The sequence below is a fragment of the Nymphalis io genome, chromosome 1 (genome assembly GCF_905147045.1).
Source record: "Nymphalis io chromosome 1, ilAglIoxx1.1, whole genome shotgun sequence".
In the NCBI taxonomy this organism is placed as follows: Eukaryota; Metazoa; Arthropoda; class Insecta; order Lepidoptera; family Nymphalidae; genus Nymphalis; species Nymphalis io.
In genome coordinates, this window is record NC_065888.1 from 9,331,215 (window position 1) to 9,856,492 (window position 525,278).

Sequence of the window (525,278 nt, forward strand, 5' to 3'; positions counted from 1 at the left end):
CACGCAACGTCTGCTCCGAGTGTGGTCGATGCACTGTTGCCAACAAATAAGGGTAAACTAATTTCAGAATAACCTACTACACTAATTTATTCGATTATAAGCACCACATTAAAGGCAAGCGATGAATAATCGTAACCTGAGCCACGCTGTCTTCGTGTTGTGCAAATGAGTGAACGCCTTATAACCTTACATCGTAAGCTTCAATTACTTATTCGATATTCAAGTGAATTAGACTGAACTACTTATTTTCATACACTTAAGTCTAAATTTATTTGACATTGAATATAATTAACTGTTCTAGCTTTTATTGCAGCGTTATTTACTCGAATTTGATATAAGTTATATCAAATTCTAGTTGTTGTGACAACAACTTTGTTCCCTCTAAATTTAACACTCTATACTAAATTATTTTCATAAATATACATCATGTAACCTAATGTTAGTTCAATGTCGAGTTTAAATTAATAGATAATTTATAAAAAAAAATTAAACTATTTTTTTATTTCGCCCTCAAAATCGAAAGACGATATTTTTTTATGTACAAACACAACAATTTTATTGTATTTATTCATTACTTACAAAAAAAATTGCAATGCAACTACGTTGCAATAGATATATTGTTGTGTTCCGGTTTAAAGGATGAGTGAGCCAGTGTAATTACAGGCACAAAGGACATAAAATCTTAGTTCCCAAGGTTGGTGGCGCATTAGCTATGTAAGCGATGGTTGACATCCAACATGCCAATGTCTAAGGGCGTTTGGTGACCACTTACCATCAGGTGGCCCATATGCTCGTCCGCCTTCCTATTCTATATATTTCAAAGAATTTTCGGAGTACAAGAAGTATTAGTTAAATTATTATTCTAATCAATACCTAACTCTTATATACTACCTTAATCTTTATTTGAAGTTCCTATAATGAAAAAGGAATATTAATAATATATATTTATTTAATCTCCTTATCCCTAGACATACGTACACTAACTGTGTTGAACATCAGGTACACGATTTGATTAAAGAATAAACCACAGAAAATATTTCATCTGTCTTCGATTTACGACCATTGGTGCGGAATAAAAAGCTGCATCACAAATGCACAAACGTGTTTAAGCAATAAAAGTAATTACTAAATAACAATTTATTTATATACGTGCAATGTAACGGAGCCAAATAAAAAAACATTACATAAAATAGTAAATAATTAAAAAAAATCAAGGATGCGATAGCCTGTGGTGAACACACATATATATTTAATTTTTTTTTAAGAAAGTTGTATTATTCAGAATTTATAATAGTACCAACTACGCATCCAAACGTTGCAATCGTAACAAGCAATAGTTTAAACATTGTCACCGAATCCCACCAAATTTTTATCTTCATCAAATACAATATGCAACCTATGTTGGTTAAAAATTGACTATAAGGAATTTTCAAACTAATTCATAACAAGCCAAGCGTAATCTATGTTATTTAGCACATCGATGCAAACTTTAAACGCGCACTTTATTTAATATTAATTGTTTTCATTGTTTCATGACTTATGTACCATTCAAGCTTATAATAAAAAACATTCCTACCATCCGTCAAATTGTATAAGCATACCTCAATTTTTTTATCAAAAAATCCCCCACGTTCTCGCACGTGTTTAAAAATTTATGTTATCATTAAAAAAAATGTTTACTTTTAACAGTTCCGAAATTTAAAGGTCAATGACATCAACAGTATTAGTCGGTTCTATAGCTGCTCGTTGCAAGTGACTTAATACCGTCTCTTATCAAGAACTTATCAAAAAGCAAGCACTCGGATGGAGCGAACACTTTCTAGTCGGCTGTTTCATAAAAGTAATTACCTGCGTATTTTCTGTAGCACAATGACACGGGCCAATGTAACAGGACTATTCGACTATTAGCGCAGATGACTAGACGTTTTATGGTTACCATCGTTATGTACATTATAATCCGATCACTTGAAATATAATTCCGAATAATGCTTAACAAATGCTTAACAAATTCAAATTCCGAATAATGTTTCATTGTAACACATAACTTACTGTTGTGATTATGAACAAACATAAAACACTTTGGACAGTTTTACTAAATGTAAAAATAATTTTGTGTAACACTATAATTATATCGAACCAGATGGTCGATTCAATAGAACATGTGAATCTTGCCAGATGATTTCTAGTTCAAACTCGGGCGAACACGACTGTTTTTTCACGTGTTTAATTCTTTTGTCACGTTTATATCCAACTACCCGCGGAAAAGCATGGAAGACACTCTTGCCTAGCACTGACATATATACAAATTGTGCCAATACAATTATGAAACTAAAAGATGTAACTAAAATTACACGGATGAGTAAGTCAATTTCCTCGAAAGATTAGCTTTATTTAAATGGTAATATAAACAAAAATATTCTATGGTAATAATGGCTTGTTAATGAGTCTTCATTTAAAGCGCGCTGGAGTCGATTTGTTCCAGGTAAGGAACAAAAGATCTCGCCACGCTCCTGTTAATTCCTCAACACTTTCCCACTCAATCAATGTTAAAAAGGAAGTCACGAATCGAGGTCGTTGTTCCTTGTAAAAAAACAATATTGTAAACATAAAATACATTAATTTAAAGTAGCTTTATATATTTAGACAATATTTTCGTGTAACTTTGAAACATGTAATTTTTATATCAATAAAAAGAAAACGCTACTGTATCTACAAAGCTCAAATTTGAAACATATGGTTTATTTTATATTGTAAGTAGTAATAGGAAAAATTGGTTTAAGGGGAAATAGAGTTACTTTGTACGATTTTTACCCTTAATAAGTCGGTACGAGCAGCTAGTACTATTATATAATACATACCAAGATATATAATAAATTATAAAAATACGTAATAATTTTAAAATGTTTATTAAAGAACGAACGTGAAGTCACAACATGCTAAAATATAATTAATCACGAAAAGCGACTTCGTTTACCTTCAGAACGAATCAATTAAGTACGGATATCAACAATCTACATATTCGCACGTCAGATTTCTACAACCCGCGATCACTACACAAATCTCCTGTAAAAGTATTTTATACAATTACATTGAATAACCGACTTTAAAAATGAACTTATATAAATATAGTTGAACATTACTTGCACACGTGTTTGTGTGTGTGTGTGTTGTGTGTGAATTCTAATGTCAAACAGAAATACTTAGTGTGTGTTTCCGTTTGAAGGGTGAAAGATCCAGTATAACTACAGACAATCTCAGTTTTCAAGGTCGATGTGTAAACATTGTCTATACTTGGTGGGGACAACTTACCATTATTTGGCCTATTTACCAGTCAAGCATTTTAAATAATAAATAAAAATAATAACGTAAAAATAAATGAATTAGTACAATTAATTATCTTTTTTTTCTCTTAAATAAATATCCACGAGCATGTTGTCCATGCCTTTGGCCCATCCATTTGTGCTGCATGTACTTATTTCCAGTCGGCATCATCAATCGAATTTATATGACTACTGATGACATTATTAATTAGATATTTATTTTGCAATTCTTAATGTTTCGACATTCTAGTTTTGAGCAAACTTTTTGAGCTTAGAGGACTATTGTACTTTTTTTAAAACATACGAATACACCCACGATTACAATTACATAGTTTTTTTGCGTTTCATTCTTGCGTTTTTTAACACTGTGTTTGATTAAAGTTTTAAAATAAAAGAATCATTTTTAGCTCATTGGGTCCTCTTGAATAAGAGACCTCATGCGGAGAGCTCCGCCGAGCCACGAGCGGAACATAGCACGGGAAAGGCCGCGGATGCGTTATATCAACACGATCCCGCAGCCTCTTTGATCCGTGCTGAGGACGGCCATCTCGGTGGTTTTAGTGGGTAAGAATCCCACTAACCCGTTTCCATCCCCATGGGACCCGGGTACCTTTCTGAAGGTTTCCACTGCGAGAAAAAAAGGGACCTCATGCGGCCGCATTGGTTGTAATAGCATTGCTACTCCACTTGTTTCTTTTTTCTAGTAATAAACCTTATTTATCAATGTTTGCATGCATGCGATTTAAATTTGTTATATTAATACTTGTGCCCCGCAGTTTGTGTATTTTGATTATAAATGTCTGTTTCAATCAGCTTGCAATATTTGTAAACGTTTATGGTTACTAAACCGCTCCTTCTGATTGAAGCGTGAAGTTATATAGCCTTCCTCAATAAACGGACTATTTAACACAGAAATAAATATTAAAATATGACTCAGGTTTCCTGGAGCTATTGCGTTCAGCCGTACATAATCACCAGTTTTGTAATATAAATATGATATACATAACATTCCCAAAAAAAAACAACTTCTACATCCATTTGTGGTCTTCTTTATTAGTTTCAATTAAAATTATATTTCTGCATGCAAATGCTCGATTTGTTAATAAAAATACTTCAAATTGCTATATGTATGCCTATAACATATGAGAAGCTCCCAAAAATTCTCATGGATCCCATAATCAAAACCGGATTTTGATAAAAATGTGATTAATCTAGAAGTATACATATGAAGTTGATAATATTGATAGTGGTTAATGACGGATTTCTGACAACAAGCAAAAATCAAATCAATCGTCATTCTCAATTAGGTTGTTCCTTTTTTTTAAGTGGTATAATATTTTTTTAAAGCAGAACGCCAACGTAAAGATATTCAATTAATAAATACCTTAATTTTACATTTAATCTGTTTTATTAACCAAAGATGACTTAAAAAACTTCTTTATGTAAATGCATTATTAAACAAATTCAATCTTTATTCATATAACAGTTTATGGAGTTCTAAAGTAACACGGACAGGTCTGTGGCCTAGTCCATAAAACTGAATAGCACCAATAAAACATCGTTTCGAGGAGCAATTAATATTTTATGTACATTTAAAGCTTCTATACAAATACATTGTATAAATGATGTAGTGCAAAACATTTGTCTTCTTTTTGAAATATATCAATGATAAAAAATGTATAGTGTCATCTTATGTTATTTGAGAGAGTAACTAACATCTACCCGTTTTTGGGGAATGTAATTTTTAATAAAGAACACTATATAGCGTGTTTTATATTATTTCAATCCATCTCTGTATACTTGATGTCATTTCTAAAATATAATAAGTTTGAAATGAAAACAATCGCAAAATTAATATTCATAAGTCTCGTTTACAATATACACAGCCAGAGCTCAGCAGGATGTCTCAATTTGTATATAATCACCTAATAATAAAGGATATGGAATTGTATATCTAATTTAATTCACTATTAATAATTATTCATAGCTACGTCAAAGTATATTATTTATGATGAAATTTATATTTCCAATCAATTTATTATTGAAATATAAATACATTTCAAGTTTATACTTAGAATACTATTTTTTTACCTATAAGCCAACCCATTGCCAATTTTTGCCAACCATTGAACCCCAGTTGTTATATTTATTGTGTCAGTAATACAACTAGCTCCAACAGCCTTATACCAGTAGTATGAATCATTGCGGTTTGGCAGTAGAATAACCATTGAAATTATACCTAAACAGACGAGCCGGAAGAAACTTACAAATTTTTTTAAAATTTATATTGACATATTAACGTAAACTATTTTTTATTAATTACTTATCTTCAATATTTCATAATGAGAAAGTAAATATTATGTGTGCAGTGTTTGATACGCAGCGATGATTATATATAAAAAGAAAGACAAACTTTATTTCATTTACGACTTTTGTTTATTGCTTAGTATTACTTTATGCATTTAAACGTGAATAAATAAAAACTGACAGTTACAACAATGCATTTTTGTAAGCGGCTTAAGTGCTCACGTCCTTCGGAAACCATTTTAACTCTTCATTCTACAACTTTTGCATACATTTTGCATATACACAATAATTTTAATAAAAACACATAAATTATGTATCTTTAAATTGTCAATGTATAACAAACATAAATGTACAATATATTTAATGACGTATAATAAACGTTTACTGCAATAGTAATTTCGCTTTCGATGTAAATCTCCAAGCAAAAGTAACTTTCACTTTTCACTTTTTTGTTATCTGCACGATTGCAAAATAGAATAAGTCATCAATAATATTATACGCTGTCATCGTTCTTAAAAAAAAACGAATTGTGTTAAATTATATAACTTTTTTTATTTAGTTATAGTCACAATTTAATATTTAATATTTATCTATTATCTGTGGTAATACACTTTTATACCATAGCACTATTCGCATACATATTTTGAGTACAGAGTAAAAAAAAACGATTGTATTCCATTATACTCAACTTCCAGTTTTCAATGTAAAAGCCTAGCCATTATCATAAAATGTTTAACTGCAAAAAACTCGCTACTTGAATAAACCGCAACAAAAGACATTACCAGTAGAATAAATTACATAGAAATAACTGTTTAAGAATCATCAATGTTTTTAAGTGAGGTTGCTATCCTGTCTTAGGACTATACGACAACTTAGGAGCTCCTGCCGGCTTTAAACCTGTACCCATTAGCGAGTGCCTAGCCGCAAAAACAACAGGGAACGAATCGGGAATGCGTCCCGGATCAGGTCCCGGGATCAGTGTTGCCACAATCATGTCACAAGGCTGTTGAAGAGATAAACTTTACACAGATTGCGCTATATATAATTTAACTATAAGTAAAAACGAAAAAAAATGAATGCAATGGTATTTACTGACATGATTAAGGTCGTTTTCCAAAAAATAATACAAAATCTGTGTAAGCACATAGATTTAGCAACATAATCATTTCTAAAAATATTGTTTAATTGATTCCTAAAATGTTCATAAATATCTATAAGATGTATTAGGTCACAAATTATCTAAAACTGAACAGTTTTCACAGTTTTGTATAGGTTTTTTTAGCGAAAAATAATTTTGCTTTTCTGATAAATAAAATTCAATGTTTGTAAAAAATTATCTGTTATTTATTACATTTACATGTAAGTGTTACTTAGTTCATATTTATTTTATAATTCAATTTGTAAATAATACTTCACTTTCCGAGTTTATTACAATTACAAGATAAACGATTTGTTCACGCTATTCAGCTAAAATATACACGTATCGTTTTACGATATTTGCATTATATCAAATGGCTGGTGGGAAATGTTACATTGCACTGGTATCACTGATAGCGATTTCATTAGACAGCGAACAGCACACGTATCAGCAAGGACCTCATTTACGATGAATAGCCATCCGATCATGAAGAAGCCGGTTCTTTGGTTTAATTACGCTATGATGGTACCAACACATTGTGTTAGCTTTATAAGTACACACAATTTTACGGTAATCTTAAGTATTGTACCATTAAAGGTACTTGTTACTTATAAAAACGACTTAGGTATTAGAAATAACATTGCTTTGTTGATGCTGCATACTGAAAAAAATCTATATATATATATATATATATAATTATAGATTTTTATATATATATTTATATAAATATATAAAAACCTATTTTATTTTTATATAGCTGACATATCAACGCTCAGTCTAAATAAACTACATCATGAAAATTTGCATACAGTAGACCGCTAAGGAAGAATTTTCGAAACTTTAACCCCGAAAGTGATAAAAGGGATAAAAGCTTGTATAAAAATCCTTCATTTTGTAAAAAGAGCTATGGAAAGCTATGGGTATTTAGTAAATCTGAATTATAACGTGAGCGAAGCCGCGGATAAAGTACTAGTCTTTATATATTTTATTCATTTGTTTCATGAAGGTCTATAATAATCTCGACGGGCACATTTTTCTTTACATAAACAACAAACATACTTATTTCATATCGGATTATCACTATTTCATTATATAAAATATTTGTAGCTGTTGCTGCGGTTTTAGTATATGAGATTCTTAGCATTTCAACGGCTCATTAGCATATTATTAGTGAATTTGAGATGTTATATTTAGTTTGGAATACCACAGATTAACAAAATGTCGACCAATGGTAACCCTTAAATACAATGTCAAAGTTATTTACTTATCTTTACTCCTCCTGTGATTAGAAAAGGCTCTACTATAATTTTAGTACCCGTCACTATATCATAATGTAATATTGAAACAATTTTTGTTTAAAGAAAAAAATATAATATGTTAAAGTGCAATAGAGTATATATTCGCATAGCAACTATTTTATTGTTTGTACTATACTTGAAGGAGTAGATTAATAAACTTTTGCATGATATGACACAAATTTAATCCTAGAATTAAGTACGATGTGGGGTCGTGTCAGTAATTCTCGTCGATGAGATTATAGTTAATAATAGTAAAAAGTTAAAATTATCGAACAATTCCGTAAACGTAAACTTATAATGTTCGCATACATTTTGTTCTGAATGTTTTCTCTATGTCAAGTATATGAGAAATTTATTTCGATACCTATACTTAATTTTATTACTCGTTACTTAAGTCCTACATTTGCAAACATACTTATTATAAATTTATACGACTGTTTGTTCTAACGTCGACATTTTTTTAAATCCTACTTACGCAGAAAATACTATCCGGTTATTACTAAGAACCGATTATCATAAGTCTTCCAAATTGTAATAGCTTATTGTGTATTGTGTAAAGTAGATTTATTATTGTATATTTTATTAGAGCTAGCTAATAACGAGAAAAATGCCTTGAGGTTGCAATGAGATTAATAGCCGGACTAGACACAGCAATATAAAATCACACAGCGATTGTCGATTTCGTTTAAAGAAAATAAGAAAATTTATCACGTGATCAACATTTGACGTATTTAATAATTCTGACGAATGCAAAGTTCGAAATCGCTTTGATAATTGTCGAATGCATTTAGTTACTCAGTGCATCCCTCAAATCTCTTAGTAGTGTGATTATATTAAATCATTTATTTAAGCATTATATATAGTATCTCTGTATAATATCGATATTGGCACACCTTAACCAAATTAATTTCGTCATCAATGTTTATCATTTTCATTAAAAAAAATCGTGTGCTCTTCGCTCCCGTGACACGCAATTCATGATAACTGACTGCATACAATACAGTTATTACGAAATAATTCGTGATTTATAACAATACGAAAATCGTGAAACGTGAAGATAACAATGTTCACATTTGGATCGACTATCGTAATGATTTATTTTCGCACAGCGTGTACTTTGTCTTGACACCTTGCTGGGGAATGCTCGCGTACACTGTAAATTAATAGGCATTTATGGTTTTAAAATAGGTATAAGAGCTTATTTTTCAAAACCTTAGCGACTGATTTTTACGATTCTTTGCTGATATATATACATGGAGACAAAAAAATATATGTATTTTAATTAATAAGGAAGTTCATTAAAAAATAATTGATATCATTTAATTATGTTATTATGCGTTACGTTTGAATAATATCTAAAATAAAATTATCGAGTGACTACCGTGTTTCACAGGGGACATTTTTTTTAATCAGTTTATATTTGCGTTTGCGGTTTTGTGGTCATATAACGTCCGCTGTTTATATATTTTTTTTAATTAGAACTGAGCGCTAAAACTTTTTAAAAAACAATAAAAATATATATGCTTAGGATTGATTTCATTTTAAATTTAAAGTTTATTGTTTATATTATAATATATATTTTAATACGATATATATTATTAGTAATTGAATTGAAAAATTTACATTTCAATTTATCTAAAACAATTAAAGGTATGGCAAAAGGTTATATAAAAAAAAATATTTTCAATAAAGAGTACAGTCTAAAAAGCTATGAAGTTATTTAACAGAGATTAGTCAAACACCATACACTCAAGATCAATTGGAAATTGTGGATTCCCATACACCGTGAGATCGTTCAAAATACAAGTGAATGACCAATTACATCTGATTGCGGATGTGCCCGTCGGTCCTAGTCGAAAAGTAATCTTAAGCCGCCATTACCTGCGTCTCTCAGTTGCATCATCGTCATCAGTACGTAATTCACATAATAAACGCAATCTGTCGTCGACCATCGCTGACAACGATTTCAAAGATTTATTTTGTCACAATTTATTATGACATTCATTATAAATCTCACCTCTTCTAATCAATAGCTAAATATATCTTTAGAAATATCCTGATTTTACTCATTACTTAGAATTTCTAACCAATCTTCAACTAAGCTCATTGTTTTTTTTTTATATAAATGTACTCTCTTGAATACATCTTGCATCCTTCCACTTTTAAGCATTAGTATTATTATTTTTTCATTAATAAACATCATTTGTGATAAATATTATATTACAGCTTTGTAATACAACTAGATATATAAAAGAAATATTTGTTGCTGTAAAAAAATAAACATATCGATAAACATATTTCCTTTATATCTACGTAAATAAAAAAGGCGCTGTATAGCTCGTAGTACACCGATCAACAGTTTCTTGTTGAGATTAAAAATATATTTACACGTACTAGAAGATTCTAGTGCGTATATATCTTCAGTTATAATAACCTACATATTATATTGTTAGTGATATAAATCACGTTTTAAAAGAATGTGAACGTTATTTGAAAAATGGACGATTTTCAGGGAAGAAATTATTTTTCGAAGTAGTTGTACTTAACTAATTTTGCCTTCCCATCAGGTTATGAGAGAGATAATAGAGAGTGCACTTGTGTTTTCGCATATATTGTTCACATAACTCCAGAAACTAATTATTATCATTAATATATTTAGTAGTAGTAACTGTGATGTTTCGCTTTATATATTAATGATAAATACATAAAACGAAACATCACAGTTACTCTATTAACTTTTGTTGACAACGTAAGAAATAGAACCAATGTGTCTATACCTAACTTTCTTGATAAACAGTGCCTGCTCATAATTCCTGGTACCCACTAGCAATAAGAAACTTAAGCCGTATAAGAGCACGTATACACGTTGCGAGTTTTATCACGCAAAAACTTGAACCTTCGTAGATCCACGCAAGGCATTCGTAAAGAAATTGTTGAATAATACTCATTCTTAGCCGTGCTATGTATTAATGCATTTGTGCACGTAAACACACGCTTAAACTATACGCCAAAATATGCAGCAAAAAAATACTGCCGTGTGGTCAAATCTATTCTGTTAAATAATATTAAAAGATATAATCTAAATGGCTTAAGAAGGCTATAAAGCAAAATTGCTAATAATTTATATGATTTTGCATTGGTAAATCAAGTTTAAGGTTTAAAATAAAATAATATCGTTATAACTAAATTATAACTTCATTTTCATTTATATGTCAGATCAGAAATATAAAGTTATATTCTTGAGATAAAATAAACTGGATAATCATATATATATATATTATATTCACAAATAATTTATCTGCCTCGTGGATGTTTTTTATAAAATCCTTTCGTTTTATTTTTACACCCTTGCCGCTGTCTACAATTTCTTTTCGCAAAAAACAACTTCTCTGCCGCAGATCACCCATACTTAGTACATATAAGATATATTTGTACCTTAAATCAGTCGCTACAACGCTCTTAAGCACTTTGGATCATTTAATACTTAACGAATAGCGATCTAGTGTCAAAATAACTCAGAACCTGTTTTCTAGCGTGTATGCAACGACAAATTAACATCAGAATTTATTTAGCACCTGTAGAGTAATTAAGCGTTAAAGATATATGTATATGGACGATTAAACTGGAATGGTTCAGTTTATGTATATTAGAGAAATATTTATATAATTGGGATGACGTTATAAATTATTATTATGTAGATATAGAAAATAATGACTACTAACTACTACTTTAATGGTTTAGTGACCACTATAAAAGGTCGTTGATCCCGAGGTCTTGGGTTCAAACACGGGGTGTTTATTGTGCCATTAATACGTTATTAGTTTGGCTGTTTAAGTTCCCAGTAGCACAAAGGCTAGAAATTGGCATTGTTTACATTCCCGTGCCTTGAAAAGCTCATAAAGCTGCTGGTCTTGCGCCTGAACTCCTTCCGGTTTGTCGGATTTGCCGTCGCATCGGGTTATGAGAGAGGCAATAGAGACTTCTTCTATTTATTTTATTCACAAAACTGGATAAAATAAATTAGGAAAAACATACATGAACACAATGAATAAGAACAAAATAATTAATTTTATCCTACCAAATGCAAAATTATAAAAATTTAAATAATAACATATGAAATTGATATTAACCAAACACAAATAATATATAACTTAAATTATGCAGATGTATTGACGTCAATATATAATCACAAAAAATATTGAATTTTATTAGTTAGTAGGAACAAACGTCAAATGTTTAAACGAGAAGCTATTATAATAGTTAACACTAAATTATAAAGAGGTACGTTATGTTGTTTTTTTCAGATAAAAATGACACATCCGATTGCTATGTAACACATTGTGTGTTTACATTTTTATAGTATTAGAATGGGCAAGGGCTTAAATGTATTTTTAATTGTATAAGATGTAACTGATAATGTCAACAACGTCGAAGAGATAACTGCCGATCCAAGTGCTTTGAAAGCGAATATAAAAAAAATTATAACAGATACAAGTAAACATTCAAGCACCTTATTTTAATTTTCAAAATGCCATTAGAAAAATCCGCATAAACAATCTAATAAAAATAGTAATCATTGAAAGGCGTTATCATTAAAAAGCGACCATAAAGGCTTAATATTTAATTATTTGACACAGAATTAATGTTTATCGAAATAAATAACATTTTTACCTTTAACGGTTTTTGTAAATTTATATTGTTATTTATATTTTGAAATATGTAGATATTAGATACAATATATTTCAATAAACGCATGAAAGACACGGGGCTTGTAGTGAGATGTACAATAGCGACGCTTCGCTTGTCTTGATGCTCGATCTTTTATTATTTTAATTTGAACAAATTTCTTGAGACAACCCCATATTTTACCTCAGCAAAATCGGAAGATTTATCTGATATATACTTCGAACTTAATTTTGCGTTAACGTATGCCATATGACATAGTCGTTGAACTGGTAATAATATTATATATTATATATATATTATTACCAGTTACTTAGAGTTACTCAGAATGGCAACCCTATGAACGGTTAAGCCCGAAATATCTGATATATATATACTCATATATATCATGGATGAGTATATATATAATCTGAGTTAGTTTATAAGCTATTTATTAACTCAGGTTATCCTCCGGACAGCGTTATTCTAATAATCTTTTGCTAAAATATTTATTTTAAAAACTAATTATCTATTACAATAAGCGGCCTGTTAATTGCAAGCGTTCGCCCGTACCCAAGGCACCTCCCCAGTTTAGTGCACAAATAAAATTTACTGCACATCCCACGTCCTTTGTTCATTTGGTTTCTTAGGGACATCTTTTAATGTTTCCGAATTGTAAAACAAACAAACAACAGTTACCTCGTTAAAATATTATATTCTTATAATACTTTATTTATGATTTTCGTTTCTGGAATTCTCAAAGAATCATTTAGTAATGAATTTCTGTCGGCCCGCATTGTGTTGTGCCTCATAAATGCTCATATTTAATCTTAATGTTATCCATTATATTTTCTTAACCAGTCGATTGTTTTGAAATTTAAGTAATTCTAGAAAAAATACCAAAATGTGATAAGCCTAGAATAATAATTTTTCCCGTAACAGCCTGTGAATATCCCACTGCTGGGCTAAAGGCCTCTTCTCCTCTTTTTGAGGAGAAGGTTTGGAGCTTATTCCACCACGCTGCTCCAATACGGGTTGGTGGAAAATAATTTTTCATAGGAATAAAAATGGTAATGAACTGCATGCCTTTGGACAATCTCTCATATGAGAAGGGTTGATTTGTTATCTTGTGTGTGATATTTATGGTCCAAAATTTATGTACTCATAAACTTGCCTGATTTAATATAATATTTTATAATAATGTGTTGTTTGAAGTTAGTCTTATACTCTTATGAGTTAAGCCGCTATGATACAGCGCGGTCGCCCTGCACTAACGACCTCGAAGGACGTGTAGTGTACGTTCTGGCGCGGTTGCGTATATCCGCATACCGTTTGACCGACCGCGCGGTTAATTATTGATTAGAACACGTACCAGTTTAAATGGAATTATTTACATTTAATAACTCTTGCTAACATCGCATAATGAAAATACGAAAACATTGCCATATCGAATACATTTGATTATTTTGTTAAGACGTAACTCACGGCTCATTACGCTTTAAAATTTTGAAACGAAAAAAAAATTAGTAAAATTACCCTACTTTACTTTATCAAAATAATTAAGGGTAATTTCCCTATTTTTTTTAAATGTCCATTCGTTCTAGTAGTAAATACAAAATCCGGCAGCATTCCCCTTTGTGATGAATGGGAGCAATTTTGGACTTTTCAACGTGACAGCATTTAAGTGTGTCATATTAAGAAGACACGCCACTTATATTAATTTCTGTCATTATATGAATTTATTAATAATAATGCACCATTATAACCGAAGATAATAACACTATGCTATACATAACATTTATGTCATTTATTTGTGTGTTATTTTTTATTAATAACATCACGTGGTAATAATATTTATGTTTGAATTATTTTACTTACTATTGTAGATATAACACAACAAGGTTGCCAAATAGCGTTCAGTGACCTGTTCAGGAAACTATAGCATTCCACGGCCCACTCGGCCGATGAGCGATAGACCGAGGGCTTCTAAATAAATAATACGGCCCACTGCCTTTAGATAATCAGCTATCTTCCATCAAAATAACCACCGACAAGATTTTAAGCGATATGAAGAGGAAATTAAATAAACGGTACACGAAGCACATTCAGCTGCAGTAAAATGAATATAAAAAAATACTTCATAATTTTTCGTAGTTCTGTATACGAGGAGAGTACTTAGCCATCTGCGGAAAAATTTATTGCGTACCGCAAAGCAGCACTCTGCGGAAGATCATCATTAAAACCACAAGTTATGTGATTTTCTAAAGAATTCCACTGCAAATAGGAAGTCAGTCAAACCACATTTGCGTATACATTAACTGCGCTATTTCTAATTACCGCTTAGCTCTATTAATTTGAAATCATACTCTAACCGACAATTGCATTACTGCACAAGACAAACAATATGAGCAATGTAAGACAAATATTTAATATATTTTCTATAATAACTAAGCTACATATCTATTACAATGAAGGGTTCAGTTTAATGTATATTGGAAGGGAATTTTATGACCATTGTGAGGGTACGAGGTTTGAATTCACAACAACTGTTTTGTAACAACATTTCTTTACATAGCAGTAATGCATATTATGCCTATTCACTTTCCAGATGTTTAGATTTGTTATTTATTTTAAGCTTTTCTATTTTTGAAACATGTTTCGTTTGTGAGGATTTTCGTCACTTTTTTATTTTATATTCTTAATTTTCTAGTAAAATTAAACCAGAATCGGTTAAGTGGTTAAAGGTTACTTTCATAATTATAACATTATTCATAAAATATATAATATAATTGATGTACTATATAAGTTTTTGTGTTAAAGATTTGTAGATTTCAATTTTCATTTATAGACTTTATAAAGCGAAACAGCCAGCCTTTTTTATGTTACTATTCTTATTTTATATATTATTATTTTTATGTCTTTTTTTATTGAATGAGTCAAAGAGCTTACTTTTAATTATAAAAAATAAACGCCAACTTTGGTTCTAGTATTATTAGTAAAGCTAGCTTAGTATATTCTATATTTAAATAATTTTATTGTCTAAACATAAACATATTTGGATGAATACCATAGACGTAAGCCCATTTTTCCAATTTCGTATTTGCTCCATGTGCCATACGTATCCTCCGAATGCAACATCATTGATATTATCTATGATCGAATGGGATTGGAATATATGTATTCACATAAATAACGTCTCATATGAACGAAAAAACTTATAACATTGTGTTTGTCATAATCGCCGCGAGATTTGCCCAATTTCTCATATATATTTAAGCTACGTATCCCCTATGTTAATAAATCTAACCTATGACGCTTTGAGCTTCTATAGTTGCTCCGATCGAATTAGCTTTAACTGAATATGGAATATTTTTTTCTTTCTTAAAAAGCAGACATAAAACAGTACATCATAAACAAATTTGGTTATTGAAGGCTATGGCCATGCTCATCCTATATTAAAACTCCCACATTAACTGTCACTCATGTAAAACTTTTAAGGCCACTATATAGACACACGTGCTTTAACGCCCATTATCCTAAAGAAGTTAATGTAACATTTTTTTAAGGTCGAGTTTTTTATATACATATAATATTAAAGAATAAATTTCTTAACACAAAATTTGTATAAAACAGCAAGAACACATACAAAATGCTTTAGATTTAACTGATTTCTATTCAATTTATTCAGTTATATATACATTTAACTATATATAGTTCAAAATAAAACTGGAGTTATTTACAAATAATTTTCGATTGTTTAAAAATTGTTACACGCGATATTATTCTATCTCATAAATGATTTTAAGTGATTATTTGTCCTCTTGATTTTGATATACAGCTCTGAAAAAAATTATAAAATTATTTTATTTTAAGTAACATTAAATTTACATATTAAAAAGTATGGACAAAGTAAATAATTGAAAATTAAATTTAACCTCAAACACATAAACTACACTACTTTTTATAATAGCTTATTCTATGAATGTACTCTGTTCCGACATTTCTATTCATAATTATCTCCGGTACTGCGCCAGTTTGTGGATTTTGCTTGATTCGTAACAAGAGCAAAAGCAAAGTGTGTTGCGTGCGCGTGTGCAGAAAGATGCTCGTCCGCCAATCATTCCGTTAATTGGAGAGAATCATCACTGTAGAAAGTCCAAGCGGAGCGCGAGGGCGCTAACAGTTCAGTGTCAACGATCACCAAAGAGTGCAACAAACTATGTGGAACATGGATGTAAAACATGCTTACGAATTTAGCACAACATCAAAATTATTGTATAATGCTAAATTCGTAACACACAAGTAGAACCCAAAGTCGAAATTTGGTTGTGATATTCAATCCACGCACAGTTCAGACGGTGTAACTATGAAATGTCGCCAAAGAAAAACGAGAGGAACATTATTCAAAGACAGCTGTAGTTTACTTTAATTGTGGCATATTAATTATTAATATTTATAAAAAAAACTACCGTCTTAATTTTAAACTTTTTATTTATAAAAATAATGCCTTTAAACTTTGCAACTCGAACCGGTAGTTTTAGAAATATTACAAGATAATTAAATAAACACATGAAAAAATACATGGGACTTGTTATACGATGCATTAGCACAGTAGGTACGGACGAATGAATCGGTTGGCGAATGTTTACATCTCATTAATTAAAAAATGCACAAGATAAAATCTTTATTTTAACGACAGCTTTTGTCAATATATAAAAGAACATTGTGTTTATTTTATAATTTTATTGTTTATATAAATTAAAGCGAAAGATCCCTATAATACTTTTATATTTATTTCCTCGGACCTAATTAGTGATAACTGTTATTAATTCACTCATAAAGGTTAGATCACAATCACAATTCGTAAATAGAATTTTCAATACGGAGTATAGCTATCAATTAATGTTAAGCTGTCGAAGAGACCTTTGACAAATCCGCACAAAGTACCTAGCTGAATATGAAATGAGATTACATTGAATTACATAATTAGGAAGCTATTAATTTCTCTTCCTTCATCGTGATTTTATTTACAATTACTTCTCCCATTAGAATGTCTCTCGCTGGGAAGTTTTTGTATATAATCATTTACGTCGTTAAGATAATGTAGTACTCGATTTCACTGCTGGACCTTTACTCAATTTTTTATTTCTTTGATGAGTGTACTTCGCAAACACAAAAGGATTTTAGTACAGTAGAAAGGAAAGTTTTTGTGTGATAGTACAAAGTGCTGACGATTACTACAGGTATTAACCGCACCGTATCGCTATCATAAGAACAATTGAGTTTGCGATTAAAATATCTCGATAGATGACCTACAGATACAATTCTAATGTTTCTTAGTGTTGTATGCACGACAACCATACCAATAGGCATTTTAATGACCGCATTGCAAGCGCACCTGCTTTACATGAAGATCTGAATATGGTATAGTATCGATGTATGCTAATCATAACACGTTGCGTCATAGAGAATATTCATTATCGTGAAAGGCGCGTGGTGGCTTTACATCGCAATCGTATGAGGTCGTTGAGTCAGTGGCCCTTCCTGCGCGCACGCATACCATTTTGGGAAGCGTTACGTGAGCGACAGGACGCGAGCAGCAATTCAATGTCACCTGTCTAGTTTGTGACGGCGGCGTTAGGCAGAATGATAGTTTGCTATTTTAGCTTTTAAAACTTGTTTACAACGTATACGGAGACCTATTTAATGCTATAGAATAGTAAACGACATTATTTACAATTTTTTTTAATAAAAATGGGCCGTGGACGTTTACACTTCGTGAACAGTTTTTTTTTCAGTTTTCTTAACTGCGGCGACGCATCTTATCTTAAGTTTCTCATTGCGGCGACGCATTTTCGATATTCGAAAAAAATTATAATTATAATTCTAAAATTTCGGTCAAACGAACACCTTTCAGAGTAGGAAATTCGCCGTATTATCAACTAAATTATGGAGAACCATTAAAACCTTCTAGGTTTTTTACATATTATGAGGACTTCAAGGCCTTAAATGGACCTGCCAATGACATTTGGCAAATAAGGCCATAGAGCCAGATAATATTGCAGAAAGCCATTAGTGTTCTTATAATTTGAACGAACATAAAAAAAAACTATTCGCCAAGTTTCATCTTATATTCAAAAAGGGATTGGGGACCGTGTTAAGTCTCTTTAATTTCTTTTCCAACATAGAATTCTAGAAATTCTGTAAACGATCATCTTACCACACAGATTGCTTTGCGGAATTAGGCATAGGTTATATTGTGCTTGTTATAGAACTGGTTCGTTCAACCTTATCACAAGTTTACAGTACAATGCAACAATGGATAGTTGTAGATTGTAACGTTTGAAACAAAGATATTTTATTTTCTAGATTCATTAATTGTCGACGTCACTTTATAAATAAATATTATCGATTTTTAGTCGAATAAAACTAGTCATCATTTTCTATATTATGTACATCATTACAGTAAAATTCAATTTTTTTTATTAATTGAAAAAATAAGCAAATACAACGATGTTTTCTTATTTACGGAAAAAATATTGAATTTTAATAAATAGTATTTTAATAAATTGGGATTTGAATTATTAGAATACATTATTATTTTTATAAAGCAGAGTTTTCAATAATTATTAAATCTGATTAATGTTTATTTGAAGCACCCGTGTACAAAGATTTTATTTGTCAAAAATAGCTATATTAGTATTTATTTAAAACACTAGCGAGAAAAGTCACAACCAAGAGAAAACGTAAATTGTCACAAATCGACCACATTTATAATGTTTCACACCGAGATCCTTGACTTATCAATAAATAAATAAATATTATTATGAAAGCAACAAGCTCGGTGTTTCCATCGGTTCGACCTACTAAACTATATCTCTGATCTTATCTGCGATTTCATTTTGTTATTCATTTTAGTATTAACGAAATAAATTCGCCTACAGATACATTCTCCTTTTATTCCGTCAGCATTTTATTTATTGACTTATATATACTTACTAATATTAAAAATGCGAAAGTGGGTTTGTTTGTTGTTCAACTAATCATCATGAAATATATACACGTTGTTAGAGGTACAGAAAATGACTAAGGTACCAAACATTCTTTCATCTTCATACGTGGGCTAAGCCGAAGGCGAAAAATAGGTAATAAATAAAAGTAATTTATAATATTTAAAAAAATAGAGTTGTATGACAAAATGATTTTATACGTCTGTTATTTCTACAGATAAAATAATCAACCGTATTTCAAATTTGGGATGGTTTAACTTATAATGTAAGAAGATATCATCACAGTAAAGTAGGTACTGCTTGTTTTAACTAGAAAGACTGGCAAGTGTTTCACGTACCCATTACTTAAAGTGTGAAAGCGTGCACAATTGTATTTTTAATGTCAAGAAAAAAATTATGAAAAATAAATCAAAACGAACAAAGCCGCGGATAAAAGCTAATATATAAATAATCGTAACGTACATTGACATATATTTATATGCTTACGATATAATATAGTATTGTTTATAATAAAACAATAAACACATTTATTTGCAAACATGAATGAAACGTTACGTCATCAAACATTGTTTCATTTGATTAAATGTAAGACTATTGAATCCTCGTCGTTACAAAGGCCGCGATAGGGCTTCATGTAATCTCAATGTACAGGTGCAACCACTCATCAGATATTTTTGCAGTTCTATTCTTACGTCTGGGGTGATAGACAGTGACACTTACCACCATGACGTCTGAATTCCTCCTTCAGAAATGAAACTGTTAGCTTAGTTTGTGCTCGTAAAAGTATTTCTTAAAATAATTAAAATATCATATCTGCGATTAATTTATTAATCGCCCTCTTAACTCCTACGTTAAACACAAAACTTTAAAATTAATAAATTACACGCCATTGGTGTTATTTATTAAATTCATTCGTTAGTTACTTGTATGGCATTGTACTTGATGGAAATACGGCTATTTAATGTATTATTATAATTATTTGCGATTAAAAAAAGACAAAAGTTTTAAATAGCAATGTTTTTTATTATTAAATAGTTAACGAATATAAGTAGGTATTTTACGATGATACAATTGGTGTGTTAATAATATAATCAATAGACTTTTTAATTCAAAATTCTAGAATACTTTCTAGTAAATACTTTCCAGTATTCTAGAATTTAAGGATACTTTACTAGGACAGAAACTTTAGTTTTCAACAGTTATGTTAATAATTATTTCAAATACTGAGAAAATGACACACCCAATAGCTTAAAACAAATTGTATGTTTTTAAGCTAGAGCAAAAACGCCCTTAATCCGTCTTTTTGTTAACATATTATCTGTAAATCTTTCTAAAATTAATATTGTATAATATTTTTCAATTTTATTTTCAATACTAACGAAAACTGTACATCTTAAATATTATACTATTTTTGTTAGCTTATTATAATAATTATTATCTTAAAATATAACAAACTGTTCGTTCCTTTAACAAAACGATAATTGCGTTTTGGAATATATATGTTTGTTCCAAGACTTGACGACTTTTGTGTCACATTACAATGGCGATCGACGAGATACCGTCGACTACAACCTCGCAGTCAATGAGACTGACATGGTCTTTATTATGAGGCTAGTACAAAATTGAAATGCCTCAAACGACGTCGTATTATATTCACTTTTCGATTTGTCAAAGTCAGACACCATCACCATCTTTGTCAACTCAATATATAAAATAAAATGTAAAAATTAAAAGACGGACTCGTGAGTACTTTGCTGCATTTCGATCTTGTCTGATGCATTTGATAAACTTTATTTAACATTTATAAATTCCAGTCATGAATACTTTTCTCTCTTTTATAACACGACAAAAACAATTTTTGTTCGCTGCTAATATATTGGACGCAATTAAATATTCTTAGTTATTTAAAAATGCAGTCTCGTCGTATTAGGCTCGATAGCTCTGAAGTTTGCAAGCGATATATTTTATTAATTATAATAAATTCATAACAAACATTCTTGTCTTAATATTAACATCGCTCAAATTTTATTTATTTTGTAATTATATTTATTTTTAGTTTGTTTATGCATTAAGATGGAGGTTGCAAAAAATTAGAAATACTTAAGCAGAGTTGTTGATCCCGTTGCTTGCTTAATAAGGGACGTAAGGGTTTTTTTTACAAATCCCTCTACAACTTCAGACAGGTGTCTAGGTCCGATAATTTCTGAGGATGTAGAGTGACATTTTTCAGCCGGTTAATTGTGGAGACGAGCGTTCCCGCATGTAAACTCTAGTTTTTTGACGGACGGGTGCAAGAATCCTGCTGACATTCGCACACCTGTCTTAGCCACATACCACTCACAAAATAATTGTATTTGTTTCTTGTATTCCTCCGCCCTCCTGTATTTGTTCTCACGGTAAGTAAATGTACTTCATAATAAGAAGATCTTCACTTTTTATAGACTCGAGTATTTCACGACCATTCATAATAATTAAACAATTATTATTTATATTTAAGTAAATTGCTTTTCTTATGAAGTTTTGAACTTCGAATTTATTAAAATTATTTATTTAATAAAATATTTTTAACTATTTTTTCATACTTTAAATAGATGTATATTCATTCTAAAATAAGATTTCAAAGATCGCGTACACTGGAGTGTCCGTCTGTGCCTATTAACATGACGGCATAGTTGTATAGAATATGCGCGAGGACTTTACAAAACGATGCATGCAACACATTAAGATCGATTCGCACTCACCGACACGTATCGTACCAGATAATTTTTAGAAACATTTTTATTTCTAAAACAGAATATTTTTTTCTCTGCAATGTTTGGCCACCCGTGTCGCCTTTGTTTACATAATTCACTAACTGTACAAAATAAAATCGTATACACAACATTTCAGTTATGGGTGTGATTCGACCTTCATTCGTTATTTGCCTTGTTTTCATTATCTTACTAAGTCATCTGACGTTTGATTCTACGTTTGTTCACGCGCCTTGCGTGCTAATAATATTGCAAAGTCATTAAGACATAATTCGTTATGTTAGCAAATTATATCTAAGTGGAAATCTTATGCAGCGTAACTCAATAGTTTTATAATCACACTTACGCAAGTTAATAGTAAAAAAATATATATTAAAATCTTGATATTTAAAGATCGGATCCATTTTTACGTAAGAACATCATTCTTGCCGTAACGGTGCAAAAGCAGATGGTGTTTTCTTCTGGTTTCATTTCCTATAACTTTACGTAATCAGTAATTGTGATCATAGTAAATGGACATAGTCATTGAAACTTATTTTATAATAAATTACACCGTACTATGCTAGAACTTTACAAACTATTTATAATAACTAATAATAAGCTAACTAATATAGCTAATAAACCTAGTGTTGGGACTTATTGTTAAACATTGAATTACTAATTTAATAACAATACAAATGTCATAATAAAATATTATAATATATATATATATTTACATTTATACATTACGTGTATAGCATATACAGTAAACATAGTTATATAGGTCATATAGTTCTATAGATGAACTGCGCTGAATTTTCATGCGCTTATTTTGTATTTATAATTCACCTCGAGCTCGGTGAAGAAAAAAATTGTATATGTAATATAACTTTAAAATCAGCCGGATTTGTATCCACCAAACAACATTGCATCAACGTGGTGGAATGAGCTCCAAACCTTCTCCTCAAATAAAGTCTTGCCAAGCAGTGAGATGTTTATAGTCTGTTAAGTTTTTTAAATAAATATTTCATTATAAAAGTCATTTATATTTCTTGATGAAAAAGAATAAATAGATTGTCTATTTTCTCGATATATTCCTTATCATGTAAATCAAATATTTATCAGCCTATAAATTAAGTCAATCGCTGCAACACATTTCATACTCATCCTGTTTATAAATTGATTAACCAAACTAAGTATCGTACTAATTACCCTCGCTGTCGGTCCACTTTCGTAATATCGGTGGCTCATTTAAGCTTGTAAACTGCTCTACTTAAGCCTATGAAAACAATAAACTATATTTAAATCTCAATACCTGTAATAAGACTCATTAGCTAAATATTTTCATTGAATATGTTCTGAAAAGAAAACTTGAGAAAAATTAGTAAAGTTTGATATATTCAATAAATGAGTTTGTTTACCTAATTTAATTGCTTAACCATTGTTAATCATGAAATATTCGGCATGTTTCCATCATCATGGATCCGATAGAAAGTGATATGCGACATTGAATATAATAATTATAACATTTAAATGACATACGCATCAAAATAGCGTATCACGGTGAGTCGGTTTTTATCACTTTACGTTATCACTTTACTTTACGAGTGAGATATAAAATGAGTTCGTACGGAATACCACTGCATTTGGTGACGTGATTGACGTAAATAACATACGTGAATAAATAAATTTACAATATGTAAAACAAATACAGGTTATATATTAATAATGATGAGGCTTTTCTTATTTGTAAATTCAAAGGTTCCAGTGTGTCACTGTGTCTCAGAAGACTCCACTCTTTTATAACTAGCAAAGTATTTATTCACAAACTAAAAAAGAAATATAATTGAGACAAAAGAAAATCAAATTTTAAAAAAGATGAATAAAAAACGGAACATTTAATAATAATATACTATTAAGTATCTTAAGCTATATAACAAAATTATTGCGCAAGTAAAACATTCTCTGTCTTGAATTTCTGTTTTCCGCCAATAACAGTTTTGTTTTAATAACAATTCTTACAATGTAAAGTTAAATCGGATCGAAAATTGGGGCTAGTTTGTTTGTATAAATGCGTAGTAACTGGCTTATTGGGACGATGAAGCAACCTGCGCCTGGTACTGCCAACAGAACTATAATAACACCTAACAAAACGATATAGCCCGCTACATTGAACGTATACACATACGGTTATCTTGAAACTGTACTTAAGTCAATAATATTTACCTATATTGAACAAAAAATACTACTAGCTACTCCGTGCAGTTTCCGCGTTAAACCTTACGGCTCCTCCCACGTGCGTCATAACATAATTATATTATAGTTTATAACCTTTCTCAATAAATGGGCTATCTAACACTAGAATATTTTTTTCAAATTGGACTGGTGGATTCTGGGATTATCGTTCGTATCGGATTGGCGTTCAAGCAAACAAATTCTTCACCTCTATAATCTTAGAATAGTCATTCAATATTATAATTGTTTATTGGCTTGTCCTTTTTCCACACACCAACAAAGAAATTGATGACGCTATTTTTGGCATTAAGATAGTGTATTGGCCGGAGCGTGACGTAAGCTTTTATTAAAAAAAAGGAATCCAAGCTGCAGATAAAACTGTTTCTATTCAATAAATACTACAATACTACACTACACTATTTCGTTTATTGAATTAGTTTATTATCGTTAAAGTAAATCTCAATAGGAGTCGAGGTGGTACACTGGATGAAACACGTTAATTGGTTAACCGGAGATCGTGGTTTCCAATCTAGAGAAGCACTAACATACAAACATCAGCTAGTTTTATGTGATTTATTTGTGTTTTTAATTCATCTGGTACTTAACGGAGCACGTGTCGCATTATATAGTACCTCATGTGTATCTGACACTGGAACAAAGTGGAAGAATATACTCGATATTTTCTCCATTCAAGGACCTTTTGCCCAGCATTTATTTACTTTCTTTAAAACGCGTTTAACAATACTTAATGAATCTTGAATATCGGCTTCTGTCTCCACAATCATATTAAAATGATTATGACGTAGGAAACCTTTCGTATTTTCAAGTATTATTACCATATGCGCCGACATACCGGAGCAAGGTTAATACGCTGTTGCACACTACTAAATATACATGTTTATAATGTAATTACTTGAATATTAAAAAGAAAAAAACTGCAAAATTTAACAACTTTTAATTTATCATCTTAACTAAATTTTTTTTTGTCATTTATTTAAACTTTATAGCGTGACGGTTTTTACGGTTGCATTTGGTGCATGAAGTTTCATAAAACATACACGTAACATATCTTCTATAAATAACTGCGACGTATAGATACCATAAATAATTTGTTAATTATTTTATAAATAAATACTAAAAAGCAAACACAATTATACATATATAAAATCAGTGTTACAATGCAAAGAACACGTGTCGATTAGAATAATATGCATTTAATTGTTCCTCAAGTGGAATGGTTAATACCACGTGAATTAATTACTAACTTAAAGGACAGTCCATTTACATTTAATCGAAACAAAGAAAAATAATATATACATTATAATAGTTTTTATATTGCAATTTAAAACAGCAAATATATTTCTTTATGTATTTCATTAACCAAATATATTATTATGTACCATTAAAGTTTGCCAGCTAGGCTAACGTTTAATTACTGCTACGTTCATTAGGGAAGTGAAGTTCGTAAAGTTAATAAATATAACCTTCCTTCAATAAACGGGCTAATCAATACAAATGGAATTATTTAAATCGGATAAACAGCAGAGATAAGCGCGTTTATAGAAACTCTCCAGCTATATGAAATAAGCAAGTGGTTATACCCACGTTAAAATTAATATATTTAAGAAAGAAGAATAGAAGAGTATATTTTCAAGCGTATCCCCTTAAATACATGCAAGTACAGTTTGTCATTTATAATTAATTGAATACTAAGAGTCGCGGTCTGATGTCATACGGCTATATGGCAATAACTTTTCTCAACAAACGGGCTATCTAACCCAAACAATAATTACTCAAATCTGACTACCAGTTCCTTAAATTAGCACGTTCATCCAAACATTACAGCTTTATAATATAAATAAAGAAACAGAGTATGTGTGTTAACATTTTAATTAAATAATTATAATTAGTGTAATATTTTAAAATAATTAAACAATTATATTCACATTTCTCTTAATGTGATAGTCCCTTCTAATAGTATATCAAGATATTACAAAACTTAATATTATGCTAACTAGCCACTTTTGTAATAAAAAACTCTTTGTACATTGTCCTAGTTTGCTTGAATATTAATAAATCGTAAAGATATAATTTGAATTATTGTTTCGCTGCTTTTAAAGCAGGAGTAACTATCCAACATGTTTAATCGCCGCCAAGGAAGCATGATGTATAGTATAATTATTTAAAGCTTATGTAAATATATCGCAGCTTAACACTATTTACCGTAAAAATGAAATTTTAATGTATTATACGTTATTATATATTTCAAATTAAATGTAAAACACATTTTTTTGTAAATTAAATCGAAGTCTTAATTAAATTGTAGTAAGCCATTCGTTTGTAAAATTCAGAATCTGTCTACTTCAAAATAAACCTTTGTAAAAATAGAATCAAATAGCAAAATATCCTTCAAACCTAAAAGGTTAAGCCTTTTTTAATCTTTTACTCAAATTACATAGCGACCTTTATCTCTTGAAAATTAAACGAGCTTAGCTAGCATCATGTGGCCCACTTTAAAGAATGGCTACATTGCCTTGGAAAATAAATAATTCAATAATGAGAAATATTTTTGACTATAGTGTAATTTCACCTAAACAATGATTGAAAAATATAAAAAAGATTTACTGGTAATAAAGCCCTACCGGCTTTGTGCAAGCTCGTCTGGGTAGGTACCACCCACTCATCAGATATTCTACCGCAAAACAGCAGTACTTGATATTGTTGTGTTCCGGTTTGAAGGGTGAGTGAGCCAGTGTAATTACAGGCACAAGGGACATAAAATCTTAGTTCCTAAGGTTGGTGGCGAATTGGAGATGTAAGCGATGGTTGACATTTCTTACAATGCCAATGTCTAAGGGCGTTGGTGACCATTTACCATCAGGTGGCCAATGTGCTCGTCCTACTTCGTATTCTGTAAAAAAAAAACAATAATATTAATAAAATTTATATTCAGTATTATTCATTTTATATCGTGTGTTTTATTATTTTATGTTATTGATAAGAAAACTGTTATTTAAAATCGATAATATTATTTTTTTAAAAAAATGTAGATGCGTCTTAGTATAGTTAGGAGTTCTGTATAAATTTATCTACATATTAAACCACACAAAATAGTTTTATGTACAACTAATAATAATACAATTAATTAAACAAAATTCCGAATTTTAACCGAATAAGAAAAGTTGTTTATCGACAGATATTCGCATAATGTCGTTTTATTTGTCTTTTTATTTTATTGTCTTTAAACTGTTTGAAATGCTTGAAATAAAAACAAAATGTTGATGAATGATTTTATAGTTTCATTTTGATGTGTGGTAAAATAGTTAAAGTTGAATCACGACACATTATTAAATTTGTTTTAACGCCCGAAAGAAAATTTTCTACTTATATTAATGTAGACAGTTGGTTATAAATAGTCATTAATCATCTATTCACGCCTATTAGAATTTAATTTGACAATTTTATGGAGCACTTTTACGCTTTCTAAGGTTTTTGACAATCGTTTTATCGTTAAACACCACGCTGATACAATTGTAGAGCCACATTTTTAAAACTATGACTACTAAAAGCAACTCAAAACCAAGAGACGTTTGTTACAAGTAGGCATCTAAAGTTCACCTATTAATAACCCTGTATTAAAATATCTGTCTTCAATACCACATGAGTGCAGTGATTCGTGGCTCACAGTATCTAAATCGAGCCAGCGAGCCGATGGAAAGGGAATGAATGGATGCACTTGTCGTATGCGGCTTCGCTTATCACCAATGTAGTATAACGTCGGTGCATAGTCGCGGTGTAATACCGTGGCCAAAAATTGTAACATAATTCCTTCGCTGCAGCATTTATTTATACAGCTACAGTGTTTACATGAGAAGGTAGCACAGCGCCATCGCGTCGCTTATAGGTGTCGAGGCGAGCGATGGTCGGGTCCGTCTGTCCGTCAGTCGCGCCGCGCGCACCGAGGTCTCCGCTCCTCTCTCGCCAAGCGCCATCCTTCGCGTCCGCACCGCCCTTATCAAAACATTCCCGCATTGGGATCGATCTGCACGTCTCTACGCTATCCGTGATAACGCGTACGACCCCCGGATGACGTTGCGGCTCCAGTGCCCCGTTCAAACAGTGTTGTGACTTATGGCTTGTGATTATCAGTTATCGGATTATTGTTTACGATTTTTGTTTTGATTCATCGCATTACAAGAACAACAGTGAGTACAATTTATGAACTAAATTATGAATCAAATAAATACTTAATTGAAGATAAGAAAACTATATTATTTAAGAAACTACGTTGTCATTTCAACACTATTATTATTAATTGTGTTTTATTTAAAAGAAAAAAAACATCTAGTTATAAATTTTTTTTCGAAATTAATAATTTACTCTAAATATAATCTTAGTTAAATTATTATTCATTTGATGAAAAAAAAAATATTAATTGATAATTATTTATTTCGTTATTCAATAAAATTAAGTATTGCCGCCTTTTTATTTTCTGACTAGCAATATATTTAGTAGTATCGTATTTCATAATCATAAACATACATAACAAAAACTCACTTGATAAAAAACGTGTTTTAAATGTCTACAAGTACTATAAGTAAAGCAAAAGCAATCAAGTGTCGCTGTGATAATTTCTTTAACCGACCATGAAACTTGAATTTCCGTGTTAAGATTACAATATATTTTCGTCCCCGTTGATGAAAATCAATAGAATTAATCTCACAAACATTATTAATGTTACAAATGAGAAAAATTATGTTTGTTGTTAGTCAATCATGCTCAAAATAATTGACTAATTTTAATGAAATTTAGTAAGAAATCAATAGTCATAGAACACAATTTAAGGTTTTTTTAAATATAAAAATATATATAATTTACGTCTAAGTGAGAAAAAATATTTTTAATTGTCACAAAAAAGAATCGAAAAACGATTGAAGAAATAATTTAAGTTCCAAGTCTAGTCGAGACAAAAGACATATCCGCTGGAAGCAGCCAGAGGATAAAAAAACGCGTGTATTTTTACACACAAACGCAAACATTAAAAGAGTTACCGAAAAGGAATGAGCAGATGTGGATAAAACAAGCTGATTTCAGTCAACACTATTTGCTTTGTTTACTGGTTTTAGTGCTAAAACAGGAATAGACCCAATGAGTTACGACAAGGAGCCATTATTAGGAAACCTTTCTTCAACCAAAGGAAATTAATGAACCTGATATTTATATTACTGAAATACTGCAAATGTAGAATAGCATATATAATTATGTTATGTATTTTGTTTAATACATTACATATATTAGGAATTGATTTTACTTTTTATAACTTTTTATTGTCCCGACCTGGGGAGTTGAACCCAGGACCTCGGATGCGTCCTGCTAGCCAATAGACCAACGAGGTAATCAATAATCAAATGCACACATACACGCCCACTTACTCCTTTAAAACAGTCGAATTTAGTCGAACTCAAAATGATAAGATTAATCATAATTTGCCTAAATTGCCCATGGAATTCCGTACCACTTTACTTAAGACGATCACAAGCTATTAGCACGTTTAAAATCCGACTCAAGTCGTATTATTTATCTTTACAAATATCAGTGGGGTTTTGTTTTATTAACTGTCGCACTTCATTGCTATTTATTATCTTAATTGTCATAATTACTTATTTTTATATATTATATATGTATGTTTATGTATATATTATTTATTTATATGTAGGTATAGTATTATACATATAATTTTTATTTATTTAAAAAATAAAATAAAAATGTAATTGATCTTTACACCTCCTTACCGCTTCATTTATTTCACGTCCTTTACCCACAGGTTGTCTGGAAGAGATCGCTCTTTTAGCGATAAGACCACATTTTGTACATTAATAGTTTTTTGTTTGTGCTTATAACTGTAGTTTTCTGAAACTCTTTTGGTGTACAATAAAGCATATTCACTTCTATTCTATACTTTATTATTACCAAAATAAAAATCAGGTAAAAAAACGAACAACGGAAAGGATAGCTTTACATATAACTTTTGTTCAAAATTTGATTAAAAAAAATACTATGCCTTTTTCTTTCGAATGTGAAATCATTGAAGACAGAAAGAGAAAAAACTGTGCTTAACTAAACACCCGCTAAACAATGCTTGTAAGTAAGTAAGGCCGCATGGCTTCTATTAATTGATTAATAACTGGTTAGTTATTAATAATTCTCTAAAATCAGAATAATTGTATAATGGGAATATAACGAAATTACGAAAATTAATCTTATATGTGATTATAAATATATAATTACACGTATAAAATTAAAGTCATCGTCGGAAATACAACGTGGTAACACCTTTATCGAAGAACTCCTAACGACTTCGTCTATACTTTATAATAAACTACTATGGCCGTGATTATCCTACCGAGAGTCTCAAGTTTCTGAACACGACGGGGTTTTTATATAATGTCAACTAAGTACGGAAGCCTAATGATATGAAATAATGATAAACCTAATGATTACTGTGGTCCCGTTATATGACTACTTGATGCTACAATAAATAGCCTTAAATCATTAATGATTCTGGATAGTTTTAAAAAACCAGCTGATTAAATGTTTGATATTTTTGTTTGATACAAACGTTGTAGAATTGTAAGAATCACTCGTTTTAACTAAGTGCGCATGTATAATTGACAAAAAGTGTTCTCAACGCAAAATAGAGCACATTAAGATGTGTCCGCGATAGCCAGCACTGCGCGGACGCATATGCGCATATGCGACCTGGATGCCACCCGACCATTGCACGAAATAATCCGGTCACTACATCAACGCGGCTGTTATTAAGCATAGCTGGTCAACATTCTAGGTACTTAATTCCATTACTCATTCAGATATTAAATATTTATGAATATCTGAAGACAGCAAACCTATTTAATACCAAAATCTTCTAGCTATAGATATTTCAATTAATTTTAATTGTTTATTGAATGAAATGTAAAAAAAAAAAACCTATGAACGATATCTCCTAATGTGTTAATTTAGAAGCGTTCGTGTCTGAAGAAAATTTGCATACGAAAACGTACAGACGTACATTAATTATTGATATCTTATCCTCTGTTTGTTTATAATTCATTTTAATTTGATTTATGAAAATTTCAAAATTACCATATATTTTAGGTATAAAACGTACATATGTATATACGTTCATGAATATTCAATATGATTTTATGAAAATAATGTTCTCCTGACCGATTTTCGGCCACAGCGGTCAGTCTCAATGACTAGCCGACTGCAAAAGCGATATCGTAGTGCAGACGTGTATATGCAAACACAGGTGTACTCTCTATTCCTTGCAACAGATAGATAAAGATATAAATAAAACATTAGGTATAGGCCAAACAGCTATACATGATTCTCAAAAAATTACAAAAAAACTTACAAACTTACAAGAATACCGATTCAAACCTACGACCTCATGGTCTGACATGTAAACTAGTTACCTTGTCGTTGGACAAGGTAATCAATAGAAACTGATACAAATTTTCTTGTTTAAATATTTTAAGTTTTTTTTTATGACCTATCCCATCGTACCTTCTTGTAATATTAAGTTTTCTTCCGAAATATATTTCCATATATTTTATAATAGCTATGTATATACATCGTCATATAGAGATTTCGTTCGTAGCTGTTATCCGTATAATCTAATTGTAAACTGTGAATGAAGGTTGCCTCCTACTACACCAATTACTCGTCATACCGTAATAAAATAGAAAATATGTTTTGCGGCGAAATAACCGGAGATAATACGCAGTGACACTATCAAAAATTTATTATAACTAGTACGGAGTATGTTCGGAATAAGGCCATTTTATTTACACCGCGGCATCTCCCGCGTGTTAAGAAGAGAGGGGCAGATATTAGGCAAAAAAAAGTAGCTTATGTCCTTCCTTGAGGTTCAAGCTTGCTTCATACCAAATTTTATCAAAATCGCTTTAGTATCTTAGCCTCCAAAGCATAACAGACATATAGAGTTACTTTCACATTTATAATGTACGAAAAAAAGTGTACGAAAGTATATGATTTTTTTATGCAATGAACTGGCCTTCAAATGTTTTCTCTATTTACAGCTATTACATGGAATAACTTAAAATAATCAAAACAATTTTCGATGTTCACATTTTAATACGTAACATATGTAATATGTACATACTATTTTAGAACTTCCTAGTTACTCGCATTTTATGTATGTAATTATTTCAAATATATGTGAAATTCTCATGCATAATCTACTTGCATGCTATATTTTTATGTTTAATTACAATTGTACATTTGAGAAGTGGTTCTTAACTTTTCAAATACATAAAATGCAATACCAGTAGCTGATACGTTACATAAGAATTTAAAAAAGAACTATTTGTAAGATTTTCTTATGTTGGATTTAATAGTTAAATAAGAAACGATCTTGGTAGATAAACAAGATAGCTTCTTATTTAACTATTTATTATATAATATAAAACATTATATTATTACCAAAGAGTAAAGGCACATGTTGTACGTTGGATTTTTGTCTATGGCTGTCGAAATATTCTTCTTAATCTCTAACATGAAATTAGTTGTTTCGCCGGCGCCGTATCAGTGACGACAAAAAATCTATTTTAATATTTCTTCTTTAAAAAACTACACTGTGAAACTATTATAAATAGGAATATTAAAACAAGCGACTATCGGTTAGGATAACGTTGCTTAAAAATATTGCTATTTATCCTGTTGTTTGTTGATTTATTAAAGATGATATGATCGGACACTTACTGTTGTCTAGTGACTACATGTAAAATTTAACCCATTACAGCAACAGCAAGTATTTATCTTCATTTGTCCAAAGTACAACTGGTACGGTTCAAGGTACATCAGGTCTTAGCTTGGAAATTTTTCCCTTTTTTTCCAGCGGCTTGTTTTGCCATTATTTTTTTGAAAACGAAATTTTAATTACTGGCATAGCTACAACAGGTTCTCCTGACCAATCATTTGCAAATACTAAAAAGAAACGTTCCTAAATTTATATTATCGATTCCTTGTATTTTAATCCTATTAAGATATAAACTTTAAATATAAAAGGTCATTTACCTCTAATAACCCTTTTATTAACGGCGGTAAATAAATTCACAATCTAAACTTTCATCGTACCTACTCGGTGTCTTTCCAACTCATTCAATATTTTTTACGTGATTTATGCAAACGCTGACTTTCAGCTTTCTTTTTTGGAATGGTAATATTATCTACGACACGGCAGACACGTCCCCTTATATTTTTATTTTATACAAATAACAATATCAACTGTGAAGGAAACAATTCGACGATGACAAGATATCATCATTTTCGTCATTCGTAAATCGAAATGCTAATAAATCTATGGTATCATTTATGTTCCACGTAATATTGCGCGTAAACGGTAAATCTGTTTCGGTATATACTTTGTATATTCAATACAAAGGTATATTATATAATTTTTTTAATGATAAATTACATTTACTGGTGTTAGAGCTTTGTGCAAGCTCGTCTGGCTAGGAACCACCCACTCATCAGATATTCTACCGCAAAACAGCAGTACTTGTTATTGTTGTGTTCCGGTTTGAAGGGTGAGTGAGCCAGTGTAATTACAGGCACAAAGGACATAAAATCTTAGTTCCCAAGGTTGGTAGCGCATTGGCTATGTAAGCGATGGTTGACATTTCTTACAATGCCAATGTCTAAGGGCGTTTGGTGACCACTTACCATCAGGTGGCCCATATGCTCGTCCGTCTTCCTATTCTATTAAAAAAAACCTTGAATAAATCTACTTTATCGTCCAACAGATTGGTCGAGTAAAAGCAAGAGTTCAATATAAAATTCATACAATATGTTACTACAACATAAACATATAAACTTGATAAGAAGAGTAGTCTACATATCACAAATAGATATTAAGTGGTTTTATCAGTTTATTCATTCCCACATCCAGTAACATACATTGTTGCGTATAATATCACATTATTTATTCAGTATTACTTATTCTGGAATTGTAGCGCATCTTTCAAGTTAAACTTTATGTATGAGAAAAACTCAAGCTACAAACAGTACAAAGGAGCTAAATAGAATAGAAAATAAAAGGACGATTAGTTTGTAAGCTTATTACCAAGAATATTAACAGTCGCTATCGCTCATATTGAAAGCGATGCAGCAATGCCATTCTGTAAGAACACTTCATTACTCACTCGTGAAATGTTGACAACCATGTTAGTATACTATTTTGATGCGTGTATTCTTGATATGTTTTAATTATTATGGTTAATGTTGTGCATCACTTTCTGTCATTTTACGACCGATTTCTGCGGTGAATTTCGAGTTCGTTCTTACAGCGAACAGTGTACAATTTTAAAACTACGTATTTATATTTATACGTACTCGGATTTATGTAAACGATGTTTATTTGTGTTCAATTGCTTAAAGCAAAAGCGATAAATAAACAACTACCTATAATAATATCAAATTTATAATTAAAGTTATATTAAGTTATTATAAGTTACGGTTACGGTATAATTAAAAATAAAAGTAAAGTTTAAATTATAACCAATAGTTACTTTGTAAAGCCATAAGTAATATGGGCCACGTAAGTTTCTTTTGCAATTACAATTCGTGTGAGTTAGCACCTTATTTACATTTAACAAGAATAATATTATTATCTTTACATTTTTACTTTTGACATTATAGGAGGCGGCTATATATTCCCATATTTATTACCAACATAATATCAATTAGCAGTTAAATACTTATCCAATTCAATATTTATAAGTCAATAAATTTGCATTAAAAGAATATTAATACTTATTCATTCTGCGGTCTTGAAAATTCATTTAATTACTTTGCATAATGAGGCTCTGTGGGCGAGATGTATGAACAAATCATATGATGTTTTCAAAACGAAACGAATTGTGAACATCGAACTGGTTCCGTGTAACTCCGGAAGCGAACTGGTTCCACAGATTCAAAACACATGAGAATTAATTGAAGATTCAATTTTAATAATGAAATATGATCTTATATATAAATATTATTCGTATTTGAATGTCGTCGACAGAGAATTTGTTATTTTTCGTATCTATTACGTATATCGAGTAACATAGCTTTCACTTAATAGGTACTAGTTGTAATTGTAGCATCACGCAACTTTTAGGTAACAGTAGAGTCGATAATTTCTTGACTTTATTATGAAGGTTCTTTTAAATAAAACGATTAACACTCCTTATTTAATTGACATTAATGAATAAAACTTTGCCATAAAAGCTATTAAGTGTTATTTATTTCGCAATTCATAATTTTAAATTATTACACAAAAAAAAATATTATTTATAAATCAGCGGATTTTAATTACAAAATAGGTTTGCCACTGAATTATTTTTTGCAAATAATCGACTTCACCATTTAAATAGAGAGGTTATTTAATTAGAAAAAATATTTTTAACAAAATTAACAATTATATTTATGATAAAAAAATAGTTGGAGTTTATATGTATTTTAACTTTACCATATACCAGATTCATATACTACAATTTAAGTATTAATATTTCTTAAACTTAATCTACGCTTATTATAGATGTATGAATGATAACACTACTTTTCAAATACATTAAGTTTAAAGTCAACATCTCATCGAGATTCTACTAAAAATAGCCAACAAGAAATTCAGTATATAAATTACATATTTATAATTTAATTATAATCTTAATACAAAGAAAGTATTTCTTAATAACACAATCTCTTAAGTATATTAAAGACAAAAACCACGAGCAAAAAAGTGAAAACGTGTCTATAATTAATAAGTAATTAAAAAGGGTTTTAAATGTTTTTTAAAAACTCAATTCATTCCGTGACCATGAAGCGTTACGAACGGCTTATGATAATTGCTATAATCGCTGGATTCTTCTCTTCACATGTGAAACTAATCACTGACGCGAGTTCCGGATGAGTATAATGTCTCGTGATCTGATCTACTAGCATTGTAAAAGTAAATTGCATTTTCATTTGCCGTCACTATCTGATCAATATGCGCTACAAAACATATAAGGCCTTATTTGAGATGAGGAGTATTTATAAAAAAAAAACTAATTTTCGCCCGCGGTTTTGCTCGCGGATTTATGACTTGAGGGCGTGATAGTCAGGTGTTAAGCTAAGCATAAGCCTATGTGTTAAGTCAAGTTATAAGCTAACATCCAATTTTGTTCGTGATGGAATAACCAACACGCACACAAACAACTTTCACATATATATTAGTTGGATTTATTGATGCAATTAAAAAAATCTAGTTTTAATTGTGTGTGATATTTGATACAGATAGAAAAAATATATAAATCACTTTAACCGGATCAAGCTTAAATACGTTTTCGTGACAGGAAATAGTCGGAGATACCACTAACGATGGTCGCATTGACTTTATTACTAGTAATTAAACTTCGAGCTCAATGCATTTGATTTACCTCCTTAGTATTGGGCGAGTCACTTAACTCTGATACTGGGTTTAAAAATATCTAATCAACTCAGAGGTACAATGACCTGTGTTCAAAGAGCCTCAGTTCCAAAGCCGGTACATTAGTGCCATTACAAAAATAATAAACAATTTTGATTGCGTTTATAAATGAAATTTCTTTGTTCGATTTTCAAAAGATGCTATTGTAGGCTATACTTTTATTAGTCATTTTTTTAGTAGATCGTAAAAGGCTTATCTATGAGTAGGTGGAAGCACTCGTGAAGGGCATTTCTTGTCAATGGCAGTGTCCGCCTACGATGCGCGTGCGCCGGCCGCCCGCCCACGCTCTTATAAATTGTTCGCTTAACAGTACCCACGACAAATTGCCTGTGTAATAACTATGATAGCCCTTTTATTATAATAAGTCTGCTTTCTTCTTACTTGCTATCTCCATTGCACCGCATGAGCGTTTGCATTACTTGTTTAGATAAAACCTACTTTATTCATGATCGAAATTATACTTTAATATTGCAAAAGCATAGTGTGACGAATATAATTCTACCATTATGCACCACCAACCGCATTGAAACAGCTTGGTGGAATTAGCATTTAACAGCTTCTTCAAGATCAGAGAAGGCCTTTTACCAGCAGAAGGCTATTAATAGTATGCATCTTTTTGGGTTCTCATGAGTGAGTCAAAAACTCGTAAATTGAATACTTTAAGAACCCTTGCAATTAATATACCAAATCGTTTTTTTAATATACCATAAGAATAATAATACTGTATAAAATTATAGCCCAATAAAAAACTGGCTATTACATTAGGCTATACACATTTGTTTTGTAACTACAAGTATCAACTATACCCGAAGTCTTAAAAAAATATTTCGTGACATTTAAAAACTGCAATTGAGCATGATATAAAATATCTCGTTGACTTGTGTAACTATTTCGTATTGATGATTAATATTCTATGATGACAGTAATTTTGGAACTTACATGTTCGTTCGCTAGCTGTAAGCTGTAAATTATACCGATTTCTCCGAGAACTTGTTAGGGTAAATCTTCTTGTTAAAAGCTAATAAGGTTTTCTGATCTTTGCAATAATCGAGAGGCTTTGCGTGTTGTCTGTATTACTTTGCTTCAACAATAGACCATTATAAATTTAGGCGAATTAAATGAAATTCTTGAAGCAGATTTTTTTTGAATTTTATTAGTAATAAAGGACATCTAAAAAATTTGCAAATGTTTGTCAAAAAATGCATTCTTTACATAAATGCCGCAGAACGGAGAGATAGCCGATATATTCTTAAATCGTTTATCGTTAAAACATTTAAAAAAGTAAGTAAAAAACCAACCGACATAACAAGTTTCAAATATAAATACGAGAAAAAATACCTCCAAATAAAATTTGCATGTTTTATTAAAAATAAACTAAAAAGTATAAGGTCACTTGATAGTAGTTTTTTGCCCTGACAAAACAAGAAAAATTTTCCCTTTATAGACTGAGTGTTCGAAGAAGATAACTAATTAAATTAATCCCGTATAATTTGCAACGCATTCTCACTCAAAGGCCGTCTGAGACATTTTTCTTCTAAGTAAATGCGCAAGGATAATAAGAGTTCATTTTTAGCGTGCCTGTCGTACTCAAGCGAGCGATCTTGCGCGAGATCGCTTGATACTGTCGGCCTAATGTTTATACTCCAGAAAATTTATCTTGTCGCTCTAAAAATAATACATAAATAAAATACGACCTCTACACCTATTTGACCAAATGATAAACTACATTTTCAAATGTATCCAATATTGAGAAACGTTAATGTATAAAACAGGCAGAAAAACGACCAAAAGTTAGTCGCGATCGCTGGAAAACACAAATGACGTTCTAGTGACGTCAATTGACTGAGCCTAGATTCTTTATAAATATTAAAATAATAATTAGCAGTATACGGGTCAACAACATTACTTACACTGCATAATTTATAATAAATACCTGTAACATATAATAAATAATTAATGTTCTTAAATATACTTGACTTGGTCAAAGTGAAATCATCTCATGTCGTATATACGCTTAAAGCCGAGATGGCCCTGTGGTAAGAACGCGTGAATCTTAACCGATGATCGTGGGTTCAAACCCGGGCAAGCACCACTGAATTTTCATGTGCTTAATTTGTGATTATGATTCATCTCGTGCTTTACGGTGAAGGAAAACATCGTGAGGAAACCTGCATGTGTCTAATTTCACTGAAATTCTGCCATATGTGAATTCTACCAACCCGCATTGGAGCAGCGTGGTGGAATAAGCTCCAAACCTTCTCCTTAAAAAGAGGAGAGGAGGCCTTTAACCCAGCAGTGGGACATTCACAGGCTGTTACGGAATATACTTATGTGTTGGTTGTTCTGGCATGTTGATATGTCGTATGAAATAGTGAAAAGAAAGTTGAGAAGAAGAAATTATATATATTTTTGCCAGTCTCAGAAGATGAGGGAGGAACCTAAGAGGACTAACCGAGGACTATCCATTCAATCTCTTTTTATAATGCAAAGTTAATACATTTTCGTCTTTGATTAAGTTTGGAATGAAATATTACGTTAGTGTTATTAAGAAGCGTCCCCTCGTTTTCAAGTCAGAGAGAATTCAGGCGCATGACCAACGACTTTACTTACTTTTCGAGGTATGAGAGTGTAACAGGAATTTTAACCTACGACCTCGATCTCGACCTAGATAACAAGACAAATGAAAAAAATAAAACATGAAACAAGTTTATTTTCAATATTTGCCAGTTCTCGTATAATGCCTTGTAGTTAAACCTACAATTTTGTATGTGGAGGAACGGGGAACTCGTAGCTAAGATTCACATATTGTAATTTATATATTTTATTTATTGTTATATTATTCAATTGGTCTTTTAATAACTATGACGCGTTTCTCTCGTTGACTGGAGTTATCGACGCCGTTTGTTTAAAAATTTAAAGTTAATTCTCTATTTAAAAAATGTTAGAAACTGCTTTTAAAAGCTGTCCTGTCCTTACTACCGCGTCTCAAATTTTATATAAAATTTATGAACGGGTTTTTATACCTGCGTTTTTGTGTATATATTTATATTATTTCTTAAATACGATTAAATACGACATTAAGCTCTTATATGTAATTTTATGTTCTCTTTTTATCTAAATTTCTTTTTCCAAGTTATTTTAATTATAATAGGCTTTATTTTTATCCAAGTACCGGAACAAGTATTGCAACGTCATGAACAAAAGTATTTAACAGTACTCGTTCGTCGAGCAACATATTTTAAAATGAATAACTATGTAATTACTCATGTAGTCCGTCTGTCATGCTTAGCGAATAGGATCCCGAGCTTCATTGGTTGCTATTAGAAAAGTCTTTGCAACCGCCCTATTGTCCTGCGTGGATGGCGATAAATTCTCTACGTGATGGAATTTTTATATATCCGATTTCTTCACGCTAACAGAATTATGATTATTTAAATAATCACATAGATTAATACAGTCTTTAAAAGCCGATAACATTTGATTTATCAATTTAAGTAGCTATGCTTTAATTATTTCCTATTTAATATATTAAAAAATATTGAATGAAAATTATCGTTCTGTTCAAAGTATCATAAGTATGTTCATTAACTTAGAGCAACTAATTTAATAAATAAACAGTACGTCATTGAAATATGTTTTTGTTTCATTTTTCAGTCAAGCGTCGCCTGCGCACGCCGTCCGTCTGCTCCATGAGCATTCCTGGTATGAGGTGAGTCATGCTACTATATTTATAAACTATGCACTCTCTATGTTTACACCATACTAAGATTTATCGTTCAATAAGTTAAAGCGAAAAAGTAATGCGCTATATGAAAAAAGCCAAAGGACCGTTTATTAGGAATATAATAGTAATATATAATACAATTACAATAATTTTATCAAAATACTTTTTACACTGGTGGTAGGGCTTTGTGCAAGCCCGTCTGGGTAGGTACCACCCACTCATCAGATATTCTACCGCAAAACAGCAATACTTGATATTGTTGTGTTCCGGTTTGAAGGGTGAGTGAGCCAGTGTAATTACAGGCACAAGGGACATAAAATCTTAGTTCCCAAGGTTGGTGGCGCATTGGCTATAAGCGATGGTTGACATTTCTTACAATGCCAATGTCTAAGGGCGTTTGGTGACCATTTACCATCAGGTGGCCCACATGCTCGTCCACCTTCCTATCCTATAAAAAAAAAAAAATACATAGAGGGCTTTCACTTAATTTATTTAACAAAAATATTAATATTTTAATTAAGTACATACAAAACTTTGTGAGTAATCCGAGTGCTTTGCACATATTAGCCCACTTGTGCGTGAGCTAACTATTAGCAAAGAATCCCCGAGTGTATGTGTTGTTTGTGCGGCGCGCACCTGCCTCGCAACTCGATGTCAATGCCCGTCAAACGCGGCACTAACTACTTCTACATTGCCACTCACATATAACAAACAAAAGCTGTGTGTGCAAACACTACGTAATTGCATAACACATCTCTCCGCACATACATATTTCCAGTGATAAACTTTTAACTATATTAATTATTCATTAATTCATGTTATTGGAAGGTTCGTATTAAATAAACAATTTAAAGCAACCATAGTCGTACGCTAGTTGATAAGAGAAAAATCAAGTGATTGTAGAATACTGTTTCCTATAATTATTATTATGAATATTTATGAAACAATAACTTGCTTATAATAATATATATTTTGTTACGGATTTATTTAATTACTTCACCATTATTTAACAAAATAAATATTTAAATTAAAGTATATTTGCACGAATGCCAATTTGTAAACTTTATTATTCAACTGAGTGTATCCTTATAGTCATTTTCACACATGATACATATGAAGACAAGGCTTCCGGTAGTGCGATATTTAACCCGCTATCAAATCTAGTAACGAAATAATAAGCAGGTGCCCATTGCCTACTTAGATGTTCTTAATACACGTTGCGTTGGCGCCATTAAGAAGAACGTAATTACTAAGCACGTAAACAAATCGACTCTAGGAATGATGGCGTGCACGGTATTTCCATTCGCACAAAGGAATCTTAAGTGTACAGTAATCTAGGAATCTTAAGCCGGTAGGATTCGTTGGGTCCGTCAGATGTTCGTGTAGCGCGAATGCCTCGAATTATGCAATTATCAGAGAACGGACAGTCGTTGTTGACGCATTTAGAATTTAGTTCAGTAATGTAAGCTCTATGTAATCTGTATTTGTTTGTTTTAACCGTTGTTATATTGTTATATTTATTTTCGTGTAGGTACACAGTTATGTGTGCGTATACAATTACTAGCAAAACCCGGTAGACGTGGTCTTGTCTTTAATTAATTTTAAATTTATGTTTTAGTCATATTTGGTCAATTTGTGGATTACCGGTCTCTTTAAGCTCTACAATTTTTGTGAAGAAAGCATTCATATATCTCTTGACAAACAATGCATTATTTCGACCGTTTTATTGTCTCATTATTTCGACTTACGTTTCCAAATTAGTATTCACCAAAGGTCCCTTCTTTAACGGGATAATTGATAGCCTATGTTCATACTGATGGTTCACTCTAAAATTGGTAAAATATTTTTTTTAAATTGAATTCGTATCTTCGTACATCTTACCTCAAAGCCTACGCACATTTACTGTTATAAAATATAGAAGATACTTTACTACTAAGATACTTTTAAAACATAGAACTTATGTTTAAATTGTTTTCAGCAGAAACAAAGATGTCCGTAATGTCTTAGGTTTTCACATCTGCTCCAGACAATGTAATAAATAATAAATTATCTATCACTTCAGTGATTCTACCGGCAACGTTTCGCTTCATAATTAGAAATAACATTTTCCAATTAAGAACAATTAATTGCTCGACTACGAACCAATTAATTTTTCTTAAATAAAAGTCGTTTTTAAAGTACAATGCGTATTATTTATAATAATCATTATATTAATAATGATAGAAATAATGACTTTATGTCTATGATGTATATACTTTTTTCCGTACTTAGTCTAAATGTTTTCGTCACATTTTATTAACAAATAAAAAAATATTTTTTGCTTTTAGCCGGCTTCAAAGAAGTGTTTTTGCGTGTACGCTTTGCGATAGCTAGGTTTGATGATCATAATATACTTTTTTAGAGTGGTCTCATTTAAAATCCATGAAAAAAATCACTCATAAGAATTGGAAATGAATACCGAATCGAATTAAACAATACGTATCGTTTGAGCAGGACATTTAAAAGGCTTTTAATAACAAGGCATAAAAGAAACATATATTCAATATATAAAATTATTTTTATTAAAAATATATACAATACCTAATCCCTTACTTTCGTAATCAGTGCCAGTTAAAACAAATATAACAAAACGTATCTATACAAATAAATAAAATTGAGGTGTCTGTCTTTGATTTCAAAACAAGTTCCATCTTTTAAGTTAATGACTGTTTGCAAATCACTAAAACCAAAACAATCTTAATTTTTATTTTTGTCTGTTCGTCTGTCTCCGGGGTTATCTTCGATAGAGCTAAAAACTAGAAATGCAAATAAAGAATGATTTACGTCAGAAGCTGAATTATACGCTGACGAAGCCGCGGATTTTGCAAGTTATAATAAAACTATAATGTATTTATGCCTAAATACATTATCTGATACACATAATGCAATATTTAAAAAAATATATTTGCTAGTAAATTAAAAATAACTATTATCATACTTCCTTATACATAGATATAAAAATATAATAACGCAATCGATTATAATAATAAGGTTGGATAATTAATAATACTGGCGCTTAGAAGCCGCACGGATTTCCGGCCAACCCGTCTAACCACTATTGATACCCACACTGATTCACACAACTATGAAGAATGTATCCAAATGTATATTTAAAACGTAACTACGAGTATCTCTTACTATTTAATTACAGCAGTTACGCGTGTCCGTCAAACAGAGGGACTTAATGATAGATTCAAATGAGTCGCATCTACGATGTTACCGTTGTTTGTCCTCCAGCCGACAGCTCCAACTATTAAATACTAGCTGCTGCTTACATCGAAGCTATTTACTTTGTATTAAGATTCTTAATAGAATTTATACATAATTGCATTTGAAAAATATAGTAGAATATATTAAGGCATATTTTAGGCGATTGAAAGATGATAAAAAAATATTATCTCTGTGTAAGATATAACGTACTTTTATTTCGACTGTGATTCGACTGAGTTCTAGTAAATAGTCTATAAAGCTGCAAATCTTATCATAAAGGTTTTTAAAGGATATGACATCGAATTATATAGCCAAAGAAAATAAAAGGGGGCATATATTCGCTATTATAATAAAATTCCTTAAATACTATTATATAAACTGTAAATATAATAATACTATATCTTTGTCAATTAGTAAATATAAATCACATGTAAATAAATACGTATTTAATAAGGCGTATTATTCAATAAACTATATAGATGACGCAAAAGTGTAAAATAAAGAATAATTCAATGACATTTCATTATCTATATACTTGATTCTCGAAAAAGATTAAATAGTGAGCTTCTCGGTAGAATCTACTTTCCGAACCGGTGGTAGCTTTGAATTGAATTTAATCTAGTGATAATCACGATCCAAAAGACTCGCCTATTTGAATAATATATTTTGATTTGGTTCGATACAAATGCAAGAAACCCGAATTCGAAATTTAGTTCCAATTCTCATTAGCTGGATTTGGTGAATACCACCGTAAATAATTATACTACCTATGTTGAATGTGTAACGGTGATCGGACGGTGAAACGAATTCAGATTCAATAATAAATATAAAGTTTTATAAGTGATACACGTTTTAAGGATAATTTGATAATTTAATACGTGAATATTTATAAAAATTGTTAGTTTTCCTTTGTTTGTGTGAGAACTACATTTAGAATCTAAACAGTCAAGGCCACTACATTTAGAATCAATTTAAAGAAGAATAAAAACAGTTGAGAAGTGACTACCAACAATGGTCTATTTTAATAACAAAAACCAGCTTAGATCCATGCTGTAATTGTTAGTTTTTATATAATACGCTTAAACAAATACACAGATGGACCGACAAAAGTATCAAACGATTTCTCTTTATTTATTTGTTTATTTTTTGTTACTTGTACTTTTCGAAATAATATTTTAATACATTGCATTTATATCGTTAACAATCGTAGGTTAAATTATTATAAGTGCGAAAGTACTGGACCGATCATCATGAAATTTTGCATACACGTCAAGTGCCCACTCCTCACACGCGGGCGAAGCCGCGGGAACTAGTATCATTATAGACATAAATTCTTCGAAACCGAATTAAAAATAATATAAGTACTGTTATGTGTATGTGTTATACATATGACGTGATGTTTTTCTCATTCCAAGAAAAAAACATCACTAAGTAGGTACTTGATTAGGTAATCAATCAACCAGCTAGTTAATGACTTTAGTATGAATGAATTATGTATACACAAATAAACAAACATCGCTATACTACCATACGTAGGAACCTTATTGTGCGATGATATTCGTATAAGAAACGCGTTATATTTGCATATGAAAACATCGCGTGTAAACAATAAACACGAATATACTGAACTGCTTTCTGCGTGTTTATCATTGCATAATTTATCGAGTCTAATCAGTATTACGCAAGTTACAAAATACTTTAACTCATAAATATTTGTATAATCGATTGATGTTATTTGAAAATGACGTTATTTTGAGAAACTAACACAATTTAGCTAATAAAGCAAATTAGCGAAAAGTATATTAAATAGGCATAACAGTATAGGTTCCACTTGTAAAATAATACTTGAAAAATTTTGACTAAAACTGTTGAAGTAAGTATGCTAAATAATTATAACGATATAAAAAATGGTGTTTGACTTCGAAATCCCAATATGATTTTACAATAACACTGTTAAAATACATTCTGTACAATTATGACATATTATATTATAAGGAGATATTCTTATCTTCTAATTATTATTATAAGGAGGAGCATATCGAGACTCTTACAAAACCACTATAAATAGTTTACTTAGTTTAAAATTTTGTTTTATTTTCATAAATTACGTAATACGAATGAATAATTGAATTTGTTCTCTAATAATAATTCTCCAAAACACTAAATAAGACTTGCCTGTTTTGTTCACAGATTGAAGTGTGTAGTGCACGCGCGATGGATGCGTGATCGGTCATCATGCGCCTCTTCCGCGGGCCGAAGCGCAGGGAAGTGACCGGGCCGCAGGCTGCGACGTCTCCGCGCGGAGACCTCGCCGCGCACACCCCGCACAACTATACGCTTGTCACCGCACTCCCCGCAATGGTCATGGAGGACGATGTCAATGATATGAAAAAAGGTAGATATTTAAGTTTATATACTATTTTAACAAATATTTACAAGTAAAAATCATAAAGTTTAAGTAACATATTTAGCCGTATGATTTTCTTATGAAGTTTTATCTTTCAGTATTTACAACATGGGGTCGCCGCATGGGTAAAAAACTAGACATGTTAAAAAAAGCTGATATAAAAGAGCCTTCGGAGGAACTAGAAAAAAATGGAAATGTAAACGATGATAATTCTGTGCTAAGTACTGGGCAGTATAAAAAAAAAGGAAATTGGAAAATGGGTAGAAGTAGCTCTGACAGTGCTTCTCTAAAAAAAGATAACGATACTGACTCTATAAGGAGTGGTTCAAGGGATAGATCACCTAGCCCCTTTAAGTCTTTTTTTCATAGAATGGGTTCAACTGGAATGTTAAATAGTTCCAAAACGCAATCTTTAAATACACCGAAAACGTCTGACAATTATTCACTTACAAATGGTCCTTCGCTGTATCGCAGTTGTTCTACGTCACACTTATCTACATATGTTAAAGCCGACGACCCTTCTGACGATATAGACCTTCAAAATACAAATCCTGATAAAACATCTCCTTCTAAACAAAAACATAACTTACCCGAAGAAAATTTAGTAGGCTCGTCGACTAAAGCCATAAGTTGTGATAATATCCCAATTAAATTAGATGCGTCTCAAAGTACAGGGTCAAGCAAAAAACCAAATTTTCCATACGCGTTTTTACGATCTAAGCTATCAGTTTTACCTGAAGAAAATAGTATGGCTTCACAACATAGATCTGTATCAATGAGACAGAGCTTTTCAGAAAGAATTGATCGCAAATCTCCGAAATTTCGTAGAGAAAGAATATATTTGCCAAATTCCAGATCAGAAGAGCGATATCAAAGCAGTGATAATATATCCGTCCATGAAGAAAGCATATTTATGAATACCGGACCAAGAAGCAATTGCGAATTCGCTAGAAGTTCAATGAGAAGCATCCATGACACGGATATAAACTCATATCAAGTACGACGTATCGAAGATATTACTCGGCGATCATCTTTGATATCTCAAAAGGGACCTTATGATTATGATCCAATGTTAATGCCGAGAAACCGAAATAGTTTGCCGGTATATGAATATAATGCAACGTTAGGATCTTCACAAGATTTGAAACCAGACCTTGCATCTTCTTCTCAAAGTATACACCAGGAAGTGCTTCAAACTCACCGCCTTAGCAACTATGTTAGCTCAAATGAATCAGGATACGACAGTGATGGAAGACCAACGGATGAGCACATAAATCATTCTCCTCCGGGTTATTCTTCTAATATGAAAAGTTCAAATATTGTAAATGGAGAATTAAATCACAGTACGTTTACACGACAGTTAAGTTTAAATCACAAGATAAACATGAACAGAGCTCAAGTCCCAACTAGAAGAAGTTCTACTCCATGCGCATTATTTCCAATTGAGAAAAACATATCATATGAAAATGAAAATACAAATAAATACAGAAACAATGATTTAAATCATCACATTATGGTTGATTATAATGATGCTAAACCACCGCCTCTACCAAAGAAAACCATCAATAAAAAGATACCTTACATTTACAAAACAATCACTTTAGACGAACGAGTGCAAACTAGAAAAATTAAATTATTGCAGTCACAAATGGTACCTTTTGATCATTCTTCAACGCCGAATCTTAGTGAAAATTTGTTAAACATGTCTGAAGACCTTATTGACGCACATCAAATTCATGAAACGGACATTTTAGGTCGAGGTCCTTGTACTAAAAGATTCAGAAAAATAAGATTATTAAAATCAAGACTCGATGAAAGCTTGGGAGTGTATTTAGCACAGCATAGAGTAGATTTTGATAGTGGCGGCTCTAATTATGAGATACGATATATTGTGGTAAAATTGGATTTTGATGGCATAGCTCACAGGGATGGAAGACTTCGCATAGGTGACGAAATAGTAAATGTGAATGGCAAAGTACTGCGGGGGCTCTCTTCTTTACGCGACGTACAACACATAGTGAATTCGTGTTCTACTGAAGCATCGATTGAGGATGGTGCACTATTTCAGAGGTATCAAGTTGACCTTGTCATGGCGCATGATGAAATTTCTCCAATTACCTTAAGCCGAATTATAAATAACCAAACTTCTGAACAAAATTCAATGCATTCAATATCTAGCGTTCCACCGGATATAATATCGCAAACGGTACATAAACCAACGTCTTCTAGCCAAATTGTAATAGAAACTCATTTTCCAACCGAAGATCATTACTCACAAAGCGGAAATTGTTCCAATGAGCAATCTAACGAAAAATCAGAGTCAAATCAAAGATGTGAAGTTGGAGTGCAAGTAAACAATAGTCTATTGTTATCAAATCAAAAAAGTGACGACGAAAAATTATTAGAGCGGAATTGTTATACGCAATCTCATCCGTCTCTACAAAATATCACAAATATAGAAATTTCAATGAGATCGTCGCCAACTCCAAGACATTCAAATAGCAATAACTACAGACCAATATCGCTTCACAGCTCACGACCCCAACCATTAATTGGTTTACCCATGTGTAACGATAATGCAACGAATGAAATAAAGGAAAATTCTTCGCATTATATTAAAAATGCACAGCGGTTATACCAAAATCGATCTTTTGAGAGCATACCGGAGCAATTAAGAAGTAGCAGCCGTAGTAGATTCTTCAACAGAGTTGGTTCGCAAAGATGTCCGCCTAATTATAGCTCACATGTATCCCGCCATCAAGAATATGCTAGACAGGAAAACATGCATTCATCTTATAATACTTTGCACAGAGCTGAATTTTGGAAAGGACCCGGTCACAAAAGTCTCGGGTTTAGTATTGTCGGTGGAACTGATTCTCCAAAAGGGCAAATGGGTATATTTGTTAAGACAGTTTTTCCAAACGGTCAAGCATCAGATAAGGGAACTATCTATGAAGGTAAAGTTATTTATAAAAGCGATAATTTTTCCATTCCACAATTAAGTTCCAGTCATAATATTTGTGCTAAACTTTTAGGTGACGAGATCTTGTCTGTGAACAACGTTCCAACGCGTGGACTTAGCCACGCTGGTGCAATTTCGTTGTTTAAGCAAGTAAAAGAAGGAAAAATAGAATTGACGCTTTCAAGAAGAAGGTAACTACTTAATTGCTTATCTCATTTATGTTTCGTTGTAATACAGTTATATAATATAAATAATAATTTATAAATTTTTGTTTCAGAGCTCCTAGGTCAAGATCTGTAGAACCTCTTGGTAATTTTCGCAGTGACGGCAAAAGAGATTAATGCTAGATAAGCCAAAAGCCCCAAAGACAAACGTGTTTCATTGAGTGCAATAACATTTTACTTTATTATTAGGCCAAAGGCGAACAACATTTATATTACTATTTACTCGTAAATTACATCTTAGTTATGTAAGAGTACGTGGTAATATACTATGCTAATAGTACATATGATCACGTGGTCATTGCCGCCACTTAGGTTCTTATTCGTGTTGATAACTAAAGTGGTTAAATAATAAGTTACAGATTTTAATTGTCAGCTTTATTAAAATATAATGTATATAACACGCAATTTTATATTCCTACTGTCTTAAATAATAATATATGTGTCGATATTTAATGTTAAATGTTGATAGGTATTTATAATGTGAATATCATAAGACTGTATGATTACTACAGTTCTAAACTTAATGTTAAGTATATAATATTATAATATCCCGTTAGGAATGCTAGATCTCGTTACTTGCTATAAAATGTACGTATTTCATTAGGTGCTAAATAATAGCGTACACCGTAACTTATATCTTGACTATGATAATAGAAAACTTAACAATTATAGACTGATATTACAATTTTCTATAACAATTATTTGTACCTATATTCACAACCAAAGCTTAGTAATTATGTGGATATTATTTAAATAATTTTAAACACTATTGCCGTGCACAAGCCGCTGGTCAAAACTGTCGGCGAATCTGCTCCGTCCATTGAAATTGAAGAGAGTCGACTACAATTTATTAATTTAAACATTGGCAACACAACCGGCGTAGGAGACAAATACTCGATATTTAAAACGATACACTTGAACCGATACCATCCAAAACGAACGAAATTAAACGTTAAGGTACTTCAACGACAGTATTGTTAAAATATTAGTTTTATATTTTGTAAATAATTTATTAAGGTACCACCCAATGCTTCCACATCTTTAGTTGAAAATAAAACATTTATGAATATGAATAGTCTTTTATTATATTAATTAAATATTCTAAAAGTTAAAAATAAAATAAAAAATATAGTATCTGATAAGCGGTAAGAAGATATAGGGCACAGCTGTAATTGTTTTCATTGTAATGGTTCAAAGTCACATTTTTTCTAATGAAATTTACTTAATATCACATAAAATAGCAACGCCTCTAAGGATCCAATGATCAGGGTTCTTGACAGTACACAGCCATAAAGGAGTAATGAAAGTAAGATCGGTACGACACGGCTTCTTGTAGACTGGACACTGAGAAGCGAAAATGGACATTTCCTTACAATTCTTAAGTAATTATTAATGAGTCCAAAGGTATATAATAAATTTAAAATGAGTTTAATGATGACGTCACTTAATCCGAAATTGGTATTATATTATATTTATGGTGTTGGCTGCACCACGCTATTGTATACTAAGAAGGATTGAATGAACGAAACATAAGATTTCATAAAATAGTTATTCCTGATTTTAGTGGTAAGATCTACGTATTATATCTACAGGGTCATATCGGCTCTGTACTATAATATACTTTGCTTAAATAACATGAAACTCGCGATCACTCTCAAATGAATTATTCTAACTCCACTTACAAATGTTAGCAAAACTTCATTTTTCATTCAGTGTCAATAATGCGTCAGCTGTCCTATGAAGCTATGATTGTAATCACTATGTGATACAATCATTTTTATGGAGATTTTTAGTATCACAGCAGCCCATATATAAATCAATTTATAAGACACCAGCAACTTCTGATACGCAAGATCTTGAAATTGATATACTGTCCATACCTGATAGAGCTTAGGGTCTTTGGGAGCGGTAGAGTTGATTGCGTAAATATGCACAACAGGTAATGCCGTGTACAGGACCTTTAGCGTAGATTCAATTAACCGCTGGTTGCGTCGATCCCAGCCCGCGCCGTCCAAAAACAAACCGTGCACGAACACACCCTCCTGAATAACGAAACAACTTTTTAACTTAAATCCAATATTTATTGTTACGCTATTTCAACAAACACAAAAAACAACTACAAGTACCAATAACTATTCAGATTATCAACGATATTCTATAGTTCTAATAATCCAGAAATAGATCAAATTATTGTTCAGTCAAATTAGATTTAAAATTGTTATAAAGATAGATAAGCAATTAAGGCTCTGGAAGTTATCGCCTGCGCCCATAGATCCTAATATTAAGGGAGTATACAAAGCACTTTTTACAATATGAATACGGCTTACAATAGGATATAAAGTGTTTTGTTTCATATTCCTGTATTCACATCACGATACAAAGTATTAGCTATAGACTTACTGGTAAGTGGGTGGTACCCACTCAGAAAGAATTGCATAAAAGCATATCATCGATAACTTATGCGTTTTATAAGGAACTCTCATAGCAAATTTATTATTATAATGTAATAGCTCAATATTATTATATATTATTTAAAGCTATTCACCACAGGTGGAGCCTTTACTTCATCATAGATCGCCTTAGTGACATCATTGTGTAAAGCTACCATGTCCAACGCCCAACCTTTATGGGCTCTGGTCACTTCTTGTCGCATAGCCGTTAAAAATCCTTTTCATACAATTCAATTAAGTATTTTGGCAATTTATACATATTTACACAATCATACATATAATATAAAGATTAACTTGAAATAAAAAAAAAACGACTAAAAATATAGAAAAATATTATTTTATTTATTTTTTAAATTACTATTAAATTTTTTATATAAGAACCTGTAAAATAGTGTGTTTTTATTCATACCCTGTGGATTAAAAAACCCAGTCATCCAAAATGAGTACGGCCTGGCCTGGAAGCACCAGTTCGAGAACTGAATGTTCCGCTCCAAAAATTCCGTGAACCAAAAACCGAGCGTGGACGATGACCATGAACCTCTCTGCCAGATGTTCGGCACTTTCGCATCGTATATGTTATCGAGTGAATCTCGTAATGCCTTTAATTTACATTTTAATTGATGACTCGAAGAAATATAAATAACATATCAAATACATTATATTGTATAAACAGACTTTTAGAACTTTTAGACTAATAATTCTTTATTTACATATGTACATATAATATAAATATATTTTAGAAGACTCATTATAAAAAAAACTCCTATTTTTATTCAAGAAGTAATGTCAATTTAGTTCACATAAATATAATAAGGGCAATGATCAATCTAATGAGTAATTATAGGTTCGAATTAATTAATCAATTTAATATGTTTATTGTTATTTTGTAAAAATACCTCATTCATAATAATTGTACCGTCAATAGCAAGTAATAAATCTCTGAGTGTTGTTCTTACTAAAGATATTACTTTCTGCATTCTATCAATTTCCTGTCGTAAAAATATAACCATCGAATTCAGTATTCCGTAATACCTTAGCCTAGACCGAAGGAAAAATATTTGTGACATTTAATTATAAGCATATCATAACATAAATGCAATTAAAATAACACTTCAATTGAGAAAAAAACAATATAAAGATAGCTCACCTTTCTTTAACTTCGTGAGGATCAAAGTTAGGGGGCACTTTATCCAACATTTCCTTACTTTGTCTGTAAACTGACGCTTCACGGGTCTCACCTCCACCCGAACTCGATTCTTTCGGTTGAATCGAAAGAATTGTATCCAAAAGCTCTTGCGTCAAATTTCTTTGATAACTGTATTAAAAACATGATAACCGTTTAGTATTTATTTAATTATTTAAGTGTATCAAATAATTTAAATCTTACGTGATATCTGCATTGGTATGTAAACCATAAGCCTGAGGAGGATCCACAGTTTTCATTTTCTCAATTTCTTCTATATATTCGGGAATATTTCTGAATTTCATGATACCGTAACTCTTGTAAAATTGAAAGTCCTCGGAGAATAACTGTTCAGTTAACCAAACCTTGCAAAATGTGCTGAGTAGGCGATTATCGTAATCATCAGTCACTCGACCACCGTATTGTACGGCCGAAACCATGTATCTAGAATGAAGAATTCAAACTAGCGATGAAACCTACTACAACTATTCCCTTCTATCCTCAAATACATATTTCTTTTACGCTTAAAATGTGTCTCAACTTTTAAATATATACCCGCACAATTTGTAATATAGACTTTTTAATATCCGTAACAGCCTGTGAATGTCCCACTGCTGGGCTAAAGGCCTCCTCTCCATTTTTTGAGGAGAATGTTTGGAGCTTATTCCACCATGCTGCTCCAGTGCGGGATGGTGGAAGAACACTTTATAATATATTAACAAGAAATTCGTGACCGTTAACAAAAAAATTGTAAACTAAACCTATGAATGTATACAAATTAACAAACACTTAAGGGGTCGCAGACATTAATTTTATTAACATTTACTATCTATGTCTATCAACAGAATAAGATAGTTTCGTATCTAAATGTAGAAAAAACCAAGTTAAACCGCAAACATGAAATATATAATTACAATATCTAGGAAACAAAAACACTGCACCAACCGCACTGTGGTCCAGCTAACGGTTTGTCCAGGCTCCAGCACGTCCAAATGATTCTGAACAAACATACACGACGCTAACCAGTCCGCTGAATTAAACTCATACGGGATATTCCAACCCAATGGACCAAACTTGCGTCTTTCTTGAACGACCGTGTGGAGGAAAGAAATCGTATATATGAGAGGAAGATAGAACGGACTGTCGCTATAATCAAGAAAATCTTGACTCATCGAATCATAAGTTCTCATTAATCCAGCTTTTATGCCTAAAAATTAAAATAGACTAATTTATTTCTTTTCAAAGACAATATTATAACGATAACTAATATTGAAACATATTAGAACAATTATTAAACAATCTTACAATAAACAAAAAAATATTATGATTTTTATTCAAACATTTTTTTTTTTCATCAATATAAAAAAATACAAATCAACATACCCGATGGAGGTTCACACGTGTATTTGATAGACATTTGCAGAAGAGTTATTGGGAACTTATCGTGAACTTCAGTTGTAATCCAGAGCCTAGTACACAAAAAATATATTTAATTTGAAATAATTAAGTATCGATTATTGAATCATCTGAAAATATAGACAGACTGTGTTTATATTCTCATATTAATCAAACTTGGAAAAGGTTTATAATATAATTTATTTATTTGCAAAATAGGCAGGCACTTCTCTGTATTGTATGGCGTGCAAGAATATTTCCAAAATATTTGTCATAATATATATTAATATAATATAAATATTACTTGTTTAAAATTGTTATTTATTATAAAAAAACTCTAGAGTTTGGAGGAATACTTATAACATGAGAATACAGTGGTTGCTCAATAATATATAACTGTGCTAAATAAAAGCTAATAATGCCATAAGACAATAATTTCGGTAAATATTTACTCACCTAAATGTTTCATGAACTTTCTCTGGTTCCTTCTCCAATTCTCCAAATTGTTCCATAATTTCTATCATATATTCTAAACCAAGATGACAGTTTTGAAGCAACACCCATAACCCCTACATTGAAAACAAAAGATGATTTCGAATTCACAAAAAAATAAACGCCTAATACGAAATTTAATAAATACAGCTGTGTTACTATTTACATGTCAAGTAGGGTTTACTATAATTTACACTCTGGCCATGATAAGTAGATCTCCACAGTCACTTGCCAAATTATTCTATAAGTGTTATACGAAAACAGTTTTCTTAAGATCACATTAACTCAGTATAAATCACATACACATATCAAATTTTACTTGAATTTAAATGAATGCAAAATACCTCTTTCAGAGCTCTATCGATAAGTTTTCTTGCATGGACCTCTTGACCTTGGCCCATAGATATAGAGGAACACAAGCACTCCAGTCGTTTTGCAGTTTGTTCGATAGATGGTGTCGGATCAGATCCCATGGCGAGGAACCCGATAAGTGGGACCAGTGGTCGTGATTCCAAGACCATTTGCTGTATTTTTTAATATGTATAAAAACAGATATATATGAATTTAAAAAGAAGACACAATAAATTTAAATTTACCTCATAGTTAACAATAACGGCTTCAGAAAACTTGGAACCCATTGAGTTAATCACATATTTCCTGGATAATATTAAAAATTACATACCAATTATTTAGTATCGCGTAAGTTAAGAAAATGAGAATTAAGATTAAATTAAGCTTTCTTACAAACTCTGCGCCAATGTTCGATCAGGACACCATGATCGGACCACTAAAAGCTTTCTGAAAACATCTAAACTGTTGTATCCATCTGGTAAAGGTTCATCTTCAGGAGCTTCCTTGTCAAACCTTTGCAAATATAAATATTTACGTATATGTAAAACTTTCGGTCGATATAATAATATGTATCACAGCTGTTGAAAATAACTTTATAATGAATGCCGTAATATGATGCATATAAGATTGTATGAACATGAAACAATAAATTTCTCAAATTTTGGCAAGAGACATAATTCCAAAATCGTTTACTGCAGAAATAGGAAACACAATTTAAGCACACGATAAACTCGTGTGAATTTACGACATTCTACAACTACGACTAAGGAATGTCCTGTATTCTACCATGTGCGCCATTTTTAACCATCAGTTGGACCCTCTACAGACTACAGACTACATAGTCGGTATTCTACTACAATGTTTTTATTTCATTAAGCTTACCAATTCTTCCAACCCTTTTCGTTATTCGTGACTTGGTCGAGTATGTTTGTAAATTGTCTTAAGCCGGAAAGTTGTACCAAATTAAGCCAAGACATATCAGTTACCCATTTGAATGGTTTTGGAGGGCATGCATTTAGATCTAACGCAGCACCCCCTACATATACATTAACATTTATTGTAATTTAAGTTTATTTCTTCAAACGTACAAACGCTTACACTAATATGAATTATTCGTACCTTTTATAAATGTCTGAAACTCATCGTAAGATAAATATTCTCTTTGAATATCGATCTTTAAGGTTAGTAGTAAAGTAAACAGGTACTTGTGCTTTTCATAGAAACCTCGACTTATGTACTTCCACACGTCGTATGTCTAAACGGAAAAATTCGAGCGATTTAAATTATTTAAAAAATAGTAAAAATAAAACCGTATTTTATGTCGATTCTAGAATTCGTTAATAAATTAAAAAACGCCACATACTAAATACTCAATGATGAACGCAATCCTTTTAAACGTAATAGGACTCTGTGGCGATCTTTCCATGGATATGTCGAATCTTTCAAGGAACTGCGCCAACGAAGTCTGATACATGTTGCACACGAGCGACATGTTGCAAATCAAGAAATATAAGACTGAACCGCGAGTGGCCACCGGACGAAACTCCTCACGTGCAATGTTTATTTTCTGTTCGGTTTCTTTCGCGCCATCTAGCTTCTCTCTGACCTATCATTAAATTTCAACTATTTTACGTATTGATTGATGACATAACACGGTATTAAATAACAAATACAAGGTTAAATCATTTCGACTATTATCGACCGACCTGAACTCGGCGTCGACTATTATAATTAATATTTTAAAATTTATCAAAAATTTGATAATTATATGTAATTAATTAATTACAAATATTGTTGTTTTTCTTGTTAACATTGATACGAATATTTCCGTTTAGCTTATAATAAGTAGTATTGCTATATTTTAATGCAAAATATCCTATATTTGTATGTTTGTAATAGTGCTTTTCCACTGAAATAGTTACCAAGTTACCAATTCCTAAGAGTGTCTTGTGATTATATTTATTTCTGTTCACAACTTAAGACAACAATGCTTGAAAACAAATTTGACTTTATTTCTTAAGCGGAGGCTGTTTAACTCAATCACACTTAAAAAACTGATAGGATTCTAATCTAATTCTAATTCTCCCAGCATTTATTGCCAGGAGACCCTTAGTACAGGGCAACCTGTCTCCCACATATAACTGTATTTATATATATAACTGTATATATATAAATGTAAACATTATTGTCTGTGGGAGGGAATAAATAAATTTATTATTATTATTATTATTTATCGTAAATAGTTTTCAAAGTACATACCTCCATCGCAGTAGCCTTAGTTATGTTCAGAACTTGAATTAGTGACACGTCTTCCACAAGAGACCCTTGTATCGTTGTCAGTTTGTGCAACAAATTCTCTTCTAGCTCCTGCATCTTACGACGGTTGGCGGTTACGTCCATAATCAACTGAGTGCGTTCCGCTTCCATCTCCGCTTTTTCCGTCAAGATGACACGTCCTAATAACTGATCTTCAAGACCTAAATAAGAAAATATCTCATAATAAGCGCGATATTGCCGAATTGATAGACAGAATCAGTTTTTGGGATAATAAGTAATAACTGTTAGCAATTTATTAATGTATAGAGATGCGATTACACATATTACGCGGTTACGGTAATTATAAATTGGCATTTTTTATTTTATATCACTTACACAATGCAATACACCCTGTATTACATTGATTGATGCGTTGATGCGATTTTTGCTTTATACAGTTACAATTATAATTGTGACCATACAATTCATAGACCATACAATTTCAAACATTACAAACTTTATGAAAAAAATAAACTCCGCTGCCAAGTCGTATTTATAAGTAAATAATGTAATTTGTTAGTACTTAATTTATTTTACGATATTAACGTAGAAAAAGATTATATTGTTAAGTTACTGTTGGAATATACAAAAATTCAAGCCTCCATAGATAATAGATTTCTCTTTCATTATATTATTCAATCTTTCACTCATTCACATTCGCTCATCACTCATTCAATCAACGAACATCTTTACTTTGATTATTTAATATTCATTATTAAAATCATTGTCAAACAGTGCAGACGTGTCTTATTATACCTACCCCATTTCCCTTCAGGTTATGGGCCCAGGTCAAGTTTAAAGTTGTTTAAATAATTAAAATTAATAGTAAAAGTGTTTCCCAAATGGATACGCGAAGTAAAAGAAATATACAACAATTTAACGGTGATCGCTATAGTACTTGGAAGTTTCGTATAAGGTCACTACTAGAAGAAATGCAGTTATTGTCTGTTATTGACGAAGAACCACCACCAATACCAGATAATGAGTGGATTAAGAAGAATATGCTAGCAAAAGGTACGATTGTAGATTATTTGAGTGACACATTTTTAAGCTTTGCAAGAGGTTCTTCTACTGCAAAATCCATAATGGCCGAGCTAGACAAAGTATATGAGCGGAGGAGCTTAGCGACTCAATTGGCTTTACGTAAACAGTTACTTAATATGAAACTACAGCCAGATGTGACACTATTCGAACATTTAACAATTTCGATAATATCATTACCGAATTAATATCGGCTGGTGCAAAATTGGATGAGATGTATAAAATATCACATTTACTTTTAACTCTACCCACATCATACGATGGTGTTATAACGGCGCTGGAAACACTTGGAGAGGAACAATTGCATCTATCTTTTGTAAAAACTCGTCTTCTAGATCACGAAGTCAAACTAAAGAATACCACGACGACAGAACTCAAAGTTTTACATACATCAACGAATAAATTCAAATCGCAGAACAAAATTGGATTCGATAAAAAGAAATCATATAATTATTATAAAAAGAAGTCATACACCGGAAATTCATAATATAAAATTTCAAAATTATATTGTGATCATTGTGGACGACGAAATCATATGAAGAAGGATTGTCGATTTTTCAAAAGGTTACAACAAAATGGAGGTAGTAGCGGCAGTAAAACAGCAGCTGCGAGCGCTTTGCAAATCAGAAACGATAACGAGGACAGTTTCGCATTTATGTTTTCAACGTGTAATTTGTCAAATTCTTATAAATATCATATTAATAATATTGTTTTCATTTTAGATTCGGGCGCAACTGACCACGTTGTAAATAGTAAGGAATTATTTTCTTCCTACTCAGAGTTCACAATACCGATTAAAATTGGTATAGCTAAGAACAATGAAAGCATTCAAGCGTTTGGTAAAGGTACAATAAATGTCACTACTAATTTAGGTTTTCAAGGAACGATTAATAATGTATTATATGCGCCGGACGTGCCATGTAATTTAATATCTGTATATCGTATTCAACAAGCAGGTATGGTTGTTATATTTAAAAATAACAGTGTTTATATTAACGATAGTATCAAGTGTTTAGTGTCGAGTGTTATCAGTAATAATTTATTTAAATTAGTTTTTCAAGTTCATACGCGATCTCAACATAATTTAAATTTGTCTCAAACTTCTACATCTTACGAACTATGGCATAAGCGTCTAGGTCACTTAAACAAAAATAAATTTAACATTCTAAAAAACTTAATTGATGATAGTTACCTAATTAATGATATTATGCCTAATGATACATTATGTGAGTCTTGCATACTTGGTAAACAGTCGCGGTTGCCCTTTGCAAAATCAAAAGATAAATCAGTTAGAAATAGGCCACTTTTTATAGTTCATTCCGATATTTGTGGTCCTATTACACCACCTACATTTGATGATAAAAATTATTTTATTACTTTTATTGACGATTTTACTCATTATACAGTAACGTATTTGATGCATTCTAAATCTGAAGCATATAAATATATGAAAGACTACGTAACAAAATGTGAAAATTTATTTAATTCTAAAGTTGTTAATTTATATTGCGATAATGGCCGAGAGTATATTTCAAACGAATTCAAAGAATTTTGTGTTGACAAAGGGATAATGTATCATTTAACGGTTCCTTACACCCCACAACAAAATGGTGTATCAGAAAGAATGAATCGTACATTAACCGAAATGGCTCGAACATTGGTTACAAGTGCGAAATTAAATAAAATATTTTGGGGTGAAGCTGTTTTAACAGCTATTTATTTAATTAACATACTACCCACTAAAACTCTGATAAATAAAACACCATACGAAATGTGGCATGGTAAAAGGCCGAAAATAAATCATTTAAAAATGTTTGGATCTACTGCATACGTTCATAACAAAGCTAGAAAAACTAAATTTGATGAGAAATCTTTCAAGTCAATATTGATCGGTTACGATGCAAACGGTTATAGATTATTCAATATCGAAAATAATCAAGTTTTTATAGCTCGCGATGTTATTTTTGACGAGTTAAACTTTGAAAAATCACGCATTACACGTTGCAGTAGTGACAACATTGAAACCCTTTCAAAATTTAGTAAGCCCGAAATTGATTCGGCAAAGCTAAAAATAGATCAACAACAAGATTCTTTGAATGACAATTCGTTGGACGGTCAATCGAATACCACTAATTTAAGACGTAGCGAAAGAATTCGAGAATTACCCCAAAGAATTATAAGCAAATGCACGATCCTGATTTATTTTTATCTCTTTTTAATGATACGCAATCTTTACCTACATCATATAAGAATATTTTCGATAGGCACGATTCTGATAAGTGGTTGAACGCTATACAGGATGAAATTGAGTCCCTTCGAAGCAACCAAACGTGGACATTAGTCATTAGACCGAAAAATGTTAATATTATAAGTTGCAAGTTATGCAAAAATTATGAATTTGGTGAACCTACACGTTATAAAGCTCGGTTGGTTGCTCGAGGTTTCACTCAAGAGTATTTACAAGACTATCACGAAACGTTCGCACCAGTGGCTCGGATAACTACTTTTAGATTTATATTAACACTGGCAAATCAGTTTGATTTACATTTACACCACATGGACGTTAAAACCGCGTTTCTAAATGGTATATTGAAAGAAAATATTTATATGGAAGTACCGGAAGGTATTTTAGCAAGTAATAACCAGGTTTGTAAATTGAATAAAACATTATATGGCCTAAAGCAGTCGTCCAGGTGTTGGTATGAACGGTTCAATCTCATTCTCAAGGAAATGGGTTTTAAGAACTCTGAATTAGATCCTTGTCTGTACATATTAGATAAAAATTGTATAGATAAAAACGTGTATATAGTTCTGTACGTTGATGATTTAATTATTACTACTAAAATTAGTAATTTATTGCAAGCGTTTAAAAACAGTTTAATGCAAAAAATTCAAATGACTGATTTGAAGGACTTAAAACTATTTTTTGGTATTAGAATTCAAAGAACAACTAATACAATTTCTTTAGATCAAACAACATATTTGCAAAATGTTCTAAATAAATTTTCTATGAAAGATTGTAATCCATCGAATTCACCTTTTCCTTCTAAAATCAATTTTGTAGCTTTAAATTCAGACACTCACTATGATGCACCTTGTAAAAATGTTATAGGATGCCTTATGTATGCAATGCTTTGCACAAGGCCAGATATTTGTGCTTGTATTAATATATTAAGTAGATATCAATCTAAAAATAACGAAGAGTTGTGGAAATATTTAAAACATCTCTTACGATACATTAAAGGTACAATTAATTTAAAATTGGTTTATAAAAAATGTGAATATAAAGAGATAATAAGTGGGTATGCAGATTCCGACTGGGGAGGTGACGAGAACGACAGAAAAAGTACAACTGGCTATTTGTTTAAGGCCTTTAATAATTGTACAATTTCGTGGACCACACGAAAACAAAATACTGTCGCCGTCTCTTCAACGGAAGCTGAATACATGGCTCTCTTTGAGGCTGTGAGAGAAGCAGTCTGGATAAGGTCATTGTTAAATAGTATTTCTATACAAATAACAGAGCCTATTGTAATATTTGAAGACAATAATAGTTGTATATGTATTGCCAATAACCCCACAAATCACAAAAAATCTAAGCACATAGATATAAAATATCATTTTATTAGGGAACAAATCGCTAATCAAATAATAAAGCTAGAACCTATTTCCACAGGAAATCAACTAGCTGACATGTTCACAAAAGCGATACCCTCCAAGAGATTTATAGAATTAAGAAAGAATTTAAATTTGTTTTGAAAAATAATTCATGTTTTGTGTTAATCAAGTAAATGAAGGAATGAGTTTATTTAATAAAAAAAACACTATGGTTTATGTAACTAAATAGTTAGTATTTTATTTGTAAGAATGAGTAATGAAAGAAATTATGTTATGGTATTGTAAACTTGTATTTTTGAGGGGGACTGTTGGAATATACAAAAATTCAAGCCTTCACTCATTCACATTCGCTCACCACTCATTCAATCAACGAACATCTTTACTTTGATTATTTAATATTCATTATTAAAATCATTGTCAAACAGTGCAGACGTGTCTTATTATACCTACCCCATTTCCCTTCAGTTACAAATTCGAAATTATCAATTAACTTTTAGGCTATAATTTTACCCTATATGATGGTGATTGCCATAACTTAAACCGAGAAAAATATTCAATCTATAGTTTACAAAAAACAATTCTGAATTATACCGGTACTTAAAGCTAAACCCTTTCTTTTTACTTGAACAGAACTTATTTCCAACCTTAAAAAGACGCTTATAAACTATATAATATAATTAAGCTTAAGGAACTTTATAAATTATTACATACAAATGGATTTTCCCTTACATGAAAACTTAAAATCATACATGGCTTGTGAGTAATGATATTCCCTCTATAAAAATATCATTGATTGATAAACATGAAACGCTTTAAATAATTTGTTGAATACTATACCTTGCATTGTGACCGTAAAATCTATAATGGAAGTCCTAGCAGATATTTCAGGAGTGTATGCAGGGTTAGGTAGCTTCGTCGTTATATAGATTTTATGACCCGCGGTAACATCTATTTCCTTATCCCCTAATTTAACCTACAAACATAATCAGATCTATTTAAAGAACTTATAAATATTCAAATCGTTTTAGTAAAAATATTCCTAATATTGGATATAATTGGCGAAAAATAAATATTAAAATAAATAAATTCTTACTTTATATGAGGAACCAATTTTGATGTAATTCTTTTCCAAAATATTATCTAAAGCTGGATCAAGTTCCTCAGCTACGTCTTCAATCAACATCGGTCTACCGAGAGATACACAATCTTCAACATGGTTTCTGAAAGTTGATCATATTTTGTCAATATTGAAACAGGCCTTCCAAAATTTAAATTAATTTTATTTATTACTTTAATGAGTACACATTATAAACACACCTAAAATATTTATGATTGAGAGTAGTAACTATAAGATCGTTAAATCTCTCCATGTTCTTTATCCAATTCTTTCCTTGCGTCTGAGGGTCAATAAGTAACGGGAAACGAGCCGCTTTAGTCACAATAATGCCATTTTGTACCGACAACTCGTCAGTTGGTAGCCCGCATAAGTTCCAATCACCAACCTGATTAAAATCACTTTATTAACTTTTCTCCTACTGATGAATCCTTATGATTTGTATCATAAAGTAATTTATGCTTGATATTTTTTTGAAGCTGGCTCATCTCTTTTGAAATTACCTAAAGCATCTAGCAATAAAATTAACATTGTTTGATCATACCGTAGCAGCATCCGTTAATTGATCAGTGATGCTCAAGTTTATAGAAACTGGAATTTTCCTTCGCAATAATTCGTGCAGCCAATTTTGGATTAACAGTATTCTGAATTCTTGATTAAATGGTCCCGTGTAGGATAAGAATCTGAAATATATTTTATTACATAATTCGCATACAAAAATGTTTTACTAGTTATATCAGGTTTTTGGACGGATATAAAATCGTAAGATTGTATAACACATACCCGGTAAGGAGCAGTATATCACCAACGAGTCGCTCTATTTCGGATTTGAATAGAGCAGACTGCTCCGTCCATCGTACTCGTTCACCGCTGAGACCGTTGATGAGAGCAGTGGCCGCGTCCATCTTTTGTTGGCACTTTGCCGCGTCGTCTAACACTGCTTGCTTCAACGACATTGCCTCTTCGAACTGACGTTGGACTTCACCCAGTTCTCGCTATGATTAATGATGATTTGAGAGTAGTTAAAAGGCTTAGAGTTTAATTGTACATTAAAATTATTAAGAAAATATTGAACTATATTATTATTTTTCTAATTTACGTTTAGGATCACTGTTACATAACGGCAACAAGTATTTTTTATTCAATTATTTTTTTAGTATCTAACCTCTTTTGCCTGTAATAATGCTTCAGCCGCTTCGAGTTCTTTCTTAGCAGCTTGATATTTGCCCTGCATCACAGCGAGATTAGCTTTTAATGGTAACACATCCTTATTTACTGCGTAAAATTGAGCCATTGCAATAGTCCATGAAATCAAGCCAGCGACATTACCGCAAGCTATCTTAGCTGCCTCGAATGTATATTGACTGAAAAGTATTATGTTCTATGTTCCAACACTCTTAATTTAGAAATATTTATTAGAATAACTTTGTTAAAATATATCTATTACCTGAAGTTAAAATAAGGCTGCAGTAAATCCACCATTTCGGCATTGATTTCATCTTTTGGATAAAACTTTAAATTGTTCAAAAATCTTGCATCCGCCATGACCTACGTATTTGGTAATAATTAAATTAATTTCATTGGAATTTTAAAAAGCGTATTATAATGTAAAACGATGTTTTTATCTTGACAACGTACTTTCAATGACTCGGCCCAAGATGCAGTCAGGAACTGTTTTTCTGGATCAGGTCTAATTGGGTCAATACGTTTTCTAAATAGAAGTATGACGGCGTCCATAATCAGAGTAATAAGATACGGTGGCTTGCCCAATTTTCGTACTGTTGCTATATCGGCTGCGTTTATAGTCTAAAATATGAAAATTAACAAATGTAACATAATAAACACATATTTCTAAAAACTAAATAAAAATAAACAATAATAAATGTTCGGCCCGATCTCCCTGCATGCCAATCACCAACATCAAATCGTCCATCTGTCGTTGCACTAGTCTCATATAGGGTTCGAATGTTTTTTTAAGCAGTAATGTAAATTAACTGAAACAGCTAATAAAACATTATGGCATATAAATAATTTTAGCTTTTTAATATTTTGCCTTTGCAATATTTTGTCTTTATATTTAATAAAGTTTATATTTAGAAGCCCATTCATTTTTGAGTATAGTGTAAATGCATCATACCTGTAACGCTGCCTCAGCAGCATCCAAGGCTGGTTTAGCAGCAGCAAGTTTTTCTTCAGCAACGGCGGTCTCGGCAGCAATCACGCTCACAAGTTTCACCGCACGGTCTTTAACAGCCAACACCTCCGCCTTTACTACTTCAGCTGCAGCTGCTGACTCCGCTACTGCAGCTAAAACCTAGTCAAATGTAAATTGAAATTAATTCAAGACTATCGCATATCAACCTTAACAGCCAAACATATCATTTATGTTTAAATATTTTGAACATTTAACCTATTAGTCAAACTGATATTTTGGAATGCTATTTGTTCCTGATTATTGTACTAAACATTAGGTATATTATTCAAACACTAGGATGAATTCGAGTCTTAATAATCAACTTCTATCTTTGTTATTTATTTATCGGTTATTATGTATTTTAGAAAAGTTTATTTTATAAATAAATTATATTTTACTTCTTCCGCTTTAGCTGTTGCTTCCTTTATTTCCAATTCTTTTACTTCAAGCTCTTTTTTAAGTACATCGACACTTGCCGCAGCTTCTACCAGTTTGTCTAATCCCGTTGTCATTCTATAAAAACATTTTTTATAAAATTCAGAACAATAAACAGAATATTTTATTTTTAACTTTTTATGTTTGTTGAAATCAAATAACAAACCTTCTAGCCAGTTCAGCTATTTGCATATGCTTCTCCTTATATAACACCTTATATCCTTCGAGAAATGATAGGTAGGACTTGGGGGTGACATGTGTCTGTCGCCTAAACCTCTCATAGTACATAGAACATGTATCGGCCACGTTATCTTGCACCATGCCCATTATCTCTATCAGCTGCTGTTTCGTTTCAGTTGAGCATACCACCTTGATTTAAAGACATATCAAAACCTTACTTTGTAATAATAAAAAAAGAACTTTTTTATAGATTGCGAAATAGATTTAAATTACTTACAAATAATGTACACACTACTTAATAGGTATGTTTATATGTATATATAATATCCATAATTTATGGACAGCAGATTGAAGTAAAGCATAAAAGAGAATGTAGGCAATAGACAATATAAGTTAAAAGAAAACAGAATCCAAAGTAGTACTTTACTTGTAAGTACTTATTAGTACAATTGCTTATAAAATCAATTCTACAGCAATAATCGCAAATTTTAGTTAATATATAGAAATGGCTGACATTAAAATCCCACAGGAAATGGTGAGCAACTTCAATTAACGCCACTCTTGGCCATTTTTGAAACCAATCCATCGTTGAACCAGAAATGAGCCCAGGGAATTTCATGGCCCTGCTCCGGAATTTTTCTCCGACCTATATAAAATATATTATGTGTTTATAATTTGCTTATTATATATAAAAAATCACAAACTATTTAAAAAATGTTTATATAACCGGCGAGAAACACAAGACAACGTGTAAATTTGCTCTCGACCGCATTATAAAGTACTCGTACAATACATCCGGTACTGGAATTCTTTTTGGAGCGTATTTCTTCATTATTGGCATCAACTCGTTAAGTATCTCATCTATAAATAATGTGTTATTATACTACGATTAGTTGACTAAGATTTGTTAAAATAAACGATTTTTTGTATATAGTTAGATTATGTAAATGTAAACTGTTAGACATTTCACCACAATTATAATACATAACATTTAGCGTGTGGTTTGACAATCATACGGCATATGCAGGTTTTCTTTTTATGATTTCTTTTACCGCAGAGCTCAAAAAATATATAAATTTTTAAACACAAAAAAGGAGAACAATATTCCAAGTTATAAATATCGATTAATCAATTATCCATACTTATATACTAATAAATATGATGGGGTTTTAGAATGAGATGATGCTATTTTTGATACAATTTATTAATATTTAATACCCATTTCATCCTTAGGGAAAAGGTTGGCTATTTCGCCGGAACTCAGGATATTGTTTAGAAATTCAAGAAATTGTTCGTCTTTAATATCGTTGTCCGTAAATATGAACGAGACACCTTGTCCCTGGAGACCGGCCATTCGGTACAAAATTTTTATATCATCCATAAAGTTATTTACATTGTATGCCCTTTAATAAAAACAATAAAATATGATAACTATATACATAATAAAGTATTAGAAATAGTATATTATAAGTATTATAATAATGTGAAGAAAATATATTTTTGGAGTATAAAAATGTATATTATGATGCAGCGTACCTTGTTAATGTTATTTGATAAAATGAAAAATTGGCAATAAATGTGGCTAATTTTGTCAAGCTTTGTTTGCCAGAACCACCTACTCCTACGAGTAAAGCGTTTCCACTGAAATAAAAAAAATATTTAAGCTTATGATATCTATTTAAGTATAACATAGATAATAAATATGAAATAAATGTACCGTGCAGTATTGATAATTCTCGATATAATAAACAAGTGCACCATCGCATCGAGGAAGAAAACCAAATCTAAATGGGCTCCTCTGATGGCGTCATTAAACTGTTCTTGAAATTGTCCTAGTTTCATTAACACGAAATCCCACCTGAAATAATATCCTATTTTGTTAAATGAAAAACCTTATTTTCTCTAATTTTTGTGATAATAATACAATCAGTCATCACATATATATAAATTACAATTTTAATCCTTTTTATTTTGATACATATTTATATTGAACTAACGAAGGCAGTTCTTCATATATTTTAGGAGCATCAGTACTAAAATCTTCTTCTTCATCACCCGTTGGTTCGACTGGTTCTCGTAAGAAGTTAACGAAGTATGTTTCTTCTTCAGGGAACTCGCTGACCAAATCCGGCAATTCTTGGGTGGCAGTCTTCCAAAAATTGGACACAAACCAATCTTTGTCGTCAAATGTCGTAAATCTATTTTTTTTTTTTCATTGAACAAAGATGAAAATTTATCAATCAATTTATATAATCCGTATAATTAGTACCTGGTTATAACAGATAAACATAAGCAAAAGGCGAATAAACAAAAAGCATTCCAATAAAATACTAATATTTCTTAAAATTTGTATAATTTCTACAAAAATTACAAATTTTATAATCTCAAATTACTTAAAATGTTATATTAATTAAATAATACCTATCTGATATTACTCTCATGCATTCATGGAACCATAATTTAAGTCCAGTTTTGATGGATTGCAACTCATCACGCTTAATAGTGAGTATACCTTCCCAAATTCTGGACAGATCACGAAGATTAAACACGTAGTGGAACTTCGCTGGGGTTGGTAGCATTTTTACCTATAAACACAATGTCGTACAATCATGGTTATAATATATTACCATTACATTACTTTACTATACATAATACGTTTTATTCATATATTATTCTTACCTTTGTCTGTTGCCACATTACACGTGTAACAGGAACTAGTCGCGGCATGAAATCGACTATCTTCTTATCAAATCGCGTCTTACAAAAGTAGCCAGCACTTATAGTTTCTATTAAAGGTTAAATATTCAATTAATAAATAAAGATTTTTTTCATAAAATCATTTCTTAAATGATAAAGGTACATGATGTACTTACCAAAGATTTTATCCATAGAAACATTGCTTGGTAGCGTGCAGTTAAATATATTAAACTGGCGTTTTAATCGAGGAGGGATATCGTTTCGTCCACCGCCTGTAACAAAGTTAAGTTAAGCTTTGGTTTTCAGGACAACCTTATATAAATCCAAGAAATATCTTATAATTGTATAATACACATAGGTCATATTAAATACCGAAATAAATTTCGAATTTCCTTTGATCAGTATTTTATAATGCTTGATTATTTTTGGTAAATGTAAATTTCAGCTCACCCGGATGAATCATTGCTCCAAACATTTGTATATCAGCAATTATTATAAAATCCCCAGGTTTATCCAATGAATAAAAACCTCCACATTCCATCATTTGGCGCACTATTTCATTTGTTACCTATAATGCATTCCATATAAATATATTTTTAAATAGGCTGGCAAAATATATGTAACAATAATGTCCTCCAGACAGATTTCAGTCACGGCGGCCAATCTCAAGAGAGATTAGCCAACTGCGCAGGAGATATTATAGTGCACAAGTGTGTGCGCAAACACAGGTGCAGTCTCTGTTGCCTCACTCTCATAATCCGTTAAGACGGCAATCTGACACGACCGGAAAGAGCTCAGGTGCAGGACCAACCTTACGTGCTTTTCGAGGCACGGGAGTGTACACACTTCTAACTTCCAGACGCCGGGATGCTGCTGAGAATTTTCTGACAGATAAATCCAATTACTTTTTATTGGCCCGACTTGGGAATTGAACCCTAGACCAACAAGGTAGTCGAAAAAATAGCCATGGCCAAAATAGGTCTGGAGGACCTTAAAAATATAAGTAGACGAAACACATATAAATACAATATTTTTGTTATAGCTTATCAAGAGACAAAACGGTCTCCTCTTAGGAGAAGGGCGTACAACAATGTTTTCATTTTATTGCATGCATAAAATTATTAATAAACATAAATTTAGAACAAGGATATTATGTGATGTTCGAACAGATATTAAAATCGACATTCAATCCACTGAGCAATATCAGCTCACTCGTGATAATATAAAGTGAATCATTAGAAGAAACCGTAATAATGCCGTTAAATTATTAAGATAATTTTCATTATAAGCTAAAATATAGATAAAAATTAAAAACAATATAAAAAAAGTTAAACTAAGAAAATGACTGCGCTGGTAGTACCTGGTCTCCCCATTCGTTGACAACAGGCATATTAATATCGTCTACAAAAACTGTCATCGATCTTCCGCTGGGTGGACCATAAGTCATGCCTACTCTTTTTTCAACATAGGATTCGATAATTCTCTAATTAACATAAATCAATGAATAAATAAACAACACAACAAAAGACGAAAGTATACTAGTCTTCATTAGTAGTATACTCTGGCTACTGGAGGCCAAAAATACACAACATACGCAGAAGAAATATATATAAATAGTTGTCAAAAGCGGGGATTGAATGTGAAAACAATGTCTCTATATAACAAGATCAGGTATTTATATAACAAAACTCAGAACTACTGGTGGTAGAGCTTTGTGTACTGGTGGTAGAGCTTTGTGCAAGCTCGTCTGGGTAGGTACCACCCACTCATCAGATATTCTACCGCAAAACAGCAGTACTTGTTATTGTTGTGTTACGGTTTGAAGGATGAGTGAGCCAGTGTAATTACAGGCACAAGGGACATAAAATCTTAGTTTCCAGGGTTGGTGGCGCATTGGCTATGTAAGCGATGGTTGACATTTCTTACAATGCCAATGTCTAAGGGCGTTTGGTGAACACTTAACATCAGGTGGCCCATACGCTCGTCCGCCTTCCTATTCTATAAAAAAAAAGAACATAAACTTAACAACAAAGGCAAAATCTAATGTCGTTCTATTTTAATGACTAAGTAAATATATTTTAACTTACCTGGAACATATTTGGAGTGGTGGCTGATGAGAAATTTATCATCTTAAATAATTTCACTTCATTATCATACTTAGCCATGTAACTCTTGAGCATTACTGTTTTAGCTGTTCCTTGTTCACCAATCAATAGAACTGCCTTATTTTGTTTAGCAATCGTATCAATTAGGAACGATATACAAACATTATCAACGTTAGGCACTAAAATAGACGCATATTCAGGTATATTGTCCGGTGGATAAATGAAATCTTCGACGCTCTCAGACCTGAAATATTTATTTATTTGTATATCTTAAACAAATAAATAACATAGACGACCATTACCATTATTTTTATTAGAGGATATCTCACCAGTGTTGCCAGACTCCGACTTCATTGACCATATATTCGAAGGGCATGACCCATTCTTTTGAGCGTGCTCCAGGCCAATCCATACGAACGGGTAGTTTCGTCATAAATTCTGCCATTCGATATCGAGCGTCCAGCTCTAGAACTGTCCCCAATGACCACATCATCGCGAATACGAACAATCGTTCTAAATGACGATCCGTGTGCAGTTCTAGTATACAATAATTAAACATGTTAGGACATCAAAAATTACTTAAAATAATTTATAATCCAACAAAAAAGACCAAGAATAGACTGAGACGTAAAGTAAAATAAAACATTTAGTCATATAATAACTTACTGCCGCCAGGAATTTCGATTTGTAATAAGCCCATCAGGACGTCAATACATTGTCTGAAAAGTAAATCACCTATACGATTAATATTTGAGCTCCACTGTATCCCCCATCTAACACGTTCATAATTTAACTAGATATTGGCAGATATACTCATGTTTTTCTTAATTGAAATAACTCTGGACAAACTGAAATAAAACTCGAGAATTTTGTGAAATAAAACTATCATATGCAAACCTGATGTAAATAGCTTCTAGTAACTTCATTTTAGCAGGCAGTTTCTGTTGTACAAAGGAGTGAACCTCATCGTATACCTTATTAAAAGCACCTCTAAAACAATCCGCCTCTTTTTGTGGTCTTGTTTTTAGCCATCCCTAAGAAAATATGCGTAAGTAACTGTTAATATTCGAATCATAATCTATTATTTATTATTTATTTATTCTCGTAATAAATAAAATACATATCTCCCAAATATTTGTTACTTTTCCAATTTGTATATATAAAAATAACTCTTCAGATAAGATTCTTGATTAAACAATTTATTTACAGTCTCTGTACTATCTATACTCACTTCCAAGATAGGTTGCCACTTAAGCACAGAAGAGGATAAGAAAACCATGCCCATACGACTGACGGTAGCAGGGGAAGCATTGTCTACATTGTCTGGCTCGAATACCAGCTTACTATTCTGTGCCATTGAAATACGATCACCATTTGCCAGTGTCAATGTTTTATTATCATCTAACACTGAATTCAAATTTTCAATCCATACAGCATCTACTGGTCCATCTGTTGAATTACGTATGTAATATGTATATGCTTATTGTTTATCGAGCAATCGTAATTGTTAGACTTATAATTTATTGCACAGACAAAATTTTGCTTTATAAATGTCACTCAAATATTTGGGAAATTTGCAAAACTTCCTCAATAAATAAATGCAAAAAGTAACTTAAATACTAAAGTAAAGTAAGTCTATGCGCCAACGTGTGCCCTCTCTATTTCTTCAATCTTGTAATTTGCAAGATCAAAGGAATTACGTGCTTTGCGAGTCACGGGAGTGTACTCGTGACATAGGCAATAATTTTATACCGACCGACCGAGGGTATGAAACAGGGACCTCGGAATTTACATCCTTATAAGTTAACCATCAAAACAATGAGGTAGTTAAATAATTATAATACCTTGAGTATTGCATTCACTGCGAGTGTCTTGATCGAAGATTTGATAAATAGTTACACTATATAAACATAATATCTTACCTAAAACGATCCAAGTAGTATCTGACTTCTTAACTTTCAATGCTCTTCGCCACAATGTAGAAAATATACCATCAGTCCAATCGTTAGTCGCTACATCTAAACGACCGAACATTTGTGGAGCTGTTATGGCCTAAATAAAACGAAAACATATTTTAGCTTAATATATAAAAATTAAATAAAAAAGGAAATAGAACTAACTTTAGGGTTCATTCTCATTTCTTTGTGAGGTCTTCCAACTTCTGTTAAAGCTGACATCAATGTGTGGATACATGTGGTCTTCCCAGACCCAGTTGGACCCATCGTCATAAGTCCGTGGCGTACTAGCGACGTTTCATACAATTGAATTATCTTTAAGTTCCATTCCGGATGATTGACTAAGCCCGTTCGATCTGCTACGATACCGATAGCACGTTGCATCTCCCTAAAAGTCACTTGAAGTAATTGATTTATTCTTAATTAAAGTTAAACTTTCCTATATATAAACTTACTTGTGTGATGTTTGACTTAACTTAATTCCCGGGAACAAATCTTCAATTAGAGATACGAATAGCGGCTCGTCTTCATCCACAAGTTTTGAAACATTCATTTCCCTATAAATATATACGTAGTTTTATTTATATAAAAGTTAGTTTCTATTTTATTAAGAATGAATAGTGGATATTACTTCAATACTCTCATCATAATGTTTTCTTCCGTACTTTCTGGATTTGCCCGTTTCTGTGAGCCCATTGTCCTTAAGACGGACAAAATATTACGAAGTCCAAAATCGTAATGTACTTGTTTTGACAATTGTTCTTCACAGAGCTTATACAATGTAAAGAACTTACGAGCTGTAATAAAGTATAATAAAATAAAATAGTAAGTATATACAAAAAAAATACTAATTGTTAAAATTGTATCAAATAAAAAGTTACCTAATAAAATATTTTCCTTAAAACCACAACTGGCCAATTTCACCCTGATAATAATTTGCCTATCTGGTACCATCATGGCCACGGATCGAAATTGAATCTTCAAGTTTTCAGGTAACTCTTGTCTGCCAGCATAACCAGGGTTCATTGTGATGATAAAGGCAAACTCTGGATTTAAGCTCACCGTATCGCCATCACTAAATATATAGAATTATATAGAGTAAACATTTTACATAACAATGAGTAATAGATTTAATTGTATTCCTTATATTAATACCTAAAAATAAAGAAATCTTTCTTTTGTCTTCGTGCTGTAAGGCAAATATAAATCTGCTGAGCTGCTACAGAGAGCACGGGTAATTCAATACGGTTAAACTCATCGAAACATCCCCATGTGCCAGATTGAGCTAGGCCTTTGTAGATTCGGCCCAATCCTGTAACAATATTTTAGTATAACATAATAACCAAGACACACATTATTATACTATACTAAGAGCCCAGAAAAGTACTTATTTCGTTCTTCTAAGGCTTGAGCCGAACTCATGCTATATGTTGGTAGGTTTTGGTTGAAATGTTAATTTAATCTGGCTCATACAGGCTTACATGCGAGTATTTCTGTCACCATTATGCCAGATTATTTCGTAAACTTCATTTAAGATAGTTATTTCAACCACTGTACTACTATCACAGAATTAAACATGAAATAAACATAATTTTATAATTCGCTATAAGCACAATATATAACTTTTTTGAACGCTTGTGTTCAATCAAAAATAAGCATATAATAGAAGCACGACGTACCTCTAAAGTCCATTTGATCGGAGCAGTTAAATACTATGACTAGTTTCCCCAATGTTCTAGCCATATCTTTGGTTGTTTCGGTCTTGCCGGTACCAGCTGGTCCAGCAGGAGCTCCTCCCATACTCATACCTATCGCTTGGGACAGTGTGATATAGCAGCGATCCGTCAGTGGAGTAATTACAAGACGTTCGGTTATACCCAAGTATTCGTTCTGAAAGTCATTCACTATATTGATGTGACAAGGTATATAAGAACCCATTTCAATCCAATGGTAATCATTTAAATATAAAAATAGAAAGTCAGTACGAAGTTTTTAAAAAATAAATACTCATAAATCATTTTACAAGCTACTTTGGGGTAAACGTCATATATCAATTATTTAATTTTGATGATAGTATAGCTGACTCTTTTATTCAACTGCCTAAGCCGTACTAAGTTTTTAACTAAATCGGATGAGCTACGCGTTTTTTGATTTTCATACATAAGATGATGACATATAACGTAAATAATCATTATGTATAACTTACAATTAAAAATAATATACATTATTTTTCTAAAGACTATACGTCAAATATTTACCTGATAAATGAAATCTACATCGGTAATGGATACAACGCAATCATCGCTGTCTTCGTAATAATAGAAACGAGCTTGTTTCTGCCATTCGAAATCGGTTGGAGATTTTATTCTCATCTTCACTAGATCGTCGAAGATATCTCTGAAATAAAAGACAAAAAAATACCGAATCCCAATCGAAACTAATATCAATTTCAGATGATCATGCCTGTATAACATTTGTTTTACTTTACCTCTGATGCACATGAATTGTTATCATAGTTTCTACTCTGGTTCGATCAAGAGGCGCCAAATCTTTCACTGTTTGATCGATTAACCCATTCAACAAATCCAAATTCTTCTGATTTGTTAGCCTCATTATAAATCGATCAACTCTCGCCTTTTTTAAGGCATATTCTGCATCACTCGTCCACAATATTTGCATTCCTAACAGACTTGCCTTAAACGATCAAAAAAAATATATTATTCAGCACATCAAATATACTCGTAACTTTTCAAATCATAAAATCAAACCTGTCCGGGGAAATTCCAAAATCCAACTAAAAATTCGAATTCTGGATCTCCTGCCATCGTTTGAGCAATACTAGCGATAATATTTCTTACAGTATCTTTCATCGTGTCCAATAAAGTGTTAAGCCATATCTATAAACATTATAAAGTACATTTGTATGACCATAAAAAATATAATGTGCAGTATTTATTTATAAGTTTTTTGTTTGTAATAAATGCTGGCATTTATATCTGATATAACGATGGTGTAGTTTTTCGTAATAGTATTCTATATTCGTCATCATGGATCGAAATTCACATTAACCTGTCAACCTCAACTATCTAGAAATATTCTAATAAAGCTGTAACGGTGTGTACTGTATGAAATATTTAGTAAGTTTGATCGTGAACATAATAATCAATAAAGACGATTTATACAACATTAATCTATCTGTGCGCGTTTTATACTCGAAGTAATATAATCGCATCATATAGAAAAAAAATAAACTATGTAAACAAATTTCTTGATTTGACATAATTGCCTAGTTTAATTAAAAGTTACATTAGTAGTAAAAATAATTTACTACGCGAAAATTCATTTCCTTTATTCGATATAACATAATGATCACTGCAAGTCTTTCAAGTAGCTCTAAGCTCATCACTGGTTTTTCGTCTATATTTCTCACTTTATATTTAATATTATTGGTAAATTTTACTTATATTACATACAAGGAACAATATGAGTAAGTACATAATTATTATTCATAATTATGGTAAAGAGGTACATATTTAAAGGACTAATTTAATATTTTTTTAGACTTCCCATATGCAAATAGATTTAAAAAAACGACATTTTTTTTATAGAATAGGAAGGCGGACGAGCATATGGGCCACCTGATAGTAAGTGGTCACCAAATGCCCTTAGACATTGGCATTGTAAGAAATGTCAACCATCGCTTACATAGCCAATGCGCCACCAACCTTGGGAACTAAGATTTTATGTCCCTTGTGCCTGTAATTACACTGGCTCACTCACCCTTCAAACCGGAACACAACAATATCAAGTATTGTAGTTTTGCGGTAGAATATCTGATGAGTGGGTGGTACCTACCCAGACGAGCTTGCATAAAGCCCTACCACCAGTACATGGACATGGCATAATCTCGAAGCAAAATTAATATTAGATATTTTCGATTATTTTAATGATTACTGCATAAGTAAAAAGTAAATGTAATAGTACGCAAATTATTCTGAAATTTCCTGAAGTCTAGACTCCTGTAAAACGATTATTGTGCCGTGGGAAATATTAAACATAAACTTTCGAGCTAATATTAAGAAATGATTCACTCTTAAAAGGCATCAACATCAGTTGATCATAAAAATATGCACCAAAAACCGTTGTATGTACTACCTACATAAGTAAGGATTATATTTATAATTATATATTATTTTATGAGTAATTTTAAGATAGTAACAATTTTATTTATAACAATTTTTAAATACATTGTCAAATATTAGTCAAAATATTTAACAGACCTCAACTCCTCCTACGCAACTAACGGGGCGATCCAAAGGAATACATTCTCCATTATCAGAATTCATATTTATTATACGATCTTTGTCATCAAAGTCAACCGAGTACATAGCATCGAAGATACTTGGTAAATGTGGCTGAAAAATTACTCAAAAAATTAGTATTATAACTTTAGCACAAGCCATTCAGTGACTCGTGATTCAGGTGACATTCACAAAAGTGCCAAAACATACTTGGATGGAATGAGGATTGGATGCTTGTCCAAGAATCTCTAGAAGCACAGGATCCGAGACGAAGAAAAATCTCGGAAAGATGAGCCGTTTCGTCTCCAAATATCCAGTAAGAGATTTTTGACAAGCTTCTAATTGCTCTATCAGATGAGGAAGCAGTTGTTTCAGAGTATCATCTGACACACACGTTTCCACGCAATTCACAATGTCACGTGCACGATACATGATCTTTACGTACGTCTTGTCTATCGTCTGATTAAGAAAAATTGTAATAATTAAAATTATTTCAATTAGAATCCATACATAAACAACCAAAATCTCAATTTAGCTTAATATCTTACCCCAAATCGCTTAGCCTCAGCCGGTAATTGCTTGGCAATATCCCCGCCTACGAACACAGCTTCCAAGTACATCCACAGATTCTGCACTTGAAGCCATTTCTCCAAGATGTCTGTGGTGCCAACAAGTTTATTTATCCATAGCAAAATATCTCTCTTGAAAGGAGCATTGTACCTTAAAAGATGGAAAAACAATACTTTAAATTTTAACCCTTAAGCGCCCTTGGCAAAATATATATATACCAAGTATCGTTAAAAAAATGGTGTTTCTATCTATGTTGATAAAAGAATGGAGTCACCTATTTGACGCTAATGAATTTAAAATCATCAACGAGTCTTCCAGCATAGTTATAATGTCGAGCGTCTCTTGAGGTTTAATTAGCAGCTCTCCTCGATTTTTAAATGGAGCAAATGTAAGGTCTACAATTGCCCAATCTGCTATAATTTGTTTCAATTTTGCTTCTATATCTTTTTCTTTTACTGCGCTGATACAGATATCCTATAAACACAAAAGTTGTATTTTTACAGCTTTGGATTAATTATTTAAAAATGGTTTAAATTATGATCGAAACTAATGATTTCAAATCTTATTTAATCTAACGATAGAAGTCTCTAGATAAAATAACGACCTGATCCTATATAAGTAGTTAATGATTTTGGATCATAAATTATAATGGTAATTTTTTGTGTATTCAATCTGTTATTGACATTAAACATCAATAAAAAAATCCTATTGTATAGTTTGAAGATAATATGATTTAATATATTAAATATTCAGGTCCAAATTACTGATTGGGATAGACCCAGTATTAAAGAAGAACATGAAAGATAGACAACCGATCGAAGAACACGATAATAATATATGGCGTTTCGTATATTTATTACATATAATAAGTGTAACTTGATTAGATTGATGAGAGTTTTGTAATTATGACGTGGCACTATATTTTCGTTATTGAGAGAATTTAGTTATGTATTGATTTGACGATTTGAAAATGGAGATGGACTCGGAATATAGAGATAACATTAATAATTTTGACTGTTAAACAAGAACATAAAAAGTGAAAATAGTATTTATGTATATTAGAATTACTTCAACTTCTTCTTTGTTCTTTAGTAAAGGAGCTTCCATGATATTAGCTAAAGTAAATGTTTCGGATTCCACGTCCAGGACACAGTCTGAAATAGCGGTTAAAATTGAACTGAGTGATTCTTTTCTTTTTCCAAAAGTAATTTAAAAAATATATTTTTACTAACTCATTAATTTCTCTAATCTCTTCCAATGTCGATCCTTCATGGACTTATCCGCCATCAATTCTAACAAAGGACAAGTTTGGTTGAAGTCATCGATTTTATTTTTCAAATCTATGAACGCTGGCCAATCTTTCATTCCTCGTGGCAACTTTCGACATCTAAATTTCAAGTTGTAAATTTAAAAAAAAATATATAATTATTCTAAAAATGATTACTAAATAAGTTACTGACTTACATATTAAAATGTATCTTATGTAATTGACTTTCATAACGCCTTAAAGTATTTTTTTATATAAGTAAAGCCTAGTTATGGTTATCTTACCTTAGATCGAATTCTGCTAATTGAGAAACTATTTGTTCAATATCAATAGCCACCCATGGAGTTTCGAAATAACCGTCAATAGAGTTCATCACAGCCAAATAAAGACTATATCTGTAATAATATATATAACAAATTATAATAAAGGCGTTTTATTTTAATATTATAAATGTATTCGATAGTGATCGAAGATGAGAAACGGCATTAGAATAAAATTACGAACAGTTTGCTGAGTAAATTAAATTCCTTCTTCTTCTGGTGAAGTATGGGATAATCTTTTACTTCCATACCAAATAACTTTTCACCGTTTGAATACATTTCGAATCGTCGCCACAACTCATCAAATCTTGATTGGAACATAATAACTCTGAAATTGAAGAATTCTAAATATTCATTATAATTGCGTGTCGCATTGAAAATTAACCAATTGAGTCAGTGTCCATTTTAAAATTATTTGAAAAGAGTTCACCGATAAAATGTACCTATCACTAGCCTCTCTCGCCGTAAGTCCAGGCGTCATTGGTCCAAACGCGTCGTAATCAGCGTCGAACTTGAGCACATCTGTATTAAAAACTGAAACGCCATCATTCAGTTCCTTTTGAAGAGGTCCTTGCATATCAACTATACGTTGTTGGACTTGTGCAGCCTGTATAAAATAAAACAATATATGAGAGTGATATTATTTCAACGGATTACGGAATTACTAATGGACATAGAATATTAATCATTATATCGTAACACTTGACGAGCCGGTTGGTGTGGTTGGTAGACACTTGCCTTTCACGCCGAAGCTTGTGGGTTCGATTCCCACCCAGGACAGACATTTGTGTGCATGAACATGTCTGTTTGTCTTGAGCCTGGGCCTAATTAACTATATAAGTATGTATTTCCAAAAAAAAAGTAGTATATGTAGTATATCAGTTGTCTGGTTTCCATAGCACAAGTTTTGTAAAAGCTTAATTTGGGATCAAATAGCCGTGTGTGAAAAATGTCCCGGGATATTATTATATTAATTATGACAAGATAATGGTCGATTCGTAAAACTTTATCAATCAAAATATTTTCCAATTTTCACTGAACAGTGATCTGTCCTATATAGATCCGTTGTTCCGTTGTATTTTTACAAACGCGTGCTATTATTTTTAACAATTATTTTAATAATTTCAAACTGACCGTCGTTAACATATTTTGGAAGGAATATCGCAATCCGTACACCATATCAGCATCTTCTTTCGGTATATCGACATTGAAGTAACTAAACGTACCGTAACTTTCTTCAATTAAATCTAATTCCACATCCATTCTGAAATTCATTGTACAAATACCCGCTTGTCAAATTGGCAATTTGACATTTATAAATAATTTATCATGACGATGATGATGATGATAAAATAATTTATGACGAATTATTTTATTTTAATATTTCATATCACAACAACACATGGCTTACAATATTTGAGCACTCATTAGCTAAAACTTTAAGATTAATATTTGATTGTTCAACGATAAACTAATATCATATAATTTAAAGCCAAATGAATAGAGTTCATCACAGCCAAACAAAGACTAATAATATGTATAACAAATTATAATAAAGGCGTTATATATTAATATTATAAATTTATCGACAGTAATTGAAGATGAGAAACGGCATTAGAATAAAATTACGAACAGTTTGCTGAGAAAATTAAATATATTTTATTTTTATATCAAATGAGTTCTGATATAAAAATATTAGAAATTAAAAAAAAAAACAGTAACAGCCTGTTAATGTCCCACTGCTGGGCTAAGGCCTCCTCTCCCTTTTAAGGAGAAAAAAAAATACAATTTAAAAAATTTACCCAATAAATTCCTCACGAATCATTTCCAAGCACATCATTGCTACTCTGACATCGTCCAGGTCTTTAATCTTCTTGCTCATAGTCTTCATACGGTCCTTTATAAATTGCATCAATTTAAGCACCCGCTCTTTGTAAGCATGACTCAGTAGCTTACCCAAAATTCTTTTCCACTCCACAGATTCAATATGCAAGGCTAATTTAATTTTATCTGAAAGAAAATTGACACTCAAATATCTGTTACTCAACTCCAAATATATATTTTCTTATTAAAGTTACGGTACCCATGTCTATCTGTATAGATCCTATAATGTGTCTCTCGGGCAAATTAAGTACTTCGTCTGTTTGATTTTCGTACTTCTTGAACATATCTCGTATGATGACATTTAAAGGATTCGTATCGACAAAATCTTGAACTATTTGCACCCTATTTTCATCCCATAAGTGAGAAAATCTTGTGTACCCCTAAATAAAAAAACGTTGAAAATAATTTGAATAGAATACTATATAAATAATTTATTTATTCATTATTTTGTTACACAAAAAGCAAAAGAAGAATGGCAGTACATACAGTTAACAATTTCTCGATATCTGGTTTAAACATATACATCATCCCCTGTAACGCCATGACCGCCCTAACAATGTCCTTGTGTTCAGAGACCATTCGAAAGTAATTCCTTATTCCGGTCAGGTTGGAACCAGACCTGGATCCAGCTAAAAACACGTCACTATATACTATGAGATATACAACATTTAATGCAAATATATGTATGAAGGGCAAATGTCAAATTAACATTATTGTAGTTGAGTCTATACCTGACTGGTGATAGAGAAATAAAGTGAGTTGTCAAAGAGGTGATGTCTATATTTTACAACATGGTGGCAGCGGTTTTGTTAAATATTAATATGTAAAATGTAAGAAGTGCGCTAAATTTATAATAGAAAGAATTACTTATTTTCTAGGAAATTTTATTGACTACTATAAGGCAAGATATATTTATTTGATTCAATAGTACTTAAGTTTTTGTTTTATCTTTAATTTTAATTAATTTAAAAAGGAGAAGATGTTGTAGTTGAGTCTTAGCCTGACTGGTGTTAAAGAAATAAAGTTAGTTGTCAAAGAGGTGATGTCTATAATTTACAACAAACATATATCCTGCTTCGAAACCATACGACAAATTTATAGTTATATACAAACATTTTTCTGCACATATATCAATTGATAAATTATTTTTACGAATCTAATAAAACGAATTAATCATTGATATAACAGACGGTAATTCCGATTTTGTATCACTGTATTGCATTCATATAAATTGTCATGTTTTATTATATGTACTAAACTATAATATAAATATATAATGTACAAAATACTAACGATTATTTATATTTGACAATATTTACATTGATATTACCGAAATAATGTGTACCCTGCTGGCACAAATAAAAGCCATAAAACTGAGAATTAAATTGGATTCATTAATCTTACCGCTAACGCTTCTAGTAGCCGTAAGCGAGTTCGTATTCATTCTCTCCTTCTTAATTTGATCTTGCTGACCCCACATGAACACATTGCGATGTATGTCCATTATACAATTTAGCACAACCTAAGAATTAATAAAACAAAAAATATAACATTTTTGTATGAATATAGTAAATATTATACAAACTAAATTATATATTTTATAAACGCAAGCTTAAAAAACATATCCTTACATGTTGTATTACACAAAATTCTCTTCAAGTATCCAAAAGCAAATAATAAGTATGTCAATAGTTCTTATAAGAAACCCATATTAAACATATAAATAAAATTTTAAAAGTACCTGTGAGAAAGCAGATTGGATTTCTTCCAAAGACGGCTTAATCAATATCTTTGGAATTTCCAAAAACATCATAGTCAACATGAGTGGATTTAATTTCTTTTGCTCTTCGGGATCAGTAGTCATTGTTAGAAAACTGTTATTTGACAAAATAAGGAAGTAAAACTTTAGGTGGATATATAATGTCTAAAGCATAAGCTGTGATGATAATCACGTAAATTATATTAAAAGCTAATATGACATAAAATTAATACTTCTAAGCAGATTTGCCTTGCCTTGCTTTAGCTAGCAGTGATTCCAAAATAGTTGATTTTGTTATAGTTTTTATATTTATATGACTACACTCTTAGCGGTGGATTTTTTTAATCTAAATTATATAGAACCATTCGCAGTGTTATCAATTCATAAAAATTAAGTAACAACTAGGTTAAATATTAAATAGTATACACAAAATAAATGACGAATCAAATCACGAAAAAATGTATATTTACCAAATGTAATAAATCCTAAAATATATACGACATGAAATCAAAATATATGAGACTATATAATGGAATATAAACGAAAAAAAAAAAGAAAGATTTTTTTAAAGGTGCGTGTCAGAAATTTGACGGGTATAGCTACTCGTTTATGTACTCAATTATGAAACTGCAGCTTAATCGAAATCGAGGATACTATCAGTATGCACATACATGCAACATAGACTGGCAGGTACTGGACTCATCAAGTTATTGGTCAAGTTGTTGATGTACACATAATATGCTATCAATTACCTCGACACTGATGCCCTTTTCCTCAATAAATCTAGACTCTGTCTTGTACATTTTATCAGAGCTTCTAAGCACTTGGTAGCGAAATACGCAAATAGTTCATTGCATTCGTTAATCGCAGGTGTAGTATCAAATCGATCCGGATTCTCAATTTCCATGAAAGCTATGTAAAAAATAAACTCGTATTACTAAACCTTAAGATTATAAAATTATAATACTTTCAATGCATTAAACTTTTCCGGGTAATATTTTACAATAATACAAAAATTGTGAAAACTATTGATATAGTATGAAGTGTTTATTTGCCAATAGAATAATACCAGCATCTTCAGGAAACACTCTTGTGGCTGAAGTGACTTGCTTCAAAGCTTTATCAATATCCAACCTGAAATAAACAATAAAAAAACAATTAACATTAAATCCAAGTAATATGTTATATTAGAAGAAAACATTATTTATTTCTTCTCGGCATTTCAGACATAAGTCGCTATTATCAAAGAAATGAAAAGTATAAAATCTATGAAAATCGAGTTCTTGTATTTAAATCTCTTAATACTTTATGTTCAAGGTAACAGTTAGGAAATCCTCACCAGTTATCTTTCAGATCACGAATCTGTTGCGAAGGAACACTGTTCAAAAATTTATTTATAAGTTCTATTACAGCGATTTCCGCATTCCAAGACTTTTGTTGCAAATCCAGCGCTGTAAGAATTACATGACATTATAACAAGTACGTAAGTACGTAGTAAGTAGTATAAGAGTCAGTTAATTAATTGTATTCAGCTCACCTATTTCATCTCGCCTTATGAGATTATCTTCATAAAACGAGTTCGGGTCAACAGCTTTATTTGGAAGATACACTAATAAAGTTTTAGATATCGATTGCAATATAGCATCGATTCGAGCTTCTTTAATATCCACTACCTGATAAAAGTTAATTAAATCACCAATTTCTTTCGTACAGTTTCCATCATGTCTAAATGACTTGTCATTTAAATAATTCCAAATTTCCTATATCTTTCTTTAAAGGAGAATGACCAATTATGTTTAAACCAACCCGCATTGGAGCAGCGTAGTGGAATAAGCTCAAACCTTCTCCTCAAAAGGGAGCGGAGGCCTTAGCCCAGCAGTGGGACATTCACAGGTTGTTACTATATAACCAGACCGCAACAAATAATATGCAGTCAGTAAAAAGTTATAACTGAATGAAAAGTCATGTTTTTTGACCTTTTTTATGCAAAACATATCGTTAATATAATTCTGTCCATCGCAAATTTCGAACTAAACTACGCATTTTATGTCAAGCCGCTGGTGTCCCATGTTAGGTTTACGCTGAAATAGATTTTGATCAAACGCCCGGAAACGGAAAAAAGAAAATACAACGCGTGTTTCAAGTAGTACCTATAAACCGATTGTGTTAATACTCTAGTGCATTATTTGCTAAGTGCGAAAGGGATAAAAATAGTGTTATCTTCAATTTGCGTGGGGTTATCGATGTATCATCATTAGCGCCGCGTAAAGAGTAGCTACCTAGCACACAATTAAAATGGATTTAAATATCCTGGGACATTTTTCACACACGGCCATCTGATCCCAAATTAAGCTTGTACAAAGCTGGTGCTATGGAAACCAGACTACTGGTATACTACATATACTACTTTTCTTTTGTAAATACATACTTATATAGATAATTACACCCAGACTCAAGACAAACATACATGTTCATGCACACAAATGTCTGTCCTGGGTGGGAATCGAACCCATAACCTTCGGCGTGAAAGGCAAGTGTCTACCAACCACGCCAACCGGCTCGCCATAAATAAATAGTGAAGCTATAAAAGCTTAAAAAATTTAAACTAATTTATATTTTTCATATAGTCATAAATTTTAACTGACAGCTTATTTTTATTGTCTCATAGTAAAAGTTACTTTCTGTTTAGTGGACTATAGTCCACAGTCCCAAAGTCTTAAAAGTCAAAATAGGTCTCGTTAGTGGTGGATATTTGGACCACTTTTGGTCATTCTCCTTTATACTATTATTATTTTTTAAGTTATGTGAATAATTCAGCTATTAATTATTTTATTTTATTTTTAATTTAAAAAAAAAGTAATTTTATATACTAAAATTGAACGAATATACCTCCTTAACAAAAAGATCCACTTCATCTAATATTCGTTCAATATTTTCACAATAAGAAACAATTTCTAAGGATGTCCAAGTAATGATAGACAGGCCTGGCTGAAACGCACTATCCAGCTTTAACAACTGGGCACGTAATAAAGGTAGATAAAGTTTCGGCATACTTCTGTAATTGTCGTTTTAAAAAGGTTAAAAGGTCTGAAAAAATATTCCTACGCTCACTTAACATAGGTATGGTACGAGCGGCTGCGTTCAAAATTACAAGATCATTTGATGCCGCCTTATTATCATTTCCAGTAATTCCTCTCGAATAATAAGTTAAAGATGTAAACGTCAGCTGCTACTTGCAGTACATCTAATCCAAAAAGTAAGTTAATTACGCCTCGAAACTACACAAAACATTTTTAAAGAAAAGTAAAAAATAGTCGGCTGCGTTAATGGCGGTGGAGCTGACTATTTTTATTTAAATGATTATTACTATAAGAATAAATGTGCAAAGTTTTGACCGATGAAATATGACTTAATGGAATTTTGTTTGTGTTGTACATTTTTTCACATCCAGACACACCCTTAGTCTGGCGAGACTTCGTTTGTGCATACCAACACACATCAGTTATATTTAAATTAGCAATTACTATAAACATTTAGCAAAATAATATCATCACAAAAAAATATATTATTTATGTATTTTGAACAAATTATACATATCATAAACAATATATACGAATACTGTGTCGTAGCTACTAACGCCATCCAATTCGACAGCACATTTTTTTATTATTTGTTCATTGCAAACATAAAAATAAAATAACGCAAACCTTTCGTGTTATTCATTTGTCAAAACAAATATCAATCTCGAAGATTTTATTAATACAAGAAAGGAAGACAAATCTTAGGTACGGTTGACAAATCTTAGGCCATGTCAGGTCATGTTACAATTTTCTTTAATAAATATTTACCTTCTAATCTGATCGTTACGATCCACCAAATATTTGATGCGTTCGTAATCTCCAAATATCTTCTCTTTGCAGAAAGCGACGATCTGAGCTGTGTCGGGTACACCTTAAAATTTTCAAGTTCACAGCTTGTCAAATAAAACTATACAAATAAAATGCAAACACTAATATTAAACGCATTCAATCCCTGCTATTTGTATACTCTGAAATTAATTATATGTTTCATAAAAAAAAATGTTTAGTTAATAACGAAAACATAAGTATTTTTTTTAATTATGTGATAGTAAATCCATTGCACTTACTGAGCCCCAACTGCCACATATACTCGACTTCTCGAATGCACTCCGGTATGTAAATATTAAAATTTACAATATACCTATTGGTTACTGGATGGCGAATCAGAAGTGGTGATACCAGACCCAATCGCACCTATATAACAAAACTTAGCATTTCTACAATTTGTCTTCACACAATTATTGGTAACATAGAAAATACCAATCGCCTTACCTGCCCTACATTTTCTGTCCATGCATAATGATATATATATTCGAATTCCGTGAAAACTATGCACATCACGTTAAACAGTTTTATGCACCTTTGCGTGTTCTAAATTTAAAAAAAAAACAATGTCATCATTCAAAACACAATAACTCAATCAATTTCTCTCTATCTCTAATGTTACCATATGCGTAATAACTTCGTGATGTTTCATAAACTCTTTCATAGGATATTTAATATTTTTATCATAAAACCGTATCCACATCACTCTACCGGAAACTGGAGGCATATTTCGTGGTAGATCAGGATTTTCTCGTTCTTCATTGTATCTAGAAAATGATTTAAGAAAATAAATAATAGTTTTTCATTCATTATACTTTTTCAAAATAAAATTGCTTACTGTAGAATAACCGGAGGTAAATAAGTTTCAAAATATTTTTGCTAAAATCATTTAAAATTTAAATTTACTGGTGGTAGAGCTTTGTGTAAGCTCGTCTGGGTAGGTACCACCCAACCCATCAGATATTTTACCGCAAAACAGCAGTACTTGGTATTGCTGTGTTCCGGTTTGAAGGGTGAGTGAGCCAGTGTAATTACAGACACAAGGGACATAACATCTTAGTTCCCAAGGTTGGTGGCGCTTTAGTGATGTAAGCGATGGTTAACATTGCTTACAATGCCAATGTCTATGGGCGTTGGTGACCACTTACCATCAGGTGGCCCATATGCTCATCCGCCTTCCTATTCTATAAAAAAAAAATCTGTTTAAAATTGGAATACGATAAAACTGCCTTCATTTATAAAGAAGGTATATGTAACCTACCTGTCACGTATAGACTCGATTTCCCCGGTATATTTGCTAATCAGATCATAGTACTGATCCTCTAAATACAAACAGTCAAGCTCGAGCTTTTTAAATCTTTCGAGCAAGTGTAAAGCGATCTCTGTTGTAGGACACTTGTTCACACTCTGAAATGCAAAAGCATCGTATAGTAATAAGAAATATTTTTTACCGTATGCTTTAGTAAGCAAAGACGTAATAAATAGTCTAATAATGGGATTTATATGCTGTTACTTTTTTTTACTTTTATTCTTAGAATCTATTATACTTATACTATATATATATATATATATATATATATATATATATATATATATATAAGATTAAGTATCTTTGCCATTTAGAAGATAAGAACATAATATCTACAAATAATCATATATATACTGGACAAAAAATAACCGTACAATGGAAATATTACAGGATAGTGTTAATTAAAAGAAAGTAGTTACCGTTATCATAAAATTCTCCAACAACAGTTCCTGTGTCGCAATACTGTCTTTGTACACTTTATAGTCTTTGTCGAAATCGGGTCGCCTTAAATGAAAATATGAAAATCGGTTCATCCGTTCCGGAGCTATGTTCTCATGAAGACAGACAAACAGAATACAGACACACACGTCAAACTTATAACACCCCTCGTTTTGCGTCAGAGGTTAAAAATCACTAGCGGAAAATGTATATTTTTAATTTACTTTACTTGGTCGCCTTTGTGCAAACCGGTCTAAGCAGATCGGAAGAGTGAGTGAGCCAGTGTAACAACAGGCCCAAGGGACATATTAGTTCCTTAGGTTGATGGACCATTGGTGTAGTTAGGAATGGTTAATATTTATAGCAGCGCTAATATCTAGGTGGTGACCACTTACCATCAGGTGACCCACCTCATCGTCCGCTTATCTATATTATATATATCATGCGCGAATATTATCTACGTATGTATATGTACTATAATTAAACCTATTTTATACCTGTGGTCTAAAGCATCGTAGGTTTTTGACGAAATCGTCTTAAAAAGTTTGTTAAAATTTACCGCAAACTCCTCAATACCTTCCAAAGTTGTCTTGTTAAGAACATAATACGTTATGTACGTTTGAAACAGGTCTACAATCTAAAAAGTAATATCGTTGTTATACTATAGAGGAATTCTTGTCTTTGAAATGTTTAATATAGCCGGCTCTACGCTCGTCCATAAATCGCAGCTGTGAACTCTACCCTCGCAGCGTTCATGGTTTCATTCAAAGTTAAACAGTTTATCCGTGGGTGAAACTTTGGTTGCGAGATTAAAAACCGACACCAACGCGAAATCGCGCTGCGAATGTAGAGCGAGCGTGTATTCGTATCAATATATTTTGTAACTATATACATTTTATAATAAAATATTTATAATTTGACGTAACTAAAATTATAACTGGTAAATGTGTTTTTATTGTATACTAATAAAAACGGAACTTGTTTTTTTTTTCAATAAAATATTTTTCATATTTTCAAATAAAATCGTCATTTCGTTGTAATAATAACTTGAATCACTACCTTCAATAATCTTTTCCGGAATGTTTCAAACTTTCCAAAAATGTACATATCGGAACAATCAAACGGTCTTTCATCGGCCGCCTCCATCATCTCTAATTGAGTTTCATTGTAACATTCCCGATAAAAGCTATACAGGTCCAAACATAGCTAAAATCACGAAAAAATATGCTTAATTTTGTATTTTCTCAAAATAATAAAATAATCAAATTAACAAAGATATTGTGGTTGATTCTCGTCAAGACTTTCAGGCAATTCTGTTTACGATTTCTGTTAAAAAAAAAATAACAACATAAAATAGAAAAGAATAAATCCTCTTTTGCTTATCAGCCACCATGCAGGCGTGATATGAATAAAAACTTCACTTTTTTGAACTGACGACCTACTTATGGGTATTTAGTTAAATACTTATTTATTTCTGTCATCATTCACTTTTGATGAAGCATTGCTTAATTAATAACCTTTAAGCAACACTTATAGATAAAGCTAATGTTTATTATAATATGTTGTTAACCATGTGTGGCATAGGCTTAGGTAACTTAATGTTTGTGCTATAGATAACGAGTACACATATTTACATATATAATTTTAACTGAATAAATAAATGCATCATTCATTGAACCCACGATCAGAGCCTAAGACAGGGGAACCCACGACATCACAGACACTGGCAACTGCGCCAACGAGCCAGTCGAATGTAACTAAATAATAAAATAGATACTTATCGTTAAAAACATTAACGCTAAAAAACAACAGATACCTTAGCCTTTTTAATAAATCTGAGTTTGTCCTGATTCCAGATTGTCTTTCTATCACCCTTAGTTAAGTAATCCATACACATGTTGAGGATCTGATTGGTGACCTTTACGAGCAGAGTGGATATCTGCTTGGTGGTATTGTAATATCTGGACGTGGCGTATACCATTCGAACCGTGTACAAGAGTCCAGGAATATATTGTTGCATTGTCAGTGGATCGCACCTTTAACCGGACGTTAAAGAAATTACACGTATATCTATATCAATGGTATACATATATAACGTGACTTAAGATTAAAAAGAAAAAAACAAATAATTCACCTGTAAAGAGGTTCGCAATACTTTTCTAGAGCATATAGATATTTTACATTATCGAATGCTTCGTTATAAAAATCCGTTACTTGATTGTCGATGAGCCTCCATTTCTAAAAATTACATGTAATAAATACACTTTAGTTTATGTGTAACTAATCAGTGGCGTAGCTATCGTAGGGCCAGGTGGTACAGTGCACCAGGGCCCGGAGCTCAGGGGGTCCTCTAACCTCAGCTTTGAAAAGTGAGGAGTATAAAAGAAAAAAAAAATCTTGTGTGGACGGGGAATTCTGTTAAAAATCGTTTTTTTCCCTTTATTGATCTCATCTGTATAATAAATATTCTGTATTGTCATGTGCGTCGTTGTTTATTTATTCTCATTTTCTTCTATTAAACACAGAGATTCTACCCCTCATTGAGACGACGTATGGATTTAGTCTACTAGGGATAAGTTGAACTCACTGTTTCCTAATCTTGTTCCTATCTAATTTTGAAGGCCAATATAAGTTCAAGCTACGCGGAAAGAGGGGATGAGGGCCCGATTCTTTCCTAATGCAACAGGGCCCTTGTCCATCTAGCTACGCCACTGCAACTAACATAACCTATTTTTTAGATTTTAATAAAAAACAACTTATAATTAAGTAGAATCTAAGAACCATTCCGCTACAAAGAAGAAATTTGTATATTAGAATATTGCTTCTTCATACAATACATATGAAAAATTTTGCTTCTTCATATAATACATATGAAAATAAAACATCGTTTTTTAAGCTAGGATTCGTGTCTCTACTGGAACCTAACCGCTTTTATGTATAACGAAGAAAAAAATAAAAATATTATAAGTATTCTAATACTAAAGACTAAAGTAACTGCAACCAAGTACATAATGAAATATTATTCTAGACAGTAACAACAACCCAGCTAAAAATAATCATCTAATTAAACTTTTATTTTCTTTCCAACTACATTGTTACCTTAATAAGCTTAGACTTTGCTCGTATCAACGTATGTATATACATCTGGCAAGGATCGCATTTGATGTGCTCTATGATCGAGGTAAACGAAGTGAGTTGCCGTCGCCAATGGTCTAGCTCAGCTAAAGGTCCAATGTTAGACGGCTCTCGGCGTAGTTGTTGACTTTGCACCAACACCTGAATATTTTAACTTATGTACCGTAACGTAACACAGCCTGTGAATGTCCCACTGCTGGGCTAAAGGCCTCCTCTCCTTTTTTTGAGGAGAAGGTTTGAAGCTTATTCTACCACGCTGCTCCAATGCGGGTTGGTGGAATACAATGTCATTTCAGTGAAATTAGACACATGCAGGTTTCCTCACGATGTTTTCCTTCACCGTAAAGCACGAGATGAATTATAATCACAAATTAAGCACATGAAAATTTAGTGGTGCTTGCCCGGGTTTGAACCCACGATTATCGGTTAAGATTCACGCGTTCTTACCACTGGGCCATCTCGGCTCATATACTGGTACAAAATGAACTATATAATAACTACTATACTAGATACAAACACTTGCCCTATGTGATAAAATAATATAGATTTCAAAGAATTTTAATTATTTATGAACTTTTGATTGATTTGATTTACTATTTTTTATATCAATAGGATATCAACTAAAGTTCAAATTAAGAGAAACGTTTTTTAATCTACATACTAATGTTCATATTATGAAGTTTTCGGTAGCCAACCACGTGAGCAAATTATATAAAAAACCCACATTAAATAATATCACAATATATTTAGTCAATCTCTCTTACAAAAGACCTTTCAACGTGTATTATCAAGAGCATACCATCATTATCTGTTTGACCCATTGTTTCACGAAAGAACAAATTTCTTCTAGCACATGCGTTTTTGTAACTGCTAATTTCATTTTTTCCTGATCAGCTAGTTCTTCCTCGTATAATGTTAAATTTATTTTAAACTTCGTACAACAATCCAAATCAATTTTCGTTTCTGGTAAAATAAAAATATTTAATAAATCGTTTATTGCTTTCTATGCAAAAACTACCTAAATAGATTGAAAAATAAATTAAATATATTACAAAATTACTTTTTATGTACGTTAATATTTTATCGTTTTTAATTAATATTAGTGTTAGAAGATTCTAGTTATTTATTCACTTACTTGCTAAATAATCAATAAACAACATGATCTTTGATATGTAAGTTTTTATGATATCTTCACTTTTAGGGTTTGGAGGGTTTAAGTCTCCCCACGCCTGACAAGCTTGTAAAGCTGGTACGTAAACACGTTGCATTGTTTTAAATATACCAGATACAACGTTTTCGGTCTCTTGATTCATATCAAATAACACCAAAAAAAAGTCCTAAAAAAATATAATCACAAAAATCAACGACTACATGCATTAAAATATATGGATTTTAATTGTAAATGAATGTTATCCAAATTTGTATCGAATATAATAGAAATTCGCCAATCAAAATTATATAAGAAAAAATAAGTCACTGTTCTAGGCACAGATGTGCGATGAGATCGTAACGTGAAATTTTTTCTATTTTTTGAAGTCTTTTTCTATTTTTTGAAGGTCCTTGAAAATTGTACGTAAAAGTTTTCTTACGTCCGCTACTGTTTTCATGTCAACAGCTTTCGTTTTAAGTCTGTACATTGCTACACACATCCCTTCTGTTCCAATTTTTGCAGCATCAGATATATATGTTCTTTCCATTTTGCCCTTTTGATTAGGAACGTATCTGCCAGATTCTTTAAAGCACAATTAAATGAGTCGTATTGATTTTACAATTTTACCAATATACATATATTTCGGTAAATTGTTCTTATAAAATACTAATATAACGCAATTTTTATCAAAATATCTTCGATTTGGTTATATTGATATAGCTTACCCATTTTCAAAGGTGGTAGAAAAGCATCACATAGAACGCAGCAGTTCCTACCGCCATCAACTAAAACACTATCTAAAATATCGATATGAATATCTGCATCAAACACACCATCCTGAAAAAGTATTTATAATTTTGTTACAATTACGTAACAAATTCATCTAGACCATAGAATACATGATTCGTGTAGAATTGTTATTACCAATATATAATCAACGGGTTTATTTAAAATCGCAGCTGCACTCTCCATTAAGAATCTACTTTGAGACTTCAATCCACCTATTCTATTATTTCGAGCCTCTTTCGCTTTGGCCTAAAATATATATATTTTTAATAACTAAATGATATAATATATGAAAATAATTATCTTGGATAATTAAATGAAACTCATTCAATTAATTGACAACTTTATTTACTTGTTTGTCCTTGTAAGATTCATGAGCTAAATTCAAAGTACTCATTGAAACTTTACTCTTCTTCTGAATGTCTTTGAGTCTTGATGAGACGTCCAGAATAGCGTCTAATGCTGTCCGATCTATATCAACCATCTGTGTTGATGTTCCAGGTGTAGCAGGGTATATAGACTGTTTCCTCGACATTCTTCTCGCAACTTCGTCTATTTTTACAGCAGTGTGCTCTACATCTTCCACATATCCTTCGGCAGGAGGAGCTGCCGCACCTGTTTCTTCAGCTACGCCGTCAGGTGGGGCTTCTGGCGGATTCTCCTCAGCTTCGTTGGACATTTTTTTAAATAATTATATAATATAATATGAAATTACTTCAATTATTTTATATTTATAAATGATCACTAAAAGACGGTCTGATCTTTTTGATAATTATAATTGACAGTTTATTCCCTTCTTATAATTCCAAATTTGAAATATATAATGATTCGAATATTTAAGACATATTTAAAAAAATATAATCGCGATAAAGACGAAGACATAATTTTCAAATTATTAAACAAATATTTATTGTTTGGCATATAGTAAATTGGTTACTGTTAAAATCATTAGTAGAAAGTATGTATATTATAAACAAAACAAAACTAATTTTAATACATTTATTAGAAAAATATATGAACTAATAGCTACTTACTTTTACCAAAATCTGGTTTATGAATACCATGATACGCCTGACCGTATTTCGCGCTACCTCCCGCCAAAAATGAATTAATTTTTAAAACCAGATTAGTTTTATCAAGTAGTAGATTTATCAAGTTGACAACTGGAATACAATGTACTAGAGAATGTATTTTTACCTTGCGAAATATACAGAATTCAGAAAATGCCTGCGTCTGTAAAACGTCAAATAATCAGTGAATAATACATATTTACTGATTATTATTTGAGGATGAGAGAACGTAATGCACGTAAGTACGTCTCTGATTTATAATTCTATAAAGCTGAATAGGTTTTATCGTTATTTGCATTTTTGACGAGACAGATTTACACTGATATAGAGTTCAAGTTATGCATGTATAAGAAAGGTGTTAATAAAATACTCAATTTATATAAGTTTGGTGTGCATTACTTTTAACAGATATTTTATTTACCTACCCGTGCACTCGGTGCCATGGATTCAGGTGAGCCCCTTATGTTGCTATAGACAATTTACTACTTTTTAATGATTTGACATAATATTCCTGACACATTAATACTTTAAAAATTGAAATTAGATGTTCAGAATTTCTCCATATACAGACATCCTCTGTAACTAATGTATTCCTGTAATATAACTAATTTTGTTATATTTTGTCAAAGAACACGAAAGACAAAACATTGACAAAATATTTCTACCAAAGAAAATGTTACTTTAACACATTCAAGTTACATCACATTAATAATTCTTATTATTAAATCCAAAAAGGGCTGGCTAGATCATCGGTGCTGGTTTTGAGCGAAATTAAAAATATTTTTTAAAGTCTGTTCAGCGATTCATGATGCGATTTTGTGACTTTTCTAATTTATTCTGCCAGTTCCTTTTCCTGAGACGATCGCTTGGAAAAAAAATTAGGTTGTTTGAAAATTATCGTAGATTTTTAACACAAAAATCAAGAGTATGGCTTTGATTTTGATTACCAATGTTTATGAGTCAAATTTTGTATAAGAATAAATAACGAAAGCTTTTGTAGTAATTAATAAATTACTATATAAGCAACGCAAAAAATGTCTTTTCATTTTGGATATTTAAGCTGTTTAAATATCTTTTTTCTTGTAATATTTGGTAAATATCATTTATTTGCCCTTCGATTTTATAGGAATTATTTTTAAAAAAGATGCCTTCTCACTACATACTAGTTGCATCACTATTGACCGAAACGTATGGACAAATGTCAAATTGATACGCGGGTAAAACTGTCAAATTAAAATATGGAAACAAGTTTTTTGTAGTTTCTTTGGAAATTTTGAAAATTTCTTAAAATGCGTCGTAATTGGAGAGGTCGTTATAAAAATAATTGGAACCGAAATAAGACAAATAATACTTCCGACAACCGCAGCCTTAACAATTCAACATCATCGTCTTTATTGTTATCAAGTGCATCTAGGTCTTCAAGAGCTCCAGCAAATCAATTACCTATTGTAATACCCATATACCCTGATAAAAATGCTTGGAAACTATATTTTCCATCTCAAGGTATATATCAAAATTTTGTTTATAATATAGCCCCAAAAAATAGACAGTGATGATTATAAAACATAATGTTTATTTTTCCAGAGCAATCTTCAAATCAAGAAATAGCTAAAAATATAGAAAGCTTCCACGCATACATAGAAAAAAATAGAAGTTTATTCGATTTAGAAAAAATTGACCAGACACGCAGTGTGTCTTTGGATGTTCAAAGTTTAATTAATGACATAGATTTTAAAAATGCTTGGTCTGCCTTTCAAAATGATTTATTTGAAAACCCAGAGACAACTCTAAGGATTTTGGAATATAGTTTACATGAGGTATTAAATTTTTTATCATTCTTCTTTTTATTTATAATTAAATATATTATAACTTGTTGTATTTACAGACACTCAAATGTGAATCTCGCATAAGAGTTAGAATATTGAACTATGAACCAATTATTCCAATTGCAAATTTAAAAGTTAATTATTTTGGTATGTATATCATATTCCAATACATTAAATAGAAGTAAAGTAACAGTCTAAAAATATCTACTCCTCTTAAGGAGAAAGTTTTAAGAGTGTGGTGGACACTACTCTGTTGAAGACTGGGGTTGATGAATCATTCCGTAACAGCCTGTAAATGTCCCACTGCTGGGCTAAGGCCTCCTCTCCTTTGTTTTTGAGGAGAAGGTTTGGAGCTTATCCCACCACGCTGCTCCAGTGCGGGTTGGTGGTAATGTTGATGAATCATAATAATGTTTATAATCTCTGTTAATCATGTGATTATATAAAAGCAAATGAGGCACATGAAAACTATGAGTTGCTTGCCTAGATTTTAACCTGTGATATTTACTTCAAGTTTTAGCAGTTTATAAGTTCAATTAATTTATTTTTATGTTAAGTTAATTTATTTCTCACTACATATAAAATTTTTAGGAAAACTAGTAACAATAAAAGGCACTGTTATAAGGGTAGGCAGTGTTGGCCTTATATGCACTTCAATGGCTTTTGAATGTTCTAGTTGTCATAGTACACAAGCTGTGATGCAACCTCAAGGTGTATTTACAGGTATATCATTACAGGTATTATATCAGTTTCCCAAAGACTCAGTTCAGTATTAGATCTAGGGCTCACTTTAGTTATCAGTATTAAAGCCAATGAGGTGCCATAATAGGGTGGCATATTGATTTAAAAAAAAAAAAAACAATTAAATTAATGCATACTTACTAAAATGTTTTCAAATAATTTTTAAAATATGATCTCAATGAGTGTAGCTGATATTAATTACTGATCTCACTCACCACCTTATAAAGTCTTATTTTTACATGAGATATATCTTTGCATCTGGAGTGTATTTTTTTCACAGTAGAAAATTAAGGCAGTTTTATTATGTTTTTGAAGTAAGATTATCTGGAAATATTATAATAATCAGTTTATTTGACTCTTGTTTTTTTTACAGCTCCAAATAACTGCCAAAGTTGTAAGACTGGCCATAAATTTGAACCATTGCAATCTTCACCATTCACTAATACCACTGATTGGCAAATAGCTAAAATACAAGAGATACAATCACAGGTAATAAAATATATGGTTATATTTTATTATACAGACCATGCTAAAAGTTTTTTATAAAGTAGATAGACGGACAAATTAGTATATGGTGCTTACCATTTGTTACCGCTTGGTCACCAATGCCTATTGACATTGGTACTGTAAGAAATATTAACCATCCCTTACACCCCAAACCTTGGAAACTAAGATGTTATGTCCCTTAAGCAGATAATTACACTGGCTCAATCACCCTTTAAATCGGAAAACAACAATTCAAAGTACTGCTGTTTCTTGGTAGAATATCTGATGAGTGAGTGGTACCTACCCAGACAGGCTTGCACAAAGCCCTACCTCCAAATAAAGGTATCCGAGTGCTAACTGCTGATATATTGTCACAATAGATATCTTTTAGCAAATTTTATTTGAACATTTATATAGAAATAAATTAACTAATTTGAGAGAAAACTTTCAGCAAATTCAATTTCGATTGTTTTTACTAATTACCCACCCACAACCAATTTCAGAGCTTGTCAGGAACTATACCAAGAACTGTAGAAATAGAACTTCAAGGTGATTTGGTTGGTAGTGCATGTCCTGGGGATGTCCTTTGTGTTACTGGTATAGTACAGGTATAGTTTTAATAATGTAATGAAACAAACTAACCAATAATGCCTTATTGATAAATAATCAAAGATGCTGCAATTTTTTTTTAAAATATGGTTACATTATATCTTTTTTTTTTTTTTTATAGAGTAGGAAGGCGGACGAGCATATGGGCCACCTGATGGTAAGTGGTCACCAACGCTCTTAGACATTAGCATTGTAAGAAATGTCAACCATCGCTTACATATCCAATGCGCCACCAACCTTGGGAACTAAGATTTTATGTCCCTTGTGCCTGTAATTACACTGGCTCACTCACCCTTCAAACCGGAACACAACAATATCAAGTATTGCTGTTTTGCGGTAGAATATCTGATGAGTGGGTGGTACCTACCCAGACGAGCTTGCACAAAGCCCTACCACCAGTAAATATCTTTAAATATCTTTTAAAGTAATCTATATCTTTTTTAAAATATATTTATCAGATTTTTTTATTTAATTTTTTTTTTAAATTGATTGTTAATAAAAAAATGTCTGTCAATCAACTAAGACAGTATTAGCGCATATTAGTTACCCTGCCAGTGTTGTGCATATCTGTAATTGGTACATATATCAGGTAGATGATATTAAAGGATGCTACTAAATTAAAAAGTATTTAATATATATACTGTAGATGTACCGTTTCAAATAAATAAATATAAAATTAACTAACACCTGTCCCAATATCACACAACTAAAAAAAAAAGGTTTTACTCTTTACAACTTATTATTACTAGAACACATCTTATTTGAATGTGTTTAATATCAATCTGTAAAACTTACCACTTTATATTATTAAAGTAATAAAATAATTTATGATAGGTGATAGCTAATTAACAAAACATGAAGATGTAATTGTAGTTTACAAATCAGTCCTGTAACAATTACAAAGTAAATTATAATTTTATATAGGTTATAACATTGTGTTAGGTTCGTGGCGAAAGCAAAGGTGGTGAAGACGGCCGGAGAGCTGCTAGACTACTACAGTTATATGTAGAGGCAGTTTCCATACATAGTCAGAGAAATCTCAGTAATCCAACATTATCTTTTACTTTAAAAGATTATTATGCAATTCAGGTATTTACATATGTGTATATTTTTCATTATCTTCCAATATATATTTATATAGCCTAAGAGTTTGTTTCGCACTAATATCACGTGTTAAGAATGTGTATGTCAAGAATCTGTTAATAAAACAACAAAGTAGTAAGTTGTTTATGGTAACATACTTTTAATTAGTTTTTTTTTTTACTTTTACAGGAGATTCATGCTTCGGACAATGTATTTAGACTTTTAGTTCATTCCCTATGCCCTACAATATTCGGCCAAGAGGCCGTTAAAGCTGGTCTTCTATTAGGCCTTTTCGGCGGAACCGAGTTTGAGAATGGCACGAGGTCAAACCCTCACGTGTTAATCGTCGGAGATCCTGGGCTAGGAAAGTCACAATTATTGCAAGCTGCTGCGCACGCTGCTCCTAGAGGTACATAATAGTTTCATGCTAATTTTAAGTATTCTTTGTATATTAATGTAATGGGTTAAAATTTGAAATATATTTTTTATTTATTCTTCCAAAAATATCATTATTAAATAAAAATATTTACGCATGCAAATTATTTTTAAAACTATCACATCTGAAGGCTCTAATAGAAAAAGATCGAGTTATACATTACTTTTGATTGAAAACTATTAAGATTATTAACTTTAAAAAATACTAGTATTCATAAGTTTGACTTTAGGCGTCTACGTGTGTGGGGCGTCCGCTTCAGCCGGAGGTCTAACGGTAGCTTTGGGCCGAGAACCCGGCGGTGACTTCGCCCTCGAGGCTGGTGCTCTGGTATTAGCCGATAAAGGTGTTTGCTGTGTCGACGAACTGGACAAGGTGGCCTTCAACATAAAATTCACTCTCCATTGTTCCTCATCCATCCCATCTAGACCGATGTCTCCGTTTTACCAATAAATGAGATACAATAGAGTACTGTTACGGCGAAATGGAAAATATATTTTCCCTATCCCACTCCTCTACAAGTGCCAAGCACCAGAGACCCTGACGTGTGGGCTGCCGGCAGATGTGCGCGCACCACAGCAGCCTGCTGGAGGCGATGGAGCAGCGGCGCGTGAGCGTGGCGAAGGGCGGCGTGGTGTGCAGCCTGGCCGCGCGCGCCACCGTGCTGGCCGCCGCCAACCCGCGCGCCGGCTCCTACTGCAGGTACACGACGCACGTCACACCCCCAGCCAGGTGTAAATATACTATATTTTCCAATACTAATCATTATAAAGAATGTTTCCTATCTTGGGACCTTTTAGAAAAATAGGAAAATATGCTCTGCGGTTGCTGCAATAGGAATTATATTTGCATGATATCTTTAACTTATTTCAGATCAAAAACAGTTGCTGAAAACCTAAAACTTAACTCGGCGCTATTGTCAAGATTCGATCTAGTTTTCATATTGCTAGATCAACCTGATGAGGTAAAAAACTTGTAAAAGTGAAATTGTATCTACATGTTCATTTATATTAATATAAAAATATATTTCAGAAAATTGATGCAATGTTATCGGAACATGTTTTGGCTCTACATTCGGGAGCAAAGAGAAAAAAAATGGCAGACGCTGGAACAAGTAATATTAATTTAAGTATAGACTCCAGTCAAAGTGATGGTGATGTTTCTCTAAGGTAAATTATTACCAAGGACTTAAATACATGATTTTATATTATAATATCAATGCAAATAAGCTTAATTTCCTTTTTTAAATTATATTTTTCCATATATAACGCTGCCAAGAAAGAAAACATTTATAAATTTACTTACTAAAATAAAATTTATTTAGTTTTTACTGGTGGTAGGGCTTTGTGCAAGCTCGTCTGGGTAGGTACCACCCTCTCATCAGATATTCTACCGCAAAACAGCAGTACTTGGTATTGTTGTGTTCCGGTTTGAAGGGTGAGTGAGCCAGTGTAATTACAGGCACAAGAGACATAAAATCTTAGTTCCCAAGGTTGGTGGCGCATTGGATATGTAAGCGATGGTTGACATTTCTTACAATGCCAATATCTAAGGGCGTTGGTGACCACTTGCCATCAGGTGGTCCATATGCTCGACCGCCTTCCTATTCTATAAAAAAAAAATGCCAAGGAGTAGCTGAATACTTTGTTAGTATAGACAGCAAAAAATATATGTATATTTTATTGAACTTACTATTACAGTTATTTTAAAGGAGACTAACGGGTTAACATGCGTCTGTTTGTGTTTGACGAGGTTCAGTTAGCTTTTAGTAATGAATAAAAGGAACTAATTATAATAAGTCTGCATACTTCTATACAAGTATTGTGCGAATGAATTGGTAGAAGACCGGCCACCATTTATATTTTTTCCCTTACTGGCACAAGTTATACAGTCGTTTCTACGAAAACAATATACTAAACTATATATATACAATATATATACTATAATGATAATTTTACAGTTACACGTGTTAAAACAAATTATTGTAATATTTAATTTCAGTAAAAAACTACGTCTCAAACCTGGCGAAGTAATCGACAGTTTACCATTAGTATTACTACGGAAGTATATTGCATACGCTAAAAGATACGTCCATCCTAAACTGAGCACGGACGCCGCGAATGTTCTACAAGATTTTTATTTAGAACTTCGTCACAAACAACAAAGCAATGACGGTGCACCTATAACAACGCGACAACTTGAAGCTTGTATTAGACTCACACAGGTAATATTAAAACAACAAACAATATGCTGAAACTTCATCTTGACTACCTACTAGATTCGAGTATTTATTCAGCACTGGCCCTGGGGTAGAGCGAGGACTCTAGGCGCCAAGCAGCAAGAGTTAAAAACAATTTCTAGGGAAGTATTTAAGCATTGTTTGATTTTTATAAATATATTTGTTACTGTTTATATAACATTAACTGAAATGCAACTTATGTGAAGTGTTAGCGTCGACAAAAGGGCGCTGAAAGGCTACCCTGATTAAGGGTCAGAGTGGACGCTATATTTAATAATTTATTAATGTTATTAACAAAGCCACCCCACAACTTTGGATGTTGTATATTGTATAGTATACAATATACAACATTACTCTCAATTTAATTGAACATACTGTAAATTAGTTAAGTATTACATTAAATAATAAAATAACAGTTCATTGCTAGAAAAAAACTCAATTTTCAGTTAATAGGAAGATTTGGGGCTTATGTGGCAGCTTAGTCGATATGAGGCAGAAATTTATCTAAAATTACCTTACATTGTACTTAGTTAAACAGCATTTATTAGATGTTTAATTTGTTTTACAGGCTAGAGCTAGAGTTGACTTAAGAGAAGAAGCAACTGTTCAAGATGCTAATGATGTAATTAGTTTAGTAAAACACAGCTTAATGGACACATTTAGTGATGAATTTGGTAATATAGAATTATCACGTTCAATCAATGGATCTGGAGTTAGTTCTCGGAATAAGGTATTTCTAATAAATTTGAATATCTACTATTAATCAGGAAATTAAACATATCAATATTTCAGTAGGAGTAGTGTTGTTGTTAGGAGACTATTAAATTATAATTGTAAAATATAAATATTATTGTAAAGTATATCTTTAAAAGTGAGAACATCCTTGTAAAGTGTATTTGAAATTAATTTATTGTCTTTTCAGGTTAAAAGATTTTTAGATGTGTTAAGACATCGATCACACAAATTGAGTAAAGATGTATTCAGTAGACAGGAGTTGATACAAATACATAAATCGGCTGCTATTGCTGGCGACCCAAATGATCTAATTGAAGCAATGCACATTCATTCCTACTTGCTCCTAAAAGGATCCAATACTTATCAATTAGTTGCCATTTAAAATGTTTATTGTTACCTACTTTAAAAAAATATATTTTTTCATTTTATATTTTTAATTGTTATTGTCTTTTAGTGATCCATGTAATTTCTAAACAATTTGATTGATAAACGACAATGACGGAGTAAACGTATTAGTTACGTCGAGACAGTGATACATCATAGCTTTAATAAAATCCAACAGTATATTACCATAATCTCGGTATAAATGTGTTGAAAATATGGTTAATGCCAAAAAATATAACAAAATCATTACATGATAGGTGGCACAGTGATTGAAAAAATAAACATTTTTGATATTTGTGTAAAACTACAAGATTAGCTATTATATTGTACTTAAGACACGCAGCAAAAAGTATTTATCTTGACTCATAAAAACAATCGATGGTGAAATGAAAATTGGTAATGCATGCATCACAATAATTGATTTGTCATATCTGTTACCTAATTTAAATACCAGCATTTGAAATTATACCTAAGTCATAAACAGAGATTCCATTTAAAAGATAATAAAATAAATTAAAATTAAATAAAATAAATTGATAAAAAAGTATTTTATTTGTTTTTTACACAAGTGCCTCTAGATTGAACATTTTCCAGTGCCATAGATACATGACAACAACAATATAAAGATAAAATTAATATAAAAGAATTTAAAAGTGATGGTTGAGAAAAACATTCAAAAAATAAATTCCCAACTTCGCTTCCAGCAAATAAATAAAAATTTGAAATGGCTGAAAGAGCTAGTAACGGTGAACATAAAAAAGCAATAAAACGTACCTCCATGGCTTTAGTTTTTAAAATGTTTACTCTAAATTTTTCGTATATATTATGTTTCGAAATAACTTGACCTATATATTCTAATGTGACTCCTAAATAATTCAATACAGACCAAATAAGTATGTGCCACACAGTTCCATGCCACAAAAAAATAAATAGGAATGTAGCAAGTGATGCTATCAGCTTGTAAATGATCTTTGGTAATATGTCAAATTTACATAACACCCCATAACCAGGCTTGTATATATATCTGAAAAATAATGTAACATTTAGATGTTGCTTTCTCCAAAAGAAAACTTTTTATATATTTAGAAGTTTTAAAATCATTTTTTAATGATATAATATTAAATAATTCCATGATCATACATTAGGCATATTTACACATACTTTAAATTCACAAATCAACATAAATTTATAATAATACTTAGTCAATGAGCAAAAGCTGTACAAGACAGTACATATTTCATAAATCATATACATCCTCTAAACACATTGTACTTACTTTACTAAAAATCTGTAGAGACCCACATCGAAATGTCTCCACATCTGAGAATAAACATGAATTCTTGCAATGCACCTAGGTGTCGGTGGTGGGTCCATATTATCAAGTCTAGAAAATGCTCCTGTACTGCCATATGATATTACATATTTCATGTGAAACTCTAATCCCATCCAGAGTCCACCACCGCAGAGAGCAATTGTTGGTAGCTTTCTTATCAACTAAAAAAAAAATATGTTTTACTGATAGAAGACTCAAAACTTTCATCTTTATTGTTTTGACAAAGAGCAATACTTTACGGTTACAAGCTTAAGTGTGCCGGTATTGTTAAAGCAAATAGAAAGCAACCATTCGAAAGCACATTTGTTTAGCAAGCCATTAAGCTACAAAAAATGGCTTTTACTCCATACTATGCAAACTTCTGTTAGCAAAAGTTGCAACAGAGTTTGCCTTATAATAAAAAAAGAAAAAATGTATACATAAATTCCATACTGACCTGCATATTATTTTGCATTGCAAAGAAATATATATAATGAAAACATAAATCCAAAATAAATGTGTAAAATTTAAAAATTGTTATATCAATAGCAAATTGCTTCAGTCTTGTTTTTAATTTTTCTCTTTTGCTTGTAAAACTTTTTTGAAATTCTTCATATAGAATAATTGGACCCATGTATAGCAGAGGTAAGTACAATATATAACTAAACATATTTACTGCTTCATTTAAAGTCAATACTGTTGTAGTTTTATCTTCAACATAATCTAAACAAAAACTTATGCAACGAAGTTCAATCCAGGCTACACTAAATAAAATTAGATATACCTCTTCATCTTGCATTTCTTCATGGTCCAAAAAATTCCAAAAATAATATTTGTATTTTAAAGAGTTGTAACTTAATAGTAAAAATATGCTTGTAATCCAAATACTTAATTTTCTTCCTCCACAAATCAATATCATAGCATATATAAAAGGTTGAGCAAAAATTATTACTAATTGTCTAAATCCCATATAACTTGTGATGAAAATTATACTAGATAATATATACCAATATTTGAGAATATAACTACATACTTCACGTATTAATTCAGAAATTACAAATTGGAATATCAAGTAGTGCCAGGAAGTGTGAAGAAAATATTTCCAGCTGCTCCATTCAATATCAGAGCCATCTTTAAGCCTCGATAGGGAACTCCAACCTTGTTGTAAATCACTTAAATTAAGAAGTAATTCTGTATCTTTCTCTAAAATATCTAAAGGAACAAATTCAAGATTTAAATTTATTTATATATAAGATGTTTACAATTATACTATGTAAATAATATAGACTTGAATTGTATACCTCTTTGAACTTCTATTAATTTATATAAAGAGAATAAATTCGCAAATATCCATAAGCAAAAATAAATGTATAATTCAGTAGATGGAAGAGTAAATTTCATCGTGAATGTAATGGAGTATTTCTTGTTATCATTTTCATTTCCCAAAAGCTGTAATGATGTAAATATAATTTTTACTTGTGTTTTTTTTTTTAATTTTGCCGGCTTTCTGTCTGTTACAAAATTTGACTTAAAAGTGGGAGGTTAATTTAAATGACAACTGACACTTGACATTGATAATTATTTCCCTTAATATTAATAGTGAGCAACGATCATAGAGCAGGCGTGCTTCAAAAGCGCTCAAGAAAATGTTAATTTTTGTATAAAATATACAATTACAAAAGTTTTATAAATCCAAAATATATAAAAACCTATAATAATATAACCTATACCTATAATTAAGGTATCTATAAGGTAGGACGAAAACATATCTATTAATGTAGCCCTGTACCTAATCGTGAAAAAACCGGTAACTAAGCATGTAAAAATCGTGAAATTTAATAATTATGTAAGTACTTTTTTAATCCATTTTCGAAATAGGTACCTCAAATGTATGTATAATACACGTAAATGAAATTAGCTGGATTGAAATTGAAGGCTCTCTGTGAAGTTAGCGCATATAAAGTACTACAATGGCAAAGGCTGAAATTGCGACAGAGATAACCACTTCATATTGACTCACATTTTAAGGAAATATAAAATAATCCGTTAAATATATTATCCATTTTTATAGCTGTTTTAATTAATAACGAAATAAGTATGTTCATAATAAAATACTTACAAATTAACATTATTTAAATGATAATAGACATGCGCGACACACTATTTTTTTTTATTTGGATACCCAACAGTTGTACATAGCACACATTCAAAACACTTTTTACATTAACTTAAAACTAACTATGCACAACCGATTACCGGAGAACACACCATTTACAAACGCAATTACAAAACATACAAATCAAAAATAAAAACAGAAAATAAAAATAGTTAAATAATGAACAAAAACAGAAACAAAAAGTAGCAACTAATTATATTTTTAACCAAATTAACTAAAAGAAATATCACATTTTTTCATAAACGATGAGAGTCCGTCACAACCAATATCCAGTGTTACTGTGTTTTTAAGACAATAATTATATTCTCGCGAATTTAGCAATATTGGAACATTCAGTCCAAGTTTCGTTCGAGTGCGGTCAATTTTAAAGAACGGACATGGGTTACGAGGGGGTCTTCTAGGAACATTAATATTAATTCTACTCAACAGTCTATCATCATCTATTTTTTCATTACGAAATATTATATGAACTTAACAATGGATTCCTTTTCCTGGAATGGAACACCGGAAGTGGCATTGAAAGGGTCTGAGCACTCCCCGTCAATAATGACTTTGGATTATCGATCGGAAATATATGATTAACACCATCTCAGAGATGTATCAGAAATGCCAAACATGAAAGTTTCCTAATCAGTATCTCATGGTCAACCTTATCAAATGCATTGGAAAAATCTGTTTCGCTACTTAAGTAGCGAAACAAATTTGACAGTTGGTGCGTTCATTGTGTTTTTTGTTCAATTTTCGCTTATTTTTATGTTGGAAAACGATTGTAATTTAGTGAAAAGGCCGAGAAACAATCCTTATATAATATCGGAGGTTATACAATGGTGCATTGTCGTATTATTTCATGTTAAAGCGATATCAAGAAGAAAATTGCGGGCGTGTGTATTCACGCGTAAGTATGACTATTTTGTCCCTAAATATAGTATTTCGGTGATGTTTATTTATGCCATAGCATGATGGACCCTTATATTGAATTAAAATCCTAAAGATAATAGGATTTTCCAGTTTTTATCATTCATAACCTATAATTATTTATCATGTAAGTGCTGCCAGCGTCAGCTTAAAAAATGTCCCGATTTTCGATTTAAAAGATCGAGTCGTCGACAATGTAAACAAATAAATACGGAGTCCAATAATAACCTTAAGTGCTTCATTATATGTAAATATGTTATTTTAATCTATTCGTTCTCCTATTTATAATTTCCTAACGACAATATTATTTAACATTCTGTATGAATTAATAATAATATTAGATACCGAGTCAAGAGAAATATATGTGGCAACCATTTTTTATTAATAATTTAATTGTGTTTTTTAGATTTCAACATCCGAGGGGAATGCTAATCCAGTACCATATAAATATGTTGAAGTACTATTAATAACGGAAACAAAAACAAACAATGCAACGGTTTTTGGGTGCAGTTGGAAGACAAAAAAATATTTTAATTATAAAAATGTATAATAACTTTTTTTTTTTTTATATTCGCCGGGAGGGCAAATGACTCTACTCCACCTGATGGTAGGTGGTAGTAGAGTCCAAACGCGACGACGGCCAGTACAGACGGGAAAAACGTTCTGCATTAGCCGCCTTCGCCTTGCCGGCCCGCAAGATGCCTCTTCACGCCTCGTTTGAAGGAACCCGGGTTGTAAGAGGAGGGGAACACGTGAGCTGGTAAGGAATTCCATTTTTTGGAAGTGCGACAAAGAAAGGAGTTGCCAAATTTCTTTGTTCGCGATGGAATTGATGTCACAGTTAGGCGGTGACATCGAGAACCAGCTCGCGTGGACTTAAGAAGGAAGGGGGAAGCAGGAATTAGAAAGAATAATTCCTCAGAGCACTCGCCGTGATACAGTCGATAGAAAGCGCTCAGTGCTGCTATCTCACGACGCAATTGTAAAGGTTCAAGGGTGTTTGTGACCTTTACGTTGCCAATAATGCGTACGGCACGTCGCTGCAACCGGTAAAAAGTAAAATTTAATAACCTTATTTTGTTTTAATTAAATCCTGAAAATTATTTATCTCCCGAAACAGGGAATGCAGTTACTATGGCAACATTACACGCACACATTGACAAACTATCTCTGTCTCAATCCCGGTTTCACGGCCCCTTGGTCTATATGTTTCTCTGTCTACGGTCTACGTAAAGTGATCTTCATAATTCATATCTTTATAGACAAGTTTCCTATATGACCTTAAACACTGACTGTTGTATATAGTTATGGTCTAGTGTGGTGACAGTTACAGCTGAGAGAAACGAATTGATGTAAGACATTGAAGTTGATTCACAAGCGCCAAAAGTTCCCAATTAATAGTTATATATCTTCTTGCTACGTAAACAAACTCCGTCTGCACTCTTATACTATTATTACTTCAAGTTCAAAGAGTGAATTTGATAAAAATTTTCCTCAATGTCTTAACTGTTGGTTTTTATAAAATAAAATCATGGAAATTCTAAGATTTATTTGTATTGCATTTGTGTTTATTTCTCAAACAAAAACATGTAAGTATTGTTTTATTTAGAATAACAGTTTATCAGTTCGTAAGATTAGAAATGTTAAAAAGTCAAGGATAATTAGCTGAATTGTAAATATTTGACTGTGAAAAATGTATTTTGTATTAATAACTGCGAATAAATTAGCTATTTAAAATTATAATATTTATACCATAAATTAAAAATAAATATTATAAAAAAAACAATCAAAAATAATAATAAAAATATTAATCAATTATTTGTATAAATGTACCACACTCTAAAATATGCATTATTAATGAAGAAAGCTGGCTTAGAAAGTTTACTTGCGTATAATTTATAATACTTGGTACATATTCACTATTTGCAGATTTTTTTTAAGTTCATTAACGTCTGTAATAAAACCTAACAGGATAGTCAATAGATGTCAAGGCCTATTTTACTGTCCAATGATGAATTAAGAATACATAAAATATTCGCGTATTTCTTGAATCATGGTTAATTATTTTAAGATATTTATTTATTTAATTATTCGAATCACTGACATTTTCGTTTCTGCAGAAATTTTATTGTATCCTCATCGAGGTCATCGTTCTCAACATTTTAGAGATCATGACAACTAAGACGGGCTCGGTTATGTATAAGAATATCGCAATATCTTTGCGTTATTGCAAATATCTGAAAATATGCTTCTCAAACTGTAATTTACTGTACTTATGTTGTAATTAGGAATGTTTTGTTTTTTATTTTACCTACTTCACGATAAAGCTGCTACATCGATTGATATAGAACTTATATTATTTTAATTTATAGTTTCAGAACGGATAAAGGCAACTTATATATTCCAATCCAAGAACGAGTAAAGATAAACAAACCTTAGATTTAATTCTTCGCAGTTTGCCCATAGGTTGCATCACAAACAATTATTACGCTGATATTAAAAACTCAATTGTTTTACAAATTCATAGATTATTAAAAATCTCGACTTATGATATCACGTCAATTCAAGCTTAATGTTATTGAAAGATTTTAAAATATTACTAGATATATATTCAAATAAACGTGAAAAAATATGCGTGGTTTGTTGTATCACAGTATCTACGAGCGATTACGGAGCGCGATCTGAAATTATTAAACACTAACAAATTATAAATAATCTAACACATAAACAAAAAAGCTAAATTTATTTGTGTTCACTAAAATAATCAAAATAATGATAAGAATATTTTAGTAGTAGCAAGTTTTTGTTTTTGCATTTTAAAAGATCACAGCACTTTACGGTTTGAGAAACGCCTTTATAGTCGGATTACTGAAAGAAAACATTAATAGCCTACGGTGAAGGAAAACATCGTGAGGAAACCTGCATGTGTCTAATTTCACTGAAATTCTGCCACATGTGATTCTACCAACCCGCATTAGAGCAGCGTGGTGGAATAAGCTACAAACCTTCTCCTCAAAAAGAGGAGAGGAGGCCTTTAGCCCAGCAGTGGGACATTCACAGGCTGTTACGGTTACGGAAACATTAATAGCCTAGTTAATTGTTATTAATTAATTATTTGCATTTTTTTCTATTTTCAGGCATATGTAGAGACCACCGCTATAATCCTAGCAACGATTTTTTACTTCACGAAGCAGGGACTATTCCATCAAATGATAAAAATAGTTATAATTTGAATTTTCCAAGCTTATCTCCGTCAAAACCTACTCAAACTACTCTGACCGCAAATATCAACAATGTTCCCGCTACCAAACCCCAAACTTCTGGAAAACGTGACTATGTTGCACCTCAACGTCCATCCACTCTGCCAACATCCACGTCTAAGCCTCCTATTAATACGTTTACCAACTCTGGATCTTCTTCGCATACTCCTAAAAGGGATTATGTAGCTGAATTCCCTACCTTAAAGCCTATAGGCACCACATCAAAACATTCAATCACGACCCCAATGCCTTCAACTCCACCAAAAAGAGACTATGTAGCGCCAAACCTACCATCTTCAAATAATAAAAACACTAATTCAATGACAGGAAAAGTAAAAGATCTCATTAACTTTTATGATAGTAAGCACCCAAGCGGACCGACACAAAAGCCAAGTTACAGTTCCGTTATAAATGGACCCAAAGGCAACCAAACACCAACTTTGTCTACAGTTAACACTCCAAAACCGATGAGCTTCAGTTCAGTTGTATCAGGTTCGAATAAGCCCACATCCACGTATAAAGTTACGACACCCGCTACTGCTGGTGGAAGACCTGGTGTTGCAAATAACAATGCACCCACAAAGCGACCAGGGAGTCCTGTTTTACCTAGTTCCATAATTAGTAATCAAGGTCAAGGCACAAATTCAAATAATCCAAGCGATGCGGAATTACAAACTATGAGTGAAGAATTGCTCCGAAAAGATATAAATAATGCAGCTAAATATGTAACGGTTAATTATCAAGAAAAAACAACATCACTTTCGAAAGAAGATAAGGCTCCTTTACCGTAAGTAATTAATACTGCCCTAGAAATTTAGGTATTATTACATTTATTCCTAAATTATAAAATATTAGAAATAGGAATATTTCCATCTTTATTCGTAAAACACAACATAAAAAGGAATGTAATTGAGTAAATGTGGTTAAAAATATCCACAAAAATTAGTATATCATGCCGATGCTGGAAAAATAGCGTTAATCAATCAAGTTAAGTCGTTAATTTTATCTTTGTTTGCAGATTACTCACTATTTCAGCCGAAGTATGGAATATGACGACAGTACAAAAATTCACACCTCTATTGGATAACTACGAAAGAGATACTTTAGTCAATGAATATGTAACATCACAGGTAACACACAGGTTCAATGACTGAAGCATTCTATAAAAAATCAAATCATCATACATTTGAATTACAGGAGAGAAATGAAGAGAACGCTTTCATGGACGTCATTATGGCTACAAGTGTATTTCGCCATTTGATGAATTTCTTAAAAGATAAAGGTAAAATCGAACTTTTTTTGAGAATAAGGTATTTTCTTATATATATATATAGGTATTCTCCGTTTTGCTTGCTATAGGTAGGTACCTATATTTTTCTCTATAAATAAGAGAACAAATACAATTCATATTCTTATTCATTTAAAATTTTATGTAAAAAAAGTAAGCAAATATTTAATGGGCACTTTCAACAAAACAAGAGATGGGAAGAGTTTTTATACTACTTTTATCTATTTTATCATGTTGGAATGTAAAAACAACAAAAATATATAAATAGTTTTTCAATGTTATGAAAGAAAATAAAATGCTAGAAGGGACATAACATTTTAGTTACCAAGGTTGGTGGCACATTGTGATGTAAGGAATCGTTAATATTTCTTACGGTGCCAATGTCTGTGGACTGTTGTGACCTCTTACCACCAAGCCATTGGCCCATCCGCCTACTGATATTATTACGAGATATGGTGAGATAATACATAAATGGAATTGAATTGAATGGTGTATGAGAATGAAACGGAACTTTGTCTGAGTATATTAAAAATGGCAGCTCTCGAACGAAGGATGCGTTGGCAAAAAAAAATCTGAGAAATGAAAATAAATATGTTGATATTTATGTAGTATTTTTTATGCGAACTTACTTAACTTATGTATGAGTAATGTGTACGTTCAATTGTAGGTATAATTGTAAAATATATATACTATATATTTTTATTTTAGGATATGTCACCCCAGATCCGAAACAACAAAGAGATTTTATAAAGCAAATGTGGTTTGGGTTATATTCCCGAGGTAAAGGAAAAATAAGTAGTTCAGGCTTCGAACACGTATTTGTGTCTGAGCTTAAAAATAATGAAGTTTCAGGTAACGTAATAATTATTTATCCCTATAATTAAGGTGTTAACTTTTATGTATTAAAAACTAAAAAAACTATATTTATTATAGGTTTACACAATTGGATTTATTTCTCAAAAGAAGAATTAGCAAACCGAATCAATTATTTAGGATACTTGAAATATGTAGAACTTAATGGCGTAAGTTTTTTTTAAATTACGATATTTTTAATGTTTCGCTGAATGTGTACAGATTCAATTGGATTCCTATTTCAGAAAGGTGCTGTTCTCAAAATGCACTTCAACCAGCAAGGTGTAGACAAACCAGTAGATAGTATGTTCATAGGGACATCGCCTGAATTGGAAATGGCACTTTATACTTTATGTTTTGTTACGCGAGCTGATAAAGACTGTAAACTAAAACTTGGAACAAAAGACGTTGAAATCGTTACACATAACTTTAGATACCGCAGTAAAAACTACATCGGCAGTGCATATCCACAGATATAATATTAATATTATAAAAATATATAAATACGAAGTCAATTTAAGTATATACTTATCTATTAAATTTTTATAATTTTATTATTAAAACGTCTTTCATTTATTAAAAAAGTCGGTAACAACCCAGGGCTCCTTGGATATGTTTTATTTTTAAATTAAATATCATTATAAATTTATTTAATTTTAGAGCGTAAAAAATCAACTAAAAAGTATATGAGCACAATTTTCGTACCGAGACGAAAAGCCGAGTTATCGATGAAATTTTAACATAACTCTTTTTATTTTTCAAGATTGCGACGAAAGCTCATGGAAAATCTTACTCGACAATTTGAATCTAAGCTTTTCTGAGCCCCTCTGCAACATATCCAAAAATTTCTCGGTTCACTTGTACTTATGTATATGCCTTTTTTCGACCTAATGACAGAACTTCAAAAAGAAATCGAAATGAAATATCGATTAGCAATTCGTATTTATTTGTCTCAAATGTCAATGTCAAAACAGGAACGTCAGTAACGTTACTTCTAACGCCCGTCGCCCAGTAACTTGAAATTGTGCTGTGTAAATGCACGTGTATAATAGGAATGATTTTTATAAAAAATCTACGAATTATGCAATGTTAACCGCTCGTTTTATTTTAGTTCTAATGTTGTGTTAATAAAATGGTGTATTTAATGTGTTATTTTAGCTTCACATAATTAATAATAGTAATTATTTTAAATTTTACAAAAATGAGTATGTGCAATACTTTGCTCAGCAGGATTTTAAAATTGAATCTTAGTTTATCACACAAAAATGTTGCGAATAATTCTCTGCTACAGATCAGTAATTTTTCGACACGTGAACTTTTAAAAGAAGCTTATTGTCGTACAAAATTAAAATGTAGATGTAAGTATAAGTATCATAAATAAGTAGTTGTTGATAATAAATACAAAAATATACAGCTCTCTATGGGTTTTAGCTAAAAAATTACCTCAAGATGTTAATCCTCAAGGAGTGTTTGCCTGTAATGAGTTGGATCTTTCGGAAGTCAAAGTGTATGGTTTCGATTATGATTACACTTTAGCGCATTATAAACCAAGTTTAGAACATTTGCTATATAATCTCGGGAGAGATATTCTATTAGATAAATATAAGGTAAGAGTAAATTTTATCTTTACACAATATTTATTTCTTCTTAGTTGCTTTTCCTTTTATACATACCCTCATAAATACTATATAAGTGGTTTTTTTACATACTTAAATATTTTCAGTATCCTTCAGAAATTTCAAAATTGGAATACAAGCCTGATTTTGCCGTAAGAGGTCTACACTATGATATTGAAAAAGGTTTGCTGTTAAAATTGGATTCATTTCTCCAAATTCAATTTGGTGCAGTCTATAGAGGCCTAACACCTGTGTCTTCAGAGGAAGTTCTTAAAATATATAGAAATAGAATAATACCAATAGCATATGTGGAGGGAGATACAAGAATGCATAAGGTAAGTCATTACATTGCTTATAACAAAAAGAATTGTATTCAATAATGCAGTGTTTCCCATTTAGTGGTATGCATACCCCTAGGGGTGCAAGTAGTTATATGAAGGGGTATGCGTTGCAATTTATTGACAGAGACAATATACTATTTTTAAGGTTGAAGGTTTAAAGAATTTATTCTCAAAAAGACAGATTCACTTACATGAGAACAGCATGATAAATGTAACAATAAAAATATTCGCTTTATATGTAGGTACTTAGTTAACGGAATATAATTAAATCATTGTATATATTTTAATCGGTATAAAAGTGGGTATTCTCTAAAATATATTTTGAGAGTTGACTTAAACCCGTTAACTGTGTTTACATTTTTTATATAAGATGGTAATTTGTTATAAAGTTGTGCTCCATCGAAAGTAATATTTTTTTTTGCAAATTTGGTTCTAATTTTTGGGAGAACTAATAAACTTGATCTACGAGTGCTACGTTTACTGCTTTGTTTTATGAACGTCAAATCTGAATGTATCAATTTATTAATAATTTTTCTAATAAGAATACAAGAATTATATCCATAAAATTGTCGTAGGTTTATAATGTTTGTTTCCTTGTAAAGTGTAGTTGTTGATGTCAAGGGTGGATATCGAAAAAGTATTTTGATTATTTTATTTTGTTTTCTTTGTAGTTCTTGCAGTTTTGTTTTTCCGGTATTATCCCCAATTTCTACTAAATACAATAAATGCGATTTTACTAGAGAATTGTAGATGTTAGACTTTATTATTTTAGGTATGCATTTTGAAATATTTGTTAATGACCCAATTAAAGAAGAAAGTTTTTTATTTATGTAGTCTACTTGATATTTAAAAGTTACGTAATTATCTATTCGTAAACCTAAATATTTTTCACAGGTTTTCTGCTTTTTCACAGGTGGAATCATTTTATTTTTAGTTTTAAATACAATGTAACAAGTTTTGGAAGCATTAATATTTAAGAGATAATCTCTTAAATATTAATGCTTTCAAAACTTGTATTTTGATTGAACCATTTATGCAAAACGTCTAGATCATGTTGAGCTTGAGAAACTATGTCATTTATGTTACTACCGAAATAAAATAAACAGGTGTCATCTGCGTACAAAATCAGATGACTATTTAGTTTCAAAGTTACAATATTGTTTACATAAATTAAAAATAGAAGTGGTCCCAAAATTGAGCCCTGTGGGACTCCACAGGCAAAGGCAAAGCACTACTTTGTATGTCACCAATTTCGACGATCTGCAATCTGTTTGTTAGGTACGATTTTAACATTTCAAGTACAGCATCTGTGATACCTATGTTTTGAAGTTTATGTAGTAAGAGTTTATGACTTACGGTGTCAAAGGCTTTTTTTTAAGTCGATAAATACGCCCAGAGCTATGTTCTTTTTATCTAGGTTCTGTCTTATTTTTACTAGATTTACAGTTGCAGCAGTGGTGTTACTTCTAGCTCTAAAACCGTATTGTCGTTCAGAGATGAAATCAAAAGAGTCCAAATACGTTATTAAGCGGGTGTGACTTTTCTAAAATTTTTGAGAGAACGGGTAGCACAGATATTGAACGATAGTTTTCTGGGTCTGTTAAAGATCTAGATTTGTGTTTGGGTGTTATTTTGCGATCTTTAATGAGTCTGGGAATATTCCTTCAGACTTAAGCTTGTTAAGACAGTGTGCCAGACATTTTGATATTAAATTACATAAACATTTTAATACTTTTGTGTTAATCTTATCTATACCACTACTTGCATTCGAATCAAGATCCCCTATCAGTCTTTCAATCTCACCGGAACTACACGGTTTGAATGTTGGAAGTTCATGGTTTTCATTAATTGTATTAATCAGGTGTAGGATGTTGGGGTATTATGTTGGTATTCTTTTTGCTAAGAGGGAACCTATTGTTGCGAAATGTTTGTTAAAAACGTTACAAATATTGTTTGTATCAGAAATTATTTTTGATTCTACTAAATAATAGTAGTTAGAGGGAGCACAATCTTGACTTATTTTATTACTACATAATTTGTTAACTAAGATCCAATTTTAATTCAATCCAAGATTAAATTTGTACTTACGTGGTCTGTAATTGATGTTTTTCTACTAGAGTCTCTTGTGCAATGTGATCTATTAATTTTGTTCAGCAGCTATGTCCTGATTCTTGTATTATTTGTTTATATTCAGTTATTCGTTTGTTATTCTCCAATAGGTTGATATTAAAATCACCAAATACTATCGATCTTCTTCGTCGTTGTAGTTGGCTGTCATAGTCTTTAAGAAGTTGTTCAAAGTTTGTATCACCAGGCTTGTAAACTAACCCAACATTAGGAAACAATAGGAATTTATTGGTAGATTTTTTTCTTTGGATTATAAATTAAATTAAAAAAAGACAAATCGGTCCAACTGTTCTTGAGTTATATATTTACCAATGAATAGCACTTCATATATAAAGATTTATATATAATTTTTGTTATGAGAAGTATGAACAGAGATGTGAGTGTGTGAGCAATTGTTTTGCAGTATGCGGCAAAAACTAATTTGGCACAACTGAATTAATACAAAATAAAAAAAATACATCCGGTCTGATAGATTTTAATGCTGGCCTTGTACATTTTTTCTTGTTAACAATCAATATATTTACATAAACCTCAAACAATTCCAAATTTATTTACTGTTTTATTTTTAATACTTTTAAGAGAAAAAAGGAAGAAATAATTAATAAAATAGTTAAGTATTGTCATTATTTCATGTTTTATAATAATATGTTAGAGGAAATAAAATGTCATATTAAAATAAACATATAATATAATATACTGAATATTATAATATATTATTTTAATTTGTACTAAAGATGTGCATATTTTAAAATAAATTATGTCTAAACCTAATAAATTTCCATAAAATAGTTATGTATATCGTGAATAAAATAAACGAGGCACTTGTAAGCAATCATTCATTTGTATGTTCCCCTAGCAATTGTCATTTGGTTCCTACAAGGTTGTGTGCTAGCTAGCGTTAGCAAATAATGCACAACACATGACAATTTATTGATGTAGAGTACAAACAATACTCTTGTGTAATGCAGATACATATATAATGATGTCACAAATTCATTCACAAATTTGAATAGGTTAATCGTGGAGAAGTATATATTTGAATATTTCTTTTTTTTTTCAAATATTTTGGCTTTTCTTGAACCAGTCTAGCTCTAATTTACTATGCCATAAAAGATGACAGTTTTTGAAAATATTTATCTTCTTTTTAAATGCCTTTGCAAATTAAGTGATGATAAACATACAGGTTAAAATATAATAACAAGTAACCAAAGAATGTAAGATAATTATGAGAAATGTGACTCAAAAATATTTGTAATATAATATTATATAAAGATTTATAATCTATTTTTATATTCCTATTATATCAATGTAAAATAGAAAAATGAAAGAAATTTTATGAATAAAATATTCAGATTGAGTTGACTTGATTTATAAATCATTTTTAAAAAAATAATTTACAATGAAATTTTTGATATCCCTCCATTATAATTACTCGAAAAGTTTTTTTTTTTAAGATAAGGTTGTTTCATGTTGCTTTTTTATTAAAATATTTTTATAACTAAATTAATGTATTTTTTATGTTTTACAGGCAAACCGATCAAAAATGGTACACTTAGCAGATTTATTTTCAGTGCCAGAGATGGGCTTAATGTGTAATGTTGCGGAATATTTTATAAGAAATCAAATAGATTATCATCCTGAAATATTGTTCTTGGATGTTAAGGTAAGTAAAAAATGAACTTTTACAAACTAAGTGAAAGTCTTTATTTTTATAAGCTTTTACTAGCATTGATAACAGAAAAATGTGCACTATAAATTTTATATTAATAGAAAATGATTATAGGATATTCTTTTTTAGTTAGTTGATTATTTAAGCGTCAATATTTCTCAATGTAGTCTTTTTGTAATTACCTAATTAATGCTTTAGGTGTAAATTACAATTTAAAAATGCCAATGAAGAAATTTGCGTACAAAGTTAATAGGATAACATATACAATACATGTATTATAGTGAGTTATGATGGAACAGTAGATAGAAGATGTAGAACTTTAAAATTGTGGATTCAAAATTTAGGAAGTGGCACTGAATTTTTATGAGCTTGATTTGGACCTTTATATGTTACGGCTACCAATAATAGACAAGGATGTGGTTAAATTTGCCCACATACGTTGACACTAAAAAAAAATTCTTACGCCGTCAATGCGCCTGGCACTAATTTTGTCGCCAAATAGCAGTACAAAGTTTAAAATAACTAATGAGTGGGTGGCATCTTTTCAGACGAGCTTGCACATAGAAAATAATTATAATAATAATTAAAATATTTCCGAAAACACATATTTTTATTAATTATCTTTAGTAATTACATTAAAAAATAATTTTTGTTGGTGAATTTTACAAAACTTAACTGATCTAAAATAATTTTTGATTAATGTATAAAATGTTTGGAATATGTCTAATTAGTTAATAGAAGCAGTAAGTATATATGAATAAGATCTAAGCGGGTTACCTTTACAAGAATTAATCCATAAATAGAGTATTTAGGCATAAACAAGACTAGAAATTTATTGTGGTTGTAATAATACATGAAGTTTAATTAAATGGACATAATTTATTACCAAGTTTAGTATTATAAACTAAAGATATTTTGTTTTGTTATTTTTGTAATAAATTGTTATATTTACAGAACTCAGTTCAGAGCTGTCATCCCATAATGCATAAGATTGTCGCTAAAAACGTGGAGGAATACATAAGACCCAACTGTGATTTGAGAAAGTACTTCCAATTATTACAGGAATGTGATAAAAAGTTGTTTTTAGTCACAAACAGTCCATTTCATTTTGTGTGAGTATACTTATAGGCAGCAGCTATAAAATAAACGTAGTAGTAATTATTCGGGTGTTTTAGTAAATTGTAATTTATTTTCTTAAATATTCAATAGTTCAAAAATTATAACATATTTATAATGCTACTGTAATACTACTACTACTACAATGTACTGGATGGACTCAGTTACAAAAAAAAAGTAAATTCTATTTTTTTTATTTTGACTGCTTTAATGTGTTAAAAATTTTAATTATTTTAATAACTGTAGTAAAACATGATTTGAATGTAGTAATTAACTTAGATATTTCTTTAAATAGTTATGTTTAAATTTAGTACCAAAAAGCTATGTCACGTGCAAATGACGTGTAAATAAATGCTACGCAAATGAGTTGACTTTCTTTGTTTTCAACTTTAATTAAAATTAAAATTTCTTAAATAAATATTGAAGTATTTGAACTTTATTATGGGTGGTCAAAGTCCTATCACCACCAAATTATTATAATTCTAATATTTTATTATAAAATAATGAGATTGGATTGAGTTATTAATAATGAATTATTATTGTTTCCACAGTAATGCAGGCATGGAAATGCTAGTCGGTCCAGACTGGCGAGAGTTCTTCGATGTGGTGATAGTAAATGCGAACAAACCAAAGTTCTTCACGGAGGTCTCACGTCCAATACGTGTATTTGATAAAAATGCCAACACGCATATATGGGAGAAAGTAACGTCCTTAGAAAAGGGCATTATTTATTATGAGGTAATTTTTCTAACAATCTAATACTTACTTACTATTACCAACATGAAAGTGATTCGATTTGTTTGTTACGTTTTCACGTCTTAAACGATTGTCGTGAAATGCATACACGCTGTCAGTTATACAGAAAAGGACATAGGGTACCCAACACATCCTTTCCCCTCACACGCGGGCAGAAACTTAAAAAATAATGATGAGCTTTTTTCCCGTTAAACACTTTTGTTTCAATTAAGCTGTAGAGTAATTTTTTTAATAGTTTTGCTTAAGACTAAACTTTTTTTTTTTTCAAATGTATTTTCATGTTTACCGAATAAATACTCCAATGTATATTTATTATTCTTTGAGTATAAATAAGCTTGGCGATGTCTAGCAAAACCTATCTGGTACCAAGGTGGCGGTTTAGGATATACCAGAGTAGGGTACGAGTGGTAGGTTACGTTTAGCGATTGCATATATTTTATTCACATTCGCCGATAATCCATATTGCGAGATGGTCGTAAAGGTAATAAGCTCTATAATATTGTATCCAGTTGATTTAATACTCAAAGTTAAAATTTAGTATATTTCAATAATAATTCCAACAGGGTACGGTGAAACAGTTGCAAGATCTAACAGGTTGGAGCGGACACCAGGTTCTGTACTTCGGAGATCATCCTTACAGCGACCTCGCAGACGTGACTCTGGAGCACGGCTGGCGGACTGGGGCTATCATCAATGAGCTCACGGTCAGTCGAACTTATGGCAAATTATTAAATACGTGTTTTATTCGCCCATTAAAATAGCATATATCGATTAAAAATCATTTATGATAAAAGTTAATTTATAAAAGGTTACAGTGTAACAAGGTGGAATGAATATAATGCATTTTATATTCGGTGGTGGCGCTTGACGATTCATAAGTACTTGTAAAAGTCTATTTGAATAAAAAAAAATTGATTTTGATGATTCATTTTGATTTTATATATACAGTATCTATGAAATTCATTTAATTTTTTTCTAAGTTTGTAAATAAAGTACATATATAATTTTAAACTATATAACAATATTTGTTACTAATTTTTAGATGAGATTAGTCCAAAAGTTAAATAATACAATATATAATTGTTTCAGCACGAGATTAATACTCTGAACACACAGACGTTTAAAGAGAATGCTAACTGGCTACAAATGCTAACACAGCTTATCGAGGACTACCAGGATTACAAGGAACCAGAGGCTTTAGCAGTGATTGGTGAATGGATGGCCGAACGAGACTATCTGCGGTATGTAAATCAACTATATCTTATTCAAAACATGAGAAAAAGGGACTTAAATAAATGATTTACGAAATAAAGATACTCTTTTTATACCTATGAGATATCTGTAAAATAATAAAATATTAATTAAAGGGGTATATAATATTAATAAGTGATATTAAATAATAATTTATGAGACGTTTGCATTTATAACATTTGAAGTAGGACATATGGCATTGATGGTGTGGAGCAGTTTTATACACTGAATGTTAATGTCTAAAATTACATTCATCATTTATAGCAAAATCATTTACTGCAACATCGGAGCGGAAAAGTTAAGGTATTTCACTATAAAAAAAACAAATAGTGCAATATTATTTAATCTCTAGAGATATAATATTTAGTATAAATACTATATGTTTGTTTTGTACATTTTTAAATGTATATTAATTCTTATTTTTCTACATAAATTGAATATAATTAAAAGAAATAAGCAATAGAAAAATAATGGCTAAAAATTATAATTAGGAGGATCGGACATATGATTTTAAAAGTTTTCTTTTTTTTTCAGCAATTCAACGAAGGCAGTATTTAATCCTCAGTTTGGTAGTGTGTTCCGAACATATCATAATCCAACATACTTTTCAAGGCGTTTGTTTAGATTTGCAGACATTTACACATCTAATATAAGGAACTTATTAAACTACTCATTAACTCACACCTTTTATCCTAGACGGGGTGTGATGCCACACGAGTATGGATCTTATTTTGTATAGAATAAGAGAAATGTTGCATGTTTAATGTTAAAAGTCAATAATGCCTCAATTTTTAAACAGTATATCTTTAGAAGTTCTTATTTTTAAGTTTTTTTTATATTATTTTTCATTTTATATATTAAATATCATCTCTTATACAACTTTTTTAAAGATAAGCAAAATCATAATATTATTATTTAAAGTTAAAAATAAACGTTTTATTCATACATTACTATTATATTAAACTTTTGAATGGAAAACGAAATATCAAAATTCATTAAGGACTTCAATAAATAATCTTTTAATATGAAATGTTTTCAAAAGTAAATTAAATATATCTAGTGTATTGAAATGAAAACATCGAATATTATATCGAATAAAAAATGATAAGTCAAAATAATATTTAATTTATATCTGTTATTGTTATGCGGACTCTACTTTCGCGCCTCGGCCGCTGTATATGCGCACAAAATCTGCGCGAATAACATTTCTTATCTACATAAAGTTTGGATCAGTTCCCTTAAGTTTAGAGTCGTCTAAATCTAAATAAACGTTGTAAACTACTATATTTAGTTACTTATCGCCAAATCCAAGTAATTTACTTACATTGGATTGGCCAGGTAGTTAAAAACGTATCCAAGCTGTGCTCCAAGCTTTGGCGGTATGTACTTAAATTTACTAGTAGTTAACGACAACTCAAAGTGGTAAATGAGTTTTTCATAAGTTCTTAAGAATTGTATAGTAAGAATTCTTTGATTCAATTTGGTTTTTGACGCTCTACAAAGCGTTCCTTATTAGAACTGACCTAAGAATTATGTGGAGAAGAAATATATATTACGCAATTAAAATCTCTCTCCTTATTAGTAGAAACTTATAAATATAATAAAATAATTATAATAAGTATAATAGAACGTTGTAAAAGATTTAACCGTTGACAGCTCAAATAAAGATAATGTTTTAATCAATTTAAATTCAATGATGTCATCACGTCAGTATGACGTCACGAGAAATGTATATAGCAGTAAAGTTTAATTATCATTTTAGAGTCTGTTATAGCCATGATGTTTTTACTTCTATTCTGTAATCGGAATTCTATTTATCATGTTATCTTGTTATATTTACATAGTGAATTTATCTTTGTAGTTAAATATTTATTAGTAAATAAGGTCAACTGTTTCTTGAATATAATTTGCTATTGTAAGTAATAACAGTTCTAAGATTCCTGGAGGTATTCATCTGTTATAGAGTCTAGTCAACTGTATCTATTATCTACAGATTTATTCTAGATGTTTTTTATACATGTAGAATCTAAAGGTCAATGAACTTTTTGGTATTTTGTTAGATTATTCTATTTACTCATAAAGTTAAACATTTTAAGAATAGTATTTGTATAGTAAGATGTTTTTATTTTATAAGGCATTTAATGTACATTGTTATAAGTTTTTTTTTTAAATTAAGATTAGGTCATTATTATCTTGCCATTGCAAAAACGCTAGATCCAAACTTTTAGTGACTATTGTTTTAGTTAAAAAATATATTAAAATGTTTTTAGATTCAAATAAAAGCTTCGTTTTTATAATATTTTGTGTGTTCAATTTTACTAAACATAAAATGATTGTAAGACCTCAGATAAAAGTATTTTATACCGCTGTAAAGTACTTTACGAATATTGTACTCAAAATGGCTTGACAATAAATAATTCAAATTCAATTTTAACCAAAAGTATTTTTATTTCACCCATTTCAATTCCAAGCTTATGATCATAATGCTGCCACGTAATAGACCACACCACAAACAATACTGTTAGCCTAGTATGGTTTATGGTATTATAGTTTGTTGTGAAATAAACTAGATTGTCTACTGTGGTGGTATAATAAAAACAATTTATATGTTTGTTAATTTTTATAGTTATACTATAAATACATATAAAAACTAGATAACGCGTTTCATTGTTTTACTTGCTAAGTATATACAATGGTACAAACTAAAAGGCACACACTTATACGTTTTATAATTCGGTCCGTTCTCGACCGGTGTCGCATTAATGCGAATACGAAAAGTACACTAACATGCATCTAACTTTAACTCAAACTAACTTTAAATGTTAAAATTGAAATATTTAGGCTTGCGAATGTACTTTTTCCTTTTTTTCAAATTTTCGCTACGTTTCAATTTAATCAATTCTATACAAAAAAATTAGCAAACGGTTGACTGTGCGCGTTCGATTATATCTTGTATTTTGATCCCATGAGTGATCGGATCGATATCGGAACAGATACAGAGACATTATAATTTTCTGATGGCTTGTACAAATACCACTACTGTATTAATTTTTTTGACATTCTTCTGAAATTTCATTAAGTTTTTCAAGTAATCTGTTGAGTTACTAAGTCTGTTGTTAAAAATAAAAAATAATAATAATATAATGCTTAGAGTGTAAAAGGTTATTATATAATTAGTGAGTTTATGGATGATAGCACTTCTTGGAAATAAAAAGATCGCGTTCGGGCTAATTCTTTGTGCTGAAAATTTGTAAACGATTACAAGAACTGACAAAAAACCCCGTATAGTTTCGCCGGTTCTTTTCAGGTCATGGTATTTTCTGTGGTAGTTTTTTATCTGATAATAATCAATAAGTAAGTGTAATGATTCTATATTTAATATAGGTATTTGAATTTTGATTGAATAAATAAGCAAATTACTTTACATTTATGTTTTATTGATTTGTTTAATACAGTGTTTCACATAAAGTTGAAAAATTATATTTTGATCGACTTAATTCGTTTGAGTGAACGTGTGAATTACTTACCTCATTTGACGAGAGATTACGTTTTATGAACTTTAACATAATTTTTTCTTTATATATGCGCCACCAACCTTGGGAACTAAGATGTTATATCCCTTGTCCCTGTAATTATACTGGCTCACTCACCCTTTAAACCGGAACACAAAAATACCAACTACTGCTGTTTTGCGGTAGAATATTGCATATAGAGTATATAATATAGAACACAGGTACGGTCTTGCGTGGAATATTGCTCGCACCTTTGGGATGGCTCCGCTAAGTACCTACTTGAGGCCTTGGACCGGTTGCAGCGACGTGCCGTACGCATTATTGGCGACGTAAAGGTCACAAACACCCTTGAACCTTTACAATTGCGTCGTGAGATAGCAGCACTGAGCGCTTTCTATCGACTGTATCACGGCGAGTGCTCTGAGGAATTATTCTCTCTAATTCCTGCTTCCCTCTTCCTTCTTAAGTCCACGCGAGCTGGTTCTCGATGTCACCGCCTAACTGTGACATCAATTCCATCGCGAACAAAGAAATTTGGCAACTCCTTTCTTTGTCGCACTTCCAAAAAATGGAATTCCTTACCAGCTCACGTATTCCCCTCCTCTTACAACCCGGGTTCCTTCAAACGAGGCGTGAAGAGGCATCTTGCGGGCCGGCAAGGCGAAGGCGGCTAGTGCAGAACGTTTTTCCCGTCTGTACTGGCCGTCGTCGCGTTTGGACTCTACTACCACTTACCATCAGGTGGAGTAGAGTCATTTGCCCTCCCGGCGATATAAAAAAAAAAAAAAAGAATATCCGTTGAGTGGGTGGTACCTACCCAGACGAGCTTGCATAAAGCTCTACCAAATACTAATATATTATAATCGTCCATTGGTCTGTACCATGTCACCTGTATGTATTTGTATCTGTTTGGAAGAAACGACCAACATGGTATATTGATTTCATTATTGAAATTGTATTTATTTAAATAAAAAATATATCTATTTTAGATATTACAATATATATACTTAATCTCTATTCTTAGAATAGAATTTAGATTAATTATTATTAAGGCTTCCAAACCCTGAATAAAACGGCAATAATAACATTAAATTTTATTATTTTGTACTACAAGTCATGGTAAAATTGTTACAAAATATTGTGTTCGGAGTCGCTTGGTTTTTATTTTCAAAAATGAATGACTATTTTCTTATCTTTAACATTAAAATTGCCGGTTCTGATTGCAAACCAGTTTTGGGCCTGGCGTCAATAAGTCTTCTCCATATACTACATCGGATATTTTCTTTCTAGCTTGAACAGTATTTTTACTTTTAAAGTTTAAGAGAGTGCCGACCTAAAACTACCTTCAGTGCAAGATCCATCGATTTTATTCACAATTATCTAAGCCTTGTTATATAAGTTATCAAAATATATAATGATTACGGCTTAAGTGTGAAGTTGGCGAAAAAAGCTTGTTGAAAAAATACAATTAAGTCATCTGTTGGGAAAAAACGAAATAACTTTCCGAACAACCTGTCAGCATTGAGTGATACTCATACTTTATTACAAATTAAATTAAACGCTATTATACAAAATTAAAAGCTTGGATAAGCGGTGTCAATCAGGAGGACGTTATCAGCTTTCAGCGTCTTGGTTTGAATGGTGAAGGGGACATTGTTATAACGTAACTTGCAAGGGCGGTCGGGGCGCGCCATGAAACAAAGTGTGTACAGAGCTGTTTCTAGCTCAGGAGAAGTGCCTACGAACATGGTGAGCTCTGGCGCGTCTTTGGTTTCACTCAGAATGGAATGCTGTTTGAGGATCAAGCCTTTCTGTAAGATAAATTGATATGTTAAAATATAACGTATTTAAAGTTGAGTTGTATGTAAAAATAGTTTTTGTCTAGAGACACGGTCAAAAAATGTACTTATAAACGTTGAGACTGTTGATAATTTGTACGTATGTATGAAATATATATAAACAACCATTTAACAACAAAGGGATCAAGTTTTATTTTTTAATATTGTTTTAATTCGCCTATTAGGTACATAGGCGAATTGGACAATGGATGCTTAGATGAATATCAGTATGCTTAGTTAGATTATGTATGATTTTTATGATAGTTGTCGTTGTTTTTCGAACGACTTACCCCAGAAAGGTCGAGTTTGTCGATGTAACCCAAGTAGTTAGCTTTGCGGTCCATTTCCCGTTTAGCGAAGAACAGCCAACTATGAAGTCCTGTTAAACAATTAATATGATAAAAATGGAAACTAAAGTGGCTTAATTACAAAAGCATATACATTTTTTATTAAACAGCCTTCCATCCACTCAAACGTACATTAATATGAATTATAAACATATGTTTACACTATAAAGGTCTAATTTATCTCATTGTAAAGGAGCACTTTGACTATTCTATCATTAAAATTCATTTATATCTACGATAATATGATTACATATTATGTAACAATCAAACTATACCTAGTACATCATTCGATTTAAGTTCGGCCATGAAAATGTTTTCAAAAGCGCAGCTGCACTTGCAAAGGCCGGTCCAGTGGCGTGCGTATTTAGTGAACCAGATCTTCTTTAACAAATCCACTTGTTCTTTGTACTCGTTCATTTGATTCAGACCTTAAATCGTGTAAAAAATGTATATTAGGGTATGATATTATAGAGCTTGGTTGATGAAATCTTCAATGTTCCTTTTAGATGAAATATAGTCGTTTTCTAAAAAGTTCTTATTTTCATAGTAGTTTAACGTTACTTACGTGTTTAAAAATATAGCCATAGATGAAACATTTATTAATTTGAAAAGGCACATCTACAGTAGGTATGAACCTACTAATAAACAGTCTTAAACTTAGTAGCGTCTTTTAGTAACAAAGTAATTATACCAGGTAGATCCTGATATATGTACCAATTAAAGATATGCAAAACACTGGCAGGGTAACTAATACGTGCTAATACTGTCTAGTTGCTTGACAAAAATTTTTTAAAGCATTACCTAGATATAAAAAAAACTATGTAGCAAAGAATTTCCGATTAAAAATGCAATAAAAATATGTCCAATGAAATATTCTAAAACAAAATGAGCGTTATTATAAGCAGTCTTTACTTCTCTTGATTGCGTTAGTTGATTGATTTAGTCATAATAATAGTCATCGCTCACCTTTACTGGTGAGAAATGTCATTAGACTTCTCATCGGACCAGTGGCCAGAATTGTGTTAATGTAAGTCACCTGTTCTGTTTCTTCCTGGAATAATAATATCAGGTTTATTGGCATCAGGTGGATTAGCATGATAAACAAATTGATTATGTTTCAATAACAGATTACAATATCTATATGTAAAAGTAACGTTATTGCATGCTGAAAGGCAGAACTCGTCTGATTCTACCTAATTTATACATTTAAGACCTTTGTTTGCAAATTCGTAATAAAGAATATTTAAATTTGAATTGTTTTTTTACGAAAATTAGGTTTAAAAATAGGTTTTATATCAAATGGCCAATAGGATAATATTTTGAGTTTCGTACCTCAAGATGACGTAATTCGATGTATATATCGATGTACGTGTTAAGTTTTTTAATTGAAATACAGTTACTAGTAAGTATTGGACATGTACAGTAGTGCGTAGGTAAAAATTAACGTAATATTGTAAACATACGTGTTATTATTTATATAAGGAAAACAATAATTTACAATGATAGCATATTTAATTTTTATATATTTTTAACAAAAGTAAAATATTTTTTCCATGCCATATATTTGATGTTATAGTAGTGTAAATGCTTTATTGTCTTAATTTATTTAAAAAAAAACTAATAGTCTGTTAATTTCCCATTCCTAACGAAAATTTCTTACTAATTATTTTTTAATGACTACTAAAAATATATAATTAATTATTATGAATGATATACACTGGGGTAAAGCTGCGTAAAAGCAGAGAAATCGTCACAAATCGTAAATACTTACATTAGGTGTTACGAATTCTGGTCTGATCACGTTTTTGTGATAATTGTCGAAGAGAGCTGTGAATGGTCTGATTGTCGGTCCATTCCATACGTTCTCGGGAATAGACAATAAGCTGTTGAAATGAAATTAAAATAATAATTGTTATTTATTTAAAATTAGGCTAAACATTAACAATAATTGGACTCGTGAATGATATGTTTATCTCAGCTAACCCTTTGTGACCTATTAAGATCAGAGTATTATTTACTGAGAATTGAATATTATTTAGATAATATAAAGCTACATATGCAAAATAAATAAAAATGAAACTGTAAGTATAATTTTAAGTCACTATAGCTCAATGGTATTTGGCGATGTGAAAGTCAGGGGTTCATTCTTATTTCCCGAGGCTATTGTAAGCTGTACTAATGGGTATTACCATTACGTCAGGTTTTACTTGGAATGAAAAATAAGTTTTTTTTATGTAAAAATTCTATTATGGCCAAAAATTGCTTTCAGTAATACTAGTAATAATAATATAAAATATTTAGTGTTTTTTTTTGTACATCAATAAAGTCTATTTTGGTTGTGATTGAAATATAATTCATCTATCATAAATAATTGACTAATTGGTTTTTATTTTGAGTGCGAAATAAACCAAAAAAAATTTTAAAACATTTGAATCTATAATATCGTGTTCGATATGTTGAGAACTCATAATTATAATTATTCAGGTCCTTACCGAGTCGCCTAGATAGAATCAACATTCCAAACCCGATGGTGGCGTCACCACAAAATGACATGACATACCGCTTATGCTATTACGGGATAATTATATTGTTATTATAAAATAATACTTCATACTATAAACATTAAGATAATAAATCATAAAGTAGTCAAATAATCTTACTGTTTACTGGTAGTTAAGGCGGCTAAAATCAAAATACTTAGCACTCAAAATTAATATTGTTATTACGGCTATTGTGTACATTCAAAATATAGAATAATAGTAATCTATTATGTTTAAGACCATTTGTGTTAAAAATGACGTATGCAGGTACGTGTATTAAAGGAACAATGAACATTATGTGATTGCCGCTATTTATAAAGACTTGATTATGCTATTTACATATTAATAGTGCTTACTTCGATTGCGCTTCGTCGTTCTTGGACATGGGACTGGTTTTGCCTTGCAAATTGACCTGAATGTAGTTGAACGCGTTGTTAACATCCGCGTTGAACATTTCTTCACTGATACGGAGCAGGTCATCGTCTGTCGTCGAGTCTTGTACTTGACGCAGCATGTCCTCATAACTCTTCTTGTGAGCATAGTCAACGACTCCTCCGACAACAGTTCCGATTTGTTGCAATGTATTCGAAGCGGTGTTTCCCTGTTGACCGGTTACCGAGTTGCTGATCAAATTCGGCAGTATGCTGTTGAATATCTGACCGGCTGCTGATGCGATGTCGTCAGCACGGCAAGCCGCTACACAAAGTAGGAGAGCTAGTGTCAGTTTCATCCTGGACAAATGTTACGTTTGGAGTAGTAGCGCGATCACGGCGCACTAGTGATCTCTGAGGCCAAGCCGAGTAAGCGATACAACACGACCTTTGCGTGACGTCATCTTACATATACGATATACGGCATGTTATTGAGATTCAAACTGCGGATTTCCAGTTTTAAAAGCGGTGACTGTCCTCAATGTTTGATGCTAAATGCTACCTTTCTGGCACGGTAAACAAATTTGACCTCCATGTTTAATTTGGTGGTAGTCTAGTGAATTATATTAAATATCACGTTCGTTGGTCGTATTGGATTTCTGCGCGTAGGTTCTTATTCACATCAGGAAACTAACAATGTACGATCTCTAGTTGCAAATTTAGCTAATTTATGTAAAGACATAAATATACAGATAATATGCATCTAGTATTTTATGTAATTAAATGTAATTGATTTTTAAAAAATATTTAGGCTTGATGAATGAGTCATAATAAACCGGTGCCCTATCATTACTTTCATTATATTTAAACCTTCTTTTTATTTGATTTAGATAGACACCTTAATAAATTGATACTACATATATTTGAGTTTTCATAGGAAAGTGATAGTTCTGGAGATACGTCGTAGTTGTTTACGTAATCACTGAGTCAACATTTTATATTTTACATGTTGTGTCGCATACAATGTAAAATTAAATTATTGTCATTGTGTTTTGATTTCTTTGTTTTTATTTTAAGTGGCGCGGCTCAAAGTTGCACAATTTCCAAAATGACTTTTTTGCTGATTCCAATTTAAAAAAATATCTTTAAATTAAAATACATAGATATCTCCTGGTGTTAAGAATTACTTTGCCTAGTAGATTGTTTTTAATGAAATAAATACAAATCAAAAATATACTTTCATTCTTATAAAAACTTTGAAATCGTCATATACGAAACAAATTTAATTTTTTAACAGAACCGGCACGAAACTCGGTAGTTATTCTTTTTCATTAATCGTATACTAATTAATGTATATATTCTACATGAAAATCAATCAAAATTGAATCTTGTAGATAATAATTATATACCTTATTTATTTATATGTTTTACAGGAACTTTAAATTTACAAATAAATATAGTACAAATTCATTAATTACTAGCTCTCAGATCATAGGTACCTAATGATAGCCATTTCTACATAATATGATAATAAAGTATATTGTATTCTGTTATGCGCATCAAAATCTAACTATAGAATTCTAAAAGAAAGTCAGAGAAGAATCATTAACATGTTCTGCAAACGGTTTCAGGCGAGTGCACATGTGCAATGCAACTGTTGCGTGCCCCGCAGATGCGTTGCGGGAAAATCGTATTTTACTTTATGTATTATGCATCACCCGAACATCGTGATGTCCGAGAGCTATACACAGTTACCGTTCCGTATGTGTTAATATTGATAATAGGTATAAAGGTGTATCATTTTTTTTATATTTGCCGATATAAGTGTGTTGAAAAGTTCTGCTGACCAATTTCGGTCACGATTCTTAAGCGAGACAAGCCAACTGCGCATGATACTAGTGTAAACAATTTTGTGCGCCAATGTTCAATCTCTATTCAATGTCATAAACCGATGGAGCGGCGAATTCTGTATTATACTGTATAGTCACAATATGTTTTTTTTTTGTTTATTTAACTATCCATTATTTAGGTGTTAATTATGACAGAGTTATCCGGCATAGACACACACGTAGCCTAGTAGCGTTCTGTTAATACTAACTAATCAAATATATTAGGATGAAACCCTAGACAATTTAGTACTTTTAAGAAAAATAATTTCTTACCAGAAAAGACTATTAACATTTTATTGGCCTGATCCGGGGTTTGAATCTAAGACATCGGAATCCGCGCCCTAATTCGTTATTTATCTAAGCATATACTTTACAGTAGATGTGAAAAAGCAAATTGAATATTAAATTTGTTTGATGTGTGACGAAATAGCTAAGAAATGAAATGAATAATGTAGTATCGGATTAAATGTGGTGAATTGTGTTCTAGTTTGTTATGATCATGTACTTGCATATGCGACGACAAACATGACTATGATTAACAGCTACCACTCGTGCTATTTATATCCACACTTGCAGCATCATAGAAACTTCCGATTTTAAAGCGTAGTCTTATCAAAGAGCGAATGAGATCATTGTTATCTATAATACATAATAAAACATACATACACACTTATATATTATAATAACACGTCTATAATAATGAGGACCAAATTTGGTCGAACCTCTTCTTTTGAGTTCCGTACATTCGTCAAAAAACAGAAATTAAAGGTATATATTACATATGTATAACGAAGGGTTCGTTATGAGAAACGCAATTGGTTTTTAATATTAAGAAGTATGCAGAAAGATTTAAAATTTTCTCCAGTCGATCTCTGATACTATTGCGTAAAATTTTAGTAAAACAATTTATTATATAGCCGAATTTCCAAAGGAAACCCTCCCCAATCCCTACACGAGTCTGACTCGATTTTCATCGATTTTTATAAATCTACGGCACACACATACGGCACACAAAAAATATAAATTTAATTCCCCTACTTTTAATTATGAGTATCTACTAACTAAAAAGTACGACAATTTACGTGGTTCACGTAATGTTAAGCCTATTTTATAGATTTACATTTCTCCCATTATTAATAAACTTTGTATAGTTACATAATACTTTGTCCACTTCTGTGGAATGTCAAATTGCTGATGTTAGACAGAGAGAAATCGGCGTATATCTGTTCACCATTCATGGTGAACAGATATGTATATTGCAGATAGTAATTATTTATGCGAGTTACCTTCAGAGTGTTTTTTAGCAAATATTAAAAAAACATTTAAGTTTTACTTACGAAAAATCTCATTCAAATTAAAATTCAACCTCTATAGTTTATATCAAGAAACATGCTATCGTGAGGTCACGTTAGCAAAGGTCAACGAAAAGGCAACAGGCAATTCAGCTTGAACAGTGTCTCGAGAACGCTAAGCCGACATCTACAAATATTCATTGCAATACGAAAATATTTCTTTGTTTTGTATTTTAGCATTTTGTACTTATTTAGTGTGAAGTGCCAGTTTTCATAGTGTTAAAAATGAGGATCTACGCATTCATTTTGTTATTTTGTTTTTATTCAGTCGAATGTAAGTTATTTTGATTTATTTGCTTTGCTTGTTACTATTTCAGCGAAACGTATTTTATATAAGAAACTGTTTTTACATTATTTATATATTCTTCTTATTCATTTCGGAATTGTCGTATAAATAAGTAGAGATAAAGCAATGTAGACAAAACACAGCTTACATTTTTTGCAATATTAATAAATAGAAAAATAACATATATTTTTTTACAGGTCGTAAAGCTATTGTGCCGATAAACAAAAATGCTAATATTGATTTTATTAATATGGAGGCAGGAGGTGTGAGACCTCCAAATAATATTCGTCCAGGAACGGCGCAAGCTCCAGCTCAGGCTCCGGTTCCAACAACAGTTAAGCCAGCCGCACCTGCACCCGCACCTGCTCCTCAACCTAAGAATCCTACACCGACTACAGTGGCTCCCGTTGCTTCACCCAAGCAATTACCGACTCAAGCTCCTACTCTAATTACTCCAAAACCAGTTAATCCTACCCCAGCCGCTAAGCCCATCACCACTCCCGGTCCTGGAAGTGTAAAGCAACTCATTACCTTTTACGATAGTCAGGGAAAGGCGAGCCCTATTCGTCCTTACACTTATAGCCAGGCTGTTAAACAGGGCTAAATAAATGCATAGAATAAATGTATTTTGTCATCTTACATCTAGTTTTATTGAATCTACTGCTCCAGTGCGCTGGTAATAATTCATATACGTTGTTACGGCTTGTCTTTTTAGAGTCAACGACCGCTATATCAGCCGGATACATCTCGTGACAGAAAAGGCACATTAAGGCGTAAACAATTGCCGCAAAGCCTATTGTAACAGAGAAAGTGGCGGCAAACACAGACCGTAGGGTGCGATTATACACTGATTTATTGACAATAATTTAAGGATATATTTATATACTATTGTAAAAATATATAAAATTGCGTAAAACAGTGAAAGTTAAATATTACATTTGGAAAATATAACTTTCGAAATTCCACATAGATTTATTCAGTCTAATTTTCGTATGAAAGTGAAATTCAATGTTAAATTATTAGCCCATGTTAGTCTGACTCGCAGATAACATATCATTCTATGCTATAAATTATAACAAAAAAGAAAAAAATGATAATTTCTTTAAATAATATGTTACAATAATATATTAATGATACTCTAACTGCATCTTGCGAATCTCCATGCTTTCTATATTCTATTGATTTGTTATATTTTGTATGAGTTATGTAAGAAATACAAAGCTATTTCAAGAAAATTACAAGCAATATTACGAAATCTCCATATCAAGATTCATGATCACCGCGTTTTGATGGAGTACGACCAATTTTATTATGTATATAGCATTCGGATATCATAAGTTTAATAAATCTCCTTTTATAATAAATACTAAAAATATACAGATAAACAAATTATCGATTGTCGATTTTAGATGTTCATTTATATAGGTGAATATTCTATAATATAAAAGTACGGTCGTTTCAAGAGATTAGGTCAAATAAACAATACATAAGAAAAGCCATAAAGACGACTTATAAATATTAACGTTGCTTAGCGGCTGTTTATTTAAACATTGATTTCGCTCTTTCTGTTATTACGATTTCACATTTAAATAAGAAGACACAACATTGTTTTACTAATCATGTTTAAATAATCAACAAAGCTTAAGATTAATTTTAACATCTTCTAATATTTTTAATAATCGACATTTAAAAAGTTGAAGATTCACAATTCAGCTGAATGTTGCTATTAGTAAAAATATTTTAAAAAATTTTAACATCTTGTAAGCAGAAACTGATATTATTATGAGTATGTCATCCTTGTACAACCTTGACAACTGGTATCCGGGTAAAAGAGGGCGGATGGCATGCCTAGTTAAGTAAAATGTGCCACTTTCACTCTCCGTTGTGAGTCACAGCTGTTGCGTCGTCAGGACCTACGTTCTCAATGCACAACATTAGTATTGTGCAACACGTCCGTATTTAAAATGAAATAATAACAATGATTCATTAAAACTGTTGTCTGTTTATTATATAATGAGAATTATTGACTTTAAATATATTTTTAGTGTAGGATGTTTTCTATTTCATAAATAAAAGAAGAAGCCAATGATTGAAACTGATAATGATTTATTAAAATTTAATTGTTGTGTTATTGTATGTTAGGGTAATTCTTAATTTCACTGATATGTATAATTATTTGACACGGGTTGTTATAATTGAGTCAATGTAACTCAATATTATCATTTTAATTAAATAAAATTTATTTAATAAAGGTAGACAAGCAAATGTATGTCGAACGGATCTGATGGTATTCTGTCTTGGTAATGCAAATAATGTTCACGACATAAAAATAGTCCTAAAGAACAGAGACATCGTGCCTCATGGTTTTCGGTTAATATGATTGAAATAGAGGGATGCGATTCTTAGTAAATTTACTTCTAGGCGTGGATGACTACATAACAAATAAACAAAACAAAAAAAAAACAGACAAACACTCGAAAACGTTTAAAGCCTTTTTTTGTAGAATAGGAAGGCGGATGAGCATATGGGCCACCTGATGGCAAGTGGTCACCAACGCCATTAGACATTGGCATTGTAAGAAATGTTAACCATCGCTTACATCACCAATGCGCCACCAACCTTGGGAACTAAGATATTATGTCCCTCATGACTGTTCAAACCGGAACACAACAATACCAAGTACTGCTGTTTTGCGGTAGAATATCTGATGAGTGGGTGGTACCCACCCAGACGAGCTTGCACAAAGCTCTACTCAGATATTAAATAAAGCTACTATCCACTGTTATAATTTCCTAAGCGTTATTGTGTAAATATTGTATTTAATTATGTAAATTGATGTCAATAAAATTATGGATATAATATGGTCTCGATGAACCTGAATGATGATGAAATGATTTTTTAGGCTCAGGAAGTATTAATTCGAAAATAAAAGTGACTTGATATTAGGATTTTAATGGTTTTCTTATTAACTTTCTTTTTTTATGTTTAATGTACAAACACACTACTGGTACTTACAGAGCCGGTATCCGGAAAACATTTAGAGATCTAAAGTCATCAACTCACTAACATTTAATAGCGACTTAGTTATCGACACGTCTGTTCCATGATGAAAGGTATAGATTTTCCAAAACTTCTCATGTATTCATAACATACCATAAGTGAACGAGATAGAAAACTTGTAATAAAAATGATAAAGGGAACAAAGATAAATACAACATGTTATAACTATGCAGTAGTAGATTAGGCTAGCAACTCGGTAAAAATAAAGAAAAAAAGACTATGAATTTCAGGTATGTAAAAAGTAATCAATTTTTACTTGAAACATATAATATAATTAAATTTCTCATTTTAAATGCGTTTTTTATATATTTAGTTTTACATGCTGCGTTATAATATGTTATATTTTGATTATATATATTTTTTGTTCTACTGATCGAAAATAAATCGAACGAAGACCTTATAAATGAAAATAAATATTTAAGGTGAAAATATCGGCTACAGATTTATCTATTTACTTATGCAAGTATCAAGACCGTATGAAAATATACGGTGAGAATAAAAAAAACACTATATATTTTAGATATATAATAAAAAAGCATGGGAATGAAAGCCTTAAAGAAGGACCATTGTGAAAGGAATGTTATAGTGGTAAACAAGCGTGTTTGCGACATCTAAACTTCTCTTTTCTGATTTCTTAACTCATAATCGAAATGATAAACACGTCCAGAGAGATATAACGTAAAATTTACTGGCGCTTTGTGGTACGGGATATTATATATATATGTGATATTACAAATTCCCGAACTCTAGGAACTTATTATCAATCTAAGTTTCAAGTCTCAATTATGTATTAATACTATTTAAACATATTTAATATTATAAAGGCGTCCGGCATAAACGCTTCTTAAAGGCCCTCCTTTCCTTTATACCCTCTGGCGTTTCTGGCGACACAGTCAAATAAATGTATTTTATCATGTCCTTATTAAGAGAATCTCTTAGAAAAATATTACGTTTATTAAACTAATTCGGTCTATTCCTAAAAGACAGAAAAACATAATTACGTTCGATTAAATCTGCGCTAAGCCAGTAAGACAGTTAAAAAGCTAAAGATAGAGGTTCGACTAATTAATATTAGACAAACAATTCCTTGGGAAATAAATAGCTTATCTTGAAACAATAGGCGTTCTGCCTTCCAACTAATCTGCACACAATAACAAGATATCGTTTTGTGACTGCATTCGTTCTTCACTTCACTTCAGTTGGGGAAAGTGGTTTTACATTTTTTAGTCATGTGAAAATTCATTTCAAAATCTTACCAAACGACCATAATATTAAAATGTGCATAAAAACTTTATAAAATAAATTAACATTTTCAATAATATCAGTAACTGGTTAGATTGTATGTATTTAGCATTTATATAAATATATATTGATGGTGTCTAGTTTCATATGAATTTAATGATTAATTATTTATGGTAAAATTTGTTGTAATTTTAGGTAGTTTTTAGTTATATTTGTATGTTACAATGCAATAAAACTTTCTGCTTTGAAGATTCAAATGCGAATGAAACTATGAAGGCAGATATGAAGCGTTTAAATAAAATTAGAAATCCGAGATTACATTTTAATGTTATTATTCATATAACAAAATATTAAGTGAGTTAATTTCGTTTAATTCAGATTAAAAACTTTAAAAATTTGTTGTTTTTCTCTTTACATCCGCTTAAGACTCTTACTTTCCTAATATCTCTACGGGTTTATTATTAAATATCTTAGATCCGCCATTCCATCTGCATGCGCGTCACACCGGCTATTAAGTACGTTGAATAACCGACGCCTGTTTTATTTTAATGGTCCCTTTTACGTATAAGACTTACACAATACATAATTTCGGACCATGGGTCAATGGCATGTCATTACGCCAGCCACGTACGTATGGCGTATTATCTACGCTCAAAAACAACTAGTCAGTACTCAATTTTTATTAAGTTTGTAATCATTTAAATAAATATATATCATAAATTATAATCTATAAAATTTTGTAAAAAAATATATAAAAATAACTTTTTTGATTTTGAAAGTTGTAAAATATATAATTCACAACGATTCAAAGATATTTTATGTCAATCTTTATAGTGCATTTTTAAATGCTCAAAATATTTTAATTTGTACAAAGCCCTAACATGTAAAACCTTCGAATAGATTATCAAAACTATTACTTCTTTAAAATGCTATTGTTCGTATTATTTTCTTATATTATTATATATTGTATTATAGTATTGTGTGCTAATTCTTAACCATAAGCTTCTTGTTCATGTTGTGACTATACTACAAGTTGAGTTTGGTGAGTAATTTGACCCAATTTTGTTGTGACATACAATTGTTATGCAAAGCGGATCTGAAGAACCGCGAAGCTCGTTGCGATAAAATAAGTTAAAAATATTTTGTTTTTGTGTGTTACTTTTGAAAGGTATTTGTTCAATTGTTTTAAAAGTAGTTAGTTGGTATCTGCATTTATACAGAAGTATCTACTTATCATAATTTTAAAATGTCTGACTGACATGTAACGTACGTCCTAAGCCAGTGGGTCTAAAAGACTAAAAATTTGTATAGGAATTCGTAATGGAACGTAGGTGGACAATAAGAAAGGATATTTCTAAATTGATCTCCTTCGGGATTAAATGGGGGATGAAATCTTGTATTGAATAGTTTTAATCTATGCTATTATATAATGCTGAAGAGTTTGTAAGTTTGTTTTTACACGCAAATTTCCGGACCTATGTATAAATATTTTTTTACATTACGCTATGATCCATGGGGCGGAGCAGAAAGGTTAAAGACGGGCGACACCGATCGTAGCTCTTTCTGCTATTATCGAGTTCACAACATTGTTTAACTAATCGCCTGCTAAATAACGTTTACATCGTAATTGATTTAAACACATTAATAATGAATAACTAAAAACCAGGGTTTACACCACTGAGGCAATTATAAAAAATTATATATATGTTTGATTTAATGTTGATACTTTTACTTCAAAGAATATGACTATTATATTATACCGCATTATATATATTATATTGTTTGTATTTATAACTAATCGACGTTGTTCAAAATTACAATTTCGTTTTTGATTTCACTTTTACTGTCACAGATTATGGTGCTTGTACTAAATTATAACTTGTGAATTGTGGTTCGACAAGTTTTCGTATTAGCTAAAGGGCAAGCTATTTAATTAATCGTAACGAAAAGGCAATATATAATGATAATTAATTAACAAAACATGATTTCATTTTAAACTTTTATCTTCTGTTAACTTTTTTTATCGAAAATATATCTATGCGTAAAAGTTTGCAATTTTATAATGTTATTTGTTGTTTACCTATGGTTAATTTAATTTAGATCCGTCTGGCCGTTTGGGCGATATGGCTTAACACACGTATAAAATTGTACAATAAATGCTTAGACTAAATCATCGGACTGGAATGTGTTTGTTGAAAAAAATACTTTTGAAAGTTGAAAAAAACATTTAGATAAATCGGATTACACTAAAAAAATAAGTGTAAAATTGACTGTAAAATAATTAACTGAGTAGGTAACGATGTTTCGAGAACCTAAATATCTTATCTAGTTATGTGAAGTAAATGCTGTATATATATATATATATATATATATATATATATATATATATATATATGATCTGCTCTTAGAAGAAAATTTGAAGCTTATTACATCAAGCTTCTCCACAATGGGTGGGCGGATACAGAGGTAACATTTCAATTGCCATATGCATGTTTCCTTATAATGCTCCAAGCAGGAGATGAATAATTATAAACATAAAACAAGCAAATTCAAGCTGTAGTGGTAGCCCGGAATTGAATCCGTGAAGTTTCGTTAAAATCGACTTTATCCCCGGGGCTAACTGCATCTTAAAATCGTATACTACATTTATTTTTTTCTATTTAAACCAATTACTTCATTTTAACATACGAATAATTATAACAATTACAATTAGAATAATTATAACAATTACAATGTGCTCTCTACTCTTCTACACGTGCTCTCGTAATCACCCGCTGCGCCCGCACAGAAATATGAAATTTACGGAAAGAGTGAAATCGAATAAATTGTCCATTGTAAGGTGCACGAATTTGGCAAGCATTACTTTCTGTTTTAATCTCGACATGCGCGGTGGCAGCATGATACGAGATTATGCCGCTGCGCCCGCGCCGCGTCGCTGTGATTAGTGCCGGTGTTGCTTTTACATTTCTCTTTATATATATATATGTATTTATTAGATATGTTCGATGACTATGGGATTTCTTCATTAAAACGAAATAGTAACTTCATTTGAATACATGAAACATCGTCTTTGTCTTATCAACTTCACTCGCGTTGAAATCTTTAAAAGGCAGCGGTGATTCGTTAAAAATATAATATAATAGTACATCATATATAAATAAGTCTACATAGATACATCATTATTTATATACACATAAAAATATAATTTCTATATAAGTTACGGATAAAAAATATGTCGTTATAAAAATGTTAAAAAAAGATGATTTTTTTACGTAAACACATATAAATATAAAGATAAAAAAATTCAATTTGTAAAAATAGCTTTCTATGTTTTCATGATACTTGGCGAACAACAGAACAGAACACGAAAGTAGTTTTAATCGGGTTACATAATATTAAATAATAAATAATCTGTTATAGATAATACTTTCTTAATCTGACGTGACTTTTAGTTTAATTTTAGTCGGTTCAGTCTCACTACCACTTCTTTCAAATCTTTCCGAAATATTTAGCTTTTAATTTGCAGTAAAAAGCAAGATGTTTTTTTAATATATATAAGTTACTTTAACGCCTCAAGCTGAATGTACATTAAGTGAATCACAAAACTGGCTTATGCTATCTAGATGCTAAACTTTAAAAACAATTTAGAAATTCAGATATGTTATATACTTGTTTTGGAATTACACATAGATCTTTGATTTTGAAAATTAATTATTATTTCCTCATGTGTGGATAAAAATTTACATTTTTTTTATTCGATTAAATAATAATAGTCAAGGTGCATTTCTTTGGTAAAATCTCTCTTTTGTATTTTTTTCAAATCGTTTCGTCGATAATTTTCTCAATGATAGAATGATGTTTGAACATCAAAGATTTTTGGCTCAATTTTATTTACATTTTATTAAAAGACTTACTTTACCGTATCCTTTGTTACAGGCTAATAGAAAATTCTACAAGGCTCTGATATTAACACTTGTAGTGAAAGAAAGTCATTACTAAAAATTGCACTACGGGTTATGTTATTCTCAAAACTGTAACATTGTATCGATCATATTTATAAGGCTGCCTGCAAGTTAGATTTAAATAACGATAAGATTACTCAACGTCGATATTTGCTTGAATTCGAATAAATGGATCTTATCAAAAATATCACCTCTAGTAACACAGACTCTTAGTTTCATTAGTATCACCTTGGATTCGGTACTCGATACCGAATATACTTATACTTAACCAAACCCTTATCACATCATCTTCTGATTCCCTAAGTTTATTTAAAGCAACTACTACATTACTACTACTATATTGTATAAAATCTCAGAACGTCACAGATGTTTTCAATAATATATGTAGGTAGGCATATTTCGTTAAATAAGCCTACCTATATTATAATAAATTATAACCCATTGGATATTTTCTAAAACATATTCAATTTAGCGTACATTTAATTTCCCGCGAGGGTCTTTACCCCAATTATTTATGCTGCATACATACACACATACACATTACGCACGGAAACATTTTTGTATTATAATCATTATCATCTAGTCCTAATTGATCATGGAAAAATTAAGAAAGCAAGGATATTCAAAGTTCATATCAAAATTACCTGCTGGTAATTATTATTGACTTTATTTTAAGTATTAAACACGCATTTGTGTGTAAGTAGCCTCGATTCGAATTCACAAGAAAACTCTAGAGAAATTGTAAGTACTTTTTCATACTTTTTATTGGTTGTATTTTTATACAACCAATAAATAAATAATATGAATGAATGAATGAATTTCTTTTTTGCTTTTGTTTATGTTTATTTTAATAATACAAAAAAACACAATACTTGACAACCATGTAACAATTATAAAAATATACTATATAAGATTGTATTTGTTATTTAAAAATTCTCTCATTCATAAAAATAATTTATGTTAACATAAATCTAACTTTATCTTGTCCGACTTGTCAAAAATAATAATCGAAAAATGTATTGTAAATGAATATCTGACTTAGAAACTACATCAAACGTTAATTTAAGATTTGTAGTTGTTGAACGCATCGTAGCTTTTTTTTTACTGACGGTTGATTGCAATCACACCTTAAGTTAAAATTAAAATTCGTTCTCGTTCTTAAAATTTAACATTCTATCATTGTATCATGAGTGTTTTCAGCCCATAGTATGATAAACTATGAGTTTCGTATAAAAAAGTAATCGTTTGCCATTTGTTTTCAAATCGGATTTATTTTTTGTATTTGTTACCTCAAAATTACATTATATATGAAAATAAATGACAAATCGATTTCCCAAATTGGTTCCAGTTTGGAAATTTATTTTTTTTGTTTACGAATGTATAGGGGATAATATTGTTTATGAACCAATACTGAAATCTCAAACTAATTTGATTTTGTAATCGAGATTTAATAATATTTATTGAGCTGCATCATTTATCTATTAAGATTTGCTGGTGTATATAAATTCGTATATACTTCATATATAACATATATTCGAAATACCATTTTTTGATTCAAAATACTTAAATGTCAGCCAGTTTAATGATACATTTGGTCTATATTCAGCTTGAGGTATAAAAACATACAGTAAATATTACGTTGTACTAAAAGTATACCTCGATTTCGAATAAAAATAAAGCAAAATATTTAGAAAGAGTTGAAGGAAGTGTTAGTGAATGAGTCTGAACTCTGCTGAGTCAAATGAAAACACAAAGTTACGAAACTTCATTCATGCCTACACGAACGCAGTCATCGCTTTGACGTCAATGGTGTCATAATTTCAAAATCCGAATCCGAGCCAAAACCACTCGATCCGGGATAGAGGCCTTGTGAAAACCTAGCAGGTGTAGACGCAACTTTCTCGTGTATAAAACGCGGCGGGCGCCGGCGGCCGCGACCAGTCCCCCGATACCACTGCACCCGCGCTCGCGCATCCGCGAAAACGAAAGTGACTGATACCTGTACCCTTCAGACTGTGATACTGTGATTGTGTGACTGGAACAGTGATCGGTAGCTCGCTGTGTTATCCTGAAACTGTTTCTTCCAACTCTTACCGCATTCAAAGCTCACCTGAAAAGGTACGGATATGGATTTGTGTTTAGATGAAAATTGTGATGAAAAGTGCATGTGTTAATGCGTCACTTTAGTCAGGAATTATTTAAACGATTTGTTACTAAAATCCAGGATAATAATTTCACAAGAAATTCGTATACGTAAATTATTGTACACAAAAGGCACGATCTAAAAATTGGTGTATTTAATATTTATATTACACAAATTCAGGACTAATAATAATACTAAGGACATTAACATTTGCGTAACATCAATAAGTAAAATCTTAATTGCAATTGTATAACGTAATAAATACAATATAGAGTTTTTTTTATAAAGAACACAACATGTATCAGTTATATCAGTTATATTTTGATAATAATCGCCTTTAGAAAGTTGCGTAATTTTGCTTTCACTTACTACAAAAATTAGCTTGTAAGTTATTCGCTACGTTGGAAAAACATATTTGCATGGTTTTAACGACTTTTAATGAAAACGCCGGCTGTTATTTATTTGAATTATTGAAAAATAGCATTTATGTGGAAGCAATAAGAGCTAAGCAATAATTACAAGCAGATCCTCTTTAAGCGATATGTGGAAGCCCGTTGTGGAAAGTAGGTCAAACGTCACACAGCTCGCATTTTATAGGTATACTGCGGGGTTTCTCGTTTACTTTAATAATATGTGAAATTACCACGAGTGAGCACTACAATTGATTGAGAAAGCAAGATAAAAAGACGCAGTATCTAGATTTGTATAGATTAAAATTTTCATTCAATAATTGATGATGTTTTCTTGTTTTAATTTGGTTTATTGAAAACGAACAAATTACAAAATCTCATTTTCATTATAATTATTTCAAAGTTGTCTTCATTCTAAAGTTGCATTTCAACTAAAATGGCCTTTTATGTTGCAAATTTGATCGAATTTAATTGTAACTGCATATATTTGTAACAATTTTTATAGAAAACTTAAAGTAAAACGTTTTAGTCATTAACGCGGAATACGAAACACAGCCTCATTATATATTTTTAACGGATGCGACATCTAGCAACATATTACAGAAGTGCTCTGGATTATGAAACTCCTTCCAGTAGGGAATCCCATTCTATTGTTCAGAAAACTTGAATTTCGTAACTATGTTCCGGTGGTTGGCATCTCAATGAATCATTATTGTTGAGAAATAATTTGACGTTATATTTTGAAATGTTCACAAATGACAAATGATCATTAAAACTTTATCAGTCGGAGTTTATAAGAAAACAAGTATTCTTAACACTCATGCGTACGTGATTTAAACATTGAAAAAATGTTTTCACAATAAAAACATTTTACTTATAATATAACTTTTGCTTTACTTTATGTAATTTTTATAAATTTTGCACAGAGTTAAAGTAAAGAAAATCATAATATGATCATTTTATATTTTAATATTAAATATACGAATGGTCACTTTCTCTCTTACTTTATAGATTTCATATTTGCGAGATAAATTCTCGAATACAACGGAAATGTCACGGTGAAAGCGTTAATGAGTACGTTGAGTTTTAATTTCCGTAATACGACTTACTTGCTTAAAAGTTACACCGAAAATTAGATGCGATATACATAATTATTGTTAAAATATGTAATTATAACAGATCCGTGCAACCAGTGAATATGTAAAGCTCTTTGAGAATGGGCAATGGGAAATAAAAAATAGAAAAATACCACAAACATAATTTTACCTTATAAAGTAATTAAAACCTCGTCTGTCTTTTATTTGTATTTTTTTCTTTTTTGGTAAAAATTAAATTTATTATTGATTTAATTAAAAGCATATTAAAATATAATATCTATGAATTTTTGGTCAAAGTTGGTTAATTACAATCAAAAATGAAAATCGATACCCTTTATTATAGTTCAATAGTATTTTCCTATCCATATTAAATCGTAGTTGTAGAATAAAGAGACGTAGCGCTAAGTAATTTAAGACAATTATTCGTACCTATCTAATTTTAATACTTTATTGTATAACTTATTGTTATAACTTTTGAGTTAGATTTTTGACAAATCTTTAGTAATTCAACGGAGTGTCTTTATACGTGCGTTTACGCGGGTGCGTATGTACTATGTATTTAGGACGTAGGTGTGTTTATAAATGTTTCATTCTTTTCTTTCGTCTATCATATCTTGTGTATTATGGAGATAAATTATGATGTCGACTACAAAACTATGTAATATGGTGTATATTATATATACATACACACACATATGGTGTTTATTATAATAAGCATAGGCAAAAAATCCCCGTGGAAAAGCAATAAGCTCCAAACCTCCTTAAGAAGAAATGCGGTTTTAAGAAGTAATACGGTAGGACTGCGGTAAATGTATAAGTTTACATTTAATTCGAATTAGTAGTTCTTTCAGTTGTATTATTTGACAGAGGCCACAGGTTCATGGACATAAATTTTGGTTTTCTTGTAGTCAAATCTAACGTTTATAGCTAGAAAAGTACAAAATGCATCTACAGAAATATTAGTAATTATTTCTTTATAAAATGCTTTGAAGTATTAATTTTGGAAGTAGTTTGTAAAGTTTCGTTGCATGTGGTCGGCGCGGGCGCTCAGCGCGTCAGTGGAAAGCGAGTCAGTGTGTCAGACCAGCTTTGCCACTCCTATTGCCATCTTTACACCTGATTCGTTTAACTAATACACGTGTTGTGTTACAATTATTATTCTCTTATTGTATTGCGGTTTACGATATGTGCATACTACTTATAACTTATCGTTATTTTAAAATTTATTTCATTGTCATTTAAATGATTCTATAATTGTTATAGTGCAATAAAAAACAAATCGAACAAATATAGGAGGAATTTGGTTAATCGGGCACTTAAATCAAAATTAATCTAACTCGATTATACAAACAGCACATTCTGAAAATGTTCATGAATTGAGCTTTAAATATTCTGAAAATAAAATTCCTATTTCGTTTCACCGTCGTAATGAAGCGTGTAAAAATTTACAAAACTTAGGTGGTCTGATGACCAAGCGACTCTACGACCATTGAGCAACTACCTATTTAACGCATGAGGTACAATATGTGAGGCTTTATAAATATTCTAATTTAATTTCTTTAAGTAAACTATGAAGTATAAAAGTTTTATTAGGTAGTATCTATTAAATATTATTTAAGCATTGTCTTAATATATCAAATGATTTAACAAAAAAATATACATATATGAATATCATACTGTCCTTATGAATATATATCTTTCTATTCAGAACGATATCTTCTAGACTATTATCTTACAAAATTTTAGCCATTAAATCAATTTAAGCACTATATTATTTAGAAAAATTGTTTGAGTTTTATTTAGTTAAGTAAATCGTTAATGAATCAAGTATTCATTTTTTATAGCTCTGTTTTTATACAGCCGTTTATTTCGACCATTTACTTCGATCGCATTGAAAGTTGTTCATTTCTCCTATCAAGATAATATAAATATGTAGACAATCGTCGATCAAAGTAATTGTCTAAACTCGAAAGAAACGACTTATCTTAATTGCATCTTCATAGATCTGTTCGGTCGCCTATCAAAGTGATCTTATGGAAAAACTTTAATTGTTCTGCATCAAGTGCGATCACATCAGCGCGCGGGAGCAAGCCGGTATTGTTATAAGGCATAGTTTAGAAGTGGAACTCCTTTCTTTTGCTTGGGAAATGAGCCACAGCCTGTATCAATACACTAACATGACCGACAATCTACTTGTATGTTTTACTATAATTATTCATACTGCATACTTTTTCCTAATTTTAGTCATTGTTAATGTAAAAATATACAAAAAAAAATTTTAATTAGGATGTTTTACAAAATGGAATCTCTATAGAAAATTGTACATATACTTCAATTACGTATTATCAAATCTTACACCTCACCAACACTCCTTGGACCTTATATTAATCGAATAAAAAATTATTACAAAAACCAAATAAACATTAAAATGTTTCGTTTCCGCTGTATTTAATGTATGTTAGAAAGTGTGGTCAAATCAAATTTTCGCCAACAATGAACGTAATATGTTAATCGGTGTAAGTAAAGTGTGCCCGTATAAATACCAACAGTAACGAAATATACGGCCCCTATGTGACAGCAATCTCGCCTGATATTTGGTGCGGGAATATTTAACTGATTTCACTTCGGGTATTAAAGTACACCTTTCATATTGCCTCCACATCATTACAAAAAAGTCCACTCATAAAACGCATTTACTATAATAGCTGTTATTAATGTAAGTGCGTACAAAGTTGTAATATAACAAAAAAGAAACCATTATGAAATTAACATTTTTTTTATTTTTATTAAATATTAAAAATATAATTGACAATCAAATCGTACATTCATCTTGTAAAGATAAATATAAACGGTAATTTGCCTGATAATTATTTGGACAATTCCGATATAATAAAATAATATGCCAATCTGATGTAAGATAAAAATAAAATAAGTTTCCATATTACATAAGGAGTATCAAGAGAGATGCTAATATAAAATAAAGAGAAACTAAATGCTATTAATTATTCTCACTGTGATTGTGTTATATTTGGTTGAGTTCTGAAGATTAATAAAAGAAACATGGAGAAAGTGAGCTTGTGGCTCATTTTGCTCTAATTATGACGGATGTTTGTCTTTAAGAATATTTTTTATTACTATAAAATATTAATCATATGAAAGTGTATGTGCTATAATTTCTACTCTTTTAATACGATCGCCGCATGTTTAGTTTCATAATTCTCAAAGTACTTTTTTTCATCTTTCTTAAATAATTAAGTACTTAAAACAGTTCTGTTTAATAAAATAATATATTCAATATAAAATATTTATATTTAAATGTTACGATAAAATTCAATCAACAATCCTGTCAATAATGATAGATTTATAGAAAATTTAATCCAAATAGGCCATTCAACACGCGATCGAGACATTAGTCTTATAGGAGATCGATCGTTTGCAATACATTAAATATGTAGAGATCTGACACATCAATTATCATTTATTAAATACAATCGTACTTTCATTTTTCTCTGAATATAAGTTAAGAAAACTAACGAGGGCTGGTTTGTAATTGTTAGATAAACGTAGCCAATATCAACAGTTTTTTTTTTCTTTTTTTACATTTTTTAGATCCTTTTTTATATTCTTCTATTTTTTAGCTTTTATGGCTCTATCACATGTTGGTTTTTGATGTTGATCTCAGTATTTAGTGACTTCAAAATCAAGAATACTCTATTCAAATAAGCTGTTATAAAACCTTTGAATAGTTATGTTATGTTTTTAAACATATTGCTGCGGTTAAAAACGTAGATTTTACCAAGAGGTATCGGAAAGAAACTCAGTGGTTGCTTTTATCCACCATATAGTTATGTGTTAAAAAAAAAATAATTAAATTATTATTAGTAAAGTAAAAGCCATGTCCAGCTAGACTAAGGCCCGCCTCCTAATAGTGTTTGTAGCTTTACTCAATGAATATTAATTCTTTTATATAAATTATATATTATAAATATGAAGATTTTTTAATACATTGTGTATTAAAAAAACTATAGATTCAATATTATTTCGCCTTTTGGAGATATTTTTGGAGGTATATGTCATTACTATGTTGCACAATTAGTCCATTAATAGTACATATGCCGCATAGGTTTTAACAGAATTAATTAATAAACAGATTTTAAATATAAAGTAATTGTAATCATGTAAAACTTTTTTTTCTGGTTACTAGGATCACATAAATCAAAAGAATGAAAGATTAAAAAATAATAAATAGATAGATATCACTATAGCTAGCGCTACGATGTTTTAAGATCGATCTATCAATTGATACGTATTTAAAATCGATATAAATTTCAAATCGAGATAAAATTAGAAGCATATATAATTAATAAATATAATTTAATGTTTGTTTTAAGCCCGCGAAATTCCAAATTGTTTCGTAAATTATGAAGTAGCTTTATGTATGTAACTTAAAAAGTTACAAACATTACTCAAAACGATTGGTAACTGATGTACAATAATAAAATATGGGATAAATTAAGTATAAATATGAAACAATCTTCACTATAATATTTTAAATGCAAAAGTGAGTTTGTTTAGTTTGTTTATTTGTGTCTTTGTTCTTTATTACGTTTTCACTTTTTAATTATTAAATTATCAAGGGTACAAAAAAGGATATATGGTACATAAAATTAGCCTCCCTCGCGAAGCCGTGGAGGCAATTTGATTTACAAATGAGACGAATATGGAATTTAAATGTTTAGTCGTTACGCCTCAAAATGCATACATACATAACTGGTTAGGTTAGATGAATGTAGACTTAGGCGAAGGGCTGTCTTGACTGAACTAGTGCATTATTTATTATGGCAGCGATTTCTCGCGACTTGTTCAAGATTTCACCACTTTCATCTCGTAGGCATTCGCACTAGTAAATATCATCTATTCTATAAACGGTATCTATTATTAACAAGTTATTCATACTTTAAGTTAATTATATGGTACATTAAAACAACTTACAACATTATTATTAGATATTGTTTCACTTGACATAAATAATGTATGTAAGCTAACGAGTAATACAAATAATTAAGCAACAACACATATTTAATATTAACACTTACTCAAAGTTATCTTATTTAAGAGCTTATTAATCATAAAGTACGTTAATATTACTTATATATACATTTTTTGCACACAAATAAATAAATGAACAATATAGAAAATGAATTAAATGTAAATAAATATATAACAGAATTTGAAACTAGATTTAATAGTTATATAATTTTTATTATATTTTTAACTCAGTAAATAATATCAAATATTAACAGGAACAATGGCTTGGAACTTATCTCACCACGCTAGTACAGTGCGAGTTGGTATATATGTATATAGTACATATAGAGGAATTTCAAGCGATTGAAATTATTACATACATTTATTAAGTCAACTGTCACTTATATTTTAAAACTGTACACATCTCACATATTGATATTTGCTTGGAGCTAAAAAAAAAACAATGTTTTTAAAGTTTTACTATTGTATAAAACACTTAAAATATAATAGAATTAATGAGGCTTTATTATCCTATGTTAAATACACCATTCTTACTTCTGACAATACTTGGTATCAATGCTTTCACTTTCATTTCCGTGAACGAGGTAATACGGGAAGCCTGGTTATCGCGAAAATAATTCATTGTGCTGTTTTCACGCTGACAGTCCAAGGACGGCTTATACTTGCTTACATCTAGTTAACTGTTACATTACAAATATAATGTTGAACAATGAGTTCAACGTTGTATTTGTAATGTAAAATAACTGTAAATGTTTCACTCAAGGACAAAACCTTTCATGTTACGTTGAAGTTTTGGAGTAAATTCCACCACGCAGCTCAACTAGGTGATAGTGGTCGAGATTGTTTTTATCGTAAACATTAACATCATTATTTAATAATATTTATATACATTATAATATATATCATATAATACAATACTCGACGTAGGCGATCGACATACGGTCGGCTCTGGTATAATTTGTTACAAAAAATTGATCGCGTAAAATGTGTCAAAAATTGCGTTTTTTTTTAATAAATTTAATAACAAGAATTATGTATTATAAGATAAAAATATTTCCATATATGTATTTGTAATAAAAAACTATTTATACTGCAATAAAATTGTTGTCTCCACCGTTGTTCTTACTTCCAGTAAGTTAATTGAAATATTTGTCAATTCCGATATTTTATTTGTCACTCGTTACATATATATGCATTAAGGCAATCACACATTGTCAATTTGTAGTTTATTTATTAACAATGAGAAACATTGTACGTGTCTTAAAAACCATAGTTTTGTATGCTTATATACTAGGGAAGAAATTCTTTATATCTCTTACGTCAAAATATGTGAATTATAAATATTATCATTGAAACCGTTTTCTAAAAACCATTTTTACAATACACACAGAACGTAATTGGTTCATTATAATATCTAATTTTTGTTTACCTTTCTTCGGTTATAATTACACATGTGTGTTTTGAATTGTTACAGGTTTTCTCAACTATATTGGGAGACTTTATGCCACCGATAAATACTTTTGTAAGTATAACTTGTATCAGATTTAAACCTTATCGATCGACTTTCCCGCTTCATTCGAATCGATCGACCTTATAATATACAAATTGTATTGAATTACGCAACAGTCGTTAAGACGCGGAAACAGCTGCTATATTTCATGTGCGGTAGATCATTTCTTTGCCAAATATTCGACTTTCTCCGCTTGTAATTACTTAAGAGAGACTGGCGGTTACGCAACGCGTCTGTAAGCCCGTAATGTAAGCTCGATGCGTGCCAGTGAAAGTGCTCGCTGAAGGATCATGCTTGTAATGCGACCAGTTCTGTGTCTATTGTTTTATTTATAAAATACTTATATAACAAAATATAGTTTATATTTTTCTTGTTATATTTTTTTATCGTAGTAAATAATATAAGAGTATTATTTACATTGCTTAAATGCACGCGACATCCTACTGTTGATAAGAAAAAATAAGTTTTTGTAATTAAATATCAATATAAGAGAAAACAGCTTTGTATGTAATTTTTTTTTTTATTTTTAATTAAGATTTTAAGTAATCAAGATGATGCATATTAAACATATTTTTTCATTTCATACATTATTTCATTTATTAATGTTAAATTTAAAATTAACATTAATTATTTAAATGTTATCAACAAAGCTACGTACAGAAAGGTTCGTTTGTACAATTCTAAGCTAACTATTAAGAACTGAGATAAATCGTATAGTCAAAAATGACGTTGAACAAGTCACCGCTTTATAAATCTTTTGAAATTATACAAACGTCGGGTGAAAGTTTAATCTATTTCGAATGAATGTAACAAAAAGCGGCGCGATGAAGTCATCGTCCTTAAATTGGTATCCGCCTGGTGATTTCGACACGAGGGCTTCAAGCGTATCAATTATCTCACGGTATTGCGCAACCTCGGACATCGCCCTCGTCCTTGAAGTATAAATCAACTTTAACTTTCTCTTCCGAGGCGGACGCATTTACCTCGTCGGTCATCCTACTGACACGTTTCAATGTTCATTCTACTGGACAATACTCTAAATATATGGAGTCTATAATGTAGTAAAGCTACAAAGGATAATTATGTTATTAAATAGTATATATATAGTATATATATATATATATATAGTATATATAGTAATAAGTAATATCGTATCGTGTATATCGCTTTTTCCGACGTCCATTTTCAAAGACGACGCCTATAAACTATCTAATAATGATTATTAATGTCATGGATACAACGTATGCTATGTGACCTATTGCGACGTAACAGTGGTCTACAAACTTCATTTTAAAAGTAATTAAATTACGTTTGAAGAAGTAAATACATTGTTTTTTAACAGCCCTCCTCCCTTTAATATTGGTCAGTTGCGCGCAAAAATTCTGCTAATAATACATCTAATCTGGTCTCTCATCTGGTCTGGTCAATCATCTGGTGGTCTGCAATCGCGCGGTACAGACAGATGACTGACAATAAGTACAACAAATATTTCTTTCTAATCTATCCAAAATATATCGGTACTGTAGGTTTTTTTAAAATCTTGTTTCCTAGGTCAGGCGCTGAAGGCTGAACGTGTTTTCTATAGATAGCAACGATCGATATCTAATGCAGTTGTTATACGATGCCGGGAATCGGATGTCGCGAAATTGCGCGGTGCAGTGATGTAGCTAGTTTTCTCCGCTCGTAAGTTCCGGCTGGGCGAGAATGGAAATATTGGGAGGAGAGAATCTAGAACCGGGCCGTGTCTAACACATTTCTAATTCTCGCTAAATCATTTAGCCAACAATTTTATTTTAACGTTTCGTTTATAATATTATTTTATAATCACAAATTAAGCACATGAAAATTCAGTGGTACATGCCCGGGTTTAAACCGATGACCCTGGGTTTAGAGTCACGTGTTCTTACTTATTAAGTTTATAAATATACTCGTATATATTAAATGGTATTTGTTTATTTAAATAAATGTTAATAACAAGCAATTATATAATTTGCGAAATCATTACTGTATTATATTACACTTAGGTTAAATGTACATTTTTTAAATAAATAATTTAAATAAACTAATAGATTTACTTACATAGCACGTCTAATAGACAAGTTATGTAAATTTCTCAGGGAAACCGGGCCAATTTCCTGGAGATACGGAAGCGGGTCTTTAGGCTTAACACAGTTTTGACATTGGAAAGCGCTACCTATTAATTGACAGTGTACTTTATTTGCAAACTTCACTTGCTACCCTAGTTAGATATTTTAAAGCCCGAGCTTCAGAGTAAATCGGTTGGAACAGGTTGCAGCAATTTATATTTGTAAGAACACAGGCGACAGGTTTAATAATGTAAATTTTAATTAAAGCTTTTTTTTTAATATTTCGAAGTTTAAATATTTAAAAATTAATAATCACTTCACTTCACTAAAGTTAATATAAATATAGAAGTCAAAGAGCACTATAATCCGTGTATTGTATATTGAACTGAGTTGGCTCAATGGATAGAAACTCAATAAAATAAGTCATATGCAATTTCTGTCGAACTATTCTGTAAAAACAAGCTCAGAACTCGACGTGAAGTTGATCGTTAATTTACAGAAACTCCGCCTGCGTGTAAGGAGGAGAGAGTCGAGTATTTGTTAAAAATTACCCTATGTCCGTCCTTTGGGTTCAAGGTTTCTTCATACCAAATCTTATAAAAAAATGGTTATGGGGCTTAGCCTTGAAAGCGTAACAGACAGACGAAGATGTCATTTAGAGAATTTACGCATGAAAATATCGTATAACTACGATTGCTTTGGATTTAATTCGGTGTGAGAATCTTCCTTTTTCCGTGAATTTATCATGTGACATGTTATTTATATGCAATTTGGTGTGGTCTATAAACGTATTCGTTAATCAATACGTAACTTGTCTACATTGTTCGAACATCGATTCTCATTATCTTACAGAAAAACTTCGCTGATCGGAACAGCCGAGTTCTTGAGCTTCTATTACAAAAATTTCGTCAGCTCGGTCGAACGTCGATAGATTATTTTTTAAATGTTTTACGTTATGAGGAATAATAGCGTTCTTGCCTTCTCTCTAAGAAGCTTAAAATTGATTTTTTATCAAAATTCAAAATATTGTGAATTATTTTACATATATAATAAATCTTGTGTTAATAAAGTACAGTTGAGAAATATCTTCATTCCTTATCAAAGTATTCAGCTGACGCGTTACGAGATATTAATATAAACGCCTTTATTATGTATAATAGTTTAAATATATTTAAGGCTCTTCGCGTGAACTTCTTTAAGATTTACTTTTATTAATTGGTCATGAGGTAATGAGTATATAAGAAATAAATATAGCTTAAGTAGATAACTAAATTAAAAAAATAAAAATAAATATGTACTAAATTATTTGACAGACAGACAGACACCAATTTTGAAGCAAAATCAATTTTGTACCTACATTGTAATTTCATGCTTTCTCAAGTGCCATTATTATTTGCATATACACAAATATTCTACATAAGTAAGGACACGATATGAATATACATGTGTATTGTATGTTAATTTGCTGATATTAAATAATAATAGACGCGTTCTTACTTACTAATCACTAAATTACGTAATAATAGGCAGATTGGTTAATAGAATTGCGTTGGCGTAGTACTCAAAACAAGCTCGCAGAATCAACGTTGTCATACTAACGAAAGTTACCGGACTTTGCGCTCTTCTAATACCAAGTGCGGCGAAGAAAGCGAGCTGCAAGGCTGCTGTGGTGGTACCTCTCAAATATACTGTCATCTCGCTCAGCTATGTATGGAGTTTGCTTGTAAGAGCAACTACGTGTGCTTAAAAGAGAAAGTGGGCCACCTTACGTTTCTCAGTGCCATTAACATGGGCATTGAACGTAAACATCGACTGTTACTAACTCCAGTCTTGATTGTAATTTATATTCAACTTTATTTCTTATTATTTAAGATTCAATCTGCATAGGATTAAAATAAGAGTTTCATAGTTTAAGTTAGGTAGTTCTCCATTGATATAAAGATGCAAAATTCGGAGAGCAACGAACTGTGGCCAGCGGAGAAAGTGTTGCGTGGCGTAACCTTGAGCCCACAGCGTGGGTCTTAGTCTCGTCACCGAATCATATAATAGATGTCAATGCAAATTGTTAACATCTGCAGGTGTAGCACATAATCGGATAAATATAATTAAACTAGTTTTGAGAACTACATTAAAGATCTTTTAACACAACTGTTAAATCAGGCACTGATGTCTAGACAAGATTAAAATAGATAAACTAATTGCATACTAATTTAATACAGCTTATACTTATATGCAAACATATTGGATTACTAATGTCATTTCAATTATAATAAATTGGTTGACATTGACATGGGCTGGAACAACTAAAATATCAAGACATAGATGATAATTTTCAATAATAATTCCAAGATAATTTTCATAATTTACAATTTTAATTTTAAAATTAAATTTTTTATGACGATAGACATAAAGTAACAATAAAATTTTATAGTTTATAATATTTTTCTCATAAATTATATAATAATTGCCGAGTTATAACATACGAAATTGTCTAAAAATAGATGTTTTTTAGACAATGTATTCTATATTGGGACATAACATTTTAGTTCCCTAGGTTGGTGGCGACCTAAAATGTTTAACATTGACGGTTTAAAAGATGGTTAATATTTCTTACAGTGCAAATAAAATGGACGGTGGTGACCAATTACCATAGGTCAGCCAACCTATTAGAACTAAAAACAAAAATACTTATACGACAAATGGTTATGGCATGGGAACATTTATCAATGAAAAGTGTTAACAATGACGAACTGATGCCTTCGACGACGATGAATTGAATGAAAATTGGTAAATAATGAAACACTGCACAATGAGAGTGACTTGAAGGTTGTTTTTCTTTAGAAATGAAAGCTGGTAAAACAAATTCAATGTCTTCATATCTTTGTCTCAGAATAATTCAATTCTTGTTCGATAGTGGAACGTTCGTAAATTATGCTATTCTTGCAACGCTTCAATAGAGTTAGATTATTTTTCTTTTTTCATCGGAGAGTCGACGACAAATTCTAGAGAAATCTCATAGCGTGTGGTGTTAGCATAGTATGTGAGGAGAATGGATTTTTTCTTTAAATTATATTTTTAAATAGACGATCTTGATATTTTTATATTAAATGGACTTTTCTATAGTTACAATGACGATGGTTTGACAAAGATGGTTTATGATGATGACGAATGCTTATAGTATTTAAGCCATACCCACACATTCTATAAGAATTTTAAATAGTCGTACTTTCTACAGACTTAAAAGTATATCTTAAGAATAATTTAGAGGAAAAGTCATCCGATAATTAAGTGAAACTTTGTGCTTGTAACCAACCAATTAAAAGTCTTAGCACTTGGATGTACGTCGCTTATCAGAGCCGAAAGTGACTTGGTTATGATCATCGTAGCAATTAGACGAAATCGTGTATCACTTACTGAATTTCATTTTTTATTTTGAGAAGATTACGAATGTGTGTAATGTATAATTTTATTAAGAAAAAATATAATGATATCACGTTTTCAACACTTTCTAGATTTACCCACTCGTAATTTTAGAATCAAAAATATTTTTTGTTCTCTAAGAACAAATAATATGTTTTTCTTTTAAATGAAAGAAAATAAGTTATAATATTCTTTTATTTATGATATATTGAAAAAAATCTAATTTAGTGCAACCTTTCTAAAAGTATAATATCCTACATTTATTTTACCTTGAATAATAAAATAAAAATTAATATGGTGCTAATAGGACCTATTTTTATGAACAATCAATATATTAGAGATATTTAGGCCGATTTAATAAGAAAATAACTATCAGAAACGGATCAAGAAACAAACAAATAAAAAAATGAGATTGAATAATAATATTCTTCTTCTTGAAATCTTTCGAATAAAAATTATAAATGTTAATTTGGAAACATGATATTTTATTCCACACAAACATATCAACGTGCTCAAATCAAAAGAACCAAATTTTTTGCGGTAACATGATTTCCATATGTCAAAATCATTTAATACTTACTACTTAAATAGTTATGTTTTATAGCGACGATATATAAAACATAAAAATGAGTAAGTATATAAATTTATAAAATCAGAGATGTAGTTTCTAAACGTAGGCTGCATTCAACGGTAGAGTTAATACAGAGAAATCGAAAGTATTGACCAAAGATACAACTCATGTTGCTTTCTTTAAACCATCTCATATGAAATTTGTGCCTAGATGATTATTTATGGTTATTAAATTGATTATAGTTTCTACCGGATATAGAATATATATAGGAATTTTTATTTTTTTATTTGATATTAATTCATAATTTCTATAATCTTTATATAACTATTTTGTAATGTCTATGATGCTCCTTTTATTGTATAATTTTAGAACTAGAGTCTTCTAAGCGTATTTTAATTCGGCTTTTGATTGATGATAAAAATTAGTATTTAGTAATAGTGGTTCACTTTGAAAATAAAACCTTCATATACAACATAACTGTTTAAATACATAACTATTCTTTTAATAAACGTTATTTGTGCTAAATAATTAATATGTGGCTTTAACGAAACAATAAGTTAACTAAGATTAAATATTATATTTTACTAGTTTGCGTGTCGCCTAAGGCGTTCTATACAATGGTTCAATTAGAAAAAGTTTTGCTCTAAACTTTAGCAGCTTAAATCGAATATAATCTCATACGTGTATGTCAGGATATATAAGATTGATTTGAAGAAAGTTTTTAATTGTGAACAAAAAAAAAGTGAATGAATATATATAACATTATGTTATTTATATTGTTTAAAGACGGCGTATATTTCTTGTTAATAGTTTTATTAAAGATAATTCATAATGTCTATATTCACGGAATTTCTAATATTCATATCTCTTCCTTGCACTAAACTGCTAATGTTGAATGACTTTTACTTGTGTATTTTAATAGCACGTATGAAAAAAAATCCTAATCAAATTAAAAAGTCTCATTTAGATCCGTATTTGTAGATATGTTTTGTGTTTATACACTTATTGTATATTATTATATCAATCATATACTTTGTATTTAGATTCAAATTATAGAGGTATTTAATAAAAACAATGAAAGGCTACTTATATATAGAAAGATCAATCTATTCGTGGTCATGGTTTGATTTTGATTAGCCAAGCGTCGCTCTATATAAACTTCGTTCTTGTTTTCTGCTTAATTGAACTCAGCACCTGCCACGCCAACTATTGCTATAATATCTTTTATAGATTATATGAAAATAGAAAATGCCCGAGGGTCTACTTTCTTACAAACGAATAGCCTAGTTTCGTTCGAATTGGTCGGCAACATAAAAAAATAATTGCTTTGTCTTTGAAACACGAAAATATGAGCATATAGATTATAAGGAAAAATATTTATATTAGTTTCAAGCATTATTCAAAGGATGAGACAGTTGATAAATACTTATCACAACTTCAAACAAAACCGATAAATTATTACATAATGATAGATTGAAAACTCGACATGAAAATCTATTACTAAATATATTTACGGATGATAATCATATACAAGAATGTAAGAAGGTAGACTAAGGTAAGAAAGTGTCACACTAATGCGGGAAGGGTATTTGATTAACGAAGTAAGTATACTCATAGTAAATATATAGTAAATATATAGTCATAAATATTTTATACAGATACATAAAAATAATCGTTTAAACAAATAATGTTAATCATCTAGAACTAGTTAGTTTCAACTTAATATTATAAGATATAACTTTCTAAGCTTGTAAGGGGAAAAATTATAAATGTGATCGAAACCGTAGAAGCCGCATGCTGCGTAACACGTGCGCTACGTGCCGGATAAGTGGCCTGTCGTTATCGTGGAAATATCAAATTTATATCGAATGCTTATACATGAATAAAAGAAATCCGCAACTATTGAAAAAAAATTATCCCTTTTTAAATTTTCATGAATAAAATGGATGTATAATTTAGTTAATGTCTGTTATTTTAACATTTGTGTAACCAATACTTAAGGTACACTTGGATAGCTTTCATTTCAAATCAATATATCAATAATATAAATAAATTATTTTTATTAAGTGAAAAAAATAAAATTGAAATTTATAGAGTTATTTTAAGCTCCATTACATGCATAAAATATTTAGTAATTATGGTATTTATAAAAGGCGACCTTGCTACTAGTAAGGTGAAGGCCACGCGCAGTTTCCGCTCGTCTCAAAGGGAGCGCATCAGTGAAAGATGTAAGTCGGTGCAGTTCCGGCGCTGCACGATGCACTCGGTCATTAGGTCAGCCCCACGCGCGTCTAGGAGGGGACTGAGAGGGGCTCACTAGTCAATGCGACCGCACAAGCCAGTCTCCGCCACCATGCACGGTGCGTTTGCGTTTCAACCAAAGCGCCACTAGCGCACGCGCCCGCGCATTGCGAAGCGCCGCGTGCGCCGTTTCTTGTGTCCATCTCATGTGTTGCGTTGATTGCAGGCCGCTGATTGACTGGACTGTGACTATGAAGAGGATCAGGTTATTGCTGGTCTTCACGACGCTCCTGTTACAGGTGAGTTATTCTCCATTATTTTTAATTTATTATCTGATTTCATGGCTAAAATAATGTAGCCTTAGTTATTAAAATAATTTATCAGAATATTTACAAACGAATACAATTTTAGGAAATTCGTTTTATTTTTATATTCAATAATAAAATCAGCTTTAAAATAAAATATTTACTGATGATGATAGCAGTTTCAAAATATTAGAACGATACCGTTAAATCGATATTAATTGTAAAAGCTAACTGCCTTTCTTCTATATGTGCATCGTCATTGATTCGCTCACTGAACAATATACCATTAGATTTCACCGCAACAACTACAATCATTTTTATATCAATGTATCCACTATCCACGCGTCATGTAGGCTCATTACAAAAGTAAGAAAATCGATATCCCGTTGAAGCGGAGAACTGCCTACATTTAAAAACATTAAAGCTGTATATTGTAAGTTATATTTAATATGGCAGTTAGAGTTAACTAGAAATCGAAACTATCTCTATCCGCATCCGCATCCGAATATATAAGAGAAATTCACGAAATATAAATTACTGCGCGAGTTAATCCGTCTATTTTTTTTAAACGCTACCTGATACCTACGTCATAATGTATTTATTTTAATGTAATTTATATGCAACTCGCTATATGTACTTTTACTAAAATCAAAGTATTGTATTATATTCTATAAAATAGGTTTATATTTATTTAAAACGTTTTCGTCTGATGATTTGCAATTGCAACATAACATTTATATAAATTAATTTATTAAAACTTATATAATGAACATATATTTTTTAAACTCTCTTAGTCTCGTAGTTATTAACGAAATATTATGTATATATACTATATATGTATGTGCAATACACTTCCACATTATTCAGCTTTTCCGCTCGCGTTCCTGGCAAGTAGGCTAATGATTCCGTTAGCACATCTACAAAACAGTGAACCATTGGAAATTAACTGCATATGATCTTCATATATTCTACATCTCAATTGCGAAATATAAGTAACAAATAACAATATTAGACATTCATGCTGATAGTATCTTACGTAAACGTAAATTTTATATTAAACAGGACTTTTAAAAATTCGTATATATTGCGTAATAATTTACACGATATTTAAAACGATTACGAATGTCACGTAGTGTCAATGAACGCCACAATACCTTGAGAGTTGCCACTTTCACTACGGATAAAATTTGTAGCTACAATGATGCAAGACTTTCGTGCGGGCAATTTCCTTTTGAACCGTGATCTTTATTTAGTAATAATCGAGTTGAATAATCATTATCCACAATATGTAACGTCGAATTGTCACAACATTTTTTTTTGTTCGAAACGATAATAGGTATTTAGTGTAATTTAAAAATAAATACTAATTCAACTGTACCCTTAGTATGGCTATTATAACATGTAAAATTGCAAGTAAAATCAAAAGTAGCAAATTTTAAGTGTCTTAAGAAAAAATAACTAAATAAATATTAATGTTAAGTTCGAGATAAACAGACTAGTACAAACAAATTAATGTGTAGCCAATGTTAATTTAACGTACGAGGGCGTAAAATTAAATTGCTTAAATTAGAAACTTAAGTAGGAACGCAGGTTTTCACTAAGCAGATGTTTTTATGCATTGTATTGTTTAAGAGAAGAAATTTCAGCACTTGGTGTTGAGCAGCAATTTGTCGAAGACAATTAATTGAGGATCACTTTCGCTTATTAGAATTACAGATAACAATACAAATATCAATATAAATATATTTTTATCTGTATAATGTAAAATAACTAATTAAAATTGTTAATATTTTAAGTATTTTTTAATATTCATTTGCTTATCTCGACGAAAAACATATAGATTAATCAAAATATAATTTAATTACCAGTTAAGTATTTTTTTGCATTAAAAATAACACAATAGGAAAAAATGTGAAGAAAAAAATTGACAATGAAACTGAAAATGAGGTTCCAAGGGAAAGTATTCACGCATTCCTATTAGCGGTTGTTAGCAAAGTTCAAGGTCCGTCTCGGTGGTTAAATGAAATGAAATTTTGAAAATAGAATTTCCTAAGCATTTTTGTTTATACCTTTTTTGATTCACGACGCCCTACTTATCATTTTTTACATTATGCAGTCTTCTTTTTGAACATATTTGTAGAAGACTTTACGAAAAAAAGTAGCACAATAAATTATTTAGTACTAATATTTTGGTAATGAGCCATAAATAACTGTTGTACTACCATTGTTTATGCTGATTATTTGCTAAACATTTTATTTTATTATTTATAATTGAACGGCAGACTGATAAATGAGTTACATGGTAGTGCTTGATTCTATTCTCTGCTTCTAAACATTGGCATTGTAAATAATATTATCTTTACCACCCCGTTACCACCCAGATGTTATAGTACTTGTATATTTCTATAATTTATAAAAAAATAATAACCTGAAATATACTTGTACGAAATTGCCGGGGTGATTTATTATATTGATGTATATGTATAGTGCATATAGTATTATAATTTAATGGAACAGCTATCCGACACGACCAGAGAACTTTCCGACGCACGTGTATGTAAAGAACTTCCTAATTCAGACCAGCAATTATTAAGAATTTATTCACAAAAAACTTAATAACTTGTATAAACATTCGATTTTATATATTGAGGTAGAAAAATAGTATTCGTTTTGTAGAGTAGACAGTTAGAATAGCGGTCCTTAATCTGGTAAGTTGTGGGTCATACTTAGTTTTGATTATAAACATACCGTAATTCGTCAACTTTTTTTTCTCTTTTCGTATTTTTATAAATATGTAGTTTTAATATATCTTATTTATGCTAGCTCGATAAGAATCAATTGGTAAAAATAATTGCTTAAATGCACTTTGTTTATTACAAATCTAGATCGCAATTGAATACTGTTAAGGCATATTTTCTAAAAATTCACTCTATATACAGTTTAAGGAGACTATTCTTTAATGGAATTTCGCTACGTAACATTTTAATTTGTACATGAATGAGGGAACTTTTATTAGTTGAAAATGTTCAAAATGTAATTGTATAAGTAAACATGAAGATAAAAACTTATTAGGATTCACAAACAATGTGTGTAAACGAAAACAAAATCCGGTCTTAACAACTTTCATCTCCGGTGTACTAAATTTTATCGGAATGTCTTGTTCAATCTTGTGAACGACCTTTACCTATTAAATATTACCTTACTACTTTTATCAATCCGAAAGTTTATATATTTTCATTTTGGTTACAATCATTGGCCTGATTCTAACACATTGAAAATTTGTACTTTTTCATTATTTTTCATAAAAAAAGCTTTACAAATAGTTTGTAAATAGATTTGTGTTTTATCTTAATCGTCCACATCAAATAGGAAAAAATATACACACCAAAAGACTTTCATATATGGATCTTTTTAGACTCAATCCTACTAGTCTAGTTCTAGTCAACCTACTATGTAGGATTACAAAAATTAAAAAATAGTTTGAAATAGTATAATTTAATATGAATGTATAATATAATATATAAAAAAACATTGAATAACGTTGTTCTGTTTTTTTAAGTAACAATAACTTGAACCGCTTCATCAATTTGTTTTAAAATTTGTTTGTTTTAAAATTATGAATTATAAAAAAACAACAAAACCCTTTCGTCGCCACTTTTGAAACTCGGAAATAAGCCGTTCAAGGGGATCATGTTCGGTGGAAACGGATGTGGAAGAATGACGGATGCTTTCACCTGCGCGAACGTACTTAGTCATGACGCTTAAGTACGTTTTGAGCATTTAATCTGTGATAAGCAGTCACGCGAAGCCAGGGAGACAGTCTCGAAGTTTCCCTGGCTTCGCGTGGGTGGGATCTATTGTGTCATTTAGATTTAATAAATAGGCTAAAAAGCATGCATATGCCTAAAAATACGTAATTTTGTTATTTTATCTTTTCATTAGATAACTTTTCTATTTATTACATTGAGTTAAAATGCTATCACGTTATATTTATATTTCTGTAGATGTACCTTAGATTTGTAATTATGTAATAAATGTTTATTGGTTTTCAATTCAATTTATTAAAATTTATAACACAATTTTTTTAAATATGCGTATTATGTGTACTACGTATAAAAACCTTTCGTATATAATAAATATAGTGAAATGCGAATGGTAAAAACATCTAATATAATAATGTGATACCTTTTTGTCACACTAACATTTTATTGCTTAATTATTCCTTAATATAAACAAAATAATCTCAAAAAGCTATTACGTTCAGCATTCACAGATGGAGCTGTAATCTTATGAGATATTATGAATGGTCGGGTTGTGTACAATAAAGTATGATAACTATAATAACTCTTACTCTCATAGTAGTAAAACATTTACAAAAATAATAAAATATTCAAATAGATCGTATTTCTGTAAAATAACGTAGTAAGTGAATAGTTATAGTACTGCTATGATAGACAGATACTAGCAAGTAGTACGCATGCTCTACTATTAAAAATGTTGAAATACTGATAGCAGTGTTGTAAAGCTTAAAAATAAAAATACCTAACAACTGTTCACAGCAGTCTTTTTTAAACACAATAATTTATTCTTAAGTTACGTTATTTATCTTCGTATTTATTTTACGTCACTCATTTTTACACTATACTACTTAAAATTTTAATACACGTGCAATTTAAAATATATAAATTATACTGTGTTATTATATAAAAAAACATTTTTTTTGCTATTTGTACTTCCTTTTTATTATACAAGTTGAATATATATGCCATACCATATTTACAATATGGATATTTAGAGATGACATGCTTATCGACAATAGGATCTTTAGCACAGTCTTAGTAAAAAGTCACGCAGGCATCACGCACGCCTCTCGATTATATGCTTTCACAGTTTTTATATATGTATTCGCAATGCAAGTTTATAACTCAATTTTAAAATATTCTACTTTCAACTTTCGATATTACAATAACTGATCTCACAATAAAACTATGCCCTTATTTGCGGATAACTAAAGAAAGCTATATTTTTTTAGACATGCGCATGTTTGCGCAGGTCCGGTGCTTTCTTCAACGATCTCGAGCACTAGGTAATTTCTAACCGGTTTAGAAAATACGATAGCAATAGCACGGCTCCGGGCTTGTCTAAGTTATATTTATATTTGAAACTTTAAAAATATTTGTATAAATTGGAACAACTGTCATGTGAAATTAACATTTCGGAGTAACTAGTCAGTTAAAAATAAACATCTGCAAGGACTTTTTAATTTTTAAGCATTTATTTTAATTGTGAATATGTATATTATAAATACGTCATTTTCAGTCATCTTTAATTAAAAGATATCGTAATACGTCACACGTAAGTGACTGTTGAATAAAAATCACCTTTATTTTCTTGGGTTGAGTTATTCTTGCTGACTTTATTTCTGAAACTTGAATAAAAGGTTATAAAACCAAATTAAAGCTTATATGTAGAAAGCCGTTGGAACTCATCGCAGTAGTGTGATTGCGCTGATTAATATTATAATTGATCTCGCCAGCTATCCATCAGTGTAGAAAGTCGGAAAGAATGAGCAATCGCGAGATGCCGGGCAAGTCGCACGCGCGTGCCGCCAAGTAGAGTGCGACGCGCCCGTGCTGTTGGAATGTTCATACCCAACGATGCATTCATTATATACGTTAAAACGCTTACTGTTAAAACACATAAAGAAACCATATATCTGTTTTTGCAAATATAGCAGCACCTTATTATAAAATAATTACCCTTAATATTTATACTAACGATGAAAATTAGTTAAATCATAAATCGACAGACAATTGTAATTGTGAATATTGATACGTCATTAACATACATAATAATATGTTAGCTTTACATTTAATTCAATACATTAATATGACGATTCAAAGTGCTCTTATGAGGCTCAGACTTGAATTAAATAATATTTGATTTGATTTGTTATATTTTTCTTTACAAAGTATTGACCTATCTTTATATTTAATTTCAGGATGCAATATGCGAACCGCCCGTGGATTCAGCCTCACTCCCCTTAGAACATCGAGGCGGAGCATATGGTCCACCACTTCCTGCAGCACACACCGATGACCCTTGGCCACTCGCAACACCAGACAGTCCTAAAATAAAGCATCTACAAGTACAATGTGAAAAAACTCACATGAGAGTAAATATCGAATTCGATCGGCCATTTTATGGCATGATATTCTCGAAGGGATTCTATAGTGATCCTCACTGCATGCATCTTAAGCCTGGTACGGGCCATTTGAGTGCAACTTTCGAAATATTCCTTAATAGTTGCGGTATGTCAAGTTCTGCCAACCATAACGTGGCAGCTTATGGAAGTCCTACTCCAAGTGGATCATATGTCGAAAACACTATCATAGTCCAGTATGACCCGTATGTTCAAGAGGTATGGGATCAGGCACGAAAATTAAGATGTACTTGGTACGACTTTTATGAAAAAGCAGTCACCTTCAGGCCGTTCCAAGTAGATATGCTACATGCTGTTACAGCTAACTTTCTCGGCGACAACTTGCAATGCTGGATGCAAATTCAAGTAGGTAAAGGGCCTTGGGCTTCGGAAGTATCGGGTATTGTGAAAATTGGTCAAACCATGACAATGGTTCTCGCTATTAAAGATGATGAAAATAAATTTGACATGCTCGTAAGAAACTGTGTAGCACATGATGGTAAACGAGCACCTATTCAACTGGTTGATCAATATGGATGTGTTGTAAGGCCTAAAATTATGAGCAAGTTCCAAAAAATTAAAAACTTTGGCCAATCAGCCTCAGTTGTATCATTTGCATATTTCCAAGCATTTAAGTTCCCTGATTCAATGAATGTTCACTTCCAATGTGTAATTCAAGTTTGTCGATACAACTGCCCTGAGCCAAAATGTGGAGGATTAGGTGCTGATTACGGTGTCCCGTTACTGGGTGGTAATGCCTTGACAGCAGGAGAATATGGATTGCCGAATGCAGCTCATGGTGAATATGGACCGCCTCCACCTGCACCACACTCTGAATATGGAGTGCCACCTGCATTCCCAGACCCACGGCATCCTGCTGACGTTGCAGGCGCATATTCCGAAAAACGGGATGATGCAGTCCCACCCCCACAAGCACAAGTTTCATCAACACCTAATGCACCTAGCCCATCATCGCCCGCACCTAATCGTGAAGATGACGATGTAAACTTACCCCCACCTCCACCACCGGGCCGACGCGGAGTTTACAATACAGTGAAGAGGAAAGACGAAGGCCACGGAAACCTTGCAACACTGGGCGGACGTCCACGTTCTGTAGAAGATTTACCAGATAGCTTACTTGGAATAAGGAGGAAGCGTGAAACATCAACACGAATTTACAAGCGCGATGCTCAAGAGATGACTGATGTCAATACGAGCCGAACGATTCAAGTAGTAGCACCAGGGGACGTGAACTTTGCTTTAAATAATGCTGCAGCCAATGAGACTGTTGTGATCCAGTCTCCAGCAACCGATCCAGAAACGATATGCATGTCTGTGCCATCGTTCGTAGCTGGTCTCGTTATGTTATTATTAGTGCTGGTGGTAGCATCTTTGGTAGCCGCGTTTCTTTTCGTGCGCGTTCGTGCGCTCGATAGGAAGGGCGGACATGGCACCGCCGCATACTTCGAGACTGATTATGTGAAGCATACAAACTAACGACGATAGAAGGCGTGAATGTGATGCGTGGACATTCCATAAACTCTTCTCGGATCCAAAGAGCGTGCGTGCATCGGCCCCGGCCGGACGGCGGCCAGCTGTCGCGGTTGCGATCGAAGCTCGGTGACATGTGACTTATTTATTTAGTAATTTAAAACGTGTGATGTATATGTTCGACTGCTTTTTGTAAATTATTTTATTCGTGTGAAAACACTAACTGTACTGCCCTTATATAGTCGATATGTCTGTTGTAATTTTGTAAAGAGTCGTAAGATAAGAGATAGACATAAGTTGTATACCAATAAAATGGCGTGTGCGAGTGATGATATTATTTTTTTCATAATATTTAAGAATACCTATTATACTATACTATAATATTTGTTGTTATTAATTGTTTTTTAATAGGTTCAAAATTTAAATATTTTTAAAACATTACATACCTGTATATTTATTTAAATAATAATCACGAAAAATAAAATAAAACTAAAAATTACATTGTATATCCATGGATAGAAATTATTAGTGCGATATACCTATTCATATGTATATATGAACCATGACAAATACACAAATATTTGCAGCAATATAAATTATTTTTTCAGAAAGCCTTCGAAAGCATTATTTCCACGGTGGAATTCTTTGCTGTTTACGACTTTTCTTCCGACGACTTTCAGATGGTGAATATAAATTCATAACAGACGGATTTTCTTGTCTTCTTGGACTCGTGTACAATACTTTAAGTGTTTTATCATTCTTTTCAGTTATTATGTCGATAAGATCCTAAAGGAAATCATACAATTAAAATGTCATCATCAATCATACAAAAAAAATTGAAATGTAGGTTACCTTGAAAAACTATTGCTATAATATATAAAATTTATATAATTAATGATTATTAACAGTCTTAGTTACAAAAAGTTGTGAATTCATATCATAAATACGTAAAATCTACGACAAACGATAGAAAAATGTCTAAGGAACATTAATTCATGTGTATTAGGAACATTTTCATTTCGGTGTCAAGTTGGCGAAGATGTGTGAACAATTATTAACACAACTTTCGCTAATACAAGACTCGTAATAAATTCATAAAATGATTCCCCAGAGAGCCTCGAAGGACTCATAATGGTCTATTTGTGTCATAATCAAACATAATATTAATAAATAATTGTTAGCATACATAGAGCTAAAGTGTATTGTTGTTATTGTTATTGGTTCGGAAGAGGGATTAAATAAAGCAATATGTAAAAAAATCTATTTTGGATTGAAAAAAAGATGCCATTAGAATCACTGAACTTCCAATAAAACGCGTAAAAAATGTTAATGTTTAAAAAAAAATATTTGAACCAAAGTATACTAACATCTTTAAACAAAGGGGTTTCATTGCGATGTTTATTGTTTGGAATTAAAAAAGTCGTATTGGAAGGACGTCGCGTACACTTCGAAAACGTAGGATTCGCTTTTGGCGTTTCATTGTGGTTCTTTGTATATTTCACAAGTTCCTCAGTTTGTGTTGACGTGTCCGTGGTACGAGGTTTCTTTGGTTTTTGAAAAATATTTGTATGCCAAAGCTGCGTCTAAAGTGTAGCAAATTGATACTTTGAAAATTTTAATATATTTATATATGTTAAAAATTAGATACCTATGATACAACAAATTATATTAATACCGAAATAAATAAAAAACATATTGATACCGAAATCGCTACATTTCACACTTAAAAATATATACTAACTTTGGTGTAATGTAAAGGTATTTTTGTAACAGGTTCTATGGTAGTGTAAGCTGCTTCTGTACACTGTTGCCAGGTACGACAGAGGCGTGGTATGAGTGGTCTAGGTTCAGTTTGCGCTTGGCACTTTCGCCGTTTGCGCGGTTTTCGTACTGTCTCTTTTTTCCAGTTATGTCGTTGAATCTATAACATAATGTAGTATGATTGACACTATACAATTGAAATACTATACAATTATATTATTATTTACATTTATTTAGTTTACAAATTTAAATTTAATGGACTTTCTGGCAATTACCGGTAATGATTGGTTCTCTGTAAGCACAACAGGGTGCGGTTGCGTTGGATGCTTGGGACACGGCACTTTCGATGCTGTTAGCCGCATTGAAGAGGAGTCTACACAACTTACATTCCGTCGCCGATGATGCTAAACCATGGCAAATAATATTATGAATGTTACTATCTTATGTCAATATATTTAGACTAGCAGGAGATCTTTTCGAGTGCCAATTGAATGCACAGAGTATTTATAGGTCATGGGTGTTATTTAAATTATATTAAATAAATAAAATAAATAGATCTTTTAAAATACAAATATTAAAATATAGGTACTTCGAGATGGCCCAGCGGTAAGAACGCGTGAATCTTAACCGATGATCGTGGGTTCAAACCCGGGCAAGCACCACTGAATTTTCATGTGCTTAATTTGTGATTATAATTCATCTCGTGCTTTACGGTGAAGGAAAACATCGTGAGGAAACCTGCATGTGTCTAATTTCACTGAAATTCTGCCACATGTGTATTCCACCAACCCGCATTGGAGCAGCGTGGTGGAATAAGCTCCAAACCTTCTCCTCAAAATGAGGAGAGGAGGCCTTTAGCCCAGCAGTGGGACATTCACAGGCTGTTTCGGTTCGGTTCGGCAGGTACTTCATTGTAACAGGATTTTACAAGCACTTTCGAAACAATATTTTAAAGTTTAATTATTAAACCTACCACAGTTTCGAAATATAGTTCGAAAGGTTTGGATTATGTGATTAAGCCTAGTTAGCCTTTGAGTTGAGTTTTGAGCATTGAATATTATTTAATATTAACTTCTCAAAATTCTGTAAATTATGAAATTTAATGTAAGAGCTGAAGGAGGCTCGTACATTAAATCTACCTGGATCGTTGTGGGTGCAATCAGGTGACGCAGACGAACGTTTCAGATCTCCACCACCGGCATCGCCGTGCACCTTGATGTTGTTGCGAACTAAATACGGCTTTATCTCTTCAAACCACACATCACACAACTAGAGAAATTTTTATGTTAGATAGGACGTACGTTTAGATGTTTCAATGACAAAAGCCGGACTTTAAATTATAATAGCAGCAAAATTTAATTTTGAAATTATAATATTTACCCCCAATAAAGCATTTTCCAAATCGTATCGTAGACTTTTGGGTAAACTGTTTTTGCTTTTGTGATTTGAAGATTTTTTTTTGGAGGGTACATCTCCTGATGCTTTATTAGAGTTTACAGTTTGCCGTGTATTTGCATCATTACTGAGAACAGTCTGGTGTACTTCTGACATTGAGCTGTATCAATTAAATTTATTTATATGAATTTTTTTGGCTATAATGCAAAAATAATTTGTTTCGACTTTTGTAAAATCATAAAAATCATTAAATGTCAACACAAAACGAATATTTTTAAGCTTCAGCCTTAAAACGTAATAAATAAATCTAGTTTATTACATACTCTTTGCTTAATACTTGTGTTATATCATATTTCATACAATTTTATAAAGATTCATAATATTATTAATGTAGATATGATATTGTAGCGTTCGAATGGACTTAAATCTTATATCATATTATTATACTGTTTACTTTTTGACTTTTGATAACTATTTTAGGGATAAAATGCTTAAAAAACGCTGAGGAAACATAACTTCTAATATAGCTAAATTTAGCTAATTAAATTTAGAAAGTAACAAGGGGTATTTCACACTACGCTCTTAAAGTTTTTACACATGGCTTCTTTCAGTTAATTAAATTTAGACAGTGGAGGCATTTGGAGCTCGCTATGTAAAGGCTTTAAGAATAGCTGTAATTTAACAAAATTTAAACACTACAGTGAAGGTATTCTAACTTTAAAGTGACCTTACACATGGCTAAAATTCAATTCACTTTAATATTTGAACAGTATGGAGGAGATTCAAACTACGTCGTTATCAATTGATTTAATTATCTTGCTAACGTAAAAATCAATATAATATGTTAGCTCTCTCATGAGGTTTTCAAAACGTCAATGCCTAGACATTACTGTACTTAAAGGCGTGCCTAGGCTATAAAGGCGTCGAGTTTGATTTTATTTAAAAAAGAGGCAAAGGAAGTGCTCGATATAAAATATTTACACCTAAAAAAACAACTGCAAATTTAATAAATGTTTTATTTAAAATCAGAAGATACAAGGAATGGAAGTAGTGAGTTGACTGCATTCGATTGTATTGTGTAGGACGTCTACATTTGGTTGTATGTAGGTGTTTGAGACGTATGCCTATATTATAATCATAGGGGTGGAAAGGATTGAAGTATTTGCATTCGGCTGTATTATTAGTGTAATGAATATTGTGATTATGGAAATAGCGATGGGTAAGGTGACGAAAGCTTTCAAAATACTATAATACACTTTAAGTAAATATTTCTACTTTGTCACATCACACATCCATGGATTTATTATTTGTTGATTTAGGGTCCGTTCACACAGACCGGCTCGGAGAGCATCGGCCTGCTTTTTTCTTTTCACACAGACCGGGTCGTATACGCTTGGAATTGGCCGGAGCGGAGCCGCCACATCGACCGGCTGGAAGAGATCTGAAAGCGGGTGCGAGCGAGAAAGAGCACGCAAGCGGAGCCGGTCGGCTCCTTTTATTACTTCACACGAAGCGCGTTCAGGCATTTTTAATGACAAAAAAGGTGCAAATGCAAAAATAAACTTTACTACAATCACTCAAAACACTGTTTCCAACGTGATAAAAATCTGCTCTCCTCTCCGAGCCGGTCTGTGTGAACGGACCCTTATGCGGGATGGATAATAATTTTACTGTATTTAATTTATACCTATGTTACAAAAGAGTAACTATATACCTACCTAGATGCATAGTATTTTCTGCAGGTTCTTTTTGGTAGAATCTAAATGGCGAACCTGTGGTAGCTTTACCCACTAATTACCGGTATCTAATAAAAATAATACTTAAACCATATATTCTGCAGGTATATAACAGTATAACAGTAGTGCTGTTTGGCGGTTTTAGGTATATGAAAAGTGATACCTTTCCAGTCTTGTCCTACAAACAAATAGATATTAGTTTGACTGCCTCGTTGGTCTAGTGGCTTGATGTAAGGCCGCAGACTCGGAGATCCTGGGTTCAATTCCCAGGTCAGGCTAGTAAAAAGTTATTGGGTTCTGTCAGAATAATTCTCAGTAGCAGCCCGAAGTCTGGAAGTTGGAAGTGTGTACACTCCCGTGCCTCGGAAAGCACGTGAAGCCATTGGTCCTGTGCCTGTACTCTTTTCGGTCGTGTCGGATAGCCGTCCCATCGGATTGCGACAGTTAAGGAATAGTGTACACCTGTGTTTGCGCACACACTTGTGCACTATATCTCCTGCGTAGTTGGCTAATCCCTCTTGAGATTGGCCGCCGAGACCGAAATCGGTTTGTTTACAACTAAATAAAAAAGAAGGTAGGAAAGTGCTTTATTAAGATAACCCAGGATCTACCCTACTTGGTTTTGTTTGGAATAAGGAGGTATTATAAATGATTAAGAGGTAGTTAAAAAACTAATGAAACATCACTTTGTAATTCAGCAAATACTAATTCGTCCGTCATTCCTATAATTATAAAAATGAATTCAGCACATTGGATAAGTGTTTTATATGGAAGTACTTCGATTTTGTGGGGGATAGCCGCAAAAATCGTTAAAATAACTGCCGTCATAACTGTGAACAAACAAAACGATGCAATCAATGAAATTTTGTTTTACGGATCAGAAAATGAAGAACAAAACAAAAAAGTGGGTTTAAATAATCTTTGCTGTATTTATTATATAATCGTTCACGCCAGCAAAACTGTTGATGTGTGTGTGCCTACCCTGAGAAGCGAAACCATATCGAAATGTCTTCTAAGCGTACATCAGAATAATCACACTAAAGTAAGAATAATTGTCCATGGAACTAACGATTTGATATGCTTGCAATCATTCTTCGACTGTGGTATTGAAGTCAAAATTATTAATTCAGAAGTCAAAATGGAACACGAATTTTTATTAATCGACGCGAATTGCCCTGATGCTTTGGCAATCGTCGGGTCCTTGGATTACGAAGTAAATAGAGTTAATTGCAGCCGAGATAATACACTTCTCACTTCGGAATATGCCCTCGTATCTGTTCTAAAGCGTGAATTCAATAGGATTTGGATGTGCAACGACAATGTTGAGAAAGGTTACAACAGTCAGGAGAACAATAAAAAAACCGTTTAAATGAATACTTACTTAATTTGATGTCGACCATCTTTTAAAAGTTTGATCAAAATATATTTTTAATAAACATAACTGAATTTTATATAAGTAAATAAAAGTTCTGATAAACAAAAATAATTTGTTTTTATTTCATTCACAAAGTAAGATAATAGTGGCATTAATGATTATTAATAACGTAATTACAATTAAATGTATGATATCTATACAACTATCTTATACAATTTTATTTGTACTTGAGTGCTTTGTATATGCCAAAATAAATTATTAATAATTAAAAACGCCAAAATTATTTAAATTAATTTCGGTGATAATGATATCACAGATTCACTTATAGTTGACACTTGCACACTATAATACTCAATATTAGTGTGTCCGTCGATTCACATATACTTACAGCTAGCAGTAATTGTTTTTAATATTTTATATTTATTGGCATTAAAATGTACACTTTTTCTTATCTTATTCTATTTTAACGTAGTTGTGAGGTTAAATATTTTTTTTTTTCTAATTCATAAAAACAACGCTATGAATAATTATATATCGTCTTTGGCCGAGCTAACTTTGATATTTCTCACCATTAAAACTGAATGTATTACAATAATAAAAGGTTTCAAATGAGAAATTTATAATATATTGTTTAAATTACGACATATTTAGAAGTTAATTAATTAAAATTTGAAAAATAGATAATTCAAATATTTTATTTATTTGTTTTAATTTTTTATTTTCTAATTACTAGGCACTGTTCACAATATTTCAAATCAATTCGAAATTCGAATAACTTATTGACGTCTGTTATATTGTGAGTATACATAAGTACTCAGCCATGTTACCAATGCATTTGCGATTTTTTTTAATAATATTATAAATTTAATGCTCAATATTAAAATGCCTATTAAAATAACCTTAATCATTAGAATAATTATAATCAGTACAATTTTAAACAGGGATGTAAGGGAACATTCAAGTATTATGTAAGCAGGGTGAACATTTTTTTTGTAGAATATTATAGCGGGAAGGAGGGTTTAATAAACCTTACAAATAAAAAATAAATAAAATTATTCAAAAATAATACCCATTAGGTAGTAAAATTATTTCCCTAGACTATTTTTCTATTAGCAATAAATGAGTGTTCTTAGAATTTGATGTAATAATATTTTGAAGTCTTATAATTATTTTTATCACTACTTATTTATTAATTCGAAATCTAAAATTTTATGGAACAAAATTTAAATTTAGGTTAAAATTGCTTAGGTCATACTTGATCGTTCCCTTTTAACAAGAACTAATAGATTAATAGAATCACATGAAATCAAATGACATAATATTTTCAAATTTCATAAAAACAAAAATAATTAACGTATATGTAGACATTATATAGAATAGTTATATAAAACAAGCTATGGGTTCATCTATTGTTTTAAATTAACATCTGGTTACATTACATGTAGAAAAAAAACATTTTAAAATAAGCCAAGGCCCGATAAAAAAATACTCATTGCACGTAAATACATTAAAATATAAAACAATAAATATTATCGAACCTAGTTATAGATTTATAACAGACCTATTTTAAGAAGAAACTTTAAAATTATATTCTAAAACGTATATACATTTTTATGTACTTCTTTTAAAATAGGTAAGGATTGATTAGGACCCTTTGTATTTCGTTTCTTAATTATTTTATGGAGACTGGGTCGCTTTGACCTACTGACAATTATTATTTACAAGTAATAAACAATTAATCATTTAAAATTTACTAAACGCACGTTTACAAATTAAATCTATTAAGTGCAGGATTTTTGAGCTTGAATATGTTTTTTTTATTACCACACTAGTCAATATTCCATCATCTTACAATTGACATAAGAGTAAAAGAAATTTCATTGAAAGGATAATATTAAAAGTAATGATATAATTCGAATATGTTAAAATGCATTTTTAAATGGACGTTGCACATACTCTTACAAAACATTGTTAAATATATTTTCAATACTTAATATTTCTTATATGAAAAGACCAATTTAAGTAAACATTTTTTACATTACAATAGCTTTTGTATGAAGTTTAAACCAAGAAAAAAATCTTTTTTTTTTGTTCCCAAAGTAGTTTTAAGATTAAAGAAAAATATAAAGAAATTTAACTTTGTACTGTTTTAAATATAAACATTTGAAATTGGTATGAAAACATAATTTTTGTATCATTTTTAAAATATGAGATTTTTTATTTTTTAAGGTTTTGTGTAAATTATATTGATCTTGATTATATGACAAACAAGTAAAGAACTGAACACATTCAACAACGGCTGTAGAATACAACATACAATCCATACAAAAAATTAATGTCATTTACTATTTGTAGCTAATTATTACATTAGACTAAATCCCACATTAAGAATAAGTTAAAAACTTATGTGAGGTTCTCACATACTTGGTCAATCTTTTAAAGTCCAACTTTAAAATATTTGACATTTATTTTCATAAATTCTATCTGTGCAATTAATTCGAGAACTATAAAAGGATACATTAATTTTAGTGATATTTCAATTCCAAGCTTTTTGTATACAATCCTAGACCAAAAGCCTCTCTAAACACTTTTAAATCAAGTGAAGTGATTTTATTAGAATTTTTGACATATTTAAATTATAACACACTCACATTCACAATAGTTCCATAAATTTTGGTGACTAGTTCCACATGTATCGACATGCAGTACGTCTGTGGATTACCTTCCAAAGTTTTTATGCACCAAGAAGGAAAATAGTTCTAGTCACCAGCAAGAGACAGCTGTTGTCATATATCAACTTCTATATCACTATTTACATCATGTGTTTCTGTTGATTGTGGTGATCCAGCATCAAAGTCATGATCCCTTGGAGAGCACTGGGTATAATCTTGAGGCGAGCTCATATCGTCATCAGGTGACCCAGGCAACTCTTCATCCATCATTATTGTAGCTGGCAATGAAGGCGATACTTCTTGCAACTGACTGGTATATACTAGAAAGTATAGTCAATTTATATTAAATACTACACTAAGAAATAACTAAATATAATATCTGTGGCATACATTTATATTCTATATTAATATTTGCCATAGATAACATTAAAAAATTAAAAAGAATATATTACAGGTCTCTTTATGTTTATAGGTGCTATGAAAATTTATTTAATTTTGTTTAAAGGGACTTCTAGGATAAATAATTGTTACATAAACTATAACAATATAATATTGTTTAATCACATATGAAAGCTGATACATATAATTTCTGTTAAAATATGCCAACAAAAACTATGGGTTTCCTTAATGAACTATGATTAAATATACCTTTAATGTCAGATGATTTTAGATCGGTGGTGAAAGTCAAAGATTCTTCCATGGCTTCCATTGTGAGGGTGTCTGTATCCAGGCTGTCTATTGAGCCTGAACAGGACGGTGAACTGTCAGGGTTGGTGCTTAGACTTAGTTGTAGTGTATCTAGTTGAGGTATATGAGGTCTGACCTAGAAAATGAATTTATTTTCATTAGCATTTTATTTAATGAACAGATTTTCTAATTTTATGAACAAAGATGTAAATTATTATCATCTATTAAAAATACTTATTTTTGTTAATATTTTTTAATGTTTGTTAAAATACTTTAACTGTTAGTATATATACTGTTACATTTTAGGTCATAGATCAATTAAGAAAAACATTATTTGCCATTATTTGACCAATAGGTCAGAATAAAATACCTTCATTCCATCAGGTCTGTGAGGATTCCTACATCCCTTGCATTTGCATTCAGTACATGGTTTACTTTCTACGTAACACGGACATCTTTGACCACAACATGTTAACTTTCCTGGTGTGGCGGTTGCATTGCCACATCTACATCCTTTTCTCTTACTGCTAGATGAACTTCTTGTTCTATTTGATGGCTTTTTAAAACCGAGCTGATTTGACTGTAATTTAAAAATAAAACAAATTATTATTAAAATAAAGTGTATTTAAATATTGTTAGTTAAATTAACCAACTCACTTTGCTTTCTTTGGGACTGGTTTCAGATGGTGTTGAATCTGTTTCATCAACTGCTTTCCTTTTGATTGTGATTTTATTTCCCGAACCTGCATACATAACAGAGTAAAGTGGGGACCCATTTGAAATAGCTCTAGAATTTGGAGAATCTTTATTAGATGATCTTGAATCAGAATTACTTGATGTTGATGCTGCTTGAGTTTGTGTAGATGCTGAGTTAGTATAAACACAGGGCAATATACTGTAGGCAGATTTCGAGAGACCCGCCGTGCTTTTGTAGTCGTCGTTAAACCCCGCTCCTTCTTGTATTAAATCTATTAATCCCGAACTAGCGACTGTGCCACCATTAACACCCGCTGCTATCTCATCTTCTTCCAATAGCGTTTTGTACGTTTCAGTGCCCATAAAATATTCACAAAGTTTTTTGTAACATTGCAGAAGTATGCGTAACTGTAAATTTTCGGTATAGTTATCATAATCTTTGCACCAACTACACGATGGTTTTAACTTTTTTCTCCCGCCTTTGCAATTTTTACAGACGTGATGTTGGCAGGCAGAACTTGTTGGAGTATAGGGCTCTTTTAATAAATTTCCACACACAGTACACGATAGAGATTGTCGTAAATAAGGAACCAAACGAAACAAGTCTGTCCACGAACTTTTATCTGCTGCATCAGCAAGAATTATCAAACGACAAGTTGAAACATACAAACTAGTAGCGTTCATCTTCATTTGAAAAACTTTTTTATAAACATTAATGTTTTAACTTAATTGTTTACACCAAAATATTATTAATACACAGGCAAAAAGCCGCAAACGCTTAGACTAAAGTCAAAACTGTCATGTGTCATTTTTGTTGTGTCAAGTTTGTTGTCTTTGTGACAACAAGTTTATAATAAAATTATTCTATAAAAGACAAAACGGATCGCCGTAAAAAATAATATTTTATTAAAAAAGATACCTAAGCCTATATGGCTTAACATAGTCTTTTTTATTAAATTTATTTTTTAAAGACTACATTAATAAAGCAACCAATGATTTTGTTTAATTTTGGTCCATAACCATAATCGACATAATATAAAATTAGACTAAATAATATTTCAAAATTAATTTAGAAAAAAAAAATTACTCATTGTTTTGTATAACTTAAAAATGTATATGTACTCATAAAATGTATACCTTTATTTTAGTCATTACTAAACAATTAAAAAATGTTTAATGTGTTTTTAATAATTATGTATGTGTTCTCTACTTCCTAAGCTAAGTTCAATAATTAAATAAACTTGACAGTAATATCTAATGTAAATACACTCAGTGGCACAATTAGCCGCTACAATTTTCCATGATATCATGTTTTAAAATTGTTAATATTTTATTAGCCAAATAAATAGTAACTTTTAACAGAATAAAATAAAAATGCGATCTATTTGAAATATTACAACTTTTGGTGGGCCTAGAAACACATGTTTTTAGAAAAGTCTTTCATATTTAATTATAAATTCAGTAAACAATACAGGTTAAAAGCCCTAGATTATTACTTATTTTGCTGAAGCAAAACGTCTCCAGTACAACTGATGTTTTACAATAAAATCTTTGAACTTAAGAGTATTTTATGTCATGTTATATTTAAGTCATAAATGATTCCAGGGTGTGTTGCTTTTAACAAGATGATGCACGGTGACAAATATAACATAACACAGACTCAATTTTTTCCGTAGTCCTGTCAATCATCACAACAGAGCGATAATAGCAACTGATTCAAAAAACATACACATAGCCTATTCTTATCGAAGAAGGAATATAGATAAACAAACCTTAGATATACATATTCTTTTAATAAAATTCAGTAAAGCAAATTACTTCTCCACCTGATGATAAGTGGTAGTGGAGTCTAAACGCAACGAGGGCCAGTAGTCGGGAAGAATGTACTACTGCATTAGCCACCCCCGCTTTGCCTGCCCGCAAGATGCCTCTTCACGCCTCGTTTGTAGGAAATTCTGTGCGATTTGCTAATAGCTTTGCAATATTATGCACAAAAGTTCTTGATTAATATATCTTTATTTATAATTCAACACCATTTTATTTAACTACGTACATCCACTTTAATTTTACTTCCAAAGTTCCGATAGCAACTGCATCGACCATTAAATTGACATTTTTTAGCGAATCCATAATGAATATGATAGATTATCCAAGATCTCGGCCACTGATATCGCCTCAATTAGATGTTTATTTGTCTTTCCGCCTCTAGTGGTTGGAATAGGCTATATAGGTATGTTTAAAATACCTACCCGTAATATGTGACAGAAGTCGTAGTCGTCTCACAACTCAAAATTGTTTATTGGAATAAATAATATCAATCGGGAAGGATTTACAAAAATGTGTTAAGCAAATTCAACCCTTGACACTATAATCTAGTTATACACCCGAGTATGCAATGTCTCTTTACAAGACACACCTGTTAGCCGTCAGCGTGTAATGATTTAGTTGTCTTCGAAACGGGTGGACTAGATAATCAAAGATATTTGAAGGAAGTGTCCTTTGTGACCACACATTAGGCCATTACGCTATAACTTAATTGGATAGTGTCTGTATTTAAAAATAACTATTTCTCGGATATCGATACTATCTACAACTTGTAGATAGAATTTTTAATTTTTTATTGTATTTTTGGTTCAATTATTAGGTATATCAGGTTGCTATTATAATAATACAGGCACTTTATGTTAATCAAAAACATAAATTGTTTTATCTATATGATACCATAATATTAGGTCCTTACATATGAAATTAGCGTTTTGTCGTGCTGACCATTTTGATCAGAAATATCTCCTCTTAGGTTAAGAATTCCAAATTCAAATTTATAAATTCATTTACTTACATTTACACTGGTACATTTGAGTTGACTGCCTTGTTGGTCTAGTGGCTTGATATAAGGCTGCAGACCCGGAGGTCCTGGGTTAAATTCCCAGGTCGGGCCAATAAAAAGTTATTGGGTTTTTTATTTTATTTTATTTTATTTTATTTATATTTGGGAAACATACAGTGTGTTATTACATAGAATTAAGGAATTATTACTAAATCATAAACCAATAAAGTTTCCACTTAAAAATAGTACAAATGTTAGAGTATGCATGTAAAAAAGACAACAGAAAGAGACAAAAATACAATGCAATCTACGAGTACAATCAAATCGACTAATTACAAAGTTAAAAAAAAAAAAAAATCAAGAAGTTAAATTACAATAATATTAATGAACATAAATATAAACAATGTCATTAAAAATATTTAAATTTGATTTCAACAATTAAAGTAACATCATAAATCATCAATTTATGGCAAGTAATTGATTCAATATACATATACATTATTAATTTACAAAAAAATATCAATTTTATTAATTATTTATTAAACAAGTATTCTTTCAATAATTTTCTTATTTTATTAACATTCTCTGTTGTAAAAAAATCAATTTCGCTAAATCGTTTATTGTAATCGGTGCAGGCTCTGTATACAAATATATTTTGCGCATACTTGCTTCGGGTGAGTGACGGATTAAAAAGTAAGCACTTACGTGTGGTGATTCGAGAGCATCGGAAACTAATACGACCTAAGAGAAACGGGGAATCAACTAAATTATTAATTAATTTAAATAAGAATATTTGATCTCTGATCGCTCTTCTGTCAGCGAGTGATAACGTAATTAAGCATTCATTATTATGTATAAATTCCTTAAAACGCACAAATCTTATAAATTTATTTTGGACTCTTTCCAATCGGTGTATGTATGTTTTGTAATGCGGATTCCAAACAGTGGAAGCGTATTCGAGGATAGGTCGTACAAAGGAATTATATAGAAGAGTTAGGGTACTAGTTTTCTTGAAATCTTTCGACGTTCTAAACACAAAACCAAGCATTCGACAAGCTTTAGCCACTGTCTTACTTATATGCAAACTGCTACTGAGAATTTTCTGTCAGAAAATTCTCAGTAGCAGCCCGGAGTGTGGAAATTGGAAGTGTGTACACTCCCGTGTCTCGGAAAGCACGTAAAGCCGTTGGTCCTGCGCCTGAACTCTTTCCGGTCGTGTCGGATTGCCGTCCCATCGGATTATGAGAGTTAGGGAATAGAGAGTGCACCTGGGTTTGCGCACACACTTGTGCACTATAATATCTCCTGCGTAGTTGGCTAATCTCTCTTGAGATTAGCCGCCGCAGCCGAAATTGGTCTGGAGAACATTATTATTATTATTACATTTGAGTTTTGAAAACAGTCATTCATTTGTTTTTTTTTTCATTATTTTTTTCTTTGGCGTCGCTTATTACCGTACAATGGAAAACATGAAATATCTTTATATATACGAGTACAAGTTCTACCTTGGCACCAGTGCTGCAGAAACAGCTCGAAGGATTAATGATGTGTACGGTGCTGATGTCGCAAAAGAAAGCACGGTACGTTTTTGGTTTCAACGTTTTCGTTCTGGAAATTTCGACCTTCAGAACCAACCCCGTGAACGGCCGGAGACCAAAGTGGAACATGAAGAATTAAAGGCTATTGTGGAAGCGGATCTATCACAAAGCACTTCAGAGATAACTGCAGGCTTCGGGGTAAGTAATAAAACTGTAATAATCCACTTGAAGCAAATCGGGAAAGTAACAAAACTTGAACGAACCCATCGTTGTCACCTCATCGTTGTCACCTCATGAATTGAGTAAATCTAACTTGCAAATACGCGTCGACTGCTGTGTTACTTTGCTCAACCGACGCAATAATGGGATTTTAAATCGAATCATTACTTGTGATGAACAATGGATACTGTACGATAATCGAAGCGCTCGTCGCAATGGCTGAACCCTGGAGACCCAGCCAAATCCTGCCCTAAACGAAAATTGACTCAGAAAAAGTTACTTATGAGTGTTTGGTGGACTAGCGCCGGTGTCGTTTACTACAGCTTTCTAAAATCTGGCCAAACGATTACGGCAGATATCTATTGTCTGCAACTGCAAACCATGAAGGAAGAACTAGCTGCTAAACAACCGAGATTGGTCAATCGCTCTAGGCCACTGCTGCTTCACGAAAACGCAAGACCACAAACTGCACAACAAACAACCTCTAAGTTAGATGAGCTACAATTGGAATATCTGTGACATCCACCGTCCTCCCGGACCTTGCTCCAACAGATTACCATTTTAGATTTTAGAATTTGGACAACTTCTTACAAGGAAAAAATTCAACTCCGATACGGCAGTCCAAACCGCCTTCAAAGAGTTTATTGATTCTCGCCCCATGGTTTTTTTAGTAAAGGAATCAATGAACTACCTATGAAATGGCAAAAGTGCATAGATAACAACGGTGCATACTTTGATTAATTAAATATATTTTACAAAAAAATTACTTTATATTCCTCCCGTACAAAACGCCAATTTCATATGTAAGGACCTAATATTTGAAGACAATTCAACTTTCAACCAATGTGTCATGTTTACCGTATAAAATATGCAAGGGTGTGCAAAGCCGGTCTTATTCCTTCTAGCATAATCTTTTTATTTTTAACAAACAAAATGTTATTACTTGGCGAGAATTTAATCAAATATATTTATAGTATGGAAAACTGCTATGAACGCTTCTGTTCGTATGCTAGTCTAAAATTGTAGAAATAAATTAAATCGATTTTACTCTGATGTTCTTAGTATTTAATAATTTCAGTAACTGCCTATAAATGCCCCACAACTGGGCTAAGGCCTCTGCTCCCTTCAGAATCCAATCGGAATCATCAAAAAATTCGACGGGGCGCTCCTTTATTATAAATAAACGCCTAAGGATACAAACCAATTATAGTATTCATTCAAAAGTTACTTAATTATGTTTCTAAACTATGTGGATTAGCGGAATAGGTAATTATTTAGTAATTGAAATATATATACCTACCTAACTAACTAATAAGACGTTAACTGTAAATATTTTTACGATATTCAATTATTATTATATTTAATTAAAAGTACCAAACAAAGACAGTCATTTTCTTATCGTGAATACACTTCAAGAATAAATATAATCATGTAACCAATCGGAGCATTTTGATAGGAGCTCGTCAATTACACTAGATATTCGGCAGCGACGATTGTTCGCGTATCCATTGTCTCAAGCTGGCTCGAGTAGATATTGGGCTATAGAAGGACAAACGCTGATAAAAGATTACCGCGACAGTATGATTTGATCCTCCGAGGGAAAAACATCTCGGTGAATAAGGAGTGCAGTCATTGCGCAGGAGTTGAATAATTGAATCAATTCAACGAACGCCTTCCGTTGCTGATTGCGTTGGGAAGTGTATGTGATAAATCAGTGGTTACAAGAGTGTTTTATAGATTCTTAACCGTAAATGTTGGTGTTGTTGACTTCAGAGTTCGATATTCGATGAAATTGGATTAATAGTGATCATATCAAAATGTTCAGGTACATAAGTTGACAAGTTTTGAGATACATTAACATTATTAACGACCTAACATTTGGTGGACTGTGGACACACACAGGAGCACAGTAAAGATTATAATATGCTAATATCAGTTAAAGTTTTGGTTTTTGTCTATTAGGATATCTTACAATAAAAATATATCAAAAAAAGGGGAGCAGTGGGGACTTTCCGTGATTGTTACTTGGTCTGCTCTTAATTATTATTTTTATAATAAAATATGAAGATAATATAATAAGATCTCGTAATAACATTTTTATCGATTTTTTAATCGATAAAAATGTTTTATATAGACATAATTGCTAGTTTGCTGCGCTCCATTGCTAACCAAAATATGTTTCTTATCAAATAGCAAATAATTCAAGTAAAACAACTCATTATAACTATTTCTTTAATTGTCAATCGTTGTATTGAATCATCATCATTCACATTAATTTAACTGATGAGCTATGTTTATTCACGTTTAAATAAAAATGAGTAACATAAAATTAAACTAAGGTAATTAATTGGTTAGCTGCAAAATATGCAGTTATTGTGAAACTTAACTAATTACTTTTAAATCGTTTTTTAAAGGTCTATTATTGAATTTTAATATAAATTTGAAAATAAAATTGTGTAGGCATTGTGAAGTTGTGGATCGAAGCGCTATTTGTTAACTTATAATTAAATATATTAAAAAATCATCCTTATTATATTCAGTCCACATTAATCCAGCGCTGCACCGGTCTATTTCTCAGTCCTCTGCTAAGCGCATCTATTACCTAATATTTAAAAAAAAAATTACGGACCAAGTTCTAATAATATACGAGACAACGTTATAGCTACGCATTGTTTTAAAGATTAGTCATTTTATCGAACCAATTTTTTTTCATAGAAAACTAAAATGAATCAACCTTATCTTTGTTTTGATTGATAAATTTTCAATTTTTTCAGTAGGCAAATTTATAACATAAGATGTAAGATTGCATCGAAATTTCAAATTGAAAACCTATATAATTTTTATTTACACAGATGATTTTTAATTAGGGCGGCCAATTCATATTATATATCTATTATATACTTATATCTATGTTTCTTTCGATTAACATTGTCAGGGGCGTGGACACATCATAAAGATCAATCAGACAATTGGGGCCGCCACGCACGATGCGCAGGAGTGTCCCACACAATAAGTATACGTACAGCTTCCGTTCAATAGCCCCGTGGAATCCAACTATTCCAGAAATATTTTTATTTTATTTCTAACAAATACTGTTATTATTTGTGGATATTGAAACCCGGTATATTTCAAGCGTTGACTTCACCGTAAGAAGTTACTTATAGCAAGTATATTTCTGCGAAGCGACCGTTAATAGGAGCCAAGAGTCCAAGTCAACAATTAAAGAAATTGGTTTGACCTCTACCAATTAAGAAGGAACCCCTATACTAAACTACTTCGCAACATCCTAAACTGGCTTATGATTCTTAAGTCAGTATTTTTCGCCAGAATTAATTATTTTTCATGCGTTAAGGGTCATCCATAAACATTTAATATGATTTAGGTTTATCGAAGTTTTTGAAATAGGCCATTTAAAAAAACATACTAAAATGTAGTGTGACGCATATATTGGGTAGATCTGATAAAATTTGATAAATGGTTTTTATACGCAATAACGATAATATATACTTAGTAACAAAAGTCATTGTAGAATACTCAGGATTGTAAAGTGATATGTTTGTTTAGTCTTTTGTTAAATAAATAACTTACTGAAACTAAAAATATTTTCTTAACCTTGAAACATTTATCGTTAAACGCGCGAATACAATATAGTGATAGGCCGATGGAGTATATCTATCTACGTTATTTGGGGCATGGTCAATTACTGGAAATATTATGAAATTAATGCACTTTATCATCTTCGTTTATTTTATAAGGGAAATGACCATTGTTTATAAGGATATCGAAAGGAAAGTGTTTATATAGGTTATTGTATCGAACTTGGCTAAAATTAAATATGGTTTTAATCGATCAGTGTACTGCCGTAGCTAGGAAGTAACTGAACTTCAAGCGTAATATATAAAATATATATTTCTTTATTCCTATAAACAGACGATATTATTTTACCTATAAACTTTTTTGTTAACAACGAATGCCTAATTGAGTACAAATAATTTCTTATAGAATAAAAACCCCTACGTTATAATCTAAACAATTACAAATAAATAATCAAAATGTTTGTTAGAGATAAAAAACTAACCCATATCTTTGTAATATGAATCACGCAATAAATATTTTTTTTAAATACATAATTACAAAACATTTAATTACGCTAAGTTTTTAAAAAATATTGATGCTTCTAAAATTTGGATTTATACATAGATATGTAATATGCATATCAATCTATTTGAAAATTATTTTAGTATTTATAATAAAGAGCTGTTTTAATGATGTGCAAAAAAATATTCTAATATCGTGCAAAAACTAGGCAAATTTCGATCACGTGCAAAAGTTGCATTTATAAATATTGACATTCAAAAAGTACCACGGTACATCAAATGTATTTCCTAAAAGAAAATATGGAATACAGATAAAATATGTCATTTTCAGTAAACGTATAAAAGGTGGGGAAGATGAACGTACCTGCCATTGTCGTATCACGAGGATGACTCTCATTATGTGCTGCGAGTTGTTATTGCATTACTTTAGACTGGCTAATTTGCTATTAATTTAACTTCAATTATTTTCATTATATGTACCGACATTAAGAGTAACTACTGAGTAAATAAGTTGTTTTACATTGTCACCACATGACTAGGAAAATTATAGGTGCGGTGTATGCGCACCGTAAATACCATATGTTTTCAGGAAATGTTTTAAAACGTGTCCGTCATACGTTTAGCTAAATATATATAGTGGTTTAAATTATAGTTTCTGTATTCCAAGATATAATTGACATTGGCATTGTTTAATTTATGAATGTTATGATTTAAAGGTGAAAAATGTTACTATTATTTTTATTTATTTTTTACATTATTTCAAATAATAATTATTCATGTATATCAAATTATTTTTTTGTGTTACAAGTAGCCTTTTTGTATAAAAATAATAATACAGTGGAATTAGAGCTATGGGCCAACGGCTAGAAAACGTAAATCAGACAATACAATGATTGCAGATTCAAATCCGGGAAAGAACCCCTGAATTCTCATGTTCTTAATTTGTATACGATAAAAATAATATATGCGCGTAGGTGATCAAAGAACAACTATTGTGGAAGCGAGGTGAAATAAGCTGCAAACCTCCAGGTACATCAAATTACCAAACAACAAAATAATAGAAGGATACCCAAAGGCACCACCACATACTATAACCATCCTTAAGAGGACCGGAGGCTTAAGAAAAACCCTCTATCCTCTTGAAGCCGTTTTTGCTAAATATTGTTTGTTATGAATAAAAAACCCAAGATTTTTTGCACAGTATTCCCGACTATTCTCAAGTTTCACTATCACCAAGTGTCAGCCTTTATTGTGTCTCATCAACTTCTTGTCATCTGAATGTAAAGATAAATATATATATTTTGTATCCAGAACACTTTCGGCCACGGCGGCCAATTTCAAGAGAGATTAGCCAACTGCGCAAGAGATATTATAGTGCACAAGTGTATGCGCAAATACAGGTGCATTCTCTTTTCCCTAGCTCTCATAATCCGATGGATGGCAATCCGATACGACCGGAAAGAGTTCAGTTGCAGGAACAACGGCTTTTCGTGCTTTTCGAGGCACGGGAGTGTACACACTTCCAACTTCCAGACTCCGGGCTGCTACTAAGAATTTTCTAACAGAAAAACCCAATAATTTTTTATTGGCCCGACCTGGGAATTGACCTGGGAATTGGGAACATACGACCTCCGGGTCTGCGGCCTTACATCAAGCTTGACCAATGAGGCAGTCTGTGTGTATCATATTTAGAGCAAAAGCTAGTAGATAAATTACGTCAATTTTGTGACAGAATCTTAATTACCTGTTTGCACTGCTTATTTTATCTATGTAGGTAGTGCAAATAGCTGATGCGCTTGTGCTCTAGCTTGATTAAGGGACATCTGTGATAGCCTATATAAAATATATTAATATTTTATCTTTAAAGGAAACTAAACAAGTCTTCGTAAATATATGCACTTAAATTATGGTTTGTAACAGTGATTTGAGTCATCTGATAAGAATACTAAATTTATAGCAGTCTGCCTACAATTACAGGTTTCAACTTCTCATTTCACAAAAATAAACTGTCAAATTGACATGAAACTCGCCTCAATGAAATTATAGTCTATTACTATTTGTAGTGACCATATCTATTAGCTATACTGTTTAGGTTATGTCAACAAAATTAGACTAGTGTAAATTACTATAATTTAAATAAATATATGTTAAATACACAGAGATAAAGTCTCATTTGAATAGGTCTGTTACTGTTATATGCATAAGTCATTCTCATAACTTTAACCACATTAAAAAAGGTGGTAATAAATTTAAAATAAAGGTATACGTTTAATTTTGTCGTCGTCATAGTATTTAAGTTTTTTTTAGACCAAGAAAAAAGGTTTAGAGATGGGATTACCTATATCTATTCCATTACCCTCATATTCTCATTATCTAACTCCAATCTGCTATTTGATTATTTTAGTTAAATCTATATTCCGAAGCTGAAAGAATCGTTAAATTACAATTTAAAAGCTCTTACATTGACTAAATATAATTGCTATTCTCTGCTGGATTTCGAAACTTATGCAATGTAAGAACAACTAGAGCAGGCGATAGCGATAGATCACGCGTCAATTTTATCATAGACACGCATTGTAAACATTGTACGTACTTTATGATAGGTTTTATACAAAGAACATGATTTTTTAAGTTTCGTAGCATGGTGTTTACCAACGTAAGTTATTGTAATTTAATTCGTAACAGAAATTATGGTTTAATTGTTCATGAAATACCATATTATGGGTACAATATTTTTGACATCATAACTAAATGGTGTAGTATAATCTGGTTTAACATACTTTAAAAATACAATACAAACATAAACATGGCCAGTCATCTCTTCATATAATATATTAATTTCCAATGAAATTCCTCGTTATCGAATGGAGTAGCAGTACAAAGGTTGAGGTACGATAACCTTAAGAGAAAATAAATAATCTTTTACAGAGTTCTCTTTGATAACATAAATTAATAGATACTTTTATGCACTAAGATAAAGTACATGGAAGATAAATAAATAAACAACGTAATGTGTATGGTATTCGTTTATATGCTTTAATTTTATTAATTTATGCTAAATTGTTTTAATATCACATACGTATATAAAAAATATATATACGTATATAAAAATATGTATATAAAAAAAAATTCGTGCTCTATGCGTTCAAAGTTCATCCGATTGGTTCAAAACTTTGTGTATTTCTTATTGATATTTATATGATGATTTCTGAACTACCTACCTAGCGAGATTAATGTACATCTTTTTAATTTTTTTTAAATAAAAATTTTGCAATATAAACCCTGGTTTGATACGAAACTCGTTTAATTTAACAATAATTTTGTCCGTTCTCTAATTGCACCTATTTCTGCTTACCTAATTCAAGATCAAAGAAAAATCTTTAAAAACTTCATAAACTGAAAATAACTATATGAATTATCCTCCAATTAATCATATTTTTACGTGTTAATACTGAATTCATACTTTGATACATGAAATTATACACTCAATACAGTACTCGAAGTAAAGGTTTAAATCCTTCTCATTCAAATTTTATTTATCGTTTAAAATTGTTAACATAATTCAAATATTCAAAAATAATCAATTATGGAACCTAAAATCAAAAAAAGGAAATATGCATTCAACTCTTTTGGTAATAAATTAAAATGATATATCCAGGGTATTTAAAATTTTATTACAAATAAACATTTGGGCTATTAATGACATAATATGCAAATATCTAACAGCAATAAAAATATATTATAATCTATCTCTGTAAGAATTTCGATATCAAATTCAAAACATACTGTCAGTAATTTTGTTTATTGAATAACTAAAATAAAATAACAACGAAAAACAAAAAATGTCGCTTTATTGATTTCATTTACAGCTTGTATACCTACCTACATTTTTGCAAATTAGTAAACGATGGAAATTAAAGTTTAGATCGATTGAAATATTGTTGAGTTACAGCTCTTCGATTTAAAAATAATGGTTCTCCTGGTGCTTATTCTGAGGTTGATTTTCAGAATCGTACTGAAAACGATGAAAATTGAAAGGCAGTTATTCAGGGCTATGACTTTTAGGTACATTTGTAAAGGCGTAAAAGCGAAAGTTTTCACAATCAGAAATGATTGATATGATGAAAAATTCAAACCATTTATACTATTAATTTCCATTATATACTTACAGATTGTGCTCTATCTCTTATTTCCAGATATCGCTGCTTGTTCCTAGCACTGCTACTTGTTAAAACTGGCTACACTAAAGAGATGACAGATATTGAAGCGTTGCAATCGTTGCCGACGCGATGTACCTACGAATATGCGTATGACATGTACGGAGCGCATTGTGCTGGATTACGACTCACTAAGATACCGAGTCTTAAAGGAGGAATTGAGGTTTGTTTAATTAATAGTAGTACGTTAATTTTTTTTTTTTATAGAATAGGAAGGTGGACGAGCATATGGGCCACCTGATGGTAAGTGGTCACCAAACGCCCTTAGACATTGGCATTGTAAGAAATGTCAACCATCGCTTATAGCCAATGCGCCACCCACCTTGGGAACTAAGATTTTATGTCCCTTGTGCCTGTAATTACACTGGCTCACTCACCCTTCAAACCGGAACACAACAATATCAAGTAATACTGTTTTGCGGTAGAATATCTGATGAGTGGGTAATACCTACCCAGACGAGCTTGCACAAAGCCCTACCACCAGTAAATGTTAATGCAAATATACTACAAAATGGTGAGCAAGGTGTAAAATATAATATCCCTTGTAATACTTGTATGTACCTTGAGCTACTACGATGTTTCAATCGTCCTTCAAACCTGAACAAAACATTATACATTGGATTGGGCAATAAAGTTGGGTACAAGGAGACTCTAAAAGGAGTAAAGAATATATAGATGATCTACCTGCGTTGCAATGCCGCTTTAATTTGTTTTTTGTTTAATAATTATGCGATATGACATGTCAATTGTTTATACTTTGATAATACTTTAGAAATATTTATGCACGTGCCAAATATAGAGAAAAAAAACTAAGTAGAGTATCTACTACCAAAGTGTACAAACAAACCCCCCGCCACGTTTGACTGTCTAAACACGACAAATTCAAAAACTCCAGAACGGATTGATACGGCGAGGAAGAATAAGGCGTATAATTAATTAAGATTTTTTGTACATTAACTTAAATATGACGAAGATTGTTGAAGATGTCGGAAAAAGTCATGCCAATTGTGAGTTTTACTGGCGTGCTTTGTGTGAACCAAAATATTTATCATATTATATATTACGAGATAAACGTTTTATGTACATCCTTATTATACCCACGTGAAGACGGGACGGGGAGCTAGTTTATTTTATAAGATTTTTTTTCCGACTAAATGGTATAAAAAATGCCGATTCCAACGACTTATTTATCCACGTATCAAAGTATTATCTTTAATAATACTCTATGAGTGTTGATGTAAGTAACAAATGTATTTTAATGTTATTTGCAATTAGCATTGGCCGCTATTTACTCAATAAGACCACATATCACATACTTGTGTATTATCTAGATGATATAAATATATTTAAACAAAAGTCAGTATACGTAATCTAGAAATAATTATTTTATCCATCATTTTTATCTTACATGCAACTTTAATTGGTTGTTACGTTCTCATTTTTTAAAAAGTAAGATATTTAAAAATGTTTTTTTTTTCGAAATAAGCTAGTATGTTTTTATAAAATTATACAACTTACATTTTATTGTAGTTATACAAAACACTCATTTACATTACATACTTGCTACGAGTATATGAGAGACATACATAAATGAAATACATATCCGTCTGCGTAGGTACGGTCAACTTAGCAGTATTTGATATTGTTGTATTTCAGTTTGACGAGTGAGTGAGCCAGGGTAATTACAGACACAAGGGACGTAACTAGATAACATCTTAGTTTCCAAAGCTGGTGGCGCATTGGCGATATATTCATCACCAATTATAGGTTATAAACCATCCCTTTGGTTGGTTAATATTTCTTAAAGTGCCAATGTCTATAAACGGTGGAAAATACCATGAGGTGGCAAAAACACGGTGATTATCTTTCACCGGTCCCTCTCAGGTTAGAGTAAGTATTTCGGAATCGTCGGTAGCTTTTGACTATCAATAAGTCAATGTAATGCCTCAATATTGAATAAAGGAATATGAATTTACTTAGGCACCTTTCGGTTCTATTAATGAGTGAGATTCCAAATTTAATATTGACACATTATATAAAGAATTTATTCTCCAAATAAGTTATTGTTCAATAAAAGTATCATTATAATAACGGCAATAAGTTTGTTTCTCTTCAATTTCGCAATCAAAATTGTCAATTCTCGATTATATAATGAAGAAAAGTAAATGAAAGTATACAACATAAATTAAACCGTTACAATGGGTATCTTTTATTGGATACACTATCGAAAATGCTATGTTAATTAATCCGAATTTGAATGATGACGAATGAATAAAACGATGATGATGATTAAGATGACGAAATTTAAAAATAATTATAATACAAATACAAGATACTGTTGTCATGCATAAAATAAAAGAGTATAAAGTTTGTAGTTTAATATTTTTTTCCATACAATACTTATCATCTCTTTAAATATGTTTGATATAACAGAAACTACTATTTATATAACGTATGATGTTCCTATTATATATATTACTCAAATATAAGATCATAAACTTATTATAAGTATATAATATCAAAATATCAATCGTACTAGATAATATCATTTTATGCTCAATATTAAAGCTGTCAGTAACGTTATTGCAGATTAGAACGTTCACTCGCTCTGAATCCGAAGTAAGATTAGGGGATAATAGACTACTCTATATCAAAATTAAACCATCTGGATACCGCCTGGTAAAATGTAATAGTAGTAATGTCGTTATCCTAATACTGTTTGGATAAAAATGATCAAGATGCCTTATTTTATATGCATGTCTTAATAACTACTGATAACCCTATTTTTCTTATGTATTTCAATAAAAAGAAAATAAAAACATTTTTGGGATTTTTATATGTTATTCAACTATAGGATGTTTATTTGCATTGAATAAGTAATGTTCCAACTGAATTCCAACCAAGTAATGTTTTTCTTTTTTGTTACAGATTCTCGACTTCAGCGATAATAAATTGCAAGAAATTCATGCAGACACGCTATCGTACTATACAAGTATTAAATACTTGTATCTGTCCGAAAATCAGATTTATTCCATCGACAAGGACGCGTTTTCTTATTTGACAAATATACAGACGCTTGACCTCTCGAAAAATGTTATATTCCAGCTTCCAGAAACAATATTTCAATTGCCATCATTGCGAAAGCTATATCTAAATGGCAATCCATTATTACATTTAAGCTTAAGTAGTATGGTGATAAGCAAACCTATAAAGGCTCCCTTAGATCTTTTGGACTTATCAGATTGTAAGATCAAAGAGATGCCGGATTTAGGCATACTTCCACAAATGATATTATATAATATATCTCACAATCCATTGACCTCTTTAGATGCACAATCATTTAGTGGTATGTGCAAACTTGCGAAAGTAGATTTAACGGAGTCTATCGACAAAATCAAACTTTGCGATATGAAATTAAGTGTCATGTGGTTCCAAGAGAAAGGAATATATTTTCAATTGGGTGATTACACTAAGCTTAACTCCAGAGGTAAGTTTCATAATAGTACATCATATTATGAATTAAAATATCAGCTCGAGTGGGTAATGGGTATAAGACTAGTTAAAAAAGGTTTCGCAGCTAGCCATTTGCCCTGTAGAAAGATCTAAAATGTTTGGTTACAAGTGTACAAAGCTACACTTCCATTTTTGATAGAACTTCTGATGCACACTTCAATAGACAAGTACTCATGTGTTCTTAAACTAATAAACACAGTTTCGATTGCTTATACCCACACTTTTTCTGCTGATATAATATGGTATAATGGGATATTTTATAATTATGATTATCAGAAACTCCTTTTAACATTGCCATTAATTTTCTTACAGAATACGAGAACTGTCCTAGAATCAATATACCAGAAAATCTCAATGCCACTTACAACAAATGTCGAATGGAATATACTGAGGTAAGTAGGAATAGCAATATGCATAACATTTTTAAAGTAACTAATATTTAAAGTGTCCCTCACTTTACGTAAGAATTTGTTTTAATTTTTAATGTTAAAATTTTGTTAATATGATAATTGCGGTCGCCACAAATATACCAAAACTAATCCAAAAAAGTCGCTTATGAATTAATTTAGTAACATAAATTTGTACTACCATATTTACGTTATATATTTTTAATTTAACATACTTAGATTTAACTTCAGTAGTTACCACAGAATTTCGTCACAGTCACGATGAACATTACTGTTTCTTTAAAATTGTACTATCTTAGGGTTCCTCAGGTTTTTCCATCCGTTACTGTATTATTATTCTCTTCAATCAATCAATTAATCAATCAACAGCCAATCGTACTCCACTGCTGAGCATAGGCCTCTCCCAAGGTGCGCCAAAGCTCCCGATCCTCCGCCTTCCGCATCCAGTCTCTCCATCATCCATTATTCTCTTACAAACTGTTATTTGACAAAACTTTTATTTTCAGATACAAAGTGTAAAAACATCGCGTCGCACATGGATGACCATTGGTGGCGGTCTCGCTGGGTTTCTAGTCGGTTTTGTTTTATTGTTATACATTATGCACCGACATAACGTTGCACAGACGAAAAGAATTACAAAAGAAATCAAGAAAGTTCCACCTAGCGACGATAAAAACGCAAATGCTATACTTCTTAGTGACGTATCTTAGGCTTTTAACTTTTTGTATAATAAATCTCATATTGAATATGATTGCATATTATAGTTTGCAAGGGGAATGCAAATTATTGGGATTGCCTAAGTCTAAAAATAGGGACCATAGATCTCAGGTATATTACATTTATCATTTAGCCGAAGCCAAAGAAAACTCATTTTAAAAAAAGTGCAACTTTGGAAGATAGGTTTCAGGAAAAAGCTTTTTTACAATGTTTAGATTTATTTTATTAATACTAACTGCGATCGCTAGTAACCACCGCTTAGTATTAGGTTTCATTTATATATAAGTTACAATCAATTTATTTTACAGCTTATTGGGCCAGGCATCATAGACCAAAGATGGTGTCAGATAGTTATTTCTCAGACAGCTGAAAACGTTTTAATTTCTTCTTCTTGGTTGGTGTCACAAAAATCTCTGAATCGTTTAATTTTTTTATTTTGCTATTATTACTTCTAAATGACATATTTTATAAAAAGATGGGTTAGGTTCTTAAAGAAAAGAATATATATATTAAAGAATAGGTATAAACATGTTCTCAGATATTATTAAAACAGTTATGTTTATTGTAAAATGAAGTAGCGGTATATTTAATGTAATATCGTAGGTATTACTGTTGTCCACCCACCAATCCGTATTGAAACGTTTCAATAATTTCCTCCCCAAAAAGGAGAGTGTTACGAATATGTTAAATTAGTAAAACCTCAATGTCTTTGATTGGTAAAAAAACTTAACTTTGCGGTTTTTAAGATACCAATTCTACCACTAACAGAAAACTGTTGCAAATTTTAAGATACTTGCAAATGAAAAAATAAAATCTTTTCACCTTTCCGAGAATAAGTAGCATTACAAAATTGCAAATCCTTTATTGACTGGCCTATCTAAAAAAAATTCAAAAGTAACTGTCCTTGAGAGCCGAGATGACTCAGTTGTTAGAACGCGTGAATCTTAACCGATGATCGTGGGTTCAAGCTCGGGCAAGCAACATTGAATTTTCATGAGCTTAATTTGTGTTTATAATTCATCTTGTGCTTGACGGTGAAGGAAAACATCGTGAGGAAATGCATGTGTCAAATTTCACTGAAATTCTGTCTGAAACCCGCATTGGATCAGCGTGGTGGAATAAGCTCCAAACCTCAAAAAAGGAGAGAAGGCCTTAGCCCAGCAGTGGGACATTCACGGGCTGTTACTGTAACTGTGCTTTGGATAAAACTCCAATTGAGTCAAATTTTTAACAATAAGAATGTCCTACGTTAATTTATTCTTATCAAGTAATCTACTATGCCCGAAATCATTCATCACAAATTTAAAAAAATATTAATTTAAAGTGGTTCTATATTTACATTTAGGTACAAATATATATATATATATATATATAAAATTCCAATATATATATATATTGGAATACGAAAGGAGGCTTCAAAAGGCTGATTAGATTTAGAAATTTAAGTTTCTGGACGGCTATTTGTTAAATTTGTAATGATTTCGTTATAAGGTTCAATGGTTGTCAATTTTTTAAATGTCTGTTTGTAAACCTATGTATTCCTTGTAATTTCATATAAACGTAGTTTAAAATTATATTATAAATAACATATTTTGATACAATAACGTAGCCTATATACTTAAAGAATATATAAAAATAATTCTTCATTTATTTGATTGCAGAATAATAAATGTAAATTGTTTTCTTATAAATGTAGCCTAAGCGAATTTAAGCGAGAAGTTTGCTTGAGTATCGGTTCATTTATAACGATTTTGCCAAAGATATTAAACGATGTTAATAAAGCTAGATACGCATGTACTTTTTGTCATCGCCGTTTGCGGGTTGAGAATGGACGATCATTTAATGTATCGAAATAAGCTGGTATTTTCCACAAGACTCGTTTTATTGGCGCTAATTTTTTCGTAACTTTTTTAACTTAGTTATCTATTTTTATGTTTGTAATTAAAAATATATTTTTATATAAACTGTAAGATCATGAATTTAACTATCTATTGCACTGTGATATAAAAATATTAACAGATTAAATCTTTGAAATATTAATAATGTTTTATTTCATAAAATTATTTTAAGTTATGGTTCGTTAATTAGGTTTGGAATGGGAATGATGGGTTGTCATATGTAAAATGTAGATAGTATACGCGGGGATTCAACGCTCCCCATTGGCCAGGTGGCCCATAATTCATGATATTGTTTTGTATGTGAGTAAGCAAGAGTACAACAGAGTGAAAATATAGCAATAACGAAATACAAAATACACAATATCTTAATATTAATATCGCCTAGGTTGGTGCAAGTTGCAACTTCTTTTTATATAAATTTCACTATGGTAGTGAATTATTGTAATGTTTACCACTTAATTGGTAGTCTCGAAGTTTTACCTCAACAAGACCCTCAAGTCCTACAGATTTATTTTAGGATGTGCTTAAGGAGAGGTAGTTTTCATTCCAAAAATACCATCCAGAAAATGTAACATTCGAATTTCAAAGTATATAGTTCCCTCTTAGTATGCTTCCCCATGATTTGTCATTGAACATGGCCGGCATTGATTCTAGTGAAAACTGTTATCACATATTATGTTGCATGCCAGAGTAAGTTTTGCTAGTAATATATCTTAGTAATTTTAGCCTCAAATTGAATACCACAAACGTCGTTTTTTTATATTATAGGTAAGCGGACAGGCAAATGGGCTACTTTATGTTAAGTGATCATCACCGCCCATTTTTACATTGGCGATGTAAGAAATATTAAACATTCCTTACATCGCTTATGCGCCATCAAACGTGGGAACGAAGGTGTTGCGTCCCTTGTGCCCGTAGTTACACTGGCTCACTCATTCTTCAAACCAGAACGCAACCATACTATATATTGCTGTTTCGCGGTAGAATATCTAATGAGTGGGTGGTACCTATCTAGGCGGGCTTGCACAAGGCCTACTACCTACAACCGCTTACAAAGAGGTGCTCGGATTATTAATTATAAATAGCGTTTTCAGTGAGTTAAATAGTTTTGTTTAATCAGGGTTTGATAGTATAAAAATATATATTGGTACGCTTGCTCATTTACCGTATTAACTATATCCAACGGAGTGAAACAATCATTTATCCTTTACTTAAAATTATGCGCGAGCGAAGTCGCGTGCAACAGATAGTCAACAATAAGTTAAGTATAATTAATTATTTTAAAAGAGTTAATTTTTATTTATCTATATAACATATTATTGTTTATAGGTTTGATAAGTTATAATTTGACATAAATACGAAGTTTTACTTCTGTCGTGACAGAACCACACGGATAACGACAACTCATACTTAGCCATGACCATCTTTTTTTTGTTATGTACAAATGTAATTTACAAATCTTATGGAAAAAATAGAATTACACGTCCAGAATGGTATATACGGAAAACTTCTTAATTAATTATATACTGATGATGGTATACTTAGCTCATTTTGGATTAAATTAGATTTTACAAGTAAATAAAACAAGTTAATTATAATAGAAAGTTTTTGAATGGGCATCGCTTCTTTTTTTTCTTATTTAAAATAACTAATTCATTACATTGATTACAATGTAATGAATTAGTTATTTTTATTTTAAATTAATTATAATTTCTCTTTCGCTTGAAATTCAAATCTGAGACACGTTCTCGACCGTAGAGACGGCAATTGTGTGCAAGTGAGATGACAATAATGTGCAAGTGAAATGGCACGAGTTATTATTACTAGATTGGATGTATTTAATAGCAAGCGTTTGTTTCGTATAGCACCTAAGGGTGGATCGCTGACGCAGCACATAGCCGCGAAGTCGCCGCCGCGAGTCAGTTCTACACGTGTAACGTAGTTAATCTAAAAGATCAGCATTTTAACACTATATTAGGATAGAGTAATTATTTTTAGTATTCAATATCTGATCCAGTAACGAGCAGTATTGTCTCTTAGGATTAAGTTATTAGTGTTAGTAGAAACGTTTTTTTTATCCTCCGGGTGTCGTAAGCGTAATTCGTTTTACGATTGCTTACGATACCATTTCTATTTATCCTTATAAGATAAACGCTATCTCTCCGTCACAGATAAGCTTGTATTATTAAGAAAAGAAAGATATTTAATATCTCGAAAGATATTAAATATCTTTCGAGATATTTAATATCAATAAACTATGATCAATTTAAATTTAAATAAATAAAAAACAAACACCCTTTTAAAACGAATTATATTTAATTGAAATTAATAAAAAAAAACAGAACTAAATGGTCACAAGCTAAAACTATAGAACATTGAATGCTTTTATGCTGATTTTTATAACGAATAAAAAAAACTTGGGAGGCAATTATTTTGCGCGTAAATAATTAAAACGACAGGTTTGAGTAAACACATGTTCCCTCAGTTGGCACGTTCAAGTGTCCCCCTTCTACAGTCTGCAAGGACGTTTAATGCCAGCTTTAGGGTAATTCCGTTGATTGTTGTCCGAATACTGGGAGTCATGATTTTTATCTCAAGTATCTTTCTTTTCGCTGTCGTTCACAGATTTTCCAATGGGCGGCTGCGTGTCCTTCTCCTTTGCGAGACGTTGCTTGCTAAATTTACCCATTCCCGGTTGATAAATAACGAGGCTCGGACGGTCCTGTAAATAATTTTAATTTAAATAAATTATAATGATAGTTAAGTAACACAGAAACTAGTTAGACTATTAAGATAAATTTATATACATACACATAGAGACAAAACACAGTTTACACATTCACACTTCGATATTTAATACTGGTGGTAGAGCTTTGTGCAAGCTCGTCTGGGTAGGTACCACCCACTCATCAGATATTCTACCGCAAAACAGCAGTACTTGGTATTGTTGTGTTCCGGTTTGAAGTTGCTTTACTTTAGTTCCCAAGGTTGGTGGTGCATTGGTGATGCAAGCGATGGTTAACATTTCTTACAATGCCAATGTCTATGGGCGTTGGTGACCACTTACCATCAGGTGGCCCATATGCTCGTCCCCCTTCCTATTCTATATAAAAAAAAAAAAAAAATTATATCTATGTAAGATCTCTAAAAACATGATGAACTATATTTTTTATTTAAATAAATTAGTTTTTAGTTATCCTACCTAGACACATAATTATATAGTCTTAGTATACAGATAATTACTCGCTGTCAATCGGCCCTATAAGAAAAGCTCATTCACACAAAATCTTTTAACAAACATTAAAAAAATATATATATGTGATCTTTAGTACATCACATATATACATATATTTATATATGTATGTGTATTTGTATAGTGTATAGTTGTTCTATTAAATTAATTAATAATTCTTTTGCACACATACAAAGTTCTTTACTACATTACATAAGATTATAAGATATCCTCCCTTTAAAAGCCTGGGAATTGTAAAATTTATATTGTAGACCATATATGTTGTGCAATAAAGTATTAAATATATAAGAAACGTATAATAGACAAAAGTTTAGGATGTCTCTCACGACACAAATGAACATGTGATTTGGAAATTGTAATATATTTTATAATGGTAAATAGTAATTTAGTAATAACCTTATTTCTTATTCTTCTTTCTGATCGGCGTTCTGAGCTCTCGTTCTTATCTTTTTCTTCAGACCCTTCTCTGTCACTAGATTTACTCCTGTCATCTAAGGAATTCTGCCTTTTTAATGTTGTTTCTTCTTTAAATGTTATATCACCAGAATCCACGCTGTTTCTTCTCATTTTCGCGAACTCGGCTGAATCATGTTTAGCATTTAATTTAAGTTTATTATGACACGACTCCTTGCTTTTAGCATCTTCATCCATTTTTACTTTGCGATCCATATCTTCTATCAATTTGGTCAAATCTTCAGTCTTCACTTGAGGTAATTGAGTAAAAGGTTTAATGTCGTCATGATTTAAAGATTTTGATTTACCATCGGCAGACATAATTTTACTAATGGCCGATTGCTTGTCTGACTTTCCTTGTTCCGCTTGTTTCAATCTTTCTTTCCTTGTGTCACTATATTTCTTACTTTTCTGTTCACGTGGAGATTCTTTAAATTTATCACGTTTATCTTTTTTAAATAATTTATCAGCTTCTTCTAATTGATCATCTTCTTTAGTTAAACTGTCTTTTTTCTCTGCATCTACTTTTTTCTTTTTATCGGTTAGGCTAATACCAATTTTTCTTTGATCTTTATGGGATTTAGATTCAAATACGGTCCCATCTTTGTCAATTACTTTGGGCTCTTCATCTCTTACATCATTGTCTCCTTCTCTGGACTTTATTTTCTTAACATCATTTTCAGTGCCATCTTCCTCCTGTAATATATAAAATATGTTATGATTAACTTGTCCACGAACATTTAAAGTTAAGTATAAATAGATATTCATAATATTTAACAACTAGTATTTTTACAGAATAGCCTAATTTGCCTAATTTATACAATCCATAAATTTTATCTATACCGTACATAATACAGGTCTAAATACTTAAAATTATATATTAAACCTTTAAGTGTGTATCACCACCACTTTTCAGTGTAGTTTCTTCAATATACTTTTTGTTGTATTCATTACTAGTAGTTAATGTGAATGTATTATGAGTTTTAACAGTTAAAGCAGGATAGCAGCTGTCCCAATCAGAATCTGTGCTTGTTATTTCATCCGAGCCAATTGTTGTTTTTATATTGGTGTTAGTAACTGAACTTGCTTTACTTTTATGATAAATTCTTTGCTCGCCGTACCAAAGGTTTTGTCTACTATATGTGTAATTGCAATCATCACAGTTATCATCTTCCGATAAGTCACATGGTCTCTGTATTTTATTAAGATTAGTAAAGTTTTAATATACTTTATACATGTATACATAGGAGTTCTAACATAGATAAGTTATGTGGTAATAAATTCTCCGATTTAATATACAAATCATTTTCTTGTAATGTGAATCACACAATTATTACACAGTTTCTTCACTCATTGGTATGAAAATATTTAGATTTGATGATAAAACATAAACATACCTTAATGGGAAGATCTTTTGTTTTCCTTTCAATCCTCATCTTCCTTTTGTCATTTTCCCTTCTTCGACGTTCATCCCTTCCTCTTTTGTCTAACTTCCGTGCAGCAAGATATTCAAGCAGAGGTGTTGACTGTACTTTTTTATCACTATCTTGAAAATAAAAAAAGAATAATAATTTAAATGGTAAAGTAATTAACAGTTTGGTAGAGTTCATCATTTGAATAAAAACAAAATTAGTTTAAGATTATATACTTTAAGTTGTGCAAACATGGATGAATTTTAGACAAGATAACCTAAATTTACATATATATAGATAAACATATTTCTATTAATACAATTGCAATATTATTTTAGCAGTAGTATTTTATATTATAAGGTTTTGTGAATGGAAATACTACTCCCAAAAAAGGAATAGTTTGTATTCCAGTTTAGTAAAAGTGAGCCAATGCACATATATATATGTAAAAGGAATTATTATATCTTAATCCTTATAGTCAACAGCATATCAAGCAATATTGACCTTCATCAATAGGTCAGGGTTTATACTATATACAATATCAATGTCTATGGGTGGAACTGATCACTTACCATCGAGTACCAGTTTTGATTCCCACCTTCATGATTTGAAAGTATATGTTTGTTATAAATTGATAAGAAATATGATATTTTCATTATTTATAACTTACTATCATTAACAGGATATGAGTACTCAAGTTTTGGCTGGTTCTCAGTTTCTTGATCTTTATCGAGATTCTCTAAGAATTCCTGATAAATTGGGTCACTTTCTATTGTACCACATTTAGGGTCCTTTTTCTTCTTTTTCTTAGGTATTCTTTGAAAGGGTGCATATTCAACAATACCCACATATTCAACACCTGTAAATTGCCATTGAAAATCTTTATAAATATTTATAATTTACAGTGAAAGTTACTCTTCTTAATAAGAAAGTTTTTCTCTTCATAGTCGTTTAATTTCCTAAAATTTAAAATAAAATTACATTACCTCTCTCATCTAAAAATACATAGCCATCAAATTTATCCCTGAATAGATAGATATCATCAATGTTGACGAAGTTTATGTACGCTCTTGAATAAACATTATTTCCAAGAGAAGGGTCAGGTTTTGCAAAATAAAAGTGATCATGATCTGGTATCGGCGAAACTTGTTCTAAAAATGCCTCCTCAGTCATCGTAGGTGGTAAACGCCGAAGTATAATCTAAAATGAAAAAGTAAAAATAATCACAAATACATTGACGTATGTTCATACAAAAATAACGCAATGTTATGAGCATAATGTCAAATTACTTTTGTCAGTGGCCGATGGGGTTTGGCTTTTTTGTCCTTGTTTTTGCTAATAAAGCTTTTACTGCCTGAATCAGACTGAGAATCTTTAACATCTTGATCTTCAGTCATTGTCCTGCCTTTTGTTTAAATAGTTCAATTGTTCAACATTATCAAAAATCTTGGTACACCTGTGACGTTTTTGGTGCGTGTTGATAATTTGACACATTCAAATCTGACTTTGACAGCGGATATAACAGACTGCCACTTAAAGTTATTAATCTCTTTTATGTCTTTTCCATCTTTGTAAATTGCCGAAATTATTTGTTAGCACGTTTTTGTAATTTGTAAGCCATTAAGCAATTAACTGAAATATTATAAGCGAAATAAAGTAAAAAAATTAAGTAATATATTTCCAATGTAATTAATAAATAACCTAATATTAGCATTAAAACATTTTTAACATTATTTAAGATCGTGTAACATGAAATAACACCGAAATAAATATCACGAATTATATTCTTGTTTTTTTTTTTTTATTTAAAAAAAACCATAAACATAAAATCTGTTTTTACGTAAAACATGTTTATTCTGCATTTATCTAGCAAATGGCAGCCTTGGATTTTAACTTCAATTCAATTAGAAATGTCAATTTGTTTATTGTAATTTAAGGTTATGAATAATATTAAAATATTTATTAAAAATACCTAAGAAGTTTAAATTTAGACAATTTTTTAATCATGTTAAACAGTGTATCAATGTGTAAAACTTTAAAATCTTGTAATATTTTGTTCTATAAGCGAAATTTTTGTATATCCACTAAATTATTAAACATTAATTCATCCGATGCCTCAACCACATCAGAAAAAAGCGGCTTCGCAAAATCTTTTGAAAAACAAACACAATTACTTCAAGAGGAAAGCGTTCCAAAACATACCTTCGCCTCATTACTTCGTAATTCTAAATTAGTTGATGTAAGCAATATAGAATAATATCTAAATTAATGTATGCGATTCTTTACATCTGTTTTATATTTGCTAAATTATATGTATTTTTGCAGCTTGGAGATCCAAAAGATAAAATTGTTATTGGAAAAATATTCCATGTTGTGGAAGATGATTTGTACATTGATTTTGGTTGGAAATTTCATTGTGTTTGCACAAGACCTACAAACAGAAAAGATGACTATGTTAGAGGAGCAAGAGTTAGAATACAAATAAAAGATCTTGAGCTATCTTCAAAATTTCTTGGATCTAACACCGATCTCACACTCTTGGAGGCTGATTGCAAACTACTAGGCATTATATCCTCACCAATAAGATCAACAACAAGTGAAAAAAGTAGTTGAGTATCTGAGTATAAGTGTTTGTAAATAGTCAATAAAATAAAAATATGTAGTTTTCTTACTGTTTTATTTACTACATTAAAATGAAAATTGTCTCAACATTTTATTTTTATTAATTTAATTTTTAAAACAAATAAAAATAGACTCACAGTAAATCTTTGTGATGTTTTTGTTGTTGTAATTAATTAATATTCTTAAACAAAATTATCAACAAATTATATCTTGTACAAAGATAAAATAACATAGTCTATTTCTTGTTTTACTGTGAATATTATGACTGTAATTTTCATAGATTAAATATGTATTATATCCATTGTATCTGCTAAAGTTGTCCAAGGTTTTTTCGAATTATTTTTGTTTAAAATTTAAGTAAAAAATAATTGTGATAGATTTTGTATCTACTATTTTCAATTTTAATCCATTAATTGCCATTATTAGAAATAGATTCCTTTGGCCGGCTATTGCACAGATCTCTTTCTAGTTTGCCTACCTATCATTACAACATATATACAAAATAATAAAACACAGTATATAATTTTAACAATTTAATTGACATATATGAATACAGACAAAAATACTTCATTAATCTACCACACAACTTCAAATTTTATTGTCACATCGAGATAGAATAGCTGTATAAAGCAGCATTTTCTTTTGTCTAGCAGTAAATGTTAACAAGCATAAATTTATTTTAAATTACTTTTATAACTTGATATATTTTTTGTCATATTGTTACTATGTGAAGGAACATTTCATATTAACCAATATAAGGAACATTGCGTAAAAATATGGAATGTAAAAGAAACAAAACAGTTTTCATGTTTTACTAAAGAAAGGATATTTAAGTTTCCTTCAATTATTAATTCACACATTTTCAATTCAAGTAGAATTATAAAGATAAGAAAACTTCAGATATTATCAAGTGCTTAATTCAAATAAGATTGTGCTTTGTGGCGATCTATTTGAACATAAAATGATGCTTGTTTTATAATATAAAATATTGTTTATTTTCATAAGGGATTTTAGAACTTAAAATAAAGTAGGTAAGTATGTATTATATATAGGTAAATCATAAGCCAGCTTAGTTTAATGCGACTTAAAAATATCACAGCCTCTATATTTTCAAATAATAGATTCGGCTAAAAAATACCATAAATAACATATAGTTTGGAAAACCATGAGATTCTTCGTTAATCAAAATACTAACATTTAACTTGATAGATAAAAATTAATGGGGGATAAATAGTTATTTTCGATCCACCACGATCCAATTTTTAATCACATCTTAGAGATTGTTAATCATTGAGATAATGTAACTTGTTAAATATATTAAATGATTTTTTTATTAATTTTGGTATCAACAGCAGAACATTTACTAGATTTTTTTATTTATATTTTAAAACACCTACAGTAATAAACATTTTTCAAATTATTACTATTGTAAAATATAAGTTTTTAAGTAAACGTATTGAAACATCCATAATTAAGAAGCTCTGATGACCGTCACGACACAAATGCACGATCTCTCTTGTGATGTGACACTGTATTACGTTTTGTTTAGTTTTCTTTTATAAATAAACTTGCTAATATTTAAGATACATAAGTACCTTCTGATAATATTTGATGTTTCAACACACCTACCAAATAAATAATAAATCCATATATTTACAGAACTTTGTCACCATTTCTAGATACTATTTCTTGAATGCTTGGATCTTTTACAGCATCGTCTGCGTCTGGTTTCGCTTCGAGTATCTGATCTACCGTGTCGGGCTTTTGTTCAAGTTGCTTGTTTTCTGGATGAGCATACTCCCACTCCTTTAAATACTGGACAACAGCGGAATGATTGAAAGTCTCAGCCTCGTTGAGTGGTCGACTTCCCCAGCGATCTTGTGGATCGTGTGGTACACCGCATTGTGCAAGTAAAAAGTCTACACAAGATAGATGTCCTTCCGCCGCTGCAAGATGTAAAGCTGTACGACCGTCGTAATCCGATAGAGTCATGTCCATACCTGATAGATGATGTCTGAAAGTATCAAATTATTTATGTTATATATCAATTATTTATTTACAAAAGTCTTATTAATCTACCATTATTTGCAACAAAAAATATAATAAAGCAATAAATCAATCAAGCTTTTAATCAAATCAAACAAAACTGCAAAATAAATCAATTTATTGTAATAATTTAGCAGTTATATGAATGTGTAACAGCAACAAGTATGACACGAAATATATGTGATTGCGTTACAACTTTTTAAAACAATGAGTCTAGCTGACTTTGCCAAGAGTAAAATTCAAATAGGTGAGAATGATCAACGGCTCTAATTTTTTGAGCTCGAATAGATTAGCAATATGTGTAATTAATTTATTTAGCAGCAGTTTTACTTGATTATTATTATTTATTCTGTTGATGTAGGTTTTTCCTTTGTTTCTTGTTGAGATTCCTCAGCAAAATCCGAAGTACTGTAGTACCGAATAAAATATACAAATTAACTTAAATTTTTGTATTTCGAATGCGTGTAAGTATTGATATATCATATACTTTGTCCACACGAGAGAAGCAATGCATGGTTTTATTTATTTTGTTATTTACAAATAATTAAAGCATTACCTGCGAAGAGCACTTAAATCTCCACTTGCTGCCGAAAACAAAAGATTAACAATACTGAGACCAGTGGATTCGAATTTATAACGACGGGGATCCTTTTTATGGCTAGCATAACGAATATTGTCATATTTATGGAAATTGAATCGCTCGATCATTTCCTGAAAACATTTTACATGTAATATTAAAAAGTTTAGCTATATTATACAACAAAATACAGGCATCAAATTTATAAAAACTTAATACAACGTACGTCGCAAAATTGTAGACCTCTGCAACTATTTCCGAGAGGGTCCAAAGGTGGAGACCACGTGCAAATACCCATAACATTAGGAACCACGATAAGCATAGCTCCAGATACTCCTGATTTCGCTGGTAGTCCTACTTTAAACGCAAATTGGCCAGAATAGTCATACATTCCACAACTGTGCATCAAAGATAAAACGTTGCGCACGGAATCTGGACGAAGTACTTTTTCATCGGTTATTGGACAAATACCCCCGTTAGCTAAAGTAGCTGCCATAATGGACACTATATCACAACTGGCCTCCATCGAACAACACTGAAAAATCACGTAACATACATTAAAAATTAACAAAAGTTTCATCAATAATACAAATGAAAAATAAATGTACCTGAAAGTAAAAGTCCATACATTCTCGTAAGTTAGTTTTTTCCGGATAGCATTTATGCTCACGCATGTAAAATCCTAGTGCATAATTCCTGTCCGCAGCTTCGCGTTCAGATAAAAATACCGCATTGTTGAAACCCAATGCTTCATTACCGGCGAGGCGACTAAAGAATGACATCACATAATCGAACTTTTCAGCTAGTGTCATTTCTGGTTTATCCAACGTCTTCAATAAGGAGCAAACTAAGATTGCACCAGCATTGATCATAGGGTTGTGAGGTTTCACTATAAAAAATTATAAATATAATAATGTATACTATTATCATAATTATATATTGTATTTATAATTTTATAGCTAGGAGGAGGATCTAGTACAGAAAGTTTGTTATTTTTTAAGATGAACTAATAGACAAAGGCATAAATGGACTTTGAAGTCTCTTCTTGTAGGTTCGGTAACTTTTAAATCTACAGAACTATAACTAGAATTAAAGTGTCTACCTACGTACTGTTTTAAATCTTGGATACCTTTAAATTTATGATCTTTAAGGTCAATTCCGAGATCAAGACCCATCAGATAACAACTCATTAAAGTCTCAAAGCGACTTTCTTTCATCAAATTAATAATTATTCGACTTATTTAAATTCATTATACTCATAACTGATATATGAAATTATACACATAAACATTTGTAAATATTGATTACTTCAATACGTCGGTAATCTATTTTTAAAGGTATACAACGTAGAAATCTCCATATACAATGATACCTACTGTTGTAATCTAAGACGAGTTCGTTGAAGTTACGTCCGCTAGGCTCTGTGCCAACGTACTTATGCACTACGTCAGGCCCTAGGGTCTCGAGTGCCATCGCATAAGTCAGTGGCTTGCTGCAAGACTGGAGAGTGAATGGAACATTCACATCACCTGATAAAAGAAATTTTAAATAAATAATACAGACGTTCAAAAAAATTGATAATAATTGTCTTTTCGTAAATGTGTTAATATTTTATAAGATGCACAACTTACCAATGGAAAAGCGTTGACCGTCGATAGTACAAACACTCACAGCCCAATTTTCTGAACTTGCTCTAGCCAACTGTGGAATATAGCTGGCAACTTTGCCGTCCGTATTGCTTTTGGCCGACCAATACATTTCTTCGATGTCTTTAATAAAATCTTGAAAATCCGGAATAACAAACTGACTACGAAATGCTCTGGTAATCAGGACGATGTTTGGTGAAATGACTTCTTTAAATGATTTTCTATCAAGTTTCAATGTTTCTGGTGATCCACCTTCGAAGTTTGAATCTTTGTGTACTTTGTACAAATTGTGCATTACTTCTTTAACTCTAGGATCATTTTTTCTTATACCAGTTGTTCTTAAGGCCTAAAATAAAGGAAAGGAAATTATTCTGGTTTTGACTTTAATTTAAAATAAATTGAATTCCTTAATACGTACCGCCAAAAATTTCCCTACAGGAAGTAAGCCTGTGTCTTCATTTTTAAACATATCAAAGAGAACATCATCCGCATTTTTGTGTGATCCTTCTCGTACTCTGCACAGTAAAAATATGATAAATCGTTTATTACAAAAACTATTTTTGATACAAAAGTAGCGTGTCATGCACTCACACAAAAAACTAAGGATTCAGGCTGCTAGCATCTAACCGATAAAAACGGATTTGATTGATTAATCACATTAACTATACATATTTACTGATCGAGATAGTGTCAATTAATTCTTTCGTCACAATCTATTTATATATTTAGTCATGAGATTGAAGCGTCAGACGGGTGTGTCTGCGACGTAGTGATATGTCGCGGAAATAAGTCAACAATCACATGTCGTGGATGGTTTTTGGATAGCGACCAAGATGAAAAAAACAAGCATAATTACCGTGAAACTAGGCGATTACCACGTCATGACATAAATATTTTAAAGTATGCATAATTTTTTTGAGTGGTTTTGTAAATTCTTCAATGATTTACGTAATATTCGAGAAGCTAAATTTATTTTTTTACCTTGTATAATATCTACAGCAGTTAACAGAGTACAGTAGTAGCTGTAATATTTAGTACAAATAAGCTCTATAAAACACTTCGACATAATTAAACTTACAAGCGCAATACTACTGAATTAAATAATTTACCCTTAACTAAAAAAAATGTATAAAATAAAAATTTTGATTGGTCATTCAATACCATAATATTTTTAAAATTTTAAGAGAAAAATCTACATCTTTTTGCATCTCTTTATAGTAAAAAGAGGAATTTTAAGTTCAGTGATCAGGTACAGCTACTAAATCTAAAAAAAAGAGTGCAGACTAAGCATGTAAAGGATGTTGTGTATTAAATCAAATGTCGAAATTCTTAATTATTATTCCTTGGTTATCTAAATTATCTACTATCTGCTATTATTTTAAAACACTATAAGAAAAGCATGCAGTGGCCCGTGCTCGGAGGTACTCACGCTGGATCTAAGTTGTGCACGAATGAGTAGTGTCTGCACCATGAAACGGGAACACAATAATATTCTATTAGAAACAAATGCTTACTAATATATGATAAATAACAATTCCATTCATTGCTTTATTTCAGGGTAATTTCTATTCGCTTCTATTATTATTCTGTATGGTGTGCATTTGAAATGTCAGGGGTGAATTGAACAAGGTCTCGACGCACGGCGTCTGCGATAAAATTGTTACGTCCGGAGTCCCGACATTAATATAGATCAATAGGAGTCGATGTGTGTCATTAAAAACAATTGATTTTTAATAGAACACTTCTCACGTTACTCTATATAGTGCCTTAACAAACTGTCCTGTTAGAAAATGTAGAAATACCTACATCTTGATGAATACGGAATAAAGACATTTTCTTACCTCATATCGATAGACTGAGCGGCGTAGAAGCTCGGAGCTGAATTACGCCACTTCTATAACGAAATAAAAATATATACTTTGTACTGTACTGTTATACATTTTGAGTCCTACGATTGATATGTTCTTTTATTTCATCTATCTTCTACAAGTTATCATCACAGTCACATATACCCCAATTTTTAATCTAACGAATAAAAGCATAATATAAAGGACACTCACAGGTCTTTCTATAACATATACGGGCCTCACTTGACTGTAATGTCGATAGCAGATGCATGCTGTTGGATGTTCGTAAAGGGGTCGGCTGATGGCAGCGAGCCTACGAAGCTGACGGCTATTCATAACGGCGGACGGCGGGCTAAAATGAACGGACGAGTTCTCGGTTTACAGCCCACTTTCAACGCGCACGCGCCAACTGTCGCTCCGGCCCCTCGAGTGGCGTACATTTATCTAACTAACGTTATTTACCTCGTTTATGACGTGAATTTATATATAACGCAAACATTGGCGAAAATATTTCATGTTATGATTATGTAGATATAATCACCCTATATATATATATCATATCACTGCAATTTTTCCCTTTTTTTCTAATATAAAATTATTTGAGGCTAGAAACAATTCCATAGTTTTATAAATAACATAAAAGATATATCAAAACGCTGGCTTATTTCGTTTCCATGTAATTTATCTTGATTGCAATTGCAGTATAGATAACATAATATTTATGATTGTAACAATCCATGCACTTCATTTATAAATGAAGTACATTATACATACATAACTAAGTATGTATAATTTATTTGCCTTTAAAAATAATAATAATATAATTTAAATATTTATATTCTTACATTATAGGCTGTATATTGTCATCAGTACCTAAAGTCTGTAAATCTGCAGAACATGTATTTGCAGTTTGTATGGTCGAATGCGGTAATCTCTGGAACTACCAATTGATTTGAATATTATTTTTGGACCTAAACCTATACAACTTCACGATATGTCTGTAATGATAGAAGCAGAAACATTTTAAAATTATAACATAGCTCATGTTATAACATATTAAATAATTTAGTATTTCAACTAACAGTTTTAAAATATTCGATAACGTATAAAACCTTTTTTTATTAACGCGTTTATACTAAGTTAATTTTAGGTTATTCGATACCATGAACTGCTATCGAATAATAAGCCAGCTGTGTTAAGTTTTGTAAATACATTATACTAATCATAATATTAAATAAAAGAATGGTGTCGTCACCATACCACTGCTAAGTTAAATCGATAAAATTCTGTCCATAGACTCTAACGGTAAAGCTCTCAGACAAATGTATGGTCAGTCTTTTCGGTAAAATCATACCAAGTTTCATTTGATCAACATCGAATATGCTACTCAAAATATGATATTGATAGTATCTTAATCAACTATCGCTGGCTCAACAGAGCTAATGTACCTACTTACCTACTAAGGCTTTCATCCCCGGAGTCTCGGTCTCGAAGATTTCGAGTTACGACGATTTTGTCGTATTATCGATACTCGAGATTTTTAATACTTAAGACAAATAATCTACAAAAACAACTACTCAAAAAATCGACAACTTGTTAAAACCTTAAAAAATAGAAAGTAAAACTTGCATCCACGACTTGCAAACGTAGAAAAAGATCTCTTTGAAAATGGTGGCGACAGTGAAGGCTTCGTCAGTGCTATAATTATTTGTTGTCTATCCCCCCTGCTAGCGTCGAAGCAGAAAGAGCTTTTTCTATCGCGGTTTATTTTTGCAATATGTTCAGATCCTCTCAATCTAAAAAGTGAGAGTTATGGAGTAACAGATATACATATATAAGAAAATTGTTAAGATTTTAAAATTCCGTTTTTGTTAAATAGTAACTACAACCCATTACCAAAGTGTTGGTTTCTAAAATTAAGTTGTTCTCACTAAATTTAATTTATAACTCATTTTTGTTACAAATCCTCGTTGTGCATGTTTAAGAGTTTTTTAAATATTTTAGACGGCAGATAAACACAATGTAATTTATTCATCTGATGGTAAGTGGTTACAAGCCATTTAAGCCAGTCATTGCACCGTCAATGCACCACCGATCATGGGATTTACGATATAATATTACGGGATATTACAGTCCTTCTCAGTCAGTCAGTCATATATTGCAATCAAATTACAAAGTTAGACTGACTCACTCATACAGCAATACAGAGTCCGAGTTCTGAATAATGTATAAGCTGGAATGGAGTGGTCACCAAAGCGGGTTAGCTCAAACCCTTATAATAATACCGAATATAGTACCTATATGTAGTGATTAAATTTGTAGTCTTATCCTAAAGAATATCGTTGCACCCAGAGCGAACACAATTTATATTAAAATTAACAAAAAAGTATTATTTGACAAATGTTTTTTTTTTTGGAAATCAAATTAAAAAGTTATGCGTGCTATGAGATTTAAAAGATTATAAAATTTATATTTTCCATCGTATCCAGGGACGCTCAATAAATTTTGGGCAAATATGTAAGTTACTGCAGTCCCTGATATCAAAAATTAAATAAAAAACCTATTTTTACACTTTAAATGCTAACTCCTTAAACACATCGCTCCTTATGCCCGCATGCCACGTTACTGGTTGTAAGTATATAATTGTACTTAATTGACCGCATACATAACATTGTTTCGTAGGATTTATTTGACAACGGAATTTTAATAAACAGACTGGCATGAATTTGCATGTAGGTATTTGTTTTGTATATTTTTAAACCAAAATCGACCTGAGAGAGAGCAGAAAACGACCCATTTGTCTAAATTTTTGAAGTTAAAATTTCTGTAGGCGCGTCGCGCTGGTTTATCGTAGGGGATTCGTGGCTGTGCGTCACCGACATGCTAACGTTAATATAATGAAATCGTTGAAAGTACAAATAATTTAAGTATTGTGGAAATTAATGAGGATAATAATGATTGAAATTGATGTAAATACAAAAAATATAAGTGTATTTTTATAATTATTTTTTATTTAAAGTGTTATAAGTAAACTAAGTATTAATATTTTGTACAGTGTTTGCGACCTAGTGTGTATTTTGATGAATAAAAATCTATATAATAAAAAGTGATAGAATTATATATTACTTGGAGTGCCAATAGATGTGGAAATTGGACAAATATATTTAACAGTTTCAAGTTTTCACTTCCATCGGCAGTCCCTATGACAGCCTATTTTTTTAATATGATGATGTGCCTGTTTATAAACTTTGTAATAATAAGCAAATTATAAAAATGTAGAAACAGTTTTTTGTTAATATTGATAATAGAAAATATAATGGTTAAAAAAGACTATATGCGTATGTGTAGTATATTCTTTGATTTGTAATGATTTAAAATATATAAACACAAAATTAATACAAACACTAATAAATACAATCGGAAAAAATACAAAAATATCTATCACTAACAATTTTATTTATGAAAAATGAATTTGTAAATAAAACAAAGTAAAAGGTAATTCCTGCTTGATTTTAAACTTTAACAAATCAATTTTATCATTTAACGTAAAAAACAAGTATTCAAGTATAAAACACTAAATAATATCTAAAATATAACAATTTACCTCAAATTCATTACCGCTTTCCATTACAAAATCGTCAAAGCTGCACTTAGATAGAAAACGCATACGAGTTACGTTTACAACACGTGATCGCTTTAAATCTACAATAGGATATAACAAGATGGAACGTTTCAGACGCCGTCTTCACTCACACTGTATTGAACCATTATTTTCAGCGTGTAGCTTATAAATACTATTACAAGGAGTGCCAAGAACTGCGACGGGAATTAACTTATATTTAGATTGTATACGATTGTGACCATTCACTTCGAAATAATTTAGCTATGATGTTTTTAGGACATCGACTGCTGTACAAATTTTTACGTCACATTGTCCTAAATACAATAAAAACTAAAAGTATCTGTATAACGAATTAAACATGATTATAGTATTGAGTAATATAATTAAGTTAGGTGTTATAATTATTTATGCACCTAATCCATCAAGATAGAGCTACACAAAGCTTCGTTTCATAAATTTCATATGAATGGGCCCTACACTTCTTAATACTAAATCAGCTGCGAAACGAAGATCAGTTGGCTTTGTGACCGGGATAAGCTTGAAATTCCTCAATACAGCAGAAAGCGCTGATTTCAATTCTATCATAGCTAATTTTTGACCTAAAAAATAAAAAAAAGCAATTTAAAAAAAGGAGTTCGTTAGATATATAGAGGGTTAACTTAATTACTTTTTAATTAATAGCTGGTTGAGGGAATTTTGTATAACATCCTTCTTAGCAATCATCCTTAATAGCAATTACCAAGAAAAATAATTTGGCAATTTTTTACGGCTTCTCTTTGTATTGTATAATTTTAAAAGGCATTTAGCCGATTCCAAATTAGTGGAATATTATTTTATGGTATAAATTAAAAGATCCATCATTTTTTCTACATCAAAAGATAAAAATCACTTATATCATATTCGAGACGTATGTATGTTCAATATAAAGAATAATAGTTCTATATAAAGAATAATTGCGATATTTATCATTTACATACCAATACAATTTCTTGGTCCGGCGCTGAATGGTAAATAAGCGTAATTGTGACGCCCTACACTGTTTGCAGGGAGAAATCGATCCGGGTCAAACTTAAGAGCGTTCTTGAATAAATGCTCGTCGCGATGTAAATGGTATATATGTATGTGGCAATATGTACCGGCTGGTATTTTGTAGCCACCTTAAACAGCGAACAGACATATAATTTTATTATAGTCCAACTTATTTTCTTATGATGGAGATGTATTTTTGCCATTATGGCGCGTATCTAGGTCTAGTCCAAGGTATATACACTATTTAGTTTAACAGGAGGTTAAACTCTTTTTAGCACAAAGGTGATACAATACGATTTTGTCTCATTGGCTTATTCTGTACTTTTTAAGCCAACCTGGCAATTTGTCCAGACCTCTTTAAAGAAATTCAAAAGCCTCTATCGGGTAACTGTGTGAAACTATGATGGCAGTGTCATCATCGATGGTGCCAGTAGTATGCTATTTTTGATTATTTTATAATAGCAGTGAATACTTATTTTCAATGTGTGCTGAAAATGGGTACTGAAAATCAACAGCCTTAAATGACTCACTGCTGGTTTTAGTCGTCCTCTCCACTTGGGGAAGAGCTTTTTTAGAGCTTAATTCATTTCATCATGATTGGTTATCCGACGTGCATGATACGTTGCTTTCTTTGGCTTTTTTGGTAAAAAAAAGGAAAATAATGTACGTATTCAGCGTCCCACCTACTCTTACCACCGGTAATAAAATCGTGAAATCGATTAAGATCGGCACCAAAATGTTTAATTTATGTATTTGTTTAGATGAATTTGTAATATACCTACATTTTTTATATTTATGTATTTTTATAGCAAGTAATAATTAAAAACTGTCATATAAAACTAATGACATTAAATACTTACTTAAGACAGTATCCACGGGTACTTTACGACTTATGAAGGGTACAGGTGGGTAAAGTCGTAAAGACTCTTTAATACAACATTCTAGATAGCGCATTTTGTTCAAATCGTCAATGGTGGCTAAGCGATTGTCATCTCCAAATATACCATTCAGCTCTGCTACAACTTTGTCCTGCATGTTAAATGTTAAAGTAACGTAAAAAAAAAAGTGAATGCTGCTGCAGCTGCGGAAATGTGGCTTGAAAAAATACAATAACAATTATAATCAAATTATGTTTGTGATCTATAACATTTAGTAAAAATATAATTGTCAAGTTAAAAAGCAAAAATTTTAAAATATTTTTACTTCTTAAACAGTTTTTTCTTAGATTGATATTTTTATGCAGCGTAAAGATTTAACACGATTTTCAATGTGTTTGTGATAATTTTATATGCTATAAAATATGTTTAATATTATTAATTATAGGACAGCGCATAATATTTTATATAAACCTGAGCTTCCTGTTCGTTTGCTAACAGCACCAAACAATAGTTTAGTCCAGTCGCTGTCGTGTCATATCCCTGAAACAATGTTTAGTAAATATTATAATGAAGTTATCTTGAACGAATTCGCCACGGCATACCGTCATATTTTTGCGGAGCGTAAGTGCATGAGCAAACACAGGTGCACTCTGTATTTCCTCACATTCATAATCTGATGGGTCAACAATCCGACATAACCATAAAGAATCAATGCGCAGGACTAGCTTTACGCGCTTTAAGAAGCATGGGAGTGCGTAACACTGTTTATTTCTTAGCTCTGGGCTGCTATTACAACAAATAAGATGCATTATCTCCAAACATACACATACTATAAAATTCTGCCTTGCAAATAATATTATATTAAGACACCTTACCTCGAACATAAACGTATCCACTTCTTCTTGAATACCAGCATCATCAATTAAGCCGTCTCTTTCAGCCGAAATCAACAAATCTAACATGGCGTTTCTATTTTTTTTATTGCTAAGAAGGTACTCTTCCTTCTCTTTTTTTTCATCTAAATCACTGTCATTTTTTGCCATTGTTGGATTTATAATTCTTTTCCTTCGCTCTTTTATTACATTTTCAGTAAACTTGCGAATAACTTCCAGATATTTCACTTGCTTTTTGCCAACTGAAGTTTTGTTAAAAACGAAATCCAAGTGCAACAATAAATTGGCAAATCTTTGTACTATAGTGTTAGTTACTTCATATATTGCTTGTTTATATAATTTTCCTGCACTAGCTGCTTCCGCGTTCAGCTGCGTACCCATGGCACTTTCTGTAAATATATGTATGAAGTGTTAGTTACACTTTATTTTTATACACAGTGAATCACTTAAAGTGATAAATAAATAAAAAATCAATCTAAATTTAGAAATAAAAAAATGGTATATTTTTATAAGGGCAATACTTACATCCAATTATTGTTATTTATATATTTATATTTTAATCAGTTATTTTTGAAGTCAGAGCAAGCAAGGCAAGCAAGGTAAGGCAAATAAATCTATTTATATAATGTGAATAAATCACTAGATAAATATGACTAGACACGTTTTGTTTTCTTGGCCTCGACTACTCAGTTCGCCATCAGCGAAGATATGGAAAACATACACACAAATAAAAAAATAGGACGGAATTGATAACTTTCTTCTTTTTATAGGCATTTGGTTTGCTGTAGTATCTACTCCTATATTACAAAGTGTTCTACAGACACAAAATTGTAGCGATCGATCAAATTACTCACACACTTCGAAGGTCCAATTTTATTCAATGGTCGGACTTTGTACAGTCCCATCTAAGTGTGACTGACCTATCAATTAATTATTATTCTACCGCCAAACATCCATACTGTATTGCTATGTGTTCCTTTTTGAAGGGTTAGTGAGCCAGTGTAATAAAGACACAAGAGATATAATATCTTATTTCCACGCTTGGAGGGGTATGGACGGTCGAAAGAGTGGTTTTTATAGGGCTGGTATATGGCGTATACTTCTTGCAGTGTCAATGACTTTGGGAGAAGGTTTCCCTTCTGCCATAGACAACCAATTCATGGAATTCAGTTTATTCAGGGTCATTTGCTCGTCTGCCTTTAAAATTTAAATTAAATTTAGCCTCGTATTAAATTAACCTTTGGATTTTGATCTTAATATTTTAAATAGATTTAAATAACTTACCACATATTGTGTTAAGAGTATATTCAGATGAAATAGGTATTATATCAATACTTTTTCCATTTGTATTTTGTAGAGACTTTATCAAACGCTGACTATTGTCTTCTAATGCAGGATAATATTTTTGCAAGACATTAAAATGAAAAGCTGATGTTAATATCTTTCTTCGATGCTGCCACTTGGAACCTAAAGAATATAGTAGAATTCATTGTCGGTACGCTGATAATGATGTTTTAATTAAACATTTCAGCAACAATAAATTACCATGACTCAACAGAAGTCCATCCTTAAGCCACGGTTTCAAGAACTTATATATGACACTTTTCTCATGATATTTCATGCTTGAAACTATTATCTGTAACATTTTAATTTTTGAGGCTATGATTTAGAGGATGTTTATTAGGTGTTTGGATGTTAACATACATGGGTTTTTGCGTTTATTGAAATATCGTCTGGGCAATTCATTCAATTTATCTACAAATATAAGTTGATATGTATGATGTATGTATGATGATGAAGTTGAAAATACACGTTTTTTTGTGTATTATTAGAAGTTTTTATTGCCGAATAAAATAACATATACAACAAATAATGTCAAGCCTCTCAACAAAGCCTAGCAACTACCAGTTTTATCGAACATCGTTTCCAGCGTTATAGTTTCAATTCGGTGATATTTCTTCTGTAACTCACAAATAGCTATATTAACTTGAAAAAAGAATTTTATTTGTATAGATGAATTATGTTTAAAATTAAACGTTTTCAGGTTATTCATTAATGATGCAAGCGGTCTTATACATAATGACTATGTTACAAAACCTACCTAATTTACGAGGGTTGCAACAATGTATGAAAATGAAGACATAATTATTATTTAAAAAAGGGAGAGGAGGCCATTTGCCCAGCAGTGGGACATTCACAGGCTGTTACGGTTACGGTATAATATCATAAAAGAATAATTAGCAGTACATTACAGCATTATATTATATGAACTTTCTTTCAACAATGTTATCGTTCAACTTTTATTCTATAATATATAAATAATATTAATCGATTGTTACTTCGTAAATTAATTTAAATATTAAAATTATCGTCATTACTTTAAAGCGCGCATTTGCCTTATTTGTAAATAAAAGTAATCAGAAAAATTACTCAAATAAAGTTGTAGTTCTTGAACATTTACATTTAATTAATAAGTACATTTAAAAAATATTTTTATAATATAACGGGACACAATTTGATTTATTTTTACAATTATTGTTATGTAATAATTAAATTATCAATGCAATTTACCTCGATATCATCTGGATTATATATACATACAGCGCCATGAAAATATGCGTAGAATCTAAATATGCCTTTATATAAAGAGACCCATCGATATGATAAGGTAAACAGTTCCTCTGAAACATTAAATGATTTAAAATATAAACACAAAATTAATTTGACTCTTGCAAGACAAAACCATTTCTAACTTACACTGTACCAAACACATGTATTTCAATTAAAGTTTTTATAAAATTATCTATTAGTTACATACAAATTATAAAATGAAAAAAAAACTAATACACTCGAGTGTAGATTATATGTTATAATAAGATTTGCACCGTAGAGATCGAAAATAGTTTAACTTCACCTGCTGTTAACAAGATGTCGAGGGAATTTCCAAAAAAAAATTTGATCTGAGGACCGGGAACAATCAGTAATGATTTAGCAAAACTATTGTGATAAAATAAAAAATGAAGTAAGCACAAAATCAAAATAAAAAGTAAGATTACGGTCAGCATTTTGATAACACCCACAATATAAAACTATATATATAACACACTGTTTTAATATATTAATATGTCTGGTCAATGTGCAGTATTGATAAAGACTGTTCTATCAAAAGGGAATTATGATATTATAATATATATTATGTGCATACTAGTTATACACAAAGTATGTAAACCATATAAAAATAATAATGTTTTTACACTTTATTAAAGTGTCAAAGATATGACACTTATAGAAATTAAATAGTGACTTTTTTGTCTGTATTATTGTGTGTGACATTATTTCTAAGACTTGATTTTGAGCGCACTTATTATGTGCAAGTCAAAATAAATCAATTATTTAATTAAATTAATTTTTCCCTCTTTTACTGAACCAGCGCTGATTCAATGATTCAATGATAAGAACACTTGTGTTTATATCACCGTTATAGAAATCCTCAAAAATGAATTTTAGTTACCTATCTCGCACCCGATATCATGTTTAATCAATGAGACATTTATCTGTTTTAGTTTTCGTTAGATGTTTTCGTAATATTTTCTAAACCCCCGTTTTAATATTTATTGTAATATGTTTGGTGAAGCCGCCTAAGTGTAAATCCAAATTTTCAAATTGACCATTGTTGGAATTAACTCTAAAGGTGAAGTACCTTAACAACGGAGCCTTTGTCTAGCATTGATATATTTAGTTATTTGCCAGTTGCTTCCAGAATATTATTACCCAAAAATAACATAATAAAACATTTTTTTATTTCACCCGTACGAAGTCGGGCAGAAAATCAATAATAACATTAAAATTACATAATAAAATGTTTAGTTTTGAATCTGGAATTTTCTGACAAGTATATAGCGGACGCTTATTCGTAAACACGTGTAACACGTTGTATTTGAGTATAGAGTATAGAGCCGCCTCATTCCACTTAAATCAACATCGTCATGTTTCAGAACGTATACCAAGACTTCCAATTTCCCGGTTTCCGCCTAGACTCTAGGTCTTATCTGCTCCAATGCCTATCAGTTCTTCGATATACGCGACTGGATAGTCGCCACAATACTGCCACATTAGTCTGCTAATTTGGCAAGCTGGTACTTCCAGTTCTTTTTTCGATAATCACACAATTATGTGATTTTTTTCTGCAAGCATACTCTAAGTAGAGCTCGCTTATTATTATATATTTTTTTATATTATAAGTTAAGGAAATGCTAAACACACGGGCCGTAACCAAGCGCTTAAAGCTAGTGTAAGCAGAGGAGATTGATAAAGTGCTGATATAATAATAGCACTAATATAATAAATACGAAAGGTTGTGTGTGTGTTGTGACTTTTTGTTACTTCCTCTCGCTAAAATATGACGTAATTAACATATTTAGATTTTTTACACCGTTAATCTGGATTTTTAATTAGGACGCGGGCAAAGCCGCGAGCCAAGCGCTAATCTCTAATAACTATACTTGTGGTTAAAAATCATAATTATGTAAGAAGTAATATATCGCAGTTGGATTTTTTTTTATAGAATAGGAAGGTGGACGAGCCTATGGGCCACCTGATGGTAAGTCACCAAACGCCCTTAGACATTGGCATTGTAAGAAATGTCAACCATCGCTTATTTGAAAACTTACAAAGGAAAGTAACTTATACCGACATATTTAGTTTGTAAAATTTATTTAGATTTGATTAAAATAGTTTAAAAATGCGTTGTCTGTTTATATAATTATATTAAAATCTTTTGACCTGCCCAAAAAATATTAATGTAATATTTTTATAATATTACATTTCTATTTTCTATATTTTTATTATATTTCTATATTTTTGTAATATTTTTTAATATTACATTTCAATTGTCCTCCAGATTCGATTTTTTGTCTCGTAGCCATTCGCAGTAAATTGGTTCAGGAAATAGTAATAAAAACAGATCAATTTTCAATGTAATACATTTATTAGTTATTACAAAATTAAAATGATTTTTGTATGTATAATATTATTTTTTAAACTGACTTCAAAAAGAAGTTCTCTCGTCTGACTTTATATAACGATTGCCGTGATCTTTAAAATCTCCCGACATACGATACTTAACTTCGCCATAATTTGTTTACAATTGTCTAATTTCAAATATTATAACGAATACTATTGCTATTTGTTCATGAAACCACGTAGACATAAACATAAATTAGTAATATAGTTAGTGTTTGAAATACAATCCAATCATGTAAAAAAATCAGAAGAAAATCAACGAAATTCAGTTATATGTTGATAGTTATATGTCAGAACATTTAAAAGGTAGTAAATTGTCTATTATTTCACCCTAATATCTTTAATTAGAGTTATGTGAGAAGAGTCTTTAATTAGGATCTATGACGGATATCTTAATCAACATGTAAATAGTGGTTAGTTAAATAAATAAGACAAACGTGTGTGTGTCCATATCAGACAAATAGTGACGACAACACATATGTTAGTTAGGTAGTTAGTAACAGCCTGTTAATGTCCCACTGCTGGGCTAAGGCCTCCTCTCCCTTTTGAGGAGAAGGTTTGGAGCTTATTCTACCACGCTGCTCCAATGCGGGTTGGTAGAATACACATGTGGCATAATTTCAATGAAATTAGACACATGCATGTTTCCTCACGATGTTTTTCCTTCGCCGTCAAGCACGAGATGAATTATAATCACAAATACACATATGTATATATAATTAATTGAACCATAAGTTTATGAGTATATAATGTATATGAGGGAGTTGAGTGCTCACCACAGAGGGTCAGCTCAAACCCTAATAATAATACCGAACATAGAATATAAATTAAATTTTTAGTCTTATCCTGAAGAATTTTGATGCGTCCAGAGCGAACACAATTTATATTAAAATTAACAAAAAAGTATTATTTGACAAATGTTTTTTTCTGGAAATCAAATTAAAAAGTAATGCGTGCTATGATATTTAAAAGATTATAAAATTTATATTTTCCGTCGTATCCAGGGACGCTCAATAAATTTTGGGCAAATATGTAAGTTACTGCAGTCCCTGATAACAAAAATTTAATAAAAAACCTATGTTTAGACTAAATGATAACTCCTTAAACTCATCGCTCCTTATTCCCGTATGCCACGTTACTGGTTGTAAGTATATAATTGTACTTAATTGACCGCATACATAACATTGTTTCGTAGGATTTATTTGACAACGGAATTTTAATAAACCAAAATCGACCTGAGAGAGAGCAGAAAACGACCCATTTGCCTAAATTTTTAAAGTTAAAATTTCTGTAGGCGCGTCGCGCTGGTTTATCGTAGGGGATAGACTCGTGGCTTGGCGTCACCGACATGCTAACGTTAATATAATGAAATCGTTGAAACTACAAATAATTTAAGTATTGTGGAAATTAATAAGGATAAAAATGATTGAAGTTGATGTAAATACTAACAGTATATACAAAAAAAATATTAATTGTATTTTTACTATTATTAATTTAAAATAGGCTGTATTAATATTTTGTTCGCAATTATTAGATGCATTAAATATTAATGCTTAAGGTGTATAACAATTTTTTTTACAGAATATAAAATAGTAAAAAGTGAATAATTCACTCCAACGTAACTTTAAGGTAAACCCGCCAAACTGCATTTATAATTTTGATTAGTCGTATAAAAACTATTAAAACTTAAAATGAAAGAAAACAGCCTACAATTAAAAATATATATTACATAATTTATTTATATCAATCAATCAACAGCCAATCATTGTCCACTGCTGAACATAGGCCTCTCCCAAGGTGCGCCAAAGCTCCCTGTCCTCCGCCTTCCGCATCCAGTTGGTGCCCGCCACCTTCTCAAGGTCATCGGTCCACCTGGCTGGAGGGCGCCTTGCGCTGCGCTTTTTCTGCCGATACCGCGACCGCTACCTTGGTCGGCCCTAGCGGGCTTGCCGGTAACTGGGGGCCTTTTTTTGGGCGCATCTGCCATTAAGGAGGTTTTGCCCATACTCGCCGCGCTGGGCAGGCGTGTTGGCGAGCGCAGTATGGGGGTAAGATGTTTATGGAGGGGGGGACGCTGCTGCCCATCCACCCTTTTCCCCGACCCTCAGTCGCCTCTTACGACACCCACGGGATGAGTTTGGGGGAGTACTATTCTAAGCCTCCACGGCAAATTTATAATCAAACACGGCATTTATTTATAACCAAACCTGAATTCGCCAAGAAATCCAAAGCATTTCGAAACAGAAATAATGCTTTTGGACCAGGTATATTGTCAAATTATTCATCTTTATCCATTCGATCGAGAAGTAACAAACTCAATAGTACTATATATATTAATATATAAAACATTTTATTTTATACAATGATTATTTATTAACGCTATTTAATGTTAAATATATGATACCAAAGCACATGTGTCTTAAGAGTCAACTCGAATTTAAATAAAAAACTTTGCTGTAAATCTGGCTCGACTGGAAACAGCGCGGGTCGATTTTATCTTAGTTTTTGTGTAATGATCAATGCCACTTTAAAATAAATAATTTTAAAATATAATATAAGCTATGTAATTTTAAGAAATATATTGTACATAAATATGTTTTGATTTGACTATTTTTATTAAAATGTAAGAAAATCAACAAGACGGGTAGTCAATAAATTATAATTTTAAGTAGGGTTAAGGACGTAAAAGCGGAGCATTAGTAGTGAAATCAATTAAAGGTACGATTTTTGTACTATTATAATATTCATTGTATTATGTATAATGTATTCAATGTATAATGTGATTTACATGAAATAAATGTATTTAGTGATGCACATAGTTCATACGCAACATTTTGCGTCATTATTTTGTCATTTTTATAGGTTTCATTAAATCACATCAATATTTATAATTTTATTTAAGAAAATTTTACATATATATATAGCGACTTTGGATAGTCAATATTTATTACACTACTGCCGTTCCGGAAAACAATCAAAAGAGAAGGTAACTCGAGTAGTTGTTCTTGTAAAATGAACCAGAGTTACGTTAAGGTTAGTATTCAAAATTATTATTATTCATGATCAGTCGTGCCACGGAACCCGAGCTTAAGTCGCAGTCTCTTAATCCAAAATGTTTTATTTTATGAGTAATAAGGGTCATTAACTATTTGTATTTTAATATTATAATGCTTATTCAAATAGTATTTTTGAATTGTTATAAAAAACATCAAACATATTAATAAATGTAATTTAAACCTATTAACGTGTTTCAAATTTAACGTAAACGGGATCCTTTGTACGTAAAATGATATCGGCGATAAAGACGATGTCCTCCGGCTTGGTGACTGGTAACAAACGGTATTGTTGAAGAACAGCAGATATCACCAACTTCATTTCCATCATAGCAAATTTTTGACCTGTCACGTAAGAAATAATTCGTTATTTATGCTATATCTCTCATATTTTTTAAATTAAGAATATGTAAATAAATTTAAATATTTTGAAGGGTTTTTTAATTTGCCACAGTAATACGTGTACTATAATTTATATAATAAAGTATGTATTTTAAGTCAAGTTATGTCTTACCTATACAGTTGCGGGATCCTGCGCTGAATGGTATGTAAGCAAATGGGTGCCAAGTGGGTTCCTCCTGAAACCTCTCCGGACGGAACTTGAGAGGTTCGACGAACTGATCACTACGTCGATGCAAGTCGAATATTAAAATTGAACAATCTGAACCAGCTGGGCAATTGTAATTTTCTAAAAAAATAATATTCTAGGAAACGTCAAGTAGTACGCTTGAGTAAGCTCGATGCAGGAATTCAGAGTGCCCACTTGATAGTTAATAAATAATGAGTTGTTAATGGTTTGACATCGGTCACATGAGGTTTGCTGAACGCTCTCGTGCAGGGGACTTGGGAAAGGGACTCCGGGGCGAACGGTCGTCTTCTTGTATCGAACTTGCTGCATTTCCAACCACTTTAATCGGTGCGGTTAATTGTATTATATTATATTTAATTATTATTTTATTATATATTATTTTTTGTGATTATCGATTGTAAGCGAACAAATAAACAACAGTTGTACGAGACTGAACTTTTACTTTGCGCCTACAACATGTCTGATAACGGCTTCGACAACGAATTGCCCCACGTGATCAATATCACCTCGTTAAATAAGTAAAATGTCTTCGTGAACTATTCTGGCCTCAGCGACCATTTTAATCGGAAAATAGCTAACAGAACTATTACATAAAAATACACAAGTGTTCGCAAGCATAACTACACTCCCAATTATCTCATAATTCGATAAGAGCAATTCAACACGATCGGAGAAATCAGGCATAGGATCATAGTCATATGTGAGAATTTCTTGATAAAGAACCACTAAAACTTTGTGTTAGCCCGACTGGGATATTGAGCCCAGAACATCGAGATCTGCAGTCTTATAAAGATACCAAGCCATTACTGATGAAACAGATGAGGTAGTGAATATAAAATATAAAATGAAAACAAAATTACCCTAACCAGCCTATACTTTGACCCATTTAACTCGTATCAAAAAACTGTAACAGCATTCGCGTGGATAATGGGTATGTTGTATACAGACAAAGTTAAAAATAACTGCACTAACCGCATGGAATGGTCGAAACAACTAAAAACATTCAGCAGAGACGAATGAGACCAATGATTCGCAATTTAAATGCCACCTTTGGTGGCTAAAATACGGCATGTATTGTATAATTTACAATTAGAGACGAATATTAGTATGTCTAATGATTTAAGTTGACTGTTATTTGTTCTACTACTGTGATTCTTTTCAAGTTAATCCAATGAGATCAGCCTTGACAAATCTGAGCGGCTATTATACTTACTCAATTTTAATTCTTGTTTGCAATATCTAATGATAAAATACACCGACGGATAGAGTCTTAAGGTTTCCTTGATACAACATTCTAAATACTTCATTTCTGTTAAGTCAGACATCGTTGGCTTCCGATAGGATGTGCCGAATATGCGTCTGCACTCTTCGACTATTTTATCCTAAAATGTTGTTGTTGTTGTTATATTGTGTGTTCAGCAAAACAACTAAGGTCTGATATATTGCTTATTTAAAGATCTTAAATACAAACTTGGTATCCGACTCGTGATTATTAAGTTCTTATATAAAAATTGACGTATTTTAGCTAAAAGTGGCTCATATATCTTGTTTTGTTTCGTCCAACATTTTTGACTTACACTCCCAACGTTGGTCTAAGAAAGATCCTGACTTTTCAGGTTTAATAAATAGCATTAAATGCAGTCCAATTTACGATTAGTCTTAGTTAAAAAATTCAAACATCGTAGATGTTTTTATAGAGCATGAAAAAAAAAATCAGTACTTATTACTTAATATACTGGTCATATTTTTTATCTCGACCATACACTTCATTTATATATTGTAATAGTGTAATACATGTATAAAATATTCTTTCGTGAAAACCCAGCGAAACATTACCTTTTAAATTGTAATTTTCACAATTCCAAACAGGTAACTCAACATATAACTTTTAATTATGATGACGTATGTATGTATTTTATATTGCTACAGATAAAGTCTCATAAGCCCATAATAAAACATAACTTGTCCGTAGTACCGTATGACCGTAGGCCCGTCTGGGTAGGTTATCACGTATACCACTCATCACAAATTCTACCGCCAAACAGCAATACTTAATAGTGTTGTTTTCCGGTATGAAATGAAAATCAGTGTAACTAAGGACATAACATCTTAGTAACCAAGGTTTGTGAGGCATTGACGATGTAAGTGATATTTAATATTTATATTAAATATAATATTAATATTATTAATATTTATTTCTTACAGTTCCAATGTCTATGGCTAATAGTGACCACTTACCATCAAGTGGCCAATTTGTCAATCTACCTAACTATTAAAAAAAAGGCTTGTACCTGAACCTCTGGATAATTCGCAATCAGCATTAACGCATACTGGAGTGCAGTCGCTGTTGTGTCGTGTCCCTTAAACAAAACATACATAATTAAAGAACCTAATTACATTTGTAGTTTAATATTAAACTATGTTCATAGTTAAACTGATGACTACAGCCTTTGTTTTGAATATGAGATGTTATCAATTGCTTACTAAATAAATAGTATGCACTTCAAACATATTGAAATATATACAACATTGTTAGCAACTATCGAATCAAACACTATCGGCCTTACTTAAAAACGTTGCTTAGCGGCTGTTTACTTGAACGTTGATTTCGCTCTTTATGTCATTACTCATTTGACATTCAAAAGAAAATGACGCAGCTTTGTTTACTTCACAACTTTTTTAAGTAAGATCAAAGAGCATTAGTATAGAAAATTCATAAATAAATATAAACCTCAAACATGAACGTGTCGACTTCCTCGTTGATCCCCTCAATGTCTATCTGTCCTTTCTTCTCTGATTCTATTAACAAATCTAACATCGCCATTCGTTTTTTTTCTCCTATAACGACATCATCGTCCTTTTTGTTCATAACCTCTGTATATAGGTTCTTGTACGTGCCATCTTCTCGCCTCTGCTTTATAACATGATCACGAAAAGAACCAATTAAATTCAATAATTTCTTCTGACTTCGCCCAACAGAACTCAAGTTAAACAATGCCATAGGATAAAGCCAAAATCGTTCGCCCCTATAAAATAAGTATTTTCCCAGTATATGTACTGCATTTTTATATTTTTTTCCAATGTCCTTCTCATCCAAAGATGTACCCATTGCCGTTTCTAAAATAATAATAATTGATTCTATTTAAAATACATTCTAATAAGTTCACTTAAATTTGTCGGATAGATTATAAATATCAAAGTCTGTGTTTTTTACCCCTGTAATTTTTGAATCCAATAAAAACGATACTTAGATTTATAGATAGATGATTCTCTGTCACAGCCTGTTTTCTCCAAATCTTAGTGAATGAAAATAGTTTAAATTGGATGCTTGTTTAGAATTGGATGATCCAATCTTGAATTAATATTTTGTGGCACAAATATTAAATTAAGCAAAAAAATCAAGAAAAAAATTATAAAGCATATCAAATGAAATGGCTTATGAGAAATAGAATTATTTCTTTATTTGAATCTGTGTAGTTTAAAAGATAATAGAAAAAATATCGAGCATCAACCCTTGCATTGCTCAAATCTCCTTGTCGTTAAAACTGCTGAGTCTAAAATAAAATAAAATACGGTTGTTTCTGAAACTTATTTTTATGCATTCGCGTTGAGTATTGCACATTTTCTTTATTTCTTTATATAAGTATTATAAAATAAACAGGATTTTATATAAAAATTACTACAACTTAAATCAGTATATATAAAAATTAAAAAAAGTTACTATACAAGTGACGACCGCGTTAAAAATTACCATAAGTAATTATTAAAGAATCTAACAAAACAGAAAAAACTTAGTAAGAGAAATATATTTCAAAGCGTAAAATTAAAGTATTCTAATACTGTGCCTACTGCTACCGTAAATGTCAACTGATAATATTCTCATTTATGTAAATCCACAAGGTAAATGTACGAAAAAAGTATCTGGATTGCGAATGTAAGCTCTAACCAATCAATATATCTAAGACAAAAACAAGTATTATATATTTGCAATTTGAATAAATTAACATTGATAACAGATTTAAATAAGGTGTCCTCGATATAACTTACAAAACTACATTGTATATAATTTACGTGTGTAGTGTGATGTTTTACTTACCTATAATAATACATAAAGTACATCTCAGTGATATACTTTTATAATGCTTTCGATTTTCGATATTTTATTGATAACAGAAAAAATCTCTACTATTATATTCTATGATAATATATATTTAGACAGTACTAGTTATATTATATAATGATATTTACTAAGGGAATGAAGATATAATGTATTGTTGATCGTACTTTAAACAAATACCTGCTAATCAACTTTTTCAATGTGACTTGGTATTTAGATACTAAAATTTTTTATTCTCTTTGAAGTTAAGCATATAAAGCCGTTGCCGTTGATTGCATTAGAAAATTGTAAACATTTTAATAGTTTAATTACAACTTTTCATTATATCTCAACTCACTCAGAACCAATATTTTGTAAAACAGATTAAATAAATACATATATCGCAACTCACCACATATAGAATTTAATGTCATGCTAGCTATGAAAGAGTAAATGTCCGTTCCCGACTTGTCTGTTTCTGGCCGGAGACTCTCCACTAACTTCTCGCTGTTCTCCACCAATATAGTGTTGAAGTGCCGGAGTATGTTAAAGTGAAATGCTGGAGTTAAAATTTTCCTCCGCTGACGCCACTTTGCTCCTAATTAAGTGTAAATTAAGTTTATTAATTGTTTCGTCTAAGTAGAGCTATACTATAAGTACAAACTTGTAACCCTGTGAATATGTGTATATATTATATGTGTACAACCTGTTGCCAGTACCAGTGCCGTTGTAAGTATAAGTGAAAGATAAATAATTGTTTGGAAGTCTGAAATTTTAAAGTAAGAAGCATGAATTGTCATTCTGTTTAGAAAAAAGTATATTAAGGGTTTTTTTTTATTTTAGATTGATGACTATTCTTTAAAGTGACTTACTGTAAGTCCCTGAAGTTTGACTTTGAAAAAATATTTATTACATGTCTTCTTCGAATGTTCTGTTGTTTAAATAACCGGATTATCTATCCACGCTGTTAGATATAGTTAATACTCTAAATAAGTAAGCGTACAAATATTTATTTTTTATTATATCAAACTCACTGAAAACCTTATTTAAAATTAATAATTGAAACACTTCTTTGAAAACTAAAATTACTAAATTACTCGCAGAGCTCACTCTGGAACATGCATCATTAAAACTGTCCATTGTTACTACTTTTTTAAGCAGTGGAAACCTTCAAAACCTTCTTCTATCTGGCTCCCTTGGAGTAGGACTACTTCAACTAGGAGTAGGAATCAGGGTTGTGGGAGGTAACTTCATATCTATAGCAAAGTTTGTATAAAGAAAACGTATACAAAAATTAGTAATTAAACTTTAAATTCATGTTTATTAGTTTAATCTATAAACACAATCAGATCCCTTTTTTAATTTTTACACTATTTTTTCTACCCCATTTCTCTCGTTTGTATACGTATTTCACGTTTATTACGTATTTCACCAGCTTAGGTGTTGAATTTTGAAAACGTTGAAATACATATTTATTTATTTCAAACCAAAAGCTTGTTTATTAAATTTCATGTTTCTTACTTTGAAAATGACCTTATTTTACTCTTTAGGGGTAGAATTTCCAAAAACCCTTGCTAAGTAGTGCGTGGCCACTTACCATGAGATGGCCTGTCTGTCTAAATGTATAATAAAAAAAAACACTTACAGAATAACCTTAGAAAACGAAAAACAATACCATAAATATTTTCTAAGCACTCTATCTCCTCAAAATAAAAAAAAATAATAAAAAATATCATAAATGTAATGATAATAATTTCAAGTAAAGTAACAATGTGTAAATGTTCCACTGCTGGGCCTTAGCCTCCTCTCCTTTGGAGCTTATTCCACCACGCTGCTCCAGTGCAGGTTGGTAGAATACACATGTGGCAGAATTTTAGTGAAATTAGACACATGCAGGTTTCCTTACTATATTTTCATTCACCGTCAAACACAAGATGAATTATAAACAAAATTAACCACATGACAATTCAGTGGTGCTTGCCTTGGTTTGAACCCACGATCATCGGTTAAGGTTCACGCGTTCTAACCACTAGGCCATTTCGGCTACTTCCAATAATTGAAAATAATATTTAAATATTGTTATATAATTATATTTTAGGTTATTAATTTTAAATATATATGAATATAATATTACCGTCACTCACAAGAAGGCCGTCGTTTAACCACGGTCGAAGAAAATAGTACATAAATCCTTTATCATTGTATTTTGTATTCGTTAACACTGTCTGTGAAGACAAATAAATGAACATTAGAATATTTTAGCTCTACAATTTCTAATATACAAAAGCTTAAAGAGTCTCTGTGATAAATAATATTTGATTATAATTGGTAGATATATAATATAGATATATAACAAACATTTTAAGTATGTTAATCTCCTCGAAAAGTATATACCGAGTTATATACTTGATAAAATGTTGAATACGCCAACTATGATGGCAAATAATTCATAGTTCTGTAACACACATATGTACGAGACGAGACACACACTTTGTGAAGGGCAAAAACATTTATATTTAAATATTTCAACTTGTTAATTCTTATACATACCTCAATGTCCTCTGGGTTGTATATTAGGACCACCTTTTTATTAAATATTTTTAGTTTGTAGAGATCTTTATATTTATTTCCCAAATTGCGAAAATATGTGAATAATGGAGCTGCAAAAAATGGTTACGTTTAATTATATTACTTTGCATTTGAAAAGATTAACGAGCTCGAAGTTAAGAAATAAATCTAATTAGAATTGTGAAAATACAGATTACAAAAAAACCTACTAGACACTCACGAAAGAAATTTATAATAAAAACTATTTAGGTTTATACCCAACTATAAATTTTAAACATAATATATTATATGGTTACCTTTGTAAGTAAACATTCACAGGACTGAAACATCTCTAAATATGTGCCTTTTATTCGAGATGATAAAGTCTATCTCGTTCCTTGTCACGTTATCGGGGCTTCGCCAGGTCCACCTCCTCTGAGGCTTCTTTTGAAAGAAAGAATTCATCAAAAAAAGCCCCTGCGCTTCGAGAAAGTTTACCAGCATTTGCCCCCTGTGATTTCCGCCGTAAGGTCCGACTTTCGATTCACCGCTATCTTGTACTCCCACTTTAGCATTAAAGTCTCCCATAACAACATTGTAGTGGGCCCTTGAGGTGTCGTTGAGGGCCTTTGCGATGTCCTCGTACATCGCTTCGACCACATCATCAGAGTATGTCGAAGTTGGCGCATATACCTGTACAACCTTCAGGGAGTACCTGTCGGAAAGTTTTAGGACAAGGTACGCTACCCGGTTCGACACACTACTGATTTCCACAATGCTGCTAATGAGATCCTTTTTGACTAGAAAACCGACACCACCCTGGGAGAGGTTATCACCTTCGCGGAAGTAGAGTAAGTTACCGGACTCTAGAGTTATCGTGTCCTCCCCCTGTCTTCGGACTTCAGATAACCCCAGTATATGCCAGTTTATATGACTTAACTCTACTTCTAATTCGGCGAGGTGATGGTCCAGCCTCATCGAGCGTCCATTATACGTTGCCATTTTCAGTCGTTTTATACGGTAGCCTGCCGTGAACCGGTGATTCTTAGCACCCCCTGCCCTGCCGATACCGCGACCGCTACCTTGGTCGGGCCTAGCGGGCTTGCCGGTAACTGGGGGCCTTTTTTTGGGCGCATCTGCCATTAAGGGAGGGGTTTGCCCATACTCGCCGCGCTGGGCAGGCGTGTTGGCGAGCGCAGTAGGGGGTAAGATGTTTATGGGAGGGGGGACGCTGCTGCCCATCCCCCCTTTTCCCCGTCCCTCAGTCGCCTCTTACGACACCCACGGGATGAGATTGGGGGAGTACTATTCTAAGCCGGTACTCCACGGCATCATCAGGTGATCAACAGGTTTAATACCGGAAGTGATCACCGCTTGGTTCGAGGCACTCTAAATATCAACTTAAAAGCCGAAAGATCGAGAATGATGAGGTCTACTCTCCGACCTACCATGCTCCAAGCTGCTCAAGGCTCCGAAAAGTTCCAAATGGAACTTCAAAATCAATTCACCGCGTTGGAAACCATAAGCAGCATTGATGAGAGAACCGACACGCTGGTCAAAATACTGCAAAACACATCCCGCAAGTGTTTTCCGCCACAGAGAAGAGACAACGCACCAAAACTCTCTGCTGAGACACTCGAGCTCATGAGAAAACGACGAGAACTACCATCGTTTTTGTCAGATAAGGCCTTAAACCGAACAATAAAAACGCTGACGCGACGCGATCTCCGACGCTCCAATACCCGTGCCATCAAGGCTGCGATTGAGCAAAATCGGGGATCGAAAGTGTTCGCTCGCAAGTTTGGGAGGCCGCGTCTGACAAAACTTAAAACTGAAAATGGTGGGGTCGTTACCTCTAGGCCTGAGATTATCGGAGAAGTAGAGAGGTTTTATGGGCAGTTGTTCTCTTCAAGATCGGATAAACCCGTGGGAATCAGTATTGATGACCAGCGCGCCCCTCTTATGCGCCATTACTCCGAGGAGCTCCCGGTCGTTGACCAAGGAGAGATTAGGGCGGCTCTAGAACAGCTTAAAAACAACAAAGCTCCGGGAGATGACGGAATCACAACAGAGTTGCTTAAGGCAGGCGGGACTCCGGTCCTGAAAGAGCTAGCAAGCCTCTTTAATTCCGTCATCCAACATGGCAAGACCCTGGAAACGTGGAGCGGGAGTGAGGTGGTACTGTTTTTCAAGAAAGGTGATAAAACCCTCTTGAAAAACTACAGACCAATCTCCCTCCTGAGTCACGTGTATAAGCTGTTCTCAAGAGTCGTCACGAACCGTCTCGCCTGACGACTTGACGAGTTCCAGCCCCCAGAGCAAGCCGGCTTTCGATCAGGCTACAGCACCGTGGACCACATCCATACTGTTCGGCAGATTGTGCAGAAGACCGAAGAGTACAATCAGCCGCTGTGTATGGCATTTGTGGACTACGAGAAAGCCTTCGACTCCATCGAAACCTGGGCAGTGCTCGACTCATTGCAGAGATGTCATATCGATTGGAGATATGTCGAGGTACTGAGATGTCTGTACAACGCCGCTACAATGACTGTCCACATCCAGGACTGTAAGACGAAGGCGATCCAACTGCGCAGAGGGGTGAGACAGGGGGATGTAATATCCCCGAAACTGTTCACCAACGCGTTGGAAGACGTTTTCAAAACGCTGGATTGGACTAGGTATGGAGTCAATGTAAACGGCGAGTACATCTCACACCTTCGATTTGCCGACGATATCGTCATCATAGCAGAGTCGCTGGAACAACTCACCGAAATGCTGCGTAGCCTAGGCGAGTCTTCCCGGTGTGTCGGTCTCGGTATGAACTTGGACAAGACCAAGGTCATGTTCAATAGGCATGTCGTGCCGGGACCGATATACGTCGAGGGGAAACCTCTCGAAGTTGTTAGTGAATATACCTACCTAGGACAGATAATACAAGTCGGTAGGAACAACTTCGAGAAGGAAGCCGATCGAAGAATTCGCTTGGGATGGGCAGCATTTGGCAACCTTCGTCAAGTCCTCAAGTCGTCTATACCGCAATGTTTGAAGACGAAAGTCTTCAACCAATGCGTCTTACCTGCCATGACATACGGTGCCGAAACGTGGACACTAACTGCGGGACTAGTCCACAAATTCAAAGTCGCTCAGCGTGCTATGGAGCGAGCTATGCTCGGAGTATCTTTGAAGGATAAGATCAGAAATGAGATTATCCGGAAAAGAACCGGAGTCACCGACATAGCTTGCAAAATTAGCAGGCTGAAGTGGCAGTGGGCTGGTCACGTATGTCGTAGGACCGATGGCCGTTGGAGCAGACGAGTCCTAGAGTGGAGACCGCGAATCGGCAAGCGCAGCGTAGGGCGCCCTCCAGCCAGGTGGACCGACGACCTTAAGAAGGTGGCGGGCACCAACTGGATGCGGAAGGCGGAGGACAGGGAGCTTTGGCGCACCTTGGGAGAGGCCTATGTTCAGCAGTGGACAACGATTGGCTGTTGATTGATTCACAGGACGCATCATTTTCTAATATAATTATTAATTTAGTGTCACATTTTTAAAATGATGTCATACAAATAAATTTCTTATTTACAGAAAACTGAGGGTTCTATTAAAACTAATAGCTGAGTTACTCAAACATAATTATGTGTTGAGATAACTAAATTATAAGAAGCTGATTAAAACTTTATTTAAATACAATTATCGTCTAAAAAATAAAATCTATAATTACATTAATTAAAATATCAGTTGCGATTAGATTAAATAGAATATTTTGTTGTTTTTTTTAATGAATACGTTACGTCCATTGCTTACCAGACTCCATTAAAAAGTCGAGTCCATTTTCAATAAGGAATGTCCCTTTAGGTCCTGGGATCTTGTCAAATTTTTCATCTCTAAACAAATGGTTGATATAATGATAAAATATTAAGATTAACACTGCTAATATCAATAGAGTCCAAAACATTTTAAAATTTAATTAAAGTCTTTACTTTTATCACAATATTAGATAAAAAGTTATAAATAAAGGCGACTGGTCCCTCACGTACACTGACACTCCAATGATAAACGAAAACACACAACGATTAGTTGGTATCTGTATATGATATTACGTTTAATAAGTCGCTTTACGATCTACATTCAGGCCTAGCGACCAGTGACCTATAAAAGCTAAGCGCTTTACCATTTTTATGCTTAATATATTATTATAATGCTTAATATATTATATTATATAATATAATCAATTGAAAAATCACTAATATAACTAATATAACTACATAATATAATTATATTAATAATAAAATAATAAAAAACTAAAACTTATAATATTTCAGTTTATACAACAATTTTAGTTTTATTTTTGTGGGATATTAGTATATATTGGTTTTCGCCGCACCCGGATCTAGTCCTTTAAAAACTAAAACGTAAATCTGTTTTTTTTTAATAAGTACTTATTATAAACTAACCGACTTAAGTATAAATTTAACAAAACAATGAGAAAAAAAATATATGCAGCGACGAAACGAAATACCTACTTAACCTATAAACTTTAACTTACAAAGCTATTTACAAACCTAAAACAAATACTTAAGTACCTATGACTATTTTCAAACAACTTACTCAACTACCGTTGAAATATCTCGATATCTTTAATAAGAAGTAATGCCATGTTTATAAAAACGACTTGGATTATCATACAAAGCATAGTTATAGTGATAGCATATGCCTATCTTTTAAGGTTGACTAAAAGCTGAATGCTAAATGAAAAATGCTATCGCGGACTATTTTAGTATTTTTCAAGAGGAACAATTCCGTCATACGTGTTTGTTGTGTAATTTTAACTGTTTACGCAGTGCCCTTAACGGAAGCTCTAAAAAGAAATAAATTTTCCCCGTGTGAATAGAATAGAAATAGTTTTGTTTAATCTGAATATTTTCGATTAAAAAACAAAACTGTGCACTTTGTCATTTACAGTATTAACAACGACGTGGATGACGAATACATCTGAGATACAGCATCGTAGATCGGAAACCATGTATAAAATAAATTTTGGTTCAACCCATTTAGGTCACTATAAAATATACTAAGTCAAATTACAGGCATCGCTGTAAGTTTACTGAGGAATAAAAACGCCGTAATATACTTTTTTTCTAACCAGAATGACGTTTCATGCTTCTTACTTTAAAATCACAGACTTCCATACAACCATTTATCCTTTACCTATACTACACAGGAGCGAAGCCACAGCCAATAGCTAGTTTAATACAGTGTAACCTTAAAATAACGAGCCTCAATATAATGAATTTATCGATTTAACGAATGTTTCAATTATTTTTATACTCTTACATTACGAATACATTTACCATAAACCTTTTTGTAACGAATTTTTAGTCATTGCAAAATATAGATAAAAAGTATTATTGACCTCTATTTAACGATTTTTTCAATCTATAACCTTTACATAACGTATCCTATCAATTATTCGCACTTAATTCTACAATAGTAATTCATGTCTATGACAGGTTCACACAGGTAAAATTCTTCGTAAGACAGTAGTTATTTAAATAAAAAAAATACGGTGTTTTCATAAAAGCGTATTCTCATTTACTAATGGAAATCGTTCACTTTAAAAGGATAAGCAGTCTACTGGTGGTAGAGCTTTGTTCAAGGTCGTCTGGGTAGGTACCACCCACTCATCAGATATTCCACCGCAAAACAGCAGTACATGGTATTATTGTGTTCAGGTTTGAAATGTGAGTGAGCCACTGTAATTACAGGCACAAGAGACATAACATCTTAGTTCCCAAGGTTGGTGGCGCATTGGTGATGAATGCGATGGTTAACATTTCATACAATGCCAATGTCTATGGGCGTTGGTGACCACTTACCATCAGATGGCCCATACGCTCGTCCGCCTTCCTATTCTATAAAAAAAAGCAGATGAGCACCGACGTGAAGTTGAGGTTAATAAACAAGTTTTTTTACCTTGTTAAAACGAATCGTAGTCCAACCAAACCTCTTCACAACAAACCTCATTCTAACAAATTAGTTGGTATAACGAATATTTTTTATTTTAATTGAGTTTTGTTATATCGAGGTAGCGACATAGTATCGAAAAACAAAAGAAATGTGTATTACATATATATATATTCTTTTGGCATATATTTTCATGGATTCGAATATTGGGCTGCCTAGGTCACAGATTAAAGCAAATGCGTTCCGCCGTGATGAGAATGTTGAGATGGATGTTTAGGGAGACCAAAATGAATAGAACAGGAAATAAGTGATAAAGTGTATTAATGAGGTGAATAGTAACTAATTATTCACAGAAAAAAAATTTAGTATCTGTATTATATTTGTTTCTTATATTATATTTATTTCTTGCAGCGCTGATGTCTATGAGCGATGTTTATCACTTACCATCAGGTTCATTATAATTATTTTGCCGCTTTATAATATAAAAAAAATCCATGACAATTAATAAAATTTTATATATATTAAAAAGATTTCATAGAAAAAAAAATTTATTTACGAATAAAATAATAAGTAGAATATAATAAAAAATATAATATTATCATTTCATCGACATACAAATTTTACATAAATGGGATTCTTTGGTCGTAAGATGATATCGGCGATAAAGACGATGTCCTCCGGCTTGGTGACTGGTAACAAACGGTATTGTTGAAGAACAGCAGATATCGCCAACTTCATTTCCATCATCGCAAATTTTTGACCTGTCACGTAAGAAATAATTAATAGCACTTACCTCCTATATATTTTAAATGATAAAGAATATATTAAACATTTTATACCACTTTAATACTTAGGCTACCGCTATTCCGTCTTGTTTAAATGTAATTTTTATGTAATGGTAACCAAATATGTATAAAGAATATATAATTATAATATATTAAATAAATACAATAGGAAAGCGTGGATATAAAGGCAAATTATGTTTTACCTATACAATTACGAGGTCCTGCGCTGAATGGTATGTAAGCGAATGGGTGCCAGGTGGGTTCCTCCTGAAATCTCTCAGGGCGATACTTGAGAGGTTCGACGAACTGATCGCTACGCCGATGCAAGTCGAATATTAAAATTGAACAATCTGAACCAGCTGGGCAATTGTAATTTTCTAAAAAAATATAATGTAATATATAAAATAAATTTTACTATACAATAAATTTATACACACTATAGATACACGGAATGGTTAGCAGCATATGATTTAAGTTGACTGAAATATTATTAATGTGTATTTCTCTTGTCAAACCTATCCCATTGAATTCATTGAACAGCTCAAACGAGTCGGAGAAGATATATACTTACTCAATTTGATTTCTTGTTTACAATATCTGGTAATAAAAAACACCGACGGGTAGAGCCTTAAAGTTTCCTTAATGCAACATTCTAAATACTTCATCTCTGATAAGTCAGACATCGTAGGCTTCCGATCAGATGTGCCGAATATTTGTCTGCACTCTTCGATTATTTTATCCTGTAACATTTAAAATTACAAATTAAAAAAAAACATATATTATATAGTAATTATTTTGGTCAGCCGCAAAACTATATAACTATAAGTATCGCTTTTGGTTGTTACAAATATTTTTTGAATATATTTTTATGAATTTATTTGGTATTAAAAAATAAATAATTACTTTTTTTCTCGTTTGGGTAATTGAACACTAACTGAGTCACTGTGGTACTGTAGCATATCATCGTCTACTGTTAAACCGATGTCCACGACAATATATTATATATCCACAGGCAGCTAAACTGTTGGTTTTGCTAGTATTTCGTAAACATTAAAGAGAAGATAGTCCCTCCAAGAAACATTTAAAATATATGATTATTAGAATAATTAAAAAAATATTTGACTAATTAAACCATTATCTAAACCGCATTCTCAAAATTGAAGAAAGAAGAATAATTATAAATTAAATTATAGCATAAATATGTATCACATACAGGCGCCACTGACTGACATTTGTGAAAATAGTAAAATAGTCATACTTGTCTCTACAACTAAACAAAGTTATTATTTACTAAATAGTGACATCGAAATTATACAAATATTAATGACATATGATGCTACCTGAACCTCTGGATGATTTGCAATCAGCATAAACGCATACTGGAGCGCAGTCGCTGTTGTATCGTGACCCTAAAACCAATAAAAAATGATTAATTAAAAAAAATAACATTTTAGTGTAATGTTATTAAAAAAGCTCAGAAAATGCACTAAAAAGTAAATAATAGGTAAAACGGCACGTAGAAACGTGTATTAGTGCGTAAGGCATAGAATACATAATTGCTACGTGGTGTGAGGGCCAAGCAAGTTCTACTCAGTATATAATCAAAGTGCAGTTTTATTATTACAATTTAAGTTAACTTATTAGTTAGGTTTATTTTTTGGTTAATGTGTGCGCAAACACAGGTGCACACTCTATTCCTTCATTCTTATAATCCAATGGAATGGCAGATCAAACACGACCAGAAGAGTTCGGGTGCCGGACCAACTGCTTTACGTACTTTCTGAAGCCAACACCAACAAAGGATCTACCGCAATCGACTTAAGTTTAAACCGTCGCAAATCCTTCAGTTTTTAAAGTACTTGTTGGTGTTTGTTATCAGAATAACATATTATTAACTGTTTACACAAAATATTTAGCAAACTCTTTAATAATATAATATGTTTATTAGCAAATATCTTATTATATACTAGAACTTTAGGGTCGAAAGTTCATAAATGAATACCAGCCTCAAACATGAACGTGTCGACTTCCTCGTTAATCCCCTCAATATCTATCTTTCCTTTCTCCTCTGTTTCTAGTAACAAATCCAGCATCGCCAAGCGTTTCTTTTGACCTATTAAATCATTTTCCTTTTCGTTCATAACTTCTGTATACAAATTCATGTAAGTCCCATTTTGGCGCCTTTTTTTAATAACATGATCCCGAAAAGAACTAATTTCATTCAATAATTTCTTCTGACTTCTCCCAACAGAGCTTAAGTTAAACAATGCTAGAGGATGAAGCCAAAATCGTTGACCTCTGTAAAGAATGTATGTTCCTAGTGTATGTATTGCGTCTTTATATTTCGTACCGGTGTCTTTTTTCTTCTTATCTAAAGATGTACCCATTGCCGTTTCTGAAAATAACAATAAATTAAAATATATACATAAATACAGATACGCTTGTGCTTTTATATGTTATCTTAATTCATGTAATTATTTCATTTAATAAATTTTAATTTTTTATTTAATTTTAGCGATTTATTACGTATTTGATAATTGACATATACTATATGACTAAAGTTTCAGGCCACCATCACCGCACGAATAATTTTGTAAAACAGTAGTTATTGAAGAATTGGTATAAGATAGATATAAAATATTTTATCAATAACAGAAAAAATCTCTACTATTATACTCTATGATAATATATATTTAGACATCACTATTTATATAATGCTATTTACTAAGGAAATGAAGATATAAGGTATTGTTGGTCGTACTTTAAACAAATACCCGCTAATCAATTTTTTCAATGTGACTTGGTATTTAGATACTAAGATTTTTTATTCTCTTTGAAGTTAAGCATATAAAGCCGTTGCCGTTGATTGCATTGGAAAATTGTAAACATTTTAATAGTTTAATTACAACTTTTCATTATATCTCAACTCACTCAGAACCAATAATTTTGTAAAACAGACTAAATAAATACATATATCGCAACTCACCACATATAGAATTTAATGTCATGCCAGCTATGAAAGGGTAAATGTCCGTTCCGGACTTGTCTGTTTCTGGCCGGAGACTCTCCACTAACTTCTCGCTGTTCTCCACCAATATAGTGCTGAAGTGCCGGAGAATGTTAAAGTGAAATGCTGGAGTCAGAATTTTCCTCCGCTCATGCCACTTAGCTCCTAATTAATTGTAGTAAAAGTGATGTAATATGATATTTGTTATCTTATAAAAAAGTGGGTGTTCCATGAGAGTCAATTTCAGTTTGAAGAAGTTGTATTTTTTGTATTCAAATGAACTTCCTTTCTCTGTTAAAGGTATTTGTGATATTGTATTGTTTGGTAATTAGGATAACAAAATCGTATTGTTTGATAATTAGAAGAATGCATAAAATTTAGAACGTTTAGAAAAGTTAGCAACTACCTGATATTGACACTGCTCGATTAGTACATTTGTGTATTTTAATTTTACATTACATGCGAGCCGAGATGGACCAATGGTAAGAACGCGTGAAATTTAATCGATGATCGTGGGTTCAGACCCGGACCACCACTGAATTTTCATGTGTTTAATTTGTGTTATAATTTATCTCGTGCTTGATGGTGAAGGAGAAAATCGTGAGAAAACTGCATGTGTCTACTTTCACTGAAATTCCACATATGTATTCCACCACCCCGCATTGGAGCAGCATGGTGTAATATGCTCCAAACATTCTCCTCAAAAAAAGGAGAGAAGGCCTTAGTCTAGCAGTGGGTCAGGCTGTAACTGTATTACATTACTTTGGTACACCGCTACAGATATTGAAACTGTTTTCATTTAAAAAAAAGCTATCTTATCCGAAACTGAGGCTATCTTAAAAGTAGTGACTCCCTTCCTGATAGGTAGGTACTATTTACAATACAATATAATATATATGATATACGTCGATATGACGTCGCGTTTGGCACTATAAGTCGGCGGATTGGGACGGTATGCGCGATTACTATGCGTCGGTCCCTTGGAAGGAACGTTGCTTCAGTGGGAATGACCCGACAGCTGGTGCCGCTGCTGTTGCTGGCGAGATCATGCTGGGAATGGAATACTACATTCCTAGCTCAGATCTCGTCAGTAGGAGTACGCGTAACCGTTGGTTCACTCGTGAATGTGCCGATGCTGTATCATCTAAGCAGGCGGCATATCGCAAGTGGATCAACGGCTGTATTAGCGGGGCATCTAACATTGACTCACTGAAAGCAAACTATAATAAAAATTCCAAGTCCTGTAGAAAGGCATACACGAGAGCGGATGCACAGCGCATTGTACAGATTGGTCATGACCTTGTCTCGCATCCTAGGGGCTCCCGTAGCTTCTGGCGTCTGACCAAGTCTGTGCAAAACAATTTCTGCCAACCTTCGCTGCCACCGCTCAGAAATCCGGACGGATCGCTAGCTCACAGTCCGCAAGAGCAAGCTGATCTCCTGGCTAAACTCTTTGCCGACAATTCCGTCATCGATGATTGTAGTGCACTGCCACCTACAATACCTGCATGTGGCCATACGATGCCCGACATTAAAATCAGGCAACGTGATGTGCGTGCGGAGCTGCAATCACTTGATGTACGGAAAGCTAGCGGTCCCGATGGAATACCAGCCATAGTGCTGAAGAAGTGCGCAGCGGAGCTGTCTCCTGTGTTAACGCGCCTGTTCCAACTTTCTCTCTCTTCGGGAAGTGTGCCGGAGGCTTGGAGAAGAGCTAATGTGCAAGCGGTTCCCAAAAAAGGGGATCGGTCTGACCCGGCAAATTATCGACCAATAGCTATCACCTCAGTACTTTGTAAGGTGATGGAACGGATTTTAAACAACCAACTGATCCATTACCTAGAAGATTACTGTCTGATTAATGATCGTCAGTACGGGTTTCGACCAAAACGGTCCATAGGTGATCTTCTAGCGTACGTAACACACCTCTGGGGTGAAGCTATCGACAAGCATGGAGAATCGTTGCCTGTCAGCCTCGATATCTCCAAGGCTTTCGACAGGGTCTGGCACAGAAGTCTTCTCTCCAAGCTACCGGCATATGGTCTGCCTGCTCAGCTATGCACCTGGATTGCCAGCTTCCTACACAAGCGTAGCCTTCGTGTTTTAGTAGATGGTTGCGCTTCACAATTCTATGTAGTGAATGCTGGGGTCCCCCAGGGATCTGTGCTATCTCCCACACTCTTTCTTTTGCATATCAATGATATGCTCTCCCTTGGGAACATACATTGCTATGCAGATGATAGTACAGTGCATGGTGGATACCACGGACGCGCAGTGGCTGGGCGGGCGGAAACTGAGGAGAGGCGGGAGAATCTTGTCATTGAACTCGATAGGACGTTAGAGCTCATCGCCAAATGGGGCTCTGATAATCTTGTTGAGTTTAATGCCAAGAAAACACAGGTATGCGCTCTCACGGCGAAAAAGTCAACATTTTCCCCTCTTCCCTTCCTCTGTGGTACTCCGCTGGTGATGCAAAGCAAAATCGCCATGCTGGGGATTGACGTTCGCTGCGACCTTAGTCCAAGGGATTACATCGAGGCTGTTATAAAAACAGCTTCACGGAAACTCGGAGTTCTGAACAAGGTGCGGCGCTTTTTCACGCCACAACAACTGTGCCTGCTGTACAAAACACAGGTACGGTCTTGCGTGGAATATTGCTCGCACCTTTGGGATGGCTCCGCTAAGTACCTACTTGAGGCCTTGGACCGCTTGCAGCGACGTGCCGTACGCATTATTGGCGACGTAAAGGTCACAAACACCCTTGAACCTTTACAATTGCGTCGTGAGATAGCAGCACTGAGCGCTTTCTATCGACTGTATCACGGCGAGTGCTCTGAGGAATTATTCTCTCTAATTCCTGCTTCCCCCTTCCTTCTTAAGTCCACGCGAGCTGGTTCTCGATGTCACCGCCTAACTGTGACATCAATTCCATCGCGAACAAAGAAATTTGGCAACTCCTTTCTTTGTCGCACTTCCAAAAAATGGAATTCCTTACCAGCTCACGTGTTCCCCTCCTCTTACAACCCGGGTTCCTTCAAACGAGGCGTGAAGAGGCATCTTGCGGGCCGGCAAGGCGAAGGCGGCTAGTGCAGAACGTTTTTCCCGTCTGTACTGGCCGTCGTCGCGTTTGGACTCTACTACCACTTACCATCAGGTGGAGTAGAGTCATTTGCCCTCCCGGCGAATATAAAAAAAAAAAAAAAAAAATAGATAATTTAGAGATAAAATGGAGAACAAAGGTTAACTTATGCCATCAAGTTTCCGACCCAACAAAATCAATCCATCGTTCCTCACGCAAAGTTTGTATTCTTTTATGTACAAAAATCTGCATTATTTTTAACTCGCCTATTAGTAAACCCAATCTTATCTTAAAAATAATAAGAGATGAGATTTAATGCACAATACAATAACATATAGAACACGCTACAACGTGGTTTTATTATTTGCTTATTTTCATTCAGGTTATATAAATTTAATCGAATATTGTTGAGTATGTCACTTCCTTCAAAAATTTATGTACATATAATATATATAGTTTCTTGCTCTGTAGAATCTTATTTTCAAATAATAATTAGCTTTAAATTCAATTTATTTCTATAAATTCGCGAGCTTAGGTAAAATAGCTCACTCTTATAAGTTAGTAATTTCAAATATATGTATATGAAAATATTACCATCACTAACGAGAAGGCCGTCTTTCAACCACGGTCGAAGGAAGTAGTAAATAAATCCTTTGTCATTGTATTTGGTATTCGTCAAAATCGTCTGAAAAGGTTATTATATAAACATTAGAATAAAAATATTTAAAAATTATTTTAAATAGTTAATAAAGAATTCTGTTTAAAAATGAATAAAATAAAGCTGAAATAAATAAAAGTGATATATATTGATTGTCCTGTGGCTCTCTGGTAGTATTGATATAATTCAATCAATCAACAGCCAATCGTTGTCCACTGCTGAACATAGGCCTCTCCCAAGGTGCGCCAAAGCTCCCTGTCCTCCGCCTTCCGCATCCAGTTGGTGCCCGCCACCTTCTTAAGGTCGTCGGTCCACCTGGCTGGAGGGCGCCCTACGCTGCGTTTGCCGATTGGCGGTCTCCACTCTAGGACTCGTCTGCTCCAACGGCCATCGGTCCTACGACATACGTGACCAGCCCATTGCCACTTCAGCCTGCTAATTTTGCAAGCTATGTCGGTGACTCCGGTTCTTTTCCGGATAATCTCATTTCTGATCTTATCCTTCAAAGATACTCCGAGCATAGCTCGCTCCATAGCACGCTGAGCGACTTTGAATTTGTGGACTAGTCCCGCAGTTAGTGTCCACGTTTCGGCACCGTATGTCATGGCAGGTAAGACGCATTGGTTGAAGACTTTCGTCTTCAAACATTGCGGTATAGACGACTTGAGGACTTGACGAAGGTTGCCAAATGCTGCCCATCCCAAGCGAATTCTTCGATCGGTTTCCTTCTCGAAGTTGTTCCTACCGACTTGTATTATCTGTCCTAGGTAGGTAGGTATATTCACTAACAACTTCGAGAGGTTTCCCCTCGACGTATATCGGTCCCGGCACGACATGCCTATTGAACATGACCTTGGTCTTGTCCAAGTTTATACCGAGACCGACACACTGGGAAGACTCGCCTAGGCTACGCAGCATTTCGGTGAGTTGTTCCAGCGACTCTGCTATGATGACGATATCGTCGGCAAATCGAAGGTGTGAGATGTACTCGCCGTTTACATTGACTCCATACCTAGTCCAATCCAGCGTTTTGAAAACGTCTTCCAACGCGTTGGTGAACAGTTTCGGGGATATTACATCCCCCTGTCTCACCCCTCTGCGCAGTTGGATCGCCTTCGTCTTACAGTCCTGGATGTGGACAGTCATTGTAGCGGCGTTGTACAGACATCTCAGTACCTCGATATATCTCCAATCGATATGACATCTCTGCAATGAGTCGAGCACTGCCCAGGTTTCGATGGAGTCGAAGGCTTTCTCGTAGTCCACAAATGCCATACACAGCGGCTGATTGTACTCTTCGGTCTTCTGCACAATCTGCCGAACAGTATGGATGTGGTCCACGGTGCTGTAGCCTGATCGAAAGCCGGCTTGCTCTGGAGGCTGGAACTCGTCAAGTCGTCTGGCGAGACGATTCGTGACGACTCTTGAGAACAGCTTATACACGTGACTCAGGAGGGAGATTGGTCTGTAGTTTTTTCAAGAGGGTTTTATCACCTTTCTTGAAAAACAGTACCACCTCACTCCCGCTCCACGTTTCCGGGGTCTTGCCATGTTGGATGACGGAATTAAAGAGCTTGCTAGCTCTTTCAGGACCGGAGTCCCGCCTGCCTTAAGCAACTCTGTTGTGATTCCGTCATCTCCCGGAGCTTTGTTGTTTTTAAGCTGTTCTAGAGCCGCCCTAATCTCGCCTTGGTCAACGACCGGGAGCTCCTCGGAGTAATGGTGCGTAAGAGGGGCGCGCTGGTCATCAATACTGATTCCCACGGGTTTATCCGATCTTGAAGAGAACAACTGCCCATAAAACCTCTCTACTTCTCCGACAATCTCAGGCCTAGAGGTAACGACCCCACCATTTTCAGTTTTAAGTTTTGTCAGACGCGGCCTCCCAAACTTGCGAGCGAACACTTTCGATCCCCGATTTTGCTCAATCGCAGCCTTGATGGCACGGGTATTAGAGCGTCGGAGATCGCGTCGCGTCAACGTTTTTATTGTTCGATTTAAGGCCTTATCTGACAAAAACGATGGTAGTTCTCGTCGTTTTCTCATGAGCTCGAGTGTCTCAGCAGAGAGTTTTGGTGCGAATTTCAATGCTGCTTATGGTTTCCAACGCGGTGAATTGATTTTGAAGTTCCATTTGGAACTTTTCGGAGCCTTGAGCAGCTTGGAGCATGGTAGGTCGGAGAGTAGACCTCATCATTCTCGATCTTTCGGCTTTTAAGTTGATATTTAGAGTGCCTCGAACCAAGCGGTGATCACTTCCGGTATTAAACCTGTTGATCACTGAAACATCTCTAAATATGTGCCTTTTATTCGAAATGATAAAGTCTATCTCGTTCCTTGTCACGTTATCGGGGCTTCGCCAGGTCCACCTCCTCTGAGGCTTCTTTTGAAAGAAGGAATTCATCAAAAAAAGCCCCTGCGCTTCGAGAAAGTTTACCAGCATTTGCCCCCTGTGATTTCTGCAGCCCAAGCCGTAAGGTCCGACTTTCGATTCACCGCTATCTTGTACTCCCACTTTAGCATTAAAGTCTCCCATAACAACATTGTAGTGGGCCTTCGAGGTGTCGTTGAGGGGCTTTGCGATGTCCTCGTACATCGCTTCGACCACATCATCAGAGTATGTCGAAGTTGGCGCATATACCTGTACGACCTTCAGGGAGTACCTGTCGGAAAGTTTTAGGACAAGGTACGCTACCCGGTTCGACACACTACTGATTTCCACAATGCTGCTAATGAGATCCTTTTTGACTAGAAAACCGACACCACCCTGGGAGAGGTTATCACCTTCGCGGAAGTAGAGTAAGTTACCGGACTCTAGAGTTATCGTGTCCTCCCCCTGTCTTCGGACTTCAGATAACCCCAGTATATGCCAGTTTATATGACTTAACTCTACTTCTAATTCGGCGAGGTAATGGTCCAGCCTCATCCAGCGTCCATTGTACGTTGCCATGTGTAGTCGTTTTATACGGTAGCCTGCCGTGAACCGGTGATTCTTAGCACCCCCTGCCCTGCCGATACTGCGACCGCTACCTTGGTCGGGCCTAGCGGGCTTGCCGGTAACTGGGGGCCTTTTTTTGGGCGCATCTGCCATTAAGGGGGGGATTTGCCCATACTCGCCGCGCTGGGCAGGCGTGTTGGCGAGCGCAGTAGGGGGGTAAGATGTTTATGGGGGGGGACGCTGCTGCACATCCCCCCTTTTCCCCGTCCCACAGTCGCCTCTTACGACACCCACGGGATGAGATTGGGGGAGTACTATTCTAAGCCGGTACTCCACGGCATCAATAACTGTTGTTTAATTATATCATTGATATAATTAAACAACAGTTATTGATGTAAGTATTATATCATTGATATAATTAAACAACAGTTATTTTAAAGTAATCTTAATACCTCGCAAACTTAAACAAAATTATTAGTACAGTTGTATTTTTGTTAAGTTCTAAAACACTTACCTCGATGTCATCTGGGTTGTATATAAGGACAAACTTTATATTAAATATTTTAAATTTGCAGATATCCTTGTATTTACTCACTAAATTGCGAAAATACTTGAAAAATTGAGCTGCAAGAAATATGGACGTTTTAATTATATTGATTTTTTTTTAATTTTATCCAATCAATGCATAAAATCTATAATTTTAGTGGTGAGTTTATAACCCTGTACAGTTTGTATGATTGAACACGTTAATTTTAGAAACTACAAGTTAAATTTGAAAAATATTTCAGAGGTTGATAACCCGTTTATAGAGGAAGATTTTACAATGCTTTATAATGTAGCTCTAGGGAGTGGAGTAATAGCTATTAATGCAATGAGCAAGCGATGTAGCGGTATAGAGCAAATTTAAGCGGGTATGCCGCGTGACACAGTTAGTATAGAATAAATCTAATATGTAAAAATATATTAAAATAATTATTGATTAATTTAAATAAATTACTAGCCGAGATGCTTAAATTATCATTTTAATAAGAGAAATAATTATATAAAGCTGATTAAATCTTATCTGCGTAACAAGGTCCAAATGATAATAATATGTATTCAGCATAAATGTTTCATGTTCAGATGTTTTTATAACAACTATACCTACAAATTTGTAATGAAAACAATGCAAAAATTATATATAATAACTAATATTTAACTAATAACAAGAGATACCATTAAATTAATTTTTTGCAATTTACCATACAAAAATATATTATTACGTAACTATAATTAACAACATCCGTCGTGATTAAATTTGATAGCTAGCACAAATATGTACAAATGTCGTCTGAGTTTTGGATTTTCCAATGATTAAATAAATCTTTACATCCAACGAATTACCAGACTCCAAAAGACAATCGTATCCATTTCCAATAAGAAACATCCCTTTGGGTCCTGGGATCTTGTCAAAATCTTCATCTCTAAACAAATAGTCGATATAATAACATAACAATAAAAAAGACACAATCAATAATAATAGAGAAAAAAACATTTTAGATTTTAATTAAATTAGCCACGATGTGACTGCATCACACATTATTAAATTTAATTCGCTGTATAAGTAAACTACACGACTACTCGCTATCGTGTGTCGTGAACTTCAACAAATTGATTAACGAAATTAAACATCGAACAATTGATATCACGTAATTCAATTGAAGTATAAACAAAAGTATTCATAATATTGACTTCCTGAGCGATATTAGGCCATGGCGGCCGTTCTAAAGGGATACTTAACTGTGCCTCTGCAAAGTTAAGTATTATTAAGATTATTAACGTAAGGCTCTTCTGCGGAGACCGCAGAGAGTCATAGCGGTCAGAGCGATATAAGGTTACCGTATCGGTGTCGTGGACGGCGGCGACACTTCTCGCGGGCGATCCGCCTTGGGAACTCAAGGCGGAGGTGCTCGCAGAAGTGTACCGGTTCCGGGTGGAAAACAGGGTGAGTGGCTACCGTCTAAGATCTGCGGAGGGCAAGAGCCCTGACTCACCCCATCTCCTGACTAGGAGGACCTGAGGTCCCCATCAGCAGGCCTAGCGACAGTGGAGAAAGAAAAAAAGATAAAGAAAGATAAAGATAAAGAAAGTGACAAGTTTAACTAACTTAATAATAATAATATCCTCAGTGGCCACGGTGGCCAATCTCAAGAGAAATTAACCAACTGCGCAGGACATATTATAGTGCGTAAGTGTGTGCGCAAACACAGGTGCACTTTAACGGTGGTAGGGCTTTTTACAAGCTCGTCTGGGTAGGTACCACTGACTCATCAGATATTCTACCGCAAAAGAGCAGTACTTGATATTGTGTGTTCCAGTTTGAAGGGTGAGTGTGGCAGTGTAATTACAGGCACGAGGGACATAACATCTTAGTTCCCAAGGTTGGTGGCGCATTGGCTATGTAAGTGATGGTTGACATTTCTTACAATGCCAATGTATATGTATTTATTTATATATATATATATATATATATATATATATATATATATATATATATATATATATATATTACTTTTTTATTATGCCCACACATATATAGTAGTAGTAATATAATATTATTATATTACTACTATATATATATGTATAGGCAAACCCCCCTTAATGGCAGATGCGCCCAAAAAAGGCCCCCAGTTACCGGCAAGCCCGCTAGGCCCGACCAAGGTAGCGGTCGCGGTATTGGCAGGGCAGGGGGTGCTAAGAATCACCGGTTCACGGCAGGCTACCGTATAAAACGACTGAACATGGCAACGTATAATGGACGCTCGATGAGGCTGGACCATCACCTCGCCGAATTAGAAGTAGAGTTAGGTCATATAAACTGGCATATACTGGGGTTATCTGAAGTCCGAAGACAGGGGGAGGACACGATAACTCTAGAGTCCGGTAACTTACTCTACTTCCGCGAAGGTGATAACCTCTCCCAGGGTGGTGTCGGTTTTCTAGTCAAAAAGGATCTCATTAGCAGCATTGTGGAAATCAGTAGTGTGTCGAACCGGGTAGCGTACCTTGTCCTAAAACTTTCCGACAGGTACTCCCTGAAGGTCGTACAGGTATATGCGCCAACTTCGACATACTCTGATGATGTGGTCGAAGCGATGTACGAGGACATCGCAAAGGCCCTCAACGATACCTCGAAGGCCCACTACAATGTTGTTATGGGAGACTTTAATGCTAAAGTGGGAGTACAAGATAGCGGTGAATCGAAAGTCGGACCTTACGGCTTGGGCTGCAGAAATCACAGGGGGCAAATGCTGGTAAACTTTCTCGAAGCGCAGGGGCTTTTTTTGATGAATTCTTTCTTTCAAAAAAAGCCTCAGAGGAGGTGGACCTGGCGAAGCCCCGATAACGTGACAAGGAACGAGATAGACTTTATCATTTCGAATAAAAAGCACATATTTAGAGATGTTTCAGTGATCAACAGGTTTAATACCGGAAGTGATCACCGCTTGGTTCGAGGCACTCTAAATATCAACTTAAAAGCCGAAAGATCGAGAATGATGAGGTCTACTCTCCGACCTACCATGCTCCAAGCTGCTCAAGGCTCCGAAAAGTTCCAAATGGAACTTCAAAATCAATTCACCGCGTTGGAAACCATAAGCAGCATTGATGAGAGAACCGACACGCTGGTCAAAATACTGAAAAACACATCCCGCAAGTGTTTTCCGCCACAGAGAAGAGACAACGCACCAAAACTCTCTGCTGAGACACTCGAGCTCATGAGAAAACGACGAGAACTACCATCGTTTTTGTCAGATAAGGCCTTAAATCGAACAATAAAAACGTTGACGCGACGCGATCTCCGACGCTCTAATACCCGTGCCATCAAGGCTGCGATTGAGCAAAATCGGGGATCGAAAGTGTTCGCTCGCAAGTTTGGGAGGCCGCGTCTGACAAAACTTAAAACTGAAAATGGTGGGGTCGTTACCTCTAGGCCTGAGATTGTCGGAGAAGTAGAGAGGTTTTATGGGCAGTTGTTCTCTTCAAGATCGGATAAACCCCTGGGAATCAGTATTGATGACCAGCGCGCCCCTCTTACGCACCATTACTCCGAGGAGCTCCCGGTCGTTGACCAAGGCGAGATTAGGGCGGCTCTAGAACAGCTTAAAAACAACAAAGCTCCGGGAGATGACGGAATCACAACAGAGTTGCTTAAGGCAGGCGGGACTCCGGTCCTGAAAGAGCTAGCAAGCTCTTTAATTCCGTCATCCAACATGGCAAGACCCCGGAAACGTGGAGCGGGAGTGAGGTGGTACTGTTTTTCAAGAAAGGTGATAAAACCCTCTTGAAAAAACTACAGACCAATCTCCCTCCTGAGTCACGTGTATAAGCTGTTCTCAAGAGTCGTCACGAATCGTCTCGCCAGACGACTTGACGAGTTCCAGCCTCCAGAGCAAGCCGGCTTTCGATCAGGCTACAGCACCGTGGACCACATCCATACTGTTCGGCAGATTGTGCAGAAGACCGAAGAGTACAATCAGCCGCTATGTATGGCATTTGTGGACTACGAGAAAGCCTTCGACTCCATCGAAACCTGGGCAGTGCTCGACTCATTGCAGAGATGTCATATCGATTGGAGATATATCGAGGTACTGAGATGTCTGTACAACGCCGCTACAATGACTGTCCACATCCAGGACTGTAAGACGAAGGCGATCCAACTGCGCAGAGGGGTGAGACAGGGGGTTGTTATATCCTCGAAACTGTTCACCAACGCTTTGGAAGACGTTTTCAAGACGCTGGATTGAACTGGGTATGGAGTCAATGTAAACGGCGAGTACATCTCACACCTTCGATTTGCCGACGATATCGTCATCATAGCAGAGTCGTTGGAACAACTCACCGAAATGCTGCGTAGCCTAGGCGAGTCTTCCCGGTGTGTCGGTCTCGGTATAAACTTGGACAAGACCAAGGTCATGTTCAATAGGCATGTCGTGCCGGCGCCCTCCAGCCAGGTGGACCGACGACCTTAAGAAGGTGGCGGGCACCAACTGGATGCGGAAGGCGGAGGACGGAGAGCTTTGGCGCACCTTGGGAGAGACCTATGTTCAGCAGTGGACAACGATTGGCTGTTGATTGATACTATATATAATACTAATACTATATATATATTTTAACTGTTTAAGTAATATTGCATAGTTATCGGTATATATAAATAAAAATAAATCGGTCACACTAATTTTATTTTTCTTATCTCCTGACCCGATATGCCTGGAAAAAATTGCTAATAGTCGATAAGATCGCCTTCTTTGTAGCATATTTTAATTTTATTGTCATATCTTTAACTTGTCCTGTGTACTATTAGAAGTAAAAATAAATAAATTGCAACCCTAGTGTCTAATAATTCAGGATTATATTCTAAACGGGAATATATTTGTTATAACAAAGTACTCTTAATTTATAGCAAGATGTTATAAAGATGCTGTGTGATGTAATATATCAAAATATACAGGAGACGGATAGCCTGCATTATTTGTTAAGATAAAATATTCAAAAAAAAAATCCTAATCGATATTTCTAAACTCAAAACACCAGCTCACTCATCCTTCAAACCGAAACACAACAATTATTGCTATCCAGATAGAATATCTGGTGAGCTTAAAATATTTTTATTATGTTACCAAATAAAATTGAATGTAAAATTACCGCCAGATCATAATGTAAATTCTACCAATAAAAACGGGCACAAAAAACTTAGTAGAAACTCTTTCTCAAATAGTATTACATTGTCAACTGCATATAATTTTTGTATACTAAATATACTTTGTATATAATATATTTTGTATACTATATAGCTATTATTGAAACTTTGAGAACAACACTATAATTTGCATGTTTCTATCATTTTTTACTTTTATATCCAAAATATTGTAAAAAAGCTGCCAAAAAATAATATAAAAGAAAATCTGTTGGCAGAAGAGAAAAAGGTTTCGTCTTTATCTATTTGTATAAATGTTTAATCTTGTATTAAGTAATGCGTCTTATTTATCAATTTTCTCCGACATATTCCACCATAATTTAAATGTTACAAAATAAAAAATGTAATTATTTTATTAATTAGCGTTTTACAAATTTCACATAAATAGGATCCCTTGGTCGTAAGACGATATCGGTGATAAAGACGATGTCCTCCGGCTTAGTGACTGGTAACAAACGGTATTGTTGAAGAACCGCAGATATCGCCAACTTCATTTCCATCATCGCAAATTTTTGACCTGTCACAATGTTAACAAAACTTTAAAAATCATGGTTCACACATTGTCGTATGAGTTAATACATTCCTGTAACTTCTTTAATAATCTATTTCAATTATATTAATGATTAACAAGTCACATTAAAAGTAAGTAATAATTTATTTTTTAAGCTAAATTGCAAGATGACGTAAATTAAATTACCAATACAATTGCGGGGTCCTGCGCTGAATGGTATGTAAGCAAACGGGGGCCAAGTGGGTTCCTCCTGAAACCTCTCCGGACGGAACTTGAGAGGTTCGACGAACTGATCACTACGTCGATGCAAGTCGAAAATAAAAATAACACAGTCCGTTCCAACTGGACACTCGTAGTCTTCTAAAAATGTAATTTAACATTGTCAATTATAATATTTAGGTATATATTAATGTCTTTACATTAATACATATAGCAAAAAATATATATTTAGTTTTTCATTATAAGAGCAGTTTATTAAATGATATTCTACTTACTCAATTTTAATTTTTGTTTGCAATATCTGATTATAAAATGCACCGACGGGTAGAGCCTTAACGTTTCTTTGATGCAACATTCTAAATACTTCATCTCTGATAAGTCAGACATTGTAGGCTTCCGATTAGATGTGCCAAATATATGTCTGTACTCCTCGAGTATTTTATCCTGTAACATTTACAATTACAAATTGAAATAAATACATAGTAAACAGTATTAATTTTGGTCAGTGGTAATACTATATCTATAATTACCGCTTTTCAAGTATTTTATCCTTAACTCTTTTACAATCACAGTATCTTATTTAAATCTTTTAATAATAATAATAATAATCTTAAATTTTTATATGGCATAACATATCGTTATTTCCAACTTTATTATATTTTTTTATGAAATATTTATGCGGACGGGCAATCGGGCCAACTGATGGTTACTGTTCAGCACCGCCCAAAGACATTGCCAATGAGCCACTATCACTGAAAACTAAGATGTTATGGCCCTTGTGCATGTTACATTGGCTCACTCCTCCTTCAAATCAGAACACAACAATACTAAGTATTGCTGTGTTCTGATTTGAAAGACGAGAAGGCTATAGAATATCTGGTGAGTGGGTGGTACCAAGACGGCCTTGCACAAAGTCCTAGGAATTAATCAAAATGATTAAATATTTTGTTGCTAGATTAAAACTGATTTATGTTTTTATATAATCGAATAGGTAGTTTACATACATATTGTAATAAGTTTGGATACTAATATCATGTACGTACCTGTACCTCTGGATGATTTGCAATGATCATAAAAGCGAATTGAAGGACACATGCAGTTGTATCGTGGCCCTGAGAAATAAAAGAAGAATATTATGGAGTTTTATTTTTGTTATAACGTTATCATAACAAAATTATTAATAGAAAACCAAGTTCAAGGTCACCCATGTGTTAATTTTTTGATAATTGTTGACTCGAAATATTACAAGGCTATGACTTATATAGACTCAACCGATGTTGATGAAATAAAGACGAAGAAACACACTTCAATTTTATTTATTTGCATAGATGTAGTCATACAAAAATTTGTATATTATAGATGTAGTCACATAAAAAAATTAATAAATAAATATAAACCTCAAACATGAATGTGTCGACTTCCTCGTTGATCCCTTCAATATCTATCTTTCCTTTCTCCTCTGTTTCTAATAACAAATCCAGCATCGCCAATCGTTTACTTTGACCTATAACGACGTCATCGTCCTTAACATCTGTATATAGGTTCTTGTAGGTCCCATTTTCCCGCCTTTGTTTAATAACATGATCACGAAAGGAACTAATCACCTTCAGTAATTTCTTCTGACTTCTCCCAACTGGGCTTAAGTTAAACAATGCTTGAGGATGAAGCCAAAATCGTTGAACTCTGTAAAGTAGGTATGTTCCCAGCATATGTATTGCCTCTTTATATTTTGTCCCGATGTCCTTCGTTTCGTTATCTAAAGACGTACCCATTGCTGTTTCTAAAAATAGCTTATTAATAAACCTATTTTTAAACATTTGAAACTATATTGTATTTATATTCTTATGTATTTTATCTTGTTCCAAAGAGAAACAAATACCTTGAATGCAATAAATATTTGTTGTCTAAAAAAGAGATAAAATTATGTAGAAAAATAAAAAAACCACCTCAAAGTTTTTTACTTCAAGTTTTATTCAAAGTCAATAATGTCATTATCAGATTTCTTATGTCGAAAGCAAATTACTAAAAATGTTAGTCCTTTAACTTTGTTAATTTTATTACAAACTATGCTTATTTTTTATCATTTATTAGCTGACTTTTACTTATTGAATCTTTTTAAATATTTATATGAAAACAAGACAACTGACACCTTTAACTTAATTTAACTTTTTGAGGTTCAGCGATATATATTAATTATATTTATTTAAAACATATCAATCAATAAATTTTTTTTGTGCCCATTGTCTCCTGAAAATATTTTACATATGATATATTTAATACCAGAAAGTTATAAGAATTAAGGATCATATCGTATCGCCATGTCCAATATCATGATCCTATTACATATCTACAAGTATGTATATGCATATGCATGTAGGCATAGTACCCTGAACTTGTATTTATGCAAATGCACGTTAATATAATTGACAATAAAACGTATAAAACTAGTAAAAAAGGCTTCGAAAAAACACAATCGAGTTTTTCTGACACTAAATTGCCTTGCTAGTATTTTGTAAATATTGTATATTAATGAGTACGATATTTATATAAATAAATAAAATAGTCAGTTTTATTTATGAACTTTAAATGAAATAAAGTATAGATTGAGAATTTTTTGTTTTTTAATTTACAAAGTTCTTTAACATAATGTTTTACTAACAATAAAATAAATATGAAAACGACATTATTGATTTTATATTTAAAGCAACGCAACAGTTTTGAGATGATCATTAAAATTTATTCTCTTTATTAGGCAGCAAAAGATCTCTTGCTTGGACTCTATGATGTATCAAGCATGGCGGTCTTTACCACCTTTGTAAATACATTCATCAAGACACATATACATACATAACAGACCTTATATTATAAAGTGAATGATACCGGTTAGTTAATGTATTAAGCACGCAAACGAATCGTAAATTCTTTCAGTTAGAATACTCACAACAATTAAATTTACGAGTATATAATACCTTATTGTACGTCTAGCAAACCATGCTCTCGTTATTTGTATTTTAGTAAAAAAATCTAGTATATGATCCTCTTTACTGTTACAGTAGCAATCTCAAATTAGACTATATATATATAATATAAGAGTTTACGCGCAAACACAAGCTTAAATATACGTGCACTCTTCTAGTTCGATGAGACGGAAACTCTACAAGACCAACCGGCAGGACTTAATAACTCTATGAGCTTGTGGAAACACTTCCAACTTTCAAACACTAAGCTGCTACTGAGCATTTCTCGGCAGAAAAATTGAATTGATTTGAACCTAGGACCTCGGATTCTTTGACCTTATAAGTTAGCTACTAGACCAACGAGGCAGTTATATAAGTATGAAAAAATAACGATTAATGTATTAGAAGATTGCAACTCACCAGAAATAGAATTTAAAGTCATGCCAGCTATGAAAGGATAAATGTCCGTTCCCGACTTGTCTGTTTCTGGCCGGAGACTCTCCACTAACTTCTCGCTGTTCTCCACCAATATTGTGCTGAAGTGCCGGAGTATGTTAAAGTGAAATGCTGGAGTCAGAATTTTCCTCCGCTGATGCCACTTAGTTCCTAATACATTATAAATAAAAATAATAATATTGTAGTCGTATTTTAGAAATGGCGTTGTTTGACAGAATGAACCATTTGAAAAATTTAAACTCCCATGAATCGATTGTAATAAAACTTGAATGTAGAATAATTTTCAAAAGAACATTCGTGGTATACTTCAAAAAACGATTTCCACATAAATAGAGCGCAAATTAGTACACAGAAACTTATCTAATTGTAGATCTTAATCAAAGAATGCGACCTTAAATTGGGCAAGTGCTATTAAGTTCTCACAAGCTTATTACATACATATATATCCAGTATACCAAGTTAGTAGTGCGTGGTGAAATAACTTCTGCCCATTCATCATTAAGAGTAATACTGTAAATGACCCTGTACTGTTTATATTGGTGATAGGGATTTTCGCACGCCCGTCTGAGTAGATACCACTCACACATCAGATATTCTACCACTAAACAGCAATACTTAGTATTGTTGTGTTCCGGTTTGAAGGTTCATTGAGCCAGTAAAACTACAGGCACAAGGGACATAACACCCTAGTCCCCAAGGTTAGTGGCGCATGGTGATGTAAGAAATAGTTAATACTATATATGAGCGATGGTACCCTTTTACCATCAAGTGGCCCATTTGCCAGTCCGGCTTCATATTGTATAAAAATATTTGTGAAATCAAATCGAAATATTACCGTCACTGAGAAGAATGGCATCCTTTAACCAGGGTCGCAAGAAATACGACAAATAACCCTTTTCATTATATTTCGTGCTAGTTAGTATTGTCTGAAAGAGTAAAATAATAAACAACTACATTTTCAAATTTTAAGAAAGACTCAATTTCAAGTCTCCAAAATACCTTATCTGATCTATCTAAGTAATAACTTATATACTCGTATATGTGTGTGAGCTTTGTGCAAGCTCGTCTGGGTAGGTACCACCCACTCATCAGATATTCTACCGCATAACAACAGTACTTGGTATTGTTGTGTTCCGGTTTGAAGGGTGAGTGAACAAGTGTAATTACAGGCACAAGGGACATAACATCTTAGTTCCCAAGGTTGGTGGCGCATTGGTGATGTAAGCGATGGTTAACATTTCTTACAATGTCAATTTATATGGGCGTTGGTGACCACTTACCATCAGGTGGCCATATGGGCTCGTCCACCTTCCTATTCTATAAATATATATACATATACAGTTATTTATTAAATATTTAAAAATTGCCAAAGACCTTTGATCATTAAACAAAATATAAGTACATAAAATAAATGAAAAAAAAAAAACTTTTAAATTGTTCTTAGCAACACATATACTTACCTCTACATCCTCTGGGTTATATATTAGAATATTCTTCAGATAAAATATTTTCAACTTACAGAGATCCTTGTATATATGTGTCAAATTACGTAAATAGGTGAACAATGCAACTGTAAGAAATATATTTAGTCGAATATACAATTGTAATTAAATTAATGCTAATTAAATTTATATTAGATTATCACATCTTACCAGAATCCTTTAAAAAATCTAATCCATTACCAATAAGGAAAATCTCTTTAGGTCCTGGGATTTTGTCAAATTTTTTATCTCTAAGCAAATGGTTGATATGATAACACAGTATTAAAATTAAAACTATTAATAACAGTGGAGTCCAAAACATTTTTATTAAACTAGTCACTATAATTTTATCGCAATATTAGATAAAAACGTTTATATACTGGTCCCTCGCGTGCTCTGATACCAACAACGCTAAACAAAAACACACCGAATAAAAGATACATTCATATAATATTACGTTTAACAAAATTATGAATAATAATACATAAGGAAGGCAATTATGCAAATATGTGTAGTAGACTGCGAAACATTTTAATTTTTAATACAATATTTATCACAATATTCATGTATCATTAATGAAAATGAGCAATTCTTTCGTGTTTTTTGTTATCTGAGTTTGTAGTAGTCATCATTTTTCGGAGAGGTGCTAGCCTTTATTATCAAAAACTTTTTTCCTTCAAAAAGGTACTCGGGTCTTTGGAGGAACGGGGTAATGTGGAATTCTTACCCACTAAAACTATTGATATAACTCATCCGCGGCCCCTGCCGCGTTATGCCCTCCTTTGGGTGCGATGGTGATTTGGCTCCCCATACTCCCGGCTGCCGTCCTCTTCATACATAGGTATGTTAATTACAGTTAAATTTATTATTTATGCGCCCACTCCGAGTGCGCTCGCGGCGCTCGTGCTTTAACGAGCGGATTTTGGAGGTCGCTGGTGACGTGGCGGGACCTTTTCCGCAAGGAACGCACAGAGGTACGCACACAAATCCGTCGTCGAACGAACTTTTGACTTTCGAATAATTACAGTATTAATGATAACCGAATAGTAAGCCTGATTGGAAGGAACAAATATTGAGATTAGAATAATATAAAACTTGTGTCATGTATTTGGCAAGAAAAAGATAAATGAGAAAAAATAAGTCTACCTAGTACAAGAGTATTTATGGTCTATGGATTTCTGCGGTGAGTTACGAGTTTGCTCTTACAAGATGGCCCTACTTTTGTCATTACTGGCACCCAATAACAAATATGACAACTTAAAAAATATGTAAAGATAAAATATGTACGATACGTACGTTATAAATAACTATAGATGCTATCTAAAACTAATACAAAAAAAATTAAAATTAAATTAAATTAATAAAGTTCTTTCAATTAATTTTAAAACGAAACAACGAAACATTTAGAGTAGAAACAATGATACGGATTTCAACACATCATGGGGGTTCAATATATTAAGAAGATAAACAGGTACTTGATTGACGTGAAAATTTGAGATATGAATAACTCTTCAAAGCGATTAGATAATGTCTAAAAGATACACGTATGTATATAATATTTAAAGATCCCGTAATATCAATAGTAAGTTTTCAATATCTGAGCTAAGCCGTTTTTAGTTTTCATAATACCCGTCTACTTTTTTTATCTTATATAATTTTTTATCGATATAACTTTTATCGTAAAAATATTATGTTCGTTTAATAGTAAATATAGTAAATACGATTAATATATACACACCATTTATTTATGTATATGAATAGGTACGTAGGTAGGTAAGAGCCTTTGCCTTATTAAAATAATTATTTAAACTCCGTAAAGATAATATAATATTATAAAAAAAATATTGATTTTTATTGTTATTATAGAAAATCAAAATATCAAATTTAATGTAATAAAAAAATTCAGACAAACATAACATGTTAAAGATAATATCTGGTGCAGTGGTAAGTATTATATTTATGTATTGCTTCCTTTTCTTTCTATGTAGGGAAAATTATAAATTCAGTTAAAAAATGATTTTATTTCATTTTGTGATGTGCATATCTAAACCAATAGTAACATTTCTATTGTTGAGGCGCTTTTTTTGCGAAAGTAAAATAAATAAGATTTCTCTCTCATCGTCAGTATAGGGAATAACTAAAAACATGCCACAACACGCAAGACTAAGGACAAGCCACGCCTTCGCGTCTACTGTCTACCTAGTTAAGCCTTACATACATTGCTGGCGTGTCAAATATATATTTATAAAAAATAATTGCAAAAAGTTTTTAATAATATTCGCAGATTAAAATCTTCAATCTTTAATTATATATTTCTAAACAGTGTTATGTCACTTTGATGTAAATATAACCATCTAAATTCATTAAAAATGTAGAAGATGTAACACGATATAATTGATTGTTTACTAAATAAAAATCAAAAATGAATAACAAAAATAAGTTATATAAATATTAAATTTACCAAAACTACATGATATAGTTCTATTCCATCTTAAATCATCAATGAAACCATATCGCAGAACGAATAAAGTGTTTATGTTGCAAGTAAGCTATATATTTTGTTTTTACACATCTATATTGTTATTAAGATAGAATTTTTAGACTATGATATTAGGTCAAATATTAAAAAAATATACTCTGTTCTGTATATACCTATAACAAATACAACAAGACATAACAACACTAGAAGCTGGCTACCTGCTTTTTATCTAGTTTTTTTACTTTATTATGTCTCTTATATTTCCATGTGTTGACTGCCTCGTTGGTCTAGTGACTTGGTAAAAGGCCGCAGAACTGGAGATCCTGGGTTCAATTCCCAGGTCAGGCCAATAAAAAGTTATTGGGTTTTTCTGTAAGAAAATTCTCAGTAGCAGCCCGGAGTCTGGAACTTTGAAGTGTGTACGGGAGTGCCCGTGCCTCGGAAAGCACGTAAAGCCGTTGGTCCTGCGCTTGAACTCTTTCCGGTCATGTCGGATTGTCGTCCCATCGGATTATGAGAGTTAATGAATAGAGACCTGTGTTTGTGCACACACTTGTGCATTATAATATCTCCTGCGTAGTTGGCTAATCTCTCTTGAGATTGGCCGCCGTGGCCGAAATCGGTCTGGAGGATATTATTATTATTATTTCTTTGTTTACAACAAAAAAAAGTTAAATATTAATTATACTACTGCCCAATCAAAGGCCATTAGTTTTAATAGCAGTACCTAAAGGAAGCCGGAAAGCCAGTCAACAATAAGGTTATGTATTATTGAGTATAAATTAAAACTGATCTCCGTATATTTTATTAACAAGGTTTATACTTATAAGTGCCAAGAGAGTAATGTTTTACGAGCCGCCTAGCGATGTAAAAGTCGCAGATTCTCTCCTTGTTTTTTTCTTCTTCAGTCTTCTTCTTGTTCAGAGTCTCCACTTGTAACACACACCTTAAATAGAGAGGTAACCTGGAATATTAGTAAAACCTTAAAAAACAAGCATTGCTTCCAGTCCTTAAATAATGTCTAGCTTTTAAATAAGTAGATCACAGATAAAAAAAATATAGTTTTCAAAAGGCATTATTCAAGGCTTTTAACTAGTAAATTTTAAAACGAAATTTTATACCTTGTTTGATAACGTGCAATTGGGACTAATAGTTTAATGACATATTGTTTCAAAGTCATCAGTGTTCAAACTAACCGCAAATTGTATACTTATATCTTTATATATACAGAGGGTAGAAGTCAGACGTAGAGATTGTATAGGTACTTTTTGGATAGAAATATTATTATATATATATGCATGTAAGTGTATAGGACCTCGAGTTTTTGCAGAGAACTCGATGATCTCCACATGTCGAGTCTTTTATGATACTTATATTACTATTATATATTATTGTTAATAATAGCCGAGATGGCCCTGTGGTAAGAACGCGTGAATCTTAACCGATGATCGTGGGTTCAAACCCAGGCAAGCACCACTGAATTTTCATGTGCTTAATTTGTGATTATAATTCATCTCGTGCTTTACGGTGAAGGAAAACATCGTGAGGAAACCTGCATGTGTCTAATTTCACTGAAATTCTGCCACATGTGAATTCTACCAACCCGCATTGGAGCAGCGTGGTGGAATAAGCTCCAAAAACCTTCTCCTCAAAAAGAGGAGAAGATGCCTTTAGCCCAGCAGTGGGACATTCACAGGCTGTTACGGTTACGGATATATTATTGTTAAAACACGATGTGTTTTCGAAATATTATATGTATACTATACAGTATATATATAGCCAATATAGTTGAAATCGTTTGTAGGAAATTTCGCCAGAAACCTTTCTGATGTCTAATAAGTTTCATTAATTATTTTGCCTCTAACCTTCTTTTCTAACTGTGTAGATTACATTAATTCGCTGTTCATATTATTAGTCGTGCCTGTATTTCTAAGTACCTACTTTGTGGCGTTATAAACAATAACTCATAATTTTAATGTTTATTACATTGAATTATTATGATAATGATTATCTGAATAATTCGGATACGACGGACATTCATATGTTGTCCGCCAAATTTAACCTATAAAGAAGGTACCTTAAGCCACCAGTCATGCGAAATTAATAACATATTATATAAGGCTACACATACTTATTTTAATTTACCAAAGATTCAGAACCAAGTAAAATAAAAATAAAATATTGGTGAGAACACAAGAAAATAAATATACTCGTAAATACTACGGTACGATAAGGTTTACGTACAAATAAACTGGCTGTTGCGCCAACTTCTTCCAAAGTTAAGAAATTCTATCTCAATCGAATGTACGATGAGCTACTGCTCACATATAGAAGCCGTAGAAAAACAGAAATTAAGACAAAATCATGAGGGTGTCAACATGGTTTTTGCCGGTGACTTTTGTCTAATACTTCCTGTGGTGCCTAGAGAAACGCCCGCAAAGCATGCTTTAAGTTGTTTTCTTTTATGGGGCTCTGTACAATCAATCACCTTAATGTATTGTAATTAATATGTCATGTTTATCTACCAATTGACTACATACGTATTAATTATAAGAGGTATAGGCCCTACACAAACTTTGTGCCGTACTGTCAATAATCAATAAATTGATCAAATATAATAAGATAAAACCATAAACAATTTACAACTTTTTAGTGATTTCACATAATATTTCTAACATTTAAGAACATACATAAGAACTTAGGAAGTGATATACAAATCTCGGTTTTTTAAATAAATATACTATATGGCATTATCAAAATAGTCAACATAAAATCTAAGTAAAATGGATAATTGATCAACTTGGATGAAGTCGGGGCGCCCTTCAAATCTGCCACTCTGGGCTTAAACCTCATCCGCCACTGGGTTAAGTCAACATAAAATTTAATATTTAAGCTTTTGAAATGCTCGTAAATATATTAATTTAACAGTTGCGTTCAGCCAGCGGTCTCGGGAGAGCTCGGCTACTTTTACTGGAGTTTGCTAAGGACGTCCGCTCACTATGGCGCTACGGTGCACCGTTTCCAACGTTTTTAAAGTTGATTGGAACTTTACTGCTCTGCCTTATAGCTATGATGCCGTTACTATATCCACTCTTCATTTTGACGATCACATATTTCACATACGAAAGCCTCTTTTTAAGGTATATCTTCGAAACTATATATTACCTTAATTCATATTAGTTTAAAGCTTAAAAAATATTTTAAAGTATTTTTGGTAAGTAAAAAAAAATAACAGCTTTCCTGGGCAATCCCTTTCCTTAAAGAGAAAATTTGCATCTCTTGGGTGTTAGTCTCCTTCAGGTGATAACGAATCGTCGAATTGCCGTCCAATCGGATTATGAGAGTGAGTGAAGAGAGTGCACTCTGCACCTGTGGTTGCGCAAACACTCGTGCACTATAATATCTCCTGCGCAGTTGACTAGTCTCTCTTGAGATTGACCGCCGTGGCCGAAATCGGTCTGGAAGACATTAATATTATTATTATTATATGATAAAGACCATTTGAATTTTGTTCCGTTTATATATGTATTTAAGACAGAAATTAATGTTTTTAATGTTCTATGCGGTATTTTTTTCCAAATAATATATTATACATTAGATTTCGCCCGCGGCTTCGTCCGCGTGTACGGATTCGGCAGGTGTTAGGAGTAAAAAATATTATTTCCATTCTTTGGGTTCAAGCTTTCTTTATACCAAATTACATCAGAATCGGTTCAATAGTTTAGTCGTGAAAGCGTAACAGACAAACAGACAGAGTTACTATTGCATTTATAGTATTAGTATAGAATAAACAAAACAAATTATAATATTATATGTAACATAATTTACTCTTTACTTAGCTGGTGGCTAGACCGGCCTCAACTATTTCAGCCAAGAAATATATTACGGCGCGCACTCTTATTGGTATTCCAACCTTGTCATCCCATTGACGTGTGGAAAGTTAGGGAAGTTCTAACTCGAGGCATTCTTCTCATTCACTCCTTGGCAACCTCCGTGGACTATCTATGCGTGATGCAGGGACTCCTTGATGAGACTTAACGACTTCATTTAAGTAAGTATACGATTGGTTATTTATCGTCCATTCCCATTCGTAACTAATTATGCAAATATAATACCTTCTTTATAAAGTTATTCTGGTATTATCGAAAACTAAAGTCCGGTTCCCCTATTACCTTTGTCTCCTGGCGCAGGTAATATTTCATAAAGTAATTAAATCGATAAGTATTTATTTTTATTTTTTCACTATGTTTTCCTTTCTGTACATAATTAGCTGATTAAGCATCTGAACGCCTAGAGATTCAACATCTTTCGATTTCGACATTACAATATTCTGTTTCTATTCAGTTTTATCAGAAAATACATAATATATAGATTAACTTAAGAAGCAAAACCTTATTTAAATTTTAAAAAAAATAGCCAAATCGTTGCAACCGTTTCCGAGATACATAAAAAAACTTATATATATAATTAGTTGCTCATTTAATATTATAAGATTACATTTATTATTTCTTATCTTCTCGATAGCTTCTCAAAGGTAAATTTACAATTAAAATCTTCAACCAAGTTTGGAGTTTGAATGATTACGTCATACGTTATGTATTTTATACCAAAAAATAAATATACTATAAATTAATGTGATGTAATGATATGAGACACCAAATAAAAAATATTCTATATAAATACTTATATAATAATATTGGATAACTTTAGTTATTTTTTACTGTCTCAACTTTTATCTTCTCTATCTTCTCAAGATAGTGCCAACTCCGGGTACCACTTCAGATTACCGCTAACTGGAAGTATTGTTAAAAATAGAACAACACGCCGTCAGGCCAACAGTAAGCCATAGTGAGTCGTCATCGCTGCACGACACAATGGCGACCGCAGTCATTATCGCCCTTCTGGCTATTACCCACTCGTAAGTACATACTTGTTTACTATTACAACATAGCACTTGATTGATTGTTATAACCTATTTGCTAATATCTACAGAAAGTTCAAAGAGTCAATAAATTTTCATGTATTCCTTGTACATACATAAAAAACCTGTTTTGTATCACTCTAAATCACACTTTATAATACGAGTTCCTTATACATACGAGTAGTATCTAAAACTAAAGATTAAGTACATTTATAGTACTAATTTGTCAAGGATCGTACTCCGAACGAAGTCTAGTCTACAATACTTGGAAGAAAATCGTTTCTTTAATTTCTTTACAAAAATCCTACTTTTTATAAATTAGTTGATAGTTTTTAAGGCAAGGTAAAAAATAACAGTTAATATTTTTTTATTAGCTACCTCGTCATATACCAAATAAAATAAATTGTAAGAAATACAAATACACAGAAGCTTAATTGCATATCAAAGTATAAAAGTACCATACTAGTACAGTGATAAATTTTACAAAAGTATGTACAGTCAGCTTCATATATTATGTAACAGACAACATTATCAAAAACAAAGAAACGTATAAAGTGATCAATAACATTCATACAACCAAAGTCGCCAAATTATTTAAATCATCCATTTTGTCCAAATATATCGGAGCGCGAACAACGTCAAATAATAACGTAACAATCAAATATTATTGAAATCCTTCAGAAATACTAGTACGTTGCTTCAGCGAAATATAATTACAAATTTGCAACGAATTAGGTTCACACATTTTTTCATATAATTATATTATTTTGAATAAATGTCTTGAAAACATTATATTTTTAATTTAGTATCGTCTGTATATTTCGGTATCTAAGCAAAAATGTAGAACTTTTATAACAATCGTAAAAACCGAAACTGGTTTTTAGATATTCTATATGTTTAATGTTATCTATTACCGAATACAGGCGGGTAATGGAATAAATTAAATGCCATTGATAACAGTATGAATTATTATGTTAAATAGTCATTCCTAAGTTATTTAATTCACACTGAAATGGAGACTATCGCTACACAAAATATAATAATCTATACATGTTATAAATCTGTAACTAATAGCTGTCTGTACATGGAAGATATACGAGTAAAACTATTACCGGGGGCCTTTATTAACGCAATAGAACCCAAAACAATGATTGTTAGAATTTTTGTCTGTTTGTCTGTGCGTTTGTGCGCGCTAATCTTAGAAACGGCTTAACGGATTTGAGTGTGGTTTTCACTAATGTATTGTGGCTAACTTCACTTAAAAATTTTATTTGTTTTATTTCAATCGGTTCATAAATAATAAAGTTATGTCAATTTAAACAATCACGTCGAACATTTTATTCGATAAAATTGCTATAAAATAATTGCTCAGTTGAATTGGCTGAAACTTAAGTTACTTATAAATGATAGTCTGTAAAATGGTGATGATTGAAAGTTTATAGAAACAAAACAAAGTTAATAAATGGACATTTTCAGAGATTTAAATCTTCCTATGAAAGTTGAACTCAGAACTATGATCATATATATGATCATGCTGGTATGTATAAAATAGGCATACGGGCGGTCAAGTGAGCCATCTGATGGTAAGTGGTCACTACCGACCATACATTGGTGCTGTTATAAATATATATTATTATTAACCATTCCTTACATCGCCAATGCGCCACTTACCTAGAGAACAAAGATGTTACGTCCCTTGTGCCTGTACTGGCTCACTCATCCTTTAAACAGGAACACGACTATATTAAATATTGCTGTTTGGCGGTAAAATGTGGAAAATAACTAACTAGGCTGGCTGTTTAGACTTTGGTCTTACCACTCCACTAGATAAAACTCCAGTTTCTGATTGATCATTGATCGGCGACTGTCAATGACGCAATACGTGACCAATAAACCTTTAGATTAAGGCCAAATTACTTAATCTGACTTTGCCTAACGTTTTATAAACTGGAAATATAATTATTTGGGGATATATTTATATTATATGTTACTTATTTCTTATTAGGGGAATTGCACACTTCACAAAATTTCCTGAAGGATTTACATTTGGAGTAGCTACAGCGTCCCATCAGATTGAGGGTGCATGGAATGTCAGTGGTAAGAAAAAAAATGATAGTTTTTTTCTATAATTTTATCTAAATCTAAACTAAGTTAAAATGTACCTCGGAGCTATCGTATTCACGTCCGTCAAACTTATCATACAAATATCTAGAACCCAGCAAGTTTTATAATCCGTATTTTCGTACGAGGCTATCTTAAGATTTATCTACAAGTAACAAAAAGGTGATGTTATTATTACTAAGTAACTTTAAATAAAATTGTTAATTTCAAAATATTTTTAATCTATTCTTATTTTGTCTTACTGTTATTTATTCTGCATATTAGAAATTAATGTTATACTTCTTACAAAGTATTTTTTATTCAGGAAAGTCGGAAAATGTTTGGGATCGCTTGACACACTCCCGGCCCTGGATGGTTGCTGATGAAACAAATGGCGACATTGCATGTGACTCTTACAACAAGTATCAAGAGGACGTGAACCATCTCGCTTACCTTGGCGTGGACTTTTACAGATTCTCTCTTTCCTGGGCAAGAATTCTGCCAACTGGTCGTGTTGATCACATTAATCCCGATGGGATCCGTTACTACAACGCACTCCTCGATGCTTTGGCAGAGAAAAACATTGAGCCGCTGGTACGTGCGAAACCCAATGTTAAATAGTTATAAATATAATTTAAGCTGTACTCATCAAAATTAATTAATTTCAGTCAAAATTAATACGTTTTAATGTACTTTCGATCCTTCTAGAGATCCGGTTCAAACCCGGGCTTCCACCACTAAATTTTCATCAGTATCAGTGCTTAATGTGTATCTTCCACATGTCTATTCACCAACCCACATTAGAACAACTTGGTGGAATAAACTTCAAACCTTCTTCTCAAAAGGAGATATCTTAGACCATTTACTGGCTTTACTTAATGTTAATATTTTTATTTAATAAGACAACTCTTAATTTGATATTTATTTTCATAGTTATATATTGTTTTAATTTATATGGTTTGATAATAGCCCTCACTCTCCTTTGCCTTAAATATTAAATTGTTAGAAATACAATCCATATTTTACACCACCAATGCGCCGCCAAGCATGCCAACTAGGATATTATTTCACTTGTGCCTATATTACACTGGCCTACTCACTCTTTACACCGGGGCAAGTATTTTTTTTTTTTTATAGAATAGGAAGGCGGACGAGCATATGGGCCACCTGATGGTAAGTTGTCACCAACGCTCTTAGACATTGGCATTGTAAGAAATGTCAACCATCGCTTACATATCCAATGCGCCACCAACCTTGGGAACTAAGATTTTATGTCCCTTGTGCCTGTAATTACACTGGCTCACTCACCCTTCAAACCGGAACACAACAATATCAAGTATTGCTGTTTTATTATATACAACTCATTGGTGTTTTGCGATAGAACAAATGAAATGATAAATGATCATGTAAGCATAGTAACATGGCACACTAGGGTTGTATGTCGATCGGTGCTAGGAATGGTTGCGATTATCTGTGTTCATTCCAATTGTACAGCTTCAAAACAAATATGAAAAACCAGCCGGCCTTAAATTTTTTGACGAACCTACTTTGGTCTCATTAAAATATTAAAGAAATGTCTAAATTCTGTTTTATTTCCTTAAATGTAGGTAACTTTATTCCACTGGGATTTGCCGCAATCACTTCAAGACCTGGGAGGATGGGCTAACCCTAAAATGATAGATTACTTCCGTGATTACGCCGACGTATGCTTCAGAGAGTTTGGTGATAGGATCAAATCCTGGATCACAATCAATGAGCCTTATGAAATTTGTGAAGACGCCTACGGAGACGATAAAAAGGCACCCGCAATAGACAGCCACGGTGTTGGAAACTATTTATGCAGTGATAATCTTCTCAAGGCTCACGCTGAGGTGTACCATTTGTATAATGATAGCTACAGGCCGCATCAAAATGGAAGGATAATGATCTCAATCAACTCTATATGGTACGAGCCCAGCGACCCAGAAGACGCAGAACAAGTTGCCCTTGCGGAAGTGGCTAACCAATTTAAAGTAAATATATATTGAATAGTTTTCTTTTTTTTGTATTATAATTCAAATATAATTACTCAAAATAAGATTATCTTATATAAAATTTCATATTTTTAGTTTGGATGGTTTGCGCATCCTATTTTTACCGAAAAAGGCGGTTATCCAGAGGTGATGGTTGAAAATGTGGCTCAGCAAAGCCAAGCCGAAGGTCTACCTAAGCCTCGTCTAGAACAATTCGATGACTATTGGCTGGAAAGAATCAAAGGCACTTCTGATTTTCTTGGAATCAATCATTACACCACTCATTTGGTAACTGGACCTGGTGTAGACCCAATAGCAAAATCTCCTTCCTGGCTTAAGGACATCGGCGCGGTTACTACAATGAACGTCGGTGGTGATTCGGCTTCAGAATGGCTTAGAGTAAATATATAGAGTATATATATATATATATATATTCAATTCATATTCCGTAGTGCATTTTAAATATGATTTATAATTCAATACATTGCTCTGATTTAGGTTGTACCTACCGGATTTGCTAACTTACTGCGTTGGTGTAAGAGCTCTTACAACGATGCACCCATTTATATAACCGAAAATGGTTTTTCTGATCGTGGTACTTTAGACGACTATGGACGTATTCAATATTTGAATGTAAGTTCTAGTACCAATCATATAAAAATATTCTATGTCTCAACTGAAAAATCATTATAAATGTATGTTATGTTTCAGGATTACCTTTCAGCACTTCTGCATGTAATTTACGAAGACGATGTCAAAGTTCTTGGTTATACTTTATGGACTCTTATGGATAATTTTGAATGGCGTGCTGGGTTCTCGTGAGTATTTATCACGGTCACGTGACAAAACGCCTTTATTTTGCATGATCTATAAGAATTGAGTTTTATTTTGAAACATCGCTTGGATATATATATATCAACCCAAATATAAAACTTATACAATTTTTAATTTTCTTCTATAATAAAGATAATAATTATAATAATAAATAATTATTTTATAGATGATTGAAATTGCGTTCTGTCATAAATAATTGCAGTAATTAAAAGACATTATATTTTTTTCCTTAAAAGCGAGGCCATACATATTTACGTTTGAGGAGGATTTATAGCAAGGTCATTTGTATCATTAAATAATTATGTACTATGTGTTCAAGTTTAAATCTAGCTCAAGAAACATTATTGCAACTTTTTATATAATAAATTTAATAATTTATATTAATTAGATACAAAAGTAAATTTAATGATTGATGAAAATAAAATATACTTAACTTAAACGAAATAATAAGATATAAACATCGAGCAGAAACGTCATTACAATGTTATTACTCTTTTAGGGAACGTTTCGGTCTCTACTACGTGGACATAACTGACCCGGAACGACCACGAACACCGAAACTCTCCGCGGAATACTATAAGCAGCTCATTGCCACCCGTGAACTTCCAGAAGATGACCGCTTTAAAGCTCCTGCTGTAAGTTTATTCATAAAATAAGACCTTTTTATGGATATTTTAGAAGACCTACCTAGAGTTATGCTTATACTAAACAAATGATAAATAACCATTTCAGCTCATTTCCAAATTATATTCCAGAATTTATTTAATCATACTGCAAATATAAAATTTCGTGGTTATAATGTAAATAGTTCTAACAATTTTTTAAACCTGACTATTTTAAAAATAACAATTAACATATATATGTATATGTAGATAGATATAAGACTCATACTCAAACATTTCAACCTCTTTATTTCTCGAAGTAAAGGTGTGATTCCAATTTCCTGCGACATTACACTTAACTCATAGATAATCTAATAACTTTTCTTAAATCTGTAGACCGAACCGACGACGGCAAGAACAGATAGTTACAGTCCATATGAACCTGTGGACTCGAGTAATAAAGATGATTGGCGATCATTTTTCAATTTCATCCACAATGGTCTAATATCCTTTACAAGGCCACTAGTAAACGTTTTCCGTGCCGAAGGTTGAGTAAGGCTAGTTTGTGCAGTAATCAGTAGTTTTCTGTTCACTAGTTTTGCATCATACACAAAAATGTATTATAATAAATAAACAAGCGTGATACCATCTACTCCATTTCATCACACATTATTATTTATCGCTAGCTGCATGTGCATGATGGGCTTTATATTTCGACAGGTGAGGCGGCGCATCTAAAGCATGTTTGAGGTTGCTGATGAAGCAAGTACTTAAATTATATTAAATTATTATCATTATATTTTCGTATTTAATTTAACCCAATAACGGCACTAACCTTATTTATTATATGTACTAAATCCTATACTTTACAATATTAAATTAAATGTATTATACACATATATATATTGTATATATACATTTTTAGTGTGGTGTGTTTTTACAAAGATGAAATTAGCAAGGAACACTATTTAATTTTTTTATATATATTTTCTACAGCTGAACAACAAATCGGACGAACTTTAAGGAATATTGGTGACGTGATAAAAAACGATAATAGATATTAAAACAAATATTTATTTAGTTCATATAAGAATATCAAATTATTTACAATGAAATTATTGCAAATTAGTTATAATGATAATTATAATTTCATTGCTATAACATTGATACACATGTTATATATACACTACAGAGAAAACTTGCATGTGTCAGACTGAAAAGATATGTTTGTAAAATACTATAGGCTATACTTAAGAAATAAACCATATTATAGTTCACACTTAAAATATTGTTCAGAATATTATTCGGGTGTGAGTCCCAGAGGCCTGTCCTACAGACGGCGCCGGCGACGCGCAGACGGCTAGCAAACATGGAATGTTTCTCATTATGTCATCGCAACAAAAACATAGTACGTATTCAAGTTAACGCGATAAATCGACTTTAAGAAATGATAGACAAAACAATTAAAATAATGAAATGATACTTTGGTATTAAATATAGTCAAGAAATGACATTTAAAGCAAGAAATATTCTTTCAATGAGCATAATAGAACTGATTTATAATTGATTAAGTCGATGTCAATCTTTGGTCGTCAAAGTTAGCTTTTTTATAAATCGAAGCAAGAAATTATATACAAGTATATGTCACACTTTATTCCTAAAAATGTTAGAGGTCGACCTATCGGCAGTAACCGAGTTCATCACAGTTAATTCCCACTATGTTTTCTCAGGTGTTTACATAATGTAGTGCATGTTTTGTTTATTACTTACAAATAAATACAAAATAGACGCAGCCACATTAAAGAAAAATAAACGACGCTACAGTTCAATACAAATTAATATCTAAGGGTAAAAGGAAAAAGCAAATATTGAATAATGTACCGAACAATATAAAAAGCTTTGTTACTTAAAAAGTACAAAAATTAATACACGACAAATAAAAAATAAAGTACCACGAATGATCAACAGAATACAAAATAATATGTATTATTAACCCAGCACCTTTACACCTAATTATAATAGTTACACAGTTTCTATTTATTGCTATTTATATAGCTGAAAATTACAATAAATTCTTACAAGAATAAAGTACTTTTACTAATATGGCAAAGTTTTCAATGTAGTATTTTTAAATTTAATTTTAAGGCCTAATTTCAACATTATTTTCAAACAATCTAACTGAATTCATAAAAATTCTAAAGACTAGGTGGGCTAAAACGCAATTTTGAACAGATTATTACAATCATAAAAAATATTGGAGGATAGAAAAAAAAAAAACCGCATTTATTATAAATCGCATAGTTATTATACATTACAACGAGGACAAGTTTTTTTACACTCTTGTTTCACAAATAAACGCACAAAGCGTTTCCGAGTGGAGTAATTGCAGGCAGCGGGAAACGTTGAACTCTTACAACTCAAAAATGTACCAATTAATACTCTCACAGAACATAACGTCGAGTTTAGAATATAAAAGCACTCCGTTGCGTTAACTACATGAGTACTGTTTATTGTCTAATGGTTACTACCTAGCGGCACCCATACACGCGCAAAGATACATCAAACATTTCGAACCAAACATTATGTATAGTAAGTAAACTTAATAGCTGCCAAAATATCTAACTAGGTTGCGATAACCTATCACTATCCTAACATAATCTCGAAAAATACACAAGGACGGTGTAAGTAGACAAAACACATAACTAAAAAAAAGTACATAAGTAGTTTTATTTGTTTCAATATTAATACATATCTATGTATATCAATAGTCCATTCATAGTGTAGAAATATATCAACCTTAATTTAAACACAATAAATAAATTGTATAAAGGCACAATAAGGCACTGATAAGTCAAGGTGTTATCACAATCTAAGTTACATCAATTAAATTATACAAATCGTCCTCATCAAAAAAACGTCATCGTTTAATTCATTGGAAGGTAGGATTTCCGATAGTCTAGATTTAAAGAGTATGGGAAACCTAGCATGCCTAGCTAACATGATTGCAATTTTACTTCTTTCCTCGATTAAAAGAAGGTTTGCAACGAGTGCATTTGCCCTTAGAGTTCGGTTACCCAGCAGTAGAACATCTTATTTAATGACTAGCCAGTAATATAGTCATGGCTGAAGACTTTATAATGATCATGGTTTTATGTTAACTATTTATTTTCAAATCGAAGTACTTTTATGAAGACAAACAGTATGATATTGAGTGAGTGGACGTTTTGGTATATTGAATGCCCGCATATCATCAAAAATATGTAAGGTACACGAATATTTATATCTACTAATTGACAGGCGATACGCCACGTTTATACAAGAAGAGTAAGCCGCATAAACATTTATAGAATACTTATCATGCAGAATTTTCGTTCCTATCTCATTCAGATAAATGCCGAGACATGAAAACCAATTCTGAATAATAAGCGACCGTGGACACCGTCGTCCGTACGAACGCCAGTTCGAACAATGAGTCGCTCTCATTGTCACGGGCAATGTCGAGCATCGATTACAATTCACACAAACCACACAGGAATCGCCCCAACCGTCCGATCATGTACACACGTTACGCTATTTACTGTCATTTGCTTAGTAAAATATACACCGACACCGTTCGGACACCGACACTGTTGGGACTGGTCGATGGTATGATGCGGTAAGTACTCCATGGTCTGACGCAATACGTGAAGTTTGTGAGCACGCGGCAGCGCCTCTACAGCCAGGTCAGCACGTTCTCCGGCTTGCTGGGCGTCGAGTTTATCAGCGACTGAACGTCGTCCAGTAGAATGTCGTTTGTGAACTCTCCCAGCTGAAATTAATAAAAAAAAATATTATTTTATGCAATTTAGTCAAATATTATAAAAATAATAGAAGTCAATCAATTTCGTTGTTTCTTTATAGATGAAATAAGCAACGTTAGCAAGCAATTCCGTTAATTTAATAAATTTTAAACAATGACCGGATGTACATATATTTGAATATATAATAGTGTTATTATGAAAAATGACTACTGTTAATTGACATATTTGCAAACGTTCAGTGGTATAGAAAATCCAGTCTTATTAAAACGACGATAAAATAATGCTGTGGGTTCCGCGTGGGTTCGGTTAGACATTACGTTGCAACATAGGAAGGTCACACGAAAGATTACTATTTACTTGTAATGAGGGTACCAAGTCGTCGGTGTCGCCGAGCGTGATGTCGGCCGTGTCGAGGTTCGCACCGGCCTCGCTGGTGCAGTCCATGCGATCGTCCATGCCGGCGAGGAAGTCCTCCGGCGTGTGCGGCATGGAGTATGATGACTGCGTCACAGCCATGCCGAGCCCGCTGTCCGCAGACTCCTGCCGCTGGTGGTCAGTCAGGCCCGAGAGGAAGGGATCCAGAGGGAGGTCAGTGCTCGCCGTGCCGGTACTGCTGGCTAGTGATGACACGATAGATGACGACTGCCGCGCCATTAGTTCCTGCTGGAGAAGTAATCATGCATTCCGAATTCAGACAGACAGACAAACTACATTTTCGACGCAGATGTTGCTTATAATTTGTTTGTATAAGCAATTAATATATTGAGTCAATTACATCTAAACACAATACTTTATTTTATCATACTTACAAATTGCTATCGAAAAAGTTGATATAACAATAGTTGATACTAAAAAATATAGTAACAAAGATGATGATTTCAAAGCTTTGGTGATTTGCGAAGCGAAAAGACGGATATCACGTAATTATTAAGTATTTTAAAATTAAATCCCCCGAGAAACCCCCGAGAACTATTAAGATAATAACCTGGAGTCGTATCTCCTGCTGACGTTGCTTAAGTCGTTCACGTTCGAGCTGTAGAGATTGCAGGCGTAGCTTTTGTTGGCATGCTTGTATCGAAGCGTTGGCCCAACCGCCGCCCGCTGCACTGGCGCCAGCCGCCGGCGTGCGCTGTAAGTGTTGTGCTGGAAATAAGAAAAGATACCAATATAATCGTCTTGCTTCCTAGCTTGTATCTAAATATATCCCTACCCTTATTTAACTTAGACTTACGTATTCGAGGATCAAACCAGGATGTCGTCCGGGCGGCATGGTTGATAAAGTAAATTTCCCCTTCTGGAGTCGTAGCCTGTTCCCAGCCGTCTGGCAATGGCCCGAGAGGATCTGTCGTCGTGTTAGTGCTTGTACTCTTCGCTGCTGAAATTAATTAGACGCGTTTGAGTTTTGCAATTAATTGAAATTGTAATTCTTATTGACAAACGGTATTTAATTCACTCAACAGCGACTAGTTGCAAGCTAGCGGGGAAGTTTGTATTAACCGTGCGTTTATAATAAGTTAATATTGAGATTTACAGCGACAGTAGGCCACAATCCTCGTTCTATGTTATTTTAGGGTGCAAAAATATAAAAAGAAATGACACAATAGAAACGTATTATAACAACTACGCAAACATTTCCTCGAAGACTTTTCAATGTACTTTAAACAGGAATATTAGTTCGAATCGCAAACACTTTCGATTTGACGTTCTGTACGAAGAATAAAATGAATCACCGCGTGCAACGGATGCAACGCCAACTCACCCTCACACATTCACGATCATCTCGCGCTGAGAAGGTATGCGACACGTAACAAATCAGCAGTCATTCACAAACAACAGGCATTATATAATTAAAATTAATATACAAGGTAAACATGATAAAAACTACCATTACATACCCTGATAAATTTAAATTAGGAAGGCTGTATAATATAAAATGCACCATTGATCTCATTAATTATCTTATTATAAGTGATATTATAGTAATTGATTTAATAATTGTTTTTAAATTCGCAAATGGTATTCTAATCTTACTAAAAGAATATTAAGTAAAGAATATTAAAATTATACTTGAATATATACCGTACCGTTTATATACCGTAAAAATCATACGTAAATATTTTTAAGACCGTTTCGCCCGCATCGCGTAATATAAATAGCCATATAATTAAAGATAATTTGCAGTAATAGTTACTTAACACTGCAATTTCTCCAGCATAAAGTAAAGTAGAAGTGCAGTATTTAATTAACATTATATTTTGGTTAGTCTCGAATAAAATTTTAATAAATAATTAAAATATCCATTAACAGTGAACAAATGTCCAACATTATATAATAAAGCTGAAATCGCAGTAAAGATAAAGTTTGAAAGACGACACGTTCAAAGAAAACATGCCGTACAAAATGCAATATGTCGTCATAAGAAAACTATTTCATATTTGAAAGGTAATATGTTATCGCGACATCAGATTATGAAGAGGAATGCGCTTATAAAAACATTATTCGTATGTCAGGTGATCTAAAGAATGGGATTGTTTGCGTATGTAATAAAATGTAGATAAGAGCATCTCAAGTCAAACTATGTAACTTACTCTATTTAGAGCTGTCTGCGGTGCACAGATTCAAAACGTGACTAGAGCACGTTCTGAAGTAAACTATCACAAGACAACGCATAAATAAATCTCTACACGTGACTGTATGGCGTCTTCGATTTGGCTAACTGTCCTTGTTTAGTGTCCGAAGGCGATTTTGTTTTCAACACATTTAATGAAAGTTACGAAAATTCTCAGCAAGAAAACAAACAAAATATAAAACAATTACAAACGAATGTTTTCGTAATTAATTGTCTAAAGAATTGAGAATATGAATCGTCCTCAATTTTATCTACTTTCAAGGTTACATCATCGTTATACCTTAATGCGATATTTTTGCGTATTATTTAGTGGTATTGGATTCTCACTTCTCAGAGGCTTTCTTAGTAAAAATAGATATGACTTCTTGCCAAAACGACTACGAAAGCAAACCTATTTTTCTTAATTAAATGAACACTATAAAATTTTAATAAAATACTCAAGAAATAGTTCATTGTATACCAGCTCTAAAGTAGTAATAATACGATTTATGATACACTAGAACACTGAAACAAATGAAAACATGTATTATGATGTTTTTATACCTAGAATCAAATGAAATACGAAACAAGGATGAAAAATAGAACCATATAGACCATTTAAACGCGAACGTGTCGCAAGAGCGCTGAAAGCCACGCGCTGGCGCCGCCAGGGCCGCTGCGCTGGCGCCGACACACCAATGTATTTTCCGAACACCTTTCAACGCTCGTCTCGCATCGACCGACGGAAACAACGCGTTAATTCCCGTCATAAAATCAGTTTTAGAATTCGGGTTATTTACTTGTTTTTATTTTAGTTCCATGATAATTTTAAACGTCTCTCCGAAGCCAATTAGATCACGTGAAAACAAAATCGAGTAATGTGTTTGCTTTAAACGTAATAACCGTACTATACTTTTTGCAGTTATTTTGCTTGAAAGAAAAATGAATGACCTAATTTTTCCCCCCACATTAACATAATTTATAATTACGTGCATTTTGTCACAAATATTTTTTTCCCGACATGTATGAATTAGAAGAATATTTTAAGTTTAATTTAATTACTTCTCTCGATGACCGCTTCGTACTAAACGTAGTAAAACTTTTAAGATTCTTAATTCTAAGAAAAGTCTGCAGAGTAGTTTGTAATTAATGAATAATAGCATGCGAATTATTCTTACTCATTAGAAATTTAGTAATAATTTAAAAATCAAAAACAAAATACCTGGTGCCGCTGGTGGTATAGGCTGTGGCGCAGGTGTCTGTGTAAGTAGCGCTTCAGCGCTCTGGTGCTGGACACCAGCCGCCACCGTCTGCGCAGCTAGGGTCTTACGAGGATCCTCCCATGTTGTTGTCTTCGTTATGTGACTGTAAGCAAAGGAAAAATAATGTTAATATTTATATGTCAAAGCTATTCGTTTTTAATACGACTTTACATAGGACTTATACTTATTATAAAATATAATTTTCCAGATCAAACTTTTTTAATTACCGTTGATTCAGTATACAATGTTTATTCATTTTATTTATTATATTGATAAGTCATCTCATGTTCCGTAATTAAGAAAATAATGGTAAGTAACTTCACAATATGTAGGATGATATTATATCATAAGATATATATCCAAAATCCAGCAATTTAGCAGCGTAATTGAATAAGATCTAAAAACCTTCTATTGAAGGCTTTGTCCAGCAGTTATCCATAATAAATTAAAAGTTTCCTAAAAAAACTAGTTCGTATCATACTCTAGTTAGTCTCTCCAAATGTTGAGTTTAAGCAATTAACGCATTGCATAATAGTTATATTATGTGCTCCTCGAGGTGGCCACGATGACCAGGACCAATCACCGACCGGTATTCGAGGTAAGAAAGAGAATGTTATACACATAATTAATCAGCATTGTCGGTCATAAACCACAGTGCAATAATTAACTTAATGCTTTTAATAAATATCTGCTGTATACCGTGAATCGAGAAAATATATGATTTTAAGGACTGTTGATTTGATATAAGTATTATCAGGAATTAAAATGCGTATTCGATGTTCATCGGAAAACGATTTATGAAATATTTTCGGTAATATTTTCTAAATTTTTTTAAAAAAACAGAAACATATTTCACAGAAAAAAATATTTCTTACTGTGGCAAACACTTCACTCATTAGCGTTAGTCAGACCCGTAGACTATACATCATAAACTATATTGACACAACAATAAACAAACCCACTTAACGAACAGCGAAAGTACAACATTGTTCTGTAAATGAACACTTAATACGGTAAACTAATAGCTAAACGACTTCATGATAAGCTCAATGGAGAGCCGATGAACTTTAACTAGAAAATTCGATTAAAAAAAAAAACATTTTTTATATATATTATTCCAATCTCCAATCTTATATTATTAAAAAGATTTTAACTTAAAAAGTATAATCGTTCAAAGAAAGTTTATAATATTATTATTTGATTAACAATTCATAACATTATTATTCAAATGTAAAGTTGCGTAAATGAACATGCGTTTCCAAAAAAGAATGAAATTGATCCGTCAACGAAGACGTCAATTTTATTTATTGTCCATCCGTCTTGGTTCAGCTGAATTTATTTTTATTTACTATACAAGCAAAAATTTTAAAAATCTTAGCTTTCACCGATTAAGCAAGTTTTAAAATATCCAGTTATCAATTCGAACATGTTGGACCACATTTCATTGAACAGAGTTTAAAAATATATTATTTCTTTAAATAGTTTACTTACTTCTTAAGAGGTTTGTGTTATAAAAATATGTTATAAGATGCCCTTGTAATTTGAAAGTTCCACTGTCCTATGTATAATTTGATTTTTAATCAACTACTAACAACTAACAAACATTATAGCACAAATGAAGAACAAAAAGCTAACAATTGAACCATTCCACTTAATATAAAAATTACAGTAGATGGGTTAGTCCAAGGCTCTTCAAACTTTAAGCGTAATTGCTTATACCTTACTAACTTATATAAATATACAACTGTTTTGGATAACACAAAGTGTCAAGTCCAGTTTCCGCCTATCCTATCGTTTGCCTACAGGACAGTTCGCAGATCGATTGACCCTCAGGCCTTTGCAGACGACTAGACGAAATCTTTTTTATAAGGATTACGTTCAAGAATTACGTCATAGTTTATAGTTTCGAGATAGACATTTACTAAATAAATCCACATGGAACTTTCACATCATAATAGTTTATAGTTTAAAGATAAACATAGATAATATGTTGTATATAGAGACAGACAGTCCATTACATCAATCAAGTATAGTGTATTGAACAAATTTCATTAGAGCAGTATATAGTATAAGCTTCAAGCCTTCTTAATAAGAGAAGAACCAATACTCTAGCAGTGGTACTTTTACAGGCTGATTCTTTACTGTTTTTCACTGTATTAACTGTAAATCCTTATCAAAAATATTAATTATAACAATATTGCGACTTCAAATAAACCTGATACTTTAATTTAGTGGCATAAAATATTCCATGCAATAATAGAACGGGCAGGCTGGCTGAGTTGTGAGGACAGGCGGAGAGATCAGTCGGTGCAATAAAACTTAATTGCAGTAAAACTTTGTTCTCAGAACTTCGTTTGAGATAAAAGTCAAAATGAATATAATCTACATTTCTAACCAGTGGCAATTTTACATTTAATTTAATCATGTTAATCGACATGTTGTTAAATAAAATGTATAATAACGATTATAATAATTAATCCTGGCAAAGACAGCGGAGAGCATTTCATTGGTCAAGCCTTCTATCATGTTGTTTAATGATTAAGTTACGAGACAACTTACTAATATATTGATCGAAAAGCTTTACTAGGGCATATAGAAAATCTAAATCTCTATTAATTCAAGAGATAAAACGAATGTCAACGTTAAAGAACAGTGGATATCTTAATTAAAATTCGCGGAGTAAATGAACTAGATTTCTTAAACGAACTTTTACTTTTGTGAACAAATATGTACAGTTGCTCATTAAAATATTGCAAGAGCCGGCCGGTCCTACGTACTACCGTAAGTTCGCCTCCGGGTGTTACACGCAAGCAATTTACAATTAAAAGGCCGTTGGTAACAGCCATCATGTGAGTCGAGTCTCCCTACTTAGCGGTCGATGTGACCAATTTGTAGGTAAACCGGACGCGGCGTGTGCGCAGTGCGACCTAGTGAATAAGCAGTCAGTCCGCCATGATGAATGGCTCTTTTACTTTCTTTCCACTAAATTTAGATAGTCAACAGGTTACCCGCACACCCCTTACCCTTATAGTATCATGTAATGTAGTACACTATATTTTATTTAAAAAAATATAAATTCATTATTTTAATGTAATAAAAAACACGTACTAGAAAGTAAACGTAACTCGCACGAATAATTATATAAATATAATAGAATATTTTACTGAGATAACATAATCTAAAAGTATAAAATTAACTATCACCTAGCATACAACACATTATAAGAGAAATGTCTGAAAAGAGAAATCATTTTTATTGAGATCTTAAGCAAATAAATTGTAAAGAAGGTTTATAACATAACGAAAACTAAAGATAAGGAAATTATTTAGCAATGGAAAGCGGACGAGGGCACGACCACGATGAATCGATTCGCTCGGGGCGTTAATGAACTTGGCCGCACTATCAGCTGTTGTCGATGTCGCGCTAACAAACTGTTCTTGCTATTATAAATGTGCACCTGTCTTACTATTTTTATCATTGTTTTCTGTACTTATCTTCGCTAATAACTAAATGTCCAACTTCTTTAAATTTTTAGATACTTACATAGTTGTGTTCGTATTACAAATATTTCGTACTAAATTTATAACTTCATAGGTATAACTTTATAACTCTAACATTATCCGAAGAAAAAGTAATTTATTAAGACTTTGAATTACAGTTACTTCTGATTAAAATAGATACGTCGAAAGTGATTTAATTAACTCATATTACATAAAATACTTTCAAAACATACAATATTATAACAATTTATTAAAAACATATTTATTTTATTATGTTTTAAAAGAATGGCTAATGTTATTCATCAATTGAAAACAGCAAATGTTTAACATATTAAATAACAATTAGTAAATTGGATTTCCGTAATGAAAATTTCGTTTTAAATTATATTACAAACATATTTTTAATCACGACTTCGACAAAAGTTTAAATATATATAAATATATTTTAATGTTGTTAAATTATATATATGTATTATATCTATACATTTCATGCAAACAGCGTTGCATAGAATCATATTAAAAGCATAGTCGTATACATTTCAAGTATCGTAAGAAACGTTAACAAAATAATAGTATACGTTTTGCATGTCATTGAGACCGAAATAAATAAATTTCACGTGTATTTACTGGTGGTAGGGCTTTGTGCAAGCTCGTCTGGGTAGGTACCACCCACTCATCAGATATTCTACCGCAAAACAGCAGTACTTGATATTGTTGTGTTCCGGTTTGTAGGGTGAGTGAGCCAGTGTAATTACAGGCACAAGGGACATAAAATCTTAGTTCCCAAGGTTGGTGGCGCATTGGCTATAAGCGATGGTTGACATTTCTTACAATGCCAATGTCTAAGGGCGTTTGGTGACCACTTTAGCATCAGGTGGCCCATATGCTCGTCCACCTTCCTATTCTATAAAAAAAAAGTATGTAGTTTTTGCTTTAAATGTAATGTAATATAACTTGTTTGTCAATTTCAAAATCTTAGTATATGTACAAAAGGTATTCGATGTTTACCTAAACTGATAAACATCGAATAAATAATAATATAATGACCAACAATTAAAATGATATTGCAGTGACAATAAAATTTGGATATATTGCTATGAATTTTATTTATTTACAGAACAGATTTTTCACGGTTTCGATGCCGCAGTTATTGTGATCACGTACATAACACCTAGCATTTAAATTAAAAATAATAAGAATAATCAATAATTATATTTCAGTAATGTAATTAAATACGTCTACGTCGTAAATACGTGATGAAGACACGTGAACGAGAGTTGCGGTATGCGGGGTGCGGGGCTCAAGGCGTGTGTAATTACAGCGCAGCCTGCTGCTACCGACGCGGCGCCCGCGCTGATACCCGTGTTGCATAACGTCAGCCACACTGTTATACAAGCCTTGCACCCGTCATGTTTGTACACAATCATGACAATCACTAAATACTCTGTACGTAACTTAAACCATTCTCAGAATATTCAATGCGTAGTTTACTCTTTAGTACCATGACCAAGTTAAAGTAGGTACTAATGGTGTGTACTGATTGCAAAGATACAAATGACAGACTAAATAAATATTTTATGATATTAAAAAGTCAAACAAATACAAAACATTTAGTCTTACCGAAAATACGTTATTTAAAAAAAAAAAAAAAAACAAAAAACGTTAGGATACGTCTTTAAAAACGAAAAGTTAAACAGGAAATATCAAGAATTAAACATTCAGTATATATATAAATAAAATAATGAATAGCATATCGGCTTTAGGTCAGAACTATCAACTGAGAGTGCAATACTGTGTCTCAAGCAAACTGTAAGATACTACACAGATAGAAAAACACATGTGTTTGCGTGTTTTTTGGATCTGTCCAAGGCATTTGACCTCGTTTCCTATGAAGTTTTGTGGCAGAAACTTGAAACAGAAAGTAGCTTAAGACCCGAGTTGATATCGTTGTTAAAGTACTGGTATGGTGTTCAGAGTAACGAGGTAAGGTGGGGTGAAGCGTTTAGTGACCGTTACAAGCTGAAATGTGGAGTGAGACAGGGGGGGCTGACGTCACCCAGGCTATTCAATCTCTATATAAACAAGCTGATAGACAGGCTCAGCAGAGCAGGTGTCGGTTGCTCAATAGATGGCGATTCAATGAACAACTTTAGTTACGCGGATGACATGGTACTGCTGAGTCCATCAGTCAGTGGTCTTCGAAAATTAATAAAGATCTGCGAGGAATATGCTAAAGAGAACGGCCTCAGATATAATGCTAAAAAAGCGAAATTTTAATCTTTCGAGGCAAAAACAAACCCATCAATTTTACACCGAATGTACACCTATGTGGGGCTCCTCTGAAACAAGTATCTGAGTTCAAATACCTTGGGCATATTGTGAATGAACGCTTGGATGATGATAGCGATATCGAACGCGAACGCAGAGCTTTGTCGGTTAGAGGCAATATGTTAGCACGTAGATTTGCGCAATGTACGGCACAGGTAAAACTAATTTTATTTAAAGCCTTTTGCCAGTCCTTCTACACGTGCGGTCTGTGGGAGAACTACTCCCGACGAGCATTCAATGCTCTGCGTGTTCAGTACAACAATGTGCTGAGGATTTTACTGAAGAAGCCTCGATACTGCAGCGCGTCGGCAATATTTGCGGAAGCTCGTGTAGATGACTACTATGAGATTACTAAACAGCTCCAATAAACTCCTCAACACACTGGCTGCAAAGCTGGATAGTCCCCTCTGGAGGTGCTGGGATCGTGCCCACGTATTACTAACGTAGTTTTAAGAATTGTTGTAATTAATTGCTTTGTTTTTATTTTTATATTTTTATTTATGGTTTTTTGTTTAAAATTAAATAACTACTTGATTAAAAATTTTATATTAAATTATAATAATAAAATATTAAATATAATGTTAAAAAACTATTTAAATTAAATTAAATTTTAAAATTGTTATTGATAAATATTATTATCTAAAAAAAAATGTAATTATTTTTTATTATTGTATTGTATTTTAAAATTTGTAAAGTTAAAAAATATGTTTTACTAACACTATATGGGCTAGTCCTAAAATAAAAAGTTTTATTATTATTATTATATTTCTTTATGTTTTATCTAAATCATTAAAATATTAGCACACAAAAAGGCTTCGAGAACAGAGCCTATTATAAAGCAAATGAATATGCATATCGCATGACATACGCGAAGGGAAATTAGAATATAAATAGACGTTGTGAACAATCACCAGGTGACAAGGAGTGTTGAGAAACAAAATGTCTTTCTCTCGCGAAGGCCTTCCACTCTTACACAATTGTGCTTGCAGTTTCTCTATACAACTAGGCCTGTTTTCGAACAAAGAGCACCTTCAAATCTTTCTTCTGCGTTATATGTAGGCTAGATAGACTTAAATCCTCTATTTACTTGTAATAAAATATGAGAACTGGTTTTCAGCAATTATATTTTGTTTACGGAACAATGTATTATATGTAGTTACGTATTTGTTTCATGTTTCTATATAAAGTTTCTAAAAATGATTAGATGCAATAATGATATAGCAGTCGATGGTCAATGGTCGAACTATTTCCTTTTGTATCGATGCTCCAAAACCACTTGGTAGGATTTAATAAAATATAAATTTAATAAAAATTTCCGTGGAGAATAGCGATCGGGAATCTTATATAAATACATGTTCGTATTGAGTACTTACATTTTGTTTGAATATGTATAATCGAAATTCGATTATGTCTAATCATTATTGAAAATTCAAGGAAAATATGTATAAATTTGCCTGTATCGAAGGTGTTTTTTTATCGTCAAAAAAGAACGCTTAACAAACAGAGAAGAAAAAAGTTACTGAACTGTTTTGTCTTTGTATTTTCTACTATTTATATATGGATAATTCCTTTTTCTGATTTCTTAAGAGTTCATGTATATTTATTAATATTTTATAGACAATTACTCATGTTAAATTAAGACAATGAACCAATTTTGTTGTGCCATTAAAAATAATTGAATAAATTCTGATTTATATTTATGCACCGTTTCGATAAGTGCGTAATATTAAACAATGTTTAATTAAAACAAATAAATAGTATCTGCACCTGATTTAAATGATCGCACCTTAGATGGCGCTGAGTAGTGGCGGATGCACGTCACGTCGGACGCACATCCTCATTCGTCTTAAACATATTTTTTCCCCCTTTTACACTTGACTTCCAATATCTATACACAATAAATAACACAATAAACAGACCGCCGCGTAACCTCGAAACAAAGCTTATTTATTTCTCGAGATTGATTACGTAATCAAATAAATTGTGCGGTTACAGCATATCAATTTAAACCCCGGAAAACAAAATAATCAGGACAAGCCTCTTAAGATCCTATAACAACAATTATTTGACAGTGACAACACGCGCGCAATTTAATAGAATTAAATTGAGAAATCCAATATGCAACTAGCTAAGTTCGCATAAAACTTCCTTATGATATCACTGTGTAGTCACTTATGTCTACCATAATAATTGCACACCACGTACTTTAACGGTGTCACTATAACAGCCAAAAAATAAAATTTCAAAGTTCACTCATTTTTTTAAATAAGTGTTACTGTGCTTGAAATGTGAATTTACAAAACTACAAAATATATTATTGTATCAAATTAACTATTATTTAAATATTATTTGAATTTTACTTGTACATGCTTGAAAATATATATTTATTTAATATGGAATAAAATGGATAGGTACATATTCTTCAGTTACTACATAATGTCCTGTGCAGATCAAACAAGTTAAAATGAACGATGATAGTACTTCGTAACAATCGGATGGATAAATGAACCAATTCTGACCGTGACTCATTCATTCACATGAATACGTTTTACTAACCAACGAAATTTATTTACGCTAACAGCATTGAGGATCATATTCAGGAGGTGATATTCCGCTAAACAAAAGATAATATTACAATATCAATATAAAATAATGAATGATTACTGCTCTACTGACCATGGCACCTAGATAAATGTCATTTGGATTATCACTTGTTTTGTTCAATTTATAATACGTTTCCTAATTTTAATCTATGTGATGCTTCCACGTCTTCTACGAGATGGATCGTAGGTTTTTCACCGAGAGCAACATGGCGGAGACGGCGTTCTAAATTTGAATCTCGGACGAGTCGGCGCTCGCGTACGTAAATAAACGCACACACAAGTAATCAGTAACACTATACAAACGAGAGGAACGTGTAACACCATATAACACAAAATTTACTTAATTAATTTCATTTAACAATGATGTGTATTATGTCATTGTAATAATACGTTATATTAAAACGTATACTAAATTTCTTTTTTTTATATTATTGTCGTCTTTGCTGAAAATTAAACATATGTGTACCTACCCACACAAACAGAAGTGGACGAAAACGCCCGAATGACGCATCGACTTCCGGCCGATGATTTTATTACGGGATCTACTGTTCCAGCGAAACTGCAGATATTTAACGTAGTTTCATTAGAATAATTTTCATAAGTCAGGGATAATTTTAGTGTATGTACTTAGTTAGATAATTTTCAATGTTAACAGTTAATTGAAGTTATATAAAACAGAAACGCGTGTATGTTTGAGATGTGTTTTTAATTACGTATTAGTCAAACGTCAAAAATGTTTTTGTAACTATAATTACAATTTATTCTTTAAAGTGTCTTATTTAGAAATTATTTTTTCTCAAAATAATATATACATTACAGCAACGAGCAAACAAAAGGTTACATCTACGAATGAGTGGCGCCAGATCGCTCTTACTCGCGACAAAGGACCGATTGATTTATTTATATCTCTATATATACTGCAGTATTAATATAACAAAGTGAATACATTTGTACGTACGTTATACATATATTTATAATCTTCTAATTAGTGTGCACCCGTAGTATATTATATGTAAGTTAATATTATTATGAAACGGTCACGATACGTTTCCGATATATTCTGATCCAATTACGACCGAAAAACAACTGGATCGTTATGTTAGTACAATAAGAAAACGATAACGTTTCTATTCGATTACGATAGTGACAATTTTATAGTAGAATTGGTTGGTATAGTAGGTACGAGCCTATTTATATCAACTAGTATTCGAACTATTTACGCGTAATAAAAAACAGTTGCAACTTACAGAGCGAGAGAGAGGGAGAATATAAGGATCGAAAGAAATAACTTATGTATCTAAGATAATAAAGATTGAAGGTGCAACTTTCATTTTCATTGAAAACATTTGAAAAGACAAATCTTCGATGAAAGTGTAATTAGCTGACGTAATAACATCTTTAGGTTATCATATCTGCTGATTTGTGTGTATATATGTTGTGTGTGATGTTAGAAATCTTTGCCACTTTTAATTTTTTTTTTTTTTTATTTATAAATTTATTATACTTTGTATAAAAACCACCATCTTTATTAAACTTAATGAAAAAAATATCAACTTCTATTAGTAACAAACTAGGTGATTTGTCAATGTACATTTTTCTTCTATTATTGTAGGATATTTTTATACTATTGATGCATTTCAAAGCTATTTCATATGTATTTCATTTGTACTGTCCTACTAATATTATAAAATGTGTTTATTTTATCTGTGGTAGTTTTTACTTCGTGTATCAATAAGTGTAAAGCTTCTATGTTGAATAAAGCAATTTCAATTTTGTAAAATATATTTTGACACATAACTTATGCATCATGGTAGATGATAGTTGATAATTGATATACGCCAAATATAATGTGTGTGTTATTTGTGTTTATAATTCATCTCGTGCTTGAAGGAAAACATCGTGAGGATACCTGCATGTGTCTAATTTCATTGAAATTCTACCACATGTGTATTCTACCAACCCGCATTGGAGCAGCGTGGTGGAATAAGCTCCAAACCTTCTCCTCAAAAGGGAGAGTAGGCCTTAGCTCAGCAGTGGGACATTAACAGGCTGTTACTGTTAAATATAATGTGTTTATTTGTTATATTTTGACTGTCTCGTTGGTCTAGCTATAAGGCTGTTTCTCGAGGTTCCAAGCCTGGATCGAAATATTCTTAATAGTAATATAGTGTGTAGTAAAGGACGATAATCCTAGTAGTTTAAGTGCGTAGAATCCCACATAACCCCGTTCCACCCTTAAAGGAGCCGGGCACCTTTCTTAAGGTTTCCACTGCGTTAAAAACAATATATTTAACACTTTGTCATAATTGACAAACGACATAAAGTTTAACCATTTACAAAAAATAACAGTTTCAGTTTATTATTTGTACTTCCTCAACACTTTTGTATATCTCAAGATATGTAAAGCGTTAACATTGAAAATTGACGTACAATTCCGTACTATTTTTTTTTTAAAAAGATTAAACTTATACCTACAATATATACTTACAATCTAACAATATCTACCACCAAAAAATGGCCATATTTCGACCCATTGGCGGCGAAATATATATATAAACATTAGTGTTACACTGTGTCGCAGTTAGATTGATGAGAATGTAATGTTTTAGATCTCAATATATCAAAATGTATAATTAAACTGTCTATTTTTTTAATTCAGCCTCTATGTATATGATTAGGTTTTAGGACACGAGAATATATAATTTGTATAATAATAAAAAAGTTAAATTAAGAAAACGAAAAAAAACTAGACTTTATAAGAGTTGGTTGCATAAAAATGTACTCGAATTCAAATTTCTGAGTACATGTCATAACATTAAATTCTGGGTATTTTTGATAATATTGAGCAAATGAATAAAAGCAAAACGATTAATTGTACTTTTTTTACGTTTCTCAGAAATGCTTACGTTGAAAACTTAAAATATGATAAATATAAGGGTCCTCCATACCGACTATGGCCACAGCGGTTAATACCAAGAGAAATTAGCCAACTGCGCAGGACGTATATGTTATAATGCACAAGTGTGTACGCAAACACAGGTGCAATCTCTATTCCCTAACACTCATAATCCAATGGGACGGCAATCCGACACGACCGGAAAAAGTTAAGGCGGAGGACCAACGGCTTTACATGCTTATCGAGGCACGGAAGTTTACACACTACCAACTTTTATACTCCGGGCTGCTATTGAGAATTTTCGATAGAAAACCCAAAAACATTTTATTGCCCCGACCTGGGATTTGGACCCAGGACCTCCGGTTCTACGGCCTTACAACACTTTTGAAAATTGACATAAGAGTCTAAACCAACGAGGCAGTCGAAAATATGATACGATATTTTCAGGCGATTCAAATTACTTTCAACCAATATATTTTCATATAAAAGCCGGTTAATATTTATAAAAAAAACTTCCTACTTTGATTTGGAAAAATACAACAATTTTTTTTTATACAATATTTATTACAGAATTTGAGTAAAAATCTATTAAACATAATATGATACACATATTTACTATTTTATATAAAAAACAAAAAGTATAATGTAATTATAAGAAATAAAAAAATACACGAAAAAATTAATTTCAATTTATAGTAGAATACTAAACGATCGTTAATTTCCAATTGAAAGATTGGTTCTCATCATTATAAGCGATAATGACACATATGTTTTTGTTATTTCACAATTTTTTAAGCATTAACTCGTATATAACGAGCCAAACAACATCGTAACCTCAAAATAACATAATATTAATATATTTTAGCTCTAATATAAATCAATACTTAAGGTACATGAATTAATGAGCAGATATGATAATCTGACAATTAAATTGCTACGATAGAACCAGCTGTTACTAACATGTTCCAGTCACCATTTGTCTATATAAGCGTTGCAAAATTGTATTTTATCTGTTTCAATAAAAATCATGTCGATCACGGGGCGTTTAAATTTGTGATAATTTTGTATTATCCGTGTGTTTTGAATGCAATGACACACCAACGAAGTCACAGGCTGTTGATAGTAATAAATATAAATGTCAATGTGTGTAGTAAGGTAACTAACTAGTAGCGACTATCGACTAGCGAACGGCAGGAGGCAGGCAACGAATACAAGGCAGTGCGAGCGGGCGCGGACTAGTCGGCCTTGCGGCTAGGTGGTCCGCCGCTCGCTGCCAGAGGTTAACAACATGTTTCTCATCTGACTTTAGAAAGTAACCAGATAACACACTCGTCTTATCTTAAAGAAATTTACGCACTTTTGGGCTGAAGCAACTGATAGCGACCCACAAAACAGGAAGCGTTTAAAGTCGCGACATATTCTAGAAATTTTCGGACTTGGCCGTATATTGTACTACGTATACAAATTTTCAATAAGAACTGCGCATCTTGTATTAGTAGTAAATAGTTCGCTACTTAAGGTGTCATATCAGATAAAATATAAGGTATACGAAGTTAACGCTTCTAAGCACATCGCTTGAGGCACGAGATTAAATCGAATGCTAAATATCAAAGGTATATAAGGTGGCGTGGGACAAGGATGACGGAGCGTCGTGACCTGCCTTTGTGTTCACGAGCCGAGCAGACCCGGTAATATACAGCATCCGGGTTGACAGAACGTGTTATCTACAAAACTGCCAAACGATTTCCAAAACGAATAATACGAATAAAATACTGTTTAGACCGGTTTTAAGGTTATTTGGCTACTATCGCTATAACTATTATGTTAACATCTTTCAATCATACTGATACACTGATATCCATAAAATAAGTTCAGTACACATAAATAAATTTATTAAATGATTATTGTTGGATGTATGATTCCTTTTCATACATTTAAGAGGGCCATATCCAAATCCAACTCCATAAGATATTAGATCATTAGCCTAATTTTAACATGCAAATTAGTAATGCTGTAAGTATAATACCATTCGACCTCCATGTTGTTAGTCTTTTCTGCGAGTACGTATTTCCGGAATATCGACACGGGTTACGTTTGTGCTTGTTGCTTCCGGAATGTTTAATCATTATTTTGTATGTATTAACATGTCATACAATTAATAAGATAATAAATAAATTCTCGACCGAATGTTAGACGTTTATTAGCGCTTAAGTATCGAAATCCTCATTATTTACATTCGAAGTTTAAATTGTTGTTAAAAACTGAGGTTACATTTCAAATTAACAATGCAAATACATCTGTTATAAATAAATGGTATAGGTTGACTTAAGGAAATGTATAATCAGATTTCTTGAAATAAATTTAGGTATAGCTATCGCCAGTACAAATTGAAACGATATTGTGTGGCTATTAAGGTAGATTGAGTCACTGGGAATCATGTGGAGAGCTATGCCCTATAATTAGACGTTAATCAGAAAAAGGCAGAACACGGAGCATGAGTCCGGCGCCAACGGAAGCCGGTCTGGCACGAATAATTCATTGTGCATTACGCGCTACTCATTCATATGGCTTCCACTAGCCAGGTTGCGGATAGTGCGCCCATTCACAGTGAGGCAAACGCACAGGAAGTTCTAATGGTCGCGGCCACTTGTTGGGTACAACTGCACCGGATTCGCAACTTGTCAGGAACTAAACAGTTATAGCACCGTGGATCTTTGTTTTTTTTTCAGTATCAACGCACACAATGCATCTTGCATTGTTTGTATTATTCTGATATTGAAAAATTTTTTTTTTAAATTTTAATCGAATTTAGTAATACATATTGTATCAATTTCATATGAATATATATAATTAATAGGTATAATAGGTATAGCATACGAAAGTTAGTTATTTAATAACAAACCTGGATGCAACAGGTTTGAGAGTAGAAAGAGTAAGCACATTGCTTGTTGCACCGTCGAGGCTACTGTCCTGCTACGGCCGCGGACTTTGGACCCGAGTGTTTATATGCATGTCTCGTTCCCTCTTGTGAGCTAACGCTTTGTCCCACTTGCACCTCCTGCACCACCATCATTAACCTCACCGCTAGATTCGTTTCGATGTCTTTTTCTGTCTTTGATAACCTGTCTTGTACACTATTCGCAGAGAATTTAGTTAAGACAGTTTAGTGTTTTCATCGTTTATGCAGCACTCTACTTGTAAGGCATGGATAAAAAGGAACGATAAATATATAAAAATTGAGACATATAAAAAATTAAACCGCCTCGCATAAAATACGAGATAGAGGTAATAGATTATCAAAAAATAAGAATATACACATAAATATATGAATAGGACATATAGAATAAGTTATAACATTATTTTCCTGTTCACAATGAGAAACAAAACACTGTTTCGCAAGGCACTGCAGCGGGGCATTTCCATCGGCTTGCATGACTGGTTTACCTTTATGCCTTTCTAAATAAGCTTAGTATTTAAGATAAACCTATCTGCTGCTATTGTAACTTTATCTTGGAGTAGCTATTAAAAAATATTAACCACGCAGAGAATGTAAAAACACAATTGCGAAAATGTGTAGGTGTAACCAATTTCAAATGCAAGATGTAAAATGTCGCTTGTATAATCATTTAAATATCATTTGCGTCTTAGAGTAATAACACTTGCGCAACATGCAATTGTTCAATATATCAAGGTCGGGTCAAGGCATGTTTTGACGTTCCTAAACCAAATTGACACAATGTTTAGGACCCACAAAATTTAATAGATACGCAACAGCGATATATGTCCTTTTTTAATTAAACTACTATGTTGTTTAAAAAATGAACACAAACTTTGTTCTAAAAATAAAAATAAATTAAGGGCTTAATAAAATGGTGGCAAAGTCAAAACTTTTTCAGACCGACGAGCAAATGGGCCACCTGGTGGTAATTGGTCACCACCGCCCATAGACATTGGCGAGGTAAAAGATAATAACCATTCCTTACCTTGCCAATGCGCCACCAACCTTGGTGGAAAGTGAGATGTTATATCCCTTGTGCCTGTAATTACACAGACTCACTCATTCTTCAAACCGGAGCGCAACAATACTAAGTATTGCTGCTTAGCGGCAGAATATCTGATGAGTGGGTGGTACCCAGCCAGACGGGCCTGCACAAAGCCCTACCACCAAGTACGCCTTCTTACACCTTCCGTTCATAAGGCATTTAATACTTTAACGAAAAGTAATTTCTTAACTTTTGGAAATCTAGTGTAATGTATTAAGGTAATGCGAGATATTTGGAAATCCAAATTTTGATTAATATATTCATTGATATAAAAAAAAGAAAATATTAAATATCAATGAATATATTCTAAATTCTCTTCTCTTGTTATAATATAGAGTTTTGTTCCATGTTTTTATAATAACGACTGTGTGTGCATACGTGTGTGTGTGTGTGTGCGTGTGTGCGTGTGTGTGTGTGTGTGTGTGTGTGTGTGTGTGTGTGTGTGTGAGTGTGTTTAAGTTTGATTTGTTCGCCTTGCATATTTTGAAAACAAGTTAAAATATCAACTTCAATCCAATTTCAACAAAAACTTAATCGTATATCATATGATTATAGTTAATATTAAATTCAATTCAGTAGATTTTTAATTGGAGTCTACTGTTTCAACTTAACAACATGCAGGAAGCGCCAATTGCATAGAAACTTGTTTTTTGTAGGTGTACAAAATATGTATGCTAACAAAAGATTTTAAAGGTACATACATTAATATTTGATGTAGTAAACGAGTCCCTTCGAAAGCTATCGATAAACTATCGGAGATTACTGAATGATCACCGCTGGTTCTGAGAATGCGGCAAGACGCTCAAAAGGCAAGGCGGAGCCGAGAAAAAAAATCAATCCCTTTGTTACTAACAACTCAGGTGTACCAAATAAAATAAAATAAGCCCAACACGAACTGACAGTGCACTAGCAAGGAGGCGCCGAACATAAGTTATCGATATAAATAATGAGGTGTGGTGTGTTTTATCAGACACAGTTATATTATAACTACTTCATTGTTATTGATGGCATGTTCTGATTTTAGTTCACTACATCAAAATATAATAGGTAATAAATTGTTTTTATACGTACATAAATATTATGTTTGAGATATGAAAAAGAAATTATTTACAAGCTTAGTTAAAAGAAATATTTTAAATAAGGAATAGTATGTATATATTAATAATAATATTTTGTACATAGCTTAAAATAAACGATAACTAATTAAAAATTAAATAAATCGATATTTAAAAAAAAATAAGGAAGTAACTTATTATATTTTTTTAAAGTTGTCATATCTAGTAAATGTCAAGACATTATAGAAACAAGTATAGTTTGTACTTTAATTATTATATATATTTTCAGACTCAAAGGTAAGAGGAATGATGTCGATAATCGATAGTTGTAGACGGAGCTAAGTTCGATCTTCGTACGGACATAAAGAGCGTCCTGATGGAGAGACGATTACCGGGAGGCGGGGAACGGGGGACGGGACAGCACTGGTGGGGTCGATTCCAAGAAAATGAATCGAGCCTCGAAGGCAAGTTGCGGCAACATCACAGAAGGCAATCTTGTTAACTCCGCCGGGAGGTGAAAAATGGACGCATGGCGAATGCACCTCGAATGTTATACCTTCTCAATTAAAATTTAGACACCGCCCCACTCGTTTCTTACCCATTGCAAATAAGCCGTATTATACACCTTATAAATACTAATTAATATAACGGGTTAAAATATTCAAATTATAATAAATAGATATCGTAAAATCCGAAAGTGACGTTGTCAAGCGTGATCTGTGGCAACGCGTCGCGTCGGTGCGGCGGGTTCGCCATGCCGAAATAACCGCATGCGTAGTGTTCAATGGGCAAGGCGCAAGAGGCGCGGGGGCGGACGTCGCGGCGCTCGCGCCAAAATTAGACGTAAACAAGACGAGGAACGAGGTGCCGCTGTCGACGACCAATCGCTTTGCTCTACTCTATGACTTTCCTTAACACGATGACTGATTTTTACTTCTTACTCACCAAACCAAATCATTCAAATTGAATATTTGTGTATACATATTTCCATATATGTAACGTTCTTTTTGGTTTTTTTACATTCATTTAATAGCGAACTGTTGGACAAAGGTAGAGATAAATTATTATTAGTTAATTATTATGTATTACAAAAAGTATCCTAACATGACACACTACATGTTTATTATCCCTTATAACTTGTATTTTATTAAATTTCTTTACTTTTGTCAATCAATCAGCGTTCAAAGGAAATCGCACGTATAGTTTAAAGAATAAATATATTGTTACTTAGTACCTACAAGACCGCAAAGTTTTTATATTAGGTCCTTACATATGAAATTAGTGTTTTGTCGTCCTGACCACTTTGATCTGAAATATCTCCTCTTTGGTAAAGAATTCCAAATTCAAATTTATAAATTCATTTAGCTGGTACATTTGAGTTTTGAAAACAGTCACTCATTTGTTTTTTCCTCCTTAATTTTTTTCTTCGAATGGCTGAACCCTGGAGACCCAGCCTAATCCTGCCCTAAACGAAAATTGACTCAGAAAAAGTTACTTGTAAGTGTTTGGTGGACTAGCGCCGGTGTCGTTCACTACAGCTTTCTAAAATCTGACCAAACGATTACGGCAGATATCTATTGTCAGCAACTGCAAACCATGAAGGAAGAACTAGCTGCTAAACAACCAAGATTGGTTATCCGTTCTAGGCCACTGCTGCTTCACGTCAACGCAAGACCACACACTGCACAACAAACAACTACTAAGTTAGATGAGCTACAATTGGAATGACTGCGACATCCACCGTATTCCCCGGACCTTGCTCCAACAGATTACCATTTTTTCCGGAATTTGGACAACTTCTTACAAGGAAAAAAAATCAACTCCGATGCGGCAGTCCAAACCGCCTTCAAAGAGTTTATTGATTCTCGCCCCCATGGTTATTTGGCATGAGATGGCAAAAGTGCATAGATAACAACGGTACATACTTTGATTAATGAAATATATTTTACAAAAAAAAAATTGACTTCATATTTCTACTACCTAATATTTATCACAACGTAAGCAAGTTGAGTAGATTTTAGATTACGATTAGAACAAGTAATATTTTACCAATTCTGACACACCGTTTTCCATCTTAGGCTATCGACCGTTACTATTGAGTTATTACTAATGAAACATTAAAGTTTAGTAATTTGTGTTGATGTGCCCAGGACTAAACGGTGAGTGAGAGCGATATATATAACAAGCACATATACAATTTCAGGTCCTGTGGTTGGCGGCGCATATGGAATGATTAATGTTTCTTGCACTGTCATGTCTTTGGGCTTTTGTGATCATTTACCCGTCTGACTTATTACCCATTTGAAATTACCAATAACTATTTAATTAAAAAAGTTCATGTTTAAATCTTTGAGATGAGGAAAAAAACATTAAACATTGAACTGGAGCTTTAGGTTTGTAGAGGTAACCACATAACACTATATTCCTAGATACATATTTATACATAAATTAACAATTTGGCATGCATACGTTTTGTTACCGGATGTCGTATGAAACCAGCATAAATATTGCGTGTTGCATGAAACCAAAATTCTGACAACGAATTATCGATCGATATTTCGATTGCGAAATTAAGGTCATTCACACAATAATCGTTGTTAAGAAATATATACTATAGCGTGTCCATATGATTGGAGCTGCTGGCTTTATTTTCTTCTCTGCCGGAGCATCAAGATTCGAGACGACAGCGTCATTTGATTTAACAATTATGCACCACTTGTGTGCACGCGTTTTTCCACTTCGCACGCAAGAAGCCTAACAATTACTTAAAGGTAAACGAAGATAATAAAATGCACAAATTAATTATATATATATATATATATATATATATATATATATATATATATATATATATATATATATATTTTTAAATAATATATAACTTGTTGTGTAAATTGAATTAGTTTTGTAAATAATATTTTAAAATATTCATTTTTTAATATGATATCAATTTGAAATATTACACTTTTGTCCTTAACAGTTTTTGTTTTTTGTTGTTTTTCCCTAATTTGTATTTATATTATACATATATTCTTTATCTAACAAAGGCGAAAAAACTCGCTAATATTTCGATAAATAAACTAGTTTAATGGTCTGAAAGTAGTTCCCATTATTTATTTTTCTGTGTTACCATTTATAATAAAACCACTTGTGGAATGAGACTCCCATCAGACCGTTACCACGTCTTTTTGCGGTTCAGTATGAGTAATAGAAAGAGCTGTCTTCCGTTCTCAAACACTTATTATTTGAACTGGACAGCTTCGAGTGCTATTCAATAACATTACTGTTTCCTCTTCTGCACCGCAAAAATACTTTGTGGCATAACCGATTGTTACAATAAAAATGTTATATAAGAATATTATTAAATATATTTATTTATTTACTGTGTACGGCCAATATTAAAAACGCGAATAATAAAAAACTAGCATGCTTAACTTAGCACTGTCTTGAGACATTACTAATGTTTCAATTTCCATAGCTCATGTCCTCTATTCCGTTTTCCTAGTTTTAGAATAAGTAATATTACCCACAAAATACGAGTTATTTATTTATATACAAACAAAGTCGCGAGTGAAATTTAACAAACATTTCCAGCGGGAACAAACATGTCTTCATGTATAGAGTTACAGTTTATAATTTAGTAATGTTAAATGACATCATCATAAAGATGGTCTTCAAAGTTGAACATCAGTAGATGACGTTGGGCCTAAAGCGCCCGTCAATGTACACACTTGACCCCTTTTGATCTTACAATTAGGCATGGCGATACTCCCAGCATATCGAGATGTGTACTTGTGACTAAGCATTGATATTAAAGAACTGCAATTATTACGGCGTACCGCTATAGCAACAGTAGATTCACCTGTTACGAGATTACACTTTATATACCATGTTCGGTTTATGTAGTATGAAATGTCTTACTAGGAAATCACTAGCACCCATTTCGAATTAAGTTTTAAGTGTTTTGTTTAATTTATTGTAGTATATTTATGGTACTGCTTATAAATTAACTTGATTGCAGGGAATGGGAAAATGTTTGATTCTTAACTCTTAAGGTTTTTACGGTTAAACATATAACTTTTACATGTAAAATAGTATTGTATATTGTTTTATCGATGTAAGTTAAACACTGATTTCACTCTTTCTGTCATTATTGATTTAATATTCGAAAGAAGAATACACACCATTGTTTAACTAATTATCTGCTCAACATTGTTTATAAGCAAGGTTCGTTAAGTTTTAATTCTTTGATCAAAATTAATTTAAATCGTACCTACTAAGTATTACGATACTTTATAAGATGTATTTCTTTTTAATATATATTTGTTATAGGTTATATATTTCGTAAACAGTAACTGCTTGTTAATGACCCACTGGTGGGCTAAGGCCTCCTCACCCTTTTGAGGAGAAGGTTTGGAACTTATTCCACTACGCTGCTCCAATGCGGGTAGGTAGAATACACATGCGTCAGAATTGCAATGAAATTAGACAAATGCAGATGTCAAGCACGAGATGAATTATAATCACAATTTAGCACATGAAAATTCAGTGGTGCTTGCCGGATTTTAACCCACGATCATCGGTTAAATTTCATGCGTTCTAACCACTAGGGCGTCTCGGCTTGTGTATAATTTCGTAAACAGTTACATTATTAATTTTTATTAAATGTTAATTAACTAAATTTATATATAGACTTTTTATCTTACACATTTTTCTTCTACTAAACAATCTAATTTTACGTTATTTTATTAATGTTTTCATGTTCGTGAATTCTTATTTTAAATATTTGTTATGGTTTTCCTGAAAACTACGACTGTACATTATATTAAATGCACGATTTTATGTATATTTATATAAATAATTTTTTTTTATAATTATATCCTGGGACATTATTCACACGGCCATCTTATCCAAAACTAAGCAGAGCTTGTACTATGGAAATCAGATAACTGATATACTACATATTCTATTTTTCTTTTGTAAATACATACTTATATAGATATTTTTTATTTTATTCTATCCCTTAAGCTAGGCATTTAAATATAAAAAATTTTGTTTTCTGTCTATAAGTCGTATAAGGTACTTGAATAAACGTTATCCTAATTGTTGCCCAAAAATTAATCTTCAAGATCAAAATTTAGTTAGGTCTGTAAGTTTACTAAGTTGCAACTTTCTGCGTAGATTCCGAAAAAATATGCAATTACCCTCACGGGTAATTATCACTAGACATGAGAGTTATGTTATAAGGGATTCGGAAAGGAAAAAAAATGATCAGAATTTATATTTTCCATTAGAATATCATAATATAATGGCTCTATAACTCAAAATACAGCAATATAATATAGGTTTTATCATTTAAGTAGTTAGTAAACTAAATTCGATATTTTTGTTATCTAAGGCACACTCATTTTCTACGTATTAATAAAGATCAATAATATGTTATTATTATCAATGGCACTATAATTTACATAGAAATATACATTCAACCGGTGTGGTCTTTGAATACATCGTCTCACGATTATCGTTTGTAAGGACTCGGTTGATCGCATGTTTTATTGGAATACATTAATACCGATGACACAAGACGATGAAAAACATCTGTGTCCACAAAACTCGATAATGTGGTAACCGACCAAAGAAGCTCTATCCTTGAAGCGACGGCTTAGGACGGCTGAGGAATCCGAGTGAGATAGAGAAAGAAAAGAGAATTCATTCCATTTCAACATTATTTTTGTTACAATATTACATACAATAACTTTAAGTTTTGTTTTTATTAATAAAGAAAAGTAAACAACCCTGTTCGTTATTTATCCGTAGATACGGAAAAATAACCTACATTTTATTTTTTATTGTGTAAAGTTTTCTTTAATGTTTCGCACATTATTTTTTCTTTTATTCTATTAGAGCGTTTGCAAATGAAAGTGTGAATGGAGAACTACTGGTTAAAAATAATCAAGATATTTTAATTTTCTAGAAATAGGCAATGTTTTAAAATTTTCGTACAGAATAATCTATGTTCATGTTCCTGGTACTTAATAGTTTCTGATTAATTCCGATAAAGACGATGTCTAGAGCCAACATCCAGTAATCAGAGCGTGGAAACTGAGTACCATGTTTTTGCTACCAATACTGCAAATGATAATGTATTCTATACCATTGACATAAGAACAAAATTGGCTTTGCATTTGCAGAAAATATGACTTAATGCTACCGTACACGCAAAAGGATGCTCAAAGATTAAAAAATAATAACAAAATTGCATTTGTTGACATATGTAGACCGACAAAAACAAATGTACCTTAACTTATTTTTTTTAAACATCATTTTATATCAATTAACAATGAGCAAAAATAATGTATTTCGCTGTAAATATATAAAATTGATTGTGTTGTCGAGATTACTAATAGTACAATAAGACATGGAAAGATAAGATTAAGTAAAAAGCTTGATAATATAATTATCACCGACATTTTGTTTTCGAAGAACTCAACTAATTGAATGAAGAACTTATCGTTTCTTATCGAGAATGTAGTTTCATTGTCAATAACTAAAGATTGCGACCTACTTAAAGTTCTAACATAAAAACAATGTTTTTTTTCGCAATATGCCAGTGATGCTTCCTTGTATAAATAAAAATATGTAATATTCGTATGTATATCCTTGTTATTTATGTTTACTTATATATAATAAACAATAAAGACGCAGGAGATTTCCTCTTATTTACTAAGGGAAATTACAAAAAACAATTGCGTCAATTATGCCAGATATTTAGTATTTAATTACGCAATATTTAACTTACGCTTCACGTGATTACAGCTAAATACAACGACAAGCTATTTAAATTTAAGATTTAGCTTATATTGTAACTTTAAAATCTTATTGTCGACAGAGTTCCGTTAGCTACCTGTCGCGTCCAACGCTAAAGCGGGCAAGTTTCTGAGAAGGCGATTGTGTGCTGTATTTCAAACGTTATCGTTTTGAATACACTACGATAAGTTCACTTGTTGTGCATGTGACTACTTCACTGTTCTTCTAAGAAATAGTCGTGAAGTTAAAGCTAATTAGTTACTTCTTTACAATTAGCTAATACCGTCTGCGTCACAAAACCTTTACTTTCAAATATTTGTTAATTACGTCACGTAACAAATGGTTTAGTATTTGAACCTAATAGATATTCAATATAGAAAATAAATCTTAATTTGTAAACGAAGTTTTAAGCCATTTGATATATTTGAAGATCAAAATGATTTTTGTTTATTTGTTATTTTCGAAAGACACTATTTTCGCTTTTAAAGTATTACTCACTTCGAATAGAGTTGAATGAACTCCGCTATGGTTTTTCGAAATAAGTTTGCTTTTGTATTCAGAAGCAGAAGTTTCTCTGATTAACGATTCAAGGGACGACACTTTAAAAGGAAATATTGTTCGACGTCAACTAACATTGGTTATTTTATGAACAAATTTAATAGTATGTATATCGTATCGTATTCGAAGTCGAGATGGCCCAGTGGTAAGAACGCGTGAATCTTAACCGATGAACGTGGGTTCAAACCCGGGCAAGCACCTCTGAATTTTCATGTGCTTAATTTCTGTTTATAATTCATCTCGTGCTTTTCGGTGAAGGAAAACATCGTGAGGAAACCTGCATGTGTCTAATTTCATCGAAATTCTGCCTCATGTGTATTCCATATATACCAACCCGCATTGGAGCAGCGTGGTGGAATAAGCTCCAAACCTTCTCCTCGAATAGGGAGAGGAGGCCTTAGCCCAGCAGTGGGACATTTACAGGCTGTTACTTTTATATCATATTTAATATTTTTTTTATATAATTATATTTCTTAAACACAAGTAGTATGAAATATCAAAAAAGATTTTTATAATCTGTATATTATATGCTCATAAATATTACACGACAAGAAGTATCTCAGCTTTTCGATAATATCTTGATGTTTGTATGATTTTATTACAGGATTGAATTGTTGTAAATATATTCAAAAGAAGCGCAGGTCAAGAGTCATCAGTAACAGTGAGGTGTTACTCGAAAGCTACCGGCCTGATAGCGCCGCGTTGGGCGTCCGCCAAGGCAATTTGCATCGCTACCCATTTCGGAACATCGCCAAGTCTAGCCGAACAAAACCACAGAGAATTACCCTCCATTCCAATAATAATTAAAGCAAACATTTCACATGCGAGACACACGCTGGCCGTTATGGAGCTTATAAAACATCGGCCCAACTTGCAATTAAGAAACGATGCGCACGTCTATTTGCTGACACGGAAGAGATGCACCACTTGCAATGGTCCATCTCGCCGTGCTTCGTACGGACGACGTGATCGTCATGAGCAGAGCCAAGCGGCTATGTAAATTGATGCCATATGTTATTAAAATTAACAAATATTAATGTTGCTGACACATTTAAAAACATTTACAAAATAATAATATACTATATATACATTTTTTTTTTTTATTACAATTTATGTATTTTGGAATAGATTGCTTTATTATCAGAACTGCGCCAAACTTAATTATCTACTAATTTTAAATATAAATGAAAATTACTCGTCAATACATAATATTTCGATTGAATATTTCGATAGAACGATTGTTTCAAATAATAAACAATTTTATTCAATTGTTTTTTTTATAACATGTTATGTCGGTTGAGTTTATTTACGAGGTGGCAAAAGCTTTGATGTAGCATTGGCTGCTGTCCACAACGAGACGAACGGCATGGCATCGACGTCCGACGTGAAACTACCTCTGTTACCAAACAAACGAGATTATTATAGGCCTACAAACACACTGCTTATTATGTCACAATAGATTTACAGACATCATTGAGATGATTTACATCTAAGTACTGAATTAACATTTAGCTCATTTAAAACGGTTAACAAAGACATTCTCGACCAAACTTATAACTTGTTAATGAAATAAAATTGAAAAATTAAAGAAATGTCACATATTTGCAAAAATGTTTGCTTTTTACTATTCTAGATATAGTGACCTAAATATATAGTAGGATAAAAGTTCTTATGGTATAAACATACGTTTAATGTAGATACTTAAACGGCAGAAGCAGAGAAGACCGCCCACGTTACACGATATGATCCTAGACTACGTAAGTGAGACGTAACCTAATAATGGCAATGGCGCCAGTCTTACGGCCATTACAGATTATGGTTATAATAATTTAAAGTAACCACCCCGGTAATGTACGAGTATGTAATATTAGCGAAATTTTCGATTGCATTTATTGAATGGATTATTTTTTACACAAACAATATTGATATAAATTCAATTACAGTTGAACCTCTGTAAGTCGAACTTGAAAGGAGACGCCAAAAAAATTAGGGCTTCGACTAACCGAATTTTGTCAAGAAATGTTCGACTTGTAGAAGTTAAGATTTATTCCAACTAATTTTGAGTTATCATTTTATAGAATTGGATATTGCATACAAATCTCTTTTTTCGAGTTATAGAGGGAAAATATGTACTGAAATTACTTTTACGGACTCTCTAATTATTTTGACTTATAAAGGTAGTCAGATTTCGAGCAATGGAGGTTTTTGGGCTTGAAGGGAAGAGAATTCAACATTCAGGTTCGACTTAAAGAGGTGGAACTGTATTATGTATTAATACTCTTATATTCTGATCCTAAAATTAGGTTACACGATATTTAATTACACAAAAAAAGGATAAGAAAAATATGAGTACCTTAGGCCGAAAATTGTATAATAAGGTATATTTATTTGTCGTTTTCTTCATGATTCATTTTTGTTTAGTTTATCTTTTATCACTAAGTACTCTTTGACGTTAGATATACGATAACGATAAGATAGGATGACGACAATGTGTTTTAAGATAGAGAATATGACAATTATAAAGTTAATGTTTAACAGATACAAAAATATCGGCCCTGCCTGGGGCCTCTTAATTATTAAGAATTTATCACATTTATTCTAATAAAAGAGGCAATGACGTAATGTAAAAGGCAGATAATCCATAAAAATACTAATATGTAAATGAAATTAGTAAGAATATTATTAAGTACTTTCGATGTGTATGGTACTATGTGCTGAATAACTAATTTTTAATATGTGTGCTATTTACATATAATGACATAAATGATGGCTCTACTAGCCTATGTTATAGCTCTATGTTTGTTGTTGCTTTAGTTAAATAAGAAACAGAGGTATATCGCAATACGACATATGAATACAATTGATGTAAATGCGCTAAATTTAAATATTACTGATGTAATCTTTTTATTTATAAAAACAAATTGAATGACCAGTAACGGTAGCAAATGCTCAATGTCAAGTCAACGGATTGAGTATATTCTTTTTCTATATTTATATACTAGACCATATAATTTATTTCCAGATGGAACGTGTCAATATAGTGATTATTTGGTATTCTGAAATAAGCATCAAAACTACGGACTTGGCGTCTAAAAGATAGCTATAAAAGTTGAGATGTTACATAAAATAACGGGTTTCTGTCCCAAGATATTCTGGGTTACGTTTTGAAGAGCAAGCAATTAACAATATTTTACAAAATATTGACTTAGTTAATATAAGTCAATCGTATATATTATAATTTTACGTGATAATACAATGATGTTTTCCAATTAACTTTGCTTTTACTTTTCACACGTACATATACCAAATATAAAAAAAAAATTACTATATTATAATTATTATTAGGTTATTTAAATTATATAGAGAAAATAATGTAGTGTATTTGAATAAATGTTTAATTTTGAAATGTTGGTATCGAATACACCTATAATATAAATCGTTAATTCCAGTGGTACAGGATAAATCGGCCTGCCTTAGGAAAGCCTAGTAGTGCTTGTCCCTAAGTGGATATATAGCGGAATTAGTATAATATACATTATTATAAAGATAATTTATATACAATTGAAATATGTATAAATAGATACTACTTACTAGTTAATATTTACGACAATAATCGTAATGTTAATCAATTAAAATAACTAAATAGTATATACTAATGAACTGTTAAAATTATCGCATCAAAATTACTCAAATATAATAATATATATTTTAGGAAATGCAACCTTCTTCCAATTGAATTGATAATTTTATCAATTTATGAAAAAACTTAGTTTTAAAAGGTTTGTCGTCGTCAAATATTATAAATATAGTATGAATCAGATTATTCAGAAATATTGAAATAATTTTTGAAGTTGCAGTCAATAATAAACAAAGGATACTATAACATTAACAACTTTACATACTATATACAATTATATGTTCGGCGACGGTAAACATTGGATTAATATACCTAGATACTGTATAAAATATATGAACATCATTATAATGGAATATAAAAATGCTATATAGTTCATTATGATTCTTGAGTTATATTTTCGATTCGTATACGATTAGTTATTATTGTTACCTGTTTAATAATTCCTCAAATTTTAGCGACAATGGAGCTGTTAAGTGGTTACATTTATTTATATAGACATTATGATAAAAATTACAAAATTACTTCAGTACAAACTTACTTGAGATAATATATTTGTCCTTCTGGAGTGCGGGCTTGTTCCCAACCAGCTGGTAAAGGACCGAGATCATCTGGGATATGTGTTCCGACATCGTAAGACCTTTGCTTAGCATGTTGGTGTGGTAGGGGTGGTTGTTGATTTTGTTGTCCTGCTGCGTATGTCTGTTGCAAGCTTGCGGGTGAAGAATGTGCTCGAGAATGAGAAACAGGAACAGCACCAGTAGCCGACGACGATCCAAATGCAGAATCAGCCGAGTTTTCTCGTGAGTGAGAAACAGATGGCGACTTGGAACCGGTCGAAGGCGGGTTAAAGAACGACTTTGGAAGCTGTCGCATACGCAGAGGCACCTGTAGCGGTCGTTTAGAATCGGGTTTGAGCACTGTGTCGAATAATGACTGCAAGACAGAGTCAGAATCCTGGTCTACGCGGAGGACCAGGTTCGATTTCTGTTCACCGTCCGAGTTGAGAGCCATGTTTGTGTCGGAACGAATAAATCTCGAAACCGACCTGGCCCACCGCTATGACACAACACTAGCACGCGACGGGTTGGCGCGACGCCACCCGACGTATTCGTAGTATGGCGCTCGTTGCGCGACTGACGCAGACGCATGCCCCGCCCGCACCTCCCGGCTCCCTGCCTGCCCACGCGCACCCGCGCAACACCCGCTACACCCGCGCCGACCGGTCTTCGAGAACGATGCCCCTCAACCCGCTTAGCTCACCTACCTCACCTACCTATCCTTCACTTGCATTTAAACCGTCACTAAAGCTCAATAAAAAATTAACTTGTTGAATAGTTTTCTAATTACTTTTATACAACCTGTATGTACTTACCTTACCTGTAATAATATAGTTTTAAGTTGTTACCTTACAACTTTATTATCTATTGATTAAACAAAAAGTAAATTAATATTTAATCTTAAAAATATTTGTGAATATTTTTTTTTTTTACTGAATGACAAATTATTGCCTTCAAAAATATTTTACGTTACAATAATAGGTACGAGCTATGGGTACCTTTTATTAACGTTAGCTAATTTCTCTTGAGATTGGCCGCCGTGGTCGAAATCGGTCGGGAGGAGGACATCATTATCAGCAGGTTTATATAATTTCTATACGATCATATTATCATCATAGAACTATTGATTACATACTAAAAGTATAATTTTTTTTTTATGTTATTAAACTGATTTAATTGAAGGTTAAAAGCTGAGGATGACTATGGTTAGAACATCATTAGAACACCTTAACCGATGAATGCGGACTTAAACCTAGGCAAGCATCAATTAATAATAAATATAATATGTGCTTATAACTGAAATCGCACTTCGTCACCACCACCACCACAACCACCACCGACATGTATTAGATGAAAATCTACAACATATGTACCTATAACAACACTAATCCGCATTGAAGTATCGTGTAGGATTTATCTCCCAACCTGACAGTAAGAATTACTTTTGCCTAGCAATTTTGTATAGACTAAAAAATTGAAGCGGCATTGGCATATAGTGCATATGTGCACAGTCGATACTTCTTTTGTCATTTTGATTGAACCAGTTACCAGTACTCATTATTTCTTTTCCTCAATAGCTAGTTCAACCAGAAATAAAACACTAGGAACTCTTGGCCCAGCATTTTCTAGTGATGCAATTGCGTATGAACCGCCACTCTTCTAAACTCTCCAGTTATAAAAAAAACTGGAGAGTTTAGTTGTTACTAATGTTAAACTGTTGCAAATAGGTACACAAGCAATGTTAGAAGATAGATACAATAAAACTAATACATAGAAATGAAAACCATACAAGAAAATAATTTATAGTAATAAAAAACAAGGGATTATTTTATTTTAGGCTGGTAATTTGAGGAATTTTATTTGCATGTAATTTTTTTTTCAGCCAGCTACCAAGCCATGTAACATAAAATATCTTTCAAAAGCCGACTTTTCAATTTCGTTTCATTTGTGATTTCTACTCCGAACATAATCGTATGAACCCCGCCCTGCGCAAACAGCAACGGGTCATATCGAAAAAAAAAACTTGTCGTATATTTGGAGCTAGTACTTATTGTTAAAATCATACATAAGATAATCCGTTGCCCAGCAGCTGCGCTGGACAAGAGGAACGAGGTATGAGAGGCCGACAAGCTTCAAAGCCTAAAACTAAAATAATATTATTATAATATACCAATTTATCAATTACAGTTACATGTATGTCTATCACCGACAATTGTTTGCATTGTGCTTAAACTATAACCAACAAGAATATAAATATGAACAAAAATATGACAATCATAAACATACTTATAAATAATAATTAATAGAGAATAATCTCTAATGTTGTTAAAATTATGAGATATAATTTTTTAGTCAAAGTTTTATTCGAAGAACTCCAGTATAAAAAAATAATTTGGAATAAACTTATCATTTAATATATACATCACAGTAACCATTATTAAGATTCAAATAGGGTAGAAAACCTGAAATGTAGTTAAATTTTTTAGTTATAAAAATAAATAAAGATTAAGTGTTTCTATTAATAAAAATTACAAACTGAAATTTATCAATCAGCTCATTCTGTTTTTAAATGCACAGAAAAATATGTCTCTTTTTTCTATTCTCCAGATTTTACAATAATATTAGATATAAACTTTAGCTAGACTTCTCCTATTTTCAGACCTAAGACATATCTATCTACTTTAATTTACGCTGTGGTCACAGTTATTCCATCAGCTGGCGTCATATTCCGACCGTCAGTCATTCATTAAAATTTAAAACACAGATAAAAGACGTTTTTGAAAAGTTTATTTTAAATTCAGTTTTATTTTTTTCAATTATTATTTAGTTCACTTGTTTTACATTGATTCGATTCCTAAATCGAATGTTTGTTTTTCTTGAGCATTTCTAAAATACAGTGTTCTTATAACTTATGTACCAAGATAACAAAAATTGCTATACATTTGGACTTGTGAGTGGTTTGAGTTTGCGCATTGTAGCAATATCAAAGCGTATCTCTGAATATCAATAACAATGAAGTATACAGAGCTCAACATCGCTATTTTAAAACGCGCATGCGTTATAAATGTATGGAATAAGGAAGCTAAAAAATCATTACTAACCCAAGTTACTGGATGCCGAAGTAGCATTGTGAATAGACTTCCAAAATATCATCGCCAAACAAAATTAAAGAAGTATGATAATATCGTTTGAATATGGCCGAAACTTTTGAAAGGTGTTGTCGTCTTTGTGCAGAAGAGCAAGAAGTAACAATAATGATATTTAGTAAAGAAGCTGAGGCCATGCTTCTTCAAAATAAGCTGAATAAATATCTTTTGATTGAGGTAATATAACTTTCTTGATTGTTCTCATTATAGTTTCTTTATCTAATACAATTATTTTTAAAAAATTCTTGTTTAATATATTAATAATTTTAAGGTTGAAGAAGATGATAAACTTCCAAAAAATATTTGTGTTAAATGTTGTTCTAAGTTACAATCTGTGTGTGACTTTATTGATACTGCACGAAAAGCACAAGATGTTTTACAAAATCAAAGTCTAATTTTGGAACAAACTGAGGATATTACAAAAACAATTAAAGCAAAAAATATTGAACCCGATTATGTAGATGACGTAAAATTTACTCCTATGGAAGTAAATGTTGATCCTATGATGGTATTACAAAACTCAGAAGATTCAGTTTTACCTGATATTGAAGAAAATAATTCTGAATCAATTGAACAAGATGAAGGTGAAGATGTAACATATTTACATGGTGTGGATGGTGAAGATGTTACTATTAAACTGATCAAGAAGGGAGATAAATCCTGTGATGCGAATGATGATAAAAAAGATACTACGAAACCCTTTTTATGTATTACTTGTAACCGAGGGTTTTTTACTGAGTTAGCGTTGAAAAATCATTCATGGACCCACTTTAATGAAGATAGAGCTACAAAACCATATAAATGTAGTTCTTGTAGAGAACAATTCGATTACAAAAGTGAATTATTGGTACATCTAAAATTACATAGAACATCAGGCATGTGCTTAATATGTGGAAGAATGTAAGTTTTTATTGAATTTTAGCCAGAATATCAATGAAATTTTGTTTGTAGTACTGATAACTTTGTACAATAACTTTTGTAGTATAATATTTTTATTATTATTTAATTTTGTAGATTTAGGACTGACAAAAATTTAGCTGCCCACATGGCAGCTCATTCATCATCCACTAGTAAATCATATGTTTGCAAAGTATGTGGTCGTTCATATAACACAAGCAGTAATTTAAAAACTCACAGTGTAACTCACAGCACTGAAAGACCATACAAATGTCACTATTGCAAGAAAAGTTTTAAGCGAAATCAAGATTTAAAGGTATTTATTAATTTTCTCTATTTGATATTTTTACAGAATTTTTATAATTAAGTGAAATTCATAACAATATGTTTAAAACTAAATATAGATAAAAAAGAAGTCACTGCTATGGTTTTTGTATTTATTTATCAAAACTTCCCCTTTAATACTTATTCGAATTTATATTGCATGTCATATCAACCTTTTTGACCTTTACGGTTAATGTTCCACTAATTACTCTGTAAGTATGAATAATCCTGTGTTTTGATTCAGGATTTTTTTAGACTATACCTTCATGTTAAACTCTTATAACCCCAGGCATCTAAGTGAAAAGATTTTATGACTTCAACAACTTTGCTAATATTAAGTTAAAGTATAACTAATATAAATGAGGATCTCCATCATGACTATGACTTAAACTCTTAATGAATAATGCATTATTCTTTAAACTGTTTCATTTCAAAATTTGGGTAATTTGGAATACCCAAATATTAATATAATACCAATTAATATAATAATAGGAATACCTGAATATTGTGAAAATGATTGGAACAATAGAAAATTATTGTATATCCCGAAAATTAGCATGCCTTTTAGCATAGGCTTGCCACTTGCAACTTTCTCCATTGTGCTCTGTCTTCTGCAACTCAAATATTTCAGTTATAGTCTGTTTCTGTTTTCTAGATTCTTCCCTTATTAAGTCATAGAGTTACTTGCTTACTCTGTTTCTTTTACATCAAAGCATGTGTCCTATCCAGCCCTATTTTAAGTTCAGTACAAATCAATATATCTGTAACTTTGGTTTTTCTTCATATTTTTGAGGTTCTAGGAATTTTTATGCCCCAATTAGAGTTAGATTGACAGATCTGCACTTGTACTTTCGCATATGGACCATTGTGATTGTGATGGGTCATTAAAAAGAGCAGAAAAAATCAACATTTGTTTGCAAATACTTGCTTTTCTGTAACCACAGAGCTTTTTACCTCACATAAAAACATTTGATTACTTTTAACTATACCATACTATACATGCAAAGATAGATTGTCATTTTAATTGGATTCCATTATTTATAAACCAGTTTATGTAAATTTGGCTCATTTCTCAAACTGATCAAGATCAATGTTAAGGTAATAAGTAATACTCCTGCATATGAGTATTTATTATATAAATTTAATAATACTAAATTTAGATGTCTTTTTTATTTTAATTTTTTTTTTTTCTTATATTTATTTTGATTGTAGTTATAATTTGAATCAATGTGTGTTACTTAAGTAGAATCTACATTTTTGTTAGCAATATTTTTTGTGAGGGATGAAATAATAACAATTAGCTACAAGCTGAGCTGATTCCTTCTTACTATTACGCTATGAGTCAAATTTTAGTCTTATATAAGCTGTATTCTAATGTTTGTATGAGGTGATTTTAATAAATAAATTTATATTGATATATTTAATGCCTTTTTTAAATAAAGTCAAAACATTGAAACAAAACTTTCATTGTTACAGTATTAGCATAATAATTATATTAATACACTTTAATTTTACAGTTTCACATAAACCAACATACTGGTGCAAAACCATACAAATGTCCATTCTGTGATAAAAGCTTTGCAAGTTCTGGTAATTGCTACTCACATAAGAGTAGGATGCACCCTGGTCGAAGAGTTGAAGTAAAGAAAAGGCGAGCTACAATATCCCGTGAAAATCAGTCATTACAACCACGTCCTATTGCTTCAAAGTCTTCTCTTACCACAATTAAGGCCTCTTTTAAATATCAGTGCACATTATGTGAACATAGTTTTCATAAAAGAGATAATTATACGGTAAGTAGTTAATAGTATTGTGACATATATATACATATATAGTAGACCTTACAGTTTCTATACTGAAAAAACTTAAGTGGTAAGATAATAGTTATATATATATATATATATATATATATATATATATAACTATTATATATATATATATATATATAGATATATATATATATATATATATTCAATATTGAGTATTATTGTATGGATGAAACTCTTCAATTATATTAGAGGTTCTATAGTCAAACTAAAAACCCTCGCAGTTTTACCATCTAACCACATGTTGAGCTCTTTTTTCTGGTCAAAATTTATGTTTTGGATGCTTGTGATAAACGTATTTTTTATTACAGTACCACATGTACCAACATACAGGAGAAAAACCTTTTCAATGTTCATTCTGCAGTGAAAAATTTGTAACTAGAAAAGGCCTATTGCTTCATCATGACAAAAGTCACCCTGGAAAAGATCGTCCATTAGCATTATTATCAAGAAATGCTTTACTTAAATGAAATAATTTTATTAAAATACACAATTTTATGTGTTATCATGAATATGTGTCTTGATATCTAATAAGGTTAAATCTCTAAGTCTAGTAAGGTTATTGCTATAAGGATTAATCATATATTATTTTTTACTATAAAGAAGGATTTGACTTAGATAAGACAAAGACATTGGGAAAAACAGTCCATAACTGTGTGTATTGTAACATACCATATGTTACAATTTCTGTATCATTGACCCTATACTATATCTCTCTTGGTCTTAATATTTACTTTACTATACATTACAAAATGCAGTTGTGTCAAACAAGGATCTTAATTGAAAATGCATGATCATATTATTTTTTCAGAATAACAATAGTACAAAATTAATAATCATAAGATATGAGTCAAAAATGAACTACACCCGTTACTTGACTTTGACTCTTTCAAGTGAGCATTTACTATGTTATTAAATTCTCTTGTATGTAATCAGTACCTATACCAATCTAGGCAGACAATATTACACTACAATTAGGTACTATCTAGCTGATCTGATCCAAGGGAAGGGAGAGTTATGTTGATAGTGTTTTTAGTTGTTTTAAAATTATTTTATTTACTAACAACTGAAGTGCATTACATTGTGTGATAATATTAGGTCCTTATATATGAAATTTGCGTTTTGTCGTACAGACCACTTTGATCTGAAATATCTCCTCTTTGGTTAAGAATTCCAAATTCAAAATCGGGAAAGTAAAAAAACTTGAACGATGGGTACCTCATGAATTGAGTGAATCTAACTTGCAAACACGCGTCGACTGCTGTGTTACTTTGCTCAACCGACACAATAATGAAGGGATTTTAAATCGAATCATTACTTGTGATGAAAAGTGGAACTGTACGATAATCGGAAGCGTTCTGCGTTTTTGTTCTGAAGGTCGAAATTTTCAGAACGAAATCGTTGAATCCAAAAACGTACCGTGCTTTCTTTTGCGACACCAGCGTGACTCGTACTCGTAAATATACCGATATTTCATGTTTTCCATTGTGCGGTAATAAGCGACGCCAAAGAAAAAAATAATGAGGAAAAAACAAATGAATGACTGTTTTCAAAACTCAAATGTACCAGCTAAATGAATTTATAAATTTGAATTTGGAATTCTTAACCAAAGAGGAGATATTTCAGATCAAAGTGGTCTGTACGACAAAACGCTAATTTCATATGTAAACTAATATATATTTTTTAAACACCAATAACAACATCTGACAGGAAAATTGAGAGACATTCAATAGGGAATTGACTTAAAATACTTCTTCTTTTCTTTTTCTGGAGAGTATTTTTCAAATACTTATAGAATACAGTAAAAAAGTAAGTTTTTCTAAAAAACTTTTTTGCTTTAGTGTGAAAAACAAAATCAGAAAATAATTTATTAATATAGGGTTGTATAAGATTTTTTGCATCCATATTTTACAAGAGAATATGTGCATTGAAAAAAGTTTCCGCCATTTTGAAATATAAATTCTACTATTGAAATACATGTGTGTTAATTAAATGCAAAAAATTGTGTGTGCAAATTAAATTAATATATCCTGTTTTAAAATAAACGACAACACGCTTTTTTATCAATTATGTAATCTTGTATTGAGAATGTATGTAACATAATTGAATTTTATTACACTTAGTATCTACTGACATCACTTATGTTTTCTTTTATATAGTTCTATATATTATTAAATGGTGCCTTCTCTTCTGTATGGCGTAAAGCTCTTGTGATTCTTATCCCCAAAGTTTACAATCCTTTGCTTCCTTCTCATTTTAGACCTATTTCTGTTCTTCCATTTCTTTCAAAGGTATAAGAGCGTGTTGTGCATTCTCAATTAAACCAATTCCTCACTATTAATAAAATCCTGTGCCCTTTTCAATCTGGGCTTAGATTAGGCCATAGTACAGTTACAGCTCTTGTTAAGGTATGTGACGACATTTGCCATGATATTGATAACAAATCCGTAACTATAAAAGATCTCCTTGACTTTTCAAATGCCTTTAATCTTTAAACATAGATTCTACTGCTATTGAATGGTTTCGCTGTTATCTGTTTAAATGAAAGCAATTCATAATGTAAATATTCATCCAATCGAGATATTCCTTCCGGTGTCTGGTAAGGTGGTGTACTCTCTCTTCTCCTCTTTTAAATATTCATTAATACTCTCTTCACTTATTTCTTCCTCTTACCATCTATATGCTGATGATCTACAAATTTACGTTACCGCTCTTTTAGACGGTATCGATAAGGCTGTTACAACTTTGAATCATGATTTGGCAAAAATATCTGATTAGTGTAAATCTTACGGTCTCCAAGTGAATCCGAGAAAGTCGCAGGTGGCTATTTTTGGCAGTCTTAACCTTTTGCCGAGGTTCCAAGTTAAATATCTACCTCCAATCTTATTTGAGGGCCAAATATTACATATGAAAGAGACTGTTAGAAATCTTGGACTACATCTTGATGCTTCTTTTTCCTAGGTACCTCAGGTTGCAGAAATGAATCGTAAGATTTTCGCTATCATTGGATTTTAAAACCTATTTTTAATACCTATTGCCTATCAAGGCTAAGATCAGCTGAGCTAATTCTTTCCTCTTACCAATATTGGATTATGCTGATGTTTGCTACATGGATTTAACTGAAGACCTCCTAAATAAATTAGAATGAGAAGAAAAATATAGCTATAAGATTTATCTTTGGTCTGCGAAAGTTTGATCATATTTCTCAGTATCGGTCTTAGAGTGGCTGCCAATCAGACTTCGAAGAAATCTGCACGCCTTATCTCTTTTCTACTTTATTCTTTATATTGACCACACACCATCTTACCTTAAAGAACGCTTCAAATTTATTGGATGTGACAGCACACACAACCTGCGTTCTTCGGAGGATAATAAGCTAACTACTTCCTGCAGCCGGACACAAACCTACAGTAACTCTTTTACTGCAAAAGCCATCAGCCATTTTAATGCACTCACTCATCCACAGATATTCGGCAGTCGAATTCATTGAGCATTTTTAAATATCGCTTCGCGAAAAGCTATTGTTTGTCTATATCAAAATAATTTTATATGTATGTATTATTATATGTGTTTAGTGAGATGTAAATGCACTTAACTGTTCTCTTACAAAAATTCTTTCACCAAAAGTTGCCTGTGAGAGATCGCTAGATAAGTGAGAAGACCGCCTTTGCGCACCATTTTTATTTCTTTGATTTTTTCCTATTTCTCTTATCTTATTTATATGTTGTGCAAGAAGTATTAAATAAATAAATAAAAATTATAACATTAAAATAATGTTGTTTAACTTGTTAAGATTCTCATTGTCAAATGAAATATGACCAACCGTTTCTCTATAAAAAGAAAATTTATATTTTATAAAAATGAATGTATGAGTTCTGCATGCGTATGTTTATATACTTTACAACATGTACATAGTCGCTGCATTATTCTAATAATTAATACACAAAAACGGTTCAAATAGATCTCCTTACACTTATGTTTGTGCGGTAAAATATTGAAAGATAAAAAGTACCACTATTAATAATTGGTAAAATGAAAGTACTTGATCTCAATAACACGTAATCAATGCTTGTAAAAAAATTCAAAGAAAATCAATTTCCCGCCATGGAGAGTATCTGTCAATGTTCTTGTTGCCAGATAAAAAACATTATTGCTTAATATAAAAAATGACAGCTACTTTTCAGTAATATTTAATAATAATTCATACATCTAATATATTACATTCTGATTGAGTCTTGCACAAAATAGACAAAAATCTAGTGTTAAGCTTAAGTGTAGTGTTAACAATGAATGACATGCTAGATTTAACGTTTTTATATAAAGCTCTAAATAGTTTATATGATAATTCTTTTCTAGTTTCTAGAATAAATTTAAATGTTCCTGCTAGATACCCACGAAAACCGATAGCGTCATTAGTAAGACCTTTTCGTAAAACCGTTTTAGGAAGTAACTCACCTGTGGTACGTTTTTGTAAAATCTTAAACGAGCACAGTGCCTCCCTAGACCCATTTGGTGACTCTTTATCTAAGTTCCGTAAGAAAATGTCAGAATTATTAGCCATTTGATTGTTATTGTTTCGTTATCTATTTTTTTTAACTCTTTTTTTTTGCTTATGGTTTTTTATTAAGTATATTTTTTTTGTAACTTTTCAATTAGCATAATATGTTTAAACTTGTAAATGTACATATTTTTATCGTGTAAGCTCCTTTTATATCCACTATCATTGCATGAGTTATTCTCCTTTATAGGTAATGCATTTAGTTTTAAGCTATATGTTGTTATTGTTACTAATATTGTGTTGATGTACTTTCTCCTGGAGGATCTTAATAAATAAATAAATAAATAAACAAAAAAGAAAAAATTAAAATTTGTATAGATTCGGTATACTATAATAAATCAAAAATCCCTCCTACGTCTGCTAAAAAGAATATTTAAGGTTAAAAGTATAGCTTATTTTACGTGTTTCTCTTAAACAGTAAGTGTTATTATAAAAATAGGTTACACAAGAACTGTAGTTCACGCAATTATCAACAAATATTGTTCATATAAGTTTTCTCCTAAGAATATTCCATTCCTATATTATTAACATTTGAAATATCGAAAATAATAATTTGCTCACCTACATCCGATGACATATTGACATTTGCCTGCGGGAGGGATGGTCAGTGAAGAAAATAAAATATTTGTTTATTTAAAGGCATATTACCAGAATTCAAAACTAACTGAGTTTTTTCTTTATCTTCTTCGCCACTAGCATCACTTTCATCTTCATCACGTACCACGCAATTTGTAGGTCAGTGTGACAATTTAATAAAAAAACCAACAGTTATAAAGCTATTCACGGAAAATTAGCTTGATAATAATAAATAGTAAAAATGGACTAGGAATCCTGGATTAATAGGTGTTCCTTTTACGTAAAAGTTAACGTTAAGATGCGTAATAAAAAAATATATAAATTGCCTAATTTTATTTAATTGTATTATTTGTAACCTTTCTTATCTCTAGTCTTATATACATTATAACAACCTAAATTAATTGTTTTTAAAGGATCAATGGTCATGCGTTTTAAGTATAATTACAGTCCGAAAATAATATTTTGATGGGTAGACAAAAACGAAATTAATATCGGCATCGTGTTAAGTGTAAAAAATTTGATAGCCGCTGCAACAGATTGATACTATATTATCTGATAATTCTAAATTCTCATCCATAATAACGAATAGACTATATGTGTTTTTCGGGTATTTGCTTACCTACGAAATAAGGCTGAAGCATCAAAATTGTTACATCAGATGAATAAAGGGGATTATGGCCAATAAGACGTGGATGAATACTTCGACATACGACAATTTGATTTAATAATTCCTTGGATCTCTTTCGCTACCTTGAAATCATTACTATTAAATTATCTATATTTTGACTGAAGGCATTCAATATTATTAACGATGATAAGCCAATCGGACAAGTTAAAGGCACAATTTTTTAATCTCAGCGATAATTTCATGAACCTTACGAACTTATGGTCGAATTCGTATGCTAAATTAATAAAGTCCAAGTTGAATATCATGATAGGTAGGTAGATATAAAGTAACAAAGGAATATAATTAAAAATACTTAACAAATATGATTCACTAATGATCCAACATCGATCCAGAAAAAGTTACTATGAATTAACTTATGCAGAGACGTTATTTTTGACAGATTACGTCTACCTGACGATCCAGACTCCGGTTGCGATTCGAATTTGTTAGTAGAATTAAGCCCTGAGTAATGTTAGCGTTTAGTTTTTGCAAATGCGAAACATCTATGTAAAACCTGCGCTGTGATATAGATATCTAAATATTATAAACATATTTTGCATTTTAGTTTTAGTATATCAGAAAAAAGTAGTTTATTGGATTGCTTATTAATATAATATGCTTATTATTCAATATAATAATATACACTATAAAGACTATTTATTTTTAGTAAGTGTATATATTTGAATATATTATACAAAATATATAATATTTGTATTTAATATTCGACCTTAGCATATGACCTCAAGGTTAAATGGTCAATAAAAAATTGAATGCGCATGCGTAGGTTTAGGTAATAAGTTTTCCGTCAAACAGTGTTTCATGTTTGGCGCGCTGATAAGTTGAGGTTCTTTGATCACAATGAAATTATTTCTCTCATTAGTCGCCCGTCAGTTATCAAACATTGTTTACGTTAACTATTACCACTCCCGTAACTTTTTTAATAATATCGGAAATGTCTAGTGATAAAAAAAATAATATTAGAGAGATGGCTCGCCAAAATGGTATTGTTCAACCCTTATTAACTGGTAAGTAAAATCTAAAATATTTTGGAGCGAATTTCAAAATGACTATTGTTAGATTGTTTCGTGATTACACCTTATTAGATATTTTGATAGATGATATCTGCTAACCTAATCTTAAAAACAAAAAAGATAAAAATGTAATTATATTCTCATAAATTTATTGTAATAAATTAAAGATATACCAAAAAAAATGCTTAAGTAAACAACTGATGTATTAGATGAATTAGATTTATTTACATTCTTATTTATTTTATTACATTATTATGTACTTATTTAGGTCTAAGTAGTTTGATTTGAATAATGTAGTCAGAGTATACATATTTCAATATTTGCAGATTTATACCAAATAACCATGGCCTATGCCTATTGGAAGTCAGGGAAAGTTAATGACACAGCTGTTTTTGATTTGTTTTTCCGTACAAATCCATTCCAAGGAGAATTTACAATTTTTGCTGGACTCGAAGAGTGTCTTAAATTCTTAGAAAACTTTCATTACTCGGACAGTGGTATGTTATAGTCAACTTTTACATGTAAGCTGTTTACAATTTGCTTATAAGTTCTATTATATTTTCAGACATAGAATATTTGAAGCAAACATTACCTCCAACTATAGAAAATGAGTTTTATGACTATCTTAAGGATTTAACTTGCAAGGACATTAAATTAAGTGCTATTGAAGAAGGGTCCGTTGTTTTTCCAAGGTAATTTGTAGTAAACAGTTAGTAAAAATATAAGGGCTGCTTATATGTAAATAGTACTTAATCAATATGTAATTTGATACTCGGTATTGTTACCCGACACTTAATTGCCTTAAGACAAGCAACTCAAATATTATACTACATTACATATTTTTTTATATTTTATGCATTTAATAAGAATATAGAGCTGTCACTCTTTACAGTGCCCCTTTTTTATAGTATTAAATGACAAATTAAATTATATTTGGAATAATACATTAAATATCTTTTAGATATAATATTAATAATTGTAATTAAATTATATAGATTCAGTTAAATATCTATTTATGACATTTCAATTTAATTGAAACATATATATCGAAATATCTAAAACTATGATATTAATCTCCCCATTCTTAGAAAGAATTAAAATTAATCCTTGTAAATATTAATCTAACCTAACATAATATTTGTAAATTGATAATTGAAGATGATTATCATCCAATAAATTTGTGTAGAAACCAAATATATAAATAATTATACCAAAAGATGTTCACCAGTGAAAATATAAACAGCCATTTACTCACTTCTATGTATAAAAACAAATAAGTAAATAGTTCATCATGCATCAAGAGATGAATGTTACAAATATAATGCAATTACATTAAAATCCATAAGAAACGAAACAAAAGGAAATAAAAAATATAGAGTGATTGTATAAATTTAGGTCTAACAAAAATAGACATATTCCTTGCCAGATAATTACAGATCTATAATTAAGCATCCATAATGAAAACTACGCCCAATTGTAATTGATATGTCGCCACAAGTTGACATAGTTCCTATTTAAATGACAATTTATTAGGTTCAATGCAACTACCTATGTCTACACCACGCCATACCTACCATAACCTCACTCGTAATAGTTTAATTTATTATTTTTTTGTAATTAAAGTGATATAAAAAAACAATATAATTTCAATAGTACTTCATTATTTTTGATTTATTTAAGTATTATTATTTTGTAAACTACATCGTTGTTTCATATTGACTTAATATTCGTGACAATAAATGTTTTTAACTATAGTTATTATATATATTTTTAAACAAACACTTATTTAAAATAATTAATTATACTTTTCATGTACCACGTTAAAATATATATTATTTGTTCATATTATTTGGTCTTAATTACAATTTTTATTTCAGAGTTCCTCTTTTGAGAGTGGAAGGCCCTCTCATAATTGCGCAATTACTGGAGACAACGTTATTGACTCTAGTTAATTTCGCAAGGTAAGCTACTTTGTAGAACCGCGTTAATTTTACATATTTGCGTACATACGTACTGTCTTATAGTAATTATGATTTTAAAGATAATTCATTAATAACGTAAAACGTTTTTAAATATAATTATGTAAAATTAACTGATAATCGTAATTATGTTGCGAACTTGATTGATAGACTTCCAAAATAGTTTAAATGTTAAGTAGGTATATAATTTTATTTTTAAGTTTTTCCTAAGTTTTAGACGTGTTTCAGAAAATTTTAGAGAATTACCTAAATAAACAGGCTTACAAAATATTTATTATCTTAAAGCAAAAAAAAAGAAAATTGTATGAAATAAGAAAACAAACACATTGTCGTTAAAAATACGATCAGGACATAACTAGGGATTGGATTACTATAACACAAGCTATTTGCAGTCAGGTTTAGTTTAATTTATAATAACTTTTTTAAACATACAGAATACTGGTATTGTATAATCTGCCCTTATTTTGTAACGATATTCATATGATTTCCTTCACTTTTAATTCAGATTTAAAACCTACAAAGTCCTGAGATTTTTTATATATTTTCGAGATGTTGGTCGATCCAGAATACATAAAAATATCAATTGCATCATAACTGTGTACATTGTGTCGTTAATAAAATCATAAATTAAAATTCCAAGTCCTGTAGAAAGGCATACACGAGAGCGGATGCACAGCGCATTGTACAGATTGGTCATGACCTTGTTTCGCATCCTAGGGGCTCCCGTAGCTTCTGGCGTCTGACCAAGTCTGTGCAAAACAACTTCTGCCAACCTTCGCTGCCACCGCTCAGAAATCCGGATGGATCGCTAGCTCACAGTCCGCAAGAGCAAGCTGATCTCCTGGCTAAACTCTTTGCCGACAATTCCGTCATCGATGATTGTAGTGCACTGCCACCTACAATACCTGCATGTGGCCATACGATACCTGACATTAAAATCAGGCAACGTGATGTGCGTGCGGAGCTGCAATCACTTGATGTACGGAAAGCTAGCGGTCCCGATGGAATACCAGCCATAGTGCTGAAGAAGTGCGCAGCGGAGCTGTCTCCTGTGTTAACGCGCCTGTTCCAACTTTCTCTCTCTTCGGGAAGTGTGCCGGAGGCTTGGAGAAGAGCTAATGTGCAAGCGGTTCCCAAAAAAGGGGATCGGTCTGACCCGGCAAATTATCGGCCAATAGCTATCACCTCAGTACTTTGTAAGGTGATGGAACGGATTTTAAACAACCAACTGATCCATTACCTAGAAGATCACTGTCTAATTAATGATCGTCAGTACGGTTTTCGACCAAAACGGTCCACAGGTGATCTTCTAGCGTACGTAACACACCTCTGGGGTGAAGCTATCGACAAGCATGGAGAATCGTTGGCTGTCAGCCTCGATATCTCCAAGGCTTTCGACAGGGTCTGGCACAGAAGTCTTCTCTCCAAGCTACCGGCATATGGTCTGCCTGCTCAGCTATGCACCTGGATTGCCAGCTTCCTACACAAGCGTAGCCTTCGTGTTTTAGTAGATGGTTGCGCTTCACAATTCTATGTAGTGAATGCTGGGGTCCCCCAGGGATCTGTGCTATCTCCCACACTCTTTCTTTTGCATATCAATGATATGCTCTCCCTTGGGAACATACATTGCTATGCAGATGATAGTACAGTGCATGGTGGATACCACGGACGCGCAGTGGCTGGGCGGGCGGAAACTGAGGAGAGGCGGGAGAATCTTGTCATTGAACTCGATAGGACGTTAGATCTCATCGCCAAATGGGGCTCTGATAATCTTGTTGAGTTTAATGCCAAGAAAACACAGGTATGCGCTCTCACGGCGAAAAAGTCAACATTTTCCCCTCTTCCCTCCCTCTGTGGTACTCCGCTGGTGATGCAAAGCAAAATCGCCATGCTGGGGATTGACGTTCGCTGCGACCTTAGTCCAAGGGATTACATCGAGGCTGTTATAAAAACAGCTTCACGGAAACTCGGAGTTCTGAACAAGGTGCGGCGCTTTTTCACGCCACAACAACTGTGCCTGCTGTACAAAACACAGGTACGGTCTTGCGTGGAATATTGCTCGCACCTTTGGGATGGCTCCGCTAAGTACCTACTTGAGGCCTTGGACCGGTTGCAGCGACGTGCCGTACGCATTATTGGCGACGTAAAGGTCACAAACACCCTTGAACCTTTACAATTGCGTCGTGAGATAGCAGCACTGAGCGCTTTCTATCGACTGTATCACGGCGAGTGCTCTGAGGAATTATTCTCTCTAATTCCTGCTTCCCCCTTCCTTCTTAAGTCCACGCGGGCTGGTTCTCGATGTCACCGCCTAACTGTGACATCAATTCCATCGCGAACAAAGAAATTTGGCAACTCCTTTCTTTGTCGCACTTCCAAAAAATGGAATTCCTTACCAGCTCACGTATTCCCCTCCTCTTACAACCTGGGTTCCTTCAAACGAGGCGTGAAGAGGCATCTTGCGGGCCGGCAAGGCGAAGGCGGCTAGTGCAGAACGTTTTTCCCGTCTGTACTGGCCGTCGTCGCGTTTGGACTCTACTACCACTTACCATCAGGTGGAGTAGAGTCATTTGCCCTCCCGGCGATATAAAAAAAAAAAAAAAAAATGACGGTAAAACTTACAGGTGTCGCCATCAGGGCTACCCATCTATAAAATCAATAAAACAGAACACGATACTCGAAAATAATAATACATCCTAATTAGCCATGTCTTCCAGACAATCTCTTTAGGCATCTCTTTCAGACAAATCTTTGCAATTACGGTTTACCATTTAAAACATATCATTTGATGTTTTCCCCCTTGACATTGAAGTATAATGAGTTTAAGTTGTTATTTGTTTATTAAATGTTACTTGGTGGTAACTTGTGGTTAGTTCTGTTCAAGCCCGTCTAGGTGCCACCAATTCATCATTTATTCTTCCGATAAACAACACTGCTTAATATTGGTTGTGGTTCGGTTTGAGTAACCCAATTAACCCTTTAACCGCCCGACTTCATATCTGTTGGCGTGCCCCCAGCGCCCGGCACAGTGAATCGAAAAATAAATACCTACAAAAAAGAGGGATGTGCAATACTTAACTTTTAGATGTCGATATTTCGTTTTAACCTTTTAACCGCCCGACTTAGCTTGGTGGAGATATAGATACCTACTTGAGTATTACTTACCTTACGAAATCATTCGGCATTTTTCGTAAACCAGGAAAACAAAAAGTGTTTGAAAATTTGAACGATTTATTAATTCGTACTTAGGCTATTCAAAATAAAATCAGGCCAGAGAAGAAAAACGATTGATTTCTCAAAAGTAAGTAGGTACAGGTAATGAGTTCTTATGTGTATTGATTTATACCTACTCCCAAGTTTTAGTGCGAGTTTTTATACGTAGTCGATCGTGTCTACGTTAACTTCGATTTGTACTGAAACTTAAGTAACGCCTGGTGATGGCATAAGATACAGTATGCCGTTCCCAAGGTCATTGGCGCATTGGCGATGCATCGGAGAAGCAATGCAAGATTAACTACTCCTTACATCACGATGTAAGGATTGGTTAATATTTCTTTCTGCTCCAATGCCTGTGGGTACTAACCACCTATCATGTACCAGTCCGATTACTTATTATAAAAAAAAAAAACACAAAATATATATTTAACGGGTACATACTATGGTATGGTTTTTAATGTAGACGATATCATTTCCGTCCTCGATCGGTTCACGAAATGATGAAATTAACGCATTAACTCTAAAACTACCTATTTCATTGTTCAAAGTGTAAACGGCAATTTTAATTTGATTAAAAGTTAAAAATTAATATGTCATTGTTAAGATTTAATACCGCGTGACAGATAAACTGAAGGTTTCGTTTAATTTTTTTTTTTAAACGTAAACTGTCGTTCTATTCAAGAAACAATTGTGCTACATTAACTTTTCTGTAGACTTTTTCAAATTTATTTAAATTTAATTTTTCATATAAAGCATAAAGGGTTGATAAAACAACCAAAAAAAAAATGCCTTTCACTGGTATATACCTACATATGTATGGCATCTTATATATTAAAGTTATTTTAAATTATACAAATGAATTAACTTATTAGTTTTTATTGATTAAATATCTGTTAATTAATTTAATAATGTTCGCAATGTTGATTTAACAAAAATAAACATCAATTGTGACATAACATCTCGACCTATTTTAACTTGTCACAGGTAAAAGAGATAAATTTAGCATCTTCTGACATTTAGTACGGACGCGAATGGATTGGAAACATTACCTAACGTTGTAATATACTTTCTTAGTTATTAGCAATTAGTACTAAGTATTAATTTTAAATCAGAATTATATCTATGCTTGTTATCTCTTTGCTGGGTCTCAAAATAACTTTAAAAATTTTATATGAATTAATGAAAAAAAAAAAATCGTTTTAAATATTTTCATCTGCCTTTTGAAACTGAATTCGATTTTATTTGAATCCGTTTAACTATTTCGGTTTGATTATATGACGAATACCCCGATTTTCAAATTTATTATGTTAGTCAGGAATGCACCTTGCATTTGATTCGCTCATGGTAATTATTTCGTACGCGTACCACAACAATGTTACTGGTGGTAGAGCTTTGTGCAAGCTCGTCTGGGTAGGTACCACCCACTCATCAGATATTCTACCGCAAAACACCAATACTTCGTATTGTTGTGTCCCGGTTTGAAGGGTGAGTGAGCCAGTGTAATTACAGGCACAAGGGACATAACATCTTAGTTCCCAAGGTTGGTGGCGCATTGGTGATGTAAGCGATGTTTAACATTTCTTACAATCCCAATGTCTATGGGAGTTGGTGGCCACTTACCATTAGGTGGCCCATATGCTCGTCCGCCTTCCTATTCTATAAAAAAAATATCTAATGCTCAATTCAAATTATTTATTACTTTCTGCTCTGTCCCCGTCGGCCAGTGTGATGTTTAATAGATTATAGTTCTCAAGAACTTGACTATTAAATGCCAATTTCGGAACAATTTATTTTTGAAAGAATTTTCCAAATCCGAATAGAAATTATGTGATTAGCGCGATCAAACAAAATTAACTATTTTACATCAATTAGGGTCAAAACAAATCTGCGAATCGGCACGATGTGAATTCGCAGCACAGACATTTGCGACGCGAATTGTTGCGGCAAGGCGTCTCATATTTACATCACCTAAGAAACAATTCGCAAGTTCTTACGATGCCTTAGCTCATACATTATTATGTTGTTTCTTATTCAATATAAAAGCTTTTCGCTTACGTATTGATTGTCAACTTTCTTTCCAAATGCACACTTCAAACCTGAGAAGAACCTGCGAGACAAACTATATACATACATATTACGTTTGCATATTTTGTGATTAGTTTGTATGTACATCATTGTATAAGTACAAGTATTATTAACAACTTCGCTATTTTCTTCTCATCACGACTTATTATGCTGATCAAGCTACTAGTACAGTGACATATATTACAAGATGTGGATTGCAATCGTTGCAAACTAATATGTCAAAATGGCAGCTTAGATAGTTCAATAAACAAAATAACATTATTTTGAAGTTACATACATAATTGTATGTACTTGTAAATAGTATAAAAGTCGAGTCGAGCTCTCCGTAGTTTGTTTTCTTTGAACGCTAATTAATTATTTTATTAAATTACAGCATATTGTTTACTTTCATATAAGTACAGTTAAGCTCTGTTTGTTTCGCTTAGCACTATCTACATTTATCAGTCAAGCTCGGCTACGCGATTTAATTATAGGAATACGTTGGTGACGATACTGTATTGTTTAATATTACTCGTTTGTGTTTTTTTTTTTTATTTATATCCTGTAATGTAAAACATTAATACAGTTAGTATGCATAGTGCCAAATATTGATGCATTAATTCGTTTCTATTAAAAAATGCTTACTCTAATTTATTAAGTCTCGTAAACGGCTCTAACGATTTGTATTTAGAAGAGTTTATAGCGAATTTCTTCATAAAACGGAATTTTGTAGGAAATTCGAATAAAAAATATAACTGAATTATTATTATTAGAGTAGGTGCTGAAATATATATAATAAATATATATAATTTATGGAATTAATTCTGTATTTTTAAAATAGTAGGTAGTTACTAAATTTGTTGATTATTCCGATCAATTTTTGTAACTAGTTTTTCACTTTATGTGAATATTAAAGTATTCAAAATTACTTATGCAAATTTCATGCATTCAGTTCGATGAATAAAATGAAACATTTATACAACGGAACGATATCAGATATATTTTTGACGGGTCGATTGGCGTGGTTGGTAGATACTTGCCTTTCACGGCGAAGGTTGTGGGTTCGATTCCCACCCAGGACAGACATTTGTGTGCATGAACATGTCTGTTTGTCCTGAGTCTGGGTGTAATTATCTATATAAGTATGTATTTACAATAGAAAAGTAGTATATCAGTTATCTGGTTTCCATAGTACAAGCTCTGCTTAGTTTGGGATCAAGTGGCCGTGTGTGAATAATGTCTCATGATATTATTTGTTTATATTCAACGCAAGTAAAGTAAAAAAAAATTAAGAATTTAAAAGGCTGTTCACTTTTATTCACATGTTCTCCACATAAATGATCTTGAAATATAATGTTTGATTGCGCCTTAATTCTTACAAATATTATAAATGCGAAAATGTGTTTGTTCACTTGTGTTAGCACTTTATTGATGGCCTGTATCGATCGGTTGGATATGACTTAAAATAAAATTACATCTGGCCATTAACTGTCATTATGGAAGAGGACAACTGTCATGGTAGGAATTTTTTAAAGAAAATGAAGGATCTAAGAAATTAATTATTTTTGGAATAACATTATATTGACAACGGTGTCTTATTCCGGACCAGCTTAAACTTGTTTACTTCGCTTTTACATATTTATTTTATTTGGTATAGGTAGGCGGACGGGCAAATGTAAGGAATGTTTAATATTTCTTACATCGCCAATGTCTATGGGTGGTGGTGATAACATCAGGTGGCCCATTTGTTTGTTACTATATCATAACAAAAATGTTAACATCTGTTCCAGTCTCATGGCGACAAACGCAGCTCGGTATCGTATGGTCGCTGGCAAACATGTATCGTTGCTCGAGTTCGGCCTACGAAGAGCGCAAGGGCCAGATGGTGGTCTCTCAGCTTCTAAATATGCCTACGTCGGTAAGATATTTTTGTCACTCTTTAATTCAGGGAAGAAAATAAAAAAATGTTGAAATTTATTCTCAAACATTACAATTGTTTTGGCTTCCATACATCTTAACAATAGTTACAAACTCTGTTATTTTATTCGTTTCCAATTATTCAATTAAATGGCTATATTGTAAGTCGCACAAAGAAAATGAAGTACATTTTCAGTCCATACAGCTTAGTATGGACGATAAGATTCTAAATATTTTCCATTACATACTAACATGATTAGGTATTAAGAAAGTATAATAACACATTTCGATTTTCGTAAGTTATTGCCAAACCGCGGTTTAATGTTACAGCGTAAAGTTCTAGGTATTGATTATATTAGCGTAATCCTGCAGCTTATGTTGCTGTGAAACCAAACCGCTCGGTACCAGGCACGGGCTTTCAAACTCGTACATACAACACGCCCAACGCGCCATTGACTCATAAGAAGCCCCGAATAACGAATAAGTTTCTTTAATTTGTTACTATCATGCAAGCACCTTGGCATTGAATACTTTACCCATTATTCATCAGTAATGAATTTCGAAACAGCGTCTTTAAATTAAAGACTATAAAACTTGCGCGCTTTTCGCAATGGCGGTGCGGCATTTAACTGTTTAAATTTACGTGAATATAGAAAGAGATGCTTATTTAAATTAAAGTTTATATATATATATTAAAACTTTAATTGAAAAATATTTAATTCTATATAATATGTAATTAAATAATTACAACATAATAACACATCACATACACACACATACATCACAACATCTTAATAATATCCTGGGACATTATTCACACACGGCCATCTGATCCCAAACTAAGCAGAGCTTGTAGTATGGAAACCAGACAACTGATATACTACATATACTACTTTTCTTTAAGAAAATCCATACTTATATTAATAATTACACCCAGACTTAGGACAAACAGACATGTTCATGCACACAAATGTCTGTCCTGGGTGGGAATCGAACCCAAAACTTTTGGCCTGAAAGGCATGTTTCTACCAACTACGCCAACCGGCCCGTTGCCCAACTGTTTAGCATAAAAAGCGTCCACACGGTTCTAAGGGCCAAGGCCTAGTCAAATCATGTATCAATGAACTAGGTTCAAATAACCCGTAAGTTGTCTAGCTCGTTTCGCATGGGCTGCGATCTGGTCATGCTTCGAACTGGAACGAGCCGTAGGGCTATGGTCATAGTTCGAAGCTCCCTGCTATAATAAACAATTGAAAATCTGTAATATTCGACCATACTTACAAACTTTATTTAACGGGTGGTTAATTACATAATGCTACCTTCTTCTTTCGAATGTCAAATTAATAATGACGGGAAGAGCGAAATTACTGTTTAATTAAACAGCCGCTAAGTAATGTTTATAAGTCTGGCCGATTATGTTTAGTCTTCGTAACTTTGAATAGGTACTATAAAACAATTTTCGTTAATAGACAATAATATGTTCCAGGTGGTTTTGATGGCACGAGTAACGTGCTGGCCGGGAAGATGTTCGACATACCCGTCAAAGGCACGCACGCGCACTCGTTCGTGACGTCATTCAGTACGCTGGACGACATACACTCGGGCATGCTCAGACACGCAGATAAAGAGACTCAGTGCGATTTCCTAAAGATGGTGCTCGAGTGCCGGAAACGCGTCTCTGAGATCCTAGACGTGTCTCCCGAGGAAGCCAGCGACGGCGAACTGGCCGCCCTTGTGTCGTACGCCCAAGCCTTCCCGGCCGGGTTCTTAGCTCTCGTGGACACGTACGATGTGAAGAGGTATAATATACAAGGCTTACCGTCACGACACGGGCAGCGTACGAATGGGCATTCTGGCTACAATAGCAACTGTGGATCCAATGGTCGTAGTATTCGAAGCCTCACGGCTATCCGTAGCGCGCGTGGATATAGCACGTTCGAACGCACACTGAGGTAAACATGCGAGACCGCTCCTATTGACATTTGGTGTCCGATAACTTGTAACTCATCGCTCGTCCTTGGTTCATTTGTTATTGTGGATATTTGTTACTATTAACCGGCGATCGACAGTCCGCCTGGCCACTCATACATGCTCACCGGGCTCGGCGGGTCACACTCAGTAGTCACACACGCTTGTCCGGCGACGGCTGTACATACCAGACACACGTCCCCAGGACCTACGTTTTGCTTCAGTGTGACGTATTGTCCTGAACTTGCAAGAATAGGGACAATTTTAGTCATTGGGCACAGTTGCATTGTATAGGGATTGCACACATTCACAGTACTTTTAACATATTATATGCATGAATATCATACACACTCCATATTTGGGTAGCATAATAGTTGGTTACTAAAATTAGATAGGTTTTTATAACCGCCGAGATGGCCTAGTGGTTAGAACGCGTAAATTTTAACCGATGATCGTGGGTTCAAACCCAGGCAAGCACCACTGTATTTTCATGTGCTTAATTTGTTTTTATAATTCATCTCGTGCTTGACGGTGAATCTGCATATGTCTAATTTCATTGAAATACTGCCACATGTGTATCCTACCAACCCGCATTGGAGCAGCGTGGTGGAATAAGCTCCAAACCTTCTCCTCAAAAGGGAGAGGAGGCCTTAGCCCAGCAGTGGGACATTAACAGGCTGATACTGTACTGTAGGTTTCTATAATGACGGAGAAGTTAGGAATAAGACATAATATATAACATAAAACTAAGGTACCAAAACGAGTTATTACTTACAGTTCTCATAGCCTTGATACAATTTGACGTAACGTATTATCTCGAATGGTGTTTATGTGTAGCGAAGTATATAAATAAAACAATTTATTGCCTTGCACGATATCAATTTTATCATTAATTTAATTGTAACTATTTACATCATTACTCGACGTAACATAATTTGATAACTTTAATGACACCAAGGTGACACGTTTTATTTACTTATACGCGTACGACGTTGATCTTTTCTAAACGTATTCAAGTAGAAATGTAGTCGAGAAGCGAGATAACTCTTAGTGTGAGCCGTAAACAAAACGAAACCATTAATACACAATAACAGCGCAAAACGAATTGACCTTAGCTGTTCATTGGAACCGTTTGATATCACTCATTAAAACTGTATTCAAGTGCACTGAAAAGTAATCAAATGTTTTTTACTGAGGTGAGAGTATACTCTCACTAAAAAAAGTATGTAATCGTATTGTTTTATAAAACAATACGATTACAATCGATTACAAACTGGGATAACTAATATGGATGTATTCAAAATATCTGACTAACAATGCATGTCTAGGTTCTGTTTGGAGAAATAATTAATTGTACATTAAAGTTTTTTACAAGTTCGTATTTCCCAACAGGAGTGGTCTTTTGAATTTCTGCGCCGTAGCCATAGCTCTGAACAAGTGTGGGTATAAAGCGGTTGGGATTCGTATCGATAGCGGCGACCTGGCGTACTTGTCCGTACTCGCGAGGGAAACCTTCAATCAAGTAGCGAAGGAGTTGGATCTGCCCTGGTTCGCCAAACTAACAATCGTTGCGTCGAATGATATCAATGAGGAGACGATACTGAGTCTCCACGAACAGGGGCACGCAATCGACTGCTTCGGAATCGGGACGCACTTAGGTAATTTATTTTTAAATAAGATATAAAAAGAAATATCTGTTCTGTCCTTGTTTTTTTTTTATATAGAATAGGAAGGCGGACGAGCACATGGGCCACCTGATGGTAAGTGGTCACCAAACGCCCTTAGACGTTGCCATTGTAAGAAATGTCAACCATCGCTTACATAGCCAATGCGCCACCAACCTTGGGAACTAAGATTTTATGTCCCTTGTGCCTGTAATTACACTGGCTCACTCACCCTTCAAACCGGAACACAACAATAACAAGTACTGCTGTTTTGCGGTAGAATATCTGATGAGTGGGTGGTACCTACCCAGACGAGCTTGCACAAAGCCCTACCACCAGTAACCTTGAATTGTTATTCAATTTAATCTTATCAGCTCTATGTATATTCTCTTTGTCAGGCAAATCTTTGTTCCTTTTGTTGTGTGATAACAATTGAAATGATATAAATCGCAACTTAGAATCTACTATTTTTTTTGTCATACAATGCTTATCCATTTTATACATTATTCACTCGTTATTGTAACCACGACATGAAATTTCGGCCAAAATTATTAATATATATATATATAATCATGGTAAAATCCGAATGTAATGTTTCATACATTATACAATTTAAGGATAACATGCATTGCGAGAGCTTAAAGTGTATATTACAAGGCTTAATAAAAAAAATACATTTATTTTCTGTGTCTTTCAGTCACCTGTCAGCGCCAGCCAGCATTGGGTTGCGTATATAAATTAGTTGAAATAAATGGCCAGCCTCGTATTAAACTCAGTCAGGACGTCGGCAAAGTCACCATTCCTGGTAATAAAGAGGTAATAAGTAATATTAATGAAATTAAAAAGTTAATTTTAATAATTATTAACAAGGTATCATTGTTTCGATAAAAGATCAACTGTCACTATGAGACTTAAGATTGTATAGTAGGGAATTATTGCCCGTAGCATTAAGCTTCTGTTGTATAATAAGCTTATATCGACTGCCTCGTCTGGCTAGTTACTGAATTATCAGCATGGCAGTTCCCGAAAACCTTTGCTTAAATTTCGGGTCTCTGAAAAAACATCTCGGAGACTACTTGAACCGTTCAGTGCCTCAACACCTATCGCGTTGGATTGCCATCCCATCGCATTGTAAAGGGAGCGGATAGAACGCTGCTTAGCTTGCGCACATATGTCACATTATAATGTCATGCGAATTTGACTAGTCCGCGGCCGAAATTCGGAGAGGCCTGCATTGCAGTAAATTTATAAAAAACTGATAAAGTTGTACATAATGTATGGACACAATATGTTGTTCATTAAAAATATACTGTATGCTGTAGAATGAAAAAAATTAAATTAATAATTTAAAGGATGATAAGCCGAGATGGCCTAGTAGTTAGAACCCGGGCAAGCACCACTGAATTTTCTGTGCTTAATTTGTGATTATAATTCATCTCGTGCTTGACGGTGAAGGAAAACATCGTGAGGAAACCTGCATGTGTCTAATTACATTGAAATTATGGTGGAATAAGCTCTAAACCTTCTCCTCAAAAAGGGAGAGGAGGCCTTAGCCCAGCAGTGGGACATTAACAGGCTGTTACTGTATACTATTACTGTAATTTAAAGGAAATTATACCAAAGAACCAATAATTCCTATCATATTGATATCACAGGTGCGAAGTTTAAATTTCTTTTGTATAGAGTCAAGTATTGTATAACATTTTGTTTTACAGGCTTATAGATTGTTCGGGGCCGACGGACATGCGTTGATAGATTTACTGCAGCGCTCGACCGAGCCCGCCCCCGAAGTGGGTCAGAAAGTGTTGTGTCGACATCCGTTCCAAGAATCTAAACGGGCGTATGTCATACCCAGCAAAGTGGAGCATCTCTATAAGGTACAATCAATTAATACTCAAGTTTGATTGACGATGGCAAAGTAAAATTATATATAAAGAATAACATCTAAGTTTCTTTCTAGTTCATCTCGGAAGAATCATATTGAAAACTGTTAATAGTGTTCGGTTTGAGTACCTGGTCGACTAAACTCTGACCAACTCTAACAATTAATTAATTAGTAGTATTTTTTTTGTATATAGATAAACATAAAAATCAAAACAAGCCAAATCGTTAGTCATTTACAAATTCATGAAATAAATATATATTTCATAAAACATAAATTTATTTTAATATACAATAATTATATTAGAAGCCAAGATGGCCCAGTGGTAAGAACGCGTGAATCTTAACCGATGATCGTGGGTTCAAACCCGGGCAAGCAACACTGTTTTTTTATGTGCTTAATTTGTGATTATAATTCATCTCGTGCTTTACGGTGAAGGAAAACATCGTGAGGAAACCTGCATGTGTCTAATTTCACTGAAATTCTGCCACATGTGTATTCCACCAACCCGCACTGGAACAGCGTGGTGGAATAAGCTCCAAACCTTCTCAAAATAGGGAAAGGAGGCCTTTAGCCCAGCTGTGGGACATTCACAGGCTGTTATGGAATACAATAATTGCTCATTTAATATTATAAGATTGATAGGAAAAATGTTTTACTATGGTATGGATATGTAGTCCTGATGGAATAATGTGAATTAACAAGAATAGGGTAGCTATAAAAAAAGCTGGATGGACGGACTGTATAAGGGATGACATTTGTTACAAGGGGATAACTGAGGATATAATTTGGTGGTTTAAATTACTGGTGGTAGAGCTTTGTGCAAGCTCGTCTGGGTAGGTACCACCCACTCATCAGATATTCTACCGCAATACAGCAGTACTTGGTATTGTTGTGTTCCGGTTTGAAGGGTGAGTGAGCTAGTGTAATTACAGGCACAAGGGACATAACATCTTAGTTCCCAAGATTGGTGGCGCATTTCTTACAATGCCAATGTCTATGGGCGTTAGTGACCACTTACCATTAGATGGCCCATGGTCGTCCGCCTTCCTATTCTATATATAAAAAAAATTGGGATAGAGATGTGTGGAAGAGAAAGATACACTGATCTGTACCCAATTAAAATTACCTTGTGAAGAATATTACTTAATTGTTGGAAATTATTTTTCTAGGTGTACTGGAATGCAGGAAAAATATGCACTTTTCCTAAACCCTTAGTAGAGGTACGAGAGCGAGTGCAAACATCTTTACGAACTCTAAGACAGGATATTAAAAGAAACTTAAATCCAACTCCATACAAGGTGGGTGTGAAATTATATTGTTTCGAATATACTCATAAGTGAGAAAAATATATGATAAGAGAGAAGGTCCTTTGTTATCATACACTCTTGAATATTAGTGCAATTTAATGCAATAAAAAATGCAAGTAAAATGCTTTGTAAAAATTTCATGCCATAAAACGCTATCAATATGTACATTTGTAGCACTTTGTTTAAATTTAGGTTCAAAAGTAGGTAAGATAAAATTTAACATTGTTTTCAAATAAAAATGTTTGCATTTTTTCTGCAATTTTTTTATATAGTGTAAAAATTATAGTATAATACATATTTATTAGCCGGCCAACTTAGATTGCGCGTATTGAAGTTTAAAAATTGTTAGTACTGATTCAAATTAAGTTCGAAAACAGGCCTTCCAAATATAAAATATATAACAATATATTCTCTGTGACTCGTAGGCGGATTGTTAATTAGGTATATTTATAAAATATCATTACGTAAAATGTATATGAAAATCGGTTTTATTATTACAATATTTTAAAAAGAAGAATTTTCCTGTTCTATTACTCTTTTTTTATCGCGCACACTCGTTTATTGATAAATTTATTCAAACAGACAACCTGTTTCTAATGCTTTTCTTTAATTTAAAATTGACTTTAAATAATGATAACTATTTTATATGTTATCCCATTTAATTGAAACAAATCCAAAATATTGCTCTAAGCTGTGCTTAATCTACATATTAAAACCGCAAGAAAATCCGTTTAGAATTTTCGGAGATAATCTTATACATACAGATAGGCGGACTTTTGACGAATAGATAAGAACTAAAAAAAAGGCATTTGTTGTTTGTTTCACATGTTCTGTTAAACATTCTTGTAATTGAAAAAAATAAATGTGTTTGAAGATTATTTTCTTCTGCGTTATTGCATGTATACATATTTGATTTGGATATTTCTCGTGATCTGAATGTTTATATTTTGCATGTTTTGTATTTTAGAAGAGTTTATTTTATCTCCTCAGGTGGCTGTGAGTGACAACCTCTACAATTTCATACACGACCTGTGGCTACAGAATGCACCAATCGGCGAATTGTTTTAATTGGATTCACGGGAAAACGGCTTGGAGTAACAAAGATTTATTTATAATTTCTATGATATGCTTTCAATTTCCATTTTATATTTAAGAGAAGTATGTAAATTTCAGTTTTATACGGCGTTTGGAACTGTTATATAAATGTAAGCAAGAAAAGTACTCAGGGGCAGATTTTATACCTCGATTGCCCTAGTTCGATGGAAGGTTGCCGCCCTCCTACTACTTTAATTTTTTAATAATCGGATACGGGTATTTTTTGCGGTATGCTATGGACGCATATTTTAGTTTTTAAACGTTGTGTGATTTTACAATGAATGAGACTACTAAAAAAATGACATAAAATTTTGCTGCCTCTTACATTTTGTATAAGAAATCCGCCCCTGAAAGTACTAGTGTTTATTTATGGAATATATTATTATTATTGTAAATGTAATTATATAGCACTGAAAATGTGAAAAAAAAACAGTTTTAAAATTATTTATATTATACTAAATAGTACAAGAAAATTTACAATATATTTCCAGAAGAAGTAATTTGTCACTTATATAAAGTTAAAAATAAATAACTTTCGATAGAGAATAAATAACTTTTAGTAGCATATGGTCTGTTAGACTTTATATTTATTATATATAAAAAGGTTACACTTAAGATAACAAATTCGAGGTAATTGGGTTAAATATGAACAAAATAATTTAAAAAAAAAACCGTCTGTGATAAATAACCCAAACAACCCTAAAGTGTAGCAGTTTTGCTTAAGCCTTAAAACTACTAGTCAAAATTGTTTTAAAAGTATTTCATTAATGGTTTAAATTACAATTGCATTTTGATGAATCAAAATTTGTTTTGATAATTTTTAGAATTATTTATTATAGTAAAATTATTGTCTATACAGAACGCCTGGCTACTTATTAAATACTAATCTTCTAAAAGAATGAGGGGTAAAAAATAATTATCTATTTTTTTGGTATTGATCTCTCCTGTCAGAATGAAATCTAAAAAAACAACCAAAGGTACAATTATTTTAGCGTTAATGTTGGTGATTTGTCTTTATCTTTGTTTAAAAGTCATCTGTTTGCCATAAATAAGACTCATTCGCAGTTTCGCGTAACCAAATTTAAGCATCAAAGATAGCTTGCAACATATTTCCTCAATTGATAGACTTACAGCTCTATTTTTATTCAGTTACTTCAATTTTATTAAGGTCATCATGTATGTCTCGATTTTAATAGATTATGAAACAATGGCAGGACATGATAATGACTAAATTCACATATATAATAAAATACCAGCTTAATTGTTTTATGTTCTTCAGGATTCAAATGAGGTACAATTTATTTTTTATGGAATAAAAGCGTATAATAAAACTATAACACGCTTTAGAATAAATATTTGTAACTTTGTGTGAAATACTTAGCACGATTTGGTTAAATCCAAAACGGAACCCAACTAGGGTAAATAATATTAAAACAAATCATAATATTATGATAAACGACATAATTTTAGTAATAAAAATTGGCCTTTAATATTTAGCAGTAGTAGTAAGCTTAAGATGTGGATGTTTGTAACAAAATACGTTTCACTTAAAAATAATTGCTTAATTTAAGTTTTTGTATAAGCATTTGTTTAATAGTTTTGTTTGAAAGGTCAATAATTTTAATAATTCCCAGTGACCATAGGAATGCGGATATTTGGGAATAGTATCATTTCATTAAAAGTTAAAATATTATCTTTTATCATCAGTAACAGCCTGTTTATGTCCCACTGCTGGACTAAGGCCTCCTCTCCCTTTTTGGGAAGAAGGTTTGGAGCTTATTCCACCACGCTGCTCCAATGCGGGGTGGTGGATCTTTTATATAAAAGCCTAATAGCCAGGTTTTTATAAATATTTCATTCATTTAATATATAATAATGTGAACAACGATTGTAACAATTGTAACATTATTACCGTTTCAAAGGCTAAATATATTGACATAATGGTTTTTTTGTTATAAGGTTTGTTATAAGAAATACTTTTAATTACGTTTTTAGATAACAATAGTTAAAATTAAACAAGCATTTTTAAACTAAAAATTAAATAAAAAATGTCCCGGACTATATTGTTATTAATGTTTTTTTTTTACTTATGACATTTAGTTATAGTGTAAGGTAGTTTATAAGTATATTTAGATTATAAATAAAATATCTATATGATAGATGATTCATAACTAAACAATATACATTTTTATAATTTTGGTACAGAATAATAAAAATACTATTTAAATTAAAAATATAGTAAAGTCTTTTTTCGATTATATCAGATTAGATTGTGATTATTCTAAACGAACTCGAAACTCGTTCAATAAACAGAAAGCCACTAGCGACATCGTCTACAGTCAAAAATAGTCGGTTTTATAATGTGTGTAAACTTTTCTTGAGAATAAAAGTCCTCAATGAGAATTTTCGTTATAAAAACCAATAAACTGAAATCATTTACCGTTTTATTTAATTTTATGATAACTTTAAATTAATAAGTAATCATGTATTTATTTTTAAAATGATTGTAAGTTAGAACAGCACAAATCGTATAAAAATCTGTTTAATAGATTAGAACCTTTTTGTGAACAGACTTTACTTTGTTGGTTTGAATTTAATATATTTGTTGTTGTTTTCTTTTGTTACATTTTTGTGATAAATACACAATTATCTTTATGTTTAAAATTTTCCAGTTTTTGTAAAAATATTTTATAAGTACTTATTGTATTATTTAATCGTTTGACGATTATTTTTTTGTTATTATCATAATAAGAAATTATAGTACATTTCTGCTGTCAAGAAATTATAGTACAATTTCTTGACAGCAGAATATGTTAAAAAACTTAATCGAGTTTTTATAAAACGATGTGGACTAATTATTTAAATCATGTAACTTTTTAAACTCTGTGAATTATTTCTTTATGAAGAATAGAGTATGTGCATATACACATACAAAATTTTGCGCAAAATAACTAAAAACACCTTGACAATGGCGCAAATTTGATTACGTATTTTCACTTGCACACGGTTCGCGCCGAGCTTGCTCTTTAACGTATACGCGGATCATGTTCACCCTGTAGCGATCCAACAGTCATAAGTCTAACAAACTGAAGACACCATGATTATTAATTATAATTGAATGGGACGAAAAAGGTTTTAGCTTTGTGAATATTGTATTAATCCAGACAAGATTAATACAATATGAGTTAAAAAAAATCTTCGAGATTTTCACAGAAGCAAACCGAGCCATAACCAAGAAATAGAATACTTCATATATAAGCAATAAATAATATGTGAGGCCTGTACAATTTATGAATACCGTGACAATAAAAAAAAAATTATTTTGAAATGCATCCGCTTACATGTATGTACTACGTGGTTATATGTAATAAATATTTTCAATTGGATTATCCATATAATCTTTAATCATTATAACATGTTATGTTTGCCTTTTGCTAAAATTTCCAGTCACCATTAGCGTTTTTTTTATTATGTATACCCACATACTGTATAACGTAAACATATATATGAAATAAACAATTTCGTTGTGCCTTTAATGCAGCAATAGTGTAAACACCTATATATAAAATAAATAAAATTACCTAGTAATATTACATATTTAATTGCACTGAAGTTTATGAAAAAATAAATAGTTTATTATTAGAAATACTCTTTTATTTTCATTTTATTATACTATACTTATAAATATATTAAATGAAAATGAAGTCACTTTCAGTTTCCTACAAGCCAAATTTCAAAGGTTTTTGTGAAGCGAAACATTGAGTGTAAAACTGGCCACTTATTTCGCTTTGGGTATAAATTTTTACGGCTATTGACTAAACATTTGGGCGGATACTCTGGTCAGTTTAAATAATAAACCAGAAGTACTTAAATTTATTGGTAATATCTAAATTACGCGGTAAAACAAGAACAGTAATTAAACTAAAATTAGTCTGTTATTTAATTTTACAGTTGCTGTGCAAGAAATACACAAGCAGTAAAATAAATGAAGCGAGCAGTAAAGTGGACGAATAGACAGTTAGATCTATGTGCGGTCGTTGGCCACGTATTTATTTAGAAAGAGTTGCGTTAGACCTAACAACCTCAGTTAGGTATTTTTATAGCAAAAATATGTCAACCGTGCGAATCAAATGACTTGAAATTCGGTAGATACTTTTAAATACTTGGTGCAGGAATCGAACCCGCAACCTCGGTGCGGTTAATGATTGATGATTTTCTCTGACCGATTTTGGCCACGGCGGCCAATCTTAAGAGAGATTAGAAATATTATAGTGCACAAGTATGTGCACAAATACAGTTGCACTCATTTTCATTATCCGATGGAACGACAATACGACACGACTCCACACGGCTTTCGTGCTGTCCGAGCTACGGGAGTTTTGCACAGCACATTTTGTAATTGGTAGGACTTTGTGCGAGACTTTCTGGGTGGGTACCACTCACTCATCAGATATTCTACCGCTAAACAGCAATACTTAGTATTGTTGTGTTCCGGCTTAAAAGATGAATGAGCCAGTGTAACTGCAGGCAAAAGGGACATTACATCTTTGTTCCCAAGGTTAGTGGCGCATTGGCGATATAATATATAATTCTTACATCGCCTATGTCTCTGGGTGGTGGTGACCACTTAACATGGGGTGGAGCATTTGCCCGTCCTCCTACCTATAACATAAAAAAAAATCCAACTTAAAGGCTCCGAGCTGCTAAAAAATTTTTGAAAATAGCGCTAGAATAATAACGCTAGAATAATTTTTATATTGAGCAATAGTAATTTGAGTTAACAACAAAAATTTAATTTACATAAGTTATAAAAAAATATTAATTGGAACAATGATACTGTAGATGAAAAAGGGGAATTGAAATGTTATTTGACGCGCTCTTCGCTATCTGTATACACTTGGTTGCAAGATGTAAATATGATAAAATTTTATCATGGCAAGGCTTGCAATTTTTTAAAACTAAGCTGTAATAATTTTGACAAGTAACCTATTGAATCTATTAAAGACTGATTTTTTTTTATATTTTAGCCAACAAAATATATAAATAATTAAGTGATAACGAGCTCGAAGTCATCTACGACATATTAACTTTTTCACATTAATCGTAAGTACATACTTTTTTACATTCATGACTATAAAAGGAAATACAATTTTATATTGACATCACCGCTTATGATTAATTTATTGTAATACAGCTTACAGTATTGTAGTTACTTATTTGTTTATTTTATCATTGAAATTGTTAAATCAATATAGCTTGCTCTAACGGTAAAACTGAGTGGGAGTTGATATGTAGGTTAAATTAATTAAAACCAAATGTTTCGGTTACACTTTAACTGAATTATTTAATAATAATAATAAAAATAAATGAAGTAATTGGTTTCTTCAAACCGTTTTTAAAATATGAATGACTAACGAAAACTCATCTGAGCCGTTTATTTTGAAAAATTATAGAGATTACAAATGGTGTATCAATTTGGTTGTAAACTTACAGAATAGACTATAAATAATACATATATCAGTTGATTGATTTACATTTTAATAGCACATACATTTTTGAGCTGCTGTTAAAAAGAAAGCTACAATGCTGTTTTTAATTTTGAATTATAATTAAAAACTGCTTAAGGTTTTTGTGTGGGAACAATTTAGAAATTCGCATTTCGATTTTGGGTGGGGAGTGGGATTGACGGGTACGGGGGGGACTTACAACCCCCCTGTGCCACTTCCCCAGCACCAAAACCCATGGTTACCGAGATATTCATGATTAAAGTTTTGAGGTTTAGTCACCTTGAAAGTATTATTTTCTAATCATTTTAGACTAAAATAGTGTCGAATTAAGGAGGAAGGGTAAGGGCACTAAACTGGTTTGTCATTGTCTGGATCACTCTAGTTCACCTTTCTATGGATATAACAATAATGATCCAGACAATTATAAGCCCTCCAATGATCCATTTCATGATCATACCATTTTTTACTTTTTTAAAATAATAATTAATTATTACACAATGATAAATTATAAAAAAACAAGAGTTAATATTTTAAAAACAAAATCATCATAAATAAGTATTCTAGAACTTTAAAAATGGCCAAGAGGTTGGTGACAGAACTGAATTGGCCCATTTCACTAGTCTAAGGCAGAGTAGGTGTCAATGTCAATGAATATGGGGGGGTTAGCCTCCCCCTTATTAATTGACTTCGAGGAGAAGGTTTGGAGCTTATTCTATTTCCCTACTCCAATGTGGGATGGTGGATACATATGTGGCAGATTTACATCTGGTAAATGTAGGTTTCCTCACAATGTTTCACTTCATCACCAAGCATGAGATGAATATATGATAATTGTAACCTGGTATAATTTGTTTTGAGGATAACATTTGACAATGCATTAGAAAGTCTAGATAAATAAAAAAAAAAATAGAAAGTGTATTCTAGTATTCACTCTCACAAATTTTATATGTAACATATTAGACTTCGATGTATGTCTATTTATTCTTATATACTCCTTCTTTGAGTGGAATAGGCTATAGGTTGAATCATCCTTGTTTTTAAATTACCCAGCTTGACCACATCTTATTTCTTATTCTATTAAGATTATCAATATTTTGTCATTTGTCTAGTCTTATTTGCAACCTTACATTTGATACCTTACAATTAACGACTTATTATTCTTCCACACTGTGTATCTGGTAACTTATTTCCTGTGTGTTAATGTTAAACAGTAACATAGTAAATCTTAGTTAGATTTTATCCATTATTATTTGCCGAAAGCCGATATTATTATTTAATTTTTAATTACTTTTTGGCTCTGTCTGAATGACAACTACCATATTTTTACTTATTTAACAGTTTTAATAGCACATTTTATTATGCCACATTGTTGGCTTGCTGCAAGAAATTTTAAGTTGTAAAAATAGCCAATTAACTAAATTAATTCTTTTTAATTATTTATTTACATAATTTACACTACTAATATATTATAAAAACCAATTTTTATATGCATAGTCTATAAATTAGACCAATTAATGATTAATATAAACATTTTTTGTAATAAGTGAATAATTGCATTTGTGGACATTTTTGTTTCTAGTAATAGTAATAATAGGAAATTTATTTCTATCTGTTTAATCTTCTTTTGTTGGTTGGTTATTCTGCTTACATGGTTAACTAACCACTTCACTTTTTCTTAATATCATTTCATACCCAAACTCTTTTACTTTTAACTTAGATCATTACATAAAAATTATAATAATCAATAGCGATGTTACTGACTAGATAGGACTATTTGTTATAAATAATTTTCATTGTTAGGGTTCGACAGAATGAGTATCTTTGTAAGATGTAAATAAGTTTATAATAGAATATTTCTGAACTTTCTAAAATAGTATTAAAAAGTTTAAATAATTGTAAAATAACAAGTTGTTTTATAAGGACTTAGACATATAGTATATTAACTTGTTATTTTACGTTCAGATTATATGAGACAAATTACGAAGACAATTTCTTTTATCTATTAATAAGTTATTAAAGTCTTATTTCAAATGCTTGTTCGCGGCGACTATGTGTACCTACATAAAATTTATCCTGTTAGATACGCAGGCGCGTTACTCTTGCACCCAGAGCCATGTAATTATTTGCAGGCAACCACAGTCGTTATGATATATTTGTGTATATCACTTAGCTTGCCACAAATTTATTGACCATTCTGCATCTTTAAATAGCCTGTTGTTATCGAGTCTTGTATAATTTGTATTCTTGGCAGATTAATGATTGGTACTTAATTTTATTTATTCTTGTATTCAAATACATAACTAAGACTAAGCAGAATTAACAAGGTTAACTATTACAATGTACAACTTAATTTGACAAATTAACAAGACGTCTGTGTCTGAACTAGATAGATAAATATCTTTATTTCAGACATTACCGCGCTTCTCTATATTACATTTAAAGTTTTCAAGGTTTATTGTATTGAAACTTAATAACGATAAAATATAATAATATTTAATTAATTTAACAACAATTTATTTAATTTAAAAATGTTCTATGGTCAAATATCTATGCATGTTTAACAAATAATTTAACTTTACCTTAGTTTTGTTAATTAGCTCTACAAACACAATGCTGACATTCTAATCTGACAACAGTGATAGTTAACAATATTTATATGAAACTTCATAAATCTTAATAAGCAGTTCCCAATAAAAAAAATGTTTCTGTTAGCGATTAGTATAACATTCCACTAATCTAATAACTTTATTAACTTTTCCGCTAAACGTTTGAATACATAATTATTTTAGCAGTCTTATAGATTTTCATGTTAAACTTTTCACTATGACTTTACCGTGTTAACAGAATAATTGTATTGTAGTAAGAGGATCCAACTTTCTTTTAAATTTATTTTTAACGAGCATTGACCTTGCTGAGATACAAAATACAGTTCTATTCTCTTAGATGAGTAACTATTTTATCAATGGTTGATTTAAGAATTACTTATTTACGATTTTAATTACGAAATGAAATGGACTTAAAATGGAAAAAATGAAATATCTGGTTAAGTAATTAAAATAAATCAGGGTCCTATTTTTCAAAAAAAGACTTGCATTAACAAATCAAGATTTTAACTTAACAGACAAGTGAAGTCATTTCAAATACTTAAAGTACATTAATAATTTAATATAATAAAAATAAAATCTTGTTACAACAGTTAGTCCTGTAACTTATTACATTTTTATAAAAATAACAATAAAAGTAATAGTCAGATCTTATTTTAATGTTTATGAAAACATTGCATGTTCTAGTCTATGCTAAACCTAGCGAATAAAACGAAAATTCTACATCCATCCATCTGGATTTAGACGGTAATTAATTAAAGTTCAATAAATAAATAGTTCCGTATAATATTTGATATTTGGATAGAGAAGCTTGTGTAAGCTTTGCGGGTTCTACACGAGCTGTACGAAATGGGCGCGGGTGGCAGGATGCGCCAGGCGGGCGGCGCATCCGCCCTGCGCCATTGCCGCCAGTCGCCCGCCGCCGTGCGCTCGGCTGGCCGCCGACCTTACGAACTCTTACATCGAACTATACTTTGTTATGCTATACACGTTATTATCACACGGAAATACAATATTAATGACACCGTTTTTATTTTTAAGAGTTGTTATCAACTAAAAATATTGTTCTATTATTTGTTTATTATTCTTAGAGGTTCCTTATTTAATGTTATAGTATTTGAAAATTTTACCGTATGTTATATATAAAAATAAAATATTTATTATTGGTTAAAAATTATGTTTAAAAGTTGTTGTGCGCGGCCAAGTAAAAAAGTTAATAAAATCAAATCCGAAAATATGGATCCTCTTACCAACTCCTCACAAGGCAAAGAAAACATAGAAGCAAGAAATAATATAAGTATTGATAAACAAGAATCTCCGGAAAAGACATGCACTCCACCTCAAGATTGCTTAAAAACCGAAGATAATATAGTTAAAGTTGATAACCCTGTCGTTTTGAATACTGTTTCGATAGAGCAAAACTTAAAGAGTCCAACTACTGACTGCCTCGATGAAGAATCTGAAGAGGATACGGATATGTTTGCGAAACCAGACTTTGTAAATAAGAGATTTTCTGTTGATTTCAAAAAAAGCCGTATAGATTTCAAACGATATTCAGTTGATTGCGGTAGAAATGCAGTTACTTTGCAAGATTTAGCGAATCTTGAACAAGAATTAGCCCGCACAAACGTAGACGTACGTATTGGCAGGCGTAAATCCACTGGCATACTCAAGTCGACCTCTGACAGTGGGGAAATTGATGAAAAATATCGAACGAAACAAACAAAAACAAGTCAAGCATCTTGTTCAGATGATGACGATGTTTTTGAGAAAGCTTCCATACCGAGCGATGCGGATGGCACCAGAGAACCTCCAGCTACGCCTGTCGGCCGTGATGAGTTAGCTTTACGGAGACACCGTTTCTTTTCAGACCTAGTATGTGCTGCTAGAGGTGCAGTCGAACATCGTGTACGGTTTGATCCTCTGGGGCCACTAGTTGCTGAATCAGGTATTAGTAGGAATTTGTTTCAGTAGTTCACTATTATATCATTTTAAAATAAGAGCGATGATTTAGTCATAGCAGCTCGTTAAATTTTTTTTCTTGTGTATTACTAAGATATCTAGTATATATTGCCTACTCGGTTAAAACTTTATTGATATTTAATTCTCTTCAAAATAATGTATATTCATGGCAAATGCTTTAATGATTAATAGAAGATTAAACCATGTGAAAAAACGTGTAAAATGTTATATGTATGTAAAATGTTTTTATAAAGTATGGTTGGTATGGTATGGTTTTATACCCATAGTTTTGCGGTCGGTAAAAATCAATGCGGTTGGCTGATGCCCAAGTAAGCCGCTCCGCTTTCATATCTCAGATATTTCAGCATCAGCTTTATCTTAAAGTTGAATTCTTGCTGAATTTTGAATATATTTTTTTATTTTTAATAATAATTATGATTGATTATCATGATCATGATTTTTATCGTGGCATTATGAAAATGAGCCTTTAAATAAATACATACATTGTTGCTGAAATTAAATAAACTTAATTTAAAAAATATATATATTATAAAGTGCTAATAAAAACTCGTTAAATGAAATCCTAACAAGGACACTATCGTTTCAAGTTTTTTTATTATAACATTAAATATAATATAAAAATTTAATGAGGGCTTTGGAGCCACAGCACTAAATAGTACTGTAATAGGCCTTACTTTTATATTGTATTTGATACCTCCATTAGGTATCATGCGAAACGACAACAAAAAGTAACCGAATTGAAAATATACGTATAATATTGAATTAATAATATTAAAGGCATTTTATAACTTCGACGCGTATAGTATTCGTTTAAAAAATTAAAAATGTATAAACAGGCGTTCAATTCAACCAAATTGAATTGTAATTTCCATTTGCCTTGTAAAAGAATACCGTATGTCCAAACTTGGTCATACTCGGATAATACGTTTTTGATATCTGCAATGATAAATGTTAAAGAGCATAAACATATATAATGTACATAATCTCATCTCTTTAATGCAGCAAATACTATGAGGTCATCGACTAAGACTGGGTGAAGTTATTCTGTTGTTTCTAAATATAATTTTTCTAAATATACATATTTTAAACGGATTATTTTTTAAGAGCGCGGTTTGTTATTTCGAGATTAATAACGTTGAAAGCTATAGCGAAACATTCTTGTTTTAAAAGTTGAAAACTAACTGTATAGTGCATTCATTAACGAAAAAGCAACGTTACTTGGATAACGTTTCGTTCTACACCTGGTACTTGATTAGGCGGAACCGCAGTAGCGGGTTATCCTGTGTAATTAGTAAATGATATTAGTGCAAATGCAGTATCTGGGCTTCGGATATTTGTCAGTTCAAGATAGATATAAATGCAAACAATTTTATCTCTATTATCTCTTGAATAAAATACATAGATGTCAGATGAATATAAAATGATAACGACGTGGTTGTCATGCTAAAGTATATTCTTATTTTTTTTTACTTGTACGTGTGATCCATCGTCACAGTAATATAATTATGACTCATTACTGTACTAAAGCGGGCGCGTTTAGATCATAATATCGGCCTTTGCCAGTATAGTTTCTAGAGAACGAGTGACCGGCAAAACAGCCGGTTGGTCTGAATCACAGTAACATCCGTTCACGGGCTGGCTGGAGTCAGTGTTGGACGGCGTACGCGCACGCCTACACGTATATGTATAATTTTATCAGTGCGTGAAAAAAAAAACTGTTATGTGTTTACTGATTTTGTAATTGTACATTATTGCAGCTCTCCAAAAAACTTTTTACCTCGGTAAGTGGCCATGTATTGTCTCATTTAGTGTCTTGTCTCTTCAAGTCTATTTATATATATATACAATCGTGTGTGTGTCAAAATATTTTTTAAACATATATATGTATATAAATAGGTACTTATCTCAAACACTAAAATCGTTGGTTTGGCGCCGGTTTTGTATCGTCACAATATTTCGTTTTATTTTTTTTAACAAAACTGCTCCTAAGCTGCTGTTTTATTTACAGCTGCCGACGAATATTTTGTTATAAAATTATTGATCTCGGGCGCGAAGGTACGAATCTACTGAACTTATAAAATATATTATTCATATATTTAGGAATTAGGTTTTTGTGAATAATCTTAATGTTCAATGCTATTTTTTGTTTTAACCGAACTCTTATCTTAGTCTGTTTGTTATCTATAGACATCGTTTTGGTACATGATTTTACTTTTTAAAATGGAGGTGTTCGATCAGTGATGTGTTGTAAAATTTATAATACATACAATTGACATTTATATTTAATATATTTAAGTTTGTGACGATATAATTTAATAGTTCATATCAGAATTTAGTTTACAACTTCATATTAATTGGTGACTAAACTCGGTTTGCTTGGTATGGGTATCAAATTAAATTGTTTTTCAAGTATCCTATTGAGGATCTTAACGAAGCGGGGGATAGAGCTATTGAAGTTATTAATTTCATTACTATTCGTTAGATTAATAATATTAATACTATTATAATTACATCACGATCAATTTCATATTCCTGAATGCGGTAAATATTGTTGATATTATTTTATACGATATGGATTTATTTCAGTAGATATAGAATTATATGAATTCGTATAAAAAGAAAACTTTCGAATTAATATTGTCATATTATTACCTAAACCTGAAATCCGAAATGCTTGTAAGGTTTTTCAGATCTTTACTGTGATTAATAAATTGCTGTTTCTTTAAATAAAAATAGTCCTTGTCTAAAACGAATAACAATGGTATATTAAAGAAGTTAGAATATTATTTTGTTATGTTTTTCTTGAAAAACGAACAAAACGAAAAATTACATGAATGCCCACATTTACAAGTTTATTAACTCCAATTAAATAACTTTACATTTACAGAAATTACATGAGAAGCAAATCGTATAAAAATTTTAATTGCAGCTATAAAAATCTACAATTCTAAATGACATTTGGGTCATACTAAGGCCAAGTCAGGCTCAAAAGATTTAGCAAATTAAAGTGTACACCTTAAAACAACCTGCATAATTTGAGTGCGGTTGCACCGTCGTTGTTTGACATAAAGTCCGTCGTTAAAAATGTACAGGTCTGGGCGCTCAGTTGAAGGTTGGGAAAGCAAGTGGAGCAATTTGAATAGGTGTAGGTAGGCTCATATGTAAGGAATAAATGAGAGATTTTTATGAAAGTTATTTTACAAATATGAGAAGTTAAATGTAAGGAAATATGTGTTTCATCTGTAGAGTATGCTTTACGTATATATGTCATTAGATAATGACTAGACTAGATAGTCTTAATGCATATTTAAATCGCATATCAATCATGTATCGTAATTTATAATGTTGATAATCATTATAAAATACATTAACAAGTCTATTGAATAGTTTCACGAAACATCGCGTCCAGTACAATCTGTTTTACTACTATTACTGCTAATAAACAATTTATGTTTGCATTATACTAATCTATACTATGGTAATTATTATGGGAAAGTAACTGTTGTCCGTCTGCTTGTTACATCATCATGACTAACTTTTGAACCGATTTTTATAAAATTGTCATTAAAGTAGTCTAGGTAAGGATATAGGCATGTAAAGTATATATAAGATTTCGCAGAGAAAATATTTTTGGCGCGGTTTGCTTACAGATTCGCAAGGAACATTTTTTTTTTAAATCCTTTAGTTTAGATTATTTGTAAGTACATAAAAAGTGTTTAATCTCGATACAATAATGTTATTATCTAGCGCCAATAATCTCATGGGTGTGTGCGTAGGTCAAGCGTGACATACTTGGTTTTACAGCTGTGGACCTAATATTATTGTAGCGATACCTATTATAGTTGGATGGTATCTAACATGTCACGCAAGCATGAGCAACAGATGTTACTTGGATTAAGTTAATAGTTAAATACGGTTACAAAATATGCTAGCAGCGTCTAGGTAGATAATTAATTTTATAATATACCGAAAGATACGCGTTATACATATTTTTAATCATTTCTAAAAGTATGTATTTTATATATTTGGATTATATAGTATTACATATAAAGTGTGATTATTATTAATATATGACATGCCCTCGTCAAATTAATTTTGATTCCCATAAGAATAACGTCATTTACGAAATCGAAGTGGGTATTCTTTGTTCCCAATGGTTTTTAGTTCTGATATTAGTTTTTTCTTCGATATTTACATTGTTGCTATTTTTTATTTATTTACAAGTAATTGTCATTGGTTTATCATTTATATATATACTTTTCTAATAAAAGTGACTTATTTTCCCACTGCTGGCTAAAGTCCTACTCTCTTAGGGAAATGCTTCAAATAAATTCCTATAATATTATACGACTCTTGTTTAATTAATAATTTTATTATCAGAGATAAAATGCTTGAAAATCTAAACATAAAGAGGTACCTATATTAAGTTTAAAAAATATTTAAAAAAAGAACGAAATTTTAATTTATCCTTATATTATAACGACAAATATGTAATAAATAGGTATACTAGTTTAGTATGTATTGTCACAAAACCCTAAATCGTGTGCAAAATATTAAGCTCAATTGACTGGGTAGACTCGATATGTAAGCGATGGTTGACATTTCTTACAATGCCAATGTCTAAGAGCGTTGGTGACCACTTACCATCAGGTGGCCCATATGCTCGTCCGCCTTCCTATTCTATAAAAAAAAAAAAAATTAGTCTAAACTTCACCTGGCAGATTTGACCAATCATACTAACAGGTAAAACAAAATAAGCTTTGGAAATTGTTATTTCATTTTAGTGCGGTCCGTACAGTGTACAGTTGGAAATATACATTTGATGCACGCTATAGATAAAGATCGTGTACTTTGCAGTTTGTTTATTATTTAAAAAAAAAAAACTTTTTTTTTTATAGAATAGGAAGGTGGACGAGCATATGGGCCACCTGATGGTAAGTGGTCACCAAACGCCCTTAGACATTGGCATTGTAAGAAATATCAACCATCGCTTATAGCCAATGCGCCACCAACCTTGAGAACTAAGATTTTATGTCCCTTGTGCCTGTAATTACACTGGCTCACTCACCCTTCAAACCGGAACACAACAATATCAAGTATTGCTGTTTTGCGGTAGAATATCTGATGAGTGGGTGGTACCTACCCAGACGAGCTTGCACAAAGCCCTACCACCAGTAACTGTAGTTTACTTCATCATTACACATAAGATATAAGTATTGAGTCTATATTAATCAAATTTAAATTGATCTCTGGATATACCGAAATACGTTTTTTTTTGCAAGTAATTGGACCATTAACAACTTTGTAGGGATAGATAAAAATTATATTGTCTTTCCATATTCATAGAATCACGATAGTTCGAGTATCATTAATTATATTAAGTACCGATACTTGTAGTAAGTACTGGTATTAATTTGGTTTCAAACTATAATAATTATGTGCACTATAAAGTTTTGTATTAAAAAATAAACTTTTCTACTGTCGTACCAGTTAATTAGGTGACTCTCATTAAGTGTTTGCATAAATTAGACAATTAAACAGCACTGCACTATGCAGACTTTTCATCTAAAAATAGACTTAATTAGTTCGATCTCATTAACAAAGTTATGTATCGATGTTTTTATTAATATTCATGGAGTGTATGTACATAGTTGTTACTGTTGTAAGAGTTAAAGAGTATTATAATTACGAACTGCGATTAAAAATTGTTAATGTATAGTTATTTTAGAACATATTATACATTAATATTTAATATACATTTGTCATAGTATAAGGCTTATATTTATGCTTTCATTAAATATGAAAACTATTCACTATGAGGTTTATGTCATGACGTCACACAGGAGGTAAATACGCACTGGCACTGCGACTAATTGTGACACTAATTAAACTTTGAGAGCAACTTTAATTGCTTGGTTGCATCGAAACGTTAAAATATAGATGTAAAATTTTGCCGGAAGATGTCATTAACTGACTGTAACTTTTCTGGGAACATTTTGAATTTAAAATTATCTTCAATGTCGACTTTTAAAAAAATAATTAGGAACTGCAAATAGAGTAGAACATAGTCACATTTTCTTAACCCGTGGGTGTCGTTAATGCCATCAGCACGTACCTCCAGTTTCTGAAACAATGTTCATGTAATTCTTTTTTTTTTTTTTATTTGAACGCTCCTTGGTCATCGCCAACGACCAATGACCAATGACCACAATCCTTATGGTGATGTGAAACCAAATTAAACAGTGATCGTAAAAATCTATTTTTTTTTTTTGTAATTTAACGCTGGCCTCATATGAAAAACATAAGGACAAGCCAATTATGATGATACCACAATACAATAGAAGTAACAATTGTTTGCAAATTAATGATGGCATGTTTTTTGCAATCGAAGTATATTTTTTTATAATTGGATAAATAAATTATAATATCGATAATACTATACATTTTTTATAAAGTAGGTAGGCGGACGGATTATTGGGCCACCTGATGGTAAGTGGTCAGTGTCGCCCATAGAAATTGGCGATCGCCAATGCGCCACTAATTTGCGGGACTAAAATGTTATATCCTTGCCCCTGTAGTTTCACTTGCCTATTTGACTGTAGAATATCTGAAGAGTGGGCCTACCCAGACGGGCGTGCACAAAGCCCCTACTACCCCTACTACCAATTATCTTTTATGTTTCTTCTTTACCAAGTATCTATTTTGTATTATAAATTATATAGATATAAAGCACAGACGATACTATCATTAAAATTATTTTATTTACAATATATATATAAATTAAGAACTATATTATTGATTAACCTCATTACTATTATAATATATAAGTCTGCGAAATAGGTTTTGTCCGTGTTCTATTACAGTTTTAATTCGATATACATTTCAGCTGTGGTTTGTAATTGTTTCATTGTGGTCAATTTAAGATATTGTGCAAGCTTGATATGGCTATGTACTTCATATATAAATCAATATTAATATATATAATAATAACCAGCTTTTCCCGGCGACTTTGCCGAACCGATATGACATACAAACCTTCAAGAAAAGAGCGTACTTATTTATAGTTTATTCCTTAAAGGCCGTCAACGCACCTGCAAGCCCTCGGATGTTGCAGGTGTCCATGGGCGGTTATCATTATAGTAATTTTGCGTATATATACAAAGGTATCTTAGTAAAAATGTTTTTGGAAAATAAATCGGAATTAAATTAAAGACTTATAATTATTATTTGGTTTCCAAGTCACGTCCACCACTGACCATCCACCACTGGTCATCATGATGTCTTAGGTCTTAAGCAACAAGCTTTTATATGAATCATATCCGAATCACACGTTTTTATTTGTAATATTTTTCAAATATCTTGTCTAAATAAAAGAGTTAAAAATTTATATTCACAGTGGATCCAAAGGGCAAATTTATTCTGCTATAGATTATAAATCAATCGTTTGTTAAAAAATAATTGGAATCAATGATTTTTTGTATTAGTATTATTCATTTATGAAATATCAATTTAAGAATTAAACTAAATTCTAGTATGATCTTCAGATATTCTAATTAATTATTTGTAAGTAATTTGTATAATAATAAAAAATATTATAATAGGTAATATTTATTAAAGTATTATTAGAGCTTTGGATTCAGGCAACACCAAAGAATCTATCGATGGTGGATCTCGTTTTACTCTTATATACACAATTACGTAATGACGTTAGTCATTTTAAACTGGCCTTGGCCGTGCAATGGCACGAAAATAAACGTGAGTGAGTGAGTACAAATATCATTCCCTTTTAGACGTCAAGAGCTCTCCTTAATTAATTTAATTTATTATTTATAAGTACCTTAATTCGACCGAGTTATTAAATAGGTCAATTTTATTTTTATATAAATATAAATATGGAATAAACGATTTTCACACCATACCATATTTATTCAATATATTGAGTAACAAATGCTACTTACTCACACAAAAAATATGTATATTTTTTATTAAATATTTGTTGCAATTTTATAAATATCTATTCCAATTAAATTACAACGCTTATTTGTATTTGAGCAACGTTTTCATTCGGATGTACTTATAAGGAAATCAAGGAAGTAATTATATTTAAAGCTTATAATTCACACTAACGGAAACTCAGCTACCGTCCGACATTTGTCGATTAAATATTTGTTTTTTATTATACTTACACATTTTTTAATATCATAATGTGAAACTAAAAAAATAAACTTCAAAAAAAGAAGAAAATTGTACGCAAAATACAAAATACACTTTTAATAAAACCTTAAATGTTATATTATGTTAAGTTAAAGGAAACTTATATAAACAATTACACAATTGTTACCTTTGTTGAATCACTTCGCTGAAACTATACAACTAAATTAAATCAGTTGCAAAATATTGATTACTTGACTATAGCAGTTATAAAAAATTGTCTTTTTAATACAATTTTTCGTTGGGAATTTGATTATTTTTGTAGGGTTTTGCACGAATATTGAATAACTAAATGTACAAATACGTCGCTAAACGCGATGTCAATAAATAAATATTTACAAGCTTATCAGTTAGCCCGTGGTCTCCTATAAACGTCATCGGCCACTTACAACGTCACCGTACGTCCCGTCACGATGCTTACTATAGAAATGTACTGTTTCGGTCTCTTATAAACGTTAATGTCGGCATATTGATCACATTCTGGTGGTAGAATGGAATAGAGAGGCTTTGTGCAAGCTCGCCTGAATAGGTATATTCTACCGCAAAAATAAAGTTACTTGGTATTGTTATGTTCCGATTTGAAGGGTGAGTGAGCCAGTGTAATTACAAACACAAACATCTTAGCTCCCAAGGTTGGTGGTGATGGCTAACATTTCTTTCAATGCCAATGTCAATGGTCGTTGGTGACCACTTACCATCTTCCACTTACCTATTCTATAAAAAAAAACTGAAAATTTCCACAATTTTTTATTTTTTATCTTGTTGTTATGATTTGGCACTTGCTCTTTAATTAATTTAAATGATTTTTTTTTTTTTTATATGCCCCGGGATGGCAAATGACTCTACTCCACCTGATGGTAAGTGGTAGTAGAGTCCAAACGCGACGACGGCCAGTACAGTCGGGAAGAATGTTCTGTACTAGCCGTCCCCGCCTTGCCGGCCCGCAAGATGCCTCTTCACGCCTCGTTTGAAGGAACCCGGGTTGTAAGAGGAGGGGAACACGTGAGCTGGTAAGGAATTCCATTCTTTGGTAGTGCGACAAAGAAAGGAGTTGCCAAATTTCTTTGTGCGCGATGGAATTGATGTCACAGTTAGGCGGTGACATCGAGAACCAGCTCGCGTGGACTTAAGAAGGAAGGGGGAAGCAGGAATTAGAGAGAATAATTCTTCAGAGCACTCGCCGTGATACAGACGATAGAAAGCGCTCAGTGCTGCTATCTCGCGACGCAATTGTAAAGGTTCAAGGGTGTTTGTGACCTTTACGTCGCCAATAATGCGTACTGCACGTCGCTGCAACCGGTCCAAGGCCTCCATTAGGTACTTAGCGGAGCCATCCCAAAGGTGCGAGCAATATTCAACGCAAGACCGTACCTGTGTTTTGTATAACAGGCACAGTTGTTGTGGCGTGAAAAAACGCCGCACCTTGTTCAGAACTCCGAGTTTTCGTGAAGCTGTTTTTATAATAGCCTCGATGTAATCCCTTGGACTAAGGTCGCAGCGAACGTCCATCCCTAGCATGGCGATTTTGCTTTGTATCATCAGCGGTGTGCCACAGAGGGAGGGATGAGGGTAAAATGGTGACTTTTTCGCTGTGAGAGCGCACACCTGTGTTTTCTTGGCATTAAACTCGACAAGATTATCAGAACCCCATTTGGCGATGAGCTCTAATGTCCTATCGAGTTCAATAACAAGATTCTCCCGCCTCTCCTCAGTTTCCGCCCGCCCAGCCACTGCGCGTCCGTGGTATCCACCATGCACTGTACTATCATCTGCATAGCAATGTATGTTCCCAAGAGAGAGCATATCATTGATATGCAAAAGAAAGAGTGTGGGAGATAGCACAGATCCCTGGGGGACGCCAGCATTCACTACATAGAATTGTGAAGCGCAACCATCTACTAAAACACGAAGGCTACGCTTGTGTAGGAAGCTGGCAATCCAGGTGCATAGCTGAGCAGGCAGACCATATGCCGGTAGCTTGGAGAGAAGACTTCTGTGCCAGATCCTGTCGAAAGCCTTGGAGATATCGAGGCTGACAGCCAACGATTCTCCATGCTTGTCGATAGCTTCACCCCAGAGGTGCGTTACGTACGCTAGAAGATCACCTGTGGACCGTTTTGAGCTAAGATGTCTGATGTGATGCTGGTTTGTTTTAGTTGCGGTAAAAATAAGTGCATGCAAGTGCATGTGTTCTGCCACATGCGTATCTAGTATTTATTAACGATTGTTAATAAATACTGTTGTTGACAGTTGTTATTAACGATTCTCAGGAGGTGGCTTGCCTAGTTGTGGTACATATACTGGTAGTTATTGTACTTTCCTTTATAAATTATGATAGTTAATTTCTTGATGAATTTTTTATAGCAGTTCTAAGTCATTTCTCGCTGACTGTTTGTGTTTAACGAAGTGAATAATTATCGTGCGTAAATGTTTATCGTTTTGTTCGTTGACACGACATGATAATATCTCATGACTTTTTAATGTACCGGTAATGAATAATTGCATTCGAATTATCATTATATTTTTGTTTATTTAAATTTAGAAATTTTATTTATATCTGCTAGTAGCCGCTTCGCTTAGCCCTAATAAATTTATTTATTTATTTATTTATTTAGTGTACAGGAAACAAACAGTGAAATAATTACAATAAAATAAAAAATATAAAACAATTCATAAACCAAAACAGTTTCCATTTATAAATTAATCATAAGTAATAACAAAACAAGACATTTTTTATATTTAATAGGTGCATGAAATTATATAATTCATTTATATAATTTAATTTAATATAAATTTAATTTTTAAATCAAGAAAACATAATTTAATAATAAATAATCAATTTATAATTAATTAATTAAAAATGCATGAGTAAATTAAGGCTCTTGAGAGTATAATATTTCTTTTACTTGCAGTTTGAATTTTTTAAGGGAGAGATGAAATATATCATATTCAATAAATGTTTTATTGTACTGTTTAGATGATCTATTAATAAATGTATTAATAAAGTAAAATTAACTAAATAAAATTATTATCGATTTCTATTTTATTTATTATTGTATGTTATTACAATTCATTTGTAACCAATATCCAAATTTTTCTTTTTTATCATTGACATAGACAAATGTAGAATCATTCGCCCTAGACTCGAATAAAATCAAGGATGAACCAAACAAAATTTTTGGCACATTGCCCTTTAAGTTCGCATGAATTGTTTGGAAACGCTGGAAATAATATATAATAAACGGTTACATATCTATATTATCGTTGTGACTTTTGCTATAGTCTTGTAATTTAATCAGTAATATTAATCATATGACCAAGTAATTGTCGTTTGTCTCTTTCATTTCAAATGAATTACCTCCGTGAACGTATCGGTTAGCTTTGCTTTATCATCTTTTTGTAGAATACTCGGCATTATCGCACCGTATCTGCAACTTAGTCATTAGATAATAACAATCCGTTGACGCTACATACGTTTTGGAGTGACCAATAAAGTAACCAATATTAATAAATATTCGTTTTTAAAGTACATTTGATTTAATATTTGTATTCGAAATGGATGAAAGTGTAAGTAAGAATATGAAACATCTAATAAAACTGTTTGAGGCGCGTAAAAACTTGACGGACGAAGAGGGTGCGGTCAATAGAGTTCTTATTGAGTCTAATCAACAGGAAAATGAAGCTGATGATATATCGAACGGTACGAATATTTATTTATATATTTTCGTGTCAAGTCATGGTGTCAACTTTCATTGGTTTGATTTGACGGTATTATTTGAGCGATCGAAAGGTGTTAAATGATTTAAATATTTAGAAAATGATATATACTCGAAGTAATTTTCTGCGTTGTTAATATATACTTCTTATTTACGTTAAATAAACCTACAAGTGATTGGCCTTTCTAAGTTTGTCTTACCTAATTCAAAATATAATTAATTTTCTCGAATGAAATATAATCTCATAATTAAAGTTTTGTTTACATAAGTACGCGTCAGTTGAATTTTCTATCTATACTTCTGTTTGAAAGATTCGAATGCTGATTTTAAGCCTACTTCACTAAGTTATAATTTAGGAGGTTATTAAAACCTAATACATCTGTATATAACGATATTGGTTTAGGTATCAATGATTAATGACTTAATTTGGTAACTAATTGATTGATAATAATTAATGGATTGGTATCATATGAGCGAAATGGCCTAGTGCTTAGAACGCGTCAATCTTAACCGTGGGTTCAAACCCGGGCAAAAACTTGCATGTGTCTAATTTCACCGAAATTCTGCCACGTGTGTATTCCACCGACCCGCATTGGAGCAGCGTGGTGGAATAAGCTCCAAATCTCCTCAAGAAAGGAGGAGGCCTTAGCCCAGCTGTGGGACATTCACAGGCTGTTACTTTATCATATAGGAGGTTAGGGTAAATAAAAGAAGCGACTCAGTTTCCAAGATCGTATATTCACTATATAAAAAATACCACATATTACTTCTATTTTCTACTATTGCTTTAGTATTTAATAAGACTAGTAGAAGGAAAACCAAATATTTAAAATTGACAGATCTTATTATTAGCCAGCGGCTCTTAAAAGTTAAAATACAAACTTTTTACACAAGATAATTTTTTTGCTTATATAGTCAATTTAATTATTAATTGATAGTTCAACATATTAACCATTGATACAATTTGAAAGCACGTTGAAATTTTAACGGTCAATTTGTGTTGGTAATTATATCCATAGTAAGTTAATGAAACTTCGCCTTGTGTTAGTTGTTCGTCCCTTAATTAGTAATGAAGGTCCCACAGTACAAACAGGTAATATTTTAATTATCCACTATGTACCTAAACTAGTAATTATATTCCGTAATTAATCCCTCGAGGTGCAACATTTTAAATAGTATGTATTTATTTTAATAAAACATGACGTTACAGATTAACAGCAATACATTTGAGACAATCTCACCTGCCAATAGGCATACAGATAATAAATAAAAATATTAAATTAGTTTTATTTACGATGTGTGTCGTGAACCTAACATATCGTGTTGACTCACGTTTTTTGGCGTGAGTTCAATACATTCAATTACTATCAAACTTATTGCGGTCTAGTATTTACTCACACAAACGCTAGAAATATTAAAGTTATATATTGTCTGAAAAGCTTATTCGATTTTGCTGCTTCAGTGCGGGTTGGTGTATTTTCATGTGATACAATGACATCCGATAGTGCTTTTTGTCCGGTTTTGTACCTGTGATCCTCGCTTAAGATCCATTGGCTCAACTTAGTTTGCTACATGTTAGGGCTTTGCGCAACCTCATCTGGGAGCTCATACCACCCACTAATCGTGTAATCTACCGCTAAACAGAAATATTTAGTATTGTTGTGTTATTGTTTGAAGATTGAGTGAGCCAGTGTAATTACAGGCACAAGGGATGTAACATCTTAGTTCTCAAGGTTGGTGGCGCATTGGCTATGTAAGGGATGATTAATATTTCTTACAGTTCTAATGTATTGGGAAGTGGTGTATAGTTATCACGAGCTATTTTCTAGTAAGCCATATCAATAAAAAAGCTCGCCTTTAGAAATTCATAAATATTGTTTATCAACTTATTTACTAATATTTGTTTATTTCTGTTTATCAGGTAGTGAAGTAGATCATTCAGCGGCAGTTCACAGTCCGGCTGCTGACCTCGAATCTCTGATAGAGCGCTTGGAGCGTGTGACTTCACGCTTGGAGCGACTGCCTGTGTTACGTGCTCACACGCCTACACCGCCTTGCTCCCCAGCGCCATCTCCCGCAGGAGACGCGTCACCGATCTTTCAGACGTCAGAAATCATAGTAACCGACAACATGAGCATCAACGGCTACCAGGACTTGATGCAGGTGAGATACGATTTTCTATGACATATATTAATATATCATAATGAATTATTTTTATTATTATAAATATAAGCAAATGTATTCAGTACAGTCGAACATGACGTTTTGTTTTATTTGTTCAATGCTTGAGTCATTCGTATAAAGTCATTACAGATAAAAAAATTTTACTCAAAATATCAGAAGCTTACAAATGTGTATAGCAGATGGGAATGTCTAACGTTTCTGTTTTATTTGTAAACAAGTTTCAACAGCTTCTTATTATAATATAACCAAGAACGAAAATAAATTACCATAATAAGAAAACTTAAACCGTTTGAAGTCTCTCAAACAAGAATTCATTACTTTCAACAACAAACAAAAACTTGAACTATATTCTTTTCTTTTCCACAACGGTAGAAACATATCTTCTTATTCATAAAAAGGAATCCTTAGGATATTGCAAATAATTATATATTTAAAGCTTATAAATGAAATATTACTATAGTAACATAATATACTACACATTTATAATATAATATGATGTATGTAAGTTGATACAATCTGTCATAGGGAGAGGGTTTCGCCGAATTGACGAACGATGTATTAGCGGAATATAAATTAATTTTGTTAGAAAATATAACAATCTATTACAATTTCTTGCTAACCCTAGATATAAAAGAGTGTTATTTTTCACTTTAAATTTGTTCAATACAACACAAGCGTTGAATTGGCACCAATAGCATGCGAGTTAGGGATGTTGGAAGTGCCAAAAATATCGATACAAATAAAATGATTCTTCATTCAAGTAGGTTTATAAGAGTACTTTTGAATCATGTTACATATTAAATTAAATGTAAAGCTAACAACGGTCCGGAATGTAGATTACATGTATTTCGTATAATCTTTGTGATTGATATTATAATTTTTAATAAAAAATATCATTATACTGGTAAGATTTGAAAAAGAATATTGACGCTCTAAAAATCAAGGGTTTTAAGCCTTATATTATAAAAAAATTCTACCTCAATTATCTTACATAATCAGACCTACCGTGTCTGTACTTACTAATATTTACCATAAACCAATCTTTAAATGTATTTTCTAAAAAAGTTCGAAATATAAAAAAGTAATGTTTTTAAATAATTATAAGTAATAAATATTTGATTGAAAAAAATATCGCTTTTCTTGCCATTTCAACATTTAAAATCTATATATTAAATATCGATCGTAGCAAAAATATTGAGATATCGATGTATCGATATTTTTCAACATCACTAATTGGACTTATCACACCGTGAGACATATGTTTCTGCACGCAACATTATCCGATTAATCAATTTCCATTACAACGATGGCCCTTGTTCAAACAATTTGTTTCTTTTACGATGACACGAAACGGTGACCCGAGGCTTGAAACAATTTTAATCAAGTTGCATACTATTTATTCTGCTACTTTCGATGCATAAAATAAAAACTTTGCTCTTTTTATACACCGTACATAGCACATAAAATGTGTTTTATATCCTGCCCATTAATATCGTTGCTGTTAAAGGCGAGTAACGTTGTTGTAAAATGTGTGCGAAATATGTTTCTTTTATAGCGTACAGCAGTATAGTAAAATAACTTTATTTATTGGTAAAGTAATAGTTCGAGAATAGCCAGCTAACGGAACGCGTTAATGTTTACTTAAGTCGCGAATTAAAATCCGAACATGCACTAGTGAGAATTACTTGTTTTTTTTTGTGTTTGTAATAATTATCGTTACCGGTGCTAGAGCGCTTTGTAATAAAAGGTAGGCCATTTATGAGATAGGCTGTGTGAGACCTAGCAGGAAAGAACTGCGTGAGATTTCCTCATTATCATCGTCATCACCCGGTTCCTATATTTAAAGAATCGCTATTATACATTCGTATTTTATCGGTTTTAATTTCCGTGCCGTTTAAGTTGTTGTTGTTTACGTAATAACTAACGTACTCACAACTTCGAAACTTACGGCCCGTAAACAGTTCGGCTATCAATAGCATAACGAATAATTTATTGAATTCATAAAAATCAATATACACTTCGCGATCCGCAGTAAATGGGGAAAACGAATGATAGATATAACGATGGTAGGTGAAAGTTGAAAATACCGTGAGGAATTATTTATGTGTTGGAATGTTGGAATTGGAATTTGTGATGGAATCATTCGTACCAACTAGAATAGCAGCTATTCGGTAAAATAAGCAAAATTCTTCATTAAACAGAATATACCTTTACCCAGCAGTGGAACGTTTAGCGTAATGATACTTTTCTATTTCTTATTAATTTTAAAAATAATTATATCTATTATGGCTAATAAAATTCTATGGCTGTCTAAAATGTCTAATATTCTAATAATATAATCAAGGCGCTACAATCGAGTTAGCCAATAATTTAATAAACTTAATTGAAATAGTCGAGGCATCAAGTTGTACTAACTCCTATTAATAAAATCAGTACTTTGTGATCGGATAACTTTACACGTCGAAACTATCTTGGTATGTGATTTAATTTACATATCGCTTACTTTATTCTGTGTTTGTGTGGTATTAAAATATGATAAGATTGCGCCTTGAGGGCAAGACCGAGTCGTTATGCTGACGGATAGCGGCATGACGTTCCTTTATGTCGTCATGTGTCCTCCCTGTCGCTGTACAGTAACAGCCTGTTAATGTCCCACTGCTGGGCTAAGGGCTCCTCTCCCTTTTGAGGAAACGGTTTGGAGCTTAGTCGCTGTTCTCTACTCCCTTGTATTTGCGTGGCGTGGCGTGTATGTTATGTTTCGTTGTTACATATTATTGAATTTATTTCATAAATGAAACTTTCAAATGATAAATTCTATAAATAAGCAGAAATTTAGATGTTTCATGTCTGCCGGTCGTCCAATGCTGACCTCATTTATATCACCTTATGATTTTATTTGTAACATTAATAACATAAAGTTACAGATTTATCATATTAAATTCGGTTTAGTGGTTGAAGTTTACATCTTAAGTTAGTTTACATCAGAGGATCGAATGAGAAAATTGTCAATAAATAATAGTATTTGCTCTCTACCGTTCACTATACGATATTTAATGATCAATGTTTACAAACTATCCTGTTTTTTTTTGTATTTGTATAATTATGTACAACCCAGAAATACCAGAAATCTTGTCAGTTGTTTGTTGAGTGAGCACACCGTTTCGTCTTCGTTAACATTAAAATAAGATATATCTCAAAAGAAGTACATTTAAATATATTATATACCCATATATTCAACCTTAATATTTGTACGGTGACGCATTGTTGCGTTAGTCATCTATGAGTCTAGTAAAAATCATAAATTAAAGTTTATCATGTTGATATATCACATAAGCATCATTAGAACTCACGTGGAATCTTCGTATATTTTCTTGTAAAAATGTTGAAAAAGTTCGGTGTTACGGTGTGGTGTGTATTTCTGTGTATACTGAGTTATATAATCACATGTACATGTCATGTTTTATTATGTTTTATCCCTGGCTCCTACCATAGTAGCAGCTTTCACTTTACTACACGTTTCTCGGAGATGGTGCAAAATATAATGTGAATGAAAATGTTCTCAATTTAAAAATTAATATACGAGTCTTTAAATATCGTTTTTGTTTTAGGGTCCTCTGCTCACGTACTTAGAGTTGTCGAAGCAGATCGGCGGCGACATCGCTACGCACGCTAACCTCGTTAACGATGCCTTTCAGTAAGCATTTTACACTAATTTATTACATTGTTTTAATAAAAACTTGGTAAGAAACGTCTAGATACTAATAAAAGATGCATGCATGAAGAATTTGTTATGTACGAATATATAAAGTTGCTGCTATAATATAATTATAACAATAATTTAGTTGGTTATGAAGTACTTATTAAACTGTTTTTTTCTACAACAGGCAACAGTTTCGTTACATCCAGCTAGCGGCGGTGCGATCGAAGCCATTACAGGCCGAAGAGGTTCAACTTCTCGCTCCAACCAGCGAAAAGATCTCATCAATCCAACAATACCGCGAAAAGAATCGAGCGTCTCCGTTCTTCAACCACCTCTCCGCTATATCCGAGAGCATCCCCGCACTCGGTTGGGTTGCCGTGTCTCCTACACCGGCACCGTACGTCAAAGAAATGAACGACGCCGGCCAGTTTTACACGAACCGTGTGTTGAAGGAGTGGAAAGAGAAAGATAAGACCCATGTCGACTGGTGCCGCGCATGGGTGCAACTGCTGTCGGACTTGCAAGCGTACGTGAAGCAGTATCATACTACAGGACTCGTGTGGGCTGGTGAGTGACAAGTAATAATAATGAAGTCAATACCATTATTGACTTTTTTTTTTTTTTTATAGAATAGGAAGGCGGACGAGCATATGGACCACCTGATGGTAAGTGGTCACCAACGCTCTTAGACATTGGCATTGTAAGAAATGTCAACCATCGCTTACATATCCAATGCGCCACCAACCTTGGGAACTAAGATTTTATGTCCCTTGTGCCTGTAATTACACTGGCTCACTCACCCTTCAAACCGGAACACAACAATATCAAGTATTGCTGTTTTGCGGTAGAATATCTGATGAGTGGGTGGTACCTACCCAGACGATCTTGCACAAAGCCCTACCACCAGTAGACTTTAATGTACATTAGTATTATTTCATTATGAATTATCGATTGAATTATGTGCATGGGGATGTTGAAAGAATGAATACTCATAATATAATTTGATGCCCACACAATTAGCTCATGAGCTTATTGCTTATTATTAATTAATATTCCATTGAACTTATCATGCTATTATATATATAGTTATTGCAAAATTATATTTTAATGTATGTGTTTAATTTATACATTTTTCTGACATTATAAAAAAATCTATCAATCGAGCGTAGAATCTCCTCTTATTTTTGAAATCGTTTACAAATAAATGCTTATGGCGAGGCGAAACAAAAGCAAAAAATAAATTAATATTTTTTTATACTGAGCTATTTGTTACATTGACCTTTAAAAGTAAAGCTTTATTATATAAGCAAATCCATAAATTGATCATTCACTTGGAACTTGACGTAAAAACTTTTTCGCGTTAACCTATTTTTACAAAGTGCGACGATATGTCGCCGAATAATTTACATCGGCTTTGTGCTCGGTGTGTGTAGGAAAAACAAAATTTCAATATATAAGAGTTGCGGTAAAAGCGATTGAATTATAGACGAGTTACTTATGTACTGATAAGTTGATGGAAATGGCAAAGACATTTTATTACACAAAACTTTTACTTCATTTACATTAATATCGTATTTACTTTTTATGGAATATAACACCTTAAGTCGTATCATCAGAGGTACATTTTCGCCTACGTTCCTAAAAGAAATAAAAAAAAGTAAATCATTCATGTTCTTATTAACAAGGGCATACATATATTTGAAAAATATTTTAAGTTTCCGACACAAATAATTGATTTGTGTTACTTTTCTCTCAACTAAGCACTAGTTAAACTGAATGTTTCGTTGTGTAACATTCACGTAAAAATATATATATGTGTTTCGCTCGAAACTTTTTGACCTATTTCTCTGTACAACTTTAGAATAATTCTAACAATAACGATATTACCATTACTTGCTATAAATCATAACTAATCGCTTAGTTATGCATGGTTTTAATAATAATGTTTATTATTATGGTACTTTTTAGTTGCCGAAAATCAGAAGAATATTCATCAGTTCAGTAATATTTACCTGAATTCCATATGAAATCGGGTGCATTCAGATCAGAATTTACAATTTTGCAAATAGTGTCCAGGTCATTAGTCACTTCTAAAGATATGTATAAGAATGCCCAAGTCGTATAAGCACTCCAGTTACGTCGTCCTCAGGTAAGAGCGCTGGTGCTCCTCCCCCTCCCCCCGGTGGTCTGCCGCCCCCGCCGCCCGCGCTGCCCGACGTAGACTTCGCGAACATGCCCGCCGACGACCGGAGCGCCCTCTTCGCAGAGATCAACAAGGGGGAGGCCATCACCAATAGTGAGTTTTAAGGGAGAATTCTATTTGCATGTTGATAATTTAAAAAGGGAAGAGTTTATATATGTGTTAAAGACCGTTCGTTTTAATCGAATCGTACCCTTTTAGGAGTATAGTAAGATTTTATACCTGACTCCCATACAAATAATTTATTATTATGTTATATGACGTTTCATTGTAATGATATTAAAAAAAATCACATAATTTTTTTGTTTACGTTGAGAAATAAGTAACAGCTTATAAATGACACAAAATAAATAAATAAAATTACAAAAAATATGTTTATTTGTTCCCTAAAAAAAAAAGGTCAAATGTAAATTGAAGTAGCGCTGGACCCCGAACCAAGATAAACCGCGACTTGTAGGATAAAGAAACATCTTAGTACGTGTGTTTATTGAAAACCGTTCAATATATGTAATATAGGCTTGCTTATTCGAATAGATTATAAAAAATATACGCGTGGGAAATAGATTACAATTTTAGAAATAAATTTATATATAATCATATATTATAAATGTGAAAGTAACTCTGTCTTTCTGTCTGTTGCTTTTAAGACTAAACCTACCTACTAAGAGGAGAGAAGGAGAGGGGAGAGGAGATACTCTCCTCTTAATACGTGGGCAAAGCCTTTATATTTTTATAATTTAATTTTTTAACATATTCCTAAACGATTCAAAAATACAAGTTGCTTGACTTTAACAGTCAGGCTCACTTGGTAAGAGACAAATTTATCGTTGCCAACGAAGAATTCCTTTAATATGTATTATTATAATTTGGATGATAAATTACGTTCAAGTGGATTAAAAAGTATTTTTTTAATAAAATCAGATATATTATTTCATCAGATTTCATTGTTTCATATCATAATAATAATCACAATTTTATTACCTGTCATTTACTTTAAAGGTTACTGGTCTTATATAACTTATGCCATATGGTAACTGGTCGTGGTGTTTAATAAAATATTTTATTAACCGATTTACATTTCAAGAAATAAATAATTTCTTTCTTTAATTTTTACCGAAACTTCTTATGTACTATAAATTCACCTGTTGGCATTCAGAATCCAGCTAACGTCCAAGTATAGCAAGTGATTTGATTATTATGTATCCTAGATTTGATTATATAGCCTTGTTTATTATTTAAAAAAAGATCAAATTATTTTATTTTAGCTGATATTGATTTTAAGATGATTTTTAAGTTTACCATCGATCGTCTTAATTTATCATAATTTTAGTTTTAAATCGTCAGCGCGTATCTGCGGATTGGAATTTATAACCACGCGTTCCATGTTAACAGTAATATTAATCGATTTTTCAAACGACCTCTTACCTCAAGTGACTCACGCTGAGTCTGGCTGCTACATTTTTTTTTAATATTATTTATTAGTCATTCATTCCAAAATATGTAATACCTACTGTATTAGTTCCATAATCTGAATTTATTAAAACATAAAATTATACTTTAGTTTAAGGAGAAATAACAGGATTCTATTTTTTTTTTTTATTACGCTCTAAAATGTTACATCGAATAATGATAAAAGGGTAAAATTGAATGGAAACATATGGACGCTCCCTTGAGTATCGTAACGAAAATAATATTTTGTAATTTTTACGGGATAACTAAAATGGAGTGTTTCGTTGATAGCCTTACGTAAGGTGACGTCGGACATGCAGACTCACAAGAACCCTCAGTTACGGCAAGGGCCAGCTCCCTTCAAAGCGGCTGCCCCGAAGGTCCCCACCAAGGCGCTGCCGACGCCCGGCGCTGGCGTGTTGCCGGACAAGCCCCCGGTCTTCTCGAGGGACGGCAAGAAGTGGATAATTGTAAGTACTCTTCTATAACTTCAAACTTAGTCGATTAGTGAGATTTAGAGATACGATGCCTAAGAGCGTTGGTGACCACTTATCATCAGGTGGCCCATATGCTCGTCCGCCTTCCTATTCTATAAAAAAAAAAAAAAATGTGGTCAACAACGCCCGTAGACATTGGCTTTGTAATTAATGTCAACCATCGCTTACATAGCCAATGCGCCACCAACCTTGGGAACTAAGATTTTATGTCCCTTGTGCCTGTAATTACACTGGCTCACTCACCCTTCAAACCGAAATACAACAATACCAAGTACTGCTGTTTTGCGGTAGAATATCTGATGAGTGGGTGGTACCTACCCAGACGAGCTTGCACAAAGCTCCACCAATTTCTTCCTGTATCTGAATTTTTATCTCGAAATGTATATTTACAATGATGAAAAGTAATGGCAACACAAAAAATACTATAGTGCAGGCTTAGTGGGGCACAAAAAGGGTGCTTACTATTTCATTGTAAACGCACTTTTATAAGCTATCTGAGATCGACGTGGCGTACTTAACGATATCGTATGTGTTTATAAAATATATTTAGCGGATGTATCGTTGCAAGAGTTATTTAACTTGATTAAATTAATAAACTTTTAATATTATGACCGCTTCTTGTTTTAACATAGATTGCTGTATTTTTGTATTGTTTCAAAACAAACATGTTAATCGATTTATCTTTTTCAAGTACTATTGAGTGATAATATTACAAAAAACTAAATGTAAAGCTACCGTCTTTCAGAATCTAGATTGTACCGAGTAAATCGGCAACTTTATCTTTTATACAAGAATTAATTATTTACTTGTTAATTTTTATATACCTGCAAGAAAACCAACGATTGCTACGAACACGCTTATTTTTATCAACTATATAATTTTTAAAGAAAAAATAAATGATTTGTCCATTTATTATTTTTTATTACAATTTTATATTTATTAAATGGCAAATGTTGAAATGTCTGCGGGATTTTATTACATTTAATTTTTAAAATTAAATGAGTCAAAATTGTTGTTATAAGCGTAAAGTTACTTATATTATTGCAAATATATTTTGTCACATATGAAAATATTCCGGTTAATTTATATTCTAAATTCTGATTGTAATCTCAAGCTCCTATAATGTAGTAGAAAAAATGGCCTTTTTTTTATAGTATCAAAACAGTTAACATCTGTGGCGTTTTCTGTTCGTAATATACCGTAAAGCGGAATATTACAAAATATCTAATCGAGCTGTATCAATATTTTCTATTTTAATACTTAATGCGTATGTCTGGAACTGTGTTAACAATAAGGGTTAATAAATAAGGCAACCGAAGGAAGGAAGTTGGTAGAGCTTTGTGCGAGCTCGTCTGGATAGGTACCACCCACTCATCAGATATTCTATCGCAAAACAGCAGTACTTGATATTGTGTGTTCCAGTTTGAAGGGTGAGTGTGCCAGTGTAATTACAGGCACGAGGGACATAACATCTTAGTGCACCACCAACCTTGGGAGTTGGTGGCGCATTGGTGATGGAAGCGATTCTTAACATTTCTTACAATACCAATGGCGTTGGTGACCACTTACCATCAGGGAAAGCCCATATGCTTGTCCGCCTTCCAATTCTATAAAAAAAAAGTATCAAAATCTAAAATTAAGCTTATTATTGTTTGATAGTATTTAAAAAAAAAACATATACGATAATTACAAATTGTTTTGATCTTTTATTATTTATTTATAAAATGTATTAAATACAATATCGTAATCAGATTTTAATTTGTGAAGTTTTAACAGTAAACATTTAACAAAAAACGTAGATCATTTATAAATACAAGAAATAGCACGGACTTGAAATTTATACTTGTGAAATGTAAATTTACGTTTTCTATAGAAACAATTTAACTTTCAATATAATTCGGACCAGTAGCTCGAAAGATACTTGAAAGACCGAGACGTTTGAAGAATAGAGCGCGAAGTATACAATCTCTCGACGTATAACAAAAGATCCTAAGATCATTATCATCATCATCGCCTAAAAAATTGTATGGTTGGAGAGGATTCACAATATTTTAAATGAACATATATACACATACATATACGACACACACACATACACACAAAAATCCATACACACACACATACACACCCATACATTATCTTTATATTTCTATTAACATAAGTACTTATTACTAGATAATATATTGTAAAAACTTTAGTGTTTCTCCTGTTTTCTATAAAATTAAATAAATAAATATTTCCTTACCCAAGAGGGGGAGCCAGGAGACCCTTAGTACAGGGCAACCTAGTTTGGGCTCCTGTCTCCCACATATAACTGTATATATATATAAATATAAATGTAAACATTATTGTCTGTGGGAGAGAATAAATAATTTTATTATTATTATTAAATGAATTGAATGCATTTGTGAAATTGACTCGGGGCCAGTAACTTATATTCGAAATACATAGAGGTTTCGCGTATGCTTACTTTTTATCTCGTCTCATAATAGAGTGCTCAGGGGATTGTGGGAAAACTATCTTCATGTGCAAAGTCTACGTGAGTTAAGTGGCGAGCCATGCTCGTATATGTATGTACGTATACAACCTTACACCGATTTAATAGCCGTACTCAGTCGCATCTGCTGACAATATAAAATAGGTTACATTGACGCTGCCATTTTCTTCGATCGATTATGAGAAATACATACGTATGAATGTTTTTTTTTTGTTTAGATATTTCCTTTTTATATAATGTTTCTGAACAAAAAAAAAACAGATCATTGTTTACGAAGAAGAAATTAATATATATTATTTTAGCTACATGCGGTTTTAATAATACTAATATATATTTGATTTTATGGAATTTAATTTGTTACAATTTGCTTGAAATTACATTTTTGCGATCGCATTTTTTTCCATGAGTTTGGTTTGAAGACATTGAGGTCCAAACTCTTTCAGGCTCCACAATTCTTCGCTCGTATTAGCCGTTGTGACTTTTATTTTTAAAATAAACAATGCTCTCTCTATTTATTTATTCAGAAACAGTTCATGATATGAAATATTTACACCGTAACCGTACCGTAACAGCTTGTGAATGTCCCACTGCTGGGCTGGAGGCCTCCTCTCCCTTTTTTGAGGAGAAGGTGTTGAGCTTATTCCACCACGCCGCTCCAATGCGGGTTGGTGGAATACACATGTGGCAGAATTTCAGTGAAATTAGACACATGCAGGTTTCCTCACGATGTGTTTCCTTCGCCGTAAATCACGAGATGAAGTGACGCGTTTACAAAAATATATTTTATTTGCGTATTCATATGTATGTATATAACAGTAATATTAACTATATAACCATTTATTCGCACTGTGTCGCATTGCATTTAATACATATAGATTATATTTATATTCAACTTTTTTGTATTCAATTCACTGATCGTCAAAAAATGTTGTAAAAAACTTTTTCGAAGGTACAAGATACCTTTTACGCGCGACACTGAAACTACCATAAATGGGCGAACTTTATAAAATAACAAAACACAACGGTCATATTAACTTTATTATTACTTTGAAGGTCGTGACATAAAAACTCATTATGGGGCTGGTTATATGAAGATTTTCTTATACATGTTATATGTAACGAATTAACTTTGTCTAGAAAGTTTTATTATTTCTTTACTTTTAATCAACCTGTTTGCTTACTTGTCCATACGTAAATATATGAAATATTGCAGTTATGAATACTTTTTTAATATATATTTATTTTATCGCCTCGCCCCGACTTCGCCCGGGAGCAATTTTGTCTGTCTTAGTAGATATTTTATATGAACATTTTTCGATCTCTTAATAATGTAAACCTTATTGAAATTTCGTAGAGATCTCTATATATTTTTTTTTTAAATTAGATACAACCGATGTTACTCGCGTATAATAAACCTTTTTGTTATGTGAAATAATTTTAAAAATCGTTTTAGTAGTTTTTTAATGTATCCATAACAAACATACAAAAATTATAATCTTATCTCTTTCTAATATTCGTATAGATTTTAAAGATATTGTGTTAGTATTATATATGGTTTGACATTAATACTGTATATATACCATTATTCAAAGGATGTTCGACATACGATAAAAAAAATTTTTCTTTATTGAAATAAATATATGACGAAGTTCCAAACATCTTTTGGTCCTTAACGTAGAAGAATCCCTGGAGCGGAAATTATATGAACACGCTATTCGCTTGACTGCTTCGCTTACAAAAGTCACTGTCTCCGCGTAACTGATGACATGTAAGATTTATCCTGAACAAATGAATTATATTTATTAAGCGAACTGAAGACAAATACAATAGTTATATTCCAGTAAAAATATTGGTTTTAAGCGTGCACTCAAGTGGAACAACTGATCATCGAAGTGTGTATTATCTCTCGGTTAGGGTTATACAATAATGTATTTTTTATAAAGAAACTCTTAGCGTGTCATTGCACGATAAAGATTAATATTAAGAGGAGAAGAGCAAATTTATCCCTAGACGTTTATGTATTTTGTAACGGGAAGTAAATAGCTGCTTTAGCTATAAACTATAGATGGGTGTGTAAGATGTATGTTATATATATATGTGTATAGATGTACGTTGTTGGCATCTATCTCGCATATGCGGTATCCTTGAAGTTTTACCACAAAGACTCGGATAGACTACGAATTTACGAAATACCACAAATTCATATAAATACGTGTTTAAATCACTATATCGCTACATATTATTAAAAAAAAATCAGTGCCACCGATAAAATCAAAAACTACTGAAATAATTTTCATATTGTTTTCACTAATAGACGGAGTGATTCATGATCATGATAGGCTTGGGTGTATAATTCATTATCGTTTTGTGTTAATTGGCTGAAATACGACGATGATTGTTAAATATGTCAGAAAACAAAACAACAAAACATGTCAAGTGGGAGCTTTACTGACGTGTGTTAGGTTATCATTAGAATTATAATGTATAATATTACGATACAAACGTTTTATGTAGAGCCTTATTCAACCCGTACGAAGCCGGCACGGGTAGCTATATAACTACAAGCTAACCATATCTGAAAGTTATCAATATACTTACTTATGTTTTCAGTCGTTTTGGGAAGATTGGTTTGGACAGTTATAAAATTAATATAAAAAAATTTCCATTAATTGTTTTTTTTGAGAAATAGTTGCAGTTACTAACTAATCGTTATTCAATAAAATAATTACGAATAATTCATATTACTATAAATTTTATTACACTTTCGCGATTTATATATTTTTATAACTTAATTAAGCGTTTGTCAAGTTGTCTAGTATATATATCGCTCAGTTCACGAAAATGGTTGATATTAATTCAACGGTAGGCAAAAGGTGGGAACCCACCGCCTCCTACCTCCATTAACCTGCTTTATGGCGCGTATCGGGAAGCTTAGAGAAGTATTTCCATAACAACATATCATAATTTAATATCATCAATACCGCCTGTGAATCTGTTGAAATACAATATTATATATTATATTTAGCACCCATAAGTAAAACAGATTTTTTTAAAACCGAATTGGTCTTTTTAAAAATAGAACACCAAATCATACAAATTGGTATAAATAACTCACTCAATTACTCTTCAAAATCCAAATAACACAATTTAACACATTCAACAAATCACAAGTCGCGGCAATAATGAATAAATAATTATTTACCTTTCTGTTCACAAACAAAATGGCGGTTTTAAATTACCACGCTCTGTAGGGATGGAGTAATCTCCTAACTTTATGTACCTATGTATATATTTTTACACCTAATTAATTTAATTATATCGTAATACGAGTGAAATTAAGGCTATATGATTTATTAGCACGTTCACGCCTATATCCAATGCCATAAAGATAAATAAGAGAACTAACAAGAACAGCCCTTTATCTATGTAGTTAAACAGCTTTATATGACAGAAAACAAAGGTTAAACAGATTTTATAAATCACTAGTGCTAGTTAAGTTGTGCAGTATTGGCAGAGTATTACTCAATTTTAAATTATTCTATTGTCTTATACTACTATTTCGACTGAAACGGAATATTTACAGAACCAAAGGATATCTTAAATTCTATAGTTAGAAAATCATTATTAATTATTGCAATCGTGAATTTTCTCTTGTGTTTAATTGTACTTTTATTTCTTGTATGTTTTTAAAATATAATCCACTACATAACATGTACTTATGATGTAAATATTTATGCTTTATGTAAATAAACATGCTTGAAATAAAATTAATCGACTTCCATGTGTATATTGAGTTTGTTTTGGTAAGTGAAGCAAATATTTGATATTGTAGTCTCCTTTTAATATTATTAACGTAGTTCCATCGTGAAAATAAACATCATGTAACCAAGCCAAGTGCGTGGGTTCCTTTTAGTTTATGATTTATTAAGGAAGTCTATACAATGTAGCAACCACTCCGGAGGCAACTTCGGTGCAAATAATATTTATCAAAGAACATACAGTGTTCTTTTTTATGTTAGATAAATTATAATTTGTTACAAATATTAATTTATAATTAAACAATACATGAATATCAATGATTATTTTATCTTAAAATGTACAAATGTGCTATTGGTCTTCATGGTATTAAACTGCTGGCTATTTATGTTTAGTAAAGTAATTAAAGTCCATATAATTATTTAAAAAATATAATATTTATAAAACAAAAGATAATTTACACACAAATTTGTATTCTTATCTTGTATCTTGTTACCCATATTACGTAATGTTACAAATGGAAATTAATTAGTTAGGATAATTTCATCGCAACTCATTTGCGCCAGTTGATGTTTCATCGCCAAATCGAAAGAAAACAATGATGTACGTAAGAATTATGCCCTTTTATTTATGACTGTATAATTATTTAAAAGTACGAAAATGACATCTTGGCAGTATTCTTCTCAATTTGGGCATATATCATGAGGTATCAAACGCATAAGAGCTTACTCGAATAAATATATTATGTATGCATAGTGTGCGAATACTTTTTTTTCCAGCTACAGCGATTCATTAAATTATTTCTAGATTATCTTAAAAAACCCTCAAAGAGTTAGCAGATTCCTAATCTAGTTCTTTGTTTTCAGGAATACCAAAAGGGCAATTCTAATCTCGTTGTTGAGAACGCCGAAATGAACAACGTGGTGTACATGTTCCGTTGCCGCGATTCCGCGCTGACCGTCCGCGGTAAGATCAACGGCGTGGTGCTCGACTCGTGCACCAAGTGCGCCGTCGTCTTCGACAACCTCGTGTCGAGCGTCGAGTTCGTTAACTGCCAGTCCGTGCAGATGCAGGTGAGTGCGCTTCTGGATGTCTGAAGACTTGTCATCCGGTCTTGTTGCGTTGCGTGGACAATGTGATCTGAATGCGTTTCCCGATGATGACGGCTATCGAAGGGGTTTTATTAGGTACTAATCCTACATAACCCGGATTGAGAGATTACATGTATTTTTTATATCTCCAATGTATAAATAGGCTAAGGTGAACGTATTTTCCATTGTTTGTCAACCGATTTTCTATTTCTTTATTATGTTATCAATAAAACAATTTGACGAGCTGGTTGGCGTAGTTGGTAGATACTTGCCTTTTACGCCGAAGGTTGTGGGTTCGATTCCCACCCAGGACAGACATTTGTGTGCATGAACATGTCTGTTTGTCCTGAGTCTGGGTGTAATTATCTATATAAGTATGTATTTACAAAAGAAAAGTAGTATATGTAGTATATCGGTTGTCTGGTTTCCATAGCACAAGCTTTGTATAAGCTTAATTTGGGATCAGATGGCCGTGTGTGAAAAATGTCCCAGGATATTATTATTATAAATAAAAGTAGAAAAAAATGGTCGTAAAATGCAAATTCATATAATTACGTTTCTCTCAAATTTGGATCATTGGGCGAACACTAGTTTTAATTATACGAGAAAAATACCTACGGCTTTAACCTACGGTGTTAATATATTTGCCCACTATAGGCAGCTAGTTCGATTCTATTATAATATGGGTTTTTATGTCAGAAGGGATTTAGAAAAGATATGCATGGGCATTTTAAAAACATAATTACATACTTATATTACTTACGCTCACTAACTGGCTAGAAGAAATATATACTTTGCATTGTAATGTTTTTATTTTTATTTTACTATTGATACATCTCAATTTTGTCCGTGCAAATTAGGAGCATCTATAGCTATTTTAATCATAACTCCATAAAATTAGATGTGTGCCATTTTGTCCCTTATCAAATCCAATGTGTCTTCAATGCGACAATATAACGGTGTCTAGTCGTTTCTAATTAAACATATAAAGGTTTTGTTTATAACGTATCACTTCGTCTCTTAATTTTTAATGCTAATTAATGAGGATATTAATTTGCATCGTGAGTCTAGTTTAGTATATAATTTAATTTGATTACGTCAGCATTGAATACAATCAGCTTGTATACATCTAATTATTCTATTGTATATAATTATTGCGCACCAATATTCAATTTATATTGATTTTGCTTCAAGACTAAATTGTCTGGAAGAGATCACGCTTATAAGAGCTCGTTATTGTGCATTTTATATTGTAAATTGTAATATTAATATTTCATTAGTTACAATAAAGAATATTTCTTGATTTATTGTACCATTCTTTAAAATGTGTACGTTTCTAATAATATACTCTTATAATAAAATTATGGATAAAGTATCATTATTAATGAATAATGATAACGAACATCATTTGTAAGATAAAATTGACCTACATTGCGAAAAGAACGGAAACGGTATCTTACTGAGCCGTCAAAGTTAATTAGTGGGATGAGATGCTTTCATTACGATACTTTATGTCAATGAAGTCATCTTTTGTCAAGACTTTAATTGTAGTATATATTATGTAGGTAGGAATAAGCTCCAAACCTACTACTCCTCAAAAAGGGAGAGGAGGCCTTAGCCCAGCAGTGGGACATTAACAGGCTGTTACTGTATATATTATGTATATTAATAGCTTATTTCAGTAGGTTGTATTAGTAAGGAATAGTAATAGCACGTAAATATCCCAATTCTGGTCTAATTCATCCTCTCATTTTGTGGAAAAGGTTCGAATCCGGTTTGGTGAATACACATGTGGCAGATTTTCATTCGATAGGTTTCATTTAGGGTATGTACGCACTATGCGGTTAACCGGACGGTTAACCGCACTCCGGCTATCCGCATAGTGCGTACATACCCTTAGATTCCTTCACCGCCGAGCTCGAGGCGGATTATTATCATGAATTGTCACGAGTTGTTCAAGCAACTTTTCGGCTCATAATATTTATTTTTTTCATCATTTTATTATTATTAAATAAATACTTGATTTTGTTCTGGCGTAAGACTTAAAAGAAAACAATATTAAATCTGTATGAATGTTTTATTGTAAAACTATAATAAAATACATTGAAAAACAAAACAAATTAACATAGATTTTTACGCTTTTTCATTTTTAATAATGTCTTCGATTTCTACTTGACTATTAGTTTCTTCCGGAACGACAAATAAAATCCCCGTAGCCGTACAATCGCATATCTCGTCGTGGCCATTGTATTTGTTACGACTTTCATCCAATTCGTAGCAATCTCTTCTGAGTTCGAAGTTAGTGTTTAGGTCCTAAAACACGAATTGTACGAAAACATTCAAACATTATAAACGAAGTGATTATAACGTGGACCGACGATACAATATTCTGCTCTCAGTTTAATTATTCGTGAGTACTGCTGCGGAGTTGACTAGCGCGAACAGTCACTCGTGAACAATATTAATAATTTACAGAGGCACTGTTACCTGCTACGGGTATGATACTTACGTCGTAATTACACACAGGTCTGTATTGATTTTGTGACCAACTAACGCAGTAATTGTCTTGACAACTATCAGCACCGTTCCCATAGTCACTGCCTGAATCTGACGAGTTGTTGAATTTCTGTTTTGTGAAATCACCCATCGCCTCCTGGGATGCCATTTCTATGTTGTTTTTCGAATCGAGGTTTATGAGCTTGTTATTGATGACCATCTTTAATGTTTTTTGCCAATCGTCTAAAAGTTTCTTAATGCTGTCCATCTAAAATAAAGCCTTGTTTGTTATGTATTCATTGGGATGTTTTGTTTTGTGATATTTATGATGTCGTTTAATACCTTTTTTCTCAAAAGGGCTTGTTTGTTGGCGCGACGAAGTCTCTTTTGTTTAATGAAATGACGGAGATATGCTACTTTATAAACGTTAGATACTTTGACAATTTTAACGTGATAATCTGGCTTGTTCATGTCGTTCGCTGAAGAGTAAACACTGTCTTCCGCACCGACAGGCTCGGCGGAATGCTCGCCACAACTCACTTTCATTCGATCTCGTTCCGGTGCTACCATTTGATCGGCCTTCAATTTGTCTAGTAATTCCATTATAAATTTGCACTCTGAAAGAGTTCCTATATGATGTATTTTTTTTTGTTTATTATCCTTTTAAGAATATTGATGACACTTATAATAAAATGTCCTCAATTGGGCTTCGTTATGCATTCGTTTTATTAAATATATTGAAAGAAAACGTTCTATAGAAGGTTTTATTATTTATTTATTAGTTTGCAATTAATATCGTCAAATACCTTCCTCAGGCGTGCTACTGACATTAAAATCTTTTTCTTCTTCCCAAGGTGCGTTTCCGTTTATTGTTTTCCGGAGCTCGTCATCAGCGACAATTATTTCTTGAACACGCTTTCTCACATTATGAAGGTGCTCGACTTTTCCTCTTAACAGTTCTCCTCGCTCCGCAAACTCGGTATCGCGAATTTTTATTTTATTATTTATTATCTGAATCTGAGGAAAATTCTTCATTATCATCTTTGTTTTTACATTGTCATTAAGCATTTAGTTATTTGACATGTAAACCTGCAGTCGTATATCTTCTAATTCTATCTCTTTCTGTTTTAACCTTTCACGGGAATCTACGTATGTTTTTTTTATGAATTTATACATGTAAATGCCCGTCGGGACGCATTTTACAATGAATATAACCTGCAAAGAGAAATATTCTACAAGAGATCGATCGACTCGCACCCCCGCGACTCCTTTATAATTGCTTAAATTATTCAAACGCTCCTTGCCCATAAACAGTAACCATAAATATATTTAGTTAGTACGTTCAACTAGTAGCTAGATAAATACGCTACTAGGCAAATATTGTACATTTCAATATATACATTAATATTACATTATAACACTAAAAATAGTATATAATCTACCAAATTAAATAACGTGAAGTACGTAGAAATTGTGTTAAACAATTTAAAGCAATATTGACTGTAAGGAACTCCAAAGAGATCGAGCAAACACTCCCAATATTTTCCCAATACTGAGGAGACGCCATTCGCCGTTTCCTTATTAACCGTTAACTCTTGAATACTCAATAACATTTTTTAAGCTGTTTGTGTTATGAATATAAATGACATCACGAACAATATTTAAAGAATAAAAACTTATCGAATTGAATAAAAAAGTAAATCAATGTTATCATAAAAAGCGCGGAAATTCTGACAATAAGATATCAATCAAATCATTATTGACATTCTAAATTATATTTTCTTTTTAAATATACAATATTGTATTTTTATAACGGCTTATGACATTAATCTGGCATGAAAAAGTACTTATTACGAAATTCTAGATTTATATTTGTCGACAAAAATATGATTAATATATTTTATAATTTTATTTACAAATATAAATCTTCGGTAGTTGTAAATAAGTTTTTACGTTATTATTGTTTTATACAAATATTTATTTCGTATAATTGTTATTTACCTATAATTGTTATCTACCTTTATATAGGTGCTGGGTAAGGTGCCAACTATCTCGATCGACAAGACGGATGGCTGCCAGATCTACCTTTCAGAGGAGTCGTCCGCCGTGGAGATAGTTTCCTCCAAGTCCTCAGAGATGAACGTGCTCGTGCCGAATGGCAACGGCGATTATGTACGTAAATGTCGTTACGTAAATTTACGATTGTCATCATAAAATAAAATGTATCTACGTACAAATAAATTTATGACCATGAATTTGTTACAGACGGAATATCCTATACCGGAGCAGTTCAAGACCGTGCTGAACAAGCCGCCCACCGGGCTCACTACGACGCCCGTCGAGAACAAAGGCTAAAACTCAAGGATCGTTACAGCGCGCCGGGAACTCGCTACACTTTATTTTATTCCTTAAAACGCCCTACACGGTAAAGGCCCTCATCGCGAGGCAAGTCCGTTCGTTCAATAGGCAAGCATACTTAGCACGGATTAGACATTTCTTCACCCGATAAAACTCGCTTCGATTTGTAACGAAATGCACAAAATTCTCTCTGTGGATAAAATAACGTTACGATGAGGATTCCCGGTCACCCTGATCAATCTAATTTTTGATTCGTAAATAATTTCTTGCTCATTTTTCTCGATCCTAGAATTATAAGATATCAAATATGACGTAGAAATAACTATCATTCAAGTATTTACTGGCCTTTATGTGAATATTAAGATGTTCCTCGCTTATTCGTGTTTTAATATTTTTCTTTTAGAGTTCGGACAGGAGTTAGCTCGGAGTACCGCTCGGTACGGGATTAGTGTTAGGCTATTTAAGGAGTGTGAATGTCTCGAAAATTTTAATTAGGAAGTCTGCATTTTCAATTTGACTATTTGTAACTGAATACAGTGATTATAAAACCCCGAAATACGTCGTTCGTCGGAGCTTTCTCTAACATTACTTTCTAAGTAAATGTTTTAATTAATTATTAATTTCATATGATTGTTCTCAGATAATGTTTTATAACAGGACATCTGCTAGATTTTTTTTAATTTGATTAATGTAATAATTGATAATTGTATTAATGGAAGTATTATAATAAGAAGCGGTTGTTAATCAGCTTCATCTGTGTTTCGTAATCATTATGACATCGATAATAAGAATTGTAATTATTTATTATGCCATTCTTATTTTGGAATATTTTAATTTATTTGTGGAAAGATTAAAATAATTATTAAGTGTAAATGTTTTTTAATTTTCACCTACCCCATTCTTTTTTTCTTAGGAATAGGAAATAAATAATAAGCAAATAAATTTCAATTTTAATTTATTCATGGCCTACATCGTCCATTTGAAATGATAACTCAAACGGAAAAGGTTGTCCATAATTTTTAAATAAATATATTAAAGTAGAATATTCAATGCAACAGTGTGGGCAATATAATAATTAAAGCTATATGTACAAGCCCGTTGTTCATGGCATACAAGATCTTTTTATATAAAAAAACATACAGATTATCAGCTCACTTGGGATTTCCATGCGTCATATTTAGCATATAATATCTTACACTCTACTTATGTAGTATCAGTCGAAAATGAATAATTGTATTCTATTATTACTGGCTTATATTATATATATATATATACATCATTGACTCAATCAGGGTTAAATCTACTCGATTTTTCACCGCATTTCCATTCGTCACTGCCATCGGAACATTCCAGAAATCCGTTACAAACGCTAGAAGCCGGTAAGCATTCGCCGAGCGGACACCTGAACCCCTTACAAGAGTCATACACTTTGTGAATGATTCGTTTATTCTCTGCTGCTTCCAAATCCGAATAGAAATCTTCGCTGGAGTATTGCTCGTCATTTAGAGGAAAGGTTTCATTTTTTTCGGGCGTGAAAGTGGCCATGACACTGTCTATCCATTCAATGTAGTTAGAAACCTTCGTGTAGACACCAGGTCGGTTGGCACGCGCGCATCCGTAGCCGTTACTTGTCACCCCATAAATGTACCACCGATCAGCCTCCTGTCGACACGTTACACAAAATAAACAGTTTAAATACAACTGCAGTGCTAAATATAAATGCCGTTTCAAAATGTTGGTTAACTAAAATTTGTTTCGCTCATATCGATTTAAAGTTATTTATATAAAGGAACTTTTCTTTAATGCTGTAAATTTTAAGTTGTTCATAAATAAAGGGTACCTGACACATGAGCGGTCCGCCAGAGTCTCCAAGGCACGCGTCCCGTCCACCGCGCTCATAGCCAGCGCAGAACATGTCGTCAGTGACGCGATAGAGCGGCAGTAGTCGTGTCCGTCGTCGACACTCTGCTGTTGAGATCACTGGCAACTCGACCTCTTGCAGCGTATCCGCTAAGTAACAGTCATAGAGTATAATATAGACATAAGTGGTAAGTTGGTAGGCCATAAATCTACAGAAATACTCCCAATGAACAGTTGATTAATATTAATTATCATACACAATCCTCAAACTGAAGACTAAAAGAAAAAATCTCTTTCACTAATATATTTTAATTAAATATGTTCTTGATTAACATTATAAGTAATAAATATACAAATAATTTTTAGTCTGCCATTACCGATCGCCATTTTTTCTCGAGTTCAAATGCAAATAACACTAATTGTTAATGTCGAAATATTACGAATCAAATAGTCTTAGAGATTTATTTTAATAAGTACATATAAGTAGTTACAAGTTTCACTATTGAAAAAGAAATAGTCACGAATGACGCCGCAAAAGTTCGAAATTGAATTAGGGTTTATCTTATATAAGAGGACTTACGAAAGACACGTTCGTGTTCATAAAGTTGTCCCCATCCAACGACCGTGCAATGGTGTCCGGCGGGCGGCTGGGCCCTCAGGGGAGGCAAACAGGCGGGCCGCAGACGGGCGTGCAGCGGCAGCGGGTCGACGCGCAACAACGCTATGTCGTTTCTAAAACCCCGCGGTGCGTATCGAGGGTGCAAGACGATTTGACGGACCTTCGCCACTCGTTCCCAAGGCCCACGAGGCCACGCTCCGCGACGCAATGCACCCAGGCGAGCCACCCAATGAGCTTCTGTCGCTCTGAGGCAACATAAGTTATATTTACATAGTTACCCTATGCCCAAACAATTACATTTAATATGAAAATATTATATAATGTAAATTTAAGGTTTAATCATAATGACAAAAAATAAACTATCAACTTCATGTTTCATTTAAGTTTTATCGATCAGTATTAAATTGAATCTTTTTTTACCGCAAGTAATAAAATGAAATTATGATTTTAAATGACATTGATTACATTGTAATTTTGTACTTATTTTTATACATTTTTAAAAATAAAAAAAAACAATAGAAAAAAGCAAAAATAACACAAAAAATCTTTAAAAATTAAATTGATTAATAAAAATTCAATGAAATACATCACTTGGCTTGCTTTATCCTTTTATATTTTGTAGACTACAAATAAGACTATATGGTAAAGCAAATATACATACTGATAGAAACAATGACTAGCGGAGAGCAGCCATTGAGCAGAAACGAGTGTAGCACCGCATTGGAAGTCTCCGTCGCGATAGAGAGCCGCTTGCCACGGCCAGGCGCCTGCAGCTGCGCCTCCGCCGCCCACAACCCTGCCCCACCGCACGCGCTCGTGAGTAACTGCCCTAACCAACACAACGCCACCGATGCCCATACAACGTACCTCGCCATTTTATATAAATTACGTGTAATTTTAACAGTAATGCGAGGTACTGAACTTCGTTGCTGCTGTTTTACTCAATTATCTTTAAATTTTATTTAATAACTAATTTGCGTATGAATTTAGGTTATTTATTGTATATAACTAATACCAGTGCACAAGTGTAAGCGCAAACACAGGTCCACCCTCTATTCTTTAACTCTCATAATCCGATGTGACGGCGATCCGACACGACCGAAAAGAATTAAGGCGCAGGACCAACGGCTTTGCGTGCTTTCCGAGGCACGAGGGACTGTACATACTTCCAACTTCCAGACCCTGGGCTGCTACTGAGAGTTTTGTAACCCAGTAACTTTTTATTGGCCCTGGGAATTGAACCCACGACTCCGGGTCAGCGGCCTTATATCTAGCCACTAGACCGGACAGTCATGTATATATAACAATTCAACCAAAAAGATGTTTGCTACTATTTATTGACAGTAGACGTCGTGTATATTTTTATGTTAAATAGTTTTAATATGTTTCTTTTTTAAAACGTGAACGTTTTAAAGATAAGAAATGGTAATATATTGAATTTGCATTAAAAAGTGTATGTATACCTGGGTTGCTGTGCATCAGCATGCGGCCGTATGCCACATTCTAGATCCTTACAACGTACTCGCAACGCGCGATGCCGAGCGCACGACGACCGTTTAAATGTAAGACGCGTGTCAGCCGCGCGCGCGTGTGCGTTGTGCCACACTTCCCAGTATCCTACAGAACTAGCCTTGCGACCTTCTCGTGCCTCTCGTACCCAAGGCGAATCACTGGAACAGTTCATGAACGGACTCAGAAACGGACTTATTTATTGAAATTATTCGTCATTTATTTTTTAATAATAAAATTTACGGCTTTATGTATTAATAAACGTTGCTTAGCGGGTGATTAGTTACACAATGGTGTCTTTTTCTTTTTTTTTATTGAAAAGGTAGGCGGACGAGCATATGGGCCACCGAAGGATAAATGGTCACCAACGCCCGTAGATATTGGCATTGTAAGAAATGTTAACCACCGCTTACATCGCCAATGCGCCACCAACCTTGGGAACTAAGATGTTATGTCCCATGTGCTTGTAATTACACTGGCTCACTTACCCTTCAAACCGGAACACAATAATAACAAGTACTACTGTTTTGTGGTAGAATATCTGATTAATGGGTGGTACCTACCCAGACGAGCTTGCACAAAGCTCTACTCCCAGTAAATATCATCGGATCGAATATCAAATAAATAATGACAGAAAGAGTGAATCAGTGTTTTACTAAACAGCCACTAAGCAACGTTTATAAGTAAGGTCGTATTATTGTATAATTTTAATGCAGTTTTAAAATTGCACTAGACAATTAATTACTTACTGAAAAGTCATAGCTCTACAAACAGCTCTGCCTAGATCAGGTAACTTAAGAGTGCTATGAGCTTGTGTAACTACATCGTCAAAGTTTTCAACACATAATCTACCCCATACACCACGCTTACGCACCATAACAAACCCTGTAAATTAATTTAAAAAGAAATTAAGAATAATGGATATAAGATCAACAAATATGATTTACGATGTTTTTAAAAAATGTCTACCTTCTTCATTATAAGGAATGACCTCGTTGTCTTCAATGTTATCACCCAAAGCGACACAACTTTTTTCGTCATCACCGAGCGGACAATCTGGTGTTCCATCACAAACCTTTGTCATTTCTACACATTGCCGCGCATTAGAGCAAACGAATTGCCCTTCTTTACACCATTCTGCAAAAAAAATAACGTCAGTTCTAAATCTTTTTTTAAGGAATCTCAAAGTTACAGTAATATCATACCACAGTTATTTTCATCAGAATAGTCCCAGCAATCAACGAACCCATCACAAATTTTCGACTGTGAAAACTCGGCCCTTAAATAATCTGCACACGAGCACGCTCGTTCATCTTCCCCCCCGGGGCAATCCAATAATCTGTTACATCGAGATGTGGCAGGAATACATGCACCACTATCACATAAAAAAGATGTATCGTTGTTGCAATTTGGCTCTGAAAAATATACGTTATTATATTATACATATATTTTAAGGATAAGATTATGATCATTCAAATGTAATCATGTTACCAGAATAATCCTTACCTATTATAATTTTTTCAATGTCGTCATCTTTGAATTTTTGAGGCTTACTATACGACTTCTCTGGTTTGTCTAAGTTATTTTCATCTTGTTTTGAAGAGTGCATTTTATTATAAGTTTTAGTCAATATTTTAAATCCAGCTGAATTTAAAGTATAGCTGGAAGGTATCGCTTTTGTTGAAATTATTCCTCCAGGAGCTCGAAATAAACTATTATTGTTAAAATTTGAAATAGTTGCTAAACTTGCAAGTTGTCGCAATTTATCCGCAGTTAAAGCAGTGGTTTGATTAATAGGTATTTCTAGTACGATGTCTGGTTCTAAAGCCAATTCATAAGCTGGAAGCTGTTGTGTTTTGTTTGCCTGTTTCGTACTTACGCTTCCCGTCACATGATATGACACTCTATAAGTTCCTTCTGGTATATGAGAATTGTTAGTATTTTCCAAGACGTCCTTTACAAAATTATCACTACTTGAATACATTAAATCATCATTAGATTTAGGGAACCTATTTCCACTTGAATGACTACCCACTGTGTCAGGTATTCTTAAGGACGCACTCCTATTCGTTGGATGAATATTATCTATTTTGACGTTATCCATGCTTGTTGAGGTTGTTACGACTTCTGAAGCTTCTGGAATAGTTTCAGATAAATTATGAATAACGTCATCAATATTTTCATGATCAAGTAATGATTCTGTCTCTGAATGTTCATTTAAAAAACTTCGCTTATCCTCTTTGGTTCCTTGAGGTTCAGGTTTCGGCCTAGGTCGTAGTGGCCGATTGAAGCCTAAATTTGATTTAGCTGGCATTAAAGTAATAATTCTAGCGGTAGTAGTCTCAAGTTCTTCCTCTGAAACTACTTCTACGTATCCTGTCATTTCACTGTGAATATGACGGTTTTCGGTTTCTGTACTTATTGTCTCAGTACTAGTTTTTATTGCAGGTTGTATTGAATGTTCATTTTTCTTATCTGATGTATTTTGAGAAAATCTTTTTATGATGTCAGTCAAATTTCGTAAAATAGCAATTTTACTTGGAAATTTAGGAGTTGTATTTTGAATAACGGCTTCGTTTTTTGTTATTATTGCTTGTAATGTGTCATTATAATACTTATGAGGAGAAATTTTAAGTGTTGTATCGTTTTTGTTTGTTGAAGTGTTAACCAGTTCCCAAGTATGATGTGGTAAGCCAGTAGAGGGTATAATTGATACCTTATTATTTGGACGTTTAGTAATGTTTTCTTTTCCGTGATCGTTTGTTTTATTATCGAAAGGTTTATGCGTTGAAATGTCAATAACGGGAGTAGTATTTATTTCATCACTCTTCGTCGTAGTCTTTGATGTTGGGCTTGTTGTGAAAATCGTTGTTGTGTTTTGTTTTTTAACAATTGACATACCGTCTATAGACACTTTTTCAGTACTGTTATCATATTGATCAAATTGTATCACATTAATAGTAACAGATGTAGTTTTGTCTTTAGGTGGTCTTTCGATAGGCTTACCCTCATTATCATCAACGTTATGATTGTCTTCTGGTATTTCCACTACACTGCTAATCTTGTCAACCGGCAAAGGGTGTGGTTTTGGAAAACTTGAACCGAGAGTTTCCATATTCTTATATGGTGGTATAAAAGCGGGAAGAGTAAAACTAGTGTAAACTGGACTAGGTATGTACACATCAGCACCTAAATGGGGATCTATATTGTATAACCCGGAAGGCCTACGTGTAGTTTTGTCTCGTTGTTTGGCGGGAGGTATTGGACTTAGGATACCTTCTAACATAGACACATCTTCCACAACTTCTGCTACTCCGATTCTGTCATTTGCACCTCGTTCTGTTACTGGTTCTTCAGGTAATGGTTCTATGCTTGTGGTTTCAAAATATGGCCTTGTTATAGGTCTCCATGGCTCATTGTCGATTACATGAGGAACAGTAAATAATGTATCAATTTTTGGCAAATCTTTATCATGATTTTCACTTGTAAGAAGATCAAATAAAATTTGTGATACATTTTTTGTTGTTGTTGCTACTGTGGTTGTCGATGTTGTTGTAATTTTTGGTGAAAAGGTTGATTTCATTGTTGTCGTTGTCGAAACTAACGATCTACGTGTATTTATTTCCATCTGTTTATTAAGGTTTTCTTCAATTTTTGGCTTAATATTTAAAGTTGATTTAATTGTAAGAGGTCGAGTTCTTGTTGTAGTAGTCGAAAATTTGTTAGTGGTTCGTAGTGGAGATTTCGTTGTTGAAGATTTAGTAGTAGTAATTGTTTTCACAGTTGAAAAACCTTTACTGTTTACTTTTTCGTCAACTCGCGACGGACTAATACTGTGTTTATTTTCCGTTATATCAGCTTCTGTTTTAGTTATTTGAAATGAACCTTGAACTACAGGTATATTTTCAGTGTCAATATCAGGTTCATCTGGATCGCCATTTTTAGAGGATTGATTTGGTTTAATAGTTGTCTTACGGACAACGCCTATTCTACTCTGCAAGGTTTTGTCTTTCATATTTGGAGGTGTTTGAACCTTAACATTGTTGATTGCCATGCTTTCATTCATTGCTTCTTTTACATATTGTTCAGAATGATATGTATGTTCTAAATCCCTTTTAATGACTATACTTGAAGTGTCGACTTTAATTTGTCCAAACGCTGAATGCTTTGAAAGTAAATCTTGAACTAATATGCTTTTTAAAGTCTCTTCTATATTTGATACAGAACTATAATAAATATAAACAAATTAAATATTTTATTGCTTAACACATTAAACACAGAAAATAAACTGATCGATACTAATTATTGTTAAATTATAACTCCTAATTTATCATAAAATTAGAATTTTATATCTCAGGGTAATAAATCGCAGAATAATGTTCACTATTATTTATAGAAATAGAGACGTTGTGTCTTCTTACGTTTAATGACCCTAACCATTATATATAGTTCGATCAGATCAATAGATTTAATGTGTAAACAAACAGACATACATACAATAGAAGTACATTTTCGTACATAATAAAAGTACATCGAGCACCGTTATAATTTAAGTATTGATTTAGTACAAGTTAAGAAAAAAATAAATTTACGACTATTATTTTTAAGAAATATTTAAATACTGGTTATCATTTAAGTAATAACAATTATAATTTTAAAGGACCTTGGTATTTTTCTTCGATCAAGATATAATTTAAAGTGTACATCGAGGCGCCGATCACCGAAGCCAGTCACGAGAACTCCAGCAAAGGCCTGTCTCAAAGATGATGGTGCAGCATACGCCTGGCGCAAACTAGCACTATACCGCCGCGCCCGTTCGCGCCACGCCGGGCTGCCGGGTACACCTCCATACACGTCCCCTCGCGTTACACGTAACGTGCCTTCGAAAGTCATTATTGCTGAAAACATATATAAATCTTATAAAATATATCGAACATTTTCAACATAATTACCAATTCAAAGTAAATTTGTAGGTAACCTGTTGCGTTTTTTATTACAAATATGAAATCAAATAGGCAATATAAAACAAATTCTTATTACAATAATTAATTACCCAGAATTATTATCACGTTGTTCATAGTCTGCTAATAAAAATAAAAAAACACTCATTACATTCAAACAATATTTACAGCAATTAAGTTTTAATTATGAAATTGTTTAAGAATTACTGAAGTTCACACATATTTATCTATTTTAATTTAATTAAAAAATATGTGTTAAATTAAAGAATTTATATATATATAGATAGTATATATCTTACGTTCTCCATTATCAGGACGTAGTGCACCCATGTAGAAAGCGAGTGCAGCGACAGCTAGCACAGCTACAGCAGCGAACAGCGCTCCGCCGACGAGCGCTGCCGAGCAAAGACCGCCGCTGCGCCCGCTGCTCGGTGCCCGAGCGTATCCACTTCCCGCGAAACGATACTCACTCTTAGAAAAGAAAATATAATTAATTAATAAAATTTAGACCTACATGACACACACTACAACTTGTATAATTATATACATAAATACAAATTAATGGCTAAAAACCGTTTAAAATAGGTAAATAAAATGGTATTAATATAATCATTGTAATTTATTTCTACGATAAATTTATAATTAAATTCTAACTTGATATAAATGGTCTCAAAGCCTTTGAATGAAATCTGATTTACAAAGGAAACAGTAACTTGATAAACTCCTTTGATTTTAGTTAAAACAGACTCAAATTAAAACTCAAAGGTGCGTGAGTAAGTTTAACACTACATAGTACACAGCAATTAGTACTTAATATTTATATCTTATATTTTGACAAATATGTTGAACATAATTACAACCAATACACTTTTAGTCATTATTATAAATAAAAGTACGGTAGTACGAATCTCGAACATTATCCTCAACATTGGTTCAAAAATGGGATGAAAAATGTTTTGTGCTTCCGTAATATCCTTATTATTTCTTCAACGTGTAAGACAATTATGTATTTGAGAAACACAGCGGCAATTCCAATGTTTAATCCATGTTCCAATTATTTATGATATATAACAATTTAACATCAAACTTTTTAAACGACAAATAGAGAATAATGTGAAATTCGATATATTTATTTATACTAGTTCAGTTTAGTAAGTATGATGAATTTTATAGATATTATAACCGTAACAGCCTGTGAATGTCCCACTGCTGGGCTAAAGGCCTCCTCTCCTCTTTTTGAGGAGAAGGTTTGGAGCTTATTCCACCACGCTGCTCCAATGCGGGTTGGTAGAATTCACATGTGGCAGAATTTCAGTGAAATTAGACACATGCAGGTTTCCTCACGATGTTTTCCTTCACCGTAAAGCACGAGATGAATTATAATCACAAATTAAGCACATGAAAATTCAGTGGTGCTTGCCCGAGTTTGAACCCACGATCATCGGTTAAGATTCACGCGTTCTTACCACAGGGCCATCTCGGCTTTTTGTAGATATTATATTTTTTTTTTTTTTTATAGATATTATAATTAGAATAAAATCACCACAAACCAAATATAAGAGTGGGTGAGATTTTGACAAGACCAATAGGATAAGAATTAAAACCGTTGATGTGCAAAACCTTGATTATTATTATTACAAATATCTAATTATTTTGTGTGTTAAGTATTGCAACTACTTTCAGCGGACAGCACCAGGACAGGTTTACGGGATAGTAGAGCTTGACGTTTTATGTTGATGTGCTTAATCCACTTTATGCTAAGCCGCCGAAACTGGATTTGTGTAAGACATTTTACAATTCGACAAAATATTAAACTTAAAATTTAAAATGTGTAATTATAATTTAACATTTACTCCTTTTAGAATTGTATTTATTACGTCGTATATTTAGACAATTAGCGATAATTATTCGAACAAAAGACAAATTATGGACCGTATCTTCCACCGCGACGGCGCTGCGTTGACAATTCACATCTTATTGATTTTGTTAAAAAAGATAGATGATTACCGGCGATTGAGGCTGATTCTTCGAAAAAGTAAGGTGATACGGACATTCCCTCTTGGGAGTATCAAATAATATATTCAGTTTTTGTTACTTAAAATGCACTTATAAAGTTTTTTTTAAATGACAACCGTCAAATGTCTCTTTGCTGGGCTACCTTGTTGAGGAAATGGTTTGGAGTTCATATCACCATAATATAAACTACAAAAAGTACATGTCAGTATGTTGCTTCTGCGTTATAAATTGGCAGCGCTTAAAAAAGTTCTTCAAAGGTGTTCTATAGTGTGTTACGTATGTCATGTATTCAGGATTCCCGAAGAATATAAAAAATGTTTTTAATATCGTACTAAGTATTTTTACGTTTACAAAATTTTAATGTAAGCAATTGATGATATATATTAATAATAATAGTTAAACTATTATTTATAAGAATGATAATCATAATTACAATTCTATTATCTTTAAACCTGCTTTGGTTTAATTCCACGAATTTCAAAACAAAACAAGATTGAAATCAGCGTGTAACGTGTCTGTCACATTTTTTTTTAATTCAGATATTTGTAATTAACAATCAATAAATTAACGGAACTAGAAAGCAAGATTTAGTAAAGCTTTATTTACATGTTTACAGTTATGTTCAGACAAAATGTAGAACATAGGCTTGCAATGTCAGCCCGTAATTTTATTCTTTTACAGGACCATTTTTATCTCAAACCTTTTAACTAAAAAAACGCTATAAAGCATAATAGCAGCAAGAACTAAGTTAACCGAATGGTCCAAAACAGTTACAAATCCAAAGATATATATACATATAATTCATTGTAAACATTTGCCTTTAAGACGATTCTTATACGTTTAATCTAACTGCTTTGGTGAAACAAACATGATTTTTTTGCAAGAAGGAACATAATTGGCGCTCTCTTAAATTTTCGTTCCACGGACATTTACATCAAGTTGCAAAATTTAAAATTGATACTATGTCACTTAAAATAATGACACTATTTACCTATTGCTCCTTCACTAACAAAGATTTATATGTATGTAAAGTCCTGTATTGATTCCAATGTTTAGAATTAGAAGCACACGCTCAAATAGTAACCATTAAAATTAAAATAATATATATATTACTACTAATATTATATATATATATATATAACTACCTAACTATTGCTAATTTAGGAACCCAAAATTAGTCATTTATGCTAATTTAAACGTCTAGGTTCCGCTAAGGAATAAGATGACTAATGTTGCAAAAAATTGAAACTAATTTTGTACTACTTTGCAGTTTAATTTATTTAATTATTTAAATATACTTATATCGTAGATAAAGTTGGAATATATTTTTTTTTTAAATTAAGATCAATAGGAGGTATGGGCTTTTTGAAATTAATCCCATATTGTTAAAGCGCATTAAATATAGTAAACATTAAGAATTTAAAGCGTCTCTCTCAATATTCCTTTTATTTGAACACTTTTTATTACAAGACTTACAAAAATTTAAGTTCCACGATAATTTTTCGTAAGGATAGTAATGGCCACCTCTAATTATACTGTTATTTATAAAAGCTCTTCGTTTAGGATTTAATTACAAAATATGTTCGTTTAAATATAATGCTGCAACCAGAAAAACGTCAAAGTATGCGTTTATACATTGTATAATGTCACAATCATATTTTAGTCGAAATTTATGAGATTCGCTGTAAATCTTAAATCACTTAAATTTAACCTCGTTTTTGAATGCCGACGATGAAAATTGACGGAGTTTAACTCAGGCCTCGGTCATTACCGTGCCATGCCGTTGGGAACAAGCATAGCGTACCTATGTCATCGTCGGCTCTGGGAATCGCCGGCGGTAGGCCGTCCATTGTGTAATTTACCTAACAAGCCATGCTTACAGTTTGATGATATTAATCGTCGAACCAAATGGACGGTTCAGTGAAAAAGTGTTTGACAATATTATCGCTTTATTGAAATAAAATGTTCTTAAAATTAATTTTAAAAATCATAACTTTTTTTCTAATGAAAAACAAAAAGATATCCCAACTCAGGTCCCACCGAGATTTGAACTCGGATCGTTGGATTCAAAGTCCAAAGTGCTAACCATTACACCATGGGACCACGACACTTTCTCTATGAAAGTTTGGATTAAGTTCGTCACGTGAACACACCAAAATTAATAAAAAACAATGAAATTATTACTCTAATCATTTGTTATTATCAATATTCATTATTAATTATTCACATCAATTTGTATTCATTTCAATTTGATTCGCAATTAATACTAATAGTTTTATTTGTTTTATATTTATATGGTACTATCTTCATAATAACATTAATTGTTTGCGAATTTACAAGATAATTTTCATATAGTTCACTTAATTGATTACATAAAGGGCAGCCGACTGGGATGCTTGCAATACTTACGCATTCCGTTGATGTTTTTGGTAGAGCACCGTAATATTTGGAGAACAAGGCCCGAAATACGATGAAACAAATATTTCGACTGTTTAGTTTTTAGCCGGAATAATTACGCGTTGGAAACGTGAGCTATTATGAAACGCTTAGCATTTCTATACGGGCAAAACATGCATAGAAGATAACTCCACGTTTTATAGAATACACAGGCAAAAGCAGGGCACAAGCGAGATCTATCAACAAAACTCTAAAAACAAATAAAACGTTTTATTCGTATTCAAAAGCTCAATAGTTATGTTATATAATTTATACTTGCAAAGTAACAATAACACAACTCAACATTTCGCCACTTAGAGATTTGTATATATAATTATATATAAAACATGCATAGAAGATAACTCCACGTTTTATAGAATACAGGCAAAAGCAGGGCACAAGCGAGATCTATCAACAAAAGTCTAAAAACAAATAAAACGTTTTATTCGTATTCAAAAGCTCAAAAGTTATGTTATATAATTTATACTTGCAAAGTAACAATAACACAACTCAACTTTTCGCCACTTAGAGATTTGTATATATTATTATAATATAATTACACTATCTTGGTAAATGCTAAAAAATGAAAATGTGTTTTATTTTAAAGTAACTGCTTAAAATGTCCCATTACTGAGGTAAGGTCTTCTATCCTTGTGAGGAGAAGTTTTGGGGATTATTCCACCACGCAAGTCTAATGCGAGTTAGTGGATAAACATGTGGCAGATTTTTATCCAACACATGCTGATTTCGTCACGATGATTATAAACACAAATCAAACACATGTTTACCACTGAATTTTCATGTATTTAATGTGTTTAGTCTGGATTTCATAATAAAAGAAAATAAAGACACTTTTCAAATTACATATACGTCTAGCCCGAACAACTCTTATTTATAGACAGAAAACAATTTCAATGTATTATTATTACCCGAAATAAGCCGTAAGACGTAATACTATGAAAATAACCAAATTATACGAATTGATCAGTTATTACTTCAGTTAGCTATAATAAAAATCATCAGTAAATGCAATTTATTCATAAAAACATATAATTAGTTATTCGTAATATATCAGTTTATGATAGAGGTTTATAATGCGAAGGGTATTATATATATATATTATAGACCTCTGTCACTGCCTTTAAAACTTGCGATATACATAATATTATATCCTGACTTCACACGGCTTTTTTTACAAATTTAACAAAATTAAGATTTATTCCTTGATATATATTTATGATAATATGTATTATGAAATATAAAACATTACAAAAAAGAAAGAAGCTAACTATTTCTTCATCGGTACTTAATCTAATACAAATTATATTTGATGTAGACCCCACCCTTTCCCTAATTTTCTCATGCTTATTTTAATTTTAATTTTTTTATGTTATTGGCAGATGGACCACAAGTGTATTCCACCAACCCGCACTGGAGTAGCGTGGTGGAATAAGCTCCAAACCTTCTCCTCAAAAAGGGAGAGGAGGCCTTAGCCCAGCAGTGGGACATTTACAGGCTGTTACTGTACTGTACTGTACTGTAGTATACAGGTGGACTAGCAAATCGGCCACCTGATAGTAAATGTTCACCACCGTTCATAAATATTGGTGAGGTAAGAAATACTAACCATTCCTTACCTCGCCAATGCGCCACCAACGTTGGGAACTGAGATGTTATGTTCCTTGTTCCTGTACACTTGCTACACTGGCTCACTCACCATACAAACCGCAACAGTACTAAGTATTTAACTTTTATTACAATGGCAATGTCTATGATCATTGGTGACCACTTACCATCAGGTGGCCCATATGCTCGTCCATCTACATATTCGATAAAAAAAAAGAGAGAAATCAGTTCTATCTGTTAAACAGTCGTTAAACAACGTTCATAAATAAGGCCGTTAGACTTTATGAATTTACATTGAATATTTATAAACGGTAATATTTACTTCTTAATACTTTTGTGTTCAAATCAAAATAAAATGAAACTAACAGGTTTAAGCGAAGTGGAAATTTCGTATTCTAAAAGGAATAAACTTTGTACAGTTCGGTCGCAGTGGGAGCCTGAAATATCATTCCAGTGAAATATTTAAGTTAATTTTTTTCCAGAGAAATAATGATATAATGAAATATTTATTTTTAATAAGATTTATTTTGCAGAGATCAGTAAGCGGATTAAAATTATAACTTTATTATTGTTGCAAGCTATTTATGTATTGATTTTGTTGTTGAAAATATGCTTCACTAACACCCTGCAAATGTACCATTGTTGGGTTGACGCATTCTCCTCCTAGAGCTTATTTACACTGTTCCAATGAGGGTTGATAAATACACATCTTGCAGATTTTCATCTAATATGTGCAGATTTTCCTTAATTGCAGAGCACCAGATTCATCTGCGCAATTCATTGCGAATACAAATTAAGCACATGTTAATTAATTTATGCTGACTTGAACCCGCCAACATAGGTTATGATTTACATTTCTTACCACTGGGCCATCGCAGCTCAATAAATGTTATTCGTTGTAATTTTTATGATTATTTATTATTAGATCTGTAAAAAATCAAAAACATTGTTCAAATACTGTTGTGCACATTTTTTTTATACGTACGTGTAATGTATATTTTATGTATTATATGTTATGTGTGTATTACATATTATATAACATCTATCTATGAAAGTTTATCTATATTGTTCATCGTTGAATATCCTTAAAATTATTCACTAGCAACATTTATTCCAAAATATATTTTCGACGATCAGTCTGTTTCTGTTTAAAATATCTAGTCACGTTTATAAAGTCGATAGCTAAATAACATTACTGACGTCATCTTTATAAAAACGATGTATGTAATTAATTAATAACTAGGAACCTGTACCTATTCCTGATATGATTAAGGTTCAATATTGAAGAATGATAAATAAACGAAAACCTATTTGTTTCCTTAGGATGGATATCCGTAAGCTTTTGCCTGTGCAAAAATACATACATATAATTTTAGGCCATTGATCCTTGCAAAATATTATTTAAGTGATACGTGCGATTGATTGATCGCTTTTTATATATGTATGTATTATTTTTATCGCTTTTTAATGGAGTCAAAGATCAATTACATAAATGTATTAAATTTTGAAAGAGTGGAATTATCGTAAGGAGATTAAATGTCAATAGAATTTACCAAAAAATAACAGGTCCCACCGAGATTTGAACTCGGATCGCTGGATTCAGAGTCCAGAGTGCTAACCATTACACCATGGAACCGGTGAATGATCAGCTGAAAGAAGGGTAATATTTGTGTTCGATATTCAAGTTATTAGAAGGTTTCATTTTCCTGGAATAAATCTATTAAGCACACAAATGAAATTGACATTAATTATTTTAATGACAGAGTAATTAAAAAGCGTACATTTGTGTGTGAATTTAAAGATATGTAATTTACTTGTATGCATTCTTAACCTTAGGATTGTACGCATTTGTCTTTATTTCATCTATTACTCGGTTCGTAGGCATGTGCTAATTTTACGCTCACTTACACCGATTCTACAAGCTGCATACACGTTGACACCATTTTAATTCCGCTATTCCGATAAACGATTTAACAATGTAATGAGGCATTAAGTAAAAATCTCTTTTGTTTGTAACTGTATGAGTACATCCGAACCAACATTGTACTCCGATAACAACGATATAATTAAAGTATTGCAATTGCACAAATTATTTTCTATAAATATTTTTTAACATTTCACGTCATTTCTGAACAATTATTATGAGCGCAATTTTCTTAATAAATCTCAGAGAAAACATATGAGAAGCTTTTTAAATGAACCAACGAAACATATTTATTTAATTTCATAAAAATAATTATTTAAAAAATGTTGACGTGTTACTTGAAATGCATATTGATTTAGTATCAATAAAGTTGAACTTGTATCTGATCGTGTGTCAGGGAGACATGTGAGGTTGGGCAGTTCGCCAAGTACCCACACACCAACTCAGCATTATAAGGCTAGAGCAATGTAGTAATAGATATTATACTCGACTATGACGTGTGGATCGTGATATCTGATTTTACTTTGGCATATACATTTTTCGTATGATTATAATTAATTGATTGATTGATGTGTATAGTAAATATTTCCTAAATTCACTCATAGTAACGTAAGCGTAACGTCTTACTTGATACAAGTATGTAACTATATTGGCTATTAATAATGGTAATCAATATTGACATTTGATCATTGCATTCCACCTATCCGCCCCTATTTAACATTTTCCTTTGAGATACAATAGCCGAATATTATTTAATAATTAAAACACATAATAGATACCAATTAAAATAATTACATAGCATCAATAAAAATTAAATAATACGAGTTTTTTAAAAGAAATAATGAAAATACTATGTAAAGTTTTAGTAAAGACACTATTATTTTAGTATTTTTAAGTATACAGGATAATGTAGATTGAATACAACTGAGTTGTTCGCGTAATAAAACAATAACAATTACACATGAGATGTAAAATAAAAACTACGATGGCGAGGACGTAGTTTAATTGCTCGGAGTCTAGATATAACCTAATAGACCATCATAAGGTTATATAGTCGCTATTTTAAGATGTATATAATATTTGCCCTTGTATATTACAGGTAGGACCGGGCGACCTTGCGGTGCATGACCTCACAGGATCTTATTGCAGGATGCTTGATGTTTAATGACCGAATCAACCCTCTTTATTTAAAAAAAACGTCAACGTTGTCATAGAAATAATTTATCTTTAGTGCATACAAAATACTACTAGAAGGTGATATAATTTCTGTTATGTTGAAACGGTACTTTTAAATGTTTTACGAAATCTCTTTTTGTAAATTTGATGTTGCTTATAAATAAGTATACTTCGTTATTTGAGGATTTCAGTTCAGGGAAGGACTTTTGACCATATTGTTGATAGATTACTATATATAGTTTTATAATGAAATATTAGTTATCCATTGGAATTTATTTAAGCGACCCTTATTTTTTACTATTTAAAATAGATAAGGTTCAAAGAATTCCACTAAGGTTTGTTTTAAAATGCAAATAATGAATGAGCTTTCAGCAATTAAAAGCTGTGTTTACATATGCAATTACTAGGCAAGGTTTCTTCGTAACAGCTTTAGGTCATGGATGAGCACGTAATAATTTCGACTTAACAACTAACACGTTAGTCATGGTAGCATTGAATATTATTTCATCGATGCGAGATATCATGCAGCCACAACATGGAATCATAATTAGTTTTAATTTATTACATGTCAGTGTCAAAATACAATGAGCGCTAATTATGGACCAAATTCTGTATAGATATTTAATAATGGCTGTAATAGCTGTCGTGACATCCGAGGTATTTTAAAAGCTGATATTTTTAGGTCCATCCTTTTATTGTGATCTCTTGTATCTGTTGCATGTCGCCCGCTTAGTTATTTATCCGAGTCGAAGTCTGACGCGCTCTGAGTAGCCTCTGTTCGCGTACCTTCGTGATTACACGTAATCAATCTCATTATCTGTAACTATAATACGCCAGGAAGTCTTTTTGTTACAAAACCTTCATGTTTATTTAGTTTTATGTAATTGTAAGTAAACTTGTTATGCTTAAGACGAATATGTTAAAAGTATGTTTGATAATATATGTTTGAAGGCATTCAAAAAATATATTGTTGTATTTTAAAAATAAAAAATCTCATCAATTTTTTTAAGAAAGAACAATACAAATATTTCCGATACTGTCTGTTGTTTTTTTTCGTCGAACAAAAACAAGTACCAATTACCAATGGCTATGGGAAAAATATGAATCAGCGTACCTGCTAGGTTCCACAATATGCTTTATCTAATCTTTTGAAATAGGAAAAGCGTTAGCATGTCTGCAAAATATTTTTAAATTTCAAAACACGAACAGCCACTTTTTTATCATTGTGATTCTATTGTTTACGTATTTTAATGATACTGTAATATTTGATAACAATGTTCATGACGTTGGACCATTAAGAATCTTATAAGCTTACCGAATACATATTAAGTTTTATTTTCATTTGACATGATTATATTTTCCTACAAATTTATATAGGAAATAAAGTAGGTACAGAATTTTGTATTTATTTTAACACTATTAATTTATACTAATAAAGTGGATTGTTTTAAAAGGGTTGAAATCGCGCGGAGCCATCAACCATCATTCAAGTAAATATACAATTAAGGCGATTGTAATAAATACATATGTATATAAATGTAAGTATGTAAGTAAACACTTAATATACGTATATATATTTAATTTGAAGCCTCAATGCAGTGTTATTCCCTCTGTTACAGATACTTTTTATAATAATTTAATGTGATTTTTTTGCTGTACGAATGGGTGGTTATGTATGTGTCACTACTGCTAGATACAAATGTTATGCCATGGTATGTGTTTATGTAAAAAGCTATAGCAAAAAATATAATGATCTTAACTGCTTGTCTTGTGCCTTTGAACTATATCAAGGTTATAGCGTTAGTTTTCAAAGTAACAATCGGAGAACTATCCTCGTGTTAAGCTATTTCGTATGTTATCATTACCTAAGGTAAAACAAACTTAACAAAATATCGTTTAATTAAAAATATAATTAAAAAATACTTACTTACATATTTGCTTCGAGTCTTTTGATAAAACATTTTTTTTAAATTTAGCTTATTTTTTTTAAATATATAATAATTTGTAAATAATTTAGAAGTAAGTTTTATTTTATTAGGTAATTTCATCTTTCGATATAAGTTGGATAGACTGATTATTTACTTGGAACAAAGCTCTTAGCTTTGTTACAACAGTCATGCTTAGTCGGCAACAAATATAAAGACGACCAAGCGTTACATTAAGATTGACATTTCAATTACAAAACTGTCATGATGTCTTTACTACAAAATAACGGTTTTTTTCAAGCACATGGCATGTATTACCTTAACGAAATAAATATTTTGCTCTTAAAAAAAAGCACCTGTTTCTTTCGTCAGCTTAGAAAAAAAAAAAAAGGAAAAGGGTTGAATTTGGCCACTCGTTGCCTTCCAGGTTTGCAAATAAGGCATTTTGCATGTGAAGTGAACATATCATCGTATTGACGGGCTGTTGCTTCCTTCCCTCCGTTTAATTTGTTATTTAGAGATATTATTTCCAAAAATCTGATCGTTTTCTAGATCTTTTATAAAGTTAGTTTGGCTGCCATGCAACTTACTATTCCGATTTACTTATTATTTAATAATACACATTTAAAAAAAAGCTTAAACATAAAACACGCTATGAATTATTCAAGTCAAACATTAAAAACTATATTCATATGTAACATAACAGGTACAATTACATATTAGATTTTTATAAATATTTAGTAAATATAATTTTAATATTTTCGTAAATATTTAGACTAAAAGTTTATTGACCAAGACCGAGTTAAGAAACTATTATTTTAAATCTTTTCAATATCATAACAAAACAGAAAAATATGTAATCATAACAAACAACTATTTAAGACATAAGATACACATAAGATGAAGGGCAATATATCCAGACATAATAATTATATCATATAGAAAATGCATTACACCAAGTAAATGTAAAGTATGGCGGTCGACACCATTAGGTCCATCTGTATACAACGGTTGTCACGCGTAAAGAATGTAGGTGCATAAAAATGAGGAATGCAGCGCGAATAACAGCTCCATCAGGCTCTATTGAAGATAACGCATTGATTGCTATAATGACGCGTCTATTTCTTGGCATTCCTGTAGAAAGACTGATCGCTTATATGCTTTATATTCATTGACGATGCCGTAACAGTACTAAAATTCTAATATGGTGGCATGATCACTTCTACGCTCCATTAAGTATCATCTTTACCATCCATTATTTATTATAAAAGGTAATAAATAAATAACTACACATAGAATGGCTTGATTTGTGATTCTCTGTGCATACAACTTCGTCTTTAACTAATAGGATTTTTTTTCTAATGCTTTAACTTTAAAAATTCAAAAATTGCTAGACGCTTAGCAATAGTTATTTATACTATATTTATTTTATATAAAATATTAATCATATTCAAATATTAACTGTGTCGTTATAAAAACAATGAATTCAAGGAGTGTCTTAAGCGGTGTTACGGCTTTACGAAAAGTGCCTCGAGTCGGTGGCTACGAGCCAGTGTGTCGAGTAACGGGACCCCGCGGGCGTCACGGCGCAAGCTGCCGCGTGCGATACGCTCTAGCGCGATCGCCGCCACGCTACAACTCTCATTGTAATAAATATAACTTGAACTTTATACTACTTCAAGGTGACTCATAATAAAAACATCGAAATGTGGTAAAATAACATCAATATTGTGACCACAGATATGTTTTACGATGTTACGTAATATGTTGAAATATGTTCCGATATATTTTTATTTCACTTATTTATTTTATTATAACGAAAGGGGACAAGCTTTTCCCATAAAACCGACTGCTCCAATTTTAGTTATTCCATAAAGTCATATAAAAGTATCGATAATTTATAATAGCATAACATATAAATAACAGATTTGATACAGGTGATCTGAAAAAGCTATCGGAACATTAGATGTGAACATGATGAAGTTATTTTTTTTTAAATTATAATACATACGAAGAGAGTCCATTCAAAATATTTAAGCCCAAATTTCAAATCAACATTTTCTATATTAAAATTTTAATATTTGATTCGAATAAAAAATATTTTAATAGTAAAAATATAGTAATACTAATTAATGCAAGCGGATTTAAATAGAAACAAAAATTTTGTGCTATAATTAAGTGCAGCAAATAACTTGTTCTTATTTAATCTCATACGTAATTATCAGCCATTTGACTTTTTTTGGGTAATATTTTTTACCAAAAAATTTACCGTGGGGGCTTAAATTGAACTCGGTATCATGGCCACATGGAATGGTGAAAATAATGCTACATGAATTTCTCCGTTGAATCATAATTCCAATTCTCTGGGCGAGAAAAACTAGCCTGTCACCAGTCGAGACAATAAGACGGGGTGTTATAAAAACAAATTAAAAAAGTAAAGTAACCGTGGAACTCTGTTAATAAGTAGTTTAGTTCACACTGGCTCTTAAAAGAAAAGCAACAAAAAAACTCATTTGAATCAGCAATATCGATCTTTACAAAGGTTATAAAATTAATATGAAATTATAAAGCAATTAGACTCCCAGTTTTACAACATATGTAATTCGCGACTTGTGTTGCATTTTCCCTTTTATGTTATAAAACTTTAAAATGTATTGATTTTCTTTGTTAGACAGAAAATCAATAGAAAGATGGCGGGGAAACAGTTTTTAAAAGACCACAAAAGCCATACATTCAACGCAGACTCAGCTGGACAGCATGTAGGTATAAGTAGTCTTCATTCTAAACGTAGAAATATTTAGACTTTCATTCATCTGACCACTTTCACCGACAAATGCCAAGTCACCCATAAACAATTTACAAAATGTGGGTCACCTTGATACATATAAGGCTTTGTGAATAATGACAGAAGATGGAATACCACCAATTTTGTGACCGCAAGTGGGCTGTGTCAAGTTGTATTGTCTCTACAACTTTGGTTTCGATTTTATCAATTCTTATGGCTAGTTATTTATTTTAAGCTGAATATTATTATAAAGACAAAAGAACCGAGATGGACCAGTGGTAAGAATGCGTGAATCTTAACCGATGATCGTGGGTTCAAACCCGGGCAAGCACCACTGAATTTTCATGTGCTTAATTTGTGATTATAATTCATTTCGTGCTTTACGGTGAAATAAAACATCGTGGGGAAACCTGCATGTGTCTTATTTCACTGAAATTCTGCTACATGTGTATTCCATTAACTCGCATTGGAGCAGCATGGTGGAATAAGCTCCAAACCTTCTCCTCAAAAAGAGGAGAGGAGGCCTTTAGCCCAGCAGTGGGACATTCACAGGCTATTACGGTACGGTACGGAATATTATTCAGGTGTGGAGAAATGAAGGCATAAAAGATTTATTAAATAAACGATGAATTCTAAGAATATAATCGTTAGCCAATTTGCTGCTGAACAGGCACAGTTGCATTTCTTGTAAAAGTTTTGTAGCTAAGATTGAAAGTTGATTGTCTAATAAAAAACTCATATGTTTTATTTTGTCGATGTTCAAAAGAGTGATGCATGAATGAAAAAGGGCCCTCTGTTTGTGTGTAGGTCAAGGACTCGGTCACTCACCCCGCGTCATCCCACGGAGAATGATTCTTTTTTTAAGCTTTTTCGAAAGCTCGTTAAGTACCCATAACGCAGGAAGTAATAAAAAATACTCAATTGGGTCAGCAATATCGATCTTTACAAATGATATTTAGATATTTTCATGAGAAATTTAATAAATACGAAACTTATTTGCATAGATTATTATATAAATTGGATTAAATAAGATAAATATTTGTAAAATAAAAATAAAAGTATTGTTGTAGTAACGATATTTAACAAAATTACTAGAATGACTCCGATCAAATGAGTATAAAATACATGTTTTCACATAAAACAAATGTAGATACATTACCTAAATTTTTCATTTAAATAATACCATTTCGTATAAAATAAACGTATTATATTATTCCACACTATATTTTTATACCACAATATAAAAAATGCACATGTCCAATATAATGAAAACTTACGATCCATTGTGTGAAGTTTCATTTCATACGCTTGACAACGGAAGGTGTTAAAAACAAGAAAAAAAGAATTCCTTTACGATCGAGAATATTTAGTAATTTATTACTTGTATGATGAATGATAAATCAAAGTTGGCATATTATTAAGAACTTGCATCATTTGATGTTCGATGTAATTATGAAAGTGGAAAAATATTTATGCAAGTAATTAAATACAATTATTTATTTATAACACTTCACAGGCGAAATAAGACACCTTACGTTATTTGTCACCCATTGACATAATTGGAAGAACAATGGGTCGCCAGGTATGAAAGCTAAAATGTTGTCCCTTGTGCCTGTGACTACACTGGCACGCGCTATAAGCCAAAACGTATTTATGTTTGGCGACAGAATAACTGAATAGATTCAATCTACACTGGCGACCGTAGAGCCAGTTTAAACCAGAATTATAATAGATATATTTCAAATAACCTGTACTGCGATTAATCATCAATAATGATAATGAAAACTATTTTTATTATACTACAAAATAATAATTATTTTTTTTACATTTAAAGACATTTATAGATTGACATATACGATGAAGTTCCTCAAAACTGGACTCGATCACATTTATTGTCCCTAAAAGATTTAAATATAAATTAGTTAATTAATTAAGAAAAGATCTTAACACTTACGCTGTAATTAAACCAGTAAAAGTATAAGATTTTTACTTAAATTTTACCTGCTTCGGTAAAGCTAAACGTTAATTTAAATGTAAATGAATAAAAATAAATAAAAATGAGTACCTACGCCCTGGAACAATACAGGACATACGCTAGTTAAGTAACAAGAAAATCAAACTGGAATCGTTCGAAGCACGAATCTTAATTCAAATTGAAAAAACCTCATTACCTCAAATAAAAACATAGAACTATTTATTACTCAGTCATAAAATGTTAAACTTAATTTAATATCATGAATAGAATAGCGTAAAGTTAGCGCAGTTAGTCTTTTGTATGAAACTTGCAGGTGCTTATTTGAAGGATAAGTATTATAAAGAACGTATAATTTGTTCTTAAATAATCTAGTTCGCATTTGCATTGTTTGTGAACTGTTTATTAATATATATACATATATAATTTTCCAAAGTGTCTATATGAATTAAATATACGCAGAGTAAACACTACATATTAATTGTTTGCAATCAAAGAAAGACTTTAATAGAGTGAGTGATTTACTAAATTGACAAAGGTAACGTTGGCATTCGACAAACTAAATAATATAAATATATAATCTAAATTTTTATTATTATTTTTAATATTATTTTATTATTTTAAGGATTAGAAATAAATAAACTTGAGGTTGCTTTGTATGGTGGTAGAGCTTTGTGCAAGCTCGTCTGGGTAGGTACCACCCACTCATCAGATATTCTACCGCAAAACAGCAATACTTGATATTGTTGTGTTCCGGTTTGAAGGGTGAGTGAGCCAGTGTAATTACAGGCACAAGGGACATAAAATCTTAGTTCCCAAGGTTGGTGGCGCATTGGATATGTAAGCGATGGTTGACATTTCTTACAATGCCAATGTCTAAGAGCGTTGGTGACCACTTACCATCAGGTGGCCCATATGCTCGTCCGCCTTCCTATTCTATAAAAAAAAAAAATCCAAATAAACGACATTTAAAGCTTATTATTCCGTTTTTCCTCACAATTCTTTATTACTTTTACCACTCAATTTTTTTTTAAACATCAAATCTTTTTTTAAATGTCATTTCTATTTTTTTTTTTAATTTTTCATATATAATCATCATCATCATCATCAGCCGAAAGACGTCCACTGCTGGACAAAGGCCTCCCCCAAGGATTTCCACGTTGGCCGATCTTGCGCTGCCCGCATCCAACGGCTTCCCGCGACTCGTTCTAAGTCGTCGGTCCACCTTGTAGGGGGCCTGCCCACGCTGCGTCTTCCGGTTCGTGGTCGCCACTCGAGAACCTTCCTGCCCCAGCGACCGTCGGTTCTGCGAGCAATGTGCCCCGCCCACTGCCACTTCAATTTAGCAATTCTTCGGGCTATGTCGGTTACTTTGGTTCGCCTGCGGATTTCATCATTTCTGATTCGATCTCGCAGAGAAACTCCGAGCATAGCCCTCTCCATTGCCCTTTGAGTGACCTTGAGCCTTCTTATGAGGCCCATTGTGAGCGACCACGTCTCTGATCCATGAGTCATCACTGGCAACACACACTGGTCGAAGACTTTCGACTTGAGACACTGCGGTATTTGGGATGAGAAGATATCGTGTAGCTTCCCGAACGCTGCCCAGCCGAGTTGAATTCGACGATTGACCTCTTTCTCGAAGTTGGACCTACCTAGTTGGATGGTCTGACCTAGGTAGACATAGTTGTCTACAACTTCGAGTGCAGAATTTCCAACCTTGACTTGAGTGGGTGCAACATGGATGTTCGACATGATTTTCGTCTTGTCCATGTTCATTTTTAGACCCACTTGTTGGGAAACCCTGCTGAGGTCATCGAGCATAGTGCCGAGGTCTTCCAAGGTCTCAGCCATAATTACAATGTCATCGGCAAATCGAAGATGAGTGATGTACTCGCCGTTAATATTGATGCCAAGTCCGTTCCAGTCCAGAAGCTTGAAAACATCTTCCAATGCAGCGGTAAACAGTTTCGGAGATATCACGTCTCCCTGTCTTACACCTCTCTGCAGTTGGATAGGTTTTGAGTTCTGATCCTGGAGTCGGATCGACATGGTGGCGTTCTCGTACAAGCACTTTAACACCCTGATATACCGATAATCAATTTGGCACCTTTGAAGAGAATTCAGCACGGCCCAGGTTTCGATCGAATCAAAGGCTTTCTCATAGTCCACAAACGCTAAGCAAAGTGGCTGGTTATACTCCTCAGTCTTCTGTATAACTTGCCGCAGCGTATGTATGTGGTCTATGGTGCTAAAGCCTTTCCGGAATCCGGCTTGTTCGGGTGGCTGGAAGTCGTCAAGCCTTTGCTCGAGACGATTCGTAATGACTCTCGAAAACAACTTGTAAACATGACTCAGCAGTGAGATGGGCCTGTAATTCTTCAGAAGGGTTTTATCACCCTTCTTAAAGAAAAGTACCACCACACCTCTGTGCCATGCTTTTGGCGTTTGACCTTTGGCAATGACGGAGTTAAAAAGCCTCTGAAGAGCCCTGAGGATCGGTGTACCACCCGCCTTCAGAAGCTCGGCTGTAATACCATCATCACCAGGTGCCTTGTTGTTTTTGAGTTGTCCGAGAGCCATTCTAATCTCGAAAAGACTGACGTCCTGAAAATCTTCAGTGTAGTGTCGGGTTAGTCTTGCTCTGGGATCTGCAGCATGACTACTGACAGGTGATTGAGCTGTCGTGTACAGCTGACCGTAGAACTTCTCAACCTCTTCCAACAGCTCAGATCTTGACGTGACTATTCTGCCATCCTCAGTTTTCAGCCTTGTCAGTTGACTCTGACCAACAGACAGATCTCTGGCGAACACTTTAGAGCCTTTGTTCCGCTCGATGGCCTCTTTAATGCGCATTGTATTAAATTGGCGAGTGTCGCGAGTTAGAGACTTTGAAATCCGTCTGTTGATCAGCCGATAGCCGGCAGCATCAGCTGGGGACGTCAGAATCATTTTCCGTCTTTCCTCCATAAGCCGTAGGGTAGAGGCAGAGATCTTTTTGGTTCCTTTTGTACGGCTGGTCTTGAAGGTCTTAGACCCAGCCGTACGGACAGTTTCCACAAGCCTGTCGTTGTATGTGTCCACTTCCTCGCAGTCTGCTAGGCAATCGAATCGGTTTTGGAGTATATAAACTATTACCCAAAACATAAATTCCAGTATCAAAGGTTGTCATAGCATGTTTTGAATTAAATGTATACTTTTTCGGTTTATTCGATTAAATAATGTTATAAAATATAAAAACTTCTCATATATTTGAGTATATTTCAAATTATTGTAAAGTATAGTGGTTAAAAGGAATGTAAAAAGTATTGAATAAAAATAAAATAGTCTTTATTATGTAATTGACCAACGACGCTATCGTCTCGAAATATTTGCAATAATTGTTGTCCAATAGAAAAATATATAGTTTTAATTTATATAAAAACAAAATTTTAGTGCACCTGTGAAAAGTCGAGGCAAGTTACTTGTACTAAAATAAATTTATTATGTACGAGAAGTTTGAATTGAATTTTGAACTAACATTTTTTTCAATTAAAACACAAAAGTTAGTTAAAACATTATACAGAATTTTTATACACGTGAAATAACTTCAATCTAACGAACACAAAGCTCGTTAATAATAATTAAGTAAAAAAATATGAAATAAATATAACATCCATAAAATACGTGTTTATTTTAAGTAGATGGAAACATATTTTAAAATATAATATTTAATATTTTGATAATATTTGTTTAATGGAAGACTATTTATATGCACAGGAATGCAAAGTGGCTACTCAACAATAATTTAACCAGCTCCGCCCGAATATATCAAGCCCTGTAACACGAAGCCCTTACAACATAAAAGCGCCATGAGTTGTGATGAATAAATAATAGCGTTTTGTAATATATATTTTATTTTCTAATACAATTTTAAATAAAACAAAAGTAATAAAAAAGTTAAAACCAAAAAATTATACTAAGAATTTGTCATACTTGACGAACTTTTAAAGATTAAGAAAAAACTATTTATCTGAGCAACATTCTTAGATTTACATTTTCCATCAAAGGTAGAAACTTAAACTGGATTAAGATGGTTCAATCAAATATTTGTTAGTCCAGAGAAGTCTTCAAAAGTTAACATCGATACTCACTAAAAAGTTTATATAAATGATATATGTGGTATTACTTACTTATTGTGGTAAGTTTATATAAATGATATATATATGTATTTTCATTATAATAAAAAATATTAATATTTTTTTCTTAAAAAGAAAAAAGTATTATAGCGTAAGCACGTAATACACATATTATTTTAAATTACGTTTTTTTTAATTAATAAACTTCAGTGTTTGGTTTATATTTATATATTTTTTGTTAAATAACCTAAACAGACTTACACTCTTAGTATTTGGGATTTACCAAGAGTCGTTTTACAACAGCTGCGGTTGTATCCTTTATTGAATACGTTTATAATGCTTGGGAGATGTCACAAGATACTGGTGGAGTTTTTTTGTTGTACTTAAATATTATGGAATCAGGACCACCATTAAAATTTATTTCCACCTACATTAATGAAAGTGCCTTGAAGTTTGTAATTAAAGGTATTAAATCAAAAATCTCGCACAAACGTGTATTCCACAGGTTTCAGGTGATATATAGTAAAATAAAAGGTATATTTTTTTTAAATAAGATTTACGATATTTTTTTGTTTGCAGATGATACCCTTATTTTTAAACTTAATAGAAAAAGCGGTTCTAGGTTGGTTTGAGAAAAATAATCTAGTTCTAAATGCAAAAAAGAACACCTATATGATATTTTCGCGACCAAATCCTGAAATGTGTTATCTTCAATAAGAAAAGGCTCGATCTTGTTGAGTCAGCGGTCTGTCTAGGTATTAGTCTTGATTTCAAGCTTCAGTGGGATGCCCGTTTGTCTGCCCTAGCAGTGAACCTAAGTAGTGCATTTTTGCGATCAAAATATTTCGACAACTTACAGACATAAGTACTGCTAGGCTAGTTTTTTTAGCAATTTTCATAGTTTTATGTCATATGGAATGTTTTATGGGGTAATGCGCCAATCATTAAAATTATATTTATTCTGCTAATAAGATCCCTTCGAACTATTTCTCTAATCTTAGCTCTAAGACACTATTATGTGAAAATTTTAAAGAAATAGTCCTATAATATATTTTCGATAATATACTGTTTATACGGAAAAATAAACAAAAATATTCCATAAACGCTTATATGTATATTACATACTATTAACACTAAAAAAAAATAAACGTAATATATGTGTTATAATTGCATAACGTACAGAGAACATTTTTGGGAAATGACATACGAAAAATGCACGTATACATGTATAAAAAAATATATATTAAGTCACATATTATCGATAATTACACATTAAAAAAATATATGTCTAATATTTCTTTTTTCTTCGGATAAAGATGCCTGTATTCAAGCTCAAGTTTCAACACAGGACCAATCAAGAATGATAATTAATAGTAAATACTAACCACATTGTAAATCAGATTTATTTTAAAAGAGCAACTATGCGAGTTTCTTACCGTTACTTTTCGCTGCGTTCCAAAAAGGTAGAGTTAAAATATTGATGCAGAAACGCTTTATTTACATTTAATTTGATTTGATTTATTAGATAACAACGAAAAATATTATAGAAAAGGCCTAATGCTTTAGCATTCCCTGCCAATCTCAGGGAGAGCAAGAAATGACATTATAGCTGTTCAAAAGAAAAATAAATTATTTTACAGAAAAATAGTTTACTCATACACAAAATCACATATAAGTAAAAAATAAATGTATAAGTAAAAACGAAAGAAGAAGTTATGATATGAAGTTAAGTACTAGATACTAATAAATTCTTATCTTGTCATCATCTTACTTAATACTTCTTAGATTTGAGATAGTTTTCAGAAAGTTATGAAATTTAATTTGGTTTCGGTTTGTTTTTGTCACTGGCAACTTTTGTTGTAAATAGCACTAAAGAAAATGTCTAGATGAACAGTTAATTAAGGCATTCGTTCTATCGCCGCTGGACCAATGAACTCGGATCGGTCAAAAGCCTCAGTGCGGGCAGTACGCTCATTATTATTTGCTTCTTATTCATTTTATTATTGAAGTTTACGACTGTCTCGGATCCTAACTCGCTTTCTTAAAGTTTTCTTTTATTCTCGTCTCGTATGTCTGTATTTGTGGCTCGTTTCATGACAGTTTTAATGAGAATTTTATAGTTGGTTAAAGTAACGGTATTGTAATGATTACAATTTCAAAATACTAATTATTATAATAATGTTATATTAATTGTTTGTACTAAGTTTATAAGCATTCATTAAATTTTAAGTATAAGTTGTTCGCACACTATGCCTGATTAACAATCGAATCGAAAAACATAAACATTTCTCTTCACAGAGGTTGCCTGGAAGAGATCACTGTAAGTAATAAGGCCGCCTTTGCATACTATATGTACTACTTGCTCTTTTATATGTTTGTAAATTGTGTGCAATAAAGGATTAATGAATAAATTTAAAAAAATGTTATACTAATTTTAAAAAAAGCTGTCATCGTATTTCACCGTCACTTTCTTTAAATATATGTTTTTTACACTTATATAAACATACTGACTTTTCATACATAGCCTTACATATGACTGCTCAACCAAATTATTGTTATTAATAAATATAAAACAAAATAACTACACAATGTGTATAAAACCTTTTTTCTGTATTTTTTTAGTCTATGAACTTATCAGTCATAATAACAATAAAATACATCAACAGTTATAATGGTCTTAATAATTTAAGCCGAAGTTAGTAATTTATTTATTTCAATAAGCGTAAAAAAGCGGAGGTATTTAAAAATGGAAGTATTGCAATAGTATCACTTTTTTACTATTTACAAACTAAATAATCTCTATCACGAATTCATGTGGAAACATTTTTTTAAATCCAAACCAGAGAAGAGAAAGGTAGAGGACCTACTGACATACTTTGTGATCACTTTCCTTATGACAATTGTTGTTAGCAAATACATCCTAATAAAATCATTATTTCGCTAATAACCAAATTTATTATCAAGAAAATAATAAGTGCTTACATCGGATTTATAACCTTACCGCTAAAAGTATGAACGTATGTATATTAAAATCTACACTGTCACAACATTAGTTCCGCCACGAGGGACAGACAGTTTGTTTAACTGTCAAGGAAACACACAATGTGTGTTTTCAAACAATTTTATAACCCAAATTAACTTTTGAAATACTCTATATGTATGTGTAATGTGTAAGAAAAAATTTATATCAAGTTTCATAACAGATAAACTTAGCTTAGAGAGAAAAAAAACAAAAAGCTAAAATACGTTTTATAAATAATTGTTCAAATATTGAGACAATATATTTAAAGCTCTGTAATAAAATGTGTATAATCTTTTATTTAAGAATTATTTAAAAATTAAAATATAGGCGTTTTATATATCTATAGTACATTTTAGCAAAGACTCAAGCAGATTTCGCAAAACAATGTTTTTTATTCTTATGCTGATTTAAATAAAAACACGACAATAAATATAATTAAGGTATTTTAATTAATATGCAGTCATTATAATCACGTGAACATTTGAAATATAACATGAGTGATTCAAATGTCACATGTAATTAAGCGTGACGGATAACTAAAATTACTGTACAAAGATAAATTTTAGAGGATCACATTTCGTTTTTATCCAAGTTGAAGTAGAAGCTTAATTAGTTCAACGGCTCGAGGCAATTTTCAATTATGATATTGCACATACAATATTATTTTATATTAACAAATCGATAACTTAATTAATGAAAGCTCATTATATTTTAGTAATATATTTAGCATAACTTGTATCAGTATTGTTGTGTTTCAGTTTGAACATAAGAGTGAGTGAACCAGTGTGACTTCAGGCACAAGGGACATAACGTCTTAGTTCCCTAGGTTGGTGGCGGCGAATCGGCGATGTAAGGAATGACTAATGTTTATAACAGTACCAGGTGGCCCATGGGCCAATCTGCCAACTTTATTTCAATAAAAGGATTACAGAATAAATAATTCAAATATTTTTATTATATTTGTTTTCTATTTTTAATGAATAAAAAAAAAAGTTCATACTGACATACTGTTATTCAATAAGTACATTACATTTGATAATTCATTTTAGTCTTCAGAATGATTCACATAATATTATGTAAATATTCACTAATTATAAAGCGTTTGCTAAAATGTTTCTTAATTTAAATCCGCAAAATTTTATATAGATATTTATTTTTTAATATTTATAAGGTTTCGAAACAACATTCTATTGTATAATCACTCGATTCCTTTATTCGTAAAATTACAAAACTATTAAGTTCACGTATCAAGTAATATGTAAACACAGTGGTCATGTTATCAGCCGGAGTCTACGTTAGCCTAGCAGCTTGGCTGACCCGTTTAGAGACCGAACCGGCTCCGCCATGGCCGGCTATTGCACTGAAGAATCTCGAAGCGCAAACTCAATAACACGTAACACTGCAATTTGATTCCAAAATAAAAAGAATGATCTAAAAATGTATCGACACATAAAAAAACGATTTCGTTGGATCTTCAAGATGTCGGCGACTCACACTAGTCTCTAAGAATTCTCGTTTGTAGGTAAATAGCGTGCACCCAAACCGGCTTCTCCATGGCCGGCTAATGCACTGAAGATGCAGCAAGTGCAAGGTAAGCTACAACGACACGTAACATTACAATACAATTACAACAAAACCGCATTAAACTTGTTTGTAAGCTTACATGCGATATAAAAGATTATTATTTTCGTTTTCATTCGCTACAAGGCTATATATATAATGTATATAGACTTTTTTATATTTAGAACAATTTTATTAATTAGATTAACAACAAATATTACTAATAGATTAACGAATACGTTCTAGACGAATAAGTTGATGCGCATTTATTCTTATAATTCAAGTTTGATTTCTGTTTTTACCAGAGCAATGTGAGGCCACGTTACAGATGTCGTAAGAGTCAACTCAAGGATTTTTAAGCCTTTTTTATAGTAGTGGAATAGCAACCCTAGGAAGCAAAAGCATTCTCAAACAGGGTTGGCGTCAGGCAGGCGGCCGATAGATAAATGTCTGCTAAATACTTTTTCTTTTTGTTATAATATAAGTAACTAAAGATAATATGATGGTGATGATGGTATTCAATAGTTTTATATATTAAAGTCCTTTTTTTATCTCTTAATTTTAAATTAATTTCTTAAAGTTCATTAAAGTTGTTTACCTACTAATTAAAAAAAAATCACACCTATAATACAAAGTGGCGTGTGGTAGTTCTCAATTACAGCCAAAATAAAAATTCAAGTAGCTTAGATACTTTGAAGGACTTATTTATAGATAATTTATGTAAGGCTATTATTTCTACAAATTATATTCATACAAATGATTTATGCTTCTATAAACACTGTTACCTCTTTAGTCAAAGAACTAGATTCAAGAATATTATTTGGCTTCTAATGTGTATAAAACTTAAGTTTTATCGTTCGTTTTTTAACTTGAAATTAAATATGCTACAAAATTTGAACGACTATTGCTTCGTGGCTTTAATCGCGTTAACAATACACATGCCTATCTCATATATACGATATTCTGGGACATTTTTCACACACGGCCATCTCATCCCAAATTAAGCTTGTACAAAGCTTGTGCTATGGAAATCAAACAACTGATATACTACATATACTATTTTTTTTTATAAATACATACTTATATAGATAATAACAACCAGACTCAGGACAAACAGACATGTTCATGCACACAAATGTCTATCCTGGGTGGGAATCGAACCCACAACCTTCGCCGTGAAAGGCAAGTATCTACCAACCATGCCAACCGGCTCGTCATATTCATATATGATGAATACATAACGAAGTGCAAAGAACATCTTATAAACTATTTAGGTACCATTGCGCCAAGTTAAACCTACAGTTTACTGTTTTAAATCTAGAGCTAGCATCCAGTTATATAGCATATAACGTTCCTTAATATATCATATTTAATTTTTTTTTCAATTTGCTCTGGTAACTCGTAAGATAAGCGCGTTCAAACATAAAGTTTACGATTTAAGAATTTATTTCTCAAAAGAAAATAATACAATTCACTGTAAAGATTTGAGAAAACAATATTAACCTACTTGAATATTATAATATAGACCACATGGGCGGTCAAAAATAAAGAACAACAAATATAAACTATTCATTTAAAATGTGGATATGACAAAACCAAGATCCACCACATACCGCCCCTTAATGTTTATTTATTATTTTTGTACAAAAACGCGCATAGTGTGTGTCTATCGACAAGAAACATATCATTATAATATAAAGACGCTGAGTTTCTTTCGTCGGTTATTCTCAAATAAGTAATATTTTGTTCCAATTCCGGTGATAGATTTTTGATGAGCAGGAAACACATTCTATATTAAATTTGACTTTGACTTTTTTATTAAACATTCGAGTAAGTATTAAGTTGTGAGTTGTGTGAATAGTTTTGTGAAATTGTTCGAGTAGAAATAATTAAGTATTGTCATTTGTTTAACGTAACGGTTAGGTGGCATTTGACCTCAGTGTGCAATCGTCTTCGGACAAAGCGCTTGCTACTTTTCTCAGACATTTGACCAACTTAAGTATTAAGTGCGCTAACGCTGCGATTTACTCATTTAATATATTTACTTTCTAACGAAAAAGTCTTTAAGATAGTACATCTATTGTTATGTTTTAAGCTATTGTCACTAGATTACTTTTGACGAGATACTGTGTTTACAAAAAAAAACGTGGGAATAAAACTCGAAACATAGCTCGTGAACAAATAAATATTAATTTACAAAATATGACGTAAAGGAAAAGACCTTGTTTAATTTTTATAATATTAGTATTATACCTAAACGATGAAAATTATCATAATAATAATTAATCCTTAAACAATTTCTTCACTATAAAGTAGTAGCGATGAAATATTTATCTTTCGAAAAATAAATCTATTCATTGATCATGAGTTATAAATGTCATAATTACAAATTGCCTTTAAAAGGTTCTACCTTATCGGTCAGCCGCGTGCCGTGGATTACATCGTACTTTGTTTATACAATAATACGTCGCAGTATCAATTGTTAATTAGAAAAACATGCGGAAGAATAATAAATATTTATTAATTAGCGGCATCACGGGCACGGAACAGGCTTCCTGGGTTTTTAGGAACGACACAAATACACATCACATAGGCATTACATTGCTGGTCTGCTTACTGATTTTGCGGTATTCATTTATGCCACGCTTCGCTTAACGATTGTATATTTTTATTATTATTATTTTAAAGCACGCTCTTAACTGTTGTTCGAGTCTCTTCCCGCGCAGTATCATTATCAAGCATCTATGTAAATTGTTGTACGGAACAATGACCGACTACCGGCAACTATTTGAATTAATTCACGAATTCGTAATAAACATCAAACTTAAGTAGTAATAAGGAAATATTTTAGTACGTTCTTCTTTTTAAGCGATTACTTTTTTTCTGCAGCTTCTTGTTAACATTTAATTATTATAATTGTTGTTAAGAGCTCTTATAAAAATGTGTTTGGGTAATGAAGTTACGTCATATTAATCATAATAGGCGGTAAATATATAGTTTAAAAAATACATTTTTTCGAATTACAAATCATTCGTTTCGTCTATAAGTCTATAGAATATAATACGTAATTATTGTATATTACTGAATTGAGTAATGTGGCAGTTACAATTTTATAATAAAAACCCGTTCATAAAAAAAATCTGGTGTCTGCCGTTACGTTTCATAATAGGTATAAGGCCAGTTGTAGCGGTAATGATCTTTACATTAAGAAGCGATATAGACCAGTGGAGCATAAATCTATCTTTTTTATTATTTTCATAGCGTTCATTACACATGTACATGCAAAGGCTCAAATAAATATGCATATTGTAGATAGAGAATCATTTTTTTTTATTCAAATCATATATATTCAACGTGAAACATATATTAACGAAACTAAACATCCCAAAAATACAAAGAATTTACGATAATAAAAATCCCGTAACAGGTTATAACGGTGAAATGACATCGACGCTGATCAAATGTCAATGCGGTTTAATGTTGGGGACCATCAGTAACCTCAATCAAACGTAATTAACAGTAGAGGCGCTAACCATTAATTATTGGTGTTTAATCCAAAACCAGATTGTATAAATAAGCCTAATTAAAAAATTAATACTTCCCATGTGGGAAAATTGTCTTGACGTCAACTTGTAAAAAGAAAGTTCGAAAGAATTTTATTTGAGATATTCTAACCCCTTTTTTGTTAATTCTAAAAATATCTACAAATTCCAAATCAATTTGTATCTCTACATATGCTGACCAATTAAAGTTGAAGTAAATTTATATTTTAAAAACATTGTTACGAATACACGAAATGCATTCACTTATACGACTTCTGCATTAGAGCTATGTTTTTTTTTAAATATTTCATTGTAATAAAATTATGTCACCTTAACGAGATGTTAACTTATATCAAAATCTTAAATGCCATCACTCTAGTAGATCACTGCAGTTCTCAAGATCATGGGTTCAATCTGAAGATAGGCTACAAAGTTATTTGGTTTTTCTGTCACGAAACTCTCAACAGTAGTTCGTTGCCTGGAGATTGGCATTGCTTACACTTTCTAAGCAAACATGAACCTGCGCTATTTCCAGTAGTGTGACACTGCCGTCTTTATGGATTATGTCAGTGAGAGAATGCACCTGCGTTTGTACAATATTGCCTAGCTTCCACTGAGAATGGCCGAAATCGAACAGGCGGATTCGTTTTATCAAAACTAATATATAAAATGCCGAAACTGATTTCTATTTCACAAAACTGCGGTAAAAGGAACGGTAACTGTATTTTAAATAAAATATATACAATGTAGTTTATCGTCTTTTTATATAAATAATAAAAATGTTAAGCGCATTTCGAGACTACCTCGTATAATATAATTAATGACATAGATATTTAAACCGTTAAACAAAAGACGAAACGATATATTTATGAGCGCTCTGTTAGAGCTGGCTGGGTATGCCCGAAGAGCGTTGGGTGACATATTACCTTAATTTATTATTTTTGTAGTAACAGTATTTTAAATAAATTAGTCTTTTTTTCATAAAATGTTTTAGATACGTTAATACGTTATGTATTATATTAAAAATAATTTATAATTCTTTGTACACATTAAAGTAGAAAAAAGTTATTGAAGCGTATTTCCTATCTCGATTTATTTAAAAATGTTTCTTTCTTTTTGTATAACAGAATTATAGTAGGCTGCCTTTATTCACATTAACGATCATTGTTGGATACCGTTCTATGTAACGGGATCGTCCCAATGGCCCTTAGCCTCACTTCAAATCTAATTGTACCATCTTTTTATATAAAAAGCATGATCTCTACCACTTAAATAAGTAGCGTTATATCTTACCAAATATCTTGTTTCAGTAGTTTCTTCACTATAATTAAGGTTTGCTACTAAACGCTTACTGACTTTTAGATTTGACGATATAAAAAATATTTACAAAATTTTTAAAAAGTTCGCAACCTCTTCCAGTAAATTTTGATCATATCTCAGGCTTGTTTTTAATATTGCCCTTCCAGTTACCAATTAATCAGTCTTTATTGATCAAAGATTAAAAAAAATATTGTGATAGTCGGTTAAGATAATTAATACGTTCTTTTATTGATTACTTTTCAAAATTCTTACGAGCCTTAAATATTTTTTGTTGACGGCTCAATATCTTTATTATTAGAATATACAAATATATTCTACTAAAAATAATATTTTAAATTTGTCAAAGTCTTATGAAATTATATATAATCATTGTATAGACGTCTTAGCTATATAAGTATAATATTACAAAATATTTTCGATCATAATTATATCGATGAACAACTTACCAAACACGTTATGATACCGGTCATAAAACCTATTGTAAATTTGTAAAAAATCATTTCTATTTCGTCAATCTGTTATCATGACATAATACAAAAAAATGCCGTACAAATCGCCATATCTAGTGACAACAGAAATGCTAGCAACATTTTAATTGAATGTATAACATGTATCACTTTACCTGAGGGCGAAGAGTTGTGTGCCTGGAGTAGTAGTCATGGTGGTAGAAGCTGCTTGGGGAGAGCGGCGGCCGGTACTTCTTGTGGCCGTAGCCCAAGGTATCCATAGTGTGCATCTCTAGTTCTAGTCCGAACTCCACTTGAAACCCTAACACGCACTTGACGTGACAAAAATTTGACGTCACATATTACTTTTAACTGAAACAAAGAAAAGTTAAAATTAATATTTCTTTGCATTAAAACTAGTATCGATTGTAGTATCAAATTTCATTTTTTTTAAATATAAAAAAATAAACAATAAAATATTTATAATCGGTTGGAAAATTTATATAAATTGGTTTAAAACTTATATCTACTTATTTTTAAGGAATATCCTCTCACATTTCGATATTAAAATAAATTGCACGACTGCGCAATGTCGGTAATACACACCAACCCTCTCTGGAGCCGCGTAGTGGAACAAGCTTTAAAATATTATCCTTATAGTTTGCCATATAAAATTTACACAAATAAATAAAATTGAAGTGTCTGTATTGGATTTCAAATTAACTGCCTCTTTTTAAGTTAATATTTTTTACCCTATTTGCGAGTAACCATAAAACAAAAAAACCAATAATTTTTTTAGGCTACCTTTGCTACCTAATACCTAATTTTAATTATTTGAAATTAATATATAAAATATATTTATTTGTTGAAACTATGTACAGACATTTTTATAATATACAGTAACAGCTTGTTAATGTCCCACTGCTGAGCTAAGGCCTCCTCTCCCTTTTGAGGAGAAGGTTTTGGAGCTTATTCCACCACGCTGCTTCAATGCGGTTTGGTAGAATACACATGTGGCAGAATTTCAATGAAATTAGACACATGCAGGTTGCCTCACGATGTTTTCCTTCACCGTTAAGCACGAGATGAATTATAATCACAAATTTAAGCACATGAAAATTCAGTGGTGCTTGCCCGGTCTTGAACCCACGATCATCGGTTAAGATTCTCGCCTTCTAACCACTGGGCCATCTCAGCTTATTTTTTTTTTTGACCAAGTCATTTTTATAATATACAAAATTAAAATAATAAAAAAAAAACAAAATACACATTACAAATTTATAGCAAAAACGCGCCGACTAAAAGATTGTCCTGTGGCATTGTACCCAAGACACTGGCACTATTGCCTCTCTGCATCGCTAGACTCAGCCTTTGGGCTAAATATGCGCCAGTTCTTGCGTCACCAGAAGTGTGTACTAGTTTCTTAGAAAGATCTTTTATGATTTTTTTTGTATCGGACGATATTTTGTATGGACCTAATGTTTCAAAACCTAGCTCCGACAAATTCATGTCCGTTGGATAAAAGTAAATATTTGCGGCGCTTGAGTATTTGAGCAGCTTCAGCGGCTGCACTGGCTTTACGAGACAATTTAACTTTAATATTTTATATCAATAATTCAAATGGGCATTATGTACATTGAAATGGCAAACTTTAAAGGATAAAAATTGAATTCCACACTGGCAAAGCCGCGGGTTTTGCTTGTTATAAATAAATCTCATATTATAATTTTAATGTCTCTACATTACTACTACATATACATTATATACATATTATGTCTTGGTTTAGATCTAACAAAACTGCCAAATATTATATTGGCATCATATAATACTTTTTTTTATAATTATTAATGCTAAAAGTAAAGTTTGTAAAGTTGTTAAAAAATTAAATCAAAGATATAATCTTCACTTCATAAATCGTAATAACCCCACTTATCGCCGGCTTTCCTTTAGTTGCTATGCGTTTATGTTTTAAAGACTTCGCAGTGCATACCACTATAAATATATTTAATAGGTACTATTTCATTTCGCCCGTACCGAGTGTTTAATATATAAATCCCGTTGCACTTAATTGAACCAGACGGACGCGGGATGAAAATGATCTGATACATATTTTAAAGGTAATTTTAAAATAAAAAAATAATGTTTCCTCTCCGATTATGTTTTATACCATTAAAAAAATCACGGTTTGGTATCAGGCACAAGATAATAAATATTATTACTTAATAAATGTTCGAAATAATTGTCAGTTTATCCCTGCCAGTTGTTCCCGGGCGATGGCTCATGTCTTGCATCTTTAATATGAAGCTAAGACGTGTTGTGCATTTATAAAATTAAAAATGAAATGCTTTATCTTAGTCAATAAAAGGATGTATCGTAAAAGCGCCCGTATAATAAAAATGAAACCAAGAATTTTTTAAAACATTCACATTCAGAATATACTTATAATAAAATAAAGAAATATCTTTGTACGAATTTAAAGTATAAAATCGGTGACTGCACTACTCGGTATGTTTATCCAGCCAACATATATAATGTATGTAGGTACTTGTGCGTGTAACTCGATGACTCCTCTTATCAAGTAAGAAAGAAAAGATGTAACAAGCAGAACCTCGTGAATTTAATAAAGAAATAATGTGGTTAGAAATTATGAGTTAATAACGAATATAAACGAAACATTCTGCGGCTATTTCGCACAACTAAAAGCCGTGTAAGTATATTATTAGGTTTAATTTTAAGACCAGAACCAAAAAGGTATAATTTTTTTAAGAGCTCTTTTTATTTTCATTTCGAATACATACTTCGAGACCCTTATAACTTGTTCAATTTTGAATCAAAATGAAACTTCACAGAGATTTTATCAAATTAGGTAATAATAATTACGCTAAGATTTACAATTGCAAACAAACTGATTTGTTAAAAAAACGGCTGTGACCTGTATTGAAAATGTTCTGTTTTGATTCGTCGTTAAAGTAGACTGCATAAAATTCCAACTTCAACTTGTAACGGTTCGTGTCTACGATGATACACCCGGTATGTCCGGTTGTATTTGTTTCATTTACATAAATAACGAAGCCCGATTAACCGGCTCTAAATTTGATCGGTCAAATACCTCGAGTCAATAAAAAAATAAACACGGGACACTGGTCAATGTAACTGTTCTTAACAAGCAATGCAATTCAATAGTTACGTATTCATTCTTTTTAATTTGAAATGAGTCTTAAATAACAAGCTATTCATTAAAAAATAAATTAAAACTACAAAAAGTGAAAATAACTCACCAGGGTTTTTTTTGTTAAATGATTTTATACCACAAAGCTATCTGAGGTCGGTGCCGAGCTTCAAGAATTTACTATGGTTAACTTATCGATAAAAAAATAGGTACTTGACGAAATGTCGAGTTGATATGGCCCAGCGGTTAGAATACTTGAATCTTATCCAAATATTGTAGGTTCAAATAATATAATATATAATAGGGTTAGCATCACTGATTCTTCATGTGGTTAATTTGTGTTTATAATTTATCTCGTGCTCGGTGGTGAATGAAATCATCGTGAATACTACTTGTCTTGGATGTAAATCATGCTATAACCAATCCGCATTAAAGCAGATCGGTGAAATAAATTTAATTAAAAATACAAACTGGATTATTGAATAATAACGATAAGCTACGTAGTATGTATCTATGTTGGTCAACTGCCTCGTTGGCTTGATGTAAGGCCACAGACCCAAAGGTCCTGGGTTCAATTCCCAGGTCGGGCCTATAAAAAGTTATTGGGTTTTTCTGTCAGAAAATTCTCAGTAGCAGCCCGGAGTCTGAAAGTTAGAAGTGTGTACACTCCCGTGCCTCGGAAAGCACTTTAAGTCGTTGGTCCTGAGCCTGAAGTCTTTCCGGTCGTGTCGGACTACCGTCCCATCGGATTATGAGATTTAGGGAATAGAGAGTGCACCTGTATTTGCGCACACACTTGTGCACTATAATATCTCCTGCGTAGTTAGCTAATCTCTCTTGAGATTGTGCTGTGGGCGAAATCGGTCTGGAGGACATTATTATTATTATCTATGTATATGTAAAAAAAGTTTTCAATTCTTCAATATTCGTTAAAAATATATATGTGATTCCAGGAACCTACCTCAATACAATTAAATTGAAATCATCTAAATCGGTATTGGCGTTTTCGAGAAGTCGGCGAACTTACATACATTATATGCTAAAGTACAAGGTCCGTAGTCAGATTTATTTTAAATCCATTAAATAATTTCAGTTGAAATCATCTAAAATAAGAAACTTTTGGATCTTGTGCTGATAATAAGGTCACAAAGTTGTGTAAATAACATATAACTGTTTTTTACTATAAAAAATAGTGTTAATGTAGCATTATTAATTCATATGTAGTCGACAAACCAGAAATAAACGGCACGTGAATGATATTATTAGTTTTTGATGTTTTTAATATGATAATTACAATTTTTTTATATTGGGAATAACATATATTATGATGATCCAAGTGTTGGCACTTATTTAACAGAAAAACAGAAGTAAAAAGCCTGTATGTACAATATTTAACTATGTTTTTTACTGGTTCACATATAAGTTATTTTTAATTTTAAAACAACAATTAAAATACAACGAACTTTGTATAGTATATTAATAAAGGAATTCATTAATAGATTTTTTTAACGATTTGCTTCGATGATGTATACAGCCTATTATAATAAAGTTTAATAAAAACTAGCCGATGTTACACTTAATTGTTGATTGCTATCGGTTATTCTCGGCAACGTTTACTGCTTGTAAATTGTAATGATTTGACTCACGTTATTTGTTAAATAATAAATTTATAAAATGAAATATTTATTGAGCTCTATAGAATAGAATATTTAAGTAGAAAATGCTAAAAGATAATCCGTTGCGTGAAATATGAATTTAAAAAATACTGTTAAGTTTTGTATAACCCTATTGAACTTTTTTGCGGGTTGAGATTTATAATGGACATTTCAATTTGTTATTCCTGGTGCAAGCTAGACAATAGTGGAAACAAGTAGCAAAAGGATTGGCGGTTACAACAAATCACGAATATCTATGTCTAGAGGTGATCTATTAGTGATCGGTGCAATATTTTATGTTATAAAAACATGTATAGATTGGTTTTCGCCCGCGGCATCGCACGGGTATTATAGCAGAATTACTTTCGCATTTATAATATCTGTTTAAATGTTCATCAGTAATTAAGAGTTACAGTCAGTTACAGTGTCTTTTATATACAATAGAATAGCGCTGTACATAATTTTAACATTCATTTCAAACAAACAGTTTGAAGTGGTTTTGAGTGTAAACAAGAAACCCTTATGGTGTTGCTATTAGTTGCGGGTAGTTTGCATCGTTAGCACGTATCATTGCTTAAACAGAGTAAACCTTGCTCTGAAGATCGTTGACTCACGCACCGTGGGAAATAATCGCTGATTGTATATCAGACCTTCGCGTGAAGGCAGGTAAATTAAGGATGTATAACTACCAAGTTATATTAATTGATATGCAAATATTGACAGCAATACATATGCAAATATTCAGTCTTTAAATCTAGAACAAATAATAATTTTTATAAATTTATGTAAGTAATACACAAACGATATATTCGTATTTATTTTACGGAATATTCTTGATCTTTGGTCAAAATTGTAACAAATATATCCAAAGGGCTGTGGTCAGTCCACCTAACATCTCGGTCTTCAGACTCAATGTCAATGTCACCTTCACACTCGACGGGTTCACACCACTTTTGTCCTTTGCGAATCTCAACCCTCTCAGAATTTAAATGTCTGATAACGATCCTCATAATATTCAAATTGTATTATCTATATTGTAAATATTCCAAAAAAGAAATGAAAATCAGTTTTTAATTTTTTTTGACATTTCTAATTTTATCGTTTTTGTTATTGGAAACACTAGCGCATACTAGGGATTTCTATAACTGTGAAATATTTTGCAATCAACGAATAACAAGTCACAAATTCTCATCGAAATCTAATTATTTTTAATATAATATAATATTTAATTATAAAACTGTAGTATATTGCTTCAATATTTAATAAAATTGCCATTTAATTTTCACATATATTAAAAATTTAACAATATTTTTATATGCATTATCAAAACTTATATAGATTTTAACAATATATTCGTATTTAATAAACAATTTATTATGTTGTTTATATATTACCTCTCGTCTGCTTTACAGATCAATGAACTCGAGTCATTCATCGTCGTTTTTATCATTATATTCACACTATTTGCATATATTTGCTTAGTGGGTCAGGTTTAAGTGTTGATCCATGGCGTATATTTAAATAAAAGTATGTGGGTGAAGTAACGCGAATTGTCACGGAATTCGGACGACTACGGTACTCGAAGCATGTGTAATTCACTTGTAAATAAATGTTAGTCGTTACAAGAATGAGCATGTAATAAATCCTTCATGAAAAACTATGCTATTTGGGTTTATGTGATTATACATAATATTTCCTAGCTGTACTGTAATATTTATTTATATTATAAAACTACAGGGTTGTGTTACGAAAAATCGTTGAAAAATACTACATTGTCTATAGTTTAATCCTAATATATTTGATTAGATACTATTGACAGTCCGCCACAAGGATACGTGTGAGTGGGGTCTATGGCAGATAGCTCTGTGGCAATTAGCACGTAAATAGTGTAAAGTTGATGAATAATCAAAGACAAAATACAAATAGCAACAATAATATAGGTTGCTATTGTTGATCGCAGGAACTACAACTCGGATTTGTTTTTTTTTCGTTGGATAGTTCGTTTATTAATGAGGGAAGACTGTATAAATTAATGCTACAAATTTAATGAGGGTAACACAGTAACCACTTTGACCAATATTGTTGGTTATATGGTAATATTGGTAGTATAGTAATATGTTTGATAATTTTTTAGAAAGATAATTTTCATTAAACTTTAAAGAATTAGCACAAAATTAAACACACATCGTTTTCTACCAAAGCTTACAAAAATATATTTATTAACAACTTTTTATTAAAGAACAAGTAAGATCAGCATATGGTGTACAGACATTGCAATAGATAACTACAAACATTTTTTATATATGTAGGTATGAGATAAAGCAATAAGCAACAATCAAATTTTTTATCTTTTTAATTCCAAGAACAAAAAAATATATAATTAAACATACCTACGTAACGTTAATTGCAAGAACGCACGATGCAAAAAACTAACAACCGTCAAACAGATACATACCATAAGTCATAAAGTATAGCAAAGAATAGCACGGTCAAGCACCATGGAGCAGCAAAACAATCATTATTATCTCGACGCCGACGGATTATAATATTATGAGTGGAACTTGGACAGGCCCATGCTGCACTAGAGCTTTACAGTATGAAAGACGTAATTTTATGCGACACAATGCTTGCATAAAATATTTATTGATATCTCTTGAAATTAAGCCACTATCTTCTAGGTTAGCAAATTATGAATATCTCATTTGAAATTTATATAGCAATGTTGTAGTTTGTAACTACACCGAAACATAATGAAAACTTAAGTTATATTTTTTTTATATGTAAGTACGTTTTGTTTTGATTTATTTTAACTATCCTGTATGAAGCGATTCTAGATTTTACGTGTCAATAGCAATATAAAAACGTCGTGCAAATTTATACACATTTAAAAATTTGAAAAACGAATTCAATTTATTTATCTTTATGAAGACTGTCGGGACGGTTATGTTAAACGTTTCCTATTGGCAAGATCACGACTTAATAGTCTTGATACTGGTATCACGACTGCTCACGTCGTCCTTACAGAGGTGGCTTAAGATCCATTGACCTTGGGAGTGACGTCACGCAATTAATTGTAATTTGTTGTCTATTATGACAATTACCTAACGTAAGTATTATTATTATCATTTATTTCTTACTTCACGTGTATAATATTTTGTAAATAATATTAATACTTATTTTTTATGCTTTTTTATACATATGCGCCAAGAGGATATGATAAAATTATAATATCCGTCAAATAAACGCTGATGTAATTTAAAAATAAAGTTAATAGCAATTGAGTGAATTAAAAAACTGACAAAGAATTATCATTTGCTTGATGGTTCTGTTGTGATCGAAAAATAAATCTATTTCGATCATAATTTAATTGTTTTTACAATATAAATATTTGGAATATAATTATTTAAAAAAATGTTAAATATAAATTAAATTACTAAGTATTGAAGTAGTGATATAATGATGACGTCTTCCTGATACCGACTTTGACTACTGCGACCATTCTCTCGATGGAGTCTAGTCAACTGCACAGGGAACACTATCGTGCATAAGTGAGTGTGTATATACACAGGTAAATACAGTCTCTATTCCCTCACTTTCATAATCCGATCAAACGGCAAACCGACACGACTGGACAGAGGTCGGGCCTCGGGCGCAGGACTAACGGCGTTACGTGCTTTCCAAGTTACGAATATAACACTCAAAACTCTGAAATGTTACTTAGATATTCTTGAAAAAAAATTAATAGCTTTTTACAATTACAATTATACTAGGGCTATATTTATAACCGTTTACGACAGCGAGTAAATAACGATAGAATTGTCTTTAGAAAAAAAAATACAAACTACCCCTACAAACTATAAAAGGAGGATAAAAAGAGCAACTACAACCGATTAAAAATTATTAATATATTAAATAAATTAAAGATAAACATGGCATTCAATGCTTTCATTAATTTTATCATCAACATCTAAATTAATTTTAAGTATTTTAGTATTTTAGTAAAATACTCTAAATATATTCCGCAGGTTCAGTAACAGTAACAGCCTGTTAATGTCCCATTGCTGGACTAAGGCCTCCTCTCCCTTTTTGGGGAGAAGGTTTGGAGCTTATTCCACCACGCTGCTCCAATGCGGGTTGGTGGAATACACATGTGGCAGAATTTCGATGAAATTAGACACATGCAGGTTTCCTCACGATGTTTTCTTTCACCGAAAAGCACGAGATGAATTATAAACAGAAATTAAGCACATGAAAATTCAGAGGTGCTTTAAATAAATAATATTATGTACGTAAACATTTTAAGCGAAATGTCAAGATTTTGCACAGTTAATTAATCGAGTCATTAGTAAACTAGTTTCCATTGAATTTATTAATTTAAATTAAAATCTAATTACATTAGATTATAGAAAAAATATTATTAGGTGTATCTCATGTCAATTTAAATAAAATAGTATTCTAATAAAAAATATAACATCATAAAATTCTCTTAAGTATAAAATGTACTTTTTATTTAAAAATAATGTATTTAATGTATAAGCACTAAAAACTGCTTATCTAGCTGTTTGTTATATAATTTTCTATATTTCGTTCGTATTGGTCTAGTTCTATAATTTTTGTGATTCTGTTATTTTGTTTCTATGCGCTTTCACGTCTTAGCTACTCAACCTATTTTCATGAAACTTAGCATACACCTTCCGCCTTGTCAAGTACAGAAAAGGAAATAGGATACCTGCCTCGCACATGGCGAAACCGTGGGGGGAAACTAGTACAAACATAAAAGATTACAAGTGTAAAAGAAAATTTTATGATGCTTGAAATGCATTTCCTTCAATGAGTTATGGAAATGATACCGAAATTATATTTCGGATATGTTAGACGTTATTAAAATAAAAAAAGATCGTTTCTAATTAAATTAATTTAAAACAAGAAGGAAAATTTAAATGATTGCTGTTTTTTATTAAGAAATTTCTATCCATTTCAAATACTCGACGTCCATGAATTTATCACTTAAATACGGGAGAACTAAAGTTAAGCAGTTGAAGCCAGTTAGGTACTATTCTCGCTGTATGTAATAGCTTAGAAACAAGCGCTAACAAAATTTTACCTAACAAAGCGGTCCAAGTTCAACGGGCATTACGTGGCGTAACAGTTTTCCATTCAATGTTAATGCCAACCGCTTCATAAAATACCGTCTCCATAATTCAATACCATCTCCCTAGTTCATAATATCGACAGAACTGTTTCTCTTACGTCATGGGTAATTTATTGTGTCTAGAATTTATTTACAGTTAATGATGCAAGAACACATAATTGTCATTGTGTCAATGTTAACATTACATTACATTTAATGGCTTATATACAATTTAGGGACTGTACTTTAGGAGTATATCGTCGCTTGTAAAATGTTTTAAATATTATTAAATAGCAAATCTTAAATATTATGTACGTTTGTTTTGTAAAAATGTTTTTAATCGTAAAGTATAATTTAAGGTTTTTTTTTAATTCTATATACAAGGACAGTCCTTAAACGTCTAATACTGAACCATATTTACACGTGATTTCACATGCTGCTTCGCTAAGAACTGTACAACTACATAAGGCAGAATTTCCTGCAGGCTTGCTCAAATTTTTTTTCCTTTACTATCAACTAAAATATTTATTTTAAAAAAATCAATACATGCAGGTTTGCTAAATGCATTTATCAATAATTAAGAGCCGAATTATAAACAGAAAATAGGCACATAAAATTCAGTGGCCTTAGGACTAGATTTCAAAATGCTATTTTAGATTTATATACGTGTTCTACACATTACCGTATTCTATATTTGTGTCAAATAATCGTAATTAAAACAAACTCTTAAGTTGAAATAATACCAATAAAAATATTTACCTTCTTAAAATTATTCGGTCCCTTTTATTTGCAAACAAATTAAAAAACTTAAGAATTTCTCTTGCAAAGGTCGATGATAAGAGAAGCCCGGCGGTTGGGAACTTATTTTCTTTCAATATTGAATTGGACATTTGAATGGCACCGCGTGATTAAACATTAAATTAAACCTTTTGATAAAATGATACTTTTAAGATTGAATGAAAGACGCATTGCATGAGATACTATACTAATGGCATTTTAGTATTTGTTTTAGAAATTACGTTGACTAAAACGATATAAGCTGATGTTCCTGGAATGCTTGTAATAAAAACAATAAATTCATGCAATTTAGAACTATTATATGCTATTAGTCTTATGTTACATACCGAGTCTATAATAATTATTATTCAAATAATAATTATTTTTTATTGCTTTAAATTTTGCAAATCATCATCATCATCAACAGCCAATCGTTGTCCACTGCTGAACATAGGCCTCTCCCAAGGTGCGCCAAAGCTCCCTGTCCTCCGCCTTCCGCATCCAGTTGGTGCCCGCCACCTTCTTAAGGTCGTCGGTCCACCTGGCTGGAGGGCGCCCTACGCTGCGCTTGCCGATTCGCGGTCTCCACTCTAGGACTCGTCTGCTCCAACGGCCATCGGTCCTACGACATACGTGACCAGCCCACTGCCACTTCAGCCTGCTAATTTTGCAAGCTATGTCGGTGACTCCGGTTTTTTTCCGGATAATCTCATTTCTGATCTTATCCTTCAAAGATACTCCGAGCATAGCTCGCTCCATAGCACGCTGAGCGACTTTGAATTTGTGGACTAGTCCCGCAGTTAGTGTCCACGTTTCGGCACCGTATGTCATGGCAGGTAAGACGCATTGGTTGAAGACTTTCGTCTTCAAACATTGCGGTATAGACGACTTGAGGACTTGACGAAGGTTGCCAAATGCTGCCCATCCCAAGCGAATTCTTCGATCGGCTTCCTTCTCGAAGTTGTTCCTACCGACTTGTATTATCTGTCCTAGGTAGGTATATTCACTAACAACTTCGAGAGGTTTCCCCTCGACGTATATCGGTCCCGGCACGACATGCCTATTGAACATGACCTTGGTCTTGTCCAAGTTCATACTGAGACCGACACACCGGGAAGACTCGCCTAGGCTACGCAGCATTTCGGTGAGTTGTTCCAGCGACTCTGCTATGATGACGATATCGTCGGCAAATCGAAGGTGTGAGATATACTCGCCGTTTACATTGACTCCATACCTAGTCCAATCCAGCGTTTTGAAAACGTCTTCCAACGCGTTGGTGAACAGTTTCGGGGATATTACATCCCCCTGTCTCACCCCTCTGCGCAGTTGGATCGCCTTCGTCTTACAGTCCTGGATGTGGACAGTCATTGTAGCGGCGTTGTACAGACATCACAGTACCTCGACATATCTCCAATCGATATGACATCTCTGCAATGAGTCGAGCACTGCCCAGGTTTCGATGGAGTCGAAGGCTTTCTCGTAGTCCACAAATGCCATACACAGCGGCTGATTGTACTCTTCGGTCTTCTGCACAATCTGCCGAACAGTATGGATGTGATCCACGGTGCTGTAGCCTGATCGAAAGCCGGCTTGCTCTGGGGGCTGGAACTCGTCAAGTCGTCTGGCGAGACGGTTCGTGACGACTCTTGAGAACAGCTTATACACGTGACTCAGGAGGGAGATTGGTCTGTAGTTTTTCAAGAGGGTTTTATCACCTTTCTTGAAAAACAGTACCACCTCACTCCCGCTCCACGTTTCCGGGGTCTTGCCATGTTGGATGGCGGAATTAAAGAGGCTTGCTAGCTCTTTCAAGACCGGAGTCCCGCCTGCCTTAAGCAACTCTGTTGTGATTCCGTCATCTCCCGGAGCTTTGTTGTTTTTAAGCTGTTCTAGAGCCGCCCTAATCTCGCCTTGGTCAACGACCGGGAGCTCCTCGGAGTAATGGCGCATAAGAGGGGCGCGCTGGTCATCAATACTGATTCCCACGGGTTTATCCGATCTTGAAGAGAACAACTGCCCATAAAACCTCTCTACTTCTCCGACAATCTCAGGCCTAGAGGTAACGACCCCACCATTTTCAGTTTTAAGTTTTGTCAGACGCGGCCTCCCAAACTTGCGAGCGAACACTTTCGATCCCCGATTTTGCTCAATCGCAGCCTTGATGGCACGGGTATTGGAGCGTCGGAGATCGCGTCGCGTCAGCGTTTTTATTGTTCGGTTTAAGGCCTTATCTGACAAAAACGATGGTAGTTCTCGTCGTTTTCTCATGAGCTCGAGTGTCTCAGCAGAGAGTTTTGGTGCGTTGTCTCTTCTCTGTGGCGGAAAACACTTGCGGGATGTGTTTTGCAGTATTTTGACCAGCGTGTCGGTTCTCTCATCAATGCTGCTTATGGTTTCCAACGCGGTGAATTGATTTTGAAGTTCCATTTGGAACTTTTCGGAGCCTTGAGCAGCTTGGAGCATGGTAGGTCGGAGAGTAGACCTCATCATTCTCGATCTTTCGGCTTTTAAGTTGATATTTAGAGTGCCTCGAACCAAGCGGTGATCACTTCCGGTATTAAACCTGTTGATCACTGAAACATCTCTAAATATGTGCCTTTTATTCGAAATGATAAAGTCTATCTCGTTCCTTGTCACGTTATCGGGGCTTCGCCAGGTCCACCTCCTCTGAGGCTTCTTTTGAAAGAAAGAATTCATCAAAAAAAGCCCCTGCGCTTCGAGAAAGTTTACCAGCATTTGCCCCCTGTGATTTCTGCAGCCCAAGCCGTAAGGTCCGACTTTCGATTCACCGCTATCTTGTATAAAAGATACGTACTGTGTCACTCATTTAATAGAGGCGTTCCAATCTTGAAAACGGATATACTTACGAGGAACATAATTATTAATTATAATAAATGTAAGAAGATTTGTGTGACATTGAAATCTAGTTCAGAAAACTGGAACGCACTACAAGATAAGTAAATTTAAATTACGCATTAAATTATTGAACAGATATTTTATGAATGTGTTTAATTAGATTAGACAAAAAGTAACTGATGATGATAATGTTGGTCACGGCGGCTAAGCCAACTGCGAATGATATATTATAGTGCACACGTGTGTGCGCAAACACAGATGCACTCTATTGCCTGACACAATACGATGGGGCGGCAAATCCGACACGACCAGAAACAGTTCAATCGCAGGATCAACGGCTTTACGTGTTAAATAACTATTGAGTGTCTTGCTGGTTTTCTAAATAGAATCTACATTCAGAAAAGATAATAGTTCTACATTTAATTTCTTGTTAATTAGTTCTATAGTGCTTGTAAAAGCGTCCTGGAATAAAGTTTATATTAATAGGTTTATTTGTATTGCTATTTCACAAAGACAATTAATTATTTTATATTTTAGTTTATCTAACTCTTTTACAAAGCGACAAATAATCAAGAAGCATAGCATCAGACATGAAAATCTGACGTTATTATTTTAACATTAAGAGAAGCGATTTATACGAGATTATCTATTGTAATATGTATCATTCAAGTTTTCCTTAAGTAAACCTTAGATATATATGACACGTTCAAAGGCAATTTAATTGAATGCAAATCAATACTCTTATTATTAAAGTATTTTACAATATATTACGCATAAAAATACTTACGATAATTTATTTATTTACATTATTAATCTAATCGCTTTAGTTGCATCTGTATCGGACATAATAGCTCGCGTGTGACTCACCGGATGAAATATAATTAACCGGTTTTTTAATTGTCATATATTGTAGGCTATAACGGTATTATATTTTGTTTTACTATAGACTAAAATTTTATTACGTCTTAATTAAACAGCTATAGCCGTTTCTATGCATATTTGAATTATATTACCAAATAACATTTTTGGCGGGACTTCTAATGACAGCACAAAAAGATATTTAGTAAGGATTCGTGATAAATAGTTAAACCCAGGCGTTCATCAACAAATCTGTAGATAAGTTAAAAATACCTAAATCCTTATGTTTTTGTTTAATTTATCACAGACTTGAAAATAATTTTAATTTCACACGCTTTAAAAAAAACAGCCAATTTCAATTTATTTAAATACTTCGTTCGAACAATGAACTGTTAATTTTATTAACTATTCTTTTTTATTTCATAATTGTAAGTTTAAAACCAGTTATATAACATGCACATGTGTGATTATCGCGTGGATTAATTATACGCATAGAAACAGGTTCGATATCGCGTATCGATTCCAGCCTTGCCTGTAACGACTCAGGATAAGTGGCGTTGATGTCTTTTCAATAGAAATAATAATATAAGTAACATTACTAAAACTGTGCCAACGTAATAAAAAATATTTTATTGTGCGCGAATTATATAATTTTAAGAAATGTGTATAGTATTATTTACATATTTATTTTCTGAAAATTCTGACGTTGAGTTGGAGCTTAACTCTGCGGACGTGCTTAAAATGTAGTGAATATTTTCAAGTTCATTAGCACCATGAACTTGGATGTATATCCTCAATCACAATATTGCTTGGAATACTATTAATTGAAAAATGAATCGGAATAGATTAAAACATTTAAATTCTACATTATTTTTTTATTTTTCTTTTTTTATACGTAAAAAAACACTCACCTCAATAATGGAAGAGTTCACCAAACTCCAACCAACTGTTTAAAATAGGTTTAACAAACACAGATCACTAACGAGTTCGTTTGTTTGTTCATAAAAATATTTGTGTGCCAGTTAGATCAGTATACGATCGTTTCGTGTTTGAAACGCGTCAGACTACCGCGCGTTGTTACTGCCTCGTGGAGTGTGCGCCTGCGCAGCGCTTGAGCATTGAACTGGTGCGCCAACCCGCCCGCGGGGAGATGCACACCACATCATAAGTGCGGCTCGATGAGTAAAACCTCTCGAACATAACGGAGTCGCCTTAATACTGAGTTATAGAAAACCGCAAAAATACGGAAAATTGCGGTTATACCGAAGCGTGATAGTCTAATCGATCGAGCTTTAATTAAAAATATCTGCGAAACGTTATATATTGATTGCAATAATTATACACTAACTAAGCTGAACTTTATCATGTAACTATTCCACCTTTTCTAGAAATAAAGTCAATAAAATTTTAATTCCATTTTTCGAAATTAAAAACAAACGCCTAAATTACACATTCTATGCGATACACTAAGCTTCTAAATAAGTAAACCAATGGAATAGGTTACAGAATAGAGTTAGTTAATAGTCGAGTATTACGGTTTGAAGGGATTGCTAGCGACATCCTGTGAGTATCCTAGACATCCGACCGGCCGTCGAACCCTGGACGCGGCCCCTAACCACTGCCCACAAGTCATGACAAAACAACTCGTCGCGTACATTATGGATAACTTTATCAACGATTACAAACCAACAAATATTTCAATAACTGTGTCCCTTGTCGTAATTTATTTAATGTATTTTTAAACAACCAATCGATATAATGAAAACAGGACTATATCTTTCTTTTCTTCGAAATTTATACGCGTCCGCTCTATGATCATGAGAGCCGTAGTCTCCCAAAATATTAAATATTCCTTGATAGATAACCTATATGATACCGGATTGTTAAATAACACTTAACCGGAACACTTACGGCTTTTTTCAAGAATACTATACAAATAGATAAATACACATCATAATTAAAGGAAAAACCTTAACCTTTTTTTAAATGAAAAGATTCCATTTATAAGCGAGAACTTTATCCTTTGATTAATTTAATTTGCACTTATTCTATACATATCAATATTTATATTGCCAACAGTTTCATAAAGTTAAGAATAACCTTAATATTATCTTAGTTAATAAAGATCATTTCTTCCTCACTGATTTCGATTACGCTAGCCATTCGGAACGGTGACTTGCCAAATGCACAAGAGAATAATAGTGCAGAAAAGTGCTTAAACACAAGTGCACTTATCCCCTTACATTATTTCCTCTTTACACTATTTCCTCTATCTCTAACATAACGCTGCATTACTGCAATCAGACACAAACGGAAGGAGTTTATGCCCAGAACCAACTGCTATGACTGCTGTGGGGAATTTCTTGACAGAAACTTTTTTATTGGCGGTACGACAATAGCCACCACATCAACGAGGCACATAAAGTAATGTTGCTTATATATACATAATTAGGTATTTAAAAAAAATATTCAAAACGCAAACAAATTAAACTAAAATTTAATACATTTATTTTGCAAAAATAAACTAATGACTTACTTAATTGAAATGAAAACATACAACGATGATACAGTTTGTTTTAGTCTTGTTTTTGTTAAAATCGGTCATTATTTTATGTAAAGTACAACCAATACAAAAAAAACTAGGAACTAAAATTGAGCATAATATATCTTATAAAACTACATAATTAATAATAAACAAAAACAAAAAAGCCTTTAAGTTAAGCTTTAAATTTCAATTGTTCAATTAACTAAGTGAAATTGAATGAAAAATTCAATTTAAAGGCCTAATAAATATAATTTTACAACATATCCGTCAATTTGGATCTGTGGGGCATTTCTGTAAGAAACTCGAAACACGACGTAGAACTCGATTATGAAATCAGTATGCAACATTGACGGAAATAATTTATTACATGTACATGATACACGTATCAAAACAGTGTATCACCGTCAAATATTTTAATATCGAATCGGGCATCGAGTGTCAAATTTGTTTCTTACAAAATAGCTTTACAGTTCAATACAGGGTAACAAGACCGTGCCAAAATGTAAAAACACGTATTTAATTTATTAGTCGTTTCCCCGTATTTAACTTACGTACTTACAGTAAGTGAGGTATTGTTGTTACTCTTGATAATGTGTCGATATGGCATCTAATATGAATTGAAACGTGGTTGGATTCATCCAACTCAAGCCTGATGGCAACTCCGAGCTGTCAACACTTCTCGCTTTCCTCCCTACAGTGCGTTCTAAGAAATAGTCGTCGTATTCTAAACTGTAATCCGGAATTATGGGATTGAACTTTGCGTAGTAGATGGCTGACAGACACGCGTAGAGAAGCAGGGCAGCGGTGAATAGCTAAAAAAATACAATACTATTTAGTAAAATCTTGTTAGGAATTTGTTGTTAGGAATTGTGACTAACGTCTATGTCAGTTAACTTAGTGACAATCAATACGGAAGCAGTAAATCGTTAAATAAACAAAGACTAAAAATATATAATAACAATAATACAAACGCTTATAAGTTCAAATCTCTTTATCGATTTTATTAAAATACTTTATTTGTTTTTTATACTTTTTTCAATGGAATAATTAATAGAGCAATTCGGAATAAATTAATATTCCATGTAAATAGCCAGCATTCTCTATCGAAATTATGTAATTATTGTTAAATTATACCGTAAAGGTATTTGACCATGAGACATGAACTTGACAGATCCAATGACAGTGACGAGATGATTCTATTCATACAAAATAACACAACTGATTTCAAATGTATTTATTTTGTTTTAGACATAGTTTAATCTTTAAAATTTAAGAGTTCAAATTACCGAGTATATGTTTTCATTTCTTCAGAAACAAAACCCTTACTCACAGAAGTCAAGCGAATGCTGACTATTCTTAGTAAGATTAGTATAAAAGTAGGTTTGAGGCGACAAATAAAATATTTTTTCACAAATATTTTATTTGTCGCCTCAAAGATTTGAGTGGTAATTTGTTTGTAAAAGAAAGACAAAGAACGTTTTCATTGATTTTTTATCGTACTGAATGTAATTGAATTATTTTGATAATCAAGATTTTTTTTTGGTAATAATAATAGCCTCCAGACAGATTTCGGGCACGGCGGCTAATTTCAAGAGAGATTAGCCAACTGCGCAGGAGATATTATAGTTCACAAGTGTGTGCGCAAACATAGGTGCACTCTCTACTCCCTAGCTCTCATAATCCGATGGGACGGCAACGGGAAAGAGTTCAGGCGCAGGACCAACGGCTTTACGTGCTTTCCAAAGCACGGAACACTTCCAACTTCCAGACTCCGGGCTGCTACTGAGAATTTTCTGATAGCAAAACCCAATAACTTTTTATTGATCCGACCAGGGAATCGAACCCAGGACCTCCGGGTCTGCGGCCTTATATCAAGCCACTAGACCAACGGGCAGTCAAAAGTTTTTTTCATACAAACAATAAAACAGAAATTATTTGTTGCTTAACGTGACGTATACATTGCAATAGATTTTTTTTTTTAATTATTATGAAAATTAATTACGTATCAATGTGTGAAGATTGTTTTTTCACGATGTTATATGTTTAAAGTATGATTTATTTACTAAAAATGAGGAAAATGATAGAACTCGTATGGACACGATATAAAAAGTAAATAATAATCGCTATCTATACTCACTTTTTATATATAGGACAGGAAAACATAGTGCGAGTTCAATACCACGACCCGCACGCGCTGAGCTTGTAACTCTCTCATAGAATCCAAGTTTTGACGAACTAATTAAAAATTATATTAACCATTCAACCAATAGGGGATTTGCTCAAAATGTAATTTCATATTACGTTATATACTTCTATATAAAAGTGGTTAAAAAGTAACAGCCTGTCAATGTCTCATGCTACAAAGGCATCTTTTAAAGAAGGATTAGAGCTCATTCTACCACGCTGCTCTAATGCGGATTGAAGGATGCACATTTGATATTTCATCCGACACATGAAGATTTTCTCTCAGCGTCCTTCAGCACTGAGTACGAGATGGATTGTGTGTGTGTATGTCACATTATGTGCTGAACACAAGTTCTCTCTCTACTTCCTCACTATCATTGTCCGAGGGGACGGCAATCTAACATGACCCAATAAATATGCAAGATTATTATAAGGCATTACGTGCTTTTCAAGTCACAAGATGAATCACCGACAACTTCGTAACTCAGGAAATTGAACCCAATACCTTGGTACCTGCAGCCATACTAATCACTAGACCGACAACGTAATGAATATACAAGTTAAATAAACTACTAACACAGGAAAAAAAAACAATATAAGACTGCGTGATGTAAGGATTTATACTGATCGATAACAATCTTAATCCAGTCTGTTGCGAATATATAATAGAAACACGAATATACATCAATACTAAGCCGTGAAATAATTTTAAAAGATGTTCATTATAATCTCCTACGAGTTACATAAGAATTTGCAATTAAATGCCAATTTAACACTTGTCTAGTAAGATAAAAAATCAGGAAACTGTTAAAGACGAGAAGAAGAAGCACTTAAAATATGACCGTGAAAAATATATCACGCTCCCTGACAACGGTTGCATTAACTACTTGTTTCCGATATCCGAATCTCGACTTGAACAATAAATTTTATATCAGATAATATCGTGAACTGAAGTGGATAACACAATTTCGTCAAAACGCATAAATGTTGAACGTGCAAGGTTAAATGAATTAAATACTTCCTTAGAGACCATACAATTATAATCGTCATCAAAACTATGTCAATGTTAAAGTCATAGACTTCAACTATCCTAACTTTGGCTGTAAAACAAGCAAATTACTTTTTTTTTACTAAATAATAAATTACTTTAATAATTTTTCGGTACGATGCGCTACAATGCATTTAAGGTCGTATTTATCTTGAATGATCTTGTATTTGTCAAGAGACAATATTGTTTCTAAAAAACTTATTACGTTACGTATTATAATAATATATTAGAAAACGTGGATCTCAACGTAACGTAAACTATCTCTTTGGTCTAATGCTGCGAATTCCGAAGTCAATTTAAATACCATTTCAAATGCCGGATTTGTGTTAAGAGTTTCTTAGAATCAAGTCTCTGTTAGGAAATTAGCAATTTTACACTCCCGTGCATTGGAAAGCACCTAAAGTACGCGACGGATCTCTTTATTACCATATCCTTGGACGATGAGAATAAGCGAATAAAGTGCGCACCTGTGTTTTCGCGCTATAATATCTCGTGAACAGGCTTGGCTTTCTTTTTAGCCGCCTTGACCGAAATATTATCAGGAAGTCTATATTATTTGAAAACGTGTTTTATTTTAGCCGTAATAAGCAATAACCCAATTAAAAATTATTAAAACTTTTTTTTTACTTTCTTTACATATAACATCCTATGTACCTACATAAAATAATTTCAAAGAATTTGTGTCAAAAATATAAAATTATCAACAGAACAGATATTGCTTTTAGCACCTAATAATTTAATTATGAATATTGAATACTAATTAGATTAAATGAAAAAATAACCTGATTATTTTCACATTATTTGTTTACAGTTTGTAAATCTATAAAACCTGTTTTATAGACTGATGGTATTAGATACAGTTGTTTTATAAACTTAGGAGTCGAAATGTTTTAGTATTAGAACACGAGGATTTTAACTGAAAATCACGATGTCAAATGTGAACAAGTTCTACTGTGTTGTTATGTGCTAAGCTTGTGTTTATAGTTACTAAATACTGATTTGGAATTGAAGGAGAATATCTTTGGAAAACTTGCACAATATTTTTAAAGAAATATCGAAACTCACAATAATTCGTACTCAACGAACAATTCGTACAACTCCTTAACGGAAGAAAAAAAAAATAGTTGTATCACATTAAAGACACATTTTATATGCTATAATATATTCTCGAATATAAATAAAATTGATGTAGAATTTTTATTTTTACTTACTTGAAAGACACTCCAGAATTTGAAGGAACCTTCGTTAATGATCCAGTCATAGTATCCGGCCCAGGGGTCCGTGTATCTTCCCTGCTTCATAGGCTTAGCAGTGGTAGTCGTCTCATGGTAGTGGTGCTCGTCGTAATATTCCTCGAATCCTCGACCGCTTTCTGATGTAATGTTTTTATCATCACTGCGACTCAACTGAAATATTACAATTTGAGATTACATTAAAATATTTAAAACATACTCATAAAGTCTAAAACGGTTTCAATCCAAAACCGGATGTTTTAGATTAGACGCTTCTGTAAAGTTTCAGGAATTATTTATTATTTCAAATTCAAGACTCCGAAAGCACCGGGTAGTAAGGTAATTTAGTGATTTATTTTTTAACAGAAGTTTTTCTGCAATGTAATGAAAAATTTGCTTACGATTTCTTAGAAATTCATAAATCAATTCACGCGTAATTATTTAACCGACGACATAGATCACAAACGACAATCAGATGGCCGTGTGTGAAAAATGTCCCAAGATATTATTTATACATGGGGGATAGCTGCAAACTTTTCTCTCTTTCTGTCACTAGTAATTTGACATTCCCAAGAAGACAAAACATTATTTAACTATACCACTGCTATATAGGGTATTATTATATTAGGGTTGATAAGAATTCGAATTGATAGTAGTTAAAAGGGGTGTGTGTTTTTTGTAACAGTTTCCCTTACGATTTTAGTATACAATAAAATACTCACTTGTATAAAAAAATTGATAAGCTTATTATTATTAAAATTTAATAAATACGGCAGATAATTTTAATAATATTAATTAATATTAATAAGAAAAAAAAAATCCTCACACTAATACCACCTAACAGAAACATCTAACTACAAAGAAGATGATAATCTTAATATTAAAAGCGGAAAATTGCCACAATTGCATATCTAAACAAGGGTGTGTCACTCAAAGAGCGCCTGAGCAATTAGCGTCCCATCGGTCACCTAGTTCAGTGATTACCGTTACTATGGCCCTGTTTCATAAAGTTATCACCAACAAATTGATTCTCATACTTTGTCGCCTTTACCATAAAATACTTTTTAAATATCTTTTATAAAAAATAAGAAACAAACGCAGACAATTTAGGAAAAAACGCTAAATAAATACTAAAAAGTTTGAGTTTGTAAGCATGGAATTATATAAGTTTAATCCAAGAGTGTATTAATAATTCAAAATATTTAATGACGCAAAATAAAAAAATAAAATAAAAATTAATTATTCGTATTATTAGTTCCGCCCGCAGTTTCGCCCTCGTACTAGGAGAAGTTGTTAAGTACAGTATGTCCTTTTCTGTACCTCTGACAAGTTGTATGCAATAAATCATGATGAGATCAGTTGAGTCGTTTAGACGTAAAAGCTTCACAAACAAAGAAACTTACTTTCGCGTTCATAATAATAATAAGAATGATACTAATACATCTGCTGATACGACTTGATATACATATATTATATATGTGCATCGTAACTATATCAAGTCTAATGCCAAGTCCAAAAATATAAAATATGATCGTACAAATGTCCCACTTGACTATGTCTCTATATGCAATGATTTTAATAGCATTTTTTTAAATGTTTTTTGAAGCACATATCGATACACAGATCGATATCGAAACTTAATATTAGATAATATTAAAAATCTTATGATAAGACATTCTGGGAATAGGGTTTTAGGTGAAGATGGATTGATACATACACACACATATTCTAAGTGATAGTTTAGTCAAGCTAAACTGATAAACAGTTTACCATCATCGATTATTTTACCGCCATACAGCAATAATATGTATTTCAGTGATATGTTTCGAAAACTGAGTGAGTCAGAACAATAATAGTCGCAAGAGATTACTTCCCATGGTATATGGTGCGTTGGCGATATGTTGAATGATCATTACTATCTATCTATGTTGAAAAACATATAACAGTATATCTACCAATTTTAAATATAGAAAATATGAATCTAACCTGGACTGCTGTATTATTGGCGCCTGAAGCAAGCAACCGTGTACTAGACCGTTTTTTATTGACTCTTCTAATAACATCGAGCGCGGTGCGTAGAACTGTAAGGATAACTTCCGAAATCGGTCTCTGTGAACCCCAATTGCCATCTTCTGGTTCATCGGTCGAAGGAGCAGATTCTTCATTCATGTGGCTGGAATTTTATTAGTTAATACTTCAACAAACAAAACAAATACTAACAAATACTTAGGCACATTTATTCATAGATATATAATCTCGTTAATGGTCTAAATAGTTATTATTGTCAGTTAAAAGTTTATTTCTTTACGTTACGTTTCATACAAATTATGCAATTATGCTACGACGAGTAACGGAAATAACTGAATGCAATAAAAATATAACCATTTAAAAAATATTTAAACTTAACAATACTTACTGTAGCGGTATGTATTTGTATTTCACAGAGGGCGGAGTGTAAGGCGTCGCGGTATCGTAGCGCGCTGCGCCGGCGCTGACGCCCGCCGCCCAAAGCGCGAGCGCGATCGCGCCCACCATTACAAGCCCGTGCAAAGACATTGCAACTATACCTTTTGTCATTTGTATATTCTTGGTTCAATTCTATATCTACTAATTTTCCCCACACAAACTTTATGTGAAGCTAAATATTTGTCACGTTTGTATCACTTTATACAGATATGTTACAATTTGGTGTTCGATGTGCACCGTTGAATGATGCCAAATAGACTAGTCGTTTCAAACCGATACGTCTCAGTTAACCGTGCGTTGGGAGACTGAATTATTAGTTCTGTAAACAGGTCGTGCGCATGTACGAGTATATGAAGTGTAAATTCAATTTGCGGAATTGTAACGACAGTGATAAATGATCCGTAAAAAGAAAGTTGTATTATAATATAGAGAATTTTTATTATGTTACCAATCATTTAAGCTTAGGTCACAAATTTTCACAATTGTAAAGATCGAATAATGTGATCAATTTTCAATCTAGAGTTATTTTCACTTTAGCAGGGCAAAAACGGTCCGCATGCATGAAATCCCTATAAAATTTTGATCTCTTTTCGTTCACGCTTAGCGCAATCTTTGTAACGGAGCATAGGCCGCCCAACAGACCTTTTCGCATCCGCAACCTCTCCCATTATTTGCCTTGGCAGACGAGTCTGCTCCATTCGATGCACGTGTCCCAGCCACCGTAACTGTTTTTTTTTTAGAATGGCCGTGATGCTAGGCAGCTGTGCCTCGCCTAGAACAGACTCGTTTGTCACGCGATCCTGCCATGTGATGCCCAGAATGTTCCGAAGACAGCACAAGTGAAATGAATTTAGTCGGTGTTCTTGTTTTGCGTGCGTTGTCCACGTTTCTGCTCCATACAATAGTGTGCTTAGGACACGTGATTGGTAAACAAGCATTTTCGTTTTTACCGTAAGGTGTCTGTCATCCCAAGCCCTTGTACAGAGCCTCCTGAACGTAGAGGCCGCTTTGCCGATGCGGAAGTCGATCTCTGCATCAGCGAGAGATTGCTCGACAAATGCTACCCAAGGTAGCAAAATTTGTTAACCACCTGTAAAGGTGCGCCTTTAAGCAAGATGACTGGTTGCTCTAAACATCCTTCCGCTAAAATAACGGTCTTCATGCAGTTTATGGACATTGAAAAGAGGTCGCACGCTCTGGCAAATTTGTCCATTAGACTCTCGAGTTGAGCTTGGTCATGAGCAACGAAGGCAGCGTCGTCAGCGAAGAGGAGACTACCTACAAACAGGTCCTCCCTGTGGCGTTTGGACTTGAGCATTGAGATGTTGTATAGCCTACCATCGGTTCGCGTGTGTAAGTGGACGCCTTGCTGTTCGTCTCCAAAAGCAACCTTCAGAAGCACCGAGAAGAATATTCCGAACAAGGTGGGAGCCAGTGCACAACCTTGACGAACACCACGGCGTACGTCGAATGGCGTGGATGTGTTGCCATTGTGCAGGACGGTGACTTCCATACCTTCGTGGAACGATTGCACTATCCTTAGGAGCTTTGGAAGGCATCCAATTCTGACAAGAACCGAGTACAACCCCTCTCTGCTCACGGACTCAAAAGCCTTTTTTAGGTCTACGAATACAATGACTAGGGGGGTATGTTGCTCCCTACACTTTTCTTGTAGCTGTCTGAGTGAAAATATCATGTCGACAGTTGACCTTTGGGACCTAAAACCATATTGTACCTCAGGGTATACACGGTCGGCGAGCCTTTGTAGTTTGCCTAAAATGGCCCTAGCAGAGGCTTTACCGACGATGCTAAGAAGAGATATTTCGCGGTAACAGTTGCAGTCGCCGCGATCGCCTTTGCCTTTATAAAGAGTGACGATGTTTCTTAGCCAGGTGGTTATGAAGGATGGGCAAGAGGCACTCAAGTTTGACGACTTCGGTGACAACATCGTCTTTTCCAGGACTCTTTCCGCATTTGAGCTTCTTGACGGCCAGATAAAGTTCCTCTACGGTGGGTGCAACGTCTAGCTCGTGCCAAGTTGCCAGATTCGGGACAAGCTCCACTGCTTCTGGCTGAATATCCACTGGGCACGAGTAGAGCCCCTTGTAGTATTCTACCCATCTTGCCATCTGACGGGTGCTGTCTGTTATAACAGAACCGTCGGTTTCCTTGAGAGGTGCCGTCTTTTTTGGAGTAGGTCCAAGAGCTCTTTTGATTCCCGCGTACACTCCGCCAATATCCCCCGCGTTTGCGCACGCTTGGATGCTTTGGCAAAGCTCTGTTTAATACGCATTTACAAAGAAGCGTGTGCTACGCTGGAGTATTCATGAGATCTTCACGCGTCGCATCGCAAGGGTTAAGGCGAAAATTTAAAGCGGCTTGGCGTTTTGAGTCAATCAAGGGAAGTAAGTGCTCCTCGTTTTCTTGAAACCAGTCGTAAGATTTTGCCTTTTGATACCCAAAAACCTTGCTTGCAGTGTCAGTGAGAAGAGACTTGACTTTTTCCCATTCGACACGCACTGATGCCGTACTGTCCCAAGTTGCAACTTCTTCGCGGACGAGTTCCCCAAATGACTCCACTACTTCCATGTCACGAGTCTTGAAAAGATTTATCTTTTTTCGACCGAGTGGCTTGGAAGAATGGACTCTCCTAGGGACAAGTCGGACTTTAGTAGCAACGAGGCTATGATCGGTGTCGCAATCGGCACTGTGAAACGCCCGCGTGTGGAACGTTTCCCGTAGGTCCCTCCTTCTTGTAAGAGCAAGGTCTAATTGGTGCCAGTGTTTAGATCGGGGGTGCATCCACGAGACTTTCCGCATCATTTCGCCTTTAAAAAAGGTGTTGGTAACACACAGCTGGTGCCTTGAGGAAAACTCCAACAATCGTTGTCCGTTGTCGTTAAGCTTGCCTATGCCGTGTGCACCGAGGCATTCAGGCCAGGCTGATGTGCCCTGACCGACGCGGGCATTAAAGTCACCCAAAATGTGCAGTCTGTCAGTTGGATTCACCCTGCGCACTGTCTCATCGAGCTGGCCGTAGAATTGATCCTTGGTCTCAGGTTTTGAACTAAGCGTCGGTGCGTAAGCGGAAATTAGCGTGACAAAGCCGCTTTTTGTGTTTAGACGCAAGACCATAATCCGCTCGGAAACATCTACAGGTGCCTCTATGGCGTTGATGAGATGGTTTCGAACCGCGAAACCTACACCATGCTCTCGTGTTTCCAAGGAACTCTTGCCCTTCCAGTAAAAAGTGTAGTTAGCTTCACGAGACCCTTCGTCTTCAGTTCTGGTCTCTTGTAAGGCTACAATATCAATATTGAGCCTTTTAAGCTCCACGTCGATACTGTAAGTTTTGCGCAGTTCTTTGGCGCAATCGGAGCTTCCGTAGGTGTTCGGGAAGCCTGTCCTCATAGTTCGGACATTCCATGTCGCAAAGCGCATGTAAGCAGCGTTGATGTGGGTTTTGGGATTATTTGCATTCCTTTGAGTAGGTGGTTAAAGTCGCAGCGTCTAGCTGCAAGGCTTGTGTTCCGTTCACCCAGGCGGAACAAGTTAACGCTGAGGCGGATCAGTACCTTATTGATCGGGGGCTGCCCGACTTAAAGCAGGCGGTAGCTGATCAATGGATCTACGATGGATCCTCCTACTGTCAAAAGTGGCCCCTGGCGTCCGCACCTACGACTATTCGTGCGGACTTATAACCGGTGACTGCCACTCTCCGTGTTGTTTTCCACCTGCAAGACAGGTGAGCGAAGTGTCCTCTCCGTGGATGCTGCTACGCCTGGGCCAGGCGACTTTACGGCAACACGGGCTTGCCCAGTACCCATGCCACCCTCTCCTCCTCCCCAGCATGATCCGCAGGAATGACTGGTTTGGCCGCAGGTACCTGGCTTACGCCTAAACGGAGGCACCGCTCCGGGTTTAATATTAGTTTTCCTTCTTTTTTAGAGACTCGGTGTTAACGTCTCTGTCGTTGTGGGGTCACAGCCCTCCCCTCATCAGGTTTTATTTCCCGAGCCGACGTGAAGAAGAAGAACGTAGCCGCTGTGATGTTATTACAGCTTCTTATAGCTAAAAAGCCTATTAGATTTTGTGTTAAGAAATTTTCAGTATAAAAAATTTGTATTGTTTACTCCTATGCCCCGAAAATCATAAAAAGCCTTCTCGATGCGCGACCTCTCTATGGTTGAGTCGGATTATCCGAGAATCAATAGTGCACTTGTATGTTATTCATTGTGTGCTTTAATTCAAAAACGTCAATGTAACGTCATTGAATGTAATTCGATAACAAAGCAAAATTTGCTTTTTTATGCTATAATGTCTAATACAGTGAAATGTAATAGATGTAATATTGTGATTGATGAATTATTGACATATATTCAAAATAAATTATCAATAATTGATGAAGAAAGTTTGGTCAGAATATGAGTTTCGGCATTTGACAGTGAACAAATACAAAAGTCAAAGTCGTTATTATTCGAATCTATAGCTATTGAAAAACGAATTCCAACGCGTAAAGGGTGTGGAAAAGATAATCGTACAATATATGATATAATTAATATATTGAAAACAGTAGATAGTGAGTTGGCGCCTGTTTTTGTGGCGAGATCTAGAAAAATTATCTCCTATAACTTTCGATCATTTAGATGTTTCTGAACTTCTAAAGAAACTTCTATTACTATAGTCTGAAATTAAGGACATCAAAGCCACATGTTACAGCAACTCAATTAGAAGAATATAAAAGAAACTTTCAGGTTTCAAAATCTGTTTACTCACCACCATATGATGACATTAATAATGTAAACACAAGGCTAGGTGCATACACGGACAGTTGTGCTGTGAATATATCACACAGTGATACAACGGAATTTTGGTCAATTGATATGTGTCCATCTTCGCCAAAAAATGATACTTCAGATTCATCTTTTAAAAGACAAGAAAGTAATAATAGCTGTATTGTAGCAAATAAACAGACTGTGTCTGATGAGAATAGTGGTGTGATGATAGCGCAATTGACTCTAGGACAGCAGCAAGTAGATCAAGTTGGCAGTGAACAAAAACAAAAAATGGTTGATATTATAGGAACAGAAATAGATAATACAGATGAAGATAAAAACAGTTGGATCTTAGTACAGAGAAGAAAAACTACTAGTAACAGTAAACAACGCCTGGCAGGAAAAATGGGTCGAGCAAATAGTACAGATGACAAGTTTCGAGCGGCAGATCGGCAAGTGCCTATTTTTATAAGCAATGTACACAAGGATACACTGGAAACTGAAATTGTTAATTATATACACAGAAAAACACAAGAAAAAATAACATTACAGAAGATTTCGATTAAAAAACAAGGCTCGCACAATGCATATAAATTCTGGGTATCTCAATCAAAACTTCAAATGTTTTTAGATAACAAGCTGTGGCCTCAAAGTATAATTTTTCGACGTTTTATTAATTTTAAACCAAAATCTTGGTTAAGTGATGTTCGTGTTGATAACGGCTCAATAATAAACCACTAATGGAAAACAAACCATGCACATTAGTAACTTTTAATTGTAAAAATGTCAAGCGATCGATTGATAGTGTCAGGAAATTATGTTTAAATGCTGATATAATCGCACTTCAAGAAACATGGTTGTTTTCTAATGAGCTCTCGTTTCTAGACACAGTTAGTTATGAATTTAGTAGTACAGGCTCATCTGCAATAGATCATCAGCAGGAATGGTGCGTGGACGGCCCTATGGTGGTGTCGCACTGCTTTGGCGGAAAAGCATGTTTAATAATGTGTCACTCATTCAATGCGATAATCCCCGAATTTGTGCTATAAAAATAATAGTAAATAATAAATCGGTACTAATTGTGAGTGTGTATATGCCAACGGATGAAGCCAATAACTTAATAGATTTATGGACTGTCTTGGTTCAGTAAATGCGATAATTGAGTGTAATTATGTTGAGTGCTGTTATATATTAGGCGACTTTAATGGTCATCCATCAGAGAGATTTTGTAATGAATTGTTATCAGTTTGTGATGATTTACAATGGACCTGTATAGATATGAAATTATTAGAGTTTCAAGCAGATACATATACTTTTATTAGTGATGTACACGGAACTAGGAGATGGTTAGATCATTGTATAGTAACTAAAACAGCTGAGAACTCAGTAGTTAATACTTATGTTAAATATGATGTATTATGGTCTGATCATTTTCCGTTAGTAATTGAATGCAATTTAGATTATATTATTAACATTAAAAAAAAATGTCAAATGTAATAATCCAGTAATTTGGAATCAAATGTCTTCGGAACAAGTTCGTGCTTACAAAAACAAATGTCATGAAAAATTACGACTTATTGATTTCCCAGATGACTTTAGAATTTGTAGTGATTATGAATGTAATAAATTAAACCATAGACTAGTCATAGATAAAATGTGCAATGATGTTATAAGTGCTATAAGTGAGTCGATCATTCAATGCCGGGAAAGAAAAACACTTAAAAAACATATAAAAGTTATTGGCTGGAACAGACATGTAAGCGACGCGCATTGTGAAGCCCGGAAACAATTCTTACTATGGATTAATAATGGAAAGCCTGTTGCGGGTCGTTTATATGAACAAATGTTTGAAGCTAGGAGAATATTTAAATCTCGTCTGAAATGGTGTCAAGGTCATCAAAATTAAATTAAGATGTATATTTTAGCTTCACATCATTCCAACAAAGACTTCCACACTTTTTGGAAACACTCAAATAATCTAAACAATAAACCTGGCATTCCCGTGAGCGTTGATGGCGTTAGTGATTCTATAGAGATAGCAAATATTTTTGTAGATCACTTTTCTGTTAAATCGCCTTTAGTTTCTACAAAGTCTACACTTAATTCTCAATCTGGAGATAAAATTAGAATAAGACTTACCGCCTTTGACATTGCACAGACAATAAATAATTTAGCTAGAGGTAGATCTCCTGGTCATGATGGTCTCAAAGTTAAGCATCTACAACATGCTGGTCCTCATTTGCCCAGAATCTTGGCAATGTTATTTTCCTTTTACCAAGCATATTTGCCAAGTAATATGATAAAAACAATAGTGATAACTATTATAAAAAATAAAACGGGTGATAATTCAGATAAGAATAATTATAGGCCTATATCACTAGCTACGATAATTTCCAAAGTTTTTGACAGTGTACTCAACAATCAAATTAATAAATATTTTATGCCACATGATAATCAGTTTGGTTTTCGATCTGGTCTCCCGACTGAAACTGCAATATTAAGTTTAAAGCAAACTGTAAAATACTATACGGACCGTAAAACACCTATTTATGCATGTTTTTTCGATCTGTCGAAAGCATTTGATTTGGTTGCCTATTTGGTTGACTAGACTGTATATTTATAAACCGCTGTTGTAAAGTTTCGGCTGGATCAGTAAATTATATAAGTAGTAGATAGTAGTGCTTATTTTATTTTTTGTAATTTTGTATATGAGTCTTGTTACTTAAATAAATTATTAATTATCTTAAATAAATTATTATTATTTAATATCTCCTGAATAAATAACTAGTCTTTGAGATTGGCCGCCGAAGCCATAACTGTATTTCGGTCACGAGGACATTATAAAGAAATTCATTGGTCTCATCAATATGTGGTTGATTTTTGTTACTACGGAAATGCTTTGACATATTTTTTATGTTATAGGTAGGTAGGTAGGCGGCCGGGCAAATAGTCCCCCTAATGGTAAGTAGTCAACACCACCTATAGACATTGGCAATGTAAGAAATATAAACCATTCCTTACATCGCCAATGTGCCATTAAGATGTTATGTCCTTTGAGCCTGCAGTTACACTGGCTCACTCACCCTTTTACCAGGAAGGCAACAACACTAAGTACTGCTGAGGAGCGGTAGCGATATCTGATAAGGGGATGGTACCTACCCAGACAGCTTTGTACAAAAACCTATCACCTAGTTACAGCGTTCAATATTTGATCTCGTTATGAGTTCAATCCAACTTCAATAAAAGACACAAAAGCTAAATAGCTTAATTGATTTTATGTCACTAGCACTCGCAAACCATCGATATGATTCTATAACATAACTTGCAAGTTAATTGGAGGTATTTAAGAGCTTATTCCGCTTCAAATTAATAAGACAGTTTATATCGCTAAAAGAAACATATTTCTTAATCTTGATACCGACGTTAGGCAGTGTTGTACTACATAATATATAACAAAGACTGTTTGTCCGTCTGCTGGCTGGTGTGATCGCGATACATTAAAAAACAGCAAGGATTTTCGTACGGTTTTCATCAATGGACGGAGTTATTTATGAGGAAGGTTTAGATGTATAATTAATTAAGGTTTTGTGTAAATTGGTTGAAATATGATGGCGTTAGTTGTAGTTATATATGTCGGAAAAAGCATGCTGATTTTACTGGCTTGCGTCGCGTACCTAGTATAAAATAACTTAGTTGGGTTTTCTATGAAAGCTCTTTTTATTTTTATTGAATTATTTGCCATTTTTAAAGGCAGTTTATTACGTGATTATTTTAACCTAAAAAGTAAACATTAAGTGAGGGAAAAAATCACTCACAAAGTCGAGTGGGGTATCGCTTAAAAACCGTTTAAACTCAACTTAGAGTTTCTTTGACCATTTCCCATTATGATCCGAGTTCTTAAAAAACTCTTAAAGGCATATAAAGTATTAAAAAAAGGTATGAAATTCTGACTATAATACATTCAATCTTAAATGGCTACTTTATATGAATTTCGATTTAAATTAAATAAGAATAATAATATAATAATAATAATGTCCTCCAGACCGATTTCGGCCACGGCGGCCAAGCTCAAGAGAAATTAGCCAACTACGCAGGAGATATTATAGTGCACAAGTATGTGCGCAAACACAGGTGCACTCTCTATTCCCTAACTCTCATAATCTGATGGGACGGCAATCCGACACTATAGATGTACTAGTGAATTTCTACACAAAATCCAACAATCATTTTTGATATCATGGATTTTTATTAGATACATGTTCTAATGCAGATGTAACTTACAATATTTTCATAACCCACTTTTTTGTGGTGAGTGGGACCTTCAGGCTGTTATTGTATTCTAAGCATATTTTTATTTACATAAACACAGTGTAAGCATAACATTTTTTTATTTTATTACAATCAGACATAATATAAAAAGGGAATTTGATTTAAAATAATTTGAAAACATATAAAATATTTGCAATGTAGTATTTCACAACCATTAAATGTGCCATTTATACTTATACTTTATGCATTCTTTACGAAATATTTAATCACAAAATAAATAGTCGGATAAAAATAATATATATAATATACTAAGGTACGTTTCTGTGCATAAGATTTCTGCACATGTTTTCGGTTTATAATGAAGACTATATCGAGAAGAACTGGCAAGAAACTCAATAGTCTTATCCACCAAGTAAATTACAGACTTATGATAATTACATAAATTCAACTTAAATCAACAAAAACTAAGTATTATATATAGTATAAAAACAATCGAAGTTATACGGTTAAGACGTATATGTAAATAGTCCTACTTTGTTTTAAATATCTCGAAAGGAGTCTCGAGCACCAAGACTATAAATAGACTGGACAGTTTTATTTTGCAAAATGAATGCATTTTTGTATATCAATATCTGTAATGTTGCATTGTACTATAAAAATAACCAAAATATGTACTAATGAAGCAATATCAGTATTGGTTAGTTGTCTAACTTTTAGCAACGCGTATGCTGCGCAACTGACTTTTTTGTTAGACGATAAATGAACTTTCCATTGCATTCTGTTTATATTGTTTTTTATATGTTTATATTTATAAGGATTAAATATAATATACGTAAAGTACTGTAAAGCCGAGATTTCCCAGTGGTGAGAACGCGTGAATCTTAACCGATGGTCGTGGGTTCAAACCCAGGCAAGCACCACTGAATTTTCATGTTCTTAATTTGTGATTATAATTCATCTCGTGCTTTACGATGAAGGAAAACATCTTGAGGAAACCTGCATGTGTCTAATTTCACTGAAATTCTGCCACATGTCTATTCCACCAACCCGCACTAGAGCAGCATGGGGGAATAAGCTGCAACCCTTCTCCTCAAAAAGGAAGAGGAGGCCTTCAGCCCAGCAGTGGAACATTCACAGGCTGTTACGGATACTTATTACGGGAAGTAATTAAATTTAGAAATACAATTTATACCAATTCATACTTAGTTACATACCAAGTTCAGCTTCATTTTACAAGATCTAAAGAACTCCTAAAACCAAATAGAAGTGTTTTTATTATATTTAAGAATTAATTCATGATTTAAAAGAAATGTTATAAGAAATATAATAAATTCTCAAGTCTGAATACTTATGGTAACGAAATCAGGAAGTCGTAAAAAACAAATTGTACGTATATCAAGCATAAGCTCTTTTTTATTTGTTTTATGATGGCAGACCAACAAATGAGGCATCTGATGTTAAATGGTCACCATCTTCTCTTTACACTCAATGTGTATGTATGCCAATATGCCGCATACCACATGATCTGTGTTATATCTTATGCCTGTAGAGTAAATGGTGAGTGGCTGGTACTAACCCAAATGGGCCTTAACTAGAAACCACTGTTAGTTCTCTTTATTACTATTTTTTTTTAAATAAAATTAGTACTGCCGTAGTAATATTTAACAGCGTGAATATAACTTACACACACAAAAATGCCGCAACAATGTGTTATATTTTTACATTAAAAAAAGGTCGTCGTTTTTGTGTTAGCCCGAGGCCTTAGCCCTCGTTACTCTTCCCTAAATCCGGACCCGAGCCAAATATTAAAAACATACCTACAACCTACATACTGCCTTTATCCATCACGACACATTAATCTGTCATAATTAAAAAAGAATTTAATTTGATTCTTTTTCGTGTATATCCAAAACAATTATGTTGTGAAATTATTATTAAAATCTATATGACTAGATTTGTGTGTATTTAAAAAAAAGCGATTGTTAGAGTCAATTTATTTTCCATGATATAATTATACATACGTTTTCTTGGTAAGACATTAGAGTTTTTGACTATATATTTATTTAATTAGAATTTAGAATCTATAACTTTCCTAGATAAATACTTAAAGTATTATATATATTAACAGAAAAATAATATTTTAAGAAGTTGCATTTTGTTGAATAAATTCATATTATTAGATAGCCGTTAGCATGATAGGCAAGATGAAGTAATACCTTCAAAGAGAAATACCGAATAGAATAAGGACTGTATGTGAGTGACATGTGCAATAGGTTTATTAGCAGATGAATAAAAAAACACCACGCCGACAACAGATAATAACGTATTTTTGCTTTTGCATTAATCTTAAAAACAAAGTTTGTCATTTTTATTACAAGCTTAGAAATAATACCACATTGATAAAATAATAATAAGTTTATTGAAAAATAAAAATGTTGTGATAATGAACAAATATTTAAATGTATAAATTATACTTGAGCAATAGTTTAAATATGTCCAGTTCCCAACATCTTACACTAACTAAAAATATTCTACTTATAATTAGATAATAATATATATACACTAACGGATTTAATGTTTTATACATTTCTATTTTTACTACTCATGTATTTCTCTGCAGCCGTTGCAATTGCGTGAGTAACTTTCCTCGTAAGTTCGTGCAAGTTTTCGTGTGACATAAACTCATCAACGGATCTTTTTGAAAAGAAAGTTGCTGTCGTAGTGTTTGGTCTCCAACTATTAGGATAAACGATCTTGTGACGCAGTACGGCCTTAATTATCAAAGCTCCGACGTATATTATAAAGTAAACACTAAAGTACAACGGTAGGTAGTATAATTTCTTTCCCAAATAATAGTAACTGAATCTATTAACACGGGGCGTTTCGGTGGTTGATGTTGTTGTAGGATGATGATAATGATAATGATCATGGTCATGGTCGTGATCGTCAAAGTCATGATGAAATTTAAAATCTGTTGGAAAGTCAACTGGAAAACCGTGATCATTTATCGGAGGTCCATACATATCTGGCTTCATATCAGATGGTGGTGAAGGTGGCATCATTCCTATATCATGAACCTTCATATCCTTACCTCCTTTCGTATCATCATGTGGCTTTTGGAATATAAACTCAGGATAGTCAGAATTGTGACCATGAGGTGGCAAATCATCATGACTATAAGTAGGATGTGAATCGTAGCTTTGTGGCACATAGTCAGACGTTGGTTTGGATGGTTCTGGCTTGCTATAATGATACCCTTGTACTTCAGGCTTATCAGCTACAGCCACTGGGGCAATATCAGCAATCAGACTAGGTTTATTATAGGAATAGCCTGCGAAAGGTTTCGGTTCTGGTGGAACTGTTGGAAAGAATTGTGGCATAGGTGGTGAAGGTGGTTTGTATTCATAACCCATATTTGACGTTGGACTATCATCGCTATTTTCTTTATCCGATGGCGGCTTATAACGGTATCCTAAGTCCATCATTGGCATATCGTCACTGTCACTCGAATCAGATATCATTGAGTTATCAGGAGTATTTAAAAAATGTGAATTAACAGAAACCGATGGTGTGTGTAAAGACGGTGGTGATCCTGCTTGGTTATAGCTTGGATCGGATGGTGCATAAGGAGGAAACGAATCATAGCTAACTGGAGCAGGGAAATCGTCATCACTAGCTTTTGAAGGAGGGGGTGGTGGAGGAACTAAATTAGCAGTGGCCTTTGGTGGAGCATAAACGGGACTAGATTGCTTAGACAATTTACTACCATAATTAGGTTGTGGTAAATATGGCTGTGCTGGATTGTAACGGTCAATAAGTGGACCGACAGGACTAATATCTTGAGCTTCTCCTCTCACTGGATGTTTTAAGTCAGAAAAATTATCCAAGTTGGTTAATAAATTACCATTTTTCTTGTTGTTCGATAAATTGTTATGAGACGGCTTTTTTAATGATTTCATTTGGAATGGTTTAAGATTGACATATGGAAATCTTATGTTAGGTTCAGTACGTATAGCTCTTGATTCATTTTCGGCTCCACTACCTGAATTTGTAGCAAACCTATAAAAAAGAAAAAATGCACTTTAGTATCAATATTAAAAATTGTACAAACTTTATTAAGAATAAATTAATTAAAAATGATTACCCCGGTAAAGAAAAATTTTCGTCTATCTTTACTTCATCACTTTCGTCTTCGTTATGTTGACGATGTTCCTCATCTTCGAATTGTCTCTGGTTATCATATGTATATTCATTATTTCCATCACTATTCTTTACATTTTCACCTTTTGCGTTAACTTCTACTTCTTGCCATTTTCCAGAATACTGATTTAGCTTTTCATCATCAATTATATGCCATATATTTTCTATATTGGTAGGTGTATCTTTAGTGGTCGTCGTCGTAGCTTTGGTCGTTGATTGCGTTGTCGAAGGTAAATATACAGGCTCTTGCACATTATTATAATAATCGTTATCGAACATAAAAGGATAAGTTGATTTTTCAGCAGAATCGTCCTTGCTTGCAGTATCTTGATTATTTAGATTTACTGGTAAACCATAATTTACCACACGCGTAACTTTGTTTTCTTCATTGTCAGGAACGTAAATAGGGCTCATTGTTGTCGTTTTTGCTATTTTCTCTTTTTCTAATAATTTTCTTATTGATTTTTGCTTACTCCCATCAGATTCAAATTCCGCAAATATCAAATCAGGTGTCTTCACTGTTGGTGCCGGTGTCGTAGGAGTGGTAACGTTCTGATCTGAGTCCATTCTTCTCATCCATTTGTGATAGTAGAACGGTGCTATTTTATTTTCATCTTTTCGTACTGATCGTGACGATGGAGTAACAACATACACTTGAGGTCCAGGGAAACTTAAAGCATTCACATCAACTTTACAAAAATACACAAATAAAATAAAAAATACTGCTTTTGATTTCATTTTTAAGCTAATGACACATTTGTATTTGCACGCGATATCTGTTCTACTCGAACACTGATAGCAAAATGGTGAATATAACTAAAGGCAACCCATATGCATTAGTTTAAGAATTGACAAGTTGGAAGAAATAGTGATAATTTATAGCGGTACTGGGGTATGTGGAACGCCTGAAGCACGATTGAGATGACCCGAGTCTAGTTACAATTTACACTATTAGCAGGATAATCAATGTCACCCACAGGTACATCTGTAGAAAGTGTCACATATTTGTAGAAAATATTTTGTGATAATTTTGGTCGATTTTTCGTGTCTGAAAATAAGAATCGAATTTATTGATTGTTTATATTATTCAGTTGTATTTGATTTGAAAATCAAATAAAATCTTGATTTACTACACTATACTATCTGGTTTATATGTTACTAACTTTTCGTCCCGGTTTCGCAAGGACTAATAAGGCTATATATTAAACATTTATATAGCAGACATATAACCCTATTTGTTTATGCGGTTTAAAACGAATTCAACTATCATCGCAATATTTCAACCAATTTACACAAAAACTTAATAAATTATACACCTAAACCTTCCTCATGAATCACTCAATTCATTGATGAAAAACTGATGATAATCCATTCTATAGTTTTCAAGATAATCGCGTTCAGACAAACAGACTGACAGGTGCGGCGGGGGAACTTTATTCTCAATATGTTGATGATTGATAAAGCAAATAAAATTAATTTGTAATTTTAATATGGCTTAAATAGTTCACATTAAATGTTTATTCAATTTTTAACCAATATTTGGAATTCTTATTTACTGCCTCGTTCTCGTCCACTACAATTATCGTCGAATATAAGTTATAAAGTTCGAATATAAGTTATGTACTATACATACACCGAAATCCAGGGTTTAAACGCCGTCAGATATTAATAGAAAGATCATTCATAATATATTATAATGTATTCTGCGCAATTGACTCTTCTCCGTTGAAATAAGCCGCAGTGATTGAAATCAGTCAGGAAACCGTCATCATCATACATTGATATAAATATGTACATGAAATAACAAATAATTTTATGTAATTATTACATTAGTAATTATATATTTTATAACATAATAGAAATGTATATACTTAAATAAATAATATTATTTATCATATTAATCGCTTTAATTTTTTTTTAAAGTAACAACCTGTGTGTGTTCCACTGCTGGGCTAATGCCTTCTCTCCTTTTTTGAGGAGAAGGTTCGAACCCTATTCCACCATGCTACTCCAATGTGATTTGGTGGAATACACATATGGCAGAATTTCAATGAAATTGGACACACGCAGGTTTCCTCACGATGTTTTCCTTCACAGTCAAGCACGAGTTGAATTATATACACAAATTAAGCACAAGAACGTTCAGTGGTACTTGCCCGGGTTTAGTTTCACTCATTCTAACCACTGGACCATCTCGGCTTATTAATTGCATCTTATGACATATTACTTATCATCTCATGACATATTAACCTCTCACATTGTTATAGCTTTTGTATAGAATATTGTTCAATAATTCTTTAATTACAGGATCTTGAAGTAGAATATGGTTTGTAAATAATATTTTTTATATAATAGTTTTGTATAATAGTTTGTGATTATAATTCATCTCGTGCTTGACGGTGAAGGAAAACATCGTGAGGAAACCTGCGTGTGTCTAATTTCATTGAAATTATGCCACATGTGTATTCTACCAACCCGCATTGGAGCAGCGTGGTGGAATAAGCTCCAAACCTTCTCCTCAAAAGGGAGAGGAGGCCTTAGCCCAGCAGTGGGACATTAACAGGCTGTTACTGTACTGTAATAGTTAATAATTGTTATTTTTTTATGTAAAATTCTGCCTAGGTCGCGTGAATCTGTTTGAAGTCATTATACATTGCACCTCCTGTTTGTTTGGGAGGACTGGCGCGACCGGGCGCATTTCTTACGAAGCTTATCGCTGATACCCGAAGGCGCATTACTTACGAAGCTTATCGCTGATACCCGAAGATACAAATGTGCACACTAGGTGGCACTACTTGACGCCACTGAGAATCAGTCGTACACGTAAAAATGTTATTTAAACGTTGTTAATTGATTGACGGCGACTTGTTTCCACAGCGAATCGCCAAATATGCGACGAATAATTATCATTTTTTAATTAATTAACGTAATTTTATAGAAATGTTTTATATGATCCTAAATATATCTGGCATATTTAATTATTAGTATAAGTAAGACAAATAGTAACCAACAAATTATTATTTATTTATAAATACTCTCATATACAATTTATACAATATATTATAACTTAACATACGTAAACCTAATTTGTAATCTATATAAATAAACTATTTATCACAAATATTAAACATTATTTTTCGTCCTTTTTTATGTCATTGGCCGAAGTAACATTATCACTTTCGTTATATGCTGGATTATCGAATCCAGAGTCGCTGCTGCCATCTACACTGTCGGACGGTAACTTGACTTGTAGATTTAATTCTTTAGGTACTTCAGTAACAGAATTCTTATTGACATCAGACTTACTAACGACATCTAGTGGCGTGTTAGTTTTCGCGGTATCCTTAGTTATGGCATCTTGATTTTCAACGTCAACAGTGGTCGGTTTCTTTTTACATATATCATTTTCATCACCCATAGCGCTCTTTCCTATGTAAAATTTATTAAAGAGATAATAGAAGCAACCGGTGATAAAAGTTGCTGCAGCAAAAAGTTGGTACGTTGGTCTTGTTCCGAAAAACTTCATCAAATAACCACCTATTAGACTGCCAGAACCTTTTCCTGAAAATAACAGATCAATCGTATGAAAACTATAATACATAATTAATATTTTATAAATATTTTAAAAATAATTTAAAAATATAACTACCATATGGAACAAAGTTACGGCTGTTATTTATAAATTAACTGGTTTGACTTTAACTGGTCTGGCCTATTAAGATTTTTAGAAACATCTGTTGTTGCACTTGTATTATAGTCACACAAATCGTCTATGTATTAATATTCTATTTTGCTATTTTTATTATTAATAATATCATTAAGAAGGGCATCTGGCATAGATCCTATCCACTTATACGCCAAACGTCTAGAGTAGTTACTAACAAATATATAGATACTACCATGTTATAAATACTAAGATAATTCAAATCGGTCACAAGGTCAAATCATGAGCTCTTTCTTCTACTAACAAATTGAGTAAGTCACGCAAAATTTGCGTACATTTGAAAAATTCTTAAAATTCATGCTGTATATATGTAGTACTTACCGACTCCATAGTACAATCCTCCCAACAGTCCTTGAACGGATGTATCCGTTGTGGTAGAAGACAGTCGCGCCGCATACGTCACAGCTGCCGTGAAAGATAGAGATGACGTCACAGACTCTAGTGCCTCAAAGATTAAGCATAGCCAAGGATTGTATATTAGCGAGTAACCTGTAAGAAAGTATTAAGTTTTAGTATATAATCAACATTTTTATAGTTAGTTGATCAGATCCAAAATTTGAAAATAATAATTTCTTAAAATGTCAATTTCTGATAATGTTTGCACAAATGGTTACTGGTCTCAAATCTTAGAATAGTCACCAAAGATATAAAAAATATATTATATATAATAGTAATAGGTGAGTGTATATCAACTTCGGCTAAAGTGTTAATTAAGTCGAGTTGTTTTATATTATGCATACTTCAGTGTAATTACTTATCGTTTTTAGCTAACTCATTTACATATATTGCTTTCACAATTAACAGTCACAATCACAAATTATCACTTATGATTTATAAGAAGCAAATAAATCTGTGTTATTAACATGGGAATATTACTTTCTAAATATAAACTTACCCATAAGCCTGATGGCGTAGAAGACAAAACCAATAAACAGAACATTGGCGTGTCCAAGTTTGTTAATAATGGGTCCGGAGAGTACAAGTAGAGGCAGACCGGCAATTCCACCCACTGTAATCGTGATACCCATCAGAGAGCGGGATGCGCCAAGATCTTGGAGCAACCAGAATAGGAAACTCTCGATATAGCCCCACGCAGTTCCTATAAAATTATCAAATAAACCATCTCAAAAACATTATTTATCTATTAAGCTGTTATGTAGATATTTAAATAGTTTTATTGAAGATAACTTAATTGACAATTTGTAAATAGAATCCGTATTCTTTCTTTACTTTAAGACAGATATAATTCTAGACCTTTGCATATTACATTGCAGTTGTTTTAATAAATAAATCAAACATTTATACAAAATTGGACTTTTAATTAATCGAAGTATTAACCATTAGTCGTAGTCATTTTGAGTGCATTGATCTGACTAACTCTACTATAAAAAATCACATTTAATTTTTTTTGATTGTAATAAGTTTCCCGAATTACAAATAAGGTCTGGTGAATAAAAAAATGGGTGTCAAAATTTAAGTCGGTTCATTTTGCGGTGTGTGAACGAGCGGCGTCGTGCAGAGAACGTGGATTGAATCACTGTATACATCTATAGTAAATGTGCGAGATCATTAGAAGCTGTAATGAACAATGGCGGGGCGCAGGTCCTCCAAACATTCACAAGTGGCTTCTTTTGACGCAATTTGCTTTTGGGATATGGTGTGGCTGCCAACTAAACCAACCAATGTGACGGACCTTTTCCATTGTCTTCTGCCTTTGCCAGATGCAAGTTTTGACACGTTAATGTCACTATATTTCCAATTTAACGTAAATTAATCGGTAAAATAATTTATAAAAATAAATTAAGTTGAAGGCTACGGCTACTTCAACAGTGTAAATGTATTTATTGTAAATGCGGCTTAAAATGAATTTACTTTCACTACCGCTTTCAATTAATTTGATTTCGAATACCCACACCGCAAACGATCAAATCCACCGTGCGTCACCTCCGTACCTGAGTATATGGAATACGTCGTAAGTATGCCATTTGTGCTGCTTTGGTACCACGACAAAACTCTTATTCGAATATAAAGCGATATTTCAATTTTTAAAGATTTTTCAAAAATGTGGGAAAAATGAAAAACAGATTTTTTTCGAAGACCTTTCATGACTCTATCATAAGATTTATTTTAATTTTGGGTTTCTAAGTAGACTTAAAAATATCGATCACACTAGCTACTATTCAAAATCTGCAATTTCATAGATAAGGAGGACTTGCTTAAATTTTATGATATATTTATACAAACTCTTAATAATTATTCAAATTTCGAATTTGGACATGTTATTTTAATAAGATTTGTCAATTATTAATATTCAATATCATTTATATATTATATAATGTAGACTTATATATTAATAGCGCTTACCCATAATAAAGCATGCTATAAACAATGCCACGATTTCAACATTACGAAATACTAATAAAACATCTTCTAGAAGATTTTGTGCGGGTTGTTTAAATTCAAGGTCGATGCTCAACATCAAAACACCAGAAACAACTTTCAAAACTGCATACAAATAAAAAGCTGGTCTGAAAATAAACATGTAATAATTTGATATATGATTCCTTTATGTAATTCTATAGCACGTAACGGATAGCTTGCATGTCCGGATATAGATATATCAAAAGCACGTATCGATAAGAAAAATATGTATCGTAATAATGCTATTAAATAAACACGTCCATATAATGAATACATAAAGAAATATGTACAATGAAAATAATGGCAGGCATTCGTTGCAATGCCACTTTTTTGTGAACAATTTTCCGATACGACTCACGCTCCACCCATTTGAGGGTACTATGGCAGATCATTCACGCAGCTGACAACAACTGTTGTACAAGGTTTCAACTTAATTGGACAAACGATTTGCGATAAATTGAAAATAGCATTCAAAATACCTGAAGTCTGTATAACCTTTGCCCCTACTCGCATAGTCGATGAGTAACCCGGAGAGAGGTGAGGAGATCATACCGCCAATGCTACCATAGACTCTTTGGAGGCCGTAGTCCGCTCTCTGGTCCCTTACTATGGCAATTACAGCGCCTTCGAACATAGCAAACGCTGTTCCACCGATGATACCAATAAACACACGAACCTATAACATAAAGATCTATACTGAATCTAATACACTTTTACAAGTGAAGATTGATTACTTTTCCAACTAGTAAGAGTTGTTTCACTGGTATTAGCGCAGTGTAGTCAACTAGCCATAAACATCTAGGGCGATAACTTATATTTAAAACTTTTTCTATATGCATATAATTATGCTTCGTACTAGTATCACTGTATAAATAGCTTCACCTGCTTTGGCTTTTATAATAGCAATATTTAACACATAAAAATGACCACGTACCATCACTAACTCCGCCACCAGCTGACACTAGTGCCAGTCACCTATTATTTTTATCCATTTGTTGCCTTTAAAGCCTAAGTCGTTTTTTCATTAGGTTTATAAAAAAGTTATAACGTAAATTAAACGAGAACGCCTCGGTATCGTGATAAGAGTGTTTCGTCAATCGAGCTTTACATTCCTCTAACTGCAATGGTGTAATTTTTTAATAAGTATGAGAAATTGTAACTTGACTAGAACAAACTTAAACCATACCGTGTCTGCGCAAAGGTTCATAATACGCTGGTACTTCTACACAAATCTAACGAAATAAGCTAGACTTATTTTACTAGAACTCGTCAATAATTCATTATATCTTGTCAGAATTAGGCTGTCATTTCACATTGAAAATATTAAACTTTAAAAATAATGAGTCAAAAAAACTTAAAAACTCAAAAAAGTTAAAAAAAAACTTAAAAGTCTCTAATTTCCATTCGTTATAGTCTATTTTATTAGTCGTTGGATTATTGGGAATGATTCTATAAAAGTTTTTTAAACAGATTGTGCATGGCGCTTTCTTTTTATTTTATTTTAATTGTTACCGGTTAACATCGCATCATATATCAATCCGAGGCTGCGTTAACATTATAGAAATTCATATTTTCTTTTTAATGTCTTAGTTCAGGAATCAAAACGAAGGTATGATATGTCGAAATCATACTGAAGGCTGCATTATTAACAACCATTCAATTCGGACGAAGTCGTGGGAGACGCGATTGTTTCGATACAATCCTATGTAAATTATTATTACCAGTGAGAAACGTTTATGCATACGACTTCTAAGTGAGTTACTGTATACAGATTTGTAAATTATTATAATCACTTATTCGGTAGTGTTATAATTATCATCAATCGGAAAATTTCCAGATTATTCAAGTAAATACTAAGCAAATTGTTGAATTATTCACTCAGATGTCAGTAGAAGGTGCATAAATCAAGGTATACTCACATCATACTACTTATATAATATATTGGGGACAAGGTCGACGGAGTCTCGATAGTGTACAATTATGAAATTTAGTAAGGTCTCATTCTAACATACGAGCTTACATAAGTGCCTATGCCTTATAATATTAGTGAAGCTTTTAACTTTTATTAAGTTTTAATTGAAGATAAATATAAAAGTCATTAAATAAATTATTAATTTTTTTAACATAATCTCATTTAAAGAATAAACTGATTTGAATGAAATAAGAACATCCCGATACCGTACACATAAGTGGTTTGCTCTCGGCATAAAATCGACATTGTTGTGTATTAATACAATTTTTTGTAGAAAGACAGCGAGTCTTATTAAGAAATACTAAAAATCTTCCAATCTGCTGACGCAAACGCATTTTCATAGTTAAATATAAAAAACCGGTAGTGCCCAGTTAGTAGTGAGTGTTAGACGTAGTAGAATGAGGACGATGAGACGGTGGCAATGGGTCAGACTGGCGCGTATCAAGTTCGTCATTACCCTGTTACTGACGATTAACCGGCAATCTTCCTATCAATGTGTCCACTACTCAATTTGCATACTCAGAAGAAATAAACTTGTACTCATTCAACGGTATAACTGTTCCTAGACATTTATAAAATAATACCAACATTTTGTATAAGAATCTAATTATTTAAATTGACTAACAGAGAGTTAACGTTATTTTCGAAAATTCATTTTAAATGACTAAATAAATTTCTTTTGAATTGTTTTTCTATCGTCTAATTTACAGATGATGGTAGTGATTTTCGATACACATCGACTATTTAAATTATTTTAATGTAATTCGCATAGCAAAAACTTACAGCTAAGTAAGTCCAGAAGGTAAACGAAGGATCGAGTTCTAACTGCTGCTGTCGATTGTCGCAGAGGGTCTTTCTGGGAACGGAGGCCGCACATGCCGCTACGCACTTCGTCAGCCGTCGTGAACCTGCCTTTACCCATATTGATTCTCCTAGATCCTACGAAAAATCTGATTTTACACAGAACTCTTTAAGATGGCCAAAGTTATGTTTAAGTAAGTTTTAAAAAAAAAATCTCCCTATCTGTTTAAAAAACAACCACATTAAAACGAGAAAAACAACATACATTTAATGTTTTAAATGGAGGACACAAGCATATCATAAATTGTAGTAAACTTCGTGAAAGGCAAAACTCTCGGCCGAGAAGGGTTATGTAAATTATTATGCGTCGACTATCAACTAGTACATGATAACATAAGCCATAGATAATACATCCGCCTTTAAACTAAAATATTGATGTACCTGAGCAAAACTATCCTTACAAGATATGGTATCGGTACCGTCGTAGTCTTCATCTGACAGTGAGGCATTACTTAGTGATACAGCGTTGACCCAATAATTTCGAACTTCATTGGAATCTTTTTGGGCATTGGGAGAGATCCTAACTCGAAATAACTTCTCTTTGATTTCTTCAAGAGAATCGTTTATAAAATCCTTCTTTTCAAATATACACGTTGCATTCGATCCCGCATATGAACAATCTATTTCGTACAATTGCGGGACGGGAAAAAATATATTTTTATCGCCAACCTTGGACGCTGTGGAATTAAAATAAGGATCATTTGTAAGGATCCGTGAAGTACTATGATCTTTCATTGGTCTCTCTCTGTGAGATAACGATGTAGAAATCGTATTGCGATACACAAGACGCTGTGAGTCATATTGTGATTTAAAATGCACGTCATATGAGTTTGCATGGACAATAGTGTCTATTTCTTGTACTGTAGCTTCATATGGCAATTTACAAACAAATCCGCATGATAAAACCCTGTAAAAACAAAGACATTCGACACGTTAGACTCATTTGTAATTCTTGAAAGATTTTCCTTATTGCATTATTTACAATGAAACTTTTATAAGTTAAGTTTTCAACGAAGAATATATTGTTCTTAGTAAAGACTAAAGAAGTAATAAAGCATTTTATACTTTTTTAATGACGAACTGATAAACCAACAGAAACTCCTGGCTTAATAGTTAATATAACTCTTTACTTACGTAAGATTAATGTCATACGCATATGGATGGAGAGGCTGACAAGGGTAGTCGCGTACATGTTGTAGATGTAGTGCAGATCCATCGCAAGAGGCGAGCAACTCTACGGCTGTAGGAAATGTAATAACGATGCGTCCAACGGGCACCGCTAACAGTAAGAGTGCTGACACTCCACCCAACCCCGAGGAAAGAGCTAAGAGAAACTAAAAAAAATACAATTTAGTATTGTTATTCACATTGTCATGCAATGTATTACTCTAATGACGTATCAAATAATAAAATTCAAATGTTATGGCAAAAATAATTAAATGTAAACTTTTTATTATTACATAATCTTAACATTAAGTTTAACCTCACAAAACATGAAAAATACATCAACAGAACAAGCAAATTAGAGGCTTAGAGAAAAACAGGATGAAGTATTTAAGAAGAATGAGCAGCATAAATGATTAAACCGTCATTTACTGCGGCAATTGCTATTGGTTGGCAACAATGACTGCAAACATTCTAAGCACGGTTTAGTGTGCAAACACCGTGAATATTCTTAGAATAAAGTTTTTTTACCACGAAATCGTGGCAAAGTATAATTAATAATAATCAAACATCGATTATAATTAAAATTTAAAAACGACTCGTGTATTACGTTTGATTATATGATTATAAAACTATACATTTACGTCATCGTAACGGACGCTCACAAAAGCAATGATCCCTAGCCAATGTGGGTACACAACAATAAATGTCGAGGAGCATCCGGCACAAACGGCCTGCGTCGTGACGCAAGCACTTGCCTATACATATAAGCATAGGACGAGCGTTCACAATACCAACACAATACAAGGTAAAGGTTATTGTAACCAGAATTGGATGTAATTTGCGTTACGGACATTGAAGATTAGCTTCATTTAATTAAGCATTGCAAAACTCACCCAACAAATACATACATGATAAACTTGTCATCTTTGTCATTTAAAAAATATGGTTAATCGATCATAAAAAATACGAAAGTTTTAGAAATAATTTATATATAACTAAAAAAGCTATATTTACAAGAACAAAGTGGCCAAACACTACGATATCCAAAAGCTGTAATAATTTATTAAACATTATTTATTAAATGCAGACAAAATTGAGGAAGACAACTGCGGCAAGAAAAAATATTTTTTTTATAGAATGGGAAGGCGGACGAGCATATGGGCCACCTAATGGTAAGTGGTCACCAACGCCCATAGAAATTGGCATTATAAGAAATGTTAACCATCGCTTACATCACCAATGCGCCACCAACCTTGGAGACTAAGATGTTATGTCCCTTGTGCCTGTAATTACACTAGTTCACTCACCCTTAAAATCGGAACACAACAATAGCAATTACTGCTGTTTTGCGGTGGAATATGATAATGAACTAATGAGTGGGTGGTACCTACCCAGACGAGCTTGCACAAAGCTCTACCACCAGTAATAATAATAGTTACAGCGGTCTGTTTGAAGCATATATCCTTACTAATATTATAGATACCAAAGTGAGTTTGTTCTTTTATTTGTTTCACTTTCACATCTTAACTACTCACCCGATTATCATGAAATTTAAGAGATAACTCCTTATTCGGTAGCTGTTGTGAAGTTTTGTTTAACAAGTGCGTATTTAAACAGTAGTTAATAGAAGAACAAACCCTAAAATTTCCGATTTTATCAGCGACCATTCCAGCGAGTGGTGGCATGACTATTGAGATGACCGGGGTCACGGCTGACATGATGGCTGTCTCTTCCACATTAATTCCCAGCTCCCGCATGTGAATTGTCAAATACGGGTACAATACGAATAAAGCTAAAATTAATAATAAATTATTAAAAACATTAAATATATGCACTCGTCTATATAAGCTTATACCACTCAGCGTCCAAAAGTTCTTCTTTCTTTTATTCCTGGAGCAAAGATAAGGGCTAAGTAAAGTCACGCAGACATATTTATTTGCCATTTCAAAAATTACATAAAAAACTATAAAGTGAAATCACATTATTTTTTATAAGATTTAGATATCTGTATTAAAACTCGTTTATTTTTATCTTGGAATATGTAGGTATAATTTTAATTAAAAGTAAAAATATACATATTCAAAAATTACAAAAAATATCGCCTAAATTTTCACCGGTTTTTCTCGGTAAATACTTAATTCCATACAATTTAATTAAACCATTTAATTTCTACCAATGTATTTTTTAATCATTACCGAAATATATTGCATCGTACTTGTCTCAATAAGATATATAATAAATACATCGTAGTCAGGTTAATCCCGTGTATGATATTTAAAAAAAAAAATCAAAATATTGCATGTAACCATGTTTTTTGTAAATATTTATAATAAGCCATATTGTAAAGGTAATTCAATATATCTTGTTATTCAACCTACGAGACTTCGTTTAACCGCTGACCTTTATAAGACTCAAATCAATACGTCAATATTATTCTTTAAACATTGACAATTAGACACGATTAATACTTACTGGAAGCGTGCACAAAGAACAATATTTTTAGCGGTATTAGTTTTTTCTGCTTGAGGTCATCTGTGATCCGTTTGAAAAAAGCGCGAATGAACTGCATTTTGCTATCGTATTAGAATTACAGCCAAGTATAAAGTATTAATGATTTCCTCACGAGGGTGAAATCCTTCGTGGGATAATTTTTAGAGTGCTCTCCTACATATATGCACTCCATACAATGTTCTCGATGCATAGAAGTATACCGGATACACAGATATCTGAAAAAAGTACAAATATAAGTGACGTAAACATTTACAATAATAACAACAATATATATTGCAAACGTAAATTTTTAAATGAATCATGTTTAAGGGGGGATTATATTATGTTTTTGTCTTTGAATGAGCAATTTCGGATGCGTATTTTGAAAGGCAAAGTTTTTAGAACAAAATTATCTTGTTATAACAATATTAACTTATGCCATCAGAGATAAATATGGGATGTTCGGCCAGTCAAACTTAAACGCTATCTTTTTGTAAACAATAATTAGCGTCATGCAAGAAACTATATAATTTTCTATCAGTAAAAGCAAAACATTCTCATATTTTCCATACATCGCGTTGTTAATAAAAACATCGTATTGAAACCAGAAGATATTTTACATTTAGTGCATATATTTTTTAATACAGATGATTCTCGCGATTAAATATATGTTTCATAGCTTTCTATTTAACAGATAATAGCAGTCGTTTTATATTTTAATAACATTTTATAATCGCTGCTTGTGTGAGTCGTTTGTATAACTATTGTATAAAGTCGATATGCAAACAAATCTAGGAAGTCGATTAAATCCTACTTTTGCTTGTCTTGTATATACACATATTGTATTCGAATTACATTACAATCACGCTATCGAACTCATGGTACTGTTGTTGTAACAATGTAACATGTATGTAGTATAAATTTTCGTATCACTTTTATCATTAAACTAATATAATTTACGTAAAATATATTTTTGCTATTACATATTTTTAAGCAACCTCTCTGTAATGAATAAATTTTACTAAATAGGTACTCATGGATTGTAATCTGTCTTCTTTAAGCAGGATATACGTAACTAGTTTCACGGTTCGTATTGCTCTTTAGTTATGCACTAAAAAAGATAAAAATCAACATGAAAATATTACGACAATACATTATACACATCTTATCTAATAAGAGTAAGACAAATATTTGGCTAAGCCTTACCAACACACTGTGCTGTTAAAATAACGGCAAACAATAACCCTTTAATTTGTAATTGATTAACCTACTACGAATTTTGCCGTAAGTTCACTAGCCAGAGATTTAAAAACTTGAGTGAATGTATACATACATTCACAGTTGTGAACTTTAAAGACCCACTGACTGAACACAATAGATCCTCGTTTCATAACTAAATAATGAACAAAAGGCACATATATCCGACCATTCACTACTTTATATGTAATCTTTATGGCTGTGGTAATAAATGCCAAATTGCAATAACATTAGTAGTATTCACTCCGTGTCATTGATACATGTACAAGATAGCCTGTCGGTAAGTATATTTTAAGTACAGTTAGGTCGTAAGAATTACCTAAAGGAAAGCATCTGTATACAAATTACAGATCTGCGAAGAAAGTTCTCAGCTTGTCTATTAGTAAAACTCATTTCTAAACTTCAAACAAAGGTTACAACAATTCGCTTTTTATTGCATACAAATATTACTATTTATCTTTGACGGGTAGAATAGAATGATGATAGAATTAAATTTATATTTAATGAATTAAATGATTATTTTATTTGAAAAAAGTTATCCAATGTGTTCATAATGCTTATCCCATTCATTTAAGGTAGTCGCAGTGTGTTTTCCATTAATGGAAAAGAAAAATCCATATATTTAGTGATTACACAGTGAAAACTTAGACATCAAAATTATATAAAAATATATTATTTTCTATGATAGATATATGATGTATACATATCAACTGTGAGAAACAGATTCATGGTGAACAAGAACTCTCATTTTCTAGTGTTTATCTGAGTTTATAATATCATACCGTGCTGGGCGGTGAATGAAAAGATCGTGCGGAAGCCTGCATGTGTTAGAAGAAAATCTTTCACACGTATATCCATCAATCAGCATTGGAGTAGCGTAGTAAAGTAAAAACTCCTAACTTCTTCTCAAACGGAGAGACCTTAGTCCAGCAGTAAGATATTTACAAGCTCTAGAAGATAATAAATACTTTATATCATAAGTTTTCTTAATGTATGCTAATTTTATAAAAAGGTATATTTAAATATTCCTTAATTTAATCAATAATCTTGACGTTAAAAATATAAATGGAAACTACATATTATGTATGTATATAGTTACGAGTTTAATTTTCATACATATTATCCGGGAAGATTTTGTTTGATTTAATTGTGTGCAATTTATATTGATGATAAAATAATATTATTCTTTGTTTGATACTAATTAATTAAACAAAAATTACTTAATAATTAAACTATTCATTTCCAATAAATTGCATTATAGTCTCAATGTTGCGTAGCATAAAATATTCCTTTTATATAAGCAATTGTTTTATTTATACAACGAAGACATAACTATGAGAAAAACTTGTTATAACAATGTCATTTATGTTCCTCATTGCGCAAGTTTTATAGGCAATCTAAAGCCAAAAGATTTCATAACTATCAACTAACTTATAATATTCATCGTTAACATTATAACCGACATTAATCAAAATACCAAACTCAATAATTAAAATTCATTACTTTTAATAATTCTTATCCCTGTATTTTAAGATCTGACATCGTATATCGGAGACGTTTCGTATGAACAGTTTTTAGACTAATAATTATAATCAAAAATTATCTTGTTAAGAAAATTGTTTGTTAACCTGGACCTAGATCACAGCATTCACATAGATCCGGCTCGAAGGACCAATTCTTATATGTTATACTATTTTCCATAATTTAATTAATTAAAATATTTGTTAAAATTGAAATTATCTGTATTAATTATTATTAGAATTATAATATTTTTTTATTTTTGTATTTGTTTCGTTTTAAAAGTTAACTTTTATATGGGCGTTTTATATATGCGTAGCAAACGCATTCATAGCATGCATCTCGACAACATACAATAATTAATTATTGATAAATACAGGCTTTAAATATTTATAAGCAATAAGCATCAGCATTCGTTAAAAATATAAGTCGTTTGTTTTCCTCTACACAAATTTAAAACATTATTACAAAATAAATAATTTTAAATAAGTAATATTTTATTTCTTCTTTAATTTGTTATATCAAAACAGGAACTAATTTGATAAAAAATCCGATTGTATTAGAATATTCAATAATGTTATTATATAATGATTTTTAGCTTTAGTTTTGGAACACAATTTACTATCGGAGAGCAAGCCAAAATTATTTACTACTGTTAATGAAACGTCCTTCCGACCGTCCGATTTCGGCCACGGCGGCCAATCTGAAGAGAGATTAGCCAACTGCGCAGGAGATATTATAGTGCACAAGTGTGTGCGCAAACACAGATGCACTCTCATAATCCGATAGGACGGCAATCCGACACGTCCGGAAAGAGTTCAGGCGCAGGGCCAACGGCTTTTCGTGGTTTCCGAGGCACGGGTATGTATACACTTCCAACTTCCTTACTCCGGGCTGCTACCGAGAGTTTTCTAACAGAAAAACCCAATAACTTTTTATTGGTCCGACCTGGGAATTGAACCCAGGACCTCTGGATCTGCGGCCTTGTATCAAGCCACTAGACCAACGAGTCAAAGTACTACAGTTACACGGTCCAGCTATATACAATAAAGTTTTTCGTTTGTATATAAATTAATTTGTATATTAATAAGGTTATTTATAGTTTCTGTCTAAATGTCACAGCATGATGCATTTTATTTCCAATAGATATACTACTTACATTGAGGATTTATAATCAACCGGAATATCTTATGCGGCGTTGCTTGTTAATTTTTTTTTTTTGCACACTCCATTACTATATCATATTGTTTTTTATTTTCCTGCTCTTAACTAAATTTTTTATAGATATACTAAAACAACCACTAAAATAACAAACACGTTCATCTCGAACTAGTTCCTTTATTATGCACTGCTTATGCCATTTTAAAGATCAAATTATTTAAAATCATCTATTTTATGACCAGAAGTTACAAAAATAAGCTTTCAATGAACTTAGTTCTTCAAATAGAGGGACTCTGTGACAAGTAGTAGGACCTACATTTTGTTGACAGTATTTGTAGTGAGGCACAAACTGAAAAACAGCTAAATGCTGAGCTCATTCCTTTATAATAGTATTCTATTATTAAGTACAAATACATATTAATAATAAGTAGCGAATAGCCTTTAACCAAATATAAGACTTTTAAAGGTATAACTTCACTGTTCCTACATTTCTTATAAGCATGTTTTGTGAATAAGTCGTTACACTACTAAATATTATTAGTTACTTTGACTTGTTTGCATTAAACAACAGTTCAAGTATATTTATAGTTTTGTTAGTGTTCGCCATAAAAGGTCTTGAACCTTTCTCTCAGCATTGGCATTATGACTTAAACTATTGTGGTTTGAGTAAGTGGTACTTTCACAATTACTATTAAAAAATTATACAAACGTTCTTTATTTTTTGGCTTTTAACAAATCTTTATTTTAATCACAACATTTTTTGGTTTACCTGTGTGACAAAACGTCCTTGGAAATCTGTAAATATCTTATATATTATATGACTACTGTATTACAACAATGTAATACTTTCAAACCAAATGTTATTATAATTTATATTAGATATCGATAAGTAGTTATTATGAAAATGAAATAATACATTATATAAATAAAATAATTTAATATAAATAAATAATAAATAATTGGCCATTGGCAATAATACACGCTTGGTCTGTGGTGCACCAGTCTTTGAAATTTAAAAAATTCTTATTTATAATGAATTTCCTCAAAAAATAACCTTAATATAAATAAATTAATAAGTAAAAATTATCTACAAGTAAAAATAATATGTTCTGTAAGCTAAAAAATATATTCTTACGTAAATCCGGGTCTCGGTTTAAGCACTGAGTAAAATTAATGATACTATCATACAAAAACAACAAACTAAAAAAAATTATTGAATATAAAACGAACGGCACTTTAATTTCAATAGTTAGACACGATTTTCGAGATGAATCTCTACATATTGACCTTTAATAGTGTCGAATGATTTCGCTTTTCGACCATACCAATTTCACGTTATAAACGTAGTAGATTATAAGCTAACCTTCTCAATGTTAAGAAAATGAAAGTTCAAACTTTCAAAAATTATGAGAATTTTCAAAAACTTCTGCTCAGTATCTGATCTTGATCTTGATTTCTTTATATTTAATGAAAAATATCGACATTTAGAAAGTCTACAGGAAACTTGAATATTTATGTAACAAAACCAGATAAATTATTCCATATAGGTTGTACGTTAAAAATCAGATAAGTTCCTGTTAAGTCAGATCGTTGGAAATTTTAAAATTCGTCTTAACTTTTATAAAGGTGCACCAGCCTGGTGATGTACTTTCAATGCTCTTTCCTTTATTTATAAACTCAGTTATAAGAGTTTTAACTTTTTCCTTTTACCTATATGAAGACGACCTACAACTTTACACCAACTTATTTTTAGAAACTTGAAATTGTCGGATCGCTGTCAATTTTATTTCTATATCCTTATGTTCATATATTATTTATGTTTGTTTTAATCTATTTATTATAGTACTTATTATAAGTAAATGAATATATATAATAAATTTATATGTAAGCTTATAAATTTACAGTAGTTCATAAAGACACTATGTATGCAGCATTTATTTATTCAATCTGGTCAGAGATTCTCCGGAAGAGATTTTTGCCTGCAAAATGGCAGTGAATCATGTCTTAATTTTTAGCTACATTTTGCAACAATTATACTCTTAGATTAATCTTGTATGCAATCAAGACATCCAATATATCGTTGAATTCTTTAGTAATAATATAAAACATATTTGCTATAATTAAAAATATGATTCAATTAGTACTCAACAAGGAAAATATTGTTTACAAAAAATATGCCTTATTTAAATTAAATTTTATGTGGCCAGATCTAATCGATAAAAAAAAATAACTATTTTTTATTTTTATGTTTTTTTTTATTATTTAATTTATATTAAATTAGCATTATTACACAATCTTTAAATTTATTGTATTGCTCAATATTTTATGAACAACTATTTTTTTTTTTTAGTTTATCGAGTTCAATTGAAAACGTAGTACCTCGTAAAAAGAATATAAAATGGCACTCACCGTGGTTGCAAATTAAAAAAAATAAAACTTATCGTAATGATAAACTTCACTGTAAACTTGTATTGTTGAGATCTTTTAAACAACTGTTAAAGAAACTACCTCATTTTACAAAACACACAATTCTTTCTATGTAGGGTTTTTTTTTTATTTATTAATGGAAATACTGATTTATGCCATGTAAAACAAGCCCGCCTCTACATGAGTGTAGCACGCGTGCCGGGTCGATAGAGATTTGCGCGACACTGGCGCAGCCGCAACCCTGTGCACTTCCCACCATTCCCAAGAAGAACTGATGTCTGTTAACTTATTCACTTTTGGTTTGGTGAGCTCCAAGCATTTTTTAAAAACTTACTAATGTTTAGTCACGATCCTACAACTAAAAAACTATTATTAATAATACAATCGCAATATAGAAGTAGAATGAGATTATTCGTAACATTTTTGGCATTAAGAGACAATGTTATTATAATATAATTAGATATAATCGTAAAAAAAATATCACTGTGAACATCCGTACATTCTTAAGCTTTACAAAGATTATTATATTATATTGTGTGTTATAAAGCGTACATATATACACTTTAAATATGTTAATCAGGTTTTTTATAGAATATATGTGAATTTTTGATGGCATAAACAATGAACAAAATTTTAAAAATAAGAGTAAAAGTTTCTGAACCATTGTATCTACATCTAAATAACAAACGATGACTATGTACATATATAAGTTCACGTTATATCTGTGGTAGGACTTCAGACTACCTAGTCTGGGTGAGTACCAAATACACACTAATTATATTAAATGTTCAATAGCATTTGCTTTGCTTTTTTCTACTTTAAATGGTAAGTTATTTACATGATAAGCAATCTGCTCCCATATCGATCATTTGCTCTACATAAGCAAATTAAAAAAGCTGGTCTATTCTGATTATAAATTTGGAACGTCTCAAGAATTAATTTTAAAATAAGATGGTTCATAGCTCTTTTTGATTATAACATTTTTCAATTTATAAAGACCTACAATACTTGAATAGCGAGTTTTTTTACAAATGTAACCTGTATTATAATAAAAAACAGAGAACATTAGTTTTAATAACGGCTTAAATTGTCACATATTTTAGATTTAAAAATATCTTAATATAAACCTAAAAATAAAATTATTCGAAGGCTCAATATTTACCACAAAATCAATGACTAAGTTTATAACCTTCCTTCGGATATGTTTTAAAATGTGGACATTGATAGTAATATTTAACTAATATTTCTCACAATTATATTGCAATAAAACGTATGTTATTGATATACAGGTCCTAGCAAATATAATGTCACAAACAAGCAGCCAATTATATTTTGCAACGTATAATACATATTATAAAATTTTGTATAATATTATAACCTTTTGTATTTTTGTGGATTATTTAAAAAAAAAATTTAAACTAATTATTTATTATTTCAGAGTTTTTATACGGGCTTTTATACCCTTAACTCTTTAACTGTCGTCACCCGAATAATAATTACTATAAATAGACATTAAACTAAATGCTGTATAAAATTGAGCTCATTTAAAGTTTTATTTTATATATATAACTTTTATTTTTTATGAAAACCGTAAGTGACGTGTGTTGTGTTACTTTTGCTGTAAGCTTAAGTGGAAGAGATTTTAATATGTATATGATGAAATGAAATGACTCAAACACAAAGGCATCGCCACTTTACTAACGGTGCGGTTGACTGCTAAGTTATACAATATTAATATACTTATAGATAGATACCGCATGTGCGTCAAATTCTTTGAAAACAACGTGTGCTACTTTTATATTCTTAAATAAAATCATATCCTTCCTATTATTTTAATTTAATTTATTTTGATGTGCCTGCATGTTGCATCTACATGGAGCATCACCATATACATTTTAGCACAATTGGTATACACGGAGTGACGACGACGACTTCCTCATTGACTCGATACGTTTTTTTTCAGTTCATCCTTGTAAGAGTACTTTTTTGGTGAGCTGGCAAATTGTACCGAATAAATCTTGCCATATTTTTTTGAAAATAATTTATTATTAAAAAATCTTGTAATTGATTCCTCATTAGGTACATTTAACGAGATTTTCGACAAAATTATTATTAAGTAATGATCTTATTTAAAAATCTTATTTATAAAGTTTATTCATTGATTAACGTAAAAGCCACGAAAAAATAATCATTCGCTTCAAAATCAGCTTCGTTTCCAACATCGATTATTTGTAGGATTAAGACAATGGAAAGCGCATAAGAGCTGAAGGTACGCGGTGTTGACACTGCGTGAAATATATATAATGTATATATATATAATTGTATTCGATGTTTTCTCTTGCCGCTTAACACAAAATGAATTATAAACACAGAGTATATGAATATTCACTAGTACTTGTCCGGATTTAAATCCGCTAAATCATTTTAATACATCAAAAGATCATTCGGTTAAAATTTCGAATGTTATTTATATTTAATAGTAACTTTTCTGCAAAAAAATCTTAGTAGCAGACTGTTGGAAGTTGAATCACTGAGTGTGATCAAGTGATGCTCTCCATTGTCGATGGTACCTGATCTTATTCCATTATCCAATCTCATTTAACTTTGTTATTGAGGGGTAGGGCACGTATGTTAAAAATCACACTTGTACATTATCTGTATCTGCTACGCGACAACAGAAAATCCAGTCAGTTGGACATTCCTTTGGAAAAGGTGAACTACCTTTATCACGTTATTGTTGAAAAGAATAATTATTGCTATTTAATTCTTTATAGCATAATTTTAACAATCTATAATCAAGACATGTTTATACGTCCATATTTGTCACAAGATCGCACTGCCATATACAAACGTACCTATTGAAGGCTGAAGATGACATTAACCAAGAATTTTAAACGCAAGTTAAAATCAATCTTACATAGACTAAATATCAATCATCCGAATCAACATACTCGAATAATGAGCTATATATGAAATGCTTGTGACCCATCTTAAAACTCTGAAAGTTGAATTTGAAAGTTGATTGATGAGCAATCAGATACATGATTTATGTGTATCCAAAAAAAAAACACAAATCTTACTCTTAATTATATTAGTCTGCTAACACAGTCGCTTATGAAACTTAAAAACAGGGACGCACGTTATATAAAATAAATAGTGAAAAATAAATAATTACAGTGCTATTTATTATGCAAATAAAAATTATGTGTAGAAAAATAAAAACTCAGTCTTCATTTCCATAGCAAATTACATTTTGTTGGTTTGAATCTCAAATATTAATAAAAAGTGCAATAAAAAATCTACGAGAATGGCTATGAAATTAAAATATTCTTATTTTTTTACTAAATACCATCAATGTTTCTCTACATAACTATCCATTTTTAGTGTTTTGCTAATGCTAAACAAATTGTATAATATACCTCTGTAAACCCTATAGTTTGATGACCTTAGACTGACATACATATCACTAGATTTTTTATTTTAGAATGAACAGTCTAGCTTATGCTTGATTTGTCTTCTTTATAAAAGTTCTTCTGTATTCTGTATTACATTACAATTTGATTCCAGACATACATTCTACCAAACACCTTGACAAGTAAAAAAATGTGCAACCTAATCACAAATATCAACAGTAAAGACTGATGTCTTTTAAAGATCCAATATTTTGAAGAAATACTCAACTTCTAATGAGCCATCTTCAGCTAAATCACTGCAGTGTATTGCATTTTGCACTTTTGTCTTTCCAAATTTCGCCCTTAATGAATGCGGACGTAAAAATCTAGCAATTTCCTGTGGCACAATAAAAATATATGTATTATTAACTTTAAATAGTAATTTGTAATTTATTTTTTATTGAAAACATACCGGATCTGATGGACCAACTAACTTCCTGAATTCCACTACAGTATTGACATTTTTGTCTTTGGCAACAATTTCCATTGCAACGCAAGGGCCACTAGATAACTCCTCAACCATACCCTGTTGTTTTAATATTGATTAGCGAACATACAAATACGAATAACATAGTTCTGTATTAACTTAGAAATTGTCTAAAATAACATTATGTCTTGAAAGTGCCATCAAGTTATATATCAGTATTTTTTTAATATGAATCAGTTTTAAAGATAAACATGCTATTTAAGTATAACATTACCTTGTACTCTTGGACTATTCCTTTGTATACTTCATAAAATTCAGCTGCATTAATATTTTCCACAATTAACATATTCAATGCTGTAACATTAAACCCTCCATCATCAATAACTTCCAATACTGCTCCTAGCTTTCCTTCACGAATTGCATGTGGTTTTACAATGCATAGAGTGCAATTGGACAGAGTAGCTGTTAACCGAAGGCGGACAGATCGTAATGCTGGTGGTGGAAAAAAATAATCTATATCCTGTAAAAGTGAAAATAAGACAGACTTTGATAACATTTATTCATATTTTCTACAAAATAAATTTTATTTTATGATATCTACACATGAGTACCGAAATTGTTTTTTCTCCAAAATATGCGACCCTGTAGTATGTTTTATGCATGTTGGGTACTAACCCAAGGGTATTTTTGTAATGTCTAAAGTTAGTACTTTAAAAATACCCTTTAATAGCAGAATTATAGATAAAAAGCAATTAATGCCTATGTATATACCATAACATAAACTACTCAAAATATCAATAACATTAAAACAGTAGACATTAAACTATTTTGATTGTCAAATAACAAGATGATCACTGACCCAGATCAAATACTGTTATGTTATACATGAACACCACACCTATTTACCTCTAGTGCATCCTCAGGGCTAGATGACACATGGGCACAGTTTCTTACAGGATCTGTACCATATAGAGCTCTTATAGTGCCTGGTTCAGCTTTCAATGGATCTTGATTACCAAGTACTTTTATACATGCCGACACAGAATCTTTACCTACTAATTCCAAACCATATACTTGCTGTCCGGTAAGATAGTCTAGAAGAAATCTGAAATAGTTAACATAGTGATTAATATAAATTTGGTTGCAAGTTTATTTATGCAAGTTTTATTTATTTAAATATGTATGTAAAATTGAGGAATCAGTCTGTTTTTTTTTTTTTATTTACATATATCTTTTTAATAAAAATGTATTTTAAAACAAGCAAACTTACGCAAATGTTGGATCTGTAACAAGTTTTCTATATAGAAAATTAATATCATCAGCAGTAAGGAGAGCTTTTTTCATTTTAGTTATCTTCAAACCTTGCTCATAAAAATGAGTTAAGATCTTACCAGCCATTTTAGTTGGAAGTGGCTTAATCATTGCAAATGTTCTGGAATTTAAAATGCATTAGTGTTAATAGATTATTTAAAGACTGATAGTTAAAAGGGAATTTTGTATGATATTTGATTGATTTTTTAAGAAAATTTGAATTTTATTATATTAAAATAGAAGAAAACATGTAACAAACATTTATGGTAAAATTATTATTATTTACTTTATTATAACTTAATTGTTTATTAAACTATTTTAATAACTATGTATTTTAAATAAATTTAGTACATACACTTGCATATCCTTGTGCAATTGTGTTCTTGTAGCTTCACAAGCGAAATCAACGATTTTTATCAACCTTCCTAAAATCTGGAGAGTCGATCCAATATAAAAGTTGTCTAAATTTACTCCATTTACTTTAACTCTTCGAAGAAAAGTTTTTCGGTTTTTTAAATCATACATTTCTATTGTATCATCAGTGGGGTAGAAAAATACATTGAACCGGCGAACGAGACTGGCTTGATTATCATACCATTCTCCGATAAATGAAAACTTGTCACCATAAGCGCCTTCCTAAAATTTAATTAATCTTTTTTGTTATATAGATTTTAATATAAAAGTTTTTAGAATAAGGTAATCAGACAGCTTGTATACCATTTTTGAAAAAAGACAGTATTAAATTTGAAAAATAATATGCATTATATAGTTGAATATAGTAATGGTCTTCTACATAATATTAATACACGTTTTATTATTGATCAACTAAGTTTGTAGGCATGCGCGATACAAATCGTATATAGATACAATATCTATATATCGGTACAAAATCTAATATCTAGATATCGGAGCGCACAGTATCTATATATTCGGATATCCACTGATATCGTTTCTGTATAATCTGTATACGGTATTGTTATGGTACTAAATCTAGTATCTAGATATCGAAGCGCACGCACAGTATTTATAATATTCGGATATCCACCGATATCGATCTTGTATACTCTGCATACAGTATATCCGATATCGAATATCGTTGTAAATTTGTAAATATCAATTGTCAAACGAGTAGGCGCGAACGCGAGTAGGATTGTTAGTGAGATATCGATATATCGAACTTATTTGTTATTTATGTTTATTATAATTATGTAATATTTTTAACGACATATCGATAGCTTGATATTGAAGTATAAATATTAAAGCTTTATATATTTTTTAAATAAGTTTTTATTAGAATTAATCTTTTAGTGTCTAATAATCGCAGTAGTCGAGCCGCCGAACATATAATACAACGAGTATTTTTTTAAATCTCACTGAAAAATATTGGTACACATAATTGTCTTATTTAAATTAAAAAGTAATAACTAAGAACTTTACATTTGTAATTTTATTTGCTTTATAAATATACAAGATTTAACTGTATTAGTAATTTTTACACTGATTTACGTTTTATTTTTAATAAAGCCGATATATCGATTTTTTTTCGATATATCTAACTCCAATATGATGCATTTAAAAATATCTCGATTTTGAATATCCGATATTTTAAAAATATCCAGTTGATATTTCAATATTTATACTTCAATTCTGTATTAAACAATATTCGATTTATAAATACGTACTCTTACTGGTTTTGGTTGTTTATTTGGCCTTGGGTGTCATTTTAGAAATTGCTATTATTATTTTTTACGATCTATTTTTAGTTTCGTTGTTTTATGTTTTCGCGATCGCGCTTATTAGTACGACATAATTCAATAACTCTCTTTCTTTTTCGAAATTTAGTTTTTCTTAACTCATTTTTTTTTTCTTGTTTCTAGGTAGATGTATTTAATAATTTGTGTTGTGTTTAAAATATTTTGAATAACTGTACATATTATATTGAACAATTAAAGAAAATTAGGTATTTAGGGCAAGTGCAGTGTAGTGTAGTGTTAATTAAAAATAATTTTAAGGGATAGTTATTAGTTAGGTTAATCTTTTTATCAAAATATCTAAATCTTAATATATAAATCTTTGTATAAAAGGAAAAATTATGTCTCGTCCGAATACGAGCGTAATTTGGAATTATTTTGATAAATTCAACATTGTAGACAAAAAAGCTAAATGTCGTATTTGTTGCGACATTTATAGCTACAAGGGCTCTACAGGAAATTTAAAGGCGCATTTAAAAAAAAACATTTAGACGCTTTTACTAACATAAGTGCGGCACAACAAGAAACTAAAGCTCAGCAGCAGCGGCAGCATCAACAACAACTGTCTTGTTCGGTGCAGGCGGCAGTGAACGAGCCTGGTTCATCTACCGTCACGGGCATTTCTCAGCAGGCGCCAAAACAACAAACCTTAGAAAAATATGGTACTACGAAGAGAATCTCCAACGACATGAAAAAAAAATTGACCGTGATTTACTAGAACTTTTCATTGACAGTTACCAACCGTTCTCATTGGTGGAGGAGAAAGCTTTTAAGAAATTTACTAGGTGGATTCCTGGCTACCAACTGCCGAGTCGAAAAACCATTTCCAATGTGATGTTACCTGCCCTTTATGAACAAATGAAAGCCGAAATAAGAAATAAGACGACAACGCAGAATGTATTCCGAAGCGCTTAATGCAGGAAGTTCCAACACGATGGAACTCTACCTATCATATGGTTCAGCGCTTTGTGGCCCTTGAACAATACATCCGGGCAACAATTGCAATTCTAAAAAAAGATCTACCCATAATTACAAACGAGGGCTGGCGCATCCTTTCTGAATTTGCAAAAATATTACAACCATTTGATCAGGCCACAGAGACGATTAGTGGCGAAGCGTATATTATTGGAAGCTTAGTAATTGTACTTACACGTTGTCTTATGACCGCCTGTGATAATTTTTTATCTGAAACATTTCATGACGCGTCAAATGACCTTGTCTGTCGTCTAAGAACAGGGTTAGTAACAAGATTCGGGCATGTGGAAAGGAGCAGAACATATAGCACATGCACATTTCTTGACCCTCGATACAAATTGTCTGTATTTAGCGACAAAAATGAAGCTAAAAATACAAAAAGCCATGTGCAGGAAAAGCTGGTTGAGTTGATTGCACTAGATACCACACAGGAGCAACAATCTGATTCCTATAGTAGTGATGCCAATACTGATGGATTTCGGGCCATACTACAGCATATTGTAGGACCAAAAAAACACATAGTTGGGACACCTTTGTCCAAAGCTATAAAGGAGATCAACACATATTTTAATGACGATATGCTGCCAGTATTCCACGGAGACAAATGGAACTGTCCTCTGGGGTGGTGGCGCGAGCACAAATTTGCTTACCCATATTTAGCTAAATTGGTAAAACAATACAGCAATATTATGGCGTCATCTGTTCCATGTGAACGCATATTTAGTAAAATGGGAATAATTATAAATGACCGTCGGACGAGACTTACATCACAAAAAGTAAGACAATTGACGTTTTTAAAAGTCAATTTAGACCAAAAAAGATTTGAGCAATAACTTTCAAGAACAATTAAATTTAAGATTAATTAAAAAAATGTATATATGATGAAATGAACTTTTAAATACGCCTGCATTACTCACATTGTATTCTATGTAAGTAATTAATAAATAGAAAAACATCGCTATTACGCAGTTAGTCCTAAGCCTGAAAAAAGTATGAAGGAAAGTTCATTTCAATGATTTTCAAAATCATAACACTAATATATCTATCAATAAATTAATATTAACTTATTTAAGCATGCTCATAAATATGTACAAAATAGTAATGGTTTATATAAAATAATACATTATATGCTATAAAATAAATAAATATTTTTTTTAAATTGGATAAATTTGTTAGAAATACTTATTTATGTACTTCACTTAATATATTTAATAGACTTGTGTCGCTCGCGAGCGAGATATAAAAGATATATATCGTACTAAAAGAGCGAGTATATCAGTAGCTCATCATTTCCTAAACTTTTACCTCCTAGTAATAAGATTGAATTCAGATTAACTCAGAGAGCGAATGGTGAGCGAAACAGATAAGATGAATAAAAATATGTCAGATTGTGTTCTGAATGTAGTGATGTCAGACTTTAAAAATTATCAGGGCCGTAAAATTTAGCAGTCTTTGAAACTAGTACGCCATACAAAAATTTAAAATAAAAGCATTTGGTTGGAAAATAATAAAATTAAATAAATATTTCGACTATTATTAATTCAGAACATTTATTTTATTTTATTTTATTTCGATCATATTTTTTTACATTTAAACAACTTACTGAATTGAACTAAATTATAAGAATAATGTATATGAAGATAAAAATAATTTATCTGATATTTTTATTTGGATACTTGGAAATTATAGTACAATAATTGCGTCACACCTATTTTTGAATATATTTGTAATATGGTTTTTTATTATGTGACGTCTGGTAACACTATCGCCTAGCTCAATAACAAATAGCTCCTTACATTTTTTTACTTCGTTCTGTTCTGGCTCTGAGCGAGATATAAAAGAGTGATATATATCTTAGAGCGAAAAGATATATATCTCTTTTTTCTTCTTAATGATATAGTTTGCGCAGGTCTAATATTTAATAATTACATATTTCTATATTGTATTTGATTAAATAAAAATATAATCGGTTTCAGAACGATTCATAAATACGACTCACGTTTAGGTTATCTGTTGATATTTTTTAAAATATCGGATATTCGATATCTACGTAGACAGAGAAACAAAGCTTAGTTTCTCTGTCTACGGATATCTAGATATTTTATCCGTTATGGATATTATGATATTTTTACTGGTATCGGTTGTTTGACCTTGGGTGTCATTTTAGAAATTGCTATTATTTTTATGATCTATTTTATTTTCGTTGTTGTTGTTGTGCGTTGTTAGCTTTATAATTTAATAACTCGCTTTATTTTCTAAATTTTAGGTGTTTTTCGTAACTCATGTATTTTTTCTTGTTTAGGTACATGTATATAATAATTTATGATGTGTGTAAAATAATGTACATATTGTATTGAACATTTCAAAGAAATGAGGTATTTAGGGCAACTGTTAATATTCATTAAATGTAATTTTAAAGAATGATTTTTAGTTAGGTTAATGTTTGTGTTAAATACAATGAAGAATAGTCTCGTCCCAATACGAGCGTAATTTTCGATAAATTCAACTGTAGGCAAAAAAGCTAAATGTCGTATTTGTTGCGACATTTATAGCTACAAGGGCTCTTCAGGCATTTTACAGATATTTTTAAAAGTCAAATTAGATTAAAAGAAATAACAGCTATTACTCTTTCGACAACAGTTAAAAGAGATGTATATACGAAGAAATAAACTTTTAAATACGCCGGCATTACTCGTTTTGTATTCTGTATAGGTAATTAATAAATAGAAAAACATCGCTATTACGCAGTCAGTCATAAGCCTGAAAAAAGTATGAAGGAAAGTTCATTTCACTGATTTTCAAAATCGGAACTGCAACATATCTATTAATAAACAAATATTTACTCTTTTAACCATGTTATTATCAATAACAAAAATAAACCAATACATAATATATGCGATAAACACAAATATTTTTTAATATTGGATAAAACCAAGGTTAAAAACCAGTACAATCTGATATCATCTGGTACTGATTCGATTTCCGAGTACCATAGACTCGATACAATATCTAGATATTGAAATATATAGATACGTTATCCGATATTCAAAACCGATATCTAGATACGATACGATATCGCTTCAAAGCGATATTACCCATGCCTATAAGTTTGGTCTTCAATATTACTATAACATAATTCATTTCAATAAATAGTTATAACAATTTAACAGTGTGTAACAGATTAAGTTATGTATATTTTAAGTTTAGGAACGTTATTCAAAATGTAAACAAGTAAAACTCAAAAGTCAACAAATCTGAAATGAGAAATCTGTTTGTCTATGCACATATTATGTTAAAATTTGATCTATGCAATTTGCTCTATGGCCAATAGCTATATATATTATATTAAGCTAACCTTCGAGACTAACTTATAAACACTTTAGACAGTACTTCCTACTGAGTACTATAGTCAAAGCACCTGACTTGGGTAAAATGTATTCAGATTAATGATTAAGTATTATGATTACAATATGTAAATATTAATCACGATTACAGTACAACGAAAGTAAACGAAAGAGTAAAGTAAGTTATCGTTAATCTGATTACCTACATATTGCAAAAGTCTACATAGCACGGTTATATAACACTATTGACTTTTGTAACTAAATAAATTGAAATAGAGTACTTTGATTAAAAATTGCAACATTCTAAACAGAACATAGACTTTTTCCTTCGAATAAAGTTATAGTATTATTGTTTTTCTATATATAAACCTGTCTGATACAACTGATGATAATCATTTTATATGGAATTTGATATTCTCTTTGGTAATATTGTCTATATATAACAAATAAATTGTCAAAAAATAATATCGTTGTGTCGTCAGTATAGCTTATTCTGCCTAAAAAATATATAATATATCAATTATTTCCGGTACCTAAATCTTCTAAAATTTGATCAATTTTAAAAATGGTAGCCGTGTTAACTTTTGTTTTACTGGATTAAAATTTATAAATTTGGAACTGATGTCATATTATATTACCATTTTTTTCAGACTTACGATTATTTCGATAAATACACGTTTCTTTGCGAAATGTATGACGAAGACGCTGATGAAATAAAGGAATTAATATTAAACTTTTTTCCATTTGACAATTCGATTCAAGTTATTGACTCAAAAAAGGCTAAAAATCTGGTTAAGCGTGTTCATTTACCGCCTTTACAAATGCAAATGCTACAAATAGGAAATATAGTTAATATATTTTCCAAACTACTCTATATAAGAGACTGTGCACCTGCCACTCGAAAAACTTTATACCATAACATTCAAAGGTATCATTCTTACAAAAAAGTAGTTTTTCCTTAATAATGCTTTAAATGACTTTTCGTGCAGCTGATTTAGAAATAATTATTATTTTTTATCACCTTCTTTTCATTACTTTGAAGTCCATGCAATATGACATGTTAAAGATAAGGGCATATTCATATATATATTAACATAATAATGTTAATCATAATTTATTAACTCAACCAAGTTTATAACTAGAAGCAGACAGCTCTATTTATTATATCAATAATGAGGTGTTTCTATGCAATTTTACTGAACAGGTCAAAAAACTTTTTACAGTACTTTTGCTTTAATAAAACCTGTACCTCCAAGCTCTCATGGTAAAATTATAACATTCATAATGAAAAAAGGTTTTCGAATTGTTCGTATGAAGAATGGAAAAGTAAGCAAAGATTTTGCAAAAGAGCTATATAAAAATCTTTCTGGCAGTAATATGTTACCGTTAGTATATGACACTATTTTTGTGTAATAAAATTATTATAACTTTTGAAAACATCCACAGGACCACCTGAATCAAGTAAATGATGAAGTTCTTTTCCCATTTAATAAAATTTCTCATTTGCTTGTATGAAATTATTTCACCTGAATAAACATCTAAAGGTCTAATTGTTTAGATCCCAAAATCTATCCGAGATTGGGCCAAAAAAAATATAATTCCCTATTAACTGTATAAGTACTCATGTATATTATGTTTCATTAAGTATTTCTCTTTTTAATTTTTAAGTTAATTTATTATTAGATACTGATCTTTTGCTAGTATATTTAGCTCTTTACAGGCTATAGAAAAATATTAACAGTATCGGTTTTTTTTTTTTAAATAAAACGATCCAAATTACGCAAACTTCAAATGTCGATTTGTAGAATTGTAATAGATTACATAACAACTGGAGAAGTGATTGGTTTGGAACTGGTTGCGCCTGATGCAGTGAAAAAATGGCGGACATGTTTAGGGGAAACCGATCCTGCAACCGCAGCACCAGGCACACTACGGCGACTTTATGGAGAAAATAAAGTTAAAAATGTTGCCCATGGTTGTAACACCATAGAAGATGCGGCCCAGGTGTTTTACACATTTTGTACATTTTATATCTTAGTATTTTTTTGAATGATATAAGTTTAATTCCTCTTCTCATAAATTGTATAACAAAAACATTTTACGACAGTATTCAATGTTCACTCAATAATATTTGCGATGCGATGTATAGGTGCATAATAAATAATAAGTATATGACATTAATAAAAAAAGAATAACTTTTAAGGTACCTAACAAATTCATTTATAAGCTCAATAATTAGTTTTTTTTTAGTAAGTAATTTACTTATTTCATAAAATATAAAATTTTAAATAAGTTAAGTAACATTTATTTACTTATAGAAAAAAAAATTATTTAATTATTAATTTCAGATGTTGGATTTATTTTTTAGCTATGATAATGGAGTCCCCAGAATACCTTTCCGGGCGACCTATAAAAATTGTACTTGTTGTGTTATCAAACCACATGTTGTTATTGAAGGAAATTTGGGCGCAATTCTTGAACAAATTGCAACATCTAAATATTTTTACATTTCTGCAATAGCTATGTTTTCTGTAAAACTAGTAAATGCTAAAGAATTTTTTGAAGTTTATAAAGGTGTTTTGCCAGAGTATGAGGTACACCTACACTGGCATTTTTTTTATAAATACATAATTAATAATATTTTTCATCAGTTCAATTACATTTTAAGGCCATGTCTATACACATAGCAGAAGGAAATTGTGTTGCTTTAGAAGTTAAATGTAATGATCCAAATATAAACTGTGTTTGTGAATTCAGAAAACTCTGTGGACCAAGAGACCCGGTAAAGAAAACATAATATTATTTATAATAAACATTGTAAAATAATTAATACTGATAAATAAGAGTCGGTAATGTCTTTAAAAATTTATTTAGCAATTAAATTAAGCTATTTTGTCATATCTCAGGAACTGAGTCGTCAACTATATCCTGATTCAATCAGAGCACTTTATGGAAAAAATATAGTACATAATGCAGTCCATTGTACAGATCTACCAGAAGATGGTGAATTGGAAGTTGAATATTTTTTCAAGTTATTAGCCAATGAATGATTAGAACCTTATAATTATTTTCGTCTGTAGACGTTCCTTATGACAAAATCATTCCCTTCTATTTCAATCTTTTCATACATCCATTTTCTGTTTACCCTAAAAGGTAAAAAAAATAATATTAAATATACTGTTTGCTAAAAGTTTTTAGTAATATAAAGTTAGTATTCAGATTACCTGCATTCATGTCCACATTTGTTAGATGTACATTTTGGACAAGGGAAGTGACACCCAGGACAAACTTCATCTAAACAATCGCAAAGGTCCTTACCAGTAGCAGCTATTTGTCCACGCTCATTATAGATCTTTTTAGTATTGCGACTGAAAAGTTACAATACGGCAAATACATAGCAATTTGTCGTGTAAAAAGATAGATACTTCATATCAATAATATACAATAAATAGATACCGACTTCATAAAATAACTTTTTCGATTCAATTTTCGTCGTTCACGGGCTGATGTTTCCGGATCAAAGTTTTCCAAAAAACGCATTTTGGTGTTGTTTTCTATTTTTTCAATTATGATTTCACAGTTCTTGATTCCGAGAAAATATAATATAATAATATTTAACTTTTGCTTTTTATTACCTACTGGATATTTTAGAATACTTGACACTTTGACAGCTGATATTTGACAGTCGACAGTTCGAAACTATACCTCGTAGACAGGGATGACATCATATCACATTAAAATCAAATTTTGACTAGAATCGTAGACAGAGAAACAAATAGACCAAGGGGCCGTGAAACCGCGATTGAGACAGAGATAGTTTGTTTATGTGTGCGTATAATGTTGCCATAGTAACTGCGTTCCCTGTTTTGGGAGATAAATAATTTTCAGAATTTAATTAAAACAAAATAAGTTTATTAAATTTTACTTTTTAATATTTATTATACTTTTTTTTTAATTAAAATATTTTTTTGTTTTCCAACCACACCCAAAAACTGTTGCATTGTTTGTTTTTATTTCCGTTATCAATAGTACTTCAGCATCTTAAATGGTACTGGATTAGCATTCTCCTTAGAAGTTGAAATCAAAAATACTCAATTAAATTATTACTAAAGAATGGTTGCCACATTGATTTCTATGTTAATCTCTTGACTCGGAATGTAATAATATTATAAATTCATGAAGAATGTTAAATAATGGTGTCGTTAGGAAATTATAAAAAAGAGAACGAATAAATAAAAATAACTACTAAAAAATTATTATTTAGTTATTTTTTAGTAGTTATTTTTATTTATTCGTTCTCTTTTTTATAATTTCCTAACGACACCATTATTTAACATTCTTCATGAATTTATAATATTATTACATTCCGAGTCAAGAGATTAATCATATCTTTTGTCCCTTATCGCGTAACCAGTTTTAGTATTACTTGATTAGCGAAACAAACTTGACAGTTGGTGCGTTCATTGTGTTTATCGTTCAATTTTACTTATTTTTATGTTAGAAAGTGATCCTAATCCAGTGAAACAACAGAGAACCAATCCTTATATCATATCGTCGGTTATACAATGGTGCATTGTCGTATTAAGTTTGTTTCGCTACTTGAGTAGCCGGCCTTGATAAAACTGGTTACGCGATAAGGAACAAAAGATATGATAATTCTATCTCTGTCTATACCATTTGTAACGTCATTCGTCATTGCGTCTATTAGTTTCTCTGTCTACGTTGAGCGCAAAATATTTTGCTAATGTCACGTATAAAATAGATGACACATATGATAAGATTATTCGGTTTCAAATTTTGAATCGTTTCATGATGAGTGACTGGACATTTTGGTAACGTCATATATCACGAATCTGTTGCAGTGGTTTGATAACCACTGCAACAGATTCGTGATATATAAATGGAAATCCAAAAGTCCTATTCATTTAAGCATATATGAAACACACACTTTGGCGTTAATTTCAATGTCATGACTTAGCCCATTCGTTATCTGCGTCCCTGCAGGAGTGTATGGGAGTGTGTATCTTCATAATGAAGTAAATGCTTGCAAAATGAAAAACTCAAACCACGTGGCTTTAACTTTATACACATTTTAACATATTATATTTTTTAATTATATTATTATTAAACAGCTGGTTCTGGTAATCTGTAAAAGTATCGGTATCAAATAAAATACATATTGATACATCGATATTTTTTGTCGTACATATATCCGATTCATGACGACGTTCGACCTTTCGACAATGTAATTTGACATTTAACATCAATGTGAGCACGTTGTTGTGTTTGCTTTGTCAAAAGTGAAGCTAAAATCATATGTAGTGGTTAACTGGTTAAACATTAATATTTAATGTGAATTTATTTAATATTAACTTCTATTATATCGCTTTTATTTACGCTTGTATATTACAATAATTAATTACTTAAAATCATGGCTGACACAAGTACCAAGGAATCATCCGTTACAAAAGTTCCTATGATATATGTCTGTGGCGGTAAAAACATTCTCTTTATTTTTATTACAAAAACAACATGATGCAAAGTTACTATGTTTTATTTGAAATTATATTGTTTTTTTCTATATTAAAATTTCCTTGGATTTGACCGTTGACTTGCTTGATCTTAAGCATCGACACGGTCTAAGATGTAGCACGCTTGCCTAAAAGAAACCTGTTCACTCTGGATTTGCCTTTTGGCTAACTAATTAAATTTATATTTTGCTTGTCTAGATTGTTAAATATAATTATATATATAAAATATGAATTGTAATCTCGTCTCAAGTATCTTATATACTCTATATAACTATCGTAATATTTAGCTTATATTCATGTTTTTATATTCCAGAATGCCACAGAGAAAATGAAATTAAACCAAGAGATCCCATACGGTGTAGAGAATGCGGATACCGAATTATGTACAAGAAAAGAACAAAAAGATGTATCCTTTTAATAAATAAATCTATGTCAAATATAAGACAAGATTTTAAGAGTGAATTAAGGTTTAGGCCCAGACCTCATGAAATTGGTTGTCCGTCATATTAAAGAACAAAGGTTTAAGATCTTCTTTATTTTATGAATCTAATTTGCTTTTATAGTATGAATATGTTAATTGCATAAATAAATTTATTTTATTTAAATAATGAACTAGATTAAATTAAATGTTAGGAATACATATTAACACTAAATAGAATAGAAACTACAATATTAGGGCAGTTAGTTAGTTTGGTAATAAGCATTACAAATATGTGTAATAACATGGTAACAGCCTGTAAATGTCCCACTGCTGGGCTAAGGCCTCCTCTCCCTTTTTGAGGAGAAGGTTTGGAGCTTATTCCACCACGCTACTCCAATACAGATAGGTGCAATACTCATGTGACAGAATTTTAGTAAATTAGACACAAGCAGGTTTCCTTACGATGTTTTCCTTTACTGAATAGCATGAGTTTTTTTTTACACTTAATAGGCAAGCATTTGACTGTTGACTTGCCTGATCTTAAGCATCGACACGGTCTAAGATGTAGCACGCTTGTAAAAGAAACCTGTTCACTCTAGATTTGAAGACACCAACATTGTACCTATCAGGAAATATGGACTGAGGCAAAGCATTCCAGTTTCACAGTGCGAATGATGAATGTGGAATCAAAGCGCTTCATACTTTGTTGGGGAATTTCCACTGTGTACCTATGGCGCTTTAGTCGTGTTTGCCTGGCCGTTCGATAGTAAATTAGTTCATGTAATTCCTGCGCACATTCTCCGAAATGTGTCCGATAGAAGACTGACTGAATTCACATGTTCTTACCACTGGGTCAACTCAGCTTTTCTTTTTGTTTAATTTCGCATTTAATAATTTTGGCAATAAACAGGCATTTTTACATTAATTATTAAATAGTCTTCCAAAATAAATGTTTGGAATATGCACAGTGGTATCTAACGGCAGTTCCTATGTTTTAAAGGCAGAAAGAGGTCGCATTACACAAATTATATTTTCTACTGTGTTATCTATGTAACACCTACCTGACAATCAATTTTATCATTTAAAAAATAACTGGTTACTGAGCAAACTTCAATACTTTGTTTCTGTTCCAGTTTGAGTGGTAAATTAGAATATATATAAGGAGCATAATTTTGTGACTTTTTTATTAAAGTAAATTTTACCTAAATTAAATTATATTATGAGAAAGAATATTTTAAGTTTCATATTAAATAAATAAATATTTACAATACCGATAGCTTTTTATAAAAGACATATGTCCTGTTTAAGAAGGCCCTGAGGAGGAGAGCAGCCGGGATGGCTTTGTGCTGCTATACATAATAGAAAGAAAGACATTGTTCAGTTTTGTGTCAGCGGGTCCTTACTGGTCCTGGAAGTTATCTATGGACTTTGTTTATGGTCTGAATGTGACCCTATATAACTGTGGAATGCTTTGCCTGAGTCCGTATTTCCTGAGAGGTACAATGTTGGTGTCTTTAAATCCAGAGTAAACAGATTTCTTTTAGGCAAGCGTGCTACATCTTAGACCGTGTCGATGCTTAAGATCAGGCAAGTCAATGGTGAAACAATAGCCTATTGTGTAAAAAAAAAATTGTCATGCCATTTCAGCTTGGATTTTAATATTAGCTTTAAATAAGTATATCATTCAAATATTAGTGTAAACTGGGTTAAAACAAACCTTGGTCTTCAGTGCTTACTGCATCTACTCTAATAATTATTCAAAATATATACATATTTGGTTAATATGGGATAGAATACTCGACAATTTTTTTTTGACATGGATATATTATGTGTGGTGAAACTTTTACTTATTTTTATAATATATTTTTCATAATATTAACTAACGATTTTTTTACGCAATTTATTCGCTCATATCGCATCCTCTCCGTTACCTAATAAATCAGTGTGGGACAAGACTCCTCCAACATAGAGTTTGCGAAGTCCACGCGGGGCAAATTCATATAAATTAATAATAACCAATAATCATTTAAGTACTGCATTTTACAACAAGTAGTATTCTTTGTACTTGATGATTTATGATGGAATAATTTAAGATATCCCTTATTATTATAAGAATAGTAGAACCTACTATTATTGTGGCTATTGATTGTGTTTAATTACGTAGACAACTATACTAGTGTACTGTTGCTTACACTAATTTTAAATTCATATGAATCGTGAAATATATATATAATGCAAATTTCCTTAACTAGATTTTCAGTGGTGGTATTTGATGCGCGATGATTTGAAGAAAATAAAATAAGTGTTGTAATTTTACATTTACTTTAATCTTATCATTATAAAATATCCATCCATATAATGTATAGTAAACAATAAATGGGCAAATATTTGACATATCCTTTTTTTTTATTTAACTTTGCCTTTATTTCTAAGAGAATATAAAAATACTTATATCCATACAAGTTGCCTTCATTTTATTATCAGTTGTATACAATTAGAGTGTATCATATAAACTGAATTAGGAATTCCAATTTACTCTTAAGTTAAAATTGTATAGATAAAAGTTTGAATTTGTGTATACAAATCAAATTAAAACAATCATAAAATAACTATGTACCCAAAAGCAGGAATATATTATTTTAAGAGTGAAAATGACAAATTATTGTAAAAAGACTGACTTTATAACCAAAAACTAGAAGATTTATAATTAATATTATATAAACATACATATTAATATTGTAAAATAGACACAGATTGTCTTTTTTTAATCAGTATAGGTTAAATTAACGAATACTATTACAAAAATATTTCATCTCTGTTATTAATATTTTAATTACAATCTAATCCATCCTTTTGTAATAAAGATGCAACAAAAGAACTTTAGGCCTTATTAATTATATAGTATTACATTGGTCAGGTCACACATGGAACATTAGTTGGCAACAAGAATAAAATTTTTAGTTTTCTATAAACACCAGTACGGTTATGTAAATCTGTTGACTATTAAAATTCTATGTAACTTTCCTACGGTATAAACAGTTTGTTGAATAGCTATCAAGCCAACAACAACAATGTGCGACCAGACATGGCTTGATTCCTGATGTGGAACTAGTTTTTTATGAATAAAAATACATAAGTCAAATATTCACCCATATGAAGAGTAACTAGTATAAAACAAATATCTAGCACAAGTACTATTTTTTCGATATGGAAGACTCTTCAAATATCTTTATCTAAATTTCGTTTGTGGAAGTTGATATGCCAATTACATTAAAAGATACTTTAATGGATTTTGGAAGTAGTTGTTCAGTGTAAATACAGGTATATATTTTATAAAAATACATACAAAAGAGTAATAACTATAGTACTACACTTTTTAAAATGTAATATGTTTCATTGATATTTTAAGCATAGTTTATCTTAAATGGACCACATTACTAGAAGTTTTGAAAAACCTGAATGAAAGTCATAACCTGTTTCTTGCCTCAAATTCAAGAAAGTTATTTAACAAATATCCTCATGTCACCCTAAATAGAGCTATAAGTAACAATATGTAAGCCTTATACTGGAAGCAAATATAACATTATTAAAATTACTTCAATTTGAGATATTTACATGATACTCTCCAAAACTATATGTAACATAAAATACAAATATGTATATAATTAAAGCGCATCATTTTGTTTTCACACACTTCTGAGTTAAACCCCAGTATGAATAATTACATCTTAACTTAAAAATAAAAACAAAATTGCACATAAAATATTCTACTTAGTTTAATTTTGGCACTAATTATCTGTGGCACTATAATTAACTTGTGTTTCTATGTCCTGACCATCACTATTTTCAATAGTTTTTATATCACTATCTCGCACATTGTCACACGTCTTTTCCGATATCACAGCGTCTTCGTCTTCGGAAGACTCCCTGCCCGTCAGTGGTGGGACTACGATCGAACCGTTTGGCTCACGATACTCTAGCTTCGACGGATCCTTTTCGTGCAACTTCCTCGCTAGCGATTGTAGGCTGGCCAGTGAACTTGCACAATCGGTCGTATCAATATCTGTCAAACTTAGGCCAGCTCGTTCGATTTCGGTAAAGGTACCGAAAGGTAATTTGAATAAACACTCAAGCCTCATTACATGCATCTTGCTTCTAAGATGCTTTGCTAAATGTCCATGTATTCGAAAAGCTATATTGCAATCGGAACAACGAAACGGTCGTGGGTTAAAAGATGTCGCTGCGCCGAATGTCGACGTCATTGAAACTTTATTGTGATGAGAACCTGATCGCTCATGCTTTTGGAGATGTCCCCTTGTTCGAAAACTAACAGCACATACACTACACCTAAATGGTCTTTCCATGTAATGTATATTGAGGTGCAGTCGTAACTGGGATGGTTTAGTGAAAGTTTTATTGCAAAAGTCGCAAACTCTTCGACCATCCTCCATCAGTTTCCCCGGTGAGTAGGAAGATGTTCCTTCAAAGTCTTTTCCTTTCGTAACTTTGAAAGCTACTCCTCCGACCCCAATAACTACTTTAGACGCCACAGAATCATATTCTGAAGGTGCTAATTTTATTCCTTCACCTTCTATTATGTCGTCCACCTTACATTTTTCTTCTATACTTATTTTTCCACTATTACTTTCATCACTTGATAAATCTGGATGATTCTGAATGGAATCATCAAGAGTTTTCATCATATTGATTCGGGCATGTTTTAAATATTCTGATACTACGTGTTTAGCATTTTCAGAATTGGTACTTGGTGTACGCGCTCTTATTTCACTGTTAATAGGAACAGTGTTTTGAGAATTTTCACTGGCATTAGAATTTGGTATTTCTTTTCCATTTGTCAAATTGGAATTAACATTTGGAGAGTTATTTAATAAATGAACATTTTTATGACTCTCCACAGAGTCATTTTCGGTAAACATGGAATTTTCTAGCTCCATTTTTTTGATTTTAGGATTGCATGTTAACTGACTTTGTTTTATTTTTGTGTCCAACAAGGCTCGCTCTGTTAAATATGTGTGTAACATTGGCTCACCATTAGCCCATTGACTTTGATGTTGAGGCAGTTTAGCTGTATTTGAAGCCAATGATGCTAAAACACTAGATTCTCTTGCAGTTGGTATCTCTGGCATATTTGTAGGAGTTTTTAATTCGCTCTTACTCAGATCCATTGGCTCATTGTCCGTATCTATTCTTGAATCAAAAGTAGGTGTACCAACAACTTGTACTTTTTCCGCAGAGCTTTCAATTAAAGAATTATCCATTAGGATGGGCGTATAAGGATATGTCGAAGGTCTAGCACTAGTTATTAGACCAGGAGTAGCTGATGTAGCTGGTCTACTACTACCCAAGGACAAAAGACAATGGGCGGCCTCATGTTCTGGTAAACGAGACTTGTAAATTTCTGTATCTGAAAAAAAAGACAATTCTTTAACATATTTAAACAAACGCGACAAGCTCTTAACGGGCTGATAAAAAATTGTATATTATAATACAACGGAATCATATATTTCGTAAAATTATATCAATAATTAAAAAGATTCAAAAGAATGCATGACTTATTTTTATTTTAAATAAACTTACAAATATTAAATTGACTTACCACTCGATTCCGTTTCGCCTTCGTTACCCTCGTCGCCTTCCGAATCGGTGTCATCATCAGTTTCGCCTGAACCTTGAGACATTTCAACACCTTCAATGTCAGTTCCTTCGTTTGGATTTATGCCTAATTCGCAACATTTTTTATAATGTGCTTTACTTTTCATATGCTTTGTCAAATTTCCTTTGGTTTTAAAACTGAAATATAAAAAAATATATATAATATATTATGTTATTTTTACATTGTTATATTTTAATCATATTATTACAATTATAAAAAGAAAGGGTTTATTTGTTTGCTTTTGGAATGGGGGAATAAACTCGTAATATAATAGCAATAAAACTTTTAGGTCATAGCTTATCGTTTCTAGATTGCCATTAGCTTATTATTATTAATTTGTTTATAGTTTTACATGTTTTTATTGACATTTAATTTAGCTATATCTTTAATATAGGTTCTCTAAGAATTTCGTTATTACAACATTTTAAAGTAAAATCACGATGCAAGACAAGTTTTAATGCGTAAACACCGTATAAGATTACTTGTGCTTGTCACAATAATATTAAGTTGATTATAAGTGTTAAAAGACCAACAATATTTGGAAAATTCAAAAAAATGTTTAATTGTTTCCAAAAATTAATCCACGCATTTGCGACGATATAACATACATGAACGAAAGAAATGGGTGAATGTCACGACACGTTACAAGTCAGTACTTTTTTATTAACTACATATATGAAGTGCCAGACAATATTAGCACATAATAAAAATATCCTATTATAAGCATCGCCACCACTTCTAATAGTTTATTCAAGTATATTTATTGAGTAGCTTTACAATAATATTTACCTGAATACGCAATGTATGCATGTGTAGGGCCGTACATCAGTATGTGTTCGTATATGTTTCTTTAACATAGAGGGTTTCTTGCATCGAATTCCACATTCTGAACAAACGTATCGTCCCCGACCACGGCCGCGTACGTATGTGTATTCTTCGTTACTCTCAAACCCTCCAGCAAGTTCCTTTTTAGGTGTCGATGTATTATCTGATAAATTTTTGAGTTCTTCTGATTTTTTCGTGTCTAAAAGATGTATGGTCTGAAAATAATATATAATATATATCAACGAAAATATAAATAATACAACCTTGAATTAGTTAATTCGCACTTAACTAACGAACCATAAAGCATATTGTTGCGCATTACTTAAAATAATAGTCAAAACAATGATTAATATGGTAGTATATGAGAGCTACATCATGTAAGACGGAAAATTATGTATTACACTTTTAAAAAAAAAAAGAACAAGTAACTTTATTTAAATAACAAGTCACATCGCTGTAGTGTTCAAAGATTATTTGAGTTGCCGTTAAAAAATTATAACTTGAATATTTAAAAAAGTAAAAGATATATAATAAGATTTAAAGAAAAAGATAAATGAGTCAATAATACTTTCCTTGCTAATTAATGAATAAATGCCGAATATTGTGCGTACGAATATTCTATTTTATATATTCCGGAACCGTAGGTTCTTTAAAGGGTCACGTTGTACACAATAGAAATGACCTATTTTCAAATTAATTGAATTATAATTTTGTATACATAAACTTGGTTATTAAACCAAAACTACTACACAAAATTACAAAATTACTTTCACAAAATGTAGAATAGTTTTTTGTTATAACGTATTTTATGTAATTTTATTTATTTTCTTAAGTTTAATTATTATATATAAAAAAAATTGAATTTACAATATATTCTTTAAAACACAGTATGCAATAGTAATATAAAATTTAATATTTACAATACTTTTTGGTGTATAAAAGGACTGACGTAAACTTTTATTTGGATGACTTCATTTATTTGAACACATATAGCACGGTGTCCACTATGCAATATATTTTATCGTATGATAAACTCTTGTTTTAAGCGATTTTAATATGAATATGGTAAAAATTAATAGTTTGATTAAAGGGAATAATTAAATTCGTCACATATGGATGTTACCGGTTACTTGGCGACGCATTATTACTTAATATTATAAACTAACCTAACCAATGTTAAATGGCGTAAAGCGCATCAAATAATTCAGTGAATTAAGCTTCAATGAAAATGTATCTTCAGAATATGTTTATTTAAATTTTTAAACCACAATCACATAAATAAAATTAACAAAATATAATAATTAGTACCTGTTTGCTGTCCTTCGAATTCTTATTCCATTGCGATGAATGAGTCAATATGAGATCCTGTTTAATCACAGCGACGGCCACGTTTTGCGGTCGATGACGTGAGTCATATAAAGACATAGCAGACGATGCTGACAGTCCCAGCGGGTCTGGCGTCAGCTCAGATAATAACTGTAAACATAGTCATGTATTTACCACACAATCAACAACACGATATATGGGTAACTTCCGTTCAATATATCAATCGTAATTACCTGCCAATTACTATACATGGACAGAAAATGTTGATTTGGTACATATGTCGGCTGTGGGCGATTGATAGTACAGTAAAAGACTTTTGTGGAGCACTTGAGACCTAAGTATGTATATGCATTGCCGTTTAAATAGAGTTGCCCATAAGCTTTAGCTGGACGAGGTGTTTCCGGAGATACTAATGGCATCGTGTTGGCATTTGGAGTTATTCCGTGATGCCTCTTCGGGGTAAATGTTCCCGGTTTTAACGGCAGAGTGGACGGTCTTAAAAACTTGGGCTTTCTTTCTTCTGAAATAGTCTTAACTGCAACATTTTTTTGAAAATAAGATGTTTCTGATCTTTCATTTTGATTAGAAATTAATGAGGTTTCTTGAGCATTGCAATTTTTTTGCACTTCTGATGAGCTTTGGATTTGATTATTATAAATTTCTGCCTTGGTTATTAAATTCTCGAAATTATAGCTTTTTATTTCATTCTCTAATTTAATATCGACATTCTTGGGTGTGGTTTTACATTTATTAAATAAATAATTTTCATTTTCTCTCAAAACGGCAATTTTCGGAAGACCATCTGCGTGTCTTTTTATAGCTACATCGGTACGTATGGCAGTGGCTCTAATATTATTATTGAATGAAAAAGATTTTGTGATAATAGGTTCCTCAGCGTGTTTAATTTTTATTATTGGTATATTTTGTAGTTCTGTGTTAAAGTTATCTTTATTCTGGTTAAATTTTTCTGTTTCTGCTTGAGAAGTTCTAAAATTCGGACTTCTGAGTACCTTATCGTAATTTAATATCGTAATTCCTTTTCCGCTTGACATGTTGAAAGGCAAAATATCTTGAGAATTTTCTGATGTGCCTTTTAAGATATTTTTCGAATTTTCGTTGTTTTTTAATTGTGAGTTTGAATTTCCGACAAATAAACCTGGTGTAGTGGGTCCAGGTATTCCTGGTACATGCGGTATCAATTTCCCACCGTGTAATATAGTCGTTGCTCCATTTGGTGATGATGACGGACTCAAAGGAGGTAAAGTTAACGGATTATATGCCGTAATGGCACTAAGTGGTGGAAATTGAAAATGGCTTATATCATGAATATTGATCAAGTTGCCATTTTGAGTATTGGGCGTAGAAATTCTAGGAGTTTGGCTTTGAGGTGTGCTTATTGCTTCTTTTGGTGTTGGAGGATTATGTACTATCGTACCACCAGAATGAAGACCCGATCTTACTACAACGCTGCTTGCTTCGGAATCGTTACCATATTTTGAAGGTGAAATATTTTGATGAATTAAAATTGGAGATAATTGTGTTTTACTCGGTTCAATGCGTAAAGTGGTCGTGCTGCCAGAGTGATCGAGAATTTTTACTTCACCTCCAAACATTTGCAGTGATGTAGAGTTATTTCGTATATGCGGGGAAATTTCTTCCATCGATCTTAAGGAAGATGTATTAATTTCCAAGCATCTTATTTTTGATTGAGTATATAGGTCACCAGAGCGTGGTGACATGCTATCAAGCGGTCTTGGACTATATGTATCCGTTCTGCTATCAAGCCGTCGTTTTGGGCTAGGTTCTTTGGATTTTATTCTTAAACTTTCAGTCTTTCTGTTGAACTCTGATGGAATTCGGGTATCCACAAGTCTCGTGTTACCAAGTAGTGGTCCTGGAGATGGTAAAGGAGCGACAATGTCGTTGCACTCTGGCTTTAGAATTATAAGATTATCTGGTTTACTTTTTAATGGAGGTGACTTTGTAGATATAGCTATTCTGGAAGTCATTGAATTTTCGGGCAATCGAACATTGATGGAATTACTTCTAACAAAAATATTTTCGGGTCTCACACATTTTATATCTTTTTGAGTATTACTGATTAAGGTGGAATTATTAGTCACGTTACCTTTACAATAATACAACCTATGAATATCTAAATTATCAGCACTTCTATATACGATTTGACATAAAGGACAAACGTATAGAGGTCCTAGAGCATCATTTAAATCGCTTGGAGCGTTAAGTCCATTTGCTTTAGTTTTAAGTAGAAGATCCTTTATTATAGAGCCCTCAGGGTTTAAAGGATGTTTTTGTTCTTCGACCATCTGAGCAAAACTTTCTGAATGTGATCTTTTTCTTACCAAGTTGTCTGATTCATAAATATTTTTCGTTAAATTCAAAGGTGTCGCTTCAGATTTTACCTCTAAATCATTTATAAATTGTTTGCTTTCTGCAATTTGCTTAATTTTACCATACTTTTTTTGTAAAGGGGTTTCAATAACATCAACTATGGCTTCATTATCTGATATTATTTTAGAGATATGTTCCGTAAGAAAATCAGCATTTTGTGAAATAGTCTTTTTTATCTTATCTCTTTCATCATTACTCTGATAAAAAGCTGCTCTGAACTTGGGTTTATAAATTGTTTTTGATTTTTTACTATCATTTAAAGACGAAACTGTGTTCATCGAATCATATGTTAATTCAGGGGAAGAGAACTCATTCGGTCTATTATTTTCTAAGCGTATTATAGGAGTATCAGAACCAGTGTCTGATATTGAAGTAGGTGGCATTGACGTATCACTCTCTGAACCACCAGATAAGTCTTCTTCGTTAATAGTAGCAGAAACGTCTGCTCCTTGTAATCTTAAAGCATGTGTTCTTGATCTTCGGTGTTTGTACAAATTTGACTTTGTCTTAAAAGCAAATCCACAAGGTATACAGGGATACGGTCTCTCATTAGTATGAGCTCTGATATGTTTTTGTAGAACTGAAGGCTTGGCACATGATAATTTACAGTAAGGGCATACATATCGCCCAGAACCTCCACTGTAAGTTTCTTTAATAAAATCATTTTCAAGATTTTCAGTCTTATTTAAAAATTCTTCAGAAAAACTGGTCTTACCAGATATTTGAACAAAACTATTTACATCACTTAACCTAAAATTTTCATCGTTATAATTAGTTTGTACATTTTTTTCCGCTTCCAAGCCTTGTTTATCGTATTTATCTTTGATTTTTTCTATTTCTGGGTGAGCTGCTGCAATACTTCCATTTGTTATAGTAGAACTGCAAGTGGCATGTACATGTTTCGTTTCTTTTTGCCCATTATCTTCGCCTTTGATTGAATTAGATGGTATCATCGACAATGTTGATGCCATTTTTTTAAACTTTTTATGAAGATAACTGTGATCATTGTTATTGGAAAAGTCATTATCCAAACGTTTTTCCTGTGTCAGCGGCATCTTTTACGCGACTATTATACCTGTAACAATTGAAAATGTCAATTATAACAAAAAATATTATAATATATTTTCTAGTCGAGTTTTTTTTTTAAGAAAGAGGAGAATTCCGTACATGAGTATCGAAAATTATCCCCTAATTTATATTTATTAAAATTCATGTTTCTATACTTGGTTCCAAATAAATTTTGCAAGAAATTAGTATTTCATTTTAACAGGTTTTTTTAGTATTCTCTATGAATTCACAACTTTACACTTTTGATATAATGTAAAGGAAATGTCTATATTGTTTATGTAATTGTTCAATATTTTAGCGAAAATAAAAAAAGGAAAATTTTTCATATAAGCTTTAAATCATTTTACGATCTCAGACTTGCGCCATGCATTCTCTTTGCACACTGAATCTTAGTTTCTCATATCATGTACAAACTAAGGTTTATGTATATTTTTAATGAATTAAATTATCAGAGCAACTGTGATATTATTGATGTTTGAACTTTGAAACCGAACACGTAACTACAAATAATTTTTATCTTTTTTTTGTTATGATAATAACGGAATCATTACTATTATTAATAATAACAAATATAATATGTACCTAATAGTTTGTAAAATAAATAAAAAAACAGGGCGTGAACGTGCAATACAGCGCGTGAGACAGAAAAAAACTGGTATGAAAATTATTAATTTTTAATAAACCATTATTTGTAAATCATTATAATCTGTCTAAACCATTATTTGTAAATATTTTCCACAAGTCAACGTAACTATTTAAATAGTTTTTAAAAAGTCAAGTTTTTTTTTTCGAAACTTTTCAACAATTGTAATATTAGTTTTTGTTAGCATTAAATCAAAGAATACAAAAATATGTTCCGTTTAAAAATAACATTTTTTTTGCCCTTGGCAATGGCAACAGGCATTCGTAACATCAGTATCAACATACAATATACATTCGCGCAAGAAATTGAGATGGAATAGTTTGTACTTATGTGACGATTCTTCTTTAATAAGAAATAATAATAATAATACAGGTAATATTATTGTATTACGCAAAGTTTAAATGTCAAGGCTTGTGCTATTTATAGTATATATACATATACATATATATATATATATATATATATATATATATATATATATATATATGTGTGTGTATATACTATACATATATATATATACCTTCAATTTAATTTTAAAATAAAAAAAGTCATGTATGATCGGAATTATTTACATAATTACTTAAAACTATAAAATTTCAAAAATATTCTCCACTTTCATAATCCTTAACAAATTTATACCAAATTTATAGATATATGATAATGTATCTATAATAATTACACAACATATATTGTATGTAATTTGTACGTGTACATGAACGGCAAAAATATATAGCGGCTTACGTTATACGCATGTATGTACTAAATTAACAGATAGTCGCTAATGTCATCAAAAAATAATAACTCCCTCCTCATAATATTATACTTGATAAACTTTAAGATTATCTAATTATATTTAAGTGATATTTTATTTAAAATTATGACAATTAAAGAGCTTGCATTAATGTAGTAAAAATATATCAATGATTTATTTTGTCATTACATAAATTATGTTTTTCGTTTGCCCGTTTCATCATTGTAAGTCATCACGTTTTCCCAGAATAAAAACAGTTAAATCAAAGACAAATAAAAGGTGAGTAGGTTTCATTTATTTAAATATGTTAATTAAAAACAATTTCATATAATTTATTTTATTCACACTCACTGTATTCTTCATGTATAGAAAACTTGACTAATTTCTGAACTTTTTGCACCTTATTAATATTTTAGATAACAATAACAAAATTCTTTTAATTGTTAAGAGTAGGTATAAACATAACATCTTGATTCCGCAACTGTTTGACGCAGAGCGCATGTGCTGCTCTACTCTGTTATGTCGAATATTACGATGTGACATCATCGTGACGTAAGCACGAACTTGCGCTTTGCAAACGAGGATATCCCCGTTTTTTCTTAGAATCTGTATCTGCCAGCGTATATTAATTGATATCCTATTATATCAATTAAAATATTTATTTATTTAGTGTTTAAACGATTCATATAAAATACATATTTCTATTTGTTTTTCCAAGTCTTATGATTGCTTACATTTTATATTTTTAATTATATATAGATACATATTTAAATAATTTGGTACTTATCTAGAAAAAATACGATTATGATCATTTTTAATAACTAATAAAAAAGTCACTTTTATGTAATTATTATGGAATTTACATCCTTTTTTTATCATTAATAATAATCAAAACACTATTTCAAAAGATTTCACATTTGTATATTATATTGCTTCCATTTGCCTTTATTATAGTATATCGCATTAAGAGAGCGAGATGTGAAAATGCAAGTGTGAGTGTTCATCTAGATACAATCCAAATACATGTAGTGGTACGAGTGACGACCTCGCTTTGCGCTCACTCGAGGCATTTGTGGAGGGCTGCGTTGCTGCGTTCTGAGAAGGCGTTACAATTTCTGAGAACCGGAGACAAGCAAGCCGCTCAGGTCGTTTATAACGAACGAGCAAATGAGCGCAGTACGCATTACGCACACAAATGTAAACGATTGCTCTGTTACCTAGATCAGTATATAGCTGTGACTCGCTTTGTGGCTATGTGCCTTTTTTATTAACATAATTCCGATTATATTATATTCTGACACTTGTGAATTCATTTCATTCATTACAAGAGGATTAACAATATAAATATTTTAAATTAAAATTAAGGTACATACAATAAAAAATACCCCATACACTTACAAGCTGTTAGTTTATGCTTTTGTAAAAAAAATGTGTGAGAGACAAAGGAATCCCGATGGTCGGCCGCCGCCCGCCGGCCTGGCGCCAAGCCAGGCGGCCCTGGTGACGCCTGTGTCTGCCGCCAGCACGCCGCCAGCCTGTTTAGCCCTACTAATTTTATGTACCTAGTTCTATGTATACATTCCTATAGACATATCTGAATCAGTTGATTTAGGGTATATTCCGTATACCTAGGCGACATCTACTAAGATTCATTTTTTCGTAGTGAAGGTTTGATTTTGTTTAATGGATATTACTAATCTATCCCGCTCATATCGAGAATTCGCCCTTGGCCGTTGACAAGCAATGGATTACAAATGGTTTGCATTTTGCAATTATTAATACCTACGTATTTGATGTAGTAACAGTTAAGACGAAAATTATCACACTGCAGTTATTTTGCGGCTATAGAACGTTTTAATTCATCACAGTCATATAATTATGTGAAAATAAATTATGTACACATCTTTAAAATGGTAAAGCTATTGTAAATAAAATAATAATATAAAAGCTGCTTTCAAGTAGGTATTTAATGTGTGGCATATTTGACTTGGCTGTACAAAAACAATGATTTCCCAAAGATTCGACGTTTAATTTAGGATTAATGTTGTGTTATGTTAAAAATAACAATATTTTTTATTATTTACTCCAATATGTAAAGACCACTTAAGCATTATTATGTTGATAAGGCCTCACATAATATTAACCGATCAGTTTCATACAAAAACCTAAACATTACGAGTAAAATTATTTAAATTTACGAATTATTAAAATGTAATGAATAAGAGATTAACTTAAAATACCTTACCAGCCGCGGGACAATAAATCAATCCACCATTATATTGGGAGTATTCTTGATATCATTTGTTTACTCCTTCTGAACATATGTCAACAAGTCCGATAGGCTGCATTTCACCCGCGCGCAAGTGAATCATCGTTAATAATTGCGCGACGATCCACGCCACGACACACACACTTACATACACCTTTTGTATCGTCACACTTGTGTCACTTACACTTCGGCAGAAGAATACCACTCTCTTTTTTGCGTATGATAATTATTGGTTTGTACGTAATTTCCTATTTTATCTATGAACCGTGAATGTATTTCTGACAAACGCACATTCCAACGAGCGACGCACGTTACCACGCCGCGGCTGACTGTTCAACTGTTTTTAGTTGTACTTTGTCGTTGGTTCGTATCGTTTCGTTCCGTTCGGCTGTAAGCTACCTCCCCTCTGCCCGCGATCTCTCCGCGCGCCTCTCTGACTATACGAGTGTGCGCTTGCTGTAAAGAAGTGATTCATGGCGCGTTCTATCTATCTCCTTCCTTCACCGCAACCGGATCGGTCGCTCGTCGTAATCTATTTATACATATCTATGCACGGACTTTAACACTGCGATTACAGTACCATCTTTTACAAATTTACTATAATATAGTAAATTGTAAGCTATTTCCTTAGAATTTCTAAAAAGATAAACAAACCTGTAGGACGTGAAGATGGTTAAACATCCTAATATCGATGTACTTCCTTTTGTACAAAATAATACATAATTACCTACTTTTATCTATTTGTCGACAGTACTTATTATTACAGAAGGTATATATATTTTGCAGATCACGTTTTTCATGACAAACCTGGGTTACGGTTGTTATTTTTTACAAAATTTATATTAATATGAATGGATGAACAAATAAGTAAAATACCTATCGATATACTTTTCAAGTATGTAGACATCACTATGATAGTATCACGTTCACCACATTTATTATTATTATTGCACTTGGTTAATATTTCGTAAATCGCCTTTATAATGTTGTTTAAGTCAAGAAATTATTGACTACAGGTTCCATTCGTATAATTTTAATGCAGCAGTGATTTCGTAACGGTTGCGCCCGACTAGAACGGGTATCGGCTTTATGTGCCACTGTTCATTTTACATTCTCTACATAAACAACTGAGGCGCATTTTTATTCTTTATAGGAAGTTTTTTGTATAATTATTTAATAAATAAAAATTTAAATTTGTAAACAATTATATACAACAATCTATATATGTATAAATTGAAATATTTAAGCAACGAGTACCTATTGAACTGGCATTTTCCTATATTTAACTTATCGCTTGAACTCGATATCGCTAAGACCTCTTTATCAAATTGCTAGTAACTATATTACTTATTTTGCTTAAAGACAAATAAGATCGCGTCATCATGGATCTTAATATTTAGTAACTAAACTATAAGATGATAAGCAACAGTGGAGAAACTCCTCAGTACTCGAGTCAGATATGAATGTATAAACACATTATTTGCAATGATAATTCAAGGCGCTTATCACTTGTGCGGAGGCGATGACGCACGCGCTATGTCGATAGCGCGCAGTCGCTCGATTCTTGGTCAGGAAACTAGTGATACATGGCACATCGAGACCGACAATGTTCCATAAAAATGTGCATATAAATAATAATCATAATATAAGTAGGTAAAAATTTAAAAAAGGTAAGCCAAAATTTCTTAATAAATTTTGTTTAAAGCTATATCATTATATTTAAATCGAAAAATGTCATATCAGGCAATAGAAATTTCTCAATAGAAACGGGAGCGCCAAGGTGCGGAGCACTTGTTGCATTGATTCTTTGACGTTTTCCGCCTGTTGCTGGCTAGCCACGTCACACCGTGACCTTGAAACACGTGCCACAACAATTGTGGGGGATAGGTACACAGATTTAACAATAATTGTTTAATTGCTACAATAATAGAAAAATAGACATAAAATAATTCATAGCAACGCGTAATAATGAAATAACATGATGTAAAATATTCACCCGATCTTTAATAACAACAAGCGCCGAGTTGATGGAAACATAGCTATTGAGTAAATTGTAAGTCCGGCCAGGCGCCATAAAGTCGCGTGGGCGGGAAACCCGTCTTGGAAGCGAACGTTGAAATCAACACACATGTATAAATGGTGCGTGCCAATTGCCTACCTTCTTTTTTTTAAGATTAAGTAGGTACATATATATAGGTAGGTACATAAACGTAAATAATTTTGTCAATATTATTATCTTAATAGGAATCTTTTAAATGTGGCTGTATCATACTTTGGAGAAGAATGGAGGTAATGTACTGTGTATCACTAAATGAAAGCTTCAAAGTAAGCAAGGATTCCCCCACCCTAGTCGGGCTTCCCTTAGAACCGGGTCATCGGCTGGCTGGCCTGACCGCTATGCCGGCGCGTTGCTGTGACGGGCCGCTCGCTACTCGACCGCGCCCCGCCACTGGTCGCCTTGTTAGGTGTTTCGGTATACTGGCTACGTAACGCCTACTTATTTATACCAAACTAATCGATAGCCTTTGAATGACACGCAAACGCAAAGGAATTTAATGAAAGTTTTAAATAATAATAAGAAAAAAACAAAACATGGCAGTAATAGCAATGTATGTAGTAAGAAAAAATACACACATATACTTATTTATGTAAATTTATGTAGCAGAAAATAAAGTCCAAGAGTACCATTCATCTCCTATGATGCTTTTCTCCTAAGATTCATACAGTAATTATTTTTTAATAAATATTATTTAATATTTGTTTCCTAATGGTTAACATTTTATGATTTAAAATCCGTTCGCCAAGTAATTTGACCTTGGGGTTATTCAAGTTTCAAAGTGTTTTTCTCCTCCAGAAATAAATTCGCAGAAGCAGGATGAAACGCAAGACGAGCATTTCTGATGACGATATGAGCACGGCAGTTTATTGCCAAAATATGTATATTGTAAATTTCAACGATTAAGAAGTTCGTAAACCAGCTTAATGTTTTTTGGAAAATATAAATTTAGCTTTTTTCGAGTTATTCGGCTCGACCTCGTACTTTTATTCGTATAACTTGTAATATCTCTAAAACTACTGGTTGAATTGCAATTTGTAAAAGTTAATTTTAACTTATAGAACACGCTTCAAATTTAGATAAAAATAATTGTTTTGATAAGGATGAATATTCTGTAACAAATTAATGAATCTATATTATCGTTTATTTCACATTATTTTAAAGAAAAAACTGCCTTCTGTGCCTTATCTGTTAAAGATAGATATTATATGCCGTCGCTGTGATTTTTCTGTAAACTTTCAAGATCTATAAAACTAATGCACCTACAAAATAATTTTTGATTTAGTATAATATAGTTTTGGCAGCATATAACGTATATCATATAACTCTACGTTTAAGGACCAGAAATTTTATTTCCGACATCGAAAACGTTGACTATATCACAAAAAAAAAATATAAACATACTTTAAAACCTATAACCATTTCCAAAACTGTAAACCATCATAATATTAAATACAACAGATTCATATTCATCGGAATAGAAAATTTGTGTAAAGCTGAGAAAATAACAAACAAATTAGGTACCTACAATTTTATAATATTGGCACCGTAATCAAATTACTTAAACATTATACGAGTTAAAAATTATTTTGTTTCATAAAAAATCGTAAGCCGCAAGATAATTTTTTTGTTTTGTGGCTGGTAATAATGATAAATATTTAATTATTATCGACTTTACTTATAAAACTTGTTTAGCAGGTGATTATTTAAACAATGCTGTATCTTCTTCTTTCAAATATCAAAACAATAATGTCAGTAAGAGCGAGATCAGTGTTTAATTAAGCTAAGTAAATAATATAATAATATACTGTTCCGGGAATTTTCAACATTGCCTACCAACGTTAAACGTTTCTGCTGTTACCCCGTGGGCCGTAGATGTTAAATAGTCTATAAGAATTGAGTTTTCAAATGCAGAAAGATAAAAAAATGTTTCCACATCCAAATGATAGTTTAAGAGAAGCGCGTTCAACCAAAAAAAAGCAAATAATTTCTTCAGTTTTATTACATTAGTGACTATTTCGATAGTATAGTGGCTAGCTATAAGGCCGCAGATGCCATGATCCTGTGTTTAAAACCCGCGTCATGTGGGTTTTTCTATCGACTCTGTAAATATCGTGTAATGTCCCGCGCAGTTAACTGTAGTCTCTCTTGAAATCGACCATTATCAATCGGAACGTCATCATCATAAGTATAGATTGGTAGAAATTAATTAATTTTATACGTCTGTAATAAGTTTGATTTCCCTTATAAGTAAAAATTACGTGATAGAAGTATGTAGTACTGACTAGTTGCCTCCTTAATTGCTAGCATACCTAATAACAATGATTAATTAAATATTTAATCGTAAAGCAAAAGTTAACAAAGCTAATATTAATAGAATATCAATGTATATTATGAATACATAAAACATTACTTATTGTGATATCGCTTGAATATAAAATACCTACTCCAATTTTACTTAATTAATTTTATTAAAACGACGCGACTAAAATGTTTTTGTAAGAATATTTTTCGGATAACAAATACCTATGCCATACACATGTTTAAATATGATAATAATATATGTGAGTCAGCGAGTCCGCGGAGCTCAGCAACACTTGACCAAATAAATATCTATTAATTGTTACTAGTCTTTCCTCAATGACGCTCATTGCCATTTGCATACGACGAAATAACGCTCATGTTCGTAATTCGATATTTAGTGTAATATGGCGAGTGATTTGCTTAGTCATATTACTTTACGACACAAATTTCGAATTATTCAGAAATTTGTAATTTTTTCTTTGAGCGAAATGCCATGCACTTTAAATAGACTTGGCGTATATTTCTTTCATTACAAATACAGGCGAAGTGACAGTGGAGCGCGATGGGATTAACATTTGGTAATTTGCCAGAGTTTTGAGTTTGGGGAGGTGTTCCTGTTTCCGAGATGCATTCTTCACGCCTACACAAAAATCGTTGTTAAAATATAAACTCCGTAATAAATAGATGATTTAAAAATATGATTGTAAGCTAAGACGAAATATATGTACTAATACTTAAATTTTAATTGTATAAATTATCTACTCTGAAAAATTGTGGCATTATAATGAATGTATGAAAAAGTCATGTTTTTGCGTTATAATTCTGCAACTTCTATTCTATTCGTTGATAATGATAACTTATGATAAAAGATAATCTGTTATAATACAATAGATAACTAACGTAACGAATTTGGCGCTGTAATCTCTAGTAGGTTTTTGTCGAACATATATTTTATTACTCACGTTTTAAACACATATTATATGAAATTCTATGGTTTTTATTGAAGCATAATCTACAAAGTGATAAAAATGCTATAGTCATTGCATAATGTAAATACATGGTTTTGTTATAATAATAGTTTCCCACGTGATATCGCACATATATTTCCTCGAAATTTTCAATTAAAGAATGTGTTTTACGGTAAATCAAGGCACTATCTGACTTATACACGAATTAATGATAATAATTTATCTATTCTACAGAAATATACAATGATTTTATGAATTGTTTGTTCTGCATTAGGTAGACTGTTTATTATAATTTTCATCGTTACTCAAGAAGAACTCACGAACTTCTTACGAAGCGTTGTCATTTGAAAAGGCTAATGAGTCACACGTAATAATTACAAGTTATTACTAAAACATTTTTTTAAGTAAGACGTTTAAAAACTGACTTTCGTAGCAAACCTAAAAATCAAATTAAACAGGTATACGCCTATTGTAGTAGTAGAGATTTGTGTTTGTTGAATTGTGTTCATGTAACATTTTGTCAAGACTCCAGGTATACAAAAAACTTACTATTTCTACTATCGATGTTATTTAATAATCGCATCTCTTGTAATGAATAAAACCTATATCTATAGATTAATATTTTTTCGAGATAAGGTATAATTGTTTGCTTCATAACGGGTTTTTTCTCACATGGAAGTTCTGTAGCAATTTATTATAGTGATTACTCTAATAAATAATATAATATAAAATATACATATAAGCATAATAAATAACTGTAACACTGTTACTGCGGTACCAGTAAACTTGTAAAGTGTTAAATCTAGCAACAGGCTCGTCACAGAAAATACTTTTTGCAAAGGACCATATTGTGACTAATCCCTGCCTACCTTAATTATAAAAGAATTAACTATTCATATTTTTATTATTTAAATACTGTATTGGCTCGTGATTTCGTCTAGTTAACTAGGATCCTTATAATGTTGTTTTCATAATAACCGTGTTTTTTTAGAGCGTCAGAAATCACATGTTCAACAAACTATAGAGGAGTCAAATCAAACTATGTTTATCTTTTAAAAACGTTTTTTTTATAAATATTTTGTTTTATGTTATTTAATAAAAGCAAATTAAATTAATTAGGAGAAATCGTAAAAAATTTCAGTTAGGTCTAACATGATACATGACAGTAGCTCAACATATGCGTCTATATGGATCGTATCTTTTGTTCCAAAAATAGTTTCTATGTCAGCAGTTAACATTTGGCCAACTAGTGTTTAGAGCTGTGTGCTGGTATGAGTTGTATTTTTAATGGAAAGAAATAATACATAGGATAAATCTTAATCATCAATATCGTCTAAATCTTTCGATTATTATTTTTTACAAACAGTTCCTGAACTGAACTTACACTCAGAAAAAAGTTACTATGGTAGGTAATTTAAGTACCGACCTTTTAATATTTATTTAATAATTATTTATTGATAAAATAAGAATACTTTGAATTTCAAAATTATATCAATAACAATAAACTTTAATTTGCAAAACCAATACAGTTACATCTATTAATATGATAAATATAGCTATTATATATACTTCTCAATTAAAAATGTATATTGCGAAAACGCTCAGTGTTGTGTAATGGTGTTGTCCATTTGCTATACTATAGCAAGTGTTGTCGATAAGGATAGTTGAATCGTCACAAGCAATGACAGAGCCGTGAGTCGTCATTAGTAAGTTGTGTTGAACCGGTGTTACGATTCTCGGAATCCCCTAGCACGCGCCACCGCCCCCCGCCTTCCACCGCCTCGAGTTACAAACTTTTTCTCGTTTACCTCTCTGTTATTTCTTGGAATTCACCTAGCTTCTCAGTTCTCACTAGCGCTTTGTATTTTACAATATATCGATCTCTGTTTTAGTCGGTAAACTTGTTTAATAAATGCTATTTTACAATGACCGCTTTGCTTTTATTCATGTTGAATTTTAAAAAAATTAATTGGTTTTCGGTAAATAAAGATTTTTATTTATTTTGGATATTACTATAAGTGTATATTATATTTATTAATTATTAATATATTTATATAAATAAAAATGTTTATATTGTAGTCAGAAATAATCTTTACCTATATTATTCTTTTAAATGTAAAGTGGTCGAATTAGATAGGTACAACGAAATGATTGTTTTTCCAAGAATGTTTCGAAATATTGATAATGATTTCTTTAAAAACTTCTGAAGTTAGTTTGTGATAATACTTACATAAATATAATTATAACAGATATATTGTTTAACTAATGCTTTCACTGAGATAATATAATAAATACTTTTAATATATATGAATAAACTCTTAATAATAATTATATGTGTATAGGTACAATTATAATAATAAGAAATCGCTTAGATTTTAACATATAGAGCTGAAGCTTGTTTCTACATATTTTATATATAATAGTAATTAAATTATACATACGTGACAATGAATATTTGTACGAAATCTGTTTATCGGTTAACTAAAATCACTATTAATTAATTCTTCAGCTATGACCATTTCGCTACTACATCAAATGATTTATCTAGGCGTGGAAAATATATGTCCGACTGTCGGCGCCCCCAAGACTCGTTTGCGTTACCATAGTGACCCTCATGAATAGACTGTACTTCAAACAGGGTAAAGATACACGAGTAAATAACCGAACAGAGAACAGTCGCATCGCCTATAGACTAATATCTAGCGTAATTGTCTGTGTAAGCAGTTGCTTACCAATTCAAGAATTTTCGACAGAAGAAAATCAGGCTTTGCTGCGTCAATTTAGAAGAAGGTTGGGGTGTTCTCCTCCATTGTTTCTTATTATTATACTGCATTATTTTTAATTCATTGAATAAATAAAAATAGTACAATTTAAATGTACTATGAAATGAGTTAACTATAAATATTATAAGTTAATTAAATATTGAAACGGATATACAACATGAGAAACTTTTAATACGAATCACGCGTAGGTGTATGTTAGTAGCTGTGAAATATATTTTCACATTAAGCTAAAAAATATATATACCGTAACCGTAACAGCCTGTGAATGTCCCACTGCTGGGCTAAAGGCCTCCGCACCTCTTTTTGAGGAGAAGGTTTGGAGCTTATTCCACCACGCTGCTCCAATGCGGGTTGGTGGAATACACATGTGGCAGAATTTCAGTGAAATTAGACACATGCAGGTTTCCTCACGATGTTTTCCTTCACCGTCAAGCACGAGATGAATTATAATCACAAATTAAGCACATGAAAATTCGGTGGTGCTTGCCCGGGTTTAAACCCGCGATCATCGGTTAAGATTCACGCGTTCTTACCACAGGGCCATCTCGGCTTTCGAAAAAATATATATACTTAAGTATAATTAATGAAAGAAACATTAAATTTTGGTTGAAGTGTATCTATAATTTTTGTATGTTATTTTTCAATTATGGTTGTAAAAACAGTTTAACAGTTATTATCCAAGGATTAACAATGCCCCGAAAAAAGTGTTATGTATTTTTAAAGCGACAAAAGCAGTGGTTCACAATATTCAATTTGAGACCACATTTTGCTAATTTTCTTAAGTTGCTTTGTTGTATATATTTTGTTATTACAGTTTATAGAAATTCACAAACTGATATAAACATTTAAACGTCATGTATTCCAGGTACCTACCTGCATTGTAGCCAAAACTCTTAGCTTAAGAGCGCACATAAAGTCACTAAACTTTCATATTTCAGCCTGCGCCCACATCATTAATTTTGAACTGGATTTGTCCCCGAATAATGAATTAAAATATAAGCAAATGTCTGAAGGGTGAGTGAGCCAGTGTAACTACAGGCACAAGGGACATAATAACTTCGTTACTAAGGTTGGTCGCGTATTAGCGATGTAAGGAATTTCTTATATCGCCAATGTTTATGGGCGGTGTTGACCACTTAACATTTGGTGGACCATTTGCCCGTCCGCCTTTTTTTCACGCTTGAAAAACGCATTACGCGTTCACTCCACGGGAACGGTGAGGGGTATGTGGGACTCGCCGGTATCCAGGGCGCTGAATGTGCCCCGAACATCGGAATTCCCACAAAAAAAGCAGCGGTACCCTTTCCGTCTTAATGAGGAGCGCCACTCGATCGCTTGCGCATGCTAACTGTGACAACAAGGAAACTTTATTATATTTTTTATATATAGTTAGTCAAAATATTGTTTAAATATAATAAATAATACATTTGACGAATCCCTCTTATAAGACAACATTCGATGTATTTTATCTGATAAAGCTACATTTATCTTTTATTTTCAATAATTTCCTAAAACTAAATCTTACACATATAAATGTCATGAATGTTTATAGCCTCAGTTTATACTTATTAGTACTTCATTGTAATATTGTATATTATCTCCTTAAAATTGTATACCTATCTTTTTCCATAGACTTGCGTCTGTGACTTTTTGAGTTGCTTTTATGTAATAATAGGTAAGTGCCTACTTGTTGATTTTTTAAGCTTGCGTTACATTATTATTGATGATTATAATATAATAAGATGATTTAAAATTCATGCATGAGCATTTTCAAGTTATAAACAGCAGTAATTATTATGGCTAGCTAGAATATTGGTATACATAAACTAATAACATAAATTGTAAAGTCGTAAACCGAAAAGACAATCACGTTTGACGTTATCGAGCAAAATTCTATAAAGGTCATTCAGCATTGTATTACATGACCTTTAAGACACTTGCATAATTAATTATTTTTCAAAAGCAATATTATAATAACGATTACGTATACGAATAATCTATACTCGTGAACGAATAAGTTAGCATATTATAATAGACCTTTGATATGAAGAGTTTATAATGTATTTTATTTCGTAGGTTAAAGGTTATATACCCTCCGCAGTCAAGTCATCTATTCAGTCATTAATTTATGTATGAGGAAAATGCCTTCGTTATGTTTATTAAGATCTACTAAAACCATTTTATTTAGATATTTTTATAAATAAAAATGAATTTCATAGAAATACAAAGCCATGTTATATATCTTTATTGTCTTAGGCATACTTGTAACATATATTAATAATTTTAAGTATCGGATTTATAATTTAGTACTGTAGATTATATAAGAATGAAAACGTATAGCAATTTATAGCGCATTGACTTTTGGCTCGCAGAAGTTACTAAACCAGTACATTCGAAGGTGCACCTGCCTTCACATAGCCTGCCTGTTGCAACGGCAGCGGCGTCCAAACTATTTGATACATATAAATAGTTACAAAATATGCCTATATATACAACGTCGTTAACATTATGTAAAATTTTTACACAAATATGATATAAATACGTTCTATTTTATTATTTAGGTAGGATTTAAGCAGGTCTCTATTACTTGAAAGGTAAAAAGATTTTCGGTATGCATACAGTAACGATTTTAAAAAAAAGTCAAAGAAAAAGCTGATATATTATAAAAAACGACCAGGGCTCTAAATGTCGTTCGCGTAGACTTTGAACATCGGGTTTTAAATATGTTATATGCCTATAGTTTGTAAATATTTACATAACTTTATTCTTTAAATATATATTACAATATAATTATAAAATTATATTTAAATATTTTGTGTATCAATAATATGTGTATCAATGAACATTAAAACACTTCCCTTATTGTTTCATTCCATTTCATATCCTCTATTAAAATTAAAAGGTTGTCAGGAAAAGATCGATTTTCACATTATATGTATATATTTAGTGTAAAGCTTATTTGTATTGTTACTACAATAAATTAAAATTATAATAAAGTTTCTAAAATAAAAAATTATTTGCTTTCTATAAATGTTGTTATATTTTAACAAATTAAAAAAAATAATTAAAAATATCTCCTACACTTGTCACACTAGATTATAATTATACCGCGTATTTTTTCTTAGTTTTTAAAACAATTTATGAAGTATTATGATGAATGAAAGCCACAGTAAGAGATTCACAAGAACCTGTGGGACCGGTCCCACGTAGGTGGTTTTGTCCCGGGCGGGATTTCTGCCGAACCGCTTTAAGATTCTCGAAGTGACAGTTAAATATAAATGTCTACTTAATTATAAAATTTAAAAAAATATGAATATCATAAAGTTAATCAGAATATATCTCTATAATCATACCTATTTCATTAGTTAGCAATTAATAGAAAACTTACGACGAGCACAACATTCTTAAAAAATTATATATATCTTTTATTATAAATGTATGTGTACTTTTATTTAGTATCTATGATGCGCAAATATGACGTCTTGATAAAAACATATCATTGATAACAGTTAACTTTCAAAGTTGATTATTTTTATCGGAATGAATGATAAGAGATTTGAATACCACTCAGGATAAGTAAGTATATTTAAGTTCATTGCTAAAACTTAAAACCCAAAATATTAAAATTTTATAAAGTGGTACCAAGGTTTTTTAAAGAAATAATTCGAATCAACGACCTTTCTATTAGGCATCGGCTGGAGAGTAGTTCTTAGTACATATTCTTCTTAAATAATCGGTTTGGATGATGTAGATATAATTATTTCATTTTGGATCAATGCCAGCAAATACTTATTGGCTTTATCACATTTTGATGTGAACTTTCACTAGGTCTATATTATCTTAAAACGATTAGAATCCTCATTAATGGTAGAAAGTACTGATCAAGATACCCTATATATTTTTATATAAAATAACAACAAGAACTTACAATGATTGATAGTATTCAAATATTACTTACATCTGCAGCGAGCAATGTTTAATTAAAGTTAAATTCACCTTGCGAACGACCGTCGTTTTGCTTCTGTGTTCATAAAAGATTTGTTTACGTCATAACGCCCCACGCATGCATTCTGTGCGAGACGTGGTAGGTCGCGATTAACCGCGCGCAATACATTCAAAATTCAAGCGCGACACCGTGTGCTAGGTGTGCGGCAGATCGGTTTGAGGTATGCGGGGGAGGGCGGACGTGCCAAGGCAGGCAGGCAAGCAGCATATTTACTCATACGCTTGAGGCGTAAATCACCGTGCATCTATTTTGAGTGAGCGGCAACAGGCAGGCGCGGGGCACGGACAGACGCCGATGCCGGTCTGGCGCCAGAAGGATTCCCCAGCGCCTCGCTCCCCGCGCCTCCTCTCGAGGTCACGCGCAACCATAAACTGGCGCTCATTTAAAACAAGCGTTTGTCAAATGAACCTAATTATCATCATAATTAATCCTGATTCTTTAAACACACTTTATTTCAAGTACCCAATAATTTAACCCTTTGTTTATAGTATATGAAAAAAAGGGTAATCTTTAACTTACCTTGTAAATAAAAAAAACTT

At 32.2% G+C, this 525,278-nt stretch overlaps 34 protein-coding genes and 2 non-coding genes across 64 annotated transcripts; 15 read left to right on the top strand and 21 right to left on the bottom strand.

Annotated features, from left to right (window-relative positions):
• The first annotated feature begins 28,466 nt into the window (after nt 1–28,466).
• LOC126781151 (uncharacterized) lies at nt 28,467–50,872 on the top strand. 2 transcript variants are annotated; one of them, XM_050505985.1, is made up of 6 exons: nt 28,467–28,904; nt 40,892–40,946; nt 46,401–46,605; nt 46,716–49,574; nt 49,653–49,770; nt 49,857–50,872. In XM_050505985.1, exons 3-6 carry the CDS (start codon nt 46,446–46,448, stop codon nt 49,918–49,920), a joined length of 3,201 nt encoding a protein of 1,066 aa, XP_050361942.1. In that variant the 5' UTR covers nt 28,467–28,904; nt 40,892–40,946; nt 46,401–46,445; the 3' UTR covers nt 49,921–50,872. The 2 variants fall into 2 exon arrangements, with proteins under 2 accessions (XP_050361942.1, XP_050361950.1); XM_050505993.1 differs by lacking the exons at nt 28,467–28,904; nt 40,892–40,946 and having other exon boundaries at nt 46,477–46,605; nt 46,703–49,574.
• An 81-nt stretch (nt 50,873–50,953) lies between these two features.
• LOC126781134 (dynein axonemal heavy chain 8) lies at nt 50,954–94,902 on the bottom strand. Its single transcript, XM_050505961.1, has 91 exons — nt 94,506–94,902; nt 94,292–94,402; nt 94,093–94,204; nt 93,807–93,949; nt 93,353–93,554; nt 93,017–93,180; nt 92,182–92,358; nt 91,217–91,320; nt 90,899–91,118; nt 90,142–90,288; nt 89,580–89,719; nt 89,064–89,148; nt 88,597–88,742; nt 87,958–88,102; nt 87,783–87,881; nt 87,578–87,704; nt 87,279–87,381; nt 86,320–86,485; nt 84,968–85,103; nt 84,770–84,881; nt 84,500–84,564; nt 84,183–84,342; nt 83,413–83,545; nt 83,079–83,193; nt 82,158–82,300; nt 81,871–82,051; nt 81,590–81,797; nt 80,922–81,051; nt 80,231–80,394; nt 79,972–80,115; nt 79,752–79,862; nt 79,433–79,587; nt 79,269–79,354; nt 78,475–78,674; nt 78,179–78,350; nt 77,841–78,089; nt 77,610–77,744; nt 76,098–76,226; nt 75,818–76,023; nt 75,588–75,726; nt 75,009–75,219; nt 74,485–74,641; nt 74,211–74,404; nt 73,961–74,126; nt 73,785–73,886; nt 73,495–73,717; nt 73,297–73,426; nt 72,606–72,823; nt 72,272–72,408; nt 72,041–72,093; nt 71,704–71,911; nt 71,357–71,618; nt 70,630–70,752; nt 69,720–69,837; nt 69,446–69,541; nt 69,252–69,358; nt 68,994–69,157; nt 68,570–68,770; nt 68,290–68,430; nt 68,109–68,213; nt 67,791–67,975; nt 67,300–67,433; nt 67,087–67,218; nt 66,559–66,761; nt 66,356–66,470; nt 65,901–66,077; nt 65,402–65,569; nt 65,211–65,311; nt 64,929–65,127; nt 64,547–64,758; nt 64,308–64,446; nt 63,967–64,151; nt 63,743–63,869; nt 63,487–63,622; nt 57,934–58,151; nt 57,038–57,280; nt 56,794–56,929; nt 56,557–56,710; nt 56,068–56,187; nt 55,920–55,980; nt 55,668–55,847; nt 55,288–55,400; nt 54,820–54,905; nt 54,382–54,643; nt 53,641–53,880; nt 53,401–53,568; nt 53,150–53,291; nt 52,663–52,852; nt 52,349–52,470; nt 51,684–51,845; nt 50,954–51,147 (listed from the first exon to the last, which is right to left on the bottom strand). The coding sequence occupies exons 1-91, from the start codon at nt 94,830–94,832 to the stop codon at nt 51,022–51,024; spliced, it is 14,043 nt and encodes a 4,680-aa protein (XP_050361918.1). The 5' UTR covers nt 94,833–94,902; the 3' UTR covers nt 50,954–51,021.
• A 1,531-nt stretch (nt 94,903–96,433) lies between these two features.
• LOC126770926 (DNA helicase MCM8) lies at nt 96,434–103,812 on the top strand. Its single transcript, XM_050490542.1, has 15 exons — nt 96,434–96,726; nt 96,808–97,040; nt 97,109–97,196; nt 97,641–97,772; nt 98,164–98,279; nt 98,780–98,884; nt 99,828–99,974; nt 100,158–100,377; nt 100,634–100,776; nt 100,964–101,103; nt 101,275–101,365; nt 101,434–101,570; nt 102,403–102,625; nt 103,209–103,370; nt 103,563–103,812. Exons 1-15 carry the CDS (start codon nt 96,513–96,515, stop codon nt 103,755–103,757), a joined length of 2,346 nt encoding a protein of 781 aa, XP_050346499.1. The 5' UTR covers nt 96,434–96,512; the 3' UTR covers nt 103,758–103,812.
• A 485-nt stretch (nt 103,813–104,297) lies between these two features.
• Nucleotides 104,298–106,590, bottom strand: LOC126770933 (protein-cysteine N-palmitoyltransferase Rasp). The gene is made up of 4 exons (XM_050490556.1): nt 106,373–106,590; nt 105,529–106,283; nt 105,036–105,253; nt 104,298–104,783 (listed from the first exon to the last, which is right to left on the bottom strand). The coding sequence occupies exons 1-4, from the start codon at nt 106,470–106,472 to the stop codon at nt 104,309–104,311; spliced, it is 1,548 nt and encodes a 515-aa protein (XP_050346513.1). The 5' UTR covers nt 106,473–106,590; the 3' UTR covers nt 104,298–104,308.
• Nucleotides 106,591–109,387: 2,797 nt separating this feature from the next.
• Nucleotides 109,388–114,119, top strand: LOC126770993 (endoribonuclease CG2145-like). The gene is made up of 7 exons (XM_050490627.1): nt 109,388–109,751; nt 111,300–112,209; nt 112,441–112,552; nt 112,620–112,704; nt 113,419–113,562; nt 113,644–113,732; nt 113,808–114,119. Exons 1-7 carry the CDS (start codon nt 109,694–109,696, stop codon nt 114,039–114,041), a joined length of 1,632 nt encoding a protein of 543 aa, XP_050346584.1. The 5' UTR covers nt 109,388–109,693; the 3' UTR covers nt 114,042–114,119.
• A 462-nt stretch (nt 114,120–114,581) lies between these two features.
• LOC126774127 (5'-nucleotidase domain-containing protein 3) lies at nt 114,582–124,810 on the top strand. Its single transcript, XM_050495503.1, has 9 exons — nt 114,582–114,920; nt 114,994–115,169; nt 115,286–115,513; nt 119,175–119,309; nt 120,270–120,427; nt 120,983–121,169; nt 121,751–121,891; nt 122,277–122,428; nt 122,973–124,810. The coding sequence occupies exons 1-9, from the start codon at nt 114,764–114,766 to the stop codon at nt 123,175–123,177; spliced, it is 1,539 nt and encodes a 512-aa protein (XP_050351460.1). The 5' UTR covers nt 114,582–114,763; the 3' UTR covers nt 123,178–124,810.
• Nucleotides 124,811–127,032: 2,222 nt separating this feature from the next.
• Nucleotides 127,033–131,472, bottom strand: LOC126775230 (endoribonuclease CG2145-like). The gene is made up of 6 exons (XM_050497065.1): nt 131,032–131,472; nt 129,907–130,018; nt 129,102–129,186; nt 128,411–128,563; nt 128,079–128,167; nt 127,033–127,761 (listed from the first exon to the last, which is right to left on the bottom strand). The coding sequence occupies exons 1-6, from the start codon at nt 131,403–131,405 to the stop codon at nt 127,525–127,527; spliced, it is 1,050 nt and encodes a 349-aa protein (XP_050353022.1). The 5' UTR covers nt 131,406–131,472; the 3' UTR covers nt 127,033–127,524.
• A 2,886-nt stretch (nt 131,473–134,358) lies between these two features.
• Nucleotides 134,359–135,212, top strand: LOC126775604 (translation initiation factor IF-2-like). Its single transcript, XM_050497687.1, has 2 exons — nt 134,359–134,561; nt 134,771–135,212. The coding sequence occupies exons 1-2, from the start codon at nt 134,513–134,515 to the stop codon at nt 135,175–135,177; spliced, it is 456 nt and encodes a 151-aa protein (XP_050353644.1). The 5' UTR covers nt 134,359–134,512; the 3' UTR covers nt 135,178–135,212.
• Nucleotides 135,213–144,853: 9,641 nt separating this feature from the next.
• LOC126773663 (cuticlin-4) lies at nt 144,854–169,695 on the top strand. 3 transcript variants are annotated; one of them, XM_050494814.1, is made up of 4 exons: nt 144,854–144,955; nt 153,011–153,058; nt 161,592–161,664; nt 167,672–169,695. In XM_050494814.1, exons 3-4 carry the CDS (start codon nt 161,617–161,619, stop codon nt 169,367–169,369), a joined length of 1,746 nt encoding a protein of 581 aa, XP_050350771.1. In that variant the 5' UTR covers nt 144,854–144,955; nt 153,011–153,058; nt 161,592–161,616; the 3' UTR covers nt 169,370–169,695. The 3 variants fall into 3 exon arrangements, with proteins under 3 accessions (XP_050350771.1, XP_050350855.1, XP_050350688.1); XM_050494898.1 differs by lacking the exons at nt 144,854–144,955; nt 153,011–153,058 and adding an exon at nt 161,476–161,484; XM_050494731.1 differs by lacking the exons at nt 144,854–144,955; nt 153,011–153,058 and having other exon boundaries at nt 161,479–161,664.
• A 164-nt stretch (nt 169,696–169,859) lies between these two features.
• Nucleotides 169,860–172,738, bottom strand: LOC126775390 (uncharacterized). Its single transcript, XM_050497317.1, has 6 exons — nt 172,505–172,738; nt 172,253–172,393; nt 171,400–171,528; nt 171,105–171,284; nt 170,731–170,946; nt 169,860–170,149 (listed from the first exon to the last, which is right to left on the bottom strand). Exons 1-6 carry the CDS (start codon nt 172,673–172,675, stop codon nt 169,988–169,990), a joined length of 999 nt encoding a protein of 332 aa, XP_050353274.1. The 5' UTR covers nt 172,676–172,738; the 3' UTR covers nt 169,860–169,987.
• A 2,135-nt stretch (nt 172,739–174,873) lies between these two features.
• LOC126775450 (uncharacterized) lies at nt 174,874–175,701 on the top strand. Its single transcript, XM_050497447.1, has one exon. It carries the CDS (start codon nt 174,992–174,994, stop codon nt 175,622–175,624), a length of 633 nt encoding a protein of 210 aa, XP_050353404.1. The 5' UTR covers nt 174,874–174,991; the 3' UTR covers nt 175,625–175,701.
• Nucleotides 175,702–177,900: 2,199 nt separating this feature from the next.
• Nucleotides 177,901–180,433, bottom strand: LOC126775083 (E3 ubiquitin-protein ligase MSL2). 2 transcript variants are annotated; one of them, XM_050496962.1, is made up of 5 exons: nt 179,823–180,433; nt 179,647–179,732; nt 179,360–179,569; nt 178,951–179,125; nt 177,901–178,622 (listed from the first exon to the last, which is right to left on the bottom strand). In XM_050496962.1, the coding sequence occupies exons 1-5, from the start codon at nt 180,373–180,375 to the stop codon at nt 178,417–178,419; spliced, it is 1,230 nt and encodes a 409-aa protein (XP_050352919.1). In that variant the 5' UTR covers nt 180,376–180,433; the 3' UTR covers nt 177,901–178,416. The 2 variants fall into 2 exon arrangements, with proteins under 2 accessions (XP_050352919.1, XP_050352835.1); XM_050496878.1 differs by having other exon boundaries at nt 179,647–180,433.
• Nucleotides 180,434–185,734: 5,301 nt separating this feature from the next.
• LOC126775309 (leucine-rich repeat-containing G-protein coupled receptor 4) lies at nt 185,735–199,257 on the top strand. The gene is made up of 5 exons (XM_050497191.1): nt 185,735–186,094; nt 192,563–192,746; nt 195,512–196,070; nt 196,409–196,488; nt 197,010–199,257. Exons 1-5 carry the CDS (start codon nt 186,087–186,089, stop codon nt 197,211–197,213), a joined length of 1,035 nt encoding a protein of 344 aa, XP_050353148.1. The 5' UTR covers nt 185,735–186,086; the 3' UTR covers nt 197,214–199,257.
• A 2,155-nt stretch (nt 199,258–201,412) lies between these two features.
• Nucleotides 201,413–205,742, bottom strand: LOC126773990 (regulator of nonsense transcripts 3B). 2 transcript variants are annotated; one of them, XM_050495397.1, is made up of 6 exons: nt 205,526–205,742; nt 205,223–205,436; nt 204,907–205,095; nt 204,222–204,370; nt 202,768–203,517; nt 201,413–201,840 (listed from the first exon to the last, which is right to left on the bottom strand). In XM_050495397.1, exons 1-6 carry the CDS (start codon nt 205,631–205,633, stop codon nt 201,712–201,714), a joined length of 1,539 nt encoding a protein of 512 aa, XP_050351354.1. In that variant the 5' UTR covers nt 205,634–205,742; the 3' UTR covers nt 201,413–201,711. The 2 variants fall into 2 exon arrangements, with proteins under 2 accessions (XP_050351354.1, XP_050351266.1); XM_050495309.1 differs by having other exon boundaries at nt 202,768–203,520.
• A 395-nt stretch (nt 205,743–206,137) lies between these two features.
• LOC126775524 (28S ribosomal protein S28, mitochondrial) lies at nt 206,138–206,903 on the top strand. Its single transcript, XM_050497571.1, has 2 exons — nt 206,138–206,475; nt 206,562–206,903. The coding sequence occupies exons 1-2, from the start codon at nt 206,242–206,244 to the stop codon at nt 206,847–206,849; spliced, it is 522 nt and encodes a 173-aa protein (XP_050353528.1). The 5' UTR covers nt 206,138–206,241; the 3' UTR covers nt 206,850–206,903.
• Nucleotides 206,904–207,378: 475 nt separating this feature from the next.
• LOC126773214 (glutaminase kidney isoform, mitochondrial) lies at nt 207,379–216,716 on the bottom strand. 6 transcript variants are annotated; one of them, XM_050494095.1, is made up of 11 exons: nt 216,579–216,714; nt 213,218–213,326; nt 212,969–213,021; nt 212,557–212,589; nt 211,546–211,642; nt 211,113–211,473; nt 210,858–211,010; nt 210,090–210,370; nt 209,708–210,016; nt 209,461–209,615; nt 207,379–208,872 (listed from the first exon to the last, which is right to left on the bottom strand). In XM_050494095.1, the coding sequence occupies exons 1-11, from the start codon at nt 216,587–216,589 to the stop codon at nt 208,512–208,514; spliced, it is 1,923 nt and encodes a 640-aa protein (XP_050350052.1). In that variant the 5' UTR covers nt 216,590–216,714; the 3' UTR covers nt 207,379–208,511. The 6 variants fall into 6 exon arrangements, with proteins under 6 accessions (XP_050350052.1, XP_050349958.1, XP_050350309.1 ...); XM_050494001.1 differs by having other exon boundaries at nt 213,188–213,326; XM_050494352.1 differs by lacking the exon at nt 213,218–213,326 and having other exon boundaries at nt 216,579–216,716.
• A 312-nt stretch (nt 216,717–217,028) lies between these two features.
• Nucleotides 217,029–222,538, bottom strand: LOC126774191 (cytochrome P450 4C1-like). The gene is made up of 9 exons (XM_050495636.1): nt 222,311–222,538; nt 221,968–222,077; nt 220,942–221,032; nt 220,681–220,863; nt 219,379–219,785; nt 218,975–219,043; nt 218,486–218,654; nt 217,574–217,753; nt 217,029–217,195 (listed from the first exon to the last, which is right to left on the bottom strand). The coding sequence occupies exons 1-9, from the start codon at nt 222,459–222,461 to the stop codon at nt 217,029–217,031; spliced, it is 1,527 nt and encodes a 508-aa protein (XP_050351593.1). The 5' UTR covers nt 222,462–222,538.
• Nucleotides 222,539–227,298: 4,760 nt separating this feature from the next.
• On the bottom strand, nt 227,299–238,768 carry LOC126774407 (cytochrome P450 4C1-like). Its single transcript, XM_050495962.1, has 9 exons — nt 238,508–238,768; nt 234,707–234,816; nt 234,291–234,381; nt 232,569–232,754; nt 230,792–231,177; nt 230,352–230,420; nt 229,274–229,442; nt 227,986–228,159; nt 227,299–227,816 (listed from the first exon to the last, which is right to left on the bottom strand). The coding sequence occupies exons 1-9, from the start codon at nt 238,656–238,658 to the stop codon at nt 227,659–227,661; spliced, it is 1,494 nt and encodes a 497-aa protein (XP_050351919.1). The 5' UTR covers nt 238,659–238,768; the 3' UTR covers nt 227,299–227,658.
• Nucleotides 238,769–241,238: 2,470 nt separating this feature from the next.
• Nucleotides 241,239–253,071, bottom strand: LOC126774276 (cytochrome P450 4C1-like). 2 transcript variants are annotated; one of them, XM_050495841.1, is made up of 10 exons: nt 253,013–253,071; nt 252,518–252,597; nt 251,649–251,758; nt 248,133–248,223; nt 244,439–244,624; nt 243,459–243,847; nt 242,793–242,861; nt 242,024–242,192; nt 241,656–241,829; nt 241,239–241,428 (listed from the first exon to the last, which is right to left on the bottom strand). In XM_050495841.1, exons 2-10 carry the CDS (start codon nt 252,558–252,560, stop codon nt 241,271–241,273), a joined length of 1,389 nt encoding a protein of 462 aa, XP_050351798.1. In that variant the 5' UTR covers nt 252,561–252,597; nt 253,013–253,071; the 3' UTR covers nt 241,239–241,270. The 2 variants fall into 2 exon arrangements, with proteins under 2 accessions (XP_050351798.1, XP_050351713.1); XM_050495756.1 differs by lacking the exon at nt 253,013–253,071 and having other exon boundaries at nt 252,518–252,757.
• A 4,134-nt stretch (nt 253,072–257,205) lies between these two features.
• Nucleotides 257,206–262,865, bottom strand: LOC126774483 (cytochrome P450 4C1-like). Its single transcript, XM_050496080.1, has 9 exons — nt 262,664–262,865; nt 262,472–262,581; nt 261,847–261,937; nt 260,976–261,161; nt 258,996–259,378; nt 258,642–258,710; nt 257,874–258,042; nt 257,566–257,739; nt 257,206–257,385 (listed from the first exon to the last, which is right to left on the bottom strand). Exons 1-9 carry the CDS (start codon nt 262,812–262,814, stop codon nt 257,228–257,230), a joined length of 1,491 nt encoding a protein of 496 aa, XP_050352037.1. The 5' UTR covers nt 262,815–262,865; the 3' UTR covers nt 257,206–257,227.
• Nucleotides 262,866–268,932: 6,067 nt separating this feature from the next.
• On the top strand, nt 268,933–276,880 carry LOC126773802 (myrosinase 1-like). 3 transcript variants are annotated; one of them, XM_050495031.1, is made up of 10 exons: nt 268,933–269,022; nt 269,726–269,889; nt 271,898–271,989; nt 272,318–272,586; nt 273,600–274,004; nt 274,101–274,403; nt 274,503–274,637; nt 274,716–274,822; nt 275,338–275,473; nt 275,837–276,235. In XM_050495031.1, exons 2-10 carry the CDS (start codon nt 269,846–269,848, stop codon nt 275,990–275,992), a joined length of 1,647 nt encoding a protein of 548 aa, XP_050350988.1. In that variant the 5' UTR covers nt 268,933–269,022; nt 269,726–269,845; the 3' UTR covers nt 275,993–276,235. The 3 variants fall into 3 exon arrangements, with proteins under 3 accessions (XP_050350988.1, XP_050351068.1, XP_050351151.1); XM_050495111.1 differs by lacking the exon at nt 275,837–276,235 and adding an exon at nt 276,437–276,880 and having other exon boundaries at nt 268,944–269,022; XM_050495194.1 differs by lacking the exon at nt 268,933–269,022 and having other exon boundaries at nt 269,729–269,889; nt 276,161–276,235.
• On the bottom strand, nt 276,497–311,677 carry LOC126774696 (transcriptional coactivator YAP1). 7 transcript variants are annotated; one of them, XM_050496344.1, is made up of 6 exons: nt 311,076–311,677; nt 283,071–283,213; nt 280,472–280,612; nt 280,226–280,383; nt 279,598–279,903; nt 276,497–279,248 (listed from the first exon to the last, which is right to left on the bottom strand). In XM_050496344.1, the coding sequence occupies exons 1-6, from the start codon at nt 311,546–311,548 to the stop codon at nt 279,153–279,155; spliced, it is 1,317 nt and encodes a 438-aa protein (XP_050352301.1). In that variant the 5' UTR covers nt 311,549–311,677; the 3' UTR covers nt 276,497–279,152. The 7 variants fall into 7 exon arrangements, with proteins under 7 accessions (XP_050352301.1, XP_050352393.1, XP_050352474.1 ...); XM_050496436.1 differs by having other exon boundaries at nt 279,598–279,900; nt 280,472–280,615; XM_050496517.1 differs by having other exon boundaries at nt 279,613–279,903; nt 280,472–280,615.
• Nucleotides 311,678–313,991: 2,314 nt separating this feature from the next.
• On the top strand, nt 313,992–320,979 carry LOC126774580 (zinc finger and SCAN domain-containing protein 2-like). Its single transcript, XM_050496177.1, has 5 exons — nt 313,992–314,417; nt 314,512–315,140; nt 315,255–315,453; nt 316,979–317,254; nt 317,599–320,979. The coding sequence occupies exons 1-5, from the start codon at nt 314,289–314,291 to the stop codon at nt 317,755–317,757; spliced, it is 1,392 nt and encodes a 463-aa protein (XP_050352134.1). The 5' UTR covers nt 313,992–314,288; the 3' UTR covers nt 317,758–320,979.
• A 2,894-nt stretch (nt 320,980–323,873) lies between these two features.
• LOC126773541 (nicotinate phosphoribosyltransferase) lies at nt 323,874–343,695 on the top strand. 2 transcript variants are annotated; one of them, XM_050494515.1, is made up of 11 exons: nt 323,874–324,113; nt 324,446–324,616; nt 324,685–324,811; nt 325,997–326,080; nt 333,169–333,296; nt 334,782–335,247; nt 336,656–336,921; nt 337,625–337,743; nt 338,643–338,804; nt 339,982–340,110; nt 341,110–343,695. In XM_050494515.1, the coding sequence occupies exons 1-11, from the start codon at nt 324,041–324,043 to the stop codon at nt 341,185–341,187; spliced, it is 1,803 nt and encodes a 600-aa protein (XP_050350472.1). In that variant the 5' UTR covers nt 323,874–324,040; the 3' UTR covers nt 341,188–343,695. The 2 variants fall into 2 exon arrangements, with proteins under 2 accessions (XP_050350472.1, XP_050350555.1); XM_050494598.1 differs by having other exon boundaries at nt 334,782–335,094.
• Nucleotides 343,696–346,153: 2,458 nt separating this feature from the next.
• Nucleotides 346,154–386,335, top strand: LOC126772859 (adenylyl cyclase-associated protein 1). 6 transcript variants are annotated; one of them, XM_050493774.1, is made up of 9 exons: nt 346,154–346,317; nt 365,156–365,397; nt 369,027–369,112; nt 369,303–369,685; nt 371,268–371,414; nt 373,059–373,237; nt 380,384–380,590; nt 385,133–385,276; nt 385,370–386,335. In XM_050493774.1, exons 2-9 carry the CDS (start codon nt 365,365–365,367, stop codon nt 385,457–385,459), a joined length of 1,269 nt encoding a protein of 422 aa, XP_050349731.1. In that variant the 5' UTR covers nt 346,154–346,317; nt 365,156–365,364; the 3' UTR covers nt 385,460–386,335. The 6 variants fall into 6 exon arrangements, with proteins under 6 accessions (XP_050349731.1, XP_050349453.1, XP_050349523.1 ...); XM_050493496.1 differs by lacking the exon at nt 346,154–346,317 and adding an exon at nt 350,255–351,272; XM_050493716.1 differs by lacking the exon at nt 346,154–346,317 and adding an exon at nt 352,877–353,088.
• A 65-nt stretch (nt 386,336–386,400) lies between these two features.
• LOC126772739 (uncharacterized) lies at nt 386,401–439,802 on the bottom strand. Of its 2 annotated transcripts, none has more exons than XM_050493391.1 (13): nt 439,637–439,802; nt 424,456–424,651; nt 394,711–394,882; nt 394,114–394,348; nt 390,957–393,676; nt 390,656–390,865; nt 390,420–390,587; nt 390,200–390,335; nt 389,405–389,611; nt 388,603–388,737; nt 387,903–388,186; nt 387,303–387,472; nt 386,401–387,124 (listed from the first exon to the last, which is right to left on the bottom strand). In XM_050493391.1, exons 2-13 carry the CDS (start codon nt 424,567–424,569, stop codon nt 386,747–386,749), a joined length of 4,929 nt encoding a protein of 1,642 aa, XP_050349348.1. In that variant the 5' UTR covers nt 424,570–424,651; nt 439,637–439,802; the 3' UTR covers nt 386,401–386,746. The 2 variants fall into 2 exon arrangements, with proteins under 2 accessions (XP_050349348.1, XP_050349262.1); XM_050493305.1 differs by having other exon boundaries at nt 388,603–388,770.
• Nucleotides 398,459–398,530, bottom strand: Trnaq-uug (transfer RNA glutamine (anticodon UUG)). Its single transcript has one exon. It is a non-coding gene; the product is annotated as a tRNA-Gln (tRNA).
• On the bottom strand, nt 402,054–402,125 carry Trnaq-cug (transfer RNA glutamine (anticodon CUG)). Its single transcript has one exon. It is a non-coding gene; the product is annotated as a tRNA-Gln (tRNA).
• A 2,046-nt stretch (nt 439,803–441,848) lies between the features above and the next one.
• Nucleotides 441,849–448,423, bottom strand: LOC126781670 (uncharacterized). Its single transcript, XM_050506632.1, has 4 exons — nt 448,151–448,423; nt 447,721–447,907; nt 445,714–445,908; nt 441,849–442,082 (listed from the first exon to the last, which is right to left on the bottom strand). The coding sequence occupies exons 1-4, from the start codon at nt 448,309–448,311 to the stop codon at nt 441,849–441,851; spliced, it is 777 nt and encodes a 258-aa protein (XP_050362589.1). The 5' UTR covers nt 448,312–448,423.
• An 11,400-nt stretch (nt 448,424–459,823) lies between these two features.
• LOC126781677 (uncharacterized) lies at nt 459,824–464,179 on the bottom strand. The gene is made up of 4 exons (XM_050506645.1): nt 464,104–464,179; nt 462,385–462,492; nt 461,389–462,133; nt 459,824–461,303 (listed from the first exon to the last, which is right to left on the bottom strand). The coding sequence occupies exons 1-4, from the start codon at nt 464,177–464,179 to the stop codon at nt 459,824–459,826; spliced, it is 2,409 nt and encodes an 802-aa protein (XP_050362602.1).
• Nucleotides 464,180–464,447: 268 nt separating this feature from the next.
• On the bottom strand, nt 464,448–480,748 carry LOC126770731 (uncharacterized). Of its 2 annotated transcripts, none has more exons than XM_050490259.1 (11): nt 480,425–480,748; nt 474,062–474,315; nt 473,227–473,381; nt 471,557–471,756; nt 470,804–471,329; nt 470,345–470,500; nt 468,069–468,265; nt 467,533–467,696; nt 466,064–466,267; nt 465,490–465,657; nt 464,448–465,005 (listed from the first exon to the last, which is right to left on the bottom strand). In XM_050490259.1, exons 2-11 carry the CDS (start codon nt 474,156–474,158, stop codon nt 464,575–464,577), a joined length of 2,298 nt encoding a protein of 765 aa, XP_050346216.1. In that variant the 5' UTR covers nt 474,159–474,315; nt 480,425–480,748; the 3' UTR covers nt 464,448–464,574. The 2 variants fall into 2 exon arrangements, with proteins under 2 accessions (XP_050346216.1, XP_050346224.1); XM_050490267.1 differs by lacking the exon at nt 480,425–480,748 and adding an exon at nt 476,119–476,262.
• Nucleotides 480,749–482,849: 2,101 nt separating this feature from the next.
• LOC126768306 (nucleoside diphosphate kinase 7) lies at nt 482,850–486,583 on the bottom strand. The gene is made up of 7 exons (XM_050486325.1): nt 486,350–486,583; nt 485,988–486,268; nt 485,592–485,753; nt 485,228–485,426; nt 484,596–484,841; nt 484,307–484,420; nt 482,850–484,231 (listed from the first exon to the last, which is right to left on the bottom strand). The coding sequence occupies exons 1-7, from the start codon at nt 486,350–486,352 to the stop codon at nt 484,091–484,093; spliced, it is 1,146 nt and encodes a 381-aa protein (XP_050342282.1). The 5' UTR covers nt 486,353–486,583; the 3' UTR covers nt 482,850–484,090.
• A 1,141-nt stretch (nt 486,584–487,724) lies between these two features.
• LOC126781687 (nucleoside diphosphate kinase 7-like) lies at nt 487,725–494,752 on the top strand. The gene is made up of 9 exons (XM_050506658.1): nt 487,725–487,745; nt 487,823–488,089; nt 488,751–489,134; nt 492,353–492,630; nt 492,926–493,087; nt 493,508–493,706; nt 494,051–494,296; nt 494,371–494,484; nt 494,609–494,752. Exons 1-9 carry the CDS (start codon nt 487,725–487,727, stop codon nt 494,750–494,752), a joined length of 1,815 nt encoding a protein of 604 aa, XP_050362615.1.
• LOC126768391 (ARL14 effector protein) lies at nt 494,556–495,381 on the bottom strand. Its single transcript, XM_050486418.1, has 3 exons — nt 495,163–495,381; nt 494,927–495,070; nt 494,556–494,848 (listed from the first exon to the last, which is right to left on the bottom strand). The coding sequence occupies exons 1-3, from the start codon at nt 495,240–495,242 to the stop codon at nt 494,767–494,769; spliced, it is 306 nt and encodes a 101-aa protein (XP_050342375.1). The 5' UTR covers nt 495,243–495,381; the 3' UTR covers nt 494,556–494,766.
• A 1,588-nt stretch (nt 495,382–496,969) lies between these two features.
• LOC126769133 (DNA-directed RNA polymerases I, II, and III subunit RPABC4) lies at nt 496,970–500,050 on the top strand. Its single transcript, XM_050487773.1, has 3 exons — nt 496,970–497,197; nt 497,547–497,639; nt 499,915–500,050. Exons 1-3 carry the CDS (start codon nt 497,134–497,136, stop codon nt 499,935–499,937), a joined length of 180 nt encoding a protein of 59 aa, XP_050343730.1. The 5' UTR covers nt 496,970–497,133; the 3' UTR covers nt 499,938–500,050.
• Nucleotides 500,051–500,133: 83 nt separating this feature from the next.
• LOC126768110 (uncharacterized) lies at nt 500,134–513,042 on the bottom strand. 2 transcript variants are annotated; one of them, XM_050490050.1, is made up of 6 exons: nt 512,599–513,042; nt 505,713–508,966; nt 505,462–505,629; nt 504,118–504,368; nt 503,272–503,465; nt 500,134–503,079 (listed from the first exon to the last, which is right to left on the bottom strand). In XM_050490050.1, the coding sequence occupies exons 2-6, from the start codon at nt 508,944–508,946 to the stop codon at nt 501,443–501,445; spliced, it is 5,484 nt and encodes a 1,827-aa protein (XP_050346007.1). In that variant the 5' UTR covers nt 508,947–508,966; nt 512,599–513,042; the 3' UTR covers nt 500,134–501,442. The 2 variants fall into 2 exon arrangements, with proteins under 2 accessions (XP_050346007.1, XP_050353901.1); XM_050497944.1 differs by having other exon boundaries at nt 512,594–513,042.
• Nucleotides 513,043–525,278: the final 12,236 nt, after the last annotated feature.

Excerpts from the sequence above, each read along its gene's own strand:
- LOC126774580 (XM_050496177.1), top strand. The coding sequence starts at position 314,289 with ATGGCCGAAACTTTTGAAAGGTGTTGTCGTCTTTGTGCAGAAGAGCAA. Across the intron at positions 315,454-316,978 it reads AGCGAAATCAAGATTTAAAG|TTTCACATAAACCAACATAC; the intron begins GTATTTATTAAT and ends TTAATTTTACAG. Across the intron at positions 317,255-317,598 it reads ATAAAAGAGATAATTATACG|TACCACATGTACCAACATAC; the intron begins GTAAGTAGTTAA and ends TTTTTATTACAG.
- LOC126775309 (XM_050497191.1), top strand. Across the intron at positions 196,071-196,408 it reads CACTAAGCTTAACTCCAGAG|AATACGAGAACTGTCCTAGA; the intron begins GTAAGTTTCATA and ends ATTTTCTTACAG. Across the intron at positions 196,489-197,009 it reads GTCGAATGGAATATACTGAG|ATACAAAGTGTAAAAACATC; the intron begins GTAAGTAGGAAT and ends TTTTATTTTCAG.
- LOC126768110 (XM_050490050.1), bottom strand. The coding sequence starts at position 508,946 with ATGCCGCTGACACAGGAAAAACGTTTGGATAATGACTTTTCCAATAAC. Across the intron at positions 505,630-505,712 it reads CCATGTATAGTAATTGGCAG|TTATTATCTGAGCTGACGCC; the intron begins GTAATTACGATT and ends CTATGTTTACAG. Across the intron at positions 504,369-505,461 it reads ATTCGAAGGACAGCAAACAG|ACCATACATCTTTTAGACAC; the intron begins GTACTAATTATT and ends TATTATTTTCAG.
- LOC126781670 (XM_050506632.1), bottom strand. The coding sequence starts at position 448,311 with ATGACAAAAGGTATAGTTGCAATGTCTTTGCACGGGCTTGTAATGGTG. Across the intron at positions 445,909-447,720 it reads CCAATAATACAGCAGTCCAG|TTGAGTCGCAGTGATGATAA; the intron begins GTTAGATTCATA and ends GTAATATTTCAG. Across the intron at positions 442,083-445,713 it reads AATTCTGGAGTGTCTTTCAA|CTATTCACCGCTGCCCTGCT; the intron begins GTAAGTAAAAAT and ends GTATTTTTTTAG.
- LOC126775390 (XM_050497317.1), bottom strand. The coding sequence starts at position 172,675 with ATGTCAGAAGTACACCAGACTGTTCTCAGTAATGATGCAAATACACGG. Across the intron at positions 171,285-171,399 it reads CAGAGAACCAATCATTACCG|ATTCAACGACATAACTGGAA; the intron begins GTAATTGCCAGA and ends ATTATGTTATAG. Across the intron at positions 170,947-171,104 it reads TACCTTTACATTACACCAAA|ACGCAGCTTTGGCATACAAA; the intron begins GTTAGTATATAT and ends GCTACACTTTAG.
- LOC126781677 (XM_050506645.1), bottom strand. The coding sequence starts at position 464,179 with ATGCGCCTTCGGGTATCAGCGATAAGCTTCGTAAGAAATGCGCCCGGT. Across the intron at positions 462,493-464,103 it reads TCCTCCCAAACAAACAGGAG|ACACGAAAAATCGACCAAAA; the intron begins GTGCAATGTATA and ends TCTTATTTTCAG. Across the intron at positions 461,304-461,388 it reads GAAAATTTTTCTTTACCGGG|GTTTGCTACAAATTCAGGTA; the intron begins GTAATCATTTTT and ends TCTTTTTTATAG.
- LOC126770926 (XM_050490542.1), top strand. The coding sequence starts at position 96,513 with ATGCGTCGTAATTGGAGAGGTCGTTATAAAAATAATTGGAACCGAAAT. Across the intron at positions 98,885-99,827 it reads GTGTTACTGGTATAGTACAG|GTTCGTGGCGAAAGCAAAGG; the intron begins GTATAGTTTTAA and ends ACATTGTGTTAG. Across the intron at positions 102,626-103,208 it reads CTTGTATTAGACTCACACAG|GCTAGAGCTAGAGTTGACTT; the intron begins GTAATATTAAAA and ends TTTGTTTTACAG.
- LOC126768391 (XM_050486418.1), bottom strand. The coding sequence starts at position 495,242 with ATGCGTTTTTTGGAAAACTTTGATCCGGAAACATCAGCCCGTGAACGA. Across the intron at positions 495,071-495,162 it reads CGAAAAAGTTATTTTATGAA|TCGCAATACTAAAAAGATCT; the intron begins GTCGGTATCTAT and ends GTAACTTTTCAG. Across the intron at positions 494,849-494,926 it reads AAATGTGGACATGAATGCAG|GGTAAACAGAAAATGGATGT; the intron begins GTAATCTGAATA and ends TTTACCTTTTAG.
- LOC126774483 (XM_050496080.1), bottom strand. The coding sequence starts at position 262,814 with ATGTTTTGGACTCCACTGTTATTAATAGTTTTAATTTTAATACTGTGT. Across the intron at positions 261,162-261,846 it reads TGCCATTCTTCTCAGTGACG|GAACTAAGTGGCATCAGCGG; the intron begins GTAATATTTCGA and ends ATAATGTATTAG. Across the intron at positions 258,043-258,641 it reads CAAATCATCCAGAGGTACAG|GATAAAATACTCGAGGAGTA; the intron begins GTACGTACATGA and ends TAAATGTTACAG.
- LOC126773663 (XM_050494731.1), top strand. The coding sequence starts at position 161,572 with ATGTGTTGCGTTGATTGCAGGCCGCTGATTGACTGGACTGTGACTATG. Across the intron at positions 161,665-167,671 it reads TCACGACGCTCCTGTTACAG|GATGCAATATGCGAACCGCC; the intron begins GTGAGTTATTCT and ends ATTTAATTTCAG.
- LOC126770933 (XM_050490556.1), bottom strand. The coding sequence starts at position 106,472 with ATGAAATTTACTCTTCCATCTACTGAATTATACATTTATTTTTGCTTA. Across the intron at positions 105,254-105,528 it reads CAATGCAAAATAATATGCAG|TTGATAAGAAAGCTACCAAC; the intron begins GTCAGTATGGAA and ends TTTTTTTTTTAG. Across the intron at positions 104,784-105,035 it reads CTCTACAGATTTTTAGTAAA|ATATATATACAAGCCTGGTT; the intron begins GTAAGTACAATG and ends ATTATTTTTCAG.
- LOC126770731 (XM_050490259.1), bottom strand. The coding sequence starts at position 474,158 with ATGCAGTTCATTCGCGCTTTTTTCAAACGGATCACAGATGACCTCAAG. Across the intron at positions 473,382-474,061 it reads GTTCTTTGTGCACGCTTCCA|CTTTATTCGTATTGTACCCG; the intron begins GTAAGTATTAAT and ends TATTAATTTTAG. Across the intron at positions 471,757-473,226 it reads ATAAAATCGGAAATTTTAGG|TTTCTCTTAGCTCTTTCCTC; the intron begins GTTTGTTCTTCT and ends TATTTTTTTTAG.
- LOC126775230 (XM_050497065.1), bottom strand. The coding sequence starts at position 131,405 with ATGAAACTGACACTAGCTCTCCTACTTTGTGTAGCGGCTTGCCGTGCT. Across the intron at positions 128,564-129,101 it reads GACATTTCTCACCAGTAAAG|GTCTGAATCAAATGAACGAG; the intron begins GTGAGCGATGAC and ends ACACGATTTAAG. Across the intron at positions 127,762-128,078 it reads ACAAACTCGACCTTTCTGGG|AAAGGCTTGATCCTCAAACA; the intron begins GTAAGTCGTTCG and ends TTTATCTTACAG.
- LOC126769133 (XM_050487773.1), top strand. The coding sequence starts at position 497,134 with ATGGCTGACACAAGTACCAAGGAATCATCCGTTACAAAAGTTCCTATG. Across the intron at positions 497,198-497,546 it reads TATGATATATGTCTGTGGCG|AATGCCACAGAGAAAATGAA; the intron begins GTAAAAACATTC and ends TTTATATTCCAG. Across the intron at positions 497,640-499,914 it reads CAAGAAAAGAACAAAAAGAT|TGGTGGTATTTGATGCGCGA; the intron begins GTATCCTTTTAA and ends CTAGATTTTCAG.
- LOC126781134 (XM_050505961.1), bottom strand. The coding sequence starts at position 94,832 with ATGTCCAACGAAGCTGAGGAGAATCCGCCAGAAGCCCCACCTGACGGC. Across the intron at positions 84,565-84,769 it reads CGTGATCTGAAAGATAACTG|GTTGGATATTGATAAAGCTT; the intron begins GTGAGGATTTCC and ends TGTTTATTTCAG. Across the intron at positions 67,434-67,790 it reads TTTCCCTAAGGATGAAATGG|ATGAGATACTTAACGAGTTG; the intron begins GTATTAAATATT and ends CATTATTTATAG.
- LOC126774696 (XM_050496268.1), bottom strand. The coding sequence starts at position 311,548 with ATGGCTCTCAACTCGGACGGTGAACAGAAATCGAACCTGGTCCTCCGC. Across the intron at positions 280,616-283,070 it reads TATACCACCAGCGGCACCAG|CAGCGAAGAGTACAAGCACT; the intron begins GTATTTTGTTTT and ends AATTAATTTCAG. Across the intron at positions 280,384-280,471 it reads CTGGTTTGATCCTCGAATAC|CACAACACTTACAGCGCACG; the intron begins GTAAGTCTAAGT and ends TCTTATTTCCAG.
- LOC126774407 (XM_050495962.1), bottom strand. The coding sequence starts at position 238,658 with ATGTTTTGGACTCTATTGATATTAGCAGTGTTAATCTTAATATTTTAT. Across the intron at positions 234,382-234,706 it reads ACAACCCAGAGGACATTGAG|ACAGTGTTAACGAATACAAA; the intron begins GTATGTATAAGA and ends TTGTCTTCACAG. Across the intron at positions 229,443-230,351 it reads CGAATTATCCAGAGGTTCAG|GATAAAATAGTCGAAGAGTG; the intron begins GTACAAGCCTTT and ends ACAACATTTTAG.
- LOC126774191 (XM_050495636.1), bottom strand. The coding sequence starts at position 222,461 with ATGCTGACCGTAATCTTACTTTTTATTTTGATTTTGTGCTTACTTCAT. Across the intron at positions 222,078-222,310 it reads CGACATCTTGTTAACAGCAG|AGGAACTGTTTACCTTATCA; the intron begins GTGAAGTTAAAC and ends TTAATGTTTCAG. Across the intron at positions 218,655-218,974 it reads CAAACGAACAGGAAGCTCAG|GACAAAGTTGTAGCAGAGCT; the intron begins GTTTATATAAAA and ends TTTAACATGCAG.
- LOC126775083 (XM_050496878.1), bottom strand. The coding sequence starts at position 180,375 with ATGAAGATGAACGCTACTAGTTTGTATGTTTCAACTTGTCGTTTGATA. Across the intron at positions 179,570-179,646 it reads CCAGTCCCAAAGAAAGCAAA|TCAAATCAGCTCGGTTTTAA; the intron begins GTGAGTTGGTTA and ends TTTAAATTACAG. Across the intron at positions 178,623-178,950 it reads AAAATCATCTGACATTAAAG|TATATACCAGTCAGTTGCAA; the intron begins GTATATTTAATC and ends TATACTTTCTAG.
- LOC126781687 (XM_050506658.1), top strand. The coding sequence starts at position 487,725 with ATGTCTCGTCCGAATACGAGC. Across the intron at positions 493,088-493,507 it reads TCTGGCAGTAATATGTTACC|AATTGTAATAGATTACATAA; the intron begins GTTAGTATATGA and ends GTCGATTTGTAG. Across the intron at positions 494,485-494,608 it reads TCTGTGGACCAAGAGACCCG|GAACTGAGTCGTCAACTATA; the intron begins GTAAAGAAAACA and ends GTCATATCTCAG.
- LOC126773802 (XM_050495031.1), top strand. The coding sequence starts at position 269,846 with ATGGCGACCGCAGTCATTATCGCCCTTCTGGCTATTACCCACTC. Across the intron at positions 272,587-273,599 it reads AGAAAAACATTGAGCCGCTG|GTAACTTTATTCCACTGGGA; the intron begins GTACGTGCGAAA and ends CCTTAAATGTAG. Across the intron at positions 274,404-274,502 it reads CGGCTTCAGAATGGCTTAGA|GTTGTACCTACCGGATTTGC; the intron begins GTAAATATATAG and ends GCTCTGATTTAG.
- LOC126772859 (XM_050493496.1), top strand. The coding sequence starts at position 350,501 with ATGTTTAAAAGTTGTTGTGCGCGGCCAAGTAAAAAAGTTAATAAAATC. Across the intron at positions 365,398-369,026 it reads GCTACCAGGACTTGATGCAG|GGTCCTCTGCTCACGTACTT; the intron begins GTGAGATACGAT and ends TTTTTGTTTTAG. Across the intron at positions 373,238-380,383 it reads ACGGCAAGAAGTGGATAATT|GAATACCAAAAGGGCAATTC; the intron begins GTAAGTACTCTT and ends CTTTGTTTTCAG.
- LOC126775450 (XM_050497447.1), top strand. The coding sequence starts at position 174,992 with ATGAATTCAGCACATTGGATAAGTGTTTTATATGGAAGTACTTCGATT.
- LOC126770993 (XM_050490627.1), top strand. The coding sequence starts at position 109,694 with ATGGAAATTCTAAGATTTATTTGTATTGCATTTGTGTTTATTTCTCAA. Across the intron at positions 112,210-112,440 it reads GAAGATAAGGCTCCTTTACC|ATTACTCACTATTTCAGCCG; the intron begins GTAAGTAATTAA and ends CTTTGTTTGCAG. Across the intron at positions 113,563-113,643 it reads TAAAAATAATGAAGTTTCAG|GTTTACACAATTGGATTTAT; the intron begins GTAACGTAATAA and ends TATTTATTATAG.
- LOC126772739 (XM_050493305.1), bottom strand. The coding sequence starts at position 424,569 with ATGCACACTATGGATACCTTGGGCTACGGCCACAAGAAGTACCGGCCG. Across the intron at positions 390,336-390,419 it reads CATTCCTTATAATGAAGAAG|GGTTTGTTATGGTGCGTAAG; the intron begins GTAGACATTTTT and ends ATTAATTTACAG. Across the intron at positions 387,125-387,302 it reads GCGGACCGCTCATGTGTCAG|GAGGCTGATCGGTGGTACAT; the intron begins GTACCCTTTATT and ends ACGTGTCGACAG.
- LOC126773541 (XM_050494515.1), top strand. The coding sequence starts at position 324,041 with ATGTCTAGTGATAAAAAAAATAATATTAGAGAGATGGCTCGCCAAAAT. Across the intron at positions 324,812-325,996 it reads GGGTCCGTTGTTTTTCCAAG|AGTTCCTCTTTTGAGAGTGG; the intron begins GTAATTTGTAGT and ends TTTTTATTTCAG. Across the intron at positions 337,744-338,642 it reads CCATTCCTGGTAATAAAGAG|GCTTATAGATTGTTCGGGGC; the intron begins GTAATAAGTAAT and ends TTTGTTTTACAG.
- LOC126774127 (XM_050495503.1), top strand. The coding sequence starts at position 114,764 with ATGAGTATGTGCAATACTTTGCTCAGCAGGATTTTAAAATTGAATCTT. Across the intron at positions 115,514-119,174 it reads GAGATACAAGAATGCATAAG|GCAAACCGATCAAAAATGGT; the intron begins GTAAGTCATTAC and ends TATGTTTTACAG. Across the intron at positions 121,170-121,750 it reads AGGGCATTATTTATTATGAG|GGTACGGTGAAACAGTTGCA; the intron begins GTAATTTTTCTA and ends TAATTCCAACAG.
- LOC126775524 (XM_050497571.1), top strand. The coding sequence starts at position 206,242 with ATGTTAAACAGTGTATCAATGTGTAAAACTTTAAAATCTTGTAATATT. Across the intron at positions 206,476-206,561 it reads GTAATTCTAAATTAGTTGAT|CTTGGAGATCCAAAAGATAA; the intron begins GTAAGCAATATA and ends GTATTTTTGCAG.
- LOC126773990 (XM_050495309.1), bottom strand. The coding sequence starts at position 205,633 with ATGACTGAAGATCAAGATGTTAAAGATTCTCAGTCTGATTCAGGCAGT. Across the intron at positions 205,437-205,525 it reads CCCATCGGCCACTGACAAAA|ATTATACTTCGGCGTTTACC; the intron begins GTAATTTGACAT and ends TTTTCATTTTAG. Across the intron at positions 203,521-204,221 it reads CAAAAGATCTTCCCATTAAG|GAGGAAGATGGCACTGAAAA; the intron begins GTATGTTTATGT and ends TATATATTACAG.
- LOC126768306 (XM_050486325.1), bottom strand. Across the intron at positions 484,842-485,227 it reads GCCCTGAGGATGCACTAGAG|GATATAGATTATTTTTTTCC; the intron begins GTAAATAGGTGT and ends TCACTTTTACAG. Across the intron at positions 484,421-484,595 it reads GAATAGTCCAAGAGTACAAG|GGTATGGTTGAGGAGTTATC; the intron begins GTAATGTTATAC and ends TTAAAACAACAG.
- LOC126775604 (XM_050497687.1), top strand. The coding sequence starts at position 134,513 with ATGAGGATCTACGCATTCATTTTGTTATTTTGTTTTTATTCAGTCGAA. Across the intron at positions 134,562-134,770 it reads TTGTTTTTATTCAGTCGAAT|GTCGTAAAGCTATTGTGCCG; the intron begins GTAAGTTATTTT and ends ATTTTTTTACAG.
- LOC126773214 (XM_050494001.1), bottom strand. Across the intron at positions 213,022-213,187 it reads TATATGTTATAGAAAGACCT|AAGTGGCGTAATTCAGCTCC; the intron begins GTGAGTGTCCTT and ends ATTTCGTTATAG. Across the intron at positions 211,474-211,545 it reads CTGTAGGGAAATTTTTGGCG|GCCTTAAGAACAACTGGTAT; the intron begins GTACGTATTAAG and ends CCTTTATTTTAG.
- LOC126774276 (XM_050495756.1), bottom strand. The coding sequence starts at position 252,668 with ATGTTTTTTTCTCTATTATTATTGATTGTGTCTTTTTTATTGTTATGT. Across the intron at positions 242,862-243,458 it reads TCGACACGTTCATGTTTGAG|GGTCACGATACAACAGCGAC; the intron begins GCTGGTATTCAT and ends TATTGGTTTTAG. Across the intron at positions 241,429-241,655 it reads AGGACCTCGTAATTGTATAG|GTCAAAAATTTGCGATGATG; the intron begins GTAAAACATAAT and ends CTTACGTGACAG.
- LOC126781151 (XM_050505985.1), top strand. The coding sequence starts at position 46,446 with ATGCGCCTCTTCCGCGGGCCGAAGCGCAGGGAAGTGACCGGGCCGCAG. Across the intron at positions 46,606-46,715 it reads TGTCAATGATATGAAAAAAG|TATTTACAACATGGGGTCGC; the intron begins GTAGATATTTAA and ends TTTATCTTTCAG. Across the intron at positions 49,771-49,856 it reads TTGACGCTTTCAAGAAGAAG|AGCTCCTAGGTCAAGATCTG; the intron begins GTAACTACTTAA and ends TTTTTGTTTCAG.